Here is a 465,322-nt window from a genome sequence, read left to right on the forward strand (position 1 = left end):
ATCAAACCCGGGCCCGGCAGTGAAAGCCACTGGACCACCAGGGAATTCCCAGGGATCACTTCTTTATGAAAAAAAACTTTAATAATATCATCTCCTATAATTGTAACCGAAGTATCATTTAAAAATTTAGAATTAATATGCTGTGTTACACACCATTTATTTTTTTGCTTGTGACTGACTGAGTCAGTCTTGTTCTATGTAATTTCCCCTCATTCACTAAAATCCTGTCAAAAGTAAAATTTAAATAATCCTTTTATACCTTGACCATAACCTTAAATCTAGTTCAAAGGCTTCTGGGACAGATTCCATTCCAGTAAGAATGAATTCCCCCCCACCCCCATTAATGGCAAATATAAGTACAAAATTATAGAGGTGAAATGGACTTCATAAATCATTCATTTTCACTATTTTATATTCTAAAGGAAAGTAAGACACAAAGGAGTTTAAGGTTACTCCAAAGTGTTAAATGACAGAGCTTGCATCCCCAGATTATTTGACTTCAAATGCTTTTTTACTGGTCTCCTGGGTTCCTTCCATATGATCAAGGAAAGTTTCAGGTCTCAGGTTTCAAGGATATATGAGATTTTTACACTAAATGACTCAAATCAGACAAAATATCAATCACTAATTGTCCCCAAAGGAGAATAGTAACCATTATTTTTGGTATCAACTTCCTTTCCAAATAAATCTAAAGAATTTTCAAGTTTTTGTTTTGTATTCATTTAAATACTTTCTTAAAGGAAAGTTTAAGTTTAATTACTTGATTTGGATTATTAGGAAACGGAAAATGAATTGGAATCTACAAAAAGGAGGAAAAAAGTGAATTGTGAATAAAATAAGGTGGAACATTTTGTTTTAGCTTTTCTTCTCATGTGTTCATTTACTTACCCCTCCATCCATCAGTGTTCATTGAGCAATTACGTGCTCTCAGGGAGTTCACCTAGTTGACGGAGATTAGATTCTAGTGAATTTCAAATCATGTTTTTCTTTCAAGAAGTATGCTTATTTTGCTTAATTAGTCAAACCTAAAGCCTAGGGATCTGTCTTATGTGTTGATAGTCCTTGCAAATCCTTCAGTTTTTCTACAGTAAGCCATCTTTGCCTGATTTTTAATACTATTCTGCCATCTGGTGGAAGGAGGAGCTTCTGTTGCAAATACCAGTGATTCTTTTTATTGCCACAAAAATTTACATAATTTTAAGCATAAGATGTTAGTAGCAATTCCTAAATTCTAATTATAAACCAAGACTCCAGAATTTTGTGTTAATTTACAAATTAACGCAAAATCCAAATCTTATTGGATTTCAGAAAAAGAAAAGAACCAATGCACCTAACCCTGACTAGAACCAAAATAATTAGCAATTAATTATAAATGCAAGAACTTAGAAATGTTGTGTCTAACAGTCAGTTAGGCCATGTGAAAACATTAAAGGGAAAGAATGGTCCATTGAGGACTGTAACTTTAGTGACAATTTCTAAAAGACTACTTAAAGTTGAGAAGTAAACAGTTCAAAATTAAATATAGGCAAAGGGTGTTTTGTTACATTTAGAAATAAAAACAAAAACTATGCCAAATTGTGTTCATATTTAAAAACTTTTAGATGATAGACAGGAAGCTAAACCAGATGCTATTTTAAAATGTGTATAAACTTTTCAAAACATCATTGCCTAAATACTGTTTATTTAACATATCCCAACTTGTGTGGCAGCCTCATTGCCCTGGTCATTCTTTCCCCAAGTTGCCATGTCCTTCTCAGCACCTGCTGTTCCCTCTTCCTGGAATGCCCCTCCCACTTCTCCTGACCTGGCTTGGCTACCCCCTCCTCTGTTATGAACTCCTTGACACATAGCCTAAGTCAGCTGGTTTTGTATTTGCATCTAGAAGCACTTACCAAATTACACTGTTTTTTCATTTATATATCTCTCTTCCTCATCAGATTGTGAACTTATTTATACTTTTTGTTTTTCCAGCACTCACTGTAGACCCCATTATTTGGTAGACACTCAGTAAATATTAACCAAACGAATGCTGTCTGTACCAAAAAGGTAACTCTATTATGTATTTAACATGGTTCTGGCTTTTATTTAAAAGATATTATAAGAATTCAGATATTAGGAGAGATTGGAGAGGGTACAAGAAGAGCAAAATAATTGTATTGTTTGACCTGTGGAAAAAAGCTAAAGAGAGCGAGAGCTGGGGAAAAGACTTTAGAGAAAAGAAAGCAGCAAGGCTATCTACAAAAAGAACAGGTAATAGAGAAAAAGGTTAGCATTCCCTTCATGAAGAGTAACTAAGCTCATCATAGTCGGGGTAATTCAGTGTAAACATCTTTTTGATAGCAAGCGTAGAGAGATATTGGAAGAAGTCACTGAAGTTTTAGAGGGAAAGTTGCTACTCCTTTGTCACACTTCACCACAAGCTATGCAGGGAGGGTAGTGTGAATAGCTGATGCCTGGTGGCCTCGTATATCTCTGTGTCACAATTTGGAAAATGTTATAACCGTCATCCAACTAATAAATACTTTTTGCAATTTGAGATTGCCCAAACCCATGCTTACCAGGGGCAGTTGTGGAGGTGGGAGAAAAGGGATCTGAGGGAAAAATGGTGGTCCTTGTGGCGGGTAAAAGTTAAATCGCTATGATAAGAAACGTGATGTCAGTCATTCCAAACATTTGAAAACTTTAAAATGATGAACATGTCATTTGAAAATACAACCAGAAGTTTACCTGACCACTGGAACTTCCTCCAGACCGTTCAGGCTTGTGAAACAATAACAGCAACAGGGTAAAGCAACGTGTGGCAATACGTTATTCATTACAAAGAGATTTTATTCTAAATGAGAGTAAGTAACAAGCCTCTATTGAGCATTATACCCATCAGTGATGTAGCTGTCCTTCTGGAGTAAAAAGCAGTTGAGTCTAATAAGGAAGAGTTGAATTAATTTTGTCCAGTGGTTTAGAACTTGTACTTTTTACCTTTAAACTTATTTCCAAAGAACGTTTTCTTTTTTTTTTTTTTTTTTTTACATTTTGTAAGATTAATTACATATTGCATGCCTCTTCGTCTTCAAATCAACAGTGTTCTCAGTTTAATTCTCAGCGTTTATCAGTTCAAAGTGGAGAGAGTATGGAAGTGTAAATTTAAAGTTTGTATCCCCAAATACAGATTTTGAAAGCTCCCTCACTTCTTTGAAGGCTCCTCTGTTACAAAATGTTTAGGGGAGAGGTGTTCCTGCCTACTGGGTACCCCATCTAGTCAGACTATAATAAGCAGAGCTTAAACTCATAGGTCTCATTCGTATAGATGGGGACACATGTTCTATAATCAACATGAGGTGATTTGGGCTAGGGGTATTGTAAACGAAACTCAATTCAAACTGCCTAATTAAGACTTAGGTCACTGTGTAATACTTGCTCTATAGTGCTAAGTTTATTTGAGAGCTTCCTATGTTCCAGTTAGGACTCTTAAGTGCGTTAGATGCATTTTTATCTTCCTTGCACAATTCTGAGGTAGTTCTTACAATTCATTTTACAGGCTGGGAAGCCATGGGTTAGTTCCTCACTGAAGGTCATGCAGCTTGCAAATAGCATGTAGAGCTGGGATTTGTGCTGGGAAGACCCTTGGGCTGACGAAGAGTGGTAATGCCTGGTTCTACAACTTTCCTGGAGTCCACTTTCCTCTTCTGTGGAATGGAAAGATAAAGGTAATGCTTTCTAGCCCAGAAATACGATGTCTCTAGAATGGAAATGGAGTGGAAAACTGAGGAACAGTACTCACTAGGATGAGCAGAGCAGTGGCAGTTATCAAAAGTCCGGCAAGGATAAGAAATTTCATTCTGAAGGAAGAGTCTGGAGTTGAAGGGTTTGGGGATCATTTTTAGTTTTTTCTAAGTCTTATTCCCATTATTAATAGACTTTTTAGTTAGAGGTGTTGAATAGTGATCAGACTAAATTCTGCCTCTCAATCCCGGCTTTGTAAACATACATCAGTGCTTCAAAAACAGTGTTTAGGGACTTCCCTGGTGGTCCAGTGGTTAAGACTCTGCGCTCCCAATGCAGGGGGCCCGGGGTTTGATCCCTCATCAGGGAACTAGATCCCACACGCATGCCGCAACTAAGAGTTCCCATGCCGCAACTATAGATCCTGCATGCTGCAACAAAGATCCCATGTGCCACAACTACAGAAAAATAAAAAAGATCCCACGTGCCGCCGTGAAGATCCCACGTGCAACAACGAAGATCCTGTGCGCCACGACTAAGACCCAGCACAGCCAAATAAATAAATATTTTTTTTAAAAAACCACCTGTCTTTAGACAAGACATGCATTCTGTGGCTCATAACATTGCATATACTTACTGCTCTTCCTTGTAATCTCCCAGTTCAACCTGTGCTGTTTGGTCCCTGAAGTTATTTGAACTTGTGATCTCTACCCACAAATCTTCGAACACCAATGTCATATCATACTTAGGATAGGAGATATAACACCACTGGCTCAAGTGAGATTTCTTATGTAATATACAAATAAATACACCTTGAGCTTCTACCCACCATGAGATGTACGAGGTCTTCACATGGTCTGGATGCTGTTACTGACAATTGCAATTTCTCAAGAAGGAAATGATATAGGAAAAATCTTGAAAGGCATAATGGATTGGTAGAGAATAAACACAATATGAATAAATTCAATGAAGCAAATCAATGTGATCTTTACTGGCCAGCTGATTCTGAAAGCAAAGCTTTATATGGCCTTAAATTACATTTAATTCAAATTAACTCACCTTAGGAGTTTCAAACTAAATCACTGTACTCTGGAACTGAATATTGGAAGAAAAGTCAATTTCATCCTATTCCTATTAAGTAAGACTTGTCGCCATCACCTGAAGAAAGTCATATTCCTTGATGTCACTCTTCAACTATTTTGTACATATGTATTTGAAATTCAACTCTGATTTATCTTCATGCTATTTCATTTTGCCTGAAATTAGGCAGCTTATCTCCCTTTCCCTTTTTCATGTTTCTTATTTGTATTTTTCTTCCTTCTGGATTCAAACCCTTGGCTTTATTTCTTCCTTTGATAAGTGGACCTATTCATTAAATGATCTAAAACAATACTTTTACCTAGTGCGATAGAATCAGTCCAAATTATACTGTGTCTTTTCAATTACCTTTGCTTCAGATGGTCCTTGGGCAACAAATTCAAAGAGAAGTGTGATCTAGAATCTCTGTGCCCATCTCGTATTTAAGCGATATTACTAATGCCTTTGTGCTCATGGGTAACATGAGTCACAGAATTTGAAGCAAAATTGAATAATTGGTTTTCGACTAGGAACATCAACTTCTAAAGTATTTCAGTTACACAGAGATAGGCTTAAAGACCGATTACTGAGAAATAACTTCATCTCCTTGGTTGGGATTAGAGTAATGTCTTTACCGCAAATAACTCACAATTAAAAATTATGACCACTAAGAATATTAAAGTGCTTTTACAATATATCATCCAGGGCAGCTATACATGTGGAAGCCTTAACTAATAGAAAAATTTAAGGTTCTAAAACTTTCTATTATTAAATAATATTTTTATTTCAAAATGAAATTTATTTTCAAATAAAACATTTTTAGTGAATAGATAGTGTCCTCAGCATTAAAATCACTTTTCACTATTCCAAAACAAAGTATTTAAAACACTAAACGTAGTAATTTAGGTCTAATTAATGCCTCCAAATTTAATTTCACTATTCCGAACAAATGTACAATTAGAAACGTGGTTTCGAATTAGTTAGGACCTCCCATGACATTTCTTTGCAAGTACACGTAAAAACATTCTGAATTTTAGAATAATTCGTAAAATTATTTCTGCAGTTGGAAGAAACTATAAATAATGCTTAATTAGATTTTAATTAATCAAATTGAACTTAATTATTTAGACATGATCTGGTGTGATGTGGTCTGGTTAAGAACAAGTGACTCACTGAGCTAAGAAAAGACAATACAGTATGAAAGATAAAATACAATTTTGAAATTAATCAGAGATTATTCTGATAACAAACTCTTCCATAAGTGTCCTTCAGGTAAAATTCCTAGGGGCATATATTCTTTAAGTGACTATCACAGATAAGCCTCTCAACAACAACACATTTTTGATTAGTTGAAAGAAAACAAAGACAATTGCACTGATATATTCCATTTCAGATAGGAAAATATGTGGGGACTTCCCTGGCAGTCCAGTGGTTTAGGACTCTGCACTTCTGCTGCAGGGGACAAGGGTTCGATCCCTGGTTGGGGAACTAAGATCCCACATGCAGTGTGGCGGTGTGGCCAAAAAAAAAAAAAAAAAAAAAATAGTGACCAAAGAAAGACACAAATTTTCTCTTATGACACATTGTCTTGCTATCAAGTTATTCTAGTACTATTCACCTCTGACTACCTTGGACATCAAGACACTTCAGGGCTCTCCACTGTCTGTTATTGTTACATTCCCTTTATTTTGAGGACATGAAATGTGTAGAGATTTTGCTGGGCCTCCCTTTCCCCAGACACACATGCACATCTGCACAAAAGCTAAAATTAGTTGCATCAAGCAGTGCACAATCACCCATATTTTAAATTGAATTTGGTGAAGAGCACTTGAATTCTTTTTTTTTTTTCTGTTTAAACTTAAATTATGACAAAAACCATTCATGAGCAACTACCATTTAACAACTGAATATTTGTTTCCCATAAGAAACGGCTCCCCAACCACTCATACTTTTTTTTTTTAAGCCGTAGGGTCTAGAAAGCGTGATTATAGTTTGATATGAAGTATGAGCCCTGGGTTGGTCTTTCACATATAATTGTTCAAGTAAATGATTGAAATAAACTTGAGTAAACATTTGGATTTTTATTAGGATATTAAGATACTGAAAATAACACACATCAACAACAAAGAGCCTTATTTCACTTTTTTGAAGTGCACATGGTATTATGGACAAAATGACTATTATTTTTTCGAGTTTTATAATCTTTAAGTGTCTCATAAATGGATGCAGAGAGTGATGAGTTACACTCATGTTCACAAACAGTATACAGTATTTTGCGTATATTGACTTTACTTAATTTTAAAGTTTTATTTCCAAAGTTAGTGTTAAATGCCTGGTGCATATACTGTTATCAAGCAGTTACTCTCATTGTCGTCTCAGACATGCAAGCATTTTGCTAAATATAAATCTACAAGTATCACACTGCATATACTTCAGAAGTGGTCAGAACAAAGGAGGATGCTGGGTAGTTTGAGTTCTTTCAAATCTTAATTCAAAACAGGAGATTTTCATCTATGTCTTCTGTAAAAAACAAAAACAAAACATACTTTTAGAAAGTAGCCAGAGCAGTAATATAAACAAGGTTAGAACTAGGGGATCAGAGAACCCATCAATAAGGCGGTACGATGGTGGTTCTCAATCCTGGTAGGGCATCAACATCACCTGTGAAGCTTTAAGAACTATATATCCTTGGGTCTCACTCCTGCCCCCCCCCCCCGAATCAGCGTCCCCATGGGTGGGCCAACGGCATGTATACATTTAGAAAGCTCTGCAGGTAGTTCTGATGTAGGGTTGAGAACCACTGATAGAGGAGGTTGAGGGGAAACCAGGCAAGAAGTGCCAAGTATACTAATCTGTAAGGGTTGCTAAAATATAACCAAAATAAATAGAAGTATAGTGCCAGTTATATCAAATTTCCAATCAAGTGATTGTAAAAGAACTTGTTGCCACACTAATGGAAGAAGACAGCATCCTCTGGGGGATAGAAGACCACTCCTTAGCATTGTGGCCCACCCTTGCTCAGTAATTCTTGAACAGATTCCTAAAGCGGATTAATCTCAAGCATGTACTAGCCTGTCTGGGACACCAAGTAGTTTTCCTGCTCAGTGTAGTTTTCCTCTTGCCCCAAGAGAGGGAAAGAATGCAGACTTTTGCTGTATTTCCTGTGAGCACTGGCCTAACTTGTAAAGTAGGGATAATAGTCTCCTTACTTATAAATTTACTCATATTTGCACTCATACTTTTTGTCTTCTTTTTAAAAAAATTTTAATTTAATTATTTTTATACGGCAGGCCCTTATTAGTTAATCTACTTTATACATATTAGTGTAAATTTGTCAATCCCAATCTCCCAATTCATCCCACCACCACCACCACCTCCTCCTCCCCCCGGCCCTGCCACCGCTTTCCTCCCTTGGTGTCCATACCTTTCTTCTCTACATCTGTCTCTCTATTTCTGCCCTTCAAACCGGTTCATCTGTACCATTTTTCTAGATTCCATATATATGCGTTAATATACGATATTTGTGTTTCTCTTTCTGACTTACTTCACTCTGTATGACAGTCTCTGGGTCCATCCACGTCTCTACAAACGACCCAATTTCGTTCCTTTTTATGGCTGGGTAACATTCCATTGTATACATGTACCACATCTTTATCCATTCGTCTGTCGATGGGTATTCAGGTTGCTTCCATGTCCTGGCTATTGTAAATAGTGCTGCAATGAACATTGGGGTGCATGTGTCTGTTTGAATTATGGCTTTCTCTGGATATATGCCCAGTAGTGGGATTGCTGGGTCACATGGTAATTTTATTTTTAGTTTTTTAAGGGAACTCCATACTGTTCTCTACAGTGGCTGTATCAATTTACATTTCCACCAACAGTGCAAGAGGGTTCCCTTTTCTCCACATTCTCTCCAGCATTTGTTGTTTGTAGATTTTCTGATGACGCCCATGCTAACCGATGTGAGGTGATACCTCATTGTAGTTTTGATTTGCATTTCTCTAATAATTAGTGATGTTAAGCAGCTTTTCATGTGCCTCTTGGCCATCTGTATGTCTTCTTTGGAGAAATGTCTATTTAGGTCTTCTGCCCATTTTTTGATTAGGTTGTTTGTTTTTTTGATATTGAGCCACATTAGCTCAATATCCACTTCTTTCCATTACTCTAGGAGGCGGGTCAAAAAAGATCTTGCTGTGATATATGTCAGAGAGTGTTCTTCCTCTGTTTTCCTCTAAGAGTTTCATAGTGTCCAGTCTTATATTTAGATCTTTAATCAATTTTGAGTTTATTTTTGTGTATGGTGTTAGGGAGTGTTCTACTTTCATTCTTTTAAATGTGGCTGTCCAATTTTCCCAGCACCACTTATTGAAGAGACTGTCTTTTCTCCATTGTGTATCCTTGCCTCCTTTGTCATAGATTAGTTGACCATAGGTGCATGGGTTTATCTTTGGGCTTTCTATCCTGTTCTATTGATCTATATCTCTGGTTTTGGGCCAGTAACATATTGTCATGATTACTGTAGCTTTGTAATATAGTCTGAAGTCAGGGAGTCTGATTCCTCCAGCTCCGTTTTTTTTCCCTCAAGATTGCTTTTGTGCCTCCATACAAATTTTAAGATTTTTTGTTCTAGTTCTGTAAAAAATGCCATTGGTAATTTGATAGGGATTGCATTGAATCTGTAGAATGCTTTGGGTAGAATAGTCATTTTCACAACATTGATTCTTCCAGTCCAAGAACATGCTATATCTCTCTATCTGTTTGTGTCATCTTTGATTTCTTTCATCAGTGTCTTATAGTTTTTGGAGTACAGGTATTTTACCTCCTTAGGTAGCTTTATTCCTAGGTATTTTGTTCTTTTTGTTGCAATGGTGACTGGGATTTTTTTCCTTAATTTCTATTTCTGATCTTTTGTTGGTAGTGTATAGGAATGCAATGAAGAACATTACCAAATTCATTGATCAGCTCTAGTAGTTTCCTGGTGGCATCTTTAGGATTTTCTATGTATAGTATCATGTCATCTGCAAACGGTGACAGTTTTACATCTTCATTTCCAATTTGGATTCCTTTTATTTCTTTTTCTTTTCTGATTGCGGTAGCTAGGAAATCCAAAACTATGTTGAATAACAGTGGCGAGAGTGAACGTCTTGTTCCTGATCTTAGAGGAAATGCTTTCGGTTTTTCACCATTGAGAATGATGTTTGCTGTGGGTTTGTCGTATATGGCTTTTATTATGTTGAGGTAGTTCGCTCTGTGCCCACTTTCTTGAGAGTTCTTATCATAAATGGGTGTTGAATTTTGTCAACAGTTTTTTTCTGCATCTATTGAGATGATCATATGGTTTTTATTCTTCAGTTGGTTAATATGGTGTATCACATCGATTGATTTGCATATATTGAAGAATCCTTGCATCGCTGGGATAAATCCTCCTTGATCATGGTGTATGAATCTTTTAGTGTGCTGTTGGATTCTGTTTGCTAGTATTTTGTTGAGGATTTTTGCATCTATATTCATCAGTGATACTGGTCTGTAATTTTCTTTTTTTGTAGTATCTTTGTCTGGTTTTGGTATCAGGTGATGGTAGCCTTGTAGAATGAGTTTGGGAGCGTTCCTTCCTCTGCAATTTTTTGGAAGAGTTTGAGAAGGATGGGTGTTAGCTCTTCTCTAAATGTTTGATAGAATTCACCTGTGAAGTCATCTGGTCTTGGACTTTTGTTTGTTGGAAGATTTTTAATCACAGTTTCAATTTCATTACTTGTGATTGGTCTGTTCATGTTTTCTATTTCTTCCTGGTTCAGTATTTGAAGGTTATACCTTTCTAAGAATTTTTCTATTTCTTCCAGATTATCCATTTTATTAGCATAGAGTTGCCTGTAGTAGTCTGTTATGACGCTTTGTATTTCTGCAGTGTCCATTGTAACTTCTCCTTTTTTATTTCTAATTTCATTGATTTGAGTCCTCTCCCCATTTTTCTTGATAAGTCTGGCTAAAGGTTTATCAATTTTGTTTATCTTCTCAAAGAATCAGCTTTTCATTTTATTGATCTTTGCTATTGTTTTCTTTGTTTCTATTTCATTTATTTCTGCTCTAATCCTTATGATTTCTTTCCTTCTACTAACTTTGGGTTTTGTTTGTTCTTCTTTCTCTAATTGCTTTAGGTGTAAGGTTAGATTGTTTGAGTTTTTTCTTGTTTCTTGAGGTAGGTTTTTATTGCTATAAACTTCCCTATTAGAACTGCTTTTGCTGCATCCCAAAAGTTTTGGATCATCATGTTTTTGTTGTCATTTGTCTCTAGGTATTTTTTGACTTCCTCTTTGATTTCTTCAGTGATCTCTTGGTTATTTAGTAATGTATTGTTTAACCTCCATGTGTTGGTGTTTTTTACGTTTTTTTCCCTGTAATTGATTTCTAATCTTGTAGTGTTGTAGTTAGAAAAGATGCTTGATATGATTTCAATTTTCTTAAATTTACTGAGGCTTGATTTGTGACCCAAGATATGACCTATCCTGGAGGATGTTCCATGTGCACTTGAGGAGAAAGTGTAACCTGCTGTTTTCGGATGGAATCTCCTATAAATAGCAATTAAATCTATCTGGTCTATTGTGTCATTTAAAGTTTCTGTTTCCTTATTTATTTTCGTTTTGGATGATCTGCCCATTGGTGAACGTGGGGTGTTAAAGTCCCCTACTACTATTGTGTTACTGTCAATTTCGCCTTTTATGGCTGTTAGCATTTGCCTTATGTATTGAGGTGCTCCTATCTTGAGTGCATAAATATTTACAATTGTTTTATCTTCTTCTTGGATTGACCCCTTGATCATTATGTAGTGTCCTTCTTTGTCTCTTGTAATAGTCTTTATTTTAAAGTTTAATTTTTCTGATATGAGAATTGCTACTCCAGCTTTCTTCTGATTTCCATTTGCATGAATACCTTTTTCCATCCCTTCAGTTTCCGTCTGTATGTGTCCCTAGGTTTGAAGTGGGTCTCTTGTAGACAGCATATGTATGGGTCTTGCTTTTGTATCCATCAGCCAGTCTATGTCTTTTGTTTAGAGCATTTAATCCGTTTACATTTAAGCTAATTATCGATATGTATGTTCCTATTACCATTTCTTAATTGTTTTGGCTTTGTTATTGTAGGTCTTTTCCTTCTCTTGTGTTTCCTGCCTAGAGAAGTTCCTTTAGCATTTGTTGTAGAGCTGGTCTGGTGGTGCTGAATTCTCTTAGCTTTTGCTTGTCTGTAAAGTTTTGATTTCTCCATTGAATCTGAATGAGATACTTGATGGCTAGAGTAATCTTGGTTGTAGGTTTTTCCCTCTCATTACTTTAAATATATCGTGCCACTCCCTTCTGGCTTGTAGAGTTTCTGCTAAGAAATCAGTTATTAACCTTATGTGCATTCTCTTGTATGTTATTTGTTATTTTTCCCTTGTTGCTTTTAATAATTTTTCTTTGTCTTTAATTTTTGTCAGTTTGATTGCTATGTGTCTTGGCATGTTTCTCCCTGGATTTATCCTGTATGGGACTCTCTGCACTTCCTGGAATTGGGTGGCTATTTCCTTTCCCACGTTAGGGAAGTTTTCAACAATAATCTCTTCAAATATTTTCTTGGGTCCTCTCTCTCTCTCTCTCATCTCCTTCTGGGACCCCTATAATGCAAATGTTGGTGTGTTTAATGTTGTCCCAGAGGTCTCTTGAGCTGTCTTCATTTCTTTTCATTCCTTTTTCTTTATTCTGCTCCGCAGCAGTGAATTCCACCATTCTGTCTTCCAGGTCACGTATCTGTTGTTCTGCCTCAGTTATTCTGCTATTGATTCCTTCTAGTGTAGTTTTCATTTCAGTTATTGTATTTTTCATCCCCGTTTGTTTGTTCTTTAATTCTTCTAGGTCTTTGTTAAACATTTCTTTCATCTTCTAGATCTTTGCCTCCATTCTTTTTCCGAGGTCCTGGATCATCTTCACTATCATTATTCTGAATTCTTTTCCTGGAAGGTTGCTTATCTCCACTTCATTAAGTTGTTTTTCTGGGGTTTTATCTTGTTCATTCATCTGGTACATAGCCCTCTGCCTTTTCATCTTGTCTATCTATCTGTGAATGTGGTTTTTGTTCCACAGGCTGCAGGATTGTAGTTCTTCTTGCTTCTGCTGTCTGCCCTCTGGTGGATGAGGCTACCTAAGAGGCTTGTGCAAGCTTCCTGATGGGAGGGACTGGTGGTGAGTAAAGCTGGGTGTTACTCTGGTGGGCAGAGCTCAGAAAAACTTTAATCCACTTGTCTGCTGATGCGTGGGGCTGAGTTCCCTCCCTGTTGGTTGTTTGGCCTGAGGCGACCCAGCACTGGAGGCTACAGGCTCTTTGGTGGGGCTAATAGCGGTCTCCGGGAGGGCTCACTGCCAAGGAGTACTTCCCAGAACTTCTGCTGCCAGTGTCCTTGTCCTCACCGTGAGCTGCAGCCATCCCCCACCTCTGCAGGAGACCCTCCAACACTAGCACGTAGGTCTGGTTCAGTCTCCCCTGGGGTCACTGCTCCTTCCCCTGGGTTCCGATGCACACGCTACTTTGTGTGTGCCCTCCAAGAGTGGAGTCTCTGTTTCCCCCAGTCCTGTTGAAGTCCTGCAGTCAGTTCCCACTGGGCTTCAACGTCTGATTCTTTTGGAATTCCTCCTCCTGTTGCTGGACCCCCAGGTTGGGAAGCCTGACGTGGGGCTCGGCACCTTCACTCCAGTGGGTGGACTTCTGTGGTATAAGTGTTCTCCAGTTTGAGTCACCCACCCAGCAGTTATGGGATTTGATTTTATCATGATTGTGCCCCTGCTGCTGTCTCATTGTGGCTTCTCCTTTGTCTATGGACGTGGGGTATCTTTTTGGTGAGTTTCGGTGTCCTCCTGTCGATGATTGTCGAGCAGATAGTTGTGGTTCCAGTGCTCTTGCAAGAGGGAGTGAGCGCACATCCTTCTACTCTGCCATCTTGCTGTCTTCTTTCTGTTCAGACGAGAGATGTCCCTCCTGTTGACTTGGAGGCTAATCCTCTGCCTGTGCTCAGGATCTCTTCTGATCTCAGAATTCTCCCCTGTTTTCCTCTTTTTTTCTTATATCCTCAATCTTTCCTTTTTTTTTTTTTAACCGGTCCCTTCCCATTAATGTTTAAATATGCTGCATATCCAGCCTTGAGAACAGTGCCTGGTACTATGTAGACCACTAGTAAAGACTTGTTGAAGGAATGAATGCATGAGTAAATGATAAGAGCTCAAGACTCTTTTATTCTCAGAAATGCTTCCCTCAACTCTGTATCCCTCTCTAGCTCATTCCTGCCTTCAAACCTTCACTCTTTAGCCTTTCTTATCTCCTCTTCTTTCTCATGTGTCTGGCTTCCATCTCTACCATTCGACAAAAACTGCTCTTCCAAGGCCATCCAGGGTGTCTTTATTTCTACGTCCAATGAATATTCTCAGTCTTTTACCTTACTTGACATCTCAGCAGCATTTAGCACTGTGATCTCTTCCTCCTCTTTGAAACACCTCCTTAGATATGGCACTATCCTCTTTCCTTTTTCCTTTCAGGAGACTTTTCATTCTGCTTCATGCACTCCTTTTTCCTCCTCACCTAGATGTTGTTCCTTGTATTCAACCCAAAACCCTTTTCCACGTAACTCAGCACATTTTCCGAAGAGAATTAATTTCCTTCCCTGGTATCAATTATTTTCTGTATGCTCACAATCCCCACATATGTATTTCAACTCCTAAATTCTGTCTTGAAAAGCAGACCCATATATTCAACTTTCTTTTTTTTTTTTCATTTTTATTTTCCTGGCAGTGCTGCACAGTGTGTGGGCTCTTAGCTCCCTGACCAGGGATCAAACCCCCACCCCTTGCATTGGAAGTGCAGAGTCTTAACCACTGGACCACCAGGTAAGTCCCTCAACTATCGACTGTACGTTGTCACCCAACGACTTCAGAATTTAATGTGTCCCAAATGGAATTTATCTTTTCCCCCCAAACCTGCCTCTGTTCTTGTGTTTTCTGTCTCAGGGGAAGGTACCTCTCCTTACCCTGCCTGGCCTGTGCCAGGGACCTAGGCATTGTACTTCTCTTCCTGTCAGCCTAACTGCCTGCTTCCTGCCTCCACGTATTTCCTATGAAACATCGTCTTATTATTTCTGCATACTGTACATCTTGAATATGTTGATATTCTCAACTACATCTTGAATATGTTGATATTTTAAAATATATTTGAATATGTTTACTTTGCTTTTTCCCCACTATGATTGCCCTAATTCAGTTTCTCATCAACTTTTGCCTGGATTCACCACAACAGTTCCCTGGCTTATCCACAATGTAAACAAAAGAATCTTTCTTAAGTACAAATCCAGTGAAATCACTCCCTTGTTAAAAACCCTTTGGGGATCCTCCAGTACTGTGAGGATAATGTCTTTAACTGGCTTAATAGGACCTGCATGATGTGACTCGTTTCCCCTGTTCGTCTAGCTTGGAAGGTTTTCCTAAAGATTAATTTGGATATATGTTAATCCACAGCATGTCATAGGCACTAAATAAATAAGACTCCTTCACCTCGTAATTGAATCCCATTTTTACACACAAGGAAAATGAGACTTGCTGAGGATAAGTGGCGCGCCCCAATTCGCATAGCTAGTTAATAACAGAGCTGGAATATTTGAGCACATCTAGTTCAGGGCAAAGGAGGTTAAAATTCAGGACAACACTGGCTACAATTTATCTTGTCCTGTGGATTTCTCCGTCCTGCGGGAATAAATGTGTATGCTTACAAATAGACATTATTTTTCTTTCCCTAGCTGAATCCCAAAGCAGTAATGTGTTTACATGTCCTGACTGAATATGTAATATCTGCTTCATTGGCTTATTGTGTGATAATTCTTTCCCTCCTTCAAAATGTAATCATGGCCAAACCACAGTGAACAAACAAGAGCATTAGAAGCAAGTCACAGAACTTTAAGCCCTTCCTGCTTCTCCCAGACAACCACCCAGCACAGGGCCCGTATGCTGAAGAGCTGCCAGAAATTTCCAAAGGAACAGTGAAGTGCAACTGGTTTCCTTAAATGGTCTCTCGTTAACTTTGCCTTTGGATCACTCCTTTAAAATCACAGGCCCTGTAAAAGGGCATACATAAATATGTCCTGTCCCAGTGAAGTTTTCTTCTTGATGATGGTGGAGGGGAGGGGTCGGGGAAGCTGTCCTTGGGTGCATTTTATCTTTTCAACATGGGAATTGGAAAAAACATTGTTAGCCCTTTTTAGGGATGTATATGAATTTGTAAGTACTGTGCTTATAGAATAGGTGTGAGAAAGGAAATTGGCATTATTTGCACGAGACTGGGTCTTAATCGCCTGTTAATTTCCTATTGATGTTAACAGGGTGTAAACAGTATGTGGTCTCCAGTCTCCACTCTGGCCCCCAATGATCCCCATCTCCTGTGGTCTCCCCCCCCCCCCCGCCCCCGCACTGTAGCAGGAGGGTCAGACTGTGTGACAAACAGAATGTGGCAGAAATACGTCACTTCTGAGACTAGTCGTACGGGGAACTGCGGCTTCTGTCTTGGACTCTCTCTCTCTCTCTTTCTATCTCTGTCTCCGATCACTTGCTCCGGAGGAAACCAGATACCATGTTATAAGCAGCACTGTGCGAAGGACCACATGGTGAGGAACTGAAGCCCCCGACCAATAGCCATGTAGGTGAGCTTAGATCAGGTCCTAAAGCAGATCCATACAGGTAAGGGCCTCCCGGATTCCTGAGCCTCAGAAAGCATGAGAGAGATTTTAAGCTTCTAATCTTTAGGGTAATTCGTTGTGCAGAAATAGACAACTAATACACACTATTCATTCTTTGCTCATCGCAGTTGTACTTATTTCACAGAATAACATTGTCGAGGAAAAGGACCTTTTCTGCTTATCTATTTCTCAATAAATAACTAAACCCTCATATTCCAACTCTTTCTTTCCAATTTCAAGCCATCATACATATGCATAAAGAATATTTTTAGAGTGAAGTTCACACAAGTTACCTCTTTGGGGGGAACTCTGACCTTTGATGAACTTACTTTTCTTTATTTCCTGGCTTCATAGTCATCCTACATATACGTATGTGGTGAACACATGGGTAAAACCTCTGCTTTAGGGATTTGATGTTCATTGTTGGTTTACATTCTGTGAGCAGTTTTTTTTTTTGCGGTTCGTGGGCCTCCCACTGTCGCGGCCTCTCCCGTTGCGGAGCACAGGCTCCAGACGCGCAGGCTCAGCGGCCATGGCTCACGGGCCCAGCCGCTCCGCGGCACGTGGGATCTTCCCAGACCGGGGCATGAACCTGCGTCCCCTGCATCAGCAGGCGGACTCTCAACCACTGCGCCACCGGGGAAGCCCCTGTGAGCCGTTTTGATGGCTCATTTTTTGAACATCTTTCATATCTCGATTATTAAAAACAGGCTTGCTCATAAAAATCAACTGTAACTTAGGAAAAGAAAAGGAAGTACATTAAGACATAACCTAGCAAAACAGATGTCTACATTTAAATTCCTCCGCTGCAGGGGGAATTCCTTTTGGATTAAAGGAATAACACCTGGGCACAACTGGTGAAACTCTTTAGTGTGTTGGTAATAAATTCTCAGATTCTTCTGGCATCTCCCATTTTCAGAATCAAGCTTGCTGTTTTACTCTTCACATATGATTTTTTAAAGTTTGGCCCAATACTCAGGTTAAGGAAGGATATAAAGTCCTTCCTTCCTTCCATAGAAAGGTAGCCCTCTGAGATTTGGTTCAGCTCTCTGGATTCACGTCACTTTCTTAGGCTTAGCCAGTTTCTGAGACCTCAGTGCAGTTACCCCTGAAACATTCACCCTCGCTACACTTGGAAACAGAGATCACAAAGGGAGTAAGAAATAACCTTGCAGTCGGCCACTCTGTGGTCTCTAGGTTTCAGCTGAACACACAGCAGGACCTGTCTGTGAGGGCTGCAGGGCTTAGGGCTTATCTGCAGAAGAGGACACCCCTCTCCCCGGGCTGACAATGACTTTACCTTCTTTAATTTCAAAGCAGTGGCCCCACTCCTCCAGGGTGATGTGCTTATCTTTGTTGGGGTCACACTCTTCAAAGAAGCGCGTTATGCAGTGTTCCAAGGGCACCAGAGATGCCCGCAAAGGAGCGAGCTCAGAGTGGGTCAAGACTCTGCAATGAGATCAATGGCAGCCAGTTAACTGGGTTACTAACTTGTGTATGAACAGCTAACTCTTAGGACCACCGAGGGCATTTTCTTCCCCAAGGCTGCTGAGGACAGCAAACAAGTAGTGCATTCATGAAGCGCTACAAATGAAATAAACGGTTTGTGGGTGCGACAGACAGCTTTGGGGATGTCGATTCATAAGGGTTCCTTCTTCCCTAGGAACTATCCTCCCTCCACCCTAAATTTATAGGGCTGCAGCCCAACAATCCTGTTTATACAACCTGGCTCTTACCACTGGCCGTACCGGATCATTCCAGACGTAGGTGCTTAATCCAACTGGGGCCAATCAGATTAGCATCAAGGATGAGAGTGGAAAGAGCGTCTCGGGAGGCTGGACCCTAACATGTAAACTTGGGAGCTTGTGGAATTGTGGCCATATTCTGTTATTTTCGAAGCAACCCTTTTCTTTTTCTCTTAAATTTTTTTTTTTTTTTTTTTTTTTTTTTTTTTTTTTTTTTTTGCGGTACGCGGGCCTCTCACTGTTGTGGCCCCTCCCGTTGCGGAGCACAGGCTCCGGACGCGCAGGCTCAGCGGCCACGGCTCACGGGCCCAGCCGCTCCACGGCACGTGGGAATCTTCCCGGACCGGGGCACGAACCCGCGTCCCCCTCATCGGCAGGCGGACTCTCAACCACTGCGCCACCAGGGAAGCCCTTAAATATTTTTGATGTGGACCATTTTTAAAGTCTTTATTGAATTTGTTACAATATTGCTTCTGTTGTATGTTTTGGTTGTTTGGCAGCGAGGCGTGTGGGATCTTAGCTCCCTGACCAGGGATCAAACCCACGCCCCCTGCATTGGAAGGCGAAATCTTAACCACTGGACGGCCAGGGACGTCCCTCAAAGGAGCTTTGTGTTTAGACTCATAACCGTATTTGCTTGACATTTCTGTGTTCTAAAACGGAACTGGGAAGTTTCCTAAATCAGTTTAGAATTCTTGGGTATAGATGACTGGACACTGTGTCAGGGAGAGGACCTAGGTAGTGGCAGGTGGAGCGTTTTTACCTGTCCCGAGGGTGTTGGTCCAGCTCTCTAAACTGCCAGTGCACGGGATACACATACATGTGGTAGTTTTTCTTAAAGTCTCTCAAGAGAAGGTCAGTTGAGTGGTCCCCAGCCAGGAGTCTCTTTTCATCCAGGTAAATTTTCTTGACCTGAGATTAGGAAGGGAGATGATCGTTAGAGAATCAGGCACGTGTAATGGAATTATCACTTGCTAAACTTTACTTGAAGAGTAATCCTAACATGACAGAGGAAAACAACCCCAGAATGTTATTTGAGAACAAATTACATGTCTTCTAATCAACACTACAGCTTTCTGCATAGAATAACAGCTAACATTAAAAGACACCTGGGGTTTTCAGAAGAAATGGAAGTCTTTTTTTGATCTTTTAACGAAGTGATGTTCCTCACATTTCTTAAAACTATAAAAAGGTTTTAATGAAAAGGGCTGAACTGACCTAGACAAAATTGTTCATTTGTTGGTGAAAAGTTCTGTTCTTCCCCATTGGCATACTCCATTCTTTTTTTTTTTTAAGGTTTATTATTAATTAATTAAACTTATTTTTGGCCGCATCGGGTCTTAGTTGAGGCACGTGGGCTCTTCGTTGTGGTACGCAGGCTTCTCTCTAGCTGTGGCGTGGGCTCTGCAGCTGTGGCGTGCCAGTTCCAGGGCTCATGGGCTCTGTAGTTTGTGGCACTTGGGCTCTAGTTGAGGCGTGTGAGCTCAGTAGTTACGGCGTGCGGGCGCTCTAGTTGAGGCGTGTGAGCTCAGTAGTTGCGGCGCGCGGGCGCTCTAGTTGAGGCGTGTGAGCTCAGTAGTTGTGGCGCGTGGGCTTAGTTGCCCCGCGGCATGTGGGATCTTAGTTCCCTGACCAGGGATCAAACCTGCGTCCCCTGCATTGGAAGACGGATTCTTTACCCCTGGACCACCGGGGAAGTCCTGGCATACTCCATCCTTAATCCTTTATGTATTTCCATCCAGTGCCTGCTGCGGCTCAGGTTAGCCCTGGCGTGATGCTGCTTGGCACCCCCATTGAAATTTCCCTGCGTTGTATCTAATGCTCTCAAGGCTGTCTGCGGCAGTGTGTTGTTAAAGAGAGAGGATAGAAATTATCTAGGGGCGATGCATCTAAAACTACCAGCTTGTGACGTTACCTATTAGGGCACTGAGTAACCGGAAGCGATCAGAGCAGGACTTCTACTTGTTCTCGTGAACACATCTACCAACTTCCCTCCTCGGCGCCATGCGTGAGATTCCCTCGTTCCTCATCTGCTAAGCCCGGCCGCTCACTGGTGCTCAGAAGCTCACCCCTTCTCATCGACTCAAGAACACCCTGTGGTAGTTGGGCACCCTTCCTTCTTTACTGGATCATTTCCCGCAGCATACAAACATCCTCTGTCACCTCCCGCCGGTAGATAGGACCCTTGAACTCACACTTCTCTCCACCTGCCACCCATTTCACTTTTCCCCTTTGCAGCAAAATGTCTTCTATACTTGCTGCTTTTACATCATGCCTCCTATTCTCTTTTGAACCCTATCCATTCAGGCTTTTCTCTTGCAAAAACAGCTCCTGTCAAGGTCAACTGTGACTGTCAGGTGCCAAACCAGGGACCAACTCTCTCAGTCCTCATCTTAACCTGTAAACAGCATTTGCATTTGACACAGTTAATGCACACCCTCCTACATGTTTTATTTTTTTCTTTATAGCATGTTTCATCCCACCTGACATAACACATTTGCATAAATGTTTATTTGCATATATGTTCATATTTGCATACATGGGTGTATAAGTCTATATGGTCTCTTTGCCTACAATGTAGGCTCATGAAGGCAGAGATTTTTGTTTGGTCCCTTGCTGTATTTCCAGCATGTAAATCAGCTCCAGGTACCTGGTATACACTCAATAACTATCTGATGAATGAGTTTTCCCTGGGAACTTCTAGGATTAATATTCTGCACTTTTTAATCTTAATCTATTACTGACATCGTTAATAATGGATTTCCTTTATATCATAAGTCTATGTCTGGCCTATAAACGCAAAAAAGACGTTTAGATTTAAATCATATACCTGGGCCTGAACATACGAATGCTGAATTGAGGTTCCCTTTGCTGAACAGTTTGCTCTAGGGATGAGTTCAAGAGCTCTTGTTCAGGCCCCCGCCCTGCGTGTAGGAATCAGGTGGTTTGGCTGCGTCCCAAACTTTGAGGCGAGAACCATGATGACCGCTACGGTCCTGTTACTCCATGGGTGTTAACCCGGTGCGGTTGCTGATATGCAGAGGAAGGGCTGATATACCCCCACCCCCACCCCCCGACACTCTCTTCCCCAAGCCCTGTAGACAGACGCTTAGGCAGCTGGCTGTGGATAACTTACTTTATTTCTCTGCTTCTCATTTAGATATCCAGCGTGCTCAGGGTTAGGTTCATAAAGCTGCATGAGGATATTCTTGAGCCAGTCTCTCATCCTGAGAGGAAACTGGGTCACTTCAAAGTCCGTACAAGCAGGAATAGCTGTTCCAGGCAGAAAGTAAATTGATTTTAACTTGGGGGTCTTACTCCGGTCCCAAGGAGAATCCTCCTAGCAGGACGCTTAACAACTTCCGGGGACTGAGAGCAGCCCCGCTGCCCCTCCATCACGACAGTGGTCCTTAACCCTGGCGCCACAGCAGAGTTGCCAGGAGTGTTTTAAAAACATACCAGGTGCCAGCTTCCATTCAAAGACATTCTGATTTGATTGATCTGGGGGTGGAGCCTGGGCATCAGGATGTTTTAAAAAGCTCCAGAAGTAACTGTGATCTGCAGCCAGGGCTGAGAACCACTACTCTAGAACCAGAGAGTTGGAGTTCAGAGGTGGAGGTCACAAGAGCTATTTATTAGGAGAAAAGAGAAGAAGGCAGAAGTTAGCTTATACCGTGGAAATAATGTTAAATCTCAGTGGCTTAAAGGAACAAACCTTTTTTTTCAGGTTTATTGAAATATAACTGACATAACCACACTGCAAGTTTAAGGTATGCGGCGAGATGGCTTGACGTACATCTGTTGTGTAATGACCACCGCAGTGAGCTTAGTTAAACATTCATAACCTCGTATAGTTACTTGGGTTTTTTATTTCCCAGTGGCGAGGACTTTCAGGACCTACCCTCTTGGCGACTTTCAGATATACCGTACAGCAGTGTTGACCACTATGTTGTGTATCACATCGAGCGCTTACTTCTCTACCCTGCTACGCGTCCCCTACAGGGTGGCAGGAGAGCCCTGTTCATCTGCCTCTCTGGGGCTCAGGACGGGGGAGACACCCCGTCTCAGCGTCACCCGAACACGAGGTGGAGAGGGCATGGAGAGCCGCACACCGGCTCTTAAATGCCCTGCCCAGAACTCCCGAGGATGATTTCTGCGCAGATTTCACTGGACAAAGCAACTCATGTGGCTGCGTCTAACACCAAGGGGGCTGAGAAACTGCCTCCTCTCATGTGTCTGCAAAGACAGGAGGGGTTAGTGAGCTAATGGGGACAATGGGGACAATCGCTTCGCGACCAGGAGATCCAAACACAATTGAGAGCATCCTGGGAAAGGAAGACAGTTCCAAAAAACCCTGGAGGACTGTGCTGTCACTAAAACTGCTTGGCAACGTCTTAGCTTCTGGAAGAGGACAAGTAATTTAACAAAACTCCAATGACTCATCTCAGTTATTGAGCGGATAACATTATCGCAGCGCTTCTGAAGCCTGGCTGCATGCGAGAAGTGTCTCGGTTGCTTGTGAAAAAACAACGTATAAGGCTCCAACCCAGTCCAATTAAATCAGAATCTCTTACCGTTAAAGCCTGGGCACTATTCTTCTAATTTTTTTTTTTTTTTTTTTTTTTGCGGTATGCGGGCCTCTCACTGTTGTGGCCTCTCCCGTTGCGGAGCGCAGGCTCCGGACGCGCAGGCCCAGCGGCCACGGCTCACGGGCCCAGCCGCTCCGCGGCACGTGGGAATCTTCCCGGACCGGGGCACGAACCCGCGTCCCCTGCATCGGCAGGCGGACTCTCAACCACTGCGCCACCAGGGAAGCCCCTCTTCTAATTTTTAAAAAACTCCTCCCAGTGATTTTTCACGTGCAGCCTGGATTCAGAACTACATTAACTTTTTGTTGTTGTCGTTTGCATGTATGTGAGTACGTATATATACGCATATAATTCAGATTCACCCAAAACCCTTTCAGCAGTGGTGGTTAGACTCTTACCTTTGCAAGCTCCAAAATAGTCCAGCTGAAGTTGGTGCCCCTTTTTGGTCCCCTCCAATCTGCACTTAGTAGCAAAGAGATGGCAGGAGCTGGCATAGGTCTGATTGTCAGTGCCACAGACCTAGGAAAGACAAGTATGAGAAAAACCTCAAGCTTGGGAGTGTTCGTTGGCAAAACACTCTGTTCCTTAAACTCTGTCTAATGAACTGCTGTTTCTATTGACTGTTGTTTAAGTATTAGATGATAACCCGGGCATTTACTTTTTTCTTTAACACAAGATTTCAATTGCAAATTACTTTCATTCAAATCACTAACTGTTTGATGTCCCTTAAAGACCATTTTGTAGCATCCTTACTTGGTCAAGGAGTTTTGTAGGAGGACAAGTCACTGGATCTTGGCAAACACAGTGGGCTTTTCCCTGTTGATCAGCCTTGCAGACGTGTCCTCTTTTACACTGGAAGCTCAGGCAAGAATCTGACAGAAAAGTTTGGACAGGAAACATGGACAAAGCTAAACTGAGTACGTAAACTCAAATTCATCCAGACAGTTCCATTTTCATGAATAAGAGAAAATGTGGGAAGACATTGGAAGCCTTTTTAATGGATGTGTTAATTTTCAGGTGGGACCCTCTGGCCCCAGACTATTTTGCATAATAGTCTAGATTTCCTTGCAGTTTGGACTGGGCATTTAAAAAGAACAAACAGCTTTTCTTGACCTGCCGGCAACGGTCATAGTCTGACATCTACGAAGCAGTGCTGTGCAAGTTGGTCAAAAGTTAAATAAGCCACGAGAATTTTATGGTTGAAGTTCAAAATTTTGTGATTGGGGTATGTGATTAAGAATTAGGTCTTTATTAAATATGGGATCTCAACTCTAAGTTATGGATTTGAGTGTAAATAAGGTAGAATCAGTTTTTCTTCTTCGAAGCAAAAGGACTTAGAGAAAAAGAATTCTAGCTTTTGCAGCGATATTGCAACTGGATTTCCAGTTTGTAAACACAGTTACCATAGTTGTAGATCAAATGTGCACACGAGAAGGTCAGTGATTTATGGGAGCATTTCCTCGGGGAGGAGTGGGGAGAGGAAAAATTCTGTGCAGTAGAGGCACCAACGAAGGCGTGGGGATAGCCCAACACAGCCCGTTCCATCTCTCTCCTCATAGAGTCACAGACTGCTGGCTCAGCCCGTACTCACCGACACTGTACACCCTGGTGTTGCCTTCAGTTGCACTGACATCTTCATTCGGTGAGCTTTCTGCTTTCTTGGCCTTTATAATAACAAGAGCAGAAGTTGAAGTCTATTTTAGGGAAAGCCTTTACATAATTTATATTTCCACTGTGCGTACCTTCACAGAGCTTTTCATACTCCAGTCATTTCAGATCTCAGAAGGAGGAGACACCAGCCGCAACCGTGGAAATAGACAGTAACCCTCTGAGAACAGGAGCCATGTCTATGTTTATGAACTGGGTTCAGTGCTGTATCTCTGGGGATTAGCCAATAAACATGGGAACTAACATCAGAAGCGAAGTTGGCACCTCCCCTTCGGTTTGGGAGAACAGTAGAAATGCGGTATCACTATGTGATTCTATAGTTAAGACATGATTACACTGGTAGTCTCTGTGACGCTATTGGGAAATGTTTCTGACCAGATTTCTGAAGTGTTAGAAAACTCCTGCCTTAGAACGGTAGCAGAGTTCTCAGCAATCGAAGTTAGTATTCACCTCACCCACTCACCAAAAGCTGTGCCAGGTACAGCTTTTGTACCTGGTGGGTGGCTGCCAGAGTTTTGCATGAAAGCTCCAAATGGTTAAACAAGCAGTTAATAATATGTTTCTTCCCTTCCCTCACCCTGTTGCCGTTTCCCGATGATCATTTTGGTGTGTGTTTGCTTCATAAAGCTGTAGCTGAAGTCTTTGTTCTTTGCCTTCATGGCCAAATCAACACACATCGCTGGGTCTCTTACGTTATCATGTTAGAGGCGTTTTGCTAGACATGGGTGATCAACTGGACTGTGGCCTGGCAGCTGCTGTCAAGGCGTGAGAGCAGCGGTTGTCATGCCTCTCTCATGCCTCTGATCTATCAGAATTTACCACCCTCGTCAGTGCCAGGGTATCTGCATCTCTGCACCTGGAAAACCACGGCACCCTATATGGCCTGCTCAAGAACAGACTGGAAGTGCTGGGGAATTAACACCTCTCCTAGTAACCCTCAGCTTGTCTAAAAGCCATAGCTCCCTCACTCTCCAGAGGGGATAGTTCAGAGGAATGTGTTTTGCATGGCTTTAATTATGTACCGTTGATTAGCTTCCTTTCCTTCCCTGTATCACTTCTCCACTCCTCTGTGTTCCCTGAACTTCTCAAACAGACTGCACTGAAATCCAGGATATGCTTCTAGGGGAACCCAAATAAAACAGGCATTTTCAGACTAGTGATGGAGATGTAGAGAAAAAGAAATAATTATAATATATTTTAGTCACGTACTAAGAGGTAAGCACAAGGGATTGCAAGAGCACAGAGAAAGGTCATGGCTGTTTTTTGAAAAGCTAACCACTTTATCGGACAAGCATCACTGTAAATGATCTTACCCCTCGGTTTTCTACAGGTTCACTGGTACCTGCATTCTCATTCTCACGTGCTTTTTCTCTCTGCTCCCCATACTTTACGTGATAGTAATTGGATGGAGCTCTTCCACTCTCCAGGAAAGCCTCGCTTGGGCTGAAGTACTCCTCACTTGCACCGCGCCTGGGGCCAGCATCGCCGCCATCGTCAGTGCCGTGATTTCTGGGCATGATGTTACCATCATCCGTAGGCTCCACCAGCAAAGGCTCAGAAAGAGTCTTTTTGTCCATCTCCTCATGGTTGCTGATAACTTCAAGGCCGGGCTTTCCTCCCTGGCTCTGCCATTCTTCATCTTGATTGGGCTTACTGATTTTTGATGCGGTTTCCTCTTCCATGTCTGCATTGGAGTTTTCCTCTTCTTGTTCATGGCCACCCTGTTCAAGTTCATCTTTCTGCATCTTGCTTACTTGAGTGGGTTGATAGGACTCTTCCCAAATGTCATCAGACCGTGTACTGTCTTCTTCCTGCGTGCTGTTAGAATGCTCCTTGGGAACTTCTCTCTCCCTTTCTTGGTTATCATTGTGGGTACCAATTTTGCCTGGCTCTCTTTCCCCTTCCTCTTCTCCATTTGGGATGTTTGGATCCTGCTCTTGGTTTCCTTGAGCACTTAGGTCTTGGCTATGTTTGCTGCTCCTGTTCAACTGAGAATATGAGTCATTTATAGGTTGTTCTTGGTTTTCCTCTGTCTCTGGAATGCTTTCTTGTTGATTAGAAGCTACAATGGAACTCACATCCTGATCGAGGAATCTCTCGGGGAGTTTTTCCTTTGGAGGCTCACTCATGTCTTCTTTTAGGTCCGATGTACCTTCAGTTGGTGTATGCTCCAAATTCTCAGTTAAGTCACTTTCACTTTTCTCTTGATCCTCTGATCCCAGGTTTTGGCTGTAACTCTGGTCCTGATCTGCTGACTGGTCATGGTTTTCCTCCTCTGACTTTAGTACTGAAGACTTTTCAGGCTAAAAAGAAAAAAGTTTATCCTTGAAACAAATGATAAAGTCATATCTACATCATATTCACAATTCATAAGCCAACATTAATATTTCTTAATTCTTTTTCTTCACATAATGTCTTATAAACTTATTTTTGATGTTCTTCATATTCGATAGCTACAAGTTTAACCTGAACTTGAATTTTGCGAAATAAAACAATTACGTAGCACTTCAGCCCAAGAAGTAAAACTCACAATTCTTTTAGAGATTGGAGGCACTTTATGTGATCATCAACTTAAAAAAAATTAAACTTAGAGTGAATAAGGTAGTCTCTTTGACCACGCTTTAGAATTGAGACCTTGGGAGACAAAAGTCTGTACTAGTAGAACCATGTTACCTTTACCTTATGAGTGGGATGGTCTTCTATGGATACGTCAGTTTCCTTTTCATTTTCTGCATCTCCAGCCCTTACAGTGGGGATTGCGGTGTGCTCAGATGTTACCAACGTTTCAGCCTGTTGGAAGGAACTCAAGGAATCAGCAGTTGGGTTGGAATGATCAGATAGGAACCTCGCTTGTGTCTGAAAAAATTAAAAACTGGTTTGTTATTCAGGCCTAAATATTCATGTTTAAAATTTCTAGCTACTTTTTTCTTGTCATCATTGTTAGTAGTAATATATTTCATTTATCACATCAGTTAAAAGATATTCTCTAGAATTTTTAAAGATACAAGCAAATAGTCAGAATATAATCTTAAGTGAAAACAAAATCCCAATCATGATTAAGAAAAAGTTATATATGCAGACAATGGGGGAAGATAGGGCCAAAATTATTTCAATAATAGCAACCTTTGATTTTTGGAATTATTGTCTGTGTTTTTCAAACTTTTACAAAGCATTTATACTTTATAATTTTGAAAAGTGTCGTTTAGCCTAAAGTTGAAATCAAATTAACCATAGGCTATAGCACTGTGCATTTTCTTAAATTAACTTTTAAGTACTCACTGATAATTAGCAGAAAAAGTTATAAACTCTTTATTCAATATTTGTATACTTTCCTAACTCCTATCAGTCTTATATTCATCAGGAAATCATGTAGTAAAAAAAATAATTTAATCTTGAACTAATTGAAAAACTGTATGAAACAGGACACCAAGTCTAGTAGGGCTGAACAGCTATGGAGTATTATTTCCTTTATAGGAATAGCTCTATCTCCAGTAAGACTGGAGGCATAGATGAAGAGCTGGGCAGTGATACATGACGGAGAAGTTGAACAACTGGACGTAGAGATAAGACACCTTCCTTCAAGTCTTGACTCTTCTGTTTACTACGTGTGGTGGTTTGACAAACTGTTCATCTGTACTCTCTCATCTCTCAAGGTGAAGTGAGCAGAAATATCAAGGTAAAGCTACGTATTCAAGACATGTTGTGAATTTTAAGGGGTAACGCAAGTGAAAAATTACTATAGCTAATAGTAGTAGCACACAGGGGTAATAATATGAACTGTCTGATATCTTACGCAGGTATTCATCACAGAGCTTTTTTTTTTTTTTTTTTTTTGCGGTATGCGGACCTCTCACTGTTGTGGCCTCTCCCGTTGCGGAGCACAGGCTCCGGACGCGCAGGCTCAGCGGCCACGGCTCACGGGCTTAGTTGCTCCGCGGCACGTGGGATCTTCCCGGACCGGGGCACGAACCCGTGTCTCCTGCATCGGCAGGCAGATTCTCAACCACTGCGCCACCAGGGAAGCCCCGATACTTAGTTTTTTAACACGGGACTGAGTCTGTATGAAAAAAAGTTTTCCGAAGAGGGAAACATCTGGAACACATCTGTATGTAGGCGTGTCATTCAAACATTTGCTTCAAAGAACCTTTTGATGCTTGTTTACATAGCTGCAAGGGCAAACCGCATTTTCAGGAGAAAACAATGGCTCTGTGGGAACTTCTCTCTGTGCTGAACATATAATTATTCCACTTCTGTAATTTCAGAGGAAAATTTATAATTACAGCTGGAGCAGCTCCTCACTACTTAAGCATGATTCTTAGCAGTGCTCATAAATTCTTTTTTCTAAGAACTACTTGGTCAGGGTGGCATGGTGTCTATCCTTGCTGACACATCTGTCAACCAGAAGCTATCCAAAAAGCAAGGACAGGGACTTCCCTGGTGGTCCAGTGGTAAAGAATTTGCCTTCCAATGCAGAGGATGCGTGTTCGATCCCTGCTCAGGGAACTAAGATCCCACATGCCGCAGGGCAACAAAGCCCGCGCGCAGCAACTACTGAACTCACACGCCTCAACTAGAGCCCGTGTGCCGCAAACTACGGAGCCCATGCGCTCTGGAAGCGGCACGCCACAACTGTAGAGCCCACGCCACAACTAGAGAGAGGACTGCGTACCACAACGAAGAGCCCACGTGCCGCAACTAAGACCTGATGCGGCCAAAAAGAAATTAAATAAATAATAAATGAATCTTTAAACAACAACAACAACAAAAGCAAGGACAGAATCTTAGACGTAGTAGAGAGGGAAGGAGAGAAGGGACAAGAGATAAATTGCTTTGTCTATCTCAAGGAGGTTGATGCATCCATTTGGTGAAAAGGAAAAAATGGCACAAATCCTTTAGTCTGATTAAGGATGATATGGATCCTTTGGGAGATATCCAAATGATCATGCAAGCTATGGTCCCATTAAACAAAGACAACTTTCAGGTATTTTGAGGCTGCTGACGTGGTCTCAGATGGACTGATTTGTGTGTGGCTGATTTATTACGGTGTGAATGGTGGGGCTAGTATATCTGGCTGTGAAGAAAAGAAAGTTCTAGTCCTGTCTGCTTTCAGCATGTTTGCTTGGACGTACCCCCAAGTGTGAGTTAAGAGCTGATTTATGGTTATCATATCAGTTCCTGTCCCTAACCTATTGGGTCCTGCTTTCATTATAGACTCAGAATTTCTCAGCCAGTATGTATTGATCTTGAAGAAGACGCTGCCGGCGAGTGTGAGTATTTGCTCCAAGATTTCTCATACTGATTTCTTAGATTTCTCATATTAACCTGGTGAGCTTCCATAGGAGAATTTATTTCTTCCTGTTCTCTTTGGTATTTGGGCATATTCCCTGGCTAATAGACTGTTGGTCAACACTTTCAGCTGTGTACTTGTGTCTTGTAGAACCTGTTAACTCTTAAAGAAATATTTTTTTTGCTGACCTTTTTTTTTGGTTGTGTCTCGTGGCTTGTGGGATCTTAGTTCCCCAACCAGGGATCGAACCCAGGCCCCCTGCAGTGGAAGCATGGATTCCTAACCACTGGACCACCAGGGAATTCCCAAGAAATATATATATTTTAAAGTACCTTATTTCATTTTTACTAGTCATTCATTCCTTGCTTGGGAAAAAAAATAATTTGATTAAAATAAAAACGAACTTATCTACAAAACAGAAATAGAGTTACAGATGTAGAAAACAAACTTATGGTTACCAGGGGGCTAAGGTGGGGAAGGGATACATTGGGAGATTGGGTCTGACATATACACACTACTATATATAAAATAGATAACTAATAAGGACCTACTGTACAGCACAGGGAACTCTACTTAGTACTCCATAATGGCCTATATGGGAAAAGAATCTAAAAAAGAGTGGACATGTGTATATGTATAACTCATTCACTTTGCTGTACACCTGAAACTAGCACAACATTGTAAGTCAACTGTACTCCAATAAACATAAAAAAATTTAAAAAGAGAACTTCAAACCATTCTGTAAGACATTATATATATATATATATTTATTTATTTGGGGAAGGTAGTCTCTGGTTTGTTTATTTCTTAAAACTTTAGGGCTATATAAAATCAAAAGCACCTCACAAGTGATATGATTGACATGCTACTAAGTAAATAGCGCAAGCTGAAGAACATTTTCTTTTAAATGGAGGATTTCTAAATCGAATGTCAGGAAGGAGAGATGTGACAATAGCAGAAAGGATATTTACCGGGATTGCAGCTGCGGTTTCCAAAATGAATAGGAGAAAAATCACAGACTTCATTTTTCTAGACCTGTAAACCAAGAAGATAATTAGCAGTAGTGGGTAAAAGTTTCCTTGTAAAAGATTAAAAGATACTCTGCTTAGCAAATATTGAGCTTGATACTGTCCTTTGTATTTAAAGGCAGTTGTTTTCTTTGTGCACTAACAGGTCTGAAAAGACCGATTAATGACAGTTTTTACCAAATCATGTCCCTCTGAGAACGACTCCTTGAGTTTTTGGCCCAGCTGTGTTTGGCAGAACCTATCTTTGTTTTTATTAATTTATTTATTTTCTTTTATTTTTGGCTGCGTTGGGTCTTTGTTGCCACGCACAGGCTTTCTCTAGTTGCAGCAAGCGGGGGCTTCTCTTGTTGCAGAGCACGGGCTCTAGAGCGCAGGCTTCAGTAGCTGTGGCACGCGAGCTCTGTAGTTGTGGCGCACGGGCTTAGCTTCTCCGCGGCATGTGGGCTCTTCCCGGACCAGGGATCGAACCCGTGTCCCCTGAGTTGGCAGGCGGATTTTTAACCACTGCGCCACCAGGGAAGCCCACCTAGCTTTGTTCATGACTGTGCTTTCTTGGATAAAGGCTTTATGCTGATCTTGGTTCTGAAGATCTGTGAGTGTTCACAGTGAATGTAAAAGTCACAAAGTGAAGTAATATAGTGGGTCGGGTTTGGATTAAACAAACTGCTTCTTTGGTGTTGGAGAAACTCATACATTCAATAGAGATTTTTAGAAATGAGACATTGCACTGCCCTACAGGAGCCATCCACGTTCACTAACTTAGAGGTCGCATATTGGGAATCTGTGAGCTGGTGGTGGCTTGCAGATGGGTTGGGTTTGGCAGGCACTGTATGTTTTAAACTAGCATTCTAAAATCTGGAGCTTTCATGTGAAAATTCGGATTTGTAGTTTCTCTTGAACCATTGGGCCTCTTAGCACCAATATGTCTTTATGGCAACCGCTGGCTGGATCTGAGTTGAGACTATCATCTATAAGTGATGCTGGCAGTTGTACCTGGTCTGTCTCATTTTTGTTATTTGCCATGCGTTTGAGTTTAATTAGTTCCAAATGAACTTATTTAGTTTAGAGATGAAACAAGTGAGGCTCAGAGAGGCTAAGTAAATTGGCCTCCACATGAACTCTTAAAATAGTGGGCTGTCTACATTTTCTTGCAGAGTATCCCTAAGCCTGATAGTCTGAACTCTGACTGGGATTAGGGATACACTTTTTATTCTTTAATAGAGATTCTCTGGATCTCCCAGAACTAGAATATGACTTTTAAAATGATTTTTTAGAGTCATAGCTTTCTATATAAATACATCCATAGAGCTTTAAATATTACTTTGATGTTTATAAAGAAAGTGAACAATTTCTTCTGCTAGTTACTCAATATTTTTAAATAAATGCTTAGGTGGGTATTAAAAAATATCTTAATATCTAACATTATTCAACTAATTTAATACCGTAACAGCTCTCACTTCACACACACACAACACATGCACACGGTGCTCTTTTTCTCCTCCTTCCCCTCCCCCTTTTCCTAAAATAATTGTATCACAATTCTTATTTAAATCACGATTTGACATTATGACAAGGTAAATATTCTTCACAGCTGAGCCAAGTAGCAGTTTCTTGGGTTGAATAATACTTACATTTCTTTTCTTGAACAATATTTTGTTTTTGTCTGGACCTAGAAATTGCCTCCCTTTTCAAAGTACTTTCCCATGTACCCATCACTTATTCTTCCCAAATTTTCCAAGGTAGGTGAGGCTATTAAAATAAATCATAATCTAGAAGTTAACATTCATTCACTCTTTTCACCAGTCTTTATTAGGTGTATGGAACTCTCGTCATTTATATTTTAGATCAGCATATTATTACTAGTCTACTGTTTTGGAAAACTGTTAAAATAGTATCGTTTCAGGCAGGGTCTCTTTATCTTGGCACTATTAACGTGTTGGGCTGGATAATTTTCAGTTGTGAGGGCCGTCCTGTGCGTCGTAGGATGTTTAGCAGCCTCTCTAACTTCTACCCTTTGCATGTCAGTAGCAAGTCCCTCAATCCTCACCAGTTACGACAACCAAAAATGTCTTCAGACATTGCCAAGTGACGCTGGAGGGCAGATTCACCTGATTTAGAACTACTGTCTTAGTAGAAGGAACATGGTGCTTTGGGATTAGAAACACATGCATTTGAACTTGAACCCACACTTGCCATCCATGTAATCTTTGGAAAATTACTTAACCCTCTGGCCCTCAGATTCCCCATCTGAAAATGGGGATAACATCTGTGATGGTTAGTTTTATGGGACAACTTGACTGGCCTGTGGGATGCCCAGGTATCTGGTTAAACATTATTTCCAGATGTGTCTGTGAAGGTGTTTCCAGAAGAGATTAGCATTTGAATCAGTAGACTCTGCATAAGGCTGATTGCCCTTCCAGTGTGGGTGGGCTTCCTCAGACCTGTTGAGGGCCAACACAAAGTTGGGATAAGGGAGAATTTGCTCTCTCAGCCTCACTGTTTGAGCGGGAACGTTGCTCTTCTCCTGCCCTTGGTCTGGAACATATACCATCAGTGTTCCTGGTGCTCAGGCCTTCAGACCAGAGCTGCGGAGTTATGTGAGATCACCATGTTTACTGGGTCTCCAGCTTGCAGAAGCCAAATCGTGGAACTTTACCAGTGTATATAGTTGAATGAGCCAATTTCTTATAATCAATCTCTCTCTATATATAAACATAAACATAAACACATATCTATTCCCTGCCACCCTGGAGAACCCTAACACAACATCTAATTCAGTTCTGTGAAGATTAGAAGAAATAGTATTTGTAAAAATGCCTGATACCTAGGAGCTGCTCAATACATCTTTCTTCTTTCTTTTTTCATTTTCCATAAAAGTCAAATTGTGGTTCTTAGATAAACAACTTAGAGCCTCAGAAAATAATAGAATTTAATTTTTGCTGTGAGGTCAGAATAATTTTCCAGTGGACATTTAGAGTCTCTTTTGCCCACACATTTACCAAAGCTCCCTTTAACTCGAGTCTTTCCTACATTCATCACAAATAACAGTGGAATTAGGCTAAGGCACCGTTACCACATTTCTTATAAACGGTAGCAACCTAAAGAGGAAGCAAAGATCAGCCAAAGCATTGCAGGTTTTAAAACTAATTTCCTTCTGATTTTAGTTTTTATAGCACTATGTATAGCTAATTAAATTTGAGAAAAATATTTCCCTTTGATTTGATCATAGGATCTCACAAATTCCCTTCACTTTCTTAAATCTAATGCAGCAGAATGAGTCAAAAAGAAACGTGCCCAGTTGGCCAGAGCTTGCCTCACTCATCTACTCTTTTATTCATTTATTGAGCACTTACTAGACACTGCCTAAGCACAGGGCCACATGGTTCCTGTCTGAAGAGTTACAAACGAGGAAGTCAAGTAAATCAGTGGTTTAGTATCATGTGATGAGAGTGTACATAATGCTGTGGAAATACAGATAAGAAGCATTTACAGTTAGGTAGTCAATATTGCTAACATCTACTGAGTCCTAAGGGCTTAAGTTATAGGCACTGTTCTGAGGGTTTTGCACATAGTAACTCTTTGAATCTTCCCAACAATTCTACAACGTAGCACTTTATTTTCATCGTTTTATTAGTAAGGGAACTAAGGTTAAGTAACGTATTCAAGGTTACTCAGTTAAGTGGTAGAACCGACATTAGAGACCTAGCTGTTTGGTTTTATGTCCGTGTTCTTCATCAGTACTCTATATATACTGCCCCTGTATAGAAAAGACTTTCGGAGGAGGGAGTTCTTCACCTGAGATTTGAAAAACCACTCAGTACTAGTTAGCTGTGTGAAAGGTGGAAGGGCAATCTAGAGGGTGGAAGCAGCATGGGGGAAGGTCCAGAGTCATAAGATAGCATATGTTTGAGTTGCTAAGGTGTTAGTGAGCGAAGCAGAGGGAGATAAGGCTCAAAACAAGGCAAGTCTCTGTGCATTAAACTAGGAATTTTAAGTTCCAGTTGAAAAGCTATGGGGCTTCAATGACTGTAAGTGGGGGAATGATATAATCAGATTTGAGTGTTAGAAAGCGTCCTTGGGACAGAGATGTGGGGGACAGATGAGTAGAAAGACTTACTAGGAGGAAATTGCAATATCAAGATGACAGGTGGTCAGAGCCTTAAATTTTGCCTCTGATCTTGAGAATGGGAAAGAGAGGGATAGATCTAGCTAGTTCTGGCTCATGAAGTTGTTAAATTTCCAGGAATTTTGTGAGCTGGCTATTAAACAAAGCCATCATTGAAAATTAAAGTATATACACTTACAATTTAGTTATATTAAAAACAAAAGAAATAAATACTCAAAACTCATCATTTTATACTTATTTTACTACTTTTACTGCTACTCCTCTCTTGAGGTTATTTATGCCTGTTGTATCTGTAGGTGGAAATACTATATAACGTGTGGTAATGCACTTCTCTTCCCAATTCTATTCAGTGATGTCACATTAGTAGCTTGAAATCAACCATGGTGGGAGGATTACACCATGGAAACCATCAAATGCTACTAATCCCCCATCCCCTGCTAAAGCTGGGAGATAAACATTTGCCAGTATACCACTGGATAGTTATGAGAAATACTTAAAGCTGGAACAGATAAGACTTAATGTCAAATTGTATACTGTGGGAAGAAGCGAAGGAAGAGTCTTGGGCTATCACATTTCTAATTTGGGCAACTGGGTAAACGGTGGTGGTAATACAAAGATAAGGGATTATAAGAGTTTTAGAAGAAAGATGATGATTCGTTTCGGACTTGTTGGATTTGAGTAGAGATATACTTAAATGAATGGGTCTGGAGGTAAGAATAGAGTTTGGGGCTAAAGGTCAAGCTTGAGTGTTTTTCGCATGAAAAGCTATACAGTGAGTAGAACAGAGGGCAGGAGCCAGAACCCTGGTGAATGAAGACCATTAGGTGCCATTAGAGGATGGGAAGAACTAAACATACAAAGGATGAGAGAAAGGAGAGTCGCATAAGAAAAAGAAAACATTAAATGTTACAGAGAGGTCAAAGTAAACAAGTCTAGGGATTCTCCACTGCATTTGGAAATGCAGAGGTTATTGGAGAGTTGAGGGAATGTAGTTTTGGTGCAACGGTGTTGGGAGAGGCCAGTCTCCAGTGACTGGGCAGTAGATAGACAGTAATGGAGTGAAGACAGTGAGTGCAGACCACTCTCAAGACGGTTAGCTATGAAAGGAAAGAGAGTAAGATGGAGATGGTAGCTAAAGGGGAAATGCAGTCACGGGAAACTTTTACTTGTATTCAGACGTGGTCGTCCCAGTCTCTTCTATGCTGAGGGGGAAACATAAGTAATGAATGAGAAGATAGACAGGAAGAGAGGAGATGTGGTAAACATGACGGCCTCCCGGGAACTGCACCTCCTGGGTTTCATACCCTGTGACTTTGCCCTTGGCCTTGTGACTGGTTCTGGCCAAAGGGACATTAACAAGTAGGATGCCAGCAGAGGCCTGGGAAGCCCTTGCAAAGTGGGATTTGTCCTCCTGTGGAAGCCATCTGCCATGCTATAAAAACGCTTGGACTAGAGGCTAGTTCAGACCACTGAATGATAAGCAGCCACAGGAAGAGAACCCTGGAGGATGAGCAACCACAAGGGATGGTTCAGCCCCAGTTAAGATCCCAGCTGGTTGGAGCCTCATGAGTGACTCCAGACAAAGTCAACAGAATGACCCAGTTGAGCTCAGTACAGATTGGAGAATCATGTGCAAATAGCGGGACTGGTTTTAAGCCATTTAATCTGGGGATGGATTGTTATGCAGTAATGGATAACTGAAATGGGGGAAAACAGAGAAGTTGCCTGAGTCATCGGGGAGGCACTATTGCACAGTGATTAAAGACATAGGCTCTGAAATGGGACTTCCTGGGCTCTAATACTTAATTTGCATAATCTTGGGTAAATTATTCAGGTTTTAGGAGCCTCAGTTCTTTATCTGTAAAATGATGATGGAGATTAAGCGAGGCAATAGACTCTCAGTAAGCCCTTGATAAATATTTGCCGGTCTCATATAAGCACAGGTGGAAGGTTTAACTTTGACGAGAAGGAGACTCTTTGTTCTTCCAGACAAAAGGGAGGAAGGCTTAACTGTAAGGATACGTTGAGGTGAGACCCCTAGAAATATCAGTCATTATGTTGGATTTAGTTACACCTTCCTCACATTTCACAGTGTATAAAAGATTTTCTTGTGTACTGTTTCATTTTATCCAATAAGAAAAGGAGGGTAGATAATATTTAACTATAACGAAACAGAAGCTTGAAGAATATAAATTATTTGGCTAAATGTGCAAGACTTAAGAGGTGAGAAAGGACTAGAATGCTACACTGTGGTCTCAGAATCCAGGGTTCTCACGTGGTCTCGCAGAACAGGCTGCAAACTAGAAATCAGAAGTCTGGCTTTGGGCCCTGGTACTGCCAAGTCCTAAATGCTACTTTAAGAAAATTACGTATTCTCTCCAAACTTCATCTATAGAATGGGAATAACAATTTCAATGTCAAAGGGAGCCGTTGAAGTGGGGAAGTTCTTTGCAAACTCTGAAATAACATACATGGGTAAGTGATTATTATTTCCATTGCTCTGCCTGGTGGCTGTCATCAGTATTATCATTATAGCCATTTATGTCTTATATTTAGTGTGGTATAAGGGAAATGAATCTTTAGTGTTCCTTACTTTTTCTCCTCCCTCTTTTCATGTCTTCTTCCCCTTGGTGATATCAAGCTACCCAGGAGTCCTAGTTACAAAATATTTTCACATTTAGTTCACTCAATGAAACAAACTCACATGTCCTCTATTCCACATATTTAAATTCTAGTTTTCTACATGCATTGAATCCATAGGTAGAAGATAAGAAAATTTCTAAGTTAATGTCTTTCTAGTCCTGGTAAGAGGTATCTTCACATTGGCCTTAACCCAAAGGAGCTATAGAATGCTGAGATTCTTGGCATAGCTGTGGAGAAGACATATTAAGGCAGGATAAGTATAGGGTTTGTCATATGAGCTTAGGTGGCCAGTTGTGCAGGATTTTGGGGAGTCAACACCAACTTTTGCTGCATGGTCCCTGATTATTTACTGTGTCCCAGGTTGGAACTATTTTTTAGGGGTCTCATGTTTATTTCCATCATGAAGTCAAAAACAGAATTTAAAGACAGAATATGGTTATGTCATTTAGAATGATCCAAGTGTGTGGGGGGGGGGACCTTCAAGACGCTGGAGGAGTAAGACATGGAGATCACCTTCTTCCCAACAATTACATCAGAAATACATCTACATGTGGAACAACTCCTACAGAACACCTACTGAACACTGGCAGAAGACCTCAGACCTCCCAAAAGGCAACAAACTCCCCACGTACCTGGGGAGGGCAAAAGAAAAAAGAATAAACAGAGACAAAAGAATAGGGACAGGACCTGCACCAGCGGGAGGGAGCCATGAAGGAGGAAAGGTTCCCACACACTAGGAGCCCCTTCGCAGGCGGAGACTGCGGGTGGCGGAGGGGGAAGCTCTGGAGCCGCGGAGGAGAGCGCAGCCACAGGGGTGCGGAGGGCAAAGCGGAGAGATTCCTGCAGAGGATCATTGCCAACCAGCACTCACCAGCCCAAGAGACTTGTCTGCTCACCCCCGCCAGAAAGGGCGGGAGCTGAGAGCTGAGGCTCCGGCTTCGGTCAGATCGCAGGGAGAGCACTGGGGTTGGCGGTGTGAACACAGCCTGAAGGGGCTAGTGCGCCATGGCTCGCTGGAAGGGAATACGGGAAAAAGTCTGGAGCTGCCTAAGAGGCAAGAGACCATTGTTTCGGGGTGCATGAGGAGAGGGGATTCCTTCCCTGTGTGCCCACAGAGGCAGAGCACAGCCTAAACGAGCTCCAGAGATGGGCACGAGCCATGGCCATCAGCTCAGATACCAGAGATGGACATGAAACGCTGAGGCTGCTGCTGTGGCCACCAAGAAGCCTGTGTGCGAGCACAGGTCACTCTCCACACCTCCCCTCCCGGGAGCCTGTGCAGCCCGCCACTGCCGGGGTCCCGGGATCCAGGGACAGCTTCCCTGGGAGAACGCATGGTGCGCCTCGGGCTGGTGCAGCGTCACACCGCCTCTGCCACCGCAGGCTCGCCCAGCATCCATACCCCCCCTCCCCCCCGCCTGAGTGAGCCAGAGCCCCCGAATCAGCTGCTCCTTTAACCCCGTCCTGTCTGGGCAAAGAACAGACTCCCTCAGGTGACCTACATACAGAGGCAGGTACAAATCCAAAGCTGAACCCTGGGAGCTGTGCAAACAAAGAAGAAAAAGGGAAATCTCTTCCAGCAGCCTCAGGAGCAGCGGATTAAAGCTCCACAGTCAACTTGATGTGCCCTGTATCTGTGGAAAACCTGAATAGACAATGAATCATCCCAAACTTGAGGCAGTGGAACTTGGGAACAACTGTAGACTTGGCATTTGCTATCTGTGACTGACTTGTTTCTGATTTTTATGTTTATCTTAGTATAGATTTTAGTGCTTGTTATCATTGACAGATTTGTTTATTGGTTTGGTTGCTCTCTTCTTTTTTTATTACTTTTTAATTTTTTTGTTTTAATAATTTTATTTTTTCTTTTTAGTTATTATTTTTCTTTATTTTTTTCTCCCTTTTCTCTGAGCCATGTGGCTGACACAGTCTTGATGCTCCGGCCTGGTGTCAGGCCTCAGCCTCTGAGGTGGGAGAGCCAAGTTCAGAACACTGGACAACCAGAGACCTCCAGGTCTCAAGTAATATCAATCGGCAAGAGCTCTCCCAGAGATCTCTGTCTCAATACTAAGACCCAGCTCCACCCAACAGCCAGCAATTTCCAGTGCTGAACGTCCCATGCCAAACAACTAGCAAGACAGGAACACAACCACACTCATTAACAGAGAGGCTGCCTAAAATCATACTAAGTTCACAGACACCCCAAAACACATCACCAGACACACCAGCCTTGCCCACCAGAAAGACAAGATCCAGCCCCAACCACCAGAAAACAGGCACCAGTCCCCTCCACCAGTAAGACCACACAAGCCACTGAACAAACCTTACTCAGTGGGGGAAGACACCAAAAACAACGGGAACTATGAATCTGCAGCCTGTGAAAAGGAGACCCCAAACACAGTAAGTTAAGCAAAATGAGAAGACAGAAATATGCAGGAGATGAAGGAGCAAGGTAAAAAACCACCAGACCAAACTAATGAAGAGGAAATAGGCAGTCTACCTGAAAAAAAATTCAGAGTAATGATAGCAAAGATGATCCAAAATCTTGGAAATAGAATGGAGAAAATGGAAAGAAACTTTAACAAGGACCTAGAAGAACTAAAGAGTAAACAAACTGATGAACAACACAATAAATGAAATTAAAAATTCTCTAGAAGGAATCAATAGCAGAGTAACTGAGGCAGAAGAACGGATAAGTGACCTGGAAGATAAAATAGTGGAAATAACTACTGCAGAGCAGATTAAAGAAAAAAGAATGAAAAGAATTGAGGACAGTCTCAGAGACCTCTGGGACAACATTAAACACACCAACATTCGAATTATAGGGGTCCCAGAAGAAGAATAGTAAAAGAAAGGGACTGAGAAAATATGTGAAGAGATTATAGTTGAAAACTTTCCTAATACGGGAAAGGAAAAAGTTAATCAAGTCCAGGAAGCACAGAGAGTTCCATACAGGATAAATCCAAGGAGAAACACGCCAAGACACATATCAATCAGACTATCAAAAATTAAATACAAAGAATCAATATTAAAAGCAGCAAGGGAAAAACAACAAATAACACATAAGGGAATCCCCATAAGGTTAACAGCTGATGTTTCAGCAGAAACTCTGCAAGCCAGAAGGGAGTGGCAGGACATATTTAAAGTGATGAAAGGGAAAAAACTACAACCAAGGTTACTCTACCCAGCAAGGATCTCATTCAGATTTGATGGAGAAATTAAAACCTTTACAGACAAGCGAAAGCTAAGAGAATTCAGTACCACCAAACCAGCTTTACAACGAATGCTAAAGGAACTTCTCTAGACAGGAAACAGAAGAGAAGGAAAAGACCTACAAAATCAAACCCAAAACAATTAACAAAATGGTCATAGGAAGATACATATCAATAATTACCTTAAATGTAAATGGATTAAATGTTCCAACCAAAAGACACAGACTGGCTGAATGGATAAAATACAAGACCCGTATATATACTGTTTACAAGAGACCCACTTCAGACCTAGGGACACATACAGACTGAAGGTGAGGGGATGGAAAAGGCTATTCCATGCAAATGGAAATCAAAAGAAAGCTGGAGTAGCAATTCTCATATCAGACAAAATAGACTTTAAAATAAAGACTATTACAACAGACAAAGAAGAACACTACATAATGATCAAAAGATCAATCCAAGAAGATGATATAACAGTTGTAAATATTTATGCACCCAACATAGGAGCACCTCAATACATACTGCAAATGCTAAGAGCCATAAAAGGGGAAATCGACAGTAATACAATCATTGTAGGGGACTTTAACACCCCACTTTCACCAAAGGACAGATCATCCAAAATGAAAATAAATCAGGAAACACAAGCTTTAAATGACACACTAAGATGGACTTAATTGGTATTTATAGGACATTCCATCCAAGAACAACAGGATACACTCTCTTCTCAAGTGCTCATGGAACATTCTCCAGGATAGATCATATCTTGGGTCACAAATCAAGCCATGGTAAATTTAAGGAAATTGAAATTGTATCAGGTATCTTTTCCAACCACAGCACTATGAGACTAGATATCAATTACAGGAAAAAAACTGTAAAAAATACAAACACATGGAGGCTAAATAACATGCTACAAATAACCAAGATGTCCTTGAAGAAATCAAAGAGGAAATCCAAAAAAACATAGAAACAAATGACAATGACAACTTGATGACCCAAAACTTATGGGATGCAGCAAAAGAAGTTCTAAGAGGGAAATTTATAGCAATAAAAACCTACCTCAAGAAACAAGAAACATCTCAAATAAACAACCCAACCTTACACCTAAAGCAATTAGAGAAAGAAGAATTAAAAAAAACACCAAAGGTAGCAGAAGGAAAGAAATCATAAAGACCAGATCAGAAATAAATGAAAAAGAAATGAAGGAAATGATAGGAAAATCAATAAAACTAAAAGCTGGTTCCTTGAGAAAATAAAAAAAATGGATAAACCATTAGCCAGACTCATCAAGAAAAAAAGGGAGAAGACTCAAATAAAAAGAATTAGAAGATACTTTCGGTAGATTACTCCTTTCTGCCCGTGGACACCACTGAGTAAGCATCATTGACGTCTCCCCCCCACCCCACTGCCGTCATGTGTAAGTCAGAGTCACCCAAAGAGCCTGAACAGCTGCGGAAGCTCTTCATCAGAGGTTTGAGCTTTGAAACAACCGACGAGAGCCTGAGGAGCCATTGTGAGCAGTGGGGAGCACTCACAGATTCTGTGGCAATGAGTGATCCAAACACCAAGAGCTCCAGAGGCTTCGGGTTTGTCACGTATGCCACCGTGGAGGAGGTGCATGCGGCCATGAATGCAAGGCCACACGAGGTGGATGGAAGAGTTGTGGAACCAAAGAGGGCCGTCTCAAGAGAAGATTCTCAAAGACCTGGTGCCCACTTAACTGTGAAAAAGATTTTTGTTGGTGGCATTAAAGAAGACACTGAAGAACATCATCTAAGAGATTATTTTGAACAGTATGGGAAAATTGAAGTGATTGAAATCATGACTGATCAAGGCAGTGGCAAAAAGAGAGGCTTTGCTTTCGTAACCTTTGATGACCATGACTCTGTAGACAAGACTGTCATTCAGAAATACCACACTGTGAATGGCCTCAGCTGTGAAGTAAGGAAAGCCCTATCTCAGCAAGAGATGGCTAGTGCCTCAACCAGCCAAAGAGGTCGAAGTGGTTCTGGAAACTTTGGTGGTGGTTGTGGAGGTGGTTTTGGTGGGAATGACAGCTTTGGTCATGGGGGAGACTTCTGTGGCCGAGGTGGCTTTGGTGGCAGCCATGGTGGTGGGGGACATGGTGGCAGTGGAACTGGCTATAATGGGTTTGGTAATGATGGAAGCAATTTTGGAGGTGGTGGAAGCTACAATGATTTTGGCAGTTACAACAATCAATCCTCAAATTTTGGACCCATGAAAGGAGGAAACTTTGGAGGCAAAAGTTCTGGCCTCTATGGTGGTGGAGGCCAAAATGTTGCCAAACCCTGAAACCAAGGTGGTTATGGTGGTTCCAGCAGCAGCAGTAGCTATAGCAGTGGCAGAAGGTTTTGATTACTTCCAGGAAACAAGGCTTAGCAGGAGAGGAGAGCCAGAGAAGTGACAGGGAAGCTACAGGTTACAACAGATTTGTGAACTCAGCCAAGCACAGTGGTGGCAGGGCCTAGCTGCTACAAAGAAGACATGTTTTAGACAATACTCATGTGTATGGGCAAAAAAACTCGAGGACTGTATTTGTGACTAATTGTATAACAGGTTATTTTAGTTTCTGTTCTTTGGAAAGTGTAAAGCATTCCAACAAAGGGTTTTAATGTAGATTTTTTTTTTTGCACACATGCTGTTGATTGCTAAATGTAATAGTCTGATCATGACACTGAATAAATATGTCTTTTAAAAAAATTAGAAATGAAAAAGGAGGAGTAACAACTGACACTGCTGAAATACAAAGGATCATGACAGATTACTACAAGCAACTGTATGCCAATAGAATGGACAACCTGGAAGATATGGACAAATTCTTAGAAAAGCACAACCTTCCAAGACTGAACCAGGAAGAAATAGAAAATATAAACAGACCAACCACAAGCATTGAAATTGAAACTGTGATTAAAAATCTTCCAACAAACAAAAGCCCAGGACCAGATGGCTTCACAGGAAAATTCTATCAAACATTTAGAGAAGAGCTAACACCTATCCTTCTCAAACTCTTCCAAAATATAACAGAGGGAGGAACACTCCCAAACTCATTCTACGAGGCCACCATCACCCTGAAACCAAAACCAGAGAAAGATGCCACAAAAAAAGAAAACTACAGGCCAATATCACTGATGAATATAGATGCAAAAACCCTCAACAAAATACTAGCAAACAGAATCCAATAGCACATTAAAAGGCTCATACACCATGATCAAGAGGGGTTTATCCCAGGAATGCAAGGATTCTTCAATATACACAAATCAATCAATGTGATACACCATATTAACAAACTGAAGGATAAAAACCATATGATAATCTCAATAGATGCAGAAAAAGCTTTCGACAAAATTCAACACCCATTTATGATAAAAACTCCCCAGAAAGTAGGCATAGAGTGAACTTACCTCAACATAATAAAGGCCATATATGACAAACCCACAGCCCACATCGTTCTCAATGGTGAAAAACTGAAACCATTTCCTCTAAAATCAGGAACAAGACAAGGATACCCATGCTCACCACTATATTCAACATAGTTTGAGAAGTTTTAGCCACAGCAATCACAGAAGAAAAAGAAGTAAAAGGAATCCAAATTGGAAAAGAAGAAATAAAGTTGTCACTGTTTGAAAATGACATGGTACTATACACAGAGAATCCTAAAGATGCTACCAGAAAACTATTAGAGCTAATCAATGAATCTGGAAAAGTACCAGGATACAAAATTAATGCACAGAAATCTCTTGCATTCCTATACACTAATGATGAAAAATCTGAAAGAGAAATTAAGGAAACACTCCCATTTACCATTGCAACAAAAAGAATCAAATAGCTAGGACTAAACCTAACTAAAGAGACCGAAGACTTGTATGCAGAAAACTAAAAGAAACTGATGAAAGAAGTTACAGATGATAAAACAGATGGAGAGATATACCATACTCTTGGATTGGAAGAATCAACATTGTGAAAATGACTATACTACCCAAAACAATCTACAGTGCAGTCCGTATCAAACTACCAATGGCATTTTTCACAGAACTAGAACAAAAAATTTCACAATTTGTATGGAAACACGAAAGACCCCGAATAGCCAAAGCAATCTTGAGAAAGAAAAATGGAGCTGGACGAATCAGGCTCCCTGACTTCAGACTATACTACAAACCTACAGTAATCAAGACACTATGGTACTGGCACAAAAACAGAAATATAGATCAATGGAACAGGATAGAAAGCCCAGAGATAAACCCACGCACATATGGTCACCTTATCTTTGATAAAGGAGGCAAGGGTATACAATGGAGAAAAGACAGCCTCTTCAATAAGTGGTGCTGGGAAAACTGGACAGCTACATGTAGAAGAATAAAAGTAGAACACTTCCTAACACCACACACAAAAATAAACTCAAGATGGATTAAAGACCTAAATATAAGGCCAGACACTATAAAACTCTAGAGGAAAACACAGGAAGAACACTCTGAAATAAATCACAGCAAGGTCCTTTTAGACCCACCTCCTAGAGAAATGGAAATAAAAAGAAAAATAAACAGATGGGACCTAGTGAAACTTAAAAGCTTTTGCACAGCAAAGGAAACCATAAACAAGATGAAAAGACAACCCTCAGAATGGGAGAAAATATTTGCAAATGAAGCAACGGACAAAGGTTTAATCTCCAAAATATACAAGCAGCTCATGCAGCTCAATATCAAAAAAACAACCCAATCCCAAAATGGCCAGAAGACCTAAATAAACATTTCCTGAAAGACGATATACAGATTGCCAACAAACACATGAAAGGATGCTCAACATCACTAATCATTAGAGAAATGCAAATCAAAAGTACAATGAGGTATCACCTCACATTGGTCAGAATGGCCATCATCAAAAAATCTACGAACAATAAAAGCTGGAGAGGGTGTGGAGAAAAGGGAACCTTCTTGTACTGTTGGTGGGAATATAAATTGATACAGCCACTGTGGAGAACAGTATGGAGGTTCCTTAAAAAACTACAAATAGAACTACCATACGACCCAGCAATTCCACTACTGGGCATATACCCTGAGAAAACCATGATTCAAAAAGAGACATGTACCACAATGTTCATTGCAGCTCTATTTACAATAGCCAGGACATGGAAGCAACCTAGGTGTCCATCGACAGATAAATGGATGAAGAGGATGTGGCACATATATACAATGGAATATTACTCAGCCATAAAAAGAAATGAAACAGTTATTTGTAGTGAGGTGGATAGACCTGGAGTCTGTCATACAGACTGAAGTAAGTCAGAAAGAGAAAAACAAATACCATATGCTAACACATATATATGGAATCTAAAAAAAATGTTTGATGAACCTAGGGGCAGGACAGGAATAAAGACACAGACGTAGAGAATGGACTTGAGGACACAGGGAGGGGGAAGGGTAAGCTGGGACGAAGTGAGATAGTAGCATTGACATATATACACTACCAAATGTAAAATAGATAGCTAGTGGGAAGCAGCTACATAGCACAGGGAGATCAGCTCAGTGCTTTGTGACCACCTAGAGGGGTCGGATAGGGAGGGTGGGAGGGAGACGCAAGAGAGAAGAGATATGGAGATATATGTATATATATAGCTGATTCACTTTGTTATACAGCAGAAAGTAACACTGTAAAGCAATTATATGCCAATAAAGATGTTAAAACAAGCAAACAAACAAACAAACAAAAATACAGAATGATCCAAGTAGGAAACCACTTCAAGTTTGAATTGTAAAGCAGATGCCTGTGTTGTAGTTTTAAAGATAGGACCTTGTGGAACAATCCAGTATCTATTTAGAATGTAGAAGACCTTGAGTTCTTCTGCTGTGTTCCTATTTGTCCTTCAGACCAGTCACTGGGCATTTTTATCTCACTGATCTCATTGTATTTGTCACACACTGATCGAAAATAATTTCACAGCCTTTAGCTTCTTATTTTAAGAACCGAACAAATGTGCTGATTTGTATACATAAGACAGAGTGGAGAACTTTCCTGGGAAACAAGAGACTTTTTGAAAACAACTGTCAAACTGAAGTCTATAGGAGTCTTAATTAGCTGATGCTTGCAAAATACTTCGAAAATGAAACCCATGATGTTCTTGCTAAGTATGATGAATACCATTTATTCTTGGATAAGTAAAACGTCATATACTTTGAGACATTTGAATTTGTGTGCACTCTACAAGATGCAGATTGCTATTTTTGCAGAAAGAGCAAATGAAACTCTATATGAAAAATGCAGAAGCGAGACAAATTTTTGAATAGAGTTATTATTCTTGAAGACATAAATATGCAGTGGTGATGTGAAATTAGATGAATATTATTAGCCTAAATGTGTGAGCTGATTGAAAGGCAGCAGTGTAGCTGAAAGAACACGTGGTATGGAATTGGAAAATGTAAGTCCAGGCTTGAACTACTTTTTACCAGCAGAGAGAGTTCAGTCAAGTCACCGGTTTCTTCATCTACAAAACAGGAAAAATAATAGTAGCTTTCCTACTTATCTTCTAGGGTTGTTTTGAGACTCAAATGTGATCCGACAGTCATGTGATAATTTTATTAACTGTCAACATGAAATGAAAGATATTATTTCTTTGAAACATTGACAAGGCAAAAAATGCCTTAATAACCCTAATAAGTAATAATCCACAGAGACTTTAATTCATCCTTTTACTTACAGTTCTTAAGTTATTTTTTTCTTACCTTTGTCCCAGTGTTTCTTTTCATGGGTCTAGAGAGGTTAAAGATGAGAGATGGTGGGGAAATTCAAGGAGAGCCTTTTCCTTCTCTTAGGAACAAAGTGTCTCATTACCAAACTTTTAGGAGAACCTCATCTGGAATTTTAAAAGATGACTGCTAGACTCCATTTTTTAGGTATGGCCTTTCTAGGGAAGCCCAGGATTTAGAATTTCAAAAGCCTGCAGTTCTTCTACTGGCTGGCCCATATACCATCAAAACAAATATCCAGATGAAACGTTTGACACGGCAGCAATAGGTCTTCCATTAAGAACTAAACACCCACGAATGTCAATTCTATTCTAACTCATGCAAATAGTTGCTTTGACATAGTTTCTAACATTTTTCATTTAATGTGTACAAACAGTATGGTAAAGTAAAGATGCCTATCAATTCTTTGCTGTCCCTCCCATTGAGAGGTGAAGTTGAATTCTCCTCCCCTTGAAACCCGACTGGCCTTAGTGACTTACCTGACCGAACAATTGAGGCAGAATTGATGTTCTGGGACTTTGGAGTTTAGCTCACAAGAGGCTTTGGACTTTTGACCTTAATCTCTCGGAATACTTGTTTTGGGAGTTCCAAGCCAGTTTGTGAGACTGTCACACCACAGAAGACACTGTCCATGGTCTGTGCTGATCCCAGCTATCCACGTGTCCTTGCAAAGGCACAGTGTATGTGAGTGGAGCCACCTTGGACCCTCCAGAGTGGCTCACCGGCCAGCTCAGTACCTCTGAGTGACCTGCCCAAACTCCTAACACACAAAATCTTGAGAAATTATGTAATAAGTGTTGTTTAAAGTCACAATTTGCAAGCAGCAATGAAGAATTGGACTGGACATTAAATAGCTTGAGTGAAATATTCATTAGAAGTTGAATAACTTACGTTCATCAAAGTATTATTTTATTGAAAAGGAAGGTTCTTATCATTGACTGCTTACTATAGTAGCTAATGCAATGGCTTATATTTTTGGAGGTTTTACTATGTGCCAGGCACCACAGTAAGTACATCACCCATGTATCACCCATGTATTCTCACCTCCACTTCATAGAGTATCCATCCATCCAGTGAGAGCTTGCTGCACACCCCCCGGTGCCACTGTGCCCAGTCTTGAGTGAGGAGCATGGAAGCCAAAGGAATTTCCAAAGGGGTGGCCTTGACATTCTCAAAGATCTCTCTCTTTCTAGCTCAGGAGAAATTAGTATATTCTGCCTGTTCTATAATGTGTCATTGAGGGATTCCTTTAACTATATTTAGAGGATCCCCACGGGCTTATCTTAGGCAAGACTGTGCGACAGCCTTGTTCCCACACCTCTTCACTCTTCCTTTCAGAGTTGCCCATCTTACGGTGTCACCCACCACTCACTCATCTCACTGGGTCTCATTTCACAGCTTCATTCGGGATGGGCCCCTGGAGGCAGTGCTCGGCCCCTCTCCCGAGGCATTTGACAGCCTTTCAGAAAGTCGCCACCTCTCTCTGCCCTGGGGGGGTAGGGGAGGAATGACTTTGGCCACGTTGAATTGTCTTTGCTCAAATCATACTCTGATATCTGTCCTTTAAGTTCCTCTTTCTCTGTGAATGCGGGGTTTTCTCATATTTACATCTATTTATTCCTCCCTGCTTTTTTGCATATTCTTTGGGGTATAGACTTTTGAGTATGGCCAGAGGTGGATGTGCCACAAAGCTAAGAAGCTTAAGTTTCAGGGCTCCTCACTTTTACAGGCTCCTTACAAATCCCTACGCCTCATTTTGGTCTATTTATTTTATTTTTTTCACTTTTTTGAATTTGTCAAGTTTTATTTGTGGCCAAGTACATGATATCTATATATATATATATAGAGAGAGATATATATATAGAGAGATATATGTATATGTGATGTAGAAATATACATGATGTTGAAATATATATGAATATACAAATGTTTTATTGACATAAGGTAAAAAAAGCATGTTTTGTATTTGTAGGTTTTGAAGTTCTATACACATCTATTAAATTGAGCTGGTTGATTTTAATACTCAGATCCTCTATGTCCCAGCTAAATTTTTATCTTCTAGATCTGTCAGATTTTGAAAGATTTATATTGCAATCTGTTACTATAATTATGCATGCATTTTAAAAATATTTATTTCTTTATTTTTGGCTGCGTTGGGTCTTCATTGCTGCTCACGGGCTTTCTCTAGTTGCGGAGAGCGGGGGCTACTCTTCGTTGTGGTCACAGGCTTCTTATTGCCATGGCTTCTCTTGTTGCAGAGCACGAGCTCTAGGCACACGGGCTTCAGTAGCTGTGGCTCATGGGCTCTTGAGCATAGGCTCAGTAGCTGTGGTGCACGGGCTTATTTGCTCTGCGGCATGTGGGATCCGCCCGGACCAGGGCTTGATCCCGTGTCCCCTGCATTAGCAGGCAGATTCTTAACCACTGTGCCACCAGGGAAGCCCATGCATGCATGTTTTAAAATGAGGTTCTTCTTTTATTTTTATGTTTGTTTTTTTTTTTAAAGAAGTCCCAGGACTTCCCTGGTGGTTCAGTGGCTAAGACTCCGCGCTCCCAATGCAGGGGGCCTGGGTTCAATCCCTGGTCAGGGAACCAGATCCCGCATGCATGCCACAACTAGGAGTCTGCATGCCGCAACTAAAGATCCCACATGCCTCAACGAAGATCCCTCATGCCACAACTAAGACCCAATGCAGCCGAAATATAAAGCAATCCATAAATATTTTAAAAATAAAATAATAAAAATGAAAAAGAAGGTCCCACACAATGTGTAAACCTCTGGCTCACCAGTGATGAATCTACTCCTTAGTGCGGCTCACCTGAATGCCTGTGGCATTTGTCATGTTGCAGGACTTAGTAGTATCTGAATGATTTGCTTCATAGTACTAATAGCACGACAATTCACCTTTTGAAACCTCCCTAGCCCCTAAAATGATCAGTTACATGAGTCCTATCCTTTTTCTGCCTTTAGCTCTTCTCTCTATCCCCTAAGTTATTTTATTCTCAACCTTCTTAAAATTTCTTTTCTCTGAATGCCAGGTACTTAGCTTTCTCCTCTGACTACTCTTATTTGAATTTCCCTTATTAGTTAAACTCTACCAGCATATAAAACGTCTTTGGATTCAATGGAAATTGTCTCTCTTCTTTAGTTAATATAGTAAGTCGGTTGTTAAGTTCAGCTGGTTGGGAGAAGAATTTCAAGTGTTTCAGCTCTGTGAAAGTACCAAGAATTATTTACTGGGGTAATTCTCTTCCGGGATTAAGAAAAACAGCAAGTCATACCTAAGAACAGTTCCAAGTAGCCTCATTCTCATGGCGTTGGGACCCGCTGGGGAACAGCGGTGGGTTTTGATGAGTAGTTTTTGTGCAAAGCGCTAATGCAAGCATTCACTTCAAGCAGAAGTGCCTTCAGGATTCATCACGCTTCTCGTGTGCCTCATCGAGAGCCAACACGCTGAATAGGGGAAAGGCTGCTCGCCCAGCGGTACGGTGTTACTCATTACCTGCCTTCTGTGAAAGAAGCAGACACAATAAACCCCAGCGGATTTTGTGGCTGAGGTTTGAGGAGTTCTTTGAAAATAGGGTGAAAACCTAGGCTTATGTATGCCCTCAGAGGGGAAGCCCTGGCAGATTTATTCAAGCAAGGAGAAGACACGGCTTGTCTACAGCTGTACATTCTGCCTTTCCCATATTAGGAAGAGATGATTTTTCTCTGAATACCCAGGTATCTTCCACTTGCTCCCCCAAATCCATTCCACACCCACTCTCCTGCCCTCTCCGCCCTGAGCTGTCCCAGGGCCTGTGGGAACTGTAGCATCAGGTTCTCTTGCATGATGGTTTCTGTTGGGTTCAGCCAATGGGGTGCACTGGCAGGAGAGATTTGAGGGAAGGAGGAGAGTAAAACCAGGGTGTGTATTTTCTTAGCGCCCTCTCTGTGACTGTGTCTCTCTCTGGAAGATCACGGCCCCTCTCAGTGCCCCTCTCCACACAGCATTTTCTGTCTGGGCTCAAAAAGTTCTCCCTTCCCTGGCTCGTACAAGCTTAGCTTTTACTAGTCTATTCCTACAACACCTTGTGACTTCTCTATGCCCTGCCCATTCTTTGGTCAATCACCCCTTAATTCCACTCTCCTCAAATCCCCAAATTCAGTTTTCCTGCCCGGATCTGTTGTTGCCTTGCTAGACCTCGACCCACAGCACTTGATCCCAATTTAGGGTTCATGGGTTTGAATGTAATTCAGATCTCCTGCCAGCAAAGCTGTCTCTTCCTCCCCAGTGCTGCCCTGTTTCAAGTCTTTCTATAGTTGCTATGGGTTTGTATAAAGATTATTTAAACATGAAGACATTTGAGATTCAACAGCAAAGCCTTCTCAGAGCGTCCCTTGCCTGACTAAAAGCAGAAACTTCTGAGAAGTGAGAACTACCATAAACTCCCTCTTCAGGGTGGCTCTATACCCAGTAGAGAGAACAAGCGTAAATCTACCATAATTTCCTCTCCAGAGCAGTTTTGTCACCTTGAAAAAGACAGAAAAACCACTTATACCTTTATGACAGATATCATAAACTCTTGTATCTCCAGTTTGTTCGAAAAACCCATTTGTCTTTCCTAAAAAATCTTTTTGTTCTTGGCAAAGAAGCTGTTTCTCCCCCTTCCCTTTCTCCTACCAAATTAGGCCGGTAAGCCTTTAAGAGTTTAAGGAGCCAGCTACTTTTGTTGGCCTCTCTATGCATATAAATAAACGTTTTTCTCCTGTTAACCTGTATTTTGTCAGTTTAATTTGCAGGCCCCAATTACTGAATATAAGAGGGTAGAGGAAAAAGCTTGTCCTCCCTTACATTGCCTTAGCATGTGCACATATTTCTTTTTAAATGGAGCATAGCAGTCCTCACCTTTGGAGAGAATCAAAAGTTGCAAGGTATTAACATGTGATTAGCACTCAGTAAACTTGATTTCACCCAGGATTTGAAGGTGTTCTAGAATTGAAGAGTTTTAGAAAGAAATATGGGCATCTAGCTCTGGGAGTGTTGGAACTTGGCATTTTCACTTTACCCTCCTATTTCTCTTTTCATGTAATTGCTCGAATGTTATAACACCAGGATTACTCTGGAGACTTGGGAAGTAAATCAGTCTCTCTGTTCTTTTCCCTTCCATTATAGTTCTTTCCCACACCAAAGGAAACCCAATTCATTAGCTTAGTCTGACTAAACATTTTAAACATTGTTCTAAATATACTGGTTTTGGCTTGTTAGTCCCAGAATGCGTAGAAATTTGCCTAATCAAGGGTAGTCTGATTAGGACTTCCCTGGCAGTCCAGTGGTTAGGACTCCACGCTTCCATTGCCGGGGGCAGAGCTTCCTTCCCTGGTCAGGGAGCTAAGATCCCCGCATGCCGCAAAATGCAGCCAAAAAAAAAAGAGAGAGGGAGAGAGTAGTCTAATTAGCCATATTAAAACACACCTGTATTTTACGTGAATAATGCTGCACAAGGGAGTCTGTTAATTCTTGTTGGATAATGACTATTTTGGGTTCCATGGCACTAAAACGTACATACCACATTCAGTAACTGGCTGGGCTGTGGATCTCTACAGATATTAACCCTGTTAACAAGACGCTGGGAAACATAAGGTGAGTCAGCCGTCCCCAGCCATGACCACAACCTCAGACCTTGCTGTGGCCACCATCTAAACACAGGATTTAAGAAAAATAAAACAACAAAGAACCAAATGTAGAGTAAGCATGGGCTGGATTTTTGTGTGCCATCTTTTGGAAAAGAAAAGAAGTTAGTCATATCCAGATCTCAGGCTATAGTAACCTCCAACATTCCTACCCAGAGTATTTTTCAAATTATAAGAAAACATTCATTTGCTTTTGAAATCAATCACTTTAAATTGTTTTCCTATCACAAGAAGACATCAATCAGTTGTTTTTATCGGTGACCTGATGCTGGTACTTCCCACCCCGCCCTCCCCCATGCCCATCTAAGAAGCTACTGAATGCAAGGTCACTGGGAATGCCAAGGTCTATGCCAAAAGCTTTCAGCTCCCAGTTGAAAACAAAAGCTTCCTGTAGTTTCCTCTACCTATATTTTAGGAAATTACCGAGAAGTTTTCCTAGAAAGAGCTTCATCTATACCCCGTTGTGAGGTCCTCAAAGCCTGCTGTTACGTGTGCTGGAACTGGGGGGCAGGGAAGAAAAGGAGAAGGAAAGAAGACCCTTGGGGTTCAGCATTTGTGTTTTGTTTCTTCTGAATTCCAACAGAATGCTGCGTAGATTTAGAGTTAGCTCAAAGTTGCTTGGTCCCCAATAAAAGGTTGGGAAATCCACTGAACAAATGGCTTGAGAGTTAAACACGATTCCATTGTGCTAAGACAGCATGAAGATCCGACCAGTCATGGTGTCTTGAAACCAGCTACAAGTTTTCTTTGACCCATAATCAAGGTCAATTCTTCTGACTTTTGTAGATTTCAGGCCACCTTCCCACTGGGTCTCTATCCTATTACATAGATGATTAGGTAACTCAAGTTGAATCAAGTATGGTAAAAATGCATGACTTTTGGTGCTCTCTGAGGGTAACTATGAATGGAGGATTCTTATCCTTGTTTATTTACTTTTTATTAACTCTCTGGGCATATCAGTATTATTGAACCTATGGTAAACTTTATCCTATTAAAACAAAACAAAAGCATTTACCTGTTCATATTCCACTCCTATTCAGTTAAAAACTTATGAGTTGATTGGATGCTCCTTCTAAAGATTTTGCCCATTTGGGGGGGTAAGCTGCAAATCTGGGTCTTATCCATATTCAGTTGACTACAGTGGTTATGTTGTAGTGATAGAGATTTGATTAGAATGTGGTTGGTAGTTTTATTGTTTCAACAATTATAGAGTTTTGCCAGGTATTTGTAAAATATGTATTTCCATAAATGACTATTTTGAGAACTATCTCCATTTATGTCAATTAAGTTTTAGGAATTTGAGGTGACCCTTCTTTAAGCAGCACTGCAGTTTCTCCTTATCCTTAAGGGAATGGGTGGCACAGGGGGTGAAAGGCGTCCGGAAAAGATTATAGGAGGATACTGGCTTAAATAACTCACTACTTTTTTTTCTTGTTTGACATGACATTCCAAATTCAAAAAGAGAAGTCATCTTGCTGAATCCAAAATGTGTATGTAGAGGATTTTGCTTTGCTCAGCTAATGGATCCTGGAGAAAATCTCCAGAAACTCCTGGCATCAGATATTAACATATTTTTCCTTCTTATGGGCCATGGGGGTAGTAATAGTATGACCATCGTTCCTAAGTAAGGCCGGTCAAGGTCACTGCGACCTTTCTGCGTAGTTGCCTAAGAGAGAAGGCAGAACACAGACACATCCCCCGTGTCTGAAACCCCTTTGTTTAGTTTCCTTTTGTATCAAAAGGATTGGCTTTCACCATGGGAGAGGCTGTAACTGGATTTCACCATGAAAGGAGGTTGTAATTAGATTTCTCAGCAGGTCTGCGAGTTCTGTCCCTGGAAAAAACAGAGAAAAGGGCCTGAATATTCTTTCCTCTAGCTGGAAAGGTAGCCAGCCAAGCCTGCAGAGATTGGTCTGAAGGGCTCGGGCAGAATGGGCCATGGGTGTGTCATCCTCCCCCGACCTCTGATGGAACAATGTCAGCTCTGGCCTCCACGACTGAGCGCGTGGTCCTTCAGGTTGAGGGTGGAAAGCAGTGCAAGCGATAGCTAAAGATTTCTTGGCATTTGGTAGGAAACATTGGACATTCCTCCGAATGAAACCCTCTGACAGTTGGTCTCTCTGTCTCTTGGCGTCCTGAAACTTCTATCTCCTAGAGAAGCGGAGGGCACCTAAACTTTGGAACATTCTAGAACATCATTCTCCATCTAGATTTAGGAATGAGCTTACACAAACAACCAGAGTATATTTTGGGTTCTGTGGTTCATTTTGAGTCCTTAGTTGTATTGGTTCCATTTCAGTTTCCATAATATTTTCTAGAAGTTTACATTGGAATGCAGTTATGTCAGAGTAGGTGTTTGTATTTGATTTCTTTTCAGTTGTTACAGTTTTTAAAAAGAACGTTAATTTAAATTCACATTTTAAATGGCGAATTTTATTTTTGAAGTTCTGCTTGTTGCCTTGCCACGTAAATCTACTTAATCTAACCATCTGTCTCCACTGGGCACTCCTTGTCTCGCTCTATCTCTTTTCTCTTCTTACCTCCTTGCTCTTTCTTTTTCTCCTGAGCATTAACAAGCTGTCTGACCACTGAACCAGAGTGGAAACATGGCCATCCATGCTTTTAAAGGCAGGAACAGGCTTGGAGTCTACTCTTTTCCATCTCTTGTATTGGCTATGTCAATGACGCCTTGGAAATTTTAGTGCTGGTAGCTATCGTTTCAAGTTTTTTAAACTGGATTTCCCTCATGTTGCCTGGAGCTCCTCAGGCAGCCAGTATTTTCCCTAACCCCTCCCTCCTGCTCTACCACCCCCCGGTTGTTGGCTCCTTCATTGGCAGCCTCAGCCAGACGAATAAGTCCTCCTCCTTCTCTTGGAGACCAAGGAAACTTCCTTCAGCATTTTTGGTTTTCAAGGCAGACGATGACTGCTTGATCTGTTTGTCTTACCTTGTCTAAGGTCAAAAGAACTGAGAATAACATACATATGTGCAGAAAAAGGAGAGGTTTGCCCTGACTGTTTTCCCTGTTACTTTACTTTTCTTCTTACGACTGGCATCTTATTTCCTGGAGTACGTACATCTACACTTCCAAATAAGGCCAGGTATCTTTTGTTGAGTGTGTTTATAGCAGGGGAAGACTGTAGGCTAGTATTTTTAGTAATTATTATAACTGTGGAAAAATTTCCCATCAGGGAAACGTAGTAAACGAAATGATTATTATAGGTGCTTCATAATCAGACTCAGACGGAACATTCTCCTTCACCCTGACTTTGCATGACGGCCAAAGCCTTCATTATCAGAGAGCAAACCCCCGAGTCATATTTTGGCTAACGTGTACATGTTGTTACCTGATCCAGAGTTAACGCTTTAGGGCTTTTAAAGTATGACTGAGTCTCTTGGGAGAGCCCTATAGCTTGGCATTAAATTAATCTGAAGATTCAAGAAAGATGGCTTTCTATTTTGAGTTCTCTGCTGAGTCACCATTTGACATCCAAGTGTCCCAGTCCTGCCAGTGTATACGATACACTCAGACTCAAAGATGCAGACTTTTCTAGGACTCTGACCGGCAACTGCCTGTCATCCTGCCTAACTGAACCTACCGCTATGTGAGTCTAGGCTGGGGATAGATACGGTTCATGCCCGTCAGAACTTTGAGTCTAACCAGAGTTCAACATTAAACGTGAATCAAGCAGAGGACAAATACTTTTAGGGCTTCACAGCTCCCATTGCTCTGCCCGTTCCTCTCAGAGGATCTGGCCTTCTCTCTGTTCCTCAAACAGTCTACGGTCCCCGCTGCCACAGGGTCTTTGCACGCCCACACTTCTCTTGTCAGCATCCACTTGCTCCAGGTACCACCGCCTAGTACACACACCTCCCGCAGGACTGACCTCCATTCAGCCTTCCGATCAAGGAAAGCCATCCCTGACCTTGAGTGGAAGTCGGGATCCTTACGTGCTTTCTTAGAAGAAAGGTGCTTTTCCTTCTTAACACTTATTTCAGCATATAGTTATACAATACACACTCAATATAATGTGAACTTTTTCACCCCCCCAAAATCATGCTACAAAAAAAGGGATGTGCCTTATATTCTAGCCCTTCTGAGGTCTCTCGCATAAAAGGATATTGTCTCAATTACTTCATTTTGAACAGCAAAGTACCATTTCAGGCAAACAGCCTGAAATGATGTCAAGCAATGCTTATTTTTGTTCTTAAGAAGGTCACCCAGACAATGCAAAAGGAGATAAAGATATTTAAAGCAGATTTAGCAATTATTCTTGAGGTATGACTTCATTTTTGCAACTGTTGGAATTACACAGTTTTAGAAAACCACCCTTTTAGACTCGAGCGGTTTTCAATAAGCCCTTTAAAGAGCACTGGAAAAAGCCATATAGTAGGTAATGAATATGTAGAGATCATCACCATGGAATGAGAATTTATGCTTGGGGCTCAAATTTGCAGCACTAGCAGATTTCTGAGAAGTGAGTTATAAACAACTTGCAGAGGATTGGTGATGCATTACTCTCTATTAGACAGTTACAGAATGGACGCAGTGAACACAGACATGATGTTAAAGAGGCATAGAGAGAGTTTAAACAAAATCATTTCATGAAATATGAGAATAAAAAAAGCATTTTTAGAAGTATAAAATATTTTAAATGAAATGAGATTTAAAATAATGTATCTGTAACAACACAGTAAGGGTCCTAAGCATACCTTACAATATTATCCATCTGTGTGTGCATTTAGGTTGGCCAAAGATTTTGGCTGAGTATCTTTTTATTAGAAAAACGAAGGTGGCTTTATCTTTGAGGTCACCTTATGTTTGGGCAAATGTACTTTTAAAAAAAAATTTATCAAAGTATAGTTGATTTACAATCTTGTGTTAATTTCTGCTGTACAGCAAAGTGACTCAGTTATACACACACACACACACACACACACACTCACACACACACATATATATTCTTTTTCACGAATGAAGTTTTTATTAATGTGATAATTTGATTAACAACTGTCTCCCTAACTACATAGTAAGTGCCACAAGAGCACAGCCATTTTCTGTTTGTTCCTGTAGCATCCCTGGCATTTCACAGAATAGAACTGAGTACATTAGTTGTTTGAGACATAAGATTAAAATATGACTTATTTCATGACCTGGAAAACACTGGAGAAACTAAAACAGAAAGTTTAGTAAAAAGTATTTTAATGAGAGATAAGATGTTTTGATACATTTTGCCCTAGTGTTAATCAAGATGAGAAGAATCTCTTTTACTCCTTATAAATGTAAAAATCCTTAATTATTCCCTTTTATTCTTTTAAGAAATTCAATGGTTCATGTTTATACAAGGATAATTCTGAGGCCTGTTTTCATTGCAGTTTCCTCACTGGGAGATTCCAAGTTCAAAAAAGCCATTCTTATCAGACTTAGACCAAATGATAAAAGTATTAAAAGAACGACTACTACTTGAGCACTTCCATCCATTGTTTCAGTTAAGCCTACAACAGTCTCAGGAGTCAGCTGTTATCCCCATTGAAGAAGGAGGGGAAACTGAGGTGCGGTGAACTTCACTGCCAACCTTTACCACTGGCCAGATCCTGTGATAAGAGCCTTACACACAGTTATCTCAGTCAATTCCCATGACAGATGCTGTAAAGGAGCCTTACACACAGTTATCTCAGTCAGTTCCCATGACAATTTTATGACCATTATTATCTCTCTTTTACATATGAGAAGATGAGGCAAAGGGTGCATAAGATAAAAAACTAGGGCGTGTAAGTGCCAGGATTCCAGCGCAGGCAGCCTGCCCCGAGTCCCCTTGATGGGTAACCACCTGGATAAGCACGGCGTGAAGGTGGGAGGAGGTAGTGGGCACTCGGAAAATGGCTTTGCTGTAGGGCCCAGCCGTCCTACAAAGTGAGGTCCTGTCTCTTTCCCCTCCTTTGCCTTCCGGGTTGCTCTCCGCTGCACTCATTTTGTAGCTTTCTTGTTCATTTTCTTAACACCTATTCACCCGACTCTTTAAAGGAAATGTTTGGCGTACATAAGTGGGTTGCATAATAGGAAGGAAAAAAGCCAGGATGGGAGACTTCATTTCTCAAGGATTTTTAAAGCAGACTAAGAGCTATTTCACAGAGAGGGCTGTGAAACTCGAGCCTCTCTATACCCTTTCATTGCTATGACGACAGGCCGCTCCTGCTCCATGTAGCCAGAAAAAGCAGCTGACATTTCAATTCTAGGAACATAGAGGAGAGGTTTACAAAAACAAAAAACAAAAAACAATCCCTTTTGTTTGAATTTCAGTTAGAGAGGAAAAAGATACCCCCTAGAGCAAGTCAAAACCCCTATTCCTGCCTTTGGAAAAGATAAGAAAGGAGAAATGTTGGGGCCTTTTCCCCCCTGCAGGTAGGCCAATAAAACAGAATTGAGTGCAAAGCAGCATTTCGCCTCATTCCTCTTAATGGCAATCTGAAACAGAAAACTCCCTCTGGCTTCCTTTGGCTTGACCATTAAGAAGCTACTAATGGCTGCAGCAGTAAAAGGACTCAGTAATAAACACTTCATGCGGAGGCCCTCTCAAGGGCAGACGGTAGTGTCAGATTTATTTTTCCATTTCTTTGGATAAAAAAAAAGACAATTCAAAGAATATTTCCTTCTTGACTCCCACTATTACTGCCAGAAAAATTATTCCAAGTGTGTAATCAAACACTTCCTCACTGTGTGTAGAAAAATTATTCCAAGTGTGTAATCAAACACCTCCTCACTATGTGTAGAAAAATTATTCCAAGTGTGTAATCAAACACTTCCTCACTGTGTGTCTAGTACTCTGCCAGGTGCTATACCTGACATTTAAAAAACATCTTATTTGATTCCTACAACGACCCCATTGTGGGTAGTATTATTACTATTTGCTTAATAGGTGACCCCATTGTGGGTAGTATTATTACTATTTGCTTAATAGACGACCCCATTGTGGGTAGTATTATTACTATTTGCTTAATAGACGACCCCATTGTGGGTAGTATTATTACTATTTGCTTAATAGGTGACCCCATTGTGGGTAGTATTATTACTCTTTGCTTAATAGGTGACCCCATTGTGGGTAGTATTATTACTATTTGCTTAATAGATGACCCCATTGTGGGTAGTATTATTACTATTTGCTTAATAGATGACCCCACTGTGGGTAGTATTATTACTATTTGCTTAATAGATGGGTAAACTGAGTCCTGGAGGTGCAAAGTGGCTGCCTAAGCTCACATAGCCTGTAAGAGGCAGAGCCAGGATTCAAACTGAGGCGTGTTAGATGCTGAAACCCACGCTCTGTCTGCTCTGGCGGGCTGACTCTGAGGCATAGACCTGGCATTGACATTTTATTATACAGCAAAGTGTGTAAGTACAAGGAAGGAACCCTGAGGGAAATCTTAGAGTAAACTCCCTTTCTACAGAGTTCCATTCGGGACCTATAGGTAGACTACTGCTTTAATATCAGCTACGATCGATAGATTGATTCAAACGTACCAGACGTAGCTGTTTCCCTCGTTTATGACAACAAATCTCTAAGGTAGTGACTGATTTTACGATCCCCATTTTGGAAAATGAGGGCACGGAGGTTCAAAGTGTCATTTGTGCGAAGTCACAGACCCTGGGAAAGCCCAGATCTGTAAGTTTCTAGAGCCCATGATCTTATTCACTTTATTACACCGTCTCCCTACAACCAGTCAAGACCACACACCCCGTTCCCTAAACTTCTGACCATCTTTTGATGCCCAAGATAAAAATCAGGCCTCCGGTGATTCTACCGGCGCAAGCCCAGCCTTTGGGGGAAGATGCTCGGTGGGCCCTGTTTGCACCAGACCCTGGCCTGAGCTGGCGTCTCTTGGGCAGCCAGACCTACTGGGGAAGTTCTCCTGGATTTCTGGGCCCCCGTTCTCCTTCACTGAAGGGTGTTCCAGAATGATACGGGAGGGAAAAGGGCATCTGAAGTCTGAAAAACAGTCGCTTGTGTTCTTGGTGGGAAAAGATTCCTGACATGTTCTGGACCTGGTGCTGAAAGAGCCGTGTTTGTGTACCGTTACATATCAACTGAATACAAGTAATAAGCAGTCAAGAGGAAATGAAAGGAAGAACGTTTTGGAGTTGTCCAGATATATCACGATTCATTTCATTTCCGCCATCACTATTTATTATTTTTACTTAGTTGATAAGTGAAACTGTGCATAAGAGCCTACTGGGAATTAAATACCAAAGGACCTGGAAGGAAACCCCGGTGCTCAAGTTGCTAAATGGCTGTACAAAAATTCCCTGAAAGAAAAAAGGCAAGATTCATTAATAACGTGTACATATTCTTTTCCAAAATGTGGAAAGCAGCAATGTTTGATTGCATGATAAGTAGATGAAACGGACAGCTGTGCCTTGCTGGACCTTGTTAAATGGACAGAAATATAAACTTAAATGTTTCCTGAGAGGGGTGTCCTTTTTTTTTTTTTTTAATATTCATAGTTAATGTACCCATCAACATTTAGCTGAATAAGCTGTGAATTGAAAAAACTGATATCCGTGAGAAAGGAGAGAATCAAAAAAAAAAAAAAAAAAAAGAAGATTTCTGCTGAGTTGGACCAAGTGAACATTTCTATTCAGTGTACTTAGGCCCCGGGCCAGAGGGGAGCTCAGATATAATGCCAAGGTGACATATTTAACCTCTCTGCAGATTAAAGGCAGTTCAAAAGAGACACTCTCTCTCTGCACTACCTCTTGGTTATAGTATCAGCAGCATCGATCTGCAGTTGAGAACATGGTTTTCTCCTGCACGGTGACCTCTAATACCCAGGAGGAATGACTTCCATTATTGTTTTATTTTATAAGAGAGAGCCAGAAATGAAGGTTCCTTACAATACAGGAGTTATCATAATTTTTTAGCTCTTTGATTCCCCTCCCTCCTTTTTCCCTTGCTAAATTAGACATCGTTAGGAATGAGAAATTTTATGTATGTGTGTGCATGTGTATCCTAAAAAATGATAGAAGGGGACAAGGGACAGTGAGTCAAAAAACTATAAAAGGGAGTCGGGAAAAAATAATCACAATAACTAAAAAATAATCAAAGGAAAATAGAGTCGAGGGATTTCCTTACCTTTTGGAAAAGCAAGATGTTCCATTGCTACATTGCTGTTAGGTACAGACTGAGACAGTGGTGGTGACTGAATAACTTCAGATAATTTAAACATGGAAAACACCCAGATTACTTTCATTTGAAAGGTTTTTTTTTTTTTTTAACAACTACTTTCCTTTTGGTTTATTTAATATTTTTAGTAAACTATTTCTACAAAACACATTTCAGGATTTCAGACTTCACCAAGATCCGAATGCTGGTCTGGCCAAACCACATTTCTACATTTCTACACATCATTTATTAGTTCTTACTATTTAATCTTGGAGAAGAAAAAGGAAACATGAGTTCAAGTGTTAAAATTCCCTAGTAAGTAGCTCTTCTGTAAATCATGCAAAAGGGTTTTTCTGTTCTTGTTAAAAAATGGCTTTGTATTAGGCAAAAATATTAGACATCTTTATCAGATCATGCAAATCAGGTTAACAAATACAGTGAACTTATTAAAATTTACCTTCAGGGAAGGTGGCTGGACCCAGAGCCTGGACGGAAAATTGAAGTTGAATCCTGTGTTTGCACGCAGTCAGGAAATAAGTTTCACGAATGCCCAATACTCTTTAAATCTCTTTCCTCGTTAGCTCTGCTTCTTTGCCCAGAAACACATTCAGGTCTATTGCAGTTGAAATTCTGCTACTCTGTCAACTACGCAGGGTCTGAGGTGACAGACGAACTTGGAGGTTGGCGCAGGGATGTACTTCAGACTGTCCTCGTTTTTGCTGCAGAGTCCTGCGGTTCTCCAGCAGGCTAGCCTCTCGCTCCAAGGGCGAGCGCGCGGGGAGCTTCACAGGCAGTGCAGACCTGCAGGGAAAGAGCTCGTTCTGCCGGAGAGAATGGGTTAACAGTCCTCCCCCCTCAAGCTCTTGTTCTCAGAGGCTCCTAACTTGGCCAGAATATAAGCACTTGGCTCCTTATGCCTCTTTCTGTTTTTCTTCTCCTTTTCAAACAACTCTAAAAGGTTTTACAAGCAGGATCCCTTTGGGGGGAATTTTTATTTTAAGACTGAAAAGAAACTCCATGCTGTGGTTTCTTCCTAAAGGAAATCGGTGGGGTGGGGTTTAAGGAAGGGGTAGGAATAATTGCAGCAGATGCATTTTCACATTGCTTCTGCAAAAATTGTTCTCACGAATATGCCTGAATTTTAGTAACAGCAGGATGCTGCAGATACTTCAACCTTCCTTTAAGTGACCCTCAGAAATTTACATATCTGTGAAGCATTACTCCTTCGTGGTGTAGCTCACTTATAAGCCGATTCAGGAATGCTACAGTTCATAGACTATTCTTTCCCCTACACAGCTTCCTGCCACAACCTTCTGTACGACGTGGTCTGCAAGAAGGAGTGTTGCCATGAAATAGACTTGGCGTTCTGGTTATGTATGTATGTATCGAATCTCTTTCACGGCTGCGTCTACATTTATTGCACATTTATTACGTCAGACACACTGGCTAACGGTTTTTTAAATGCATCCATTTCAGTTGACCCTCAGACGTCTCCATGGAGTGCGTATTACACCCATTTGATGCTAGTGTGGCTTAGTGGGAAAGTCTCCATGTTTGAGGCCACACAGCTTGGGTTTGCATCTCGGTTCCTAACTGGATGTGACCTGGGACAAGTTAGGTAGTGTCTCTAAGCTTCAGAATTCTTATCTATAAGACACGGATACAAATAAGGGGATGATATTAGTATCTACCTCAGGTGGCTGTCCTGTGTTTTAAGTAGGTAAACACCTCCTGCCACCCTGCAGACACTCAAATGTTAGTGATTATGATTTGCATGAGGAAAGCAGAGCTGGGTGAACCTGAGTGGTTTTTCCAGGGTCTCTGGCTCATAGGTTGTGGAGCAGGATGCCAACCCAGCTGTCTCGGCTGACGGCTGAGCCTGTGTTACTCAGCTTCTAGGCTCCAACACCTCCTTCTGAGGGAGCCGTGAGCTCCTTGAGGGTGGGGACGTGCCCCCTCTGTATTCTCCACGTGTCTAGCACAGAACCTTACATACTGTAAATGCTCCCTTAACCTAACATACACGGTTAAACTTTAATTTTACTTAGATTTTCCTACATTTATGCCCAAGTCAGGTCAAAAGCAAAACAACATCAACAAAAATAAAGAAAAACCCCCACCTCTAGTTCTAGGCAAATACGCCCTCAGACGGTTGTCCTTAAGCACTTGAGAAACATTTGCCCTATTTATTTTCCAGAACACCACAAGAGAAAGGCAATAAGAATTATCTCAGTTTTGCAGCTGGGGAACTCTGGGAGCAGAGGAGACTGGGCAGCTTGCCTAGGAACGGAAACAAGTCAGAGCGCAGCTGGGGTCGCCTCAGCATCTCCAGAATCAGGAGTACTTGTTCCAAGCCGCCCTTCCAGGCACGGGATGAAATGACGTGGTGTCCCTTGGCCTCAGACAACGGGATGTTTTTCCTTAGCCCGGGTCTCGGGTGTGCGCAGCCCCTCGCAATTCAATGAAAGTGTAGAGAAAGTTTTAGCTAGAGGGCTATGGGGAGACGATTTGACCAACCAAAGTATTTTCTCTAATACTAAAATTGATATTTTATGTCTTTGCAAAGTGATCATACAATTTCTTGCAGAAATCTATGCTAACATAAAACATAACTTGGTTAGAACAAACTGGCTTTATCTCTCAAATGTGAATATGTAGCTTGAGAGTTCCTTTGTAGGTGGCAAAGCTTGAGAATTTTGACTCTCGGTTATACAGGATGTTTGCTTTAGGTCTTATTAATCTATAACACGGTTAAAAGGATCCACTGTATTTCTTGTAAGTAGATAATAGAGAAAAGTGTGTGTGTGTGTGTGTGTGTGTGTGTGTGTGTGTGTTTTAGTAAAGGGACCTTGAATCTGCAATGTCTTTCAAGTATGACTTTATTTTGGGAATGTTTATGGGCTGATATCCAAACTTTTATTGTTTCTGAAGCTGTCATTTCTAAAATCGTTTACAGCTCATGAAGCTGAGGACAGTGAATTTACACCAATACCCACTTAACAGATGGAGCTGTGGAACAGATTTAGAAACTTATCCAAAATCTAAATGTGATGAGAGAACTTTGATTAAAAAAAGATTGTTACATTCCTGCAAATGAACTGACCCAGATAACATCAGCTTTGGTCAGAAGGGTCTAACAAAAGTCAGTATCAAAGTTGAAGTGTGTTTGCAACTTTTTAATGCTCGAATTTCCTTTGAGAGTCTAACGAAAGCTGTGGGCAAGCTCCTAAAGTTCATCCATGAACTGCCCTCCACACCCCTACCCCAGGGGTTCCAGGAAGTTAAGAACCTCTGATTCAGGTGCAGGACCAGTGGACACATTCATCAGTCCTTAAGCATCAAATGAGCCTTTTTGTTAGACATAGCACAAATCTCTGGGTGATAGGAGAGAAATATCATAGTTCCTGCCTATCAGGACTCTAGGAGACAAGAATATACTCATTGTCAAAAGGGGGCACGATTCCCTTGGAGTAGTTGTCGATGAAAAATTAATCAGTTGGTTTCAGAAGGAAATGGAAAATTGTATTTGAGCCAAATTTGAGGATTATAGCCCAGGAAGAGCATCTCGGAAAGCTCTGAGAACTGTTCCACCCATTAGACTTTAGATAGATACAGTTAGATTAGATACAGTTATATAAGTGTTTTTGAGACAGAGGGCTGTACATCAAATGATGTATTATTATTTTTTTAACATCTTCATTGGAGTATAATTGCTTTACAATGGTGTGTTAGTTTCTGCTTTATAACAAAGTGAATCAGCTATACATATACATATATCCCCATATCTCTTCCCTCTTGTGTCTCCCTCCCTCCCTCCGTATCCCACCCCTCTAGGTGGTCACACAGCACCTAGCTGATCTCCCTGTGTTATGCGGCCGCTTCCCACTAGCCATCTGTTTTACATTTGGTAGTGTGTATATGTCCCTGCCACTCTCTCACTTCGTCCCAGCTTACCCTTCCCCCTCCCCGTGTCCTCAAGCCTATTCTCTAGGTCTGCATGTTTATTCCTGTCCTGCCCCTAGGTTCTTCAGAACCTTTTTTTTCTTTTTGTTTAGATTCCATATATATGTGGAATGCATATGCATACATATGCATACAGTATTTGCTTTTCTCTGTCTGACTTACTTCACTCTGTATGACAGACTCTAGGTCCATCCACCTCACTACAAATAACTCAATTTCGTTTCTTTTTATGGCTGAGTAATATTCCACTGTATATATGTGCCACATCTTCTTTATCCATTCATCTGTTGATGGACACTTAGGTTGCTTCCGTGTCCTGGCTATTGCAAATAGAGCTGCAATGAACATTGTGGTACATGACTCTTTTTGAATGATGGTTTTCTCACGGTATATGCCCAGTAGTGGGATTGCTGGGTCGTGTGGTAGTTCTATTTTTAGTTTTCTAAGGAACCTCCATACTGTTCTCCATAGTGGCTGTATCTTACAGCCACTTACATTCCCACCAACAGTGCAAGAGGGCTCCCTTTTCTCCACACCCTCTCCAGCATTTATTGTTTGTAGATTTTTTGATGATGGCTATTCTGACCGGTGTGAGGTGACACCTCGTAGTAGTTTTGATTTGCATTTCTCTAATAATTAGTGATGCTGAGCAGCTTTTCATGTGCCTCTTGGCCATCTGTATGTCTTCTTTGGAGAAATGCCTACTTAGGTGTCCTGCCCATTTTTGGATTGGATTGTTTGTTGTTTTGATGTTGAGTTGCATGAGCTGCTTGTAAATTTTGGAGAGTAATGCTTTGTCCGAAATGGTGTATTATTGACAGTTTACATGATCCAGATCTAAGGGTCATCATGGTAGGTCATGTGGCCCTGTACAAGATCAAAAAGCTTTATGATTTTTTTTAAGGAGTTGTCTTGTTGGTGCTAGAATGTTGCTCTCAATGGTTGAGCAGGTGTTCCTGCCAGCGGGGAGGTTTGATTGATGCGTAATGCAGGTACACAGTGCACCGTGAGGGGAGAGCGGAGGCCAAAGAGCAGACAAGAACTTTTACGTTTAAATTTTCCTTGTCTTGCCATAAAATATGAATTTTATTTCACATAGTGGAGAGCCCAAGTCCGGAAGTGAGTGTGGCTGAAAGGAAGCTCCAGTGGCAACAGAGTGTTGACAATTCTCTTGGCCAGGACCTGGCCCGTAGGACCCTTCTCCTTGCTTATTCCATGTGCTAGTTTTCTAGGGCTACCCTAACACAGTACTGCAGACTGGGTGCTTTGCATAACAGAAACTAACTTTCTCCCAGTTCTGCAGGCTAGAAGTCCAAGACCAAGGTGCTGTCTGGGTTGGTTTCTCCTTTTCTCCTTAGCTGGAGATGGCTGTCTTTTCACTGTGTCTTCATCTGGCCTTTTTTCCTGCACGCATGTACTCCTGGTGTCTCTCTCTCTCTTCTTATAAGGACACTAGACCTTATAAGGACATTAGTCCCCCACTCTTATGACCTTGTTCACCCTTAGTTACCTCTTTAAAGGCTCTATCTCCAAATCGAGTTACACTGGGGGTTAGGGCATCAACATATGAATTTTGGGGAGACAAGTTCAGTCTGTAACACCCCATATCTTTCAGACTTTGACGTTTAATTCTCTGTGGCTTTACTTCTGGGAACCACACTCATTTCTCAATTCTGGCTTAGTTACTGACCTCTTTCTATGCAATCTCCCCCATCCCCCTGCACTACCATCATATCTCAGCACAGAATCATCTCAGATCTCTCAGCTCTGTCTTCGTTATCAACCCACTGGGTCAACTTCTGACTATGGATTCTTGCAAGACTTTACTCTAGCCGCCAACCCCCAACCCCAGCCCAGCACATCTATGAATTTAGTCAAACCCTCCATTAGGTCTTAAGCAGAGGCTTGACTCACAGAAGTAACTAATATGTACAAGTTGCAACTATGTGTAATATTTTGCTAAATATGTGGCGAATGTGATTACCTGCCATTTGTCTCATTATAACTTTAAAAGCAAAAAAATAAAAATAAAAGGAGGAACATTGGTTAGGGCTAGGTGAATTTTGTATGCCAGGCTAAGCAGTTTGACTTTTTCTCATTAGGTAAAAGGGACCTCTGGGAGGTTAGAAAGAGTAGGAAGGAAATAACATAAAATACATCTATCAGGATAGATTGTGCTACAATAACAAAGAACCCCAAACTGTCAGGGGCTTGCAGCAAAGGTTTGTTTTTCATTCATGCTCCATGTTTATTGTAGCCAACTGCAATTCTGCTCTACCTTATCTTCACTCCAGGATCCAGGCTGACAAACACGTTCCCTTGGCAGAAGAAAAAGAAATACGGCAAACTATGCTCAGTTCTTAAAGCTTCTGCCTGGATGTGATACACATCACTTCTGCCCACATTTCATTGACCACAGCAGGTCATGTGGCCACAACTGAGTTCGACAGCGGGGGGCGGTATAGTCCTCCTATAGAGAAGAGAAACCGTAGGCAAGAGAACCAGAAAATAGATTTTAATTGGAAGGGAAGGATAGGATAGACTGTGGGGAAAAAAAGTATTAGGAAAAAGGAAGAGAAGAAAATAAAAGGGGCGGAAGCAAAGTTTAAAAAAATGTGGAGAATAAAAAAAAAAATAAGAGGGCAGAAGAGAGAAGAAGTGGGGTAAAAATAAGAGGTAGTTTCCTACGGTTGTCATAACAAATTACCACAGACCGGGTAGCTTAAAACAACAGAACTTTATTTTCTCAAAGTGCCGGAGGACGAAAGTCTGAAATCAAGGTGTAAGTAGGCACAAGTTGCCAAGGAAGGCAAAGATCCTCCTTGCCTCTTCGTAGCTTCTGGTGGCTCCCAGAATTTCTCGGCATTCCTTGCTTTTCAGCGCATCATAGGACACTCTGCATCCACCTTCACGTGGCCTCCTTCCCCTGCGTGCCTCCTCCGAATCTCTGTGTCCTCCCCTCTTCTTGTAAGGACACCAGTTATTGAATTTAGGCTCTGCCTAAGCCAGTATGATCTCCCCTTAACCTGGTCGTATCTGCAAAGACTCTATTTGCAAATAAGGCGCATTCGCAGGTACCAGGGATTGAGACTTGAACGTATCTCTTGAGGGGCCACAATTCAACTCCCTCCAGTCTACTCTCCACCTCCCTCGCCCACATTCATGATTCTGCCACGTGCAAAATACATTCACCTCGTCCTGACATTCTTAATCCATCTCAAATGTCTTAACCCGTTCCAGCCTCAACTCGAAGTACCAAATCTCCTCTGTCATCAACTCAGAAAGTTCCAAATCTCGTCATCGAAATAATCAAAATCAGGCACAGGTGAGACTCTAGGTGTGCTCGATCCTGGGGCAAACGTCCTGTCCGTCTGTGAACCTATGAAACTAAAAAGCAAGTTATCTACTTCCAAAATGCAATGGAGGGACAGGCATAGGATAGACATTGCCATTATGAAAGGGAGAAAATGGAGGGAATAAAGGGGTCACTTGTTCTAAGCTAGTTCACAACTCATCAGGGTGAGTTCTATAAGGTTTCCAGTCCTGAGAACCATCCTCTGTGGCCCAGTACTCTTCCTTCTGGCCCAGAGAGCTTCAGCCCTTTGGGTCTGTGGAGGTCCCACCAGCCTTTGGAGCTGTATTACTTTGGCAGGGCTACCATAGAATACCACGGATTGGGTGGCGTACGCACAGGAATCGATTTTCTCACAGTTCTGGAGGCTAAAGGTCTGAAATCAAGGTGTTTGCAGGGTTGGTTTCTTCTGAGGTCTCTCTCCTTGGCTTGCAGATGACTGTCTTCTCCATTTGTCTTCACAGGATCTCCCCTCTGTGTGTGTTTGTGTCCTAATCTCTTCTTAAAAAGACAGCAGTCATATTGGGTTAGGGCCCACCCATATGACCTTATTTGACCTTAATTACTTTAAAGGCCCTATCTCCAAATATAGTCACATTCTGAGACACTAGGGTTGGGGCTTTAACTTGTGAATTTTGGGGGGACACAATTCACCTCATAATGGGAGTCCTTTTTCCTTTTCCTTCGAGGATAACACATGTTTAGAACCATGTAGAATTTTGGAAGTCTGACAGCCTTCCTTCCATTCTGTCTGTCTGTCTGTCTGTCTGTCTCTCTTTCAGTCCAGGGTGGAAATATTTCCGCTTCAATAACATTCTCAAAAATTTTGTTGGTCTCCTGTGAAATCTATGGGGGTTCATGCCATCAGACGAGAGGGTCCTCCACAGATCTTTCCTGGTTAAATTCATCTTGATTCCTGGCTTCTACTGAGAAAGTTGATTGGATCCATAGAGCACATTCACATGCCTAATCTATAGCAAAAGGTTGCCTAACTATAGGCATGTTTGCTGTTCTTTCCAGAGAATTCTTTGTGGTCTTTTGCTATCTGGAGGCTATTTTCGAAATCAAGTCCTGGTTCTTTTTTGCTTGATAGTTTCTTCCTCCATTTATATCTTTCCTCTCACATTTTACTATAAGCAGCAAGGGGAAACCAGGTGTACTGTTCATACTTTGGAAATTTCCTTAGCTCAATATCTAAGCTCATCACTTACAAGTTCTCCTTTCCAACCCAACAGCAGAAGATAATTCAGCCAAGTTCCTGCTGCTTTAACCAAGGGTTGTTTTTTTCCCTGATCTCCAATATCATGTTCATTTCCTCTTGAAAGCTGACCAGAATCACCTTTAACATTTATGTTTCTACCAACATTTTGTTCCTGATAATACATGTTTTCGCTAAGATGATAGATTTCTCTATAGTTATCCTTACTTCTTTCTAAGCCCTGACCAGAGTCTCCTTTAATGTCCATATTTCTACCAACAATCTCTTCAAGGCAATCTAGACTGTTTTCTTGTTTTGGCCGCACAGCTTGCAGGATCCTAGTTCCCCGACCAGAGATCGAACCCATGCCCCCTTTAGTGGAAGCGCCAAGTCTTAACCGCCAGACTGCCAGGGAAGTCCCTAGACTTTTTCTATTATGTGCCTCAAAATTCTTCCAACCACCGCTCAACGTCCAATTCCAAAGCCACGTCCACATTTTTAGGAATTTGGTATAGAATTTGGTATAGTTTCGGTCTCAGAACCAAAGCTTCTATTAGTTTCCAACAGTTGCCATAACAAATTACCAAAAATTGGGTGGTTTAAAAAAACAGGCATTTATTTTTCTTAAAGTTCTGGAGGCTAAAAGTCTGAAATCAGCATTCACAGGCTCTTTAAGGAGGCTTTAGGGAAAAATTCTTCCTTACCTTCCTAGCTTCTGGTGGCCTCTGACAATCTCTGGCATTCCTTGGTTTGTAGCTGTATCATTCAATCTCTACCACTGTCTTCACATGGCTTTCTTCCCCTGTGTGTCTGCTCTGAGTCTCCGTGTGTTTTATTTTCTTACAGGGACACCAGTCACTGGATCTAAGGCCCATCCTAATCCAGTATGACATCATCTTAACTTAATTATACCTGCAAAGACCTTATTTCCAAATAAGGTCTCATTCATAGCTGTCAAGGGCTGAGGCTTGAATATATCTTTTTGAGGGACACAATTCAACCCACTACAAGGTGGATTGCAGATTTGACTCTAAACTTCTGGTTTAATGGTAAAATTCAAAATGTAAAAAATTTCAGAAAAAACAAACAAGACACTTTGTAGAGCAGCAAATGGTACCCTTATAGCATTCTTGCAATATCACATTTCTTTTGGCTGTTTCCTATAACATCTTAAGGTGAATAGGTAGTGAGAAAAAGTTCAAGTCCAGTTAAGTAAGAGCAATTCTGTGAGACAGTGGCAAACAATCTGTGACAGTTTGGCTTTTATTCTTCAGTTTTGATGGTGGCAAAACTCCAAAACAATGTAATTCCTAGTTGCAATTAAATTCTGATCTCTGTTCTGTGAGTTCAGTTTTATTCACAACTGAATACATTTTGGGTATATCTGAAGGATGCGTGGGATGGGTCCTCTAGGAAGAACTAAGGACTTCTTGGGAAAGACTCATTCTAAGGGAACAGAAATCCAGGCAGATAAGATTAGCTGCCAAAAATATATGGCAAGTGGAGTGGCGGAAGAGTTGATTTCCCTTAGATTTGACCCTAAGCCAGTCCTCAATGGACTCAAGAGTACTCTGAAAAGAGGGGGACACAAGGTTTAAAGGGAACAAGCTATTTAATCAAATCTCTCTTGAAAAACCAGGGCATAAGCAGCCCTGCTTTCCTACCCACGTGACTCAGTGTAATGCAGGGCGTAGCAGGATTTGGTGTATGGATGACTCCAGAGCACACAGAGGGGCTTTGGCATCTCAGTGTCCTCAGCCACAGGCAACAGTGCACAGTTTAGACCCTGGGGGTGACGGCGACAGCGATGCTGACTGGCAGTGACAGTGCTTGGCAGAGGCAGAGTGCCTGGTGAGCTTGGTGGCATTAGCCGGTAATAGTGGTGCCCAGTAGAGGTAGTGGCGTCTGGCAAACAACGTGGAACTCAACAGGAAGACGCAATGGCTGGTGAGAGGTAGCCCATTGGTGGACCCCAGAGCAGGAGGGACCTTATGTAGCTTCCGAGGCAGTGGATAACTCCAGAGGAGCCATGGCAAAAGATTACAAAATTAGAGACTCGATCTTTGAAAATCTAGGAACACATGAGAAGTCTTTGAGGACTTCAGGAAAATAATGATTGAGTATAACTTTGAGGTGGAGGGCTGAGTTTAAAGAGTAAAGTTGAAAGTGAAAGGAGTAAAGCTACAGTGGCCTGAGGAAGGAAACAGGAGCCTTTAATGCATAATTTTTTCTTCTGTAATTGCTTAAGGTTATTCTCAGCTTAAAAATCTACAGCTGTTTTTAACGCAGCCTAGTTCATGATGATATTTTTGTACCTGTGTGTGAGCAGATTTTCATTTAGTAGTTAAGCATCTGTCTCCTCTTTTGTGTTCCTGAAGTCCTTCATCACAATAGCAAGAAATCTTTTCTCTTTTCTCCTTTTTTTTTTGTCCTCTGAGAAGTTTTAATCACCACTGAAAGATTCCAAAAGAACGTAGTCTGATGGTATTTGACTATGAACATGGATGATTAAATCCATTACTAAGATGCAAGTCACATGTCTGACTCCCAGTCCAAAAAGTTACCTGTAGATACATATAGCCAATGATTTGATTCAGAATTGGTAAATTCTAAATTGAAGGACCTCAGGAGTTGAAATTCAATGCCTGCCGTTTTCTTCTACCTTCAATCTTTTGTGCCCACCTTCCTATCAGATGCCAGATTATCAAAGGACATCAGAAAGCCCTGATAGGATATTGCTAATCAGTGATATGATTGAATATTACCAGAAACAAATTCTACTACATCTCAATATGATTTACACCAATCAAGCCCTCAGTGGAGGGAGCACATATTCAAAATCCTTCTTCGCCCTGGATGAAGTAGTGCAGAGAACTGATGAATCTGACAGAACTGAATTCAAGTCTCCGCCCTGATGCTTCCTAGCTGAATGACCTTGAGCAAGTCGCTTGACCTCTCTGTGTCTTCAAGTCCTCATCTGTCAAATGAGGATGCTCATAATACCTCATTGGGTAATTTTGAGGAGGAGATGATGTTTGCATAGTGCTTTGTCCAAAGCAAACATCATCTCTTCCTCAATTTGTAATAATAATAAAGATCATGGTGATGGTGAAGGCCACCAGTAAGGAAGCTGGATGTTGCTGGATAGTGTCTTGGAGCCTTCTGTAATAGAAACTAGAACACCTCCTCTTCTCACACAAACTGCTAGTAAACCCTGTGAGGGATGCAGACGTTCAGGCAGACAGATGAAACACATCCTTTAAGTTAAACTCTGCCAACACAGCAGCTGCTCACATCAATCCCTGGAGTCCTATGTCGTCGTTTTTTCTCAGACAGAGCCCTCATTTAGTTTGGGGGAGTCTGGGTTGGCCGTGCAGATAACACATAGCAACGTGAGCTACGTAGCTGCTCTCATTCTGACCTCACCTTGGGATATACACACAGCCCAATGTATCAAATTGCTCAGTGTTTGGATCTCGCCCAGTGCATATTTCTGTGCATTTGACTTGCAAGATGGGTCTTGTTGACCAAGAAGTTTATACTGGGGCCTTCTCACGGGTGAGATCATTTTGCTGTTATTAGCCAAAAGCCACCCTCCTCTAAATCTGTCTGACGTTTCTTTGGCTGTAGTGTTAAGTCCCCAGAGCACGATGCTTTAGACTGAGAAGAACTGTTTGTGTAATGACGCAATCCTGTCCTGGAAATGTGTTCCAGTGGTTGTTTTCTTCTTGGTTCTGAGCAAGGGCATTTGTACTTTTGTCAGTATTTCCGCTGTGGAAGAGCATTGGGTTTGCTATAGAGGTTTTCACAGAGGCTGGTTGTACACGTGAGAGCTGACGGCACTGCAGCTGAGGCTCCATCTCTAGCAAATGGTACGAGAGCCTGACAAGGACCGATTGGAGTCGCACTGCCGTTAACTGGCCGGCAACTCAAATGGAGACACAAAGGACAATTTGAACAATGCCTGTTCTCTCTAGTCTGGTATTTCTCAAGATTTTCTTTTCATTGTCACTCTCCTAAGGGCCCTTTGAACAAGTTTTTTCCTGAGTGCACCCCGCTCCCAACTCATGAAATTGTGACAATGGATATACTGCATATTCATTTATGTACTATATCTATAGCTGTGTTTTATGTATAAAAATATTAGGGTTTTTTGCCTCTCCCAAGAATCAGTTTTGCCCCCTTGACGAATGAGCCTCAGCAATTGACTTCAGCATATCTCATGCTTAAAGAGATACAATTTACTGTGGTATAATCAATTGACTATTCTAATTCATGGTTGGCGAAACTGAGTCATTTACGTTTTCCCGTTGAACAGCATTCATTACTCTAAAAACTCTTGTAAAGGAACAAGGCAGAAAAACTTTCTGAAAATATTATAGTTATTTTCTGAGAAAATGTAGTTAAATTTTTCATAATTTTAAATTGTTTCCATTTTGTTAGCTCTCCCCAGGTTCTATGTTAACAGTTAGTTGAGATTCAGCAAAAACAGCAGAGGATCAATATCTCTAGCACATGCTCTTCTTCATTGCTATGACCACATTCCTGATGGAATGGCCTGCTCACCTCACAGCTAACTCTTTTCTCCCTCTGGACTCACATTCACAAATGTGACTGCCCCAAGGGCCAGGGAGGTCACAGGCATTAATGAGGAAGGTCAGAAGTAAGAAAGCCACGTACCCAGGACCACGGCTGACGCGGCCTTGTGTCAGGAAGACGAGAGGGAGAACTTGGGAGTTGGGAACCGGAGAGAACGGTCCATCCAAAGGGGGCAGCTGTTGCTTCAGTCTTGCGTCCTTATTGCCGTGGCGAAATGACCGTCCCGTGTTGCCAGACCATTTCGTTGTTTTAAAGAGAAGCCCGAAATCGGAAACTTTATTTGATCTTTAAATGTTGACCAACACTCCTTAGGCCAAATAAAACAGGGCTATGAGCTGGACTGAGCCACTGAACAGTAATTTTTGACCTCAGTCCCAGGTATTCAATACTTCTTCCCTCCCCAGTTCAATCCGCCTTGAGCCATATTAAAAAGAAAATTCATCCTTTCAAAGTGTAACTCAACATCATGTCACTATCCCGCTCAGAAGCTTTCAACAGCGTACCATTTTTGATAAGGCGCTTAGAACACCTGATGCAGAGTAAGCGCTCTGTCCGTATTTGCCCTGCACTAGAATGTGTCGGTTCAAAAGAAGCAGCACATTACTGTCCCCTACACTTCCCAGCTCTGGCTTTGCCCTGTGTCAGGGGAATAGCATATTAATTTAATTTTTTATTTGGGATTTATTGCCTTTTATCATGTAATATAGTTATATGTATACAGGTCCCCTTTTCCCCTACCTGGTAGTATTTAAAGGCAGGGATTATTTTTTATATAACCTTGACTCCTGTGAGGCAAGTACTCAATAAACATCTGTAATACGAGCATTTGTAACTCTATGGATTGCTTCATCTACCAGATCATTCCTTCCCACACTCCCCCCAAATTCCACATTGACTGACGTGCTACTTGAGGGGGACTGAATTGCGGTGAGGCAAATATAATTAAGGAAGGGGAATGTGTAAGGAATGGCCAGACCTCTAATGTATTTGCATCAAACTCTCCACCAGCTTTAGCTCAAATGCTGAGCTTTTTTATTTTTTTAAACTTTTTAAAAATTTATTTTTGGCTGCTTTGGGGCTTTGTAGCTGCGCGCAGGCTTTCTCTAGTTGCGGCGAGCGGGGGCTATTCTTCATTGCGGCGCGCGGGCTTCTCATGGCAGTGTCTTCTCTTGTTGCGGAGCACGGGCTCTAGGCAAGCAGGCTCAGTAGTTGTGGCTCACGGGCTTAGTTGCGCCGCGGCATGTGGGATCTTCCTGGACCAGGGATTGAACCCGTGTCCCCTGCATTGGCAGGCAGATCCACTGCGCCACTAGGGAAGCCCCAAATGTTGAGCTTTTAAAACATTTAAAACACTGATTACTAAAGATTTAATACAAAGTCTATTGACCATCGTTTTAAGATGCTGATAAACATCCTGCCAATTAAAAAAAAAAATTGGTCTGACGTTCTAGAATGACTGAAGGAGTGATTCCAAGGTTACCTAAAGGAATTTGATTTCTCACTTGCCTTACTGAGCTCCTGTCGTACACTTGAAAGCCAGTAAACTTGAAAGTGGCCACAAGAGGGGAGTGTGAACCATGGTCATCTTTCACAGATGAATGGAACTGATGGATCATTCTCCGGCCGAATGCTCCATTCTGAACAACAATCAACTGCCTAATCATACTCCTTCCCGATGATTGCCAGAGAATGAGTGTGGGTTTGCCCTTTATATGTTCACATGGACTATATCCTTCAGCTCTCAGCTGTCTGATCATACCTGAATCCTAATTGGAAGAAACATTTAAGGGAGGAGGGCCCGAAGGACAGGCCATCCGTCTCCCTCAACTTCACTAACGTGATCTTACCTTTGCATGAACCCGGAGCCCTGAGGGAACTGTACTCACGGCTCATCTTGTTCTTCGCCTTTAAGAATTATTTATATTAAATTGGGATTTGGCATGCTGTCATAGGCCTGTACTGAGGGATGCTTTAAGAGGCAGCTCTTTAAAATGAATTATTATATCAACGTAAAGATATTATCCGCAAATTCACACAATGTTCCGTTCATGAGAACCTACGGGAGAAAATTCGCTCAAAACTCAGAACACAGGAAAAGCTGTGCTTTGCTTGGAGAACTTGTTTGGTCTTACTCATTAACTTTGGAAATGTTTTAAAGTATCATGCTTCTCTCTTTCCTGTGGCTGCTGGGAGGCTTCTTTTCTTCTACACGTATTTTTGGAGCGCCCGTTCTATGCCAGGCACTGCCGGCTGTGATGGGGAATGGGGCACAGGTGGCGGATTTCTGTCCTCATGAAGCCTCCGGTTTGGTGGGGGCGACAGAGATTCATGCGTTGCCCAGGTGAATGTGTAAACTGCAAACCGAAAAGTGCTGTGAAGGAAAGGAAGCTTCACAGCATGAGACGCATAGCAGGGGGACTGGACTTCATTTGAGAAAGTGCCCTTCGGACCCAAGGATGAGTAGGCGTGACCTGAGGAGCAGGGCTGGGGCACTGGCGTTCCTGACCAAAAGGGGGCAGCGCCGTGCTCTCTGGCAACGGGTAGAGGAATTCCAGGAGGGCTGAAGTGTAGGTACAGGCTGGGGGGGGGATGGCGCAAGGCTTGAGAGGACACTGTGGTTTGGGCAGCCTTGCCCAGGCTTTTGTTTCACCCTCTATCTCTTGCCTGCGTTATTCTTTCATAATAAACATGTTTTTGTGGAACAAGATGGGGAATAAGTTAAAAGTTATTATTCCAATACTTGCACTGCATTACAAGCTGCCTCCATCAGACATGACGTGAAAAATGATTTCACACGTGTATCACCTCCACCAAGCCTTGCTCACGTACGTGGGGTCTCACTCACGGTCACAGGTGTATAGGCCCACTCTGGGTGAGCCCGTGGACTGGAGAACACAGATTGGCTTTGCTCTGATGGCATTTGGATGCTCACGTGATTCCTCCTTTGCAGCACAACACGATCAACAATTAGAGAGTTCTTCCTGGAAGATAGGTTTATATACAATTTAGAAATAATAGCCCTGGGCTTCCCTGGTGGCGCAGTGGTTGAGAGTCCGCCTGCCGATGCAGGGGACGCGTGTTCGAGCCCCGGTCCGGGAAGATCCCACGTGCCGCGGAGCGGCTGGGCCCGTGAGCCATGGCCACTGAGCCTGCGCGTCCGGAGCCTGTGCTCCGCAACGCGAGAGGCCACAACAGTGAGAGGCCCACGTACCGCAAACAAAACAAAACAAAAGAAATAATAGCCCTGTCTTCTGGTTCCATAAATTATTACCATCAGTGGCCTGTTACAGACACACAGGAATAAACAGGCCAAGTGAATAAGACGGCAGTATTTTAGAGTTCCTTTGTGATGCTAAGCCTTCATTGTGACAGCCGTGCCGGGGATTAGAATGCATTGGTGAAAGATTCCTAGAGGAAACCTCTGTGGTTTGGTGTTCTTTTCTTCTCTCGCCCCTCTTCTCAGGACTGAGTTGAAATAAGGCCTTAATGGGAAGAAAACAAAGCGTGTATCAGAGCTACTTACCTTTCCTAGGTCAGGAAAGACCTGTTGCTGAGCCCTTACTTACTGTAGGAAAACACGTTTCATTGAACAGAGGGGGGAACCAGGGAAGAAAGAGGAGAAAGAATTGGAGATACAAACCGAGAGTGGTTACAAATAGAGTCACTCACTCATCCTGTCTTAACCAGAGGGAGCTCCTTCCCGACACGTTGCTGCCGCGGGCCTTTGGCACTGGCCGCTCTCTGCCTGGAATGCCCTTCCTCCGTATGACCAGATGTCTGACTTTTGCACCTCCTTCTAGTTTTTCATTGAATGTTACCTTCTCAGTGAGGCCCACCTTAATCATCCTGTTTAAAATTGATGGCTCCCTTGAACTCCGATTCCTTTTACCCTATTTCAGGGGTCGACAAACCATGACCCCCTGTTTTTGTCAATCAAGTTTTATTGGGACACACCAGATTCGTATTTTAATGTCTTAACTATGGCTGATTCTACCCTGCAATGGCAGAGTGAGAAACAGTGTGGCCTGAAATGGGCGTGGCAAGTCTTCAATAACTGTTTGTCGAATGAATGAATGAATATAAAGTGTTCCACAAAGATTAGACAGTTAGTTATGATCATGATTATTATTTTAATACATCTACAACTTTTGGAAAGGGGGAGGATATCCATTATACCAGCGTATATTCTCAACCTAACATGCAGAAAATTGTGACCATCACAGCTTTCTCACCTGCTGCAGGAAGCATGCGCCTATAGGTTTGTCTCTGAGCCTTATATACTTGCTTACCTCTGCTAGAACACCTACACTATCCCAAGATAAACACCAGAGGAAAAGGCTTTTATATAAAAGTAAACATCTTTTGCAGCTCCAAGATGTTGGCTTTTGTCGGGGAAGTACTATTTTCATGTTCAGACAGAGGAGTGTCTATTTTTACGCTACAGCCAGACAAGACTTAACCTTTGAGCCAAATGGGTAGGTGTATTTTCAAATTATGTCTTTATTTCACTAAAAGGAAGAGGGGGAGGGATAAGCTCACCTTCTGACCAAGGGAATAAAAGATTCAGACTTTCAGTTCCTTCAGCAATTGACACATTTTTTCCAAATGAGTTTACATTTCTTGATCACATCAACAAACACCAATTTATATAAAATAGTCTCTTTTCTATGCAAAATATCCACATAGTCACTGCAAAGGCGTTAGGATCCTATCTAACCAGAATTCTGAAATTTATTTTTTATTTCTGCTGACTTTTTAATCAGTTGTAGTTTTCAAAATTACATGCAGGGCTTCCCTGGTGGCGCAGTGGTCGGGAGTCCGCCTGCCGATGCGGGGGACGCAGGTTCGCGCCCCGGTCCGGGAGGATCCCACATGCCGTGCGGAGCGGCTGGGCCCGTGAGCCATGGCCGCTGAGCCTGCGCGTCCGGAGCCTGTGCTCCTCAACGGGAGAGGCCACGGCAGTGAGAGGCCTGCGTACTGCAAAAAAAAAAAAAAGAATAAAAAAAAAAATTACATGCATATCTTCAGCCTCCTTTTGGTTTTGGAGGGTGAGAACGATCCAAGAATTATGTATAGCACAGTAGGGTCACCCTGTGGCAGCCAGTCTCCACGGGGGGGATTTTGCATTTAGTAAAGTCTGGAGACATTTTTGATTGTCAGGACTAGGAAGGCGCTCCTGGCATCTGAGTGCTACCTAGCATTAGCCAGGGATGCTGCTAAGCTTTCTATAACGCCCAGGATAGGATCCCCTACCCCTCAACATCCCAACAAAGAATTTTCCTGTCCAAAATGCTAGTAGTACTGAGGTCGAGAAGCCCTTACCTACTGATAATATAGTTAGCATTTTCCACTTTCTCTTCCAAGCCGTTTGCTTTCTTGTTGCCTTGGCGATGTCATCATATGCAACCTAGGGTCAATAACAGGTGCCCATTTCCTCCGTCACTGGGAGGCCATAATGACCACAGAGCACCGTAAACCATTCAAGCACTAAAAGTCCCTAAGTGCGAGAATGATTAGTATTGATTAAGAGAGAATTATATGTCGCCAGATTTTGTGGCTGTATTGCTTCAGGCCTGCTTTTTTAAAGTTTAAATAATTCAGGGGTGCTTAAAACCTCTATGTCAGCTGTCCCTTTGTGGGGTCACAGAGAGAAGGTCACAGGACACAGTGCAGCAATCCACGTGAAAAATCCACAGCTGCCTTGTTTGCTCTTCTCAGTCTCTCCGTGGCTGTCCTGTTCCACAGCGTTTCCTCCCTCTCTGTCCTTTTCCCTGGCTTCCCTGGCTCCTTTCTCTTCCTGAAGGATCGCTTTGCTCCAACCTCTCATCCCGACTCCCTGAATTCTCTGCTTATTTCATCAACTCTTTTGTTACTCAAGCATTCTCTTGGGGTCTCACCCTTCACCCAAGAAGCTTGTTGGCACTTTTTCGTGAACAAATTTAGATGAATAAACTGTTCTTCGTCGTAACGTGAATGTTTCCCCTTGAATGTTTATTAATTTTACCCCATCTCGTCCTTATTTAAGTAATGGATAAACAGCAATCAGCTTAAAGAATGAAAACCAGAGAAAAGAATCACTTCACCTAAATGTTAACCTGGGGCTGAAAAGAGAACTTTGTGGCTTTAAACTAGGCTCCTAATGTCTGAGACACCTAAATCGTCAAATTGCTGTTTGAAGAAACTATGTTTGCTTGTTTTTTAACATTTTATAGAGGTCTTGGATTCACGGGGACATAGGGCGGGCATGGTAATAGAGACTGCTACCCAAAAGTAGAACCCAATTGCTAAGCTTGAAGGGTTGGAACCTTCCAGCTTCAGCATACAGAACATCTTCTCACAGAGTTATGCAAACTAAAATAATATATTTTAAGGTGAGCTTATATGCATTTCTACTTAAGTTGTCAAAGATTTTTAAGGAGAGTTTAGTGATTAGGATCTAGCACAAGGCTCTTGCACTCAGCAAGCTGGAAACCCTTTAGATGTAAAAGACTGAGTTGGGGAGGTCATTGGTCCTCCCATTATGTTATTTCTTAACTTTGTATATGTTTTCTTGAAAAAGGAGAAATATTCTGTCTAGATCAATTAAATTCAAGAGAAAATGTAATTTACTTCCCATCTCACCCATTTCACATCCAAAGTCCTGGCATTGGTCTGCGAAGTCCAGAGGCTACGATGAGCCTCATCGCGCTGACGTCACCCCCCACGGCTCTCCCCTCACCCACTCACTGCTCCAGGACACTGGCCTCCTTGCTGCACCTCAAACCCTTCAGACTCACTCCGGCCCGGGGCCTTTGAACTTGTTCTTTCTTATGCCTGGAATGCTCTTTTCTATTTTATCCACTTGGCTCATTCTCTCACAACCTCAAATCCTTGCTGCAACTTCTCTTCCGTGAGACCTCTTCCGACTGCTCTATTTAATATCGCAAACCACACCTTTGCTTTCACCCTGCAGCTCTCTCGATCCTCCTCTCCTTCTCCCCTGCTCAACTTCTGTCCATTTTTACACAACAGTAATGATCTTCTAACAAACTGAGTAATTTACTCATTTATGATGCAATGTGTTTATATCCTGTCTGCCTCTGCTGGAGTGTGAACTTCTCAAGGGCAGAGATTTTTGTCTGTTTTGCTCAGTAACGTATCTCCAGAGCCTAGAACAGCCCCCAGCTCACAGTAGCCACTCCTTATATCTTTGATTAATAAAAGAATGAGTTGGTTAAACACAGCAGGGACAGTTGTAGTTAGGGCAGGAGCCCTCATGGGGAATTCGTGATTGTCAAAAGGGCAGCTTGAAGACACCACAAAACAAGTGCAGAAGGAAAACAGAGATGGGGGAAGCAGTGACACGTATTGCACTTCATACATTTTCCTAGGGTTGACCTTGCTGATGGGCATACGAGGTGCAGGAACATGCTTGGATATAGACGCTGACGGGCAACTGTTTCCAGTGGATTTTAGGAATGTGTGTGTGTGACAGGGAGAGGAGAGAAAAGGGAAGACATTGCAGTGGTGTGGCTGAGAAAGTACGCGCCACACACTTAATCTCTCATACCTTCCACCTCTCTGCACTCAGCCCTCCTATTCACACCTGCAGCATGCCATCTGGTTCTATTTTTATCATCAGACAAATATGACAAACTCACGATATCTCTGCAGATAACCTTAAATACCTCTCAGGGCCACGGTGAGACAAAACAACTCCATCTTTACCAGACACAAGACAAAGATGACTCATCAGACCAAACAAATCTAGTGTTACAAACCCACCTGTTCACCGTTGGGAAGCTGTTTGAACTTGACAGCCCACTTTGTTCTGACTGAGCTAGAAGCAGGATGGAAATGTTATTAGAAGACGATAAGGCCGTGTTAGTTTGTGCATTCTTCTCCAGGATGTGGGTGCTGACAGGAAGCGCAGCTCTGAGCCTGAGCTCTGGATTAACCTGGAGGATAGGAATCAGACTGCCTGGGTTTAAATCTTTGCTTCATTATTGAAGAGCTGTGTGACTTAAGGAAAGTTGTTAATCTTTTGAATCCTCAGTTTTCCCATCTGTGAATAGTACCAAGAGATTATATGAGGATAAAATGAGCTAATAAACATGGAAAGTATCAAGCATGGTACCTTCATAAAGGGTATCTCTTAGGGACCTATAATATAGGCAAGCAGGCTTCCTCTATTAAAATTCGGGCATTATTACTTACTTGCTGTGCAACTTGGGACAAGATGCTTCACCTTATTTTGCTTCAGCTTCATTTTCAAGAGGCAAATGACTTACTGCAAAGGGCTCTTATGGGGATCCAACAAACTGGTACAAAAGCAAGTAACTTAGGGAAGACCTGACATATAACAAGTGTGCAATAAAAGGCACCTTCTGTTACTCTTATTTAACACTACAATTACTACTACTACTGCCACCACTGCTTCTGCTGCTACTACTATATTACTAGACAACAAACTGGTACGAAAGCAAGTAACTTCGGGAAGACCTGACATATAACAAGTGTGCAATAAGGGCACCTTCTGTTACTCTTATTTAACACTACAATTACTACTATTACTGCCACCACTGCTTCTGCTGCTACTACTATATTACTAGACAACAAACTGGTACGAAAGCAAGTAATTTAGGGAAGACCTGACATATAACAAGTGTGCAATAAGGGCACCTTCTGTTACTCTTATTTAACACTACAATTACTACTACTACTGCCGCCACTGCTTCTGCTGCTACTACTATATTACTAGACAATGTGAGAAGTTTGGGAAAAAAACCATAAACTTTACTCTTAAGCAGACTTCTGCTTACAGTTTTTAAAAGCAATTTCCTTCACCTTTCTATCCATATTCCTTTGCTTATCACTGAAGTGCAGTCACTTATCCATAGAAATGAGTGAGTGTTATCAAGGTATTAGAGGAAGAGGATGTACTTGATTCTTGACTATAGAAGCAGTATTGAAATTCCTTGGGTTGTAATTTGAATAGCATCTTTGAGGGCAAAAGTTCCAGTTTTCCAGTTCATTTCATTTGTACTTGGACTTGGTGACGTACTGAAAATAATGAAAAGCATGGGGAGCTGGTTATAACTGAGGAATAGCTAGTCATTGCAGAAGAGATCATGAGCTGTCTACCAATATCTATTCTGTCCCTCTTTGCTGAATATTAAAACTCCCGGGTCATAGCTGGGCACTCTGCTTTTCAGCTGGAGACTTTCTTTCCCAGATCCACCTGTAGCTAGCTGTGCCCTTATGACTAAATTTTTGACAATAGAATGACAACGGAAGTGATGTGTGCCAGTTCTAGGTCACACCAGTAAAAGAAATGGGTGATGCACACTTCTTTTCCTTTCTTTCTTCTCACTAACTGGGACGTAGTCATGACTGAGGGTTCCGAAGCAGCCACTTTAGACCCAGAGATGGAAGGTTCATAATAAGGATGGCAGAGATGCCCTATAAACCTTGGACCATCTCTGGACTTTTACACGTGAAACAGCAATAAACCTCTATCTCGCATTAGCTACTAGACTTTGGGATCTCTTAGCCTATAACAAATACAGCCAAATTAACTCAATAAAAATGGAACTGTATTCAACCACAATCATAAAGGAAGACAATTTAAATCAGTTTGAATGTAATGAAGACATTTTTAGAAAGGAGATACGTCAGCCTTTGAGGTAGATCAATTTAAATTTAAGAGATCACATTATATTTTGTGCCTTAAAACATTTTCCAAGTCTTTTTCTCATACTTTGTGCCATGATGAAGGCCTTGCTCTAGTGATCAGAAGTAACTTGCAGTTATATTTGGAATATTATCAATTACCAGAGCTCTTTGGGGGTTGTGTTTAGATACTATTTTGTATGGTTAGAATTCGAACAAGTGCCAATGTGATTATCCAGATAACCTATAGTTAGGGTTTTAACATCATCAGTCCATGGATAGAGTGAGGTTGACACCAAAGTATAACAGACACTAAAATTTAGGATAAAAGATAACTATATTAAAATGCCAACAAAAGGTCAATACAGTCATATCAGGAAATGACAAACTCAAGATTTGCATTGAATTATTTACTGTGAGCATGTACTGCTTTTATATGTAAAACAGTCTTTAAAAAATTACATGCTAAGGTTGCGATTGATTATTTACAAGTTTAGAATTATCTTACAGTTTAGAGGTATTTACTCCACCATGGGAGTGAGTCCAAGCATCCTTAGGAAGTCAGCATTTTGAAATATAACAAATGAAAATCAGTACACTTCGGAATTAGCATGTTAATGGAAATTGAAAGAAACAGGTTTATGTTGCAGTGTTAAATCCAAAAGAAGATAAGAGACCGAGCTGTAGAAAGCGGATTAAAATTGGACCTTTTTCTTTAGATTGTAATGACCAAAGGATGATTTCATCTTATAGACTGGGATTGCGATTCACTAGGGAATATCTAAGGTGAAGGGAGCCTTCTCTCAGGCGAGTATAGCTTTATAAAAATGCCTGTAGGAATATCCATGTCCTGTGCTTGCTTTCTTGCTCTGAGTTCTGGGATCTTATGTAGACCCACCATGCCAGAGGAAATGGGCAAAGTCTGCCTGATTTTGTTATTCCTGATATTCTAGCCTGCTGATAGGTCTCTTAGCAGATTATTTGGCATGGCTCAATGCCTATTTAGGTCAATGAAAAATATAAAGTTTCTAAATTTTTAGAGCTGGGACCAGATCATTGATCTCAGTAAAAGCCATCCGTTGAGATTCGGTCTGAAATAGCTATCCTTGGTTTCATATCATTACGTGTATTTTTATGCTAAGGAAGCACTATTCTTTTTTTTTTCTTAACATTCTTATTGGGGTATAATTGCTCTACAATGGTGTGTTAGTTTCTGCTTTATAACAAAGTGAATCAGTTATACATATACATATATCCCCATATCCCCTCCCTCTTGTGTCTCCCTCCCTCCCACCCTCCCTATCCCACCCCTCTAGGTGGTCACAAAGCCACCGAGCTGATCTCCCTGTGCTATGTGACTGGGAAACACTACTCTTGATTATTTAAAAAGTTCTCAATTTTCATTTGGATGTACAAAGAAAGGAAAGGTTATATTGATCTAAAAATACAAGATTACTACACACCAATTAGCCTGGTGGAAAATACTGTTAATATTAAATGCTGACAAGAGTGTAGAGAAACTGGATCTCATGTATTGCTGGTGGAAATGCAAAAGGGGACAATTACTCTGCAAAACAGTTTTGCAGTTTCTTAGAAAATTAAACATAAACTTACCATACAACCTAGCAATTGCACTCTCGGGCATTTATCCTACAGAAATGAAAACTTAGGTTCACACAAAAACGTGTACACAAATTTTTTAGCAACTTTAATTTTAACAGTCCTAATTGGAAACCTCAAAAGTCCTTCGAAAGGTAAATGGGTAAAGAAACTGACGTAAATCCATCCAGTGGATTATTACTCTGAAATACAAAGGAATGAATTACTGATACACACATCCACCTGCACAGCTGTCAAGGCATTATGCGAAGGGAAAAAAGTCGATCTCAGACGGTTGCTTACTCTATGATTCCATGTATATCACGTTCTTGAAACAGCAAAATGATAGGGATCGGGTCAGTAGAGAACAGATCAACGGTTGCTAGGGGTTCAGGAGGGATGGGGATAGAGGGAGGTTGTGACTACAAAGGGGTCTCGCAGGGGAGTTTTGTGGTGATGGAATCTATACGTGTGAACAAAATCTATGGAATCACACAAAACAGTGGGTATATGTGACATTTGAGTAAAGTCTGTAGTCTAGTCAACAGTATTCCTGGTTTTGATAATGCACTATGGTTACATAAGATGTTACTTTTGGGGGAAGCTGGGTGAAGGCTTCACAGGACCTCTACGTACTATTTTAGCAACTTCTTGTGAGTCTATAATTGTTTCAAAATAAAAATTAAAAAAATAAGGATTACATTAACTCATCAACTATGACAATTTATTATTTATTTATTTTATTTTGTGGGGAATAATGCAAGGAGGGGAGAACATGCTTTAATCAGAGCAGTTCTGCTTTTGTCTGTTTATCCATCTGGCAAGATTTCTTATGGAGAAAGAGTTTCTGGGATAAAGTTCAAAAACCACTGTTAAAAGGTTACAGAAATTTCTCGAGATGATAAAAATCAAACCATGTACAATAATTTAGTTTTTAATCAAGAAAAGTAAGTGTGCTTTACTTTTGAAATTGTTTTCATTTTTGGCTCCCCACCCAGGGACCGAACCTGTGCCCCTTGCAGTAGAAACAGAGTCCTAACCACTGGGCCACCAGGGAATTCCCAGTAGCTGTGCTGTCGAAGGCAATCTGAATTAGTATTTATGGTAATGAAGGGTTACAACTTCCAAGGGAGGTGAGAACAAATAGCCTAGTGTTTTAGACACGGTATCAGAATCGGTTTGTTATGAAATTACAGACGCTGATGTTAACCATAGCTAATATACTGCTTGTTGCATCGCAGGCAAATAAAAGTGTTGGTGGATTCTTCCTCGAAGTCATTTAAGACTAGCTGTTAGCTGGTAGAGCAGTGATTTTTCAGTCTGAGACCCAGTTATGCAAGACAAGGCAGCTGCAAAACTACTTAGCTTAAGCTAACACAGGGTTTGTTGCCAATATAAACTGCATTTCTAAACATTCCAGAAACCTCTGTTCACTTCCATGAAATTTTGCCCCCACTCACATTCTGGACAGCAGAGCAGTTTGAGGTGGTCGTCCACTGTCTCACGTAGCAATGTTTCTCACAGCGTCTGTGGAGGCAACGTTTTCCCGGTAGGACCTGACCAGGTGCGGTTCGGACCTTTCACCCTCCGTGCCCGACATGTCTACCCAGAGCCCACTACGTCTTTTCTTCCGGTGACCGATGCCTGATGACTGCTGCGGTACTTGGGGCCTCTGAGTAATTGCAGAGTTGGCCTGCGGTTGTCTTCCAGGAAATAGCAAGCACCACTTGGGCCAGTGTGTCCTGGCAGAATTCACTTGGGGACAACAGGAAACAGTGCCATGTAAGGGCAGCCGGCAGCAGCTGCTGCTTTTCTGTGGACAGCCGGAAGGTAGACCAGTGTGTGTCTCTTTCACCATCTCTACTTCCTCTTCCTAAATCGATCGGAGGTTTATCAGTAAGAGATATGTGTGCGTATACAGTGATCCTCAAAGGGACCTACGTGAGCTCTCACGCCAGAATTTGGATGCTAGCTTTTGACCTTCCTCTACTTACAGCGGCTCTGAGAATGTTTTTGCAGCTGACTTTTTCAGCAATATTGTCTTAGAGCCAAGTCTCATGGAAAGGCTTTCAAAGAGTGCCTCTGTTTTCATCATTTATTTGAAAGAGCAGTAGCTTTATTAACTTGTGGCCAAAAATGGTTTTGAAATACATAACTCAATTCCCAGAATTAACTTTATCAGCTGAAGAAATCCAACTCTTCTCTGAGCTGTTAAATTTGGATATGTAACGTGAAATTGGAGCAGGAAGAGAGGAAGCATGTTGTTTGATGGGGGAGAGCCTACTCAGACAGGTTCTTCTCAGGTATCCTCACCATCTATTGCTCTTGGCTACTTCTCCCACTTTCCTACCACAAGAGGAGTTTAATAGGGTGTCGCAGTGAGAAGGTAGACCAGAGCAGGAAAAGCCTTGGAATGCCCTAGAGTATTATGTGGCTACTAAAAATAATAAACTAGAGCTACTCCAAATGATTTCCAGCAATTTCCACAATTATTATTGAGTGAGGTAAACAAGATGGGATACAGAGCCTCAGCGTGGTCTCTCTTGCTTGCAGGTTGTGCATTTGGCAGGGGCAATAGCTAAGTCACCTTAGTGAATGGGGCTCTATGCTGGTCACAGGCCTAGCCTTGCTCCCTGACACAAAGCTACCTCACTCACTTGCACCTTGTGCTGGCCGCGGATGGCGGTGCCAGAGAATGACTAGTGTCCCAGCTGGCCAGGGACTGGCTCAGTCATTGTGTCTGCCGGGCTGTTCGGATCCCCTGCCGTGTTGATGCTCTTGGGTGGGTGTTGTTATACAGCTCTTCATAATTCGTGGTTATTCTCTCATGTCCGGCGATATCCCTGTTTCCTGGCCTTTCTTTTTCCTGATAGTCTGGACTTTCTCCTTTTAGGCCTTGTAGTGGGTTTAACAGCTTTTCTTGGAAATTCAGGTCTGCCTAGAGCCTCCGAATGTGACCTTATTTGGAAATAGTATGTTTGTAGAGGTAACTAGTTAAAAATCTTGAGATGACATCAAGGTGGGCCCTAAGTCCAGTGACTGTTCTCTTGTAAGGAGAGGACACTGAGAGATACAAGGAGAAGAAGGCGAGGTCACGATACAGGCAGGGATTGAAGTGATAAGTCTAAAGCCAAAGAATGCTAAGCATTGCCGGCAATCCTCAGAAGCGAGGAGAGAGGCTTGGGATGGTTTCTTCTTCAGAGCCTCCAAAAGAACCAACCCTCCGGATAACTTGATGTCAGGCTTCCGTCCACCTTGAACTATGAAGGACTGTTTTTAAAAGGCCACCCAACTTGTGCCAATTTGTATGGCAGCTCTAGGAAATTAGCGGAGTCCCTACCCAGCAGACCAAGCATTTGCCACTGACCACGGGTCCATGTATATTCTAACCTTGGGTTGCTTCTTTCTTCACACGAAGCGGATGATCAGGTACACGGCCTGAAGCACCACCCACTTGGGGGTACTTCCCTTATCGTTATCTTTCAAGGCTACCCCTTGAACATTTATGCTAGCACGTGTCTCTCATAAAATAAATCCGACATATTAAACGAAAACGTTCTGTGTATTGAAAGAGATCTTTAAGAAAGTGAAAACAGTAAGTGGAGGCAAAATATGTGCAACACCTTCGCAAAGAATTGATAGTAAGAATACGTAATAAGAAGAACACAGAGAGATACAATTTAAAACCCAATCCATTAGTAAACTGAGTATGTCTAATATCATCAAATATTGGAGAGAATGTGGATTAATAGACTAGCTTATACTTTGCTGGTGGTTCAACTACTTTGGAAAATAGTTTGGAAAATTATCTTTTAAAGTTAGAGATTCATAAACTGTACGATGAAGAATTTTACTCTTGGATATATACTCAAAAGAAGTTCTTACACATACGTTAGGAGACATACACAGGAGTGTTCATGGGAGCATTCCCGTTTGAAACAGCAACAGCTTAGGGAAAATCCGCACACCCAGTAATAGAACTGATAAATGGTGATATATTCAGACGATGAAATATTTTACTACAAGGAAAAATGAAGGTAAATGTATCCTAGAAATATAATTTGAGTAAAAAGCAAGTCCTCAACATTTGATATAACCATATAGCCCCTCATTTTTTTTTTTTTTTTTTTCCGTACGCGGGCCTCTCGCTGTCGTGGTCTCTCCGGTTGCGGAGCACAGGCTCCGGACGCGCAGGCTCAGCGGCCACGGCTCACGGGCCCAGCCGCTCCGCGGCATGTGGGATCCTCCCGGACCGGAGCACGAACCCGTGTCCCCTGAATCGGCAGGTGGACTCTCAGCCACTGCGCCACCAGGGACGCCCCTGAACCTCTTTTGATCGCTGTCCTTACCCCAGTCCTCTTTGCAAAATAGCCAAGTCAGTATGTATTTGATTTGCTTGCTCCGCGGCACGTGGGATCCTCCCGGACCGGGGCACGAACCCGCGTCCCCTGCACCGGCAGGCGGACTCCCAACCGCTGCGCCACCAGGGAAGCCCCCCCTCTCATTTTTTAAAAAAAAGTTACAAATGACTAAAACTACCCAACGTACCTTAAAGAAATATTTATACTGTGTTAAAACTACCATTCTAAAAGGCTAAGGGAATAATAGAAGTGTCCGGATAGTGACTTCCAGTGGAGAGAGACAGCGTGCAGGAGAGGGAGGAGAACTTCGGTAAACGTTAAAAATGATGCATGTTCTCACTTCCGTGCCGGGGGGGGGTACATATGCAGGTATTTGTTGTTTAACAAGAAAATATGAAAGTAAAAATAAACAAATAAAGGCCATGCCTAGACCAAGGTTACACTGTGTCATGGACCAAGCATTATGATTAATCAAGTTTTAGGCACCTAGTGTGTTGGAAACACAACAATTGGACCTTTAATTGTGCAGAAATGTTCCCGGTTGTATCAGTATTGAGAGCAAGAAGAGCCCTGGACCTGGGACAGGAGGAGAGACAAAATGGTGTCGGAAAGAGAAGGGGAAAGAAGCCCCAAGAAAGTCACAAACACGGCCTGAAGAGAAAGGCTTGTGAGAAATTCCCTGGGGGACGGATGGTCGAGGAGCTTGGAAGACAGAGATGTTAAGGGGTCCATTTTAAGTTGTTTCCTGTTCTGAGCTCTGGTGTAAGTAACCTCCATTAACTGAAGTCCACAATAAAGGGCTGCTACACAGATAAAATAAATGATAATAATAAACGTCTTCATCCATGACTCAGTTATTACACACACATTCATTGAGTTCCTACAGCATGGGGTAGGGCCCTAGGGATATAGCAGCAAACCAAGCAGGCCAAGTGTCTGTCCTCATGAAGTCACTATATAATTTTTCAGCTGATGATAGGGCTTCCCTGGTGGCGCAGTGGTTGGGAGTCCGCCTGCCGATGCAGGGGACGCGGGTTCGTGCCCCGGTCTGGGAGGATCCCACGTGCCGCGGAGCGGCTGGGCCCGTGAGCCACAACTACTGAGCCTGCGCGTCCGGAGCCTGTGCTCCGCAACGGGAGAGGCCACAGCAGTGAGAGGCCCACGCACCGCAACAAGCAAACAAACAAAAACCAATGCAATTAATAGAATCATGTTCTAACATCGCCCAGCAGTAATGAAACTAGAACACAGAAAATACTCCTTCTCACAGAAAATGCAGAAGTTCTTACTGACCCATCATTTTAAAGTTTCTTGTTAAAATTCTTCAAAAAACTTGCTACTTTGAATTTTCAAGGTTTTCCAAGTTCATGCTTATCAGCTCATGAATGCCGGAAGAAAAGATGACTCATTGCTGCCTAAACTAAAGGGCAGCAGGTTCTTAGTGAAAACAGTCCAGGGTGATTTGATGACTAACCCGAAACGCCACCTAGAATATGTCCTTTTATTTTTAGCGGCTCCAGGAAACAAAGACATCCAGGTATATGCACAGCACAAACAGCAGTGGGCTTTGCCAGGCAGCATAACTTAAGCATTTTATTTTGAGTAGAAAGAACTCGGTCTTTGTGCCCTACAAATGTCACACTGTTTGCTTTCATACCATGTTCTTTCGTCTGCGGTTATTACTTCCTTCTCAAGTACACAGATAGAAACTTGCTTGTATGGAAAGAGACTTTTCCAAACTCCTATTTCCTTTCCCTACCACTTTCCATAGTAAAACAATAATTTTTTTTTAATCTCAAGTTTCCTTTCCTCTTTCTACAGCTATTTTAGTATTTACAGGATTTGAACACACGCACACACACATCACAATCACCATCTCTTGAAAAAAAGTTTTGGGAGCTCATAATTTCTCTATTTTGAATTTTTTTCCTCAAATCCTGTAATAAAGTTATCCTTAAGATATAAGCAAGAGCTGTTGGTGGGAATGTAAATTGATACAGCCACTATGGAGAACAGTAGGGAGGTTCCTTAAAAAACTAAAAATAGAACTGCCATATGACCCAGCAATCCCACTCCTGGGCATATACCCTGAGAAAACCATAATTCAAAAAGAGTCATGTACCACAATGTTCACTGCAGCTCTATTTACAATAGCCAGGACATGGAAGCAACCTAAGTGTCCATCAACAGATGAGTGGATAAAGAAGATGTGGCACATATATACAATGGAATATTACTCAGCCATAAAAAGAAACGAAATTGAGTTATTTGTAGTGAGGTGGATGGACCTAGAGTCTGTCATACAGAGTGAAGTAAGTCAGAAAGAGAAAAACAAATACTGTATGCTAACACATATATGTGGAACCTAGAAAAATGGTACAGATGAACCGGTTTGCAAGGCAGAAATAGAGACACAGATGTAGAGAACAAACGTATGGATACCAAGTGGGGAAAGCAGGGTCAGGGGTGGTAAAAAAAAAAAATAAAAAAAGAAAGATAAAGAAAAGCCATTTTCCATATGTTGAGAACATTCTGAAAAAACCCTCTAAATTAATCGAATCAATCATGCTGATTTGGCTGCGTTGGGTCTTTGTTTCTGCGTGGGAGCTTTCTCTAGTTGCGGCGAGACAGAGGCTACTCTTTGTTATGGTGCATGGGCTTCTTATTATGGTGGCTTCTCTTATTGTGGAGCATGGGCTCTAGGCACGTGGGCTTCAGGAGTTGCAGCACGTGGCCTCCAGAGAGCAGGCTCAGTAGTTGTGGTGCACGGGCTTAGTTGCTCCGCAGCATGTGGGATCTTCCCGGACCAGGGCTCGAACCCGTGTCCCCTGCATTGGCAGGCGGATTCTTAACCACTGCGCCACCAGGGAAGTTCCCAGGGTTGGATCTTGACTCCACTCTTCACTAGATCAGGTCCTGGACAAGGCACTTAACCTCCCAGTGCCTCAGTTTCCTCATTTGTGAAATGGAGATTTAAAAAAAATCACCTCATGGGACCATTGTGAGAATTAAATAAGTTAATCCATTTAATTCATGTAAAGTTCTTAGCACTTATCACATATTCTTAATAAAGTCTAGCTACTATTATTAGTTGAAGTAGGATTATTTTCTCCAGTTTATATAAGGATAAAACAACCCAGAGACCTGGAAATTTGACATGCTCCTGAGACTTTCTCAAGGTCGCTTCCCCACCCAGATGTTTAGCAGGTACCTGGTCACACTTATTTCTAAATCAAGGCTTCTGTTTAGGGTTTGAAGTATAGCTATTGCGTATCACTGATAGAAAATCTATATCCTTTAGTTATCAGAGGGGGCAAAGGTTAAAAAAAAAGTTTCTTAAGAAAATTAAGGATATGGACCATTTTCTTTACTATATTAGCAGACATAACAGAAAGCTTCTTTTATCAGAGGAAAGCCTGTGGATGTGCATATGTGTCTAGACAAGAGATGGAGATCCCAGGGTCCCATGTCCTAATATGAAAAATTCACAACAGAAAATCTGAAGGATAATTGCATCAATTGTCTGCCTCATCCATGAAAGAAATAATGACTCAGAGTCTGAGGAGAAGAGCATCTGAATAAAGGCCAGCTTGAATTTTCTGCAAAATATATCTCAAGTAGCTGAATGAAGTGACCTACTGACTAGACTCTCTTAGTAACATTCACTTGTACATTGGAAGATGTCTGTCAAAATCTGTTTCAATCTTCTCATCTTGACAGTGACTTATCAAGAAATCTGCTCCTATTTCATTAGAGTACAGAGAAGTTTGTTTTCTTATTTTTATAGGGCTAATTTTGTCATTAAAATATGTAATTCAAACTTAAAATTTTACAAAATTCTTTGTGAAATATATTTTTTCTGCTCTTTTGTAGTGTGCCTGTTTAAAACTCCCCTTTACTGATTTGCCAACATCAAAGCTTGCACTGTGATATTGTGTCCTTCTACTATTTTCATCCTCTGACATGATTTTAGATACTGATGAAATGCAGTCCTGCTAAAAACAGCATCAACATTCCTGAATAATGAATCAGTCGTTTCCTGATTGACAACTTGCGCGTGTTTATGACATTAATTATCACATATTTTCGAACTTTGAAGATGACTTTGGTATAGCTTCCTGCACCCTCAAACGCAGCAGGCATCTATTTACAGACAATACAGACATAATTATAACCCTGACAAACCAGAGAGGATGGTAAATTTCCATGACAACAGCACTTTGGCAGTACTCCAAGTGAAGACCCTGACCTACCAAATCTAACCAGCTATTTCTTGTAGGGGCAGATCCTCGCTCCACTCTGTCTCTTCCACAGAGAACACATCCTTTGACATCCGTGAGAGGGTACTCTGCAGAAACGAGGTTCAAGAAATAGCTTAGCTCGTGTGAAATAATACTTTCCTTGAGTAAACGCATCACTGAGAAATTTATGTATGTATTCTTTTTTAAAAAAAAACATCTTATTGGAGTATAACTGCTTTACAATGGTGTGTTAGTTTCTGCTTAATGACAAAGTGAATCAGCTATACATATACATATGTCCCCATGTCTCTTCCCTCTTGCATCTTCCTCCCTCCCACCCTCCCTATCCCACCCCTCTAGGTGGTCGCAAAGCACTGAGCTGATCTCCCTGTGCTATGCGGCTGCTTCCCACTAGCTATCTGTTTTACGTTTGGTAGTGTATATATGTCCCTGCCACTCTCTCACTTTGTCCCAGCTTACCCATCCCCCTCCCCCGTCCTCAGGTCCATTCTCTACATCAATGTCTTTGTCCCTGTCCTGCCCCTAGGTTCTTCAGAACCTTTTTTTAAAAAATGATTCCATATATATGTGTTAGCATACGGTATTTGTTTTTCTCTTTCTGACTTACTTCACTCTGTGTGACAGACTCTAGGTCCATCCACCTCACTACAAATAACTCAGTTTCATTTCTTTTTATGGCTGAGTAATATTCCGTTGCATATATGTGCCACATCTTCTTTATCCATTCATCTGTCGATGGACACTTAGGTTGCTTCCATGTCCTGGCTGTTGTAAATAGAGCTGCAATGAATATTGGGGTACATGACTCTTTTTGAATTATGGTTTTATCAGGGTATATGCCCAGTAGTGGGATTGCTGGGTCATATGGTGGTTCTATTTTTAGTTTTTTAAGGAACCTCCCTACTGTTCTCCATAGTGGCTGTATCAATTACATTCCCACCAACAGTGCAAGAAGGTTCCCTTTTCTCCACACCCTCTCCAGCATTTATTGTTTGTAGATTTTTTGATGATGGCCATTCTGACTGGGGTGACATGATATCTCATTGTAGTTTTGATTTGCATTTCTCTAATGATTAGTGATGTTGAGCATCCTTTCATGTGTTGGCTGGCAATCTGTATATTTTCTTTGGAGAAATGTCTATTTAGGTTTTCTTCCCATGTTTGGATTGAGCTGTTTGTTTTTTTGATATTGAGCTGCATGAGCTGCTTGTATATTTTGGAGATGAATCCTTTGTCAGTTGCTTCATTTGCAAATATTTTCTCCTGAGGGTTGTATTTTCGTCTTGCTTATGGTATCCTTTGCTGTTCAAAAGCTTTTACATTTCATTAGGTCACATTTTTTTGTTTTTGTTTTTATTTCCATTTCTCTAGGAGGTGGGTCAAAAAGGATGTTGCTGTGATTTATGTCATAGAGTGTTCTGCCTATATTTTCCTCTAAGAGTTTTATAGTGTCTGGCCTTACATTTAGGTCTTTAATCCATTTTGAGTTAATTTTTGTATATGGTGCTAGGGAGTGTTCTAATTTCATTCTTTTACATGTAGCTGTCCAGTTTTCCCAGCACCACTTATTGAAGAGGCTGTCTTTTTTCCATTGTATATTTTTGCCTCCTTTATCAAAAATAAGGTGACCAGCTGTGAGTGGATTTATCTCTGGGCTTTGTATCCTGTTCCATTGATCTATATGTCTGTTTTTGTGTCAGTACCATACTGTCTTGATTACTGTAGCTTTGTGATATAGGCTGAAGTCAGGGAGCCTGATTCGTCTAGCTCCATTTTTCTTTCTCAAGAGTGCTTTGGCTATTCGGGGTCTTTTGTGTTTCCATACAAATTGTGAAATTTTTTGTTCTAGTTCTGTGAAAAATGCCATTGGTAATTTGATAGGGATTGCATTGAATCTGTAGATTGCTTTGGGTACTAGAGTCATTTTCAAAATGTTGATTCTTCCAATCCAAGTGTATGGTATATCTATCCATCTGTTTGTATCATCTTTAATTTCTTTCATCAGTGTCTTATAGTGTTCTGCATACAGGTCTTTTTCCTCCTTAGGTAGGTTTATTGCTAGGTATTTTATTCTTTTTTTTGCAATGGTAAATGGGAGTGTTTCCTTAATTTCTCTTTCTGATCTTTCATTGTTAGTGTATAGGAATGCAAGATATTTCTGTGCAGTGATTTTGTATCCTGCTGCTTTATCAAATTCATTGATTAGCTCTAGTAGTTTTCTGGTAGCATCTTTAGGATTCTCTATGTATAGTATCATGTCATCTGCAAACAGTGACAGCTTTACTTCTTCTTTTCCAATTTGTATTCCTTTTATTTCTTTTTCTTCTCTGATTGCTGTGGTTAAAACTTCCAAAACTATGTTGAATAATAGTGGTGAGAGTGGACAACTTTGTCTTGTTCCTGATTTTAGAGGAAATGGTTTCAGTTTTTCAGCATTGAGAATTATGTGGGTTGTGGGTTTGTCATATATGGCCTTTATTATGTTGAGGTAAGTTCCCTCTATGCCTACTGTCTGGAGGGTTTTTGTCATAAATGGGTGCTGAATTTTGTCAAAAGCTTTTTCTGTATCTGTTGAGATTATCATATGGTTTTTCTCCTTCAGTTTGTTAATATGGTTAATCACATTGATTGATTTGCATATATTGAGGAATCCTTGCATTCCTGGGATAAACCCCACAGTCTCTAAGACTGTTCTCAATTCTTTTCATTCTTTTTTCTTCTGCTCTGCAGTAGTTATTTCCACTATTTTATTTTCCAGGCCACTTATCTGTTCTTTGCCTCAGTTATTCTGCTATTAATTCCTTCTAGAGAATTTTTAATTTCATTTATTGTGTTGTTCATCACTGTTTGTTTGCTCTTTAGTTCTTCTAGGTCCTTGTTAAACGTTTCTTGTATTTTCTCCATTCTATTTCCAAGATTTTGGATCATCTTTACTATCATTATTCTGAATCCTTTTTCAGGTAGACTGCCTATTTCCTCTTCATTTGGTAGGTCTGGTGGATTTTTGCCTTGCTCCTTCATCTGCTGTGCATTTCTCTGTCTTCTCATTTTGCTTCACTTACTGTGTTTGGGGTCTCCTTTTCGCAGGCTGTCAGTTTGAAGTTCCCATTGTGTTTGGTGTCTGCTCCCAGTGGCTAAGGTTAGGTCAGTGGGTTGGGTAGGCTTCCTGGTGCAGGGGACTAGTGCCTGTGTTCTGGTGGATGTGGCTGGACCTTGTCTTTCTGGTGGGCAGGACCACATCCGGAGGTGTGTTTTGAGGTGTCTGTGACCTTATTATGATTTTAGGCAGCCTCTCTGCTAATGGATGGGGTTGTGTTCCTGTCTTGCTAGTTGTTTGGCATAGGGTGTCTAGCACTGTAGCTTGCTGGTCATTGAGTGGAACTGGGTCTTAATGTTGAAATGGAGATCTCTGGGAGATTTTTGCCATTTGATATTACGTGGAGCTGGGAGGTCTCTTGTGCACCAATGTCCTGAGTTTGGCTCTCCCATCTCAGAGGCCAAGCCTGACACCCGGCCAGAGCACCAAGCCACTGTCAGCCACTCAGCTCAGAAGAAAAGGGAGAAAAAAAAGAAAGAAAGAAAGGAAAAAATAAAATAAAATAAAGTTAATAAAATAAAAAATAATTATTAAAAATTTAAAAATAATTTTAAAAAGAAAGAAAGAAGAGAGGATCCAAACCAAAAAACAAATCCACGAATGATAATAAGTGAGAAAAATTATACTAAAAGAAAACAAACCAAAAAAATATACAGACATATAGAACCCTAAGACAAATGGTAAAACCAAAGCTATACAGACAAAATCACACAAAGAAACATACACATACACAAAGGAAATATATATATATATATATATATATATATATATATATATATATATAAGGAGGAAAAGAACAACCAAACCAATAAACAAATCTACCTATGATAATAAACTCTAAATAATAAAGTAGGATAAACATAAAATGAGAAACAAATTAGATACAGAAAGAAAACCTCAAGTCTACAGTTGCTCACAGAGTCCACTGCCTCAATTTTGGGATGATTTGTTGTCTATTCAGGTATTCCACAGATGCAGGTACATCACGTTTATGGTGGAGCTTTAATCCACTGATCCTGAGGCCGCTGGGAGAGATTTACCTTTCTCTTCTTTGTTCGCACAGCTCCCGGGGTTCAGTTTTGGATTTGGCCCCGCCTCTGCGTGTAGGTCGCCTGAGGGTCTGCACTTCGCTCAGACAGGACGGGGTTAAAGGAGCAGCTGATTCGGGGGCTCTGGCTCACTCAGGCCAGGGGGAGGGAGGGGTACAGATGTGGGGCGAGCCTGTGGCGGCAGAGGCCAGCGTGACGTTGCACCAGCCTGAGGCGCGCCGTGCGTTCTCCTGGGGAAGTTGTCCCTGGATCACAGGACCCTGGCAGCGGCGGGCTGCAGAGGCTCCCGGGAGGGGAGGTAGGGAGAATGACCTGTGCTCGCACATGGGCTTCTTGGTGGCAGCAGCCTTAGTGCCTCATGCCTGTCTCTGGAGCTCGTTTAGGTGGTGCTTTGAACCCCAAAACAGTACTCTCTTGCCTGTTAGGCAGCTCCTGACCTTTTCCTGGACCCCCTCCCAGCTAGCTGTGGTGCACTAGCCCCCTTCAGGCTGTGTTCACACAGCCAACCCCAGTCCTATCCCTGGGATCCAACCTCTGAAGCCCGAGCCTCAGCTTCCAGCCCCCGCCCACCCCGGCGGGTGAGCAGACGAGTCTCTCGGGCTGGTGAGTGCTGGGCGGCACCGATCCTCTGTGTGGGAATCTCTCTGCTTTGCCCTCCGCACCCTGTGGCTGTTTCTGTGCTCTCCTCCGCGGCTCTGAAGATTCCCCGTCTGCCACCCGCAGTCTCCGCCCACGAAGGGGCTTCTAGTGTGTGGAAACCTTTCCTCCTTCATGGCTCCCTCCCAGAGGTGCAGGTCCCATCCCTATTCTTTTGTCTCTGTTTTTCCTTTTTTCTTTTGCCCTACCCAGGTACGTGGGGAGTTTCTTGACTGTTGGGAGGCCTGAGGTCTTCTGCCAGCGTTCAGTAGGTGTTCTGTAGGAGTTGTTCCACATGTACATGTATTTCTGATGTATCTGTGGGGAGGAAGGTGATCTCCACATTTTACTCCTCTGCCATCTTGAAGGTCTCCCCTATTTATGTTTTCTAACTTTGACAGTGTTTTAATTTTAGATAGAAATAGTTTAATTTGCAATGGTCTTTGGTACAGTACAGTCTCTTCTGAACATTCTGCATGTGTGCATGTCAATTTGCTGTAATTTCCATGGCCACTGTTTTGGTGCCCACATCTATTCTGTCTACCAATCTGCTCCTGTTGCCACCTCCACACCAGAACACAGGAGGGCCACAGTCCCAGTAGAGGTGGGCATTTCACTAATGCTCACAAGGTGGTAGGAGAAGTAGTCGTCACAGGAGGTGGGGGCTGGAAAAAAGGGTGTTGAGACAGCAGATTGGAAAATACTACCATGGGCTTTCACTCAGTGGGATCTACCATGTGAATCACGTTAGAGTTAGATGCCAGGACATTTTATGTGTAATTACCTTTTCTATAGAAATGGGGGAAAACCTAATAACAATAATAGTACTTGGTTTGCCAAAAGGTTTGTTTGTTTTTTCCATAAGATGGCTCTAGTAGCACTTAGTTGTCTTTAACTTCATTCAAAATAATTTTGTTTGGGACTTCCCTGGTGACACAGTGGTTAAGAATCCACCTGCCAATTCAGGGGACACAGGTTCAATCCTGGATCCAGGAAGATCCCACATGCCATGGAGCAGCTAAGCCCCTGAGCCACAATTACTGAGCCTGCGCTCTAGAGCCCGTGAGCTACAACTACTGATCCCACGTGCCACAACCACTGAAGCCCGCATTCCACAACAAGAGAAGCCACCTCAATAAGCTCGCTTACCAAAACGAAGAGTAACCCCTGCTCGCCGCAATGAGAGAAAGCCCCTGAGCAGCAACAAAGACACAACACAGCTAAAAATAAATTTTAAAACTTCAAAAAAAAACAATTTTGTTAGATTTTATGTGACAGCTGTCATATCAGCATGCATTTTAAAAAAGACTTATCAGGATTGGTGAATTTTTGTGTAGCCATTTTACTATTGAAGATGGAAGAAAAAATGCAACATTTTCAGCATATCATGCCTTATTATTTCAAGAAAGGTAAAAACACAACCGAATGCAAAAAAACAGATTTGTGCAGTGTATGGAGAAGGTGCTGTGAGTGATCAAAAGTGTCAATAATGGTTTGAGAAGTTTCACGCAGGAGATTTCTTGCTAGACGATGCTCCATGGTCGGGTAGAACAGTTGAAGTTGATAACGATCAAATTCAAACAATAATTGAGAACAATCAACGTTATACCATGCAGGAGATAGCTGATATACTCAAAATATCCAAATCAAGCATTGAAAATCATTTGCAACAGCTTGGTTATGTTCATCGCTTCGATGTTTGGCTTCCACATTAGCTAAGCAAAAAAACCCCTTTTGACCATGTTTGCACATGCAATTCTCTACTTAAATGTAATGAAAAGATCCCGTTTTTAAAACAAATTGTGATGGGTGATGGAAAGTGGACACTGTATAATAATGTGTTGGAAGAGTTAATAATGTGGAACGGAAGAGACTGTGGGGCAAGTGAAATGAACCGCCACCAACCACACCAAAGGCCGGTCTTCATCCAAAGAAGGTGATGTTGTGTATATGGTGGGACTGGAAGGGAGTCCCCTATTATGAGCTCCTTCCAGAAAACCAAACAATTAATTCCAGCAACTACTGCTCCCAATTAGACCAACTGAAAGCACCACAAAAAGCATCCAGAATTAGTCAACAGAAAATGCAGGAGAGGAGCTTCAAGATGGTGGAAGAGTAAGATGTGAAGATCACCTTCCTCCCCACAAATACATCAGAAATACATCTACATGTGGAACTGCTCCTACAGAACACCTACTGAACGCTGGCAGAAGACCTCAGGCCTCCCAACAGTCAAGAAACTCCCCACGTACCTGGGTAGGGCAAAAGAAAAAAGAAAAAACAGAGACAAAAGAATAGGGATGGGACCTGCACCTCTGGGAGGGAGCCGTGAAGGAGGAAAGGTGTCCACACACTAGAAGCCCCTTCGCGGGCGGAGACTGCGGGTGGCGGAGGGGGAAGCTTCAGAGCCACGGAGGAGAGCGCAGCAACAGGGGTGTGGAGGGCAGAGCGGAGAGATTCCTGTACAGAGGATCGGTGCCGACTGGCACTCACCAGGCCGGGAGGTTTTTCTGCTCACCTGCTGGGGCAGGCGGGGCTCAGAGCTGAGCCTCGGGCTTCAATCGGATCCCAGGGAGAGGACTGGGCTTGGCGGCGTGAACACAGCCTGAAGGGGCTAGTGCGCCACGGCTGGCCGGGAGGGAGTCCGGGAAACGTCTGGACCTGACGAAGAGGCAAGAGACCATTTCTTTGTTTCCTGGTGCGCCAGGAGAGGGGATTCAGAGTGCGGCTTAAATGAGCTCCAGAGACGGGCGCAAGCCGCGGCTATCAGCGCGGACCCCAGAGACGGGCATGAGACGCTAAGGCTGCTGCTGCCGCCACCAAGAAGCCTGTGTGAGAGCACAGGTCACCGTCCACACCGCCCCTCCCAGGAGCCTGTGCAGCCCGCCACTGCCAGGGTCCCAGGATCCAGGGACAGCTTCCCTGGGAGAACACACGGCACGCCTTGGGCTGGTGCTACGTCACACCGCCTCTGACACTGCAGGCTCGCCACGCATGCGTACCCCTCCCTCCCCCCGACCTGAGTGAGCCAGAGCCCCTGAATCAGCTGCTCCTTTAACCCCGTCCTGTCTGGGCGAAGAACAGATGCCTTCAGGCGGCCTACACACAGAGGCGGGGCCAAATCCAAAGCTGAGCCCTGGGAGCTGCGCAAAGAAAGAAGAGAAAGGGAAATCTCTCCATGCAGCCTCGGGGCAGCGGATTAAATCTCCACCATCAATAGACAGCGAATCATCCCAAACTGAGGAGGTGGACTTTGGGAGCAACAATATATATACATATTTTCCCTTTATCTCTTTTTGTGAGTGTGTTATGTCATTTGTCCTAGGGTTCTGTCTGTCCGTTTTTTTCTTGTTTTTTTAAAATTACTTAAAAATTTCTTTCTTAATAATTATTTTTTTATTTTTAATTTTAATAAATTTATTTTATTTTATTTTATCTTCTTCTTTCTTTCTTTCTGTTTTTCCTCCCTTTTATTCTGAGCCGTGTGGATGACAGGCTCTTGGTGCTCCAGCCAGGCGTCACAGCTGTGCCACTGAGGTGGGAGAGCCAAGTTCAGGACTCTGGTCCACAAGAGACCTCCCAGCTCCACGTAATATCAAATGGCAAAAATCTCCCAGAGATCTCCATCTCAACACCAAGACCCAGCTTCCCTCAACGACCAGCAAGCTACAGGCCTGCACACCCTATGCCAAACAACTAGTAAGACAGGAACACAACGCCACCCATTAACGGAGACGCTGCCTAAAATCATAATAAGGCCACAGACACCCCAAAACACACCACCAGAAAGACAAGATCCAGCCTCATCCACCAGAACACAGGCACTAGTCCCCTCCACTAGGAAGCTTATACTGTCCACTGAACCAACCTTAGCCACTGGGGACAGACACCAAAAACAACAGGAAGTACAAACCTGCAGCCTGCGAAAAGGAGACCCCAAACAGAGTAAGTTAAGCAAAGTGAGAAGACAGAGAAACACACAGCAGATGAAGGAGCAAGGCAAAAAAACACTACACCTAACAAATGAAGATGAAATAGGCAGTCTACCTGAAAAAGAATTCAGAATAATGATAGTAAAGATAATCCAAAATCTTGGAAATAGAATGGAGAAAATACAAGAAATGTTAAACAAGGACCTAGAAGAACTAAAGAGCAAACAAACAGTGATGAACGACACAATAAATGAAATTTAAAATTCTCTAGAAGGGATCAATAGCAGAATAACTGAGGCAGAAGAACAGATAAGTGACCTGGAAGATAAAATAGTGGAAATAACTACTGCAGAGCAGATTAAAGAAAAAAGAATGAAAAGAATTGAGGACAGTCTCAGAGACCTCTGGGACAACATTAAATGCACCAACATTCGAATTATAGGGGTCCAAGAAGAAGAGAAAAAGAAAGGGACTGAGAAAATATAGGAAGAGATTATAGTTGAAAACTTCCCTAATATGGAAAAGGAAATAATTAATCAACTCCAGGAAGCACAGAGAGTCCCATATAGGATAAACCCAAGGATAAACACGCCAAGACACATATTAATCAAACTATCAAATACAAAGAATCAATATTAAAAGCAGCAAGGGAAAAACAACAAATAACACATAAGGGAATCCCCATAAGGTTAACAACTGATGTTTCAGCGAAACTCTGCAAGCCAGAAGGGAGTGGCAGGACATATTTAAAGTGATGAAGGAGAAAAACCTACAACCAAGATTACTCTACCCAGCAAGGACCTCATTCAGGTTTTACGGAGAAATTAAAAGCTTTACAGACAAGCAAAAGCTAAGAGAATTCAGCACCACCAAACCAGCTTTACAACAAATGCTAAAGGAACTTCTCTAGGCAGGAAACACAAGGGAAGGAAAAGACCTACAATAACAAACCCAAAACAATTAAGAAAATGGTAATAGGAACATACATATCGATAATTACCTTAAATGTAAAGGGATTAAATGCTCCAACCAAAAGAGCTAGACTAGCTGAATGGATACAAAAACAAGACCCATATATATGCTCTCTACAAGAGACCCACTTCAGACCTAGGAACACATACAGGCTGAAAGTGAGGGGATGGAAAAAGATATTCCATGCAAATAGAAATCAAAAGAAAGCTGGAGTAGCAATTCTCATATCAGACAAAACAGACGTTAAAGCAAAGACTATTACAAGAGACAAAGAAGGGCACCACATAATGATCAAGGGTTCAATCCAAGAAGAAGATATAACAATTGTAAACATTTATGCACCCAACATAGGAGCACCTCAATACATAAGGCAAATACTAACAGTCATAAAAGGGGAAATCGACAGTAACACAATCATAGTAGGGGACTTTAACACCCTACATTCAGCAATGGACAGATCAACCAAAATGAAAATAAATAAGGAAATACAAGATTTAATTGATACATTAAACAAGATGGACTTAATTGATATTTATAGGACATTCCATCCAAAAACAACAGAATACACATTCTTCTCAAGTGCTCATGGAACATTCTCCAGGATAGATCATATCTTGGGTCACAAATCAAGCCTTGGTAAATTTAAGAAAATTGAAATCATATCAAGTATCTTTTCTGACCACAACTCTATGAGACTAGGTATCAATTACAGGAAAAAATCTGTAAGAAATATGAACACATGGAAGCTAAACATCACACTACTTAATAAGCAAGAGATCACTGAAGAAATCAAAGAGGAAATCAAAAAATACCCAGAAACAAATGACAATGAAAACACGACGGCCCAAAACCTATGGGATGCAGCAAAAGCAGTTCTCAGAGGGAAGGTTATAGCAATACAATCCTACCTTGAGAAACAAGAAACATCTCAAATACACAACCTAACCTTACACCTAAAGCAATTAGAGTAAGAAGAACAAAACCCCCCAAATTTAGCAGAAGGAAAGAAATCATAAAAATCAGATTAGAAATAAATGAAAAAGAAATGAAGGAAAGGATAGCAGAGATCAATAAAACTAAAAGCTTGTTCTTTGAGAAGATAAACAAAATTGATAAACCATTAGCCAGACTTACCAAGAAAAAAAGGGAGAAGACTCAAATCAATAGAATTAGAAATGAAAAAGGAGAAGTAACAACTGACACTGCAGAAATACAAAGGAACACGAGAGACTACTACAAGCAACTCTATGCCAATAAAATGGACAACCTGGAAGAAATGGACAAATTCTTAGAAAAGTACAACCTTCCGAGACTGAACCAGGAAGAAATAGAAAATATGAACAGACCAATCACAAGCACAGAAATTGAAACTGATTAAAAATCTTCCAACAGGGCTTCCCTGGTGGTGCAGTGCTTGCGAGTCCGCCTGCCGATGCAGGGGACGTGGGTTCATGCCCTGGTCTGGGAAGATCCCACGTGCCGCGGAGCAGCTAGGCCCATGAGCCATGGCTGCTGAACCTGCATGTCCAGAGCCTGTGCTCTGCAACGGGAGAGGCCACAACAGTGAGAGGCCCGTGTACCACAAAAAAATAAAATAAAATCTTCCAACAAACAAAAGCCCAGGACCAGATGGCTTCACAGGAAAATTCTATCAAACATTTAGAGACGAGCTAACACCTATCCTTCTCAAACTCTTCCAAAATATAGCAGAGGGAGGAACACTCCCAAACTCATTCTATGAGGCCACCATCACCCTGATACCAAAACCAGACAAAGTTGTCACAAAGAAAACTACAGGCCAATATCACTGATGAACATAGATGCAAAAATCCTCAACAAAATACTAGCAAACAGAATCCAATAGCACATTAAAGGATCATACAGCATGGTCAAGTGGGCTTTATCCCAGGAATGCAAGGCTTCTTCAGTATATGCAAATCAATCAACATGATATACCATAATAACAAATTGAAGGAGAAAAACCATATGATCATCTCAACAGATGCAGAGAAAGCTTTCAACAAAATTCAATGCCCATTTATGAAAAAAACCCTCTAGAAAGTAGGCATAGAGGGAACTTTCCTCAACATAATAAAGGTCACGTATGGGAAACCCACAGCCAGCATAATCCTCAATGGTGAAAAACTGAAACCATTTCCACTAAGATTAGGAACAAGACAAGGTTGCCCACTCTCACCACTATTATTCAACATAGCTTTGGAAGTTTTAGCCATAGCAATCAGAGAAGAAAAAGAAATAAAAGGAATACGAATTGGAAAAGAAGAAGAAAAGCTGTCACTGTTTGCAGATGACATGATACTATACATAGAGAATCCTAAAGATACTACCAGAAAACTACTAGAGCTAATCAATGAATTTGGTAAAGTTGCAGGATACAAAATTATTGCACAGAAATCTCTTGCATTCCTATACACCAATGATGAAAAATCTGAAAGTGAAATTAAGGAAACACTCCCATTTACCATTGCAACGAAAGGAATAAAATATCTAGGAATAAACCTACCTAAGGAGACCAAAGACCTATATGCAGAAAATTATAAGACACTGATGAAAGAAATTAAAGATGATACAAATAGATGGAAAGATATACCATGTTCTTGGATTGGAAGAATCAACATTGTGAAAATGACTCTAGTACCCAAAGCAATCTACAAATTCAATGCAATCCCTATCAAACTACCAATGGCATTTTTCACAGAACTAGAAGAAAAAAGTTCACAATTTGTATGGAAACACAAAAGACCCTGAATAGCCAAAGCAGTATTGAGAAAGAAAAATGGAGCTGGAGGAATCAGGCTCCCTGACTTCAGACTATACTACAAAGCTACAGTAATCAAGACACTATGGTACTGGCACAGGAACAGAAATATAAATCAATGGAACAGGATAGAAAGCCCAGGGATATATCCACGCACATATGGTCACCTTATCTTGGATAAAGGAGGCAAGAATATACAGTGGAGAAAAGACAGCCTCTTCAATAAGTGGTGCTGGGAAAACTAGACAGCTGCATGTAAAAGAATGAAATGAGAACACTCCCTAACACCATACACAAAAATTAACTCAAAATGGATTAAAGACCTAAATGTAAGGCCATACACCATCAAACTCTTGGAGGAAAACATAGGCAGAACACTCTATGAAATAAATCACAGCAAGATCCTTTTTGACCCACCTCCTAGAGAAATGGAAATAAAAGAAAAATAAACAAATGGGACCTAATGAAACATAAAAGCTTTTGCACAGCAATGGAAACCATAAACAAGATGAAAAGACAACCCTCAGAATGAGAAAAAAATATTTGCAAATGAAGCAACTGACAAAGGATTCATGTCCAAATTTTACAAGGAGCTCATGCAGCTCAATATTAAAAAAACCAAACAACTCAATCCAAAATTGGGCAGAAGACCTAAATAGACATTTCTCCAAAGAAGATATACAGATTGCCAACAGACACGTGAAAGAGTGCTCAACATCACTTGTCGTTACAGAAATGCAAATCAAAACTACAATGAGATATCATCTCACCCCAGTCAGAATGGCCACCATCAAAAAATCTACAAACAATAAATGCTGGAGAGGGTGTGGAGAAACGGGAACCCTCTTGCACTGTTGGTGGGAATGTAAATTGATACAGCTACTATGGAGAACAGTATGGAGGTTCCTTAAAAAACTACAAATAGAACTACCATATGACTCAGCAATCCCACTACCGGGCATATACCCTGAGAAAACCGTAATTCAAAAAGAGCCATGTACCACAATATTCATTGCAGCTCTATTTACAGTAGCCAGGACATGGAAGCAACTGAAGTGTCCATCTACAGATGAAGGGATAAAGATGTGGCACATATATACAGTGGAATATTACTCAGCCATAAAAAGAAACGAAACTGAGTTATTTGTAGTGAGGTGGATGCACCTAGAGACTGTCATACAGAGTGAAGTAAGTCAGAAAGAGAAAAACAAATACCATATGCTAACACATATATATGGAATCTAAAAAAAAAAAAAGGTCATGAAGAACCTAGGGCCAGGTGGGAATAAAGATGCAGACCTCCTAGAGAATGGACTTGAGGATACAGGGAGGGGGATGGGTAAGATGGGACGAAGTGAGAGAGTGGCATGGACATATATACACTACCAAATGTAAAAAAGATAGTGGGAAGCAGCCGCATAGCACAGGGAGATCAGCTCAGTGCTTTGTGACCACCTAGGGGGGTGGGATAGGGAGCCTGGAAGGGAGGGAGATGCACGAGGGAAGGGACATGTGTCCCATACTTATTATATGCCAGGCACTGCTTTATATAGATAGTTCTTTTAACTTCACATAGCATTTTGCTGAGACAAAAATAACCAAAGGTATGCTTCATTTTCACTATATAAAACTGCCATTCTTAACAGTAAATCTCAGACATTCAAAAGCAGCTCTTCAGTCTGTTTGATGTGAGAAAGCCCAATATCAGATTTACATTTCCTGAAAGCAATGGTTCCTATAATCTCTTACCTCATAGTTAAGCCTACTTAAAAAGGACTTTTGAGAAAGAAATTTATTTAGATTGGTTGTTCTGTCCAAATTCTTTCATTCACCTTTCAATTGAGTTGATGAATCTCATGATTTCGTGCAGAATTTGTAGACAAAAATGTAACAAATACATGTTCCCATTTAAGGTTGCCTTTGTCCTTTAACATAAAGCAGTAATTCAGGCAGTAACATGAAAATAGTTCAATTACGCAAAGAGGCCCAAAGAAAAACTTTATGGTTGATTTTTGAAGGCTTGCTCTCTCTGCTGTGAGTAGGTTATCCTCGTAAAAATACATTGGAACTACTCATATAATTTCAGGATGAAGAGATAACTTTATACTCTTTCTTTGCATCTTGGTACATTAAAACATTATAATAAGTAAAAACAGAGATATTTTACTTCACTAAGCACCAGCTCGAAATGTTTAATTTAAACATCTTGTTCATTTATTGCAGAAGTCAGCACATTCGTAGCAATCATGTCACCACTCTCTCAATCCTGGGTGGACATTGCTAAAATTGTGAGAACATTTGCTTCCTCTAAATCAGGACTCAAAGCAGCCTCCAAGCTTGTACTGTAGCCATTACTAATCAACCCCAGTTGGCACCTACAAAGAAACCTAAATCTGAATAAGATCAGCTAGTGTATCAAAGTCCATATCCTGGTTGAGATATTGTATTACAGTTTTGTAGGATATTACCGCTGGGGAAAACTGGGTAAAGGGTACTCCAGAGCTATTTTTACTGACAAAACAAGGTTTTTCCCTACACCAACCAATTCTCCTACACCAGCTGGACGTCCTGCAATTCAATTCAATTCTGACACTATTACCTGAGGTTAGCATCAGATCCCACAAATTAAGGGCTCACTTTCATAAGTTCACCCCGCTATAGAAGCCAATCACAAGTCCCAGGCCTCCCATAACTTCTGGCTGAACAACTATAAGTCAGGGGTTCCCACGACCCTCTCCTCAGGTTTGATTATTTGTTAGAACTGCTCACAGAACTTAGGAAGGCACCATACTTACTGATTTATAATTATAAAGGATCGAACTCAGGTGCAGCCAAAGAGCAGAAATGCATAAGGCAAGGTACGGGAAAGGGGTGAAGGGAGCTTCCATGCCCTTCCTGGGTGTACCACCCTCCCAGGACCTCGATTTTTCACTAACTTCTGTGAACCCTGTGATTTAGTGGTATTTATGGAGTTTCCATTATGTAGGAATGGTTAAGTCATTAGCCATTGGATATGAATCATTTTTTTCAAATACCCTTACTATGTATGATGCTCTGTTCTATTCTTTCATGAAAAATACACTAAACTTGATTTTATGATCCACTAATGGGGGTTGTGACCTACAGTTTGAAAAACACAGCAGGCTATTTTCCCTTTCCTGTGACCATTCCATTAATATTGTGGAAGAATCTTTCTTTTCCATGCTAACCAACAGTCTTCTTTTTAGCTTTGCTCAGATCTTACGAACCAAAATTAAAGGGGAAGTTGTCTTAGTTAGTCTTTGCTCATTTAAATTTATAATAGCTCATGCAAAACATCATAGCATAATTCTTCCTGTGGCTTTAGGCATTTTACCACCCACATCCCGTACTTCTCTCTCTCTCTCTCTCTATCTCTCTCTCTTTCTTCCTGGCTACATCCCTGTGAGGGAGCAGATAGACCCATTCAAACTGAACCCTGTCATTTTCTGAACTGATAGGTGGTTTGTTGTTTGAGGAGACTCCAAGGCTATGTCTGTAAGAGGCAAATGTAGGCGAGTTATCCACTGATTTACATTTGGCTTAAAACCTTCTCTGAGTGGGTGTGCTGGGTGGTAGGAGTGGTGGAGCTGGCCTGCGTATCATTTACCCTGGCCCTCCTCCATAGGGCACGGTGTGCCTGGGGGACCTGGCATCCCTAGCTCATCTCCTGGTGGACGCCATAGATACCTACCGGGGACACCTGTACCACCCATCTACAACCCTTCCTTGGGTCATGATATATCAAGGCCTTCAGTTTCCTGGCCCATGTGGGATTACTCTGAGAGCCCAGAAATGCCATAGGCCTGTCAGTGGTTCTGTTCGATTTTGGTAACTGCTGGAACCTCCTGGGTGTCCGGGACTGAGCTAAACACGCCACACACATATCTTGTGGACTCCTCAGAGCGGTCCTGTGATGAGGACATTATGACATCATTTCATATTAGCAAAAAGGCTAGGTAGGTAGGTGGCTTTCGCTCAGTAAGCACTTAAAGGGCAGGGAAGGGTTGAATTAGAAAACGTAATGGGAAAGGAAGCTGCAGAGATGAGATTTATCCCCCCCCCCCCCCCCCCCCCCCGCCACACACGCATCAAAAATAAAGTTTTGAGGAGTTTTGGTGTCCAAGTTAAGCCTGTCCTGCTTTCTTCCTTTTCTGGCCTCGATCATCTGGGCTCAGCCTGCATGATGACAATTTAAATCCTAGAATCTGCTGTGCTTGGCTCTTCTCATTTAGAAAAGAAGATTGAAATTGGCTCTTGGATCTGAGCTTACTTCTCAGTCACAGGCAGACCCCACTTTCAGGTGGAAGACAGTTGACTTTTCCTGTTGGTAGTGGCTCTCAAGTACCGGAGCTCACAGGAATCAACTACGAAACATCTTAAAATGCAGATTTCTGAGCTCCGCTTAGTTAGATTTTGATTTAATAGGTCAGAGGTGGCTCCTTGAAATCTGTATTTTAAACACATTTAGATTTAACAGTCTGAATCAAAGTGATTCAGATTCAAGTTACCTGGGAGCCACATCATGAAAAACGTTAATTCGAGGTCCTATGAGATGTACGCAGGAGTAATCCACACTGTGGGCCTGCTTCCTTGTTAGTCCCATCTTTAAAATTGTCTTAGGGACAGGGAGGGTGGGAGAGAGGGAGACGCAAGAGGGAAGAGATATGGGGACATATGTATATGTATAACTGATTCACTTTGTTATACAGCAGAAACTAACACACCATTGTAAAGCAGTTATACTCCAATAAAGATGTTAACAAAATTGTCTTAGGGAGGACCTCAAATATTTTGCTAAAGACAATAACTATAATATACATATAATGCTTATTAATATTATATTTATTCATAACAACCATGCATAGAGAGTTAAACAGTGCTTCCAAAGCTACCTAGACGTGTCCTCAGCCATATCTAATCAACCAGGATACAGGTCCCTGCAGAAATGTGAGGTTCTCCAGCAAGAAGGCTGGAGAATCTTCTCTGTCTGTGCAGAGATTATTCCTGCTCTTTGGTATCCACGTGTTCCTCCACATTTCCCAGTTTCCCTTGGAGTTGGTTTGGCCCTGCGACTGGGTCCTGGCCAGTGGAATGTGGACAAAAGTAAAGAACTATTTCCAGGCCTGATTCCTAAAATACCCAGCATAGTTTTTCACTCTCTTTTTCTTTCCTTCCCCAACTTCAGATAGGTCATGCCAGGGTGAGATTGAAGCTGCAAGATGGTAGAAAAATAAGATGGAAACAGCCTGGGTTCCTGGGTCATTGTCTATAGGAGAGCTGCTTTGAATTGTGACTCAAGCAACAATAAGCATCTATTGTACTAAGCCCCCAAATTTGGGGCTTATTTATTTTAGCAGCACAGTCTATCCTCTCCTAACACTGCTGTGTTGTTAACAACTGATTAATAGTCACGATGGAAATATATCCTTTACTATGGCAGAACAGACTAATCTGAACTGAATTCCCCATTGTACCAATAACCTAGCAGAACAAAGCCTGGGCAATCTTACCATTGCCCCTTCAAACCAATAGCCCACACAGAACTATTCCAATCAAATATTTGCTGAAAAGTATAAAAGTTAGTCCTCTTTAGCATGCAAGGAATAGCTACCCACTTTTTCTCTTTCTTTTTTTTTTTTTTTGATAGGTAAGAAGTGGATTTATTTAGAGAGAAACACACTCCATGGACAGAGTGCGGGCCATCTCAGCAGGTGAGAAAGGCACCAGGGTATGGGGTTGTCAGTTTTTATAGGGGTGGGTAATTTCGTAGGCTAATGAGGGGGCGGAGTATTCCAGCTACTTTAGGGAAGGGGCGGGGATTACCAGGAACTGGGCCACCGCCCATTTTTTGATCCTTACGGTCAGTTTTGGAACTGTCATGGCGCCTGTGGGTGTGACATTTAGCTTGCTGATGTGTTACAGTGAGGTATACTGAGGCTCAAGGTCAAGTGGCAGTCGACTTGTCCTCCATCTTGGACCCATTTGGTTCTAATCAGTTTAGGTCTTGTCCTTGGGCTATGTCATTCTTCAAAGGTTGTGCCCTGCCCCCTTCCCTCCTGTTTCATTTCCCTCTCAGAGATTTTACTCCCATATTCTTATGGGAAGCAAAAGGGCAATGGTCCGTCTTCTGTAACTGCTTCAAGGCTGAGTAGGGACATCGACTCTGCCTGTCAGGGAGTAAAAATCTCTGGATGCCTGACCTAGGGGCCCCAAGGGCAGGAGAGCTTCTTGTTTTGAGTTGTTATGGGTGGAATCCTTGCATAGCCAGCATCTTGAGGTGGAACTGGTTGTAACTGCTTCCATAGCCTTTCTATGAATCTCCTCGACAACGAGGTGCTTTTCGTAAGAGCACAGAGTACAAGAATAACGATAAACGACAAAAGACTTAAAAGGCATATGTATTTTCTCCACATGACGCATCACAGCCTCTCCTGCGCTCTGGAACACTAGATAGCACTTCAGCACTATGCTTGGGAGCCATTGTAAGCAATGAAATCACCAACAAAAAGCACAAAATACAAAAATGTGGCACTAAACAGACCAAAAAGGACACGTTTATAGTATGAGAGTTGACATAAGAAGGCTGTTACCTTGCTCGACCTCAGCTAGGAATTTGCGTAGAAGGCAACTCAATTCTTTTATGCTCTGTGCATGTACATGTCCTCGATTGACCATAGAATGACTGTGAATATTGATTGGGGGTTACAAATAAATGTTAGCAAGTTAGTAAATTAGCAAACAGGGAAACTTTGAATGAGCAGGATTGACTATCAAAGCTGTTGGATATTGAGAGATGTGGCCTCAATTAAAAGTAGAATGATTTTATGAATACATTTATATTAATAAATATGTGCTGCAAAGTTTATATATAAATAATATGTAAGTAATATTAAAAGATACTATAGGTAAGACCTGTAAATTCGGTCCCATAATAGGTAATTAACAGAAATGCCACTGATGGTTCAAAGAATGGAGCTTCCGTAATGGCAGATTACCTGTGTCCCTCATGGAGTCTAGCCCAGTGCCTTTCTCTGAAAATCTGCTGCCTAAATGTGATTGATAGCCGAAGATGTAGAGCTGGTCTTAGAAGCCGGGAGTAGTTGCTCAGATTCAGAGAAGGTTCAGTTGTGGCAGCTCTATCTAAACACTTCTACAGTCTAGACCTAGTCTGTGTTTTTCTACAGAACTGGTCTGGGAGGTAGTGGGATATGAGATTAGGGATCTCATTAGGGATGTGATTTTATTCATACAACATTTTGGATAAGGCAAAACGATAAGGACAGAAAACATATCAGTGGTTGCTAGTTGCTTTTTTTTTTTCCAACTATTTTTTTTTTAGATCTATCCATGTTGATATGCAGAGTTCTAGTTCATTCCTTTTGAACTGCTACATAGTTATCCCATCATATAACTATATCATTCTTCATTTGTCTAGTCCCCTACTGATGGACGTTTCAGTTGTTGTATTTTTTGCTAATACAACAAACAGCAATGAATATCATTGTGCATATTTTTCAAAATGAAAACTTTTTAAAATTTTATTTAAGTATAGCTGATTTCAAAATGAAAGATTTTTAAATCTACTCTTCAGTAACTTTCAAATATGCAATACAGTATTATTAACAATAGTCAGTATGCTGAACATTACATCCTCATGACTTATTTATTTTATAACTGGAAGTTTGTACGTTTTGACCCCCTTCACTGTTTTCACTTATATCCCACTCCTTGCCTCTGGCAACCAACAGTCTATTTTCTGTATCTATGAGCATGATTTTGTTCATTTGTTTCTGTTGTTGTTTTTTAAAATTTCACATATAAATGAGATCTTATGATATTTGTCTTTCCCTGTATGACTTACTTCACTTAGCATGATGCCCTCAAGGTCCATCCATGTTGTTGCAGATGGAAAAATTTCCTTATTTTTTATGGCTGAACAATATTTCAATGTGTGTGTATGTATGTGTGTATGTGTATATATATGTATGTGCATATATATATATACACATATATATGTACATATATTTAGTTTTTTTAATCCATTAATCCATCAGTGGACACGTGGGTCATTTCCACATCTTAGCTAAATAATGCTGCAAAGAACTTGGGAATGCTTACATTTTTTGAGTTAGCATTTTCGTTTTCTTCTAATAAATATCCAGAAGTGGAATTGTTGGGTCATATGATAGTTTTATTTTTAATTTTTTGAGGAACCTCCATACTGTTTCCCATAGTGGTTGCACCAGTTTACATTTTCACCACCAGTGCACAAGTGTCCCCTTTTCTCCACATCTTTGCCAACATTTGTTATTTCTTGTCTTTTTGCTAGAAACCATTCTAACAGGTGTAAGGTGATATCTTACATGATTTTGATTTCCATTTCTCTGATGATTAGTGATGTTAAGTATCTTTTCATGTACCTGTTGGTCATCTGTACATCTTCTTTGGAAAAACGTCTATTCAGATCTTATGCCCATTTTATTTAAAAAAAAAATTGGATTTACCTGGTGGTCCATTGGTTAAGACTCTGTGCTCCCACTGCGGGTGGGGGGGGCATGAGTTCAATCCCTGGTTGAGGAAGTTCTTCATGACACATGGTGCAGCCCAAAAGAAAAAAAGTTATTGAAGTGTAGTTGATTTACAATGTTCTGTTAGTTTCTGCTGTACAGCAAACTGACTCAGTTATATATATATATTTAATATTCTTTTCCATTATAGTTTATCAGAGGATACCGAATACAGTTCCCTGTGCTCTGCAGTAGGACTTTGTAGTTTATCCATCCCATATATACTAGTTTGTATCTGCTGACCCCACGCTCCCAATCCTCACCCCACCGCCCCCGACCATGGCAACAACATCTGTTCTCTATGTCTGTGAGTCTGTTTCTGTTTCATAGATATGTTCATTTGTGTTGTATTTTAGATTTCCACATACAAGTGATATAATATGGTATTTGTCTTTCTCTGTCTGATTTTGCTTAGTATGATAATCTCTAGGTCCACCCATGTTCCTACAAATGGAATTATTTCATTCTTTTTCATGACTGAATAATATTCCATTGTGTGTGTGAGTATAAATTATATATATATAATATATATACCACATCTTCTTTATCCATCCATCAGTTGATGGACATTTAGGTTGTTTCCATGTCTTGGCTCTTGTAAATAGTGCTGCTATGAACATAGGGGTGTGAATATCTGCCCATTTTTAAATCAGATTTTTTTTTTGCTCCTGAGCTGTATGAGTTCTTTATCTATTTTTAATATTAACCCCTTATAAGATATATGTGGTTAATATTGCAACTGTTTTCTCCCATTCAGTAGCTGCCTTTTCAGTTTGTTGCTGATCTCCTTTCTTGTACAGAAGCTTTTAAGTTTGATTTAATTTAACTTGTTTATTTTTACTTTTCTTACCTTTGTTTTTGGTGTCAGATTAAAAAAATCATCACCAAGACTGACATCAAGGAGTCTGCCATCTGTGTTTTCTTCTAGTAGTTTTATAGTTTCAGGTCTTACATTCAAGTCTTCAATCCATTTTGAGTTAATTTTTATGTATGGTGTAAGGTAGTGGTCCAGTTTCATTCTTTTCCATGTGGCTTTCCATTTTCCTGACATTTTTAATTGAAGATACTGTCCTTTCCCTATTGTATATTTTTGGTTCCTTTGTTGTAAGTTTTTTGACCTTATGTGCATGGGTTTATTTCTGGCCTCTCTCTCTGTTCCGTTAATCTATGTGTCTGTTTTTATGCCACTACCAAGTTGTTTTGATTACAGTAGCTTTGTTTTATAGATTGAAATCAGAAAGTGTGATGTCTCTAGCTTTGTTCTTCTTTTTCAAGGTTGATTTTGTTATTTGGGATCTTTTGCTGTTCCATACAAATTTTAGGATTGTTTGTTCTGTTTCTGTAGAAAATGCTATTAGAATTTTTATGGGGATTGCATGGAATCTGTAGATTGCTTTGGGCAGGATGGTCATTTTAACAATATTAATTCTTCCAATCCATGAGCAGAAAATATTTTTCCATTTATTTGTGTCTTCTTCAATTTCTTCCATTAATGTCTTATAGTTTTCAGTATAAAGGTCTTTCCCCTCCTTGGTTAAATTTATTCCTAGATATTTTATTCTTTCTTATGCAGTTATAAGTGGGATTGTTTTCTTAATTTATCTTTTTGGCAGTTCTCACAAAAATCTTTTTTAACTGCTCAGTTTGAACAATATAAATGCTGAAATAGGAGAAAAATTTCATGATAATGACTTCAGTGTCAGTAGAAAGGACATTAGATGCTGTTTGAACAGCATTTGCAGAATATGGCAGGATAGCCAACACCTTACATTCATGTTTGCTTCAACTTTGACTAAACATTGTCTGCACTTTCATGCAAATATCTAGCAGAATTTGTGTTCATGGTTGTGCCACCAAAAGCAGTACAGTTTTCTCATTAACTCTTAACACAATAATAGAACCCTTCTGAAGTCTCATCTGGAAGAGATTTTACTCACAATAGCCTTATAAGTAACACTTTTTCATGAGAAAAGTAATTGTACAAACAAAGGGAACATGTTTTCTGCATTATGGCTATTTGCATATATAGCTATGTTATAAAAAGATAAGGCATTAGATTTTTCATAAGCTCTGTAACAATAAGTGGAACTATTATATTTTTATTGTTGTAATAGATTTCACCCTGATAATTTATTTGTAATTTGGGGATCAGAAAATACTTCTGGTAGCAGCACATTCTAATAGTTATTTGAGATGAAGGTGGGCGATATCCAGTCTGGAAAGCCATTACAACTTCTGCTGTGATTATTTTATCTTCTTCATCTGAATGTCCCATAAAAATTTATTATTTTATCACATCTTTGGCAGTAGTTGAAGAAATTACATTTTTTATATTTAGTTACTATTTTATACTGATTTATATCTGTCTTTCTATAATTTTTAAAACATTAAATCAACAATTGGGAATTGTACAGAGAATTTCCAAAGGACTTTTTCCTCATTTAATCAATGTTCACTGATCAGAAAATTTATTACAAAATTTATATTACGTTTTGGCATTTGGGGATTCAAATATGCACAAATTAAAGAGCACACAGCAAGGAATGAAAATTGAATTTGATAACATCACGGTCATGATGGTGTGTTTGTCATTCACAAGTAAGAACTCATAACTAGCTGAAAGCAGGGGTTGAACTGTTGAAAGAGTTGCAAACTTGTGAACTACTCAATAACTGAGGTAAAAAAGATGAACTTCCCCTTTGCACAAGGAAGAGCTGTACTCGTAAGGCACAGTATTACTGAGTTAATGTTTTGGGAAGCCTGGCTTTCAGGGATTGGTGGACTTTCAGAAAGTCCAGATGTGCTAGTGTGGCCACTGGAACGAGGCACTTGCTGATTGGCTGTTGTCCTGAAATGTGGGGTTGTCACTGATTGGCAGACTTCCAGAAGCATGGATGTCATTGATTTGCTGACTCTCACAAGCAGTTACTGGAGTGAGGCTCTTGCTGATGGGGTGATTTTTCAGAGCGTGAGCACTGATCTATCACTAATTAATGGTGGTTTCCTGTTCGTGACTTGGGACTTTAGCCAAAGAACAGTCTTTTCTTTTCTTATGTGTGAAAAATATGTATTTCAATTCCAATTCCCTCCTTTTGGCTTTCCCTCAGCCAGACCTGCAGGAGAGAGCATCTCAGGTGGTGCAGATGTGTGGAGGAATAATTTGGGACCGGTGTTGACATTTAAGAGACGTAAGCTCCAATTACTGTGGTGGAAAAATAACACCAACTTTTCATAATTTTTGAGAAGAGCTGAATATAGGACATTTAGGTAGACCCGACAAAGTCAATACAGGAAGCGGGAAAAGTCATTTAAATACAGGACATGTCCGGTACATTCAGGAGGACAGGCAACCGACCCCAACCACATCTCTGGCCCTGCTCCTCTTCTTCCAGGGTCTCGAGCGTCCTCAAAGGGGAGCGGCCCAAGTTGAAGCTGGATGGTCTCAGGAGTCCCACGCCACATTAAAGAGACACTGAGACGTTTGAGTCAAGTAGTAACGTGATTAGATTTTCATTTTAGAAAGATTATGCCAGCATCTGGGTGATAGATTCAGGGGTAGCGCCCAGAGACTGGAACCAGGCATGCCTGTTAAGAGGTTCAGCACTCCGGACAAGAAAAATTAATAATTTACTTATAATATTGCATTAAAAAACGGTTAAAGTTTAAATTTTTATTTTATTTTATTTTATTTATTTTTAATTTAAAAGACATCACTTTACCAATAATCCTAGGAAAGTTTGGGCAGCGACAAGGCAAGGACTCAAACTTGGCAAAGAACCATGAAATTCATAATAGCTCCCCTATTAGGAGTCACGTGTGTGCTGGGTACAGAGTGGTTTCGCATACATTACCTTCACTGTGTCATTATGAAGGAGGCAATTAATTTAGTGCAGTGGCTAAGAGCCAGGTTCTGAGATCGGAATTCTGGGGTTCAAACCTGGGTTCTGTCACTTACTGATTGTGCCACCTTAGGTCCCACTTTCTTCATCCCTGTGATGCAGATAACAGTTATCCTGTGTGATCATTTGAGGACCACATGAGATAATGGGCTTAGATTGCTGTGTACGGGGTGTATCTTGTTATAAATGCAAATATATGTGTTATATAAGTGTTAGCTGTTATCATAACATGATTTTACAGATGAAGAAACTGAATCTTAGAAAGATTAGATTACTTTTCCAAGGTCACACAGGAAAAGGCAGGGGGGTTTGACCCAGATACATCTGACTTCAAAGCTTCAAGTCTATATCATTACTCTCTACTAGCTCTAAATATCTGAGACACAGGTCTGGAGAAAATAAAATATGTGCCCATGAAAGAGGAAAACTTGAAGTTTTTTTTCTTTTCTTCATAAGAAGAAAGGATTATGTGTTTTGGCAGTTGTTGTCTCAGTCATAATAAGACATTGGAAGCTAAGACAGGCCAACAGACATGTCTATTACTTGAGGTTCAGTTATAATGTCTTCTTTAATCAAGCCATTTCAGACAACATCATGCCAACTAGAGCCTTGATGGAAATGGAGTACGGAATCTGGAAGAAATGGTTACCACTTTTTAAAAGACTATGGTTGTTTTAAAAAAAATTAATAGAGTGTCTGTTATTTTAAATTGCACTGACATTAATTCAATGTCAGGCAGTTGAAGGTTTTTGCCATTTAAACTTCCGTCAGTCAAAGATGCCCAGTAGAGATGTTATACACCCGCTCACACAGAGAACCCACTCCAGTGGCTTCTGCTGGTTTGTGAACTAGTTTGAGTCAACTTGAAATAATTTGAGTTGGAACATTCTCCCTGTGTCTACGCTGCTATTGCTATTCTTGCCTTAGTTTTGACGTTTGGCTCAGCTACTGTTTATCCAAATTTAAGGAAACAGGAAGACAAATAGTTCAAAGTCATGGTAATAGAGTAGCCTCTAGATTAAGAGTTCCATTCCAAACTCTTTCTTTAAGAACAGAATAACAATCCTAATTAAGGGTTTATAGATAGCTTTTTTAGTTACTAAATTGATGTAGATCTCTGAGTCCAGATCTTAAATTTTAGTTAATTGTTTGGTTTCCACAATAAATTGAAGTTTATGTTTCCCTTTAGGTAGACCTTATTAAAATCGCAGTTTTAACTTCTCAATTTACAGAATTTGAAATGCGTTAATTACTTCTTTTCCCTTAACAGCTTCCTTGAGGTGTTGACACACGATAAAGTGTACATATATAAAGGGTACAATTTGATGTTTTGACATATGTACACACCCATGAAACAGTCACCACAATTGAGACAATCAAAAGCATCCATCAAAATTTCCTCATGCCCCCTTTAAAAATCCCTTCTTTCTCCGCACCCCAGCACCGTGGCCCCCAGCCCCAATGCATGAAGATGTTGATCTATTTTCTTTCACTGTAGCTTAACATGTGTGGTAGCAGAATTGTAAGACGCTCCCAAGTGACCCTCACTTTTGTACAACCCTCTCTCCTTTGAATGTGAGGAGAACGAGTAAATATGATGAGGTATCATTTCCGTGATTGATCTCTGGTGGCCTTGGCCTACAGCGGCTTGAAGCAGGGGTTCAGATCCCAGCCAGGGATTGAGGTCAGGTGGCGGCAGCGAGAGCACCGAATCCTAGCCACTAGAACAGCGGTCAGTGACAAGGCCCTGGCCCGGCGGCTTCGCAGAAAAAGAATTCCCACAAAGATGGAAAGTAGTGAAACAAGTAGAGTATTCATTAGGGAAACAAGAAGTACAGTACGTGGGGATAGACACACATGGGCGGGCTCAGAGAGAGAGCCACGCCCTCGTGGCAGTTTGAATCACTTATATGGGGCATTTCTTCTGGGTTTCCTTTGGCCAATCATTTTGACTTGCCTGGTTCAAAGTCTGTATTTGGTGTAGCTCAGGATTTTCCCATGTGTGCGCACTCAGCCCTTAGCCAAGATGGATTCTACAGAAGAGGCCTGTGGGTAATGAGCGTCAGCTGGTATCAGCATCACTCTGCTTTGGACCGCCAAGGAGCCCTTCTGCTCACGTGTAGTCACGGAGGTCTCCTTGGCTTCGAGAATGAGGAATGTGTGGTCTTTTATCTTCTCTCTGGGTGGGGCCCAGCCTCCTCAATCATCCTGCTTTTATGAAGTTTCTGCTATTATGGAGTTTCTGTCCACAGTGGGGAAACTGTTCAGGCTGGGGCCCATCTATCTCCTGCCTCATGATGAAGTCCTGTTAATATGGCAAAAAGGATTTGGCCAAGGTAATTTAAGTTTACTAATCAGTTGACTTTAAGATAAAGAGATTATTTAGGTGAGGCTAAATGAGCCACATGAGCCTTCGAAAAGCAAAAGTATACTTGGCGACTTGTTAGGCAGCAAGAGAAAACTAATCTAGATTTTGGTACACGGAAGTGGGGTGCTGCCATAAAAAATCCTTCAAATGTGGGTGTAGCATTGGAATCAGACAATGGGTAGAGGTTGGAAAACTGTTAGTAGAAATCTAGATGTTAAAGACACTGCTGGTGAGGTCTCAGAAGGAAGTGAGAAAGACATTACTGGAATTTGAAGGAAGGGGATTCTTGTTATCCTCGTGACAGGAAGCTTGGCAGAATTTTGTCCTTCAGTCATGTGGAAAGCAGAATTTGTAAGCAATGAACTTGGATATATAGCTAAGGAGATTTTTGAACAAAGTGTTGAAGCTTCCGCCTGGCTTCTTCTTGCTACTTATAACAAAATGCAAGAGGAGAGAAAATACATTGAAAGAAAAACTGTTAAAGAGAAAGAAACCAGGACCTGATGGTACTGAAAGGTCCCTGCCTATCCAAATGGCAAAAGATGTTAAAATTAAGAGATGTGCCATAAGGAGAGAATGATCTAGAAAAAGCTGAGTGTATGACGCTACAATCCTTTGCTGAAACCTGGGAAAGTTAACAAAAGATCAGAATTCTCATGTTAATTCAAATTAACGGAAAATGAAGGCAGGTTCAGTTCCCTAACCTCCACTAGTTATCTGTTGTGTTGCTCCCAGAAGTGACTTAAGACTCCTTAAAATTTGATTAGGTCCTTTAAGCCACCCACGTAAACATGCTGTTTAGATAAGAACAACGCGCTTGCTATGAAAACACAGCTTCAAGGCAAATCTCTTTCCATTCCTTTCACTCCCTTTCAACCTTACTACTTTCCCTGTAATAGATCTATATATAGATTCTGGAGTGATCACTGTTGGGTAGTAGCAAGTTACTTGGTTCACATCCTTTGATATTATGACATTTTTAAAAATTGGAACATTTTGAACAAGTACATGGAGAGACTTAGACTGTCAAGGTTTTCAATTCTTAGGTTGGAGAACTGGTTTAGGGGCTACCCGCATTATAGCATAGGTCTGGGGTTCCAGTGAATGGTGAGTTCAGGTGCCAGAACTGCTGCTAGAATTCTGGTCTGGCTTTCTATGTCGTCCTCCACAGCTAGCACAAATAACAGAGATAACTGAGAGCTAGATCTACTGTATGCATGCACTTTTGCACATCTAGCTACCTTACAATAAGTTTTAGTATTTTGAACATCTATTTTTAAAATTTAGTTTGAATACTAAATTGATACCTTTGTAAGCTGCACACCACTGTTTATTTAGGTCAGAGAGATTTCTTGGGAGTTACTATTTATAGATTGTTAAAGACCCCTCAGGCAATGTCAAGGCTGTTGCATGTGGACAGTTTCTTGAATTATAGTACAGAAACTTTAATACCTACCTCAGGAATGATAGGGGTCTTAAATAGGCAGTCTATTTACTAAAGAAACCTAGAGTTTTCTTAGATTGCCAACCTTAGTAAGACAAGAAATGTCAGGGTGACAGAATTTAAGTGGCTCTTTTCAGATATGTTACACTGATTGTCTATATTTAACATGCAAAACAGCCTCCCAGGAGCTATTTAATTAAGTGAAAATAAGTCTAGTCCCTTTGGAATCAAATGGTTCAGTGAGCAAATACATATCAGCAAGTGAAGGAAGTGGGTAACTTATTATGTGCTTCCTAGGCAAGTGACACTTTATAACCCCACATCATGGATCCTAAACAGTGATTGGCTGAGAAGATGATCGAACTGACTTTAAATTTTGGCAGGTACAAAATCGCCATGCAAAAGTCCAGGACGGCGTGCCTCTCTCAGTCCTCAAAGAGACAGATAAGAGATCCTGGAGTTTCAAAGTCCCTTTGAAGGCTTTTAAGGTAAGATGGACCCAACTGATTTCTTTAGAAAGAAATTTGAATTTCAGAGAAGCCAACTTGATTTAAAAAAATGAATAACCCTTATGATTAGACATTTTCCTTCCCTTTTGACTTGTCAAATTAAAACTATGTTTTAAAAGATAATGGAAAATTATGTGGTAAGTGGTGCTAATTCCACCTAGCAAAATATTGCATCACTGAAGAGTAAGATTTTTTTTCCACAGCCATTATTTAAAATATCAGTTGCTAATAGTCAGGAAAAGTATATGTAAGATGAAGCACATATTTTATATCTAAAATGTTAACAACGGAAAGAGTGATTAGAATATTTTATGCATAATTCACTAAAGCTCCATTACTGTTACTTTTTATGCAGAAAAACCATCTCTTTCAAATAGTAACATTTAAACACTGACTGTATGAAGAAATAAACATGGATTTAGGAATTTGATTTAACACATTATGTTACATTTATTTCAAAGTTTGGCTAATCTAGTCAGTAATAAACTCTATGAGGATAGGACTCATATCTGTTCCCAGGGTTCAGTATCTGGCCCACATTAGGCCTTCAAATGTTTGTTGAATGAATCTCAGTTTACATTTAATTTTTTGGTCCCTGAAAAATCAACCTTTGGCCTAAAATAATAATTATAATAATAATTATTATTATTATTATTTTGCCAATTGACATTAGGGTTTTAAAACTAGATTAAAATACTTCTACTTAGGTAGGATATCTGGAGAGTCTGACTGCTGTCACTCACTTTTTCTGTTTCATGATATAATAATAGGTTTGGAAAATAAAAGACATGTTACTAAAAACATTGGCAAACTGAGGTAGAAACCTTGTGATTATCTGGTTGCTTGTATTAGTTTTGATAACAAATTAGATAACAGATATAAATAACTACCTTGGGCTTCGAAACAGGGCTTTATTTAAGCTTTGCTTTTCAAGGTTTTATTAACTTGTTCAAATTAAGTGAAATCTCATTTTGTTTGTGATAATACATAAAATAATCTGAAGGGGGTGCACACAATTCTGAAGCCTCTGCTTTCAGACTGACAAAACCGAGGCCATTTCTATAGTAGTCTTTCAAGCCCTTTACCTACCTGTGGACACAGTGGCAAGTAGCGTCGTGCATTGTGCAATGGTTCTGGAGTAGATTTGAAAGAGAGCTAAAGTGGTCAGATTGCTGGGTTGCAGTTTAGAAATGGGATGCATGTAACTCTGCCCTTCACTATAAGTCCCTTTCCAGGACACCATGTTTCCTCCAAATCACAGTGTAGACTGGTCTTCTGCAGAGTCTACGTAATAATTAGGTTTGGGCCTGCAAAGTACAGTATAACCTCTGCTTACTAAACAGCTGCCCTTCAACATCTATGCTCCAGAGCTCTGCATTATAGTGTCCTGAGGTCACATCAGCCTCGTTTTTAATCTATAGCATTTTTGAAAGAGATCTAGCTATTCTTGGCTTTCTGTTGAACAGCGGTAAGAGTAAGCACATTTTTTTTCCCCTCTCAATAGCTCTGGAACTGGGTCCTCTCCCCTGTGAAAATGCCAGTACTTCTAAGACAGTTGATATTCACTGCGGTTTTATTATGCTTCCACTATCAACATTAAATTCAATCAAGGCTATCTTATGACATACAATAATCTATAAATCCAGTGGGAGTGCATGAAATTGAAGTAAAATTCCTCCTTCCTTTCTATAGTAATAGCATCATTATATCAAGAAATCCAATTTGCAGTAAACAGCGGTTTAAAATTTTGATTCTCATGAACTCAATGTCTATCCCAATGTATCAAAAATGTACATTAGATCGTTTCTGAATGTGGATTCTCACAGGAATGAAGGATCATGTCTTTGGAATTCCCACATAATAATCGCTATCATTTATTGCGACCGTTAAATACCTGGAACAGTGCTACGCGTTGCTTATAGTAATAAGTACATATTCATCAGCAGCATTCACAAAATAGCTTTTTCTGTGCTATGGTCTGGAATACAGTGAACCCCAAGACAGTCTCCTGGACCTCAGGAGCTCTCAGTAGAGTGGGGGAACATATAAGTAGCCACCAGGCTACTTTAAAACAGTGAAAACTGTGCAACGCTACTAGCAAGGTGTGCAGAAGCTCCTGGGTGTAAAGAGGAGAGAGACACCAAACACCCTTTGCCATGGAGTCAGAGAATGTTTCTCAGAGAAAATTATTCTGCTAAGATAATTGGGATAATTCTGAAGTGCAGGTATTATGATTATCCCGGACCGAGGAATCAAATGCTTAAGAAAGCTACTTAAATTCTTCAAGCTCACACATCAAGTAGCAAAGATAGAACTGGAACCCAGGTCTCTGAATCCAAACTCCATGTTCTTTCATCTTCATGCTAGTATTTTCTTTTCTGTACAGTCTAGCCAGCCCAGTGGACTTGGGGTGGGGATGATAAGCACAGTCTTGGCAGAATTAGTTAATCCTTGATCAGAACTATCCAGAAGACACATTATTGCCATCAGGAACAACGGGAGGAGAAAGTTGTCGTTACGGTTTGGTAACTGCCTGGCTGTACCCCTTCACTGGCAAAGGCAGAGAAAGTCTAGGCAGCTCCATCAGTGCTGAGCTGGCCGCTGCCATTGTACGTCACTGTGACCACTCCAGGTGTGTCCTGGAGCACTGAGTCTTGACATCTTTTTCTGATGTTGGATCCATACTCCTTGCCTAGGAAAAACGCAAATGCTTACAGACCAAAATAATACATTATATGGTTATCATATTTTGCTTTATAAGTAATTTTGTGCTGTTCTTTTTTCTTCAAAAACAGCCACTGATTAATATTTCTAAAGGAAATGAAGATAATTATATATTTTTGCATTTTGACAGTAGCATGGGCCATTCCAGTAAGTATGCCTTCCTCAAAAAACCCTTCTTAAAAAAACAAAACAAAACAAAACAAAAAACCCTTCTTACTTTGTTATCTCTTTTAAGCTAACATATATATATATATATATATATATATTTTTTTTTTGTTTGTTTGTTTGTTTTTTTTTCTTGAGACCTTGTCGATCAGCTGAGTCTAAACTTTGAGATTTACATGAAAGAGTTTACGAGATATATTTGGGGTCTCAACAAAATCAAATAGGCACTCCAATTCATGCTCCCGTTCTTCTAATTGAAACTCCTGTCTTGTTGGAAGGATTATTTCTTTTAAAATTCATTCAGATTCATTTACCTTTAATGCTTAGGAGTCATGGAGACTGTCCATCTTTGCTAATGCCCTATGAGTTTCATTCTAATATCAACAAAGCCTGTATTGTTTAGGAAGATTTCAAGAAAGAAAAATAGGAAAAAAAAAATCACGTTTTTTTTCAACAAAGGGAAAACTGATGTTTCACTCAGAAAGTTAAATTTGGAATATACTGATAAATATCAACAAAGAAAAATTAGGAAAATTAAACCATTTGTAATTTTATTAGCCAGCTGCTCTGGTTAACATTTTGATATGTTTTCATAATATCAAATACTTTGGTATTTCTGTAGTTGAGAATTTTCTCAACTGTTTTCATTGTGCTCCTGAAGGGCACAGAAGTAGCAAAGTACTTGCCTTTGCTTCCTCCCTGGCTCTGATCAGACCTACTATTTTCTTAGGGGTTTTGGCCAGGATTATACTTAATGTGGGTCTGGTGCCATTGCAAGAAACATCGTACAGAAGTATCAAAGGTCTCTCTCTTCATTTTTATAAAAGACTATTTCCTTTCTACAGTTAAGTGATCTGGTTAATACTTCAATAAAATTGAGAATACTGCCAAGTTTAAACTCTACATAAGCCCTATAACAAGCCACTTCTCTTTTCTACCCAGTTAGATCATACTTTGACCTTTGTGTTATATCTTTTTTTCTTCATTTGGGGGAAAATGTGTGTGTCGGGGGGGGCACACATGTGCACAAAATAAGAATGTTTTCAATTTCCAGTATTTTCACTTTGGTAGGTTCCTCAAATCAAGCCATTGGAGAGACATGCTGTTGACAAATCTGTGAATTTAAATCTTCTAGCAAAATTGAAAGTGCCAATACAGGTATAGGATATAAAATGTGTTCCTAAGTTGTTTTTAGATTCCATTAACTTCCAAAAAATTGATGCTAATCTTTTCAGTTTGCTTTACTTTAAGATGGTATCCACAATTTATTTTGCATTGTTTCTCTTTTCCAGGATGAGTTAAATGCCAATGATACCACCAAAGAAAGTGGTGTCCTCCTGCATGAAAATGAAAGAGAAAGGCAACAGTACACCAAAGATGGTTACAAAGGAGAGGGAAATGGTTCTGAGTGGGCAGAAGTGGGAGAGAAAAGTTCTTCTACACGTTCCACGTTAGCAAATGAAGAGGGGAATACTGAGGATCTGAATGGGGGCACAGGAAACCCAGAAACGTATGGTCACGATGGAATCCATCAAGAAGACAGCACCACAGCAAATGGCATCGGGGGTCAAGTAAGCATCATCGACAGGGCTGGAACAGCAAATGGGAGCAATATTAGTGGGATTACTGAGAACAATTCCAAAAATGGGGGTGTTGGAAATGCAAGTCGGAGTGAAGATGCCACTGTCGTCCAAGAAGGTGGACATCAAGTAGCTGGAAGCAATAAAGGTACAGGTCGTGAGGGTGAGATAAGGGGGAATTTCTGTAGAAATGGGGGTGATACACATGAGAAGACACCTCAGAGAGAAGGCGAGAGCAACGGGAATGAGGAGATAGGGGTAACACCAGAGGGAAGTGGAGAGAGCAATAGAGAAGATGTTGCCTTGGAGAATTCTGATGGAAGTCCTAGTGGGAATGGAGCAGACGAAAATGAAGACAAGGGCTCTGGTGATGATGAAAAAACAAGGAACGGAGGAAAAGGCCCTGATAACAGCAAGCCTCAAGAGGGTCAGCCTCACGAAACAGAAGATGACGGTGACAGTAGCTTAGGTCAAAATTCAATTAGTAGTGAAGGTGATGACCCCGAGGACAAAGCTGACACCCATGCCATTGGTGGGGACAACACCTCCAAGAGGGAGGGAGATTTTGACAGCATTTCAGGAGACAATGGTAGCCAAAAAATAGAGGACACTCAAAAACCCAATCGCAGAGAAAGCAAAGCTGTGGAAAATGGAATCACTGAAAACTTAGAGCCACCTGCTCCTGGGAAGAGCCAAGTTAAGGTTAGTTTGTGAAGCTGGTTTCTTTCAATGGCAGTTAAATTCTCCCCCTCCTTCCATGATGGTAGCATGAAAATAAATCATGACAAATAGTCATGTATTTTTGCATCTAAATTACTTGAATATTTGACGGGAAAGCTAGAGTCCGTACTAGACTTTGCTATAGGACAATTTAAAAAAGCAGAAATCTCTGAAAATTTCGTTATAGTTCTTCAAAAGTCTTATGCTAAATAATTAATGCAGCACGTAACTGTTTACGAAAGCTCTTACTGGGTAAAAACACAAATGGGATGGTCTATAATCTAAACGCCAGAGTACTTTCAAGTACTGAATAAAGCACGTTTTCACAGACAGATGTTTCTGAAGTACTGGCAGCTGAACTCCTGTTCTATGGCCACTTTCCCCAGTCAGTCTTCCTCAAACCAATGCAATTTTGCAGAATAACGTTCACTAATTAATCATTCTCTTCTCCATCTTTCCATAGGGAATAGAAATGGAAAGTCCCAGCAGTGGCAACAGAAACAATATTACCAAAGAAGCTGGGAAAATGAATGAAGATAAAGAGAGTAAAGGCCAACATGGAATGATTGTGGGCAAAGGAAATGTCAAGACACAAGAAGAGGTTGACGACATGCAAGGACCTGGCCAGAAATTAGAACCTCGAAATAAGTTTGGACCCAGCAAAACATGCGGAGACAGTAACAGTGACGGCTATGGCAGTTATGAGTTTGATGATGAATCCGTGCAAGGAGATGATGCCAACAGCAGTGGCGAGTCTCACGGCAGTGACGGTGCCAGTTCTGAAGGTGACAACAGCCACAGCAGCCTAGGAGATGCTCCTTATAACTCTGAGGAATCAAGCGACAATGGCAGTGACAGTGACTCAGGAGGAGGAGGAGATGATCGTGATAACACGTCAGATGCTAAGAACAGTGGCAGTGACGGCCATGGTGACAATGGGAGTGATAAGAATGAAAAATCAGGCAGCACCCAAGATAAATCAGAGAGCAGTGACAGCAGTGATAGCAGTGACAGCAAATCAGACAGGAGTGACAGCAGTGACAGCACTGATAGCAGTGACAGCAGTGACAGCAGTGACAGCAGTGATAGCAGTGACAGCAGTGACAGCAAGTCAGACAGCAGTGACAGCAAGTCAGACAGCAGTGACAGCAGTGACAGCAGTGACAGCAGTGACAGTGACAGCAGTGATAGCAGTGATAGCAGTGACAGTGATAGCAGTGACAGCAGTGATAGCAGTGACAGCAGTGACAGTGACAGCAGTGACAGCAGTGATAGCAGTGACAGCAGTGACAGCAAGTCAGACAGCAGTGATAGCAGTGACAGCAGTGACAGCAGTGATAGCAGTGACAGTGATAGCAGTGACAGCAGTGACAGCAGTGACAGCAGTGATAGCAGTGACAGTGATAGCAGTGACAGCAGTGACAGCAAGTCAGACAGCAGTGATAGCAGTGACAGCAGTGACAGCAGTGATAGCAGTGACAGTGACAGCAGTGACAGCAAGTCAGACAGCAGTGACAGCAGTGACAGCAGTGACAGCAGTGACAGCAGTGATAGCAGTGACAGTGATAGCAGTGACAGCAGTGACAGCAGTGATAGCAGTGACAGCAGTGACAGTAGTGACAGCAGTGACAGTGCATCTGACAGTGGTGATGAGAGTGACAGCAAGAGCAAGTCTGGTAACGGCAGCAACAATGGAGGTGGCCGTGACAGTGACAGTGACAGTGAAGGCAGTGACAGTGATCACTCAACCAGTGACGATTAGAGCTAAAGAAAACGCCACACGATTCCTTTTGTGAACAATCCGGTGAGTAATTGATAGAAACTAAAGATTTCCAAGAAAGTAAGGAAAGGGGAGAAATAAAAGAGAAGACATATGCAAACATCTACAGAAACAATAAGAAAATAGTCAAATTGTCAGATTCAGAACCAGGTGTACGAAACTAGAGTGTGATATTTAGTAAGGTGGATATATCATTTATCCCCAGACTAGGCTACCCTTGAGAGTGAAAGGGCTGCTATGAATAATTACCCAGGGACTGGAGGTGTAAATTTGGCTTTTCTGGGACTCTGGAAGATATAATGACCATAAGCATTAGCCTTTCGGGTATTATTCAAGATTTAGTAAGTGATGATTTGTAATATCTCTCTTCCACTTAGGTAATTATTTTAGATTTGTTCTAATTCAAAGGTAAAATTCTATATGGTGAAGTTTTGAATGCAACTTCTTTAATGTTAATTTTCAGCCAGTTATTAGCTGACTGGTTGAAAATTTATGCTCTATTATAGGGCATATTTTACACAAAGAGTTTCCGTAGGCTTTTTTTTTTTCCTGCCTCCTTCCTCCTTTATGCATGAGTTTCTTAGTTAAGAGATCAATCTTGCAAGTAATATTGCTGAAGGCTTTAAAAATACTGCCATTTATAAACTACTTGGTAACTCATAATACTGTAAAATTTCAAGTTTCTACTATATCGTAATCATGTACATGACTCCAAACTTCTTTCCTTAAACTATGCTCTAGATTTTTAACTCCTTTAGCCCTTTTGGTTTCTTCCAATTTGTAAATTGTGGCTTCTAGTAACTGTCCTACCTATTTCAAAAGGTTGTTATGAGCGCTAAGTCAGGCAATGGATATGAAACTCTTTGTAAATTATATAATATATGTAAATGAAAGAGATAATGAATTTTGGTGCTATAATAAACATCTATTTCTAGGACTGTTCACAAGGAAAACTCCCTTCATCTTTATGAGTTTGTGAGTACTTACTTCCTCCAACATATTTTTTTAATTACTTTTTTTTTTTTTGTCCATGCTGTGCAGCATGTGGGATCTTAGTTCCATGACCCTGGCAGTGAAAGCACCAGGTCCTAACCACTAGACTGCCAGGGAATTCCCTAAAATAAGTTATTTTTTAATTGAAAAAGTAATATGTATATATACACAAAATAAAAATTTCAAACACTATGAAAAGGTAGGCAAAAATATTAAATCTCTATCATCCCAGACTCCCAGTCCTCTATTTCTCTTCCTTAGAGGCAATTCCCATTACTAATATCTTTTGGAAATTTCCAGAAATATTCTCTGCATGTATAAGCACGTATGTCCCCCTTTTAAAAACACATGGAAGTCTACTACACACAGTGTGCTTAACTGATTCTTTTTAACCTAAAACTATACCTTGAATATATTGGTTCATTACACAACAGATTGACGTTCTTTTTTCAAAGCTGTATCATATTTTATTTTATGAACTGCCTTAGGTATTTAACCTGTCCCTATTTTTTGATCACTTTCCATATCTAGTCCAATGAGAGTCTCTGCAGGTGTCACCTGAGTCAAGCAGGATAAATTTCCTGCCACTTCTTATAAAGACTCTGCCTTAAAAAGTATTTCTGGGGCAGGGGAGAGGAGATGTTCAGAATCTAGGGCCGATGTCAGAAACCATGAAGGAACACTGATCCTGACCTTCCTCTGTAATATCTTCGTTGACCTCCGTCCGTAACTTCAAGATGAAAACGAAGGAGACACTCCCAAAGAACATCTCCAGGGTAGATCCTTTGAACACAAGAAGTCTGGTATTAGAAAATAAAATTGCCTTTAGGTTATTTTCTGGACTAAAGATTAATGAAGAAACTGCTAATATTGCCCATGAGAGTAGTATTGTTTTTAAACTGCAGGTTGCCACTCATTTAGTAGGTCAGGATATCAGTTTAGTGACACATGACCAGCATTCTGTAAAATGAAAGAATAAAAAAGAAAACTCTTTAGTGTATAATGTGTAGTGTTTTATGAAACAGTGTCATTTCTCTCTGTATACATACATACACAAATATGTCTAAGTATGCATATACTCTTGGTTGCAGTAAGAAAAATATGTGAGGGCTTCCCTGGTGGCGCAGTGGTTGAGAATCCGCCTGCCGATGCAGGGGACGCGGGTTCGTGCCCCGGTCCGGGAAGATCCCACATGCCACGGAGCGGCTGGGCCCGTGAGCCGTGGCCGCTGAGCCTGCGCGTCCGGAGCCTGTGCTCCGCAACGGGAGAGGCCACAGCAGTGAGAGGCCCGCGTACCGCAAAAAAAAAAAAAAAAAAGAAAAGAAAAAGATGTGAAAGCCATTGGTTTATAAAAGGGTTATAAAACATTATTACTGCTAGTAATCATTTTACATTTACTTTTGTCATTTTTTTAACATCTTTATTGGAATATAATTGCTTTACAATGGTGTGTTAGTTTCTGCTTTATAACAAAGTGAATCAGCTATACATTACATTTACTTTTCACATTCACTTTTCTCCTTACAAACCTCTGTTTCTTTCCCACTTTTAAAAAATTTGTTTATTTATTTTGGCTGTGTTGGGTCTTTGTTGCTGTGCGCGGGCTTTCTCTAGTTGCTGCAAGCGGGGGCTACTCTTCATTGCGGTGTGTGGGCTTCTCATTGCTGTGGCTTCTCTTGTTGCGGAGCACAGGCTCCGGGCGCACAGGCTTCAGTTGTTGTGGCTCACGGGCTCAGCAGTTGTGGCTTGTGGGCTCTAGGCGCATAGGCTCAGTAGTTGTGGCGCACGGGCTTAGTTGCTCCACGGCATGTGGGATCTTCCCAGACCAGGGGTCAAACCCGTGTCCCCTGCATTGGCAGGCAGATTCTTAACCACTGCACCATCAAGGAAGTCCAAAATCTATTTTCTAAAATAGATTGGAAAAAGATAACCTCTAGAGAATCCATATCTCATCATATAAATACTTTAAATTATTAATTGGAATAGAATTTCCCAGAAGTCAAACTTGCTTTATGGTTTGTACTGGAAGTTCTGAAAAACTTGAGACCAAAATAACCAGGAACAATTTTCCTCTCCCTAAAAGGAACAGGAGCAGAATAGAATAGCTCAGTTCACAGAAGAAAATATCATTGTGTTCTCACAGTGATCCATTCACTGCTGCTTGCAAGCAAATCCTCTAGAGGGTGAAACAAGCCAACACCTCGATGTTCCCAACCTCTCCCCTCTGACCAGAGACCTTGAGTTTGTATGCTAAAAAAGAAAAAAGAAGAAAGAAGTAAGAAATTTTTACAACAGGAAAAAAATAGTCAATTCCTATGGGACACACATGTAGCTCAGAAAATGGTATAAAGTCTAAAGGTCACCAATACATTAGAGTCAGTGTGTTTTCCACTAGTTTGCACGGCCCCAGCTCTAGCACGAAATGCTGCATTTACAGACAGCTGTATCATAAGTTGCTTCCCCTACTCCCGCGTCCATTATTTTGGGCTTTGCCACTAGCTATACCCCTCCCTCCTTTACTCCTTCCTTCTTTTCCTCCCTAGAATTTTCTTTTCAAAGAGATGAAGATGTGTGTGTGGGAAGAAAACACTTGCAAAATTTACTTCCCAGACATCGTCCAGCGGGAGGCTCCAGTCCAGGCCCCTAGACAAGGGCTGCTGTGCTCGAGCTTACCTCACTGGCTGTTTGGCCTGCTCCCGAGGTCTCAGTCACAAGCAACTGGTTCCCAGCTCCTACCTCCCCAGTACTTTCCTCAGTTGAAACCACTGAATCTGCCTTGTTGTTCTAACACAATCTGAACTGAAGGCAGGAGATACTCAGGCTGTAACAGACCAACATTTAGGCTTGGCACGAAAGCACATTTACCTTTTGTCTTGTCCTAATATCTTGATTCCCTTAAGTGGATCCTGACCTTGTCCTCAAGCAACAATCTCCTGTGATCTTCCTAACTGGGCTTCCGCATAGCTTCCTCACCTCATTCTAGCATGTTCACTGATTATAACTGTCCCAGCTCAATCAGCCTAAGGCGACCAGGAGCAAACCGTCTGACACGATCAGGCTTCTGGACCCAATGCGAGGAAGGAGACTAGCCACCAGAGCAACTTCGGAGTCGTAGCAAAGGAAAAGATGGAACTATTGCAGGATTTGGGCAAAGGATGGAACAGAGGTGATATTTAAATGAAGCAGTGTTTGAGAGGCTCAAAGCCAAGCTGCGCTGTGGCTGAAGGGGTCAACATCAGGTTTGGACCGTGAAGTAGACCCAGGCTCCTGTGTCCTTGGGAAGGACAAGGTAAAGTTAAGATGGATGTGGACCGTTGTATCTGAATCTCTGCCCCTGGGTTGTAAATTGAGACAGAGTCTTTGTGTCAAAGTGCCTCAGACCCTCCAGGCAAGAGTTGGGTCTTTTATTTTTACTGATATAATTTTAAAAAGCAAAGTCTCTGCTAATCTATGATTTTAGAGAATAAAATTTCTCAGTGATTAATAAAGCAGGAGTCATTCAAAGTAGGGGGTTGTCATGACACTTTATAGATTCAGTGTCCTTGAGAGAGATGTTATTTTCTGTTAACATTTGCAGCTGGCTTTACTTCTGTTTTTCCAGTCTGACAAATGGTGGGTAGACTTTTACCTTCTCAGTCCAAGCTAACTTTTTGCTTTCTCAGGAGATATGTTTCTGCTAAAACAAAAAGTCTGATTATCTTGCTAGTCCTTTTCCTAAATTCTGGCAGAACTTCTGGTTGCCTGCCTGTTCTTTAAATATTGCCCGTTCTAGATCACCACCTGTTGGACTTTGCGTCACTCCTGGGATTTGTTTCTTTTTCGCTGCTTACTCTCTGTGCCCTGAACATTTGTGCTGTGTAAGCTGGTCTGTCAAATGGGCCACGTGATTCGCCAGATCCCATGGTGTTTGAAGGGTCGGTGGCAGATAGGATGCTGTTTGGAGCCTTTGCCAGGTCCCTACGGGTGACTTGCAGCATAGGCCTTTAGGATTATGGAGCAAGGTCCTGCCATCATCTGACGGTAACTACCTTCCTTTTGAGAGAGAGCTCTTGGCCTGCTGCTGGGCCTTTGTAGAGATTGAACAATTCACCACGTGACCCGAGCATCCCGCTATCAGCTGGGTGTTAACCGACCCATGAAGCTCTAGATTAAGGCACGCACAGCAACACCCCTCCATCAAATGGAAGTGGTGTCTGGGCCTGAGCCCTGAAGGCACAAGTAAATTACATGAAGAAGTGGCCCAAACGTCCGTCGTCCCTACTCCTGCCACCCTGCCTTCTCTCTCCCAGCCTGTACCTATGACCTCATGGGGCATCCCTATGAGCAGCTGACAGAGGCAAAGGAGACTCAGGCCTGCGTTACAGAATATGCAGAATGCACAGAATATGCAAGCATCACCTCAAAGGGGACAGCGGCAGCACTGCCGCTTCTCCCTGGGATAGCCCTTCAAACTAGCGGCGAAAACAAACCCTCCCAGAGGGCAGGCGGGGCAGGGCACTGTGGCGAGCATTGTCCTCTGAGGAAGGCGCCATTAAGACCCTCATAAGCCTCAGGGCCCGATTGTAGTCTCCTTGGTCTGCATCCTGGACTTTATGGTATGAACGTAAAAAAGGAGATGGCCTTTGGCCAAATCGCTCCAGGGACCTGCTCAGTTACTGGGAGTCCCTGGTTGTTCCCTAAAGCTACGAAAAGCAACCCTGGAGGGGAAGTTGGTGCCTTTGAGGGAGAAGCCGAGAAGCCAATCAACCAGCTGATGCCGATAAGGCGTGACTAAGCCGAGAAGCCAATCAACCAGCTGATGCCGATAAGGCGTGACTAAGCCGAGAAGCCAATCAACCAGCTGATGCCGATAAGGCGTGACTAAGCCGAGAAGCCAACCAACCAGCTGATGCCGATAAGGCGTGACTAAGCCGAGAAGCCAATCAGCGAGCTGATGCCGATAAGGCGTGACTCAGCAAATTCCCTGCTTTAGGGGTATATATACGGCTGTGCTTTGTTACTAAGCTTGCTTTGCAACCGTCAGTTGTCTGTGCCCTTCTGATCCCGTACCTTGGTGCGTTCAGTTCCCTACCCCCTCTCGTCGGTTGTTGCTGCACTTTGAGGACCCGCCGCGGCTGGCGGCAGGGCCCCTGTTTGTTCACTCTGCCCAGAGGGAGAAAAGGGCAGGTGTGCAACTCTGTCCTGACTCACGGGCTGTGGCCGCGGTCTGACTGGAGGATCACGGGCTTGGAAGAGGCGTGCCTGGAAAAGCGCTGAGGCAGAGATTTGAGGAGCACGTACGTTGACAGATCTCTCTGAGTGGGAAAAAGCATGAAGATATCTGTGTCCTATGGAAATGCACACCGAAAGGTGACGTAAGCAGAGGAGGGTTCTAACAGTCAGTAGGACAGGATGTCACGGCCTGTGGACACCAGTCAGCCCCCTTCCCCAGACCCCTGTCATCGCCCAGTGTGTCCATGAGCAAAGGGGCCGTGGCGGCAGAATGGACGAGACGCATGGGCTCGGCAGCGCAGACTCCCTCTCACCAAGACCAGCCTGGCTGCGGCCACCACTGAGCGCCCGCCCTGCCAGCAGCCGATTCTGACACCGAGCCCTCACACGGCCTCGCTCCCTGGGGTGAACAGCCAGCTACCTGGTGCGGGCTGATCAGCTGGGCTGCTTCCATCATGGAAGGGGCAGTATTTTGTTCTTACTGGAACAGACACTTGCTCTAGATATTGATTTGCCTTCTCTGCATGCAGCGCTTATGCCAAAGCTGCCATCCATGGATTTACGGAATGCCTTGTCCACGGTCACGATTTTCCACGCAGCGTTGCTTCTGCTCAGGGAACTCAAATCAGAGCGAAAGAAGTGCTACGGTGGCCATGTGCTCATGGAATTCACATGTCTCGCCACGTTCCTCACCATCCTGAAGTAGCTGGCTTGAGAGAATGGTGGAGTGACATTTTGAAGACTCAGTTACGAAGCCAGCGAGGCGGTAATACTTTTCAGGGCGGGGGTAAGGTTCTACAGAAAGCTGCATATGCTCTAAATCAGCGTCCAATATATGGTGCGGTATCATATTTATATGATAGCCAGGACTCATGAGTCCAGTGATCAAGAGGTAGAGATTGTGGTGGCACCACTCACTGTTAACCCTAGTGACCCACTAGCGAAATTTTTGCTTCCTGTTTCTGTGACTTTATGCTTTGCTGACCTAGAGATCTTAGTTCCAGAGGGGGCAGTGCTTCCACCAGGAGACTCAACAATGACTCCATTCACCTGGAGGCTAATACCGGCGCCTGGCCACTTGGAGCTACTCATGCCTCTGAAACAACAGGTAAAGAATAGAGTTACAGGGCTTCCCTGGTGGTGCAGTGGTTGGGAGTCCGCCTGCCGACGCAGGGGACGCGGGTTCGTGCCCCGGTCCGGGAGGATCCCACGTGCCGCGGAGCGGCTGGGCCCGTGAGCCGTGGCCGCTGCGCCTGCGCGTCCGGAGCCTGTGCTCCGCAGCGGGAGGGGCCACAGCGGTGAGAGGCCCGCGTACCACAAAAATTAAAAAAAAAAAAAAAAAAAAGAATAGAGTTACAGTGTTGGCTGGGGTGACGGATCATGATCACGGAGGGGAGATTGAATTATTATTCCACAGTGGAGGTAAGGAAACATATGTCTGGAACACAGGAGATCTGTTAGGGAGTCTCAGTATTATCGTGCCTTGTGATTAAGGTAAATGGAAAACTACAACCACCCAATGCAGGCAGGACTACAAATGGCCCGGGCCCTCCAGGAATGAAGATTTGTGTGACTTCACCAGGTAAGAACCATGACCAGCCGAGGTGCTTGCTGGAGGCAAAAGACATAGAATGGGTAGTAGATGAAGACAGTTACAAATATCAACTATGGCCACGTGGCCAGTTACAGAAATAAGGACTGAAACCGTCATGAGCATGAGCATTTCCTCCTTATTTTGCTATGAATACATTTGCGTGTGAATATATATATGTGTGTGTATATATACCTCAAATATCTTCTTTCCTCTCTTATTCCCTTATCATGGAACACAAGGAAATGTATTGACTTTATATCAGTATTTAAGTATTGTTAACTTCCATGGAACTTCTCAGCCTCCATAATCATGTGCCTATTCCTATATCTACATCTATATCTCTTATATAGCTTTACATATCCTATTGGTTCTGTTTCTGTGGTGAACCCTGATTAATACAATCGGTGGCGAGGAGGGAATTCTGAGTCAGATGAACCACTGATTAGAAGTAGAAGGTATTGAGGGGTAGAAAGAATAGATGAGGATGCCAGAAGCATAGGATTCATAGAGCAATTACAAAAAAGAAGATGAGATGGAGAGAGAAGAAAGATGTATAGTTGACCCTTGAACAAACATGGGTTTGAACTGCATACGCAGATTCTTTTCAATAAATATCTGCTATAGTATTACATTATCCCTAGTTGGTTAAATCTGCAGATACAAAACCCAAGATACAGAGGAACCAAGGATATGCATGGCTGACTAAGTTATAGGCTGATTTTCGATGGTGCAGGGGTCGGCGCCCCTAAGCCCACATTGTTCCGCTGTAATGTAGGGCAGTGCTGGTTGCCTCATTTCAACTGTTCTTTTTTTAACCTAAAAAAAAGCAATTGCAAATGGTTCAACCTAAGTTGTAGTAAATAGGAACCTGGACAAAGCTATTTATTCCTTTAAATTATGCAAAGAAAGAAGAAATATTATCTTTTACAAAGTGTCGTATAGGGGTCTGTCTAGCCCTAAAGATATTAACAGATAATAAAAAGTGAAGTTATTGGGAGCAGCTAAAGAAAGAAGAGAGAAGAAAATTGAAGAGTAGAAAACTAAAATCCAAAATTAGTTTACTGAAATAGAATTAGGAACAAGCACATAGATCACAACTGATATTTATGCATGTAATTTTCTGTGTTCAGGAAAGGAAGTAGACTAATAGATTTTTTTAACATCATTATAGGAGTATAATTGCTTTACAATGGTGTGTTAGTTTCTGCTTTATAACAAAGTGAATATGCTATACATATACATATATCCCCATATCTCCTCCCTCTTGTGTCTCCCTCCCTCCCACCCTCCCTATCCCACCCCTCTAGGTGGTCACAAAGCACCGAGCTGATCTCCCTGTGCTATGTGGCTGCTTCCCACTAGCTATCTATTTTACATTTGGTAGTGTATGTATGTCCATGCCACTCTCTCACTTCGTCCCAGCTTACCCTTCCCCCTCCCCGTAACTTCAAGTCCATTCTCTAGTAGGTCTGCATCTTTGTTCCCATTCTACCCCTAGGCTCTTCATGACCTTTTTTTTTTTTCTTAGATTGCCTATATATGTGTTAGCAAGTACTTGTTTTTCTCTTTCTGACTTACTTCACTCTGTATGATGATCCCTAGGTCCATCCACCTCACTACAAATAACTCAATTTCATTCCTTTTTATGGCTGAGTAATATTCCATTGTATATATGTGCCACATCTTCTTTATCCATTCATCTGTCGATAAACATTTAGGTTGCTTCCATGTACTGGCTATTGTAAATAGAGCTACAATGAATATTGTGGTACATGACTCTTTTTGAATTATGGTTTTCTCGGGGTATATGCCCAGTAGTGGGATTGCTGGGTTGTATGGTAGTTCTATTTTTAGTTTTTTAAGGAACCTCCCTACTGTTCTCCATAGTGGCTGTATCAATTTACATTCCCACCAACAGTGCAAGAGGGTTCCCTTTTCTCCACACCCTCTCCAGCATTTATTGTTTGTAGATTTTTTGATGGTGGCCATTCTGACTGGGGTGAGATGATATCTCATTGTAGTTTTGATTTGCATTTCTGTAACGACAAGTGATGTTGAGCACTCTTTCACGTGTCTGTTGGCAATCTGTATATCTTCTTTGGAGAAATGTCTATTTAGGTCTGCCCATTTCTGGATTGGATTGTTTGTTTTTTTGATATTGAGCTGCATGAGTTGCTTGTATATTTTGGAGATTAATCCTTTGTCAGTGGCTTCATGTGCAAATATTTTCTCCCTCCCATTCTGACGGTTGTCTTTTCATCTTGTTTATGGTTTCCTTTGCTGTGCAAAAGCTTTTAAGTTTCATTTGTTTATTTTTGGTTTTATTTACATTTCTCTAGGAGGTGGGTCAAAAAGGAGATTGCTGTGATTTATGTCATAGAGTGTTTTCCCTATGTTTTCCTGTAAGAGTTTTATAGTGTCTGGCCTTACATTTAGGTCTTTAATCCATTTTGAGTTTGTTTTTGTATATGGTGCTAGGGAGTGTTCTAATTTCATTCTCTTCCATGTAGCTGTTCAGTTTCCCCAGGACCACTTATTGAAGAGGCTGTCTTTTCTTCATTGTATATTCTTGCCACCTTTGTCAAAAATAAGGTGACCATATGTGCGTGGGTTTATCTCTGGGCTTTCTATCCTGTTCCATTGATCTATATTTCTGGTTTTGTGCCAGTACCATATTGTCTTGATTACTGTAGCTTTGTAGGATAGTCTGAAATCAGGGAGCCTGATTCCCCCAGCTCCGTTTTTCTTTCTCAAGATTGTTTTGGCTATTAGGGGTCTTTTGTGTTTCTACACAAATTGTGAAATTGTTTGTTCTAGTTCTGTGAAAAATGCCATTGGTAGTTTGATAGGGATTGCATTGAATCTGTAGATTGCTTTGGGTAGTATAGTCACATTCACAATGTTGATTCTTCCAGTCCAAGAAAATGGTATATCTCTCCATCTGTTTGTATTGTCTTTCATTTCTTTCATCTGTGTCTTATAGTTTTCTGCATACAAGTCTTTTGTCTCCTTAGATAGGTTTATTCCTAGGTATTTTATTCTTTTTGTTGCAATGATAAATGGGAGTGTTTCCTTAATTTCTCTTTCAGAATTTTCATCATTGTTGTATAGGAATGCAAGCGATTTCTGTGCATTAATTTTGTATTCTGCTACTTTACCAAAGGCATTGATTAGCTCTAGTAGTTTTCTGGAAGCATCTTTAGGATTCTCTATGTTTAGAATCATGTCATCTGCAAACAGTGACAGTTTTACTTCTTCTTTGCAGTTTGGATTACTTTTTTCTTTTTTTGTCTCTAATTGCTGTAGCTAAAACTTCCAAAACTACGTTGAATAATACTGGAGAGAGTGGGCAACCTTGTCTTGTTCCTGATCTTACTGGGAATGGTTTCAGTTTTTCACCATTGAGAATGATGTTGGCTGTAGGTTTGTCATATATGGCCTTTATTATGTTGAGGTAAGTTCCCTCTCTGCCTACTTTCTGGAGAATTTTTATCATAAATTGGTGTTGAATTTTGTTGAAAACTTTTTCTGCAGCTATTGAGATGATCACGCGGTTTTTAATCCTTCAGTTTGTTTTATGGTGCATCACATTGATTGATTTGCGTATATTGAAGAATCCTTGCATTCCTGGGATAAACCCCACTTGATCATGGTGTATGATCCTTTTAATGTTCTGTTGGATTCTGTTTGCTCATATTTTGTTGAGGATTTCTGCATCTATGTTCATCAGTGATATTGGCCTGTAGTTTTCTTTTTTGTGTGACATCTTTGTCTGGTTTTGGTATCAGGGTGATGGTGGCCTCGTAGTATGAGTTTGGGAGTGTTCCTCCCTCTGCTATATTTTGGAAGAGTTTGAGAAGGATAGGTGTTAGCTCTTCTCTAAATGTTTGATAGAATTCGCCTGGGAAGCTATCTGGTCCTGGGCTTTTGTTTGTTGGAAGATTTTTAATCACAGTTTCAATTTCAGTGCTTCTAATTGGTCTGTTTATATGTTCTATTTCTTCCTGGATCTGTCTGAGAAGGTTGTGATTTTCCAAGAATTTGTGCATTTCTTTCAGATTGTCCATTTTATTGGCATATAGCTGCTTGCAGTAATCTCTTATGATCCTTTGTATTTCTACAATGTCAGTTGTTACTTCTTTTTCATTTCTAATTCTGTTGATTTGAGTCTTCTTCCTTTTTTTCTTGGTGAGTCTGGCTAATGGTTTATCAACTTTGTTTATCTTCTCAAAGAACCAGCTTTTAGTTTTATTGATCTTTACTATTTTTTCCTTCATTTCTTTTTCATTTACTTCTGATCTGATCTTTATTATTTCTTTCCTTCTGCTAAATTTGGGGTGTTTTTTGTTCTTCTTTCTCTAACTGCTTTAGGTGAAAGGTTAGGTTGTTTATTTGAGATTTTTCTTGTTTCTTGAGGCAAGATTGTACTGCTATAAACTTCCCTCTTGGGGCTTCCCTGGTGGCGCAGTGGTTGAGAGTCCGCCTGCCGATGCAGGGGACACAGGTTCATGCCCCGGTCTGGGAAGATCCCACATGCCGCGGAGCAACTAGGCCCGTGAGCCATGGCTGCTGAGCCTGCGCGTCCGGAGCCTGTGCTCCGCAACGGGAGAGGCCACAACAGTGAGAGGCCCGTGTACCACAAAAAATAAATAAATAAATAAAAATAAAAATAAAATAAAATAAATAAACTTCCCTCTTAAAACTGCTTTTGCTGTATCCCATAGGTTTTGGGTCTTCATGTTTTCATTGTCATTTGTTTCTAGGTTTCTTTTTATTTCCTCTTTGATTTCTTCATTGATCTCCTGGTTATTTATTAGAGAATTGTTTAGCCTCCATGTGTTTGTATTTTTTACACAGTTTTTCCTGTATTTGATATCTGGTTTCATAGCGTTGTGGTCAGAAAAGGTACTTGATATGATTTCAATTTTCTTAAATTTACCAAGGCTTGATTTGTGATCCAAGATGTGATCTATCCTGGAGAAGGTTTCATGAACACTTGAGAAGATAATGTATTGTGTTGTTTTGGGATGGAATGTCCTGTAAATATCAATTAAGCCCATTTTGTCTAAGGTATCATTTAAAGCTTGTGTTTCCTTATTTATTTTCATTTTGGGTGATCTGTCCGTTGGTGAAAGTGGGTTGTTAAAGTCCCCTACTATGATTGCATTACTGTTGATTTCCCCTTTTATGGCTGTTAACATTTGCCTTATGTATTGAGATGCTCCTATGTTGGGTGCATAAATATTTACAATTGTTATATCTTCTTCTTGGATTGATCCCTTGATCATTATGTAGTATCATTTTTTGTCTCTTGTAATAGTCTTTATTTTAAAGTCTATTTTGTCTGATATGAGACTTGCTACTCCAGCTTTCTTATGATTTCTATTTGCATGTAATATCTTTTTCCATCCCCTCACCTTCAGTCTGTATGTGTCCCTAGGTCTGAAGTGGGTCTCTTGTAGAGAGCATATATATGGGTCTTGTTTTTGTATCCATTCAGCCAGTCTAGCTCTTTTGGTTGGAGCATTTAATCCACTTACATGTAAGGTAATTACTGATATGTATGACCCTATTGCCATTTTCTTAATTGTTTTGGGTTTGTTATTGTAGGTCTTTTCCTTCTCTGTGTTTCCTGTCTAGAGAAGTTCCTTTAGCACTTGTTGTAAAGCTGGTTTGGTGGTGCTGAATTCTCTTAGCTTTTGCTTGTCTGTAAAGGTTTTAATTTCTCCGTCAAATCTGGATGAGATTTTTGATGGGTAGAGTAATCTTGGTTGTAGGTTTTTCTCCTTCATCATTTTAAATATGTCCTGCCACTCCTTCTGGCTTGCAGAGTTTCTGCTGAAAGATCAGCTGTTAACCTTATGGGGATTCCCTTGTATGTTATTTGTTGTTTTTCCCTTACTGCTTTTAATATTTTTTCTTTGTATTTAATGTTTGATAGTTTGATTAATGTGTGTCTTGGTGTGTTTCTCCTTGGACTTATCCACTGTGGGACTCTCTCCACTTCCTGAACTTAATTGACTATCTCCCTTCCAGTATTAGGGAAGTTTTCAACTATAATCTCTTCAAATTTTCTCAGTCCCTTTTTCTCTTCTTCTTCTGGGACCCCTATAATTCGAATGTTGGTGCATTTAATGTTGTCCCAGAGGTCTCTGAGACTGTCCTCAATTCTTTTCATTCTTTTTTCTTTATTCTGCTCTGCGGTAGTTATTTCCACTATTTTATCTTCCAGGTCCCTTATCTGTTCTTCTGCCTCGGTTATTCTGCTACTGATTCTTTCTAGAGAATTTTTAATTTCATTTATTGCATTGTACATCATTGTTTGCTCTTTAGTTCTCCTTGTTAAACATTTCTTGTATTTCCTCTGTTCTATTTCCAAGATTTTGGATCATCTTTACTATCATTACTCTGATTTCTTTTCCAGGTAGACTGCCTATTTCCTCTTCATTTGTTTTGTCTGGTGGGTTTTTAGCTTGCTTCTTCATCCGCTGTGTGTTTCTCTGTCTTCTCAGTTTGCTTAACTTACTGTGTTTGGGGTCTCCTTTTTGCAGGCTGCAGGTTTGTAGTTCCCATTGTTTTTGGTGACTGCCCCTAGTGGCTAAGGTTGGTTCAGTGGGTTGTGTAGGCTTCCTGGTGGAGGGAACTGGTGCCTGTGTTCTGGTGGATGAAGCTGATCTTGTCTTTTTAGTAGGCAGCACCAAGTCCGGTGGTGTGTTTTGGGGTGACTGTGACGTTATTATCATTTTAGGCAGCCTGTCTGCTAATGGGTGGGTTTTTGTTCCTGTCTTGCTCGTTGTTTGGCATTGGGTGTCCAGCACTGTAGCTTGCTGGTTGTTGAGTGGAGCTGGGTATTAGTATTGAGATGGAGATCTCTGGGAGAGCTTTTGCCGTTTGATATTGCATGAAGCCGGGAGGTCTCTGGTGGACCTATGTCCTGATCTCAGCTCTCCCACCTCAGAGACTCAGGCCTGACACCCAGCCGCAGCACCAAGACCCTGTCAGCCACATGGCTTGCTTTATAGAGCATGGGGGTGTGAAATTTTGTGGACATTTTAATCGTTTCCTTTTTGGAAGTCTGAGGTCTTCTGCCAGTGTTCAGTTGGTGTTCTGTGGGAGTTTTTCCACATGCAGATGTATTTTTTATGTAATTGTGGGGAGGGAGGTGCTCTCCATGTCTTACTCGTCTGCCATTTTGAAGTCTCCCCCCCCCATTTCTTTTAAATTTAAAACATTTTCCTTTTTTTTTTGTCTCCTAGTTCTCTTAAGGAATTATCTGTTGTGTTTATTCCCTCTTTTTTTTTTAAAAAAATAATTATTTATTTTTGGCTGTGTTGGGTCTTCGTTTCTTCACGAGGGCTTTCTCTAGTTGTGGCAAGCGGGGGCCACTTTTCATCGCGGCACGCGGGCCTCTCCCTATCGTGGCCTCGCTTGTTGCGGAGCACAGGCTCCAGACGCGCAGGCTCAGTAGTTGTGGCTCACGGACCTGGTTGCTCCGCGGCACGTGGGATCTTCCCAGACCAGGGCTCGAACCTGTGTCTCATCCATTGGCAGGCAGATTCTCAACCACTGCGCCACCAGGGAAGCCCCCTATTCCCTCTTTTGTTCCTTTTAGTTTAGTCTTCATTTTCAAAATTTTTCTCTTATTTCAAAATTTTCATGACTTTCAATAATTTCTGAATTATTCTAACTTCTATTTATGTTGTTTTTCACCGATTGTGCCATTTTCATAATGTCTTTTTGCTATTTAAAATAGAATGTCACAGTTTTGATATATTCTCAACATGGTTTCAGTGTCTATAAGGTTGTTTGTTTTCTGCTGTAATCTAAACTTCATAGCTTTTTGCTGTTTTTATATGAAATTGGTTTTCCTGAACTTTTGGAAGGAGATATAGCTCAGGGTAGCTTTCACCCTCTTCTCTTGTTCTCATATTGTGTTAAAAAATATAGCAGCTTGCTTTCTAAGACTTGCTGTATCCATTTCGCTCTCTCACACTTATTTGTGCCTTCTCTACTTTACCTATTCTGTGTAATTTTTATTCCACTCCCAGCAGTTTCTCCTCTACGTCGGTCTGTCCTGGAAGGCAGCTTGTGGTGTCTGTTTTGAGAACGATTAAGGGCTAGACTGCTCCAGATCTTTCAGATTTTATTACGTTCCCTTCGCACCTACCAGCAACAATTATCGACCATGTTGTTGTTTCCTGTTCGCATGTGCAATCCGATGTCCTGTTGCTTCCCTCTGCTTAGTCCTGCACGGATGATGTAGGAATTGTGGCAGTTGGTGGCTTGTCCTCAGCCACTTTGTTTGGAGTTTGTGGCTACAACCTGTCATGTAGTGTGGTAACCAATCTCTAAAATGGCCTCAACATTTCCTCCGCTCCCTGTACATCCGTTCTGCTCTCCACATCAAAAGATAGAGACGATTTCTCCTTCTGAATCTGGGATGGCCCTGTGATTGATTTGACCATTAGAATATGGAGACAGTGACATTCTGGCAGCTCTTGGACTCCTGCCACCATGCAAAAAGGCCAAGCCACAAGGAGAGGCCATGGGAGGGAGAACTAAAGTGCCCAGAATAACCGTTCCAGCTCCCCAGAAACGACCATATGAGAGCGATATGGAATATTCTGTTTCAATTGACTCCTCAGATGACTGCAGCCCTAGCTATGAGAGATAACAAAATAGTAGTTGTTTTAAGATATAGAGTAGTGAAATGGTTTTTAAGGCAGCAATAGGACTAAAACATTTAGTTTTGTTGTACATGTTTTCCATGGTTTTCAGTTTTGTTATCTAGTTGCTCTGTCTGTTTTTGTGTGGGAATTTGGAGAGATCCTACAACAACGTCCTGTAATACCCTTCGCCAAAACCTTCCCAGAATCTGCTCTGACATTAGATTATAAGTTTCTTCTAGGATAGACCTCAGTCAAGACCTATGAAACCACCAGGAAGTGTAATCCAGAACCAGAACAGACATAGGCAATTTATAGCTTCCGCCTATAAACTTTGGTCTTTTAATCAGCCCTGTATGAAAATAGACTCTCCTCTCCACACTTTCTGCCCCAGCCTCATCGCAGTTCACAGCGAGAAAGTTAAAAACCCATGAGTTAGATGTTAGTTTCCCGGATGATGCTGGGCCCCCCAGTTCTCCAGAACCAGGTTGGTAGGAGCATCAATTAAAATTTCCAACAACCATGACCCTCTCAAAAAAAAGTCAGAGCGAATCGTGTGGGTACTGCAGGCAAGCTAATAGTCTGGCCCATTTAAAAGCCACTCATTCATTCACAGAACTGTTTACTGAGTGTTTATCATGACCCAGGCACCTAGATATGAGGACAATATACACCACTAATTAAAGCAAACATCCCCACTCTTGAGGAAGTTAAATTCGGGTGGCTTATATTCTTTAAATATTTGTCCAGTCATCTTTCTACTGTGACTTGAGCACGCTCCCTGGGAGTTGACCACCTCATCTCCAGCTCCCGCCACAGCTTTCAGCACACTCCCTGAAGAGTCCTGGTCAATACCACTGTATTCATTTCATTACTTTTTCAGGAATGGCAGAAAGTCCCTTGGAAATTGGTTTCTCAGGATGCTGTCCAACTAGTCTTTCTTTTAATCCAATACTGATTTCAGAGTCACCAGCATTAAAACCAAAATGTGGCAGGCAGTTGAAGGGAGTAATGAAGTGCTGGATTTAAATTATTTTCAATTAAAAATGAAAGTTACTTAGGGAGGTGCTTTAACATTTCCAATCACCACAGAATTCTGTAAGGGGCTACTTTGTTCGATTGGTAAGAATTTTGGACCTTTGTGTGTATAGGAGAGTAGGGAGATGAGAGGAAAAGGAGAGGAGTAATGGAGTTTGTTAAAAGATGAAAAGGGCAAGAATGAAAGCCCATCTTCTCAACACCAACAACTTAGGCAAATCTAGTATTTTAATAGGTTCTTCATGTGCAACCTGGAAATGTACATTAACAGGAAACTTTCTACCTACTCCTTGACTCTCCTTTTCCCATCCTTGTGTCTGCTGCGACCTGCCAGTGGGTGGAAGACGTAGTCATTGTTTATAATGCTCATAAGCCTGCATGGATGTGAATGACATATATTTAGAAATCAAAATAAAGCTTTAGGAAGATCTTCAATTTAATTGAAACTAGTCTAGTCATTTGGGAACCACAAGAGCTTTTTAGGGAAGATCTGCTTCTGTAAGCTGGAGGAAGTGTGGGTGTACTGGAGCCCCGGTCACACTGATGTCAGTCACCCCCAGGCCGCAGCTGATTGGCTGGGAAGAGGTGAAGCAGAGTTTAAATTCCTGCAGCATCAGAGAAGTGTTCAGAACCTCCACACAAGAGTGGCTTCATTGTCACAGATTTCCTCTGTGAGAACATCAGCCTGATTGTTGAGACGTCTGGGGCAAAGTCTTTGTGCAGCTGAAGAAGGTAAGACGTTCTCGTTGTTTAATTTTTTTAAATGACTTCTGCTGTGTTGTTTGGAAAATATTAAGTATGTGTACATGTTGAGGGGCGTTATGTCCCGCAGAGAAAGATGGGGAGAGCTGTGCCTTGGGTAAACACGATTCCATTTTGTTCCAGTTGTTTATGCCACAGTAAATAATGACATTAAAATGACAGGTTAAGTCAATAGAGACAGGTGCTTTTCTCAGTAATACTTTAATTAGATCTCTGCATGGTATTCTGAAAGGGAAATTTTACTAATTAGGAGGCAGATGGAAGGTCATTCTGAAGTTTTGCTTTAATTATCAAAACAAATACAGCTTTTACATTTAGATTTTATGGATATAGGTATGCTCATGGCCTACAAGATGTTATAAAAGGATCTAAACTAGACTGGCAGAACTTTCTAAATATGGTCTCTTAAGTTGAAAATCAGATAATACTCTTCATCCAATAATATTCCTTATGAACTGAGTAGCTGAAAGGAGATGCTAAGGCTATTGAAACAAACCTTGGCTGTGATAATTATACTGCTTTTCTATTGTCTGGCTGGGTATTCATGTTAGCACGATGCCTTGCATACAGTCAGAGGTCAGTAAATGTTTAACTGTCTTTTAAAAGACCTTTCCTAGTGTAGAAGACTTAGGAGTATATATACTCCTTCCCACGTGTATTTTTATTAGCTGCATTTATTCCACTCTTCATCTATATCAGAAGTGTCTGTCTTCCACAACAGAGTGAGAGCTGTGGTCAGACAATGCTTTCTGCATGACATCTAGAAGAGCCCATGTTTAATAGCAACACTTCAGGCACTCCTCTTCTTCAAGAGCTATAACTTCTGGTGACCCATACTTTCTGTTTAACTGAGGACCAAGTAGACTATGCTACTTCGATCTGGTTGGTTAAAATATTTAAACAAACAAACAATTTTCTAACGGGTGTTAGTCCACTAGAAATCCCCAAAATGGATGTGGACCAATGCGTCTCAGATGCTGTGTGTCCTCCCACATCTATATTTAATTTGGGGGCACCTAGGAGTTATTTTACTGTGGTTGAAAGCATGTAACATGGGATTGATTATAACTGACCTCAAGACAATTACAATTGGAATGTTTGGAAATTGTTATTGATTTATTTATTTGCTTTTCTTAATTCGTGATAGAATTCATGTCCTGGCCAAATTCCACTTTATTTTCGAAGAGTAATAAAGAAACAAATTCTAGCTAATGGAGGTTCTGGTTAGTTGGGTTCTGGGTAATTTTGCTTTTGTTAAGACAAGCATATTATCATTATTACACATTGTTGTATACTCAAGCACCTAGAACAGTGCCTGGCACGTAGGATGTTCTCAACAGCTATTTATTGACTGCTAATGAATGGATATATTATTCATTAGTATCATTAAGGATGACAACATGAAGTCAAAAATAAGCAAACTAAGCATGATAAATTGAGCTTATGATTTTTCAAGTTTTTCATTTCCTTCCTTTAGCCTACCTCTTTCATTTTAGTTTACATAAAAGAAAATATAAACTTTAAAAGTGAACATTGACTCTGAGGAAGTTCTGGAACAAGGTCTCTTGCTTGAGAGCACAGAGAAGTTCTGGCTACACTTGAGGGTGGCCAGAGAGAGAAGGGACTGCAATCCATTTCTCCAGATCCTAAACACTTTGGATCTTTTCAATTCTGGGAGAGCAACTCATAAATGTTGAAAAGCTCTGCTACACACACTGCCTTCCATACGGGTGGAACTCAAATTGGGGTTGTTGATGTCCTTTTGTTACATGTTCTCATTGTAGAATGACAGCACATGCAATGTAGAAATGACATTTACCAATCACTGAAGAAGAACTTAGGGTTCTGGACTCATCTTTTAGGCTTGTAGCTATTTTGCTCATTTATTACCCAGAATAGGGCTACTGCATATCTGCTTCTACTCTTTTTGGGGTGGTAGGTAAAAAGCTTATGGAAGTTTGGAGCTCTCATTTGGAATACACTTCGCACAAGTATAATTATTCTTATCAAAAATGCTAATTGAAAACCTAATACGTATAGTGTTTGAGCTCTGACTTTCTGTAATGCTTGATGGCAGACTCTATTCTATGGCTGGCAATATCAGCTCTCTCGGGACCTCAGGCTGTATTTTATTTTAGTTTGCCAGCCTTCCACTTGGAAAATTATGACTTTGAGTCAGGGTGCTAAATGTTATTTCTAGAAGCACAAGCGAGTCACTGCATCTTCCTTATGTTTCATAATATTACACCCCTGAAACTGAACACTGGAAGTGCACACTTCCTTCTTAAAACACACAACATTCATTGGTGTAGAGCATTTTTTTTGTTATTTAGATAAGAGAGAAGCAAAAGAAAATACAAGAGGAGAACTCAATATTCGTTGGTTTCTTGGAACAATTGCTGATTTTTAGAGCACCACGAGATTATCACTCTATTCAAATTTCACTCTGAAAATGAAAATGGCGAGACACCTCATGATTATTTGACCCATGAAGCCAAAACCATTGGTACACAGTTATTTTGAGAGTGTCGTATTTGGGAGAAACTTTCCTTTCCTTAAGAAATGAACCTGAGAACTTAAAAGAAAATGTTTTGATTATGGGAACTAAAGGGAAGTGTAGGGGAGGAAAACTTTTCCTCTGTCCTCTTGGGGTCTCTGGCTGAGCCTAAGAATTAAACTGGCATAAGACAGATGAACAGGAGAAAAGCATACAGGTTTTCTTAAAATTTTTACATGTACATGGGCACCTTCACAAGAGAATGAGGACATGAAGAAGGCACCGGAGTGGAAGCTTTTACACCTTTTAGGCAAAGAAACGAATACATTTGTGAAGGATTGACAAGACACAGGGGCAGTAGATTGTGGAGAAGTAGCCAGGAAGGTCGGGTTAGTTTAACAAGATTTGTTTGCATGGATTTCCCTCAGCCTTGACTCCATCTCTCGTGATGAGAATGTCTTCCCTCCTCCTGGGAGAGGGAGGGCACGTTTCACGTGGGAGATTTATCTCCTGCTTCCAGGAAAAAGCAGGAAGATCAGAGCACCCTTCTTGCACCTGCAGTCCCTTGAGTGCCTTCAGCTCAAAATAATTTTTATGTCAAAGAGGCGTATTTTGGGATGAGATATTCTGGTTCCCTTCAGAAGTAATATCTGTTTAATTAGGCTTGTTTTAGGGGCAGCTGAACATTTTCATATGTTTTCTCTGTTGATATTAGGGGAAAGGTTTGAAAAACAAATAAAAATAATAGCAACACACAAGGACTGATATGAAGTATGCTAATTAGAATTAAGAAAATAACACAAAGAATAGCTTTGTTGATGAGGAATAACACTCAAGATACAGGAGGAGAGGCTCTATTGGACCATTTGAGCTTTATGAAGGTAGAAGTGAGGAACCTTCTCAGTCTCCTGATCTTAGGATTTCTACTGTTTTCTTGAATAAATACAAAAAATAAGATTAGGTGACTTCTTGAGCCCAATGTTTCAGACATTATTCAGTGTATTCAGACATTATTGAGCAAGGTACTATTATTTCTTAGATCAGAGGTTAAAATCATTTGGAGCACCTTAAAAACAAACCCATGCTTGTACCCACCCCCAGTGAACTGAGTTATTTCCCCGTGGTGGGTTTGTGCACTGGTATTGCTTTAAATCTCCCCAGGTGATACTGATATACAACCAAGGTTGGGGAGCTCTGGCTTAGATCTTTTGACACCTGCCATAGTATATATTTAACATTTAAAGACACAAATCATTAAAAGTGAAGTCTGAAATCGACCAACAGGATTTTCCACAGAGTATACTGGATGTCCATCTGACAAGCCTGTCAGAACAGCCCCAGGGCTTACGAGTGCAGGGCGAATTATTTTCCTTCTAAATCATTTCAGTAACTTTTTACATTAGCATCTAGGACGTCTATTTTTAGATCTAGAACAAATTGTTTTCCAAACCACCAGTCCCTGAAGTGTGAAAGGAAGCCACCCTCCAGGAAAATTCAGTTTGATTTGGCAGGTTTCTCTCAGTGTGATTCACAAGTGTATCCCAAACCTCTAATCTTCCCTGAATCCTTCAGTATTGTGAATGACACTTTAAAAATTTAGCATAATCATGTATAATGTATGACTAAAAGTAGCACAGAGGATATTAAATGCTTTCTGGAGCTGTAATATGAAGCCTGCCATAATGCATCTCTTGAAGATGAAGAAAAAAATGCAAAACCAAGCTATTTTGTCTAGACGTTATTATGTGGTTATAAATGTGAATGAGGAGGTGTGTGTGTGTGTGTGTGTGTGTTAAGACAAATGCCCACCACCTATCAATGGTATCAATAAATGTAGTTTTTTGGTCGGAAGATATTTACCAGTCTGTTTTGCCACATTAGATAGCTGGTGGGGAGCAGCCGCATAGCCCAGGGAGATCAGCTGGTGCTTTGCGACCACCTAGAGGGCTGGGGTAGGGAGGGTGTGAGGGAGATGCAAGAGGGAGGAGATATGGGGATGTATGTGTACGTATAGCTGATTCACTTTGTTACACAGCAGAAGCTAGCACACCATTGTAAAGCAATTATACTCCAATAAAGATGTTAAAAAGAAAAAAAGTGAATGGTCAGAAATTTCTCTATTGTTTTTTCGTAACTTTTCCTCCATTTGTCCTAGTTTATGTGTTAGTGAAGAAGTGTTTACAGAGCTCCTCATTGAAAAGTTTTCAATTTATCTCTTAGGAGTGAGGTTTTTTAAAAACAGCTTTATTGAGATATAATTCACAAATCGTATACCTCACCCATTTGAAGTCCACCGTTCAATGGTTTTTCATATATTCACAGGAGTTATTCCACCTTCACCCAAGTCAGCTTTAGAACATTTTCATTATGTTCAAAATTCACCCCTCAGTTGTCACCCCAACAGCTCACCTCCTCCAGCCCCAGGCAAACACTTACTTTCTGTCTCTATCGATTTGCCTATTGTGGATTTTTCATATGAATGGAATCATACAATATGTGGTCTTTTGTGTCTGGCTTCTTTCATTCAATAGAATGTTTGCAAGGTTCCTCTACTTTGTAGCATGTATCAGTACTCCGTTCCTGTTTATGGCTGAATAATACATCACTGTATGGATATAGTGCATTTTGTTTATCCATTCTTCAGTTGATGGACGTTTGGATGAGTTTATTGTTTTTAATAGAAAGAAGGTGTTAAAAAGTTGAAGCTTCTATATTTCTTGAGGGTGGAGAAAAGCATCTTCTGTCTTTCATCACAGGTATAGAGGTGACATACCCAGCAATGAAGAGCAGCACCCTGCTTATCTTCCTGTGGGGACTGTCCTGTGCTCTCCCAGTAAGTATCGGGGTAGCGATGCATGAAAAAGAAAAAACTGTTTATACCTAAAACTGCCCAAATTGCATTGGCTATAAGCCAAAGTGGCTGTGTATGTTCCACTCAGATGAAAATGTAGCTTCTTAGGAAGCTCTTTTCTTTAAAATATCATCCAAAGAATTCCTTGTTCTGTTCAGTTGCCGTTCATATAGTTCGGCCGCTCATGCTTCTTCCTCATAAGCGGTGGTTCTCAAAGCGTCGTTCCCCCAACCAGTAGTATCAGCACCAACTAAGACCTTGCTAGAAATGTAAGTTCTTAGGTCCTCCATCAGACCTCCTAAACCAGGCCCCCCGGGGATAGGGCACAGCAATCTGTGTTTTAACAAGGCCTCCGGGTAATTCTGATGCGTGCTAAAATTTGACTAATACTGCTCCTAAGTACGTGAAGTGTTAATAGCTGCTCTTTGGAGATTTCTGTGGGCCGACCACTTGTGCTGAATTTTCTAGGTAGCCAGGTATCAAAATACTGAATCTAAGAGTTCTGAAGAATGGAAGGTGAGTAGAAAAGATTTTTTTGAAATATTTTTATTGTAATATGTTATTAGTATAAGCAAGATGGCTTCACTGCAAATGTTGAAACTACTAATGACTTAATGAATACATTATATTATATACACTGTATATATATATATATACACAATTATGTATATATTATATATATACATATATACCTAAGATATACATTACATCTAAGATATAGGGAGTAAGGGCTATAATTTCTAGTTCTAATAAGAAAATGTAGTTCATATAATGCTTCAACTCCAACTTAATAGTATAATTTGGTGAGGAAGCACTTTCTCCTTTAGCTTTATTTTTGTGATTGGTCTGTATAGTAGTGCAAGGGGATGGATGACAGTGAACCAAGATTGTCCTTGAAGGATTAGGACTAGGAAACTGTTTTATCAGATGTCCGGTAGGCAGGAGGTTAGGAGATCAAGTCCCGGAAGGTGAGAAGAGAAAGAAGAATGAGAGAATGCTAGAGTCTTCGGAATGATAGCTAATGTTTATTGAGTGTTGGCTCTGAATAACCCAATCGTTAATAACTCTCAATAGCTCAGCAACCACTGCCAGACACGGTTCTGTGTGTTTTGCATGTATTAACTTTCTCAATCTTCACAGTACCCCTAGTGAATTAGGTGTTGTATTTTCTGTGTTGAGACACAGAGAGTAACCTAGTCTGTCTAGGTTATGTGGTTAATTACAGTTAGAGCCAGACTTTGAACCCAGGTCGCTCTGACTCCAGAATTCATATTCTTTACTGGGGTGTTACATCCCTCTTGGGAAGAGGCCAGGTCTAGGAAGTCAGTAGCTTTTCAAGATTGGAACTACAATTGTCACTCTGTATCCGCAGGGCATTAGTTCCAGGACCCCCTCGGATACCAAGATCCATGGATGCTCAAGTCCCTTGTATAAAATGATGTAGTATTTGCATGTAACCTGCATACATCCTCATGTGTACTTTAAATCATCTCTAGATTACTTACAATACCTAATACCATGTAAATGCCATGTAAATATTTGCTGGAGTGCAGCAAATACAAGTTTTGCCTTTTGGAAACTTCCAGAGGTTTCTTTCTTTCTTTCTTTCTTCCTTTTCTTAAAAATATTTTTGATCTGAGTTTGGCTGAATCCGTGGATGTGGAACCCATGGATATGAAGGGCTGACTCTAGGAGTAAGGGTTAAAATCTCAACCTAAATCAGAATGTTTTCTCATTACCTTGTTTCCTGCTGGCTTTTACGTATGACACAGCTAGGGCACAATGATATTAGTGCTGGCCAGATAATGTCAGAGGCCTGAGATGGGGTCCTGCCCCTGCTTGAGGCTGGAATAAATATTGCAGGATTTCTTACATGAACTTTCATCAGGAATATACTTAGGGGGGGGGTTGTTTAAAAGCAGCTGCTGTGGATCCCTTCTTTCATTCAGCCTGAGTACCCCGAATACACTGTGTTCTCAGGTCTAGCCTCGGCATGAGAAAAATACCAATGTCTTGCTCCCTTCCATTCATAATTCCGGAGGCTAAGTGACTGGGGTAGAGTCTGCCATGGCGCCTGCTGCAGTGTCACAGGGCAAAGACTTTAAGTGATGATAGGTCCTTCCTCTAGGAGCTACCCCAGCCCAGCATTGCTGAGAGGCTTGTTGAAGACATGCTGACAGCAGTTACTCTCTGCTCTACTCTGCACCTTGGGTCTTCATACCCATTGCTCAGTGGCTTTGAGCCACCTGGTATTTGGGATTTCGTCATGTTCAAGGGGAGGGGGAGAGTAGATGGGGAGAGGGCCCCAGAGGTGGTACAGGCATTCTTAGAGTTCTCATCAGATTAAAGAAAGTGAAATAAATCAGAACTATGACTAAGTTTCAGATTTAGCATTTGTTATTCTGGTGATCTTATGTGACTCGAGAAAGGTTTAATGGCTTTTTCAATTCAGTTTTGTCTGCTATTGAATTTTATAAGGTAGATGTTCTCAAAATGGGTCACTTCTTCAGCTTATATCATATTGAATACTTTTCCAGATGCTTCCATAGGCATTAGCCAATTTCATCCTTATTCATGTGCAATAAGCACAGTGGTTGCTCATATTCTTAATTTATGAATAAGAAACTGACATCAGATAGGTGACGTGAATTGTGCAAATTCCCATAGAGTGACCAACCGTCGCCGTTTACCTGAGACTAGATGCTTCCTGGAACACGTGAATTTCAGTGCTAGCATCAGGACAGTTTTCAGGGCTCAAACCCAAGCCAAGGAGCTAACTGAGACTTAAATCTGGGTTTGTGAGTTCCAGTGCTGTTTTTCCTCTCACATTTCCTCTAGGTTGCATATTTTTCTTCAAAGAAATTGTATTTTTGTCTAAGGATTGGAAATACAAAAATCTTCTAGGTTTTTTATATCACAAGGTCTTTTCAGGCCACTGGTCATCTGACATTCGTTTTTTAGCCATTTCATTATAAAATAGCATTAATATTGATGTGAATACAAAATATATATCAATATACTAAAAAAACCTAAAATTATCCTAAGTGTTTGCAATGATCCGTCTGTGAAAGAGTAACTTGTCTTCCTTCCTTTCGACAGGGCCATTTGGCTCAGACACCAGCACCACCTCTGGTAACTATCTCATTGATTTTTTATCATAAACTTCTCGTGAAATCACTTTCACACTCTTACCATCATCTCAGGCCATTTGGAAAGTAGTAAATCCAAACCACAAGCGATTGATGTGTGTCCTATTTTTTTCTTTATTCAGGAATTACGCAAATGAAAAGTAAACATTTTTTTTTTTCTTTTTAGGAGAGAAGTGAGTCATCAGAAGAAAGTAAAGTTAGCTCAGGGGAACAGGTAATTAAACAAACCTTTCTTAACTTTCCAGGCTACTTAGGAATCAAAGGAAATGATGTTATATTAAATTACCTAGTGACCATTCTAAATATAATATTTTCTAACCTTTGGTTATGCTGGCTAAATTGTCCCATAAAATAGGAAGGGAAACATGAGTGGGAGAATTCAGAAGTAGACATGCTCTTAATTCCATATTTATCACCGGGGCCAGATGATAGACACTGTGACACACACACACACACACACACACACACACACACACACACACACGGTCATAGATGATAGACACTGTGACACACACACACACACACACACACACACACACACACACACACACGGTCATAGACTCTGTAAGACAAGGAATAGCTCACTCATAAATCTCAAGGCCAGATGATAGACACTGTGACCCTAAATGTCCCTCTAGTTAAAGAGAACACACACACACACACACACACACACACACACACACACAGACACACACACACACACACACACGGTCACAGACTCTGTAAGACAAGGAATAGCTCACTCATAAATCTCAAATGTTGGTTTCACAGTTGGAGCAGTTCAGATCAGGCAAAGAGCTCTGGTTGATGTGAGATGCCTGCTGGGCCTGGAGACCACCTCCGTGCCCGAATCCTGTTGGAGGAGCTAATAGGAGAGCCCTGAGGGACCTTTAAGGACACAGCTGCTTTAGTAATGACATCTTTCAAATAGTCTCATCTGTGGCCCTGGGAGAGAGAACAGCTGACTCAGCTTATATCACTTCAATAGAAAGCTTGCTAGCTTCCTTCTTCTTACCCTCTTTCCCCTCCCTTCCCCACCCTCCTCCGCCTCCTAATTCTTTTCATTTTTCTAAGACAGCGCCATTGCTTTCTCAGCTGTCCCATCATTTCGACCAATCTCAACCCCGAGGGGCTCCAGACATTCTAGGAACCAGGTCTCTCCCTGAAACTTTGACCCATGTTGCATTCTATACTCAGTCAGAGTTGGAAAATGAATTTAGGCTTTTTATCACTACTTACTAAAGATTGTCAGAGGAACATTTTGCAGATTTATAAGCGTAGAATTGGGGAAATGCTCTTTTCTGGGGACGTTGTGATTTATTGCCTCAGTGTTCTCTGGGCTCCCAGACGATGATAGCACCTTGGGAGGGGTGCAGTATGTGCCTATCGAGGTTAGGAAAACAACACAGATGCTCAGTTCCAAGGGGTCAGTGTAAAGCCTAGCTATGGCAAGAGGTGTCACCACCCTGTAGCCTGACTGGAAACTCGGACATTGATGAGTAGGGACATGTGGGGAAAAAAAAAACAAAATTTGGCAAGAATGTTCTGTCATAGGATATGGTAGAGAGAGCAGATTTTTCCAGAGCATAATGAATGGAGATTCACTACCCTTCCTTATCCGAGTAGAGCATCCAATCGTTCTACTTCAGGGCATCACCTCTCTGAGGTGACACTTAGAACTACGCTGCCCTGGTGGTCACATAGCTACAGTCCTTCAGCTAAGCCTTCTACAGGCAACTCTCTGCCTGTGCAACTGGGCTATCAACGTGGTGTCGGTGAGATTTATACCTGACTACAATATTATACTTTCATGGTAGCTAAAGGTGTCATCCGCCTGCCCTAATACATTTTTCCCCCCAGAGGTGATTAGAGAAAAAACCTTTGAGTCATTTAAAAAAATCACCCAATATTTTAAATATCTCTGTTTTAAACCAAACAACTTGATGAGTGAGTATTAGAAACCAATTCTTTAATTTACAAAAAATTGTCCGAAACTATCGTTTAAGGACTCACACTTAAATACTGAGTTCCATAAACGTGATTTCTATAAACCTTTTTGGGAAAATTTTCGCAGCATTCAGTGAACTGTGCCTTTGTGAAACGGAACGACCTGACGACCTGACTGCTCTTCCTCTCTAACCCCTGGCTGGAACATGACTGAGCCATACAATTGAACGTGGCTTTGATGAGGGACAGAGGAGGAAAAGCACAAGGAGCCTAGATGGGCTTTAAATGACACCCTTGAGAGCAGCTCCTGGGCTACTAACCGTGTCCGTTAACCGTCACTGCAGGTAAATGAAGACCCCGGTGACAGCACTGCATCCGAGGAGGGCCTGGGCCTTGGCGATCAGCGATACACTCGCAGCCCAGCTGGCGGCCTTGCTAGGAGTGGAGAAGAGGGCGATGATACAGATGATGGTGAAGACGAGAGCGGAGACGACACCTTGGCCGACGGGGACAACAGCCCAGGCCCTGAAGGGAGGCGAGGAGGTGACGAGGACGCCACCGACACCACGCACTCCACGGAGGGCGGCGTCCCGCGGGGGCAAGACGGTGCCCGGGATGCCGCCAGCGGGAGCAGGGGCTTTGCCAGGGGGACCGGGGGGCACAGCGGGCCCGGGGGGGGAGGCCCCGCCCCAGGCGGCGAGAGCGCCGGGCACCGGGCGGGAGGCGGCAGCGGGGGAGCCCGTAGCCGCGGGGACGGCTCTGAGGCCGACGGTGAAGAGATGCGGAGCGACGACCCGGGCGCCTCCAGCAGCGAGAGGAGCAACCCCAGGACGAGCAGCGCCGGCAGCCGGTCGGAAGAGCCGAAAGGGAGCGGCAGGGGGCGAGCGGGCCCCCCGGCTTCCGGCGGAAGCCCGTCAGCGGGGCGTCCCGGTAGGAGAGTTTTCAGAACGTCTCGCATCTCTGGGGAGGACGGCAGAGGCGAGCTTGGTGCCAGCGACACGATGGAAGAGAGCCAGGGTGACTCCGCAGAGCACCCCGCCCCCGAGGGAGCCGGCGTCGGCCGGGCCAGGGAGCTCAGCGAGAGCGAAGCGCAGCAAGAGAGCGAGGAGAGCCGGTCCCCGGAAGACGGCGAGCAGGCCCCAGAGCCCAGCAGTGAGTCCAGCCAAGAGGCTGAGCTGCCGTCTCGAGAGAACAGCAGTGAATCCCGGGAGGAGCTGGAGCGTGAGCCCAGGGGCGACAATCCCAGCAGCGCCGCCAGCCACCCCGAGGACCCGGGAGCGAGCGACTCCAGCGAGGAGGACGGCGTGGCTGGATCCTCCAGTTCCGAGAGCAGGTCCGGAGAGGCGCAGACCCACGGCGAATCCAGTGAGAGCCTCCGGTCCTCGGAGGAAAGCCCGGAGTCCACTGAGGAGGAGAACAGCTCCAGCCAGGAGGGCCTCTGGTCTCGCAGCGCCTCGACGGAGAGCCAGGAGAGCCACGAGAGCCAGGAGAGCCAGGACAGCCGGGACAGCCAGGCCAGCCAGGACAGCCGGGACAGCCAGGACGAGAGCCAGGACAGCCGGGACAGCCAGGACAGCCGGGACAGCCAGGACAGCCCGTCCGAGGAAGAACAGGGAAGCGATTCTCAGGACAGCGGCAAATCCAAAGACGAGAGCAACTCGACGGAGAGCACGTCCAGCAGCGAGGAAGGCGTCCAGTCCAAAACCACTGAGACAGAAAGCAGGAGATTAACAGTCGATGCTTATCACAACAAACCCGTCTGGGACCAAGACGACAATGACTGCCGAGACGCCTATTAGCGCGGGCGCCCCTGAGAGCCCCGCACACACCGGCGCCTCGGGGCTTGGAGACTCGGGAAATCATTAGAGCTGTAAGTGATTGATGTTCGTATCAGAAGAGCGACCAGAGACCACTCCTTTATGAAAGGAAATACTGGACGTTGTACTTCTTTCTAGGATGTCACCAAACCATAGAGGTTTCGATCCTGGGGAATTTCACTAGGATACCCTCAATGAGACCTGGAGCGAGGGAAGATGTGCATTATGGCTTCACAGCTGAAATAGTTCCTAACTCATTCACCTAACACACAGCGATGGAGATTCTGTTAGGTGCCAGGCACTGTGCTAGGTGCTGGGGATATAAACAAGCTTAAGACTTGTTTCTTGCTCCTGAGGAGCTCATGGAGGGATAGACGAAGCTAAAGAGGGATACATATGACAGAAGCAAGAATTACTACCATCCAGTGTGGTGAGTCCTTCAACACAGATATTAACAGAACGATATGCGAGCACAGAGCGGGGGCCAACTTCACCTTAGAGAATCGGAGAAGGCTTCACAGCAGACAAGACGCTGGACTTGGAGCATTGCATAGGAGTTCTCCACTTAACACAAGACAATTCTATTTATTCTTGGTATAGGCAAGAGAAAATCCTGTATGAATAAATACTTAGTTGTGAAAGCACTTTCAAGTTATGGCACAGTGAGGTGTTTTGGATAAGTAAAACTTTTTTTTTTCAATTAGTTTATCCATTTCCATGTTTTTGTGGAACACCAGTTAGCATCACCTCCCTGACCACTGGTGATGATACGGAGGAATGGTTTGGGGCGAGTGGAAAAAGAAAATTCCTCTCTAAATAGACAACTTTCAGCTTACCTTTTTCTAAGATCAGTCTATGTGCAATGTTAGAAAAACCGTTCTGAGTCCTTTGCCTGTGTCACACGTAGCAAAATTGTGTGTATAGAATTCGGTTGATTTTTGCCGAATACCCTTTGAAATGTTACCTCAACATAAAATATTTGTTTTGTAATAAAGATAATAATATCCAGAAGAAGTATGTGCTTATTTTTTATAGTGATGTCAATTTTTAGGATATATTTATATGAAACAACTCTTCCTTTAAAGCATTGCAAAATAGTCTATTAGCTTTCTCCCACTAAAACAAAAGATTTTCTTAAAATATTTCCTGAAAATTTAATTTTATTTATACTTCAGGCAGCATTTTGATAAAGTTACTTTGCATGTTGCTTGTGATATTTCACTAACTATACCTATTATAGGTAAGGTTAAAAAAAGGAAGCAAACTCTCAGCTTTTGTATAAGGCCGTATGCCAAAAGTCCACGGTGTTTGGATTCAACATTAGTTCTTGCTGGTCCCGCTGACAGTCATAAGTGTAAACTCTGGAAACTACAGGGATACACATTCCTTACACTGTATTTCTTTGAAGGAAACTACCTCACCTCAGCACTTCCACTTTTCAAATGTGTTTTCACACACACTGCCGCTAGAGCGCATCAAAATTCCCCTACAAATTCACGCCGAGAATCAAGAGAACTTCCTAACCTTCTGACCTTTCCCATCTTTCACATAGCTCTGTTCCCTCATGACGTCAAAGCCATCGTCTCTCGAGGAGATAAAATATACATAGTTCTCTAATCCTCCCCCTTCAGATTTTAGTTCAGTAGATCTGGAGTGAAACCCCAAGCTCTGTATTTTATAAAGGATCCCAGGAGATTCTGAAGTAGCCCATCTGCACACCTACATTTGGGTTCTCTGACTCTCTGGTTTACTTACCTGGCTTTATGAACCTACAGATTCCCACCAACCCACAGCGCATTCTGAGAACTGCCCATGCACAGACCTCCTGGTTGCTTGAGACATAGGTGGCCAGGTTCTGGCCACTCCAATGCCCCGCCTCACCACAGGTGACGGTGAGGACTCAACCCCAGGGAAGCCGGCCAGCAGCCTCAGAGGAGGCACGTCCCAGGGGCTCTGCCTGAACAACGGTGACGGTGGCTTGGGGTCTAATCTGATTTCCCTCTCTGTAAATTTGGAGATTTAGGGAGAGAGATGTCAGAAAGTGGTCTGAACAAAAACAGACGGGAAAATACAGAGAAGCAGGAATAAGGAGAAAGCTTAAGTCCATTCATGGTGGAGCACAAAACTGAAAATTATCGAACGCCTGCTGCTGGCGGGGGAGTCGTAATCCTCTTGCTTTCGTGCTTGGATCCGGACTCCCTTATTATCTACAGGCCTTCTTGGATCCCTGTGATATCGTTTTCTCTTAAGTGCCACCTGTATCCTTACCATACACCCACCTTTCTGACATCTTTGTTCCTTGCAACCAAAAAGCCTAATGAAACCAGACTCATGAACTTAGGTCATATAACCTCAGAACACTGGCTAACTTAACAGCTAAGTGGAGGAAGTACTGGACAACATAGGTGGACCTTGGAGAGTGAAAAAGAAAATAGGGGAGAAGCACATTCTAAGCCGATGGACCACAGGAGTAGATATATGGAATTGTTTACGGCACATTAAGGTATGATTTTTAAAATCTGGTGTCACCAAAGCATTTGGAAGAGAGGAGGAGGGAAGGGAAGTGATAAGAGACTGGAAACACAGATCACGATCTTAAAAACTACAAATAGAACTACCGTACGACCCAGCAATCCCACTACTGGGCATATACCTTGAGAAAACCATAATTCAAAAAGAATCACGTACCAAAATGTTCATTGCAGCTCTATTTACAATAGCCACGACATGGAAGCAACCTAAGTGTCCATCAACAGATGAATGGATAAAGAAGATGTGGCACATATATACAGTGGAATATTACTCAGCCATAAAAAGAAACGAAATTGAGTTATTTGTAGTGAGGTGGATGGGCCTAGCGTATGTCCTACAGAGTGAAGTAAGTCAGAAAGAGAAAAACAAATACCGTATGCTAACACATATATATGGAATCTAAGAAAAAAAAATGTCATGGAGAGACTAAGGGTAGGACGGGAATAAAACACAAACCTATTAGAGCATGGACTTGAGGATATGGGGAGGGGAAGGGTAAGCTGGGACGAAGTGAGAGAGTGGCATGGACATATATACACCACCAAACGTAAAATAGATAGCTAGTGGGAAGCTGCCGCATAGCACAGGGAGATCAGCTCGGTGCTTTGTGACCACCTAGAGGGGTGGGATAGGGAGGGTGGGAGGGAGACACGAGAGGGAGGGGATATGGGGACATATGTATATGTATAACTGATTCACTTTGTTATAAAGCAGAAACTAACACACCATTGTAAAGCAATTATACTCCAATAAAGATGTTAAAAAAAAAAGATTTACCCCCACCCCAAAAATAAAGTGAAGACCTCTGAATGCCAGATTAAGGAGAATAAACTTCATTTTTACGGAGTGCCTTTCTGGCACCAGGTTTTCATGTATTATATATCATACATATCACAAACATCTTTCATGGGTATTATAAACTCTCTACCCCTTTAAAAATATATAAAAAATAAAGAAGAGCAAATGAAGCACAGAAAAGCTAAGTTAATTATTCTAGTTTAAAATCCAAAAAATGACGGAGCCTGCTTCCATTTCAGTTTGATGATGAACCACTGAAAGTTCCAAGCAGTGGAATAAGATTCATGAGTATACGATTATGGCCTTATCTGCTTGAAATGTAAGTAAAGGAAATGCTATATTCTCTGCTTGTTCTCAGCATATAAAGAGCCCAAGAGCCTCTCAGTCACTTTCTAATGGCTTATTTTCCTAGACCTACCCCGTTCAGTGGAGAAATTCATTCTTATTTCCCACAAAGTTTCCCATGTAGATCTATGTCACGGTGAAGATTACTACTGAAGATTTTGTACAAGGAAATATCATAGTGATGCTGGAGAAGCTAGCAATATTAGTGTCCCAAACAGGAAGCTTATACTGAAGTCTTTAGGAAACATGGCTTAATATGCAGGACAACTCATTCAGCCTGGAAGCCACTGATTCTACTACAAAGCATTAGACACTGTGCTTGTACTGCTGACCCCATGGGTAATGACTCTGGATGCTGTCAGTAACACTGGTACTATTACAATAACACTGGTACTCCTGATTCCAGCTGGCACTGCTGCCAGAGACCATTCTCCACGGACCCTGCTGTGTTATATCACTAGCTTGCAATTCAAAGCTTGTGGCAGATGCATAAACCTGTCCGAGCCTATACTAAGTGCCCATGCAATACTTACAAGGGGCCCTAGAGAGAAAGGATCTTGCATTTTCAGTTTCAATACCACAAGGTGAATTTTGTCTCTCATCCAAACGTATAAGGAGGTAATATATGTAAGAAAGTACTTCAGACGCTGCGTGAGCAAAAAGATTGAAAAACATCCCACCGATGGGGAGAAGGTCCACGTCCATGCCAAAAGGAGGAGCGGTATTCATGTCATGAGAATGACCAAGTCAACCACCAAGGCTCTGGTTGTGATTCATGTTACACTTATACCAAGGGGAATGCGTGGACCACCGAGGAATTCTTTTTTTTTTTTTTTTTTTTAAAATTAACAATTTTATCTGTTTACTTTCGCCTAGGTCAGCACACCAAGGAGTTCTTTCAGGGAGCAAAGGAGCTTTGAAGTACAAGGGAACTAACATCATTAAGCATCACTAGGCGCCAGGTCCTGTGCTAGGTGTCCGCCTTGGGCCAGAGCTCCAGGAATTCCATTGGTGGGTCCCAGAGAGAGGGATTAGTGATTTTATCCATACTTTCCCAGGCTTCTGTGGAAGACAGAATCAAGGCACTCTGAAACTGGGCTTCGTGGGGGAAGGTGTTTCTAACGCTCCTAAAATTATTTGCTAAATCGTTGATATATTTGAGTAGAGGATCCACGATTTTCATCAGATTCTCAAAGGAGTCCATGACTAAGCTGCCAGAATCTATTCAATTAAATACAAGAAATAACACTGACAATCATATAAGATCTGTCTGAACATTGTTCTGTGGAACTATTGTGTTCTGGAAAAGCCCAAGTCAGTGCTGAGGAGTCGTGTTGAGAGTAGAGCATGATTCATACTACATGCACCACCTGCTATGCACCACTTGCATATCATAGCTAAAGCTGGTATAAAGGAAGATAGTATCTCATAAAATATCCTTTTGATCAAATGAATACAAATTTTAAACTTGTTAAATGTTGACATAGAACAGATAATGAAAAAAAAATTTTCTCAAAGTAAAATGTTAAACCATATAGTTCCTTTGCATTCCAAGTATATTTAGATTCTGGACTGTATGTAGATGTTGTAGAAATTGAGATTTATCCCCAGTATCCATTTTCCTCTTCTTTGTATTAGTAATAAAAATCTTTGGTTCTCAGTTGAGCACATGGCCGCCGAGATGGAGACTCCATTTCCCAAACTTCCTTGCAGCTAGGCATGCACGTGTGGCTAAGTTCTGGCCAACAGCACGCGAGCAGAAGTGATGTGTTTGGCCTCTTTCCTCTCCTCGCCTCTCTCCCCACTGGCTAGAAATTGGCAACTTTAGAAATAGTTTCCTTGTACCAAAAGGTACCCTCCTCCTCGTTGTTTCATGAGAGAGAAATAAACTTCAATATTGTTTAATCCACTGTATTTGGGGATTTCCACATTACAACAGCTTAATCTACATGCTCATTATCCTTTATTTTATTTTTTAAAAGAGCCACACTTTTGACCAGATTTAATAGCTTTATTTATTTATTTATTTATTGGCTGCATCGGGTCTGTTGCTGCGCGCGGGCTTTCTCTAGTTGTGGCGAGCGGGGGCTGCTCTGCATTGCGGTGCGCGGGCTTCTCACTGCGGTCGCTTCTCTTGTTGCGGAGCACGGGCTCTAGGCGCACGGGCTTCAGTAGTTGTGGCGCGCGGGGGTCTAGAGCGCAGGCTCATAGTTGTGGCACACGGGCTTAGTTGCTCCATGGAATGTGAGATCTTCGCGGACCAGGGCTCGAACTGGTGTCCCCTGCATTGGCAGGCGGATTCTTAACCACTGCGCCACCAGGGAAGTCTCACTTTCCTTTATTTCATAATTGAAGAAAACATGTTCTCCAGCTGTGCTCTCAGAATATCGTTATGCATCCTCAGTAGGTTTTAGTATTAGTTAGATTAAGTTAACTTTTAGACTGTGAATTTACTGCTAAAGTGAATGGAATATTTAGCTTTTGCAGATATGGGTAATGAAGAGAACGCCCCAGTATATAAACTGCTCTTTGGGAATACATTGAAATTTTATCGTTTCATGAAACTGCTAGGTACCATTTGGTAAATTTCTACATCTAGGACTGAAATTATTGGTCACAATTTCAAGTTGAGACATTGATTACCTCAGTGCAATCTGCAAATCTGGCTGTTATTAATGAATATAATGAAAATGAGGTAAGGCTGTAACCTTGCGTCTATTCCATTGTACACTGCCTAACAGCACTGGTTCTCAGCCCTGGTGCACATAACCTGAGGAGTTTTGCTTTGTTTTTTAAAGTCTTTACCCAGGCTCCATCCCAGAGAATCCTAGTTAGTTGGTCTGGGATTAGGCTTCAGCACTGGTATTTTTTAGAAGTCTTCAGCAATTCCAAAGCGTAGCCAGCACTGAGAACTCTGATATAATATAGTAGTTAATTCTGTAAACTTTCGGCCATTCTTTGTTCCAGGCATAGGTCTCATTTTGGAAGGAAAACACTAACCAAATTCTGACCCTATTTCATAGGATGAGTTGAATGCTTATGTCAATCACACAGGCTTGTCTGCTTCCTGTACCAGCACATAAATGGACCCAGCATTTGAGTGACTGGAGCATTTAGCTCTCATCAGCTCCCGGACAGTGACCAGTTAAGACATAATCAGTCATCAGAAAAAATGGAAGGCTCTTTTTGCTTTTTGGAAAACTGCCCACCCCACGGCCAGTCAGAGTACAGGCTCTCTGAGGTTTACTCTAGTTGGCTTTCTCTCAGCATCTGAATTCTCATCAAAATAAATCTTACTTAAACTCGTGAATGGTCTCCCTCTGTCCTTGCACCGCAATACCACAGATGGAAGAGATTATAGCAGGAGAAACATCTAGGGACTGTAGGTCCCACGGTCAGACACACAAAACAGCCTGGCTTTTCCCTTTTTGGGCACAGATCATGACTATTATTTTAAGCAACCGAATTTAAACATAGTGTTTGGTTAGAGACCTTATTGTGTAACTGATAGGAAAGAGACCACTATCATCCTTTCACATAACACAGGGCCTTCTTTATGAACTGCACGTCTAGCAGACTATCTGGAAGTCCCCCACGGGGAAGAAAGGCACTAGCAGGAAGGAGGGTGCAGGAAGTCTGTCTGGACGTTGTCGCGGAGACCACATCCACTCTCCACCCCGCACAGAACTTCAAAGCTGTCTCGTCTCCTTCCTGGAGTGGGCGCTTTCCTAGTCCTATCCTATTGCCCCACTCCCCCTGTCAGCACAGGCTAGGGCGATAAATAGGGAGCTTACATAGGTAGAGAAAGGACAAACTCTGCTACGCTTTAACATGGTGACAATATTACTAAGAGAAAGGGTTTTTTTGTCCTTTAGATGTTTCCGCTCTCAGGATGGACCTCCAAGTACGCTGTCCTTTATCCTGCCTTATTCAGGACTTAAAAAAGATATGAATTACTCTCCCTAATTGTCTCTGTTCCGGCTTCACTAAGGGGGAAATTTGAAGGAGTCAAATGACTCCAGGGGATGAAAAAGGACTGAAAGTATATGCGGGGGTAAAAGGAGAGGAGAAAGAGGAAGACAGAGAGGGGAGACCAGAGAGAAGGGACCCCCTTATGCCCATGGGAAGTGGATTCCATATGGGTTGATAAATGTCTTGAAAGGCAAAGTAGAGAACCGTTTTCACTGTCCTTCAGAAATTGTACGTGTGCTCGGAGGGGAAATGTTAATCTTCTTTTCTGGGAGTGGACTGTACCTTCCTGACTTCTCAAATACTAAGGAGAGGAGTAAGGGGGACACGGTGAGTCGGAGGGACAATGGCATTTTGAAATATGGTCCACGTGAGGTCAGAAGCCAAAACAAGGTCCTACACAAGAGAGTGAGACAGGATGCTTTGGACCTTGGCCAAAACTAGGTTCATGTGGTTCAGAATCTGATACAGAGAGGGGAACCATAGAGACGATGTAAAAGTTTACCATCCTCTAGAAGTTCACCCTAACACGATTTACACACGATGAGTTCCATTAGTGGATGTATAGCTTGACCTCCTGGCCACCACTCTGCAAGCATGCATATCTTCTCCACCGTTGCACTTACAGTGATTTTTAATTTTCTCACTTAACGTATTTTTTTATGTTTTACAGTTTCAAGTTATCATATCTTTCTTTTTTCTTTTTACTGTTTGAAATGAAGCAATGAACAACTTTATGCAAATGTCATTTGCTACTTATCAACCTTAGATTGATTACCCACTTCAAATTCATCCATTACCAAGAACAGCCATGAAATTTTTTCCCTACGGCAAGACGCCTTCTAATTTAACTACACGTATTCTGCCACCCAGTCTGAATGGAGTGTCTTTTTAACCTCCCTCTATTGAAATACACATTCAACTAGGCTATAATGCTTGATTTAATATTGGTAATTTAATGGCACCAACTAGAGTAAAAATGTAAATTACCCTGAGAAGAGCAATTCCTAAACTGCAGCCTTTCCAGAGTTCAAGTCTAAGAGTCATAATGTAATAGCATTATGACCTAAAAGATAAGAATTATCATTAAGCACAATTGGGATTTATCTACATTTCTGTAAGAACAAGATTCTTTAAGAAAGCTTCAAATCCTGAAGGTCAAGAATATCTGGGGAGTCTCACTCTGTAACCTCTCTAACTCCCAGCAGGTGGCAGTGTTGCTCGCTGTTGTGGTCCCCGAGAGGCCAGAAGAGTCTGGAAGTCAGAGCACAGGTGGATGGGTTAGCGCTGGACAGAAGTGCGGGCAACTCTAGCATCAGAGCGAGATGATGAGTGTGATATTGACTTGATGATGTAGGGCATTTTGAATGGGCTTGGAAGGTCCAGTAGGATTTTGGGGGTAGATGAGAATATAGGTCAGGAGAGATTTTAATTTAGATTTTATATTCTCAGATTAATAACTCAGTAAATTGCCTTAAATTTTGAAACTTAATTTTCTTAGGACCAGCTCTAAACTGGCTTCTTTCTCCTGGCTGAAGCACGTAGTGAATCTTATAACCTTAAAAAAGAACCTAAGAGACAATTTTCTTTCCAGGAGGATTAGCTCTACTTCTGACAATTTTCCTATGCCCAGCATCACAAACCATACCTGAATCATAAAGATATTTAACACTCAGAGGAGATACTAATAAGGTCCCTTTAAATATTGAAAATATAATGAAGTCAGGCTTCAGTCCAAATATTCTACCTTTTTCCTTGCATAAATACAGACAGTGTGCAGGACCAAACTGAGTTCTAGATATGAGTCCAATTTTGCTCTGTTGAACTAGCCACTTCTCTGAACCTCTGTTTTTACTTTAGTTTAAGAAACATTACCTATATTACTGATACTAGACAGCCAATAAGAGAAACAGATCATAACTAGATAGACTGTGTAGATATACTACATGCTCTATATATTCCCCTAAAGTTCAAGAAATAACTGATATTGTCACTGTATCACTAAAAGATCTTGTGGGTTAGCAGAGCAAAGGCACTAAATTTTAAGGAACTTAATCCAATGCTCTATTCCACTAAAAAGGCACTGAGCTATCTTGAGCAACTGACTTGCCTCTATAACATCATTTCCTAGTTCACAGTCTGTAAAATCCAAGTGTGTGCCTGTGAAATCTTGGCTGATATCTGGCAAGGGTTACACATTCAGCCCTTCCTTCAATAAGCATTAAGTCCCTAGCAAGTTGGGGAGGGTTTGTTCCCAATACGCCTATGGCTCAAAACACTCTCTTTTTCTCCCTCACTCTTTTGCTCCTCTGGATTGTTTTACATCCTACGTTGGCTCCCTTGGAGGTGAGATTACTGACTTACACCTCAATCTAGTACCCCATTTTTCCTTTAAACTTCTCTTCCACTTTCTGCCCTGTCCTTTCCCATCCTATACAGTGTATTTATTTTTTTGTTGCCACAGTAAATACTTGGGGACAGAGGTAATTTTTACTTATTTGAAGGGACCTGTTTTAGAAGCAGAAATTTAAAAATCTCCAAGTGTATACGTTATGTATTGCTGAGTGACAGATCACCTCCAAAATGTAGTGACTTGCAACAAAATAGTTACTGTCTAACAGTTTCTGTGGGTCATGAACCTCAGCTTGGTTTAGCTGGGCCCTCTCTTTGGGGGCTCTCACGGGCTGCAGTAAAGGTGTGCTGTGATCATCTCAAGTCTCAACTAGGGAAGGATCTGCTTCAAGCTCACTCGTGTGGGGATTGGTACTTTACAGTCCCTCACAGGTTGTTGCATGAAAGCTTCAGCTCCTCGCTGCCTGTTGGCTGGAGGTCACCCTCAGTTCCTTGCCATGCAGGCCTCTTTAAAGGGCAGCTCATAACCTGGCCGTTGGTTTCCATCAGAGAGTGCAAGTGAGAAAGAGTGAGCAGAAGTCACAGTCTCACAACCTAATCTCAGAAGTGATATATTAGCTGTAGTCTCTTCGTTGAAAGCAGGCCCTTTGAGCCAGTTCACACTCAAGGGAAGAGGATTATACAAGGCCATGAATATCAGAAGCTAAGTTTCAGTGGCAACACCTTAGAATTCTGCCCGACACCTGGCATACGCTACGTAATGATTAAAACAAGGAGGTTACAATTCTAACGGGATGCCTGAGAAATTGTATTTAGAAAGAAATTTGCGTATTCCTATATTTTTGTCCACATGTGTATACATTTGTGTGCTTAAGTAGGGAAAAAGCAAGCTGTATTCAGCAGACAGTAGAGAGCACATAACAAACATTCCAAATTGTATACCCTCTACATCTTGTTTTACTTTTTCTTCTACTCTGCAATGAAAATAGAAATCAGCCAGCAAAATCTCCCTTATCAATTAATCCCCGAATCTACAAGCATTTTCTTTTTTTTTTTTTAACATTTTATTGGAGTACAATTGCTTTACAATGGTGTGTTAGTTTCTGCTTTATAACAAAGTGAATCAGTTACACATCTACATATCTCCCCATATCTCCTCCCTCTTGTGTCTCCCTCCCTCCCACCCTCCCTATCCCACCCCTCTAGGTGGTCACAAAGCACCGAGCTGATCTCCCTGTGCTATGTGGCTGCTTCCCACTAGCTATCCACTTGACATTTGGTAGTGTATATACATCCATGCCACTCTCTCACTTCGTCCCAGCTTACCCTTCCTCCTCCCCGTATCCTCAAGTCCATGCTCTAGTAGGTCTGCATCTTTATTCCCTTCTTGCCCCTAGGTTCTTCATGACCTTTTTTCTGTTTTCCTTTAACCTTGACTGATACATTTTGATGAGGTGGAGAGAAGGATTAACTTGTAAAAGATTAAAGAGAAAATGTATATCTGAGGTAGCCAAGGGTCTCAGAAAGATGAGAACATGAACTTCTCTCTCACATTTCCACTTTGTACTTCTACTTTACATATACAAAGATTAGTTTACACTTATAGCCAAATGAAGTGATGGCTAGGAAAGGATAGATTAATTGGGAAATTCATGAATTGCATTTTGTTTTATCATCCAATGCATCAATATTTGTGACACTACTTAATCATTCAATGTGATAAACCATATTAACAAACTGAAGGATAAAAATCATATTATCATCTCAATAGATGCAGAAAACGTTTTCAAAAAATTTCAATGCCAATTTATGATAAAAACCCTCTAGAAAGCAGGCATAGAGGGAACTTACCTCAACATAGTAAAGGCCATATATGACAAACCCACAGTCAACATTGTTCTAAATGGTGAAAAACTGAAATTATTTCCGCTAAGATAAGGGACAAGACAAGGTTGTGCACTCTCACCACTATTATTCAACATAGTTTGGGAAGGTTCAGCCACAGCAATCAGAGAAGAAAAAGAAATAAAAGGAATCCAAATCAGCAAAGAAGTAAAGCTGTCACTGTTTGCAGATGACATGACACTATATATAGAGAATATTAAAGATGCTACCAGAAAACTACTAGAGCTAATCAATGAATTTGGTAAAGTAGCAGGATAAAAATTAATGCACAGAAATCTCTGGCATTCCTATACACTAATGATGAAACATCTGAAAGAGAAATTAAGGAAGCACTCCCATTTACCATTGCAACCAAAAGAATAAAATATCTAGGAATAAACCTACTTAAGGAGACAAAAGACCTGTATGCAGAACACTATAAGACACTGATAAAGAAATTAAAGATGATACAAAAGATGGAGAGATATACCATGTTCTTGGATTGGAAGAATCAACATTGTGAAAATGACTATACCACCCAAAGCAATCTACAGATTCAATGCAATCCCTATCAAACTACCAGTGGCATTTTTCACAGAAAACTAGAACAAAAAATCTCACAATCTGTATGGAAACACAAAAGACCCCAAAAGGACAAAGCAATCTTGAGAAAGAAAAACGGAGCTAGAGAAAGCAGGATTCCTGACTTCGGATTATACTACAAAGCTATAGTAGTCAAGACAGTATGGTACTGGCACGAAAACACAAATATAGATCAGTGGAACAGGATAGAAAGCCAAGAGATAAACCCATGCACATATGGTCACTTTATTTTTTATAAAGGAGGCAAGAATATACAATAGAGAAAAGACAGCCTCTTCAGTAAGTGGTGCTGGGAAAACTGGACAGCTACATATAAAAGAATGAAATTAGAACACTCCCTAACACCATACACAAAAATAAACTCAAAATGGATTAAAGACCTAAATGTAAGGCCAGACACTACAAAACTCTTAGAGGAAAACATAGGCAGAGCACTCTATGACATAAATCACTGCAAGATCCTTTTTGACCTGCCTCCTAGAGAAATGGAAGTAAAAACAAAAATAAACAAATGGGACCTATGAAACTGAAAAGCTTTTGCACAGCAAAGGAAACCATAAATAAGACAAAAAGACAACCCTCAGAATGGGAGGGAGAAAATATTTGCAAATGAAGCAACTGACAAAGGATTCATCTCCGAAATTTACAAGCAGCTCATGCAGCTCAATAAGAAACAAACAACCCAATCCAAAAATGGGCAGAAGACCTAAATAGACATTTCTCCAAAGAAGATAAACAGATTGCCAACAAACACATGAAAGAATGCTCAACATCATTAATCATTAGAGAAATGCAAATCAAAACTACACAAAACTACACAAAACTCCACACCCTCTCACCAGTCAGAATGGCCATCACCAAAAATCTAGAAACAATAAATGCTGGAGAGGGTGTGGAGAAAAGGGAACCCTCTTGCACTGTTGGTGGGAATGTAAAGTGATACAGCCACTATGGAGAACAGTATGGAGGTTCCTTAAAAAACTAAAAATAGAATTACCATATGACCCAGCAATCCCACTACTGGGCATATACCCTGAGAAAACCATAATTCAGAAAGAGTCATGTACCCCAATGTTCATTGCAGCTCTGTTTACAATAGCCAGGACATTGAAGCAACCTAAGTGTCCATCAACAGATGAATAGATAAAGAAGATGTGGCACATATATACAATGGAATATTACTCAGCCATAAAAAGAAATGAAATTGAGTTATTTGTAGTGAGGTGGATGGACCTAGAGTCTGTCATACAGAGTGAAGTAAGTCAGAAGGAGAAAAACAAATAGCATATGCTAACACATATATATAGAATCTAAAAAAAAAAAAGGTTCTGTAGACCCTAGTGGCAGGACAGGAATAAAGACACAGACATAGAGAATGGACTTGAGGACACAGGGAGGGGGAAGGGTGAGCTGGGATGAAGTGAGAGAGTGGCATGGACTTATATATACTACCAAATGTAAAATAGATAGCTAATGGGAAGAGGCTGCATAGCACAGGGAGTTCAGCTTGGTGCTTTGTGTCCACCTAGAGGGGTGGGATAGGGAGGGTGGGATGGAGACTCAAGGGGGAGGAGACATGGTGATATATGTATATGTATAGCTGATTCACTTTGTTATAAAGCAGAAACTAACACACCATTGTAAAGCAATTATACTCCAATAAAGACATTAAAAAGAAAATTTGTGACACTGCTTAGAACACTTATATTATCCTACCCAGTCATAACATAAAAACACTGAGCATAAAAAAATGTATAATAGAAATTTTGCCAAACTTATTCTCAGTTTGCTATTGAGTTGTATAAGTTTTATATATATTTTAGATATTAACCCCTTATCAGATATATGGTTTGCAAATATTTTCTCTCATTCTGTAGGCTGCCTTTTCATTTTTTTGATTTTTTCCTTTGCTGTGCAGAAGCTCTCTAGTTTCGTGTAGTCCCACTTGTTTATTTTAGCTTCTGTTGCCTGTGCTTTTGAGGTCTTATCCAAGACATCATTGCCAAGACCAATGTCAAGGAGATTACCCCCAATCATTTCTTCCAGGAGTTTTATTGTTTCAGGTCTTACATTTAAGTCTTTAATCCATTTCAAGTTAATTTTTGTGAGTAGTATAAGATAGGGGTCTAGTTTCATTCTTTTGCATGTGAATATCCAGTTTTCCTAGCATGATTTATTGAAGAGATTATTCTTTCCCTATTGTGTGTTCTTGCTGCCCTTGCCAAAAATTAGTTGCCCATACATCCATGGGTTTATTTCTAGACTCTTTGTTCTATTTCATTAGTCTATGTGTCTGTTTTTATGCCAAAACTATACTGTTTTGATTGCTATAGCTTTGTAATATAGTTTGAAATTAGGAAGCATAATACCTCCAGCTTTACTTTTCTTTCTCAAGAGTGCTTTGGCTAATTGGTGTCTTTTGTGGTCTGACACAAATTTTAGGTTTATTTGTTCTATTTTTGTGAAAAATGCCATCGGGATTTTGATAGAGATTTTGTAGATTGCTTTAGGTAGTATCGACATTTTAACATTAATTCTTTCAATCTATGGGCACAGAATATCTTTCCATTTATTTGAGCCTTTTTTACTTACTTTCATCAATGTCCTATAGCTTTCAGTGTATAGGTCTTTCACCTCCTTGGTTAAATTTACTCCCAAGTATTTTATTATCTTTGATGCTGCTATAAATGGTATAATTTGTCAATATTAATACAGACATTTCAGCTTTCTTATGCTTAGTGTTTCATGATATATCTTGTTTTCCATCCTTTTATTTTTAACCTATGTCTTTATATTTGAAGAGAATCTCTTAAGAACAACATATAGTTGGATATTGTTTCTCTGCTTTTTAACTGGTTGTCTAGTATTTCTACATTTAATATGATAATTGATATGCTTAGGTTTAAGTCTACCATCTTACTATTTGTTTTCTATTGCCCTATCTATCATTTTTCCTTTTCCATATTTTTCTTTTTAAAAATTTTTTTAATTAATTAATTTTTGGCTGTGTTGGGTCTTTGTTGCTGCGCATAGGCTTTCTCTAGTTGCGGCGAGTGGGGGCTACTCTTCATTGTGGTGCACAGGCTTCTCATAGCAGTGGCTTCTCTGTTGTAGAGCATGGGCTCTAGGCGTGTGGGCTTCAGTAGTTGTGGCATGCAGGCTCAGTACTTGTGGCGCACAGGCTTAGTTGCTCCGCAGCATGTGGGAGCTTCCCAGACCAGGGCTCGAACCCATGTCCCCTGCATTGGCATGTGGATTCTTAACCACTGTGCCACCAAGGAAGGCCTCCTGTCTTTTTTTTTATTGAGCATTTCTTAGTATTACATTTTAATCTCCTCTTTTGGCATATAATCTCACTGTTTTATTTCTTTAATGGGTACTTTGGGGATTACAATATGCATCCTTAACCTATTACAGTACACCTGGAATTGATAGAATAACACTTCATATAGAACGTAAAAACCATATATAAATGTACTTCCATTTCCCTCTCCCATCTTTTGTGCTATTTGTCATGTATCTTACTTCTACACATTACAAACTCCACAACACATTATCACTCATGTTTCAAATAATTCGTTTCTTTTTAAAGAAGTTAAGGAAGTAGAAAAATGTTTAGTGTTCTTTATCCATTCATGTAGATTTGAGCTTCTATCTGGTATAATTTCCCTTTAACCTGAATAAGTTTATTTAACATTTCTTGTAGTGCAGGTCATCACTTTGGTTATCTGAAAATATCTTCACTGGAGTTAAGTTTTCATGAAAATTTTTGCTTGCTTTAAATTCTAAATCCATAGTTTATTCCTTATTTAGCATTTAAAAACTGCCATTCCATTGTTTTCTGGCTTGTATTGTTTCTGATGAGAATGCAGTGGTTATTCTATTGTTACTTTCCTGTATGTAATACGTCTTTTTCTTCAGAATGTTTTGAATTTTTAATTTGGTTTAAAGCAATTGTACTACAATATGCCTATAGGTGGTTTTCTTTCTGTTTATCCTGTTTGTGGCTCATTCCTCCATCATGGTCAGAATGGGAAGTTGAGATTTTCAAAACTAAGTTTTAAAATGTTCAGTTTTTGCTGAAGAATGAATAGATGTCCTCAAAGACACTAGTTATTTGGTGATGGACAATGTTCTCTGTGTTTTTTATTTTTTATTAAATTTGGGGATTTCTTTTACTATTATTTCTTTTAACATATTTTTTTTTCTTGCCAAAAGTTCTCTTCTACCTCTGGGACTTCTATTCCACAAATATTAGATGACTTTACAATACCCTGCAGGTCACTGAAGCTCCATCCTTTTTTTTTTTTTTTTTTCAGCCAATCTTTCTTTATTGTGTGTATTTCAGCTTGCAAAGTTTCTATTTAACCTGTCTTCAAAATCTTTTCTTTTGTAGTATCCAATCTGCTGTTTCGCCCAATTCAGCAAATATCTTTAAATTTCAGATATTTTTCAGTTCTACAATTTTCATTTGCTTTCCTGGCTCTCTTTTAGTTTCCATTTATTTACTGAGATCCCACATCTGTTTACTCATTTATTTATCTTTGCCTTTAGATTTTTGGCCATTTTTTAAATAGTTGCCTGAAGTCCTTGTCTGCTAATTCCGACACGTCTGTCATCTCTGGGTCTGTTTCTACTGCTTTCTCTCCCTCCAATTTTGGTCATATTTTTCTGATTCTTCACATGCCTACTAATTTGTTCAGTTTCATGCTGGACAGTAGAATGCTATATTGTTGAGATTCTGGATTTGTCTTCCTGTAAAGAATGTTGGGTTTTATTCTGGCACAGAGTTAATTTACTGACAGCTCAGCATGTTTCTCCTGAGGCTTGGGTTTAAGCTTTGTTAGAGTGGGGCTGGCGTATCCCTATGCTAGGGTTGGAGGAGTCCTGCTAAACCATGACTCTTCTGGGGCCTCAGCCCTGGCTTGCTGGCATTCATTCCATTGTCTCCCAGCACTATGTATTCTGAGATTTCCATTCATCTCACAGTCCCAAAGTAGCCACTCCTTCCTAGGCCTCTCTGAGTTTGACCAAGTGTACGCACAGGTACTCAGTCAAAGATCCAAGAGGACGGCGATGCAGATTTCTGGGGCGCTTCTCTTCTAAGCGCCCTTATTTCTGGCGCCCTGAGATGCAAATCCCAGCTGCTTCAGTGGTCCCAAACTTCAAAATCTCTGTGTCGTATGGATGGATGGCAAGACTGCTGCTTTCTGTTCAGGCTCTGTTTCCGTGGGCCACAATTTGGAAATCGCATTCAGTAAACTAGAGTGAATTTGATATTCACATGGACTTCGTGTCTCTCGAGGATCACAGCCCTGAGCTGTCTGTTAACCAAGGCCTGAGAAGAGCGGCTTCATGAGTTTTGTTTGTTTGTTTGTGCATTTGTTTTCTAGTTGCAAAGTGGTTAATCATAGGAGAGTAAGTCTAATACCTATTCCTTCGATCATGCCTAGAGCTGGAAGTCAGGATTTTCAGAATTCAGTTCATTTCTTGCTCAGTAAATGATTGAATACCCTTCAAGACATTAGTTAATTGGTGACTGGAAAATACCCTCTAATCACAACAACACATATTTATTGAGCAGTCTCTACTACCAGGCCTTATACTAAATGCTTTACGTACGTTTTCTCAAACTTGCCAATAAATCCAGAGTCCTTCTTGTGGATCTATCACCCTTTGGATTATCCTCATCTGCATCACCTGAGAGGGCTCAGTTTCTTGCCCTGCCTCTAATTTGTGCAAGGGAAGAGTACACCCCTGCCCTTTTAAAAGCTCCATAAGCAGCACACTTCACTCAAACCCCAGAGCCTTCTCAGGTGTCCACCCTGGCGTTCAATGGGGGTTGGGAAATGGATTTTCTTCTGGGCGCCCCTGGACCTAGCTATGCTCAGGAGTTCTATTATTGTAAGAGAAAGGAGGAGAAGAGATATTAGATCCAGTTAGCAATCTCCACCATAACACTCTTGCTGATTAATGGATATAAATCTTAGTCTACACGCTCAGTAAAATATCACACTTTGCTCTTTATTTAAATGAGCCGCCAAGCCTCCATTTGGTGGGGCTTGTGGAACGTTCAACCTCACTCCTTTTTAGCGTACACTTACTTCCCTGACTGGGTTTGCACCAAGTGTTTGGGGATCTCATATAATGCCAGACCTTGGGGGTACCCCTCCCGTTGTCAGCCCTGAGACCATACTGGTTTCTGCAGAAACTGATGCCCTAGCCTGTAAGGATGGTTCAGTCTGATGCTCTGTTGTGCTGTTCCTTGCCTCCCCTGGCACACAGTATCCAGTGGAGCTGGAGCCCCAAACCAGGATCCAGCATCTCCAGTGCAACACATGCCATTTATTCTGTACTGCTCTCAAACCCTCGGCCCCAGTCTGGTCTCCAATCTGGGAGAGGAACTTCTTTTTAACCTAGGAAAAAAACGCTCTTCTCTCTCTCATGTCCTAAGAGGCACCTGCCTCGAACCTTATCCTCTCAGTGGATTTAAGATTTTGAAAACAAAATCCAAGAAGCCACCCTCAAACCTTCCTCAAGTCAAGGAAGAGGTAAACCTTTTGTCTACCTGAATAGGGAATGAGAAAAGGGAAACTTAATGGGTGAAAACATGAATTCATAACTGAAATAAAAATTCCACTAGAGTGATTTTCCTAAAACTGACTCAGATCCTGTCCTTTCAGTGATTATAATTCTCCATTGTCTCCCCGCCCCATCTCCCCACCCCCTGACATGCTGGCAAACATTCTAATCCCCCTTCACTCAATACTATAACGCAGCAGGGAGACATGCCTCTTACAATTCAGATTCAACAAACACACTTATAGACTTGTCTCATGCCCAGGTTAAAACTTCTCTATTTTGCCTTGACACATTTTTGAGCCTTTCATGCTTTCCATTCCTTCAGTTTGCTATCTCCTATACAGACCGCTTGCCAACGTTTCGTCATGAAAATTCCTGCCCATTCTTCAAGACTAGCTACAACGCTGTTTCCTCTAGAAAGCTTCCCTTAGTATCCCAGGCACCTTGGTGGACTTCTTGGGTACCTGAGCCTCTACAGTGACCTCACGGACAATGGAAGGCACTCAGTAATGGAGACCCTCCACCATCCTTTGGTCTAAAATTCACCTAGAACACACCTTGTTAAATGTCTGTTTTATGTACCAGACTGTGATTCCTTCCAGGGCAAGATGATATCTTATTCACCGATGTATGATGTATACTTGCCTAACAATATACATGGCACAAGAAATGTGCTCAGAGATGCTCTGTTCGATTCTAGGGTTGCCAACAAATTACCACAGGCTGGGTACAACAGAAATTTATTATCTAACAGTTCTGGAGGCCAGAAGTCTGAAATCAAGGCACACCCCATGAAGGCTCTAGGGGAGAATCCTTGCTTGTCTCTTTGAGCTTCTGGTGGCCCCTGGAGTTCCCTGTCTTATGTCTGCATCACTCTAATCTCTGCCTCCATCTTCACATGGCCTTCTCCTCTTCTCCCTCTCTGTGTCTTCTCTTCTGTCTTTTATAAGGACCTTGTCATTGGATTTAGGGTCTACCTGCATAATGTAGGATGATCCCTTCTCAAGATCCTTAGCTTAATCACATCTGCAAATATCTTTTTTCCAAATAAGGCTACATCCACATGTTCTGGGTGGACCTATCTCTTGGGGGAGGGGACCCAATTCAACCCACTAAAAATGCTTTTTAAATGAATGAGTAAATGAATGAAAGGGGGAAAAAATGAACTCTATGTAAACATGTGTTTGCATGCACAAAATATGAAGATAAGAAATATTGCTTTGTTTTTACATCTTTGTTACCTTGTCTACTTGTAAGCTCACTTTGTAGATAATACCTTGTGCTTGTTGCCCTATGAATGTTGATAGAATTCTGTTATGTTAATAATACAGCAGTTCGAAAATTATTTTTAAAAATTGTTCAAAAGTTAAGTCAAATAGCACAATTAGAAAAGCTATGCAAGCATTCTAACGATACTGCTTTTTTTTCTCTGACATGACTTTCTCTTTTCTGAAAAAAACATGTTTTAAAAACCTGTTTCATATGTGGCTTTTTTTTTCTCTCCAAGAGTAAGACATAAATTGGGAGGTTACCACAATAGAACAAGGGTTTTCAAATGGGCATGTCTACATATAGTCACCTTACTCTTGGTCCCTCAAAACAAAGGCTGCTTTAAGAAATACGATTTGTGAGATTGACAGCTGCTGCTTCTTGTGGAGAGTTATATTTGTCTATTTTCACAAACAGAACAGGTTGGGAAGTTACAGACCTAGAAAAAGATAATAAAAAGATCCAGATTTATTTTGTGTTTGGTTTTAATATAGTCATTTTCTCTTTCCACTTCCAATGACTGCAGGATTTAATTTGAGTAATGCCACAAGAATGTGTTTTCAAGGATAAAAAATGTTCAAATAGCCACCTCCCTGTTCCTCACTTAAAAAAAGAATAATTTGCTGTAATATATATTGAAAGACTTTTGAGATGTTTTCTTCTTTTTGCTGGCATTTGTATTTTCTTACTTAAATAAGTAAATACAACTATATTAAAATTTAAATATAGTTCTCAAAGAGGTCTCTTAGCAAAATACAATTACTATTTTGATGTATTTCAAACAATAGCACTACCAAATTCTGTTACAAAAAATAGTAAATACTTAATGTGTTTAACTTCCTGTTGTCTGTCTCTCTCTCTATATATATTTATATATAGAAGAAATATATATATATATATATTTGTTTTTTTCAGTATCATCATCTCCTGAGAATGCATATTGAATTTTTTTTCTGAGAAGCTCATGGATCTTTATAAATAACAAATTGGAAACATGGGGCACCTAACTCCAAGCCTTTACTTTGGGGAAACATGGGCAGCTGAGGCGTTAAAACACTACAGTCAATTCTTAAGAAGACAACAGACTGGGGAAAGGAGATATATATAATTACCCTAGGCATACTCCCTCTATTCAGTTCTGAGCAGGATTGATGGGCCCCAAGTCTCTCCTTCCCTGTATCCCTTAAAATTTATGCAAGGTCCCTTTATAATGGTCCCTTTTTATATATCTCTTCTTCCTTTATCTTCAAGTCTGTCCTGATTCTTCCATTAAACCCAAGACTTAGAACTGGTCTGCTGCCACTTCTTCCCCTAGTGCCTCATGGCAGACATCACTAATCGATCATGATACTCTTTATTGCTTAGCCTAAATTTGGTCTCAAGCACAAGGCTTTAGACAACCACCTGCTTGCTCAGAAATTATACAAAAGAAAAAAATTTGGCCATTCTTGCCCTAATTCATAAGAATTCCTTCCCCAAGACGGCTGTATCATGCTTCCTGCTACCATAAGGGTCCTGCTGAGAACCACAGTGCCACCACCTGTCTGGCTTTGAGTAGTGCCTGCTGCTTAGATTTCCCTGTACCCTGGCTGCTTGCAGGATTGGAGTCCCTGGTATAGAGGCCTGCTTGGATTGAATCTGAGATTACCACCCCTTGTAACTACTGTATCCTGGATTCCACTGTCAGGGTAAGCTTCCGAATCTGCGTGCCTTTTCACTGCCCCTGGAATCCCTCTTTCAGGCTTCTGCTATATTCCCGTTGACTGGGATTCCTGAGATCCAGACACATTTTCTTCCAAGAGGATCCCTGTGAGAAAACCCCCAAACGAGTCTCAGTTGCTTTATCTACCATATGTGTTTTTGTTGGGATTAAATGCAATAAATCTTATGAGGCACTTATGGTTGCTAGTCCATAATAGGCACCCAATAAATATTAGCCACTATAAGTTCTTTTGTCATCATAATCGTCATTACCTCTTTTAGGGTCTCCACATCAATTCCAGAAAGCCTTCTTGTAGAACAGTTAGGAACAGGCTTCAAGTCTCAGAGACCCTCTGGCCACAAATGGACGTAGGGACAATCATACGTAACAAATATTCAAATTGGAGCCCAGAGCAAATTAACCAGACTTGCCATTTACCGAGCTCCTTATACGTGCCCAGCACTTTCCACATACCATCTTACTTAACCCGCACACAACCCAATTGGGTGGGAATTATAACTCCCATTTTATGGATGAGAAAGTGGAGGGTTGGAGAATCCAATGCCCAACAAAAACAATAGATAGTGAAACTGAAAGCAAACCCAGCCCTTCTCAATTCAAAACCCATTCTTGGGCTTCCCTGGTGGCGCAGTGGTTGAGAGTCCACCTGCCGATGCAGGGGACACGGGTTCGTGCCCCGGTCCGGGAGGATCCCACATGCCGCGGAGCGGCTGGGCCCGTGAGCCACAACTACTGAGCCTGCGCGTCCGGAGCCTGTGCTCCGCAACAGGAGAGGCCACAGCAGTGAGAGGCCCCCGTACCGCAAAAAAAAACCCAAAAAAACCCCCATTCTTTTGTCTTGAATGTATTCTCTGCAAACAGCCTGTGTCCTAGAAACAGAGTTTAATTTCTGATTCCAACTAATCAGGTTTTATCTTGTAGCTTTTATATTTCCTGCTCAGCCTTACATGAGGTAATTCCTGAAACTTTCCTCTCACAACCTGCCTTTTGATTTCTTTCTTCTTTTCTAACCAGTCAGCCAGACTTCTAGGTCTGACTGTTCTTAGCCACTCTAGCTCCACTGTTTGACATGATCATACTTAAAGGGCCAAATCAGGTTTAAATCGTCCATTTTGTCTTAGACTAGTCCAGCCCACATTCAAGCTATTTTACTCTCTCCTTCCAATATCTTTCACCCTCCTAGTACTCTGCATCCATTGCTACACAATTATTATTCTTAATTATTCCCTAATTATTTCAAGTACTCATTTATTCATTCATTCATCTATTCAACTACTGGGTTTGAGTACATGTTATAAACCAGGCACTGAGTTAGACAATGGGTATGGAGGTATGTAGAAAACAAGCTATTTGAAATGCTTTAGGGTAATTTTAGTGGGGCAAATAAGAAATACACACAAGTATCTATGATACTATGTTGAATAAGAAAAATACAGTGAGAAATAGAGCTAAAAGAATTCAGACAAGGAAAGAATTATTTCTACCTAGAAGGGAGTAAGGAAAAGACAATGATTTCGCTGAACTGAGGAAGAAGACAGGAGGTGTTGAGAGAAGGGGGTTTCTAACTGGCAGGCGCTGTCTGAACACAGGCACGGAGCTCAGAGCTCGGAGCTTGGTAAGGGACTGTCACAAAGTAGTGGGTAGCCACGGTTTGCCCGGACTTTAGAGTATATCAAAGAGAATTGTGGGAATCAGGCACATGGCGGAGGCCCCTAAATACTGTGGGAGTGCGTAATGATGTCATTGGATAGGTAAGAGAGGGATCATAGGAGATTCTGAAATGATATAAGAACTGTGTTTTGCATCCCTCCCCCCAGTTACACAGGAAATCCGTTGAAATTTAAATCGTGTTTCTATACTTCTTTCACATTTCCTCAGAACTCAGTACAAACCTGGACACAAAAGAGTATTTAATAGATAGCCAAATGACTGATAAGAAGTAAATTATATATGATACTTATGTTATATATTTTGCTATTTATCAATTTCCATTGGAATTAGAATTTTTTAATTGCAAAGTATAGAGTTTAATTAGATAGCATGATAGTGAAGGAAAATAGCCCTTTGCCTCCGAATCAGTACTGATCTAAAGATACTTCAGGTGTTAATTTCATCTTCAAAAATATTTGTTAGAAGAGAATCTCTAGATGAACCATATATAAAATGTGACTTTAATATTTATTTAGTTTCTATTATGAATTTTAAAATTTTGTTCACAGAAATATTTTCCTTGAATCTTATCAAGAAACTGGGAAATGTATTATTTTGTAAGAATTAATATTTTTTTATACAATTTTGAAAGTTTACTTTCCATTTAGTTATTACAAAATATCGGCTCTATTCCCCGTGTTGTACAGCACATCCTTGAGCCCATCTTACACCCAATAGTTTGTACCTCCCACTCCCCCCCCACGTTGCCCTTCCCCCCAACTGGTAGCCACTAGTTTGTCCTCTATATCTGTGAGTCTGCTTCTTTTTTGTTATATTCACTAGTTCGTTGTATGTTTTAGATTCCACATATAAGTGATATTATATAATATTTGTCTTTACCTGACTTATTTCACTTAGGGTAATGCCCTCCAAGTTCATCCATGTTGCTGCAAATGGTAAAAGTTCATTCTTTTTTATGGCTGAGTAGTAGTCCATTGTATATGCATACCACTTCTTCTTTATCCATTCATCTGCTGTTGTTTTTTTTAACATCTTTATTGAAGTATAATTGCTTTACAATGGTGTGTTAGTTTCTGCTTTATAACAAAGTGAATCAGTTATACATATACATATATCCCCATATCTCTTCCCTCTTGTGTCTCCCTCCCTCCCACCCCTCTAGGTGGTCACAAAGCACCGAGCTGATCTCCCTGTGCTATGTGGCTACTTCCCACTAGCTATCTGTTTTACATTTGGTAGTGTATATATGTCCATGCCACTCTCTCACTTTGTGCCAGCTTACACTTCCCCCTCCCCAGGTCCTCAAGTCCACTCTCCAGTAGGTCTGCGGCTTTATTCCCTTCTTGCCACTAGGTTCTTCATGACCATTTTTGTTTTTTGTTTTTTAGATTCCATATATATGTGTTAGCATACAGCATTTGTTTTTCTCTTTCTGACTTACTTCACTCTGTATGACAGACTCTAGGTCCATCCACCTCACTACAAACAACTCAATTTCATTTCTTTTTATGGCTGAGTAATATTCCACTGTATATATGTGCCACATCTTCTTTATCCATTCATCTGTTGATGGACACTTAGGTTGCTTCCATGTCCTGGCTATTGTAAATAGAGCTGCAATGAACATTGTGGTACATGACTCTTTTTGAATTATGGTTTTCTCAGGGTATATGCCCAGTAGTGGAATTGCTGGGTCATATGGTAGTTCTATTTGTAGTTTTTTAAGGAACCTCCAAACTGTTCTCCATAGTGGCTGTAGCAATTTATATTCCCACCAACAGTGCAAGAGGGTTCCATTTTCTCCACACCCTTTCCAGCATTTACAGTTTCTAGATTTTTTGATGATGGCCATTCTGACTGGTGTGAGGTGATATCTCATTGTAGTTTTGATTTGCATTTCTCTAATGATTAATGATGTTGAGCATCCTTTCATGTGTTTGTTGGCAATCTGTATGTCTTCTTTGGAGAAATGTCTATTTAGGTCTTCTGCCCATTTTTGGATTGGGTTGTTTGTTTCTTTCTTATTGAGCTGCATGAGCTGCTTTGTAAATTTTGGAGATGAATCCTTTGTCAGTTGCTCAATTTGCAAATATTTTCTCCCATTCTGAGGGTTGTCTTTTGGTCTTGTTTATGGTTTCCTTTGCTGTGCAAAAGCTTTTAAGTTTCATTAGGTCCCATTTGTTTATTTTGGTTTTTATTTCCATTTTTCTAGGAGGTGGGTCAAAAAGGATCTTGCTGTGATTTATGTTATACAGTGTTCTGCCTATGTTTTCCTCTAAGAGTTTGATAGTGTCTGGCCTTACATTTAGGTCTTTAATCCATTTTAAGTTTATTTTTGTGTATTGTGTTAGGGAGAGTTCTCATTTCATTCTTTTACATGTAGCTGTCCAGTTTACCCAGCACCACTTATTGAAGAGGCTGTCTTTTCTCCACTGTATATTCTTGCCTCCTTTATCAAAGATAAGTTGACCATATGTGCATGGGTTTTTCTCTGGACTTTCTATCCTGTTCCATTGATCTATATTTGTGTTTTTGTGCCAGTACCATACTGTCTTGATTACTGTAGCTTTGTAGTATAGTCTGAAGTCAGGGAGCCTGATTTGTCCAGCTCTGTTTTTCTTTCTCAAGATTGCTTTGGCTATTCGGGGTCTTTTGTGTTTCCATACAAATTGTGAAATTTTTTGTTCTAGTTTTCTGTGAAAAATGCCACTGGTAGTTTGATAGGGATTGCATTGAATCTGTAGATTGCTTTGGATAATATAGTTATTTTCACAATGTTGATTCTTCCAATCCAAGAACATGATATATCTCTCCATCTGTTTGTATCATCTTTAATTTCTTTAATCAGTGTCTTATAATTTTCTGCATACAGGTCTTTTGTCTCCTTAGGTAGGTTTATTCCTAGATATTTTATTCTTTTTGTTGCAATGGTAAATGGGAGTGTTTTCATTCATCTGTTGATGGACACTTAGGTTGTTTCCATATCTTGGCAATTGTAAATAACATTGCTTTGAACATTGGGGTGCAAGTATCTTTTCAAATTAGTGTTTTTGTGTCTTTCAGATATCTACCCAGGAGAGGAATTGCTGGGTAATATGGTACTTCTATTTTTAGCTTTTTGAGAAACCTCCATACTTTATCCCAGTGGCTGCACCAATATACATTCCCACCAACTGTGTATGAGGGTTCCCTTTTCTCTACATCTTCACCAACATTTGCTATTTGTGTTCTCTTTGATGATAGCCATTCTGACTATGTTATCTTAAGTGTTATCTTTAAAAGCCATTTTTCTATTTTTCTTTTCTTTAAGAAGTATGATTCATTCATTTCACACACTCACTTTTAATGTTATGAAAGAACATATCAGTGGGAGAGGATGTTTTCATGAATCCAAATCATCAGAACTGGCAGTTTGTACAGGACCAGAAAGTCCAGGAAAACCAATGATTCAGGCTTTGAACTCCTGTGCAAATAACTGTAGAAGCATCAGGCTATTCAAAGACCATAAAACAAACCAATAAAAAGAGCTTCTTCTCACTTCTCTCAGGATTCCCTCATTGGAACTGCATACATCCTCCCAAGGCCAAAAACGAGGAGTTGAAAGACAAAAAAGTTTTGGGTATTAGTTTCCTCAAACAAGTTTCTTTGTGAAAAGCACTTAGTTTGAGTGGGAAGGGTCATTTCATTTTAGATTCTGTAGAGAAGTGAATGGTGTAGAGGTCATTTCCTGATCCATGAATCCTATTTGTCAGCCTCTGATCACTCTGATGAGAGGTAGAACTTAAGGAAAAATGATCCCACACTGTATAAAGGGAGGTGTGTTTATATAACTTTTTCTACCTAAAGTAAAAACATGCCTTTCTCGGAGTAAACTCCTTAATACTGGTCAGTTGTAAAATATGCTTTAGGTAAAATGAATTTCCACGTGGATAATACTTTAAAAGTAACAAGTAATTATAGAGATGTTTGGAACATTTATTTATAACTATGGCATTTTTCTTCTGGAAAACTCAAAGTTCCGTCAGGAGAGATGGATGGCCAGCAAGATTGAGCAGGTTGTGCTATTTGCAAATATCTTATTTTTTAGGGAGGAACTATGTGTTTACTCGTAAAATGTCATCAATATTTCTTGCTTCTCTTCATTTGCCCAACTATCCCTGTCGCTTGCACAGGAGAGTACTGTGTGTACAGAGAGTTTTCTCTACTTGAGAACTTGTTTGGTCTGCTCTTTTGGAAAAATAATTACACAGAGTGCCCAATACAGATATTAAAATTGGCGACATCTAGTCCTGTAGCAATGCAGGGTCAGGAGAGATTTGTTTGAGCTGAACTCATTGCGTAAAAGACTATTTAGTTTTTTGAGAAGTGAGTCAACATCCGGCAGCATCCCACAATGTATCAGGCTGAGACATTATATTTTCTTTCTCGTGTGTGGTACTGTATATAGTGTCTCCCTTCTTTCTAAATCTGCTCTTCCCAGACGGAGTTGGTCTAGCTGTTGTTTGTACTGAGTGGTTTTGGGGGAGGAGGGGTTAAGAATAGCAAGTACAAGTACATTATTATTATTTTCAGCCCTCTCTTCAAAAAATGCCATGCACTGTATGTATTTATTTTTATGAAGTAAAAATGGTAATTCCCGGTAGAAGTACACTAGGGAGGATGGGAAACAGATGCTCTGCTCAGATTCAGGGACTGACTTTAAGGTACCATGGAAACATAAGAGAACAGGAGAGCAACTGCATAACACTCTGACTTAAAGGCACTGATTGATCAGATGACATGGATGTACCTTGCTTAATGGTGCTTTGCTGACACAGGTTGGCCTGATTTTCCATGGCTGCAAGGAGTCAGGGAACATTTTCATATAACTGATTTATCCTGTCCATCTCTTTTGACTCCACACTTTGGTGGGGAGATTGGCATCATGGGGAGGTATCGCTTTATTTAGATAGAGAAAAACAAAGTCTTGAAAGAATGACTAATAACCAAATTGTCAGATCACGAATTTGTGGCAAACACAGAAAAATCTCTTTCAAGGTTCTGTTGTGTGGGAATGACATGTGTCTTCGGATGAGCGCCCTGGAAGCAGATCTTGAGAAAAGGATTCGAATGCAAGTAGCTTACTGGGAAGTGATAGCAGGAAGCAGAGGTTCTTGGGAGGGTGGGAAATTTAGACAGGAAGGGAAGGAAGTCAATAATAAAGGGTGTGCTACTGAGCAACGTACCGATGCAGGTAGCTGGGCTCAGTCCCTCTGAGGAACTCTGGGAAGCGGTGTAGAACACTTTGAGTTGTCCAGCCTGAGGAGCGAGAAAGCGGTGGGATTGATCTGCGAGCTTTGGTCCTTCATTGAAAGACAGCTGCCCTTGGGGATATTAACTTCCCAGTTCTTCCTGATCTCCCTGAGCAACTGCATATTCCTGCAGCCCAAAAGAGCCCCGAGGAGAGAGCTGCATTGTCTTTGGCTTGTATAGGCACCAGAGGAGTCCTAAGTTATGAGCTGACACTGTTGCCACAGAATGCTAATAATCTATTTACCCAAAGAAGCTGAGAAAGAAAATGAATACATTGATATAAATGAATGAATGAATAAAATGAAATTTTGTTGAGGGGTGTTGTATTTACATGGTGTCAACATACCATCTTACAAAATACTTGTTACTTTCCAAGGAGAAGAGAGTAACTTTACAGTGAAGAAGTCTGGCAAACCACCTGAGTCTAGCGGTCAAAGTTGATAAGACCAGTCATGAGAAAAATTAAACCACGTGCCACCTGATAGATGCCATGAGAACACAGCATCACTTCTAGGACAGTGCTGCCAAAGAAGCATGATCTGACTCTGGTCCTGATGGAACATCAGATAAACTCTGCTTGAAGGACGTTCTACAATATGTAACCGGCTCTGTGAACTTTAATAAAAGTGTCAAAGGCATGAAAGTCAAGGAAAGACTGAAGAACCGGTCCAGGCTGAAGCTGTCTAATTGTAACGTGTGATTCTGGACTCCATAAGTTTTCCATAAAGGACAATTATTGGGATGATTGGAAAACTTGAATGGAGTCTGGGGGTTAGATGTAGTGATATGTTGATGCTGATTTCCTAATATTAATGGTATATTGTTGTTCCATACGAGAGCGTCCCTGTTAGCAGGAATTATACACTAAAGTGTCTGGGGGTGATGAGGTATTTTGGCCACTTACTCTCAAATGGTTCAGGATAAAACAGTCTTTCTGGCACCATTCTTGTAACTTTTCTGCACATTTGAGACTGTTTAAAATTAAATGCTTCTTTAAAATGTAATTTAAAGAATCAAGGAAAAATTATGTAGACTTTATCCACTGCTCTTTCCTTTGAAAAGGTATCTTCATCAACAGCTGCAAGAGTAAGAGAGGTGATTACATCTATAACTTATAAAAATTCAAAGCTGTCACTGGCTCCTTTTTTTTCTTCTTTGTAATGTAGATTGGGAAACAGAGAGCTAGGATACAGAGAGAAAGACCAATGAAGCTGACCTACAGAGCTGGATAGAAAAAAGAGATGGAGAGAATTTTAACAAATTTGAGTTCCTGATTTTGGTTTGTTCCCGAAATCCAGTTGCATTTCTGTCTTTGAGTTTTATCCATTATCCTAATATCCTTCTAATAAATATCTCATTTTCTTAAGCTAGCTAGGTTTGGTTCACTTATTTGCAACCAAAAAATACTAATTAGAACTTGATATAAAAGAAATAGGGGTCTTCCCTGGTGGTGCAGTGGTTGAGAGTCCGCCTGCCGATGCAGGGGACGCGGGTTCGTGCCCCGGTCCGGGAGGATCCCACGTTCCGCGGAGCGGCTGGGCCCGTGAGCCGTGGCCGCTGAGCCTGCGCGTCTGGAGCCTGTGCTCCGCGACGGGAGAGGCCGCGATAGTGAGAGGCCCGCGTACCACAAAAAAAAAAAAAAAAGAAAGAAAGAAGGGCTGCAAAAGACAGACCCCAACATGTGGACCTTGATGAGTTCAGGTGAGAAGAATTGAGGATTCGCTGGCCCTCATGTAGGACGATGGGAAACTGCAGGTCTCATGCAGCAGCAAAGCAAGCAGCCTAACCATACTGCACCTCTGGGGACTCAAATTTCATGCCACTAACACTGGAGCATTGAAGCTTACTGGCAACTTGGCGGGGCGCCTGTGCTAGAAGCTGTAGGCAAGGTGGCCTCCAGCAAGCACTGCAGAGAGACAGGAGCTCCCTTCAGGAGGGCCTGTTGGAAAGCAGATAAGGGACATCAGTTCAGTGCACAGCCTTGTGAAGAAAAGCCACTTTCCATCTGAGGCCTAGCTAAGGAAGGCCACGAAGCTTGAGATGACCAAAGCCTTGCTGGGTGGCAAGTGCCAAACTCCCTGAGACCTGCAAAAACATAAATGCCTTGTTGAAGAAATGAGGGATTGGGGGTATTTGAAATGGACATATTTGGGGGAAGCTAGAAGAGTCAGGAAGCACTGATCTTCTTTCAAAATAAACCCTCTGCTGCAAATCCACTGCCAGTCCGAAGACTTGATGCTTCTCACTGACCAGCAAATGGGCAGGAATACAGCCCAGGAGAGGCTAGAGCATTCCGGGACAGATCAGTCCCACTTTGTCACCACTGCCTGGCCTGTCACAGAACCTGAGGCTGATTCTGTAAGGCTCAACGCTAGCAGAAAGGACAAGAGTGTTCACTTATGTTGTGAAGAAGCCATGAGGATTGGGGCCCTGCTTCAACTTGAGATTCAGAGTGTGATGGAAAACCTTTCTGTCACTGATATGAGTTTTGAAAACAAAGTAAGCAATCAGCTGACTAGCTGGATAAACAACAAGGTCCTACTGTAGAGCACAGGGCACTATATTCGATATCCTATGATAAACTATAACGGAAAAGAATATGAAAAAGAATATATATGTATAACTGAGTCACTTTGCTGTACAGAAGAAATTAACACAACATTGTAAATCAGCTATACTTCAATAAAATTTTACAAACGCTATTTTAATGGAATTGTATTGCAAAAAACCTCATGGACTGCTAAGGTGGTATGGCCTTCCCAGCAAAAATCCTTCTCTGTTCTCAGAAATGACCCTGAAAGATTGGACAAAGGAACTCATTCTAACAGGTAGAACCTGAGACAGATTGGCACAGCAAAAAAACCTCACTCTAATTAAAACTGCTACAAGGTATTTTTATAGATGAGACCACAGAAGATCATTTCTTACCCAAGACCACAATTGGGCTGTGAACACAGGTAGTCTAGTTCCAGAAATTCCACACCTATGGCATTTACCGATTCCGTTTTGTCCATCACAATGAATCTAGAAGTTGAATTCTGGTTCTACCACTTATAAGTTGGGTAACACTGGACGAGTTACTTAACCTCTCTGGGCCTTAGTTTCCCCTCCTTTAAGTGGGAAGGATAATGATAGTGGCTGCCTCATGGGGTAATTGGAGGATTATGTGAATAAACAGAGGTAAAGCCCTTAGAATTAGTACTCGGGGCTGCTACTCTGGTAGCAGATGGTTGCCGTTGTTATTTACTTTGTTATCAAATTTTAAGTTCTGCCTCAAGGACAAAAAGTGTTATTGCTGGGCCAGAGCTTCTGCATCCCTAATCGACCCTACTGTGTCTCAAGGAGCCTGCTCAATGTTTTACAGCCGGGCTTCGACAAACTCCTAACAATAAGATCTCCAAACGGCCTCAAACTTTAGATGAAGGAACATTGTGAGGGCTAGAGGTGTTTGATGCCTTCTAACAAATCTCATTAACTCAGACCACCGGAGGATGTGTTTTAATTAGGGAAGGAACTGCATTATCGAGTATTCTAAATTTAATTACCGTAGAAAATTCCTTAAAATCCTACATATTACCCAAGTAAACATGATTTAGTTCTTGTCCTATTGGAATTCACAATTTCGTGGAAGAGACAAATTACAGTTTAATACCATGTGATCCGGACCAATAGTAGTTTGAGAAGGAAATGTAGATTTGGAGGAAGCTTTGAGAGATGAGTGATGAAGACATTCCAGGCCAAGATGACAGCGTGAGCAAGTGCGTAGAGAATTTAGAATTTAAAATTCATTATAGGGACTTCCCTGGCAGTCCAATGGTTAAGACTCTGCCCTCCAATGAACGGGGGTGCGGCTCGATCCCTGGTGGGGGAGCTGAGATCCCACATGCCTCGCGGGCAGAAAACCAAAACATAACAGAGAAGCAATATTGTAACAAATTCAATAGACTTTTAAAAAAAAATTCATTACATGTTTGAGAGAGCTGTGGAGTTTGGTGTAGCAAGCTAGAGCATGGCATAAACAATGGGAGATGCATCCAGAAAGGTAAGGTGGATGTTGAATGACGTGAACTTCATACTTTTACGCAAACATATGCTACTAGCATTAGTAAGAAAAGGCTCCTAGGAATTATTATACTCCAATGAATTGGTAACAATATTTTAAATTATCCCAATATTGCTAAAATTAAGTTAGTAGCGTGCCTTAAATTTCTAAAATATTTCCTTTGAATTATCCAACATGCTGACATACTCTATCTTAACCCAGAAACTGTGTATCATCAAGATCAAGAGTCAAATGTTATTATTCCAAATTATCCTAAGGCTTTCCTCATTTTTGCTCATAGATGATCACCAATTTACTCTTTTCTTGCTCTCATTGGAATTATAAAGTTTGCCATGATATTGCCTGGAGCACCATTTCCATGACTGTGTTTTATATAAAAAGTAAAGTGTGCTCAAAAAAATTTGGGAACCAGTAGAATAAAGAAAAGTAATGGGTTCTTGATTGCAGGACTCTTCAGGGCCCTTAGTATGCTAATATTCATTGTGAAACACCAAAAAAGGATGGAGTAAAGAGCAGTCTTAAAAAGTACTTGACAAACATTTACTTCGTGGACCACCTAGTAACATCTTGAGGAAGCCCGGTGTTCTGTGGACTCCTGGCTGGGTAAAGCTGTTTGGAGCCCTCCAGGATATCACATAACGCCCGCCCAAGAGCAGCTGCAGCCCTTAGCGCCCTGACAGCCATGTGCATAGCTGAATGGTGACAATGATCCCCTTTTATTGGAAACCCTCCTTTAGGATGGCTTACAGAACAATAATTAATTTTATTATAGGTTTGATTTTTCCTCTAAACCATTATTTTTTTCAGTAAAATAAATACTGTCTACAGGTGCTTATTTTTATAATAACCTCTTTTCTTTCCAGGTGTTTCTGAGCTTGGCAATTATACATTTAGTCACAAAAGTTCGTGACAACTAGGAAAACAGAAGGCACTTTCTGTCTTCAGCCATGCACCTCCAAGTTCAAGAAATACACCGAGTCTTATTTTCTTCTGTAAGAAAAAAAAATAAAGTGTGCACCTTGAGGTGGTGAGGGGCGAAGGTGTTAGGGAGAAGTGTCCAAAGCTGGCGGAATGTTGGATTGAGGAAGCTTCTAAAAATACTAAGTCCTGAGCCTCATGTAAGACCCCCTAAATCAAAATACACAGGCAAGGGGCGTGGAATGTTTATCTTGAAAAAGCTTCCCAGGTGATGACGGTACAGCTGGCTGGCAGATTGACAGATTGTGGCAGGAAGCAGAGATTTGTTAAAGCTTGACGCCTTTGTCCCATATGACCTCCTTCAAATTCAGGTTTATGTGGCATTTGAGTCAGATTTACTTAGTGTTTTCAACTGTTTTTCTTTTGAGACTATAATGATACTCCAAACAAAATCTTTGACTTTTTTCCCCTCTCTCTCTTTATGGGTTTCTCTTATCTGACCATGTATTATATATTGATGTTCCCTCAGAGAGTTTTGAGTAATTAGATGTTTGGTGAATTACATTTTTCTCATTTAACACTCTTTTAGGAATCTAATCGTCTCATGGTCTCAACGACCGCCCATATGCAGATAACCTCCTCCCCAAGTTTCAGATTTCTGTTTCCAACTCCAGCTGGACTTCTCTACCTGCATGTTCCACAGTCATGTCCAATGCCATCTGCCAACCTCTCAGCTCCTGCTCTATTCCTCATACTGTGTGCCCTCTCTTTCAATGGGTGGCATTGCCAAGTCCAAACCATAGGAGCCAGTATTTTATTCATCCATAAATTTCATCTCCTAGATTCCAACTTGATATTTCTAGTCCTGATCATTTTCCCTCCTAAATATTTACTGTGTCTCTCCCCAGGTTCCAGATTCTAGAATTCAAGCAAATAACAAATATTAGAATACTCTTTTTGAACAGTATTTAAACACTCATTTTTTATAACATTATATACATATATAAAAAATACCTGCTGAGATAGAAACAACTGATTTACAATTAAACTTGCAAACAAGCCGTTTGAAAATTGAATACTGACTATACTAGTAATTAACTTCCAAATCAATAAACGTTTTAAATCTTATTGTAAATATCTGAGAAAAATGGTTATAATCAGAGTAGGATGAAGAGGTACAGAGGCCCATTAATGGGTATTCTGAAGTGATTTCCATTTTGTTTCAAGAGCTTTAGAAATTTATGGTTCAGGGACTTCCCTGGTGGCGCAGTGGTTGAGAGTCCGCCTGCCGATGCAGGGGACACGGGTTCGAGCCCTGGTCTGGGAGGATCCCACGTGCCGCGGAGCGACTAAGCCCGTGCGCCACAACTACTGAGCCTGCGCTCTAGAGCCCGCGAGCCACGACTACTGAAGCCCACGTGCCTAGAGCCCGTGCTCTGCAACAAGAGAAGCCACTGCAATAAGAAGCCCACACACCGCAGCAAAGAGTAGCCCCTACTCGCTGCAACTAGAGAAAGCCCGCACACAGCAACAAAGACCCCAATGCAGCCAAAATAATTTCTTGAATGTCTACTATGTGCTTGGGTCACTGTGGATAAAATGGGGGTACAGATTTTTTCTCACTGCTCATTGATGTGACAGCCTGATGCGGAAGGTAGAGGGTAATCAAATAATCACAAAATAAATAAACAGTTCAATTGTGACCATCGCTATGAAGGAAAGAGGCTAAAACTTTGAGACCAGTAACGGAGGATTTAATTGGCTGGCAGGGTCAGGGATAAGGAACTGAGATCTGAGGTGTTTGTGGAAGTTGGCTAGTGAAGATGTGAAGAACACTATTCCAGACAGAAAGAGCGGACGTCCAAAGGTCCTGAGGCAGTAAGGGCTTTTCGGGTTTGAGGAAGAGAAAGGAGGCCAGTATGGCTGGGGTGCAGAAAGTGAGAGGAGCAAAAAACTTATGGTTACCAAAGGGGAAAGGTCAGGGGAGGGGTCAACTGGGAGTCTGGGATGAATATATACACACTACTGTACATAAAACGGACAATCAACAAAGACCTACTGCAGAGCACAGGGAACTCTACTCAATATTCTGTAATAGCTTATATGGGAAAAGAATCTGAAAAAGAATGGATATATGTATATGTATAACTGAATCACTTTGCCATACACCCGAAACTAACACAACATTGTAAACTAACTATACTCCAATAAAAATAAAAATTAAATTTTTAAAAAATGAGGTTGTATAAAAACACAGCAGCCAGCTCCCATAGAACTTTATCAAGTTGATCAAAAATGGTCAATCCTGAAGAATATTAAGCTTATTGGACTTCAAAAATAGAGAACCTTTTGTGTATCCAGACAAAACAGATCAGTTAACTTACAAAGGAAAAAAAAATCAGGATGCTCTCAGACTTCTTGACAACAAAATTACACGTGACATGGTAATGCAGCAATAACTACAAAATTCTTAAAGAAAGAAAATATGATCCAAAGATTTCCTACATAGCCAAGTTGTATTTAACGTATAAAGAACAGAGGTAAACTGTTTTGAAAATACAAACATTCAGGAAACACATTCTTCAAGGAGAAGTTCTTTAAGATCTTCTTGAAGAATTCATACCTCACAAACTACAGCCAACCTAAAGATAACTAGGAACACAAAAGCAAAAAGAGTGGTCAATATCTTTAAAATATCTTCATGCCACAGACAAGAAAGAACTTTCATCTGGGAAACCAGATGCCGATTTCCCATTCTTGCAACTATCCCCAGTGTCTCCCAGTGATTCTATGCAAATCACTTACTTGGCTTGGGGCTCCTAAAATGGGAGGACGTGAATAGGAAACAGTGGACAGCCAACTGTTAAGACTGGTGCCAAACTACAGAGGGAAGCAGAGCCAAGAAGTGGACAGCTTCGTATCAGGAGAGAGCCCGGTTCACAGTGTTGGAACACCCGGTGTCACTTTCCATCACTTATTTCTGTGTGCTGATCACTGTTCTAAACACCAGGGAGAGAGCAGTGAACCAAAAAGATAACGTCCCAGGTCTCATGAAGCTCATCCTCTACTGAGGGAGTGGGGCAGAATTCAACGTGTATACAAACCTGTGTGTGTGCACACGCATGTACACACGCATTATAATATCAGGTGGTGGTAAATGCCACGAAGAAAAATAAGGTATGCGTGCGTGCGTGCGTGTGTGCGTGTGTGTGTGTGTCTCGGGGGTTATTAAAGAATGACTGAGATAGAGGCATGCTCTTTTTATAGGATGATCAGGAGAAGCATCTGCTGGATCGGACACCTGAAGGAAATAATAGCTCAAGCCACAAGTATATTGAAGGCAATGCACTGAAACCAAGAGAGCAGCAGCAACGAGGACGAGTGTGTTTGATATTTTCAAGGGATGGCAAGGAGCCGCATGACTGTGACAGTGGGTGCACAGAGAGGAAGAAGAGGCTGGAGAAAACGAAGAGAACCAAAGAACTCAGAGCCCTGTAGGTCACTGTAAAGCCAAATTGCTCAATTTACATTCCCACCAACAGTGCAATGGGAAGTAGCTGCATAGCACAGGGAGATCAGCTCGGTGCTCTGTGACCACCTAGAGGGCTGGGATAGGGAGGGTGGGAGGGAGATGCAAGAGGGAGGGGATATGGGGATACACATATTCGTATAGCCGATTCACTTTGTTATGCAGCAGAAACTAACACACCATTGTAAAGCAATTCTACTCCAATAAAGATGTTACCAAAAAAAAACCAAATTGCTCTCTAAGAAAGGTGAAAAGCTATTTGGAGGATTTTAAGCAGAGAACTAACATGTTCTGGCATTTTTTCCAGTCTATCTATCACAATGTGAATCTATCTATCATAAAGTATAAAAAGGCATGCAGTGAAAAGTTTTCTTCCTACTCCTATGACTGTGATCTTATAGCCTCCCGTCGTGCCCACTCCCCCAAGAAACACGGCTAATAGTTTCTTGTGAATTTTGCCAGCGCTTCTTTTTTATTTTTACTTTTGTAAAGTTTTTTTTTTAATTGAAGTATAGTTGATGTACACTATTATATAAGTTATGGGTGTACAATATAGTGATTCACAATTTTAAAGGTTATACTCCACTTAGAGTTATTATAAAATATTGGCTCTATTCCCCATATTGTACAATATATCTTTGCAGCTTATTTTATACACAATAGTTTGTCCTTCTTAATCCCCTACTCCTATCTTGCTTCTCCCTTCTCTCTCCCCACCGGTAACCACTAGTTTGCTCTCTCTGTGAGTCTGCTTCTTTTTTGTTATACACACTAGTTTGTCGTATTTTTCAGGTTCCACATATCAGTGATATTATACAGTATTTGTCTTTCTCTGTCTGGCTTATTTCACTTAGCATAATACCCTCCGAGTCCATCCATGTTGTCGCATGTGGCAAATGGCAAAATTTCATTCATTTGTTTAGCAATTGTACATAATGCTACTGTGAACTTTAGGGTGCATGCATCTTTTTGAATTAGTGTTTTGTTTCTTTCGGATATCTACCCACGAGTGGAATTGCTAGGTCATATGGTGGTTCTGTTTTTAGTTTTTTGAGATTGCCAGAGCTTCTTTATGCATATGTGAGTATATACAAAACTTAATTTTTTATCCTTCTTTTTTACACTAATGGTAGCATCCTTAGGCAAGACTATTCTTCCCCATGCTTTTTTATTGAAAAAATATATCTTGTTATATAAATAACTTGAAAATCTCCTTATCTGCACACAGACAGAGGTGAATTCTCAAGAAATGCATGGCTCCAACTTATTTACTGGTGCCCTATTGACGAGCACTATTATGAGGTAGGTATAATTCTGATTCTCATTTTACAAATGAAGAAACTGAAGGATAGAAAAGTGCAAAAAAGTTCCAAAATGTGTTCCTAGCAGTAGGACTACCCATGTAGTCTGACTCCAAACACAGGCTCTTACCCAATACTCCACAGGGACTCTTGAATCCGAGTTTACACTTTTGCCAATATAAAAGGTGAAAGTAGTATATTTCCCGCCATGCATAAGCATTTGATCGATCTGTCATCAGTATAGGGTCAGAGAGAGGTATTTTTGAGATAGTATGGGGAAGCCTGCATGCTTATGTGCTATCAGGAATGGTCAAGGGGAGCAGGGAATTTTTAAATTAGGAGACAGGTGAGGGTTGCTGGAGTGGAGCCTTGAGCAGATAAAAGCAGGTGGATCTTACTGCACCTTAGGCAGGATTACAGAAAGTTCATCTATAGTGACATACAGAACAGAAGAATACATGGGCGCACATGCTACAACATGGGCTGGCGGGATGCTGGAAATCTGTGCCAGCTTTCTTCTGAGTGCTCCATTTTTTCTTAGTGAATTCGCAGAGCAGGTCTTCAGCTGAGAATGTGGATCAGGGAGAGGAAGACATGAAGCAGTAGTTAGCAGAGAGAGAGAATGAAAGAACTAGAGAAACATAGAATGATTGGCAGGCAGCACTAGTAGGTCCCTTGAAATTCACGGTCATGATGATGAAGCAAGAGCAACCAATGTGGTGTTTCTCTGGCCACGTTTAGTTGAACAGATCCAGGGGTGGAGTAGGTAGGAAGGTGGATATAATCAGAGTTGGGGTTTCAACAGCAAGTTCAGTCAGGTGAGAGCAGGCAATACCAGTATCAGAGACACCAGACTTTAAACTGAAAACTATTACTAGAGATAGAGGTGGACATTTTATAATAATAAAAAGACCAGCCTACCAAGAGATGCAACAAGTTTAAATTTGTATGGACCTAGAAACTTAACCTGAGAAATACACATTTTAAAATGACAGAACCTAGAAATGAATGAATTCATTTTCTTAGTAGGAGACTTTAACACAATTCTCTCTGTAATCCATAGAAGAAATAGACAACAGCAAGAAAAAAGGATTTAGAATATTTGAAGAACATGCATAACAAACTTGGCCTAATTGAATATATATAAAACACTGTACCTAATAACTCTAGAAGAGAGGATCTTATCAAATGCACATGGATGATTTATCAAAATCAAACAAATTTGGAACATAAAGCAATTCTCAACAAATTTCAAAGGATTGAAATCAGAATACTATTTCTGATCATGGTAGATATTAACTAGATAGAAAAACAAAAAGAAAACTTTAAAATACCCATATGTTTGAAAATTAAGCAATATATTCCTAAATAATCCATCAGTCAAAGAAAAAAGTCATAATAAAATCAGAAAAAAAATGTTAACTGCAAAATAATGAAAATACTGTTTATCAAAACTTATGAGATACAGCTAAAGCTGTGCTTGGAGAGAAATATATAGCCTTAAATACATATGGTAGAAAATGAGAAAGGCTAAAAATTAATGATCTAATTATTCACTCAAGGAGGTGGAAAATGAACACAAATTGAATCAAAAGAAAATAGAAGGGGGACTTCCCTGGTGGCACAGTGGTTAAGAATCCACCTGCCAATGCGGGGGACACAGGTTCAAGCCCTGGTCCAGGAAGACCCTCCCCTTCCACGGAGAAGCCACCGCAATGAGAAGCCCGCACACCACAATGAAGAGTAGCCCCCGCTTGCCGCAACTAGAGAAAGCCCACGCTCAGCAACAAAGATCCAATGCAGCCAAAAATAAATAAATAAATATATATATATAAATTAAAAGAAAAGAAAATGGAAGGAAATAATAAAGATAAGAACATCAATCAATGAGCTAGAAAGCAAATATAAGGTACAACTGATCAGCAACCAAAAATTTGTTCCTTATAGTAAATTACAAGGTTGACTTTTGGTCTAGAAAATTCCCTTCAACCTTATAAATATCTAGAATGCCAAATATGTTAATTATTTAATTCAAAACATGAATAATACAGGTTTAATTATCTTTACAACTTGTATACTTAATATTAAATTTTCCAAGTTTAAAATATGGATACTCACTAAGAAAATAATTATGCCACTCCCAATAATTTTGAGTGTTTTTTCCTAGGAAAATATTGTTAGGCTTCGTTCTCAGCAAGCGGATTTGTAGTCTGTTTGTTTTTTAAGTACCAGTGGTATCGATCAGTGTGCCACTAGGTCCTTGTTTAAGACACTGATGGGACACAGTGAACCATTTTATAGTTGCTATATCAATGACTCCAAACATAAAGGAAAAGTTGGGTACATACCTATTTTCTCAGATTTGAATTATTTTATTCCCAATTTTTAAGTAAAGTTAGTTTGTAATCCTCATTCAGCAGGTACACAATTGAAGCTTGTAATTCATTGGCTCTTAAAATATGTAAATGTCTTCTTATCCACTGGCTAAAAATCTTTAACAGAATTCATTATTCTCTCCTTTTTCCTGACTTTTTGGAGCATACAACTCTTAATAATATTAGAACGTCTGATTGGATTCTCAAGATCTCAAGGCTGTGTCTGAACCTATTTACGGCATAGCTGCTACTAGCAGTTGGTTCAATGGGAGGACTTGGATGGAATTCATGTGTGCAATTGGTGTATCACATAACTGTATTTTATTCTCTTTGTGACATGCCATATTTCCAGCATGTCACGACCCTTACTTTTTTAGTTCTAACTCCTCCAGGACAACAAACACCAAAAAGAAAGAAACCATTGGGTGGCCACTCGAGTACTGACCTCAGAACTGGTCCCAGAAGTTGGGTGTCCACATCATGAAAAATAAACACACCCCATCATTGTTGAAACTAATTGTGTCCTTCACTTGTGTCTTCTCAGAAGAAAAGCCAAGAATGAAATTGCCATGAAGGACAAGCTCCTTCCCGTCACTGGGGGTGGCCTCTTTACTACAGGGTTGAGGCCCAGCACTCACTTGCTGCGGGCTCAGTGCATATGACTAGTGCCTGTGCTATTCATAGCATGTGAAGAAGGAAGGCGAGACCATCTCCTGGGACATCTAGCTTCCATGACTCAGCAGCAAATCTTTTTGCAAAAGTTAAGAGAAAGTATAATAGGCAAAAAATAGGTCAGGGGAGACTTAATGACATGACTCAGAACTTTCTTTTATGATACATAATTATCTATGATATGTCATCACTTAACATAGTTTTATGTATTACCAGATTTGTAAGTGATTAACTTTTTGAACACTTACAGAGTTGGACTATTGAGAGGAGAATGTGGTTTTGGTCAGTCACCAGCAGGGTAAGTCTGAGTTAGCAGTCCAATTTCACTCTCACACATTCTCCTACATCAGCTCCATTAGTAGCCAGGTTGGTACTTAGACTTCCATATACTAAGTCTGGCCGCATGGCTTGCCTCCTGAGCAGTCACATAGGACCCCACGCTTAGAAGGTCCCTGTGCTTAGAGGCCCCTGGGCTTGGTTTAATGCTCTGCTGTCCCTGTCTTGAATTCTTAATGATTATTAAACAAATAGGTTCATATTTTCATTTTTCACTGAGCCCTCAAATGAGGAAGGCAGTCTTCCATATACCATCCATTAACTTTTATTTCTTAACTTGTTCTGCCTGCGTGAAGAAGAGGAATGCTATTTGCTTGAATAGCTTCTCAAAATCCCAATACATCAAATCGTATAAATTATCATATAATTATTTAACAATTAAAGGCACAATTTAGGGAATTGCAGAATTATACCATGAGATATAGAAACCCAATATATCAAATTGAAGTATTAGAAAACACAGAAAATGTGGTAAAAATGTGATTACAGTTAAAGACTTCAATATACTTCTCTGGAATAGGATGGTTACTATAGCCAAAAAACATTAAACAAAGACATGGAGAAATTAAGTATCCCTCCAGTAGAGATTTACCTTTTTCTCTTTGTCTATGGAACATTTACAAAAATCAACTGTGTGCTTACTCACAAAAAAAAGTTTAAAACCTAAAGACTTGGGCTTCCCTGGTGGCGCAGTGGTTGAGAATCCGCCTGCCGATGCAGGGGACACGGGTTCGTGCCCCGGTCCGGGAAGATCCCACATGCCGCTGAGCGGCTGGGCCCGTGAGCCATGGCCGCTGAGCCTGCGCGTCCGGAGCCTGTGCTCCGCAATGGGAGAGGCCACAACGGTGAGAGGCCCGCAAAAAAAAAGAAAAAACCTAAAGACTTAGGGATTTTATAGCTTACATTTGATTAGCAAAATCTAAAAGCAGAAATAAATAATGAAAGATGCTCTCACCAGAATCTTAGTTATGTGAATATAAAGAATCATAATCCTGGGGAATTCTCGGACCAAACAGGAAATCAAACTAGAAACTACATCAAGAAAGCAATGAAGAGGAATTCCCTTCTTCTGAAAACCAATGGGACTCAGAGGAAAATTTGTAACTGAGATTGACTTCATTTTTAAAGAAGAAAAACCAAAAGAATAAAAAAGGAGCAAAGTACTCATGTTAAGAAATTAGAAAAAGAAGCACAACATATCCAAAGTTAGCAGGCAGATGGAATTTTAAAAATAAAATGATGAAACTAATAAAGCAGAATAAAATACTAAAAAGGAACAAGTACACATGCAATGTTTCTTAAAAACCAATGAGATAGCTAGCTCATTGGTTTTTTAAAAACCAATGAGATATGCCCAGGTGAGCATAATTTAGAAAGAGGGAAAAAAATATACCACATTAAGAATGAGAAATCATTCATAGCCACAGATACAGGAAAGATTAAGTTGTCCACAGCAAAAAAAAAAAAAAAAAATAGAAAATTTATAGAAAATCAACTGTTTACTAGCTAAATATAAATTACCCAAATTTACCCAAGAATAAATATAAAACTCAAAATTATCAATTACCTGAGAGATATTATAAGGGTATTCAAATATCCTCCACTGAAAAAGGCAGCAAGACCAGAAAGGCTCAAAGCTGAATTTTATTCATTGTTGAGTAAAATACATAAGATGGGTGGTCATACAGGTACTCATTTTATAATAATTTTTGTAAAAGAAAAATGATAAAAACTTATGTGTATTGTATAGTAGATAAATGTCTGTATAGTATTCTATGAACATGGTGAGGAAGTGTAAGGATACACACTAAGTTGTTATGAATGAGAGCATGGTATATGCAGAAGGGGGGAGAAGGTTGAGTGTGACAGAAGGGGAAAATGAGAACCAAAAATGTGAAAAACAAGACTGAACTTTAAATAACCAGCATTTATAATACAAGCTGCATTATGTATTCATATAAAATTATTCCCATGTATAAAAAAATTTTTTTTTCAGTAGAGGACCAGAGCCTACTGCCAACATGCAGGTCTCCCAAGAAAAATTCCAACTGAAGGCAGAACACGGCATTAAGTCCACCTAGGAACAATTCCAGCTCCTGGTCCCAGCCCCAGGCTTGCTTCTACCTCATTTCTTTTTTCAGTTTTTTAGTTCCAGCATAAGCTGGTTTGATTTTCCATACCTGGGCAGGAGATGGGAGCACCATCAGGAACGTGGAAATAGTATGAATGCAGAAAAGTCATGAAGTGTTTAGTGGTGTCAAGTTTCCTTCTGTGGTGATGAAACTGTTTTGGAACTACATAAAGGTGATTTTTGCACAATATTGTGAATACATGAAATGCTATTGAATTATAAAATTTTAATGGTTAGTATTATGTATAGTAAACTTCAATTTAAAAAAAGGCATGAAGAATGTTATGGACAAATATATTCTGCATGCTATTTCCAAGCTTAACTCAAGAGTCACAGCCACTTGGAAGCTTATTCTAAACATGTGTAGACAGGTGTGAGATCATCTACTTTAACTATATTCTTAGGTTACCTTTGAAATCCAGTTTTTGAATCTTCCAATCTACCCTCCCCGGCACAAACGGTAGTCTAGTGACTAAAAGAGATGCAATCATGTCTGCAATGTTTATGTATTCAGCTGGTATATAAAGTCCTCACTCTTCACTTTCTGAAAATCTAAGCCATAACACATTGCCTTAAACCCAGAAGTAGCTCTCCTAGCCCTTGAGTCTACTAGTTCAAGACTTATGTCCTGGCACTCCTGGTGATCACATACCCAGAAAGACCTATGGGAGTAGGTACAGACTTCAGAGGGGTGTGTGTGTGTGTGTGTGTGTGTGTGTGTGTGTGTGTGTGTGTGTGTGTGTGTGTGTGTGTGTGTGTGTGTGTGTGTGTCAGAAAAAGAGCTCATGTCCACATCCAAAGAGGCTTCCTCAAAAATGACCACATTCTTACTATACTAGGGAATAAACTACCCACAGCAACTGTAGAAATGTATGCTCAGAATCGACATCTTCCAGCTATACAGATTCCTCAGATAACTTATATCTGACTAGCATCCACACTTTAATTTACAAGCTCTTTTCCACCCACTAGATTAAAATTCAGAGTACTTAGCTCACCATTCTTAAACCAAGAGTCGAAGAAAAAGTACAATTTCCTCTCAGAATAGAACCTTCGGTGGTACTCACCCCCAAGACGAGCGCATACTGTGCCCTCCCACCACGGATAGAACCTTCAGTGGTACTCACCCCCAAGACGAGCGCATACTGTGCCCTCCCACCACGGATAGAACCTTCGGTGGTACTCACCCCAAGAGGAGGGAATATTGTTCCCTCCCACCGTGGCATTAACTTAAATCTGTCTACTCCCACACAAGCACTACAATAGCCATCGTAACACCTGCTAACTCCCACTCTACTCCATTGTCTCAAACACAGATGATCTCCCTGGAAAATTGTTACACATCAACTTACCACAGTAACTCTTTCAGCAAGAAAAAGTAACTTGTGTAAGTTAGTAATAAGGGGAAGTCTACTGCAAATGGAAAACTAAATACCATTTATTGATCTAATATCTCCAATCCAGGTCCCTGAACTTTCCTCTTTTTCCTAATGTTTTTGTCCCTTCCAACTTCCTAATACAGTTTTGATTTCATTAGTTTAAATTCTTTCTTTCCATACTTCTAACGTCGTTGCTTCCATTTGCTTTCACCACATTCATCCTACATCCTGCCAGTCCTACATCCAGTTTTACTGCCTGGCTTCTCCATTCCTGTATCTAGGTTATAAGTGCTTCTGAAAAAGTAACACAAAATCATAGAGTGGTGTCATTACCACTCTTGAGTATGTGTTAGGCACATTTCCAAGGCTGGAATTGGAGTTGGGTTCTTGGCAAACAAGGTACATCCAAGCTGACATTAAGGAAGATCAGAAACCAAGAATCTTGCAGAATAGACAGGAGAGGAGAGATGACATGGAAAGAGAGATATAGACCAAGTTAGAGAGAAGAGATGCTGCCTCTGACATTCCAGTTTTGCCGTATTGCTCTACAGCTCCCCCTTTTTGAGGTATCTTGAGAGAATTTGTTCTTGAAAACACATGATGCTTCACAAAATACAGACCTACCTTTTCCAGACACTTTGGTTTCTACACCTGCCATTCGGATCATGCCCAAGTTCACCATATTGCTGGACAATATGGTTTCCATTGACCACCACTTTCTCATCTAACTTACGCATTTGCATTGTAACGTAAGTTTTCTATTTAGTATTTTCTCACCAGAGAGCAAGTTCCAGATTGTACCCTTCATGTCTTTTTTTTTTTTTTTTTTTTACTAAAAGGTAAACTTTTTATTTTTAAACAAAGATTTGCACCCCTAACCCCACCCATGAAAAAACCAAACGTTTTGTGTCGCTATTCTTCACAATTACACATACTGAATTTCCCTTGAATATTCCTATGAAAGGGGAACTTTTTCCCCTTCCTCGTCGAAGTTTTAGCTGGGGAATACATTGTTGATTTGGATGCTGTCATTCCTGTTGACCTCCTTCCCTTGTTTTTATTTATTTATATTTTGACGTATTTATTTATTTATAACATCTTTATTGGAGTATAATTGCTTTACAATGCTATGTTAGTTTCTGCTGTATAACAAAGTGAATCAGCTATACGTATACAGATATCCCCATATGCCCTCCCTCTTGCGTCTCCCTCCCACCCTCCCTACCCATCCCACTAGATGGTCACAAAGCACAGAGCTGATCTCCCTGTGCTATGTAGCTTCTTCTCACAAGCTATCTATTTTAAATTTGGTAGTGAATATACATCCATGCCACTCTCTCACTTCCTCCCAGCTTACACTTCTCCCTCACTGTGTCCTCAAGTCCATTCTCTACGTCTGTGTCATTATTCCTGTCCTGTCCCTAGGCTTGAGAATAATTTTTCTTTTTTTAGATCCCATATATATGTGTTAGCATACAGTACTGGTTTTTCTCTTTCTGACTTACTTCACTCTGTATGACAGACTGTAGGCCCATCCAGCTCACTACAAATAGCTCAATTTCATTTCTTCTTATGTCTGAGTAATATCCCATTGTATATATGTGCCACATCTTTATCCATTCACCTGTCAGTGGACACTTAGGTTGTTTCCATGCCCTGGCTATTGTAAATAGTGCTGCAATGAACATTGGGGTACATAACTCTTTTTGAATTATGGTTTTCTCAGGGTATATGCTCAGGAGTGGGATTGCTAGGTCATATGGTAGTTCTATTTGTAGGTTTTTCAGGAACCTCCAAACTGCTCTCCATAGTGGCTGTATCAATTTACATTCCCACCAACAGTGCAAGAGGGTTCCCTTTTCACCACACCCTTTCCAGCATTTACTGATTGTAGATTTTTTGATGATGGCCATTCTGACCTGAGTAAGGTGATACCTCATTGTAGTTTTGATTTGCATTTCTCTAATGATTAGTGATGTTGAGCCTCCTTTCATGTGCTTGTTTGCAATTGGCATATCTTCTTTGGAGAAATGTCTATTTAGGTCTTCTGCCCATTTTTGGATTGGGTTGTTTGTTTCTTTCTTATTGAGCTGCATGAGCTCCTTGTAAATTTTGGAGATGAATCCTTTGTCAGTTGCTTCGCTTGCAAATATTTTCTCCCATTCTGAGGGTTGTCTTTTTGTCTTGTTTATGGTTTCCTTTGCTGTGCAAAAGCTTTTAAGTTTCATTAGGTCCCATTTATTTTTGTTTTTATTTACATTCCTCTAGGAGGTGGGTCAAAAAGGATCTTGCTGTGATTTATGTTATACTGTGTTCTGTCTATGTTTTCCTCTAAGAGTTTGATAGTGACTGGCCTTACACTTAGGCCTTTAATCCATTTTGAGTTTATTTTTGTGTATGGTGTTAGGCAGTGTTCTAACTTCATTCATTTACATCTAGCTGTCCAATTTTCCCAGCAACACTTATTGAAGAGGCTGTCTTTTCTCCACTGCATATTCTTGCCACCTTTATTAAAGATAAGGTGACCATATGTGTGTGGCTTTTTCTCTTTGCTTTCTAACGCGTTCCATTGATCTATATTTCTGTTTTTATGCCAACACCATACTGTCTGATTACTATAGTGTTGTACTATAGTCTGAAGTCAGGGAGCCTGATTTGTCCAGCTCTGTTTTTCTTTCTCAAGATTACTTTGGCTATTTGAGGTCTTTTGTATTTCCATACAAATTGTGAAATTTTTTGTTCTACTTCTGTGAAAAATGCCATTGGTCATTTGATAGGGATTGCATTGAATCTGTAGATTGCTTTGGGTAGTGTAGTCATTTTCACAATGTTGATATTTCCAATCCAAGAACATGGTATATCTCTCCATCTGTTTGTATCATCTTTAATTTCTTTCATCAATGTCTTATAGTTTTCTGCATACAGGTCTTTTGTCTCCTTAGGTAGGTTTATTCCTAGGTATTTTATTATTTTTGTTGCAGTGGTACATAGGAGTGTTTCCTTAATTTCTCTTTCAGATTTTTCATCTTTAGATGAAAATGTCCCTTTTTTTCTTGATGAGTCTGGCTATTGATTTTTCAATTTTGTTTATCTTCTCAAAGAAACAGCTTTTACTTTTATTGATCTTTCCTATTGTTTCCTTCATTTCTTTTTCATTTATTTCTAATCCGATCTTTATGATTTCTCTCCTTCTACTAACTTTGGGGGTTGTTTTCTTCTTTCTCTAATGTCTTTACGTGTATGGTTAGGTTGTTTATTTGAGATGTTTCTTGTTTATGTAGGATTGTATTGCTATAAACTTCCCTCTTAGAATTTGCTTTTGCTACATACCATACGTTATGGGTCATCCTGTTTTCATTGTCATTTATTTCTAGGTATTTATTAATTTCCTCTTTGATTTCTTTAGTGATCTCTTTGTTATTCAGTAGCATATTGTTTAGCCTCGATGTGTTTGCATTTTTTACAGTTTTTTTTCCTGTAATTGATATCTAGTCACATAGCGCTGTGGTTGGAAAAGATACTTGATACAGTTTCAATTTTCTTAAATTTACCAAGGATTGATTTGTGACCCAAGATATGATCTATCCTGGAGAATGTTCCATGAGCACTTGAGAAGAAAGTGTATTCTGTTGTTTTTGGATGAAATGTCCCATAAAAATCAATTAAGTCCATCTTGTTTAATGTATCATTTAAAGCTTGTGTTTCCTTTTTCATTTTCATTTTGGTTGATCTGTCCATTGGTGAAAGTGGGGTGCTAAAGTCCCCTACTATTATTGTGTTATTGTTGATTTCCCCTTTTATGGCTGTTAGAATTTGCCTTATGTATTGATGTGATCCTTTGGTGGATGCAAAAATATTTACAATTGTTATATCTTCTTCCTGGATTGATCCCTTGATCATTATGTAGTGTCCTTCTTTGTCCTTGTAATAGTCTTTATTTTAAAGTCTATTTTGTCTGATATGAGAACTGCTACTCCAGCTTTCTTTTGATTTCCATTTGCATGCAATATCTTTTTCCATCCCCTCACTTTCAGTCTGTATGTGTCTCTAGGTCTGAAGTGGGTCTCTTGTACACAGCATATATACGGGTCTTGTTTTTGTATCCATTCAGCCAGTCTATGTCTTTTGGTCGGAGCATTTAATCCATTTACTTTTAAGGTAATTATCAATATGTATGTTCCTATTACCATTTTCTTAATTGTTTCGGGTTTATTATTGTAGGTCTTTTCCTTCTCTTGTGTTTCCTACCTAGAGTAGTTCCTTTAGCATTTGTTGTAAAGCTGGTGTGGTGGGGCTGAATTCTCACAGCTTTTGCTTTTCTGTAAGGTTTTAATTTCTCTGTTGAATCTGAATGAGATCCTTGCTGTGTAGAGTAATATCTGTTGTAGGTTTTTTTACCTTGTGTCACTTTAAATATGTCCTGCCACACCCTTCTGGCTTGCAGAGTTTCTGCTGAAAGATCAGCTGTTAATCTTTTTTTTTTTTTGGTATGCGGGCCTCTCACTGTTGTGGCCTCTCCCGTTGCGGAGCACAGGCTCCGGACGCGCAGGCTCAGTGGCCATGGCTCAGGGGCCCAGCCGCTCTGCGGCATGTGGGATCTTCCCGGACCGGGGCACGAACCCGCGTCCCCTACATCAGCAGGCGGGCTCTCAACCACTGCGCCACCAGGGAAGCCCTCAGCTGTTAATCTTATGGGGATTCCCTTGTATGTTATTTGTTGCTTTTCCCTTGCTGCTTTCAATATTTTTTCTTTCTTTGTATTTAATTTTTGATAGCTTGATCAAACTATTAAAAATTAGTTTTGGCATGTTTCTCCTTGGATTTATCCACTATGGGATTCTCTGCACTTCCTGGACTTAATTGACTATCTCCTTTCCCTATTAGGGAAGTTTTCAACTATAATCTCTTCAAATATTTTCTCAGTCCCTTTCTTTTTCTCTTCTTCTTCTGGGACCCCTATAATTTGAATGTTGGTGCATTTAATGTTGTCCCAGAGGTCTCTGAGGCTGTCCTCAGTTCTTTTCGTTCTTTCTTCTTTGCTCTGCAGTAGTTATTTCCACTATTTTATCTTCCACGTCACTTATTCATTCTTCTGCCTCAGTTATTCTGCTATTGATTCCTTCTAGAGAATTTTAAATTTCATTTGTAGTGTTGTTCATCATTGTTTGTTTGTTCTTTAGTTCTTCTAGTTCTGTGCTAAATGTTTCTTGTATTTTCTCCAGTCCTTTTCCAATATTTTGCATTATCTTTATCATCATTACTCTGATTTCTTTTCCAGGCAGACTGCCTATTTCTTCTCCATTTGTTTGGTCTGGTGGGTTTTTACCTTGCTCCTTCATCCGCTGTGTGTTTCTCTGTCTTCTCATTTTGCCTCACTTACCGTGCTTGGGGTCTCCTTTCCGCAGGCTGCCGGTTTGTAGTTCCCATTGTTCTTGGTGACTGCCCCCAGTGGTTAAGGTTGGTTCAGTGGGTTGCGTAGGCTTCCTGGTGGAGGGGATTAGTGCCTGTGTTCTGGTGGATGAGGCTGGATCTTGTCTTTCTGGTTTGCAGGACCACATCCAGTGGTGGGTTTAGTGGTGTCTGTGGCCTTATTATGATTTTAGGCAGCCTCTCTGCTAATGGGTGGGGTTGTGTTCCTGTCTTGCTAGTTGTTTGGCATGGGGTGTCCAGCACTGGAGCTTGCTGGTCATTGAGTGGAGCTGGATCTTAGTATTGAGACATAGATCTCTGGGAGAGCTCTCACCAATTGATATTATGTGGGGCCGAGAGGTCTCTGGTGTTCCAATGTCCTGAACTCAGCTCTCCCACCTCAGAGGCTCAGGTCTGACACCCGGCTGGAGCACCAAGAGCCTGTCAGCCACACGGCTCAGAGGAAAAGGGAGAAAAAAATAGAAAGAAAGTAATAATAAATGAAATAAAATAAAGTTATTAAATTTATAAAATTTTTAAAATAATTTTTTTTAAAAAAGAGAGCCACCAAACCAATTACCAAATCCACCAATGACAACAAGCACCAAAAACTAAACCAAGTTAAACATATAAATCAGAACTAGTCAGGTGCATACAGGAAACCCCAAGTCTATAGTTGCTCTCAAATCCACTGCCTCAATTTTGGGGTTATTCGCTGTCTATTCAGGTATTCCACAGATGCAGGTACATCAAGTTGATGGTGGAGCTTTAATCCGCTGCTCCTGAGGCTGCTGGGAGAGATTTCCCTTCCTCTTCTTTGCTCGCACAGCTCCTGGGGTTCAGCTTTGGATTTGGCCCCGCCTCTGCGTGTAGGTCGCCTGAGGGCGTCTGCACTTTGCTCAGACAGGACGGGGTTAAAGGAGCCGCTGATTCGGGGGCTCTGGCTCACTCAGGCCGGGGGGAGGGAGGGGTACGGATACGGGGCGAGCCTGCAGCGGCAGAGGCCGGCGTGACGCTGCACCAGCCCGAGGCGCGCCGTGCATTCTCCTGGGGAAGCTGTCCCTGGATCCCGGGACCCCGGCAGTGGCGGGCTGCACAGGCTCCCGGGAGGGGAGGTGTGGACAGTGATCTGTGCTCGCACACAGGCCTCTTGGTGGCGGCAGCAGCGGCCTTAGCATCTCATGCCTGTCTCTGGGATCCGCGCTGATAGCCTCGGCTCGTGCCCGTCTCTGGAGCTCCTTTAAGTGGGGCACTTAATCCCCTCTCCTTGCGCACCTCGAAACAATGGTCTCTTGTCTCTTCGGCAGCTCCAGACTCTTTCCCGGACTCCCTCCCGGTCAGCCGTGGCGCACTAACCCCTTCAGGCTGTGTTCACGCCGCCAACCCCAGTCCTCTCCCAGCTTCCGAATGAAGCCTGAGCCTCAGCTCCCAGTCCCGCCCGCCCCGGCGGCTGAGCAGACAAGGCTCTCGGGCTGGTGAGTGCTGGGCGGCACCGATCCTCTGTGCGGGAATCTCTCCGCTTTGCCCTCCGCACCCCTGTGGCTGCGCTCTCCTCCGCGGCTCTGGAGCTCCCCCCTCCGCCACCCGCAGTCTCCGCCCGCGAAGGGGCTCCTAGTGTGTGGGAACCTTTCCTCCTTCACGGCTCCCTCCCACTGGTGCAGGTCCTGTCCCCATTCTTTTGTCTGTTTTTTCTTTTGCCCTACTCGGGTACGTGGGGTGTTTCTTGCCTTTTAGGTAGTCTGAGGTCTTCTGCCAGCGTTCAGTAGGTGTTCTGTAGGAGTTGTTTCAAGTGTAGATGTATTTTTGATGTATTTGTGGGGAGGAAGTGATCTCCACGTCTTACTCCTCTGCCATCTTGAAGGCCTTCCCTTCATTTCTTTTTGTTTTTGTTTTTAGGGGTACGCGGGCCTCTCACTGTTGGGGCCCCTCCCGTTGCGGAGCACAGGCTCCGGACGCGCAGGCTCAGCGGCCACGGCTCACGGGCCCAGCCGCTCCGCGGCACGTGGGATCCTCCCGGACCGGGGCGCGAACCCGCGTCCCCCGCATCGGCAGGCGGACTCTCAACCACTGCGCCACCAGGGAAGCCCTTTCCCTTCATTTCTTTTTGTACCCTTGAATGTCTAGCCTAGAACTCTGTGACCATATTCATAGTAGATGATCTCTAGATACTTGTTGAATGAATAAACAACTCATTCTTTATTGGTCTTCAGAAAGGTGATAGTAGCAAGAAGCTCTAGAGTCTTTGGGCATCAGAAAGGGTAAGAAATGAGAAAGGGGGGTGTCAATAAACAAAATATTGGTCTTCTTTTCACCAAGATTCAAGGGAGGACCAGCAGAAAAGGCCAACAGAATGAGCCACTCCTGAGGCCAGGACAGCCGGCAAGCAGGCATGGTCTTCCAGCTCTCCAGGGCTCCTCATTCAATCTCCCTTCTGACCTGCCACTGACATTCAGAGGGTCCCAAAATAAAGCCGAGCAGAAATATCTAGTTATATTTACATCTTAATGGCAGGGGAAAATATATTTGCAGAGCCAAACATTGTTTTACCAGTAACCTTACTACCTGCAATCTAAAAGACATCACATTAGTTTTTGTTTTGTTTGCTTTGCTTATTTCTGGAAATGTGGTTTGTCTTTAGAATAGCTCCAGGGTGGAAGCATGTGAATACTCCTGAGTTATTAAAACCACCACCACAGTCTTCCTATTCAAACGTGGCAAATATAGAAGGTGACTCCCATTTCACCAAGCTATGAAAATAATATTTGGGGGAGAAAATAAGAGGAGAGAAGCCTCTACATACATGCAAGAAATGCCTAGAAGTGATCTAAGTCTTTGCTCTTCAAAGTTTGGGCATCTAAAGAGAAACATCATGGGGCCACACCTTCATTTGGCTAAATATATGGTTTTAAGACACTAAACTACTCATTTACAAGTTTCTGCTTAAATTTTCAACCACATTTTAAGCAAGAAAGTTTGTGGCTCGTGAGTTAACAAGATGCCACCAAAGAAAACATTGCTGCATGGGGTGTTGCTCTTGAGATCCTTGGAAACAGCACGTTGTGTCGTACTGGATTCCCCGTGACCCTCTGCATTTGAAAAGCACTGGTTTGCTAATAGTTGGTTTCAGGCTGCAGTGGTCCACAAACAGTTTTGTTCTTTTTCTATGGTCTGTGAATGATATGCCTCAAGGAATGATGGCTGATATTTTTTTCATTTTCCTCCCTAATTTTCTCACTAAAATGTTTAATTAGTGAAAAGGCAACATATTTATAGATATAATAAAGCAGTAGAGGAAAGACTTTTTAAAATATATGCACAGCATGTTGTGTTTAGATACACACACCCACCCCCCCACCCCCCCACACACGTATATTTTAAGGATACTTTAAATTCATACACATGTGATTCAGAAAACTATACTGTTATGTTTCCCTAGAGTATGATGAAAGTGAACTGTCATATGAACAACAAATTTTTTGAGGTGTTTAAACATAAAAGGAATATATGTATGCAAAATCTATAAAAGGAATGTTTAATGTTATGGTTAAGTAATTTAAGATCCAAGAAGTGAAATATATTGAAGACTCACAGTAGCAGACACTCCATATGCACTATCTTATTGCTCATAAGGACTTTTAAAGATAGGTATCATGATCCTCATATTAAAAATATGGAAACAGACTAAGAGAAGCTAAAATGAGTTTTAATTCTAATAAAAGATTAATGGGGGCTTCCTTGGTGGCGCAGTGGTTGAGAGTCCGCCTGCCGATGCAGGGGACATGGGTTCGAGCCCCGGTCCGGGAGGATCCCACGTGCCGCAGAGCAACGGGGCCCGTGAGCCGTGGCCGCTAAGCCTGCGCGTCCAGAGGCTGTGCTCCGCAACGAGAGAGGCCGCGATAGTGACAGGCCCGCGCACCGCGATGAAGAGTGGCCCCAGCTCGCCGCAACTAGAGAAAGCCCTCGCACAGAAACGAAGACCCAACAGAGCAAAAATAAATTAAAAAAAAAAAAAAAAGATGAATGGTTATGTTAACAATTTCTAAATTTGCTATTTGCTCTTACAACATGATTTAAAAGTGACAATATAGTAAAAATTGGCAGCACAGTATTTTGAATGACAACGCTAATGCACTTTAGTCGATCTTTTTTCCAAAATCCTGAACATAAAAGCCCAAACCAGGGGTTTAATGGAGGCTGCAAAGAAAGGTGCTGGGATCAGGAAAACAGCAGAAAAGGTCATGTATTCCACAGGGCTACAGAACGTAATAAATAATTATTATGACAAATAATATATGAGAAAAAATGTTTCAGAGAGTCACTCAGTAAATTGTGTTGTATATGAAATAATTTAATTAAAAATTAATTTAAGTTGAGAACTGTATCTTACTACATTTAATAGAAAATTCTAGTTATCAGTAAGATTTGGCCACCTAAGTAAATGAAAATGTAAGTTATTAGGGACCAATAATTATTTTTTTAATTGAAACACAGTAGATGTATGATGCTATGTTAGTTTCAGGTGTATTCCACTATGATTTGACATTTGCACACATTATGAAATGATCACTACAACGGAGCCCAATAGTTCTTGGTTACACCTGCAATGCTTTATACATTTCCCAGGCTGTCAAATGTTCAAACAAGTAGTGAGATCTCCATTCTCACAAAAATTTGCAGCAGATATATTTTCCAAGCTCAAACTGTAGTTCCAGCAGCAGTTTTCAGACCTCCATGGAAGTATGAAGGAAATTTTTCAAATTTCAAAACGTATTTAATAACAATATAAAATTTATTTAACTAATGAAATTGAGGAGCTTCCATTTAACTTCAATTGAGGTTAATTAATTTGCAATGTAATGACAGGATAAAAGGCAAATATCAAGAGACAAATCCAATAGAATTCTATCAATGCCTTCCAAGTAATGAATATGCTCAACTAAAATCACATGCTTATGGACGATATCAGTATTTAGCTGGATCTATCTGTGTGAAAAGACATTCAAAGATGAAATATGTAAAATCTCATTTCATTAATGATGTCCCTTTGCAGTCAATTTCGATGGTATAGAAGAACAACGTTGAACACTGGGCAAAATTTAAGGAAAGGATCCTGAAATGGGATTTTATTTATTAAGTCACTAATGTTAGGGGTTTTATCCATCAGAGTATGTGTCATTTATTGCAACAGTTTGTCTTATGTAAGCTTAACCACAGAATCACCTACTTAGAACAAAAATTATTTTTTTACTGAGGTATAATTAACATACAACATTATATTAGTTTCAGATGCACAACATAATGATTTGATATTTATATATATTGTGAAATGATCACTACAATAAATTTAGTTAACATCCAACAAATTTTTTTAAAATGTAAATCATCCCACTATCTATAGGGTATGAGCTAGGACTCAAATTATAACCTCAATATATTTTGTCTCATTATAATACACAAATTATGCTATCTCTAACTATATTTTATACAAATTAAATGTGCTATGACCTTAACTCTTACATCCCACTTAATATTTATACCTATCACATTGGGAATTATTTTGTCTTACAGACGAGAAAGACTAAGGCTCAGAGTGGTCAATTAATTTGTGTTAAGTTTCTGAGCCAGAACTTAACCCACATATGTCTGTCTCTAAGTATGTCTTTTCACGTATAACTCTAACTGATGTCTACTTATTCCCATGACAGCTCACAACGCAGTTGGGCTGAAGTGCTCAGAGCTAAAATGAGAACAGTGCAGTGTGGAGCCCTTGGTGTGTTCTGGTTCCCACCCTGGTTATAGATCCTACTAAATGTATCCATCTCCTAGGCCATCTTCTTTATACTCTGATTTTACTCAAAGTGGCCACTTAATTAAAGTTTAGGTAACAATGCTCTGACTTCATTATAGCTTAAATTGAAAATTAAACATGGCATATGTCCATAAAAAGATGGGTACACCAATGTTCACCGTAGTTTTTTTCATCACAGAAAAAACTAAATGTCCATCAACAGGAGTATGAATAATCAAATTGTGGTATATTTATATAATGGAATACTACTCATCAATAAAAACAATGAACTACTGATACATGATCAAAATGAATGGATATAAAAAGTACTATGCTCAGTGAAAGAACTCAAACACAAAAGAAGACTTGCTGTACAATTCTCTTTCTATAAACTTCAAGAAATGGCAAAACTAATCTATGGAATGAAAAGCAGAAGAGTGTTTGCCTCTGGCAAACAGAGGGAACAGACCAGAAAAGAAAATGAGAGAACTTTTAGAGTAATGCAATTGTTCTATGTGTTGATTTGGGTGTAAACAGTTATCAAAGCTTAATGAACTGTAAACTTAAGATACACATAGTTTACTATATGTATTTACACTTTAATTTTTTAAAAAACCAAGTTTGTTAAAGGCCCCAGGTTTGATCTGAATTCTTTTCATTTGTTTATTTTTGGCTGTATTGGGTCTTCGTTGCTGTGCGCGGGCTTTCTCTAGTTGCCGTGAGCGGGGGCTACTCTTCGTTGCGGTGCACGGGTTTCTCATTGCGGTGGCTTCTCCTGTTGCGGAGCACGGGCTCTAGGCACGCGGGCTTCAGTAATTGTAGCACGCAGGCTCAGTAGTTGTGGCACATGGGCTTTGTTGTTCCGTGGCATGTGGGATCTTCCCAGACCAGGGCTCGAACCCGTGTCCCCTGCATTAGGCAGGTGGATTCTTTTTTTTTTTTTAGGCAGGTGGATTCTTAACCACCGCGGCACGAGGGAAGCCCCTGATCTGAATTCTAATGCTACCTTAAGCCCTAACAGCTTTGAAACAATGCTAAGTGCATCCCAGCAAGTATGTTTAATTTACTTCATCAATTCGCCACCATACTTGGAAACAACCACAGAACCATTGGCCAAAGTATGGTGCAATTCAGAGGGAAAACAAAAAGAAAACGTACCCTTCTGAGTGAGATGGTCTACAGAGTTAAATTGAAAATAGCACCACAGTTGTCCATACAGTGTTGTCTAGCAGGTTGGATGCTGCAGTGACTGTTGTTCTCCATGTACATAAGGGTGTCTGAAAGCTTCAAGTGGGATCACAGGTTTTTTCCTTACTGTGCATGTTAAATATGTAATTCCTTTTGTAGAGCCTATAACTTTGCTATGGTTCTAAAGAATAATGTGAATGTGAAAATGATGGTGTGATAATAGAAGGAAACCTAGTAGTAAGAGGCAGGCAAACTGATTTCCAATCCTGTGGTAATGAAATTAATTCATGTATTTTGGAGTTGGTGAAAGTATTTTTCACAGGTCTAAAACAATGAAAAAAATATCTCTCACTTCAACTAAATTCACAGTTAACACCCACCTGGGAATCTTTAAAGTTTCCTGAGAATGTCTTTATTTTATTTAGTTTTGATAAGTTTGCTATCTGTTCTTTGAGAAAGAAAAAAAAAATGTCAAGTGAAGAAATATTATAAAAGTCATTGTTTCATGGTTTCTTCAGGCATCTTGGTAGATGCCATCTTGGTGTATCACAGTGGCTCTAGTGAGCTTACCTGAACCTCTTCACAAAGAAATTATGGACAGATTTCTTGTTTTAACTTCATTGGGATATCTTTGTATGCCCAGCACGCATCTGGCACTATGCCTAGTACAGAGTAAGTGTTGAAAATGATGGGTGGATGGATGGATAAGAAACTTTGGTGAGTCTATTGCGTGCCACATCACAGACTTACAAAAAGAAAAACTGGCTTTTCTTACTACTGACTCATAGAAATATCACTTTGGGCCTTATTAAAAAACTGAAATTAAGAGGATACCAATCTCCTGCTTCAACAGGTGCCTCTGTGACCATTAGGTAGATGAGTAATCTACAGCCTTTTGGTGTATATGGAATTTATTGCTTAGCAAGAGTGTGTTTTGGAAAATTATAACCATTCTTCAAATTTTGGGACAAATGGCTAGATTACATTAGCCAAACTCTCCCTTGAAATATGAATTTTATTTTAGGAAACAAAAGGAAGCAAAAAAAAAAATTCTCGCACCAGTGTCATGGAGGAGCTTGGTGAAGGTCTGAATTTCTGGGCCTTTCTTATGATTAGACACAGTGAAGTGTTTAGTTTTTCTATTAGATCCACCTTCTTCTGCAACTCTCCTTGCTCACACTCCCCACCCCGCACCCGCTCCTACCCCAGCCACCTCTGGTGTTATGCTTGTGACTTCTCCATGGGCCCTGGAGCTGGGCAGTGGTCCCTTTGCAATCCAATGCCTCATTTGATACAGACTGCTTCCTTCTTTGCAGTCCTTTAGATTTGGTTTTTCTCAAATAACCTGTTCTTTTGTGAGATCTCCCTTGAGTCCTGAATGGAATCTACCACCAAATGTAAAATATCCAAATGCATAGAGAACTTCTGTCTCTCGTGGTGACCAACACTTCTTCTACCACACATACCAGTTCTGGTCTCTTACGGGTGGCGGCTTCTCGCTGTTTGACACAGTAACCCAACAAAAGCAAAGACTCAGCCCATCTACCTTAATAAAGTAGGAACTTGAATGTGGAGCAGGAGCTCTTGAGCTATTACAGGAAAACATAATTACAAGGAGGACTTGGCTCTGGTTTGGAATCAGCCTGAAATTGTAGGCAAATCCGTTGACCCCCACCCTAGACGTAAAGCCACAAGACCAAGGGAGGACATCATCTCTTGATGCCAGCTCATCAGATTTAAAGAAAAATAAGAAGTTCCATCTGTTTTAAAAGATTTTCTAACTTTGTAGAATTAGATCACAAAACTTGAATTTTAATGGGGTCTCCAGTCCACCGTCCCCATAATTGTAATCACTACTTTCCTTTCACTATTGGGAATACTGAACATGGCCTATTTTGACTGTGATTTAATTTTATATTTCTATCAAGGAATAACTATGTCTAGGTTTTTAGATATTTCTATCTAAAAAATGCCAAAACCCCCATATCTTTTTGCATATAAATGTCATTCTTTCAAAAGAGAGACTTTGCCAGGTTTCAGGTGAAAATAGGCATTTCAACATTTTTGATGGCGAGAGCGATGACGGTGACAAAAGCTCATGTTTCCCAGATGTTAAATTTCTTGCTTAATCTGATTTATTTTATTTCTGACCTGGCCTCTTATTATTTAACTTGTCATCACTTTATTCCACCTGATTTTATTATAAATTGTTTAAATTTTTTTAGATTTTAAAAATTGAGGCAAGACATGTGATCTTATCCTTTGCCTCTGAGTGTGGCTGCTCCTGGAGAATACAAAGATAGAGATAACCATCTTGCGTTTAAAATCTCTCTAAGAAATGCATTTCTTATGCATTAAAACTTTGAATCTAAATAACTGATATTTTACTCTTTAGGGTAGTGCTTAGGATTAAGAGGAGGAAGGAACTTAAGTCCTGAGCTCAAATTCTGATATGGTAGGCAGACTTCATCCTTAGTAACAAGTACAAGAGAATCAGTCATTCAGTCAGTCACCCAATATCTAATAAGTTCTTTCTATAGGTGCGGTACCATGACAGCAAAACAGAAAGTTATTTAGGAATAGAGAAAACCAGTGAATTAACTAGAAAATATCAAAAGAAAAAGAAAAAACACCCCTAAAAACTGAAAAGTTTAGGACAGAGGTTCTAGATGAAAGCCCAGGTAGGGGAAAAAAATCAGCTGGACGAAAATGAGACATACATAGAGAGATTATTCTTCCAAAAGGGAGAAGAGGAAGAAGCTTTCTTGGAATGCACTGGGCCAGAGGTATCCCAAGGAATCCACATTCGACACAGTCAAGCAGAAAATACCAAAGCAAATCCAAATAAATGTCCACTAAGTGACCAGGTGGCCTCAGACGTCCAATGAGTGTTGTAACCTTTACGGATGACGCAATGGAATGAGCCATATCGTACAAAATTACAACAAGACCACAAGTAAAGACTGGCAGTGATTTGGTTTTTGTGGAATCACAAACTGTTATTATTGCAGGTCATTGCAGAAGGTCCAAGGCAATGGAAAACCTAAGGATCACCAAAAATATAACCCCAGCTAGTAACTAAAAGACTATATTTGTCAATTGCGCAATCCTTGAAATGATGATTTCTGAGAACTCATTTCTCAGTTCTTCACTAAAGAATGTGCTGAGCTGATAAAAAATATTAGGCATTTTGACATCACAAAGTAAACATTCAGGAAACACTGAGGTTTTTCACAAAGTAATTGAATAATCAAGTAATAGCATGAAAGCTTCTCTTTGGTAAGTAGAAATTTGTTTCCAGCTCAAAACACAAAGAGGGTTAAACATTTTTTTTTAATAAAAAGCGAGATCAAAATGATCCCTCAGTCTGTCCATATGTAGAAAAGAGTGTTTGTTTTTCCCTTAACTATGGTCGCTAGAGATATAGACATGACAGCCCTCTGGAAATCATACAGATTCCCTTTCCCATTCTCTTAGATATTACAATAGTTCGTGGCCCTTCAAAGCTCAACTCTATTATTCCTTAGTATTTAATTTCTCTCCTTAGGGAGACAATAAATGAAATTATTTTTTTCTCCTTATTGGACAATAATGGGAAAAAAAAGTTGAGAAACACTGCGATAATGGTCTTTCAGTATTCATTCTTAATCAGTCAGCAATTATTTCAAGAATATTTATTGAATAAATGTCCTACGTCAGGCACTGTGATGAGTGGTTGGAGATATAATGGTAAATAAGACCCTGTCCCTGTCCTCAAAAACTTCTAATCTATTCAGAGGTCATAAGAGATAAGCAATCAATCCCAATAGAGAAGGGTCATTACTATCACAGGAGTGCTTTGGAAACATAGAAGAGGTACCAACCTAGCCAAAGTGAGGATAGGAATAGGGACAGGCTTCCTGAAGGATGTGACATCAGAACCGAGTCCTGGATGACTGGTCAGAGTTAGACAGACAAAGACAGCATGTGCGAAGGCCCAGCGAAAAAGACATGGTGTAAAGGGAAAGAAATGAAATACTTTAGTATGACTTGAGCTTAGTGTGAGACAAGAAAGTAAAGGGATGGGGCTGGAGTCATATGTAAGAGTCAGATCATGAATGGCCTTCTATGCAACTCTGAGAAGTTTAAATTTTATCCTGAAGATACTAGAGCCATGGGGAATTTTTAGCAAAGGTTGAAAATATATTATTGAAAGTATGTTTTAGAAAATTTATTTTGGCCAAGGTGTGAAAAATGGATTGGAGAAAAAGAAAATAAAGAGGTTCTTGTAGTAACCCAGGTGAGACAACAGTGGTCTCAAGTAAGATAATAGTTGTAGTGAGGGTGGATAGAAGTAAGATTTGAGGGCTGTGGAATTGACAGGACCACACTGGGGTGGGAGGGGTAGGGGACAGAAAAGTGATAAGGATGACCTGCATTCTTAGCTTGAGCAATTAGAAGGAAGGGTAGTTGGGAATTTGAGGTAATTTTGTAACTTCCAGGGGGGAGAGTTCCATTATAAGTTTGATAATACGTTATGACCCTGAAGCCAGGAGGAAAATTCGAATTAAAAAACAAAAACAGCAGATGGGTAGGTGAAGCCATGGGAATGAAAGAGCTCATCCAGAGAGACTCTGGAGAATGTGAAGAGGAGCTGGACAAGGACAGAACCCTGAAAATATCAACATTCAAAAGACAGCTAAAGAAAGAGGAGCACGTAAGAGCAGCTGAGAAATAGCAGGCAGGGAGGGAAGAGGAAACAAGAGAATGCAGTACCATGCATGCGGGAGGGAAGTAGAAGTTTTAAAAGAGGAGGAAACAGTCAGTGGCATCAACTGCTACTGACACCACCTAGGAAAGTGACTGAAAAGTGTTCATTGCAATTCACCGGCAAGAAATCATCGCTTAACCAGAATGAAGTCATTGGTAACCTTTATGAGATAAGTTTCTACAGAGTTATGGGGGCAGAGGCCATATTGTAGTGGGCTGAGAAACAAGTAGAAGGTGAAGAAGGTGGGTTATTAAATGTTGACAACTCTCAAGAAATTTGACTGTGAAGAGGAAGAGAGAAATATATGAGTAGCTGGGTGGGAATATGTATGGATGAAGGAGGGTTTTTTTGGTCTTTGTTTTATAAAAGAGACTTGAAAATTAAAATTCCAATGAAAGAGAGCCAATAGATAGAAGCAGATGGTAAAGTAGAAAGAGAAGTGCCTGGGAAGGTTGTAGAGAGATACAACCAGATTTAACCTTCATTCACTTCTCCCAAATCTTGAATAAAGAAGATCTGGAAGGAGACAAACAAATTCAGAATCTTCCCCTTGGAGACAGGAACCACGTCACAGAGAACAGTCTATAAGTACTCTGCCCTCAGTCTACTACCTGCTAATAACATTGTGTGCTAATCTTCACCTTCTCTTTATCAAAGTGCAAGGAATTCATTGATATATCTCGTTAATGTTCACCTGATGTCAAAATCTATGAGAACATCAGTTTCATGTAAATAACCATAGATGTGGTTTTCCTGACTCTGTATCTAGCAATTTAAATAGATAGAGTCCTTGCCCTCTAGAATCTCACAATAAAAAACAGATGACACAGACACACACATCACCACCACCGTTACCACACCAGGGCACCATATTATAGTAAGAGAACGTGATGGTTCTTAAATAGGAATTTCTATTAGGTACATGTTTGGTATTTGTTTTTTCTGGCTATGGAATACATGAAAGTTTTTCTGGGAAATTGAGTGGGGTTAGGAAAAGCATTACTTGACTTTCACATAAACAGGTCTGGGAGGGAAGAGGGGAGGGAGAGCTTAACTAGATTAAGAGCTTAACTAGATTACAAGCTCTAAGGGGCAAAAACCTGTCTCTTTTGAACCCCACCACCCAAGCTTACTAAATGAGTGACAGCAATTGACAGATTATATAAAGTCCTAGATCCAGAGACTTACTGATGGAAAAACTAGGCAAAGGTTGAATAGGTAGGCTTGGATGGAGGGCAAAATGCATACCGAATATCAAAAGGTTAAAAGGGTATGACACCTGAGATTGGGCAGAAAAGGGTCCAAAGATGAAGTATCAAAGAGCAACCAGGCTGACGGTGAGATAGCTCAGGAGAAGAACACTATAGGTGTGAAGGCTGTTGTCCAAACTACATACTACCTTTTGGTTTCATAGAGGAAGAGTGGATGAGAAACATATGGAATGCTTTAGGGTTTTGTAAGAACTAGAATATTGGCATAGCCAGGAATTTTAGCATTTTTCTGATAGAAAAGAGGAAATTTTGGCATTTATTCCAGAAAATTCTAGGTTATTAAGATTTCAATTAAGAGCTGCAAAGAGACTTCACATGGAAATATGTCTTAAAGGTATTTATTTACTCCTTAGACTTAGTTATTAATAAGTCTATATAGAGCATCTTGAAATATATTCTAGCAGGCAAGAAGTAATAAACAATATTGGAAAGGAAAGTTGGGGGCAGACTTTTTGGGCTGAGCAAGTCTAACCCAAGGTCAAAAGCTAGCAAGAGACAGCACCAGGACTTCAGTTCAATCTTTGATTCTAAATCCTGGGGTCACAGAAGTTTTGGTAAGGGGAAATACGCAACATGCTCACAATTAGAATATTACTACTGATATTCTAACCTGGCAAGAGGTAATGAGGACTTGAACAAAGGCATAGGCAACAAGAAAAGAGGGAGGAGGATGGATTTCAAAGAAACTGTGGAGGTGGCGTTAATAAGATTTGATAACTGAGTAAATGTGGCAGAAAGAAGAGTACATTACAACGAGTGTAGGGTTTTTCCGGAAATGACCCATCACACAGTGAAACTTGGTTGTGGCATCAATGACGCAAATGTGTGTTCATATGCCATCTAAGAGAATCAGTTCATAACAGCCTGTTTAAATAAAGAAGACCATTGTGATGATGAGACCTTAACAAAAGGTGTTGTTGGGACAGCCCTAGTTATAAACAAACAAACAAGCAAAAAAAGCAGTAAGAATCTTTGGTGGTTGTTTTTTTTTTTTCTCTAGCACTACTTCTTAGAAAGAATGTTCCAATAAACTTGCATAAATAAATCTAGTCAATTTAAAGTAGCTATAGGGCTGTTGGAAATGATATATCAGGCTTAAATGACTCATTGAAGATAAGAGAGTACAGAATATTAGAGATAGAAAAAGTCTTAGAGATCACTTAGTTCAATCATTAAAAAAACTGTATAGGTCATTTCAAGCATATACAAAGGTGAAGAGCATAGTGTCATGAATCTGCATTGACTAATCATCAATTTGATGATTATCAAATTTTATTTATTTTTTGGCTGCGTTGGGTCTTCGTTGCTGCGCGTGGGCTTTCTCTAGTTGCGACGAGTGGGGGCTGCTCTTTGTTGCAGAACGTGGGCTCTAGGCACACGGGCTTCAGTAGTTATAGCACACAGGCTCACTAGTTGCGGCATGCGGGCCCTACAGCGTGCGGGCTTCAGTAGTTGTGGTGCACGGGCTTGGTTGCTCCGTGGCATGTGGGATCCCGGACCAGGAATCGAACCTGTGTCCCCTGCATTGGTAGGTGGATTCTTAACCACTGTGCCACCAGGGAAGTCCTTTTTCTAAAAAATATTTATTTATTTGGTTGTGCCGGGTGGGCTCCTTAGTTGTGACATGCGAACTCTTAGTTGCGGCATGCACATGGGATCTAGTTCCCTGAGCAGGGATCAAACCCAGGCTCCCTGCATTGGCAGCGTGGAGTCTTATCAACTGCGCCACCAGGGAAGTCCCGATGATTATCAATTTATACCCAACCTGTTTCATCTTTATCCCCACCCCAAGATATCTGTTTCATCCATCAGTATTTTAGGTTGAATCTCTAAAAGATGAGCATTCTTTTGAAAATAATAATAATATCATCATACCTAAAAAATTAACTACAATTTCTTAATATCAGAAAATATCTGGTCAGGACTCAACATTTCTCCAGTTGTTTCATAATTTCTCTAGATATGTCTCTGAAGTCTCTTAAATCGACAGTTTCCCTTTCCTCCTTTTGTATTTTTTCTGCTAATAAGATAGAAGCCAGGAAATATGTCTGATGAAGTTTCCCACCTTCTGGATTTGGCTGAATGCAACCCAATGGTCTCATTTTACATAGTCTTCTGTTCCCTGTATTTTCTCTAACCTGGGAGATACAGAGGCTTCATCAGAGTCAAGCTCTACTGCTTGGGAAGAATACTTCACAGCTGATGGAGGAATGCAATGGCTGGTTCTTTTTTGGTGTGAAAGTCCCCTTATTTTTAAAAGATGCCTTAAACTGAAGACTCCTTGGGGTTGAGTGATTCACATATTCATAGAACAAACTTTCAATCTTTTGATTCTCAGTTCTCTATTCCTTTTATTATATCTTATACTATTAACTTTAATAGTAAAGTTAATACTATTAACTTTAATAGTATACCTTATACTAGTAACTCTTAATCACTTACTGAGTGATTATAGTATACCAGTTGCTCTGCTAGGTATTGCATGGGATATGGCCGCACCATTCTCAGAATTACCCAAGTCCTAAATCCAGAAATCATCCTAGGCTTCTCCACTTTTCTTACTGCTACTAAGTCCTGTTAATTTTAGCTATTTAACATTGCTTTCCTTTGTTCCATCCTATCCATCCCCACTGCTACTGCTTTAGTTTAGATCTTTATCCTTGTCTTCCTGGACCACTAAAATAGCTTCTTGAAACTCCTCTCCTCCACAACAATCCTGCCTTCCTCAACGCAGCTCTGCCTTATCAACAAAAGATTTTTCCAACTTGCAAACCTAAACATATTGTTTTTCTGCTTTAACCCTTTGGGGTTCTCTCTTTTCCATGATGGAGTCCATACTCCCGAGTGCGGCCGAAGTCCACTCCCTCATCTGGTCTTGGCCTATCTGACCGTCCTCATTCATCCCTACTTCCATTCACTATATTCCAATCTACTGAGTCACTGAAGGTTTCTGAATGTGCCAGCAAGAATAAAAAGTAGACTCTAGAATTAGACAGACTTGACTTTGAGCCCTAGATTCCCCATCTACTAGCCATGCAACCCAAGGCATACTTACCCTCACCGTATGGTACACTGTGCTACTATCAGCAGCACAATCCTCAAAAACTTAGTGTAAAACCTTTATACTCAGCAATATGTTTCAGGAAATATATCTTAACACATTTTGACATTTAGTTATACCAGTTTTAATTTATGAGTCTCTGAAGCATATTTCAGGAAGAAAAATAAAATAATTGATATTAAAGTATTAATTGTTTATCAGGTCCTTTCCTTTATTATTTAGTATCTTTCTGTATTTTTTTTACTAACTTAATAATGTAGGATTGTATCTGATTACAGTAAGTTTTCCTTCCTTTCAACATAATGAAAATTTGTATAATTATGAAATTTTTAAATGGTTAAATCTTTTGCTATTTATTTTCATTCAACTCCAGTATATTATTATATATATTCAGAACTCAAACTATTCATCTTCATCTAAACCTTCAATTAAATTCCACAATGCAAACCTCTTGGCACTAGAACCACAGTTCATGTTTATTCAGCTGAGCTTGTGTCTTGAAAAAGTGTGGAAGTTCGGGGGTTTTCTGGTGAGAATCCACATTCTGACATCACCTTGACCATGACAGTGATTGGCTGTGGGAAGGCAAAGAAGAGTTTATAGCCTGAAAGAGCAAGTGAATGAGTGAGTGAGAAAGCAGAGGAAGTACTCAATCTGTGTCACTCACTCCTGGGAGCCTGCCTTCTCACTCCAGGACTGCAAAAGGGTAGGGTTTAATGTGACGACTTGATTATCTTAAAATCAAACACGCCACATTTCACATCTCCAGGCTTGGTTCTGAACTTTTTATTTAAATATAGATATTAACACATTGTATAGAATTGCTATGTAATTTAACACTTGTTTATCATTAAACTAGTACCTCATGTTTTAGAGTCTTTCCAAAAGGCTGAGTTTATTAACCTAAGCATGTAAATAAGTTCTTATTATTATGTATATAGACTAGAATATTATGCTTCCTACTTTCTACCTCTGTACCTCACAGATAACTGTTCGTTTACTCATTCTGATGCATTCGCGATAATCTGACTGAAATACTATTTCTCATTTACAACTCTGCCTCAGTGTATGTTGATTTCTCCAACAATTATGCTTAACCTGTACTTCACTTATAAACAGTATTTTTCAGTATGTTATATATTTGGTTTCAAGGTGTTAATATCTTATAGCTCTAAAAGCAGAATGGAAAAATGCATAGTACTAGGGAAGTAAGAGATGTTGTTAGTTTATACTCTTCTCAATAAAAACTTGCAATTAGATTCTCAAAACAATCCTTTAAAATTTTTTAAATTGTTGTCTGGGTTAGTAGTGGGCACTACGGAGGTCTTTGCATTTGATGAAACACAAAGTAAATAAAATGAGATTTATGTAGGCAGCCAATTGCTACCTACATGAATCACTTGGTTCTTTTTATATTATTCCTGTTGTGTTTTCATCTAGTTGTTTTTATAGTTTGTAATGAGAAAGTTTTATACTCTGAACTCTTTCTATGGTTCTACATATTTTAGTTTATAGCTCTTTAAGATATTGTAATGACTCCAACTCTTTTCATAAAGCTGCAGAGCAATAATCTTCCTGTTTGTTGATGGGCTCCATCATGGGTGGCCAAGGTCAAAGTATTGTTCAGAGCACCTCAGTAGCAACGAGAGCTTCTTAAACAGATGGGTCTCCTTTAGGGGAAACCTCTTTATCCCCGCGTGGCCATCAAGAACTTTTGCTAAAGTAGGACAGGATGGTGAGCAAGTTTGCAGGCTTCAAAATCAAAGACCCACTCTGTCACAAAGAGAGGTGACAGAGGACCCCAGACAGCTTCTCCAGGGCTCTAGCCTTACTCTGTGTAATGTTTATTTTAGCATCAGATACTCTATAAGGATGTAATACATCGTGGCTAGTGACGATAAAATGCAGAATCTACCTTCAGAGTACAGTATATGACATGCGTTTCATACATTTTAAATATTACTTTTCCCAGTGTGTTTATGGGGAAATTACCATTACCATTACGTATTGCTTCTAAAATGTTGCCAAAACTGTCGCTCTGGAGGAGAAAGCCCTCTCAGTGAAATGTGTTTGTCAGTGCAAGTGCCAGGTGTTAGTGGCTTTCAGCTAAGTTTGTTCAACTTCTATAAAAATAGGATTTGATCAAGTAGAATAAAATTAAGATACTGTTTCACAATCGCTTTCCTTTTACCTGTGAGCAATCTATGTGGAACTGAGATCTCGGCCTGGCTGCAAACCCCAGGACTGTTCACAATGTATTCTTCTGAGAGTTGCATCTGCAATTCTTCCATAAAATTGACGTCTCCGTCACGACGATCACCCTGACCTTGGAGAGCCCCTACATCCATTCCATGACAACCTCCCACATCAGTGATGGAAAGCTTAAATGGAGCTGGAGAACAACGTAACTTGAGGAAATGTCCCCCTGATATCTCCCGATGAACTCTGATAACTCTTCTCACAGAATCACCCTTAAACATGGTTGTTGGGTGCTACATGTCATGAGAACAATATTTCAAATGTCATGGATCTTTTCACACACATAAAAAATATCAAGTATTCTAAGATATCCATGGGAAAATGCCGCCTAGTCTGCACGTTACAAACAAACTTTTACTTTAAAAGCTATAGGGAAGCTGGAAACAGCCTGTAGGATAATTGGCATAAAAGCAACCCTCTGAATGTATTCAGTTTTTGCGTAGTTTTTAATTATAAACAAAACAAACAGGTCACCTAACTGCACTAGCTCATGTTCCTATGTCAAGGGCATCAGGAGGCCCCAACATGAAGTACACTGAGTATGCAAGCCCGTGGCAGTGATGAAATGGTCTTCCACTGACAAATCAGAGCAGATGGCTTAAAACCAAATATAGAACTCATGATGACTCCAATAGATGAATAAAGGCAGTGTTCTACCACTTAAACAGAAGGAATAGTTTTAGAACAAAAGCAGAAATTTGGTCCTACTTAGTCAAAACTCTAATTGGACAAAACTGAAAACAACTAAATACATCGCCTAGTGCAAGCAAAAAAGGGTACATTCTTAGTTTTACTCATTAACTTTAACACTTCATTAATTCCAGAAGCAAAATGAAGACGGCTTTAATTTTGCTCAGCATTTTGGGAATGGCCTGTGCTCTCTCAGTAAGTTCTTTCTTAAAAACCTACAGTTATTTCCATTTTTGTCTTTTTATGTTGAGAGAATATGTAATAATTAAATGCTCTTTTAAACAGATGAAAAATTTGCATCGAAGAGCCAAATTAGAGGATTCTGAAGAAAATGGGGTAATTCACCTTAGCATACTTCCTTGGCTTGACTACACTTCCTCTAGATTTATTGCACATGAAACATGAATGTATCATTTATTGTGTTCATGCAGGTCTTTAAGCACAGGCCCCGATATTATCTTTACAAGCATGCCTACTTTTATCCTCCTCTAAAACGATTTCCGGTTCAGGTAAGTGTAAAAATTAATTTTCCTTCTCATCCATTGCAACTGAAAGGGAATCAAATTTAACTGTAAAATACCTAAATTCAACTCTCCCTGAAATTCAGCCAGAAAGACCACTTACTACAAACAGTTTGTTTTTAATATAATAAAATAAAATTTATTCCTAAGGTTTTCTTGTAAAGCAGAGCCACACACATAGAGTAAACTCATTTGGGCCCAGTCTAGAATGACCTAATGAAAGCACACACTGCAGAACACTGAGTTCAGGCGTTTTGTCTAATTCACTGACAAAAGTGGACAATTTTATCAGTTGTTGACATTTCAGTCAGTGATAAGGCCACTAATTGCCATATTATACAGTCAGATAGCTGTCTATATCCAATAATTTAGACTCTTAATTTAGGGGAAAAAATCGACTTCATAAACAACAAAGAGCATTAAAACAATTCCTGATAATCACTGGTTTGCTGAAGAGTTTCTTAACCTTTGACCTGTGTAGTTCACTAGAACAATACATCATATTGGAGCATAACTCTAATGGAAAGTGTAGCTCAAGAATGCAGAGGAAAGAGAGAAAGTCATGAAGCAAACTAAAAAGCTTGTGAGAAAAACAAAACATCCTTAAAATTGGTAAACAAACAAACAAAAATAACTAAACACTAAAAATAAGAATTTCTGTTTTAACTGAGTTACCTGTGAAGAGGGTTCTGAAAACGAGAGGGTGTGGTGCTGATTTTAAATAGACAACAAAACAGAATTGTGCTATTTTTATTACTATAGAGTCTGGGCTCAGGGCACCAATTATGCACCATCTGACCCCGGTCTCCTGAGACACTAAAAGCAGAAGGACTCTGAAAATGACGCCTTAGCAGAGTGGCTTGGCATAGTATCCTGCCATATGTTGGACTAACCCACTTCCAACTCATACAATGGTAGGAAATGATCATCTTAAAGTATTTCTAGCACCATAATAATTATGGGGAATGTGTATGGCCACAGAAATATGAGCACAAATGATACTAGAGCTGTGGGTTTTCAGAATTGCCTTCCATTCTTTGGTTTGCCCATAAATAAACATTGCTCATTTGAAACTTTGTTGTCTTTCTTAAACGAAATGGAAATGATAATACATTTATGTTTTGGACTACCTCTTCAACTTTTCTAAAATATCATATACTTGGAGGTATTCCCACCTAAAAGTTTTTGTAGATATCTACGTGTGGCCCAATTCAAATGTCTGTAGTGAAAAGATATTAGGAGAGGTTCTTACCGAGAGACCCAAAGTTCACAGAGTTTTAAGCAGATCTTTAATATACAAAATTTCTACAGATTATATGCAGATAGATTTATCTCAACCAATGCAGAATTTGTAAATAAGACAGTTGTTTCAAAATATAATCCAATAAAATACATCTCCTGATCCAACAGTCTGATCTAGTATTGATGATCTATCATCCCACTTTACAAAGTTTGATTTCCAAGATTTTTCTCCTTACATGTCTACTTATATGTTTCCATAGCTCCTTATTATTTATTTCCTTAAGTCTGTTAAGTATTTAGTGCCCAGATTGTCACCCCCAAATGCATTAAGCTGCACTGGCTTTGAAGTTCATGTTTTTATTCAAACTGATCTGTGTTTATATATAAAATCTTTTCTAAAATACCAACTTGCATGAAATAGCTTATGTTGATTGCAAGGCTGTCAGTCTTATTGTAGCTTATCTGCTTGGGTACAGAAATGTAAGTATAAATAAGCTTAACGCCCTAAACATTTTTAACTGAGGAAATTGTTTTTTTATGATTAAAATGTTTGGTTAGTGTGTGAACTCTTAGACAGCAGGGACTTTATCTTAAATTTCTTTTATCAGACTCATTCAGTTATCACAGTACTTGACATGGGGAACTGCCCATATTTGCAACTTTCTCTCTTGCTACGACCTACATTCTCAGTACAATGCCTGGAATATATATTTTGGAACTGAATAAATGCAGTAGGCATAGAAGTTGGAAGGAGTATATGAAAGACTTCCAGAAGAATCAATAGGACTTATTGACAAGTTGGTAATAAGGCGTAAATGAAAGAAAGGAAAATAAGAAATGCTAAGTCTTCAAGGCATTTCATGCAGTTTTAAAACTGTCCTCACTGCAGATACTAATTGAAGAGTGAAATGGTTGGAGTAAGATGAAAGCTAGAGGTAAGGAAAGCTTGTAAAATGACTAAAACATTCCCATTGAGACAAAATACGCTGCACAAATATGCTATCCTCTATTTATAATTTAACTAACAAATAGAAATAGTTCCAATATAATCTAATGCTTTATTCACCTCTGGGCTAGGGAAGGCACAGCTATTAAGGTCATGGCAGTGAAGAGCAGGTCTAATTATTCCTTTTCCACCCAAGATTATTCTTGGCTCAAGGAGACACCTTGGGTGGATGGCTTGGCCATCTGAAGAATGAGCCCAACAGGGAGAGCCCTGAGCAGGGTTGGGACATGAACATTCCCTCATGTTGATCTCTAACCCTAAGGTTCTTCTGCAGCTGTGTTTTCTAAGTCGGACAGTACTTAACTGAGTCACCAGAATCAAAGATAAATTTGCAGAGCAGAAAATGACAGAATCTTAAGTTAGGTATCTACTTGTATGCTTAGTGTCATTAAGGAGTGGTTGCAGAAGAAAGAAGGAAAGTTCAATTTGGATTAACATTGGGAGAAAGAGGAAAAATCTCCTCCACTGTCTTAAAGGCTCAGATAACAGAGGTTTAGATACACCTTTCCTTTTAAAAAGTAGCAAAGCTCATTAACTTATAATTTTATTTTTATATGCAGACTCCTTGGTCTAATTTATTCTCATTCAATATTGAGCTTTTTAGAGGAATGGTACTCATAAATTTCCTAAATGAGTAAATGAATTTTTCTCTTATATAACTTTACACACACACACACACACACACACACACACACACACACACTTCATTTTAGGCATTAGCTTTAATTAGATTAAAAGGTACAGGGCTTCCCTGGTGGCGCAGTGGTTGAGAATCCGCCTGCCGATGTAGGAGACACGGGTTCGTGCCCTGGTCCGGGAAGATCCCGCATGCCGTGGAGCAACTAAGCCCGTGAGCCATGGCCGCTAGGCCTGCGCGTCCGGAGCCTGTGCTCCGCAACGGGAGAGGCCACAACAGTGAGAGGCCCGCATACCGCAAAAAAAAAAAAAAAAAAAAAAAAAAAAAAAAAGGTACTAAAAATTGTATGCAAATTTAATTTCAAGTCAAATTCTAAGTTAAATTCACCAAGAGAGCTCATTATTTATGAAAATCATCCAGTAACAACTTATATTTTGTAATAAGCCTAGTTATCATTTCATTCATATTTTATAAAGAAAATAAAACAATGAGATCGATGTTTTAGCTCAAGATTTGCCTTGAACTGGTTGGAGAATGCACAACCGTGTGAGCTTCATATTCCTCCTCTGTAAAATAGAAAAATTGGACCAGATAATTCTCATTCTCTCAGAGCTAAGCCAATCTGTCATTCACTGCTCTCATTTTTACAAACAAAATATTTCAACACACTGTCAATGCTTTCGAGGTTAAAAATGGAGTATTTCAATGCATATCTTGATCACTGTAAAATGCCCCTTTCTCTCTAACCCTGTTTTGCATATGTCTAATCTCCTCATATCTTTCTCACAGTAGCATGAGAACTGTCCTAAGTAAATAAATACGTATGTACATATATATTCATATGTCTATGAATTCATGTATACATTTTTTTTTAGAGCAGTAGTGACTTGTCTGAAGAAAATGGAAATGGTGATAGCTCAGAAGAGGAGGAAGAAGAGGTAAGGAATTTCTGCAGGTTTTTTCATAGCAAACCAGGCAGCCCAAAAACCAAGTAGAAAACTAGTCCCCTGTAGTCTACACTCAGCAAATAGACATTGCCAGGTTACCAACTGCCCACAGCCTTCTATTTTGGACAAGGAGAATATTATTTAAATTAGGATTAAATAAAATGACCTGCTTAAAACACTATTACAGTTTGGGGATAAAGTTACCTGTAAGCTATATATGAATACAAAAGGTATCTCCATTTTAACTGGAAGAAATGTAAATTCTGAGAGAAGGAAAGAAAGTATTATTTACATTTAGGTGGATAGAGCATGATGGTAAAAGACAAATATACAATAATCCTAAACTTAGTGCAATACTTGTTTTAATGACTAAACTTTAAAAATTCAGTTTAATCAGTGGGTAGTATAAGAAAGCTAATCTCATATCCTCTACAGTGTTATCGTGATTCACCTGCCTTTCTTGACTCACAAAGTAGGGCTGTTCTCTCTGATTGGAATTTTATATGTCTTTTTGCCTACTAGTAAAATTCATGTTTTTATAGAAATGCAAATGCTCAAGATGTATAAATACTTTCCCATATAGTACTACAAATCAGTGTAGTTCATGGCTAAAATTCATCTATATAATTTGGAAATTGTGCTAACATGTTTATAACTGACATTCTTGCCCATAGAAACATACTAATTAGGTACATTTTCCTGGGTAGTCAATTATAGCTATCCACTGGTTTGGGAACCTTCTAAATTCAGGTATTCTTAGATGCTATTTATGAAGGGACAATGACAGTCCAAAATGGATCAAAATGGATAAACGTCTGCTCTCTTGAAAACAAAATGGTGTGGGAACTTTAAAAGGGACGCATAATTAGTCTGATTTTTTTTAACCATAAAAGTAACTTTTTTAGGACCACAATTTATCCTAATAGCTTTTTAATAAAGGGGTACCTTACAAGAATGTCAAGCCAGTACCAGGAAAGATGCCACCTACTAAATCCCAGAAAATTTTGCCTGGAGTTCCACATAGTAATCTTACACAAGAACTGAGCTAGGGTAATCCATTTAACTACAGCTGCTTGCGGTACAGAGACTGTAAAATTGCCTTACCAGCTAGATTTCCCGGTTAGACTGCATATCTTTGGACAATGGTTCTTCATTTGTTGCGATGGTGGTTGGGGTAGAGAAACATTAAGGTTCCTTTAGAACTCTGACGAAATCTCACGTACTCGATATTTTACCAACAATCTCTGAAGATTTCTGGTCCTCCCAGAACTGACCTGCAAATTCCCCACGACCCAGGAGACTAGAGACCGTAGGTAACAATCCTTGCTTTGAGGATGAACAGTGCTGTACCCTCTTTTGCATCTCTTCACACTGCCCAGCCCAGTTTCTTATACATATAAGTGCCCAGTCAATATTTGGTGGTTTGGTTTTGAAACTTCAGAGGAATAAATGCTCCAAAGACCATTCACTCAAAGTGATAGTGGAAAACTGCATGAATACCCCGGGGAGTCTTCCATCCTGAAGAGAGTTTAGAACCTCTTTTTTCCCCATCTCCTCCCTAAAATGTCACTGGCAATTCAGATTAAATACAGAGGCTCCAGAAATTGTATTCCCATCAGAAGGTGCTTAGGCATATTTTCTATTTGGTGATCATACGTTTTTCCCCCTCTCCTAAATTATTCAGTCTCACATTTATAAAACTTTTATTGAAATATAATGTACATAACACAATTATCGTAAGTTTATAGATGACTGAAATTTCAGAAATTGAACACTTAAGGGTAACCAGCACCCATAGAAAAAAGCAGCACAAGTTTTGTGCTCCATCCCATCCGTTAACCAACAACCACCAAGGGCAACTGGTCGACCCCTAACAGATTGTTTTTGGCTCTTTTTGTGTTCCATACATATATATATATATACACACACATACATACATGTATGGAATTGTGCAGCATATACTCTTTCGCATGTGACCTCTTCCACTCTCAGCTTCAGAGATTAGTTCATATGTTTCTACAGTTGAAAATCGTTCATTCTCATTGTCAGTGTTTCATGATGTGAATGTACCACAATGTGTTATCCTTCTGTTGATGGGCAGTTGGGGAGTTTTCAGGTTTGGGCTATGACAAAAGAGTGCTGCTGTGAACATTCTAGGACTCCTTCTGGTGAACATATGCATTCATTTCTGGAGGCCACTTTACCTAGACATGAAATATCTACGTCGAAAGGTCTGCATATGTTCTTCCTGAGGAGATGCCACCAACAGTTTACCAAAGACGACGTACTAATGTAAACTCCCACTATCCATATATGAGCATTCCAGTAGCTTTACATTCTCACCAACACGTGTTTCTTTCAGTCATTTTAGCTATTCTGGTGGGTTAACAATACTTTTTTTAAGCACAAATGATTGCTAATTTTTCTATTCAAGAGGATATTTGAGGTCTCATACCAATAAAAAGACTGACCTACTTTCCTTTTTAACTTATTGCAGCAGAACAACCTTAAATAAATTACTAGGAAAAGAAAGGGTGTTGTTAGCAGAAAATGGAGAATCCTACGAGTTGGGACTTTGGGTCTGTATTCATGACCCTGCTGCTAATGAACTGCCATGTCTTTGACCTCATGTGAGTCATTTATCCCACTGGACCTCAGGTTCTTCACCTGTGAAACAATGGTGCAGGACCCAAACTGTATCTTCTCCTACTCTAAGGATCTTTCCTCCTTCTTCCCTGAAAGATTTAGTCTGTTGGACTAAAGCATGTAACATGAAAAAATAAATAGTATGGTGTTAGTGTGATATTTGACACAGTTAGCTTGGAGACTGTTTTGGGGTGGACTCTAGTAGTTCCAAGAGTTCATTAAAACAGTGGAATTTACAAATCTGATGAAACAAACATCATTTGTTTTAGTAATAAGGCAGGCTAAATCTGGCTTTTGTTTGTTTGTTTTGAAGTCTTAAAATATAGGATGCCTAGTTAAAGTTATCCTAACATCACAATCTCTTTAAAAACACATTGACCGGCTTCCCTGGTGGTGCAGTGGTTGAGAGTCCGCCTGCTGATGCAGGGGACACGGGTTCGTGCCCCGGTCCGGGAAGATCCCACATGCCGCGGAGCGGCTGGGCCCGTGAGCCATGGCCGCTGCGCCTGCGCGTCCGGAGCCTGTGCTCCGCAACGGGAGAGGCCACAACAGTGAGAGGCCCGTGTACCGCAAAAATAAAACAAAAAACAAAAAAACACACATTGAAATAAATTCAGTTTTCCAGTACTCATTTAAAGTACATAAATTCTGTGTATGAATTCCTGACTTTCAATATTAGCTATGAATTACTTTGAGAGATTAACTCAATCAACAAACAATTGCCTAACAACATGGAGTAAAGGCAAAATAGTAAAATGTTAAAGATGATAATAACATTCATTGAGGAGTAGTAATTTTTAAAAAACATCTTCCTGCAATAACATAATATATAGCTAAGGATTTCTTGGAGTGTTTGATTTCTTCTTTGCACAGAAAGATTGTGTGTCAAATGCCTGACATCTTTTAATACTGCACACAGCTCAAAACTGGCTTATATATTGGCAGATGGATTTTGAATTTAATATGTCTCTTTTTCTTTACATACCCCTGAAAGTAAATGAAATACATTCACTTCTTTTTGATAGTAAATAGACATGCAATCACCTTGTTTGAAGAGAGGGGCTTCTATAAAAAATTCTTTTCTGAAAAAATATCCTAGGTATAATGTGGACAATTCACATAAATCCTCCTTGTCATCAAAAACGTCATGGTGCACAGGAAGGGCCCAGGTTTGTTTTTTTTTTTAATTAGAGAGATACAGTTTCATCACTTACTATGAGACTTTAAACAAGTTATTTAACTTTTCTGAGCTCACTTTCCTTTTCTAAAGGGTGTGAGTTACAACCCTATGTTAAAAGACTGCTCTAAGGAATTAAAAAATAGGTATAAAGTTCTCGGCTTATTTGTCAGCAAATACAATAATTAATGAACTATCATGTTGTAGTAGCTATTAACAAGACTTCAAGAGCCTAAGCCATGTATTGTATGATACCATATAGTCAGATATGCTGAAATTATTACACAAATATTTTTGAATTGATTAAATGGAATACATAAATATCTAAAACACACTATAGTGAGGTAAATAGTATGAGAAAACTTTGAATTGAGTTCTGAGAAGTGAGAAGTGCAAATGGCATAAAAGGAAGCAGAATTGTCAACACTGGGTGACAAGCTGGCTGAGGGATACGGAGGAGGTTTTTTCCAATAAGGGTTCATGACTTCAACAAATTTTGAGTTACCTTCTAGCTTAAACAAATTTTCTTGCTCTGGACACTTACCCCAGGAGACTTCAAATGAAGAACAAAACAATGAAGAGAATGAAGATTCTGATGGAAATGAAGACGAAGAGTCAGAGGCTGAGAACACCACCCTTTCCATTACCACACTTGGTTATGGAGAGGAGACCACGCCTGGAACAGGGAATATAGGTCTAGCTGCCATCCAGCTTCCCACGAAGGTAACAATTCCTCCAAGATGTTCAATCTGCTTTCATTGCTTTACTGAAGTCTGAGGTTATCCTGACACTCTACACACAGTATTTTATATTATCTTCATTAAACTCAATGAAAAAGTAAGAGCAGGTACAATGTCCCTGTTTACAAATAAGGAAAGGTTTTTCCCATGGAAGTTCTCTTCCCATGTTCTTATACTGCCTTTCAATATAATCACAGAAGACTAAGGACAAGCATCTTAGCAATGGATAAAAGGTCCTGAGAGATGCCATAGCATTTCTGAGAAGAGGATTCCAAGACAGAGAAAGTGAGTAGCAAAGCTATAGAAAGCATCTCCCACAGAGACTTATTTATCAGGTCCCTTTTTCTCCCTCAAAACCCAATGACAAAGGTACTAGTTCTGAATTTTTAAAAACCCACCAATTCTTTGGTAACTTAAATTGGCTTCAATTAAGAATTACATGTAGAACAAGGCTGTCGGTACAGCCTATGCTGGATGAAATAATGGCCTTAAGTTTCATGTTTTTCACACCTAAACTTGGATTCCTTCAAACTTTTCCTTATAGGCTGGGGATATAGGAAAGAAGGCTACAAAAGAGGAGGAAAGTGAAGAGGAAGAAGAGGAAGAAAATGAAAATGAAGCAGAAATGGATGATAATGAACAAGGCCTAAATGGCACTAGCACCAACAGCACAGAGATAGACATTGGCCATGGCAGCAGTGGTGGGGACAATGGAGAGGAGGAGGAAGGCGAAGAAGGTGTCACTGAAGCCAATGCAGAAGGAACCACAGTGGTTGGAGGGCAGGACAATGGTGGCTCTAAGGCAACTGCCTCTCCAAATGGTGGATATGAACCTACAACTCCACCCCAGGAGATCTACGGGACGACCCCGCCACCATTTGGGGAAACTACCACCCCTGGATATGAGGGGGAGTATGAACAAACAGGCACCAGTGAGTACAACAACGGATATGAAATCTACGAAAATGAAAATGGAGACCCTCGTGGGGACACTTACCGAGCCTATGAGGATGAGTACAGCTACTATAAAGGGCAGAGCTACGACGGCTACGACGGTCAAGATTACTACTACCACCAGTGAAGGCCCAGACTGGGATGAATTCATCCGTTCCGGCACTTTGTGTGGTTACCGTTTTCAAAGTTCAACTCAGGAAGGTGCAATATAACAAATGTGCATATTATAATGTGGAATGGTGCTGCCGTTCCAAAGTGGTTAACCAATGCATGAGATTGTGTGTGACTGAATATTTTGAGGTTGTAGTTCTACACATAGTGTTTTTAACGCGTTTGCACTAACTGCTAAAACATGCCCTTTGTCCGAGAGGTGCTTCTTAGAAGAGATTCACTGACATTATTAGTAACACTGTATACCATAAATGTGTAGTTCTCTAATCGCACTACCTATCCATCACTGTATATTAGGTTTAATTATCATCCTCATGTATTTTTATGTGACCTGTATGTATATTCTATCTATGGGTTTTATCACAAATAAAAATGCAATCCTTCAAATGTGTTATAATTAAGAAGAAACATGAGAGATTCAGAATGAAAGCGTATTTCCTCTATGGTTTAAAACGCAGAAGGACGACAGACATTCTTTCACGGATAAGTCAACATCACTAAGATTGTGACATGCCTGTGGGCGGGCTCAGCCATATATATCAGGGAAATAAACAGCTTTTATTAGAGTTGCCAGATGTGACAAATAAAAAGGTAGGATGCCTGGTTAAACTTGAATTTCAGATAAACAAGGAGTAACTTTTTAGTATAAGTACGCTCTATGCAATATTTGGCATTTGTGAAATATTTGGGACATATTTATACTAAATAAATGATTCATTATCTGAAATTCAAGTTTCATTGCCTGTCCTGTGTTACATCTGGCAACCCTACTCCTGTTGATTTGGTTCGAGGTGGCATGGCGGTGGGATGGGGTAGAAAACTCTTACACATACGCACAAACATGAACCCATCATGGCCTAACTATTTCGAAAAATGCCAGGCCTTCAGAAAAGCTGCAACTCTAGCACATGAGCACCTAAACTCACCAACGGTTCACATTTTGCCATATTTATCCCTCTCTGCTTCTGTGGGCCTCTCTTCATATATATACACTTCTTTGCCAAACCATTAAAGAGTGATTGCAGACATCATGGCATCACAATGTTCACCCCTAAATACTTCAGCATTTAGTATTAGAGCAAGGAATTCTCCGACATGGCTGCCATACTATTCTTATTCTCATTCTCAAGAAATTCAACCTAGATATGGTAATATTTTCTAATACACGGTCCATATTCAAATTACCCCAATTATTCGAATAATGTAATTTATTGCTAACTCATTTAATCCTCACGAAACTCTGTCAGGTAGGTTTTACTGTTATCGCCCACGTTATTGACGAAGGGGCTGAGGCACAAAGAGGGTGAGCAGCTTGCACCAGGTCACAACGTCAGAGCAGCAGCCTAGCTTGAGGATCTGTTCTCTTGACCATTAGCGTATATTCATCAGGAATGCTATATCCATTACCGTATATTCATCAGGAATGCTATATTCATTAGTGTATATTCATCAGGAATGCTATATCCATTACCGTATATTCATCAGGAATGCTATATCCATTAGCGTATATTCATCAGGAATGCTATATCCATTACCGTATATTCATCAGGAATGCTATATTCATTAGCGTATATTCATCAGGAATGCTATATCCATTACCGTATGTTCATCAGGAATGCTATATCCATTACCGTATATTCATCAGGAATGCTATATCCATTACCGTATATTCATCAGGAATGCTATATCCATTACCGTATATTCATCAGGAATGCTATATCCATTAGCGTATATTCATCAGGAATGCTATATTCACTAGCGTATATTCATCAGGAATGGATGCTGAGCCATGAGTGGGCAGGAAATCTCTAATGATAAGGCATTGCTGAAAAAATGAGACGTCCTCTATCACAATTTTCTTAGAACCAACTATGATTTTGTATGACTTGAGCCCTAAAGAATATTTTCAAAGCAAGGATCCTCTGATATTTTTCAGGTATTTTGGTATACCTTTCTATATAGGTAGATTGGTATTGTGCAAAATGCATGAGCCCTGGAGTTAGGTGGGCTTGAATGATGGTGTTATCGAGAGTAAATGAATTTCCTTCCCTAGTCTCTGTTCCCTCACCTCCTACGTGTGGAGTATACTCAGTGGGTTGCTGTTTAGAGCCCAACCCATTATGAGCTACTCAGATCATCACCTCTCTCCTCTCCAGTCCCTTCTTTTCTCCATCTTAACACTTAGGTGCATCTGATTGTAATAGAATTACCTGGTCATAAAAATTGTCTTTTGAGAACTCATAGATCATTTGTTTCTTGTCCTAATGCCTTTTTGTAAGCAAAAGCTTTTGATGAGATGCAAGCCTTGGGAACAGTGTGAAAAATACCATTTATTCGGCAATATAGGTAATCTTTACTCTTTATTTGTGACATTGTCACAAACTATCACAATATATCATAGAATCATCCAATCTTAGATTTGGCCAGCCCCAGGGCACTTTGCTAAGACTTGGGTTGGACTGCAGTCAGTTCTTGCCCACATGGTCTACATGGAGCCCATGCAAGGCTGCCAGAGAGCTGCTCTCCCATGCGCCTCTTCCAGATACCAAGGTTTGGGAGACTCATGAGTGTCCTAGACCATTTAAAGAACATTGACCACGTGGAGAGTTCAGATGGGTTTAGCGTGAGAGAGGGCTACTGATGTGAGATGGGATGGGATGCTGATTGGCCTCCCAGCTCAGGCCACACGCCAGGGGTGGATGGTCTTTGGGTATCAGCATGGCCACAGGGTAGCTGCTTCTGAGAGATGACTCTGCCCCTCTCCCTGTGGTCCCCCTAGGCCCTATCCCCTCACTTCAAGTCCCTCTTACTTCCTCCAACATGATGCCTCAATCAATATGCTCCCCAGCTGGCAACCAGGGTGAGCCATGTTTATCCGCAGGGGGCACTGAACATCCCCCTTCCCCTTTCCAATTCATTACTGTTACATAAATTCTATACCCTGCCTCTTTCATGGCTGACCCTGTTGATTTCCTATCACCCTTTCCTCTTTTCATCTTGCAAAACTAAAGCTTTGGTTTTCTAAATAATTGCTTCTGCTGAGAGTTTCAAGAGCCTATTCAGAACTGAAAAACAAAACCTTGACTTTCTTTCCATTTGGATTCCTCTTATTAAAAAAAATCCCAATCCGGGACTTCCCTGGTGGTCCAGTGGCTAAGACTCCGTGCTCCCATTGCAGGGAACCGTGGTTTGATCCCTGGACAGGGAACTAGATCCCGCATGCCACAACTAAGGGCCTACATGCTGTAACTAAAAGATCCCACACGCTGCAATGAAGACCCCACGTGCTGCAACTAAGACCCAGCATAGCAAAAAAAAAAAAAAAAAATCCCAATCCATCTCTAGGCAAAGTGAATCCCTCTGAGTGACAAAGAGAAAAAGTAATGAAAGTGTGAGAAAAGCAGAAAAATATAAATACATTCTTTTGAAAAGGATAGTCTAATGTCGAGATATATGAGTCTTACTTTAAAAACAGAATCAATATTAATTAAAAGGAAATCATGAAGCAATCACTTGGACCTTTTGTTTATCCAAGTGCAAATACAGTGAACTCACTAAAAATGCGGTAAATTTTGTCATATTTGATACAGCAATCTGTGAGTTATCTCCTTTCTGCAGCTGCTTAATAAAATGCTTCTGGGCTTCCCTGGTGGTGCAGTGGTTGAGAGTCCGCCTGCCGATGCAGGGGACACACGGGTTCGTGCCCCGGTCCGGGAGGATCCCACGTGCCGTGGAACGGCTGGGCCCGTGAGCCGTGGCCGCCGAGCCTGCGCGTCCGGAGCCTGTGCTCCGCAACGGGAGAGGCCACAACAGTGAGAGGCCCGCGTACCGCATAAAAAAAAAAAAAAAAAAAGCTTCTGACACTTCCTGGACCTGAACACAACAAGAATGTTATTTATCTCTAATAAATAATATTTGAAGATAATATTGTCATTATCCTAATTATCTTTTGAAATTTTGTGACAGAGACGGTCAGGTATGTCTGACCCCTTAGCCAGCGGAGGGCAAGTTTGATTTCGATTCTAGCTATAGGATCGCGCTGGGGAATCAGCAGCACAACATAAACCATTACTTACGCTGTGCAGAATGAGTTCTCATCAAATCCAGTACTGCTACGGTGAATTCTGTGTGTCAGCTGAACTGGGCCAAGGGGTGGCCAAATGAAACATTTTTATTTCTGGGTGTGCCGTGAGCATTCTTCTGGATTAGATTAGCATTTGAATAGGTGACTCAGTAAAGTAGATTTTCCTCCTCAATGTGGGTGCCATCACCCAGTCAACTGAGGGCCTGAAAAGAACAAGAAGGCAGCTTCCTGCTTGGCTGCTGAAACTGGGACATGTGTGTTGGACTGGGAATGACACCAGCCGCTCCTCCGGCCCCCAGGCCTTGCGATTCAGATTGGATTTACACCACTGGCTTTCCTGGGTCTCCAGCTTTCAGGTGGCGTATCCCGGGACCTATCAGCTTCTCTGATCATGGGAGCCCATTCCGCATAATAAATCTCTTCCTATATGTATAACCTATGGGTTCTGTCTCACTGGAGAGAAAGAGACTAATATAAGTACACCAAACATTTTAAGAGTAATTTTCACTGAATTCTCAATACCTGCATTGCTATGGGGACTGACTCAGGCACGCTGTAACCTCCAAAGACAGCTTCGACGCTACCTCCCCTTCCACAAGTCTTCAGCAATGTGACGCTGCCACTTCTCCCCAAGGTGCATGGGAACGTGTACCTACTCCTTTGAATCGGACCGCCCTGACCAATATCATGACAATGACTCTAACCGTTCCAGGCTTGGCTTTCTGCTGCTTTCTGCTCTTGACACCCTAGAGGGTGTCAGGAGTGGGGAAGCCTCCTGAGAAAGGACAGAATGTAATTGGCATGGGCACCTCTACTACTAGACCAACAAATCCAGTTAATGAGCTTTTAACCCACTGAGTATTTTAAGTCCTGAGCTACCATATAAGAAGTCCAGTTGGTTCTGCTGGAGAGAGAGGTCAGATGAAGAAGCACCAAAGCACCGTCCTGCATGTGCAGCCCAATCAAGTCTTCAAGAAGCCCTGCGCCCATCCCGTCCGAGTGTCCCACATGGGAGATCTGAGGACGGCACAGCCAGGCCAAGTCACCCCACAGACACCTGAGAGAAAATAATCAATGGGTGTTTTAAACCACTAAGTTTAGAGATAGTTTGTTATATGGCAATAGATAAGTAAAACAAGAACAGACAAGCATAGAAAAAAACTCTGAGAATGCGTGAGAATTGAGACAGTCATGAGAGAAGAGCTATAATAAAATGATAACACAATACATATAAACACAAAGTTTAAAAACTGAGAAGAAATTAGGTAAGAACATAGTATGTGTCCAACACGATGAGTAACTAGCTGGTATATGTCATCATGTTCTGTCTCTTAAGAGGATACTTGGTCCTGCAAAACAAAATGGCAAAAGAACTATTGGGGAATGAGAGATACTCCCCTCCTGAGGTCACACGATGAAGCTTTACAGCTACTTCCAGCAATGTCACCAGGTCCTGAAGGAAAAGCCTGGTATCATTATAATTACATTTTAACTACACCCTCTGAATTACACTTTAAGGCGTAGTAAGACACCTTTCTAATATAAAAATAAAAGCAAATTATATTGACATGTCTTCCCTTTGCCAGTAATAGCTGAATGGGTAAACAAATAGCCCAGAGAAGTGAACACAGCTAGCTTCATGCTGCTCCGAGACCCTTTGTGGTTCCGTGTCTGGCTGAAATTTTTATGTACTTCTGTTGAAATTCCCAAACACTAAGAGAAAAAAATAATAAAAACTAAAAACTAAAAAAAAAAACCCATAATTTGGAGGTAGATGAGAAAGTTGGTTGTAAGTGACGTTTTAAAAAGTGACCTTTTTTAAACTCAGGATGAATATTGATCCTCATGAATGAGCATATTTTAAACAGAAATATTTTCTTCTGCTAAAAGCAGGGCAAGTCCCAGCACACCCATTTCGTACTCTCTTCTGGAGATGAATGGGGAATAAATGCTGCTATGAAATGCCTAAAGCCTTGACAAATCTTTAGGGGTCTGTATGGTAAAGAGGAGACGCTCAACAAGGGCCCTTCTTTTCCACTCACAACACTGTGGAGATCCCCCCATGGATTCAGAAGGGAAAACTCAGTATTTGTTGCATATATAGATTGGAAAATAGAGCATTATTTCAGTTAGTCAGAACCTATGGAAATACGCATAGTATATATTTACCTCTAACTGCCTATGATGATACAGAGAAATGTGTCCCCTAATAATGTTAAGAATAAGTTGGGGACCAAGACCCCAGAAAATAAAAAGAGTTCTTCCTATCCTAAGTTTTTAAAAATGTAAATCAAAACAACTGGACCTAGAGCACAAGTATAGAGAAGATGGATGGGAGGTTCCAGAAATAGATGGAAAAACAAAACAAGACACAACAAAACCACAAAGCCTTACTCCTGGATGAGGGTCCAGTAGCTGGAACAGATAGTGTAGGTTCCTAGTTAGCTCATATTCTATATGATTGTTCTCAATAAAGTGAAGGGTAAGAAATGAAAAAGCCAGCACAAGACGAAACAAGTTTTGTGAACTATTTTCAGCTGAAAATCTCTTTGAGGAGCAAATCCTCGGGTCGGCCTGGCCCAGGAGAGTCAGGCTAGGTGTGTCATCGGTGGGGATGTCTGTTCCTGAACCATGAACTGAGAACCAGAAGCAAGTTCATGTCCGTTTCCTGTTCTTCTCTAGTCCTTCTTAATTTTGTTCTATTTTGTTGTCTTTTCCAATTACACAGAAATAGTGTGAGGCTAGATCACCTTTTTTACAGAACCCTGGTCTTTATCTTTGATTCCTAAGAAATCTTATGGCAAAACTGTTTATTACACGAAAACATTTAGGAAACTTATGTTGAGTTTTTGAAGTTCAAGCTCAACCCAGGGGGCAAGTTTTAAGAGGGTAGAAGTAACACCTCTACTTCACAGAACTTTAACAAATGATTATTCTCTGGTTTTCTCCCATGGTTTCTTCTCGGCAAACTTTTAGACAGAAAGTTTGATAGGCTCAATTTTTTTTTCTTTTTTTCTCTTCTTGCTTTAGCCAATTGTAGGTTCTATATTTAAGGCTCAAGTTGCATTTTTATTTTTTGAGCTTTGAATTCATTTTAGCTTTGGAAGTATATATATATTTAGCTACTGCCAGTTTACTCCTTGGTAGGACTGGTAGCTAAGTCAACTTTTCTCTTAACATTCTATGAATTTTCTCTTACAGAACACAGATTCATCTAGATAGAATTAAACACTTTCCCATCACTTAAAGAAGGGGAAAATCTCTTACTAAATTTCTTTGGAAAGAAGGAAAGACAAAGAAAAAGCACATTTGAGAAATAATCTGAAACTATAATATTAATGAAAAAAAACTAACATTTTCTAAAGCTGCACCATGTACGAGGCACATACCAGGTGCTTACTTCTACCTGATCATTCAAAAGTATAAAGTTACTTATAAACTATAAAGTTACGGAAGAGTGTAAAACCTTAAAACGCTGTGGATTTTCTAAGTGTTATAGAAATCTGTGAATAATTCATTGCTTTAAGAGAATAGTAAAGTGAGGATCTTTGTGGTATTCACATCTGTCTACTGTTCATATAGCTGTATGTTTCTGTTCGGTCTTACGGTTGACTGAACACTGCTGCTTGTCCATTCCTTTCCTTTACTTCCATTTTCTTGTTAGCCTTTTTCTATGTCTGCCAAGTCCTTTACATTTTGCTGAAATTCTGGTCATTAATATTTGTGAATGTCTAGAGAAATAGCCCACTGTTTGCTCTTAAACTTCAACTCAATTATTTCTTTCACCATTTCATTGATTTTTTTTCCCTTCATCAATTGAGTCGTAAAAGAAGACATGGTTGGAAGATAAAGAGAGGACAGAGAAGAGATACAGAAGGATGTCACCTGAATGCCAGATTATTATATAATGGTGGGAAGAATGGGTGGGATGGGTAGCTATCATGTATTTATCATTTAGTTTTGACTTAGGAACATTTGTTGATTTAATGTTTATGCAGACTTTAAGAGACAGTACAGTGCGGTGGTCTTCAAACCTCATTTTGGAGCCTGACTGCCTAATTATAAATTCTGGCTTTTTATATTTGCTGGATATATGACCTTAAGCAAGTCACTTAACTGCTTTATGTCTTATCACTAAAATCAGGGTGACAATAACAGCTACAATATAGAGTTTTTATAAATATTAAATGAGTTAATACACCACACTCAGAGTAATGCTTGGATCATAGTAAAATCACTCAGTGAAAGTTCAGCTTATTATTATTCTCCCCATTCTCATATGGAGAAATTGAGGCTCACAGACGTTCAATTTAGTTGCCTAAGCAATTGACCACAGCAAACAAGAGGTAGAGTCAGTGTGTGAAGTCAGGTCTGTTTGACTCCAAAGCTACCAGTTGAACGTCTCCACTGTCAATGACCAATGTCAAATACTCTACACCCCATGGTTGAATGATTGTGAGTCAGCAGTGTCCCCAACCTAACAGCTAAAATTCTAATCCTGGCAGGAGTTTTAAGAACCAGCTACGTACACTCAGAAGAGGACCAAAAATAGGGATTCAGCCTGAACTAGAAAAGAAACCATTCTCTCAGCTGAAGCCACCTAAGGGCTGCTTTCTTTGTTTTATTTTGGTTTTTGTCTGTTTTGGAAGTTAGGAGAAATTGAGAGTTTACATTTAAATCTCATTAAGCATCATTTATAGTCTGTTAAAAGTTGTGTTTAGCTATAGGTAGTTCTTATCCCTTAGTATGGGTTAAACAATTCTTACATTATCTTTTATTGATGTTTCACATAAAGTTCTAATTACCCCTCCAGGTCGTGTAATATTTTAGACTGAATGGAACCTCCTGAACTACTGCAATCGTGATTTGGGCAGCCAGACCGGGCCACCTACTGCCCTAGAAAGGCTTACTCCAATATGAGTGTGCTACTCGTTTCACTGAAAAAGTCAACCTCCTAAATTGGCCATTTTATAACATCCACATACAAACCCAAACTCTCAATATTTCCCCCTAAACCACTTCTGCAGTTTCTCCCATAACAATACTAAAGAGCAACTTTGTTCTTCCAGTTGCTCAAGGCAAAAACCTTGGTGCCACCCTTGATTCTTGATTTCCTCTCCCAGCCACATCCGGTACGTCAGCCAATCCTACCGGCTTTACTGTCAAAATATATTCAGAACGTGACCACTTCTCACCACCCCTTGTGGTTCAAGGCCTAATTGTCTCATGACCAGATCACTTCAAGAGCTCCTTCGCCAGTCTCTGCCTTTTCCTACTCAGTCCCTCCTTCGGTTCCTCCTTTGCCCAAGACCTCCAAGGGCTTCCTTCTCACTCAGGGTGAAGTCGGGGCCTTGCGATGACCATGGGGCACTACATCATCTGCCATCTAATCCTTTTCTGACCTCGTTTCCTGCTACTCCCTTCCTGCAGTCCATCCAGCCAACCTGACCTCTTCTCTGTCTTGGAACAAGCCAGCAGGCTCTTGTCCCAGGGGTTCTCCTCTTTCTCTTCCTTCTGCCTAGAATATTCTTCCCCTAGAAAGTCAGATGTCTACCGGTCTTTACTCAAAAGTCACTCTCTCAACGAGGCCCTCCTGGGCCTCACTATCTAAAATTTCAACCCAGGGAATTCCCTGGCGGTCCAGTGTTTAGGACTCTGTGCTCTCATTGCTGAGGGCCTGGGTTCAAATCCTAGTCAGAGAACTAAGATCCCACAAGCCATGTGGTGCAGCCCCAAATAAAAATTAAGTAATGAAACATTTTAAAAAATAAAATTTCAACCCAATGTCCCCACTCTCAATGCTTGTTATTGTCCCCTCCCTGCAACACTTTTTCTTCTTAGTCTCTGTCACTACCTAACATAACATTTTTTTGTGTGTGTGTGGTACACGGGCCTCTCACTGTTGTGGCCTCTCCCGTTGTGGAGCACAGGTTCCGGACGCACAGGCTCAGCGGCTGTGGCTCACGGGCCCAGCCGCTCCGCGGCATGTGGGATCTTCCGGGACCGGGGCACGAACCCATGTCCCCTGCATTGGCAGGCGGACTCTCAACCACTGCGCCACCAGGGAAGTCCTAACATAACATTTTTTACTTGCTCATCTTATTTATTGTCTGTCTCCCTGCCAGCTTATAAATTCCATGAAGACAGGGTTTTGTTTTGTTTTTTTCCTGTCTTTCATTCACTGCTGTTTCCCTAATGCTGGTCACATAATAGGCACTCAATGCACTTTTGTTAAATGTTGAAGTTCCTTCGGGCACAGTTGAAATTATAAGCTTTTGACATAAAAGGATAGCTAAAATGTTTTCTATTTATAAACTTGTGAGTTATTCAGCCAGTCCTAATTAATAGTTCTGAAGTCAATTTTAATTATTTGACAACATGATATACCAAGCTGAGGTATTTATATTTTCTGTTTATCCCACTTTCTGGAACATCTGATAGCAGCTTTCTACCACAAAAACATTTTTAGATTAAAATTACTTTGCCCCCTATGGTTATCTGTGGGCACTGGTAACAAATTGTTTGCTAGTGCTAAGTGAGCCAGTGCTGATTGGCCATTGGGAACTCTAACAAACTTTAAATTTCAGCAGAAGGCCCAGACACTGTTAATTCTGCAGAAGAAACCAGGTGTTCTGAAGGTCAAGGACCCCCAGGTAATTTGGCTCTCTTGATGTTCTTGATGGCAACTTTATAGCATAGTTCACATTTTTAAGCTAAATGTCATCCAGGTAGGGAGACCGCTTTTGAAAATGAACGCATATTGAAAGGGTCCCCTACTGAGCACACCTGTGTACTATTTAGTGCTTTGTTTTAGAAAAAGAAAGTGTGTTACCAAGCTCTAGAAATGATCAACTAAAATTGGTGGTTTGGTAGCAGCTTTCCCTCTGATCTGATAACCAACATTATCAAGCTCCACAATAACTCAAAGACTTCCATTTTACTCTACACCTTTGCTTATAAGACAGAATAAGGATAATATGATCAGACTTATACTTTCAAACCTCATCTGTACTGATATTTCTACTGATAAGCATTGTCATTTGATACTTGACTTGTACTGCCCTAACCTCTAAAATGCTTGGAAGCTAAATTATAGCTAGGATTAAGGTCCTTAAAATTGTATTAAGTTAGAAGAGAATAGCCCAGGATTTTAGAATACATTTAGAAGTTATATTTATTTCTCCAAATAAAAGTTTTTACCTTGAACTGGTTAAAGATTGCAACAGTATTTAGATTATTTTTCCTATTAAAAGTACTTTTCTCTCAAGTAATATCAAAGAGTGGTGTAAACTTTTACTTCTCATATTGGTTGCTATATGTCTGTGTGGTAGTTAGTAAAATACTTAATATCAACACCAACAGATCAGTCATCCAAAATTATGTTGACTTTCTTTTTCAATCTAATGGCTACTTGACTTAAATGAACTCACTAGATCCTCATAGCATATAAACATGTACCTTTATCCAGAAGAACATGTTAGTGTTTTAAACACCATTTTGTGGATCCCAGTAAAATACTATGATTTGCTTTACATCAACTACATGTAGATTTTTCTGTAATAAGATAAAAGAGTAGAAACTTATTCAAGGTGGTGTCGAGTCTGGCGTTAGAGCTACATTGGCTGGATGCTAATTCCAGTTCTGCCCCTGGACACCTGGGAATGCTGGGACAAGTTACTTGACTTTGCGTCTATTTCCTAATCTGTAAAACAGGACTAGTAATGCCACCTAACTCTACAGGGTTACTGTGAGGCGCAATTAATTGAATATATGTCCAGTTTTTAGAACAGTGGTTGGCCCATTTTAGTTTTCAACAATGTTAGCTATTAATATAACTACTGCATAAATTGTTTTGGTCTCCAGCCCACAGGTGGCTTCCACCACATATACCTTGCTAATGAATACCAGGATATATATGCAGGCACAGGGCCGGTGGTGAACAAGATTTCATCCCTCACAGTAGAGCCTGCTACCCTGGCAGATTCATTTAGAGTCTGTTATGAGTTGCTATCCTAACTTAATGTTGTTCTTTCTTTTTTAACTGTTTATTTATTTTTTTAATGACAAAAGCTAACCTTTATTGAGCACTTCCTATGTGCCCGGCTCTGTGTAAAGAACTAAGAATTTTTTCATCAGATACAAGTATAAGTATTGTTCAGATCTTACAAATGAGGTAACCAAAGTTTAGAGAGTTTAAATGATTTGCCCAGGGTCCCTTGGCTATTAAATAACAGAGCCAAGAACTCAAACCGAGATCTAGCTTCAAAACCCTATTTCTTAACAATTTTGCTTTACTTCCTGTCTAAGAGATAGAATTCTGGGTTGACCACTGCTACCGTCACACAGGTCCCTGAGGAGGTAGAACATATTTATAAAGGACTGAAGGAAAAGAATGGTCCTTTAAAAACCCTTTTTTCTCTCTCTTGTTCAAATTACATCATTTCTATTGATCTACCTTAAAGTTCACTGACTCTTTGCTTAATGTTATTCTGAATTATATAAATAATTCAATTAAATGGTCTCTCTAAAGATAAAAGGGAGAAGTTTGGGCTGACAATAGAGCAAATAAATGTGTCTATGAACTCCATTTCTATCCAAGTTCATTGTTTTCACAATATTGGACAATTTTCAGTTTCACATTGGAATAATTAGACATACGAAAGCTCATATTAAAGTTTCTACGCTTGGATATAAATTATATGTAGTTTTTTTAAAAACAAGAGGAAATGGACTGCTAAGGGGAAGGAGGTTTGTATAGACTTTTCTGTTTTATTTATTGTTATGGCTGCAGTTCGTAACTGGCAATGCTTTAGGGTAAAATATGACTGTCTTTTCACAGAGATTCTCAAAGATGCGAATCATCTATTTGGGACTGCTCCTTTCCAGTCTGACTCTCGCAGCACCAGTAAGCATTTACCGATTCAGTTATGCATCATGTAATCTCTTGCTCTCTTTATCTATGTTCCTTTTAAGCGGTGTCTTTTTAAATTAGTAGCACTTAACTAGTTCAGTTACAGTAGAATACCACACAAACAGGACCCATCCAGCACCTGACACAAACGTCTGTCACCAGGGAAGCCCTCAACGAATATGTGAGAAGAATTACAGGATGTCTACATGTTGCCTTTGAAGAAACACCAGTAAAAATATTTTTGAGAAAACCAATAGCCAGCCACGGTGTTTCAATCAGCTAATGCTAAGTGAGTAAATACACCCAAATTATAACCTGTCGAAAGAATTTCTCAATATTTTACCAAAAACGGAGAGAATTGGACTTGAATGCCCCATGACTAAGCAACTAGACTTTTATAACTACACGCTAACATGAAGGCGCCAGACCTTTTCTGCAGTTCTGGCAACGCCCCAACACTGCGAGGTCCGGCTAGTGATTTTGCCGTCAGCAGCGAGGCTGAAGATGGGAAGAAGTCCCCCTCAGCTTAACCCAAATCAAGCTCCAATTTCCTTTTGTGTCTTTTCCTGCTTCTGATTCACCCAGAGGAGTGCTCAGGATGTGACTAAGTCATCTTGTGAAAACGCTGAGCGCTACAGATATTTTCCGCAAAGGAGACACGGTGCTAATTAGATAGCGTCTGAAAAACATCCTAACCTCTCGGAGTAACCTTTTCGGCTGGGAAAGCGTGGAAGCAAGTGGTCGTTCTGTTGCCAGAAGAACTTACGCGTAGGTCCTGAGCGAGTGGGCCGCCGACGAGCTGAGCTGAGCCAACGGGCAAGGAGACCAGGAGCCGAGGAAAGCGTGTCCCCTCTCAGCACACGTGCTCCGAGAGGCCTCTGGGGCACGCGCTGCTTCAAGCAGACCTCTGCCAGGCCCGATGCACACGACTGACTTTGCTCGATCGGGGCCACAGAGGCCCGGGCTTAGGCCTGAGGAGGACGGCGTGGGCCCCGCTGACCCAGCTCCTCTCACCAGCCGAGGCCGAGCCTGCTTTGAGCGCCACGTCCCAAAGAACGAGCTGCAGTGGCGTCTCCGACCATCGTCCAGTCAACGTTCTGTGTCAACACCAACCCAGTGACCGCCGGGCAAGAGAGGATGCCAGGGAAACAATGCCGCCTCCATTTCAGGGCCACGTTCAAGGGCAGGGGGGCTGCCGGGTGGGTGTGTAGGGCGGCGGGCGGGGAAGGCGGGGGGCAGATTTCAAATGAAAAGACATTCGGCAAGGACACGGAGACAAATTTGGAATTAAGAAGGGCTAAGTGTCATGTTTTCTTTCAGATATGGAGTCTGTTTGGGTAATTATCTAAAGTACTTAATTACAGATTGGTGGTATCAGAAACCAGTATGTACTAAGCCACTTACATATGTTCTGGAGTCATGATCAAAATTCAAACTCTAGGGGAGGAAAAGGTTCTCCTCAACCCTCTTTGGGTCCCTGGCTGGGTTTGAAAATTCAACTGACAAAGACAGATTAACAGGAGAAGAGCACACACATTTTATTAAAGTTTTACATGTACCTGAAAGCCTTCACAAGAGAATGAGGACCTGAAGAAGTGACCAGAGCAGGAAGCTCTTATACCTTTCGGACAAGGAAACGATCCGTTTGTGAAGAACTGACAAGATAAAGGGGCTGGGGGAGGTCTACCTAGGACTAGGGAGTCCTTGTCTTCCTTAACTAGGAAGATTAGGATGAGTTTAACAAGATTTGTCTGCAGATTCTTCTGTGCTGTCTCTGGACTGATAAGAGTTTGTCTCTAGTAAAAGGAGAATCTATTTCCTGCCTTTAGGCAGAAAAGGGGAAGGTTTTTCCACATGTTCTACTTCTCAATTGCCTTCAGCTCAAAAGAATCTTTATGTCAAAAAGACATATTTAAGGGTGACATTCTTGTTTCCTTAAAAAACAAAACTTTAAGTGCAAGAATATAAAAGATGACTGTTGGGCCACGCGATTCGATTAATATTCATTGATACGCAATTAGACTATAAAGACTTTGTTATGTTACCTTGTTGTTAAGTTCATGATTTATTATCGTGAACTATATTAAACATACCATCAAGTATGTTTTTAATACATGTTGTGTGTGTGTTCTGTAAGAAAATACCGAATACCCCAAACTGTCATTTCTTTCTTTTGCTTAATATCTACCCATCTCGTTTTTTATATTTTCTCTGTCCTACACCCCCATTTCCAGAACTATTTCAACTGTCTTGGTATTTCTGAGGGGTGGCGCAATGCTCTAAATTTACAGGCACAAGATCACACAAGAACCGACATCAGCAGAGGGCAAGAAAGGGTAGAATGATAAAATATGCAGTTAGGGGAGAAGAATTATTGTGGAATCGAAAAGAAGTAATTTTCTGGGTTTTGATGTTAGGTAAAATTCTGGAGTTCTCATAGCGGAAGTAATGGAAAGCTTAATGGTTTATAGTGTCATCCTGTACCTCACATTCTATAAAACACAACCTTTCAAAATGTCATTTTCCCTTTCCCTGAAAGAAAGAACTGCCCAGGTAACTGGAAACAATGTTTTCCTTCCCCTTAGGTGCAGGGCTGTGGTTTCACTCTTGCCGGGCCATCAGGATCATCTTACCTTAACTCGAGTAGCGATGACTGAACTTATACAATCAATGCACATACAATCCACATCACTCAACTCTGATGTGGGTTCACTGCTACTCAACAGTCCCAGTGTGCCAGGGAAAACTTTTTCAGGGGACACCAATGACATCCAGGCTTTTTCACCTGGAGTGCTACCCCTCCCAACTCAGCTGTTCTCCCGCCCTTGAACGTGGTTCCGTAGTGGAGCCGGCACGATCTCGCTCCGGGGGAGGAAGGTCTGCCTCCTCCTTCAACACAGAAACAAATGCGATGTGTGTGCCCATTGTCTTTGCGTCAGAATGATTTTCCACGTTGACTAACACACCCCAGTGAGAGAAAAAGAAAGGAAACACTCACTGTTTGAAGAAATGAAAGAAAGACGTGTTCAGTGAAGCTCTGTTTCTTGTTTCCTTTCAGACATTGCAACCGCAGGCTGAGAAAATGAAGCAGGACTCGGTGGAAGAACACAGGGTAAACAGAATTATTCTTCTCAAATACACCCCTTCCAACTCTGTAAAGAGAAAAGTCAATAAGAGGACATTTTTAACTGTCAAAATATTCTTGTGTACCTAGAATGGAAATGGAAAATTATACAACATAATTTTGGCGCTTTAATTCACCCAATGTGTGATAGAAAAGAGAAAAGCCTTCTGAATGGGAATTCTTTCTCTTCCATGATTTCTTCCTTCAGGGGGATGAATGAGTAAACATTCTGGGATATTGTTATTAGCAGACAATATTTTCCCCCACATGTACATGAGAACAGAGAGGTAAATGAGGGAGAAAACAAAGGGAAGCGAGTTAACAAGTCTTCATGGGGAAATTCTGTGTACATGGAGTTCGTTTTCCAGATGCAACCAGAAAGTTAAATAAGTACCTTCAAGCTTTTTGTGTCACCAAATTGCAACTTACTCCTGCTTACCACGGTTTCTCCTTGCAGCCTCAGAAAATTCTGTTCCCAAAACTAACAATCTTCTATTCTCTATCTCAGCTGAAAACAGCAAAAGCAAAACCCACAAGCTTAAGAGACTGAACGTTCATGCTGTGAGTTTTGCCAATTTGACATCAGCACGAATCCTGTAAAATCTGCCTTTCTCCTTATCCCTCTAGCCTCCTCCCACCTGGAAATATTTCCAAGTGCTCCGTTTCCATTGAAATTTGGTAATAAAATTGATACACCCTGGGGGCGAGAACCGTTTGACAGTCCTCCTCAGGGAAAACAGACTTAGAGATAGAAAAGAAAGGAACAAACTGCTCTCTGCAGGAGCTGGCTGACACACGCCGCCCGGTGGCTGTCACATGTACTACCACTGGTTAGATGCAGAAATAGACTTGACCCAAGTTAAAAATACCTTGTACTATCAAAAAGAGAGCCCGAAAACTTCTTAGTAAGAGATAAACCCACCTTAATATAATGTTGTGTTTTTGTAGATCATGTACAAGGGCCACCATGAGAAACATGGGTATTACGTGTTTAAGTATGTTTACACCTCGTCTGGGAGGAAAAATCAAACTGATGTGAAGGTAAGCAGAATCCTAGTGATTTTCTCATGAGCCAAACTCTGGACAAACATTAGGAGAAACTGTACGGAAGACAAAGTTGACTTTTGCCTTCTCTGGGGTTTCTGCCTATGGCTGGTGCCTTTATCTTTTCCCCCCGGTCCCAGGCTCCTGGAGCGCCTCTGCTATGGAACTCTGTGTCCCAGTGACTTCCTGACACAGATGGTACACCTGTACCATTGCCCTGGCCCAAACCCTGCCCTGCCTCGGGACCTGCTACAGCAGATGTGGTGCTGGTGGACACTGGACACCCATTGAGTGTGTCATGTCATTGCCTCTGAATAAAGTCTGATCCTTTGTAAGGAGGTTTTCTGGACATGTTCTACCGTATGCTCTAATGGGGCAGCGGGGAGTGGATTAGAAAGAAATCAGTTTGGCCTAAAAAGTGGCACATTTTCACGTCCCTTAAATTCATTCCACAGATGATGCCATCTGTGCCAGGATGCTTGGAAGAGAAAGAATCAGGGCATTGTCACTGGAATAAAACAATAATTCTCTTCACTCGGTCTTTTCTTGCAGACTCACTGGCCACAGAGTTAGAAACAGTTTAAAATGCCATCAGCAAAAGGACTATTTACTTCCTTCAAATCTGGCTTCATTCTCCAGGAAAGTAGTAGTTTCCCTTCAGAATTTTATTCTGCTCTGCTCAATATTCTTCATACGCATCTCGCAGACCCAGCACCTACCTCTAAAGCTAGCTAGCTGCCTTTTAAACTTACTGGTTGTAACAAATACATGCTGAGAGCTTCCTATTGTGCAAGATATTATGAGAGATAAAATGATTGAGGAAACTTAACTCTTTCTCTACAGGATTTTAGAGTTAGAAAAGCAACAAAAGGTGCTTCCAAAAATTATTATAACCCGAGACAGAACGTGCAAAGTGCTGTATGAGTGATACCCAAAACATCATGCTGTAGGGCCTGGAGTAGAAAAGATTAGTTCCTCCTGTGGTGTTCAGGGAAAGCTACGTAAAGGAAGTAATTGAACTGGACCTTGGAGGACGAGTAGGATTTGAGGAAACGTTTGTGTGGGAGAGACTGTTCTCCATGAAAAGAATAATTGAGCTCAGGCATGGAGACAGGAAAGCAGATCCGCCAGCTGACGTGTTGACTGCACGACCACCACACAGTCCACAGTGCCGCAGGAAGTCATTTAACATGAGCCGTGTAAAAATGACTGACCATCACACATCACAATCTAAAAGTTGTTTCATGTTTTGTTTATAAAAACTCTTCAGTCTTTAAAGAAGTGTACACGATTCATTAGGATACACGCTACCGTTTTAAAAGCAGTAAAAACACCAAATATAAAATAAAACTTCCCACTTCAGAACAGGGAGGGGGAAAAAATTAAGAAGGGATTGTTATAATGCACCTGTTTAACTCAAAAGTGTATTATCAGCAGTGAGCAAATAAACTTGGTTGCAAAGGAACATACAAATGTCTGTGTAAAAATGTCCCAGACGTAATGTCTTAAAATAGATCAAATGTTTGAAGTACTTTTTATTCAGAAATAATTCACTATAACGTTTTTTTCTATTATACTTTTCCTCATGAGAAAACCTTATCTATTTTCAGAATATACCTGCCAATATAAAAGATTAGTGAATAATGATAACTCCCCCAAATAAGTCATTTCAAATTTTATCTTAAAAATACCACACTTTGGAACTTTTGTATACTGCATATGAGCCAGCTTTGTAAGAACAGAGGGCACTTCTGTAAACCATTTTTATCTTGAGGTCCAAGTGTGAGCTGAGCCAACAATTCCCTACAGCTTCCAACATGAATAAGATTTATGTACAAAAGCAGGCAGTCTTTCAAGTAGAACAGTACTCCTATTTGAGGATGGATCTGAACATAGGGACCTCATAAGAGCCATCTGCCTATGTCAACCTGGAGAAGGGAAAGCACCCAGTGAATATGGAGAAAACCTTGACTTTCTGGAAGGGTTTTATATGAAAGAGGAAATTACCTTAAGGATTGCTGCATCAGGAAAAAAAAGGGGTACTAGTTACTAGCTGCAGGTTTAAAAAAAACTTGAAAAAATTAGAATATCCATAAATGAAAAGATCTGACATGAAAAGTAACAAGCAATTAGCTCACAAAATGTTCAAGGATGTTCAAGCTGACCACAGGTCATAGAAACTGGAAAGGACGTGGGCTGGGAGGCTGTGGCACCCAACTCTGTCTCTAACTGGATGTTGCTTTTTGAGCTTAGGTTCTATATCCCATCGACATCAACACGTCTAATATTAAAGTTATCTTTTTCTCTTGTCTTCATTTTTGCATGTCAACGTTCCAGTTATTAATCCTCCTTCTCTTCGGGCACCAGGAGACGATTTTTCTTTGGCATAATCCTAATCCAAGTGATTACGTCTCATTCCTGGACGCTGCAGCGTCCTCCTGACGTCCCTTCTTACCACAATTCCTCCTAAACCTCCGATTTGTCTTTTGTTAATCTCTGGGTCGCGCACTTTCACTAGCTCTTCATACCTTGCGAAATGAAACCAAATTCTTAGGCCTGGAGTCCCAGGTTCTACAAAGCTCTGACCCCCTGTCTGTGCAGACCCTGACTGAATACGAGGTCTCTGTCCCACCACCTCACGCCCACCCCCCATACCCCTGCAGGGCTGCCTCTCACATTCAATACACCGTCGGGTATTGCCAGCCCAATTTCTTACATGTCCCAGTTCCTCAATAAATAGCTCCTATTTTGATCTCACGCTACCCACCAGTTCAAAGGCCTAGGTAGTGGTGTTGTAAATTTCAGCTCACCCTACAAGTCTGAGATGGAGGGAAAGTACGGTATTTATTCTGTCTACAATTGCTCTGTTGCTCAAGAGCTCCTACCCGTGGGCTAATAAAAGGATAGGGGGTGTGCAGAAATTAATTTAAATTCAACCTCTTTAAACTTAAGCTTATCTAACCATGGAAATAGTTCTTTAAGGAAGCCCTTCGGTCCCTTTTGGATAAAAATGCTCAGACCCCCTCCTTCTCCCGCTAAGATGGCGTGCACGCGTGTGAGGGACTTGGGGGTGGCCGACACCATCCAGCCTACACCACAGGCCGTATGTACACACACGGCTCAAGCCACAGTGGAGAGGAAGGCGTGGGACCCTCGGACATGGGCGGGACAATGTTGCTTGACCCCTCCCTCGTGTATCGCTTGCCCTGCCGGTACCCTAAGATGATGTCACCGGCTACAGCAGCTTGGGACCAAGCAGTACGGCCTTGGGGCAGTGGCGATTCAGGCTCTCCTGGCTCTCGTGCACAACGTAGACCCCTCTTTGTGCGCCTGTGCCTCACATTTGTTCCTGGTATATACGCTCCATCTACTTTGCTCCTTCTAGAGCCACTTCACTTCTCAGATGCTTCCATATCTAGCCTGTGCCACAGAGGAACAGTGAGTGGTGGGGGCAAAGTCAATCTCAGCCCCTCTCTCTTCTTGACCACACTGTTCAAGCTTCTTGCACCTTGGCTGTACCTTGAGTTGGTAAAAGGTGCAGCCTATGAAGCAGCGTTTTATGACCTTTGCCCCAAAAAGAAGGACAATTGAGATACAGGCATAAACACTCTACCCTTCTTCTCCACTTTCTCTTTATCATTCCATTATTCTCTCAGGGCCTTTTCTCATCCGGACCTCATTACTTAAACTTAGGATCCAGAAGAGTGGTTCTCACAGAACAGCAGCGTCAGCATTAGCTGGGAACTTGTCATAAACGCAGATTCCAGAGCCCCACCCCAAGCCTACTGAATCAGAAACTCTGGCCGCTGGGCCCAACAGTCTTTGTTTTAGTAAGCCTTCCAGATAGTTCCGAGAAATGCTAAATTTCAGAACTATTGACCCAGACTATCAAATCTGGTTTGTTACATGACAAAACAGGGGAAAAAAATGAAATTAATGAATCCTTTTTCAGACAAAAGCTAGGGTGGCCAACACCTGCTGCAAAATGTTTTGTTTGGATGTCAGAACCTAGATTCTTCTCTTTGTATATTTTCTGTTGAGAAAAAAGAGAAGAGGAAAAGATTTATACCTCTGAAGACCAGGGCAAAAGCAAAGAGAGAGAATGGGGGTGGGGGGAGGGAGAGAGAGAGAGAGAGAGAATGAGAGCAAAAAAAGTCATGTTTGAAAGATGAATTTCATTTCACTTGCAAAGTGTCACTAGTCACAAGATGAGGACCACACTCTGTCCTCTTTAAAGTCAGGTCCTCCTTTAAAATCAGGCCCTAATCTATATTTCCAAGCTTATTTCTCTTATTTGGATTCTCTTCTTTATTATTCTCTTTAGGATTTCTCTACTCCAGCCTTATAATTTTATTCATATTATCTTCCAAATGTTTCCTGTTTCCAAAAATTTGAAGATGCCACTTACTCTTAAAATATTCTCACCATTTTCCTTCCATGTATTTGAATCTTACCCACTCTTCAAGCCTTGCTCATTCTTTTTCCGTGAAAACTGCTTTGGCCATTCCAGAATTATCTCTACCAACAAATCTCTATTGAGTTAAAAGACTCTTGTTATTAAGTATCTGGTGGGGTTTTTTAATTGATTATTATTGCCTAAGAATTATTAAATTTTAAAAGTTTAACATAAAATAATCACTTTATGTTGAAAATTACACTTTAGCAGGAAGAAGAAAACAAAGACAATATTGCTCTTCTCCATTCTGGCAAGAAACGAAATCAAGAGCCAGCGCCTAAAGAAAACATTGTCCAAGATAAAAAGAAAGCCTTGTCCCTCCCTGGAACCAATGAAAATAACAAAAGCACTAAACCTCAAAATCTTCTGGAAAATAGGCAGACAATGAGTAAAGACTATAGAATTAGTAACAAAGAAAATGCCCACAATGACCTGAAGATGTCCATTTATCCTGAATCAACTGGGAATCATGGGACTGAGAATGGAGACAATGCTGTTAGCAAACTACATGACCAGGAAGAATATGGCAAAGCTCTCATCAGAAATAACATGCACCACATAACGGAGCCAGGGACTGTGACTGAACTCTTGAGGGAAGAAAACACAGAGAACAAACCCCGGAATGTTTTAAGCAAAGTTCCAGCAGGTGCCAATTATGCTAAAGCCCCCTCAAAAATTAAGAAGGATCATCAAAGAGATTCCCAAGCCCAGAATATTCCAGTAAAAAGCAAAAGTACCCACCATATCCAACCCAACATGGACCGTCTAAAACAGCTCCCCCAAGCCAAACAGGTCTCCAGTGATTTTGAAGGCAGTGGCTATCCAGATCTTCAAGGGCAGGAGGACAATGATATCTCTCCTTTCAGTGGAGATGGTCCACCTATTAAGGACATTTCTGGTAAAGGAGATGCTATTCGTCCTGACCGAGAAGGTACAGATATTCAAACAGAGTTTTCCAGCCCAAGTGAAGCTGAGACCGTAACTCCTGGTGCAAGAGGACCAGGTTATAATGAGATCCCAGAGAAAGAAGGGAATGGTGGAAATACCATTGAAACCAAGGATGAAACAGCCCAAAAGGCAAACGCTGCTGATGTGAGCCTAGTGGAGGGCAACAACATCAGAGGTAGCACCGATTTTAAGAAACTCTCTGGAAAAGAAGGAAACAGAGAGGATGGCAGCAGCCAAAATGTTCATCGAGGGCAGATAGAGTTTCATTACCCTCACGCACCCACAGAAGACGGAAGAAAAGATGGCGGTAGCGATGGAGCTGAAAGTACTAATGAAATCCCGAAAAATGGCAAAGGTAGTAGTAGACAAGATACAGAACATTCTAAAAGGAATCAAGTGACCTCAAATGAAAAACAAAGATTTCCGAGTAAGGGCAAAGGTCAGGGCCAGTTCATTCCTTCTCGTGGTCTTGATAATGCAATTACAAATGAAATAGCTTCCCGGAATGGTCCCAATAATGAAGGGACCGTAATAACACACAGCAGGAAAAATTATTATGGGCCCCACAGACAAAATAATTCTATGCAGGACAAGGGTGTGTCACAAAGCAGAGGTTCCTGGGGTTACAGAAAGCCCCATTCCAATAGGAGGTTTCGCCCCCCTAAAAAGCATGTCAGCAGTGAATCATCTGACAGTGGCAGTTCCAGTGAGAGCAACGGTGACTAGAAATTCCCAGCAGGGGCAAGATTTGAATACTTGGTCAGCTGTGACCTGACAGTATAAAGGGGGGCCACCTGATTGCAGATTAGAGGGACAGAGCCAGGAATTGAATAAACCAAGAAACCTGGCCTCCTGGGGAGAACTGTTGCTATTTTAATGGTCACAGTATGAAATCCTATTCAAAGTTAGGATGCTTTTTTAAGGAAAAAGAATTCATTAAGGATTCATGGAATAGGTAACATTTGAATAGATATCATTTAAAAATAGGTTGTGAGCGCCACAAAACCCTTCCTTTGTTGTTTGCTCTGTAGACATGAAAAACAACCTCTCTCATATGATAATCTGTAATTAAATGATCTATAAGGAAGTCTGCTGTCTGTGGCGCTTCATTTCAGACGCAACAAGATTAGTTCTGCCTCTGGCAAAGGCAGTGCTATGAAATTAATCCACCTGGTAAAGCTTGAGAGCCTCCCTACACCCCACTCTGCTCAAGCCAGTAAGTAGTTCCTTTTTCTTTGGCTCTAATAAAGATATCCTGCTTCATGTCCTTCTATGCTGTTTCCTCTGTTGCACGCTTACAACGTCTAGTAAAGCAAATTTTATTTCCTGAAGCAACTCTCCAGGTTATCACTGTTCTCAGTTCTACCTCCTTCTAGACAAAGAGGTGAATGGGGTGGAGGGAGGGCAACAGGGAGAATTTGAGAAGGAGAAGCACAAGTGCAAAACCAAGACAAAAACTTACTTCGGCAGATATTACTCATCGGCTGATTCCAAATCATCTCAGCCCTATTTCTTTGTTCTAAATTTTAGCGTAGCTGCTTTTCCAGCTAATAGCCCTGTGACACCATTCTGGAAATTAACCCTAAGTCTCCTGGTCAGAGAGAGGAGAGGAGTTCTGGAAGGCTTTTTGTCTTCTTGGTAAGAGAGTGTATACAGTTTGTACCACCTGTCCTTTTTTTCTTACCCTATTCTTCTTTGCTTAACATCAACATTATGCCTGGAGGTGCAGCAGCCATTTTGTGACCATGAGGGAAGGGCATGAGATAATAGGAAAAAATATATTTGTGTGTGTGTGTGTGTGTATGTGTATACACACACACACACACACACACACACATATTTATATGTATCTATTCCCAGTTCCTGGCACAGGGCTCCTAAAATCCTTGTAATTTCCTAAGTGATGAGAGCACTAGGAGTACCTTTTGTTCTAATATTCAGTCTTTGACCCCAGTTCCCAACACAGAGCGCCTAAATCCCTTTGGATTTCCTAGGTGATAGCAGTGTCTTTTGTTCTAATGAGGTGACTCGGAGTGGGCACCAGAAAGATCCAGCCCCGATTAGAAGCTTGAAATTTTCAGCCCTACCCCCTATTCTGCAGAGAGGGGAGAGGGGCTAGAAATGGAGTTTATAGTTGATTATGTCTGTGTGATGAAACCTCCATAAAAATCCCCAAAATGTGGAGTTCAGAGAGCGTCCAGGTTGTATGAACACATCAGAGGAGAACAGCTCACCCAGAGGGGCATGAAAGCTCGGCCTCCCTTCCCACAGAACTTGCCCTACACGTCTCTTCCATCTGGATGTTCATCTGTAGCTTTTATCGTATCACTTTACAATAAACTGGTAAACAGTAATAAACTGTTTTCCTCAGTTCTGTGAGCCCCTCTAGCAAATTAATGGACCCCAAAGAGGGGGTATTGGGAACCTCCAATCAACAGGTAATAGGTTGGAAGCACAAGTGACGACGTGGACTTGCCGTTGGCATCTGAAGTGGGGGAGGGAGGCAGTCTTGTAGGACTGAGCCCCTAATCTGTGGGATCGGACACTATCTCTGGGTAGATAGTGTCAGAACTGAGTTAAATTGGGGGACACCCAGCTAGGGTCACAGACATATTTGGTGTGGGGGAAAAAGACCCCACACATCCGGTGTCAGAAGTGTGAATGTGACAGCAGTGTGAGAGTAAACGATATAGGAGTGTAAGTTTTCTAACACAAAAGGACAGAAGAATCACAGAGATGTCTCTCAACCAGCCCCATCAGCTTCTTTCCTTCAACATTTCTCGATTTGCTAAGCAACTGTTCTTTTGGTGGTTATTGATAGCTGAGTTGAATTCCTAATGAATACACCTCTCCATTTTTGACATTCTTCTCAAGGAGAAGGGCCAAGAGAAGAAGAAAGAGAGAGAGATAGGGAATACAATAATCAAGGTGCATATTATTTCTCTTGTCTCTTTGAGACGAAAGTTCCCAAATAGAAATCATGACTGGCACTTTCTGTACAGCACCTTAATTATCGAGTTGAATAATCTATATAACACAAATGAATACAAGTCAATGTCAATACAACATTATGGTGCTTTCAAGAAATCTAAACTCCCACATTGGGTAGATAGAAGGCACTTTTTTTTTTTTTTTTTTTACTAAATAAAAGCTGTAGTATAAGCTATGGAATAAATCAGTTACACTCAAATAATAATGGCTAACATGTGCCATGCTCTGTTAAATCCTCTAATCTGCACAGCCACCCTATTACACAAGTAGTAGTATTATCACCATTTACAGATGAGAAAACTGAGGCATAGAATTGTTAGAAAATGATCCAACTAGTAAGCTAGGATTTGTATCCAGGCAGTCAAGCTCCAGTGTCTCTGCTCTTAAACACTCACTGTACTACCATATGTATGTCACACAGACGGACATAATATGTAATATACATTATATATATAAATGTATGTATATATAGACATACACATGGAGAGTGTATGTATATATTTTTGCACATATATGAATATGTAAGCATATATATGGCTGTGTGTATATATATATATATATATATATATATATATATATATACACACACACACACACACACACATACATATATATCTCTAAAGAGAGAGATAACTTGAAAGAAATGCTTCTTAGAACCTGCACACAAGGAATACTTTTTCCCGCCTCAATTCTTCTCCATCTCCTGGGTATAATAGAAACCAGTATCAATAGAAAGACTTAACATATCACCTAATAAATTAGTCACAATCGGAATTCCTGAATAAACTATTCCTAGTACAGGTACTTTGCTTTTTTAAAAGATAGTTTTGGTGTATACACACACACACACACACACACACACACACAAATGAAGGCAATTAATGAAGTGAAGAAAACTATATCAGCATTTAAGTTGCAGATAAATGAATTGAAATCAACCTGCTAGTTATATCTAGATTGTATCAGACCTTTATGGTCTGATCACATGAAAAACACCTGCTGCTGTAAAGACAAAAAAATGAGCTGATAGAGAAAAACTAATGTTTTCTTTGGGTGATTACAGGTGGGCGCTTCCAAAGATTGTCTGTGCTAGTCTGCTACCTAGTGTGGAAACTGTACATTTCAATTCTCTGGTCAGATTTTGTTTCCTCCTTCCAAGCCTCAGTGTTCATGCATATTTTTTCAAAACACTGACGACGTTTGATTTCCTTCATCCATTTACGGGAAACTCTAAATGTTTCAATATCCATGACACATTGCTAAGGGGTGATGCAGACATGGAGGGCTGAGTCCCAAACAGAAGGACCAGAGATCCGGAAGCACAGCCTGCAGTCAGAGAGTGGGTCTGTGCTTCATCCAAACCCACTTTTCAGCCATCAAGCTGCACTAGCTTCACTTGTATTTTTTTTTTTTTTTTTTTAAGTAAACATAGATTTCCAGAATAGGGCAGAAAATTTCAGCCTCACTAAGCTGCCTTGCATGCAATTACTGAAATGGGCACAGTCTGCCACCTTGTGCCCAAAAAGAAAAGATCACACCAGGCTATGGAATTTATTTCCACATCTGCTACTCTCTCCAACCTCACTGTTTTAGATTTCTGAGCTTGTAAATATCTACCTTGATTTTGTAGCCCTAATTAAACTGTTCTTGGCAACTCCAGCCAGTCAAGATACCTGATCCTGTTTGATATAACATTCAGGTCACTTGAAGAACATTTACTGAATGACCACATTTTACAAAACTACATGGGGATCAGAAGAAAAGAGATGCTCCTGGTTCTTATTAAGACTGTAATTTAGTCAAGAAGAAAGGGATAGAAAAGATGCAAGGCAGACCGTGCTAAGTTCAATAACAGAAACATAAAGTGATTATAGGAGTTCTGAGGAAAGAGATGAACTCTAGCTGAAGGAAAGAGCAAAGATTAGTAAAATCCATTTTCCTTGAGGTATTACACATGCAGAAGGGCTGCTGACAGTAAGCTCTAACGGGCAAATGAGAGCTTGATAGTCAATGACTTTAAATTATACTATATATATTTTAGAGCTTAAGAAAGACTGGGTAGGGGGAGTTGGAAGGCAGAAGACTGCATGGCAACCTAAGGGCAACTGCTATAATCCACAAGAAACAGCCTTGTCTCCTCACTCAGTCTTTTATATATATATAAATTTATTTATTTATTTTTATTTATATATTTTTGGCTGCATTGGGTCTTCGTTGCTGCACATGGGCTTCCTCTAGTTGCGGCGAGCGGGGGCTACTCTTCGTTGCAGTGCGCAGGCTTCTCATCGCAGTGGCTTCTCTTGTTGCAGAGCACAGGCTCTAGGCGCGTGGGCTTCAGTAGTTGTGGCACGTGGGCTCAGTACTTGTGGATGGCTGGCTCTAGAGCGCAGGCTCAGTAGTTGTGGCGCACGGGCTAAGTTGCTCCACAGCATGTGGGATCTTCCCGGACCAGGGCTCGAACCCGTGTCCCCTGAATTGGCAGGCAGACTCTTAACCACTGCGCCACCAGGGAAGCCCCTCTCACTCAGTCTTATTAGGACCCATTTTCAACCAAGTAGACGCTCAAAATGTGTTAGTTTTTAAGGCACTATGAAGCCTGCATTTCAAAAACAATTCCAGGGTGAGCTTCAAGATGGCGGAGAAGTAAGACATGGAGATCACCTTCCTCCCCACAAATACATCAAAAATACATCTACACGTGGAACAACTCCTATGGAACACCTATTGAACGCTGGCAGAAGACCTCAGACCTCCCAAAAGGCAAGAAACTCCCCATGTGCCTGGGTAGGGCAAAAGAAAAAAGAAAAAACACAGACAAAAGAATAGGGACGGGACCTGCGCCAGTGGGAGGGAGCCGTGAAGGAGGAAAGACTCCCACACACTAGGAGCCCCTTTGCGGGCGGAGACTGCGGGTAGCGGAGGGGGAAGCTTCGGAGCTGCGGAGGAGAGCGCAGCCACAGGGTGCGGAGGGCAAAGCGGAGAGATTCCCTCACAGAGGATCGGTGCCGACCAGCACTCACCAGCCCGAGAGGCTTGTCTGCTCACCCGCCGGGGCGGGCGGGGCTGGGAGCTGAGGCTCGGGCTCCGGACGGATCCCAGGGAGAGGACTGGGGTTGGCGGCGTGAACACAGCCTGAAGGGTTTAGTGCGCCACGGCTGGCCGGGAGGGAGTCCGGGAAAGAGTCTGGAGCTGCCGAAGAGACAAGGGACTTTTTCTTGCCTCTGTGTTTTCTGGTGCGGGAGGAGAGGGGATTAAGCACGCTGCTTAAAGGAGCTCCAGAGACGGGCGCGAGCCGTGGCTATCAGCGCGGACCCCAGAGACGGGCATGAGACGCTAAGGCTGCTGCTGCTGCCACCAAGAAGCCTGTGTGCGAGCACAGGTCACCATCCACACCTCCCCTCCCGGAGCCTGTGCAGCCCGCCACTGCTGGGGTCCCGGGATCCAGGGACAACTTCCCCGGAGAACGCACGGTGCGCCTCGGGCTGATGCAACGTCACGCCGCCTCTGACGCCACAGGCTCGCCACGCATGCGTACCCCTCCCTCCCGCCGGCCTGAGTGAGCCAGAGCCCCCGAATCAGCGGCTCCTTTAACCCCGTTCTGTCTGAGCGAAGAGCAGACACCCTCGGACGACCTACGCACAGAGGCGGGGCCAAGTCCAAAGCTGAACCCCGGGAGCTGTGCGAACAAAGAAGAAAAAGGGAAATTTATCCCAGCAGCCTCAGGAGCAGCGGATTAAAGCTCCACAATCAACCTGATGTACCTGCATCTCTGGAATACCTGAATAGACAACGAATCATCCCAAATTGAGGAGGTGGACTTTGGGAGCAACGATATATATATACATATTTTTCCACTTTTCTCTTTTTCTAAGTGTGTATGTATATGCTTCTGTGTGTGATTTTGTCTGTATAGCTTTGCTTTAACCATTTGTCCTAGGGTTCTGTCAGTCCGCTGCTTTTTTTTTTCTTTTAGTATAGTTTTTAGCGCTTGTTATCATTGGTGAATTTGTGTTTTGGTTTGGTTGCTCTCTCCTTTCTTTCCTTTTTTTAAAAAATTACTTAAAAATTTTTTTTAATAATTATTTTTTATTTTAATAACTTTATTTTATTTCATTCTATTTTATCTTCTTCTTTCTTTTTTTTTCTCCCTTTTATTCTGAGCCGTGTGGATGACAGGCTCTTGGTGTTCCAGCCAGGCATCAGGGCTGTGCCTCAGTGGTGAGAGAGCCAAGTTCAGGACATCGGTCCATAAGAGACCTCCCAGCTCCACGTAATATCAAACAGCAGAAAGCTCCCAGAGATCTTCATCTCAACACTAAGACCCAGCTCCACTCAATGACCAGCAAGCTACAGTGCTGGACACCCTATGCCAAAAAACTAGCAAGACAGGAACACAGCCCCACCCATTAGCAGAGAGGCTGCCTAAAATCATAATAAGGCCACAGACAACCCAAAACACACCACTGGATGCAGTCCTGCCCACCAGGAAGACAAGATCCAGCCTCAACCACCAGAACACAGGCACAAATCCGCTCCACCAGGAAGCCTACAGAACCCACTGAACCAACCTTAGCCACTGGGGACAGACACCAAAAACAACGGGAACTATAAACCTGCAGCCTGCAAAAAGGAGACCCCAAACACAGTAAGCTAAGCAAAATGAGAAGACAGAGAAACACACAGCAGATGAAGGAGCAAGGCAAAAACCCAACAGACCTAACAAATGAAGAAGAAATAGGCAGTGTACCTGAAAAAGAATTCAGAATAATGATAGTAAAGGTGATCTAAAATCTTGGAAAAGGAATGGAGAAAATACAAGAAACACTTAACAAGGACCTAGAAGAACTAAAGAGCAAACAAACAGTGATGAACAACACAATAAATGAAATTAAAACTTCTCTAGAAGGGACCAACAGCAGAATAACTGAGGCAGAAGAACGGATAAGTGACCTGGAAGATAAAATAGTGGAAATAACTACTGCAGAGCAGAATAAAGAAAAAAGAATGAAGAGAATTGAGGACAGTCTCAGAGACCTCTGGGACAAAAATAAATGCACCAACATTCAAATTATAGGGGTCCCAGAAGAAAAACAAAGGGACTGAGAAAATATTTGAAGAGATTAGAGTTGAAAACTTCCCTAACAAGGGAAAGGAAATAGCTAATCAACTCCAGGAAGCATAGAGAGTCCCATACAGGATAAATCCAAGGAGAAACATGCCAAGACACATAGTAATCAAACTATCAAAAATTAAATACAAAGAAAAAATATTAAAAGCAGCAAGGGAAAAACAACAAATAACATACAAGGGAATCCCCATAAGGTTAACAGCTGATCTTTCAGCAGAAACTCTGCAAGCCAGAAGGGAGTGGGCAGGACATATTTAAAGTGATGAAGGAGAAAAACCTACAACCAAGATTACTCTACACAGCAGGAATCTCATTCAGATTTAATGGAGAAATTAAAACCTTACAGACAAGCAAAAGCTAAGAGAATTCAGCACCACCAAACCAGCTTTACAACAAATGCTAAAGGAACTTCTCTAGGCAGGAAACACAAGGGAAGGAAAAGACCTACAATAACAAACCCAAAACAATTAAGAAAATGGTAATAGGAACATACATATCGATAATTACCTTAAATGTAAATGGATTAAATGCTCCAACCAAAAGACATAGACTGGCTGAATGGATACAAAAACAACACCCATATATATTCTGTCTACAAGAGACCCACTTCAGACCTAGGGACACATACAGACTGAAAGTGAGGGGATAGAAATAGATATTCCATGCAAATGGAAATCAAAAGAAAGCTGTAGTAGCAATTCTCATATCAGACAAATAGACTTTAAAACAAAGACTATTACAAGAGACAAAGAAGGACACTACACAAGGATCAAGGGATCAATCCAAAAAGAAGATATAACAATTGTAAACATTTATGGACCAAACATAGGAGCACCTCAATACATAAGGCAAATACTAACAGCCATAAAAGAGGAAATCGACAGCAACACAATCATAGTAGAGGACTTTAACACCCCACTTTCACCAATGGACAGATCATCCAAAATAAAAATAAATAAGGAAACACAAGCTTTAAATGATACATTAAACAAGATGGACTTAATTGATATTTATAGGACATTCCATCCAAAAACAACAGAATACACTTCCTTCTGCTACAAGCAACTATATGCCAATAAAATGGACAACCTGGAAGAAATGGACAAATTCTTAGAAATGCACAACCTTCTGAGACCGAACTAGGAAGAAATATAAAATATGAACAAACCAATCACAAGCACTGAAATTGAACTTGTGATTAAAAATCTTCCAGCAAACAAAAGCCCAGGACCAGATTGCTTCACAGGCAAATTCTATCAAACATTTAGAGAAGAGCTAACACCTATCCTTCTCAAACTCTTCCAAAATATAGCAGAGGGAGGAACACTCCCAAACTCATTCTACGAGTCCACCATCACCCTGATACCAAAACCAGACAAAGAGTTCACAAAGAAAGAAAACTAGAGGCCAGTATCTCTGATGAACATACATGCAAAAATCCTCAACAAAATACTAGCAAACAGATTCCAGCAGCACATTAAATGGATCATACACCATGATCAAGTGGGGTGTTTCCCAGGAATACAAGGATTCTTCAATATATGCAAATCGATCAATGTGATACACCATATTAACAACTTGAAGGAGAAAAACCATATGATAATCTCAGTAGATACAGAAAAAGCTTTTGACCAAATTCAACAGCCATTTATGATAAAAACTCTCCAGAAAGTAGACATAGAGGGAACCCACCTCAACATAATAAAGGCCATATATGACAAACCCACAGCCAACATCATTCTCAATGGTGAAAAAGTGAAACCATTTCCTCTAATAACAGGAACAAGACAAGGTTGCCCACTCTCACCACTATTATCCAGCATAGTTTGGGAAGTTTTAGCAACAGCAGTCAGAGAAGGAAAAGAAATAAAAGAAATCCAAATCGGAAAAGAAGAAGTAAAATTGTCACTGTTTGCAGATGACATGATACTCTACATAGAGAATCCTAAAGATGCTACCAGAAAACTACTAGAGCTAATCAATGACTTTAGTAAAGTAGCAGGATACAAAATTAATGCACAGAAATCTCTTGCATTGCTATATACTAATGATGAAAAATCTGAAAGAGAAATTAAGGAAACACTCCCGTTTACCACTGCAACAAAAAGAATAAAAAGAATAAAATACCTAGGAATAAACCTACCTAAGGAGATGAAAGACCTATATTCAGAAAAGTATAAGACACTGATGAAAGAAATTAAAAATGATACAAATGGTTGGAGAGATATACCACATTCCTGGATTGGAAGAATCAATATTGTGAAAATGACTATACTACCCAAAGCAATCTACAGATTCAATGCAATCCCAATCAAACTACCAATGGCATTTTTCACAGAACTAGAACAAAAATTTTCACAATTTGTATGGAAACACAAAAGACCCTGAAACAACCTTGAGAAAGAAAAATGGAGCTGGAGGAATCAGGCTCCATGACTTCAGACTATACTACTAAGCTACAGTAATCAAGACAGTATGGTACTGGCACAAAACCAGAAATATACATCAATGGAGTAGGATAGAAAGCCCACAGATAAACCCACGCACATATGGTCACCTTATCTTTGATAAAGGAGGCAAGAGTATACAGTGAAGAAAAGGCAGCTTCCTCAGTAAGTGGTGCTGGGAAAACTGGACAGCTACTGGTAAAAGAATGAAATTAGAACACTTCCTAACACCATACACAAATATAAACTCAAAATGGATTAAAGACCTAAATGTAAGGACAGACAGTATAAAACTCTTAGAGGAGAACATAGGCAGAACACTCTATGATATAAATCAGAGCAAGATCCTTTTTGACCCATCTCCTAGAGAAATGGAAATAAAAACAAAAATAAACAAGTGGGACCTAATGAAACTTAAAAGTTTTGCATAGCAAAGGAAAACATAAACAAGATGAAAAGACAACCCTCAGAATGGGAGAAAATATTTGCAGATGAAGCAACTGACAAAGGGTTAATCTCCAAAATATACAAGCAGCTCATGCAGCTCAATATCAAAAAAACAAACAACCTAATCCAAAAATGGGCAGAAGACATTTCTCCAAAGAAGGTATACTGATTGCCAGGGAACACATGAAAAGAGGTTCAACATCACTAATCATTAGAGAAATGCAAATCAAAACTACAGTGAGGTATCACCTTACTCGGGTCACAATGGCCATCATCAAAAAATCTACAAACAATAAATGCTGGAGAGGGTGTGGAGAAAAGGGAATACTCTTGCACTGTTGGTGGGAATGTAAATTGATACAGCCACTATGGAGAATAGTATGGAGGTTCCTTAAAAAACTAAAAATAGAACTGCCATATGACCCAGCAATCCCACTACTGGGCATATACCTTGAGAAAACCATAATTCAACGAGTCATGTATCACAGTGTTCATTGCAGCACTACTTACAATAGCCAGGTCATGGAAGCAACCTAAGTGTCCATCAACAGAGGAATGGATAAAGAAGATGTGGCACATATATACAATGGAATATTACTCAGCCATAAAAAGAAACAAAATTGAGTTATTTGTAGTGAGGTGGATGGACTTAGAATCTGTCATACAGAGTGAAGTAAGTCAGAAAGAGAAAAACAAATACCATATGCTAACACTTACACATGGAATCTTAAAAAAAAAAAAGTGGTTCTGATGAACCTAGGGTCAATACTGGAATAAAGACACAGATGTAGGGAATGGATTTGAGGACATGGGGAGGGGGAAGGGTAAGCTGGGACGAAGTGAGAGAGTGGCATGGACATATATACACTACCAAATGTAAAACAGATAGCTAGTGGGAAGCAGCCGCATAGCACAGGGAGATCAGCTCGGTGCTTTGTGACCACCTAGAGGGGTGGGATAGGGAGGGTGGGAGGGAGGGAGACACAAGAGGGAGGGGATATGGGGATATATGTATATGTATAGCATATTCACTTTGTTATACAGCAGAAACTAACAAAACACTGTAAAGCAATTATACCCCAAAAAAGATATTTAAAAAAACAAAAACAAAACAGAACAGAAGAAACTATATAATCCCTGGGACTTCCCTGGCAGTCCAGTAGTTAAGACTTCGCCTCCCAATGCAGGGGGTGCGGGTTCCATCCCTGGTCAGGGAGCTAAGATCCCACATGCCTCGGAGCCAAAAAACCAAAACATAAAACAGAAGCAGTATTGTAACAAATTCAATAAAGACTTTAAAAAATGGTCCATATCCAAAAAAACCGAAAACAACTATATAATCCCTGTAACACCATGTGTTGGAGAGTCAGAGTAAAGGCTCGTTTCCACTGGCTGCAGGGAGGCTTGGGGGTCCAAAGAGGCTTTCACAGTCATATTCTCCATCTTCAATGATCCCTCGAATCTCCCACCCCTTGTTATAAAACACGTGAGCCCAACTGAGGGACCCTCCCTGTAAGGGGCTGGTTCCTTTCACCAACCTAACACTGGACAGGACACAAAGGCGACTTTGTAGGAGAACACTGCAGACTCATGGATTATTGCTCGCAAATTCTACTAGCTGAAAATTCAAATCACAAGGGACAATCTCCCAGAACCCAAGCCTTTGGGAAACAAAACAGCAAACACATCTCAAATCACCCCTTTATGACCCTCTGCACTTTTGACTTTTGCTCCTTCAGTTCCTTCTTTGTTTCCTTGTCACACTTTCTGTTCTGTCTTTTACAGAGACATATGCTGTGGTCATATCCTGCTAGAACGGCTGACTTGTACGTGACCTGACGGCTCACCACAGCTTGACAGCCACCAGATTACTTTCCACATTGGGGTGAATTGGGGAAGCCCCACCCACAAACTGGGAAAATGTTCCGTTTTGCAAGAGCCTGTCTAAAGGTCTGTGTTTGAAAGACATCTTATAAACTCACTTTAAATCATACTTTCATCATTTGCTGATAGAGACAAGCCACAAGGCACAGTATCTCTTCATCATAGACTGAAAGCATCCCCACAGGGCCAGGTTAACACAGAGGAAGATCTGGACTGTCCACAAACATAGAGGAGAACGAGGAGACTGATTTGAGGGTCACTGGAGAGATACCAGCTAGTGATTTCAAACTTTGATTTGTATCAAAATCACTTGAGGAACCCATTAAAAATGAAAATCCCCGGGCCTTCCCTGGTGGCACAGTGGTTAAGAATCCGCCTGCCATGCAGGGGACACGGGTTCAAGCCCTGGTCTGGGAGGATCCCACATGCCGCGGAGCAACTAAGCCCGTGTGCCACAACTACTGAGCCTGCGCTCTAGAGCCCGTGCTCCACAACTGCTGAGCCCGTGTGCCACAACTACTGAAGCCCACGCACCTAGAGCCTGTGCTCCGCAACAGGAGAAGCCACCGCAATGAGAAGCCCGCGTACTGCAGTGGAGGGTGGCCCCGCCCGCCACTAGAGAAAAGCCTGCGTGCAGCAACAAAGGCCCAATGCAGCCAAAAATTAAATAAATAAATAAATAAATAAATGAAAATCCCTGGACCCCGTTCATGGCCTTGTATCACAACTGTTACTGCCTCTACTCACTAATGCAGTGTTTCTAAGATCAGTTACAGACCACCTGCATCAGAATCACTTCTTTTCTAGAAATAACAGCTTGCTTTCTACACATAATACATCTGGGGTGTCAGCATACAGAGAAATACCTCATTCTTCTTAAGTGGCTGTATAGAATTTCAATGTTTGGATTTACTGTTGTTTTTTAGCCAAACTTTATTGATGAACACTGAAGCAGTTTTTTGTTAATCATTATTAAAACCAGTGTTATAAGAAACATCTTTAATTGCGTATCTTTGTATTTAGTAGTAGGGTAAACTCTAGCCATGCTAAGCCTATCTTAAGTTTCAGGTACAAAGGTGCAACACCAAGCTGCCTGTTGCTGAAACCAAGTTGTTACAGCAAGTAGGTAAATACTGCACTTGAAATAAATTTGACTCTGTGACACTTCATCCCACACACGGTATGTCCCCAGGGCACTTAATTCCGAACACTGGTAGTAGACTAGGTCCAGTAGAGTCATCTGAAGATCTTTAAAATAGAGCAGAACCTCTAGAACCCCATCTCAAAGATTTTGATTTCAGCTTCTGGTAGGTCCTGGAAATCAAAAGTTTAGGAAAACTTCCAGGTGATACTAATGCACAGCCAGGTTCGAAATCACTGCCACGGGACCCATGTTCAAGAGCAAAAACTGAAAAGCAGACAACGGTCACTAGGTGGCAACCTCAGTCACTTTTTTATTTTTAACACAAAATCAAGCACTTGAGTCTCTTTCCTTCTCATTCATGATTAAATTCGGAGACAGTATTTCCATACAGGAAATTAATTTTTTTTAATACACAAGCAGGTGCCTCTCTTTTATAATGCCCATATCCCATTACTTTTGAACTCCATAATCAAAAACAAGGGCTCTTTTGTTTGAATAACAGTCCCCCTAGAAACTCACTCCAGCTTTTTTTGGCACACATTTCTCCTGTAAAACCCTGAATTTCCTGTTTCCTAAGATAATAGCTGGAATTTATCTTAACTGGAAATACCTCTTTTCTTTCTCACTGTCTGAATCTCATTAAAGCTGAAGACCAGCTGTGCTCAGTTGGGTGAGGATAAACCCCCATGACATGAATGCTCTGCCATTGTTTTTCTAACTTGGCCTCAAGACGTACCTAGATTCTTGGAAGGAACCTTAGAGGTCATCCAGTCCAATGCTCACCTAAAGCAGTTCACTTTCTTTCATCCCTAATACAGCTGGTCATTTTGCTACTGCTTAAACACTTACATAGACAGGGAACATACTACCTTGCACTTCTGGTTCTAGACAGAATAATTCATTTCTTTTCTACGGGACATCTTTCAAATTAAACCTTTTTCAATGACCTTTCGTGTGACCTGTCACCATGCTGGTCACCTTCAATTAGTTGGGCACCACGTCCACAAATCACCTACACCTCTCAGCACGCAGTGTGGCAGTTACCTCCCGTATTCTGGCTACTAACTCCTGTTAATATAGTCTAGAATTGTGTTAGATTCCTTGGCACCTACAAAATGCCTCTGCCAGTGCTTGGCCCCATTTACAGGCTGAATTAATATAGGTTTCCTTTGCTTCTTATTTAATTTCTAATTATGTAAGTGCTACCCTCCTTCTGTTTTTGTTTGCTTGTTGCTTACTCCATAAGAACCAATATTAGACCAGCTCTGCCCTTTATACCATATTATATAATTTATTTTCAGAAACAAAATTCCTAATGTAATATCTTATAATACAATTTTATCAAGGTTTTCTGGACCTTGATTTTATGATCCTAGGTATTAACTCTCACTCCCAGTTTTTTGAGATGCAAATATATCATTACCTTTAGGCATTCATCTCAGCTATCCGTAAGAATTTTGAACAGGGTGGAGGCTAGGACAGTGCCCTGTTGCATGATGATGTTGGCTCCCCTGTGCTCTTCAGCATTTCCTAGTCTATAAGATCAGTAATACTATTAAAATCAGAATAGTACAAACAAAACTACACAAAAATGTGATGATGTAGATTTTTTTCAAAATAGGGCTTCCCTGGTGGTGCAGTGGTTGAGAGTCCGCCTGCCGATGCAGGGGACGCGGGTTCGTGCCCCGGTCCAGGAGGATCCCACGGAGCGGCTGGGCCCATGAGCCATGGCCGCTGAGCCCGCGCGTCCGGAGCCTGTGCTCCGCAACGGGAGAGGTCACAGCAGTGAGAGGCCCGCGTACCGCAAAACAAACAAACAAACAAAATAATAATAATATTCCCTCTCACCACTCCTTTCATACATCATACTGGAAGTCCTTACTAATGCCATAAGGCAACAAAGTGGGGGAAAGGTATACATATTGGGAAGGAAGACATAAAACTGTTTTTGTTCACAGGTGACATGATTATCTGTATAGAAAACCCAAAAGAATCAACAAAAAAACCCCTTGAACTAATAAGTGATGATAGCAAGGTTGCAGGATTCAAGTTAATATACAAAATTTAATCATTTTCTTGTAAACCAACAATGAACAAGTGGAATCTGAAATGTAATACCATTTAGTACACCCTAAAATTAAACATTTAGTATAAATCTAACAATATATGTACAAGGTCTGCATGAGAAAAACTCTAAAACTCTGATGAAGGAAATCAAAAAAGAAGTAAATAAAAGAAGAAATATCCCATGTTCATGGAAAGGAAGACTCAATATTGTCAAGATGCCAGTTCTTCCCAACTTGATCTATAGATTCAGTGCAATCTCAATCAAAATCATACCATTCTTTTATGAATATTGACAAACTGATCCCAAAGTTTACATGGAGAGGCAAAAGACCCAGAATAGTGAACACAGTATTGAAGAAGGACAAAGTTGGAGGACTGACCACCACCTGACTTCAAGACTTACTAAAAGCTCCAGTAGTCAAGACAGTGTGGTATTGGCAAAAGACTAGACAAATAGATCAATGGAACAGAATAGAGCACCCAGAAATAGACCCACATAAATACAGTCAACTGATCTTTGACAAAGGAACAAAAACAAAACAGTGTAGCAAAGTCTCTTCAACAAATGGTGCTGGAAAACAGAACATCCACATGCCAAAAAATTGAATCTAGACCCAGACTTTACACCCTTCACAAAAAATAACTCGAAATGGATCATAGACCTAAATATAAAATGCAAAACTATAAAACTAGAAGATCACATAGGAGAAAACCTAGATGACCTTGGGTATGGCAATGACTTTTTAGGTAGAACAGCAAAGACACAATCCATGAAAGAAATAATCGATAAGTTAGACCATTAAAATTAAAAATTTCTTTTATGTGAAAGACAATGTCAAGAGAATTAGAAGACAAGCCACAGACTGAGAGAAAATATTTGCAAAAGACACATCTGATAAAGGACTGTTATCCAAAATATACAAAAAAACTCTTAAAAATTCAACATAAGAAAACAAATGACCTAATTAAAAAATGGATCAAAGACCTTAACAGATGTGCAACCAAAGAAGACATACAAATGGCAAATAAGCGTATGAAAAGATGCTCCACACCATATGTCATTGGGAAATGCAAATTAAAACAATGAGATACCAGTACACATCTATTAGACAGGCCAAAATCCAGAACACTGACAACAGGATGTGGAGCAACAGGAACTCTTATTATATACTGCTGATGGGAATGCAATGTGGTACAGCCACTTTGGAAGACAGTTTGGCAAGATCTTACAAAACTAAAGATACTCTTATCATATGCTCCAGTAATCACTCCCCTTGAAATTTACCCAAAGAAGTTGAAAACACATCTACACAAAAACCTGCACATGGATGTTTATAGCAGTTTTATTTATAATTGCCCAAACTGGGAAGCAACCAAGATGTCCTTCAGTAAGTGATTGGATAAATACAAGGTGATACAACCAGACAGTGGAATATTATTCAGCACTAAAAAGAAATGAGCTGTCAAGCCATAAAAAAGAAATGAGGGAAACTTAAGTTCATATTACTAAGTGAAAGAAGTCAATCTGCAAAGGCTATGTACGGTATGACCCCAACTATATGACATTCTAGAAAAGGCAAAACTATGGAAACAATAAGGTCAGTTGGGGAGGGGGGCATGAATAGGCAGAGCAAAGAGGATTTTTAGGGTAGTTTAAATATTTGGTAGGACGTTATAATTATGGATACAAGTCATTACACGTTTGTCCAAACCCATAGAACGTACAACACCAAGGGTGAAACCTAAGGTAAACTATGGACTTTGAGTAATGGGTCAATGTAAGTTGATCCCTGGTAACAAATGTACAGTCTGGTGAGTGATGTTGATAATGGGGGATATTATCCATGGGTGGGAGAGGGACTATATGGGAAATCTGGGTACTTTCCTCTCAATTTTGTTGTGAACCTAAAACTGCTCTTTTAAAAAGTTTTTTTTAATTACAATAATGGATGGCTTTTACTTCAGTGAAGATGGATTAGAGGTACTTTTCCCCATTCCTCCTGCTAAGTACAACTAATATACATGGACATACGTTACATATATAACGGACATATATGTAAAACAAACCAGTGAAAACACTGACAGGTGGAGAGAATGGGGCAGACTGGCCAGGGACCCTGGCACCCAAGGAATGACAAGGTGTTAAATTCCCTGGGTCTTCTTTTTGCCTCCTATATCTCAGACTTGGAGCTGAAGATACTGGCAACCCAGACATGATAACCGGAGTAGAGCAAAAAAAGCCCCAACAAAAGCCTACCCTCTCGGGTCAATGGAGCAGGAACGGGGTCGCCCGGCAAGACTGAAAATTTTAGACAATAATGGCTCTACTTCTGTCCCAGCACCCACCCACGCAAGCCAAGGGGAGCCCAGACTTCCACACTCAAGAGGCTGTAACGAGGTGCCCCCCTCCGCACCCCGACCCCAGGACGGGGTCAGAGAAGGCTAGAAGGGCGCTGATACTCTCCTCTCCGCCAGCCTGTGGGGAGCTGGCCCTGTGGTGTCAATGGGGACCAAGTGGGGAGCCTGGCCTACTCCCACCCAGCCCCTCCCTGCTGAGGTGCTATCAGGGGAGGGTTCCTAATGAGTTGAGACATTCGCTACTCCCCAGTGGTGATAATGTCACCCACCCATGGTGCCAGTAGAGACCACATGGGGAACCAGAAATCTCACCCCTGCCTGGAGTTAATGGGGAACCACAGACACACACACACACACACACTCGATGTCAACCAGAGCCCATGTGAGAAAACCGGGCTTTCACCTTTACCTGACCCTGACGAGGCAGGGCATACCTCTCCCCTGCTGGTGTGGAGTCAGAGAAAGTCAGTTAAAGGAGAAATTAAATGAGATCCAGAGTTTCAGAATGTATTATAAAACAATCTAGGACTCAAATGAAAGTCACTCATCATACAAAGAAACAGGAAGATCTTGAACTGAATGGAAAAAGGCATGCCATGAAAAAATAGATGTCAACACTGAGATGACAGAGATGTTAGAATTACCTAACAAATAATTTTAAAGCAGCCACCATAAAATGCTGCAACGACCAGTTTACACACACACTGCAAACAAATGAAAAACAAGAAGTCTCAGAAAAGAAATAGAAGATATAAAGAAACAAACAGAAATGTAAGAACTCAAAAATATAATAACTGAAATAAAAAACTCAGCGGATGAGCTCAACAGAAGCATAGAACGGACAGAGGAAAGAATCGATGAACCCAGAGAGAAAATAGAGAAAAAGTGCAAAGAGTCTCAGAGACCAGTTGAGACTATCATCAAAGATCTACCATTTGTGTCATGAACATCCAAGGAGAGGAAAAAAGAGGGCAAAGCTGGAAAAGCACTTGAAGAAATAACAGCTAAAAACTTTCCAAATTTGGCAAAAGACCATACCTACAGATTCAGAAAGATAAGTAAAGCCCAGACAGGGTAAACCCATAGAAACACACATGAAGCTAGAGAGGTCGTACAAGGACCTCGTTTCTGAATGCACAGAGGAAAAGAATCTGATGCACCCAGTAGCCTAATGTTTCTAGATGAAGGCCATCTAACCTCCCGATGAATGGAGAGTTCTGTTTCCTAACCAACTAGAGGGTTAGCTGGATCTGCCATCAGAATGTTATTGCAGCTGCCTAAGTAAGAGCGAACCCTTCCTGCAGAGTGCTTGTCGGAGAGGCAAAAAAGACAAAGTGGGCTCTTCTTGTGCCTTGGCTGCCCTCGTCAGTTTGCTAATGAATTCTTAAGTACATGGCAGAATTCTGTCCACAACCTTGCTACCATGGTTGTATGTTACAGTGAAAACCATGTGATGGTGTTAGGAGGTGGGGCCTCTAGGAGGTGGTTAAGCATGAGGGCAGAGTCCTCAAGAATGGAATTTAGTGCCCTTATAAGTGAGACCCCAGAGAGCTCCCTTGCCCCTTATGCCGCGTGAAGTTACAGAAAGACGGCTGCCTGTGGACCAGCAGTGGGCCCTCACCAGGCACTGAAGCTTGCCTTGACCTCGGACTTCCCAGCCCCCAGAACTGTGAGATATAAAATGTTTGTTGTTTCAGCCACCCAGACTGTGGTAGCTTCGTTATAGCAGCTCAAACAGACTAAGGCAATGATTCTAATAAACTTCCTCCTAGCTATTAGTCTCAAGAATGTTTGCAACAAAACATTACGATACAAGTTTAATAGGTGAACGTGACCACTTACAGGAGAAAACTCTCGAAAGGTGTGCTGTAATTAGAATAAAAACTGTAAAGATCTATAGAGACGAGACCAGCTACATAATTTGTGAAGCCCAATGTAAATGAAAATGCAAGACCTCTTATTCAGAAAGCAGGGAAAGCAGGGGAAAGGTACTAAATTATAAAGCTCCTTCTTTTCTCCTGTACAGGTCATCTGCTCAAGAGCAGGCTGCATTGTCCCATCCATCTTGACTCAACAAAACACAAGTTCAAAGATAATTATTAAGAATTTCAAGATGGCAACAGCAGCGCATTAAACCAAGTGTGTGTCCCTTCTGAGTATGGGGTCTGTGTGACAGCACAGGCCAGCCACCTGCCTGTGGAGCCAGCCCTGCAAGAGATCACTGCTATTCAGACACGACCAGGTTCCACTGATGCATATAAAAGTCACAGACTTTGTCTTTGTCTCTTCTTTTTGCTATGAAAGCTTCTTATATTTTAAATATTTGTTTCCTCATAGATAAAAGAATAAGAAGATTTAGACAAGACCGGGAGCATTCAGGGTGGTATGGCCAGAGACAAAAGAGTAAGAAGAAGATTAAGGATGCCAAGGAGGGCTGTATTAGTTGGGCAATAAAAGTAAGACCTCTTCAGTGGGTGAGAGGGCAGGGAGGTTCCTGGACATAGCTCCTTCCTGACTGGCTTACTGAGGCCAGCCAGTAAGTCCAGGACATGGCAGCTTATTTTACCTCAAGTTCAAACCAAACATTTCCCGTACGTGGGTTTCAGCAAACATCCCAAAGCCCACTTTATACAAAACTTCACTGAAACCCAGTAGGACAGAACTAGCATCATCCTAACCCACTCTCTATCCCACCTCATTTCCTATGCTTCCTGTGGCTACCATGTCTAATTCAGTAGACAGTCACAAAAATACTGCCTATTGAACAACTGAAGGTTAATTTATTTTCTCGTCATGTTTTAGGTTCTTGCCAAAATACACATGGGTGATTTAAAGGAGTATACTAGCTATGAAACTACGTTGCTTTAATTCCCTGCAGCAGTTTCATGTGAGTGCTGTCTTTCTCTTTTCAGTGGTCATTTTCTCCTTGGCAGAAAACCACTTAGTTCTTTGTAACTCCTATATTCGTTGTTATGGCACTAAGCATGGGACTAATTACATATTGAAGAGAGCTTAACTATGTACCATAATGCAGAAGAACGTACAAGAGTTACATATAAATGTCCCCATTCCCCCCCAAAATGAAGCCAGTTTTAAATGTAACTCTTAACCTTGATGCACGTGCTTAACTACTCCAGTGTGGGATAATTTACAGTGTTAACACAAATCTGGTGTGTGCAAACGGTGAGCGTGTCAGAGTGAGGTTATCATATTGCTAATCCATTAATTTCTGGGCCCATCTGTGGTACCTCACAGATTTCCTTAAATCACTTTGAGATACTTTCTGAAATTCTTGAAAAAGTTTCCAAACAAAGCCAAGTTTAATGGATAGTAACTCCCTAACAGTATCAGGAGAAACTGGGGATATCCTAAAATCCATTTTTAAAATATCAGGTATTTTTTTTCCATTTCCAGTGACAGAATTCTTCTGCCACTACTCCAGTCGTATCGATACCACCCGAATTGAGGTTGGACCAGCTATATTGCTTCACGACATAGGTTTAAGCAATAAAGAACAATATTTATTGTAAGGGAAATTGAAATGACTAAAATAAAATTTATATAATACAATGAAATTTTAGAATGACTCTGAGGAGGAAACTCTTAGAGAAATGAGTCCAACTTTCCATGAAGCTTCTCAGACAGAGGAGAAGAAGGCAAATTAGTGAAGGAAGAAGTTATAACCTTAAGGACTAAAATTTCCCCAAAGCGAGCATGAGGTAAAAGATTTTCCAGTCACAATGAAAATAGAACTTGCTGACAAGGTCATGATCACATCAGACAATGCACAACTGGGAAAAAGAAATTTACAAAACCATTATTTATTTTTAACTACACAATTTGGAATATTTCCAGACTATGTCTGGGAAGTCCCTGCCTGCCCTTGACCATTGCTCCTTTTTCTCCCTTATCTCTCTCATTCCTATAGCAAAACTCACATGCCAACCTAAAGGTAGTGAGGAGTCCACGTACATGAGGTATCTAGAATAGCCTCAAAAAACTCATGAAAGGAGAGTAGACTGGTGTCTGCTGGGGGCTGGGGGAGGGGGAAACGGGGAGTTGTTTTTTGATAGGTATAAGGTTTCGGTCATGCGAGATGAGAGATGGTTATACAACATCATGTCTAAGTTATCAACACTGTATCCTACACGTAACAATTTGTTAAAAGGCTAGATCTCATGTTAAATATTCTTATACTTTTTAAAGGTAGTAAGAAAGAACTCAATTGCATTTAATTCTAGCTATATTCTGCTCCTTTAATTTATATAATTGATTCAGGTAGTTCAGGGATTTATCATTGGTAAGGCATTCCTTATTAAAGGAACTAGAACAGCTATGCTCCTAATTTAAGGCAAAAGCCCTATGCCTTTCTGACTTTGGGGTCTGGCATTATTTTTGAGAAGTCTAATTTGGCATATTGTATTGTAGTCCATTTAACAAACATCCCCATCCTTTAGAACAGTGAAGTAAACCTTCTCTGATAACAAAAAGACTTTATTCACAATACAATGAATGATTCTGAGTGCATCCCTGACAGTGGGAGATGGACCATAATTTGAAGGAGGATCCTATCATTTTAAGCTAGTAAGTGGAACAAGGTAGACTTCAACTCATTTCCCAAGAATGACATTGATTTTGCAGCAAGATCTCTGAAGGATCATTTCTCTACACCATTAGAAGACATGACTCCCCTCTAAGGACAAGAAAAAACTGAGGATGCCTGGTTCCCTTGTAGATACTCTGACACTAGATCTTTGGACTTCTCTGGACTGGTGACATTCATACAGAGAGGTGTTCCAAGTTGCACAAAATACACTTGAATGTCTTTGAGGCAGCTCTAAAGAAATGAACCACACACCTTGCAGACCATTCAGCCTAAATGACTCTGAGATAATTACATAAACTCCATAACCCAAATAAAGTCCAGCGTTCACGAGGCCCAGTCTCTTCAGGTCCTGCTTTCAAAGAAACACAGTCAATTGCTGTGGCTTCTAAATAATATAGGCTTAGCTAGTTGTACTACAGGAGGGTGCCAGAGAACCTATGATAACAGCATTTTGTAGCATTTTACATAATATCTAACAAGCACAGATATTCATCCCAAAGAATTGACTTCTTCATGCCACCACTGAAGTTCAAAAGTCAAAACTAAGTAAATGTAATTCTAATCCTTACTTCTTTAGACCAGCGTCAAAGGGGTTTTACTCACAATCCACATTAATATTTTTAACCCCCTTTCCCTGTTTCTCTTGCATTCATTTCTTCTCTCCCCACAGATTCCCCAGGTCTTACGTGCTATACTCCCCTGAATGTTTTCCCTGAAGCCCACTGACTTATTAGCTCCTTTCTTTCTGTCTCTTCTAATTTTTTCTGTACATAACTAAATTTGACCTTTAACTCACAACCTCTCCCCACCCATAACTTCCTCTCAGGTTTTTGGATTCCCAATTACCCTGCTCTACATTAGTGTTTTACAACCTTCTCTTTATTATTGCCTCCCCCAAGAAGACTTTTTAGACATATTTTTTTCCTAACTCCCTCCCATGAAATTTTAAAAAGCATTCTCCAAATTGACCCCAAATCACGAAAGGATAAGTCACTCAGGTGACACGTACTCTGCCTCTTCATAATACTTCAGAGTCCCCTCTTATGCACCATCTCTTTCCCCATTAACATTACCTGTTCCTCTGGACTGGAAGCCGGGGGCGGGGGAGGGGTGGGAAGGAACACTTCTAAGGTTTTTGTTTTTTTGTTTGCGGTACGCGGGCCTCTCGCTGTTGTGGCCTCTCCCTTCACGGAGCACAGGCTCCGGACGCGCAGGCTCAGCGGCCACGGCTCACGGGCCCAGCCGCTCCGCGGCACGTGCGATCTTCCCGGACCGGGGCGTGAACCCGCGTCCCCTGCATCGGCAGGCGGACTCTCAACCACTGCGCCACCAGGGAAGTCCTAACTTTTAATATCTTTACATTCACCATAGCTTTAGGATAGTACAGTGAGGTTGCTGTCAAAACTGAAGCCAAACCCAAGTCCTAGTTCCATATATCTCTCATTTTAAGAAGTAGTCCTGGGGGACCTCCCTGGTGGTCCAGTGGTTAGGACTCCGCCCTTCCACTGCAGGGGGCACGGGTTCCATCCCTGGTTGGGGAACTAAGATCCCACACGCAGCAAGGTGTGGCAAAAAAAAAAAAAAGTCCTGCCTTTCTTCTGGTCCTCAACCTCTTCATCCATCAACTAAAAAAATAATAATAAATCTCTGTTTCTAATAATAAATCTCTTAATCCTGATTAAGATTTCCCGGAGAGGCTGTACTTTTCAAACTTCTTTGCCTCAAACACATACTAAGCGTTACATTTCACATCATGACTCAGTCCACTTACACACAGGAGTCTCAAGAAACAATATGTGGAATGTACTCTGCTCATTTTTATTTTACTTTATTTCTGAAAATTATAGTTGTCACCCACTAAATTGCCCTCATGACACAATAGTGAGCTGGGACCTGCAGTTTGAAGAACAAAGAATAAGGTTGAGAGCAGCTCTGGCGTCTTATTCAGAGACAGAGATGGGGTCAAACGCGGGCACACTTTACCCTAAGAGCCCTGTCATACTGAACAAGTGATTTAGCCTCTGTAGGCTTTGATGTGCTCGCCTTTAAGGCAGAAATAATAATAGTACTTACCTCGAAAGATTGTTGTGGGGTAGTAAATAAATAATGCATCCAAAGCCCTTTGTTCAGCATATGGCATAGACTAAGTGTTAGTCATTGTTAGCACCTACAATTCACACCTTGAATTCCTTGGAGAAACGTGGAGAAAGAAGTTATGTGGGTGGCCCTTCAAGATGGTGGAGGAGTAAGATGTGAAGATCACCTTCCTCCCCACAGATACATCAGAAATACACCTCCATGTGGAACAGCTCCTACAGAACACGTACTGAACGCTGGCAGAAGACCTCAGACCTCCCAAAAGGCAAGAAACTCCCCACGTACCTGGGGAGGGCAAAAGAAAAAAGAATAAATAGAGACAAAAAATAGGGACGGGACCTGCACCAGTGGGAGGGAGCCGTGAAGGAGGAAAGGTGTCCACACACTAGGAGCCCCTTCGCGGGCGGAGACTGCGGGTGGCGGAGGGGGAAGCTTCGGAGCCGCGGAGGAGAGCGCAGCCACAGGGGTGTGGAGGGCAAAGCGGAGAGATTCCCGCAGAGGATCGGTCGCCCAGCACTCACCAGCCCGAGAGGCTTGTCTGCTCAGCCGCCGGGACGGGCGGGGCTGGGAGCTGAGGCTTGGGCTTCGGTCGGAAGCTGGGAGAGGACTGGGGTTGGCGGCGTGGACACAGCCTGAAGGGGTTAGTGCGCCACGGCTGGTCGGGAGGGAGTCCGGGAGAGTCTGGAGCTGCCAAAGAGGCAAGAGACTTTTTCTTGCCTCTTTGTTTCCTGGTGCACGAGGAGAGGGGATTCAGAGTGCCGCTTAAAGGAGCTCCAGAAACGGGCGCAAGCCGTGGCTATCAGCGCAGACCCCAGAGATGGGCTTGAGACGCTAAGGCCGCTGCTGCCTCCACCAAGAAGCCTGTGTGCGAGCACAGGTCACCGTCCACACCTCCCGTCCCGGGAGCCTGTGCAGCCCGCCACTGCCAGGGTCCCGGGATCCAGAGACAGCTTCCCCGGGAGAACGCACGGTGCACCTCGGGCTGATGCAACGTCACGCCGCCTCTGACGTCGCGGACTCGCCACGCATGCGTACCCCTCCCTCCCCCCGGCCTGAGTGAGCCAGAGCCCCCGAATCAGCGGCTCCTTTAACCGCGTCCTGTCTGAGCGAAGAACAGACGTCCTCAGGAAACCTACACGCAGAGGTGGGTCCAAATCCAAAGCTGAAACCCCCGGGAGGTGTGCGAACAAAGAAGAGAAAGGGAAATCTCTCCTAGCGGCCTCAGGAGCAGCGGATTAAATCTCCACAGTCAACTTGAAGTGCCCTGCATCTGTGGAAAACCTGAATAGACAACGAATCATCCCAAATTGAGGAGGGGGACTTTGGGATCTACTGTAGACATGGGGTTTGCTTTCTGCATCTAATTTGTTTCTGGTTTTACGTTTATCTTAGTTCAGTATTTACAGTTTATTATCATTGGTAGATCTGCTAATTGGTTTGGTTGCTCTCTTCCTTTTCCTTTATTTATATATATATATATTTTTTTTTTTCTCTTTTTATGAGTGTGTATGTATATGCTTCTTTGTGTGATTTTATCTGTATAGCTTTGCTTTTAACATTTGACCTAGGGTTCTGTCTGTCCTTTTTTGTTGTTGTTTTGTTGTTAGTATAATTTTTAGAAGTTGTTATCATTGGTGGATTTGTTTTTTGGTTTGGTTGCTCTCTTCCTTCTTTCTTTTTTTTTTTTACTTTTTAATTTTTAAATTTTTAATGATTTTTTAACCTTTTATTTTAATAACTTTTTGTTTTACTTTATTTATTTATTTATTTATTTTTCTCGCCTTTCTTCTGAGCCAGGTGGCTGATGGGATCCTGGTGTTCCACCCAGGTGTCAGGCCTGAGCCTCTGAGGTGGGACAGCCGAGTCCAGGACATTGGACCACCAGAGACCTCCCAGCTCCATGCAATATCAAATGGCGACAGCTCTCCCAGAGATCTCCATCTCAATGCTAAGACCCAGCTACACTCAAAGACCAGCAAGCTACAGTGTTGTACACTCTATGCCAAAAAACTAGCAAGACAGGAACACAACCCCACCCATTAGCAGAGAGGCTGCCTAAAATCATAATAACATCACAGACAACCCAAAACACACCACCAGATGCAGTCCTGCCCACCAGGAAGACAACATCCAGCCTCAACCACCAGAACACAGGCACAAATCCGGTCCACCAGGAAGCCTACAGAACCCACTGAACCAACCTTAGCCACTGGGGACAGACACCAAAAACAACGGGAACTATGAACCTGCAGCCTGCAAAAAGGAGAACCCAAATTCAGTAAGTTAGCAAAATGAGAAGATAGAGAAACACACAGCAGATGAAGAAGCAAGGTAAAAACTCAACAGACCAAACAAATGAAGAGGAAATAGGCAGTCTACCTGAAAAAGAATTCAGAGTAATGATAGTAAAGATGATCCAAAATCTTGTAAATAGAATGAGAAAATATAAGAAACGTTTAACAAGGACCTAGAAGAATGAAAGAGCAAATAAACAATGAAGAACAACACAATAAATGAAATTTAAAATTCTCTAGAAGGAATCAATAGCAGAATAACTGATGGAGAAGAACGGATAAGTGACCTGGAAGATAAAATAGTGGAAATAACTACCGCAGAGCAGAATAAAGAAAAAAGAATGAAAAGAATTGAGGACAGTCTCAGAGACCTCTGGGACAACATTAAACGCACCAACATTCGAATTATCAGGGCTCCAGAAGAAGAAGAGAAAAAGAAAGGGACTGAGAAAATATTTGAAGAGATTATAGTTGAAAACTTCCCTAATATGGGAAAGGAAAAAGTCAATCAAGTCCAGGAAGCACAAAGAGAGACATACAGGATAAATCCAAGGAGAAACACACCACAACACATATTAATCAAACTATGAAAAATTAAAAACAAAAAATATTACAAGCAGCAAGGGAAAAACAACAAATAACATACAAGGGAAAACCCATAAGTTTCAGCAGAAACTCCGCAAGCCAGAAAGGAGTGGCAGGACATATTTAAAGTGATGAAAACGAAAAACCTACAACCAAGATTACTCTGCCCAGCAAAGATCTCATTCAGATTCGACAGAGAAATTAAAACCTTTACAGACAAGCAAAACCTAAGAGAATTCAGCACCACCAAACGAGCTTTACAGCAACTGCTAAAGGAAATTCTCTAGGCAGGAAACACAAGAGAAGGAAAAGACCTACAATAACAAACCCAAAACAACCAAGAAAATAGTAATAGGAAGATACATATCAATAATTACCTTAAATGTAAATGGATTAAATGCTCCAACCAAAAGACATAGACTGGCTGAATGGATACAAAAACAAGACCCGTATATATGCTGTCTACAAGAGACCCACTTCAGACCTAGGGACACATACAGACTGAAAGTGAGGGGGTGGAAATAGATATTCCTTGCAAATGGAAATCAAAAGAAAGCTGTAGTAGCAATTCTCATATCAGACAAATAGACTTTAAAACAAAGACTATTACAAGAGACAAAGAAGGACACTACATAAGGATCAAGGGATCGATCCAAGAAGAATATATAACAATTGTAAATATTTATGCACCCAACCTAGGAGCACCTGAATACGTAAGGCAAATACTAATAGCCATAAAAGGGGAAATCGACAGTAACACAATCATAGTAGAAGACTTTAATATGCATTTTCACCAATGAACAGATCATCCAAAATGAAAATAAATCAGGAAACACAAGCTTTAAATGACACATTAAACAAGATGGACTTAATTGATATTTATAGAACATTCCATCCAAAAACAGCAGATATCTTCTCAAGTGCTCATGGAACATTCTCCAGGATAGATCATATCTTGGGTCACAAATCAAGCCTTGGTAATTTTAAGAAAATTGAAATCATATCAAGTATCTTTCCTGACACAGTGCTATGAGGCCTGATATCAATTACAGGGAAAATTCTGTAAAAAAAATACTAACACATGGAAGCTAAACAATGCACTACTAAATACCCAAGAGATCACTGAAGAAATCAAAGAGGAAATCAAAAAATACCTAGAAAGAAATGACAATGAAAACACAACGACCCAACACCTATGGGATGCAGGAAAGCATTTCTAAGATGGAATTTTATAGCAATACAATCCTACCTCAAGAAACAAGAGAAATCTCAAATAAACAACCTAACCTTACACCTAAAGTAATTAGAGAAAGAAGAATTTTTTAAAAAAAACCACTAAGTTAGCAGAAGGAAAGAAATCATGAAGATCAGAGCAGAAATAAATGAAAAAGAAATGAAGAAAATGATAGCAAAGATCAATAAAAGTAAAAGCTGGTACTTTGAGAAGATAAACAAAATTGATAAACCATTAGCCAGACTAATCAAGGAAAAAAGGGAAAAGACCCAAATCAATAGAATTAGAAATGAAAAAGGAGAAGTAACAACTGACACTGCAGAAATACAAAGGATCATGAGAGATTATGACAAGCAACTATATGCCAATAAAATGGACAACCTGGAAGAAATGGACAAATTCTTAGAAAAGCAAAACCTACTGAGACTGAACCAGGAAGAAACAGAAAATATAAACAGACCAATCACAAGCACTGACATTGAAACTGTGATTAAAAATCTTCCAGCAAACAAAAGTCCAGGACCAGATGGCTGCACAGGCGAATTCTATCAAACATTTAGAGAAGAGCTAACACCCATCCTTCTCAAACTCTTCCCAAATATAGCAGAGGGAGGAACACTTCCAAATTCATTCTACGAAGCCCCCATCACCCTGATACCAAAACCAGACAAAGACGTCACAATGAAAAAAAACTACAGGCCAATATCACTGATGAACATAGATGTTCATCATTTATGATGAACATAAATCCTTAACAAAATACTAGCAAACAGAATCTAACAACACATTAAAAGGATCATACACCATGATCAAATGGGGTTTATCCCAGGAATGCAAGGATTCTTCAATACATGCGAGTCAATGTGATAAACCATATTAACAACCTTAAGGAGAAAAACCATATGATCATCTCGAGATAATAGATGCAGAAAAAGCTGTCAACAAAATTCAACACCAATTTATGATAAAAAACCCTCCAGAAAGTAGGCATAGAGGGAACTTACCTCAACAAAATAAAGGCCATATATGACAAACCCACAACCAACATCATTCTCAAGGCTGAAAAACTGAAACCATTTCCTCTAAAATCTGGAACACAACAAGGTTGTCCACCCTCACCACTATTATTCAACATAGTTTTGGAAGTTTTAGCCACAGCAATCAGAGAAGGAAAAGAAATAAAAGAAATCCAAATCGGAAAAGAAGAAGTAAAATTGTCATTGTTTGCAGGTGACATGATACTACACATAGAAAATTCTAAAGATGCTACCAGAAAACTACTAGAGCTAATCAATTAATTTAGTATAGTAGGATACAAAATTACTGCACAGAAATCTCTTGCATTCCTATACACTAACAATGAAAGATCAGAAAGAGAAATTAAGGAGACACTCCCATTTACCACTGCAACAAAATGAATAAAATACCTAGGAATAAACCTACCTAAGGAGACAAAAGACCTGTATGCAGAAAACTATAAGACACTGATGAAAGAAATTAAAGATGATACAAACAGATGGAGAGATATACCACGTTCTTGGATTGGAAGAATCAACATTGTGAAAATGACTCTACTACCGAAAGCAATCTACAGATTCAATGCAATCCCTATCAAACTAGCAATGGCATTTTTCACAGAACTAGACCAAAAAATTTCACAATTTGTATGGAAACCGAAAAGACTCCACATAGCCAAAGCAATCTTGAGAAAAAAAAAAAAAAGGAGCTGGAGGAATCAGGTTCCCTGACTTCAGACTATACTACAATGCTACAGTAATCAAGACAGTATGGTACTGGCACAAAAACAGAAATATAGATCAATGGAGTAGGATAGAAAGCCCACAGATAAACCCATGCACATATGGTCACCTTATCTTTGATAAAGGAGGTGAGAATATACAATGGAGAAAACACAGCCTCTTCAGCAAGTGGTGCTGGGAAAGCTGGACAGCTACATGTAAAAGAATGAAATGAGAACACTCCCTAACGCCATACACAAAAATAAACTGAAAATGGATTAAAGACCTAAATGTAAGGCCAGACACTATCAAACTCTTGGAGGAAAACATAGACAGAACACTCTATGACATAAATCACAGCAAGATCCTTTTCAACCCACCTCCTAGTGAAATGGAAATGGAAATTAAAAACAAAAATGAATAAATGGGACCTAATGAAACTTAAAAGTTTTGCATAGCAAAGGAAAACATAAACAAGACGAAAAGACAACCCTCAGAATGGGAGAAAATATTTGCAAATGAAGCAACTGACAAAGGATTAATCTCCAAAATTTACAAGCCACTCTTGCAGCTCAGTATCAGAAAAACAAACAACCCAATCCAAAAATGGGCAGAAGACATTTCTCCAAAGAAGGTATACTGATTGCCAAGAAACACATGAAAAGAGGTTCAACATCATTAATCATTAGAGAAATGCAAATCAAAGCTACAGTGAGGTATCACCTTACTCTGGTACAATGGCCATCATCAAAAAATCTACAAACAATGCTGGAGAGGGTGTGGAGAAAAGGGAATCCTCTTGCACTGTTGGTGGGAATGTAATTGATACAGCCACTATGGTGAACAGTATGGAGGTTCCTTAAAAAACTAAAAATAGAACTGCCATATGATCCAGCAATCCCACTACTGGGCATATATCCTGAGAAAACCATAATTCAAAAAGAGTCATGTACCACAATGTTCATTGCAGCTCTATTTACAATAGCCAGGACATGGAAGCAACCTAAGTGTCCATCAACAGATGAATGGATAAAGAAGATGTGGCACATATATACAATGGAATATTACTCAGCCATAAATAGAAATGAAATTGAGTTATTTGTAGCAGGATGGATGGACTTAGAGTCTGTCATACAGAGTGAAGTAAGTCAGAAAGAGAAAAACATAACTGTATGCTAACACATATATATGGAATCTAAAAACAAAAAGTTTCTGAAGAACATCGGGGCAGGACAGGAATAATGACGCAGATGTAGAGAATGGACTTGAGGACACGGGGAGGGGGAAGGGTAAGCTGGGACAAGGTGAGAGAGTGGCGTGGACATATATACACTACCAAATGTAAAAAAGATAGCTAGTGGGAAGCAGCCACATAGCCCAGGGAGATCAGCTCGGTGCTTTGTGACCACCTAGAGGGGTGGGATAGGGAGGGTGGGAGGGAGAGGCAAGAGGGAGGGGATATGGGCATGTATGTATACGTACAGCTGATTCAGTTTGTTATAAAACAGAACCTACACACCACTGTAAAGCAATTATACCCCAATAAAGATGTTTAAAAAAAAGTTATGTGAATGTAAAATGTAATACTTGTATTTTACTCACTGTGCACTTAATTATGCTCTATAATTTTATGCCCTTATTTCATTCAATACTTTTTATGTGCCTGTAAATCTTGTCTTCCTGGCTGTTTTCTAACTCTTGAGGCTGGGTGCTCATGAAGTTTTTCCTCTCCCACATGCAGCACTGACCCCAGAGCTGAGGTTCAAGTTCTATAAAGTTCTCATCCAGCTACTTTTTTGCAAATGATTTTTTATAAAATGTAAAGGAAAAGGACAGCATAAGGTAAGTTAGGGAGTAGGGAAAGGGGGAAATTGTTTGCAGCTTTTGATTAATTCCTCCAACAAGGGCCAACATTTATCTTAAAGCACTTAGTTTCCATTACTGTAATATGGAACTTTTCCTAACAGTGACTTAAAATAAATATGAGAACCCAAAATCATAGAATCATGGTGTTTTTGAGACGTGCCACTTAGAGCGAAAATGTCTTAGGAAAACAAGTACTCTTTACTTGCTTTGCCCTCATAAATCAGGAAGCGGTATTCCAAGCCGATGTAGGAAAACAGTGAAAAACAGTTTCTTAAGATCACAAAACCCTATATTGCTATACTGAGAAGTCTAAGAAGGCTCCTCCCTAGGTGAAGACTATGACACTGTATTATATGAAAAATGCGTGCTTTTATGAAAGCACTTTCTACATACAATAACGGTACGAAAACTGATGGTAAAATAAAGCTGGTCCAAACTGTGCCAGAAAGAGTAAAATCAATAATTATTCACTCAACACCTAAACTAAAAACTGGGGAATGAAACGAGTTAAGGTGCTCAAGAAGTTAGAGTCTGCTTGGGCAACCAAGACAAATACATGTAAACTTCTTGAGCAAAATGAGTTAAAGGATATGTTGTCACAACCCAAGAGCTGGCGGAGAGGCGTGTAGGGCTAAGTGAACAAGGCATGGCCACTTGTTCAAGAGGGGAAAAGATTGCTGAGGGTGTAGATGATGAGGGAGAACTTTCTAGAGAGGAATTGAAGACTAGATCACAACTGCCATCCACTGCCACCCTTGTGGAAAAGGGCTGGCACCGTCTGTCTAAGCCAGGAGAAGCGCCCCTGCCAGGAGGAGCTAGTTAAAGGGTTATTGAGTATGTTGAGTTCATTATGAACTCAACCCTTAGCCGGGCCCAGGACATAATAGGGCAATTAAAGGTTTCCAAAATTCGGCTGACTTCTGTTGTTTACAAATTGGAAACGAATTATACACTTTACAGTCTGTGGATGCCACTCTGGCAGCCGTGGAGGATCCACGCCATTCCCTCCCTTTTTAAATATAGTAGTTGTGTATTTAGGATTTGGGGTGAGACACATGTTAAAATATGACAGAAGCCTTTCCTGAGGGATAGCTCAGAACACCCAGTTATAATTATGTAAACACTGAAAAATGTCACAAAGGAAGTGAGAGGTTTACATATTAAAATGAACACTAGCATTACCAATGGTAAGCAAATATAATTTAAACCTATTCTAAGAAAACGTTCAAGATTTACTCCAATCGTTTCTGCCAGAGTTTGCTCTCACTTTGTACTAGACTTTTTAAAGAGTACAAATGTCTTAAAGAAAGATTTGTGTTTTATATTATCCAGGAAGATGATTTTCTATTAATAATTGTCCCCTGGTGACACCTGGAGGCTTGACAAGAATAATGAGGAAAGTAGGACTAGTGGTTAAGCATTACTTTATTGATTTTTTCAATTTATCCTCCTTTGATCACGTTTTCAGGGACTTCCTGAAGTTAACAACTACAGCAGCCCACCAAAGAGGAAATTATTTGGAAAAATAACAAACCCAATGCTAGCGAGGATAAATACAGTAAGTATGTATCTAAAACTACTCTGAACCATACTTTAAAAAATATTAATAGCTTGACAAACTAATGAACTAACAATTTGTTAGCCTTGGAGTAAACATAGAGCCTTTCAATTTTTTTTTAAATTTAGTTGTTTACTTTGGAGATGCAGAGTAAAATCACAGATGAAGGAGAAACATTATCCCTTTGAAGGTTTAAGCAAACACTTTCTTTGTCTCCCTAAGATGAGTCCATACTGCAAGAATCGACCACGTGCTCTGGGCAATGGGTCTTGTATTCACAAAGAAGATGCCGTAGAAAAGTGTCAGAAAGATGTTCCTCTGATTGAACACGCAGGTGTACAACATCTGTGCCCTTTAATTTAAAATCTAGGAAGGTGAGTTGACCATACACTCATTATGAATCAAAGGTGGGACGTGTGTTAAAAGGCTGGGAATTATCTGAGCCCATTAAACATATACTCTGATCAGATTATACCTATTTCAAACATTTGAAAAGCTAATATGTATTATGAATAGATATTGTCTATTTTTATGAAGAGGCCAGCGCTTCTAAGGGGAAATTAGAAGAAAGATTTCAGCCCAATAAAAGGAAGAACTTTTCAATTCAAATAGAATTGATCTCATAAATTGGTAAATTCCTCCATGCCTCCCCTCTGTAGGTTTAAACAAAACGCACGCTTCGCAGGAAATGCCAGAGTGGTGATGAAAGGTTACAGTAGAGGTGCTAAGGATCTGAAATTCTAAGCATGAAAAATATTATATTCCAAGTCTCATTAAGTCTTGTGAATACAATCTAAAACCTTCAATTCAAGTGAGGTTGCTAGAACTCACAGAAATGGAGAAAATTTAATACGGGACTATGAGAGAGTAGAAGTCTTACAGGAAATGGACTGGAAACACTTACTATGCCAGTTCCTTGATTTGAAATGTCTTTAATCAAATAGAAATTACTGAATATGAGCATGATCATACTTACTGGCTGGTTTATTTCAAAAAAGCACATTAGGGCTTCCCTGGTGGCGCAGCGGTTGAGAGTCCGCCTGCCGATGCAGGGGACGCGGGTTCGTGCCCCGGTCCGGGAGGATCCCACGTGCCGCGGAGCAAGCAAATCAAATACATACTGACTTGGCTATTTTGCAAAGAGGACTGGGGTAAGGACAGCGATCAAAAGAGGTTCAGGGGCTTCCCTGGTGGCGCAGTGGTTGAGAGTCTGCCTGCCGATGCAGGGGACGCGGGTTCGTGCCCCGGTCCGGGAGGATCCCACGTGCCGCAGAGCGGCTGGGCCCGTGAGCCGTGGCCGCTGCGCCTGCGCGTCCGGAGCCTGTGCTCTGCAACGGGAGAGGCCACGACAGTGAGAGGCCCGCGTACCGCAAAAAAAAAAAAAAAAAAAGCACATTATTCTGTCATTCTTTTGAAATCTAAAATTACCCTGGCCCCTTGAATGAATAAAATATTTCATTTAGACATAATAGTGAGGGAAGCTGTAGGCTTGACTTTGGTTTAAAAAGCAAAATAAAATATGCTGCTTTTGCCAGTTACAAAATAGGGAAAATTGTAAGCAGTAGTTTGTTGCACTAATCACAAGACTTAGTGCTTCTATTTTTCCCCTTCTCTGCCCACCGCTTAGACTTGTTGCTTTCCTTTGCTAAATATAGTTGGCTTCCTGCTATTTTCACAGCCAACTGGAGAATTTCATTAGGAAGGTGGAAAGCTAACACTGTCACTCCGATGATTAAAGTGGTCAGCTGAGAGCTCTCCTTGCTCCAGTGGAAAACTTTACAACAACTAGAGGTGCTGAGAGACAGAATGGAGTTTTCACTAAAATAAACATTTAGTGCAATAAGCAAAAGGCAAAAGGTGACAGCCTTCTTGTCACGGTTTTCCTTTGGCAGGCAGGTGTTCAAAGCTCCTGTTGGTTGAGAGTACAAAGGGGGAGATAGTCTTCTCTTCTTGCTCAAACCTGGCCTCGAGGGTGACTTCACGCCTGTAGCCTTATAAAATATGATCAGCGATCACTCTTCCCTGATTCAAGGCAGTTCTGTGAATGTCTCCTCCACTGATCAACCCTGTAAGTTTTTTTTTTTTAACATCTTTATTGGAGTATAACTGCTTTACAATGGTGTGCTAGTTTCTGCTGTGTAACAAAGTGAATCAGTTATACGTATACATATATCCCCATATCCCCTCCCTCTTGCGTCTCCCTCTCTCCCACCCTCCCTATCCCACTCCTCTAGGTGGTCACAAAGTGTCATACAGAGTGAAGTCAGAAAGAAAAAAACAAATACCATACGCTAACACATATATATGGGATCTTTAAAAACGGTTATGAAGAACCCTGTACGTTTTCAGTGACTTCTCGTTGTCTGCAGAATAAAGGCCACACCCCCCAAAACCAGGTTTCAAGCTCCAGATATATCCTTCTAACCATACCTGCATGAACCCATCAGCCAACAAAAGCAGCCTGCTCACCCTTCTCCAAACATATAACTATATCTGTGTCATCTCTGTCTGAAATGTCAGTCACATTTGTCCTGTCCATCCCAATGTACAAGTCAAGCTGAAATCTCCCCATCTCATCTCTGATCATTCTCCAGCCAGAACTCACTGGTCCCTCTATCACTTACATAACAGCATGCCCTAAGCCAGTGCTCGGACCTCTGTCCGACTGACATGAACCATCAATCCAAAGAGCTAAGCTCCTAATCGTTGTCCATTGTCATTGGTTAATTATGCTCAGCGTTAAAAGTGAGACTGTCCCTCATGATTTAACAATTGCCAACCACGAGATTCTGCATGTGCATCAAATATCCTTAACAGAAATACTGAGCTTCCATCAAATTCCTTTTCCCCACCTTGTCTAAAGCTGTAGATTACTTATTAGATTTTGCTTTTGTTAAAAAATAATACATTTTCATTTTTTAAAAATTGTAGGATTGTATACAGTTCATAGTAATAGAATTCCATTTCCTGCCAGGCCGCAAACACTGAGTTCACAGACTGTAAACTCTCCATATCAGTATGTAGAGTTACTTAATACTTTGTAAAAATGTCATAGTAATTCATCTACTATGATGTAAAACTATTTAATCAGTCTTCTGCTAAGGAAATTGAGGGGTTTTCCCCTCATTTTTTTATTAGAAATAGGACTTTAATGAACAGTTTGTTCATATAGCCTTGGAAATTTATGGAAATTATCTATGGGATAAATTTCCTAGAAGTGGACTTTCATAGGCTTTTCTGCATATTTAATTTTGAGAGATCTTGCTAAATCATACTTAAAAAATACCAACTAACTCCCTAACCAATAACCTATAAGTTGTTTCGGGGCTTACTAGTTGAATTCATTAATTCATGAATTTTTCTTATGACTTAAAGTTATAAATGTACCACATTATTAAGAAGAAATAGATTACTTTGATTCTTGTAGTTCAGGAACACATGACCTTAATTCTAAGCCCATGTAGCTGTGTCAAGGAACTTGTTGATAAAAGTCTACAAACTTATGGTTACCAAGGGGAAAGCGGAGGGGAGGGATAAATTAGGAGTTTGGGATTAACAGATATACATGACTATATATAAAATAGATAACCAACAAGGACCTACTGTATAGCACAGGGAACTATATTCAACATTTTATAATAACCTATAATGGAAAAGGATCTGGAAAAAAAAGATTATTTGTATGTATAACTGAATCACTTTGCTGTACACCTGAAACTAACACAGCATTGTAAATCAGCTAAACTTCAGTAAAAAATTAATCAATTAAAAAAATTTTAAAGTCTATGAACATTAATTCTAAGTTGTACTCAAAGATTTGTGAAAAACTGAGATTTCTTTAGTTACTAAAAAAATATGAATAGGTCCTTGATTCTTGTTGGGATAGGGACGACCAGGCCGGACCTCAATCATTCTATTGCTAAAGGGAGATTAAAAGTCAATGAAACAATATCATCTTCTGCAACCCTAAAGAATGAATAGATCTAGACAATGGTCATCAATACTTGTTAACCTTACAAAAAGGGAGACAGCCAGGTAATGTATGCCTCTTGATGAAAGCACTTGTAGAGGTGTATAGTGAAATATTTATAAATGAAATGACATGATGCCTGGGATATGCCTCAAAATAGAAGAAACAAGACTGGCTAAAAGTTGTTAATCGCTGAAGCTGATCGAGAGGTACATGGAAGTTTGCTTTACTGCCCTCTGTATTTCTATAGGTATGAAATTTTCCACAAGCATTTGAAAACAGAAAGGGTTTGCATTAAGATGTTTTGGAATATTCCTTCCTAACTACTAGGGTACATTTAAAGAGGATGGTTTTAGGAAATTTGAATGTTCCTACATGATGGCCACAAGCTCACTAAATGCCCGGAGGCTCCCTTCCAAGCCCTCTGCCTGTGATTTTAGGCAAGAGCAAGAACGGGAGCCAGATGGTATGGAAGACATACCACGTTGGTTCATACGCCAAATGAAAACTATAATTTAAGGAAAGGAACCAACTGTCCTCTTCAGCTTTCAAAATGGTTTTGAACTCAGAAAGGAGCATGTATAGTGCTCCAGCACAAACATGTAATCTTTGACCCAGACAAATGGATGCTTTTGTGGACAATGACAATGTAGAATTTGTCATTTCCTTCACGTGGAATTTCTTCGGTTACACCATCTCACCACATCCTTCCTTAGGGGTCCTCTTTTTCCTCTTCCACTTTATGCATCTCCTCCCCCTTCAAACTTGTACCGAAGGAAGGAAAACATACTATTTTCTTTGCCCAGCTATACAACATGTCACTGTAAGAAATTACCTTTCAATTCATAATACATTGGATTACTTCTGACGAGTCTTGTTTATTAATCAAATCTTTACTGCAGTCAAAGCCCAGACTGACTAGTTTATCAAAAGGCTGAAAACAGCGCCTCTCTGCAAGGTTACCAGAGCATTCCATTGTTTCCTGCTTGTTTTTTAATTGAAACCCAACATAGAGTGACCTTCAAATGTGCCTTTAATTTCCATTCAGTCATCATATTACTCCTCAACTTCTCCATTTCATTAATTATATGGAGGGGTCATTAAGGAATCTTGGAGATAGAGCCCAGAAAGTGTGTTCTAAATCTCTAAAAACTAACAAGATATTCCAAAGAGAGGTATGGGGTAAGGGAATGAAACCAGGAGTGGTACATGCTGGTCTAATGAAAGAATATTCCCACAACGTGACTTAAAGTCTCTACTTTCTTTCATGCATATTAATATATACTTTGGTCTATTGGTGGGTGGGGTGAGAATATTATTTTAATCTTAATGCAAAAATTTTTTAATTATACTTTACTTAGTTATCTATATTATTATGTATATCACCACCTGCCTGCTCCTCTAAATAACAGATCTATCAGTCTATTCCCCTGTTCAGGAATGTATTACATGGGAAAGTTGGAATACGTACTAACATTAAAATTCCTCAGAAGTTCAGCAGTAAAGGAAACTGCTTAGCACAGTTTTCCTAAACTTACCCACCCTTTTTACTTGTGAGATTTATTAAAATCATAAAAACACATTTTAGACTGTGAATCTCCATCTCAGTCACTTTAGGAATACTTTGGATTAAGGAAAAACTGATTGAAAGGGACAGCACAGATGAGTAAGTTATAACTTTGAACATTTTCATGGGACTTTTATTTTAGAAAAGAATACGTGGCATGTTCTCGTCTGGGAAGATGGCATAGCCATACTTTTCCATACTCTTCCCAGTAAGGACAACTAGGACAGCTAAAAACTTTGGGCATTATATATAAAACAAACATAAGAAGACTGAAAGGCAGACAGGCTGGGGACCTTGGGACCTGAGAAACAACACCGTGGTAAGTGCCCTTGGTTTTTTGTGGGTTTTTTGTCTCATACATAACAGACTTGGAGCTGAAGAATCCAATAACTTAGAAAGGCCAGTGGGAACAGACTACAAGCCCCAACAAAAGCCCTCTCTCTCTAACCAAAGAATGAAGAAAGGGGCAGTCTAGCAAAACAGAAAACGTTTAGACAATAACCACTCTACTCCAACTGAACACCACAGAAAAACTGATGCCCCACTCCTTCCCACACCAGCAAAGACTGAGTAGGAACCCTAGGCTTCCACCCTTAAAAGGCTGTTACAAGGCACACTGATCCCAGGGTGGCATCAGAGAAGGTCAAGTGGGGAGCCAGGGCTTTCATCTGCATTGGCCTATAAAGATCTCCTACACACTCCTTCACATGGGATCAGTGGGGACTCCATGGGGCATATGGATTTCTGCCTCCACCCAGCAGTAACGAAGCATTCCTCCTTCACCAGAGGAAGCCTAGTGGAGAGTCAAGACTTTGACCACTGCCCAGCAGTAATGAGGCCAGCACCCATGGTGTCACCAGAGATCACATGGGAAACCAGAACTGCCCAGTGGTAAAGAGGAGCCCCCAACACCTTTTCAGTGTATATATATATATATATATATATATATATATATATATATATATATATATATATTCCAATGGAAGCTGCCATATGGGGAACCTGGATGCCTGGATGTCTATCTCTACCTGGCAGTAATGGGCAGAAATTTGCTGTACTGGAAAAAAAAGCAAGTTAACAGTCCAGAAGAGCCAGTTAAAACAGAAGGTTTGAAAAAGACCCAGAGTCACATAGAATAATCTGAAAATGTCCAATTTTCAATTAAAAAATCAATCATTATACCAAGCAACAGGAAGATCTCAAGCTGAATGGAAAAAGACAATAGATACGAACACCAAGATGACAGAGACATTAGAATTATCTGACAGAGATTTTAAAGCAGCCATAATAAAAATGTTTCAATGACAAATTACCAACACAATTGAAACAAATGAAAAAAAAAATAGAAAACCTCAGTAAAGAAATAAAAAAAGAACCAAATAAATTTTAGAACTGCAAAGTACAATAACCCAGATGAAAACCTCAGTGAATGGGTTCAAAAATAGAAGAGAGAAGACAAGAGAAAAGAATCAGTGAACTGAAAGATGGAACAATATAAATTACTCATTTTGAACAACAGAGAGAAAATGGAAAAATAAATAAACAGAGCCTCAGGGAACAGTGGAACTATACCAAAAGAACTAACATTTGTGTCATCAGTGTCCCAGAAGGAGAGGAGAAAAAAAACAAACTTTAAAAGTACTTGTAGGGACTTCCCTGGCATCCAGTGGTTAAGACTATGTGCTTCCAATGCAGGAGGTGTGGGTTCAATCCCTGGTTGGGGAACTAGGATCCCACATGCTGCATGGCATGGCCAAAAATAAAAAAGTACTTGCAAATATAATGGTTGAAAAATTCCCAAACTTGGCAAAATACATAAACCTACAGATTCAAGAAGCTGAACCCATGCCAAGGTATATCATAATTAAACTTTTGGAAACTATAGACAAAGAGAAAACCTTGAAAGCAGCCAGAGAGAAAAGACACTTTTTCTTTATATATGAGAAAAACAACTCTAATGACAGATAATTTCTCATCAGAATTCATAGGGCCAAAAGAAAGTGGAATGTGAGCTTATAATTATCTCAAAGTAAAAAGTTTATTTTTCACAAATCAATTAACACCACTTAACAAATTAAATAATAAAAACCATATGGTCCTCTCAATAGATGTAGAAAAAGCTTTTGACAAAATTCAACATCCATTTAAGATTAAAACTCTCAATAAAGTGGGTAAAGGGGGAACATACCTCAACATGATAAAGGCCATATATGGGAAGCCCAAGGCTAACATCATACTCAAAGGAGAAAGGCTGAAAGCATTTCCTATAAAATCAAGAATAAAGCAAGGTTGCCCACCCTCGCTGCTTTTATTCAACATAGTATTGGAAGTCTTAGCCACAACAATCAGACATAAAAAAGAAATAAAAGAATCCAAATTGGAAAGGAAGAAGTAAGACTGCCACTGTTTACAGATGGCATGATACTATATGTAGAAAATCCTAAAGATGACACCAAAAAACTATGAGAATTCATCAATTAATTCAATAAAGTTACAGAATAAAATATTAATATACAGAATCTGTTGCATTTCTATATCCTAATAACAAAACTGTCAGAAAGAGAAATTAAGAAAACAATCTCATTTACAGTTGCATCAAAAAGAATAAAATACCTAAGAATAAATCTAACCAAGGAAGTGAAAGACTCGTACTTGGAAAACCACAATATTGATGAAAGAAATTGAAGACAACACAAACAAATAAAGAGACGTACTGGTCTTATGGATTGGAAGAATTAATATTGTTAAAATGACCATACTAACCAAGGCAATCTACAGATTCAATGCAATCCCTATCAAAATTCCAGTGGCATTTTTCACAGAACTAGAACAAATACTTCTAATATGTGTATGGAAACACAAAAGACCCAGCATAGCCAAAGCAATCTTGAAAAGAAAAGAACAAAATTGTAGATGAAGATTCAAACTATACTACAAAGCTACAGTAATTAAAAAAACAGTATGGTACTGGCACAAAAACAGACATATAGATCAATGGAACAGAATACAAAGCCCAGAAATAGCCCACACCTATACAGTCAACTAATCTACAACACAGGAGGCAAGAGTATACAATGGGGAAAAGACAACCTCTCCAATAAATGGTATTGGGAAAACTGGACAGCTACATGAAAAAACACTCACTTTCTTACAGCATATACAAAAATATACTTGAAATGGATTAAAGACTTAAATATAAGACCTGAAACAATAAAGGTCCTAGAAGACAATATAGGCAGTAGATTCTTTGACATTTGTCCTAGAAATATTTTTTTGGATGTGTCTTAGGCAAGGAAAACAAAAGTAAAAATAAACAACTGGGACTACATCAAACTAAAAAGTTTTTGCACAGTGAAGGAAACCATCAGAAAAACAAAAGGGCAGCCTACTGAATGGGAGAAAATATTTGCAAATGACATGTCTGATAAGATGTTAATATCCAAAAATATATAAAGAACTCATACAATTCAACATTTTTAAAAAATTACAAAATGGGCAGAGGACCTGAATAGACATTTTTCCAAAGAAAACATGTTGGTCATACAGGTGACCAATATACACATGAAAAGGTGCTCAACATCACTAATTATCAGGGAAATGAAAATCAAAATCACAGTGAAATATCACCTCACACCTGTCAAAATGGCTATCATCAAAAAGATGACAAGTAACAAGTGTTGGTGATGAGGAGGAGAAAAGGCAACGCTTGTGCACTGTTGGTGGGAACATAAATTGGTACAGCCACTATGGAAAACAGTATGGAGGCTCCTCAAAAACTTAAAAATAGAACTACCATAGGATACATCAATACCTCCTCTGCATATTTTTCTGAAGAAAACAAAAATACTAATTTAGAAAGATATATTCACCCTATGTTCACTGCAGCATTATTTACAATAGCCAAGATATGGAAGCAAAGTGTCTATCGATAGATGAATGGATAAAGAAGATGTGATATATATGTATATCACATATATATCATATATATATGAATATTACTCAGCCATAAAAATAATGAAATCTTGCCAATTGTGACATGGATGGACCTACAGGGTATTATGCTGAGTGAAATAAGTCAGACATAAAAAGACAAATGCTGTATGATGTTTGTGTGTGTGTGTGTGTGTGTGTGTGTGTGTGTGCGGTATGCGGGCCGCTCCCTGTTGTGGCCTCTCCCGTCGCGGAGCACAGGCTCCGGACGCGCAGGCTCAGCGGCCACGGCTCACGGGCCCAGCCGCTCCACGGCACGTGGGATCCTCCCGGACCGGGGCACGAACCCGCGTCCCCTGCATCGGCAGGCGGACTCCCAACCACTGCTCCACCAGGGAAGCCCTGTATGATTATATTTTTATGTGTAATCTTAAAAACAAAACAAATGAACAAACATAGCAAAACAGAGCAGACTCACATATACAGAGAAAAAAATGGTGGTTGCCAGAGGGAAGGGGGGTGAGGGATAGATGAAATAAGTGAGGGAGATTAGGAGGCACAGACTTTTAGTTACAAAATAAATGAGTCATGGGGATGAAATGTACAGCATGGGGAATATAGTCAATTATCGTGTAATATCTTTGTATACTGACAAGTGGTAACCAGATATATCAATCAGTGATGATCATTTTGTCATGTATAGAAATATTAAATCACTCTGCTGGGCACATGGAACTAACATAGTGTTGTAGGTCAATTATACTTCAATTAAAAATATATATAGTCACTGGGAGAAAATGAACCAAAATACCAATGATGGTTATATCTGGGGGCTGGAGATTATGGGTGATTATTAATTTTTACTTTATGCTTTTATGTATTTCTGGTTGTCTGTAACGAATGTGTATTGTTTGTAAAGTTAAAAAGAAAACAAAATTTAACAAAATAAAATGTATAACATGATAAATGGAGATAACTTTAAATGAAAAAATAAAACTTGTAAAAGGGGAAAATTTTTTTAATTTTTATAAAAAGTCATAAGAAGCTGAATTTAAAGATAATTTTGAGACTTAGTCATCAGAAACCAAAATTTATTCTATGTTAATACTACGAAAAAAAATAAATGAATTTTAATTCAAGGAATTTGTGTCCCTATCAAATAGAACACAAAATATAGCAATTTCATAAGACCTGGTTTTTCCATGTTCCTTGGGAAAGAGTTAAAATATAACCATGAATTCTTAATCTATTAAATAATACATTCCACTGATACTAACTTCTATTACTAGGAGCATGTTCAAGAACCTAAAAGTTAATATTTATATTAGTAGAATATTTCTTAAACTAAATATAGAAGGCTGACTATTTGGGTAGGAATTTAAGATGGAGAATTATGAATAATAATCAAATTTGCATTTTAAATAGAAACACATTAGGTCCTTATAGAATACTAGTTTATTACTTAAAAAAAGAATACATTTACTAAATACATTTACTAAATTTACTAAAAGGTTCCTGTGTGTCACTCATTGTGCTAGGATCTAGAGGCAACCCATGAATCATTAAATGGATTGTTTTCTAAGACTATATTTATAAAACTGTCTATGAGTTGTGTCATTATATATATATGTTTTACATAATGTGTGTGCAATGTGTTATATCTATCTATTGATCGATAGGTAGATACAGATATATATATGAAACACATCACATACACATAAACACTTAAGCAAAATATATTTTTATATTGATAAGTAAACATATACACTTAAGAAATCCCAGGAAAGCTGAAGTAGTTTTATAAATATACTTTATATATGTGTATATAAATAAATATATATGTATATATACGTGTATATACGTAGACACGTACAATTCTGGAAAAGGAATCAGAAATACTCCATATCACACTTATACAAATTTTAGTGAACCAAATAAGGGAAAAGGCTTATTTTTGAAAAAAAACCTGGATATAGTCATTAGAGAAAAAGAAAAACTAACATTTTGCAGAAGTTTCATTCCATTTAACACTCACAACCACCCATGAGGTAATCATTATATTTATATTACCAATGAGGAAAATGAGACTCAAAGAAAGTAAGGGATTGACTTAAGGTCACAAAGTTAGCAGGTATCAGTGCTGAAATTAGATCTCAGGTCTTTTCGTCTCCAAGCCCCTGCTTTCTCCATCACACTAAATTGTGCTACACAGGTAAATAAGAATGTTTTAAATGTGTAAAGGTATCTGCATAAGTTGTTATGGAATCTTCAAAATGATCCTATGAGTTCAGAAGGGTAGACATCATTCTCTACTTTACACTTAATGGAAATGAAGTGGCATAAAAGATAATGACTTGCCCAAGGTCAACTGACAAGTCAGGGCTGAAGTTAGGGCCAGGAGCCAAATCCCCAGCATCCTGAGCTGGAGCTGTGTTTCACAACATCACCCTGTCTGCGGCGTCCCTTTAAAATAGCAAGGTCATTGCAGGTCTAGGAGTTGTTGGAGGAAAATCCCCACCAGCCTCAGGAAGTGGCATTGGGCTGGGAGGAGGGGGTGACACAGCTGTGACTCAGAGCTGACTGTGGCACAGGAGGGCAGGGAAACCCACCCTTCAGGTGAGGCAATAAGCCACATCCTTGACTATTTCTGGGAATATGTACAGGAGGTCCCCTAGTACCTTCTCAGGAATTTCTCTTTGGCCTAAACTTGTCACTTTTGGTTGAAGAAAAATACTTTCCCGAGAATTTTAACTAGATACCTTTCCTTGACTTCTTGACCTGCAAGTGTTTCTCAGCCCTGCACACTTTTACATGACTCTCTGGACCCTGGAAGAGGCAAAATCCTTTCAGGATATTGACACTATTCACAATAGTAAAAGTCAGGTAACAAGAATAATAACATAAGAAAGAGAAAATGAAGGACGTGAACAGAGAAGGAGCTAATGTTTCAGGGCTTAGTCTACGGCACGCATTACGCCAAGTTCTTTACATGGATAAACTCATTTAATACTCACAACACACTGTGAGGTAGGTGCCGTTTTCATTACACAGAGAGGCTGTGCAATTTGCTTTAAGTCACACAGCTCGCAAGTGATAAAATGAAGATTTGAAGCCAGGAGACTCAAAAATCTTAACTCTGCTGGATATGACATCATTTAACCACCCACCTGTTATATTCTTATTGAGACAGTGAACAATGAGTGACCCCATCAGCTGAAACTACCAGCAGTATCACTAATACCAGTAATCATAGCCAACATTGTTTGAGTACTTGTTGTGGGCTAAGTACTGGGTTAAGGCCTTATACCTATTATTTAATCCTTGCAGCAATTCTTTGAGGCAGGTATTATTATTACAGTCAATGAGCAAACAAGAAAATTGAGATAAAGAGAAATTAAGTAATGCGCACAAGGTTACACAGTAAACAATTGGCTTGAATCCAAGAAGTAAAACTACAGTACTATCCATTTTCTTAATCGTTTTTTAAGGAGAACCTGTGGTCAGTTAACAGAACCAAGCTTATCCATTCAAGAATCATTCACCCATTTGTTTTAAAAGTATTGTGTTCTAACCAGCTAAGTGAACTAGCTCTTGACAAATCCTGAAGACATACCTAACAGCAATCATTTTGAAACATTGCAACAGGAAAATGTCAGTGTTCCACATGCAACTGAGATCCAAGACCTCTACAAGGTATCCACCGACAGCAAATTTTGCACATCTCCCCCTCCATGCCTCATGTTCCACACTGTAATTTGCTCTTTACTTAAAAATACTACAAAGTTATCACCTCCACTCACAATCAAAAAAATAACCTGGATATTTCGTAATGCATTACAACTAAAGCATTAACTTTGCCTAAAAAAAAAAAACAACAACAAAGGAAAACAGACTTGCCATTATGTTTGGGTATTGAGGTTCTCAGAGCTAGGACCTCAATACTCCTATACTTGTAAAGAAAGCCGGAGAAATGTTTAATTGTACCAGTAGTTTCTGATTGCTCTGGGCAGTGAGAGCCCCTCTCTTTGGGGAAAGACTGGATTTGGCACCAAACGAAATGGGTCTTCGGGTTGTGCAAAAGTGAATGCCCAGCCTTCAGCTGGAGGGAGGGGTGAGGGGATGAGAAGCCCGACAGCTCTAAGTCCCCCTGTAGAAAGCAGGCTTCAGGGCGGGCTCTGAGCTCAGCAGGGACCGTCGTGAGGGGGCAGAGGTTAACTTGAGGGCAGGCACGCGCAGTCCGTTCCCCTTGGGAGGGGGCAAGCTGCAACGTGAGAACAGAGGCATAGCCATCCGGAAGGGCACCTGGCTTGCCACCAGCAAGCAGGTGGGACCTAGAAATCAACAGCTTTCTGTGAAGGTGTGAGGCTGACAGACGGTACAAATATCTTGAACTCGCATCTGTTGATCTAATGTAGAGTTTCACGGTTTTCTTTCTTTTCTGCATTGTAATTTCCCTCTGTAATTCGTGAGCCTTTTCAAGAGCTTTTCTAAATGCAACGACCTGCTGACTGTTATGCTTTGGGGAAGCGAGGAAGTAGCTCACATCCACGTTTGGGGAAAATCTATAAGGGGACGAGAGGAGAAGACTGGGAGGTCGGTTATCAGATGGCGAGAGGCGGCCTAAGGGAAATGGTCAACAACCGTCAGAAGAGATGGAGTCGGAGAAACAGAATCTGATGAAATGACTGGATTCCTGTGATCATGGCTGACGGGAGCCGGAACCATGTGAGTTTTAAACAGGAGATTCCTGAAGCCACCTTGGATAGGTTTACTTTCTCTTTTTAATCTTGAAAGATGCCGAATTACTTTTACGGTGAACAAATAGTCACTAATGGCTCAACTATATACACATAGTTGCCTTGGGGAAAACAGGGTAGAATACACTAGTAAAAGCATATGGTATAGGGTTAGGAAGCCCAGGGTTCAAATCCCAGTTCTGTCCTTTATTTAGTCTCTCAGAACCTCAGTTTCAACATCAGCATAATATGGACAATCATACCAAGCTTTATATGGTTTTTGAGATAAAATCAAGTAATCTATGTTATGACACAGAATATTTTTTAAATAAAAAAATGAAAAAATCTATAAACAACAGGACCAAAATAAGTGTTTTAAAAAGGAAGGGTTGGGGCTTCCCTGGTGGCGCAGTGGTTGAGAGTCCGCCTGCCGATGCAGGGGATGCGGGTTCGTGCCCCGGTCTGGGAGGATCCCACATGCCACGGAGTGGCTGGGCCCGTGGGCCATGGCCTCTGGGCCTGCGCGTCCGGAGCCTGTGCTCCGCAACGAGAGAGGCCACAACAGTGAGAGGCCTGCGTACCGCAAAAAAAAAAAAAAAAAAAATTAAAAAATTTAAAAAAAAATAAAAAGGAAGGGTTAGCTGAGGGAGATCGTACAATCATTCATTCAGTGCTATGGCGAGTCCATTAACATGATATTGACCATATACCAGCAAAAGCAGTACCGGAAAATGCCCATTTTTTTTAACACTGACTGTCCAGTGCAGTTGCTCATATTTTCAAAATGTGTATTCTGTATCCTATGAATATTTCCTAGGAGATATTAGGAAATAAAGAACGGTCCTCCCCTAAATAAGGAACAGTCAAGTGTTCCTTTGTTCTTGGTCTACCAATGCAAGAGGAAGAATTGTTCTTTTAGAAAAAAAAAAAAAGATAGCTTCTCTTCCAAGGCGTTAAGGAAAAAGGGAACATACATACGTTGGCTGTGAACCTTACTTTGGTGAAGCACACCTGCTTAGACATCTAAGTCTTAATTTTTCACACTCATCTCCTTATCTGAGCTCTCCAACACCACCTACACGCACAAAAGAAAACTTCCACTGATATCACTTTGAAAACAAAAAACTTTAGATCACTCATCCAAAAACATTAAGAAACAAAGGGGTTTTTTTAGGGAATTAATCACCACAAGCCATCACTTCATTTTGGATACATCTTAAAGGGTACAGAGTGGCAAAAATTGTCTTCTCATCTAGGAGCTGAACTGTGTGCAAAGGGAAAATAATATAGGAACAGCAGCATGTCCCTTCTCATGCTCATTTTTTAAAGCTGTTGGTAAGATCTTGCCTGGCCTAAACTCTCTCCAAAGGAGACAGTGAGCTGCCCACAAACAGAGAACTAACAATTTACAATTCCTGCCCTTTTCCTCCTTCAAGCTTAAGAATTGACCAGTATTAATTTCAGGGCTCTCCCTGGTTATTACATCACAAACCACACTGGCTGATGAGAAACAAAGAAAGAAAAGAGCCATTATTCCAGGCAAACCAGACAGCCCCACAAATAGCTCCAGAAAAGTCAACTACCTTATGATGGTCACCCCTTTCATGAGTCAGAAGAGAAGGGTTCTAACTATCCAGCTACGCAAGTGTGGGGTGGCAATTAATTAGACCAGTCGCAGAGTGTACTTGAAGGAGATAAAAGATCAGCAGAGAAAGTACAGTCGGGAAAGTAAAGATGTGCCAACTTTTCCTCTTCCACCGAGGATGCAGTACAGAGCCCGGAGAGCCGGGGGTCGGATGGGGCTCCGGGCTTGTCTCGCGCCGCTCGTTATTGCGCGCCGCAGGGCGCCACGCAGCACGGTTCTGCGCTGCCTTCTGTCACCAGGTCTTTCTTTCTGCCTCTCCCTCCGCCCTCATCTCATCTGCTGTGTCCTCTCCTTCCTCCTCCCAGAAACCCCCCACTCCCTCTCCAATTGTCCCCAGACATTTTATACTTCTATTGCATCACTTACCCTCATTCTTCTTTCTGAGCATTGTCTGGGGACATCCCCAACCCTTCCTCTGCCTGAGACGTGGAACTGCACGTTTGTCCCCTCATCTCATCTTTCCTACTCCTGCCTTAATCTTTTTTTTTTTTTTTTTTTTTGGTACGCGGGCCTCTCACCGCTGTGGCCCCTCCCGTTGCGGAGCACAGGCTCCGGACGCGCAGGCGCAGCGGCCACGGCTCACGGGCCCAGCCGCTCCGCGGCACGTGGGATCCTCCCGGACCGGGGCACGAACCCGCGTCCCCTGCATCGGCAGGCGGACTCTCAACCGCTGCGCCCCCAGGGAAGCCCTTGCCTTATTCTTTATTTTGAAAGTATATGACATATGGGGGACAGGGAAGGAAATCTTCCTTACTAATAAAGGAACATACATTAGAAAAAAATTTAAATATATGATACCTGTTTCATGTTCAAAGCACACCTAGTAAATGTCTTATTCTCTCAACAGAGTCCAAATCAGAAAAAAATTAGGTAATTTGTTAGTGTTTCTATTATTTTCTGATGTGGAGTATTCGTAAAAGTTTCTGGGTTTTGCCCTCAAAGCTAAACTTGAATGTCAGTTTTGCCACTTGTTAGTTTCTTGACCTTGGATATGTGACAATCTCTCTGAACTACAATGAAATAGGAATAAAATTTATTATTTCTTAGAACAATAGTAACAATTGGGTACCTACAATAAAGCCTGTGTGAAGATTTAATGAGATGATGAATTTAAATTTCTTAGCCCTGTGCCTGGTCCATGGTAAGTCAGGATGTGTTAGCGATTATGAGCCAAGCATTGGACTAAGGATTTAATGTGTGTTATTGCATTTAATCCAGACGATATGCCCTGGGACTTGGGCATTACTATTCCCCCATTTTAATCAGTGAGGTAGTAGGTTTAAAAAGATTAAGTAATTTACTGAGGATGGATATTTAATACATAATGAAAGGGAAAGTTGACAACGAGCCTGTTTAACTTGCCATCTGTGAAATGGGGATAATACTGTAATTCTTACCCTACTGCATTGTTGTCAGGATTAAATTAGCTAATGGAGCATATAGTAGCCATTCACTACATTTTCATTTTCCTTTCCTTTCTGCCTTTATGTAACCCCTGTCTTTTGCATTCCATCCCATTAAATAAAAAATTATTAATGTTATTCCTTGGTATTGCTACCTCCAAAAATCTCCAACTTTTGCCAAGGAATTGTTTTGAGAACTATTCACATTCTCATATAGAACACGTTAATATATAACTACCACAATGCCATATTCCCAAAACAAACCAAGGTAAATATAAACCTCCAAGTTTATCATTACCTGATGACCATAATAGATATTCAGATGATAAACCAAGTAGCAATTTACTTGATTTTACTCAGATTCAACGCACATCTAAAAAAAATTGTAATTCACAGATAAGAATATATAACCGAGATTTATTCTTTAGAATTATTTTTAAAGGGCTCATTTTTCCTTTTTAACCATTCTAAAATCAATACATTTTAAACTTTACCCAACCCCCAGGCAATTCCCAGGCTCTTGTTTAAATTCTTTTCTCCTGAGGTATCCTTCTGTTCTGAGGTCAGTCCTACTCCCTATTCGTAAATCTGCGGTGGTTTCCTGCTACCTATTAATTGCAAAATCTTTAGTCTGATCTTACTCAAAATGGATTTTTCTGCCTTAATCTCACCCCCTGTTGTGTGTCTCCCACCGTGTACCAAACTATTCCCTAAAAATGCCCACTCACTCGCTTTGCTCACGATATTCTCTTTATCTACAACATCTTCCCTCCCCAACACAACCTATCTTGGTATTTTCCAAATGTTCTCCATAAACATTTCGCACATTTCCATTAACTCTATTCCTTAATACTTTATAGCTTTTGTTGCTATTTTGAATTATATCTTTTTTCTAATACATTTTCAAATAGATCGCTGCTGAGTAAAGGAATATTATTGATTTTTATGTGTTGGTCTTGCCTCCAGCAAGGGTGTCAAACTATTTAATAAGTCACTTGCCAGTTTCCTATAGGGTATACATTATTTTTATAATAAATTTTTAAAAAGATTTATTTATTTATTTGGCCGCACAGGACCTTAGTTGCAGCACGCGGGATCTTAGTTGCCACGTGCGGGATCTAGTTCCCTGACCAGGGATTGAACTCATGCCCCCTGCATTGGGAGCACAGTTTCTTATTTTTTTCTTTTTAAATCAGGTGTTTTGCTTTGTTTTTAAAATTTTATTTATTTTTGACTGCATTGGGTCTTTGTTGCTGCACGCCGGCATTCTCTAGTTGAAGAGAGCCGGGGCTACTCCTCGTTGCGGTGAGAGGCCTTCTCATTGCAGTGGCTTCTCTTGTTGCGGAGCACGGGCTCTAGGTGGGCGGGCTTCAGTAGTTGTGGCACGTGGACTCAGTGGTTGTGGCTCGCGGGCTCTAGAGAGCAGGCTCAGTAGTTGTGGCTCACGGGCTTAGTTGCTCCGCGGCATGTGGGATCTTCCCAGACCAGGGATTGAACCCGTGTCCCCTGCATTGGCAGATGGATTCTTAACCACTGCACCACCAGGGAAGTCCCTATAATAAAATGTTTTTTTCAAAAGAATAATAGTAGCAAGCAGTTGTGTACTGCTAATACATACAGGAGCAGTTCTAAATGCTTCATATAGGTAAACATTTAATCTTACTGAGTGCATTTTTATTTTTAACCCTGGTTCACAGATGAAGAAAGGGATGTATTAAAAAAAAAAGAAAGAGGGCTTCCCTGGTGGCGCAGTGGTTGAGAATCCGCCTGCCGATGCAGGAGACGCGGGTTCGTGCCCCGGTCCGGGAAGATCCCACGTGCCGCGGAGCAACTAAGCCCGTGAGCCGTGGCCGCTAGGCCTGCGCGTCCAGAGCCTGTGCTCTGCAACGGGAGAGGCCACAACAGTGAGAGGCCCGCATACCGAAAAAAAAAAAAAAAAAAAAAAAAAAAAAACAACACACAAAAAAAAAAAAAAAAAAAGAAAGAAAGAAAGAATTTGCAAGAAGTCCCCAAGCAAGGAAGTAAAAGGATTGCAATTCAAGGCCAGTTAGCTTAGCTCAAGTGTCCATTTTCTTAACTTTAGGGTGTATTGTCTGCTCTTGTGAAGAAGGGCCATGGAGTCAGAGAGACCTGGGTTTAGGTCCTGCGTCTTCTGATTTGGGAAAGTCGCTACCTCTCCATGATTCAGTTCACTCATCACGAACATGCAGTGCACAATAGCTACTTACAGAGTTTTTCTAAAGACTCAGTGAGAAAGTATGGGATAGCATCTTGTACAGTGTACCATAGAAATAGGGCTACAGGGACTTCCCTCGTGGTCCAAGGGGTTAAAACTCCGCCCTTCCACTGAGGGGTCATGGGTTCGATCCCTGGTCAGGAAACTAAGACCCCGCACGGCACAGCCTAAATAAATAAATAAATAAAACCAGAATCTTTAAGAAAGAAATAGTTGCTACCGATGCCATCTTTCCCTTTTCTCTCCAAAGATTCTTGTTCACGTTTCCTGTTGAAATCCTACCATCCCTCTCTGAACTCCCAAGAAGTCTGCACTTTTCTCTTAGTCGTTATCACGTACTTTCTTGCCAGCCAACTATTGGGCACCGGTCTGATCTTCTCTGCTAGACTATATCCTCCTTGGGAACAGGAACTACACCTCATTTATCGCGGGTTCCCGACAGCAACAGTGCCTTGTTTTACACATAGAATTTGCTCAGCAAATACTTGAATCTGAAAGAATTTTCAAAATCACTGGTTGTAAAAAATACGAATGTACCCGAGTCTGGCTTGTACCAGCTTGTTTACTAGACATTGATTGTGTTCATCTCAGAAACATGTTTCCATACAGGTAATCCTGCAAGAAAACCAGCTGGCTTTCCATTTACACATTGTAGGCCTTCATATGGGCTAATTACTACAAACTCTTTGTATGTTTTACATACAATTTACCTATATTCAATATCCTGTAATAAACCATAATGGAAAAGAATATGAAAAAGGCTATATATGTATAACTGAATCACTTTGCTGTAGATACAAGTTACCAATTAGCTTCCAGGTTTAAAAAAAAAAAAAAAAAAAAGTCCCTGGTTATTTTAATCACAGTGACCTGACTCGTTTTTCATTCACAGGAGACAGTGGTTGGTGGAGGGAAATACAAACAGGGAAGCTGTGTTGAAATCACCGTCTGAGGAAGAGAAGCCATCTCTGAGTGGGACCTCCCACCCTGCATCGCGCCCAGGGAGGCCGACTCCCTTCCTCTCCTCCCCACGTCACCTCGGAAGCCTTCTCTCCTTTCTCCACCTCTCACTGGATCCCACCACCCTGGCCACCGATTCAGTGAATCACGGGAAGAAAATCTAAAGTAAGAGAAGAGATACGCTTTCCTTTTTTCTTTTTCTTTTCCTGTCCACGGCTTGTGATATGTGGGATCTTAGTTCCCCGACCAGGGATGGAACCCGCACCCCCTGCAGTAGAAGTGCGGAGTGTTAACCCCTGGACCGCCGGGGAAATCCCTGCTTTCCTTTTTTCACTAGAGAAAAATAAAAGGAAACCCTCCATTGGAAAGTGTCTACGATGATTAGAAGAGTTGATTGAACTGTGCAATAATCTTCGTATTGAGTTATAACATAGGTACCATAAAGTTCACAAATGGTAAGTATGCGACTCAATAATGAATTTTTACATATATACGTAGGTGCATACGTATGTGTGTATATGTGTAAAAACCGTGTAATACCACCCAGATAAAAAGACAAACTATTTCCAACACGCCCCTTTCCGGTCAATAAATACCGTCTGCCCTCACAGAGGTAACTATTCTGACTTCTCTCACCACAGATTTGTTTCACCTATCCTTGAACTTCCTGTCACTGGAATCCAGGATATGCTCTTTTTTTTTTTTTAGGATATGCTCTTTTTTTTAGGATATGCTCTTTTTTTTAGGATATGCTCTTTTTTTTAGGATATGCTCTTTTTTTTAGGATATGCTCTTTTGTGCCTGGCTTCTATCCCTCAGCCTTTGTGTGTCTGTGGCATTCATTCACATCAGTGTGTATAACAGCAGTTTGTTCTTTTCTACTGCCATTTATTATTCCATTCTATGGATTTTATTAATAAAGCTGCTAGTTTTTCATTTATTTATGTTTATGAAGTACAGTTGACTTACAGTGTTGTGTTAACTTGCAGCAAAGTGATTCAGCCATATATATATATATATATATATATATATATATTCTTATTTATATTCTTTTCCATTATGGTTTTTGAAAAATTTTTATTGGAGTAGAGTTGATTTACAATGTTGTGTTAGTTTCAGGTGTGCAGCAAAGTGAATCATATATATATATATATATATATATATATATATATATATATATATATATATATATCATCTCCACTCTTTTTTCTTTTTTTTAGATTCTTTTCCCATATAGGCCATTACAGTGTACGGAGTAGAGTTCCCTGGCCTATACAGCAGGTTCTTATCCGTCATCTATTTTACATATAGTAGTGTGTATATGTCCGTCCCAATCTCCCAATTCATCCCTCCCCTACCGTCCCCTGGTAACCGTAAGTGTGTTTTCTCCATCCGTGACTCTACTTCTGTGTTGAAAACAAGTTCACGTGTGCCCTGTTTTTCAGATCCCACATATAAGCGATATCACATGATGTCTGTGCTTCTGCGGGTAGCTCACTTCGCCCAGCGTCACTGAGTAGCACTGCTCTTATGAACGAAGTGCCATAAACACTCTTGTGCACCTTTTGGTGGAGACGCCAAGGCTGTGCCGTAGCCTTTTGCCCGACCAGCTGCTTCTGCTTCCCTGCCATCCCAGGGATCTCCCCAAGTCCGCTGGGGCCCTGGCTCCCCACAGAGCTCTCAGCGGGTCCTCACACGGTTTGTTAAAGCTGCGAACCAGGCTTTCTAGGCTCTCCATGATTTGACCACGCCCTACCCCTTCAGGCTTACTTGCTGTATAATTGCAAGATTTATTACCCTCCCACAGTCTCCGGTCAAAACACACAACTTACTTTTCTCCACACATGCCCCAGACTTTTATGTATGAACTTACCAATTCCTCCCTGTTCAGAAAGTATTTTCTCGCCACTTATCACTTAAGAATAAATATTTCGATTTTTAAAAAATTGTTTGCCTCAGATTAAAGTCCTCTTCCTCATATGACGTTACAGAGAGGTTATAAGAAGTGACAAATAACTTAAATGGACTTTTCCATTCACTTTGGAGGAAGCTAGGAGCATGCACCTTACAATTTTGTAGTCAAGTTAAGATTAAGCGTTTTGGGGAACACTGGTTCTGCCACTTTCTGGCTACGTGAGCTTGGCTAAGATACTCAACTTCTCTAAGCCTTAGTTTTCTCATCTGAAAACCAAAAGTAAAAACTTTCCTCATCGGGTTCTTTTGAAGAATATGTGAAATATTGCATATAAACTACTTAAAAATAGTGACAGGCGCAAAGAAAGCACAAAATAAATAGTATTTGTCATTATTAATAAAGAAGCTGTGCATGATAGAGGCTAAGAGTGACGCCTTGGGAACCAGATGGCCTGGGTTCAAATCCCCCCCTCCCCACTTAGTAGCTATAAAAGACTTGCTCGCATCGCTAACAAACTGTGACAGTCTCCTGGTCTGTAAAAAGGTAACTATAGTAGAACCTTCTTCAGAGGGCTATTGGAAGGATTCAAAGAATTAACAGACGGAAAGCACTGTATCTGGCAAACAGTAAATGGTACATAAGTTTCAGCCACTTACAGTGCTATTATTATGTATCAACACTACCATGACTAATATCGTTAACAGAACACTATCATTCTCTGTTTTTAATATTTATTTATTTTGGCTGCACCGGGTCTTAGTTGCGGAACGTGGGATCTTCGCTGCAGCAGGCAGGATCTTTAATTGAGGCATGCGGACTTCTTAGTTGCAGCATGCAAACTCTTAGTTGTGGCATGCATGCGGGATCTAGTTCCCCAACCAGGGATCAAACTCGGGCCCCTTGCATTGGGAGCGTAGAGTCTGACCCACTGGACCACCAGGGAAGTCCCCTGAGAACACTATCAATCTTGATAGACAAGCAAAAGACTAAAGGAGGTTAACCTAGAGATATTTTTGAGAAGCGCTATTCCCAATGAGAGAAAATTCTGTAGAGACAGAAGAGTGGATCCAAAGTCACAACGGTTTAAATGGAGTATGGCCAATGAAACATGCCAACGGTACCATCAGAGAATCCACACGACAAAGCTATCAGTGTCTAAGGTGAATTCATGATTCGAAATGGGCATCTTTGAGAGTCCTTGGCTCTCGCCGACCAGCAGAGCTGCCCGCTGGCCACTCAGCAGAAGGCGGTGCCGAGTAATTCACAGCAATGCCGTCTGTGCACCTTGAGACCCATTACCAGCTTCATCTTTACAGCTTGATCATCTCAGGAAAGCGGCCAACACCAGCTTCTAAACCGTTCCAGAGTAAGCCGTACTTTCTGAAGACTAGAGTTCAGTGTCTATGGTGGTTCAGTGTCTATTCCTTATTGTGTTCCAATTTCATTGGTAAATAAACTGAGAGAAGAGCAAGTTACGTAAGTTGCCTAGGACCAAATAGCTTGGTAGGAACAAAGGACAGAAATTCACAAACTTGAATCCAAAGCCTATGCAATTCCAACAGGAAAAGCAAAGTTTAAAGTTTTTCTGTTGGTGAGGATTTCTTACTAGCAACTCTCCACAGAAAGGGGGAAAAATCAGTTCAGATAAACAATTCCTCCATTGTAGAGTCAATGAAATAAAAGGAGCAGCGACCTCAGGGGCTATTCTTTCTGTGAACTTCTCTGGGGTAGAGCGTGCTGGCTTAAAAAGAAATGGAGAGTGGAGGAGGGGTACAGCAGCAGACTTGACCCTGCCTGCCACGGAAACCTGATTTTCTGATAAAAAGAAACAGATGGACATCTCGGGGTTGAGCGAGGGAGGTATTGGCAGTAACAAATCTGTAGGTGATGCCTAGGTAGTTTTAGGGTCCTACTGCCACATCTGTGCCCTTAGAATCTTTCTAGGTTCCATTACTCCCGCTGTGTCCCCCTACTTTACAAAAGTTTTTACTTCTACTGAATCAGTTTTTGTTAACATACTCAAAAACTCTGAGTTGTTTGAGTTGGTAAAGAGAAAAGATTTGAAATGTCTCATTTTGAAAAAAAGATGACACCAGTATTCTACTTTAGGGTTGGAAACTTTCTCAATAAGCCCTGCTGTGACTTACAAATGTTAAAATGAAACTTCCCTTTTAAATGTCTAAGGCACTCTATTTATAACGTCCAATCATTAACTGAAGCATTAATCTGCTTAGTGGATTCTGTGTTAAATATTGTATAGAGGGACTTCCCTGGTGGCGCAGTGGTTGAGAATCCGCCTGCCAATGCAGGGGACACGGGTTCGAGCCCTGGTCCGGGAAGATCCCACGTGCCGCGGAGCAATTAAGCCTGTGTGCCACACTACTGAGCCTGCGCTCTAGAGCCCGTGAGCCACAACTGCTGAGCCCCTGTGCCACAACTACTGAAGCCCGTGCGCCTAGAGCCCGTGCTCCGCAACAAGAGAAGCCACTGCAATGAGAAGCCAGCGCACTGCAACGAAGAGTAGCCCCCGCTCGCTGCAACTAGAGAAAGCCGCGCGCAGCAACGAAGACCCAATGCAGCCAAAAATAAATTAATTAATTAATTTTAAAAAAGAATGACAATTTCAGGCTAAATTAAAATCCCTCTCCCAAATTGCCATTTTCTGTATACATATAGGCAACACCTGTCATATTATTTTCTATTATCAACTTCCGTTTTCAAGTGCTCTCTTCCCAACGATGTGAGTTCAGTGAAGCTAAAAAGCAACAATGGTGCTTCTTTGTTGAATCCCCATAACACCGGCTCTATGCACATTACACACAATAAATATTGGTGGAATAGATTTATAAACCCATATGGCATATTTATGTCCTCCAATGGAAACCCTAATGTTTTTCATTCTATTTTTATGAATGTTGCTGTGCTTCATATTTCAACTTATTGTTCTGAAGAACAGATTATACTGAAATGCTTGAATTTATCAAGGAAGGTAGTTAAGTACATAAACCGAAAATCATCAAACCTTGTGAGTATGTAACCAGGTCATATGTAGTGTGGAAAATACTTCAACTTCTTTCTGCAAAGATACTTTTTTCCGCTGAGGAAAGAAAACGTGTAGTCTAATTTCAAAACAGGGAAGTCGAAATTTGCTAGAATGGGGCTAGAATTGTTGCAAAATGTTCACTACCTATTCAGACGGTTCTGCTGTAGAGATGATCGGGAAGTATAGATTCTGAGCTATAAATATCCTCAGAGAACCATGAAGCATATGTTTTTAATTTGTGCTTGGTGGCTTATCCATCAGACAGGAAAACATCCCTGGTTTTAAGAGTCTGAACTGATGCCAGAGAGCAAGTTCCCATTTCTGAGTGTTTGTTGTCATTTTGGTTAGCGAACTCCACCTACCAAAACAAAAACGAACACTTCAGAGGCTGCCCTTTCAGCCCTGGGTTGAAACGTTTAAAGAAAGAGAAAAGGGGGCAAACCTTTTTTGCCTGCGCTGCCATACAGACGTGTTTCTAACCAGTGATTCAGAAAACATCGTCAACATTCTATATATGCAGCCTATGCCATCTTTATACAGCTCTTTAATTCCGGAGTTAATGCAACCTTCGTTTCACTGCCTCACCGTGGTTACTGCCGTATTCTAGCTCTGCCTGTTCTGTATTTAACTTTGCACAGCACCCTAATTAATCTGATTAATGCTCTGTCTGGTCACTTTGATGAGTTATGTCCTAACAGCTTAAGAGGGTAACTGTGGATGGATCTAAAAGCTAGGCAGCAGTTGCCACTTAATGTAAGAAAAACTGGGTCAAATTACGGGAGGTCAACCAGGCAGATTGGCAAAGCCTTTCTCAGTCCTTTCATTTTTCAATTCTCCCCCAATTATATGTTCCCACATTTACACTGTGTACGTTCTAAATGATGCAAGAACCAAAATCTGTAGGATTTCAGAGAACATAATTATTAATGTGAGCCAGAGCAGAGAGAAGCTTGGGCGGCGAGTTGGGACTTGATCTGAACCATAAAGAATGGAGTGATCTGGGAAGGTAAAAGGAATTTGAAAGACGCGCTTTAGATGTAAAAGCAAAGAGCAGGAAATGAACTTGTATCAGATAAACAGTGCGAGACAGGGCTGAAGAGACGAGTGCTTGATTGCTCAGGTCCCTGAGAACCTTATCTCTGAAAGCTCTTTTGTTCCCTATTTTAACCTCTTGATTCTTGCTGGAGGACCCCATACGCTTTTCACTAGGGCAAGAAACAACTCTCAGCGGCCTGCATGAGAAAGTAGAACAGCAGTGCATCTAGGTTTCCTAGATGGCTACTAGCCAATGTACATTTTGTAAATGTTTTAGTGCCTTAGCCCGAGAGAGAGAGAGAGAGAGAGAGAGAGAGAGAGAGAGAGAGAGAAGAAGAAGAAGAAGAAGAAGAAGAAGAAGAAGAAGAAGAAGAAGAAGAAGAAGAAGAAGAAGGAGGAAGGAAGGGTGAGAGGTAGGGAGGGAGGAAGGAAGGAGGGAAGGAAAGATGCCGCATTTGCATAATTAGTGATGCCTGTCGACCTTTATTTCAGATATGAAAAATAATAGCACAGAAATTAGGAGACATGACTATAGAGTCATATAAATGATTCTTTCCTAAACGCAGCATAATGTACAACATCAAATATGTTTTTGGTGAAGATGGTACAGAAAACCCCGAATGACCTTTTTGGCCAAACCAACAGTTTGGTCCTCTTCAAGGTAGCCCCATTGAAAGGCCATGAGGCTATTCAAAGATGCTTCCATTTGTCAAGTCACTTTTAGATTCTCTCTTTTTGAATTGTTCTGGGAGCCTGGGGCACAGTCTTTAGATGAGCTTCTTCCCCAGAGGCAAACCCTCCATCCTTATCTCCTGCTATCGGGCAGCTACATCTTGCACGCTGACCCCTCCCTGCCTAAACGGGTGCATCTCCTTTTGCTCTGCTCCTGTTTTATCTATTAGTTCCATCCTGTCCCAGCAACCAGACAGTGCAGGATAGGGGCAAAGGATACATGGCTTAAATCTGGGGAGATATGCTCAATCATGGCACAAGAAGAAGACAATGCAGCCCAATAGAGAGAGGTGGAGACACAGCAGAACTAAAAAAGGAGTAATCAAAACAACAACCACAATCAAAAAATACTTTTGTAATGGATGGTTAGCTAAAATACTGTGGGAAATGAGTAGAACATATGACACAACACAGGGAAGGCAGCACAGACACTAAAACCCATGGTGGGAGACGTTAGAATTATAAACTAAACATGATAAAAAAATATATTGATAAGCTTGAAAAGATACAGGTACCCCAATATTGACTGCAGCACTGTTTACAATAGCCAAGACATGGAAGCAACCTAAATGTCCATTGGTAGATGAATGGATAAAGAAGATGTGGTGCATATATACAATGGAATACTGCTCAGCCATAAAAAAGAATGAAATCATGCCATTTGCAGCAACATAGGTGGACCTAGAGATATCATACTAAGTAAAGTAAGTCAGAAAAAGAAAGACACATACCATACAATATCACTGATATGAGGAATCTAAAATATGATACAAAAGAACTTGTTTACAATACAGAAATAGACTCACAGACATAGAAAACAAACTCTGGTTACCAAAGGGGAGGGGGGGGAGATAAATTAGGAGTTTGGGATGAACAGATACACACTATTACACATAAAATAGGTAAACAACAAGGACCTACTGTAGAGCACAGAGAACACAACATCTTGTAATAACCTATAATGGAAAAGAATCTGAAAAAGTACATACATATATGTATGTATAACTGAATCACTTTGCTGTACACTTGAAACTAACACAACAGTGTAAATTAACTATACTTCAAAAAAATATTGATAAGGGAGTATTCAGATTCTCTCTCCTCCCCACCCCTCAAAAATTGCCAACTGATTCCTGATTTACCAGTCCAATTTTTGTTCACTTTCTCTGAAGTAGTCTATCTCTGCCAAACTCTTTTCTAGCCTTTTGGAATGCAGAATTGGTAAACAGACGGAACACTACAGACCCCAGGAGCCAAGAGGAAGGGAAAGGCTTAGCAAGAGAGGGGGAACTGGAGTTGCCAAATGAGAATCTGGACTGTGAAACAAAATGAAATGTGGAGGAAGGAGCGTCCAAGAAAGAGTCCAAAAAGACCATAAGTTCTGTGCACTTTAATGCTTTTCGAGATACTCAATTAATGAATTGAACACTTTTTGAAACATGTTTGAGTGAGAACTGGGCTCCTTGAACAGAACGTGACCCTGAGAATCCACCACGCGTGACGGCATCAATAAGGTGACATATACAGATACAACCGCTACATCGCCTGAGGCCTGTAAGGTGTGAGCTACCCACGTGTGCTTTCTCACAGGCAGGAAGGTAAGCGGTGGTGTAGCTGCCCTGGCAAGGACGTGGGCACTGTGCCCATTACCAAGGCTAAGACAGCAGACTGCCGGCCACCAATAGGCACAAACAACACCCTATGCCCTGGCTGCTTTGAAGTCCATGGACGCCCCCCGGGCAGGACCTAGGACAAGAATTTACAGCATCAAGTCACCTCCTCCTCTTCTTTGGTGAGTTCAGTCAACCTCAATGGGGGAAATTTCCATTCAGACACACGCCTGCTTTACCTAGGCTGTCATCACACTCATTCCAAAGCACCTCTGCTCATAAAAGGAAGGGAACTGGTTTCTTGTACCCAGTAGGCCTGGAGGTGGTGGACACCTTTACACTTTTCACCCAGGCACATTTGTTTAATTATAATCCTGGGCTGTCACATCATCTGTCATGACCAAGAGGTAGAACTATAAAGTACTAAGAGTATTTTTTCACTCTTCAGAGTATAAGGGGAAGTAAGTGTGTTCTCTCCAGAAGGTCACCGTGGGTGATTTTATGTTGAATTCAAACATGCTGACCTTGTTCCATCTGTTTCTGAAATAATTTTTGGAAGTAACATTCAGAGCTATTTTATGAGCACACAAGGAAGTGGCATTTTATACTTACACCTCATTAATTGTATATGGTTGCAATGACTTTTAGTCATTTTTCAATAGCATCTTCATCCCCGGAGTATGGAAACTTGCCATCAAAGAGTATATTCAAAGAATGACATATATATGGAATCTAAAAAAAAAAAAATGGTTCTGAAGAACCTAGGGGCAGCACAGGAATAAAGATGCAGACGTAAAGAATGGACTTGAGGACATGGGGAGGGGGAAGGGGAAGTTGGGACGAAGTGAGAGAGTGGCGTGGACATATGTACACTACCAAGTGTAAAACAGACAGCTGGTGGGAAGCAGCCGCATAGCACAGGGAGATCAGCTCGGTGCTTTGTGACCACCTAGAGGGGTGGGATAGGGAGGGTGGGAGGGAGACTCAAGAGGGAGGAGATATGGGGATATATGTATACGTGTAGCTGATTCACTTTGTTGTAAAGCAGCAACTAACACACCATTGTAAAGTAATTATACTCCAATAAAGATCTTAAAAAAATAATAAATAAAATTTAAAAAGAATGAGAAACAGTTCAGAGGTCAAGTGAAAGGGAGAGCTCAATCCCATTTTAAGTAGTTAAGCTAATTTAAATGACTGAATCATCCTCCTTGAAAACTGATTCTAAAGGGGAAAATACTAATTTTATAAGTCTATATTTTGGGGAGGGAGGAGACTCTTTTAATACATTTTTGCTGAGATATAATTCACATACCATAAAATTCCTTAGAAGTGTACAATTTTTAGTATATTCACAGAGTTGTACAACCATCAGCACTATCTAATTTTAGAACATTTTCATCACCCTAAAAAGAAGCCCCGTCCCCCCAGCAATAATTCCCCATTTCCCCTCCCTCCTGCCCCGGTAACCACTAAGATGCTTTCTTTCTCTGTGGATTTTCCCTATCTGGACATTTTAGTTAAATATAACCATAAAATATGTAGGCCTTTGTTATCCTAAAATCACAGTCTCTGGTGGAAAATGTGGACACCAGCTTTATTCTTCCAATGACAAGAAGAAACAATCTCCACAGTAAGTTTTTATATAGAAATGTTAAGTAATATAGCATTCTGAAATGAGACAGAAATTTTTATTCCTGGATGTCCCTGACAATTAAGAATAGTCATCAAGTAATCAGTGTAAAATAGTTATTGAAAGGTTTGGCTTCAAAGAAAAAACTTATAAAGAGCTTTATTCAGTGTTAAAGCATGTCAGTGACAGAATCGCATGTAAATTTCCTGATTCTCAAATTGTATTCTGTACACGTTCCTTAAATATGACAAAGAACCTATTGCTCCACAAGAGATTTGTTTAAAATTACTTTTGTTTTCAATTATTTTCCGTCGTACCTCCCTTGTGGTGACATTTACAAGACAGTGGGCCAGGAGAGTGAATCAGGATGGCAACACGATGTTCAGAAAATAAAATAAAAAGGCTAATATCATTAATAACTAAAATTCTAGTGCAGGGATCACATCACAGGCTCGAAACCTCATTCTGAGGAAATAAAAATATCTTAATGAACAAAGAGTAGAAGAGAACTTTTAAATATGACTCAATATTAGTTTTTAAAAGGAATTAGAGTTAAAATGCTGCCCATATATTATGGTGGAACGACAAGGAACTTGTCCTTTGATTCTTCCCTCCTCTTACCGCCCTCGCGCTCCTCGCCTCCGTTCCTTCCTCCTACAATCATTGGCAACCTAGTACATTCACTAGCACTGGGATTCAGCCAGGAGTAGGTCACCTGGGACAAATCAGAGATGGTCCTTGATCTCCTGGCACCTTCAACATTTCAGGGAAGACATATTAATCGAGTGTGAAGCATACAATGAAAAGGAAAAGAAATCGATTTTTCACTGAAATGACAGAAGTAATCTTAGTTTCAGTGATTATTAAGATTGTCAGTCTCTGCACCTTACATGAAAAATATCCCATCTCTTCTTCTGACAATTTTGTTAAATAATTGGACTTATTGAACCACTCCACTTTGCACTGTGTAAATCACTTTTTTTTTTTTTAAGCAGGAAGTTTTAAGGACTTTTAAAAGTCAATCTAAAAATTCTACAACTGGGCTTCCCTGGTGGCGCAGTGGTTAAGAAGCCGCCTGCCAATGCAGGGGACATGGGTTCAAGCCCTGGTCCGGGAAGATCCCACATGCTGCGGAGCAACTAAGCCCGTGCGCCACAGCTACTGAGCCTGTGCTCTAGAGCCCGGGAGCCACAACTACTGAGCCTGTCCTCTTAAGACAGCCCACGAGCCACAACTACTGAGCCCACGCACCGCATCACTGAAGCCCCCGTGCTCTAGAGCCCGTGCTCCGTAGCAAGAGGAGCCACCAGAATGAGAAGCCCGTGCACCGCAAAGAAGACCCTACACAGCCAAAAATAATAAACTAATTGAAATAAATAAATTTTAAAATAAATAATAAAAATTCTACAGCTATAATTTTCCTCCATTGTTCATAAAGGAGAGAGAGTCCTAAAACATTAAATATAAACTCTTAGGTCAATTTTTTTAAATGTTTGTGGAAATTTTCATCACTTTGAAAAGAATCTGACAACAGTGGAAAATTAATAAAGGAACATTAGTACAGCACAGAACTAGATTTTTTTTCTTAGCAAGACCTATGCCTTTATACCAAAGTGACGTTAGCACCTAGTTGTGATGAGAAAGGTACAGCAAGGCATTGGGAAATGTGAGGTCAGCTGTACTATGAGGAAGAATAATGGTAAATAGTTGAGTTCTACAAATATTTATCAAGTGGAGCTGTGTGTAGCTACTATACCATGCAGCAGGAGGGTGCAAAGTTGACTCTGACATGGGCCTGCCTCTAAGGAGTCTATCTCCCTCAAAGAAGAAATGAGTTAAATATTAAGGTATCTATTACACAAGATACTTTCAGAAAACAGAGGAGACAAAGATTGATTTCAGAGGAGAAAAAGAGAAAATAAAGTAGAACTTTTAAATAGAAGTGCATTTCCAACAGTCAAAAACAGAATAATGGTGATTAAAATAGCTGTTTTAAATATTTCATGGTGTTTTTAATATGTGATGTAATACTGTAACTTAGATTTTTTTTAGCTGAAATCTTAATCTTTCATGACTTGAGAAGTACCCAAATGATTAAAATTTTGAATTGAACCAAGCACTCATGTCCTAAAAGCATTTTCATTTCCCTGTAATTCTCAAGAGGGTAAAGAAAATGACAATGGACAAAGCACGGCTTCTATGGCAAGGTGATTTTCACTCTAGCTCAAGAACCAGAAGGTAAATATGGCAGCATTTAAATTTATATAAGTAATTATTAATCAGAAATCCCATCTATACCTAATGAACTAAAGAGATAAAGACAAATCAGAATACCTCTTTAAAACAAACACTAGAGGTGCCTATCAATTGAAACGTCTTCACACACACAGTAGCACATACACCCTCATATGTATAAAAGCTGTACACAAAGTTGCCTTTAACATTATTAAACAAAACATGGACATAATGGACAACTTCGGTTTGGAGTTAGCATATAACTAGAGCCTCACCATTTCCCTACTAGTGCAAGGTCAGAAAGAGCTTCACACATAACTCAATGTTGGTACAATTAATGGATTTCATTGTTAAAGATTGTTATATTTATAAAAAATCAACTTTTGGGGCTTCCCTGGTGGCGCAGTGGTTGAGAATCCGCCTGCCGACTCAGCGGACGACGGTTCGCGCCCCGGTCCGGGAAGATCCCACGTGCCGCGGAGCGGCTGGGCGCGTGAGCCGTGGCCGCTGAGCCTGCGGGTCCGGAGCCTGCGCTCCGCAACGGGAGAGGCCGCAGTAATGAGAGGCCCGCGTACCGCAAAAAAAACAAACAAAAGAAATGGCTGGACATACTGAGAGAGAAAAGGCCATTGATGACGGCAAGTCTGCATTACCGACCACCTTGTCTTTGGTCCATTTCTATTGCCTTCACTGCCCCCGTGTCCCAAAGACAACTTTTTTCTCCAAAGCTTTTTAAAAATTCTTCATTGAACTGTCCTCTTAAATTTTTACTTGTATATAGCACTAGCCCCTTGAGTCCAACGTGTCTAGACGCTAACGCATCATTTCCACCCACCGCCTATACACACACGATTCCTCCTGGATTCCCCATCTCACTTACGAACAGCTCTGTCTTCCGTAGCACTCCGACGAACATTTCAACCTCTCCTAGTTGGTCATCAAGTCTAGTATAATCCACCCTCTCAGAATCCCTAGAAACTGCCCCTGCTTTCCATATCCCCACGGGCAATCAAGACTCTTGCCTTTTCTTGCCTGGACGATATGATGATGCTAAATGCATTTCCCTGCTTCTTTGGATCTCCCTCCTCCTCTCAATAATCCACTTTCCATCCAGCTACCAAAAAGACTTTTCTTAAAGGCCCCGCTTTACATCATTGAATACGTTTTCATTTGTCTTCCAGATGGAAGAAAAACTCCGTAACGTGTGAGTTACAAGGTCATTTGGGTTCCAGGCCCTGCCCACCCCTGAACTGTGTTCCCACGCGTGCTTTGCGGCCAAACTGCCAGACTGGAGCCTTGTAATACCCTGACCAGCCCTTGCTCTCTAACAGCCTTTGCCCTACTGTTCCCTTGCTTAGAATGCCCTTCTCTGGGCTCCCCACTATATGAAGTCTCCTGTTGCTGCTCTAACACATTATCACAAATTTAGCGGTTTAAAGCAACCTTAATTTTTTTCTCTTAGGATCTGGAGACCAAAAGCTGAAATCGGTTTTAATGGGGCGAAATCAAGGTGTCAGCAGGGCTGGTTCCTTCTGGAAGCTCCAGGGAAGAATCCATTTCCTTTCCTTTTCCGGCTTCTGAAGACCGTGAACAGTCCTTGGCTGGTGGCCTCTTCCTCGCACGTTACTCCAGCTTCTCGCGCCCACCTCCTCGTCTGCTGTCAAATCTCCTCTGCCTCCCTTTCCTAAGGACATTTAGTACGACACTCAGGAACCACCTGGGTCATCCAGGATACTCTTTCCATCTCAAGATCTTTAATTTCATCCCATCTGCAGAATCCCTTTTGCCATATAAGGTAACATTCACAGGTTCCAACGATTAGGACCTGGTAACTCGGGGACCATGAGTCAGCCTATAACACCCACGTGTTTCTACCTCAGCCTTTCTAGACACAGCTTACATAGTTTCCTCTCCTCTGGGAAATGTCACCATTCTAATCCCCGTTAATAAGCCCAGTTACCCCCAAATGGGCACCTCACTAAGGTGACCAGCTGTCTCGGTCTGGCTGGGATAAAGGAGTTTCCCAGTCAAAACCAGGACTGGGCTTTCAGTGCTGCTACCAGTCAAACCAGGATGAGTCAGTAACCCCCCCGTCCTCACGTTTCTTCTCACATCACACTCCACTTAGCACTCATCACACTGGATTATAATTCGTAATTCTCAGTTCTCTCTCATTCTCTTTTGCGGGACCGTGGGCAGGAACATGCTTCTTTTCTGCAGCTCCTCATGCCTCAGTTTCCGGCACACAGCAGATAAGTGAATGAATGTTCACGGAATTTGTGGTGCAGCCCTGCAATAGCCACCACTCTAGGCAAAATGGAAATTTTTTTTTTTTTTTTTTTTTCGGTATGCGGGCCTCTCACCGCTGCGGCCTCTCCCGCTGCAGAGCACAGGCTCCGGACGCGCAGGCTCAGCGGCCACGGCTCACGGGCCCAGCCGCTCCGCGGCACGTGGGATCCTCCCGGACCGGGGCACGAACCCGCGTCCCCCGCATCGGCAGGCGGACTCCCAACCACTGAGCCACCAGGGAAGCCCCCAAAATGGAAATTTTTATCCTGTGACTAGAACAAAAACGAAAGAGGACAGCACCCTAGACTCCCATATGGTGTGCTATGTTCTCCCGGATATGTTTTCTTCTCTCATCTGCACTTGCAAATTTCAGTTTCACTAGACACAGTTCTTTGCAAGAATCCAAAGAGTCACAGTGTTTTACGCAACACCCTGTCTTCGAATACACACAGGTTTTATTTACAGCTGACTGCTTTGCCACCTTCTGGTCTTGCCTGCTTCTTGAATGCCCCTTGCCATAAACAAAACAGATTGAAAAGAGATTTTTCTGGAGGTCTTATGACATTGCTTTACTCTCTTACGTGCTGATAAAACTGACCCATTCTGGGAATTTACATCCCCGGTTGTCAGCTGGAGCACCAGGCCTGTGACTCACTGTGATATCACTTCTCATGACCTCCTGCTGATTTTGTTTACCTCTACTTAAGTGTCCTTGGGAAAGGTACCCTGCATCTTCGCCAGACTGAATGGAAATGTAATTGAGGTAGATATTAAAAAGCAAGATTCACATAAAGACATCATTTAGCCAGAGCCATTAATTCTACAGTCCCTGTTGAGAAAAAAGTCATTTCTATTGCTGAGTAGTAAATATATTTATATCCTGATACCAACTATGACTACAACCATATGAATGGAAACCCTGGACAGAATGAGGAAATGGGACAAGAAAGAATTAGATACACTTCTTCTGTTGCCCATAGTTTTAAAAAAGAGAGAGAGAAAGGAGAAACTCAAAACCTGTTTGTGTTGCACACATGCAAACACAGAAGCTGTGTAAGATGAGACATTCTTGATGAATGAGAAATGAAGATCGACTATATTTTGTCAATATATACCTAGATCTATAGTGATAAGCTCTGCCTTTTAGATGGAATTGAATCACGTCAACAAAAGTGAAGAATTCAGTATAAATCAGAGGGAGATATTTGGAAGACACTCCCACCCCCAATATAACACTGTAGTTAAAAGTGTATATTTTAGTTTGGAAAATTATCTTAAACTCTACTTAAGGTTTATAAATCTTTTTTTTTTAGTGTACGATAAGGGAAGAAAGTGTTTAATGATTTTCCTCAGAATATTACAGCTAAGTGAGTTAATCTGAATTCTTCCCTGAACAGTGATAATCCATAAGCAATTATGACAGACCAGTGACTGAGATACCAAATGCAGCCACTGAAGCCCTGATTTGAATCCTGGTCGCACAGCTCTTTAAGCTCACCTATTATTTGCCTACAAGTAAGTCATTATACTTATAATTTCACCTCTACACCCACTGAAGAGTCTTTTTACTACCTAGTGAGCTGCAAGACTGAATTTTAAAACCAGCTATATATGGAAAACCAGGTGTTTTTTCTTAGTTGTTTGTGTTGTTAATATATGAGGATATTAAGCTATTCAAAAGGAAAAGGAAATGTCCCCTCTCTTTTTCCACAGTCTGGCTTTCTGGTTACCCGGCTCCATCAGATTAAAATTGAAAATTGAGATGAGTGAAGCTGGTTTAGATCATCTCTTTTCTCTAACCAAGAAATAAATTGGAAGGCTCAACCAAACACATGTTAAATGTGAACTTCTACCAGGAATTGAGGCTGAAAGTTTCACCAGCAGAACAGGGAAGTTATATTGTACGAACCCGTAGTCACTGCCCTCTATTGTGTTTACAGAATACGGGGTAGCAGTAGTAATCTGAAACGGCTAACAGTCCACAAATAATGTCTTTCTTTGTCTTCATAATATTCTGTGGGGGGGTTTGTTTTGTTTTTGTTTACTTCTGACTCTCTAACTAGGTGGAGATTTACTGCTCCGAGTCCTTAAGAGCTTATCTTAGAGCTTTAGAATTTTAGAGTTGGAAGAGGCCATCTAAGGCGGCGGCTCCCAGATTTTTCAATTACGTTAACTAGTAAGAATTTCCCCAATTTGGTAACTGATTTAAAGTTGCCAACCTTGTATTTTGCCTTGGTACATTAACACATAAGACAGAACAAGCAGCTACCAACTATCAGCTGCATCACTTCATAAAAGAAAGACTATTTCCACTCCAAAAGAGAGTGGAAGGCTCTCTACTCCCAGGGGGAGGTGGCAGCAGGGAGAAAAATAGAGTGGAACACATTTGGTTATCTAAAACACTTACCAGCTTGTTTTTTCTTTTTATCACAGACTGGGCAGAGCTTTGTCCAAAATGAACACTGATCCACAGACTGTAATTTGACAACCACTGATCTAATTCCCTCTCCTAACCTTCAGCTGAAGAAATTAAAACTCGGGATCTCTTAGCCAAGTTCTCTGTATTAGTCATAGTTATCCAGAAAAACATAACACATATATATGTATTACACACACACACACACACACACACACACACATGAGAGAGAGAGAGAGAGAGAGATTTATTTTAAGGAATTGGCTCATGTGATTGCAGTGAATGCCAAGTCCAAAATCTGTAGGGCAGGCCATCAGAGTTGAGTCAAAATGTCCAAAACTCAGGTAGAATTGCTATGGCGCAGTCTTGAAGCAGAATTCCTACTTCTTCAGGAAACCTCAGCCTTTGTTCTTCAGGCCTTCAACTGATTAGATGAGGTCCACCCACATTATAGAGAGTAATCTGCTTTGCGTTTTTTTTTCATTGTGGAAAACTATACATAACATAAAATTTACCACCTGAACCATTTTTATGTGTACCGTTCAGTGGTGTTAAGAACATTCACATTCTTTTACACCCATTACCACTACCCATCTCCAGAACTTCTTCATCCTCCCAGACAATCTGCTTTACTTAAAGTCAACTGATTATAAATGTTAATCACATCTTTAAAAAAATACCTTTGCAGCAACATCTAGACTTGTGTTTCACCAACAACTGGGCACCACAGTCTAGCAAAGTTGATACAAAAATGTACTCATCACGGGTCACAGAGTTGATTCGTTTTGGGTGGCTAGGTCTCCTGACTTCCTTTAGTATGTATTTTATCCAACTTCTCCACCTAACCCCACTCCATTTAGGCTAATGTTACTTCTTTTATATACCATTTAAAGTCATTTAGAGAATTAAATGGGATGATTTATATTTTTTAAACCTGACAATACCAAGTATATTACAAGACTATAAAAATTAAGACTTTATTCTAGACCTGTAATGATTACAAGCTATAATTATAGTGCTATAGTTTTATACATTCCCATATTCAAAAGAAAAGTAACAATTTCAGGCAATGAACTAATTTATCAAAATAACAGACGATTCAAAACTCAACATTTTAAAATATTTTATCATAAAGTTACTTTATTTCTTTAATTTATTTATTTTTTTTTTTTTTTGCGGTACGCGGACCTCTCACTGTTGTGGCCTCTCCCGTTGCGGAGCACAGGCTCCGGACGCGCAGGCTCAGCGGCCATGGCTCACGGGCCCAGCCGCTTAGCGGCACGTGGGATCTTCCCGGACCGGGGCACGAACCCGTGTCCCCTGCATCGGCAGGCGGACTCTCAAGCACTGCGCCACCAGGGAAGCCCTATTTTTTATGTTAAAGTTATTTTAAGAGCATTATGCAAAATCATATGGACATACTTATCTCAAAAAAGAAAATATATTTTAAAAATCTATGTCTGGCTAAAAGATATAAAGACACTTCCAGAATAACAATGGTTATATCTGATGGTTATGCATACTTTTTCCTTTTTGAATTTTCCTACAGTTTTTAGTCTTTTTAACAATGTTCATGTATTCACTTTTTATAATCATAAAAATCAACTACACTTTTAAACCCAAAGAATAAAAATAAGTCCAACATTATATTTGTGTCAGTATGCTCTGCCAACACGCTCTTAAATTTTTTCTAAATAACACAGATGTATCCATTCAAATAAGTTGACATTTTCATTTTGATTTCATCTTGGTTGATTGCTTTTTTTAAATTTTATATTTATTTTTGGCTGCTTTGGGTCTTCGCTGCTGTGCACGGGCTTTCTCTAGTTGCGGTGAGCAGGGGTTACTCTTCGTTGCAGTGTGCAGGTTTCTCATTGCAGTGGCTTCTCTTGTTGCAGAGCACAGGCTCTAGGCACGCAGGCTTCAGTAGTTGCAGCATGTGGGCCCTGGAGTGTGCAGGCTTCAGTAGTTGCAGCACACGGGCTCAGTAGTTGTGGCGCATGGGCTTAGCTGCTCCACGGCATGTGGGATCTTCCCCGACCAGGGATCGAACCCGTGTCTCCTGCATTGGCAGGCGGGTTCTTAACCACTGCGCCACCAGGGAAGACCCTGGTTGACTGGTTTGATGAAAGTCCAAATCACATGCCAGTGAGTAAGCTCACTGACCCACATCACCCTGTTCTGAAAAAAAATATTTTTAACTGTGTTTCATAAACAATGAGGAGCAATAACTTTGGAAAGGAGGGAGCAACATTCCTTGACCAACATTTGTGTAAAGTGCGTGTGCCAGAAATTCTAATAACAAAAAAAGGAACCTGATGTCAAACATTTCAGCCAATTACACTCTGTACTCTAGAAACTCTTCCACTAGGACGAGACCATCAACTTGATTGAATGTGTATTTTATGTTTTTACAATGCAATGTAGGCAGATTATAAAATAATAAAAGTGTACACAACTGTGTGAGTTTTTAATATTTAAATATGAATAAGTATCAAGCCCATTTTTAAGTTAATGGAACTTAGAAGTCAGATAGAAAATCATGCATTTTATTCCACTTCCCCTGAATTAGTTTTAAAAAGAAAACGAAAAGCTCAAACAACTAAAGAATTTATAGGAAAGAAAAATGGAATCAACAGTTGTCAAATTCTGTCCTGACTTCATCTCATATTAAAGAGCAAACAGATGCCTGGCCCTGTTAATAGAACTTTGGATCACAGTAATGAACAGCTTATATGAGGATTAAATGGGTTGTTTGTTTGTTTGTTTTTTCTTTTTAGTATTGCTCATTTTAAAGTTTATCACAAAAATCATAAAAAGATAGAAAAGGGCATGAGAATAGAGAGGAAGAGTACAATACAGCAACAGCTGGAATTATTTGCTTTGTAAGTTTCAAAAGTCAACCCAAATTGGCTTAAGGAAAAGAAGAATTCATCGGTTCATGTAACTGAAAAATCAAGGGGAGTGCTGGCTTCAATTGTAGCTGGATTCAGGAACGCATATGATGTCATGAAGACCTGGTCTCTCTCCATCTCCTGACCTGCTCTCCTCCATTTTAAATTCTGTTACTCAAGAGCTCTCATTTGAAAACAACAGAAACGAACTATAGCTAGTTTAAGCAGGATTTTGTTTTTGTTTTTGTTTTTGTGGTACGCGGGCCTCTCACTGCCGTGGCCTCTCCCATTGCGGAGCACAGGCTCCGGACGTGCAGGCCCAGCGGCCACGGCTCACGGGCCCAGCCGCTCCACGGCACGTGGGATCTTCCCGGTCTGGGGCACGAACCCGCGTCCCCTGCATTGGCAGGCGGACTCCCAACCACTGCGCCACCAGGGAAGCCCAATTTTTATTTTAAATGATATAAATTTATATCATTATTTGAAATCAACATTTACGTATTAAGTAAAAATCAACATTTACATATTAAGTAAAAATAGTCCACTAATTTTTATTGAAACTCAAGCTGATTTTATTTCAAAAATACAAATTACATTTTAAATTAAATTGATTTTTTTTTCTTTTTTCTTTTTTTTTTTTTTTTTTTTTGCGTTACGTGGGCCTCTCACTGTTGTGGCCTCTCCCGTTGTGGAGCACAGGCTCCGGACGCGCAGGCTCGGCGGCCATGGCTCACGGGCCCAGCCGCTCAGCGGCACGTGGGATCCTCCCGGACCGGGGCACGAACCCGTGTCCCCTGCATCGGCAGGCGGACTCTCAAGCACTGCGCCACCAGGGAAGCCCAAGCAGAAATTTTAATGAAAGTATTTTAGATAGCTCACAGCATCATCAGAAAGACTTCAGAACAGGATTTTGAAACTTGTAGCCATAAACACACCCCAACAGGGAATAACTGCAAGTTCTTCACAGAGCACTTGTCCACATACATCCAACTGGAAGGAGGAGAGAAAGATGACCAACCATCTTTTAAATAGCAAAATACCTTTCACATCTCCCTCACTAGCAGTTACCTAGAATCTTATTAAATATCACCAGTGACGGGTATCACTCTCTGTAGAATCTACAATATGTCGGCAAAAGAATGGATTCTAGAGCCAGACTGCCCTGGTTCCAACCCCAGCTATTCTACTCAAACAATTATCTGACCCTGACCAAATTATTTAATATCCCGTGCTTTGGTCCCTTCATTTGTAAAATGGAGGTAATAGTAATATACAGCCGGTGGAGAGCCATGTCCACATTTCCAAGCAGCTTCTACGGTCTAGGGCTACTCACAGATCTGCTGTCTACAGACAAAAGTGCTTTGCTATCCTGGTTGACTCACTCCTCTCTCACACGCCATGTGATGCCGAGGAGAAGCCACAAAGCCTCCCCAAGCCTCTTCCACAAATCTATTAGTCATAATACAATTGTGCTCGAAAGACGACTTAGACCAACAAACTTTTATTGTCCGTCTCCACATTGGGCTGTAGCAATTTTCACTTTTTTCTAAACTGTTCTCCTCATGTTACATATTGAACCTGTGGCAGCAAAGTTGATTACACTCATATGTGCTGTGAGATGTACGTTGCTGTCCCCTGCCCCCAAATCATGGTCAAGCACCTGGAGTAGGGAGTGCATTGTTCTAGGCGGTTGGTATGCATCAGTGAACAAACAGAAAAAGATTCCAGCTCTCCTGGGGCATGTATTCCAGCAAGGAAGTAAGGATGATAGGAACAGATTTCAGAAAGCTCTTTAAAATACCACGAATTAATGCTCTAAACTGAGTAAGCAGAACCCAACATAGCTAGGACATGGAATCCAATATATTCAATAATCTATGTCTCATTCTCCAAACTTATTAAGCTACTCTTGGGGTAGGAAATTATTGTGAGTTATCGCCACTTAAGGAGTTGCTGAGATTGCTCACAAATAACTAACAGAATCAGTCTTCCTAGTTTATCTAACTACACATTGCTCACTGAAAGTCTGCAAAGGAAAACATCACTCTGGATGCCTACTAATTAACTAATCAATAGGCTCCCCTCCCTCACATATTTTGATTAATGTGCAGCCCACATTAATAAGTTCTGCTTTACTCCTCTTGATTTTGATTGATTGTCTAAAGCTAAACAAGAAAAATATATAGGCATTTTCTGAACGACAAGAGTTTCCAGTAGACAAATTGGTTACGATAGGTCCACATTTTTAAGAGTGCATTTGGTTATACACAATTGTGATCAGAAGTAAGTATCACTCAAAAGCAAAGGAAGTTGCTTTTCATATGGCAGGAAATACTTTGTTTTATACGTATAGGGTTAAAAGAGCCTTCTAAAAAGGTGGTTAAACTGGTTAAGTGGAGGATTCTTGAGTCCTGAACACCTTGGCTATCCAAGTCTGATAGCAAGGTCTAGAGAGAGACGAATTGTTCTGTATAATAAAGAAAGACCAATGTTTATTTGTAGGGTTCTGAAAGAGAGGACATGAGAATCAAAGAAGAGAGGTAGAAGAAGAACAACTGAGATGAAGAAATCTCTGGTAATGGGATAGCCAGATGGGACTTGTTTTTTTAAACTCCTTTTTTTATTATGTCTTTCACAGCATATGTGAAATATAAATGTAAATTATCACAGGGGCTTCCCTGGTGGTGCAGTGGTTAAGAATCCACCTGCCATTGCAGGGGACACGGATTTGAGCCCTGGTCTGGGAAGATCCCACTTGCTGCAGAGCAACTAAGCCCATGTGCCACAACTACTGAGCCCAAGTGCTGCAACTACTGAAGCCCATGTGCCTAGAGCCCATGCTCTGCAACAAGAGAAGCCACCACAATGAGAAGCCCATGCACCACAACAAAGAGTAGCCCCTGCTCACCGCAACTAGAGAATGCCCACACGCAACAATGAAGACCCAATGCAGCCAAAAATAAATAAATAAATAATTAATTTTTTAAAAAAGTTTAATGAATTTTCACAAAATAAATTCCCATATAGCCACCACCTGAATCAAGAAATAAAATATTATGAAACTAAGATGTTGGTTTTTTTGAAGAAATCCAAAAAAATGACACTCTTAGGTAGACTAACTAAAAAAAAAAAAGACAATAAAAATCAGAAAGAAAAAAGATAAAAATAAATCCTTTTATTTACAAAAATAAAAAGGATTATAAGTGTCTACTATGAAAAATTTTGTGCCAACAAATTGGATAATCTAGAATAAATGGATAAATTACTAGAATAACAGGAAAAAAAAAAAATTTAAACTGACCTATAACCAGTAAGAAGATTTAACCAGTAATCAGAACTCCTAAAAAAGAAAGGTCCAGGACCAATAGGCTTCAATTGTAGAATTCTACCAAATATTTAAAGAAGAATTAATACCAATCTTTCTTAAACTCTTCCACAAAATTTAAGAGGGAACACTTCCAAACTCATTCTATGAGGCCAGCATTATCCTGATACCAAAGCCTGGCAGAGATATTACAAGATAAGAAAACTACAGACCAATATCCCTGATGAATACAGATGCAAAAATTCTCAACAAAATACTCAGTATACCATATTCAAATGTACCTTAAAAGGATTACACACCATGACTAAGTGGGTGCTATTCCTAGGATGCAAGGATGGCTCAACATACAAAAATAATCAATGTAATACACTATATTAACAGAATGAAGGATAAAAATCACATGACCATCTCAATTGATGCAAAAATAGCATTTGACAAAATTCAACATGGTTTCATGATAAAAAACATTCAACAATCTAGGAGTAAAAGGAAATTACCTCCAATAATGATAGCCAATATGATAAGCCCACAACAAACATCATACTCAATGGTGAAAAACTGAGCTTTTCCTTTAAGATCAGGAACTAGGCAAGGATGCCCACTATCACCACTTTTATTCAACAATTCAACATAGTATTGGAAGTCCTTGCCAAAGTAGTTAGGCAAGAAAAAAAGATGAAAGGCATACTAACTGGAAAGGAAAAAGTAAAAATACTTCTATTCAGAGATGACATAATCTTGTTTGTAGGAAACCCCAAAGATTCTACACACAAAAAAAGCTGTTATACTAATAAACAAATTCAGCAAATCTGTAGGATAAAAACATTAACACAAAAATTAATTGTGTTTCACTACAGTCTGAAAAGTAAATTAATAAGACAACCCCATTTATAATAGCATCAAAAAAAGCTATTTAGGAATAAACTTAACCAAGAAGGTGAAAGTCGTGTATACTGAAAGCTACGATTCTTATTGAAAGAAATTAAAGAAGCTACAAATCAATGGAAAGACACTCCATGTTCATGGATCAGAAGACTTAATATTGTTAAATGTTCCTACTATTCAAAGTAATTTACAGATTCAATATAATCCCTACCAAAATGCCAATGGCATTCTTTGCAGAAATAGGAAAAAACCTAAAATTCATATGGAATCTCAAAGAACGCTAAATAGCCATAATAATCCCAAGAAAGGACAAAGCTAGAGGCCTTGCATTTTTCAAAACATATTACAAAGTTTCAGTGATCCAAACTGTATGGTGCTGGCAGAAAAACAGACACATAGACCAATGGAACAGAACAGAGAGCCCAGGCATGGTATATTTGAAAGCTGTTAGAGAATAAATTCTAAGAGTTCTCATCACAAGGGAAAAAAACATTTTTTCCTTTTTTTAAAAAATATCTATATAAGATGATGGATGTTTATTCTGGTAATCATTTCATAATATATGTAAGTAAAGTAATTATGCTGTACACTTTAAACTTATACAATGCTACGTGTCAATTATATCTCAATAAAACCAGAAGAAAAAAATAATAGAGAGCTCAGAAACAAACTTTCACATATACATTCAAATGACATCCAACAAGGGTGCCAAGACCACAACATGAGGAAAGGATAATCTCTTCACCAAATGGTGTTGGCAAACAGGATAGCCACATGCAAAAATGGTGTTGGATCTTTACCATATATTGTATACAAAAATCCATTCAAAATGGAATAAAGACTTGAAACTATAGAAATCCTAGGAGGAAAACATAGGAGAAAAACTTGATGGCATTGGTCTTTGCAATGATTTCTTGGTTATGACACAAAGGCACAGGCAACAAAAGTAACATAGACAAATGGGACTACATCAAACTAAAAAGCTTCTGCACAGAAAAGGAAACAGTCGACAGAGTGAAAAGGCAACCTACAGAATGGGAGAAAATATCTGACAACCATTGATCTGATAAGGGATATCTCAACAACAACAAAACTACATAACCTGATTTTTAAATGTGCAAAGGACTTGAATAGATGTTTCTCCAAAGCACCAACACTAGTCAGCAGGGAAAGGCAAATCAAAACCACAATGATATCACCTCACACCTGTTAGGATGGCCAATATCAAGAAAACCAGAAAATAACAAAGGCTGATGAGGTTGAGGGAAAAAACAGAACCCGTGTGCACTGTTTTGAGAAAAAATTATTTGGTCACCCTAGTCATAAGTATGCTTATCTTCAATTGTGGCAGATAATGCCAAACTTTTTCCCAAAGTGATTGTACCAATTTATATTCCCATCTATTTGGGGACTCGGTCATCATCCTCTTGGTCTACTTGTCAATTCTTGCACCAATAACATACGTAATTTCTGTCACTTAGCAATATGCCTCTCTGTCTAATAAAGCAAATCTTTTCACCTCATTTTTGCTCATGAGTGTATATTCTGTGTCTTCGCATTTCCATTTGCATCTTAGATTCACCTTTTACCAAAAAACTCTTGGAAACAATAATAACGTGGCTAATAACAGCAACTGCAAGTATGTTTAATTTCACGAGTTTATAATGATACTCACTGGTTATCTAAGCAGGGCGCGTGAGCGCACCAACTGATTATTTTGAAAGCTATTAAATAAAGGGAAAGAATCAAGCATTTAACCTCCTTTTTCTACGTGAACTGTATCTCAAAGTAACCAAAGAGTTTATGAAAGTTTTTTATGGAAGTGTTGCAGCTAATCAACGAAGGAAGTGTTAAAGAATTACAATATCACCATTTTGTAACCCCTAAAGAATAAATGATCTTCGATGGCGTCTAACATCACAGAAAAGGACACATGCCAGCGTGGTGGCTCTTCGGACACCACCACCTACGCAGTGTTCTTGTGAAAGGTGAAACCGGAATCTGATCAAGATTATATCAATTTATAGGAAACATAGGAGGAGAACCGTTGAAAGACACCCCAGGTTCAGCTGGCAAATTCCAGGTTGTTACCCTTGGACTGCACCAGTTTCTCCCACAAAGAAGCTGTGAGGGCGGAGGAGGCAGAGGCAAAATAGATAGAAGGGGAATTTACGTATCAGAAGGTACTTGAGACAGAGCTGCTGGGAAAGAATTCTCCATAGGTGTTTCTGAATGTCTTGTGAGCAGAGGTAGTACTGTCTTTTGGTTCTAGGCTATTTTTCAGGGATGGATTTAGAGTGCACAGATTTGGAAGACTGAGATGGTGTCTCCCTCCAGAGCGGAGCGCAGGTTTGCTTTCTGGCCGCTATAGTAACGATAACGTCTCCCTCCAGGTTTGCGGCTGGCAGGTCTGCTTAAAGCTTATTACAATATTTTGGCGTTTCCTAAGCTTGGAGCTCTTCGTCTGTGACACAAACCCACTATGTACAGTGTCCCTCTGGCCACTCCAGAGGGAGAGAGAGACACACAGAGAGAGAGAGAGAGACAGAGACAGAGACAGAGAGAGACAGACAGAGAGAGAGAGAGAAGCATCTAATGTGCAAATTTAAGTGGTTTGTTATCTGGCACTTTATGTGATCCCTTTCTCCTCCGTTTTGCTAGTGGAGTCTACTATAGCCACTGCGTGTTGTGGTCGTGTAAGAAGGAAAGACGTCTAAATCGGCAAAAGGATTAAACGTCTCATCTGGGTCGTTAGGGTGCGGAACGTCGACTACAAGAAAATTGCCGACCTAAACGTTGAGAGCTCTGCTTTCTTCAGCGGACGTGCTGAGGACAGCAAACCTGGGAGGCAGCGTCTCAAGTAACCCCGGGAACGTTGCTCCAGGAGGCGAGGGGGGAGCTAGGATACAGAGGAGTTTTGCAACAAAGGGCAGGTAGTGGAAACAAAAGATTACTGTTAAAGAAAGAAAACTAGATAGCTCAAGTTAAGGAGTTTAGCGCTTTTCCGCAAGATGCAAGAATCTGGGCTCAGTGAAGTCACTCCTTTGATACGCGCCTCGGCTCTCCGGGGGCCAGTATCCCAGGTTTTCAAATCCTGAGTTTGCTCGGGGCTCACCTTGGGGCGTGGCTGCAGTCTGATGGCTGCTGGATGGCAGGTCTTCTTTGTATCCTTCCTGAGTTCTCTCTGGGCTCACCAGCTCACCGTCGGAGGTGGCTGCAATCGCCGATGACTGCGACATCCTTTGTCTACTGATACAGCAGGCAATATTTTATTTCTCGAGAGCTTGAGAACACAGGAGCCCGGGAAACGGAAGAGGCCCTGAGAATTCACAGAAATCTCGGGAGGAGTTTTGGACATCTTCAGGGTAGCGTCTCTTAAACACTGAAGACTGCGTGGACCTCTGGGTGGCAGTTGGGTTCAAATACAAAGAACCATACAAGTGACATGCTATTCAGTTCCACCCCTGCTCTTTATTCATGCAAACTTTAAATTCCTTCATTTAAAGTTTGTGGTAATTTTAAACTGTGCTGCAAACACAATTATAAGAGCAAGGCAAAGCTAGAGGTAACAGAGGAAACTGAGAGGCTGCTTCTTAACTTAGATCGATGAAAAGGTAAAGAAGATGCTTCTAAGTCTGGTTTCTGTTTCTGTCTGTTTTGAAAAGCCAACTTATTTAGCATGCAATAATGAAGTCTTATAGTTTGGAAAACACTTTATTATTAAGATTCCTGTGGGAAAAAATAACTTTATTCTTGCTACTCTTACACATTCTAGTCCCAAGTCCCTTTTTCTCATTGAAACATCTGCATTATTCAATTTTTTTTAATCCCTTGAGTCTTCTTAGAAATGTAACTCATATTACAGAACAGACTACAAGCTGCAACTGTGAAGACTGAACTGGAGGTAGACAACTGACTGTCAGCCTCCTTTAGAAATTGTCTGGATCTGGGCAGAAGACATCCGTAATAGACTTATGAATGTTTCAGCACTTCTACCAGAATAGGCAGGCTGTCAGAAATAATCCGTGGTTTCACCAGAGAAATAAAAATTTGGCAGACACATACTTGGGAAAAAAAAAAAAAAGACTTTCACAAAACTGAATAAACCACGCATATGAACAAAATTGAGAAGATGCCAATACCAACGTACTCACTCTCCCTTCTCTAAACACAAAATAATTTTTTAATACTTATCTTTGCAATGAAACTGTTCCGCCAACGCGATGTCTATCACTAAAGATTTAATTCCGTGTTTACCCACTGTGTTCCAGGAAATGAATGTTCTATGAGACGCTAACAGGATTCTCATAAAAGTATTTTCTATGCTAATTAGTTTGGGTAGCTGTACATCGGCCTCCGGGAAATTCACAATGTACATATTAAAGGCTCTGGAACACTTCTAACATCTTACGGAATCGTTCTGGGGGAGAAATGGTAATTTAATATCCAGTAAAACAATTCATTTCCAAACCCAAAATGGGCTGAGAAGATAAGAGACCCGGAATTCTTTTTTCCAGGAGTTTTGGACCTGACATTAGTTGATGGTGTACCCACTACACCCTCTCTCATGGCATTCTCTCTTCCACGGCATTTTTTTTAATCAATATCTTTTTCTATTGAAGTATAGTTGATTTACAATGTTGTGTTAATTTCTGCTGTGCAGTAAAGTGATTCAGTTTTACATATATATATATATATATATATACTTTCTTTATTTTTATGTTCCTTTCCCTTATGGTTTACAATAAGATACTGAATACAGTTCCCTGGGCTCTACAGTAGGACCTTGTTGTTTCTCCATTCTATGTATCAAGCTGACGTCTGTTGACCCCAGCCTCCCACTCCACCCCTCCCCCAGCTGTCCCCTCCTCCTTGGCAACCACTAGTCTGTTCTCTACATCCATGATTTTGTTTCTGTTTCATAGATAGGTTCATTTGTGTCTTATTTTAGATTCCACGTAGAATTGATATAATGTGGTATCTGTCTTTCCCTTTCTAACTTACTTCACTTAGTAAGATCATCTCCAGTTGCATCCATGTTGCTGCAAAAGGCATGATTTTGCTCTTTGTTTATGGCTGAGTAGTCCACAGCATTTTCGTGCTCAGTAAATCAGATGGGAAATGGACCCTGGCATATGGATATCAGAAGTCACAGGTGCTGATTCTTCCAGTAATAACTGTGAATCCTTGAGGAATTTTAAACCTCTGAACTTCTGTTACTTTATCAATAGAACAGAGTTAATCCCTGCTTTTTTATTCAACATCAACAAACGTTAGAAGCCAGTTCTCAGGAAATTTACATTCTAGAAAGGAGTGAGAGGGAGAGCCAGAGATTTTATAAATATTAAAATAAATAGGGCTTCCCTGGTGACGCAGTGGTTGGGAGTCCGCCTGCCGATACAGGGGACGCGGGTTCGTGCCCCAGTCTGGGAGGGTCCCACATGCCGCGGAGCGGCTGGGCCCGTGAGCCATGGCCGCTGAGTCTGCGCGTCCGGAGCCTGTGCTCCGCAACAGGAGAGGCCACAGCAGTGAGAGGCCCGCATACCGCAAAAAAAAATAAAATAAAATAAAAATAAATAAATAAATAAGAAAATACCAGTGAGTGAGAAGTTCTATAAGAAGAGTTAACATAGGATGATGTGATAATGTTTGGACAACTACTTTTGATCGAATGGTTCAGGAAAGACCCTCTGAGGAGGTGACATCTAAACTGAAATTTGAATCATAGGCAGGCAGATATTTGGGATGGGGCCTCAGGAGAAAGAGCAGTGAAGGGTCTTAAAGCGGACAGTGCAATGGGGGTGAGGGAGAGTGATAAGAGATCAGCTTGGAGAAGGAGGCAGAAACCAGATCAAGGTTGGCTTTACAGGCCGTGCTATTTTTTCAAGTGCAGTGAAAAGCTACTGGGATGTACCAAAGACGGAAGTGACGAGATCTATTCAATCTACGTCACAGGGTGGTTATAAAGATTCAATGAAGTATTGTGTATGAATCAGTCAGGGTTCCAACAGCACATACCGAGACTGGGTAATCTGAGGAGAAACTTTCAAAGAGACCATTTGCCATGAGTAGGTTTTAAGGAACAAACCAGAAATAGCTCAGTAGCTGTGGGGCTACTAACAAGGGAGCCCAAAGCTTGAGAGGACTGGCCGTCCAAACCCAGAGAAGGCAGTTACACGGAGAATGCGGGCTGAAAAGAGCCTTAGCCTTTAGGGAACGGATACAGACAACCTGCCGCATCACAAAGGGGGGGGGCCCCACCTTACGCTGCCCTGCCTCCCACTGGCCCAGCCCAGTCAGGGGCCCAAAGCAAAGAAGTCCACTGGTGAAGGTCCACACAGAGAACAATGATAAGGGTGGAGGAGCGGCAGAGAGTCCCCGGCCCTCTCCACTCCTCTTGCCTCTCAGCATCCACCCCTGTCCTCTGCCTACGCGAAGAGCTCGTGTCCCCAGGCAGCTACCACCCCTTCAAGGTCCATTCAGTCATATCACCACTTGCAGCCTAAAATGGTAACCACAAACAGTGCTCTTCAGAAAAGGAGGGGAAGGAAACGGGGGGAAAAGAAACAATTATTCCAAGGCAAACGTGTTACAATCTCTGCTTCTGTAACTGGCCACTAAGCCTAAATTTTTAACATAGTGACTTTCTTCCAATCCCCACTCCATGTTTTCCTTATTTTCTTAAGGCACGTTGCTTGAATGGGTTCTTACCCTGATCACTTGAGTCAAAACTTCAGTCCTATGGGAGCTGGGTCCTTTGGTGGGGTCCTGTCTTTACTGTGTCGCCACAGTTTTCTATTGCCAAGGGCCACGGGGTAATAGAGTCCTAAGTAGCTAAGAGTCCCACTTGGGTTCCAGAAATAGTTCTCCTTACCCTGCACTGCACAGCAGTGACTCAGTTGCCCCTTGATAAATAGGATCATCACCCCAAAGAGCACAGTAACCTCTCCTCTGTCTATTGCTTCAGTAGCCTAAAATGACCAGTGGGCAGGCTCATTTCTAATTCAATGGAACCATCATTGGATTCCTTAATGGATGCATTTCTCCCTCCAGTATTATAAACCCATTGAGACCAAGCTTGCATGGATGGGAAGAAAAACATTCCCCAAATTATATATTTGGCATAATAATTGGAAAGTCCATTCTCACTTCCAGCTCCCGGACACATGGATACATGCAAGATGGTACCTTCTGTTGGCCTTGGGTGAAGGTGTACATGGAATCTTGTACACAGCGTCCCGCCCTTACAGGATTTTACTCCTGATGGTGGCGAAAGCGAGCCTTCAGACGGCGTCCCACAATTCCAGGAGAATGACAGGAACGCCATGAACGGTATCATATTGAGAGCCCAGCGACGCCCTTGCTGCAGGCAGACTGGACACGGCGTTGGTGGCGAACGAATCGGTCCTGATGTGAGGGTGCGCCTGTCGGTGAGCCCACACACAGCCCCCATTCCTGCCACCACACCCACTTCATACACTTCCACTGACCAATCGCAGGAAAGGTTAGGGAAAGAGGCTGACTGACGTCCCTAGGAGAGACCATCTTATCCACTTCATTATCAGAAGCACTCAGTCACCACTAGGGAGCCCTTGAACGGACATCTACACGGAACACAAATATCCTCCCATCTTTGCTATGCTGAGAGGCCCATCCACATACCTCTCCCTGAGAGCTTAGCACTAGTTTCCCTACATTTTTCTTTGCAAAGCCTTAACCGCCGGTCTACCCAGTTTACGTAACTCCATTCTGCAGCCTATCTCACCCTCCGTATTAAGCGGGCAACCAGAGGACTGCCCACTGAGAATGTTTCCTTTCTTCCCGGTCTTTCAGTGCCACCGCTCAGTGAGGCTCTATGTGGCAACTATCCTTTTCCGTTTGATGCCCACATACTATCCACTCGCAAACCAAGCTCATCCTTTTCCTTCTCTCTTCGGCTGCTCGCAAAGAATTCCCCCGTTAGACGGTAGGTACAGTCTGAGGGAATGTGGCAGGAAGGCAGTTAAGAGCAGCAGCCACGGGAGTCCAAGCCATTCATTCAGGCCACTTATTTGTGCCTTCTGACCCTCTCTGGCCCTGTCTCACATGGACCATTTTCATTTTTTATTGCCATGGTCTGCACATGTCTACATTTATGGTGCAACAGTTTAGATAACACCCAGTTCGTAATGAGCATTTGGGGTCACATGTTCACGTATATTCAAAGGTCAGGTGTTCGGTCTTTACCACGCCCAGCAACAAGTTAAAAGATGTTCTTCACGTGGAGAACAGTTGTCAGAAGAGGTCAAGTCTTCCAAACACCTAAGGGTCTGCACTGTGAGCCTGAAAGAAGCTCTATACACCTCTGTCCAAAACAAATGCTTAACGCCGTCAGGTGTAACAACAGGTCACAGACCTGCCGAAGAACCTTCCTTGCTTTTCTTACTCCAAGCTCTGCCCGTAACTAACTGGCAGCATTACAGGTTTTCCAACAAATGTGAAGACTAGCGTCTCCTTATGTGGTATATGCAGCCTCCCAGTTCCGACAGGTTCACAAAATGCGGTGCCTGTTATTTGCAGCGGGCCAAGCAAAGTGCAGAAACTTACACCTCAATTTAGAAGGAATATCCCAACACGTCCAAGATGACTGGATATCTAGAAACTCTGCCTATGTGACAGGTCCTTGAAATCAGCAGGGCTTTTCACCCTCCCTCTGACACATGTCTGTCTTGTGAAGGCATGTAGGTACTTCGTATTTCCTGCTCACTAGGTCCAATAAGCATAATTTCATCAACCTAATGCCCTAGCGTAATGTGCTATAAAGTATCAAGATGATCAAGTGCCCCTGAACCACATTATAAGAGGAGTGAAGTGGGCTGACATAGATTAGATAGCCCTTGGGTACATCAGAATTCTGCTATCGCTGCTACTAGAAAGCAAGCTACACCTTATGAACTGAGCGGATAAAAATGCCAAAAAAGCATGTACTAGGTCAACAGCTATACACCAGGCAGGGGGCTATGTTTATTTCCTGCTCCAGTGAAGATACCTTGTTCAGAACTGCAACTGCAGTTGCATTACCTTCTTATTACATCTGTGATAATCTACAGCCATAGATAAACGGTAAAATATAAAACAGAATCTTAATGAATTTCCCCCACTGCTAAATGGACTCACTAGCAAAAGAATGGAAAGGTTATTTCCTCAAACCGAAATAATACCTGGCCTCTCTTTTATGAATGCTGGGATCTCTTGCCCCGGGAGGTGTTAATACATTGTGGAGTTCAAGCGTAGAGTAGGAAGAAAGTAAATTGCCCAATTAATTAGTGGTTGGTGGGGACCTTGGGCTTTGAAGTCAAAGGGAGGCCTGATCTCACTCCAGGAGACAGTTGGATTCCTCGAGTTTAAAAGGATGGTTAAGTGGCGGTCCCCATAAGAAGCAGAACCCTATATCCTATCCAGGGCAGCACGCTTGGAAATTGCCAGACCTCTGAATGCAGTGGCGTCATGGATCTGGAATTAAGTCACTCGCACCTTCACGTCAAGCAGTGAAGGTGCTGATGGACAAGTTCAGCACAGGGGAGCCAGTGGCGTTTCCCACCTGAGAGCTCAGACCGGTAGCACCTCCGTGATGCCTATGACGGACCCAGACCAGAAGCCAGGTCTTGTGTAATCCCAAGAGACGTGAAAAAAAAGGTCCATGAAAAATTATTGGATTTGGATGTCCCATTATTCCGTCAACCTGCAGCTGAGACAGACTGTACTTATTCAGTAAGAGTCTTAAAGGTATTTTGTTCTGGAATCTGTATTTATAAAGCACGTTGATACCTCGACATAAAAATACTCGGAAAGCAGACGCCTGGCCATGTTCCAACGACGTGTGCAAACCCTCGGATGACGCAGAAGTGAGCTTACAACAAAGGGACCCTCCCTTTGCTTCCCTCTCTGTAAGTCTGTCACTCTTGCTTTCATGCTGCTTCCTCTCAAGTCTTTTCATAATAGCCTTAACAGTCATGTCAACATACCACATTTTAGATGCTGTTTAAGAGGCACCACTCTTGGAGGACTGTATTCAGAGGAGAAGCTGTTGCCCTGCCCCTCACATCCCTCGGACAGAAAGTCAATAAAATCTTATTCTAACAAGAACTAAAACTAAAATATTTTGTATAATATTTTCACAAGGAATATTTTTTAAATCACCCTTGCTATAAAAATACTGCAGCTCACTCCATCAGGTCTTAATTAAAGGCAGGTTTCTCCACACACTTTGAGAAGTAATTTGCCCAAGGTCTGCAGCTTTCTACATTATTCTAGCTCCAGCACAAAGGAAGCATTCTCTGCTCGCCTCTTCCCCGTTGCATAATGGCTAAAAAACTAGTAAGAGAATTTTTTTCAGCCCGAAGTCGGAAACTGCGTTTTACCGAATTTTAAAAACACCCAAGCATTACATCTTTTTGACAAAGTCAACGGTTCCTCTCTAGTTACCAAAACAAATGGCACCTTATTTAACTCAATAGACGTTACACTTGAAATCTACCTGCCTGTCCACACTCTCTTCTTAGGGACTGAAATTATGCAAATCCCTAGAGAATTTTTCTTGTTCCGGAAAAATGAATACTTAAGCACACAAAAAAACTGCAGAATCACCCCCAAAATAATTCTATTTGAAGTATTTTTTTAATTCTACTGCAAGATACTCATGGGACTCCAAGAACATTTAAATCATGGCCATAAACAACTCAAGAAACATGGCCTTCCACAAAGAAAAAAAAAAAAAAAGAAAAATCGGCATCAGTGTCATCGCATTATACATGCTGGGATGCTCAGAGGTTTAAAGGGAAAAGAGAAGACTGAAAATGTGCCCTTAAAGCTTCTGTAAACAAACTTTTATAATTGAATCCCATGTGTTCTCACTTTTCTACTTGTGGCCTAATAATGATATAATAGGATCTGGATACATCATTCATCAAAATAACAGGTAAATGTTTTTTCATCAACATGACCTCACACATAGTGGTGCGCAGGAGCTCACCACTTCCTGAGTCTATGAGCATCAAAATTTTTTAATTTAACTATTAGAATATTATACTCTGGTGTCTCCTATAGATCATGAGTGTTCAAAACACCTGGAAATGGTGTTCTCTAGGATGTTTTCCAGAAAAGCTAAAGATCCAATCCTGGATACCTCTAAAAGGAGTTTGTTTGTTAAGATATACATTTACAGCTTTTGCAAGGTGTCAATAGTCCACGTTTCCTGGGACACCACGGCATTAGAGCTGCAATAAGCAATTCTAAGAAGGTGATTTTTATCCATAGTCAGTGTTTTAAGGTTTTCTTTATTTCCTTCAGCCAAAATTTGAGAAACTTTATATGCCCTTAGATGTTGCATATGAAAAAGTACCACTAAAAACAGCACAATGGAAAGCACTGGTAGCGGAGCTTTTAAATCTACTACCAATAAGGGAACTGAGCAAACAGAGATAACATGTGACCAGTGAGAGCTCTTCTATGAGTGCTCTCATTAAATACTGTCCTAAATGAACCTTAAATTAGTGAAACATATTAGAACAGCATTCCTTTGAGAAAGAGCTGTCACTGTCTTCAGAACCACGTCTGTGTGGCTCTAACAACAGACACATAAGATCCGTCCTAGTTCCACAGCGGCAAAGCAAGTCTGGACTAAATAAAAAAGATGTCCACCTGTACGTGCCTCCCATCGAACATAACTGATTTAATCACGCCAAAAGCTGAAGGAAGTGCAAGTGAAACCAAACCCAGTACTCGAACAACGTCATGGAACAGGCAGTGTCAGAAAATCTAGTAAAATAGATCAAAGACATCCTCTTTCTCTTCTCAAGCTCACTACCATGGCTGTAAAAATAAAACCAAAGCTTGTAAATTCAGAGAGAGAAAATAGGAGAGGAAGGAACAGTGGACCAAAGACGCCAACACACTGGAAGAAGGGCAGGAGAAGGACTGGTGGAGACCGGAACGGCTGGTGCAGGAGTGGCGACCCCAGGAGGAAGTGTGGCACTGCCGACGAAGACGAGGGGGCCCGGGAGCCGAAGCGTTAGCTATTAACGGGGGGACTACGGCGTGAGGCTGACGCCAGAAGACCAGCTGCAAGTCTGTATTGGAAGGACTGGGTAACTTCCTCCACTTCGCTGATCAGGGCCAGCAGCCCTCCTTATCCCCTCCACCCACACTGCACTGCATTGACCAAAGGCATAGTCTCTGGAGGCGTTCCATCAGAAAGGCTTCAGGTTTGGAAACGCTGGGCTACAATGAGTATGGAGAGCCTTGGGGCTGAAAATGAGATTAAGTGAAGTCTGCATAGAAAATTCTAGGACTTCATGGCCTTCTCCCCTTCCCTGGCCCTGATTTCAAATGCTGGGAGCCAGAAATATATCTACCATGTGGGCGAGTAAAGGACTCCTCTCTGGAGAAACTAACCAGCCATAAAGAAAAGAGCTAGAGTCATAGACACGAAGGAGTGTCCTCATCAAAAAAGGCAGTTCAAGCCCCCAGTCAAGCTCCAGGAATAACAGCCGTTAGAAAACAAGCCCAAAGACGGAGAATGTCCCATCAGAGGGGGAGGAAAAGAATGGTGAAGAACTCAGACTCCGGAGACAACTGTCTAGATTCAAGTCCAAGCTTCCCATCTGCCTGTTGGCCTTGTGCTAATATTTAATGTCCCTGTGCCTCTGTTTCTTCATCTGTAAAATGGAGATAATAATGGTTTCTTCCTCATGGTTACTGCCGTTGAGATATGTGTTAGTCAGCCACCCACAGACTGGGTGGCTTAAACCAGAGGCCCCCAACCCTTCTGGCACCGGGGACAGGCTTCACGGAAGACAGTATTTCCACAGGGGCTGCGCGGCCCGGTTCCAGTGCAGGCTTGGGGACCCCTGGCTGAAACAACAGAAACGTACTGTGTCACAGTTCTGGAGAACAGAAGTTCAAGGTCAAGGTTTCAGCAGGGTGGATGGCCTCTGAGGCCTCTCTTCTTAGCTTGGAGGCGGCCACCTTCTCTCTGTGTGTCCTCACATGGTCTTCGCTCTATCTGTGTCCATGTCCTAATCACCCCTTCGTATAAAGACTCCGGTCATACTGGCTTGGGGTCTACTCAAATGCCCTCATTTTAACTTAGTTACCTCCTCAAACGCAGCCACACTCTATGATCCATATCACCCATAGAGCAAAGTATAATTACTCAAGTACTTGGTACTGTTTTTAACCTAGCTTTTCTCCTCAGAAGGGGGTGATAATTTATTATATTTCTATTATATGAAGGGTTTGAAGCCTATATGCTAATTACTGCTGAATATTTTTAAATCTTCAAAACTTAATAACTGTCACACTAAAGGAGAATTTAAAATGCGAGTCTGAGTGTGTCACCACCCTGCTGGACATCCATCCAAGGCCCTCCACACAGCGTGTCACATCTAGAAAGGGGTGAGTCCTAGATGTCCTCTTCTGCACAGCTTCATTCCCCAGTGGTACGCTGGAAATGTTCGGGAAACTTCTGCCACTTGTATTAGCAGATGTGTAAAGACGTTGTTAGCAAACAGGTATAAAAACATACTCACTGATCAATGTTTTGAGAAAGAAATGAATCAACTTCCTTTTTCTGTCAGACTTTTCTCATGGGGAGGTCTGTTAAAGAACCATGCCGGTGAAAAGAGAATTGAACTAATATGTCTGGTCCAGGCCACTCTTACTTTTAGGATAATACATACAAGAAGAACTACTCTCAGGAAAACGTTTTGTTCAGCAAGTACCCTCTCCTCTTATCCAAACTGCTGGAGGTATAAAAATCATCACGTGGGTTTTAACATGTGATCCATCTCTACTAGTTCTTTAAAAAAATGTCAGGGTAAGCAATGAATCACTGTAGCACTTGATATCTAGGATTTCTGAAACAAACCCTAACTTGAATGGCACATCCCAGCCCTGTGGAGTGGGAACGTCTGTAAGACTTGGGGTTATTTGGTAAAAGAAAAGTCAGGACATATCCTTGTTCATGCATTACTTTCAGTGTCTGGGTGATGAGAGCATTACCTAGGGTAACATTCCCTAATCCTCATCGAAGCAGAATTCACTGAACCCTCATTTGTTTACACTGTGTCATTATTTTCTCTCTTAAGCTGCAGAGTAATCAATTCAAATCCTTGCCATGCCACTGACCGTCGTGCAACCATGGGAAAGTTACTTAGCGTGTCTGTGCCTCCATTTTTCCCATCTGTACAATGGGAATCATAACATACTTCTCTCATAGGGTTGTTAGGAGAATTTAAGCATTCAATAAAAATTAACTGCTGATTATGTTTGCATCTCTCTTTCCCACCATATTACTTAGGGGAAAAAAAGGAATTTGGAAGAATCAAGTAACACTCACCAAGCATTTACCTTAGATACCTACAACACAATCATTTCTTATACAAAGGTAGGTCCAAAAATTCCAGTTCTGGTGACATTTTAACTGGGCCCTAACGATGCATGCTTAGAAATGCATAAAGGACAACATCAGCACAATCAAAGGTTTTGTTCTTAAACCCCCCCTTCAACCTGTCTATGTTGATTTCCTTTGGACCCTAACCATTATGTTTCATTCTCTTGCCTCTCCTACTGGGCTTTTCATCTTGATTCACCTTTTGAACTACCTCTTGATTCATGAATGTTGCATTTCTTTCCCAAAACTTTCACTAGCTTGTGGCTTCCTGGAATAGTGTCTCATTATTTACTGTCCTTTGGTACTGACCCGGGACGCTTTCCCTTCAGGGCTTCCAACCAACGGCCGTGCCTCACCTCCTGCTGCGTAGGGCCCTGACTGGCGTGACCGTCTTCTCTCCCTGCCAAAACCGGGAGGGGACAGCCACGGCTGCCAATATGTAACTAATGTCAACCAGCGTGGGAAAGTAAAATGCAAACTTAATAAGAATAATCTTAGCAGATTCTGCTTCAGAGATAATTCCCCAAAATATTCCTTTGAATTTTTGAAAAGGGGCAAGAGGGACATAAGCTTGGATAGACCTCACAGTATCCAAATACTGAACACAAGACTAGGAGTGTTGAGAATTCCAGACTCTTGTGAATCCGCTATTCTTGTGCAGTGTGAAGTGCAGAGACAGTAGCACCTGGCAGACACACATTAAATTCAGATCCTGTCGCTAAAGAGCAGAAGACTGAGACTTTGACCTATTAACTCTCATCTGCATAATACGTTGAATGATATCCACCTTACAGGAATGCTGTAAAGATTAAAGACAATATAGATCAATTGGCCAATAAAGATTTCTTGAGAGATGAGTGCTGAGAGTGCCCTTGAATTAACAAGGAAGTCTCGGCACTTCCCTGGTGGCCCAGTGGCTAAGACTCCGCGCTCCCAATGACGGGGGCCCGGGTTCGGTCCCTGGTCCGGGAACTAGAGCCCACGCGCCAAAACTAAAGATCCTGCATGCGGTAACGAAGATCCCACGTGCCATAGCTAAGACCCGATGCAGCCAAAGAAATAAATATCTTGAAAAAGAAAAGAAAAGGAAGTCTCTAAAGGAGTGGAATTGAAGGAGGAGCTGTCAGGAGAGACTGGGGACGGGGAGGTATGGTGACTCAGGTGTTACTTTGGTTTATTGATGGTGGGTAAAAGTTATGCAATGGATAACCTTTTGTTTGAAAAAATTCCCGAGACCTGTGTGTTAGCAGCTGACAAGGTATCTCCTTTTCTCTCTGAGTTATATAGAAGTTTTACAACTTCTTTATATAACAGAAGTGAATAAATTCAAGAGAAAATATATGACCTGGAAGAAGGAAAAACCAAGCATCTCGGCCAACTGTGTCCCATCCAGTGGTCCCCAGGGAACTTTGGGACAAGGAGAATAAATGATGTTTGTCCCTCATATGTACAAAAACTGATGGAGTCCTGCCATGGAGACTATTTGTAGCGGATGAGAAACTATACCGTTGAAACTTTCACCTGAGCTAGGAAAAATGAAGTCTGAATGTAGATATCATTTTGCTTCAAACAAACAGAGAGGTTTTTAATGGAGAACAAAGTTGCCCTGCTTTAGAAAAGGAACTGAAACTTGGGGTTTGGAAACTGCCAATGGAACAGAAAAGAAAGGACCTGGGAAATAGTATGGACTTAATTGTGTCCCCCTCCCTCCAAACTTATACGTTGAAGCCTTAACCCCTCGGAATGTGACTGCATGTGAAGATAGATCTTTAAAGAGATAACTAAGTTAAAATGAAGCTGTTAGGGTTGACATTAATCTGTTCTGACTGGTGCCCGTATGAGAAGAGGAGATTAAGACACAGAAGAGACACCAGGGATGCGTGTACAGAGGAAAGGCCATGCTAGGACACAGGGAGAAGATGGCCATTTGCAAGCCAAGGAGAGAGGCCTCAGGAGAAATCAAACCTGCCAGCACCTGGATCTTGGACTTCCAGACTCCAGAACTGAGAGATAATAAATTCCTGTTGGTTAAGCTCCCTAGTCTGTGGTACTTTGTTATGGCAGCCTGAGCAAACTAATATGAGACAATATAGGGAAAGGACAGGAGAGGGAGGGTGTGGCTATGACCAGAAGTGAAGGCAGCAAGCCGAAGGAGAGACAGCCAGTAAGGAATGGTGGATGGATGAACAACGGAGGCCATGGTAGAAAAATGATGACTCGTTAAATTTTAAGTTTTGGCTTGAAGTCAGTAATAATGTAATTCCACTGTACAACTTCAAAGCTGCGGTGTGCTCTGCTAAATACAAATATGCCTTGTGTTGATGATATTTTGGTCAACGAAGGAATGGGGGCAGAGTTCCGAATGGAGAAAAGTGATTTAGAAAAAGGATTGCAGTTTTAAGAATCAAGAGAGAGGTAAAAACTAAAAACTGAGCAGATCCAGATATCAGAGCAAGAGGAGACAATGGAGATCTGATGACATCCAAACAGCGGCCCCTGGAGTTGCCGGCATAACCAGAGAGTACTGCATGAATGCCCTGTGAGAAGGTGGGTTTCCACCCTTAAGGGTCCGGAGGCATTGTGGAGTGCCTAGAAGGTGAATCTGAAGTAGATATGAAAAAAGGAAAGTGTCTAATAGGTAGTTACCATTTGGCGTATTACTTTACACAGAATCTCATATCAACCCAAGACAGTTACACAGACCCACTTCGACTGAGTTCAGATTCCTTCTGAAAGGTTCCAATGAAGTAAACAGTCAACACTGCGCCACTACAATATTGGTGGAAAACAGGCACTTAGGTGACGTGTGTTGCACCTCTGCTCCTAAATTTAATAGCAAGTAGCCCTGATAAGACTAGCGTCTCGGGCTTCCCTGGTGGCGCAGTGGTTGAGAGTCCGCCTGCCGATGCAGGGGACACGGGTTCGTGCCCCGGTCCGGGAGGATCCCACGTGCCGCGGAGCGGCTGGGCCCGTGAGCCGTGGCCGCTAGGCCTGTGCGTCCGGAGCCTGTGCTCCGCAACGGGAGAGGCCACAACAGTGAGAGGCCCGCATACCGGAAAAAAAAAAAAAAAAAGACTAGCGTCTCAACACTCATCTTTGTCTTGATAGACTGCCACATAATCGAGAATAAATATCCTGGTACATAACCGAGAACAAAGATCCTAGTACGCTGATGTGAAAGATAGTGAAAAGAATGAAAATGGACTGAGAAGATTCTTGCACGTTCTAAATGTTTCAGTACCTCTAAAGCACACACAGTTAGATAAGTGTCTTGTCTAACACGCAAAACAGTCCTGCGGAACAGACTACTTATTTTTACACTTTCTCTCTCCAGCCAGCTAAAGAAGGATTTCTACGTAACAGGAATAGAACTTTCCACCTAATGACCAGTGGTTTTGGGGTTTTGTTTTTTTTTTTTTTGGCCGCGCCAGGCTGCATGTGGGATATCAGTTCCCCGACCAGGGATTGAACCCGTGCCCCCTGCAAGGAGACATGCCGTTCCTTGCACACGGCGGGCGGGACGGCATCCCTTCCTGTCCAGGTGTCTCATGCAACCAGCGTGAACACCCAGGACAGAGGGAAAAGCTGTCCCACTTGAGCCCAGCCTCCTCTCCTCTATTGTGATATTGCTGCCTATTTGTCCAACCTCGCCGCCTTCACTACGTTCGTTTTTCTTTCCTCTGTTCACAAACTGGTGATTGAAAAGACGTCGTGACTAATCACACTTACCTTATAGCTGCTCGGAGGCTTCCTCCTTCTGCCTGTTTGCAAAATGGCACAGAGTCTCATCGTAGGAGGGGGTCCAGGAGCAGTGGTGTGGTCGCAATTCCACAGGCTATGCCAATAAAACCAGGAGAAAGACAGTGAGCTGGCCTCTGGAGCCCCCCGAACCCATCTCCCGTCTAGCCCAGGCACCTAATGACTGTTCACCCCCACTGCTCTTACTTACAAACATGTGCTCTCATTTCTAGACTATAAATGTTGTTCTGCCGTCATCTTTAATAAATCTTCTGTGCTACCACTGCACACTTGAGAAGGTGAGAGCATTAACCTAGCCCAAAGCCACAGGTGTTTCCAAATTCCAAGGAGGAGGGATTGGGGTCAAAATAGGTGCATCCACATGGATGGACTTCAAGGGTATGATGCTGAGTGAAGTAAGTCAGGCAGAGAAAGACAAACACTGTATGATAGCACTTATATGTGGAATCTAAACAATACACCCAACTAGTGAGTAAAACAAAAAAGCAGCAGACTCACAGGGAACAAACTAGTGGTTACCAGTGGGGAGAGGGAAGGGGAGAGGAACAATAAATGGCTAAGGGGTTCAAAAAAAGGGGGTTATTATGGGATTATAGGAAATCGTGTGCGTGAAACTTTAAAAATTGTAAAGCACTATAGAGTTTTTAAATAAATAGATTAAAAAATGTTTAAGAAACATTGATGGTTGAGGTAAGTGAGGCTGTAGTTGGTAAAATAAAACGGAAAGTGGGAAAAAAATGGCCTGCCTGCTACCTCGAGTGCCGCAGGCGGGTAGATCAATGAGCCCACTGTGAAGAAGTGCTGCTCAACGCTCGTGAGCTCAAAATCACAGGTTCCTCGGGTGGGCCAAAAGGTGCCGCTGGTTTTTAAGTAAAAATAAAAGACACATTTGTCATTTTCACCAAGAGCTTTACTGAACGACGTGTTCACCCTCTTGTCCCACTACCTTCTGCCATCTTTCAGGCAACTTCATAATTCCATCTTCCCAAAACTTTTTATCTGTTTGAGCAGAGAACTGTTCCAGGGGCCTTTTACAGTCTTCCAGGGAATTGCAATTTATTCCATTAAGAGAATTTTGTACAGACCAAAATCAATGGAAATCCGAAGGTGCAATGTCTGGGGATCATGGCGGATGAATCAGAACTTCCCAGCCAAGCTGTAACAGTTTTTGCCTGGTCGTCAAAGAAACATGTGGTCTTGCAGTATCCTGATGGAAGATTATGCGTTTTCAATTGACTAATTCCGGACGCTTTTTGTCAAGTGGTGCTTTCAGTTGGTCTAATTGGGAGCAGTACTTGTTGGAATTAATTGTTTGGTTTTCCGGAAGGAGCTCATAATAGGAGACTCCCCTTTCCAATCCCACCGTATACGCAACATCCCCTTCTTTGGATGAAGACCGGCCTTTGGTGTGGTTGGTGTGTCATTTCGCTTGCCCCACGAGCTCTTCCGTTCCCCATTATTGTACAGTATCCACTTTTTATCGCCTGTCACAATTTGTTTTAAAAATGGAATTTTTCTTTACGTTTCAGTAGAGAATCGCATGCAGAAATATGGTCGAGAAGGTTTCTTTCGCTTAACTTATGTGGAACCCAAACACCAAAGCAAGTAACATAACCAAGCTGGTGCAAATGATTTTCAACACTTGATTTGGATATTTTGAGTATGTTGGCTATCTGCCACGTGGTATAATGTTGATTGTCCTCAAGTAATGTCTCGATTTGATTGCTATCAACTTCAACTGCTCTACCTGAACGTGGAGCATTGTCCAGCGAGAAATCTCCAGCACGAAGCTTCACAAAGCACTTTTGACACGTTCGATCAGTCAGAACACCTTCCCCATACACTGCACAAATCTTTTTTTGCATTTCAGTTGTGTTTTTACCTTCTTGAAATAATAAAGCATAACATGCCGAAAATGTTGCTTTTTTCTTCCATCTTCAATATTAAAATAGCTACACCAAAATTCACCAATTTTGATGTCCTTTTTTAAAATGCACGCTGATACGACAGCTGTCACATACAATCTAACAAAATTGTTTTGAATGAAGTTAAAGACAACTAAGTGCTACTAGGGCCATCTTATGGAAAAAAATGAAAGTTTTGGCTAACCCAACACTTCCTATCTTCTCCTAGAAGATTCATAGGGCCATCCTACACTGGCTTGTAAACTTGTTTCAGTCAGATGAGTTGGGAACACCCACTTATTTGAGCCAACAAGTATTAACTTTGTTCTAGAGGGGAAATGTATGATCGTAAATTTCCTGAAAGCATGTGCGTGGTTATTTACACTTTCCTAAACTTGAATGCGTTTACAAACAGTGACATTTAGCTATTTTCAATTAAGTCTTTCATTTCCAGAGTTCTCATATGGGAAATCCTACATGGACCCGATCCACCAGTAAAGTCACTCTAGCAGGACTTGGTCAGAACCTGCTATAAAATCGATGTTTCAACAACGCCAGTGACGGAACGCGTGTCCACTCAAAATACAGCTGGCAGCCCTTATTGCTGGGTTGATATTTGTTAATATGAAGATTGGGACCTCCACCCACCTCAAGGAAGGAAGAGAGAGGGAGAAAGGGAAGAAGAGAAGGAGGGAAAGAGAGAGAAAGTTTCCATCAATTGTTTTCTATCTAAACACTTCTTGAAAGTTTCATTTACATTTCTCACAGAAAAGGTGATGTCGCCCGGTTAAGACATGTGCTATTTCCCTAAATAGTTCATAATCTTCTATCTGTAAAAAAATATCATTTGACTTAAGGAAGCTAAAATTCTCAAGAAACAGAAGGAACCTCAGCTGAATGTTAATCATCGTTTCAGACCTACTATTTCCCAATATACTGTCCAGCTAAATGTGGTGACTTTATTTTGCTGCAAATTCCCCACTCCCAGTTATTCTGCTTTCTCTGCTACTATAACATACAGTCACTTTTCTCCTCAATATGTATGTGCAGAACACTCCTGAAGAAAGAAATTTCATCTCTCCATGTTTTAAATGTTCTTTTGTTGCTGCCTATTTGTCAAATCTCCCAACTGTCAATATAGTATTTTTTTCCGTCTCCTTTGGCTTGTAAGATAGAAATTATAAACCAGCATGATTTCCTACATTTAATATGGTATATAACTTCATGCATTTATCTAAAGAGTAGTTTGCATACTTGGAATTTAACAGAGCTCTAAAATCACAGGTAGCCTTTCTGAGCGATAATAGTATTTAACATTTATTGAGTGTTTACTGAATTCCAGGTGCTGGTCTAAGTTGTATACGTATGTGCATGTTCAATCCTGACTAGAGTGTTCTGAAGGAGGTGCTGTTTCTGTCCCTATTTTACAAAGGAAGCCCAGAGACGTTAACTTACTTGCTCAAGATGCCTCAGTGAGGAAGTGACCAAAGCAGCCTAGCAGCAAAACCCTTGCTCTTAAGGATAACGGTACACTGGATAGCAATCACGCCTTGGGACATTTAAGAAAGGTGTTTATATTTGATTCCAGAAAGCAGTGAGCCCATCTGTGACTTACATAAATTCTAGTTCTAGGTTTGGCTTGCCTCACAGGTCAGCCAATAAGGCCCTTAGCTCACAAGATAGAAGGTAAATTTTCTGGAGTCAGGAGTTTTACACTGATGCAAACCAAGGCAATATGCTGGCCCCTCACCTCCATCAGCTTTGTACCACTTCTGCCTGTCTGTCAAGCTTACCGCTTTCACTATGACAGGTTTTTCCTTTCCTTTGCTGGCAAACAAAGAGTTCACTGAGAGGTGGCGATTATTAGTATTTACAATGTCTGTAGCAAACATCACTTCCTGTATGCCTATGGCTTATGATTTCATGCAAGTATCCGAAATGTGTTAACAAACGACAGTGTTATGAGTAACATTTCTGAGAAAATAGAAAGGCTATTGCCTTTCTCTCCGAGAGGATAGTTAAGTTATCCGATTGCAAGCCATCTTCCTGTTTTCTTCCCTCGTCTCTGAACTCCTTTCTTTCCGCATTTCACTCTGCCTTGCTGTATTCTCTTCTCCTGTACAGATTCATTTTAAGAATTATTGGCCTAGAAATGATGGCCTCTCCCCTCCACTAAAAAAAAAAAAAAAAAAAAAAAAAGAAAGAAAAAAAAAGAGGAAATTTTCTGTGTTCCTGGAGAAAATAACAGAAAACTCGGTTTGAGGCAAAGGGCAGGTTCATGCTCTTCTAGCCAAACATTCTTAGGAATCGTCTGCTCTGCAAGACCCTGAGCAGCCTCTGATCTTTGAAACAGAGAAAGCGTTAGCGCTAAACGAACAGTTGCTCGTTTGTTTATCTGAAACACCCTGAAGACGAGGTCAAGGGGAAAGCAACATGGATCTTTGATTTTCTGATATTCTCCTAAAACTTTCCATGTTCCCTGTATCGAGCAAGGTCTATCCGGAAGGCCAGAAACCAGTACGTATAACAGGAAGATTCTAACACAGGGAATTGATACCATGGAAGGCGGAAGATCTGAGACGCCATATAGGCTCCATGAGGCAACACCATCAGGGGCCACTGCCCCCCCAAAACCAGAGGAGAGAGTGGGTGGTAAGAGAGCCCAGGGCCTGGGGCCACCAGGGGAAGGCTGAGGCCAGGAGGAAGGCACAGGCACTGTCAGAGATGCTGCCTGACGCAGGGAGAGAGAAGGAGAAATCCCAGGCTGCTCCCTTCTTCCTGCCTGCCTGTCTCCTGTCAGCACCATCTATTAAAGGCGGGAGGCGCAGAGGCTTGGGAACGCAGCCTACGGGGCCATTCCCTCTGGTCCAGAGCTGAGCCCAGCGGATGAAAGGACTGGAGCTGACAGCAATCAGGCCCTGGATGGCACACTCCCGTTCCCTCCTCCACTTTTCTGCAGCTACGCACAGTGATCTTTTCCCCACCAGAGAGCCGTCGTTCAATCTAAACGAGTGGAACTTTAGAACTCATGCAGTCATTGGTCGGTGATCCAATTATGTTACATCATCGAGACGAGCTGCAAGGGATAATGTGTTTAAAACAGCAAAAAAGAAACAAAAATCTACTAAATCAATGTACAAAGGATCCTGACACAAAGCTCCGTCTCTGGGACATTTATTGAAATTTAGTTGCAGTCTATTTCCTTATTGAGTTTTGCTTTTCTGTTTTCCTGGAATATAGTCATAAAGTCAAATTTGGCTAACTTATACCAGTAAATCACATTCTGCAAAATTACATTACTTCTTTATACTTCCACAGAGAGATGCCAGTGACTATTTCAGAAGAGTAGAAAAGAGGACGAAGACTCAAAGAAAATAATGCAATGTTTGAACTCTTTAAAACTTTTTTTTTCTTTCTTTTTTTTTTGGCGGTGCGCGGGCCTCTCGCTGTTGTGGCCTCTCCCGTTGCGGAGCACAGGCTCCGGACGCGCAGGCTCAGCGGCCATAGCTCACGGGCCCAGCCGCTCCGCGGCACGTGGGATCTTCCCAGACCGGGGCACGAACCCGTGTCCCCTGCATCGGCAGGCGGACTCTTTTTTTTTTTTTTTTTTTTTTTTCCGATACGCGGGCCTCTCGCCGCTGTGGCCCCTCCCGTTGCGGAGCACAGGCTCCGGACGCGCAGGCTCAGTGGCCACGGCTCACGGGCCCAGCCGCTCCGCGGCACGTGGGATCTTCCCAGACCGGGGCACGAACCCGTGTCCCCTGCATCGGCAGGCGGACTCTTTTTTTTTTTTTTTTTTTTTTTCCGGTACGCGGGCCTCTCGCCGCTGTGGCCCCTCCCGTTGCGGAGCACAGGCTCCGGACGCGCAGGCTCAGCGGCCACGGCTCACGGGCCCAGCCGCTCCGCGGCACATGGGATCTTCCCAGACCGGGGCGCAAACCCGCGTCCCCCGCAACTGCAGGCGGACTCCCAACCACTGCGCCACCACGGAAGCCCTGTCATTTTTTATTTAGAAAAATGAAATCGTATTTCACACATTATACTGAGACTTTCATTTTCATTTACGTCTTGAATGTCTAAAACTATTGATTTAATTTTACTAAATATAGATAATACACACAGCTGTGACAAGCGGACTCTAACAGCCTCTCTGTGATCCCCACCTCCTGGTACTCACACCCTAGAGTAATTCCCTACCCTCAAGTGGGGAATGGTCTAACGACTTGTAATAACAAACAGAAAAAGGCAAAGGTAATTGGATGTCCCACAGAAGTATAGGATATAAAATTTTGACTTGCGTTTTACTAGCAGACTCCTCCCATTGCCTTCTCCGTTTGCATGCTTTGATGAAGCAAGCTGTCATGTTGGAGAGGAACAAAGGCCTCCAGCCAATAAACAACTAGGAACTGAGGCTCTCTGTCCAACAGTCCTCAAGGAGCTGAATCCTACCAACAATCATGTAAGCCTGCAAGTCAGATCCTTCCACAATCCAGTCTTCAGATGAGACTCCAGCCTTGGCCAACACTTCAGTTACAGCTTTGTGAAGACTCCTGACACAAGGGACCCAGCAAAGCCACACCTGGTTACCTGACCTACAGAAACTCTGAGATAATAAATGTGTGTTATTTTACGTTTCCACATTTGTGGTAATAGTGCTACACAGTAATAGGTAACTAAGGCACACATGATACAAAATTTAAAAGCTATAAAAGTTATTTCTGTGAAAATTTAAGTCTCCTTCCCATCCTTGTCTCTAGCCAATCAGATCCCCTTCCCAGAGGCAAACACCGTTACAAGCATCAATTCATATCATCAGTCTGAAAGCACTTTAAATGTTTAAAAGACATTAATAAAGGTAGTACGATCGTTACTCATACTAAAATTCCAAGATTTGCAAAAGATACTAAGATTTTGAATTAGCAGAAGATGAGAACAACAGGTATCATCAGAAGGGACTATATGGAAGGGGCAGGAAAAGTGACAGGTATCAGACGAGCACATGCAGTAAGGGTTATTTTCACATGGCAGAAATTCCAAGTACTTTCTTAAGATTGTGTTTAATGAACTATTGCTCATAAGCAGAAAGAGTTCCAAAGATCAGTAAACACATCCTTAATACCACTGATGCAGTGTCCTATGCTGACTGTAAAGCAAGGCATTATCAGGATGAGTGAAAACAAACTAGAAAGCATTGTACTGCATGGCTCAAAGCCAGGTCCCTGGATCTGACACCGCGCACGGAATACCGTTCATCAGACCACAAAATGGCTTGATGCAGCTAGAAATGACAGTGATGGAACTAGGGTGAGAGACTGACTTACATGCTTGAGTTAAAGAATAGATTAAAAAAGGAAAGCGATTTCATCTGGAACAGGAGTGAGCCCTTTTCTGTAAAGGGCCAGATAGTAAATATTTTAAGCTTTGCAAACCAGGTGGTCTCTTTCCCAGATACTCAGCTCTACTGTTGTAGCACTAAAACAGCCATAGACACTACATAAATAAATGGGCGTGGCCATGTTCCAATAAGACTTTATTTACAATAGTAAGTAATGGATTTGACCCAAAAGCTTGTTGACCCCTGATCTAGAAGGGTAAAACAAAGGATGAGTACAGCTGAAGTCTTTCCATTTGGACCTGATTAAAAAACTTAGATACCAAGAAAAAAATCTCCTACCTCATGCCAATTCCTGGGCTGCTTTCTGAATACACTCATTTGACTATCATTGCAGATATCTTTATTTGTTTATTTTTATCTTTTTATCCAAGTATAGTTGATTTACAATGCTGTGTAGTTTCTGGTGTACAGCAAAGTGAGTCAGTTATGTTTATATTTATATATTCTTTTTCAGATTCTTTTCTTTTATAGGTTATTACAAGATATTAAATATAGTTCCCTGTGCTATACAGTAGGTCCTTGTTGTTTATCTATTTTTATATAGTCATGTGTATCTGTTCATCCCAAACTCCTAATTTATCCCTCCCCCCTCTTCCCCTTTGGTAACCATAAGTTTGTTTTCTATGTCTGTGAGTCTGTTTCTGTTTTGTAAATAAGTTCATTTGTATCATTTTTTAGATTCCACACATAAGTGACAGAACATGATATTTGTCTTTGACAAATACCTCACTTAGTATGATAATCCCTAGGTCCATCCATGTTGCTGCAAATGGCATTATTTCACTCTTTATGGCTGAGTAATATCGCATTATATATATATATATATATATACACACACACACAATGTATATATGTGGTATATATATATTTACCACAGAAGATATCTTTTTTTATTTGAACCAAAACTGCTGCCATTTTTACTGATTTTCTGCCCATCTAGAACCCGAGTTGTCTTAGAACTAAAAGAGAACCACAAGTTAAGAACTGCCCCTCTTTTTCTCAATGCCCTGTCTTCTTACCATTCCTCTTCCAGCTGTTTGGGAGATTCTAGGACTAGAACGATAGTACTAGATTGGGAAATGCTATCTTTTTTTTTTTTGCGGTACGCGGGCCTCTCACTGTTGTGGCCTCTCCCGCTGCGGAGCACAGGCTCCGGACGCGCAGGCCCAGCGGCCACAGCTCACGGGCCCAGCCGCTCGGCGGCACGTGGGATCCTCCCGGACCGGGGCACGAACCCGTGTCCCCTGCATCGGCAGGCAGACTCTCAACCACTGCGCCACCAGGGAAGCCCGAAATGCTATCTTTAATAGAGGTCTCCTCTTTATCTTTTGGGATTCCTACTACCTGTTTTTTTTTTCAAAGATACTTTTTAATTAGCCAAATAAGTACCTACAATCCATATTTTTAAACTCTATTGACTGAAATTAGTGTTTTTAAGCATTTGATATTAAAATTATGTTGCTTCAGGGCAACTAAATTTAATGTTTATAAGTCCATGTCTAGTCCATATAACTAGACGTTTTCTATTTTTGTGCTAAAGTTACTCAAACCTTATAAGTTTTATGAATTTCGTAGCATTCTTTTCCCAGATCATTCAAATACGTATTATGTATTTTTATGTTTCATGGATTTTTGTTAAAGAAAAAAAACTTGTCCTTCGTGTGAGCGAAAGAGCTACATACAGATAGCCATACGTTCACACATAGCTGGTACAGTAGAATAAAATTTAACTGATTTTATTTCCCGGTCCTAGTTCTCCTGTTCACAAGGCTAACACTCAGGATAGAAGACAGGACCACAAGAATTAAATGAGTTGCCCAATTTTATGAAACTACTAGGAAGGTAAAATATATTTTAGGAAAATAGACTTCCTGTGTGTATGATTCTTATCCTTCTTCTTAAAAAGAAATTAAATGTTTTCATTAATTTACATCCCCAAACTTTCAAAGATTATGAGATTTAAATGAAAGTGTGTCACTTTCATCTTTCTAAATTCAGAATGCCATCATCTCTAAAATATAAACTGGATTCTTAAGTGACCAAGCTTGATGAAGCAAGATGTATGTTTGAAATCTTTCTAGAGGTTAAGACACCACAATTTCACTTGTCTCTGAACCAACTCCACATAAACAAAGTAAAGTGAAACGCCAGCCTGAGACGCTCTGGCACTGTCTAGAAGCGGGAAAAGGCCACCTTCCTGATCCCAGTCTCCACTTCCTCCCAACCGAGACGAGTGGGCGTTCCAGCTCTGCTGAGATGCCACACACGACCTCTTTCACTGCCTCACTAAAAACTCTGGCTCACCCCTGGCCAAGCTATGATCCACAGACCAAAAGACCACTACAGTTTGGGGAATATCAGTGAACTGTACAAGGAAGTGTCAAAACTCCAGCTCCCAAACATACACAGTTTCTAACTTAACCTACCGTTTCCTCTAATTATGGTCATCTCCATAGCGGGAACCATGGTGAAATGTTTAAAAACTCCTCAAGTTTCCTAGAATTCACCACTTACACAATATTTGATCTGGTAAAAGGCAACTAAGACTAAAATTAATCTGTAAACACATTCCTAGCAGGGAACAGGAGTCATCCAAAACTTTCAGGGAACATGACTTCAAGTTCTCAAATATAACCAGGTAAATTGCTCTTAACTTCATCACTACTTGCCCGTCTGCCCCTTGGTGAACACAAGGCCAGAAAACAAAAGGTACCCAAAAGACAGGTGGTCTAATTAGGAAGTAAAAGCAAATGATGCCGTGTGAACAATCAGAAGTTGCAAGATCAATTTACTATTTATTGAGAGATAACTGTAGCCTCTCTCTTCTCACAGGCAAACTAACGTAACAACATTTAATGGAGCTTGCAGTATAATCAAGAAAGAACTCAGTTTCCCTGGTTTCCAACATTGGACTCTATCCACTAAAACCTGTATCAAGACTAACTCTTTTCCGGTAAAAGTGGAAAAAACAGAAACAGACGATCAAGAGAAACCTGGTATCCTAATCACTTAAGATATCTACTGGTACTACACACCGTCACCTTTTAGAATTGAGTGAGGTACTTATTGTATAAAATAATCAACTTTGATTTTAATATATGAGAATTTCACAAGGACTAATTCAGTGCTTTAGAAATGGGGAATCAGAAATGAATAGAAATTTATATAGATAGGAATTATAATATAGAAATCGTGTGTGTGTGTGTTTGTGTGTGTTATGGCGCCACAATTTAAATCCAGTCTCATGTGTCTAGTGATCTGGCACACAGACACTGACATTCAAAAACTATGGATTGAACATTATTATGTGTACAAGTTTACATTAATTAAGGTAACACCTGCTATTGTAACAGATAACAGTGATATAAGGCAATAGAAGAATGTTTCTGGTTCATACACCATCCAATACCAGGGTTCCCAGTCAACAGATAGTTCAAGCTATCTCCTCCTCGAATTTCTGCCCTCCAAAAATGCTTCAGAGTCCTCTCCGTTCAGCCAAATGGTGAAGAAGACGACTATGGAGGAGACACACTTAGTTTTTAGGCACTTCAGCCTAGATGTGAAACATATCACTTTATTTCACATTCCATTGGCAAGAACTAGTCACATGGCCACACCCAGTGCAAGAAAGCCTGGGAAATGTAGTTTCATCTGGGCAGCTGCTTCCCAGCAACTACTCTGCAGAATATGAATCTTCTGTGCACAGCCAGAAGTACCTACCACAATTATTATGGTAGATACTATAAGTACCAAATGTAGTAAGACATAAGGCTCACCATGAAATACGCCTTTGTCTAGATTTTTGGTACCTGTTAAAATACGATGAGCAAGTCACTCAAAATTTAGCTAATCAAGACATCTAATATTTAAGGTCATTATCTGTATTAAGTATGAAGCTAACGATATTAACCCACAATCAGCAATCATGTATTCTGAATCGGTGATTCAACACAGTGAGAGATTAGGAGAGATGTATTAACATTCTCTCACATTGTGTCATGACCATATCATGACACTAGCTGGGTAGCATATGTGGAAAAATAAAGCTTTACATCTTTATTAGATTTGAACCTACTAGAGACAAGATTATTCAGTCTCTTTTGTTTGTTTGTTTTGTTTTATTTTGTTTTTATTTTATATTGGAGTACGTTTAACAATGTTGTGTTACTTTCAGGTGTACAGCGAAGTGATTCAGTTACATGTATACATATACCTATTGTTCTTGAAATTCTTTTCCCCTTTAGATTGTTACATAATACTGAGCAGAGTTTCCTGTGCTTGCAAAGATTGAATACAATCATGTATATAGAAGTGACTGCAAGTAGATAGCTTCTATTATAATTAACTGAAAAATTAAGGTCATAATACTGAATTCATAGATTGTTAAGCATATTAGACATAATATATACTTTCAAATCTAGTACATTATAGGTGTTCCATGAAAACATATATAATTCCCATCCTTATTGTTATTATTTTGAATAGCTCTCCTTTTAATGAGCAAAGGCAGAAGTTCTGGGCTGTGCAACAGGAGAGGCCACAACAGCGAGAGGCCCGCGTACCGCGCACACACAAAAAGACCCAGGCGCTACTCGAGGGCGTTGACTTATTAGTGTCAGGAAACAAGCATGGTAGGGCAATGAAGTATCAGAGGGGCTGTGCTGGATCGTGCACAGGGTGCATTAGGTGTACAAAGGTGGGGGTGGTTATTTCTATTTAGGTCCAAAAAGGCTTGATAGGGGGATGCCTCTATGCTTGATGTGAACTAAGTCTGGAAAGATGTGAAAATATTTCACAGGCTGGTGTGAATGGGACTGGTGGGATATTCTAGACATGGGGGCCACGTGCTGTAACAGAAGGCACGGGGACTTGAGAGTGCGTGGCCCACCGGGGAGCGCCAGGTGGCTCTGTGTGCTTGTCCCATGGTGTACAAGGAGGGGAGCTGGTGGGAGAGAAGGCTGGAGAGACAGAGGATGCTGAATCTCAGAGGACCTCGTGTCCTATAAAAAGTAGCATTCACCTGGCCAGCCTTCTTTGGTTGCAGGAATCGTGTCTGAAGTTCTCAGGCCTAATCCATTCTGCCCTGATAGCAACTTCTTGTACGACCCAGAGGATAAGTGCAATTAGGGGTTTCATGAAAGCAAAAGAAAATAACCATCATACATTCATTATTCAACTTACATAAGAATTATATATATTTATTATAGATTTAAATGTTTTCATTAACTGCATAAATATTTGTTGGCACGTAAACCGATGAGGGATAAGAATGTCTTGCACCTGACATCTATTGAGGAATTCGAGCATTAAATAAGACGTCAAACTTTAGGCACTGATTATTTTAAATAATGTTTTTAAAAACGTAAATGTTATGCCATGGAATAGGGACGTTCACGTGAGGTATTCCTTAATTGGAATTGGCAAAACAAACAAAAACTCTTAGCCAAGTGTAGCTAGAAAAACACCTGATGTAGATGGTTCCTTTGTCATCCAGTTTTTGTCCCCTTTCTAACGATTTTCTTCTGTTTTGTACAGAAACGGTCACTTTTTCATATCAACCTCATAATGAATTCTCTACCAAAAATGACTCCAGCATCGGATTTTAAATAAGAATTCTCATAAACTGATTTCAAAGATTTTCTCCCCTCAAATACATTCTGCAAAATGCCTGGCGCTGGCTGCTTAGTGCGGCAACCGGGAACCACAACTTACAAGGGTCTGCAGCTGCTAGACTTCCTATTTCTACATCTCTTCAGCTTTCCACCTGCCCCTCTCCGGGTCCTCTCTGACTGCGGGCTCCCGGATCGCTGCCCGTGTTGCTGCAGGTGTCGAGCCCCATGCTGCTTTGATTGCTGTTGGATGCGAAGAAACTCTTCTTGTTTGATTCCAATCCCCAAACGCTAATCCCTTCAACACCAGCGTAGACGCGAGGTCTCCGCCCTATGCCTTCCCTGTCCACGCCCCACTGAATTTACTGTTCAGCCACGCCCCCTTCACTCCATTGGCTGCACAAGTTCAAATTTTCTTAGTTGATCTTCATGAGTAAATGGGTTCCAGGAGGTAAGAAGGGTGTCATTTTAAGAAAACAATTAATAATTTAAGTCCACTTTAAAGAATCTATCATATTTAAAGAATGTTAGAATGGCCTCACAGTTAGTGATGATAATTTAACAAAGAAATACTGCTAGATCTTTGAGTACTGACAAATAATAGCTATCAATATATGATATATGGGCTCAAGCACAGAGCCCACGCATTATACTGATAAGCAAGAACTCTATGCTCAGAATTAGTTGCTATGGATGGAGAGGTGAGTGGTTAATCATTAACAATTTACTGAAGATGTATTTACTCTATAACAATTCTATGGGCCTAAAATGAAACTTTTTTCTTTTGTTTTAAGTGTTTCTGATAGTAAGAAGGTTTTTTTTTTTTTGCGGTACGCGGGCCTCTCACGGTTGTGGCCTCTCCCGTTGCGGAGCACAGGCTCCGGACGCGCAGGCGCAGCGGCCACGGCTCACGGGCCCAGCCGCTCCGCGGCACCTGGGATCCTCCCGGACCGGGGCACGAACCCGCGTCCCCTGCATCGGCAGGCGGACTCCCAACCATTGCACCACCAGGGAAGCCCCGTAAGACCATTTTTAAGACCACTTTTTAAAATTTTGTTGACTAATTTATTGAGCAATGGGATAAAAAGTTTTATGGCGTGTCTATTTTGTACTGAAATGTTCTACTTTCATGTCTGAACTTCAAAAAAAAACAAAACACCTTCTTAACTTCAACCCTTGTTTCCCTCCCTCTAACAAATAATTCCCTGCTTCCCTAGTCTATATATGATGAAATGATGAGTGGTAGGGTTCTTGTTAGATATAATTCCCAACTTCACTACGACAGATTAGCAACGGTACCAAGATCAGCTTTTTATCTGAACCTTGACTCAAGGGAAAAAATAATTATTTATAGAGCTGCAAGAATCGAAATAGTTTATTAAACTTAGTAAAATAGAAATATTCAAATAAACTAGAAGTCGGTACAATAAAGTCCACCAAAACAGTTGGACACTTAAATTTTCCTATTATATGAGAATTTTCATGTAATTCGAGGAAAAAAAATATGTTCTTTGTGTTTCCACATATCCTCTTATAGTGTCTATATTTTATGATCACAACGCACTCTTCACTCCAGTTTAACAACTAAACTTTTTCCTTGCCACATACAAGATTTAGAAGGAATTTGATCATGCTGACCTTTTGATTTTAACCACCCAGGATTAACCTAATCGAGAATGGAAATAATGCGGAAATGCTACAGATCAAGCCTCTCGGATTCAAATCACTTAACACATTAATTCTGACAGCTGGAAAATCTTACTCAGAAAAAAAAGTCAGCAGCGTGTTTAATGACGAAAAGCAAGAAGCATGAACCTCTCCAAAAATCAGAATGACGCACTATCCATCTCATACTTTACAGAACTGCCTCTGTCACATATCATTTCATCCTCTCATCTCTGAAGCATCCCAGACACGTTCTTTAACCATGAATTCACAAGCCTTTACTCTGAGTGAGCCTCGGAATCAGCAGCCTCTTGAGCAAGCGTGGGAAACGGGGAAGGAGCCCATGGCGTTCACCTGGCTTTGCGAAAGGCAACAAAGCACAAAAGAATGCTTTGCTTCCCTTGGCCTCTGTGTTCCCTGTTAATGTGTAGCGGGTCATTGCTGGGAAATATTTCCTCACCTGACGTTCCAAGAAGCGGAGGACCTCACAGTTGTTTCACGGCTCAGTCATTAAACGCACGGACGCTCCATCCTGCCGGAATCACTGACGGAACCGGACTGTGGGCGGAAGTCCTTCTCAGGAACGCTGCCACCATGTGGCGCGTCGGCGCTATGACCGGAAGAGCCCTATAGGTCATGTGGTTCATCTCAAGATGGCTGGGCTCCGGCCGAATCTATTCCTATACCTTCCTAGGTTCCTATTAAATCACTTGCGCGGGCGCAGAGTAAACCATAGTGAATCCTGTGGAAATCTTGGGTTGTTTTTAGAATATGTGAACTTCCCTCAGCTACACTGACAATCTGACAACTTAAGTGGGTTATGCGTTTAAAGGGAAAAAAACAGTTTGTAAGAGCAGAAATAAGAAATCTGTTTTTGCAACGTTATAACCCGTGTGCTTTGTATTTTATAGAGATAGCTGCCATCTGAATTATTAAAATGTGTGCTTAGAACCCACAAATCAACAATATCGATTCATTTGAAACACATACAATTTAAAAGAGATACATTTCTTCCCACCAAGTGTCTACAAACCTATGGATTAGTTACGTTAATACTACAACAAATTACTCAACCGTATTTATATTAAAAATAATACTTGGGGGCTTCCCTGGTGGCACAGTGGTTAAGAATCCGCCTGCCAATGCAGGGGACACGGGTTCGAGCCCCGGTCCGGGAAGATCCCACATGCCACGAAGCAGCTAAGCCCGTGAGCCACAACTGCTGAGCCTGCATGTTGCAACTCCTGAATCCTGCGTGCCTAAAGCCCGTGCTCCACAGCAAGAGAAGCCACTGCAATGAGAAACCCACGCACCACAACGAAAAGTAGCCCCCATCGCCGCATCTAGAGAAAGCCCGCGCAGCAACAAAGACCCAACACAGCCAAAAATAAATAAATAAACTTATTTTTTTTAAAAAGCAGTACTTGGTAAATAGGAGTTGACACCTTAGATACAACCAGTAATAAATAGGAACATTTAACTTTAACCTCACTTTACACATGATTGTTAAAATGAAGGTGTGAGGTAAATTAATAGTGCAATCTCCATTTCACAACTGAGAAAGGTAGATGAAGAGGTTAAGTAATCTCAAAACAATATTAAATATTTAAAGTGGACTCAGAGCTCTGCAACCCCTAATTTCTATTCCAATATTCAACCTTCAACTGTAATTTTTTTTCATTCAAACATCTTTTGAATACCCTGTAAAGTTTTTTTTAATATAGAATTTTCTTTTTAATTTTCTTATTAAGTAACTGGGAGAAAAATTAGAAAAAGACAATTCAGAAATCTAATCCAGCCCTTCAGAGCTGTGCGAATTATCCTGTCGATGTACACAGTTTACAGATCTTACATCTGATCTCATTCCAATAACCTATTCCATTTAAAGGTATTACAAATCATGACTACCTGCTCCTCCTAAAAATCTTAATAATAGTTAACACACATACACTGGTTAAAATAGGCAGAGTATTTGCATATATGTGCCAAGTATTTTTAGTTTTACACATACTAATTCACTTAAACCTCTCAAAACGCCCACGAACTGTGCAGCTGACAGAAGAAAACAGGTGTAAATAGGCTAAGTGATTTGCCCAAGGTCTCACGGCTAATCAGTGGTAGCAAAGCCACACTCTGGCTCCTGAAGCAGCACTTCCCAGCAGTAACCCTGCTCTCGGTCAGAAACTGCGTTAGTTCTGCCGCATTGAGAATAAATTACCTTTCTTCTGTTTTATATAGCAATTACCAGATCCATCACCTCCAAACAATTCAAGCAGGGTGACAAAAATCCGCGTCCTTGAAAGGTCAATGTAACTCCAATTTAATGAGCATGAACGTGGATTTTAATGTTACTAATGCCATTTGTTTAAATGACAGGCTGCTATTGTCATGGAAATCACAAAACAGAGCTTAAGTAAAAATGGAGGAAGGGTTTCTGAATTCTTTGTATGTATCTGAACAATAGCCTGATAGCTCTTCAATAAGTATAATTGTGAGGCAAATTTGGTGCATATATTACCTTCATCTGTTATTTAAACCAAAAGAAACAAAAATCCATTCTATTTAATTTGATTTAAGACTGATTTAGATTATATCTTTATTCTAATTCAGAAATTATAGAGTCTTTGTAAGAACTAGTCATTTCCCTCCCTCCCTTTTTATAGGACCCCCTCGAGGCCCTTCCAGGCCGCTGAGAGCCAATCCTATAAACGAAAAAGCTAGTTAATGATATTGTGCATAAGTAATGTTTTAACTGCAGAGTAGTTTGTGTGTGTGTGTGTGTGTGTGCATGTGTTTGTTTTGTAACCACAAAACCAGAGGGGGAAGTGTAGGAGCAAGTGGGTTGGGCAGTGGCAAAAAACCTCATGACACATCTCTCCGCCCCCTGAGTTGGTGGAGAACGTCTGGAGCAGCCTTTAAATTCTGAGAGGTCCTGGTTGTCAGCAGCAGGGAGAGGAGGAGGCCAGAGTGCAGCACTGAGCACAGCATCAGCACCGCCTGGCACCGGGCTCTTCTTAGCCGCCGCAGACCAAGGTAAGGCTGCAGTTTGCTACCTGCTTGCTGTCCTGTGTATGCAGTTTCATTTCATGCGGAAGGTCAAGCTGTAAGGAAAAGAGTTTAACAATAAAAGGTGTTCATCAGACTTAAACGGTCCTAGTCTTTGGAATAAGCATGCCAGATCCAGGGCAGATCTCCTGCAGGAAAGGCGGCCGGCTATTTTGAAAGAAGGTCGAATACAAAACTTAAAAATATTTCCACGCCACCCTCAAAAGAACTGAAACTACTTCTTGCCATCTGAAAAAAAAGGAAACGTCTATGCCCCTTTGGAATGATTATATCTACCTCATTTTAAATGGATAGATGATTGTGGAGACATTTAAAAGGAAAATGGTTTTTAGTGCTAATGTAAACGAATGATAATGCTAATTATTTAATGATTTGACTTATCCTGTTTTCAAGGGAAAAAACCTTTCTGAATATTTTCACCTCTGTATTTAGCTGTTAAAATTTATCCAAAATACCTGTATGACACTATTTAGACTTACAAATAGGAAAGCTGTTGACTGTTTTCAGTGTTTTTCTTTTTCGTTTCAAATTTCTAGAATACCTTACTTAAATTACTAACTCTAGAGATAGCTTCTTTTCACCTAAGTAACACCTTTTAAATAATTTAAGTTGAAAATCACATTTGAAATGCATGCTGGAAAATGGAGAAAGCAAGTTTCTTTCACAGTTTTATTTGCTCTCTTTCTCTTTGTGTTTTTCTTCTCTGAAAAATAAATATTCCCATTCCAGCTTATTATTTGAACTCAATTACTGTTGATCTGTTTTTAGGTTTAGATGGCTGGTGACATGAGGTAGCAACGGCATAATGTCTGAAACTCTAAATTTTAAAGTTGAATAAATATACACTTGTAAAATTCCCCTCTCCTTGCCTAATAGGAAGAGATGGAGAATAGGGGAGGTGGCATTACAAATACTAACTCAAAAGATCATAATATTAAGAAGAAAATTTTCCTCTAAGAAGTAGACAGTATTTCTACAGAAAATATATATTTATTTGTGACGATTTTGTAATGTGGTAGCCTAGAAAAGCATCACTGTTTTAACCTAGGAAAAGATCAAATACTTCTTACAATAATACTTTGCAGGAACATTCATTACGATGAGAATTGCAGTGGTTTGCTTCTGCCTCTTGGGCATCGCCTCCGCCCTTCCGGTGAGTACAGCTGAATCTTAAAGAAAATTCCTCAAAATAAATGAATTGTGTGTTTCAAGGTGCTAGGAACACGTTCACACTGTAATCTTTCTTCACCTCCTCTGTTTCAAAGGTTAAACAGACTGATTCTGGCAGCTCTGAGGAAAAGCAGGTGAGCATCTTTTAGGTTTATCATATAGTTAAATTATTTTTGCAACTGCTGCAAGATGTGCTACAAATGTATGGCAATTTTACTTATTTTCATAGTCAAACAAAATAACTTATAAGTATTTATTGAGTGCCTGCTATGGTTCTAGGCCAGTACCAAGCACAGAACTGCTTTTAATTAATATAGTCTCTTAAAACCAAACTAGATTTTTAAATAAAATAAAATGATGCTCTAGGCCTATCATTTAAGTAAAATGAGTTCTATGAAGTTGTGTGACTTTTTGTTTCCATGAGTCAACATACTGTTCTAGAAGTAAAAAATTCCATCTTTTGCTTTACTTAGTGGCAAGCTAAGTTTAAAATTCACCTCACATATTGGAGAGTTGACATAACCATAATATTCATAATATCTCCGAAGATAGTTGCTAAGAAGCCCATTATAAAAAGAAAGTCTGTTTATGCCATTTGTATCTATCTATTATGCTTATCAGATGACTTTAGATCACATTTTTCTAGCCAAACGTAAGACCAAATCAAATTCCTTATTATAATTATTCGACCAGCACCATCGATGTACCTGCCCCTCCACAGGGTGAAAGCATGCCAGCCAAACAACAAACGGGCACTGTCCCGAGGAGCTTGGACAAGAAGGCACACAGAGTTCAATTCCAGATACACAGAATAAAGGCCAACGTAGAGCTGCCTGGGGTCACTGCAGTTAGATTGCTTAATGAAGATGTTAGGAGAAGTATTGCTGTGTGTGTCTGGGTACGCCAGTGGGTATAAGTAAGTGTGTCTGTGTTCCAAGTGATTTAAGAACACAAGTATTGAATCACAACAATAAGCCAGAAAATCAACATTTCCAGAGAAAATAGTGATCACACTTTTTGAGGCAAGAATTAGTGCCTTTTTAATAGAATAAAATATGGCACATGAAGCCACGGCAGTATAAGTGGTTAAATGTTATTTAGGAGATGAGTGAAGAGCTCAACCTTCTAGAATCCTAGAAATCTAGAGCTAGTAGGAAATATGGAAAGTCCATAAAGAGACACCCTTGGAGATGAACACCGGTTATCTATGAGTGATATGATTACTGGGTAGATTTTAGTTTGTTTTTCTTATCTATTTGTTCTTCATATTACTTTTCAAAAATTATAAAGTTATCTCATCAATACAGATAAATCCTGTATTACAGGTATCAACAGAATAAATATGTATATTAAATGTAATCAATCATAACATTTATCTGTATAATATTTATATAAATATATATATATTTTAAAGAAAAAAAAAGGGAAACTTTGAACTCATCTAGACTAATGGTTTTCACATTTTTTAGTCAAGGAACCCATTCTTTCAGCAAAAGCTGTCATAGAAACCCAATATGAAGGTCCTCTGGTTGGAGCCAACCGTGGGGAAACCCGAAGTGCTACGGACTGGTTTCCTTCCTGCTCTTCTCCTCCTTTGTGGCTGTGAAGGAATTCTTGGAACCCCCAGCGTAACTCTTCTCCATGACAGGGATGTGAAGTGATTGCCCTGGGCTGTGCAGCCCACCAGATGACACTTATTCAGAGCAATTTCCACTCCTCTGCATTAGCATATTATTATCATTTTCCAGATAAATGACTTGGCTAAGTGAAAGGCCATTGCATTCATGTCTTTGGCACCTTAAAGCAATAGAACTTTTATGCAATGGTGTTGATATTATATTTCTGCACTGCCCACTAAGGTAGCCGCTAGACACATGTGACTATTGAACACTCGAAATGTCGCTAGTGCAACCGAGGCACTAAATTTTTTTTAATTAACTTAAATTTCAATAGCCACGTGTTTCATGGCTAGAGAATCGCATACTGGACAGCACAGCCTTAGAGAGGTTTCTCCTTGTTCCCCAGAGACAGGAAACAAGGCAGATCAACACAAATTAAGGGCACCTCTGCTTTATCTGAGAGGAATTTCAGCTAACAAACATAGAACAGAAAAGCACAGTGTATCATCGACGTGAAGAGCCACTGGATTTGAACCCTGGCTCTGCCCCTTACTCTCACTTAACTTCATTGTGGATGAGTTTCTCCTGGTCTGTAAAATGGGAGTAATAATAATGGTACCTATCCCAGGATTAAATGAATTAGTATTTGTAAATTACTTTGAAAGTGTGCCTGCCTCACAATAAGTGCTATGTAAGGGTTTGTTAAATGACTCTACCAGAAAGAATAAATTATGAAAGCTATAGCTAAGGCTCTAGGTGACTGAATAATGCATATTATGCTTATCCATCAAGATGGGGGAAGTATAGTTGTTTTTTCAGCTTATCACTTAGAGATCCCTGTTTCTTTTTCTTAGTCATGACAAATACGCAACTCTTTTTTGCAGCTTTACAACAAATACCCAGATGCTATAGCCACGTGGCTAAAGCCTGACCCATCTCAGAAGCAGACTTTCCTAGCACCACAGGTATTTTTAATTTTAATTCATTCTAAATATTAAAATTCTCACAATTAAAGAACAGCCACCACAAAAAATCGCCACCAAGCTGGCCATTTGGGCTTGTTAAATGGATCTTTCCTGCCTGTTGGTAAACGTGAACCTAGGACACCGATTGGTCTGTCACGTTGTCTTCTCGCTTAAGCCATCCACCAACGAGGCAAAAAGATAAGACCTGCTTTGTATGGAAGAGGCTAACTTCTGAATAAAAAAGTTAAGAGAGTGTGATGTACACTGATTTGTACCCTTCCTTCTTCAGAACACTGTGTCCTCTGAGGAAACTGCTGACAACAAGCAAGAGGTGAGGTTCCGCTTTGAATCCAAGGTCCATCATGTCTTGGGGGGACTAAGGAGGCAACTCTTTCTCCTAGTGACGCCGCCTGGGTTCAATCCTGGCAAAATTCCATCCAGATTCTCCAGTAAATGCCCTGTCTATCCACTGGCCCCAAGTTCCAGGGGAGTACCACATCCCGACCCAAAGCCTTGAACTTTCTGCAGGCCAGATTATACTAGGCCAGCAGTATGGCGGGCTCTGGGTCAGGGATGGTGGAAGTAGAGCCTTTACTTAGTGGAGTGGAGGTGCGGGCGTGGGAGAAATATTATGGGATGGGCTCCTGGTAGCCCGATTCCTATTTGTCTCATTTCTCTGAGCGACTCTGCCACCCCCTTCCAAGGGAACAATAGGAACTAGGGACTTTCTCCTCAAAACCTGTATCTTGAGACCCACCCTCCCTTCCTAACATGAGCTCAGCCAACCATAAAAAAAAAAAAAGAAAGAAAGAAAAAAAAAATTTCCCGTCTAAAACTTGCTCACAAAAAACACAAGTATTTACTAAATGTCAGAAATACCAGGTTTCAAATAAGTTTAGTGTGGCAGGAAATGTTTACTGTCTGTTGTTTGAAATACTAAGCCTCTTGCAATTTATTTAAGATATTTTGTTGCTGTCATCTAATATCTGGTAAGCATTAATTAATGCCTACCAAAGCCAAGACTTTGACTCCAGGAACGTTTCTGTTGCTAACATGATGGTTTATTTAATAACTATTCTTTTTGTTGGAATTATTAATATATTTGCTAAGCAAAGGTTTAACTTAAATTTGTTTTGCTTAAGATTCTATTTGAGGATGCTAAGAATTTCCAATAAGGAAAGTTAGATAAATGACCCGATATATTTGCAATCAGAAGTGTAATAGACATTAACTGGTTAATTGAGCCGCAGTTTATACACGTGGATAACAAAGTCGCCTTTTGATTATCCAGGCTAATAGGGAGGAGTTTTAGGTTTGGGGGTGAGCATTAATACATGGATGCTCTGATCTCCTGAGAATTGTCATAGAGAAAAACAATCTCGGGCTTCCCTGGTGGTGCAGTGGTTGAGAGTCCGCCTGCTTATGCAGGAGACACGGGTTCGTGCCCCGGTCCGGGAAGATCCCACATGCCGTGGAGTGGCTGGGCCCGTGAGCCATGGCCGCTGGGCCTGCGCGTCCGGAGCCTGTGCTCTGCAACGGGGGAGGCCACAACAGTGAGAGGCCCACGTACCACAAAAATTTTTTTTAAAAAAAGAAAAAAAACAATCTCACAATTATGTATCTGTATTTACTGCATTATTGAATTTGGTAAATTAAATAGTGTCTAAAAGTGAACAAGGAAAAACATGTTATCAATATAAATTTATAACTCATACATTTGGCTTGAAAATAATGTTTATGGAAAAGCAAGAGAAATGCCTCGGAATAGGATTCCATTTATCCTTATGTTAAAAGGGAAATTGGAAGACGCTCACTTTAGCTCTTAAAAGCAATTGAGTGCTTTGTTGTGAATACAAACATTCTGAAACTGGGACTTCCCTAGCGGTCTGTTGGTTAAGACTCCGCCTTCCAAGGCAGGGGGTACGGGTTCGATCCCTGGTCAGGGAGCTGGGGTCCCATGTGCCTCATGGCCCAAACATAAAACAGAAGCAATATTGTAACAAATTCAATAAAGACTTTGAAAAAAAAAAGATTCTGAAACTAAATAAAGATAGTAAAAGACTAAGGCACCATAAAGGCTAAAGGAAAATAAAAACCCTTACACCAATTTTTCTGGCCATCTTGATTTTTAGACCCTCCCGAGTAAGTCCGACGAAAGCCCTGAGCACACAGACACTGTGGATGACGAAGAGGATGGAGACAGCCAGGACACTGACGCAAATGACGATGACCATTCCGACGAGTCTCACCATTCTGATGAATCTGATGAAGTGGTCACTGATTTTCCCACTGACGTGCCAGCAACCTCCGTTTTCACTCCACCTGTCCCGACCGGAGACACATACGAAGGCCGAGGTGATAGTGTGGCTTACGGACTGAGGTCGAAATCTAAGAAGTTCCACAGATCTGAAGTCCAGGTAAATCCTTGAACAAGACACATGAGATGGCTATGAGTAGAGCCCAGTTCTAGGGAACAAGGGTCTGCATGCTCATTTGTTCATTCATTCAGCAAGTATTATTACTTTATGATCATTGAATACAAAACCTTTTCCCACTTGGTGGTTTTTGTATTAAAGTCCACATAATTTCTCCCTAATTTTGTCTCTCAATCACAATGCTGTTTTTCCAAATCCTGGTTATAAAGCACTTACTCTGTTTGCTTTTTTATTTATTTTTAAAAATTTATTTATTTTTGGCTGTGTCAGGTCTTTGGTGCCGCACGCGGGCTTTCTCTAGCTGCGGCAAGCGGGGGCTACTCTTCGTTGCGGTGCGCGGGCTTCTCATTGCAGTGGCTTCTCTTGTTGCGGAGCCCGGGCTCTAGGCACGTGGGCTTCAGTAGTTGTGGCGCAGGGGCTCAGTAGTTGTGGCACATGGGCTTAGTTGCTCCACGGCATGTGGGATCTTCTCTGCCCAGGGCTCGAACCCATGTCCCCTGCACTGGCGGGCGGACTCTTCACCGCTGCACCTCCAGGGAAGCCCTCTATTCGCTTTTTTAAATTAAAAATGGATCTGGATTTAGCACATAGCCCTGCCATGTACTAGTCCCTTTGCTTTTAACTTTCGATTCATTTTTCCTTTATGTAAAACCGATAATGAGACCTTCCTCATAGGCTTCCTCTCATACAGAATTGATGTACCTATTAAACTAAAGGAGGTGACGTAATGAAAGGACTTGGTTTGAAAAAAAAGGAACACACTAGTATTATTTTTTTGCTTCAGCCAAATTTAGACATTTTTAGAGAATCCATTGGCCTGAAAGTTAAAAAGCAGAAGAAAATTACAGTGTTCCCATGTCTGGCTGTTTATTGAATTCTTCTCCCATGTGTGCTGGGATTCAGTATCCAGATGCCACAGAGGAGGACATCTCATCACACCTGGAGAGTGAGGAGGTGGGTGATGCACCCAAGGCCATCCTGGTTGCCCAGCGCCTCCACAGGGCTTCGGACTGGGACAGCCGCGGGAAGGACAGCCGGGAGACGAGTCAGCCGGAGGAGCGCAGGATGGAAACCCACAGCCACGAGCATTCCAAAGAATTCAAGCTGGAGGCCGAGGTGGAGAGCGACGAGCGCTCCGACGTGACCGACAGTCAGGATGATTCCGAAGTCAGCCAAGAATTCCACAGCCACGAAGACAAGGTAGTCCCAGACCTTAAGAGTGGAGAAGACAAGCACCTGAAACTTCGCGTTTCTCACGAATCGGATAGTGTCTCTTCTGAGGTCAATTAAAAGCAGAAAAATACAGTTTCCTACTTTGCTTTTAGTAGAAAGAAAAAATACATTATAGCAGAGTGGGACAGAATATGAAATGCTTATTTCTCTGCTTAGTTGGTGAATGTATATGTGTGTGGATCTGGAAACAGATCATGGTTTTGATCATGAGTTTAGTGTGTGACTTCATGGTAACACCCTTGTAAACTAAAAGCTTCAGGGTTTAGGCCATGTTCTTTCCATATAAGAAATGCAAACCATCACTGCATTTTAATGTGTGCTACCCTTTTATGAAAAGAAGTTTATGTAGAAGCAAAAAAAAAGCTTTTACACACTTAGAGAATATAAAATTTCATGTCACTATGATCTTTTGTTTTTTAAATTAGTTTATATTTTGTTGTGATTATTTTTGTTGGTGTGAATAAATCTGATATCTCGAATGTAATGAGAGTTTGGTGGTGTCAATTGCATTTCTTATTTGATTCCCTACAGTTGCCTAGCAATTAATACATGTCATCATTTTAATTAATGTGCTGGACTTAGTAGATAGCAATCTAAGACCTTCTGGATCAAACATACAGCCCCTGGCTGAGCTAAAGTTCCCAGTCAAGGAAACGGGAGTCAAGTGGAAGTTGATATTCAGCCAGAACTCCTCCAACTATGCAGGGCTCTGTAGGCCACTTCCACCGAGTGAGAGCAAACTTTTTCTAATTTTCACAAAGCTGATGTAAAAGCTAATGAAAGCTTAGATGCAATCACAAATCAATTTTATTGTTTTTTTACCATTCTCCATTCATTTTCTCAGTGAATTTATGCTTTCTTGCCCTTGGATTACAACTTGGTAAGTCCCACAGCTATTCTGATCACTTGTAGATAATAAACAAATAGTCCCTTTGTACTGGAAACAACCTAAAAGCTAATAATCAACATTTTCAACTTCATTCAAAACTAAAAGTTCTGGAAACCTGAAGTGGAGCAAGTGCCTTATTTGTACGCCTTGCTCCTCTGCTCTTCTTAAAGCTACAAATCTCATTGGAAACCTAAAAATTCTCTTATTAAACCACTCTTGGGACAAAAGGGGAAAATTTTTAATTGCAGAATTTCTAAAAAATAGTTCTAATGAAAACACAAGCTCAATAGAGTACAGTTAAACCAGTGGTCACAGAAAATCCATAGCCTTAAATTCTTGCAGCAACACTAAAAGAATGAAAATAAGGATATTGAGGCGCCATCTTAAAAATTAGAAAAGAGCAACAAAGTAAAGCAAAAGAAAGCACAGGGAAGGAAATAATAAAGTTAAAAGCAGTAGGGAACAGAAAAAATAGTAGAAATTCATAAATCAAAATGCTGGTTCTCTGTTTAAAAAAAAATCAGCACCACAGATAAACCACTAGCTAACCCAATAAAGGAAGAAGGGTAGAAAGCACAAATAAGAAATAAAAGCAAGGAGATAACCAAGGACATGAGGAAGTTTTACAAATCAGAAGCAACTTATAATATGTGGCGAGCACTGCCCTCTGAGGAAGGCGCCATTAAGACCCTCATAAGCCTCAGATTGTACTCTCCTTGGTCTGCATCCTGGACTTTATGGTATGAACGTAAAAAAGGAGATGGCCTTTGGCCAGATCGCTCCAGGGACCTGCTCAGTGACTGGGAGTCCCTGGTTGTTCCCTAAAGCTAGGAAAAGCAACCCTGGAGGGGAAATTGGTGCCTTTGAGGGAGAAGCCGAGAAGCCAATCAACCAGCTGATGCCGATAAGATGATGACTCAGCAAATTCCCTGCTTTAGGGGTATATAGACGGCTACGCTTTGCCTTGCTAGGCTTGCCTTGCAACCATCAGTTGTCTGTGCCCTTCTGATCCCATACCTTGGTGCGTTCAGTTCCCTACCCCCTCTCGTCGATTGTTGCTGCACTTTGAGGACCTGCCGCGGCTGGCGGCAATAATATTTTGCACAACTCAGTACGAGTTAAATGGAAAACCTAGATGAATTAGATTATTTCCTAGGAAAATACAATTTACCAAAATTAACTTTGCTAATCATAGAAAACACAAATAGACAAACTTCTATAGTGGAAAGAGAAAAAGTTATCAAAGAACTAACTATAAAAACTAGACCCAAATGACTTTACAGTGGAATTTTATCAAAACTTCAAAGACCAGATAACCCTAATACCATTTAAATTGTAGCAGCAAAAGAAAACTCTCAAATGATCTTTATGAAACAAGTATTACTTTGACACTCAAACCTGGTAATGATTGCAAACATGTGTGCGTGCACACACACGTATGAATCAGTCTCACTCATAAGTAGCAGTGGATAAATTCTAAATAAACAGAATCTAAAATCAAGTTTAAAGAAGGCATCATAATCAAGGGGGATTTATACCCAAACAATGATGCTTCAATATTGGTAAATTCATTCCTATAATTCACCATATAGTTAGATCTAGGGAGAAAGATGTCATATGATTAGACTTATAGATGATAAAAAAGAATTTGTATCAGTCAGCTATTCCTGTGAAAATAATGAGTAACAAACACCCTCAATATCTAAGTAGCTTAGGACATCAAACATGTTTCTTTTTCTCCTTCAACAGTTTGTGGGTTTGCAGGGCTGGTTGTACTTCAGGCTGCAGGATGGATTCAGGTCTGCTCCATACGTCTCTCTATCTAGGATCAACTATCCAGGGCATGTCTGTCTTTCTGATGGTAGAGGCAGGAACAGAAGACAGGTGAGAAGAAACATATGATGCTTTGGGCTTAGAACTGACACACTGTCACTTTTGATCAAATCACATTGTTCAAAGCAAGTCATACACGTAGAAAACAAACTTATGGTTACCAAAGGGGAAAGGGGGGGAGGGCTAAATTAGGAATTTGGGATTAACAGATACACACTATATAATAGATAAACAACAAGGACCTACTCTATAGTACAGGGAACTATATTCAATATCTTGTAATAACCTATAATGGAAAAGAATCTGAAAAAGAATATATATATATATATATAAAACTGAATCAACTTGCCGTACACCTGAAACATTGTAAATCAACTATACTTCAGTTAAAAAAATTAAAGACAAAGCAAGTCATATGATCAAACCCCATATCAATGTGCAAGTTAAGTACAGTCCCCACACAGTGAATCATGAACGAGGAAGGGAAAAAAGAATCATGAACAAATAATAAAGTGTAACACAGCCCTTGACAAATTTCAACACTCACTCATAATTTCATAAAAATAAAATAAAAATTAAGGGACACTTCCTTGACATGATGAAATATTTTATATCTCAGCCCCAAACCTGCACCATACCTAATGAAGAAATATTACAGGCACTCCCATTAAGATCAAGGACAAAGCAAGTATGTCCTCTCTCTCCACTACTATATAACATAGGTTTGGAGATATAAGCTAATAATAATAAACATTTAGATGCATAAGAATTGAGAAATAATTAATTTATATCTATATGTAGATTATATAATACAACCCCTAGAAAACAGAGAATCAGTACTAAAAATAAAACTAACCAGTTCTGAAATATAGCATGGTATAAAATTTAGCTATGAACATATACAGAAAAAGTACTAACAGCGACCATTCAAAAGGTATAATGTCATTTAATAGAGAAACAAACAAAATAAAAGATAAAATACTTAACAGGAAATGTACCAAAACTGTTTTGGAAAACTGTGAAACACTCCTATAGGACAAAAAAGAGGCCTTAAACACACAGAAAGACATTGTTTGTTCTCATATAGGAAAATTCAACATCATAAAGATGTCAATTCTCCCTCCATAATATACAAATGCAATGTGATTCTAAATAAAATGAAAGTGAAGTTTTCCCCCTGGAGCGATGCAAGCTAATTCTACAGTTCATATGGAAAAATAAACATACAACAATGTGGTGGAAAATCCTGAAAAACAAAAGCAATAAGGGAGCATTAGCCCTAACAAATACTCAATCAGACTGTAAAGCCTCTCTGATGAAAACAGATTCTGTGGTACCAGCAGATAGAGTGAACCCAAAAGCAAGTCCTCATTAGACACCAAATCTACCGATACTTTGGTCTTGGACTTTCCGGCCTCCAGAACTGGTAGAACGAGATGGTGTTTATAAGGCACCCAGTCTGTAGTGGCCCAAACAGACGCAGACCCCGCGTCCTGTTGTCATAACTAGCCAAGTGCCCTGGGCTTCCAACGCACCTGCTTTTGTGGCACTTCCTCACCATCAGCCACGTGTGACAGCTTCACTAATTGTGCTGTGGTACATCCTATTTCCCATTGGCAAGTGGCTCGCACTTGCCACTCAAATCCAAGGGCGTGACCAAGATAATCCTGAAGTTGCATTTTTTGAACGGTGGTCCCTACCATTAAAGACCATCCTCTGTACTGTATCAGTCAAGGTTCCGTGAGAAGACAAGAAACACACCAGTAATTTAAACAGGGAAAATTTAACATAAAGAATTATTAACGGGCTTCCCTGGTGGCGCAGTGGTTGAGAATCCGCCTGCCGATGCAGGAGACACGGGTTCGTGCCCCGGTCCGGGAAGATCCCACATGCAGCGGAGCGGCTGGGCCCGTGAGCCATGGCCGCTGGGCCTGCGCGTCCGGAGCCTGTGCTCCGCAACGGGAGAGGCCACAACAGGGAGGCCCGCATACCACAAACAAAAAAAAAAAAAAAAAAAAAAGAATTATTAACTAGAAACACGGGGTTAACCACAGGAGATTTAAAAAAAAAAAAAAAAAAAAAAAAACCTTAACAATACCATAGGATTCAGAGTACTCAAATAAGGAACGATTTGGAGAGAGGGGCCCTCTCCCCCCAAACTGAGATCAGACTTCATTAGAGAGCCTGTAGCTGCAGCCCAGGGGATGACAGAGCAGTCTGCAGTGTTATCCTGGGCCGGACCTGGTCCATAGCTGGTGGGCTGAAGTTGTCAAACAGGGCACTCCCCACCGGCGTGCCAGTAAAGTGAGGCGGGGAACTTGATGGTCCACGACTGAGCGGGAAACTGCCTGCCAGGACGCCAGCAGGACCAGCTGGAGAGCGAGCTGTACTGGATGCTCTGCGAGCACGTCACAGCAACTGTGCTTTAGGGGCAAAAAGAGAGGATGAGGACACACTCCAGCACAGGCGGCCCGTTCCTTGCAGTGTCCTTCCAGTGCCCTCTGCTCACAAAGCTTGCCATGGTGCCAGCTGGCGAAGGAAACATGCTTACAGGATCCAACTCCAGTATTACAAAGCGAGACAGGCAATGGAGTCTGAAAAGGGCAGCAGTAAACTGATAGCTGTCTCAGGCTCTTTGAGGAAAAGGCTTATTCATGGTCTTGGGCAAAATGAGTTAAAAATGAAGCCTGGGAAGCCTCTTTAATAATCGAAAGCAGGAAAGCATTCAAAGGCAAAATGGAATCATATACGTGGGACCAAAGAGCAGACTTGAAGGGAACTTCCATCGGCCCAAACTGGAGTAATTTGAGAGTAAAAAGAATAGTGGCAGTAATAGATAATAACAAACTGGATTTCTTAATTCCATTAGTATATAGTGATACCATCAGAGAGAGCATAAAAGAAAGATCTTCTTTGCAGATGAACGCCAACTTACAATAAATGTAGGAGGAAATAATAAAATTACAAAATCATTTTGCAACGCACAGGGTAGTATTGATTCAGGAAATGATCCCTAATGAATGCTAAAATCATTGCACAGAAGGTTATGGGGAACAGGATATTCACCTGGTCTCAGAAGACCACTCAACTCATTACTAGTTCCAAAGGAAGCAGATGCTTTTCACTGAAGACATTTAGTAGTCCCCCTCTTCATCCAGTAATCAGACAGCTTCACTAGTGGGACTATTAGATATGTACCTTCTAATGTGACACAATAAGAAGACGCACCGTCACCTACGAAATGCTTTTGTAAAAAATGTTTAACCGATCCACATCAGAGGAAAACAAACAAATCTAGAGATTGAGCTACTCTGCAATGCAACAGACTTCAACTTTCTGAAAAGTAGGGTTGCCAGATAAAATACAGGCCACTCACTTAAACTTGAATTTCAGACAGACCACAGATCGTCCTCTAGTGTAAGCATGGGGCCTATGATACTAAAAGAGGATTCATTGTTTGCCTGACCTTCAAATTAACTGAACATCCTGAGCTCATTTGTCTTTTCTAAATCTGTCAGTGCTACAAAAACAGTCGGTGCGATGAGAGGAAAAGGAGGCAGTGGCTGCGGGAGGATACTAGACTAAAAGCTCAAACAGGTATAACCAAGGGCACATCAGGAACTTTGACTGCCTCCTGCATTAAAAAAGAAATAAAACTACACAACACATTTGAGGAACAATTATGGTGATTTGAATATACACAGTACGGTAGATGATATTATGGAGTTACTAATAGTTTTCTTAGGTGTGATCATTGCATTATGTTTGCGAAAGTGAATCAGGCTTTATTCTTAAGAGATGTACAATGAAGTATTTACAGATACATCTAGCAAAACCTCTCAAAGCGATCTTGAGAAAGAAAAGCAAAGCTGGAGGCATCACTTCCTGATTTCAAACTATTTTGTGGTACTGGCAGAAAAAGACACAGAGACCAATGGAACAGAATTGGGACTGAGAACTAAATGTATGGTCAACAAATCTTTGACAAGGGCACCAAGAACACTCAGTAGGGAAAGGATAATCTCTTCAGGAAACGAAGCTGGGAAAACTGGATGTCCACATGCAAAAGAATGAAATTAGACCCTTATCTTCTACCATACACAAAAATTAACTCAAAGTGCACCATACAGTGCATTATACAGTGTTGGTGGAAATGTAAACTGGCGCAGGCTTTATGAAAAACAGTATGGAGGTTCCTAAAAAATTAAAAATAGAACTGCTGTAGGAGCCAACAATACCACTTCTGGATATATATTGAAACGAAATGAGATCAGTATATCTCAAAGAGATATCTGCACTCCCATGTTCATTGCATCATTATTCACAATAGCCAAGATATGGAAACTACATAAGGCCATCAACAGATGAATGGATAAAGAAAACGTGGTGTGTGTGTGTGCGCATATATATATATATACACATATATACGCACGCACACACATAATGGAATATTATTCAGTCATTAAAAAACAAGGCCATCCTGCTGTTTGCAATGATATGGATGAACCCAGAGGACATTATGCTAAGTGAAATAAGTCAGACACAGAAAGACAAATACTGTATGATCTCACCTGTACGTGGAATCTAAAAAATTCCAACTCATAGAACCAGTCATTTCCAGGGCTGGCTGGGGTGTGGTGGAAATGAGAAGATGTTGGTCAAGGGTACAAACTTTCAGTAATAAGGTGAATAAGTTCTGCAAATCTAATGTACAGCATGGTGATTACAGTCAATAATACTGCAATTACTTGAAGTTTGCTAAGAGAGTAGATCTTAAGTGTTCTCACCATGATACGCACACCTACATAGTTACACAAGGTAATTATGTGCTAATTAACTTGATTATAATTTCACAATAAATATGTATATTAAATCACTATATTGTACAACTTTTTTTAAAAATCGCATCATACAATGCAATTTTGTACAATTTTTATTTGTAAATCATATCGCAATAATGCTGGAAAAAATAAATGTAAATAGATGAAGCCCCTCTGTTCAAAGACAGATTCAGATAATGATAAAAATAAACAATAATAAATCCTACAACGTTCTTGTTTCTCTTTGTTTTATGTGTTTCCCTTATAAACAGATTAAATTTTTTTTTAAAGAATTGCAATAGTACTGTCAAAGAAGTAGAATTAAAAAGCAAGTAGCATGCAATGTAGCTATGAGTCTATTCTATACTGTTAAAGGTCCAATAAAGATATAACTATTATGAACCATTACACGCCAAATAACAGGATGACAAAATGTTACATAGCAAAAACTAGTACAATCACAATAAATAATTGATGAAAACATAATAATAGGAAAACCTAGATGACCTTGGCTAAGATGATGACTTCTTAGATAAGATACCAAAGGTGTGATCCATGAAAGAAAGAATATGTAAGCTGGACTTCATTAAAATTTAAAAGTTCTGCCCTGCAAATGACAGTGTCAAAAGAATGAGAAGACAGGCTACAGACTGGGAGAAAATATTCTAAAAGACACATTTGATAAAAGACTGTTATCCAAAACATAAAAAGAATTCTTAAAACTCAACAATAGGAAGACAAACAACACGGCTAAAAAATGGACCAAAGACCTTAACAGACACCTTACTAAATAAGCATATAAAAAACCTCCACGTCATATGTCGTCAGGGAAATGTAAATTAAAACAGTGAGATCACACTACACACCTATTAGAATGGCCAAAATCCAGTACACCGACGACATCAAACCCTGGCAAGGATCACTGCTGGTGGGAATGCAAAATGGTACAGCCACTTTGGAAGACAGTTCGGTAGTTTCTGACAAAACTAAACACACTCTTAGCACAGGATACAGCAATTTACCCAAAAGAGTTGAAAACGTAACCACACAGAAACCTGCACATGGCTGTTTATAGCAACTTTATTCATTATTGCCAAAACTTGGAAGCAACCAAGGTATCAGTAGGTGAATGGCTAAATAAACTGTTGTATATCCAGACAACAGAATTTTACGCAGCACTGAAAAGGAATGAGCTCTCAGTCCATGAAAAGACATGGAGAAAACTTTAAAGCATACTACTAAGTGAAAGAAGCCAATCTGAAAAGGCTACATACTGTATGACATACTGGATGACTCCACTGGATGACATTCTGGAAAAAGTGAAACTACGCAGACAGTAAAAAGATCAGTGGTTGCCGGGAGCTAGGGGGTGAGGGGGGGTAAATAAGCACAGCTCAGAGAATTTTTACCGCAGAGAAACTATTCCGTATACACTATAATAACGGATGTGTAGGGGCTTCCCTGGTGGCGCAGTGGTTGAGAGTCCGCCTGCCGACGCAGGGGACGCGGGTTCGTGCCCCGGTCCGGGAGGATCCCACATGCCGCAGAGCGGCTGGGCCCATGAGCCATGGCCGCTAAGCCTGTGCGTCCGGAGCCTGTGCTCTGCAACAAAAGAGGCCACAACAGTGAGAGGCCCGCATAATGCAAAAAAAAAAAAAAAAAAAAATGGATGTGTGTCATTATACATTTGTCCAAAACCGTAGAATGTACAAAGCCAGAAAAGAACGCTAATATAAACTACAGATTTTAAGTGGTAATATTGTGTCAGTATAGGCTCATCAATTGTAATAAATGTACCACTCTGATCAGGATAGTGATAACAGGGGAAGCTATGCATACGTGGAGGCAAGGGTTACCTGGCAAATCTTTGTATTTTCTTCTCAACTTTGTTGTGAAACTAAAACTGATGTAAAGCAAAGTCTTTAAATAAGGGGGAAAGCATATAATAAAGTGAAAAATTTTAACATATCACTTAGATTCACTTAGGAAATAGATGGCATACTCAACAGACTATTTTGACCCAAAGTTATACAGAGCAAATAAGCTTTTATTCGACGCTAATTCAGCCTCACTACTGAGGCACTGCCCTTCTGAGGTTTCTACTCAACACCCCATGTAGGGACTTCCCTGGTGGCGCAGTGGTTAAGAATCCGCCTGCCAATGCAGGGGACACGGGTTCGAGCCCTGGTCCAGGAAGATCCCACATGCCGCGGAGCAACTAAGCCCGTGCGCCACGACTACTGAGCCTGTGCTCTAGAGCCTATGAACCACAACTACTGAGCCCACGTGCCGCAACTAATGAAGCCCACGCACCTAGAGCCCGTGCTCCACAACAAGAGAAGCCACCACAATGAGAAGCCCGTGCACTGCACGAAGAGTAGCCCCCACTCGCCGCAACTGGAGAAACCCCATGCGCAGCAACAAAGACCCAATGCAACAGAAGATAATAAACAAATAAATTTAAAAAAAAAAAAAAAAAAAAACACCCCATGTATTGCAAGGTTTCTCTGCTTTGGATGTTTGAAGAATTTTAAAAATTCCCCCTCTATGAGAGCATCAAGAATTTTTCCACCTACTCCTTTCTGGTAATTCTTCCTGTTGCCTCAGGCAGATTCTTCAAATGCTTTGAAGACTCAAGGGCAACACCCTGGAGATCTCTGGAGCTCTTTCTCTGTGTGGCTCTCTCCTCTCTGGTACTCTCTGAATTCCATCCACCTTGGCTTCCCCAAATTCTCAACTTACTCTTTCTCAACTAAGGGAGACTGCACAGCAGCCTGGAATCACTCTCTAGGGAATTATTGGAGAAACCACAGGACTCACGTTGTTTGTTTACCTTCTTTCAAGGATTACGATTCATCACTGCCCGTTGTCCAGTGTTTGAAACCATTGATCATAAATTTTGACTAGTTTCTTATTTGTTTAAGGTAAGTGGGTAAATATGTTTCTGTTGCTCCATCAGGGCCAGGAACAGAAATCCTTTAAAAATAATTTTAACTTTAAAAAAAAGAATGAAAAAGATCAAATAAAATATATGACCATATGGAAATGAAAAGTGAGCTGGCATACGTAATAATTCATGAATTTCATAATAATTCATAATTTCATAATTCATGAAAGGAATTAAGGATTTAAAATAAATAATTAGGGAAATGAAAGCCACATTTAAAACTACAAAAATATGAAAAGTACAGTACATGGGGGACATGATTTGTAAAAATCCTATTAACAACAAAACCAGAAAATGACAGAAACCATTAGAAAGAGGATAATACAGAAATTAAACAGTAGTTCCAACATATGCATTATTGGTATCCTTGGATTAAGGGAACAAAACAAATCAAGCAGAATATTTCAAAATTATAAAAGTAGAAAGCTTTTCTAAAATAAATGAAAATTTTAATTTACTGATTAAACCTGTACAGTATTTCCCAGAAAAACAATTATGCAGAATGATCGACCCAAATGTGTACTCTTTAAAAAACTCACTAAACAGGTAACTTTTGGACAGAAAAATCAAGTCACCTGCTAAGGCTGAGAGAAAAAAAAAAAAAATGTGGGTTTAATCAGACCTCCTACTTCTCCATAGCAACATTTAATGACAGAGGAAGGTGGAGAAATGTTTCCAGAATCCTGAAAACAAGAAAAAAAAGATTGAGCCAAAAATATTGTGCCCAGCCCATTTGTTTTATGTTTATGGCAACAGAAAGGCATTCTCAATTTTGTACATGTTCTGGGAACGATGAGGCTTTAATGCGTCCGCCTTAAAAAAAACAAACAAAAGGAACAACAAAAAAAGAACTGCTTGATAAAAAAATCTATCCCAGAAAACTAAGTCGAGAGAAGGAACTCAAGGAAAGGGAACTCATATTTTAAAAGTCCTGGTAATGAGTACTGAATACACTTAAATGTATAAAATAAATATTATCTTTATTATTTTAGGGAAAAAATGAAAGTTTATAGACTTTGGCTACATAAAAGTTATTGTTAATTTTAAAAAGTGTTTGTTGGTGGAGAGTATACATTTGCTAATGTCCTTATCTTTCAAAAGAAGAGTCAAAGGCTACTGAAAAAAAATTGATGAATTAATAAAATAATTGCTTGATTCATTTAAAGAATTGATGATTGACATTAAAATTTACATTTGTAAGTAATTTCAAAATATCATTCAGACAGAAACTCAACACAGCTCACTAATGCTCTATGATCAACTGATGAGCAACAGCCCTTTATGGGTCACATACCAAAGGAGGGACCAGAAAGAGTCATTCAATACAATTAAACCATTAACACTTACAAATTTAAAAGCTCTTATATAGCCTGTGAGGAAGAGTGAGGGAAGCTACTGTAACCAAAGCAGGAAGGTATTACTAAAAGGTTAAGCACATAGATCAAAGGAACAGAACAGATCATCTAGAAGTAAACACTCATATACAGTCAATTGATTCTCAGTAATGGTACAAAGGTGATTCGGTAGAGAAAGGATAGTCTTTTCAACTAATAGTGCTGCAACAATTGGATATCCATATGTAAAAACAACAACAACAACCCTCTCTTCATACCTCACACCATAAACAAAAGTTATCTTTAAATGGATTGTGTGCTGAAATGTAAAACCTGAAATTATAAAACAAAATACGGGAGAAAATGTTCATGGCCTTAAGTGAAGCAAAGATTTCTTAAATAATATGATACCAAATGTACAATCCATAGAAAAAGTTCACAAATTGGACATTATCAAAATTATGAATTTATGCTATTAAAAAATACTATAAGAATGAAAAGACATCTTTAAAAGGTCCTTTGGAATAGTATTTATAGTAAAGATGTCAAAGACACTAAGAAAGAAAAGTATGGTTTGGCACCCCCCCAGATCTCTAATCTCCTAACACTTGCAGAGTGGGTTAGCCTACTAGCCACCCTATATGCCCTATTTAGCCCACTTAGCTCAGACGAGAGGGCCCGATTGTGTGTTCATATAGCATCTTATGCATATCATTGACACAACTCTTACCAGTCTGTATGATCCACTTCTATTCAAATCTATTAGTTTTAGTACTATTCCAGTTGCAAGAGACAGAAACCCAAACTTAAAATAAATTAAGCAAAAAAGAAATTCTTGGCTATCAAAGTCCAGGGTTAGATCTAACTTCAATTAGTGCTGGTTTCAGGGGCTCAAATGATGTCGTCAGAATCTGGTCATATTCTCTATCTCCTAGGACTCACCTAAGAGCTAGACTCCAAAACAATAACAACGAAAACAACAACAATAAAAACCTTCCCAGATGAGTGTCATACAGCACTCCCTGGGTAATTGCTTTATCTGTGTATAGCTTGTATTTGCAAGCTAATTATACGGACCTTGAAGGCAAAGACAACTTCTTTTGCACCCTAATCATATCTAAGATTATGCTAGATGGTTATAAAGCAGACACTCTGTAAAGTCTGGTAGATCTGGGAAAGCTGTAAGCATCATCCATTTTGGCACCAAAAGGCTTTGGAAAAAATTCTGACATCCTTTTGGAAATCTGGGCTAGTGAAAGTAGAGTTGCATTCAAATTTTTTGAATAACTACACCCAAATGGTAATAATGAAAAAGTTTGGGTTGGTAAAGAGAAAAGCCTCACACAATATTCCAAAGAGCTCTATTCTTGGCCCTATATTATTCAAAATTCTTTTGAATGTGGATAAAGACATATATCTGCATCTGACAAAGCGAGAATATGGCAAATTATAAAAATGTATTTTACAGTGTTCTTGAATAGCATGGCCACCCAAACTTTATCACTAATTCCATTTTGGTATTCTTCCAGTCTTCACATTATACATATTTTCATGTATATATATTGTTGGCTTCCATTATTCCTCTAGCATAAACATCTTGGCTGCCAGCTTGTCTAGACTTACGTCCTTACAACTCCAAATCTGGTGGGAAGAAAAGCTTTTTTTTTCCAAGAATTCAAAAAAAAAACAAAAATTCTGTTCTGATTTCCATTGGCTACAACCACAGCTCCCACGCCTGTTCTTAAATACCATTCACAGGTGTCAAGGGAACGTGACACTCCGGTTGGCCAAGCCTGAGATCCCCACCCACCACTTGGGAGCTTAGCGGTGGTGTCAGCCGCATGTGAGGCACTCAGGGACTCAGAACGGAGAGGGTTGTTTTCCCGAGAGAATTTGATTACAGTTATAATAAGAAAGGGAAAGGGCTGCTGGGCTGCTAAACTGCAAACTAAATGAGGCAGGGTCTCCGCACTCCAGGAGCATATAGCCCTACTCAGGAAGACTATGTTAATAGACATTTTCAACATCAGGTGGTAAATGTTGTGATAAAGGTTTGCAAGGTAGAGGGCAAGTAAATTCAAGCAGGGAGATATTTAAAATGGATAACCAACAAAGACCTATTGTATGGAACAGGGAACTGTGCTCAATATTATCTAACAACCTAAATGGGAAAGGAATTTGAAAAAGAACAGATACATGTATATGTATAACTGAATCGCTTTGCTGTACACCTGAAACTAACACATCATTGTTAATCAACTATACTCCAATATGAAATTAAAAGTTTTTAAAAAAAGGAAAAAAAATTCAAGCAGGGGGGCCAGGTTTGTGGCTAAGGAAGTTTCCAAAAGGAAATGATGCCTGAGTCTAGAAAGATTCATAAGTCTTTTCAATGTAGAAGACAGCTTGGGAGTGATGTAAAAATGTTTCCTTTTTTGTTTTTGTTTTTTACTGATGTCTTGTTAATTTACAATATTATATTAATTTCCGGTGTAAGTGGCATTGTTGACATATAAGACTTGATCTCCTTGAAGGTAGGAGTCATGTCTTATCTTTGCCTCGCCAGAATTCCACATGGTACCTGGCGTCTAGTGGATATTCTATATGTGTTTGATGAATTTATTAATATGCCCTCATTACGCCTTCAACGAAAATTCTGCAGGAATTTGTAAGGTTGGTATTTAACCATATTATTCAGAGAAGAAAACTGAGAGAGATTAGATCATCAAAAATCACAGTGCCAACCAACGATGGCTCCCGCGCAGAGGCAGGGACATATCCAAACCAAACTCCAGACATTTAGAAGAATACCACAAATTCCAGCTTGCATTATTAGAGCAGTAAAGTGAGAAATAAAGTAAACATTTTAGCATGGTTGGCAGTCCTTATAAAGCCCCAAGCACCAAATTTTCTTCCGATTTCAGATGTCAAGTGATTAAAAACTTATTTTACAATGTTCTTGAATAACTAAGGGCTGAGAAAAAAATTGAGAGAGAAACGTGTTTGTTTGGGTGGGTTGCTAGGCAACACCACACATACCAGAGCCTCCTTTTGGATTTCCTTTTGAAGGTGGAATCTGTGGGACCAATGGGTACTTCAGCTTGCGTCTGCTTCATCAGTTCAAATTGGAAAATAAAAGCAAGACAGGAGACAAACGGGCAATTCTAATAGTACAGAAGTCAGAGGTGTAGAGAATGCTAAGCATTAAATTAGGCTAGACTGTTTTTAAAGTTGACCTTTAAATGACTTCTCTGAGTGTCCTCAGTGGTACTAACACTAATAGGTGAGGTTTTGTAAGTGTGTCCCCAGAAGAATCAACCACACAGATGAAACAAAACCAAACAGTATCCAAGCTGTATTATCTATCCCACACAGTATTTCAGGCCCTATAGATTACTGAAATTTGTAATATGGCAATAGGATGTAGCAACCAGAAGAAGAAAAATATGAGTTTGTGTATCTCACTTATTTAATAAGAGATAACTTCTTATGAGGAATAGAGTTTTACGATGGGTACTAAAGGAAAGAATTCTGTGGGAAAGGAGAGAAATTTACAACCTCAGGGCCTGCTGGAGCAAAAGCGAGGAGCTCTGAAGGGGCAAAAAAAAAGTCAAGGTAAAAGCAGGAAAGAGAATATTGGTAAGCCAGAAAGAATGAGTAAATATTTGAGCAGGAAATATATCAGACAGCTGGGGAAGGGTTTATGAAGACTAAGACTGAAATTAGTAGAGAGACTCCTACAATGTAGGATTTTAAAACACTGTGGATCAAATACTACCCAAGTCATATTACACAAATATTGCTGTGCATTTTTAAAAAGCATATTTCTTTCAAGGATCTGTGATTTGAGTTTCAGGTAAGCACACATCTAAATCTGAACTATGTATGTGTGGACACATTTTCAATCAATCTGCATTCTTTGAGGGACGGGGTATAGTCTTAGAAAGAATATTTCAGATTTTGTTTTAAATAATTGACACTACAGAAAGGGGGCATGTTATTATCATTAATTACAGAATAAAGTCTGTACTAACGATGCATCTGAGGCCTTCCATGATCTGGCCTGCCTACCTGCGCTTCCCACGCCAGCCTGAGCATGAGCTGTCTCTCCTCTCAACCCCTCCCATGCTGAAAACCTTCACTGCTGACTTGACACTAAATTCTATTCTCCCATCTCTTGTTATTTAGACTCAGTGTATGTATCTCTCCCTCGAGATTATAACTCCCTGAAGGATGTGTCCAAATAGTATTTCGTTTTGTATATTCTGACTAAAATAATAATGTTATTTACTATGTATAGTAAATGCACAGAATTTGAACTGAATACGTAGATAGCAGTTGAATTAATTTGTTTATTATTCCTTGATATTATTGTTTTTCCATTCAGTCTCCTCCTTATGTCTCTGGACTCTAGGCCTGCTAGCAGAAAACAGGAAGAACAAACAAGAAATGAATAAGCAGAAATCTATTGTCTTCTAAACCTTGAACTCTGAAAAATCAAAATATCCTTGGGAGACAAATATCGTAAAACGAAAAACAGCATTTTGAGCAGGGAACATAATAGCTTCAAGTGGGCATAAGCTATTCCAAGGGCCCTTGGAGCCCGGAGGAGAAGTGGTGGTATGCAAAAGCTAAAAAGACCTCTACATGAAGAATTAGGAACCCCTGTCATAGCCAGAGGTCTAGCTGTGTGCCTTAAAATGACTGTACCTGACTAGATTCATTCATTTCCCCAACCAATCCGCGGGGAATGCAAGCTCTTTAATGGCGGGGCTTTTCACTATTGTCACTGCTTGCCCTCTGTCCTGGCGTTGTGCCTGGCTCCTACTAGGCGCTCAGTAAGTATCTGTTATGGAATCCTCTGTCTTGGTCATGGAGGGTCCATCCTCAAGAAGCTCAAAGTCTGGTTAGGACAAAGACTTCCAAATATGCAATTATAATAGCTGAAAATACTTATCCTAAGTCAGCTATAAGAGCTCAAAATGCTAACACCTGAGCAGTTACCATGTACCAGGCAGTGTTCCCATGCCTTACATGTATTAATTCACCTAATCGTCACAACAACGCTGTGAGGTGAACACTATTATTATTTCCATCTTCCGGCACAACGAGGTAAAGCCACTTGGCCAAGGTCACACAGCTAGAACGTGGCCGAGCAGGAACTGAACCAGGGTTCAGAAGTAGCACAGTGTAGGCACACGACTAGGAGTTAGTCTGACTCAAAGACCTCTGAAGCTTCCCCTAGGCCTGGGATTGCAGAAGATGGCACCCCAGGTGACAGTGAAGTGCTAGGAATACGAGGGAAATGTTTCATGAAACCACATCCATTTGGAACATACTGGTGCTTCTCAAACATAGGATGCTCCAGAATCCTCAGAGAAGATTCAGAATTTCAGGCCTGGAATCCTGCAGTTTCTGAATCCATAAGGTTGGAGTGGGGACGTGGCATGTGTATTTTTAAACAAGTGCCACACTGATGTTGAGAATCATGTTTTTAAAATACTAAACTAGGGCTTCCCTGTAGGGCTTCCCTGGTGGCGCAGTGGTTGAGAGTCCGCCTGCCGATGCAGGGGACACGGGTTCGCGCCCCGGTCCGGGAAGATCCCACGTGCCGCGGAGCGGCTGGGCCCGTGAGCCGTGGCCGCTGAGCCTGCGCGTCCGGAGCCTGTGCTCCGCAACGGGAGAGGCCACAACAGTGAGAGGCCCGCGTACCGCAAAAAAAAACCAAAACGAAACTAGACCTATTCTCCAGCAGAACACTTTGGCTGAGATTCTGCTCTTTTTTCTCAGGCCTGGCTCTCCTCTGGCCAGGTGTCTGTCGGGAATCCTTTGAAGATGCAATCTGGCAGTGCTCTGTTGCGGGCACCGGCATCTGCAGAGGCTCCTCAGACAACAGGCATCACAAACCCTACCCAGGACAGTTATTTCCAGTTTATTCGTCTGTCTGCTCTTGGAGGCAGGGGCTGTGTCATGCTGTGCTCTACACGCCAGCTCCTAATTCAGTGTGCAGGAAATGTCTTCGGAAGGAGACTTGATGGACTGCATCAGCCCTGCCCTTAAGAAGCTCATAGTTAAGTGAAGGACACAGATGCCTGAACAGATGAACTACAGGATTAGGTGATAGGTAGCGTGATTACCTAAATACGAGCAGCACGCTAACGGGGGCACAGGGAAACAGCGAGGCGCGCTGCACAGGTGGAAACCATGCTGGAAAAGCAGACTGGGAGCTGTAATGGGCTGAATTGCGTCCGCCTCAGAAATTCACATGTCGAAGTCTAACCCTAACCCCTCCAATCAGAGTACCTCAGAAGGTGACGGTATTTGGAGACGGGGTCTTTGAAAAGGTAATTAACTTAAAATGCGATCATTAGAGGGGGCCCTAATCCGATCTGACTGGTGTCCTCAGAAGGAGAGGAAATTGAGGCATAGACACATACAGAGGGACGAGCATGTGAAGACACAGGGAGAAGACGGCCACCTACAAGCCAAGGAGGGAGACCTCAGAAGAAACCAACCCTGCCAACCCCTTGACCTTAGACTTCCAGCCTCTAGAACTGTGAGAAAATACATGTCTGTCGTTTGAGACCCCCAGTCTGTGGTACTTTGTTACGACAGCCCTAGCAAAAAATATACAGGAGCAGATTATGAAGATCTACCAAGCCAAACTACAGAAATTAAATTTTACCCTTCAAGCTGTCAGAAGCCTCCACGGTGTCTAAGCATCAGTGTGACATGAGCAGGTTTGGTTCCGAACACAATCTGGAAACAGCGGGTACCCGGAAGTGAAGAATGATGGTGGAGGTGACAGATCCACTGTTCCAATGCAGAAGAAAACAAGCTGTGGACTGAATCATTGACAAGGGGAGTGAATACCAGAGGTCCTAATCAGAGAGACCTTTGTGGGTCAAAAGTGACACAACTGGGGGAAGTGAGGTGTTGGAGGTGAAGAGCAGACAGATGAGGTCATCATGAAGAAGTGTACTCTGGGGACTGAGGATGCCTCCGATCTCAACTGGGGACACTGCAGGTGAAGCAGGCTTAAAAGAAGAAGGGAAAAGATAATAAACTTCCCTTGGGCTGGGTGAAGTTCGAGACAACTGCAGCGCGTCGAGCTGGATGTGCTCCGGAGAGCGAGCGGGAATAAAGCTCAGGACCTGGAGCCTGAGGCGGGATTCCGTGACTCACGGACGGGGAGGGGGTGGGAAGGGGGCGGTCGAGCTCTGCGGAGCATCAGCGATCCAAGAGCCCCGCGGCCGAATCCTCGGGGTCCCCGCAACGCGTGGACAGAGGAGCCAACCAGAGAGTCAGGAAACCCTCCGAAAAGCAGCAGGAGTGGGGCGGGGGGTGAGCGCGCCAAAGGCCAAGGAAGTCAGCGCTAGGACTCTGTTAGGAGTTTGCTGGTAGTTTTCAAACGGAGGAAGGATGTTTGCCCCTGCTGCAGACCGGCTCGGGCTGGATCTCGCTTGTTCACGCCGTCGCATAAAGGGGTTTCCCTCTCTCCCTGCACCGCGGTCAACCGAGGCAAAAGTGGCTGGCGGCTAGCAGGGACCCAAGCACCCTCTCAGGGTGGCGCAGGCAGTGCCAGCTCCGGAAGCCCTTCCACCCGAACGGAATGGGGGCGCCCAGGCTCCGGCTGCACTCGGGACACGGGCCCAGGCGCCGCTCGCCCGGCGCGCCGGCCGCGGGGGCGGCTGCCTCGCGCCTCCCCCTGCAGCGCGCCGCGGCCGCTGGGCGAGGCGAGGCGAGGCGGGGGGAGGCGGGCCGAGGGGGCGGGCGAGGGACGCGGGACTCTGGGGAGCTCGGGGGCGGAGAGCAGGAGGCGGCGGGCCCCGGGAAGAAAGGAACATGGCTCCTGCGGCGGACAGCGCCGAGCGCGGCACGGGGCGACGGCGCGCCGGGCGCCAGTGACCGCGATGGTGAACTCGAGCCGCGTGCAGCCGCAGCAGCCCGGGGACGCGAAGCGGACGCCGGCGCCCCGAGCGGCGGGCCCGGGCCGGCTGATGGCGGGCGGGCGGGCCGCGGGCGCCGGCCTCGCCGGCCCGGGCGGCCTCCGCGAGCAGAGGGGCCTGGAGATCGAGATGGAGCGCATCCGGCAGGCGGCCGCGCGGGACCCCCCGGCCGGAGCCTCGGCCTCCCCATCTCCTCCGCTCTCGTCGTGCTCGCGGCAGGCGTGGAGCCGCGACAACCCGGGCTTCGAGGCCGAGGAGGAGGAGGAGGAAGAGGAGGTGGAGGGAGAAGAAGGGGGAATGGTGGTGGAGATGGACGTAGAGTGGCGCCCGGGCAGCCGGAGGTCGGTCGCCTCCTCGGCCGTGAGCTCTGTGGGCGCCCGGGGCCGGGGGCTGGGGGGCTACCACGGCGCGGGCCCTCCGAACGGGAGGCGGCGCCAGCGAGAGGACCAGGGCCCGCCGAGCCCCAGACCGGCCGGCGGCGGCGGCGGCGGCGGCGGAGACCCGCTGCATCGCCACCTCCCCCTGGACGGGCAGCTGCCCCGAGTGGCCTGGGCCGAGAGGCTGGTTCGCGGGCTGCGAGGTAAGAGCGCGACCCTCGGCGGCTGATGCACAAACCAGAAGTGCGGGCGCCGGCGGAGCCATCGCCCGCGGAAGGGCAGCTCTCCGGGGCTCCCGCTCGCGTTCCCATTGCGTCCCCGCCTCCCTAGGAAGCGTCTTCCGCACCTTTGCTAATTCCGTTCTATTTCCGGTACCCAGCACGGAATTCCACTGCGCCCTTGTTGGTGCAAATTTATTGGATACCTCCTTCTTCTAAAAGATGTGTCAGCTTAGGTTTACCTTTGGAAATAAGTGAAAGCCGTATATTAGAGAGAAGGGGTACATCTGGAGATTTTTTTTTTTTTTTCTTGTAGGGAAAAAAAATATTCTAAGGCAACTAATGGTGGTTGCAACTGCATATTTGCGAATTTCACTAAATGAAAACGAAACTTCTGTGCTAGTAGTACCCATGGTCTTTCACTGTCCTGGATGCCCTATTGCCCCTTATCCCTTTCCGGAATGGGTACGCAGTACAGTGTCCTAGTTGTGGAAGGAGTGTCATTGGACAGTCGTTGATGTAGTTTGGGCGGTGTCTGGTTGTTTGGGGGAGAGGGGAGCTGTTAAGAACACCACGAATAGAATAAAATGTCTAGGAAAACAGTTATTCGGCCATTTCTAAGTCTAGGTATTTTTCTAAAACGGTTGCAAAGTAAATGCTAATGTTGTTTAAAAAACTTGAAAGTATGTTTTTAAATAACTAAGTTAATGTTCTTTGAAGTTCCAATGAGACAGTGAGGTCATCAGATACCAGCTGTGTGGAAATGTGTCAGAGTTCGGTGCACCCAGCTCTCCAAAAGGCAGGGAAGGAATCTTCAAAATTGCCAGTGCTCATTAAGAGGACACACATTTTCCAAGAGCAAATGGGATCCTGTTTTTGCAAAGTTTTGTCAGAGGCAAAAGAGGAAAAGAGTTGCATTGGCTCTTGCCATCCAAGTGACTTTAACCTCTACTTTTAAGAGTTTTCTATCCTCAGTTCTTTTGAAAATTTCCCTTCCCTTCTCTTCCTGTCAGTTTTGAAAATCTCGCACAAAAAGCTATCCAGGTGTTTTTACAGCAACGTGATTAACACCAAGTCAGACCTATACCCGAACCCCAGTTCTACCACATATTGGCTACATGACCTCGAGCAAATTGCCTGACCTCTCTGATCCTCAGTTTTTGACTTTTTTTTTTTTTTAAAGAGATAATCATAATACTTAGTTCTTGACTTGGGAGGATTAAATGAGGTGAAACGTAAAACGTGTAGCAAGTCTCTGCCATGTTGTGAGTGCTTCCTAAATAGAAATTAAATCATAGATTCTAAAAGTGTACATTTTGGTACTTTTACACAGTGATTATGCTAGTTAATTTGATTCAGAGCATGGAGCGGACCAAAAGGTCCTTTTTGAATAACCTGTGTGAGTAGATTAGCAAAAAACTCTCATACTTTTTTAAGGTTGTTAAATTGTTTTAATTGTGCTTTGTAAAGTATTCACTGAAATGAGAGGAGTTTCTTATAAGTTAATAAATAATGGAAAGTTATGATCCTGTTAATTCAGCTTAAGTATTTGATAACACTTAATGTTCTTTGAATAAACTCAATAATGGAATATAATGAAATGAAATATGAGTGTATGTGTAAGTTTATCTCTTTTAAAGAAAAGTTTCAGAAAATTTACAATGAATAAGGTAACAGTAAAACTTCTAGTCAAACCTTATCAATGGTCTAATTAGTAGGAGAATAGAATCATGAAAATCTTTTTCACAGAAAAATTTAGAATAAATTGTATCTTATTTCTTTTATGAAGAAATATAATTGATATTCTTGTCACTTATTAAGTAACATTTGTTAAATAATTAGTGACTATACTAGGTGCTACCAAAAAAAGAAAAAAAAAAAAACCTAAAATAGCACATCACCATTTTCCTATGGACAGAAACCCAGAAAAGTGAAATGAATAACCATGAATGAGTTGTGATTTTTTTTTTCCCCTCTTGGGATACCGATGACAAAAACCTTATATACATTCTATAGTAGTGCCCAGGGTCAGAAGAGAGAGTGACTTGGAATTTCTAAAGGTAGCAGCAATTCCTCAAATTTGGAGTGGTCAGGAGCTTGCTTGGAGGTCTCCAACCTTTGTGACTTTATGTAACTCACTCAGACTTCCTGGCCTCTGTTCCTCATATATAAAATGGAAGAGTTGAACCTAATCTTCAAGGTCCCTTCTAGCTTCAGCATACCCTGTGTTGTTGTTAAATGACATGAATCTGAGCTGGACAGCAAATGGTCATTTCTCTCCTTGGACACTAAATAGATCTATCCTCGTAGCAGGAGTAAGATAGCAATGAAGAAATGTTTGAGGCCTGATTATGGGAAGCACTGTGTCTAAGGAATTAAGGAATTAAGAATTTACCCCTAAATATTAGGAAGCCGTTGACAAATTTTGAACAGGAGCAGAGCACATTGAAAGGGAAAATGAGTCAAGCGGTGTGCTGGGCAGGAGAGCTTGCAGAAGGGGACAGGGAAGCAGGAGGACCAGGCAGGAGGCACAGCGAGGGGGTTGGCGAAGGCCTGCACCCAAAGAAGCAAAGGATGCTGGGAGATTGAAAGACTGCTCCAAGCTAAAAGGTGTCCCCAACCCAACCATCTTGTTTACATTTTTCTTAGCAAACGCTTATTAATTCCGAGATAAAATTTGAGACTCTACATGAGTTATCATATTTTCTGAATTTCCAAAGTTGAATGTGTTTTATGGATGTATCAGTTTACCAAAGTCACCTTCTGTTTGTTGTTTCAGACATACATGCTTGGTTGGTTTTTTGTTTGTTTTCCTGGAGAAAGCATAAAGAACTAGCTGTATTGGTCAGGGTGGGCTAAGCTGCTGTAACAAATAGATACCTCCTCTCCCATTCACTATATTGTATCATCACTGTCCATATCCAGAGCCTTTTTATCATCCCAAATAGAAGGTCAGCCCGTTGAACAATAACTCGCGGATCCCCTCCTCTTCCCCGCACCCCCAGCCTCTCTTCCGCTCTCTGACTCTATGAATTTTCCTCTACTGGGTACCTCATATTAGTGGAATCACGCAGTATTTGTCCTTTCATATCTGGCAGCTTATTTCACTTCGTGTAATGTTTTCGAGGTTTATCCGTGTTGTAGGATGGGTCCGAACTTCATTTTTGATGACTGCATAGTAATCCCTTGTATGTATAGACCACATTTTGTTTATCCGTTCATCAGTTGATGAACACTGGGGTTGTTTCTGCCTTTTGGCTCTTACGACTTTCCCTTTATTTTTAATCCAACCCTCCATAATTGCTTCCTTTCCCCTTTTTATTTGCACTATAATTGTGAACAAATGAGATTTTGTATCTTCATTGCATGGGGATTTTTTTTGAGGGAGGGTTGCTGCTCTGCGGGGTGTGATAAGGCTATGCTAGTAACAGAAGTTGTGCAGTCAACAAACTTTTATTGAGCATCTCCCTTGTGGTAGGTACTAGGGATACATACAGAGATGAATAATACAAGATCCAAACTCCCAAGGAATTTAGAGTTCAGCAGTGCAATCCTCAGTGCAACTGGGATGGAAGAATGCCAGCTGAAAGAGAGAAACCATCAAAACTGTGGACCAACTCCATGTGAGGGTTATGAAAAGGGCCTATTCTAGGATGAAACCCATGTTTCTGGGTTGGTACCATTACCCCACACAGGGCAAGTAGGCTTCTAGAGAAAGGAAAAAAAGAGAAATCTCAGTTTGGGGCATGTGAGTGTGAGTTGTCTGTGGAATGTGCAGGTAGATCTGGCCATCAGCTGTGGCACATACCTGTCTGCATCTCAGGAGGGGGCTGCCTAAGAAATTGGAGATTCAGGCGTCAGTATCATAAGGTAGCAACTGACTATTCTGTAGAAAACGGACCAATAGTAAAAAGTCACTTCCCTTTCTGAAGGTGTCCCTGCAATTCAAATCACTATGAAGAAGGATTGTATTTAGCTTCCTAAGCAAGGCCCACGTGTGTCTAAGCACAAGAACAGGATTCTTTTATGATGTGAGTGCAATGAGAATTTGGTCAGGATATTCACAATGACTTCAAAGTCCACATGGATTTGGGTCTCCACGCCATTCTCAAATCTGGACCAGCTAGGCGTCAGAAGTAGGACATTTCCGATTTGGACCTGTTTCTGAAGCCATAAAAGGGCCCCTTCCCGCCACTCTATTGCTGTAACCATAATATTTCTAATTCCCAGAACAATCCCACAGAGCGATACTCCCACCTCATCTCCAAATGAGGAAGTGGGGGCTCGTGGCATTAGGTAAGGTCTCACGGCTCCTAAGTGGCTGACCCTTCATTTGAACACAGCTTGGATTCCAGACCTCCACACTGCACCTTGTCACGGTCAGAGAGCCATAGTGGGCTGATGGGTTTCAGATGGGACAGGGTTAATGTGAGGCAAAAGGGCCACACTGAATTGTTTTTACCATGGAACTGAGATATTAACAGGTGAAATGATACAGTCGCTGGAATTAGCTTCAAAATAATTGACGAGTGGGTGAGGGTTTCCATGGATCAAGGGTGGTGTTGAGTTGATAACTGTTGAAGCTGGGTGGGGGATACATGGGAGTTCGTTATATCATTCTCTCTTTGTGATATTTTTTTATATATATTGCAAAGTAAAAGGGGTTTGGAAGCATTTGGATAAAAGAGTTGCCAAATGGCATTTTTTCCAAAGTCAGTTGTTTATGTTGGAGACCTTTTTGGTGTTTTGGATTACTCATCTCAGAGTTCTCCCGTATGCATATGAATAAGTAACACTTACCGTTGAGGTGATGTGCTCTGACGCTGGGCTCTGGCATTGACTAAGCACCTTCTTACACAGGAAGGAAATTGCATGTTGTCCCGTGTCCCCTCATATCCTGTTCTTCTACCAGATGGAGGCACGTTACGTACTGAACGTGAGTGCCTGGAGGTCCTCCCTCCGCAGCTGGGATGGTGGCGGGAAAAGACAACAGCTGTTTTTGAAGAATGCTCCCATTTTGGACCTGAACGCTACCCTTCACCGTTCTTATTCTATCATCCCTGATGGTAACTACACACGGGAAGGAGCTGGCTACAGGACGGCTGTTTCTTCCATTTGTGGATGCAGCATTTCTTACCCGTCAGGATGTGCAGGGGTCCCTGTGTCCTAAGACTGACCCTACTCTGCACACACCCAGTGGGGAAACTGGATGACATTTGTCAAGCAATAAGTATTTGAGGAGGCAGCTAGAGAAATTTAGAAGAGAGTAAATGCATAGAAATATACTCACATAAAATATAAATAAAAGGGCTGGTTTCTTTTCATTTGAAATGTTTCATTCAAGGGCTCGAATTAAATTGCCCTAGACCATTGAAAATTTAGCCTGAAGAAAATTCGATAGGAGTTTGGTGTTTTCTGTTTATAGGTCAAGCAAAACCGTTTGCAAATATTAAGAACCATGATTTTTCCTTATTGCATAATTGTTTATAAACCACGGGAAAGAGTGAAATCACTGACCCAGTGAGACAAGGCAGCAGTCTCTCCCGGATGGTCAGGGGACTAGCAGTTTCCACTTATGTGTATATTTTAGACCTGGCCTCCAAAGGAGATACGCCCAGAGAAATGGTGTGGTTTTGTCCAGGGCTACTGAGCCTAATATTTGGCTGCCTCTGTGTTCTTCTGAGCTGTAATTTTCCATGTCATCTGAAGTTCGTAATAATTCTTTACTGTGGTGGAGTTTCAGCGAGCAGACATTCTGCTTGGTGCATTTCTTCTGAGTGAGTAAATCCCCTGACAGCCACCAGGTGTGGGTAGAAGCGAACCTGGTTATAAGTCGCGTCCCACTTTCGGCGCGGTGAAACCTAGGACTCGTAACCCAGTGCCTTTGAGGGCAGATGCTGATTTTTCCTAAAATAAATTTGAGAGAAAAGAAAAGGAAATGAAATACCCCAATTTTGGAGTAGAACTAATGTATGTTTATAAGACTTAAAAAGTACATAAACACTAGCAATGAAGTCATTTCTTCCAAGTGCAGAAGACCATATACCATGTTCCCCTTGTTCTCTGTGTGGCTGGACTGTGGCATCCGTGGCTCTGTGAGTGTCTGTGATGGAAGGGGTTAAAGTCTGCGGGATAGAAGCGTGAGGCCATTTGCCATTAACAGCTGACCTAATTAACAGAAAGAATTGAGAGGTTTGTCTTTTTTGGAAAACACTAAGGCTCGTCCAAGTAACCAGCAGTGTGACTTGACCACACTGCTCACTGGTGGGGGTTTGGACGGCCACCCTGTCCGTCTGCTGGCTGCGTCCACAACTGTGGGATCTCTCTCCAGGCAGCTCACCACGGCTTATGTCATCTTCGCTCAGCCGGCCCAACGCTTTTTCCATCTGCTAAAATATGGAGCACGGCTGCTGCTTTTTACCCTTTCTCCAGAGAGAGAGAGAGAAGGCAGATGAGTTTGTTGCTTTTCATTTAAAAATCATACGTTAATTGGCATTTTTAAAAACTGTTCAGCTAGGCATGTTTAGTGTAATCGGTCAGCACTGAATTTCTTAAAAGGCAAAAATGGGTGCAGAGCAGAGACTTTACACCAGTGTGTTAGAAGCTTGATAGATGTTTCCATAATGAAATGGTGCTCCAACCAGGACCTCTTTTCATCAGGGGTGACCTAAAAAGTATCGTTTGCAATGTTACGTCATGTACTGACGAGGATGATTAATTTAGTTAACATGGTGATTCCTCCCGCATACACAAAGGACTGGTGTACATGCATAATTATTAAACCTAAATGTCCTCTTCCCCTTCTGAGTTTTTACTGAGATATTTTCTAATGAGGTTGGGAGTTTAGACAGTGATCAGATCATTGCCTTGTGTTTTGCACATCTGGGGGGAATAGTGGAGGCTGATGTATTCCTAAATTAAAGGTACTCCTGCTAAAACCATTTCTCGGTTGCCTTTAGAGCATGCTAAAAAAAAAAATCCAGGAGAATCTCCCTTAAAGGTGTACTGTTTTTTATGTGTTTTTCCTTTTGCCATTCTTGAGGTTTGTTTAAAATAAAATGACATCTTTTATTACTATTTTAAAGGTCTCTGGGGAACACGACTCATGGCGGAAAGCGGCGCTGACCGAGAGAAATACCTTAAAAGTGTTTTACGGGAACTGGTCACATATCTCCTTTTTCTCATAGTTTTGTGCATCTGTAAGTAGAACATTTTCTTCCACTAGAGGAAAAGTTTTGAAAGTATTTGACCTGTCAAAATCATGATCAAGAGGAATTGTAGATGCACCAGTAACGGTTAATTCAGAAGTTCTCTTCTCTGTTGTCAATTCCAATTTGCAATTTGGTAAAGCTCTCCTTTCTCATCCGGTAAACGTTGATCAAGATTCGGCATTATTTGATTGGCCAGTTCGTTGTCAGTTGTGACCATTTTCACTATGAGATGTACAGGGCGACCTGCCAGACACCAAGTAACCAAGTAAAAGGATTTTTGTATTAGATTCTTAACAATACTTACAGCATCACTGTTATTACATCAATTAATGTAAAGTGTACACAGGAATTATTTTCCAAGTTTAACTTTCAGAAAATACAAATAATGTCACCTCATATTGCTTTTATGTCTATTTGTATTTAAAAGTCCCCTTTTTTTAGAATCACATGTGTTATGTGGATGCCTTCATTCTAACTAATCATTTCTTCCAAATCTTCAATAATCGTAGATTTTTACTCTTTAGGAAACTTACTGCAGACTCAGACTCATCTCGTTCTGTTTTCTTTTTCCTTTCTTCTTTCAATACATCCCTGCATTGTCTGGGAGGGGAGGGATGCCTTAGCCAGAAACAAGTCTTAGAAACCGTTTGCCTCAAAGTCCAGAAGGTCACGGGCAATGGACTTATCCTCTGCATCAAAGGATATTATTGGTTGATGGAGTTCTGTCATGTCCTCTCTAAAGCCCTTTATGAGAACAGACAGGAAGCAGATTTATGACCACCAGGACCTCTTAGCATCATATTCTTCAGGGCAAGGACTTTGTTCTTACAGTGTACACTTAGAAATGCTTAAAAACCAACATCAGCCTTGGAAAGAGTTCCCTTCCTTGTAAATGGAGAGAGTCATGATTTAATCAGTACTTTAATAATGCCATTCTTATTACATTAAATTTGACCACCTTGAATTTAATTGACTAAGTGCTAAAAGCTTCCTTTAAAAATGTTTTTCATTTACTAGATTTATAAGAAGATGTGTAAGTTGAACATAAAAGATTAAGGAAACTTTTAATTTAATTTAAACTTAATTAAAATTTAATTTTAATTTAAACTTTTGATATTTGTAATTTTAAGAAATTGAATATTGATTTATTTAATATCCCCACACTGGTTTTTACTAATACTAGTAAGCTCTTAATGAGTCTCAAACAGGGCATGACTTCTTCTCACATTTTCTGAGAATTTGACTATCCAAGTGGGAACTTAAGAAAAAGAAAAAAAAAAAAGTTATTTAAGCTAAGAAGTATATATGTACAAACAACATTCGTTTTCTTGCTTTTTTCTTCCTGATTTTCTGAACTTTTCTGTTGTTTGTTTAGGAAGGAATCTCTCTCATTACTTTTAAAAGCATGTTATCTAAGAAATGCTGAAAACCTAGTAATGATCTATTCAGTACATTAAAAGTTATTAAGCAAGAGATGTGATTTTTTTAACTTTTATGTTCTAAGCTGTTAGAACTTAGAGGAAATGCTGAAGTGAGGTTTGCCTCCAGTGTAGAAATGGTGCTTAAATATTAAACTTCAGTGGCCTTTAATTTTAACAGGTAGATTAGAATCATTATTATTACTAATTTTTTTCGAGCATGACACATACATTCATACATAGATTTTATGCAAAATATAGGTACTCCTTTAAGTCTAAAATTTCAGTGTTCCCCAAAATTGCCTGAACATCAGAATCACCAAGAGAATTTTTTTTATAATTATAGTTTGCCTGGATCTACTAAATCAAAGCCTTCCACATATGGCCCAGACAAGTGAATTTTCAGATGCACTGACAAGGTTTGGGAACTAGGCCAGATAAATAAACTGAATAGCTAGAGTTTTAGGAAACAAGCTTGTCGTATAACTAACTAGTGTTTTCTTGTTTATTTTAGAATTTTTATCCTTTTTGTTCTTTTTCACACTAATCACATTTTCTCTTCTTATATCAGCTACATTTTTTACATAGGCAAAGTTTTTTTTTCAAAATATTATAGAATCTCTGGGTAAGAAGGAACTTGGCAGTCATGGATCAAACCTCCACTGAATGCTAAAATTCCCCCCTGCAACATCCTTCCCAAAAGGTCACTCATCCTGCCTCCAGTTGAGCAAGAGTTCCAGGTTAAGGGACTGACTCCTTTGAAATAGTTCATTTTATTTTTCTATGGCTGTGTCAGAAAGTTCTTCCTTATGCAAAACCAAAGTCTGTCCTCATCTAACTTCCTCTCTTAGTTCTATTCTCTAAGCCAGCCTAATACCAGGGACCTTTCCCATGTCTCTCCTCCAGTTTACCCCGTCAGAAGTTTGGAGACAGACGTTCAGTCTCCTCCAAGACTTCTCTAGGTTAAACTTTCCAGTTCCCTTAGCTGTTGATCATGTGATCGGAGACATGCCTTTGAACAGCCCACCTGATAGAAACTCCCTCCAGTTTATCAGAGTCCCCCCCCTTTTTTTTAAAGGGGATGCATTTATTGTCAGTGTTCCAAATGTACCCCCCAAAATGAGAAAATAACGCCAACTCAATTCCCCTCACCTCCACAACATTCTCCCCAACACAAATAATTTTTCCCAAAACCACAAACATAAACTGGTTCTGATATTCTTATAAACAGTGCACCTAAGCTGCGTCTTTATTCCCATCTTGCCCCCAGGTTCTTCATGACCGTTTTTGTTTGTTTGTTTGTTTTGTTTCGTTTTTTAGATTCCATATATATGTGTTAACATACAGTATTTGTTTTTCTCTTTCTGACTTACTTCACTCTGTATGACAGTCTCTGGGTCCATCCACCTCACTGCAAATAACTCAATTTTGTTTCCTTTTATGGCTGAGTAATATTCCATTGTATATATGGGCCACCTCTTCGTTATCCATTCATCTGTTGACGGACACCTAGGTTGCTTCCATGTCCTGCCTATTGCAAATAGAGCTGCAATGAACATTGTGGTACACGACTTTTTTTGAATTATGGTTTTCTCAGGGTACATGCCCAGTAGTGGGATTGCTGGGTCGTACGGTAGTTCTATTTTTAGTTTTTTAGGAACCTCCATACTGTTCTCCATAGTGGTTGTATCAATTTACATTCCCACCAACAGTGCAAGAGGGTTCCCTTTTCTCCACACCCTCTCCAGCATTTATTGTTTGCGGATTTTTTGATGATGGCCATTCTGACTGGTGTGAGATGATATGTCATTGTAATTTTGTTTTGCATTTCTCTAATGATTAATGATGTTGAGCATTCTTTCATGTGTTTGTTGGCAATCTGTATATCTTCTTTGGGGAAATGTCTGTTTAGGTCTTCTGCCCATTTTTGGATTGGGTTGTTTATTTTTTTACTGTTGAGCTGCATGAGCTGCTTGTAAATTTTGGAGATTAATCTTTGTCAGTTGCTTCATTAGCAAATATTTTCTCCCATTCTGAGAGTTGTCTTTTTGTCTTGTTTATGTTTTCCTTTGCTGTGCAAAAGCTTTTAAGTTTCATTAGGTTCCATTTGTTTATTTTTGTTTTTATTTCCATTTCTCTAGGAGGTGGGTCAAAAAGGATCTTGCTGTGATTTATGTTATATAGTGTTCTGCCTATGTTTTCCTCTAAGAGTTTTATAGTGTCTGGCCTTACATTTAGGTCTTTAATCCATTTTGAGTTTATTTTTGTGTATTGTGTTAGGGAGTGTTCTCATTTCATTCTTTGACATGTAGCTGTCCAGTTTTCCCAGCACCACTTACTGAAGAGGCTGTCTGTTCTCCATTGTATATTCTTGCCTCCTTTATCAAAGATAAGGTGACCATATGTACATGGGTTTTTCTCTGGGCTTTCTATCCTGTTCCATTGATCTGTATTTCTGTTTTTGTGCCAGTACCATACTGTCTTGATTACTGTAGCTTTGTAGTATAGTCTGAAGTCAGGGAGCCTGATTCCTCCAGCTCCATTTTTCTTTCTCAAGGTTGCTTTGGCTATTCGGGGTCTTTTGTGTATCCGAGTCCCTTTGAATGTACAGCAGGAGCCTCATCATGAAAGAGTGGAGCAGTGGGGCCGTGAGCATCCTCATCCAGATACTACACTGTGGTCCATGCATTCTACCATTGCCTGACCCTTCATATACATCATTCCTTAGTCTCTTCACCAAAAGCTTATAAAGCACTGTGTTCCCCAGCTAATATTTGAGGACATTTTCCTGGAACATAATGCAGGCCTTCCCTTTCAGCTCTATTCAATTTCACCTCATGGTGATCTGCTCATCATTTCAATCTAGTGAAATTATCTTGCATCTAGATTCATCCACCTCATATATCAGCTATCCCTCTCAGCTTCATAGCATCAGCAGAGTTGATACCATCCAAGTCCTTATCCTAGTAAATCAATAAATCAAAAAGGATTGATCTAAGAACATCAGTCCATTTAGTCAAAGGTCTTTGGGTGGAGTTTACTGAATTATATTATCATCTAGCTCAGACTATTCGTGAAATAGTGTAAGAAGGATTTTTTTCAAATGCCTGTCTGAATAACTCCACTGTTCTTCTGACCTATTAGCTAATCTATCAGCTGCTGACTAAATTAAAAAGGATAAGCGGGCATGATTTACTTCTAGGAAAGCCTTGCTGGCTCCTAGTGATTGAGTCCTTTCCCCATTGTTCAAAAACCATCTTTTTAATTACCAGTTTTAAAATCTTCTCAGCAATGTCAACATCAAATGACTTTGATGTTTGATCAAATGAGTTTGATAATATCAAACTCATTGCTTTGTGGGTAAATGAGATAAATACTTATCCCTGTGCCTTGGATATTAGAAACACTTTATATGAAGTAGATAGGGTTCTGGAAGGCAGCCTGACATAGTAGGAAAAGTACGGATTTTTTGGCATCACAGAGATCTGAGTTCAAATCCCAGTTCTATCACTTACAGACTAGGTCAACTCAAGCAAGTTAGTTAACCATTCTGAGCCTTTGTCTTCTCCTCTGTAAAATACTTATTTTGAAAGATTCTGTGGGGATTAGGAATAATAACATGAAAAGATCCTAGGATGCTGTCTGTCATCTAATAGCAATAAGAGCAAATTTGTCCCAAAGATCGTAGACAGTGTCTGAATGCTCTCATCAGTAGGTTCTAAGAACTATAGGTTCAAATTGTTTGGACATTCATTTGGAGCAGCTAAGTGCCCATCAAGAGCTTATTTTCTGGACTTCCCTGGTAGCACAGCGGTTAAGAATCCGCCTGCCAATGCAAGGGACACGGGTTCGCGCCCTGGTCCGGGAAGATCCCACATGCTGCGGAGCAACTAAGCCCGTGTGCCACAACTACTGAGCCGGCGAGCCACAACTATTGAAGCAGGTGTGCCTAGAGCCTGTGCTCCGCAAGCAGAGAAGCCACCGTAATGAGAAGCCCGCGCACCTCAATGAAGAGTAGCCCCTGCTCGCCACAGCTAGAGAAAGCCCATGCATAGCAACGAAGACCCAAAGCAGCCAAAAATAAAAATAAATAGTTTTTTTTTAAAAAAAGCTTATTTTCCATCTTATCAGTGTTGGTTCTAGTCCCTGTGGCCTTAAAATCAGTCTACTTAACCAAGAGGACAGGAATACCATGGAAACTAAGTAATCCCACTTTCCCTGTAATTTAGAATTTATTCTTACTTAAAACCTAAGGTTGCTATGAATTTATCTTTAAAGTACTTACTTATATATGGGTTACTGCTATAAATAGTAATGGTATTTCTTTGTGTGAGTTAGATGCTGAAGTTAAAGAAAGGAATAAATCGTATTATAGTAGATCTTTGTGAAAGACAAAGGAAAGTCTTCGGTGAATCTATGATAAAAATATAGTTGCCACTTCTTTTTTTCTGCTCTCTCTACTCATTCTATAAAATTGCTCAGCTCTTCTATGCCTACACATAATAATAGAAATCACACACAAAAAGTTGAGTCAACATCATAGAAATGTAATATTTCTATGTGTCAAAGAAATTAAAAGGCAGAAGACAATTGTAAAGCATACTTACAAGAAATACGACAAAAAATTAATATTTTAACACATTTGGAACCCACAAATCACTGAGAAAAACACTAAGACTTCAGTAAATATTTTACAGAATAGAAGGTTTAACACATTTCACAGAGTAGAAAATACTATCGATTAGTGTGGGAAAGTCTTTAACCTTAAACTCACTCGTATGGAAAGAAGTTATGAAAATGGAGAAAGAAACAACATAATCATAATGCAGCATGGTATGTCCTAGGACAGGAAGTGCTCTTTTAAGAAGAAACCTATGAATCTCCATTTCTTTATCTCTGGAAGGAGACTTTGCCTTGTAATCTAAAAGGAGAAATGAATAGTATCAAATCCACACTTTGTACACCTTAAACTGACACCATGTTGTATGTCAATCATATGTCAATAAAAAAGAAATTAATATTTTATTTTACCTTTAAAAATCTTGCAAGGATGATAGCATAGAGATAGTTTTCTTAATTTGTAAGGGAATCCATGCAGGTTTATTGTTGATAACCAGGTCGGTGAAGTCAAAGGCAGTGGGTTAATCATCACACTGGGGGAGCTAATTCCTTTCCTGGTGACAAACACTCATCTCCCCACAGAGCTTCCCACACAGACATGTGCAGTCTGAAGTTCACAGGCCACAGTCCATGGGAAGTAACTGCTAAAGACCAACTATGGCTGGAAAGCTCTCTGTCCTTTTCAGTACTGGACAAAAAGTACAATAACAAGAAATGTATATTCATATATAAATACTACTTTAAGCATGGCCTTTACTCCACGTGCACAGCTTTCTCTTTATTTCTTCGTGGTAACTTCTATGTAAATATTACATGCTCTTCTCTCTTGTTTTTTTTTAAAAAAATTACACTACTTAATACAGGCAGGCATTCACAAAAGCACTTGGTGTTGACACCCTCTATCCCTCAAAGATTTCCATCACAACTTGTTACTTACCTTTGAATTTTAATCAAAACTGCATTAAAATGTTTGGGAGTGTTAATAACTTTAGTTCACCTCTCTGGTTTATTCTGCAGCCTCACTCAGCCTCCTGAAAGGCCCTCACCCAGGCCACCAGGGACATCTCAATTGCCAAATTTTATGGGCTCCTTTTAGCCTTTCTCTCCTTTGGTCCCGAATGAGCCATTTGGCATGCTACAAACTTCCCTCTTTGGCTCTGGCACTCCCTCTCTTCCTGTATTCCTCCTTTACTCTCTGCACTTTCTTCATTTTTTTTTCTTTCTGACGTGTGTTTAGACAGAGGATTCTCTGTGACTGGGTCTTCGGCTTTCTCTTCAAGGGATCCTTCCTGCGGCTTCAGCTGGTCCTGTACGCTGGCGCTGCCAGGTTCCCCTGGACCTCTCACGGACCACAGATCTTGTGCCAGCTTTTCCTGGACCTCTCCACCAGTGCATCTCAGGGGCTTCCTTCACACCCCTCAACCTGGACTCATCCTGTCCACCCAAACACGCTTTGCTCACGTCCTCCGCCTGGGTCACTAGTAACATCACCCCCATGAGCGCCTCTCCCCAAACCTGGGCATCCTCCTAGGTGCTTTCTCTCACTCTTCTCGTGGGATCTTTCCACGAACTTCTTCTTCTGTAGTGCCTCGCAAATCTGTCTTCTTTCGTCGATTGCTGTTGTCGCTCTTCTTAACCTTTATTATCTCTCTCCTGGATTGTTCACTTATCGATGCAATGGACTGTTTCGTAATTTAATTAAGAACATATATAGCCCTGGCCTTAGATGTGGTCAGTGGTGAGAAAGCAGACAGCTGGGGAAGAGGATTCCTCGACAGAGAAGGCCTCTCTGAGGCCTGAGGCAAGAATGGGAGGCAGTCTGTTGAAGAGGGGACTGTGTGAGTGGATGTTCTGAGGCGGGAAAGAGCTCGGAACATTCCAGAAGCTGAGTGCAGATAGTGATTGGAGAGAGTGCTATCAGGTAAGGTCAGGGGTCAGACCCTACAGGTCCGGTAGGCTTTGGTAGGGGGAAGCCAGGGTATTAAGTAGGGGCTGGTAAGGTTTATTTAAATTTTAAGACGATGGCCCTGAGTGCCATCAGAGCACAGACTGGATAGGACCCAATGTCTGGACTTTAGGGCTCCCAGGCACTGGCTCCGGACTGCTGTCTCCGAAACCAGATTCAATCAGGTCACTCTTTTCATCGAACAAGCTGTAATCGCCTCACCTTCGAGAGAGAGTTTGAAACCTTTACGTGACAGACTAGTCTTTCGCTGTGTGATCTTTGCTTCCTTCTTCCGACCTGTGAGTATCTGGTACTTCAACCACACGGAACTACTTAACGAGACTCAGAGAGGCCTTGGACCCTGCTGTCCCTTTCCTGTCAGTCTGTCTCGTTCCTCCTCATCCTTGAAGGTCAGCTCAAGGCCAGATCTACGGAGAGGCCTTTACCAGCCCCGCGCCGTAGCGCGTGCCCCCCACGCTGCATCGGCAGACGCGTTCCCGCGCTTGTGTCCCTCAGGGCACGGGCAGGGGAGGGGGGCAGCACGTCTCAGAGGCGGCACAGAGACGTTCTCCCCACATGTCGGCGACTTGGCCCATTTTCACTGTCTCTCGTGTTCACTCGTGCTTCTTTTCGTTCACAGACAGAACTTTTCCGAGTATGACAACTGAAACAATGCAAGCCGCAACTTTCTTTGGTTTCTGAAGAGCACTGTGCCTTGATGGAGCACGTGTTAGTCCGTAGAATCCCTTCGGATGTCTGTTCCTATTTTATCTCCCCCGTGTCCCTGTGAGGTTACCGTACAGCCCAGAGCTCGCAGAGCCGTCAGGGTTCCTGTGCGGCGTGATGACGTCACTCTGTGACGGGTGACCTAGAATACTGGGACCAAGGCACCTTGGTCCTACTGTCTTTACATCTGGTGTATTTATGTTTGTGCTGCAGTTTTGATATCCTCTTCGGCTGGCCCAAGAGTTACTAACAGAAAAAAAAAAAATTTAATTTCTAGATGGTTCAGTTTTATCTATCTTTGTTCATCCTTTTAAAATAATTTTCTGCATTTGTGGTTTAAAAACTACGGTTAGTTTGGGGGGCTTTTTTGGGAGGGGGTTGTTTGTTTTGGAGGGTTTTGTTTGCTTTGTTTTTTTGGCTTTGAACAGCAAAAATTTATTCTCTCCGTGCTGGAGGACAGAAGTCTGAAATCAAGGTGCCTGCAGGGCCGAGCTCCCTCCGAGATAGGTAGGGCACCCTTCCTTTTGCCTCTTCCTCACTTGTGGTAGTTTACCTGCAATCTTTGGTATCCTTGGCCTGTAGCGGTATCATTCCAATCCTGCATCTTCACTGGGCATTCTCCCTGTGTCCCTCTTTCTTCACATGGCCGTCTCCTTATAAGGACACCTGCCTGGTTGATTTTTAATTTTACGGATTTACTGGTGTTGTCTTTGTGTCCCAGAATATGATTAATTTTCTTACCTCTTCCATGGATATTTGAAAAAGAATGTGAGTGATCTCTTTTGATACAGTATAAAGTTTGATATATATATAATACATTAAGTCGTATATTCTATTATAAAACCCCTAATACCCCAAGGTCATTTGTATCTTCTTTCTCTGTCAAAGACTGAGAGGTATAAATTTGTTTCTAACTGCTATTGTGGTTTTGGTAATTCTCCTTCTGTTACTAGAAGACGTTGCTCTATATATCTTGATATTGTTATTCAATACATAAAAGTTCGTTATAGTTATATCATTGTGTAAAGTATCATTTATCAATAAAAGATCATCTTTTTCTTTAACTCAGTACTCACCTTATAATCCCCTTTGTCAGATTATTGCAGTACCACTTAACACTTTTTGTATATCTAATATATATCTTCTCATTCCTTTATTTTTAACGTCATTTTGAATGGGTCTCATGAAAATTCTTAAGGGACATTTTAAAATTTTTTAACCAATATTTAAGACTTTGTCATCTAGTAAGTTTAAGCTCTGTACATTTCATGCTTTTGTCCAATTTCTGCCATCTTATTTTTTCTTCTCTTTTACACTTTCTTGTTATCTTTCATTTATCTTTTTCTTTTTGTTACACTGGAAATTTTTTCTTTGTTTTTTATTCCACTGATCTGGAGTTTATACAGTGCAGTCCCCTTTATATAGTTTTTAGTATTTAAGCCTACATTTTTTCAGCCATATTAAGAATAAAATGGTGTCTATAGCCTATTTTTAAATGAGACCATGTTTTAAGACAGCTTTAGTTAGTTTACATGCTGATTAGTTGGTGATGCTGTGATGTTTTTTATTCTGGCTTATTTCATAGAAAAATCGAATCTGAGAGTTAAGACAAGGACTAAATAGCAGAAAAAGATTATATGCACATAGGATATATGTGTCCTTTACCTTATATTTTTAAAATATTTTCCTCTCCTTTCCGATCCTCGTTTATGGTTATTTCATGATGTAACTTTTTTCTTTACAATTCAGTTCATTTAAAGAGTGTATGTTACCTTCCAAGTGGGCTTTTGCCCATCAGGAACTGAAAGGAGAAAAGATATAACAGTCTTAACATTTCTATTGCATTTAACAGTATGCAAAATCTGTGTTCACATACATTTCTCCCAGTGAACTACACAAAAGCCTTAGATGTTATTATTCCCATTTTCTAGATAAGGAAACTCAAGCTCAGAAAAATTAAATACTTGTCCAAGATCCCAAGATCCACAATTATGAACACAGAGGCGTTGGACTTAAGGGTGAAGGAAGTCTTAAACCCAGATCGTTCTGATTTCAAATCCCGGGGGCTCCTTTAGCTACAGCTTAGCTGGGCTCATGATGCCGCTGACCCCTGGAGTGTGTGGAGCTGTCACTTGAAGATATCCCTTGGACCAGCCCGCCGCCTGGCACAGGGAGGGGCGGAGTTAACGTTAGCTGATGAAGGTGTTAGACTCATCATCCCCTTCCACGCTAGGTGGCAGTGTTTCTCCGGATGTCCAGCAGGTGACACTGCATAGCCAAGAGGATGTATCCCTTCCCTTTCAGCGCAGCTATTAAATTCCATACAGGTCCTGAGAATTTCAAAAGCAACCAATATTAAAAGTACAGGACAATAAAGGGGATGCATTTTAAAATCAGTGGCTAAAATACATACATATTGCATATTTATAAATCAAAAAATTTAAATAATTTGTCATAATTCTTTTTCAACAACCAGAAAAACCCCACAGGTAAAAAAATTTAAGAGTGATCTACGTTAACCAGCCAATCCAAAGAAAATTCTAATTTCAAATTAATTCCAAAAATCAATATAATAATCATTTAGTCGGCTTTGGGGAGCCTTCACGACTCCTCTTTAGCATGGTATCAGCTTTGGATCTGAAGAAGGCCTTTGCAGAACACCTCGTACCTTGTCCACCCCTCTGTGCGAGCTGGTAGGCAGTGCTCCCCCTGGGGACACCGCGAGCTCCTCTTCTTGAGGACAGAGGTCACATCTTGCTCATCTTCTTGTCCAACACCTTGTCCCATCAATGGATTAAAAGTCCAAACCCTGAACTCCAGTCCAACGCAGTTTTAAGAGGTGCCGGGTCACATAACACTGGAAGAGGAGTGTTCTTGTCCTAATTGGTGGGTCATAGGATGACAGGTGAGGGAACCTAACTGTGAGGACTGAAAGAGGGCCCTTCCCCTCTAGATGCGGCACACGAGCCGTGTGGCTGTGTGTGTATCGCTTCACTGACGGACTGCCCGGGATGGACTCGCAGACGCACTTCTGTTTGGATCACTATTATCCACTGCTCTCTTTGAATCTTAATTCTCTATGATGCTTGGGAAGGGAAGGGGACTAGGTGAAGGAAAGATGTGATCCCCAAATCACTTAACATGAGGCGTTAAAATGCAGTTTATGCTTCCTGAAGACTATTACAGAATCAGCTGAGTATTCATTGCTTGCTGGGTGTTGAGAACTGTAGTCAAAAGACCTATAAAACCTCTGTGGTCAAAAGAAGCATAAAAGGAAGTATTTCCTTCCTCTTGAAGTGTTTTGTCATCTAATTGTAGGTATCAACGCGTGTGATACCTGCAGTCGTCAGAGTTCAGCATAAGACAGCACTCGTTAAAGTGCTGAAATTGTTAACAGATATGTTGTAGCCATCTGGTTAGGGAGGAAGAACCGCCATTATTGGACATTTAAGTGTCAACCACTGTATTGGATAATTTTTAATTTGTTTTTTTTAAAGAAATGCTGTTCTGCCTCTTCTTTCCCTTTATTTATTTATTTTTAATTTTGGCTCTGCTGGGTCTTTGTTGCGGTGTGTGGGCTCTGCTTTGCGGCACGCGGGCTCTGTAGTTGTGGCGCACAGGTTCCGGAGCACGCGGGCTCAGTAGTTGCAGCGTGTGGGCTTCGTTGCCCCGCGGCATGTGGGATCTTAGTTCCCCGACCAGGGTTCGAACCTGCATCCCCTGAGTTGGAAGGCGGATTCTTAACCACTGGAACCACCAGGGACGTCCCATTTAGTTTTTTTTTTTTTTTTTTTTTTAAGCATGAAAAACTCCCATGAGATAGCTAATTATTCCTTACAGAAGAGGCAACTAAAGCTTAGAAAGTCTGAGCAACTTGTACTGCTCATACAGCAAGTAAGAGGCATGACCCGGACTCAAAGCCTGACCTCCTGTGACCTGCTGAGCCAGTACATGACCTCCCCACCTTTCTCCAGGACCGTTCAGCATGGGCTGGTGAGGTCAGCACGTCGTCACGTCAGGGGTGTGGCTTGAGTCCAGGGCGTGCCGCGCAAGCGCTGATAGGCGGCGGGGAGGCAGATGCGTCTGTTAGCCCGCATCCCGGAAGGACAGAGATGGGAGGCTCACGGCGGCAATCCTGGGGGTTCAACGAAAGGACCGTTACGGAGGTGTGGCGGCAGGGGTATAGGAGCCAACGAGGGGACATGAGGCTCTTGGGGAAGGTTCCCACCTCCGGGCCTGGAGGGACAAGGGCAGGGAGCGGCGTGGTGTGAACCCCGTGTGGCTGGGGGAGAAGAGATGCCCGCAGCAGCGGTGGCCACCGTTAGAGGGTCCCCAGCAGACCGCACCCAGGCAGTGAGGGAGTGGGAGGGGGGAGAACAAACCCAGCTCGCTCTCTCGCTCTCCTCGGCCCCCAGATCTCCTGTTTGGCCTCCTGTTGGCTGAATGCTCCGGAAACCGGAAGGCAGGGGCGTCCAGTCGGTCTGCAGGGGTCAGCCTCCAGGTGCAGAGCAGGGCAGACGGGAATGGGGAGTTGATGTGGGGGCAAAACGAGAGGGGGCTGCGCACGCCGTCGTAGGGAGGGACGGCAGCGGACGCACAGCCGGAGGACGTGGAGCCCGGCGAGGCGTCTGCAGAGGCTGCTCTGGGAGGTGGTGGGAGGTGGAGGCCAAGGGCGTCTTGGAGGCCCCCAGTGTCAGGGAGGGCGCGCCCGGCCTTAATCCGGTGCTTGGTGGTAAGCCAGTTTTGTTTCATGTAAGCCAGTGTTAGCTCATTTCTTGTATAAGCCAGAGAGCTGGGGAGGGGTCCTGGAACAGCGCTGCCGGGGAGGGAGGCGGGAGGGCTACCTGCCCGTCCGCCGGGTCCCTGGCAGAGTTCATGTGGCTCTTTCTGTCTTCCAGTGACCTATGGGATGATGAGCTCCAGCGTGTACTACTATACCCGGATCATGTCCCAGCTCTTCCTGGACACCCCGGTGTCCAAAACGGAGAAAACTAACTTCAAAACTCTTTCTTCAATGGAAGACTTCTGGAAGGTATTTGCAAATGACCTCTTGTTATTGAAAATTGTTCGTTTGGCTTCACAAATTCGGTTCAGGCCCACAGGGGCAGAATTGGATTGTGTTGTCTTGCTTCGTTTTTTGTTTTGGTCTCTTTGCTGGTGTTGGAATGCACCCCAGAACAGTGCCTGATACGAGGCAGGCATATTCTTTTAAAGATGTCTAATGTAAAATTCAACCCAGCCCTCCCCAAATTGTCACAGATTCCAACATTAGTGTTAGAGGATAAGCAATGAGGGATACCATAGGAAAAATATTAAACTGATCTGGAAGATGTGTTCAGAATCTAAGAAAATGGGGAAGGAAATTGGAAAGGAAATGATTACTTCCTTCTGGGGAAATACTTTCTAAAATTCTTAGTAAACCCTGGGGTCAGAGCTATTGATTTTAAAGATAGAGGAACTGGATCACAAGAACCTAAATATACTAAGTAATGCCTAAAAATACTTGACATCCAAAACCACACTTGTATAATATGAATCTTTTCCACCTCAAGGGGGCAAATCACTCCATCTCTATTGATTGTCTGATAAGGATAAGACACTGAGAAATGGCTGGGTCTGTCTTTCCTATAGGCAAACTAGTGAGAGACTTCTCACATATACACGGTTCTGTGATAATGAATGCCATACTCTAAAAATGGAGGGGAGGAGGAGGGTGAGAAGTTAGAGAGTTCCTTCACCCTATGACAAAATAATCCAGACAATTAGAGATCCATCAGAGAGCAGACTGGTTTTCAAAACTATCATCTTTTCCTCTCCAATGATTGTGAACCATGATTATGTGGGATGCTGTTTTAATAAGGGAAAGTGGAATTGATCACGGTTACGGATTCATTGCAAACTGCACCCTCTCCCCAGCCTTTAGTCCTAGAGTAAAAATCAGGAGTCGCCACGTATGAAGTGCCCATTCTGTGCCAGCTGTAGCCACCATACGAAAGATAGATATTGCAGATGCTCGAGGCCTCACAGCCAGCAAGGAGAGGACGGAGCAAGACCGGAGCAAGATCCAATCTCTCTGACAACAGAACCCACCCTTGTCACTCTACCCTGTTCGCAAAGTTGCCAAACTGTCGGTCACACAAACATTCCAGGAAGGAGCAAGGCAGCCTCTGAGCTCAGAGTTTTTCAAAAATGTTGCCTTTGCTTTCAGTTTGCAGAAGGCGCTTTGTTGGATGGGCTCTACTGGAAGATGCTACCCAGCAACGGAACTGCAGGCGACGACCGAAGCTTCATCTACTACGAGAACCTGCTCTTAGGGGTGCCACGTATACGGCAACTCAGAGTCAGAAATGGGTCCTGTTCCATCCCCCTGGACTTGAGAGATGAGATTAAAGAGTGCTATGATGTCTACTCTGTCAGCAGTGAAGACAGGGCTCCATTCGGTCCGCGGAATGGAACTGCGTAAGTGTCTGTGGCTCAGGGCCCTGGGCTGTCACGGACATTCATTCATTCCTTCTCTCACCCCTTCACCAAGGAGAAGATGCCTTCAATGCTTGTATTTAAGGCCGTGGCCAAACTTTGGTTTCTCAAGTTTTCTTTACTTTTTACCCCCTTTCAGCTTCTGCATACTTATTTTTCAGAAGGCTAAATTGCTGACCATATCCCCCCAGGAAAGAAGCTACCTTCTCACCTTCAGAGGTTTCTTTTAAGGTGCCTGGATCCTATTTTTATAAATCCAGTAACGTGGTTCACTAGGTTGTCACTAGGAAGTTTTTTGGTGCAGAAATTCTTTTTTATTAGCTCTTAGAAATAAATTTGTGTTCACACTATAATTACTTAAAGTGTGTCATAAGCTCGCGAGGCAGTTATTCTGTCGGGTTTAAAGCCTGTCCTTCTCAAATGTGTGTTTTTGATTTCGAGTACGTGTCTGCACTGTGCGTGTCTGCAGGGATTTGGGTCCTGTTTGTTAACCATACTGAAAACATCCTGTGTGTTAAGGGAGGACAGTCCTTCTTTCTAGAATTATTATAAAACGTGAGAAGAGTTCTCAGGTTGTCCCAAGGTGGACATCGTGGGGCAAGGGCCCCGGGTGAGTCCCTGTGGATAGAATCGTCTTCTAAGTTTCACTGAACTAATTCTTTCGGTTCATCTAGATCCCTTTCTTGAGAACTGAGACACCAGAATCCAGATGAGTTCATACACAATGAGGACAAACACCTTTTCCATAACCGGATTCTTTGTCTGTCGTCCAGTTCACACCCCCTTTAGTACCTGGACCCATAAGGAGCAAACTTACTAAACATCCGAAGATTTAGAGTGAAAAGCCTGAATCTCAAAAGACATTTTTTCCAGGTTGTGATAATGGTTTTGCTCACTGACGCTCCTTTTTCCAGTTCCTGCAAAGCGTAAGCTTGCACTTAAACTATGGTACCTTGTCTAATATTTTATCTCATGCCATTGGGAAGAGAGATTCACGCAGCCTCTATTCCATGCTAGATGCTATCTAAGAAGTGAATTCATGCATTTTCTCATCTACTTCTCACAGAACAACTCTGAAATGGGTATCAGCTCCATTGTATAGATGAGAAACCGTCACCGCTAGTAAGTGGAACCAGCTTGACTCCAAAACCCGTGTTTCTTTTATGGCGCCACGTTGCTTCTTCCATATTGATTCCGTTGCTGGAGTGGAATTCAGGCTTCCCCGCCGGAATTCCGGCTTCTTGAGGGCAGCGCCTCTGTTCCGTTCACTGCTGTATTTCCAAAGCTTTGAACAGTGCCTGGAACATCCAAGACGCTTACAAGTGATTTTTCACTACCGGGTGGGCCACTGAAGGGTTCCTCCTTGTGTGTATTTAAACCATCCCTGGTCCTGCCAGAGGCTGAGTTACTCCCGTTTCTCCTTCCGTTCAACTCCAGACTTCTTGAAAGAGTACTTTTCACTTGCCGCCTCCTTTTCCTTACCGGTGATTCACCCCTTAAAGCTTAAGCCCTTGCTTTTGACATCTCCCTTGGAAGCTACCCGTGGCTTTGTTCAGTCTGCTGATTCACCGATGGATTTCCTGCCTTCATCCGTCAGCCCCTCTGCAGGATCCGGCCGTTTTGAAGGCTTGTTCTTTTGGCTTTGGTGAGCCGCACTGAAATCGGATTCTCTTAATTCTGCAACCCCCTTCCTATCTCTTATTGCCGGGTTCTACATTCGGTCCTCTATGTTTTCTTTCTTTATACTCTCTCCCTTGGCATTCAGGTGGCCCCCCCCTCTCGTCTCTCTTTGATGATTCATCCTTTCTTCAGCGGGCACACGGCGTGCGCGTTATCGCGTGCCAGGCAGGCTCCCAGCGAGCTCTCCCTTTTCTGGAGACGCTCTTGGTGCTGCTTGGAGTGACGAAGCAGCGGTAAACACAACACAAGTACCTCCCCTGTCCTGGCAGAGCTTGCGTTCTGGTGATAGAAGATGAGTGTGTATGCCACCTGGACGTCCCACCAGCTCCGATGATTCAGCGTGCCCGGCTCTGAACTCATCACTTTTTGTCATTTATTTCTTTACTTATTTTTGGCCACGCCCCGCGGCATGCGAGATCTTAGCTCCCCAACGGGGATCGATCCCGTGCCCCCTGCGTTGGGAGCGCGGAGTCTTTTTCTTTCGCCGCAACAGGTCTTAGTTGCAGCAGCACACAGGATCTTCGTTGCCGCTTGCGGGATCTTTAGTTGCGGCATGCGAACTCTTAGTTGCGGCACGTGCGATCTAGTTCCCCGACCGGGGATCGAACCCGGGCGCCCCCTGCCTTGGGAGCGCGGAGTCTCAGCCCCGGGACCAGCAGGGAAGTCCCGGAACGCATCACTTTCTTGTCGGATCTGTTGTTGCCCCTGTTCACGGCACCACCATCTTTGCATTACCCAAAAAGAGACTCGAGTCTTTTTTCGGAAGTCCCCTCTCCCTTGCCCCAACTTCCAAATCAGTGCCAGGCTCTGTTGACAGTCACCTCCGTGGCCCCGACTCGGCCCTCCCTTGTCCTTCCCACCTCACTGCTCTAGTTCAGGCCTCATCACCTCCTGGTTCTTGCAAGGACAGCTGACTGAGCTGTGTCGGGGGCCCTGGGACCAGCCTCACTGAGTGCAGCGATTCTCTGGAAGGGCTCCCGGGATTCAGCATGTACTCGTGGCTGAGCTTTACTACGGCGAAAGGAAATACGCCAAAAGCAGCGGAAGGGACAGGCTCAAGGGGCAAAGTCTGGGGGGAACCAGGTGCCGGCTTGTAAAGGGCCTCTGCCAGCGGAGCCACACAAGACGCGCGTCTTCCTCCGGTCACGAGCTGTGAAAACAAGTAGGAAACACTGACTGTCCGAGCAGCTCAGCAGAGGCTTGGTGGCCCCGTGTGTTACTGGGTGCGGGTTACGTCGGCTGGCTCTGCCCGGCACATCCCCAGATCCCAGACTCCCGGAAGGGAAGCGGGCGTGGGCATGAGCCCCCCTGTTTGGACAGAAGCCTGGGCCCGGTGGACCACTCCTTCCGGTCGGAGGAAGGTTTATACCAGTGTGGGGAGCCGTTTATCACTGGAATTCCAGACGCCAGCGAGTCCAACCTGGCCTCTTTAAGCAAAGGCGGCCTCAGAGCCGCGGTGCTAACCCTGCTCCACGCGCGCGCCCTCTCTCTCTTCCTCACCAGTCCAGGCTTCCCCGCAGCCAGCAGAGTAACCCCGCTCTGCGCCTCCCAGAAACCTTCCCTCCGGTGACGCCTCCATGCCCGCCCCTCGCCGTCCGACCGGAGTCGACCTTTGGGCCTTCTCTCCTTCATCATGTGGGAGCCAAACCCAGCTACGGTGGATGCCTTGTGCTTCTCTGGCCCCGCCTGGCTCAGCCTGAAAGACACGCTCCCCGTCCACCTGCCTGAGTCTGAATCCTGCTTCCCTTTCACAGCCTAGGTTCCACGTGGCTTCTTCCAAAGCCTCCTCTGGGACACCGTTCCCGTCATCGCTGAACCTCCAAAGAAGGCTGGCTTCCCTCTGATTGGCCCGAGCAATTTTTCTGTGATTCTTTTTTGGTTCTTATTATCACCTACCTTGTATTTTCTGTGTTTAATTACAGCTTTTCTCTCCCCACTTACGATAAATTTGGGACAGAAAGGCTCTTAGTTCATCTTTCTATCCTCATTAATACCAGAGAAGCATCTGGTTCCTGAGAGCCCTGTAAATGTTTGTGGATTAAACTCCCAAATGCTGTGTGGAGTCTTATTTAGTTGGGTTGCTGACGGTGGCACTTGATGAACTGCAATTCTTGGGGGGCCTCGAGTCAGCTAGTTCCCAGTAGGTCACCCTGAAAGGCAGCCATATAAACTGAGGGCTAATAGCACAGGCCTCCGGAGGCAGACTGTCCTGGGGTGGGTTCCTGACTCTACCTTCAAACGATTTGAGACTGAGTTGACCTCACTAAGCCTCAGGGCCCTTAATTCCTAAAACGGGCATAACAGCTATGTGAGAATGACGTAAGAAAACACGAAGCGCCGTGGCAAGCACAGGACCCAGCTTGATGACACTTACGGTTGTTCGGGACGTCTTACCGGGGGCCCCTTGTCTTTGTAATCGCCCCAAGTGTCCCGCTGATTTTACCTGTTTGTTTTGTCTTTGCATTAGTTGGATCTACACAAGTGAAAAAGACTTGAATGGCAGTAGCCACTGGGGAATGATCGCGACTTACAGCGGAGCCGGCTATTACCTGGACTTGTCGAGAACGAGAGAGGAAACAGCGGCCCAGGTTGCTAACCTCAAGAAAAACGTCTGGCTGGACCGAGGAACGCGGGCGACTTTTATTGACTTTTCAGTGTACAACGCCAACGTTAACCTGTTCTGTGTGGTCAGGTGTGTATAAAGGCCACCCCTGCCTCCCACTTCTGTGTATTTATATATATATGTCCTAGTCTGGAGTTAGGCCAGAAAAATCATTGCCTGCAGCTGGCTGAATGAGAGTTTCAAGGATCAGAGCTGACAGCAAGGAGGGGTGAAAACCAAAAGCTTACTGGGATAGGGGTTTTGGGGGGAAGGGAGTTAGGATCCGGGGATCTTATGAGTTAGGAGGAGCCTTGAGTCTGGTCCAAGTTCACCCCAAGGCTGGAACCTTCCCAGATCAAGTGCTGTGTTTTGCTAACATCTGTCCTTTCCCGTCACGAGGACGATCAGTGCTCCACGCTCTGCTACCAAGGCCTCCAGGCGTCGCGTCTTGGCTCATTTCCCCGAGTTTCCCGTTCTCAGACGGCGCGCGCGTGATGAGAACGCAGGCGCGGTAGTCGGGGGCTGTGCCTGTGTTCGGTAGGGTGTCCCGGTACCTGCTCGCACTCAGGAATTACCAGAGGCACGTAGACTTCCTTCCGCAGATTCTGTGATGTTGTCATCACGACCATTCTGGTGACAGGAAACTGACAAAGACCCCGCTGGCTTGTCTGGGACCTCTTGCTCATTCATTCCTTCAGCAAACATTTATTGGACACTTAATATATGTGCCGGGCACTGTTCAAGGCTCGTGGGACGATCAGTGAACAGAACAAGGACCTCTGCCCTTGTAGAGCTCACATTCGACCAAGAGGAGGTGTTGGATGATAAACAGGACGCAGAGGCAACAAATTAATTAAATAGCATGTTAGAAGGTACTGTGTGCTATAAACAACGTAGAACAAGGCAAGGGGGACCCGGAATTCACCTGCCCTAATCCTCCTGGTTGAATATGGCAGCGACGTCCAGACGTTGCTGACATGAATTACTTGCACGTATATTTACCCACCAAATAAGAAGGCTAAATTCTCATAATAGCCTTATTTTGTGATAATTTCTGAGGCTAAACTCAACTGTGCTTTACATAGCCAGTTGGATTTTCCCAGTCTTTATCTGTAATAACTTTTGCAGAAAACAATATCACATTAAATCTAGTAATAGTTATTACTAAAAATGAATGAAAATCGATTGCAGTTGTTGTTGAACTTCTGCTAATGATTCCAGTCAGCACTGAAAGAGGAAGCAGGCGGGCGACCCATGACGGGCATTTAAGGAAATATCTATTTATAGAAGGTATAAAGGAGTGTGTCTTCCACTTCCTCCCCATACTTTACGAGTGAATATTGTCAAGGCAGTTGCTTCATTTCTCGACATTCTGACGGTGCAGGACCAGAACAGGCAGAGAGAGAGGATTCAGCACACAGAGGCCACGTCCTGCCCTTGTGAGTTCACGCCATGGCTGCCACCGGGCTCTTTGTTTCAGTGTATTGCTCTCCTGAGTCTGTGGTTCTCACCCCTACGCGCCAGCATATCGAATAGGAAGAAAACAGGAGGTTGACAGTGCCGGGGAAGGAAACCGTTTCACACGTCTTTGACCAAGTCTGATTTGCTATGGTCCTTGCCTATACTTGATCATTGCTGATGTTCGAGCCCCAGATACTTAGGTTCTAGGAGTGGCCACCTGTCCTGTCCATCCTGTAACGGGAGAACTGGTTGCACCTAATCGCTGACTGGAGATCTTTTACAAAAGTCTTAAAGTTAAGGATCTGGGGAGTCTGTTTTCCAGTGTGAAGGGAAGTTGCACCATTAAGTGAGCCGTTCAACCTTCCCAGCGTGACACCTACAAAGGGGGGTTTGGCAGGAAGCATCTTCACTGCAGTTATTATAAAGCACTAAAGATCAGCGCCATCGCTGTGAACGGAAAAGCATACATGTCGGTGTTGCAGACAGTCAGACGTTTACTGAGCGCCCGTGCACCATACGGCTGAGAAGTGCCGATAGCAAAAGGGGCCCCGTAGGCAAACTGTTCGACGCTGGTTAGGTGTCGCCAAACGCACGAACGGGAAACTCATTCCCTATCTTTACGTGTCCAGGAAAGAGACCGCCCGCTTCTTAGCCAGGCCATACGTGTTTTGATTGATGACATATATTTCTTATGTTCTTCATTACCCAGTTGAAGGACTTGCATTTAGTCAAAGTCCCACAAAGTCTTGTTTGTTGATTAACCTCTACATTTAAAAATAAGCGTATAGCATTTTGAGTGGTCTGAATACCAGAGGAGTAAATGGGAGACCGAGGGGGATAATCTCTTGGGTCTGGGAGGCCTTGGGAAGTCTTGTTCTTTTTGTGACACAAAATTCCACAAGGATGGAGTTCCTGGCCGTGATCAAAACATTTTGCCACTCGTTGGGAGTGACTTGTGGTCTCGGTTTCATTACCTTCCGGAGCAGGGACAGAATAGGTGACGTTTGTTCCCAGCTGCGTCCGCGTGTGCTTGTTCTTGTGGACGTTGTTAACTGTGTTAACTGTTCTTGTTGCAACGCAGGTTACTGGTCGAATTCCCGGCGACAGGCGGTGTGGTTCCATCTTGGCAGTTTCAGCCTGTAAAGCTGATCCGATATGTCACAACTTTCGATTTCTTCCTGGCAGCCTGTGAGATTATCTTTTGTCTCTTTATCCTTTACTATGTGGTGGAAGAGATACTGGAAATTCGCATTCACAAGCTGCACTATTTCAGGAGTTTCTGGAATTGTCTGGATGTTGTGATCATTGTGGTAGGTTTGAGAACAACACCCAACCCCCTGCTCTGTTACAAAAATGTGCTGGAGTCTCGGCTCCCCTCAGTGTTGTGGGTCTTGATCTTCCTGAAGGAGGATCTAAAGGTTCTCCTCTGTAATATCCACTTCGCCGTGACCGACTGTCTCATTTTGCGTGAGTGGCCCTTCTGCGTGTGGAAGTGGAGAGGCGCGTACTATAATAGCTCTCACTTGGCCACACTTAATAACAAGAACGGGTTAGTGATTCGTATTTGGCTCTGGCGCGCCATATGAGGTGTGGGGAGAAAACAATTTTCTTTATTCTGTTTTGGCTAATGATATTTTTCTTCAACTACGACAAAAATCAGTGTATACCTTTCTGCACATGTGTAAAGTTACGGCAGAAAGAAACGTCCAGGAAATTTTGGAGGTGGCAGAGAAAACCTCCCTGCGGTTTCAGAGGTCCTGCAAATAGTCCACAGTGTACAAAATGTAAATGATGGCCATCGGCGTTTTCTGGAGGAGGTGCAAGAAACCATAAGGCAGAGTTATGACTGAGTTAAGACTGTGGCCCCTTGTGGAGCCCTTGCCTGCCCGTGACTCTGTTACAAATTCCTACACTTGTTCAAGACGGTTTCTCTTCAGCACCATCTTAATCACTTCCTTCCAGAGGCCTTAGTGTAAGAGGTATTTTTGCAAGCGTTTCTCCCTTCAGCAGTATCACATAATCTTCTGCTACACATTAGAGCATATAACAGCATGCCTAATGGTTACATGCGTAAAAGTCCATCCTTTCCACTGTGCAACGACAGAGCTGCCCCTCTGAAATCTTAGTAAGTGATGCACTAGCCTGTTAGCATTCTGTCTTCTGTTATTCTCCTCCTTAACCAATATCGTTCCTCCCCAACCAAAACTTCTTTTGGCTTTGTGAAGCATTCACATCAAGTCATTATCAAATCATCGTTAGAGTTAATTGGTAAAATATAGAAAGTATGTTACTCAATGTATTTTAGTATGCTATTAAATATAGAAAAAATGTTATTCAGATGTAAGTAAAAGGATACTTAAGACATAAACAAGCTATATGTGTGTATTGCGTGGCAATAATGGTATTAATAGGCGCAATAATAACAATAATTGCTAACCCTTCAGAAGCTGTCTGTGCTAGGCACAGTTCCAAGTGCTTTTCCTCTACGGCAGTTCATTTAGTCCTCCCGATAACGCTCTCAGCCACTCTGGCACCGCCCTCACGCCACATACATGTGTACTTCAGAAATAACTTGTACCTAAAATACACATTCCTATAGAATACAGCATGGAACCCATCTGATCCTGATGCAGTTAGAAGTGCACCCCTTCTTTCACGATGGCCGTGTAACATCACAGAATTCCTGTAGCTAAACTCTTGATTCCCAAATTCTCAACGTATTAATAATGAACAGAATTACAAAAGAATTTCCGTACTTGAGGCAGGAAAGGCGATGATATGGGAAATAATTTTTCAAAATATTCCTGAACTGCATGATGGCAGAGTGTAGTTCATATACACTGAAAATCATTCCAGAAAACAATTATTATTTGGAGGCCTAAGGATGCAAACTCTGCGTTTTTAGTTTACATGGATACATTTATGTTTCTGTCATTGAGAATAATGGTAAAAAAGTGGGTGTGATATTATGCTAATTAATTTTTTCTTTTTTTTTTTTAAACCAAATACCTTCAATGTGAGCAAAGGACTAGTCAGCAGCATTCAACTTTTTGATTATGTACACATCAGTGGGAACTTTGATGACACACCCTAGTGTATTTTTATTTATAAAGTGTGTGTGTCTAGTGGTGTAGTAAGTACATTTGTAAAAACATACACAGCACAGAATTTGAAGTAGTTGGATAAAAATAAATACAAATAGAATTCTAACACTTTCTTATCAGCTGCCTAGAAGTTTTAATGTTTTCATCTCACACCGCAGTGAATTGCCTCGTACCCACCTTGGAGACCACTGGAAAAATAGCTGATGACATCATGGAAATTGAGGCTAGTTTCTTGGCTCAGCAGCTGCAGCATTTTGCAAGCGTTTCTTCGAAAACTTACTTCCCTGTGCTGTTGTTTTTGTTAACTCTCAGTGCTGACAAGACGGCAGTTCAGGCAGTGTGCTTTCACGAGAGCAAAGGAACGGCTACGGAATCCTGTTTCTTCTTCGAAACCTTCTCTGACCCTTTAGAAGTAGGGCACGCCTTCCGTGAAGCTTCTGCCAAAGAAAGAAAGTTCTTTTGTAGATAAGAGTTGAGAATCTCAAAGAAAACTCAGAGCCACGTAACGACCCAAATACCCACCAAACCTCCTTCCTCTCTTCTTTTCTCTCATTCTCTATTTTGAAGGAAGAGGCTCAGGAAATTGAGTGTATTTCTACGGCATTGTATAAATGACCGCATATTCCATATTTTTATAAACATTTGCCCTGGGCAGAGCAAAAACCAAGGGTACCTAGTGAGAGTTGGTAAAGGGTTATTTTTAGATTCAGCCAGCCAGCCCTTCTTTCTCAGTGAAGTCCGTGCAGAAAAACACTTATCAGGGTACTCCAGAGAGCTCAAAGGAAGTATCCCTACCACCAGTGCAAAAATACTAGACTAAGTGTGGGAACCCTTCCCAGGGGAGACAAGGCAGGTGGTGAGGTTGGCTCTTTCAGCTGTGGCTGGCAGACAGGCAGGTCCTGACTCTGATAATCACCGGACAGCCGTCTCAAGAAGGGCTGATGGAGTGGTCCTTGGCCATCATCCGTGAGAAGAGAGAGATGGACAGCAGAGGTCGCGGCACCTGCCATAGCCCGCCTGCCGTGGATTCGGGGTCCACGTGGGGGCCCGGTGGTTACGGCTCACCCCTAGCACTTTACACACATACGCGTTAATCCAGTGGTGATGCGTGCAAGGCGGGCCCAGCGGTCGCCTCGGATTTTTATAGGCCAGAACCGAAGCAGATGTGAAGAGTTGTATGGTCGTGCGTTAAAGGACAGCAGCAAACGAGAGAGGAGGAACCCTTGGCTCACATGTTCCCACTGTGAGCATTCTCGAGCCCTCCGTGCCCTCCGTGCACGCCATCTAAGACCGAGCTCATTCTGTCCTGTCACGAGCGCTCCTGTGAGCACGTCTTGTTTCACCCCTCGCCTACGTCGTGTGATGCCAGCTGCTTAGAGGGTTTCTGTACTGTTTGTCTTTGGCTGTTTATATGCTCTTGAACCAGAGTATAAGTTTCTCGAGGACAAGGTTTGTACTTTTTACTTGTATGTGTTCCTCTTGATCCTTCGCACGGTGCCGTGTACGCAGATATCCACCGTGCGTTTGTTGGATAAAGGAAAGAATAGACGGCTAGAAAATGAAAAAAAAGAAGCCCCGCAAATAAAACCAGAGCGAGATGAGGCCTGAGAAGGCCGAAGGGTGGAAAGTGATTAAAATGAAGGTGGCAGAAAGAAAACAGAGTTTCCTCTTGTAGTAAAGCGACATCTCTCGGGTGTGCGCACGCGCACTCGCTGGATTTCTATTCCTGACTAAGGAAGTGCGAGCAATGTCTTGTTTTGCTTTTTTACGGCAGCGCTCGGCACTTTCCGTCCGCGTGAGCGACTTAGTTTATGAATGCCGAGGGGTGAGTAGAATGGTGAGCCCCAGAATTAATACATTTGTGAAGGAAAATGAACTAGTCATTCAAAGGTAAGTTATGTATTTCTAGAACACTGCAATGATATAGAAATCTTTTGTCTTCCAGCTGTCAGTGGTAGCTGCGGGAATTAATATACACAGAACGTCAAATGTGGAGGTGCTCCTACAGTTTCTAGAAGATCAAAATGCTTTCCCCAACTTTGAGAATCTGGCATACTGGCAAATACAGTTCAACAACATAGCTGCCGTCATAGTATTTTTTGTCTGGATTAAGGTAATTGATAACTTTCAGGTTCCGATTTTTAATATTGTTTTCGTCTTTTTGTTAACGGGAGTCACACGAAATGTTGAAGGACTCGAATTCGTTTCTGTGGCCAAGTTTAAGCAGCCAGCCAAAGCTGCTCCGTGTTTACAAGTGAAGTCAGCTAGCAGGACTCGTGTGACCGTTCATCTCACTGTTCGCCTGTGACCTGCACTCTTGGAAGACCCGTCTTTGGAGGTTTCATTTAGCAAATGCATTAAGAGACCTTTGTGAGTCACCTGGGCCTGGGGCCCCTGGCTGTGCTAACCCAGAGACAGGTTCAAGTTTCACCATAAGTGGGGTGACCAGGTGAAGGAAAAGGAGCTAAGAGAAAGGAGGGGAAGGGTGGGGAAAGGAAAGGGAGAGATCCTTCGCTGGAAATGTTCTCTGGAAGGATCGCCTCCTTTCCAGGGGGAGGCCAGAGAAGCTTTACCTAGAATTGAGATTGGGACAGACCGCCTCTCCGAGTAGTACCTTCACGACTCATTTCCTTCCTCTCCCAAGGCATCACGTGCATTTCCTCGTGCGTGAAAGCTCGGGCCACTTCACGTACAATGAGCCTCAGTTCTGGAGATCCAGGAAATTGCATTGTTTTTGAGGGCAGCTGTTAGCCACAAGGAACTATTTAGATTTTAAATTAAATTAATTTAAATGACATGCAATTAAACATTCAGTTCCTCAGTCACTCTGGCCACGTTTTGAGTGTTCAGTGTCTATATATGCGTGTGGCTAGGGGCTACTGTATCAGATAGTGGGAATACAGAGCGTTTCCATCATCAGAGAAAATTCTCTTGAAGAGCACAATCCTAGAAGGTACTTTCCAACAGTTACTTATTTTCCTGAATTGTTATTCACATCTGGAAGGCCTGAGATTTACCCGAGGGCTTAGACCTCGTCCTGTATCTCTCGTGCTACTTACTCAGTTACATGTTCGCTCAAGAGAAACCATCACTAACGTACCATACCTTTATCACAAAACAGAACGATAATCGAGGTCTCATAGAAATGCTACTAGAAATTGTGTTAAGTAATGTGATTACAGCAACTGTCAGAAGCGTTTTGTTGCGACCAGAAGCGCTTTATAAGAAGGTCTTTAAGTAAAATTCGAGAGATTTCCTTGCAGTGTGCGTCTCCGGGTGTTCGTCTTATTTAGTGCTTTGCCTGTAAATATCTTGCCCCCAAGACCTTGCGAACCATTAAGTTCTTTAAGGCAGAGGTTGGAACTCAGCTTCTGACGGATCTCCCCACTTCCTTCCACCGAGACTCCTAGCTGGAGCCGTGCGGTCTGTGTCCTGCCCTGTGGGCTCGAGCCGCCGGACGTGGGCAGCGTCCTCTGTGCCTTGTCTACAAAACCGCGCCCCGCGGCCGTGCAGTCGGATAGAGCCCGGTTCACATCCTCCCTCCAGGCCCTGGCCAATGCCTGGTACATAGTTGATGCACAATAAGTATTTTCTGGAGGTTTTTTTTAACTAGTGTTTTCTTTTTAAAGATTTTTTTTTTTTTTTTTTTGATATGGACCAATTTTAAAGTCTTTGTTGAATCTGTTACAATATTGCTTCTGTTTTATGTTTTGGTGTTTTTGGCCGCCAGGCACGTGGGATCTTAGCTCCCTGACCAGGGATCGAACCCACACGCCCTCTATAGGAAGGTGAAGTCTTAACCACTGGACCGCCAGGGAAGTCCCTTAACTAGTGTTTTTTTATGTTAACTCTTTTTGTTTTTATTGAAGTACAGTTGATTTGCAATGTTGTGTTAGTCTCAGGTGTACAGCAAAGTGATTCAGTTACATACATAGGTACGTACAGATTTATTCTTTTTCAGATTCTTTTCCCTTATAGGTTATTACAAGATGTTGCGTATAGTTCCCTGTGCTACGCAGTAGGTCCTTGTCGTTTATCTAGCTAGTTTTCATTTGTGGGGTCTTTTCTCCTTTGTTTTAATCTTTCTAGGGGAGAAATCTCAATGGTCATTTTAATTATAATTAAACTTGTTTTCACTATAAATGAGAAGATATAAGTGGCTAGATTTGAAAAAAAGCAGGTCATTTGTGTCCTCTCTTCCTTTTTGCTGTAAAACACACATAACAAAATTTTCCATTTTAACTACTTGTACGTGTACAGCTCAGTGGCAGTAAGTACCTTCCCAGTGTTTTGCAACCATCACCACTTGCATTTCCAGAACTTTTTCATCATTCCAGCTGCAACTCTTTTATCCATTCAGCACTAACTCTCCATTTCCCCCCTCCCTGCGGCTCCTGGTAACTTCTGTTCTCCTTCTGTCTCTTTGAATTTCCCTACTCTAGGTGCCTCACATAAGTGGAATCATGCAATATTTGTCTTTTCGTGTCTGGCTTATTTCACTTAGCACAGTGCTTTCAAGTTTCATTCGTGTTGTAGCATGAATCAAAATTTCCTTCCTTTATAGGGCTGAATATAATGATCCATCATATGGGGCTTCCCTGGTGGCGCAGCGGTTGAGAGTCCGCCTGCCGATGCAGGGGACGCGGGTTCGTGCCCCGGTCCGGGAGGATCCCACGTGCCGCGGAGCGGCTGGGCCCGTGAGCCGTGGCCGCTGAGCCTGCACGTCTGGAGCCTGTGCTCCGCAACGGGAGAGGCCACGGCAGTGAGAGGCCCGCGTACCGCAAAATAACAAAGAAACAAACAAAAAAATGATCCATCATATGTAAACAGCACAGTTTGTTTACTCATTCATCTTCGTATATCATCTCCCCTCTCTTACAGCTCTTCAAGTTCATCAACTTCAACAGGACCATGAGTCAGCTCTCCACAACCATGTCTCGGTGTGCCAAAGACCTCTTCGGCTTTGCAATTATGTTCTTCATTATTTTCTTAGCATATGCTCAGTTGGCATACCTTGTCTTTGGCACTCAGGTTGATGACTTCAGTACTTTCCAAGAGTGTATGTAAGTATATATGAAATTAAGAAGAAAAATTTAGTCATAGATAGTACTGCCTTCTCAAGGTTAAAGAAATCTTCATGGTGGCTATTTAACTACCAAGTACTTAAAAGCAGTTGTTTAAAACGAGAATTAATTCTCTCTCCCAGAAACATTGACCCATCAATGCAAAGCTGACGGTACCTTCTGAAATGCTAATGTTTACGGCAGAGCCCGAAAGTGGTAAGATGTAGAACAGCTATAGTAAGCCAACGCTGTTCCGAAGGCTGAGGTCTTCTTAGCACCAAATGCAGATGGTAGCATTTAAGAGGCCTTTGCCTATACTTTTATTCCTATTAAATAATGTTGCCATAAACTTCAAACTTCAGCCTATTTTCTAAGAAAAAAAGGGTATTTCTAATATTCTAGGAGAAGCTTAAACCAATACAGGAATTTTCAGTCTTTTTCCAAAGTTCTCAAATAGGATATGAAAAACCGTTTCAGACTTCCATGTCACTTAGAAGGGAGTTAGTTAGGAAAAAAGATGATCGTGATAATAGAAGTTAATGGGGCTTTGTGCACGAGGACCCCTAATTAATGTTGCTGTTTGATGAAGGTCGGGAATGGAAACAACTGTGCTGATTAAGACCCAGCATCTGGCAACATGCAGCAATTCTCAACCCCACTTTAAGTGCATTGAAATAGTGCATCTTCATACATGTACAATTTTGACTATCCTTCAAAAATCTTTTTTTCTCACGAGATTTTAAACTTAGACTCAGGGTGACCATTGTGAAGGTTCAGAGTTATCGTATTTTACCCAGATTATGTTTTAATTTCTTAGAGCCTGTTGCTTTATAAGTCATCTAATAATATATTTTCTTTTTACCAAATGGAAATAACATATTTAGCAAGAAAGCGTATTATTTTGATTCTAGAAGGCTTTAGTTGCTCATATAAGTAACAAGAGTTTTCCAAAGGGGTTGACAGTTTGTTATTTGGCAGCTTTCCACACTGAGTAAAAAACAAAAGGTCCAAAAGTATGAAATCATCTTTTAAGAAATTTTATGTCAAAAGAATGCTGGACATTCTTTGTTTTTGTATTGTGGTGTTGTGCTTTGTTTTGTTTTTATAGCTTCACTCAATTCCGTATCATTTTGGGTGATGTCAACTTCGCAGAGATTGAGGAAGCTAATCGAGTTTTGGGACCAATTTATTTCACTACATTTGTGTTCTTTATGTTCTTCATTCTTTTGGTATGTACACTTTTGTTTATACTGAGGTGGTTTAAACTTCATATATCACCATCATAAATCATCATCTCTTCTTTTCTGTCACACTTTATTCCCTATCAATTTTTTGAAGACTCAGGAAGTAGAAAAAACGTAGATATTAGGAAACATATTTTACTTCTCATTCATTCACAGCTTTAAGTCGTCACCAAATATTTTTCCATGATCTTTCATTTATATATGTACTCAGTGCAAAAAAAGAAGTAGATCAAGTGCAAATTTATAGTTACCTAAAATAGTGCTTTGCCCTTTAAGAAGTAGAAATGCTTACATGCTTTTTTTTAACACGAATGTCAGCACTTTCACGGTCACTTGCTTGAGTAACTTTTCATTTCTCTTCTTCTTTTCTTTTTAAAAAATAGAAACTGACAAAGCAAGCCAGATGCAGGGTGTCAGGAGTAACAGATGAGTGAATTATTGCTTCTCAAGATCAAGAGAGGTTGTTTTAACTTACTCATATTTAATATATCTAGAGACTGCCTACAAAAAATATTCAAATTTTAATTTAAAACTAAATCTCACAATGAATGGAAATGGCTTTAAGTATTATTTTCAAAAATAAGTCTTTTATTCTTTTGATTTGGTACAGATGAACATTTTTAACATTTTGGCCTTAAAATAATTAAGATTTTTTAAAAGGCATTTTTTTCTTCATGTTAACATTTGGACATTTATTTGTCCACTCCACTAAGAAAGTATTAAATTAAGTTAGCTTAATCTAGGCATGGGTATTTTTCGTTTAAACACTAACACTTAAGATTTTCCTTAAAATAAAATCTTAACCATTTCGAGAAAAAAACTTTGTTTCCATTTTTAATCGATTTTCTAAAGATCCTTTGTATAAAGTTCATTAATTCAGTTGTAAGAGCTCCAGAGTTGGTCCAGGTATTTAGTGCTTAAATATATGTATTTACTGATTGAGAATTAGATGTACTTTAATGGTACTGAAAGAGTCAGGAATAGCATGCAAATCCATGTATATCTTGCTGTATGCATGTATCATTCTTAGTTTTAAACTTAAGCCTTAAAAGTTTCTCTTTCCTGTTATACAGTGAAGAAAAAAAATAGAGGGAAGGGTGAGCCTTTGTTACTCTCTAACATTGGTAGTACTTTGAATTCTGGAGCAGCTGAATCCCTGAATCTCTACTAAGAGAATAAAAATTTCAGGCCACCTAAGTGTTCTTTGCACGTCAGTCTGCCAAGTGAGGGACGTGATGGTGGCAATTGGAAATGCTCAAACGTGGGCTTGTTTGGATGTTGTCCTCTAGCAGGCAGTGCACCTCCATTATTCACTCATTTTATCAGATCAATCACTGGAACATGAAAAGCTCTTAGTTTTGCTCTTTATACTGAGATGTTTATTTGTACCACTGCACAAAGAGGAACTGTTCTCCCTGTACCCTCCGGAGAGAGGGGAGGCTACTGTCGATACAGATTTTTATTATGGTTTTTTAATGGCAAAAGCCAAGTGCAGGGCTGGCCACTGCTCTGATGTAGTGCCGCCACTTAAAAAGCCACAGCGGCGTGCGGAGGCTCGGCTGAGTCAGGAAGCAAAAGCCCTGCCGTCAACAGGGAAAGACCTCCTGTTGCAAAGTCCATCCCACGATTAAGGGAAGCTTGTGAGGCAGGATGGAGAGGAGGTGAACTTCCTCTCCCCACACCTTCGAGGGCCATTCTCAGTCACTTTCCATTTTTTGAAATCTCTTCAGAGGACACACACTTTAATCCATTTCAACTAAGACTCCTGCAGGCATTAGCTAACCATCATTTGGAAACAGAAATAAAACGTTAGATGCCTGTGTTGGATGGGTGAAGGTGGGAGATGGTCCACTGACTGCCACTGTCTGCCCTGAGAACCCAGCATGAAGCCAGGAACTTACGTGTATTTTATATTCTGTTCTCGCTTCTGCTGCAGGATCTTGAACGGTATTCCTCCTTAATTCATAGAGATTTAGTAGCTCACTAAAATAATAGAGCTCTCATTTGTTCGTTCGTCAGTCATTCAGTAAATACTTACTGAGCCACTATATTCCAGGCAGTGTGCTGGGTACTGGGGATGCAAGTGGTAAGGAAAGTAGATACCAGCCCTCCCCTCACGAAGATTCCTCACACTTGTGGGGAGAACCGACGCAGTTCACAACTGTACAGTCACAAACCATAGTTCCGTGCTAAAAAGGAAAAACAGTGGAAGAGCATGTTAAAGAAGGGCCTGGTCAGTGGGTGTGGCGCTTTGAGAAAACCCGTTGGAAATAGGTGTTAGAAATACAACCCATTATAGTGGGGAAGGGACAAGGCAGGGAAACAAACGAACCACCACTGAATAATGATAATAGCTATAAACTGTGTAGCACTTGGCATCCGTTAGGCCCTGTCCTAAGCACTGTACATACATGAACTCATTAATCCTTACAACAAATCTGTAGGGCAGGTACTACTGTTTCTCCCATTTTAAATGTAAAAACAAACAAATTTTCAAATTAGGAGTAGAAGAGTTACACAATATAGCCTTGCAGCGCCAAGACAGAAACTCAAGTTTGCTTGACTCCAAAGTCTCTGTCTTTAGCCCCAAGCTTTCCTTTCTTTTTTTTTTTTTTTTTTTAAGTCTTTATTGAATTTGTTACAATATTGCTTCTGTTTCGGTTTTTCGGCCACAAGGCATGTGGGATCTTAGCTCCCCCACCAGGGATCGAACCCGCACCCCCTGCACTGGAAGGCAAAGGCTTAACCACTGGACCACCAGGGAAGTCCCACTAAGCTTTTCTTGACTCTCTTTCTACTAGGCCTACCATGTTTCTGTTTGCAGAGGTCTTCTTATCTCCTTAAAATATGTTCTGGAATCTCAACTGTTATGACAATATTTGGAATAAGCATAGAATTCCACTTGTCTGTGTTGACTGTTGAAATTTGAGGAGCTATTTAGAGTTCTACATCTCTAATAATTTATGTCAGATGAAAAAATGTAGAGAACATAGATAAGCAAAAATAATAAAATAATCCCACCATTCATAGGTAAATACATTAATGTTTTGTTCTATTTCATTATTGTCTCTTTTTGCAAAATATATCAGTGTATGGTTTTGTAAGTAAGAATATATATTGCATTTTTTTTTTTTTTTTTTGTGGTACGCAGGCCTCTCACTGTCGTGGCCTCTCCCGTTGCGGAGCACAGGCTCCGGACGCGCAGGCGCAGCGGCCATGGCTCACAGGCCCAGCCGCTCCACAGCACGTGGGATCCTCCCGGACCGGGGCACGAACCCGTGTCCCCTGCATTGGCAGGCGGACTCCCAGCCACTGCGCCACCAGGGAAGCCCTTATATTGCATTTTCCCTTGCCATGACAATGGAAAAACTGATTTTCCCAAAGAATTTGGTAACAAAGCTATTGTTTAAAAAAAAAAAAGACATGTCAAATTTTAGATTGATGTTAACAAAATATATTTAGGTTTCTTCTTTAATCTCTACCTTCCTTTCATTTACAAACAGAATATGTTTTTGGCCATCATCAATGATACTTACTCTGAAGTTAAATCTGATTTGGCCCAGCAGAAAGCTGAAATGGAACTCTCAGATCTTGTCAGAAAGGTATGAGAAGCCCTAATTCTCAGAATCGTTTTATTCTCTATATAAAATGAACATTGTTTCAGCCAGATTGCCAAATCAACGTTGATCCATTAACACCACTTAAAATAAAGTGTAGATTGCTATGTTCCAGGAATAATTTAAATGTTCTCTATGTTGGAGATAGAGATGGATATAATGCTGGCTTGAACTTAAATTCTGGGAATCCTTTAGTGCCCTAGAATTAAATTCTCAGTAATCTCTTTTGCCTCTTAAGAGCTGAGCTGCTGGGTTCATCCCCTTTATTTATTTTGATATCCCCTCTAGTCGGCTCTCACTTTCAGATCCAGAGTTCAGAATAAATGGGAAGGGAAGATTAGATAAAGACATTTTCCCTTCGTCTATCTTAATTACGATTTAAAAAAAAAAAAAAAAGGAAAGAAGTTTTAGAGGCAAATATTTTGTTGTTCACTCTTTACCCTGACCTTCCAGGGAAGTTTTAAAATAGTCAAAGGAAAAAGTCCTTGGAGCAAGGCCACGACCCAAGGGCCTGAGGACTTTCACTTACCCACCTTCTCAGGAAGTGTTCACTTGTTGAACGGAAGGGCAGGGCAGGAAAGCTGGGCAGCTTTGTTCTTCCTGATGTGACTTCTGTGCTTGATTTAAAATATAAAACTTAAGCAACGACAAGTAACTACATCCGAAGCACACAGCTTATTCCCTGTCGTCATTCAGCTAATGTACAGTGGCTCCTTCACCATACTGTTTTTTCGTTTGGTTCACACCACAGGGCAATGTTGTCTGTGAATCATGTTGAGGCAGGGAACTTCCGCTTTGTAACACGGAGTCCCTTGGACAGGACCTAACATTTGTGTTACCCTGAATTTTGCATAATAGTTGATTACATTGTAGCAAATCCCTGGGGTAATACAGGCAGTCCTCACTTTGTACTTTGGTTCTGTGTGCGCAATATCAGTGATTCCAATTAAGTAATACGAGCCTCTCAGCATAGTTCAAATTTCAGTTATTACAGTATACTGACTGTAAGTAAGAGCAGAGAGTACAAGCTCCACCTTCAGTTATCACAGTACATTTCAGTCATTACAGTATATTAACTGTGAGTGATAGCACGAAGGACAAACTTCACTACTAGCTCTACGGATCATTACGTAAATAACAGATGTGCATCCTAATCAGTGACTAATAATGTCACTGCTTTCAAGGTCGAGGATGGTCACTGAGCATCTGCTATTCAGTTTACATACAAAACTGCTAGCTGTGTTGTGTCCTTATCTCCCAGTGATAAAACCATGTGACATTTTACAAATATGCATAATTAAAATAGAGAATAGGCCAGCAAAGAAGAAAGTATAGGAAAGAAACAACAAGGAATGATAACACTGGAAGTGAAATTAAAAACAAACGTGATGGGTTTACAGAAGAAGTACGTAGCTGGCCATGGGAGAGTTGACACTGCCACCGTTCGAGAGCTAGACGGCAGCCAGAAGAACTCAGCAAAGGCAAACTCATCAGCACAAATAAATGAGGAAAGTGCCTGTGATGAGTAGGATGCAGGTGTCTCGGAGGAAATCACACTGGCAACACATTTCACACTAAAGGAACTCTTGGAGAGAGTTCACAACTTTGAAAGTGCAAGGCATAAAATGTTGGAAGCTGATACAGGTTAAGAAAGGATTATGATAACTCATCAAGACGTAGCAAAGATGCTCACTCTGTATTGTAAGTTACACAACAAGAAGAATGCAAGCACCGTTCAGACTGCTCTGGATAAGTTTTTCAACAAAGAAGTAAAACTTTAAGTTTCGATGTTCCTACTGTTTAAAACGTCCACATACTAAAATATTCATTTCAGTATTTTTTAAATTTCCGTAAAATTTATAACCGACACCAAGGGAGTTTTTAACGTTTTAACATTTTGACAGAAGTTTTAAAGGTCACAGAACAATCATAGTTTTTCCTGTTGACCGTTTGCATCGCTTCGCACAGTTGCATGGTGGTTTGCACAGCCCCGCGCTGCCATGCACGGCAAGGTCTGCCTGCAGTGTATTAGTGAAAGATCCTCATCTCCGTGTCACCGGAATTTTTTTACACACGTGACATATGTAAGGAAATTACCAACTGTGAAATAATATAGAAAATAATTAGTCCATGACTCAGGTTTCTTAGTTTTCTTAAGGACTGTTGCACATTCCTACACATTCTGAGACAGACAGCTGTGGAACAGAGTGATTTTCATCCTATAACCTGAACGTGAATACAAGCCAAGAGGCCCCTAGTTCTTGATTTACGGAAAGACCCTGGCTCTTCCCATAGGACTCTCCCACACGAGCTTCACAGACACCTCGGGATGCAGCCATCATTCATCCACACATACTTGTTTTGTGGCTCACTTACATCAGGCACTGTTCTGGTCCCTGGGTTCCCAGTAGTTACCACTGTAATTGGAAGGCAGAGCAAATGCAAAAGGAGGATCAACTAAATCAAGTCTTTTCTTTCCAACAGGGCTACCATAAAGCCTTGGTCAAACTAAAACTGAAGAAAAACACCGTGGATGACATTTCAGAGAGTCTGCGGCAAGGGGGAGGCAAGTTAAACTTTGATGAGCTTCGACAAGATCTCAAAGGGTAAGAATCACGGTTTCCGTGGCCCTGGGCAAGTCCTTATGTAAAGATAAATCCTTGGTGACAGGCTGACCCAAGTGCTCAAGAAGACACTTCTTTTCCCGAGGTGGGTGTCTTTCTGGAATGTACTGAGGAGGATGGGCCCTGACTCAGCAGTTCCTCCTTTCCTTCCGCATGTGGAGGTCTCTGTGTTTGGGCTGGACCATGTGCATGAATGAGCTTGTCTGTGACCTCTCACTGATTGCAGGAAGGGCCACACTGATGCAGAGATTGAGGCAATATTCACAAAGTACGACCAGGATGGAGACCAAGAGCTGACTGAACATGAGCACCAGCAGATGAGAGACGACCTGGAGAAAGAGCGGGTGGGTCTAGTTGAGGAGAACGTGGTTGATTCAGTACCTACCGTGTTTCAGGCTCCTTACTAAGCAGTGGGTTACTGAGAGCATGTGCGTGTGTGTCTTCTCTCCTTCCTTCTCTCTCTCTCTTTCCTTCTCTCTCTCTCTCTCTCTCTCTCTCTCTCAATTGATATAGTAGTACCTGGCTTACTCCAGAAAGGATGGGAGTTTGGGGGAGAATGGATACATGTATATGTATGGCTGAGTCGCTTTGCTGTGCACCTGAAACTGTCACAACATTGTTTATTGGCTCTACTCCAATAGAAACTAAAAAGTTTAAAAATTTATATATTAAAATGCAATGTCTGGGGCTTCCCTGGTGGCGCAGCGGTTGAGAGTCCGCCTGCCGATACAGGGTGCCCCGGTCCGGGAGGATCCCACGTGCCGCAGAGTGGCTGGGCCCGTGAGCCGTGGCCGCTGAGCCTGCACGTCCGGAGCCTGTGCCCCGCAATGGGAGAGGCCGCGACAGTGAGAGGCCTGCGTAACGCAAAAAAAAAAAAAAAAAAAAAAAACTGCAATGTTAGCATAAATGTAAAAAAAAAGAAGAGTGAAGCAAAACAAAACTGAGATATAAAACTGAATGTGAATGAAACTAAAAAAAAAATGCATTCCACAGAAATACATATGCTTAATAAGACAGCAACAAATTTAGCCCTAAGCTTTCTAGTAAAGCCACTTGATGGGAAACCTGAGTAGTTATATACTTCACAGTGTCCATGAGAATGGGAAAAAAAGATTTCTCAGGAGAGAGAAAATTAATTAGTTATTGTTTAAATTATCATTTATAATAAAACTAACAGCTTCCTTCCATTTGAATACTTAGTATAAAACTGTTAAAAATAAACTTACATGAGCTTTTGTAATCAGAAAAAATAATTTGAAGCTTTAACTTTAAAAAGAAACGGTTAAGGGCTTCCCTGGCGGCACAGTGGTTAAGAATCTGCCTGCCAATGCAGGGGACTCGGGTTCGAGCCCTGGTCCAGGAAGATCCCACACGCTGCGGAGCAACTAAGCTCGTGTGCCACTACTACTGAGCCTGTGCTCTAGAGCCCGTGAGCCACAACTGCTGAAGCCTGCGTACCTAGAGCCTGTGCTCCGCAACAGGAGAAGCCACCACAATGAGAAACCCGTGCACCGCAACGAAGAGCAGCCCCCGCTCACTGCAGCTAGAGAAAACCCCGTGCATAGCAAAAAAGACCTAATGCAACCAAAAATAAATAAATAAAAATAAATACATTTATTAAATAAATGGTTAAACAAACCAAAAAAAAAAAAAAAACCATGGTAATTGAGGTACAAAGAATACAAATTAATGTCACAAAAAAGTTAGTTTTCTATGAGGAGACAGTACAGAACAGTGACTTCTAAATGCTGCTCCACCAAACAGTGCCAGTAGGTGAAAAACTTCAGTCATAGTGAATATGAACAAGAAGACAGTAATATTTTCACATGGCTCTATTTAATAAAATTCTTATTCTAAGGTTGTATCCTTCCTTACTTTGTGGCTATTACATGTGTTAACTTTTATGAAAAGATGATAATATATTTCTTCATTTACTTTTTTCTCTGCTTTGCTCTATTTTTGCTGTTCTTTCTTGTCCAAACAAAAAGTTAGCAACTTCTTGCTGGTCATTAAAGTCTGTTTTGAAAATCTGCCCATCTAAAATTGAAAAGTATGGGAATCACAGTCTGGTGTTAACCTCACAGAAATCCTGGGTAAATGGCACACACCCATTTCCCATTTGCCCCCAGGAGGACCTGGACCTGGATCACAGCTCTTTACCACGCCCCATGAGCAGCCGAAGTTTCCCTCGAAGCCTGGATGACTCTGAGGAGGATGATGATGAAGACAGTGGGCATAGCTCCAGAAGGAGGGGGAGCATCTCCAGTGGGGTTTCTTACGAAGAGTTTCAAGTGTAAGTATAAAGGAATTGGCAGAATTTGAGTTGACAGGAATCAAAATGACACTTAGTAGTTCCTCCCACTTCTCTCAGTTTGTCTTTTCCATTTCTAATCATCGGTTCTTTCTTATAACTTTTATTGGTGTTTTTCTTTTTATAAAGTAATATGTTCATTATAGGAAAATTAGCAAATAAAGAAAAACAAAAGAAAATATTAAAATCTCTCATATTCCCAGCAACCAAAAATGTCAGTTAACATTTTGGTGTTTGTGTCTCCGTTTGCATGTGTTTATTTTTTTATGTTTTTATGGCCTAGCATATGATATATCCTGGAGAATGTTCCATGTGCATTTGAGGTATGTTCTGTTGTTGTTGAGTGGAATAGTCTAGATGTTTTTTAGGTCTACTTGGTTTTTAGTGTTACTCAGTTCTTTTATTTCCTTGTTGTTCTGCCTACTTTTATCTACGTTTTGAAAGTGGGGTATTAAATTCCTCAACTGTTATTATTAAATTGTCGACTTCATTTCTGTGAGGTTTTACTTTGTATATTTTGAATTCTGTTGTTAGGTGCATATGTGTTTATAATTGGTGTATCTTCCTAATTGATTGACCCTGTTTTCATTTTAAAATGTCCTGCTTTATCTCTAGTAAATTTTTTTGTTTTAAAGTCTTTTTTGTCTGACATTACTATAGCAACTCCAACTTTCTTATGGTTGTTTTTTGCCTGATATATCTTTTTCCATCCTTTTACTTTCAACCTGTTTGTATCTTTGAATCTAAAGTGTGTCTCCTTTACACAGCATATATAGTTGGATCTGGTCTTTTTAATCCAGTCTGACAATCTCTGCCTTTTAATTAGATGTTTACTCCATTTATATTTAATGTTATTATTGCTATAGTTGGATTTAGTTTTGCCATTTTATTTTTTTTTTGTTTTCTATAGGTCTTTTTCCTCTTTTCCTTCTTTACTGCTTTCTTTTACATAAAGTGAATATTTTCTGGTGTAACATTTTAATTCCTTTAATGATTTTTTTCACAATATTTTTTAGTTATTTTCTTAGTGGCTGCTCTAGGACTTAACATATACAAATCAACTTATCAGAATCTATTTCATATTTATACTAAGTTAATAAATCCAATGAGATATAGAAATGTCATTTCTATGTAACTATCAACTCCTCTCCCTTTTTGTGCCATTATTATACACATTTACCTATGTGTATTACAAACCCAACATTACATTCTTCTAATTATCACTTTATATAATTTTATGTCTCGTAAAGGAGCTGAGTCAAGAAACAAGAGATAAGTATATAGAGTTTGTTGTATTAACCTTCTTACTTACCATTCCTGGTTCTCTTCATTCATTCCTGTGGATTCGTTACTATCTGATATCATTTCTGTATTCCAATGCAACTTTGCTCTTACCTACCTCATTTGTCCTGTTATTATCAAATATACTATTACATTTTTATATATTATAGACCCAATAATATAAGTATGTACATATTGTCTTCTACAATTGCTTTTTATATCAGTTAAGAGAAAAAAGAAGAAATATGCATTTATACTATCCTTTATAGTTAAATAATTACCGTTACCAGTGCTCTTTGTTTTTTTATGTGGATTCTAATTACTATCTGGAATCACTTGCTTTTAGCCCGAAGAACTTCCTTTAGTATCTTTTCTAAGGCAGGCCTGCTAGCATGAATTCTCTCAGTTTTTCTTTATCTGGAAATATTTTTATTTCACCTTCATTACCTTCTGGCCCCCATTGTTTCTAACGAGAAGACAGATGTTAGTCTTACTGAGGTTCCCTTGTATGTGACGGGTCATTTTTCTCTTACTGCTTTCAAGATTTTTTTCTTTGCCTTTGTCTTTCAGTATTTTTACTATATATCTGAGTGTGGATCTCTTTGTAATTATCCTACTTAGAGTTTATTAAACTTCTTAGATGCATATTATGTTCATCAAATATAGGACGTTTTCAACCATTATGTCTTCAAATGTTTTTCTGCTCCTTTCTCTCTCTCTCCTTTTCTTCTGGGACTCCCATTATGTGTAGTTGGGGTCTTAATGATATCCCATGTTTCTCTTAGGCTCTATTCATTTTTCTTCATTCTTTTTTCTCTCTGTTCTTTAGATTGCATAGTTTCTGCCCATCTATCTTCAAGTTTGCTGGTTTTTCTTCTGCTGCCTCATATGTAGTCTTGAGACCCTCTAGTGAATTTTTCATTTCATTTCTTATTCTTTTCAGCTCCAGAATTTGTATTTGGTTCTTTTTAACAATCTCTCTCCCTTTATTGATATTCTCTATCTGATGAGGCAACACCATCATACTGTCCTTTATTTTTCTTTATGCATGATTTCATTTAGTTCTTTGAATATATTTAGAATAGCTACTTTGACTTCTTTGTCTACTGAGTCTACCTGTATCTGGGCCTTCTCAAAGGCAGTTTCTATTGCCTGCGGTTTTTTTCCTGTGTATGGGTCACATTTTCCTTTTTCTTTGTGACTCGTAATTTCGTTTGTTTGTTTTGAAACCTGGAGATGTTAAATAATATTGTATATATGTATAAATTCCCCTTCCCCCCAGAGCTTGTTCTTGTTGTCATGTGTGTGTTTGTTTTTTAGTGAAGTCTATTTCCCCCACATTGTGAAGCTGCTGATGTCACTTCTTATAGGTCACACCCTGACCATGCACACAGTCATCCTGGGAAGACAGAGGTTTTAGCAGGGCTTGCATTGTCTTTCCCTTGCATTGTCTTTTCCCTCTTCCTTTTCTCTCTGTTAAGCCTTCTGCCTCTGTTGATATTACATCTGCCTCTTCAGTTCTGCTAATTGTTGGCTGATTGGCCTATTGTTTTCAATAATGTCTTGGGATACAAATTTCTTCACAGTGTGATCCAGTGAAATTCAGGTCCCTTTGCAGGGGTAGGTTTTGAAGCCAGTCTTTAGCTGTCTTCTCAGCTATCTCTTTCCCTGGTTCTCTCTGGTGAACTTGCCGGTAAACAGTTTAACTCGATGATCTCATGAAGTGACCAGCCTCCTCTTAACTGCTTATCACCACAGTCTCCATTGTTTTCAAGAGCACTCTTAGGCTTGAATTTACCCACAGTTTGTTCCAAATTAAAGCAAGTTCACTTGGGGAAGCTTTGGAGCTCTGTCCTATGGCCTGATTCTCCTCCTAGGCAAAACTTCTGTGCCACTGCTCCAGAACTAGTGGCTGGCCCATCTCTCTCACAGTGACACCCCTGCTTCATGAATAAGGCACTGGGCTGGGATGGAAGCCTTTGGCGTTCTCAGCTCACCTCTCCCAGCATGGAGAATCCACCCTCCAATTGGAAGTTGAGTGGAAGAAAAGAGCCTTCTACCTCTCATCCACTCTTACCTGGATTAGAGCCTCTGCATTGTGGATTTGGAGGTGGAGGCAAAGGGATGAGACATACTGGCAGCCTGCCCCTCCCTGGGAGATAGTATAGCCCTCCACTAGGAGCTGATGGGAGAGGGGTGGGTGTTCTTCGCTGCACCCACCCCTAGTGGAGCTCTGTCACACTGATCTAGGGAGCAAGAGAGAAAGAGGGCAGATTGTGGCTCACATATCACTGACTCTTATTCTTAGTAAAATTTAGTGGATTTTCTTTTTTTTTAACATATTTATTGGCGTATAATTGCTTTACAATGATGTGTTAGTTTCTGCTGTATAACAAAGTGAATCAGCTATATGTATACCTATACCCCCATATCCCCTCCCTCTCGCGTCTCCCTCCCACCCTCCCTGTCCCACCCCTCTAGGTGGTCACAGCACGGAGCAGATCCCCTGTGCTGTGCAGCTGCTTTAGTGGATTTTCTTAAATTAAAGCTTCTTCATTTGTTGTATGCTCTTAAGAAAATTTCCAGAAATTATAAAAAAAAGAATAATTATTACTCACAAGTTATGGTTGTTTCGATGGGGAGAGGGCCTCCAGGGCTCTCATGCCACCATTCCAGAAGTTTTGTCTCCTATTAAATGTTTTTAAAGTATTTATATAACATTTTGTTTATTCAAAATAATAGGATCATAAGCGAGCATACTATTTTCTAACTGCTTTGTTTACATTATAGATGACATCTATTTCATCATTAGAATGTGAACATCATTCTATTGCATTAAATATTGTCACAATATAATTTCTGGTATCTTCTTAGAATTCTGCTGTATAGATGGAGCATAATATATTTACGCAATCTTCTAGTAATTTTTAAAATAACCATTTTTCAGTGACCCACTATTAATCAGACCCTAGGGAATATCCTTGTAGCCAAAAATTACACATATACTTATGTCCTTTAAAACTTTTTTTTTTAAAAAATGGAATATCTGGGGCTTCCCTGGTGGCGCAGTGGTTGGGAGTCCGCCTGCCGATGCAGGGGATACGGGTTCGTGCCCCGGTCCGGGAGGATCCCACGTGCCGCGGAGCGGCTGGGCCTGTGAGCCGTGGCCGCTGCGCCTGCGCGTCCGGAGCCTGTGCTCCACAACGGGAGAGGCCGCAACAGTGAGAGAGGCCCGCGTACCTCAAAAAAAAAAGGACTATCTGAAAGGAAGAATAGGCCTGCCTTTCTGTGACAGGCATACTTCAGACACAGCGTTGACTTGCGAAAAGGTGGTACCCGTTAGCGCCCCCACCAGCAGAGTGTGTAAGAGTTTATCTCTAAAGCGTGAGGCTATTCAGAACGTGTTTTAGATTACAATGTTGTTTAAGAAAAAACAATCTTAGCATTTCCATTTGACAAACCAACTGGGCCGAAAAGCCAGCACCGCGAGGCGGCTTTGCCCTCAACTGCGCTTCCTGCAGCCTAGTGAGACGGGTGGACCGGATGGAGCAGTCCATCGGCAGCATTGTGTCCAAGATTGACGCTGTGATAGTGAAGCTGGAGATCATGGAGCGCGCCAAACTGAAGAGAAGGGAGGTGCTGGGAAGGCTGCTGGATGGCGCGGCTGAGGTCAGTGGTCCTCTGAAACGGAAACACCCTGCTTCTACGCAATGTCAGGGTCCTAGCTTGTACCCCTTCATCTGAGAGGATGTTTTTCTCCATCCCTGCAGATCAGTGCAGATAAAATGGTAACCCAGAGGTGTTACTTTCTCAGCACCCCCCACGCTGATGCTACTGCCTTCGCTGCACTGTAGAATTAAGCACAAAAAAGTCACTCCAGTGATTCTCAGAATGGCTGTGAGGGCTGGTGTGGCTGCCCCAGCCTTAGCTAAGCACAGGTGATTGGGTCCTCAGATTCCCTAAGGCAGTTTCGAAGTACAAGAGGGTGCATCCGTCCGTCCGCCTCACCAACCATCGTGGTTTCTCTCTCCTTTGTTAGGATGAAAGGCTGGGTCGTGACAGTGAAATGCACAGGGAACAGATGGAACGACTAGTGCGGGAGGAGCTGGAACGCTGGGAATCCGATGACGCAGCTTCCCACATGAGTCACGGCTTAGGCACGCCCGTGGGACTCAGCGGTCCGCCTCGCCCCAGGAGCCCCCGCCCGCCCTCCTCCCAGTCTGCAGAAGGAATGGAAGGTAGAGGTGGAAGCGGGAGCTCCAACATCCACGTGTAGGACACGTGCTACTCTGTGTGTCCTTAATAGGCGAGAAGGTGACTGGCTGAGTCGCCGTGACCAGGACGCTATTTATATGCCCCGAGCGCCGTCTCATGCTGGTCTTTGTGACCAGTCGTTAATTCTTCTGCACTTTAACTTATTGTAGATAAACCTGGCCCATGGATCAACGAAGATGTTTTTTTCTTTTTCTCAGACACGAAATCCAGGTGTAAATATTGAGTACAGAAAAGAAAATCTGTGTAAAGTGTATTGAGTGGCTTGCCCACTCGGTACCATAACTGAGTCTCCCCAGTTGACAATGAAGTAGCCTTTTAAAGCTAAAAAAGAACCTGTGAAAAGGCTTCTGAGTTTTTTATTTCCAATCACAAAAAAATCAGTATTGTCACGTTTGCCGAGCGTGTGAAGGGAAAACGGGGGCATTCCCTTCCGCTGAGGCTTCGCTCGTGGGCTTAATACACAGCTTTCTTTTAAGAAAGGAGCCTTTTATTTCAGCTACCTTCCTGGGGTACACTTTTCTAAAAGATGAGCTAGAAAAGAACCCCAAACCATAGAATGGGTGTGTAGTCGTTATGCTAGAATTTGTATGAATGGTTACGATAAATGTTGAACGCTATGCTTTTTTGTTATTTTATCGTATCTAATGCCTGGGGGACTAACCGTTTCTCTTAATTTTTACGCTGTTTTCACTCTCATTTGAAATGAGCTGCATGAAACCACTAAAGATCAATTGTGGGTTAAAATGTCATCTCTGACCATAACACAGTAGAATTGGAAGGCGCCAAATCACGAAATTTGATTTTTTTCCTAATAATTAGTTCAGTATAAAGATTTATGCGTATAGTCTTTTTCCCATGTGGCTCAGCTTATTTGCAACTGAATTTAATGTTGTAACTAATCTAGGAAGATCAACTTACTAAATTTTTTAGGAGGTACTGAACGTTTTAACTGAGCAAATATGTTCATTTTAAACAAAATATTAAGGAATTTTGAAGTTCATTTAAAATATTATAAAATGAAGGTTTGAGCTTTATACCATTTTAAGAACACAGAACTCAAATACTCTTGAGCCTGCATTTCAAAACTATAATTTATAACCCGAGTGGAGCTCAATTTAACGAAAAGGAGTTTTGGTTTTTGAAAGTTCAACCCTTATCAGAAGGCATAAGCTAAAGTGTGAGTTTGCGGCACTTTTGCTTTGTTCTTTGTTTTCATTAGGAGAGGGCCTCACCGAATTTATAGGGAAGAAACCTATTTCTCGACAAAAACTGAAAATCTTATTTTTCAAAACTGAGGAAGCTGACCTCTGAGAGCAAGAGAGAATGCAGGGCTGGTGAATAACTCTCACCTGGAGAATAGCAGAGAGGCCTGTTTCTGATACTGTAGTTTGAACTCACATCGTTGTTTATCTAACTGGTAGAATGTGTCGGTCCAGTCTTCAAAGAGAACACAAGCACACCAGCCTTTTATAGCTGGCTCCTACAGAAGTGATAAGGATTGGGTTTCTTCGACAGTTACTTCCCATGGCTCACCTCCAGCTTTGCAATTCTTCTGAATATGCTGCACAAAGTTCTGTATCACTAGGTACCGAAGTTTGCATTCCAGGGGTATTGAGTGTGCGTATTTACGTATGTGTACCATGTCGTTACATGTAAACAAACTTCAATTTGAAGTGCATTACGTGGTAGCCCTGTGTGTTGACCGTGTGCCATCTATCAGCTATGGTCACTAGAAAGTCTTTTTATGACACTTATTACTCTTCACTCCTAAGTTACATATTTTTTTTCTTCTTTAGTCATGGAGCATTACCTCCTCATCCGTCCCCTATCACCTTCCCCTCTATACTGGTATCATTAAGAAGTTGTTACATATGCAAGTCTCTCAACAATCAAGAATTTCATTAATGTGTAATACTGGGCACTGTACTTCTTAATAAAGACTTAATAGCAGATGTAAGAGTTGTCTCTTTCTTAAGTAGAAGCAGTTGGGTAATCTGTCTTGTATCATGAGACTAATAGTAAAGGCTTAGACTTTGAAAAAGTCGTCTTTTTATGTTCAGAAACAACGATTGACACATTACTTCTTCTGCAGTAGGTACCTCTAGTAAGTTATTCTGATGATTATATCAGTGTTTCCTGGTGTACAGCCACTGCGTTGTACTTACGCATTCCTATAGTGAATGGTTGGCTCTAATGTTTCTGCCGTTTCAAAATCTTCATACACGATTCCCCTGTTGACTTCTCATGAGTTCCTCAGTGGGGACGTAACAAGAGGTGGAATGCTGAATCCCAGGTATATAAACATTAACTCTCAGCCAGAACTGGCAGGTTGCCCTCCACAGTAACGGCAGCAGTCCACAATCTCACCACATGCATGAAAGTAGCAGGTTCTACCCAGACCCTCACCAGCACTGGTGCCGTCCAGCTACGTAATCTCTGTAATGGAATGGTTTTGAAATAAGGTGTCGTTTCATTTTGCATTTCTCTGATTCCTAATAAGGTTGAACATGGCCTTATATAGTTGTTCAACGTTTGGGTTTCCTTTTTGAAAATTGCCTATTCAAATCTTTAAAAGAGTACACTTTGATCTAATGGGAAACAGGTGTGTTTCTGTTCTTGTCTATTTTTCCACTGGGTCATAGTCTGTTTTGTTGATTTGCATAAGCTCCTTGTGTGGTTTAAGTATTAATCCCTTATGAGTTTTGGACTACTAATATCTCTCATCAGATTGGTAATTTTGTCAATGTTTCCTTGGTGTTCATGTATTAATAGTAATATCCATCAGTATTTTTTTTTTTTTTTTGCTGTATTGTTTTGGGGGGTTTAAAGAGACCTTTGTAAGGTCACAAACTTTTATTTATTAAATTTACTTTCACTTTGAATACATCTTAAGAGTAACTTTGCATAAGGACCATAGGTGTTTTTCTCCATATAATTGAGCCAGTTTTATCAGTACTCTATTAAATAAGTCATTTTCTTTACTAGTTCATGGCATCACTGATATATTTCAGGTTCCTGTATATATGTGTCTATTTTTGAATCCTTTAGCCTCTTACACCCATCTCTGAATGTTCCTGCACAATAATTTTTATTATGACTTTGTAGTATGTCCTCCTTCGTATGTGTTCTCCTCTTTGGCCCTCTTTTTATTGACTAGGCTATTTTTGTGTACTGTTATTTTTCCATATAAATGTCAGAACAAGTTTGATGGGTCTTGGGGCATGAGGGTAGGGGAGGAGGAGAGAGAGCAAAATGTCCTGCTGAAATTTAATTGGAATTGCATTGAATTTATTGATTAGTTTGGGGAGAATTAACGTCTTTACAATATCAGAAACAGAACTCTTCATCTATTCAGAACTTCCTTAATGCCCTGTGTTTCTTTAAATTTCTTAAAGATTTTATGCATTCTTTAATATGGTTTTATTGCTACTATGAACAGTAGCTTGTCTTCCATTATATTTTCCAGTTCCTTATTGCTGACATAAAGGAAAATTACTACTTTTTAAATAAATTAATCTTACATATATCATACTTGTTGAACTCCTATACTACCTCTCATAGATCCCGCATTGATTCTTTGGGTTTTCTATGTAGAAGACCAGCTCGTCTGTAAATACGGACAGTACCACGGTAGAGACTAGCAATAATAGTAGACATGCTTGTCTTGTTTCTGGTCTTAATGGGAATATGTTTTAGCTTGTGATCCTCTAAAAGAAAACCAAGGCAAGGACTTGAGTTCAGGTGATACTAGGAAACGAGCAGGAAACAGTGAGCCAGGAAAGGAGGCAATGCTCACATACAGGAGTGTCACTGCAGTTGCCTCTGTCGGCCCAGAAGCCCAACTCCACCTCTGAGCACACAGCGGAAGGCCGCCTGTAGTTCCTTGTCTGAAGAACGTAAGCCTGGGGCGTTTGTCCACTGGCTCTGATCCCTGCTGGTCGAGGGGTGCTCCTGGGGTGTTAACACACCCCGGGGAGCATCCTGGGGGTCAGGCACTTCTAGCCACTTTACGTGCATGGCACGCGTTACCTTATTTAACCTTCACACCTCTGCGGAGGCAGATACTATGAGGAATCCCTATTTTGTGGCTAAGAAAGATACAGACGAAACAAAGGGGGCAGTGGGGGAACTTTTGCCCGAGTAACTGTAGAGAAAAACAGGCCCTGTATTCACCTCACGGATCCTGAACTTCCTTGAGGTGCAACTCTCTAGCTTGTATTGAAGCCACTGTCCTCATCCTGGCTTCTGCACGTTTACAAGGGTGACTCCCACAGATGGGGCTCTGGAACTGCTGCCGTACGTCCCAGATCTCAGCAGGGGAATAACCTGTCACAGAGAATTTGGCCAGTCAGTCTCCGAAACTCAAAGCTTCCTCATCTGCAAAAGGAAGACGGAACAGCTTGAGATTTTCCCAACGGTACATGGCCAGGCCTTTCAATCACTGAGACAACGCCTCAGCTTTACTGCTTGGCAAAGGAAGGGGGCCAAACTAAGAGGCCACATCCTCACCTGGACCCGAGCAACACCGCTTTCGACCGTCATGACGGAAATGCTGTTTTGCTGTTCCGTGGGGCTGCCGGGTGTAAGAATGATTCTGCAGCTACAAAAGCTTTGGGGATCCGATGATGTTAATGAGCTCACTTAGTTCTAAATGTGATTCTCATATTCAGGCGGACACAAAATAGATGGCTTTGAACCCAACTGCTGCACAGTGACTGGGTCAAGATCACATCAGAATAAATGTACGTTAAATCGTCTTAACTCCTTATTACAACCCTCAGTCAGTATTTCCCAAAGAATCACCTGGATATCCAGTTCCACTCCTCAGAGATTCTAAGTCAGCAAGGGGGGAAAAAAAACTCTTTCCTTCCTTTATTCCTTCCTTACATAAGCATGCCAGATGGTCTTTTTAAAAAAAAAAATAAAAAAAAAAAACTATTTTAAAAAATATTTATTTATTGGCTGCGTTGGGTCTTCGTTGCGGTGCGCGGGCTTCTCACTGCGGTGGCTTCTCTTGTTGCGGAGTACGGGCTCTAGGCGCACGGGCTTCAGTAGTTGTGGCTCATGAGCTCAGGAGTTGTGGCTCACGAGCTCAGCAGTTGTGGCACGTGGGCTCTGGAGCGCAGGCTCAGTAGTTGTGACGCACGGGGTTAGCTGCTCCACGGCATGTGCTATCTTCCCGGACCGGGGCTCGAACCTGTGTCCCCTGCATTGGCAGGTGGATTCTTAACCACTGCGCCACCAGGGAAGTCCCTTACTTCTTAGTTTCTACTTCTGTTTTTTTTTTTAGGCCGCATCCCATGGCATGGGGGATCTTAGTTCCTCAACCAGGGATCGAACCCACACCCCTGCATTGGACGGGCAGAGTCTTAACCACTGGACTGCCAGGGAAGTCCCAGTTTCTCAGTTTTGACATGCATCATGTTACATAAAATGTTAACATTAAAGGAAGCTGGGCAAAGGGTATACAGGAACTTTCTGCATAATTTTTGCAACTTTTCCTATAAATCTAAAAGTATTCCAAAATGAAGAGTTTATTAATGGGAGAGGGAGGCTTAATTAAGGATGTATCTATACACACAGGAACACAAAAGTGAGCTGCAGTGATGTTCTGATAATAGCAACAGAGGGGAGTATACAAGTATCATTTCAAAAATAACTCAGAAGAGAGGAAGCAGTATTGGAAAAGGAGCTCGAGGGGGGCTCCTGTGCACGACTGTACTTTTCCCTGTGTTACCCTTCAGTAAAAAAAAGACGTTTAAAAACACTTCCCGGGCTTCCCTGGTGGCGCAGTGGTTGAGAGTCTGCCTGCCGATGCAGGGGAGGCGGGTTCGTGTCCCGGTCCGGGAGGATCCCACGTGCCGCGGAGCGGCTGGGCCCGTGAGCCGTGGCCGCTGCGCCTGCGCGTCCGGAGCCTGTGCTCCGCAACGGGAGAGGCCACAGCAGTGAGAGGCCTGCATACTGCAAAAAAAAAAAAAAACAACAAAAAAAACCCACTTCCCAATTACTGGGAAAGGTCAGAATGAAGAGAAGATGTGTAAGTAAATGAGATGTATATGTAAGGAAGGAAAAAACCCATATAAGCCCGGTTATAACAGCTGTTCTACCGTAAATCTAAAGTTTTCAGAGCTGGGAAGGATTGCAGAAATCACCAGTCCTGCCGTGGACAGTTCTTTATGCAGGTAGCCCTGGAGATCACAAAGCAGTGCGGCTCGCGGAGCC

At 41.1% G+C, this 465,322-nt stretch overlaps 8 protein-coding genes and 3 long non-coding RNA genes across 22 annotated transcripts; 8 read left to right on the top strand and 3 right to left on the bottom strand.

The window, feature by feature from the left end:
• Positions 1-6,858: 6,858 nt before the first annotated feature.
• Positions 6,859-64,285, bottom strand: SPARCL1 (SPARC like 1). Of its 2 annotated transcripts, none has more exons than XM_059067509.2 (11): positions 62,877-64,285; positions 30,795-30,858; positions 27,216-27,392; positions 25,850-26,839; positions 24,460-24,532; positions 23,622-23,740; positions 23,267-23,387; positions 21,416-21,552; positions 19,043-19,191; positions 17,835-17,983; positions 6,859-7,317 (listed from the first exon to the last, which is right to left on the bottom strand). In XM_059067509.2, exons 2-11 carry the CDS (start codon positions 30,846-30,848, stop codon positions 7,289-7,291), a joined length of 1,998 nt encoding a protein of 665 aa, XP_058923492.1. In that variant the 5' UTR covers positions 30,849-30,858; positions 62,877-64,285; the 3' UTR covers positions 6,859-7,288. The 2 variants fall into 2 exon arrangements, with proteins under 2 accessions (XP_058923492.1, XP_066891566.1); XM_067035465.1 differs by having other exon boundaries at positions 27,216-27,326; positions 62,877-63,770.
• On the top strand, positions 42,228-43,142 carry LOC131758903 (heterogeneous nuclear ribonucleoprotein A1-like). The gene has a single exon (XM_059067517.2). The coding sequence runs from the start codon at positions 42,243-42,245 to the stop codon at positions 43,140-43,142; it is 900 nt and encodes a 299-aa protein (XP_058923500.1). The 5' UTR covers positions 42,228-42,242.
• On the top strand, positions 63,764-138,762 carry DSPP (dentin sialophosphoprotein). 2 transcript variants are annotated; one of them, XR_010840954.1, is made up of 9 exons: positions 63,764-63,797; positions 113,538-113,601; positions 124,552-124,656; positions 127,473-127,548; positions 128,638-128,724; positions 128,859-129,848; positions 130,330-131,670; positions 132,582-132,621; positions 138,381-138,762. XR_010840954.1 is itself a non-coding variant. In XM_059067508.2 (8 exons), the coding sequence occupies exons 4-7, from the start codon at positions 127,498-127,500 to the stop codon at positions 131,626-131,628; spliced, it is 2,427 nt and encodes an 808-aa protein (XP_058923491.1). In that variant the 5' UTR covers positions 63,764-63,797; positions 113,538-113,601; positions 124,552-124,656; positions 127,473-127,497; the 3' UTR covers positions 131,629-131,670; positions 132,582-133,637. The 2 variants fall into 2 exon arrangements, 1 of the variants encoding a protein (XP_058923491.1); XM_059067508.2 differs by lacking the exon at positions 138,381-138,762 and having other exon boundaries at positions 132,582-133,637.
• Positions 78,781-88,593, bottom strand: LOC136794342 (uncharacterized). Of its 3 annotated transcripts, XR_010840959.1 has the most exons (5): positions 88,242-88,584; positions 83,296-83,350; positions 80,854-80,938; positions 80,071-80,508; positions 78,781-79,013 (listed from the first exon to the last, which is right to left on the bottom strand). It is a non-coding gene; the product is annotated as an uncharacterized lncRNA (long non-coding RNA). The 3 variants fall into 3 exon arrangements; XR_010840957.1 differs by lacking the exon at positions 78,781-79,013 and having other exon boundaries at positions 80,014-80,508; positions 88,242-88,593; XR_010840958.1 differs by lacking the exons at positions 78,781-79,013; positions 80,854-80,938 and having other exon boundaries at positions 80,014-80,508; positions 88,242-88,587.
• On the bottom strand, positions 125,577-377,172 carry LOC136794341 (uncharacterized). 2 transcript variants are annotated; one of them, XR_010840955.1, is made up of 5 exons: positions 377,047-377,172; positions 361,984-362,089; positions 258,346-258,499; positions 133,333-133,422; positions 125,577-127,369 (listed from the first exon to the last, which is right to left on the bottom strand). It is a non-coding gene; the product is annotated as an uncharacterized lncRNA (long non-coding RNA). The 2 variants fall into 2 exon arrangements; XR_010840956.1 differs by lacking the exons at positions 125,577-127,369; positions 133,333-133,422 and adding an exon at positions 134,786-134,889 and having other exon boundaries at positions 377,047-377,159.
• DMP1 (dentin matrix acidic phosphoprotein 1) lies at positions 149,648-163,185 on the top strand. Of its 3 annotated transcripts, XM_067035466.1 has the most exons (6): positions 149,648-149,880; positions 155,164-155,240; positions 155,727-155,774; positions 158,358-158,390; positions 158,574-158,621; positions 160,699-163,185. In XM_067035466.1, exons 2-6 carry the CDS (start codon positions 155,187-155,189, stop codon positions 162,151-162,153), a joined length of 1,638 nt encoding a protein of 545 aa, XP_066891567.1. In that variant the 5' UTR covers positions 149,648-149,880; positions 155,164-155,186; the 3' UTR covers positions 162,154-163,185. The 3 variants fall into 3 exon arrangements, with proteins under 3 accessions (XP_066891567.1, XP_066891568.1, XP_066891569.1); XM_067035467.1 differs by lacking the exon at positions 155,727-155,774; XM_067035468.1 differs by lacking the exons at positions 155,727-155,774; positions 158,358-158,390.
• Positions 232,453-242,308, top strand: IBSP (integrin binding sialoprotein). The gene is made up of 6 exons (XM_059067519.1): positions 232,453-232,506; positions 232,597-232,647; positions 232,743-232,820; positions 236,593-236,655; positions 241,037-241,210; positions 241,772-242,308. Exons 1-6 carry the CDS (start codon positions 232,453-232,455, stop codon positions 242,306-242,308), a joined length of 957 nt encoding a protein of 318 aa, XP_058923502.1.
• MEPE (matrix extracellular phosphoglycoprotein) lies at positions 255,288-266,000 on the top strand. 3 transcript variants are annotated; one of them, XM_059067510.2, is made up of 4 exons: positions 255,288-255,341; positions 258,406-258,459; positions 259,420-259,512; positions 264,179-266,000. In XM_059067510.2, the coding sequence occupies exons 1-4, from the start codon at positions 255,288-255,290 to the stop codon at positions 265,643-265,645; spliced, it is 1,668 nt and encodes a 555-aa protein (XP_058923493.2). In that variant the 3' UTR covers positions 265,646-266,000. The 3 variants fall into 3 exon arrangements, with proteins under 3 accessions (XP_058923493.2, XP_066891570.1, XP_066891572.1); XM_067035469.1 differs by having other exon boundaries at positions 264,182-265,822; XM_067035471.1 differs by lacking the exon at positions 259,420-259,512 and having other exon boundaries at positions 264,179-265,822.
• On the top strand, positions 327,848-331,195 carry LOC136794343 (uncharacterized). Its single transcript, XR_010840960.1, has 2 exons — positions 327,848-328,328; positions 330,775-331,195. It is a non-coding gene; the product is annotated as an uncharacterized lncRNA (long non-coding RNA).
• Positions 377,173-379,478: 2,306 nt separating the features above from the next.
• On the top strand, positions 379,479-387,562 carry SPP1 (secreted phosphoprotein 1). The gene is made up of 7 exons (XM_059067518.2): positions 379,479-379,619; positions 380,738-380,805; positions 380,918-380,956; positions 383,326-383,406; positions 383,696-383,737; positions 385,539-385,823; positions 386,745-387,562. The coding sequence occupies exons 2-7, from the start codon at positions 380,752-380,754 to the stop codon at positions 387,129-387,131; spliced, it is 888 nt and encodes a 295-aa protein (XP_058923501.1). The 5' UTR covers positions 379,479-379,619; positions 380,738-380,751; the 3' UTR covers positions 387,132-387,562.
• A 19,133-nt stretch (positions 387,563-406,695) lies between these two features.
• On the top strand, positions 406,696-461,057 carry PKD2 (polycystin 2, transient receptor potential cation channel). Of its 3 annotated transcripts, XM_059066841.2 has the most exons (15): positions 406,696-407,426; positions 414,527-414,640; positions 428,260-428,393; positions 429,570-429,820; positions 433,986-434,210; positions 436,663-436,891; positions 440,631-440,798; positions 443,567-443,748; positions 444,857-444,977; positions 448,496-448,594; positions 451,094-451,215; positions 451,460-451,577; positions 453,363-453,526; positions 458,347-458,494; positions 458,865-461,057. In XM_059066841.2, the coding sequence occupies exons 1-15, from the start codon at positions 406,811-406,813 to the stop codon at positions 459,099-459,101; spliced, it is 2,928 nt and encodes a 975-aa protein (XP_058922824.1). In that variant the 5' UTR covers positions 406,696-406,810; the 3' UTR covers positions 459,102-461,057. The 3 variants fall into 3 exon arrangements, with proteins under 3 accessions (XP_058922824.1, XP_066891574.1, XP_066891575.1); XM_067035473.1 differs by lacking the exon at positions 414,527-414,640 and having other exon boundaries at positions 406,713-407,426; XM_067035474.1 differs by lacking the exon at positions 458,865-461,057 and having other exon boundaries at positions 406,713-407,426; positions 458,303-458,383.
• The last annotated feature ends 4,265 nt before the right edge of the window (positions 461,058-465,322 follow it).

Source organism: Kogia breviceps, chromosome 6, assembly GCF_026419965.1.
Source record: "Kogia breviceps isolate mKogBre1 chromosome 6, mKogBre1 haplotype 1, whole genome shotgun sequence".
In the NCBI taxonomy this organism is placed as follows: domain Eukaryota; kingdom Metazoa; phylum Chordata; class Mammalia; order Artiodactyla; family Physeteridae; genus Kogia; species Kogia breviceps.

Excerpts from the sequence above, each read along its gene's own strand:
- SPARCL1 (XM_059067509.2), bottom strand. The coding sequence starts at position 30,848 with ATGAAGTCTGTGATTTTTCTCCTATTCATTTTGGAAACCGCAGCTGCA. Across the intron at positions 26,840-27,215 it reads AAGACCATCCCACTCATAAG|CCTGAAAAGTCTTCAGTACT; the intron begins GTAAAGGTAACA and ends TTTTCTTTTTAG. Across the intron at positions 17,984-19,042 it reads GACCAACACCCTCGGGACAG|AGTCTTGACCCACTCTGAGC; the intron begins GTAAAAACGCTC and ends ATCTCATTGCAG.
- LOC131758903 (XM_059067517.2), top strand. The coding sequence starts at position 42,243 with ATGTGTAAGTCAGAGTCACCCAAAGAGCCTGAACAGCTGCGGAAGCTC.
- DSPP (XM_059067508.2), top strand. The coding sequence starts at position 127,498 with ATGAAGATAATTATATATTTTTGCATTTTGACAGTAGCATGGGCCATT. Across the intron at positions 127,549-128,637 it reads CAGTAGCATGGGCCATTCCA|GTTCCTCAAATCAAGCCATT; the intron begins GTAAGTATGCCT and ends TCACTTTGGTAG. Across the intron at positions 128,725-128,858 it reads AATTGAAAGTGCCAATACAG|GATGAGTTAAATGCCAATGA; the intron begins GTATAGGATATA and ends TCTCTTTTCCAG.
- DMP1 (XM_067035466.1), top strand. The coding sequence starts at position 155,187 with ATGAAGAGCAGCACCCTGCTTATCTTCCTGTGGGGACTGTCCTGTGCT. Across the intron at positions 155,775-158,357 it reads AGAGTTCTGAAGAATGGAAG|GGCCATTTGGCTCAGACACC; the intron begins GTGAGTAGAAAA and ends TCCTTTCGACAG. Across the intron at positions 158,391-158,573 it reads AGACACCAGCACCACCTCTG|GAGAGAAGTGAGTCATCAGA; the intron begins GTAACTATCTCA and ends TTTTCTTTTTAG.
- IBSP (XM_059067519.1), top strand. The coding sequence starts at position 232,453 with ATGAAGACGGCTTTAATTTTGCTCAGCATTTTGGGAATGGCCTGTGCT. Across the intron at positions 232,648-232,742 it reads AGGATTCTGAAGAAAATGGG|GTCTTTAAGCACAGGCCCCG; the intron begins GTAATTCACCTT and ends GTGTTCATGCAG. Across the intron at positions 232,821-236,592 it reads TAAAACGATTTCCGGTTCAG|AGCAGTAGTGACTTGTCTGA; the intron begins GTAAGTGTAAAA and ends ATTTTTTTTTAG.
- MEPE (XM_059067510.2), top strand. The coding sequence starts at position 255,288 with ATGCGAATCATCTATTTGGGACTGCTCCTTTCCAGTCTGACTCTCGCA. Across the intron at positions 255,342-258,405 it reads GTCTGACTCTCGCAGCACCA|ACATTGCAACCGCAGGCTGA; the intron begins GTAAGCATTTAC and ends GTTTCCTTTCAG. Across the intron at positions 258,460-259,419 it reads ACTCGGTGGAAGAACACAGG|ATCATGTACAAGGGCCACCA; the intron begins GTAAACAGAATT and ends GTGTTTTTGTAG.
- SPP1 (XM_059067518.2), top strand. The coding sequence starts at position 380,752 with ATGAGAATTGCAGTGGTTTGCTTCTGCCTCTTGGGCATCGCCTCCGCC. Across the intron at positions 380,957-383,325 it reads GCAGCTCTGAGGAAAAGCAG|CTTTACAACAAATACCCAGA; the intron begins GTGAGCATCTTT and ends TCTTTTTTGCAG. Across the intron at positions 383,738-385,538 it reads CTGCTGACAACAAGCAAGAG|ACCCTCCCGAGTAAGTCCGA; the intron begins GTGAGGTTCCGC and ends CTTGATTTTTAG.
- PKD2 (XM_059066841.2), top strand. The coding sequence starts at position 406,811 with ATGGTGAACTCGAGCCGCGTGCAGCCGCAGCAGCCCGGGGACGCGAAG. Across the intron at positions 451,216-451,459 it reads CTTCGACAAGATCTCAAAGG|GAAGGGCCACACTGATGCAG; the intron begins GTAAGAATCACG and ends CACTGATTGCAG. Across the intron at positions 458,495-458,864 it reads TGCTGGATGGCGCGGCTGAG|GATGAAAGGCTGGGTCGTGA; the intron begins GTCAGTGGTCCT and ends CTCCTTTGTTAG.